The sequence below is a fragment of the Passer montanus genome, unplaced genomic scaffold (genome assembly GCF_014805655.1).
Source record: "Passer montanus isolate IOZ18808 unplaced genomic scaffold, ASM1480565v1 scaffold30, whole genome shotgun sequence".
NCBI classification, from domain to species: Eukaryota; Metazoa; Chordata; class Aves; order Passeriformes; family Passeridae; genus Passer; species Passer montanus.
Window position 1 is genome coordinate 6,048,670 of NW_024367708.1, and position 576,716 is coordinate 6,625,385.

The 576,716-nt window shown below is 38.0% G+C and overlaps 8 protein-coding genes and 1 long non-coding RNA gene across 28 annotated transcripts; 5 read left to right on the top strand and 4 right to left on the bottom strand.

Annotated features, from left to right (window-relative positions):
* The first annotated feature begins 2,960 nt into the window (after positions 1-2,960).
* On the top strand, positions 2,961-15,665 carry ACOD1 (aconitate decarboxylase 1). 2 transcript variants are annotated; one of them, XM_039714643.1, is made up of 6 exons: positions 2,961-3,049; positions 5,623-5,688; positions 9,393-9,554; positions 10,852-10,941; positions 12,948-13,153; positions 13,709-15,665. In XM_039714643.1, the coding sequence occupies exons 3-6, from the start codon at positions 9,477-9,479 to the stop codon at positions 14,661-14,663; spliced, it is 1,329 nt and encodes a 442-aa protein (XP_039570577.1). In that variant the 5' UTR covers positions 2,961-3,049; positions 5,623-5,688; positions 9,393-9,476; the 3' UTR covers positions 14,664-15,665. The 2 variants fall into 2 exon arrangements, with proteins under 2 accessions (XP_039570577.1, XP_039570576.1); XM_039714642.1 differs by lacking the exons at positions 2,961-3,049; positions 5,623-5,688 and adding an exon at positions 7,847-8,008.
* A 585-nt stretch (positions 15,666-16,250) lies between these two features.
* Positions 16,251-21,773, bottom strand: LOC120504792 (glutamine amidotransferase-like class 1 domain-containing protein 3A, mitochondrial). Its single transcript, XM_039714644.1, has 4 exons — positions 21,565-21,773; positions 19,455-19,626; positions 17,440-17,644; positions 16,251-16,544 (listed from the first exon to the last, which is right to left on the bottom strand). The coding sequence occupies exons 1-4, from the start codon at positions 21,670-21,672 to the stop codon at positions 16,352-16,354; spliced, it is 678 nt and encodes a 225-aa protein (XP_039570578.1). The 5' UTR covers positions 21,673-21,773; the 3' UTR covers positions 16,251-16,351.
* Positions 21,774-27,286: 5,513 nt separating this feature from the next.
* CLN5 (CLN5 intracellular trafficking protein) lies at positions 27,287-35,172 on the top strand. The gene is made up of 4 exons (XM_039714573.1): positions 27,287-27,790; positions 30,626-30,791; positions 31,972-32,197; positions 33,992-35,172. Exons 1-4 carry the CDS (start codon positions 27,660-27,662, stop codon positions 34,501-34,503), a joined length of 1,035 nt encoding a protein of 344 aa, XP_039570507.1. The 5' UTR covers positions 27,287-27,659; the 3' UTR covers positions 34,504-35,172.
* A 3,334-nt stretch (positions 35,173-38,506) lies between these two features.
* Positions 38,507-57,336, bottom strand: FBXL3 (F-box and leucine rich repeat protein 3). Of its 2 annotated transcripts, XM_039714571.1 has the most exons (5): positions 57,116-57,335; positions 51,596-51,959; positions 49,253-49,375; positions 45,984-46,155; positions 38,507-40,943 (listed from the first exon to the last, which is right to left on the bottom strand). In XM_039714571.1, exons 2-5 carry the CDS (start codon positions 51,956-51,958, stop codon positions 40,300-40,302), a joined length of 1,302 nt encoding a protein of 433 aa, XP_039570505.1. In that variant the 5' UTR covers position 51,959; positions 57,116-57,335; the 3' UTR covers positions 38,507-40,299. The 2 variants fall into 2 exon arrangements, with proteins under 2 accessions (XP_039570505.1, XP_039570506.1); XM_039714572.1 differs by lacking the exon at positions 49,253-49,375 and having other exon boundaries at positions 57,116-57,336.
* An 8,422-nt stretch (positions 57,337-65,758) lies between these two features.
* On the bottom strand, positions 65,759-244,428 carry MYCBP2 (MYC binding protein 2). Of its 13 annotated transcripts, none has more exons than XM_039714668.1 (85): positions 243,359-244,428; positions 219,106-219,181; positions 210,825-211,040; positions 205,710-205,863; positions 204,306-204,502; positions 203,843-204,085; positions 203,502-203,573; positions 201,572-201,668; positions 197,116-197,189; positions 195,856-195,994; positions 195,157-195,233; positions 193,461-193,665; positions 192,289-192,453; positions 191,443-191,601; positions 190,786-190,990; positions 189,962-190,107; positions 189,138-189,239; positions 179,492-179,599; positions 171,475-171,594; positions 170,734-170,815; positions 164,584-164,701; positions 162,871-163,075; positions 162,268-162,421; positions 159,447-159,619; positions 158,267-158,392; positions 158,043-158,170; positions 156,244-156,335; positions 155,233-155,367; positions 155,068-155,151; positions 153,710-153,806; positions 152,753-152,945; positions 151,865-152,139; positions 150,686-150,907; positions 148,757-148,948; positions 147,522-147,728; positions 146,647-146,778; positions 145,935-146,113; positions 143,212-143,354; positions 142,337-142,437; positions 140,993-141,211; positions 139,701-139,926; positions 139,333-139,451; positions 137,970-138,057; positions 134,880-134,929; positions 134,027-134,199; positions 133,645-133,789; positions 131,842-132,054; positions 129,115-129,170; positions 128,546-128,661; positions 126,358-126,455; positions 122,065-122,181; positions 121,160-121,300; positions 115,113-115,187; positions 112,963-113,187; positions 111,923-112,055; positions 109,122-109,247; positions 105,658-105,819; positions 94,511-96,154; positions 93,461-93,630; positions 92,474-92,718; positions 91,610-91,777; positions 89,781-89,938; positions 89,197-89,396; positions 88,767-88,916; positions 87,410-87,570; positions 86,651-86,807; positions 85,821-86,045; positions 85,112-85,177; positions 83,601-83,840; positions 83,386-83,475; positions 82,689-82,769; positions 81,836-82,102; positions 80,202-80,485; positions 79,972-80,068; positions 78,034-78,153; positions 76,346-76,447; positions 74,566-74,694; positions 71,953-72,085; positions 71,622-71,725; positions 70,264-70,452; positions 69,645-69,752; positions 68,373-68,582; positions 67,689-67,796; positions 67,319-67,484; positions 65,759-66,559 (listed from the first exon to the last, which is right to left on the bottom strand). In XM_039714668.1, exons 1-85 carry the CDS (start codon positions 244,387-244,389, stop codon positions 66,444-66,446), a joined length of 14,994 nt encoding a protein of 4,997 aa, XP_039570602.1. In that variant the 5' UTR covers positions 244,390-244,428; the 3' UTR covers positions 65,759-66,443. The 13 variants fall into 13 exon arrangements, with proteins under 13 accessions (XP_039570602.1, XP_039570590.1, XP_039570594.1 ...); XM_039714656.1 differs by having other exon boundaries at positions 83,377-83,475; XM_039714660.1 differs by having other exon boundaries at positions 83,377-83,475; positions 113,071-113,187; positions 134,880-134,932.
* A 6,106-nt stretch (positions 244,429-250,534) lies between these two features.
* SCEL (sciellin) lies at positions 250,535-389,685 on the top strand. 5 transcript variants are annotated; one of them, XM_039714626.1, is made up of 20 exons: positions 250,535-250,939; positions 342,489-342,603; positions 342,681-342,793; positions 349,410-349,488; positions 352,539-352,656; positions 353,291-353,353; positions 353,656-353,724; positions 357,786-357,854; positions 359,728-359,793; positions 360,981-361,046; positions 363,202-363,234; positions 364,511-364,582; positions 374,566-374,625; positions 376,265-376,321; positions 377,309-377,368; positions 378,792-378,881; positions 382,278-382,352; positions 383,621-383,729; positions 386,006-386,108; positions 387,152-389,685. In XM_039714626.1, exons 4-20 carry the CDS (start codon positions 349,446-349,448, stop codon positions 387,166-387,168), a joined length of 1,170 nt encoding a protein of 389 aa, XP_039570560.1. In that variant the 5' UTR covers positions 250,535-250,939; positions 342,489-342,603; positions 342,681-342,793; positions 349,410-349,445; the 3' UTR covers positions 387,169-389,685. The 5 variants fall into 5 exon arrangements, with proteins under 5 accessions (XP_039570560.1, XP_039570555.1, XP_039570557.1 ...); XM_039714621.1 differs by having other exon boundaries at positions 353,653-353,724; positions 387,152-389,684; XM_039714623.1 differs by having other exon boundaries at positions 342,489-342,590; positions 353,653-353,724; positions 387,152-389,684.
* A 9,375-nt stretch (positions 389,686-399,060) lies between these two features.
* On the top strand, positions 399,061-449,952 carry SLAIN1 (SLAIN motif family member 1). Of its 2 annotated transcripts, XM_039714669.1 has the most exons (8): positions 399,061-399,774; positions 403,280-403,419; positions 427,487-427,636; positions 429,516-429,665; positions 431,764-432,102; positions 442,110-442,274; positions 444,467-444,758; positions 448,853-449,952. In XM_039714669.1, exons 1-8 carry the CDS (start codon positions 399,383-399,385, stop codon positions 448,926-448,928), a joined length of 1,704 nt encoding a protein of 567 aa, XP_039570603.1. In that variant the 5' UTR covers positions 399,061-399,382; the 3' UTR covers positions 448,929-449,952. The 2 variants fall into 2 exon arrangements, with proteins under 2 accessions (XP_039570603.1, XP_039570604.1); XM_039714670.1 differs by lacking the exon at positions 427,487-427,636.
* Positions 449,953-474,241: 24,289 nt separating this feature from the next.
* Positions 474,242-475,854, top strand: LOC120504768. Its single transcript, XR_005628115.1, has 3 exons — positions 474,242-474,348; positions 474,451-474,643; positions 475,746-475,854. It is a non-coding gene; the product is annotated as an uncharacterized LOC120504768 (long non-coding RNA).
* Positions 475,855-507,585: 31,731 nt separating this feature from the next.
* On the bottom strand, positions 507,586-525,450 carry EDNRB (endothelin receptor type B). The gene is made up of 8 exons (XM_039714611.1): positions 525,315-525,450; positions 524,670-525,146; positions 515,043-515,155; positions 514,671-514,875; positions 514,179-514,328; positions 513,109-513,242; positions 512,457-512,565; positions 507,586-510,939 (listed from the first exon to the last, which is right to left on the bottom strand). Exons 2-8 carry the CDS (start codon positions 525,105-525,107, stop codon positions 510,808-510,810), a joined length of 1,281 nt encoding a protein of 426 aa, XP_039570545.1. The 5' UTR covers positions 525,108-525,146; positions 525,315-525,450; the 3' UTR covers positions 507,586-510,807.
* Between the last annotated feature and the right edge of the window lie 51,266 nt (positions 525,451-576,716).

The following is a 576,716-nucleotide window of genomic DNA, read 5'->3' on the forward strand; positions in this document are numbered from 1 at the left end:
TAATGTATATTTCCCAGTATATAGGATTTAACTCCTGATTTACATTCATATATTTCTTTCAACACATGATGTATTGAAGCATTTTTTTTTCTTTTAAAGCCATCATCACCTGAAGCCATGTAGTCAACTGAGAATTTAAGTTTTTACTCTAATAGTTTCTCACTATTATCATTGGAAAAATGGGAAGCCTGAGAATACAGCAACAGCAAAGTTAAAACAGTAAAGTCCCAAATATATGCAGCCTTATAAATCTCAGCAATTGTTAACAACTGTGAGGTTGGAGTTTGTGCAAGAGTGTGCTGTGGATGAAACCCACACTGTAAAGAAGGTGCACCAATGATGGTTCCATCACTGACTTGTATCCCAGCACAGGCTCTGGTAACCTGTGTGTTGCTCCATCATTTGTAATCAGATCCGGTCTGAGATGAGCCAGATTGTTCAGAAACATTCCAAAATGCCTGATCTGAAACTAAAGATTGCCAGGCTTTCCTGTCCTTCCTGTGAAGGTGGTTCTTTTGTGTGGTTCTCAGAGCACAGGAGCGACTGAAGCCTATGGGCAGACTCTGGATACTCTGCCCTGCAGGGTCAGAGATGATGTGGGACCTTTGGGCAGGTTCTCCCCACTCCAGGCTTCTTTGTGGTGTAGTGACATGGAGGAAGGAATCTGCTCACCTTCAGTGGGTGGACAGAGCCCTGCCAGTTTTGTTCACCTGGACTCAGTGAGCAAGCTCGCCATATATCTGATTCTGTTGGAACACAGGAAGGTTTCTGGGGCCTAGGAAGAGAAGATCTGTGAGGAATCAGAGCACCTTACTGAATGGGAATATTTAAGGGCTTTGGGGTATCTTTCCTGCCCTTCCCTTCCTTTCTTCCCCTTCTTTCCCTCCCCCACAAAAATGTACTTTTCCAGTGTCCTTTCCATGTGAGATGTCATGTTTTATTCCCACACAGTCATTTTCTCTCCTCCTTCACTGTCTCCATCCATCTTCACTAATTGACTTTGACTGGAGAGGCTTCCCAAATCTGCGCAGAGTAGACAAGCATGGGGAAATATGCTTGGCCCTTGCTAACACAGGAAGAGAAGGGACAGTGCAGGGCTCAGCTGGGCTGGGCGATGGGGGAGAGTCCTTTTGCCAAGGGTAGTAGGGTGAGACAGCAGGAAGCTGTGGGGAAAATCTACTTCTCTGCATCAGCCATTCCCTTCCTCCTTAGGAGCCCTTCCTTTGGCAGCAGCAGCTGAACACAGAAGCACAAAGCAGCAATGGGTAGATTGGGCTAAAAGCCGCTCACATTTTTTTTTCTTTCACAGGCAACATGGGCACCAAACTATCTCCTACAAGCTGCTGCCAAAGGCAGGTTCCTGCTTTTCTTTTGTGGTGAAACAGAATTGCATTGGCTCTACCCTGTGGATGGCTGGTGGCAGGGTGATTTACACCCCACTGCAATTGTGCTGGCAGCCCACAATGGGCCATAACATTTCACTGCTCCTTCATTTGAGACTCATTTAATTCAATGCAGGGAAAAAAACACACCTCGTGTCTCCTGTCTTCTTGGACTCCCCAAGCTGCCCCTCCTAAGGTTATAAAACACCAGACCAAATCAAGAAAAGGAAAAAGAAAATAAATGCCCAAACAAAACACAGACTTCGAAACAGACTTCAAAACTGCCCAATTTGATTAAAAAAAATGAAGTAGCCAGATTGAAGAAACAGAAAAGTCTTCGGATTGTGGAAAGGAGAAATAAGAATGGTTTATTTCTGTATTATATAAACGCCAAAGTCATGGTGATGGCATTGTGCCATTCAAGTAAGTTACCAAAGTCAGGAGGATAAACTGTGAGCTGGTGGTGCCACTACCACCATCTATTCTCACTGAACATGACCTTTGTCAATAAATAAATGCAAGACTCGAACACCACATTATTTCCCTTACAGCTAACCCTAGGGCTCCTGCAATAATTCAAGGCCATACAGGAGGGACATCTTCCAGCTATTGCAGGGAGGGAAAAGGTAAATAAATACTGTCCTCTACATATGGCAGTAGGTTTCCTTTTTAGGTGAATAGTTTTAAACCCTGCCAAGACTGAAGCATCAACATGGTTGATCATTCCTATCATTTTGTGAAAGTAGTTATTTTTCTTGATTTTTAATTCTTCCTGCATCTGGTTGAATCTACTATGCTGAAGATGACTAATCATAGGGAAAAAATAGTGTCATTATAAATTCTAAAACCCAAAATTCTTCAAATGCTACTTATGTAAAAAGGACCAATTTAAATCAAATCATTAGCTTCTGCTTAGATGCTCAATTACAAGTGCAATAATATAAATGTTTTATGTATTCACAGCTCTTGTGTTCAAATTTAACCTTTCTTCCATTTTTGCTGTTATTTCTCCCTTTTATAAATGTTGGTGTAATTAAGCCCATTTCCTCTTTAGAGGTGAATACACAATCACAGCTAGAAATTCCTCAGTATGTTTAACAGTCTGAAATATGTGATACTCAATCTCAGAGCTAATAACTATCATGACATGTTTTATAATTGCACCATAAATCAGAGACTGCTGCATTTTAAAGTGTAATTTCAGGCTGTTTTGCAATATTTCTTGGCACTTTTAGAAGTATATCAGGGTGAAAATGCATATTCTAGCTGGGTACAACCACAGATGAGGAAAAAGCGTTTTTTTGCAGTTGTTGAAGTGCTCCAAAAGAGCAGGGACATGCTTGTCACTCATGGGATGCCCAGGCTGCCTCGGGGATCTCAGTGAAAGCATGATGTCTGAACAGGTGTTTCTGTCCAGCAGCTAGCAGGGAGGGGTGGAAATTAGCTCATGGCAAGAGCTTGAAGAATGGGCACTCCATTAGCAATAACTACTCTGTGGATTTTGTAACATGACTCATTGTTTAAATCTTTCCAGGAGGGGCCATGTTTGGGAGGGACAAAGCTGAGAGCAAGGGAGAAAGCATCTGCTCTGAAAGTTGGAGAACAATTCTGTTAACTCACACAGCTTATTCCAGCACCTGTGTCAAGCCTTCTGCAGCTGCTGCCAGGTAAATTATGGACTCCCACAAAATTAGGTGTTTTGTTGGGTTTTTTTTGTCCCAAAACCTGTTTCTGATTGAAGAATGCTGGTTTATTTTTCATTCTGGTTTTGCTGTATATTCTATAGGTGTTATTTTAACCCTTTTGGTGCATACAAAATTTTGTAATAAGTTGTGGATAATTTCTTAGGGATTCCAAATCCCTGAGAATTAGTATAGATGCAGAGAGGCTCTTTTACCCCTTAATTAATGGTTAAGCTTGTTGTATACTAGATCTTGATACTGTATCTGCCCACTGGACCACCACCACCGTCTTGCTGGGCCCATTATGTCCTGACATCTGGCGCTGCTCTGAAGTGATCAGGAGCATCAATTTGCTTGGTGCCTTTCTGTGTATGATGCACAGCCTAGCACGGTGGGCAATGCCTCATTTGCACCACTGGAGTTCTGCTGGTAATTTAATTAAAATTGTCACATCCCTCACATGTGCTCTCACTAGTTTGGTCTCTGCTCATCAAACTCTGAATTTATGCTAGTCAAGTTTTATCATCTCCCCAAATAACACAAGTCATGTAGTGACATCTGGCTGCATCTTGGTCACATAATATAGACATCATGAGCTGCTCTTTGATTAGGAGAGCAGTGTGTGCTACAGGCACAGGCTGCCAAAAACAAAAAGTAGTTATGGAAACTGCAGGTACACAACACCTATGTGATGTCCCACACCCACTGCTATTATTCATACTGGAGATTATTGGGAAAGACATTAATGGTTAATGGCTCAAACATCTGGCCATTTGCAGAGGCAGCAGGGTGCTGTGCTGGGCACCCACCAAGGGGAGGAGATGAGTTCTGGGGTATGTGGTAGCGAAACCTCTGATCCAAATTAGACAGAGGGGGAGAGCACCCACTACCAGAGATTCTGGGGTTTGAACCAGATAAGACAGAAGGTCAATAAGAAGCAGGCCCTGCAGAGGGGGAATGTTTCAGATGTTTTTTATCATGCCAATTGTCCTCCCTTACACTTCTGACTTAGATGTAAAACCCCCCACCTTGGAGAAGGTCACATTCCCACGTAGGCCTGAAGGTATTTATCCCTTCTGATGGGGCATAACTGGCTCAGCTACATGAGATGCAACTGTCCTATCTTAGAAGGTGTCATAAACTATCAAAAACCCCCCAAATCCCCCCCAGACTCATTCCCTAGTCCTTCCACTGAAGGACTCCATGCCATCCATGGTGTTGCAGCACAGCCTGAAGGTGCTGCAGAAGACAAGCTAAAACTGAGTGCTGGCAGCAGTAAAACAGGTAAAGCTTGCAGCACTGGTGAGAGCTAAAATGCACACTGGTTCAACAGGAATTTCATGGAGCTGTGGTGTCTTCTCATACTGTTATAGACCAGGCATCTTCACACTACTCCATAAATTAGGCGTCTTGAATATGATCCTAAGGGAATATCCCAGGTATGTCTGGTGCCTCTATCTTACAGCTCATTTAAGCAAACCAGCATCTACATTACAAATTTTCTTGAGGTCTTGCCTTTAGGAATAGCACTGCTCATTTAAGAAGGCAAGAATGGCAGTGTAATGTAGTGCACTGACCAGCACATTGACTTCTAGCAACCTTTACCAGAACATGGCCAGGAACTTCCACGATTTGCTGTGGGAACTTTGAAAAAAACAAACAAGGGTGATAACTTCTCAGAGATTTCACTGCCATTGCCTCTAGTTGTGCAAGTAAGTAAATAAGAGAACTACTGTAGGCTAGAAATTTCCAGGATGATACGTTTTGTGGTGCAATCATTGCCTATTGCATTTGCTGTGTGTTATTTCTGTCTAAGATTCTCACCTTTTCACTGTAATTAAATACCCCAGTTGAGGAAAAAGGAGAAGTTCTGAACTTGTAAGTTGTTTTCAGACACTCAGCAACAGCAGAGTCTCTGTGAACACAACATACTGGCACCTGTCTCCTGCTTTCTCATCTAAGCACAGACCATGAACAAAGTTACTTCTTAAAAGCTGGCTTGGAAAAAAGGAAGCCTGGGCTCTGTATTTTGTCATAATTTTTAATATTTTGTTAGAACAAAAGGAGCATAAGGCTAGGGCCAAAATTGCTTTCAGTTGCAAACATACAGCTTGCAGGTGTGGGCAGAGTTTAGCCTAAAATAACTGGAGGGAAAAGAAGGAAAAAGGCAGCTTAAAAATGTGATGTCAGCAGGAGAAAATAGACTCTGTGGGGCACTGGTTTTCTACAGCCTTGTTCTGTAATCAACACAGCTCATTACTGTAGCTGCGTTGCAACGCTGCAAATGGCATTTGGATGAACACATTTTGTCTTTCCACCACGCTTGCTAGTTAACAAATTGTCTGCCCAAATTGCTGAACCATGAGTATTGTGTCAAAGAAGAGGAAAGCAGCAGATTCCCTTTGTCAGGGTGGACAGGCTGTACCAAACCCTCAGTCACTGATTTCCAACCTTCTTCTGTTTAGACCCCTGGGAATTCTGCTGTGGAGGTACAGGACTTTGTATAGATGCCTTCTGCCCCTGCAGTGATAATCATATTGCTTTCTTTCCCCTCACAGTCTACAGTGTACACCTGAGCCTGAGGTCTGCAGACCACAGTTTGGAAATTGGTTTCCCAAACATAGGTACTGGTTCACTTAATTCTTTTTTAAACAAAAAGTCACTTTCTCGTAGTATCTCAGTTCAGTCCATAAATATTACTAATGTAATTATTGCAACGCATGGGGCAGTCCATCCTGCAATCAGGATCACAGAAGGAAGTGACCATGTATCTGAGATCAGCCAGCAGCATGTGACTCCACAGCACATTGCAAGGCACATCACAAGTTCTGGGTCCCATCCAAATTCACTTTGGAGTCTCATCATGGGATTAAGGTAGTGGGACTTCTGTCTCACTTGAGGAGGAGAAAGAAATGAGAAACAGAATGGGGTTATTAATGATATCCCAAAGATAACAGGAAAAGATGATGGAGACTTTAGGGTTTTGAATATCTTTTATTTAATATATAATTTTTGTGGTTGCCCAGGGGAGCTATGGAGTCTCTGTCATCAGAGATATTCAGAACCTATCCAGACCCAGCCTGCTCTGAGTGACCTGTTAGAGGTTGGACAAGATGGTGTCTGGAGCTCCCTTCCAACTGCAGCCAATCTGTGATTCTATGGTTCTGAAATTTAAATATTTTCTTCCAATTTTCTGAGAGAAGAATGATCTGAAAGAACAGAAGTGAAAGTCAACAAAATCTTTCCCTTTATCAGCCCAATAGCATTAACTTCTATTAACCTTTCTAACCACTGCTAACCTTGTCAATCTGAGCAATCCCAATATGTCAGATGGATTTTATCAGCACAAAGGTAATTCTTCAGGCTACCTCTGAGGTTTTCCTCAGTGTGGAAATATGGGAGGCAAGGAAGAAGCACAGATCCACATTCTGTCCCTATGGGGTCAGGATTTGGCAAAAAAAAACAGGACCTAGGACGTGTGCTAGGATGTTTTATGCAGATACAAGTTATACCTGCATGGGTGAAGAAACTGTGTCATACTCATAGAGAAAAGTATGGGAATAGGTTTAGTATCCATGCTGAAGAGCTGCTCATATTTAAAAGAAAGACAGGACAAGGGTTTAAATGGAACCTTCACATGATGCAGGTTAGCCTGTACAAAACTATGTGTGTGTTTGTCTTGCTTAGAGCTTGCTGGGGAACAGCTGATTCCCTCTTCTCTCATGTTACCTGTCCGTGCTTTCCCAAAATGTTACAGACTACTGCTAGCCCTACTCCTCTCTCCCTCTGCTTTGTGCTGCAAGATTTAATTTTGCATTTCCAAAGGAATGAAACACAGTTATGCCTGACTGCTGAGAATCACAGAGCTAGCTCTGGAGACAGGCTGGACCAGTTCAGAAATGAATCTGCTCAGCATCAGGGCTGGCCCAGGGAGGAGGAGGACCATGTATCCAGGGACAGGAGAGGGGGAAGGACACAGCCTGAAACAGGACCTTTCAGTAGTGGTTAGAACCACTCAAATTGATGTTTAGCTTCACCTCTAGACCCATGCTGTTACCTACCTGGAAGCACTCAGGAATTAGACAAGGCTTTACAAAATTATTTGGAGCTATTCTCAGTAAAGGGCTGAGATTTAGGCAGCACTTATCATGGAAGTGCAAGGCTGCAATTCTGAGATTTGATGCTTTGTTCCCTAACCTGTATGATTCCCATACTTCAGACATCTTCATTTATTTACTTCAGAACTATTCAGTAGCCCCTAGTCATGCTCCTGTGGGGTCTGCTCCCTTCCTGATGGGCTAGGCAGGGATTTCTCACTCGCTATCTCTTGCTAACACACAGTGATTCATGCTGTTAAAACACTGCTAAGTGCCAAGAACTGCCTTAATCCAATTCATGGTCTGAAATTCTTATGATTTCCCAAGTCTGAATTGTATGTGTTAGAGAGGAGATATATAGCAAAAGAAGAAAAGAAAAAAGAAAAAAAAACCCAACAACTAATTAACAAGAGGTTGTCTAAGCTACAACAGCTTTTGCCATCCTGTAGTCTAGTACTGGACTTTTCCAACCAGTAGAGCTGTCCATATATTACTGAGGTTCCACACAGCTCTCCATGTTACCAGATGAATCAGTTTCTATCTGGTAATGAAGTATTACATGTATTAATTTACACAACTTGTAAACATGACTGGCTAAGGCCTATCACATGTGTCCCAGAGGTTTATAGTGCAATTAGTCAGAGGAAAGTGAAGCAAAAAGAACATTTACAGGCAGAAGAGGAAATGGGCAGGACAAGATGCATAAGTGGAAAGGCCTAATATTCCTTCCCCCACCTCAGACAGACCCATATAAATAGTGAGATAGTGAGTTCCCCTGCTCACTGGCCACCACTCATTTGCTGCATCTCTCTGGGACGTGCATCACCCCTGCAGGATGTGGACAAAGGTACTGTCTTCTTTCCTTGCACTGTAAGATGTGATTCTCTATTTAAGATTTCATATCCAAATGTTGCAGTTGGTGACCATCACACCATGGGATATGTGGTTCACCTGCTTTAAACTGCTTCTAACTGCTTCCTTGAGATAATCTTCATGCTCCACTGCAAGTGTGAGTGAGAACTTGTTTGTAATGGTGGGTACAATTCTGGTCACCATTGCTGGAGAAAGAGGAATGCAGTGTGAACAGCATAATGAAAATATACGAGCATGGTAGGGGTGAGTCCATATTGTAGAGGAGAGAGCAGCACAGGCTGGTTTGTTTATCTCAGCAAAGTGAAGGCCAAAAGGCAGTACCAACACTCTGTGTGGATGTGTGCAGAGGAGTAAAGGAAGGGGAATGAAGAGGGGAAATGAAAGGAGATAATTTCCAAAGAGAGAGAAGATGAATATTCACTACTGTCAGTATAAAAAAGAAACTGTGTGTATAGACTGGTTGTAAATAATGTGTACCTCTACAGTGGGACATTTCTAATGGCCCAGGAAGGGAAGTTTTAGATAATTTTCTAATACAGATGCTAGCAGCAGCTCACAGCCAAGAAACAGGTTGAATTTACATAATGGGTCATTGCTCAATAGGAGAGGAAAATAAATATAATATAATTCCCAGATCAGCAGGATCCAGGAACAAGGAGCCCCTGCTTTTCAAAGAGGCAAGATCTTGTCTTGGAGAAAAGCTGGGACTCCAGCTGAGAGTAAATTCAATGGGAGCTGGGAGCTATGAGCAGTATGTGAAAGGTAGGGCTGCCAACTCCTGCCTCCTACTGAGCTCCAAGCTCAGCAAGATTTGGGATAGTGAGGCTGCCAGTCAGGGAGATTAAATCTTGCCTTCTTGTTTGGTAGTGGGTGCACTGGCTTGAAATGCTACTCTCCCACTGATTTCAATACCAACAAGTAGGTGCCATGGAAAAACAGATGTTTTTACTTCTATTTGGGGGATGTGTGTGTGTGAATAGTCATTAGAGATGGAGATGAGATAGGGATGAGCTAGAGATGATAATCTTGCATAGTTATAGCACCTGCAGTGCATACTCTCAAGGGCTCAGGGAGAAAGCAGAAGAAATACAGAATAGAAAAGGGTAATGATGAAAGCATAAGTAAAATATAAATAACACAGTGACATTTCTGGGAATAAAAAGAGGAAGAATTCAGACCTTGGTTTTTCTGATGCAATTCATGTAAGCAGGGGCAGAAATGGCCAGTGTGCTAGCCAGTAGCCCAAAAACTGAAAGGAAAAAAAGAGGAAAGAAAAAAAAAAAGAGGAAAGAAAATAGAGTGTTTACTTTCAATATAGAGAAATATCTACTTCTTTTTCTTTATTTTTACCTCCCCAGACAGTTACAGGAAATTTTGCCAAAGTGATTCATGGTTTGAATGCAAATCAGTTGACAGATCAAGTAATTCAGAGAAGTAAGAGAATGATTCTGGATACTCTTGGAGTGGGGCTTCTGGGTACCAGCACCGAGGTCTGCCACAGAGTGGCACAGTATAGCAAGGTAAGCTGTCTGGCATTCATAGCACACCCTAAAGTTTAGCTTTAAGAAAGCAAGGGAAAACTTGGGCAATGAAAAGTTTGCCATGGTGAAATTCTTTCCTGGATGGAAAGAGAGAAATTGTGTTCTTCCCGCTGGAGACAGTGAAACTTCAGTGCTCAATTTACTTTTCACTCTGGATAGACAAAAGTCTGTGTATCAGTCTGTATGCTAAGATCCCCCTCTACAAACACAGTTAACTAAGAACCCCTTCCCTAAGAAAGCAAGGAAAAACTTGGGCAATGAAAAGAAAAGTTTGCCATGGTGAAATTCTTTCATGGATGGAAAGAGAGAAATTGTGTTCTTCCCGCTGGAGACAGTGAAACTTCAGTGCTCGATTTACTTTTCACTCTGGATAGACAAAAGTCTGTGTATCAGTCTGTATGCTAAGATCCCCCTCTACAAACACAGTTAACTAAGAACCCCTTCCTTTCTTTCTCCTATGACATCTTATTAAAAACATCAACAAAGTACGCATCACTTACCACCAGTCTTTCAAATCAAGGTAAAGTTAAAGAGATGAGGAGTTAGCAGTGGGTTACTTGCAGTCCATAAAACATAATTGTCTGAGGTGCATTAGCCATGCTTCTCCTCCAGTCTTGCTCTCCTCAAACTAGCAGAGTAATTGACCCTGAAAAGAAGTGTTCCCAGCACAGGAGTGCATCCATGAGGAGGAGTTCAGCCCACTGTTTTATCTTTCAGACCTGCCTGGGTGGACTTGTGCTCCAGAGCTCTGTGTGCCAGTTAGTCTCTTCCCACAGAGAATTTCCAAACCAGGGTAGTTTGTGCCCTTTTATTCAGTTTGCAGCACCAGGAGGCCATCTATCGTTTACTCAGGGTCTTACTAAAACACAGAGAACACAACCCTTTAATGAGACATCTTCCCCAACAAAATGATGACAGCCCCATCATCAATTAGATTGGGCTTGATGATCTCAGAGGTTTTTTCCAACCCAGCTGGTTCTGTGATTCTGTCAGTGGGTGGTGAGAAGGGGCATCAGTGGCCGGAGGTTGTGTGAAGGTACTGAGTGGCCAGGTGGGTGGTGTTGGTCTGCCCCCAGCTCCGTTTGGGTGCAATAGGACATAAGCCGACAGGAAACTGACTTCCTTTTCAGACTTTATGAAAGAACAATATTTTTCTCATAAAAGGGAGCAGTTACGTCCCCAGAGGACATGGTCTCCTCTCAGTTAGATCAGCGATACAATGCACATTTATCCTTATGTTCAGGACTTTGAATTAATTTATGTCAATTTGTTTCAGATCTACAGCTCAGATTTATCCAGTACCATCTGGGGCCACTTGGATTTCCGACTGCCTCCTCTGTATGCAGCTTTTGTGAATGGAGTGGCTGTAAGGGATGCTCTTTTATTGCTCTGAAATCATTCAAATTGATGCCATTCTTACTCTATAGAGAACAGAATGTCCCAAATCATAGCTTATTCTGAAGCCTGCTACAAAACTTTTCTAGACTATTCTCCTAATGTGCTTCAACTTCCTTCCAGTGAGACTGAACTTAAGGTATAATATATGTATAATCCAACTCAACAGCATCCCTTACATTTAACGTGGGACCTGGGGCTGTTGTCAAGTGTCAGAACTCTACAGCTTACAACCTGGCAAACTTGTAGCAAGGCTACAACCTTGCTGTAGCTGCTCAAAAACACACCCTCCAGCTCTAGCTCATTTCACTGGGATCTGAATTTCGTGCCAACTGGCAAGCACAGTTACAGAAAAACATAGATGCACGTATAGATACATGCACACTACAAGGCAACTTAATCTTCAGTTACACAGTTTCCAAAAGCCAGTGATATATTTTGGACATGCACTTTGTCATTAAAGCAATAACTGACTCCCCAGACATTTGTCTAAATTCAGATTGAGGCTGAAACTGTTTGAAATTGAAAGATGCACAAGAGGTGGGGTAGACAAATTTGGCAATTATGCAAAACTAGGAAAGGTGACGAACCAAGGAAATAGTAATATTAAGCCTATTTAAATTAGTGTGACAACAATATCAGAGCTCCAATTTAACAGCTCATTTTCAATGTAGAGAAAATTACCTTGGAAATGAGATCTGGTACCACTCAACTCCTAGCAGCCCCTACGATATTCAGATCTGGCTGTTAGCATATATATGATCAGTTTACATCTTAGTCACAGGTCAATTTAAGCGCTTACTGAAGACACCAGAAACACAGCTTACAGGGTATTGGCCACAATTTTCCTTATCCTGTACTGCAGGGCATCTTCCCAGATGGCATCAAAGGTTTTCAAGGCAGACACTGCATTTTCTTCTATCTGTTTAGAAACAGTCCAAAAAATGCATAATCACAGTATTACAGGGCAAAACCTGACTTCTGAGGAGCCTGATCACTTTCCCAGTTTGCTCTGAAGTTAAGACATGGGTGAACAGATGTGAAAGTTCAGGTTTTTGAGGTGTTTTACTATACTATATTTTTTTTTAAATATGCTGTTCCTCATGCTCTCAGTCTTTGGGGGTTCTCAAAACTTTGCAGGAGGAAGGAATGTGCCAGATAAGCAGTGCATTACAGACTCTGACTGCAATGCTGGGGACCATCTGCTGCCAGATCAGCAGCCAAATGCCATGCCAGGGACACCCAAAATCTTCCTGGACAGCTGGGCTCTGGGCATGGGAAAGAGAAGGCACCACTTAGGATACTCTCTTAAGCCAAGCAGCTCGTTCTGCATTCAGAGTGCAGCTTTCTCCTACTCCCAGCAACTCCAAGGAATCTGGTTTCTTGTGTGACAGGTCTCGTTTCAATGTGCTGAAAATTCAGGCTAAAGCTTCCTGTACATTTGCAGGCTTGTGCCTGTTGACAGTGGATGGTTGCAGCAGAGAAATAGCTCTGATGATATAAATTCAATTTAACAATATTTAACTGCTACAGTTTTATGGCGTGAGTCCTAATGGCAGCATCACTTACAGCAACAGCAAAGTAATTTCATTGTGTTTATATTTCATTATGTTTTGGGGAAAATTAAAATTCAGTGTTCATATAGTGGACCTAGAACAGCTGTTTTAATTATACCAGTCTAATTAAAGTAGCAAAAACCAAGTGCAGAAAAAAGGAATCACTGTCACACTGATTTCAGGCTGGTACAAGTTGAATTAGAATTATTCTCTTTTGAAGCAAGATCTCTGTTGCATTGCCACTTCTCAGACAGCCATGTTGGGAGTAAAAGTCTTTAAAAGACTTTTGAAATTTTTTGCCTTCTAAGGAAGATCTAGTTCTTTGGTACTTTTTTATACCAGTTACAGTAGTTTCATTTGACTGAGGCAACCTTGCAAAGTCAGTTTATTTCTAACATACCAATGCTTCTCTTTCCATTAGGTGCACTCGATGGACTTTGATGACACCTGGCATCCAGCCACACACCCATCTGGGGCTGTGCTCCCCGCAGTGATTGCACTCTCAGAGGCCTTGCCTCGGAAGAAAAAAATCTCAGGTCTTGATCTGCTCTTAGCTTTCAATGTGGGAATCGAAGTGCAAGGCAGGTTGCTGCACTTCTCCAGAGAAGCCAGGAATATCCCAAGAAGGTACATAGAAATGTTTAAAGTAGGAGGTGGAGTAGAGGTGGTTTTTAATCAGTGCTAATATACATAATTAAGTGTCAGTTAACATACAGGTGGCACAGTTATTCCTAACAGTTTGGCTGGAAATTTTGGGAAGGCTCATCTTACCCATAAATATATTTGATTCCTACCTCTTTAGCTAACAGATTTTTTTTTAAGCATTGACTAATTCACAATGAGGCAATTATCTCCCTACTTTGAATTTTAATAGATTTATAATAACATATAAATTTAAATAAATATAACTTTATATTTGACTATAAATTTGTCTTAAACTATGAGCAGCACTAAAGCAGCACTTTGCTTTCTGGGAAGGACTTACTGCAAGCGGCACTATCCCAGTTTTACTTTTCCCTGGGGAAAAGTGACAACTATTAATTCGGCCCACATGTGAATGCTGAATGTATGTTTCTTTATGGTCCAATCCATTTCCCATGGCAATGAATGAAAAGCTTTTGTAGATAGTGAATTTGGGTGAATTTTTGAAATCTGGTAATGAAGACAGTTTTGTTTTCTCAGGTTTCACCCACCGGCTGTGGTTGGTACGATGGGGAGTGCAGCAGCTTGTGCTAAACTGCTAGGCCTTGACCAGCTGGAATGTAAAAATGCCTTGGCTATTGCTGCCTCCTATGCAGGTGCCCCACTGGCTAATGCAGCAACCCAAATAAAGCCCCTCCATGTTGGGAATGCTGCCAAGCACGGACTGGAAGCAGCTTGCTTAGCTTTACAGGGCCTTCAAGGAAACAAACAGATCTTGGACATGGAGTCAGGGATGGGTGCCTTTTATACAGATTACAACCCACAGACTCTGCCAACCCTGCAGTCCTACCCATGGCTCTTGGACCAGCAAGATGTGGCCATCAAACGCTTTCCTGCTCATCTTGCAACACACTGGGTGGCAGATGCAGCATCCTGTGTTAGGAGGAAGCTTGTAGAGAGCAGTGAGAACTTGCTCCCCCTTGATAAAATTGAGAAAGTCATTCTCAAAGTCCCTGAGGTCAAGTACGTGAACAGACCCAGCCCAGCCTCAGAGCATGAAGCACGACACTCCTTCCAGTTTGTTGCGTGCTCGGCCTTGCTGGACGGCAGCATGTCAGTCCGGTCCTTTGCCAGTGAGAACATTCACCGGCCGGCCTTGTGGGAGCTCCTCTGCAAAACACAGCTGGAGCACCCTCCTGACAACACCCCCAGCTTCGACAGCCTTTACTGCGAAGTGAGTGTCACGCTCCGGGACGGCAACACGATCAGCGACCGCTGCACCACCTTCTACGGGCACTGGAGGAAACCTCTGAAAAAGGAAGACTTGGAGAAAAAGTTTCAATCCAATGCACTTGGCATCCTGCCCACAGAAGCCATGGAAGGCATTATAGAGACTGTGTATAACCTGGAAAGAGTAGAGGACGGTTCTGTATTAAGTACATTTCTATCAGGACAGTCTGCTAGAGCACTTCCAGATAAGCTGCGCTTCCTTTGAGTGTTCCAGCCCACAGCTACATGCTCTTCACAAAGCTAATGCAAAATTCAGGACAAACTCTTACTTAGTGACTCGAGCACTTTTAAATAAGACTCCTGTAACACAAGAACCATATTCAGTCCAATATTGTGCATTTTGACTAGGTAAATAATTTGGTGTTTATGTGCCCAGCTTAGCCAGGCTGAACAGAAGATCCTCTGCTGGCACAGCTGACTCCAGCTATCTTTGTACCTCTAGAGGCAGAGCACTCACTGCTTGCTCATGGCACAAAAATCTCCCTGCTCCTCTGCCAAAAATGTGTGATTCTGCTTCCAAATTCTGGAAGAGCATGAAAGCGCTGTGTCCTTGAAAATCATAATGGTTAGAAGTACAGAGAATGAAAACCTTTTCATAATTATTTCTGTAGACTTACCTCTACAACCTCCTTGAAGAGTGAACCTGTTACGTCTGAGCGTAGACATTTGTGCTAAAATAAACACAGCACATGCAGCATGTCAGCTGTCACTGTAGCCATTGCTCTTGCACTGAGGCAGCAAAGGCCTGGGCCCAGCCTGATCACACCAGTGGTGAGCACGAGGGACAGCTCCACACTCCTCATCATAAAGGCATTATTGGCCAGTTCCACCTGTTGGCTGCTCTGTGGTACAGGTCTGTTCCTGTTTCACTCCTGCCCCAGTTCCATGAGACACTGAGCAGGTGACAGCAGTGCAGGTTACTTCAGACCAGCAGAGTGTGGGCTACACTACACTGGGCAGCAGTGACAGAGACCTGTGAGCACCAGAGCACTTCTTACGAGAGACAACTCAGTGTCCACAGTGAACCCAGATAATAAAGTCTGGGAATTTTTTGTTCCTCCAGGAGTACAAAGCCTTGCCAGACTGAGCTTCTAAGAGAAGCTGCCAACCCTTTGTTCACATATATAAGATCAAAGCATGGTTTCTAATACATAGAAAATTGTCTTCCTCAGGGCACTAAACAATGTATGCAAAAAAAATTACAAAATAAATCTAATTAATTTTACTAAATAAATCTGAAGTTACTTCATTTATTAGCACAAAACTTGTGTGTTTTCCATGTGCAATGCATTCATTTGTGTTGCATCATGGTTTATAAAGTTGGTTTACCTAGGGGCTCTGCAAAAATTTCAAAAGTCCATCAGTAATACTTGCTTAAAGACTTTCAAGGGGAAAAAAGAACTCAAATAACCACATTCTTTTATTTTTCCCTTCTGTTTAGAAATCAGAATTGAATTATTCACCTATGCTGATGGTAAACAGACTCATTTACAGCTACTTCACTTCATTGCAGCTGGGTAACAGCAAATATGAATTACTGATAACCATTAATGATGTGATAAAACCCCACTGCCCATTCAGTCATTTTAAGACTGAATACATTTGGATTCATTAAAACAAACAAAAAAAAACAAAAAAAACCCAAAAAACAAAAAACAATGTGACTCCCCCATTCACCTTTAATATATGGTTTCTATTTTAAAAGAGAAATGAATAGGTTAAATTCAGCACTAACCATCTGATGTATTAAACATTAAAAAGCACCCTACCACACCAAACAAACCAGGAACTGTGAAGTTCAGCAGTTGCATTATTTTATTAATTCAATCTAAGGAAGCTAAATGTTTATGCTTAGCTACACTGATTTCCTTGGAGAAGTCTGTACACTTCTAGTCAGGCAAGCTTCAGGACTTCTTGTACCATTGTTCCAATTCCATCAAAGATTTCATGCAGAGGAGCCTTGCACATGAAAGCACAGGTAGTAACTATTTTATTGGCTTTATCCACGTGGGATTCATTTACATTTTTGCAAATGTGCTTACATCCAAGCTCTGCTATAGCAGATGCCGTTTCAGCATCAGGAAATCTGTAAATAAGAAGACTTTAATTAACACAAAGCAATGATACAGCCATAAAATTCTGCACACATAACTTGAATGAGAGAATTACAATAATATCTACGTGAGTCTTTAACTGATGATGACAAGGGAGCTAGACACTGCTACTATCAGATTTTCCTATCCCCTACAGACACATCAAGTTATCTAATACCTTTGGAAACAAGGTCTGAAATATGGAGCCACAATATGTCAGAAGGTACAATAGTTTTTAACAATCTTTCTGTAAGTTTGGAAGATACCAAGTGCAGCCATAACTGCTCTTTAAAAGCTTGAGAGAAGCCAGCTGAACTTGCAACCTTTTCCAACACCTCCATGTAAGGTGTTCCTCTGGGATCTCTATAGATATTAATTTTTTTTCCCCTTCTGATAAGGAAGGAACAGATGCAATCTGTTCTGAACAGAATCCCCCACTATGGCTGCTGATAAATTTAATTCAGAAGTTTTATTGGGAGTTGACAATTTTGAAGGAGTACTGATTTCTGCCAGGCCCCGTTCTCATCTCCCACCCCTAAAGTGGCCCTAAACCACCACCACCAGAAAAACTTTATTAAAAATCCCTGAGTTAACAGTTGGACTTGCCCATCCTAGATAACTTTTCCAACATAAACGATTCTATGGTATCATAGATCAGTGATTATCTGGTTGTAGCATCACAAGTCACCTGACCTCATGGATTGAATCTGTCTGCCCTGAGAGCTATGTGCCTGCTACTATTATTCTAGTGAAAAGTGTCATTAATTTTTCTTAAAAGTAACTAAGTTCCCCCAGGTTTACTGGTACCAAAGAAACTTTTGCACAGAAGCCTGTCCATTTCCTAACCTTAATTCCAATGAAAATCCTCACCATCCATTTCCTTCTTACCTTCCATCTATGTTTTTATCCTGACCGACCGTAACCTCGCAACCAGGAAAGACTTTGGCTGCCAGAACTGGGGATATACAGCACAAACCAATGGGCTTTTTAGCACTGTGGAAGGCCTGGAGTGTGGAGTTCACGTGCTCGTTGACAGTACAGTCCTTGCCATCTACAGCCCACGAGCACAGATTCTTTGCTACACCAAAACCACCTAAAAAAAAAAAAAAACCAAAACATAAAAGCTCAAACACTGCTAAAAGCTATTAAATTTGATACCAAACAGCTCTTTTTTACAACATAATCTTGGTATCCATGGGACTGTTAAGCAACTGTAAGCCTTAAAATGTCACTGTAACCTGTAAATAATGGGTTTACAATGTTAAAAGTTTAACTGGACACTTTTTTATACCATGTAGGTTATACATAGGCCAGAATGCTTAACTTTGTTTCAAAAAGTAACAAAGAGACAAAGAGAAAACCTCACATTCCTCTGCTAGTCACTAGAACAGCTGTACCATCAGCTGTGAACTCCTCAATATGGAAGAGGGACCAGAAGAGCACTACTAGTTAAAAACACAAGTATGGAATTCATGGGAGTAATGCAAATAGTGATTTGACCCTCTATAGTAATGAACTCTCAAGTTTTACTTTGATGCTTAAGCAATTATAGAAGAGCTTTTCTTCTTCCCTAGAACTACTTTTCAACTTAAAAAAAAAAAATAGCCATTAACACAATAAAAAAACCACTGGGGATTTTACATAAAATAGACATTATAATATATGGTATTCTAAGACAAAAAAAATCTTGTACATGGTAACATAATTCCCTATTAAAATAGTGCTGATTTGTATTTCTATAAATTAGTTTTAACAATCCTTTAGGTACATTTAATCTTCATTTAATTGTATAAGCAGATTGTATTTTACAGCTCCTTTGTCTGCTGGATTTATAACCATCAGAATAATCAAAGTAAGGTTATTCCACATGGAATGTGCAGAGCATCAACTTTTCTCCAATAAGCATAAGGAAATTTCCACAAGTACTTCAACAGACAACATCAAGAAGCTTTGCATTTTTAATGTTTCTCCTTTCCCGGTTTGCTCACTTTCAAGTGTTATCTGAAATCTCTGAGGTAAGATTTTAATTTTCCAACTAAATAGGGTTTATTTCCCTCTAACAGTTATTACAGCAATCCCCCCGAGCCTGGGTTATAACAGCATGAAATTAATGTGGAAAACATCTGTGAGCCTCTACTCGCTCCTGATCAGCCCTGACATCAACTACTGACAGTGCAGGCAGAATTGTTTCTCTGTGTTATACACACACTCCCTCTGCTGGCCTTACAACAGTGTGAAAACTTCAACATGAACACTTAGGCCCCATCATGAAGGCAGTATTTAACAGTGCTATGAATATTCTGGAAACAGATCTTCAGCAAGTCACGATTTCCTCGTGATGCTCCAGCTTCTTCTTTTCTAAAAATGGTTACAATTACCTCTGTCTGGAATGAAATTTTGTGGTCTCTAAATGAAAAATTATCCATAAACATGTTTAGTACAACTTGATCAGCAGCTGAGTGGATACATAATCAAAACAGAATGCATTCCCATATGACATGGAACATCATCTATTTGGAAACCTGCTATTCTGCCAACATCTTCAGAGGCCCTGAAATTAAGGCACTGCCATGTAACTGAGTTCTCACCCAACTTTTGTGCTCTGGTCAGGGTTTTTGTCCACACATAAGTAGTGAAGTTTTCACAACATTCAGTAAGAAGGGATGGTGAAAGGCACAACTTAATACCAAAAGAACACTCTGGCATTTTAACTTACTGAACCATGAAACAATAAATACATTGAGTTTTAAAATCACAGTTTTCTTGTGAAAGATGAGCTCAGCTGACCACAGCATGGTGCTAATAACACCAAGGTTGTGGGCTCAACCCCTTCACTTAAGATTTGGACTCAGTGATCCTTGTGGGCTTTCCAACACAGCATTTTGTGATTTTGTGATACCTACCAGGGAAAATGACAGCATCAAATTCACTAGCTTTCAGTTCAGCCAAATCCTGAATGTTGCCCCTTGCCAACCTGGCACTTTCAACTAACACATTTCTCTTCTCTTCTGCTGGACTTCCTTTTAGGTGATTGACTACATCCCTTTGCTCAATATTAGGGGCAAATATCTTCACCTAAGAAGAGAGATGAAGCAATTTTGTGAATGTAAACAAAACTCACACATATTTGTCACAATAAAGATCATTTAATGAAAACAGGTTTTGTCCCTGAAGCCTCTTACCTAAGTTAAGCAAATTCCACAGGATGAATATAGCATATTAAATACCTAAAGCAACATATGGTATATCAAAATGAGTAAATACAGGCATTCTTCCCATCCTTTTCCTGCAGCACTTTGACAGGAGAGTATTCTTATGCCAACATCAAGCTTACTGATTTTGCCAGGGCAGATAAGGTCAAGGACGCACAGGACACCACAATTTACACCAGCAGCCCAACTGGACATACAGCTGACTTTGAAGAAAGGTTGCTCTTAACTGTTATGGGACTGAAATTCAAAAAAGTTTGAGATAAAAATGTTATAGATGCAAATTTTACAAGCATTTCTAGAGCAAACATTAGAGTTACCACCTGTCCTAAAATATCAGCAGCAGAAAGGAAGACCAAAACAGGAGAACCAATTTTGGCTAGACACAAAAGGAGGACACTGCATCAGAATATAAAGCTCTGTGACAGATGTACCATAAGGGACTGTTTTCCTGTGTCTGTTTTGAAGGTTACTTTGCAAAGTTCTCAGAGATGACAATTTTGTGCTAAATATGAGGGTCCTGTTGTTACCATCAGACACCTGAGTGCAGCTGCACAGAGACAGTGACCAGCTTCTGCCATCTGAAGCCATAGATAGGACCAAAGCACACCACTACGTCCTGGCCCAGGCTTCTCTGACAAGTCCCAGCTTACCAAAGAGAGCCCAGAAACAGTGAGCAGAAAACAAGCAGGTAATCCCTAGTGAGGATTTACCTGCAAAAGTAATCAGAAGGAAGATACAGAATTTTAACCCATCCTCAGCTCCCTGTCGCCAGAGGAGAGGAGACAGGTCTCCAGCTTCTCCTTGCTCCTGGCTTCACAGGATCACACAATTGTAAGGGCTGGAAGGGTCTTCTGGAGATCATCCAGTCCAACCCACTGACCAGGCAGGATTACCTAGAACAGGCTACACAAGAATGCATCCAGGTGGGTTTTGGAACCTCCACAGAGACTCCACAACCTTCCTTGGCAGCCTGTTCCCATGTTCTGCCACTCTCAATGTAAAGAAGTTCCTCCTCATGTTGAGATGAAACTCCTTGTGGTTTCATCTTTCAGTTTACGGCCACTGCTCCTCGTCCCGTCACTGGGCACCACTAAAAAGAGTCTGGCACTGTTGCCCACAAAATGTCACACACATTCTTGTGTGTGACAAGCAAATGATTACACATCAAGAGAGACACTGACTATTTCAGAGTCCTCCAAGCCTTGGTGTTTGGTAGTATTCCACAAATCAAGCACACCCACTGGAGTTTTTGAGCCATTGTCTATACACGGAAATTCAGAGAACTGTCCAAGTGCAGTGCCTCTGTTACGATTTGCTGGTCATTGCCATACAAGTTTTATATCTCCACTTAACTTCTATCCACGCTCAGGGGAACGGTCCTCACCTGGGCAGGGGTCTCTTTGACCTGCAGATGTGACTTTTAGTATAATAATTTAGCTGTATTAATGAGACCCCCTTTTCAGTCTTGTGTCCAGCTGCCTGTGCGAGCTGAACTCCTGTCAGGGAGCCAGGCAGGTCTTTGGAGGGGGATGGATAAAACAGGAAGGGGGCAATAAAGAGAGAGGTTATGGCTGAACGGGCCTTGCAGCCGGGAGCGCCGCAAAGTGGGAGGGCTCCGGTCCCAAGGAGAGGGGGACTCTCGGCTGCGGTGTCGCACACCGGGCCGCATGCACAAACACACACACAGACAGACACAGACAGACACACAGACATACACACACACACACAGACAGACAGATACAGACACACAGACACATACAGACACACAGACACATACAGACACCCCGCCGCCCCCCGCTACCTCCGCGCCGCCGCGGCTCAGGTGCACCAGCGCCGCCGACGCCTCGTGAATCTCGCTGCCATCGAAGACGCCACAGCCGGCGAGCACCAGCGCCACCCGCTTGCCCATGGCAGCCGCCCCTCAGGCCCGGCGAGGAGCTGCGGCAGGCGGCGGGCCCGGGCCTGGCAGAACTCTCCCTCCTCCTGCTCCTCCTCCTCCTCCTTCTGGGGCTGCTGTTGCCGCGCCTGCGCCGCCGGGCTCCGCCGCCGTCTCCATCTTCCGCCGCCGTACGGGCGGGCGGCGCGGGAAATAAACGAGGAAATCTGGCAAGCAAATGGCATGTGTCTCTAGTTTTAAACAAAACGGGCTCAGACAGCGGGGCTGTGACGGGCGGTACTGCACGTGAGCCACTGTCGGTGGTCCCAAAGTTGCCGGGCCTTGCAGAGCCTCAGAGGGGAGCCTGCGAGGTGCGTTTTGTTTTGGTGGGTTTGTTTTGCGCACAGAGCTGTAATTCTGTATGGAAGTGGGCTTCCAAATTGCTTTGAAAGCCAAAGAAAAAAAAAGTAGAGTTTGGTAAGAGGCCTGCGGTGCTGCTGGGTCCTGATGCTGTTTGTTTCAGTGACCCCACCTAGTCCGTTTTTCTCTCTCAACCTCATGCCGGATTTCAAGAAGCTGCTCCGCTTTATCAGGGAAAACAGAGGTATTTTAACAAACGAAACTTTCTTTCTTGACCCACTCCCAGCTTAGTCCCTTAGGGCATTGCTTTAGTGAACCAGAAGGGAAATAATATGTCCCATGTCTCCTCCTTAGGACTGTGCACACAAATGCCACACCAGGGATCAGCTGCATTGAGTTTTAGTAAGATCTCTCAGCTGTTGGTCCTTCGTTTTTCATGAGCTGCCTCTCTTATAAGAAGAAGCTTGTGTTTAATAATGAAAACTTACTCTTCTACTGGAGCAGAGGACTGAAAAACTGGATCTTGTAGAAAAATTAGAGTGTCTTCCAAAAATTTGGAGTATGTTGTTTCTGCAGAGGACATGGGAGTGAGCAGTCTGGGCAGAACAAAAACAACATTTGAAAGCAGAGCCTTTTCCTGCAGCAAAATGCATTCATTTGAATACTGATGGACTGGGAGTGTGTGGGCATGATGGACAGGGAGATTCTGGAACAGGACAGGGCCAGGATAGGGAAATTCCCTGCTGAAGGGCAGACTCCTGTCTGCAGCCCACACTCTGCCTCTTTGGATTGAGCAGGAGTACAGCATAGCTCCACTGAGAGTCTGCAGAGCTGGAATCCCACTGGAATCATCTTTATGCTTGAGAGCTAGGAGAAGGCTTCTGCCTGGAAGGAGTTTAAGCTCAGTGCATGTTTGGAGAAATGAGTGTAGTCTGAAACTCTGCTGTGTGTTAGGGCCAGGGTTAATTTTAGAGCTAGGGAAGTGAGCCCCCTCAGGACTACAGTTCCCTGCTCCTTTCTGACATGACTTACTGGCTAGTCTTTCTGGATGGATCCTGGACCTGAATTGTCAGTAACCTCATCTCCAATCTTGTTTCTGGCCCTGTCTTTTAGATGGATCTCAAATTCATATTATAGGTGGTCCTTTTTCCTGGATGGACCCTAGATGTGACTGGGATATGACAGTCCTATCCCAGTCAGTATCCCACTAACCTACTCAAATTCTCTATGTCACATCTCTGTGCCAGCTCTGTTCCCTGATCCAGCTCCAACTTGCTTGGGCCATGTCCCTGCCCTGACTGTGTGACCTTGTCATATTCCTTTGTGTCTTAGGTCCCTGTTTTCACTCCAGCTTATGACATGTCCTTGCCCTAGCTTTCTGTCACCCCAAAGTAGCCCTTGGAGGACTCTTCTCCATCCTGGGCCCACAAAAGCAGGAGCATTTCACAAGCAGTATGCTCTGAAGCCAGATGTTTGCAAGATGAGAGATGGGAGAAGCAGCTGTGGCCAAGGCTGTCAGTGCACCAGTAGCCCTATAATTACCCTGGCCAGCCTCTGCTGTGGCATCCATCCACACACCCTCCAGCCACAAGTCCATGGGCACTTGTGATGTCTGGGCACCCAGACATCACCTGAGCTGTGCTGCGAGTGTGTCCCGTTTCCTGTTGTCCTGATGTGTGGGTCACTCTTCCTGCACATCTGTGAACTGACCTTGGCACAAGGAGTGTAATCCCAGGCTCTACCCTGCTGTTTGGGGCTGCTGCTGGATCCAGCCACTCCTATGTGCCTGATCCCTTCCAGAAATTGAATAGCAGTGAGGTTCCACCAAGAGTCCGACCACTAGAAAAATCCCTGGTGATGAGGTGAATGCAAGGTTATGCTGGAATGGCCAATGCATTGGGTCTGCAGTGGTGGGGTACACAGCTGGGTTCAGGTGTGGCTGCAGCTTAGCTCAGGTGGGAGGCAGGAGCTTTGGCTTAAAAGCAGCTCGCCAGGAAAGGAGCAGGGAGCCCCTTCTGAGGTATCTCAGCACCTCAGAAGCAGTTTCTCACTTTCCTCACAAGTTTTTATCAGGCCTTGAGCAACCAGGTGCACACTCTGAAGGGAAAAGAGCAGGCACCATCCCCTCCAGACTTCAAGGGGTTGAATTACAGCTCTGCCCTAGACCCCAGCCTTTTTCCTGCTGCCAGGATTTGAGAAAGATGTTTTCTCTGGTGGAAATCCTGCTTTGAGGTGCCTTAGTTGCCTGACAACAGCTGTTAGCTTAAATTTGACTTGGACAGCTCTTTGTATTTCACAGGCACCCAGCTGACTCATCAATTCACTTATCCCTACCCTGCAGCAAATCACAGAGGGTTCGTCTCAGTTTAAAACTCACTATGAATTTCCTCTGCATCCTTATCCCAACCCTCATCCTATCTCTCAGGCTTCACCAGACCCCTCCCTAGAATTCCAGCTTGGAAAGAAATAATTTCCATCATCTGCCCCCTAAACTGGCAGACAAAGGAGGAGCTACCCTGCAATCCCAAATGTTTACTGAACTGCACATCTGTCCTCAGCACAGCTCTCAACCTAGCTGCAGGGTCAAGGAGATCCTGAGGGAACTCTTAGCAGTATCTTACAAAGCCCAGTCATTCCCTGCTCCTGTAGAAAAAGACATGGCTTTCTCCCAGCCCAGCTTGCAGCTCAGGTGGCTCTCAGGCTATGTAGGAAAGTGTGGGTACACAGGAGCCTGTTTCTGCCTCTTTTACTCGAAATTCCTTTCTTACCCCTCAAAAGCAGAGATTGTGCCTCTGACTGATGAACTGCTCTTTCAGAGCAGCTTCAGCGTGATTTCAGGTAATGTTTGTATTTCTCAGTATGTGCCCAGCTGACTCAATAGCTAACATATGCCAGTGTGAGTGGGGGAAAAAACCCCCAGTGATCAGTAAAGCTGCCAGATGTGTAGCTTTATCTGCAGTGATCCACAGACATAACCGTGCCTTTCCTGCTGAATAGCACATTGCCAAAGCACAGGCTGGGAGACGTGCAGCTGTGGTGTAGGCACCATCCAGAGCAGCCCATTTTTGTGAGGCAGGGGCTGTTACTTCAGGTGCAGAAGCCTCTCTGCTGTGACTTACAGTGTGATGACTCAAGTACAGGTTCAAAGCCAAACTCTCTGTTTAAACGCACAGCTTCTGACTGAAGCAGCAGGATTTAATTTCCCTTTTCTCTCAGTCAATTCCATCCTGTTCATGTCAAGGGTAAAGATGGAGACGGTACTGATTTAGAATGGAAAAATATCAAGAGTGTTTTTTCAGGAAAATGTTCAATATTCACTAATCCAAAAAGAAAATACTCTGAGAAATGAGAAAAATGTAGGGGTTCTGTCGGGTCTGGAATTTCATCTTTGTAGCCAGTTTCAGTATTTACTCAAAGCCTGTTACTGGACAAAGATGCAGATCAGCTCTGTGGGTTTATAATGGGGAATTTGACATGTTTCTGCACAATAAACTAGACAATGGCTTTTTAGCTCAAGTATATTTATTCATAAATATATTAGTGGTTTATTTTCTGTGTTCACAGCATAACTGAGGTTGCATGAGAAAAAAATCCAAAACCAGTACCTTGCTGCAAAAGTTTCCTGTGGGATTGGATGAAGTGAGATATAAAAATGCTATTAAAAAAAAATCAACCCCTTCAGCATCTACATAGTGGAGATTTAATAATCCACACTGCAAACATATGGTGAGTCAGGACTAAGAACCTGTTCATACTGCATTTCTAGTTTGGCTACTGAGCAGTTATGGCTCCTTCATTATGCCTTTTCACTTCCTTGCATCCTGATTTCAAAGAAGAGATAAATTAGCCTTCCTTCATTTCATAAAGCACTTCCAGAGCTACACATCTAAATCTCCAGCACTAGGAATTATGGCTATATTCCAAACAAACACATATCTTTTTGAACAGATTAAAGAGCTGATATATTACTATACTCAAGCTATGAAACACGCATGATTACTGGAACACTTTATTTTCTAACAAATAAAGCCAGAGATTTTATAAATCAGACACAATTAACATGCATGAGATTAAAATGAGATATGGAAATATAAGTATGTATTGATTATGTAAGCATGTGTTAAATTAATGTATAGTGCTGAATGGCATTGATTTTAAAAATGAACACTATAGAATCAGACAGCAGGGAAGTGAGGTAAGGAAATATTGCTGAAATTCAAAGTTTTACGGTTTTGTTGCTAAAATTAAAAGCTTTAAGATTTTCTGAACATCTTTAGTACCCCAGCATTACTGAAACATATTCAGCAGCCTATCCTGCATTTTTATGAAGGATGCAGGGTTTTCCACCTGCAGTTTTGTTTGAATATATAGCCTAGCACAGTGCTGACTAGAGAGCTGATTGTTCTTTAGGGGTTCACAAGAAATGAGTAGGGATATTTTTCTGGCTCCTGACAGTCAAAAGTCCACAGCACAGTTATTATTTACCCAGTGAGTAGCACACACCAGTGTTTTCACTCTGGATGCCAAGTACTAAACTTAGTCTCTAGGATTCTGATGCCAACATAGCCCATTTTGAACCCTACAGAGCTGGAAAAAGCTGTGTTTTCTGCAGGGATGGCTCTGACAAACCTGTCTTCACAGTTTCTCTTAGGTATCTGCAAGATAGTTCTCACCATTACCATAAAGATCAGAGAATAAACTACTATATGATTCCTGTAATATAAAGTGTTTATGTTGAAAAAGTGTTCTGAAATGGGTGGTGGATATACAGACTTAGCTTGAAGCCCTGAAAAGTTTCAGACAAGACTTCTGGGCAGTCTGAAGAGGCTCTGTGTTACAGGGTTTATCACAGCCAGGCCCAGAGGTCACCCCCTCAGTGGGTTCTGGGTGTGAGGATGGGCCTTGATGTGCCTTTTACAGAATCACAGCATCAGTTAGGTTGGAAATTGAGATCATGGAGTCCAGCCTATGACTGAACACCCCATGTCAATTACACCATGGCACTCAGTGCGTCCTCAGTGCTGCATCCAGTCTCTTCCTAAATATCTTCAGGGACAGTAACTCCACCACCTCTCTCAGCAGTCCATTCCAATATCCAATCACCACTTCTGTCAAGAAATTCTTCCTGATGTCCAACCTGAATCTCCCCTGGTGCTGCTTAAAACTATATCCTCTCATCTTGTGACTGGTTACCTGGGACAAGAGACCTACAACTTCCTTTCAGGGAGCTGTAGAAAGCGATAAGGTTCCCCATGAACCTCCTTTTATTAGGCTAAACACCCCCAGTTCCCTCAGCTGCTTCTCGTAGGACTTGTGCTCCAGACCCTCCACCAGCCCTGACGCGACTCCAAAGCAATGCGGGGAACGACGGACGGTCCCTGCTCCAGATAAACGATACGACGCGCAGCTCCTCGGACCTCCAGAAAACTCCGTCGCGGTTCTGCCGGGTGACATTCCTCAGGGCTGACTCGGCACACGGCTGCCCTCCCTCGGGAGGAGGAGGAAAAGCACCCCCGCTCGCTCAGGCCCCTGCCTGCGGCCCGGGCTCGGCCAGCACCGCCGGCCTCCCCGGCCCTGTGGGCGGGCGCGGGGGCGGCCCCTTCCCGCCCGGCCTCCTCCGGCCGCGCCGCTTCCCCCGCGGCCCCGGGCCCGGCTGCGCCATGGGAGCCGCTCGCTGCTCGCGGCTGCTGCCGCTGCTGCCACTGCCACTGCCACTGCTGCTGCTGCTGCTGCTGCTGCTGGCGCCGGGGGAGCTGCGCTCGCCGCCCCGGCGGTGGCCGGTGCCCTACAGGTGAGTGCCGCCCCAGCGGGCCCGCCTGCGCAGCCCTGCTTCTGCTGCTCTGTGCATCGGACTGCAGAGGCCGTGGGAAGCTTCCCCTTTCTGATCTCGGGGTGCTGATCACTGACAAGGCGTTCGGCGTGTTTGGCTGGCCAAGAGAGCCGTAGTGCCGTGCCGGGCCGAGCTGCCCTGGGTCTCAGCAGCGGGAGGGATTGGTGCCCCGGGAATGACTGCCCGCATTTAAACACGCTCCTTAATGCTCGCAGAAAGGGTGGTGGTGAGGAAACCGGGGTACGGGTTTTTTTGGCTTTTTAAATTTAACTTAACGTCATGCTTCGTCACAAACGAAACGGTAGCTCTGCCTGAGCTCCAGAATTCCTGGTGGTGTCGGGCCACAACCGCACATTGTGGCTTGAAAACAGCGATAGATTTGAAACGGTACAAAATCCCGTTCAGCTCCAGAGTTGCTTGCGCTCCAGAATTCCTGGTGGTGTTGGGCCACAACCACACATTGTGGCTTGAAAACAGCGATAGATTTGGCCGTGCCGAGGCAGTGAACCCCTTCAGAAGAAGCACCACGCTTGATTGTGTATTTTGTGCGGGTTTGCTGTTTGTAAAGGGAGTAGTTGTCAATGTTTGACTGCAGCTTAATAATGCACGCCTGGAATTTTGAGAGCCTGTTGTGCAATTCCCAGCATTTAAATTTGTGTCAGGTGATGCCTGAAGAAGCTGGTCGAGGAGTCATGAGTTGCTGGGATTTTCCAGCAAGTTCAGGAGTTACAAGACTGGGCCTTGGGATGGTCAGATTTGGAGAACAGTCCTGTTGGAGTGAGATGCTCAGAAATGTGGGGTTTAGTGTTTGTTTCTTGTCACATGCAGTGCAACGGGTAATTGAAAATGTAAGGTATGCAAGCTAGAAATAAGACTTGAATGAGGCCACACAGTTGGCCTAAGTTTTTGTTTTCTGTGTGTTTTTCCAGACATACTTGTTAGGGTTTGGGGTTGTTTTTCCCTTCTTTTTGTTTTCTTGCCCCCCTCAGCTAACCAGACAAGATCTGGACAAGCTGTGCATGCCAATTGGTCGTGGTAACACAAATATAGGAATGTTGCTTTAAGTGAAATACAGGAGTGGCTGTAAAGGAATTTGGAACAGGAAGACTTGTTGCAGTGTGTTGATCCTGGCTGGGTGTCAAGTGCCCACCAAAGTCACTCCATCACTCCCCTCCACAAATGGACAGGGGAAGGAAAATACAGCAAAGTGTTTTGAGGGTTCATGAGTTGAGATAAGGACAGGGAGGGATCACTAACAAAATACCGTCACAAGTCAAAACAGACTCAGCTTTGGGATATTAATTGAATGTACTGCTAACAAAATCTGAGCAGGATAATAAGAAGTAGAATAAATCTTAAAAACACCTGTGCCCCACCCCTCTCCTTCCCAGGATCTGCCTCCTCCCCCTAGTGGTGCGGGGAGATGGGGAATGGGACTCAGGCTCATTTCATCAGATGCTGTTTCTGCCACTGCTCAGGGAGAGGAGTCCTTCCCCTACTCCAGTGTGGGGTCGCTTCCACAGGAGATAGTTTTCCATGAACTACTGCAGCCTGAGTCCATCCCACAGGCAACAGTTCTTCATTGACTGCTCCAGCATGGGTCACTCTTCCATGCAATCCTTCAGGCACAGTCTGCTCCAACATGGGTCCCCCAGAGGGTGACAAGTCCTACCAGGAAGCCTCCTCCAGCATGAGCTCCTCTCTCCATAGGTCTGCAGCCTGCTCTGTGGGGTCAAAGCATTCTTTAGGGGATCCACCTGCCCCAGTGTGGGTTTTTTTCCACAGGCCGCAGGGGAATCTCAGCTCCAGCTCTTGGAGCACCTCCTGCTCCTCCTTTGTCACTGACTGTGGTGTCTGCAGGCCTGTGCCATGTACATATTCTAATCCTGCTCTTCTCTGGCCACAATCACATCGCTGCAGTAACTTTTTTTTACTACTTAAATCTGTTATTGCAGAGGTGTTGCTGTCCTGATTGTCTCAGCCCTGCCCAGTGCAGGGTCCATCCTGGAGCTGGCTGGCATTGGCTCTGCCTGACATGGGGCAACCTTCTGGCCACTTCTCATAGGAGCCACCCCTGTAGCCACCCTGCTACCAAGACCTGGCCACACACCCCCCTACACTTGTCAGAAACGTTCTTTGCTGCTTGTATACAGTGTGAAAAGGAAGTGCATTGGGTCTTCAGTGTTTGAGGTTTAATAGGAATGAAATAGAAACAACAATCCCAGCTATGTTCTTAGAGCACTTTATCTAAATTAACATAGATTAATTCTTTTTCTGGACTTTGCAATATTGTAGAGTCAAAATAGCTGCATCTGGGGACCTCTTAATATAGAATAGCAAGAGCAAAGTGGTCAATGCCTATGTAAATAAATTGCCAGGAGAATGTTTTTGAGGCAGATCTCAAACTATCCTTTACTCAGCATCTGTGTGTCTGATCTCGTGAGTGTCACCCTTTGTAATCCGCATTATTTCCACAATCAGTCAGCATGACTTCCACTTAGACAGCATCTGTGTGTCTGATCTCGTGAGTGTGTCACCCTTTGTAATCCGCATTATTTCCACAATCAGTACAGCATGACTTCCACTTGTCAGCCTTAAGTCCTGAAGTCCCGTTTCTGCAGATGCGTACCCCAGCAGCCTTATGAACTTGTGTACTCCAAGTGTCGCAGTGTCTGGGTCACAGAATCTGTCTTGGGGGGTGCTGCACACATAAGCTGTCCCCTCAGGAAGCCCCGACAGTTACTCCAGCTGCAAAGCTGTGCTTGTCACTCTGTGTGCTTCTCTTTCTCAACACAGGCGCTTTGATTACCGTCCAAAAACCGATCCTTACTGCCAAGCTCGTTATACCTTCTGTCCCACTGGCTCTGCCATTCCACTTATGAAAGAAGAGGATGTCATTGAAGTGTATCGATTACAGGCTCCAGTGTGGGAATTCAAGTACGGAGACCTACTAGGACATTTGGTAAGGTGACATTTTAACAGAGTTAGAGTGACAAATTCAGCTGAATTTAACAGCAGGTGTTAAGAATGGGAGCTGTAAGGTTGGGATATGCTTGTATGGAAGAATATTAGAGCACACAATAAGAGCTAGGCTATCCATAGGGAGGATACTCAAAGAGCACTGAGTTTCAAACAAAATGTACAGGATTCAGCTCAGCTAAAGACAAGAGCATGACCAGAATCGTTGGTGGGTTTGAACATGTTCCCCTCTGTAGCTGCATAATAAGTGCTTTGTATACACACACCATTATGTATTGGATGTCTTTTCTTCTGTGCTATCACCACATCAAGAAAATACTTTTATTTGTCCCCTTATATCAGCTAAAATAGTTGATTAGTGTATTAATTTTTGTCTTGTTAAAAACTCACATACTTGCTTGGACATTGGTATCTGTCAGGAGCAGACAGCCAGCTGGTCAGAATGGTGGATCATGAGAAGCTGGTTGCTTTTACAGTTCTTGAGTGTTATGATGAGTATGGAATTGAAGTCTTTATTCATGGAGTCATGCAAACATGAAGTCTCAACTTTAGTAATATTTATAGTTAGAGCAGTAGCAAAATTAATCTTCAAAGCATGATTCCGAATTAATAAAGAAATGTTAGTGAATCAAAACCAAGCACAAAGAGTCAAAAGTGGAAATAGATTCAAATATTGTTATCTCAGTTGTTAACTAAGTTTGGATTTATGTTTTTTACTGTACAGATTTTAAATGATGTATTTCTATCATTAGTTTTATGGCATTCGTTAGCAAGATCTGGTTTTGGTAACTTGGTTCTGTCCTTTATTTCTCTGATACCCCCATGAAGTTAAGGATTCAAAAGTCAGCTTGCGTCTTGATCATTAGCTCCCACTGAGTATCTGCTTCCAGGTGACAGAATTTACAGTGGATGGATAGACAATCATTGAGACAGCATGGTGCTCTGAATAGAAGTGTGTGTGTCATGCAATGTGGTGTGTTGTGCTTCAGTGTTACTGACTTCAGTGTTACTGAATCCAAGATGTTGTAGGAACTCCTTCCCCTAGTCTCACCCTGTTACAGAACAGCTCCTGAGCATCTTACCTTCTGTACAGGTCAAGCTGAAGTTGTTATGAAATCAAAGTTTTGGTGGTTTGGTTCTTTGTTTTTTTTTTTATTTTCCAGAAAATTATGCATGATGCTGTGGGTTTCAAGAGCTCTCTAACGGGCAAGAACTACACAATGGAGTGGTATGAGCTCTTCCAACTTGGGAACTGCACATTTCCACATCTGCGGCCTGGCATGGATGCACCGTTCTGGTGTAACCAGGGAGCTGCCTGCTTTTATGAAGGAATAGATGATGCACACTGGAAGGCAAATGGAACTTTAGTTCTTGTGACCACAATATCAGGTAGATTTTGGATTTGCTTTGGATAATGTTAATACAAAATACAGAGTCAGCCTTGTCTTCTGTAAAGCAGTATCTGTTAACTTATGTTCTGTAGGTTATTCGCAGCATTAGTCAATGCTAATTTCAAACACTCTATTGAATACAGAAAGTGGCATGAGGCTGCTGCCTTTTGAACAATTCACACTGGAGAGTTAAGTGAGAGTCATTTGGTGTTGCTGTACAAAAACACTTGAGTCTCTTGAGCGTAAAAATAGCAAAACAGCTTAAACAGAGTCATTATGGGCTTTTTTCACGTGGCTTCACCAAAACAAAATCTTCTGTTGTGAAGTGGTACATGACTGCTGAGATAGAAAAACTGTTGAAAACATGCTCATTACTGAGCAAACAAATAAGGCATATTTAGAAACAATCTCAAAGATGTAAAAATATTAATCTCTATTTCTGTTCCCCTCATTAGGGGTCCTAAAAACAGTGAAAATGTCCCCAGTAATAGGTCTCTGTCATATGTTGTAGAACAAACCTAGGTCTTACACTTCAAAATACATAGGTGATCACCAGAAGAGTTTCCTGCTGTGTACTGATCACTGCAATCCTAAAGTAAAAAGGTCATTCAAATAAATCAGATTGATTGCTCTAGCAATAGAGTGAATGACTTACAAAAAATCTTCACTAAGCACTTGGAGAGTTACATTTTGTGTGACAAAACCCGCTTAGTTTCTAAAGTTGGTGCAGTGACCAAGACACAGTGGAGAGTCAGCTTACAGCTCTTGTGATGTGGTGCTTTGTGTGTGCCCACTTCCACCCTTAGCAGCTTTGCTGGCCTCAGTCTCTGCATAATCTATCCAGTGCTGCTAAGAAATTCTAGGCAGTTCTTTAAACAAGGACGTAAAGTGGAGCTGTTTTCCTGTGAGTTTGTAGTTTGTGGCTGAAGTATTTGATGCCTGATACAGTTGGATTCTTTTGTATGAATACCAAGTTAAAATTTTTCATATAGCTGGGGAAACTTGTCATGCTTCCTTTCTCTGTGGATTATTTTATGCCCAGGAAAGGTGAGGCTACACTGGTGCCTCATGGATGCAGAGTTACAGTCTTCCTCGCCTTTCTCGCTTTCCGTTTCCGTGAAACTTTCAAGGAAGTAGCACCTCTGAGAGTTTTCAGTTGTTGGAATTTCACAATAACTGTCAGATTTCTAGTCAGAGAGGGTGAGCAGATGCAAGTGCAGATGAACATCATCGTGAGCTGAGCTTGCTCCCTTCAGAGAGCTGGCAAAAAGCATCCCATCGTAGTGGTCTTACATCCCACCATCATTTGGCTCAATTCAGCTTTGCCAGCTGTGGAGCTGCTAAATCAGCAGGGTGTCTCAGTCTGTGTCTCTTTTGTGAAGAGACATGAAAATTTCTGGTCTGAATTTTTGAGTTTAGTTAAAACTTGAAGTGCAGAAATGTCTATTGGTCTGCTGAGCATTTTGCCAGCATCTCCTGTAGACTGTACTACCTCTGCCCTCTTTGTCTGCATGGATAATGCAAGATGAGAAGTGTCACAGTTCTCTGGTGTTGGAATGTTCTGGCATAGGACCAGGAAAAAGAATTGCAGTTTAAATAACCTGCATGTAAATGCAGTTTATTCAGTGGGTTATCCCTTGCCCCTCTGACCTAAGCCTTGTGTCTGTGTATGGTGAGGTAGTGTAGGTAAACTTTTGCAGGAGAGGCAGGTGAACCTTGAAACAGATGGAAAATATTTTGAATCCTGCATTTGTTACCTCATCTCTGCAATACTTATTTTCATCTCTTCCAGGAACCATGTTTAATGAAATGGCACAATGGGTAAAACACGACAACGACACTGGCATTTACTACGAGACCTGGACAGTTCAAGCAAGTCCTGACAAAAAGTCAACAGTGTGGTTTGACTCTTATGAGTGCTCCAAGTTTATACTGAGAACCTACCAGAAGCTAGCTGACTTAGGAGCTGTATTTAAGAAGATACAAACAAACTACACGAGCATCATTTTATTCAGTGGAGAACCTATTTATCTGGGGAATGAAACATCTATTTTTGGACCACAAGGAAACAAGACACTGGCAGCAGCTATAAGAGACTTTTACAATCCATTTAAACCTCATCAGAGTGTCAGAGAGTTTTTTGTGGATCTTTTCAAAATAATTGATCGTGTTATCTTGAATCATCAGTTTTACCTCTTCTACAACTTGGAATACTGGTTTTTACCTATGAAGTCTCCTTATCTCAAAATAATTTATGAAGAGGTTCCTTTGCCTGTTGGAAGCAAAGCATCTTTTGGTGTATGACTGTCTACTGAAGAACAGAACTTGCCTTTATGGCAGAATATTCTTAAGGATTTTGGAGCGCTGCCATGATGGTGTTAAAGGGTTGTATGATTCACTGCTGACTGTAAAAATTGTATTGGGAAGGCTTTGCTGTACCAGGTGAAACACTGCAGTTTTCTTCTTACTACTTGTATAAGACATTCATGAACGCTTCAGCATCTCTGACCTGGCCGGCTTCTGTGTAAGCATGGCCCCCTGCTGCCTGAGGGGAGACTGCAGTGGCTCCTCTGGCTGAGCTCTGCAGTTCCAGAGGGGGAATGGGGAGGCAGCTGTCTGCTCTTGGCTCAGGTGCTCTTCACACACATGGCCATGTGGCAGCCGGTGGCACCTGGCCACCAGCAAAGGTGGGACACAAGTTACAAGGACTAACTCAGCAGGAGTGTCTGGATGTGTCCAGTTCCTTCAACATGTGCCTTACACTGATGTTCCTGTAGTTCTTTGGTTTGTACAGCTGGGGCCTATGGACTATTCTCTGCTATTCTGGGGCAGTGAATGTACTGGAGGATGGCATGGGTGATGCTTTTTCACCACTTTGCTTCCTTCAGCTGCACTGTAAACACTAACAGATGTCTCTTCTTCAGTTTCATGTGTGTTCTGTGCCACAGATAAAAGCCAAACTGCCTGCCTTCATGTCGACTCATGCATAATTGCAGTGTTCTGCTATCCAGTCTACTATCTTAAAGTCTACTTGAGGCTTCAGTTGGGTCAGTTTTGTAGAATTTGTGTATATTCTTGTCAAATTTTTTTAAAAAGAATAGAAATTTTAATATGAAAGAAGTAATGACAGCTTGTGGGGCATTGACATTGAAGTTAAAAATCCATGTTTGTCACAGAGCTGCCTCTAAAATGTGACTGCAGCCTCTTCCAAGCAGTAATGTTTGCTGTAGTTATACTGTGCTGTCCTTGAGTCCTGTTCCAGCTCAGCTTTGAGCACTTTGCAACTACTTTGTTCCCTTTAAACCCAAGGGACCAAAGCCAGAGGAACACTGGCTTTCTGGAAGCTACTGAGGTGCCTGCACACTGAAAAACCACAGCTGCAGCAATGTAATCATCTCCAAGTGTTCACTGCTTGCTTGGATGTTTTTTTAAAACTAGCTGTGGGATGAATAGTGCTCCTGCAGAGGTTATTGCTGCCTTGTGGCCACGCAGGAACACAGGAACAAAACTCAGCAGTTTCATTTGGCTTGAGCCAAGCTAATACCCTGCTGCAGCCAGAGAGGAGAGTACACAGTGCTTGGATTCAAATAATAAGAATGGCAGAAAATTACCCTTGTATTCAGAAAGTCACTAAAATTAATTAGTTGAATTGCATTATCATGTAATGGGATGAGCATGAGAGGTAATGGGAGAAGAATGAAAGGATGAGCACACCACTCTTCAAGCTGCTGTTTCCACTATTAAATGAAACTTCATCTTTTACCACAGACTGAAAGATTTGAGTCTTTTTAGCCAAAGTCACAGGCCCTTGTTCTCTTCAAGCTGCTATTTCCACTTTTATGTGAAACATGTTTTACCACAGACTGAAAGATTTGAGTCTTTTTAGCCAAAGTCACAGGCCCTTGTGACTGAGCTCAGCTTTGGATTGTCGTGGTTTCACCCCAGCAATCAAACACCACACAGCACCACCAGGAAGGAAATCCAGGAGGCGCTAGGGAAGTCAAAGGGGCTGCAATAAGCCTGTCTACAGAAGTTACATTCTCACTGATGCACTTTTTTATGTCTCTGAAACCCCCAATGTTAAACTCACTTTTGTCTTCCCAGGAAAAAGCCTCAATATCACAAACCACTTTTCAAAGCTCTGAAGGGGAAATAGGGTCACAGAACCAAGCTTATAGAGCACACTGCCAATGATGGGGGGATTCCTCCATGCAGCCACATGTGTCCGTTTCACACTTTGAACACTGTCCTCAGTTTAAAGGTACCAATTGTCAATGCAGGAGTTGCCCTTTATATAACACACAGTTCCTTCTGAGGCCAGTATTTATGAGAGAGCTCTCACTTTCTTTGCTTCTCTCAGCTGGGGTGGGGTTGTGTGTTAATTAATTGTTCAGACTCAATGCACAGCTGGGTGGGAATAAACTCCACCAGTACAAACTGCAGTCCTGAAAGAAGTGCCATTGTTGCAGTTAAAGTGGAATCACTGCACTGGAACAAGTTGAAGTTGTTGAGTGCAGTGCTTTTTTTGTAGGTAGAATCCACAATCCTTGAGTTAAGGCCGACAGAGTTAGATCCAAAAAAACCAGAGAGGTGATAAATCTGCAAAGTTTAGACAAGGCCAGAACAGATCCATAAACATGACACTTTTAATAAAAAACTTTAAAAGGAAGCATTAGATATGACAGCTTCTGTGACCCTGATGATCTGCTTGTGGCTGAAAACCACCTATTCACCTCAAACACTTAAGGACAGCCTCCTCCTGAAAGTCACACAGGGAGCAGTAGGTAGGATCCGACCTCATTTCACTCACAGCCAGGTGGTATTAGCACTTGCCCAACAATAGGAACCAGGGGACTGTCAGGCTCAAGGATAAGCGTGGCATTGTGTCAGTGTCACTCAGTCTTTACTCACACTTTGAACACAGGACTTGTTCAGCACTTCAGGTTGTGCTTGGTTCTGCTCCCTGCTCTTATGCATGTTTCACTTGAGGGCAAAAATATACATTCTGTACTACAATGATTTCCAAGTCTGCGCACTGGTCTTGTGCAAAACTGCTGCACTGCCACACCTGTGGGCTGCTCGGGGTTGTAAGCCACACTTCATTCTTGACGGTTCTCCAGCAAAGCATTTCACTTGAGGGCAAAAATGTACAATCATTCTGTACTACAATGATTTCCAAGTCTGCACACTGGTCTTGTGCAAAACTGCTGCACTGCCACACCTGTGGGCTGCTCGGGGTTGTAAGCCACACTTCATTCTTGACGGTTCTCCAGCAAAGCAGATCCTGGCTCATCATTTCCAACAAGGTCAGTGTGCTGCCCCTGTTTCTCAAAGCACCACACAATGAAAGTCACTGGTACTGATACTCTCTGCCTTCCCCCTCACAAACCCACCCTCAGATGTTCTGGATTAGGAGAGCTCCTGCCTTCAACATCTTAACTTGTAAGGATTCAGAGGCGAGATTTGTCACTGCACACGTTAACTCCGACCCAAAACTGGACAACCAAGCCAACACTTGCGTTTTGTTTTTCCGATAAGAAATAAAGGTGAGCTCGGGGAAAATGATACATCTATGACATCCGTGTCCCTGTTTCTAGTGAACTTTGTGAGTCTGTGGTACTCTTTACTACTTGTGCCATGATTTTTATATATTTGAATTGTTTCAACATCTAGAAGGCAAAAGAAGACATACAGAATTTGCTAAAAAAACCACTGTAGGCTTGCTGGCAAGTTTATGTCATAGTTGGATTATTTGAACAAAGGATGCAGTAATTGATTCAATGTATAAAACTGCTGGAAGAGGGAGACAACTGCTTTTAAGCAGTTTTCTTGTGGTGAACATCTTAATAATAATGTGGTGATGCATGCAGGAAGGACTTTTTGAAGTCAGTGCAACAACACAGGCTTCTCAAAGCCAGCCAGTTACCTTGATGGGGCATTCTGAAGCAGTTCTGCTACAGCCAACCCTGCCACCTTCAGCTCACAATACGTTCCTCGCACTGGGGTCTGACAGAGGCCTCTCTCTGTGAGCAGCAGAACGCTGGGTTTCAAAGGTGTGACTTCAAGGAGTGGGATTGGGTACTGAGGTTGTGCCTTGCCTTTCAATTGGTTATTCCCACTACCAACAGGTTGGCGACTTACCTTGCAGCATCGGGACACCTACAGTCAAAGTCCAAAGAGCTTTTGGCGCCATTACTAATGGTATTACTTCACATTAATTTAGTGAAAACTAAATCCTGTTCCCCAGACTACAAATGTTATTCTCATACAGGCAGTTCTGAGAGGTGGGTTATAAAAGACACAGAGCTTTTTTACTTTTACAGACTAAATATATTGACACCTTTTGTACAAATAAAAGCAAATTATAGTATTACATTAATTTAACAAATTCTAATACAAAAACCGCATATTTCATAAAATGCAATTTTTAAATCAAAGCTCTACAGAAACATACAACTCCCGTAATAAAGATGTCCAGTCCGCTGAGCACTCTTTGCTCAAAATATAGTTATGAACTTAAATACACTGATAAGTGTATTACACTAAATTATACATTCGGATAAACATGACTGAAATCAGAGATGAAGGAAACCTACTTACTACCAGAAGGAGCTGTACAGCTCAAGTGAGAAGCAGCCACCAGCTAAGCTCAACCCAGCCCGCGGGGGCAGCTCTGCCTTGCTGAGGGCTGACCACATCTCTCAAACATGCAGCTGTCTGGGCAACACTTCAGTGTTACCATCAGCAACCTCAAAGAGAAAATAACTGTTGGCAGTAAGAAATGAAGTCACAAGCCACATCCAGATCACACGCAGTGTCTTGCCTACACCATTTACAAACTAAAAACTTTCTTTAATAAAACTGATTTATCAAGTGTTCAAAACAAATTTTTGCCTATTGCTCTACTTCACCAAGTCTACTCCTTTTGAATTGTTAAATATTATGAAATGACAGAACTAGCTGAATTAAAGGTATACAAAAATTATCATCTATCAAACATCCACTTTATACATAAACATTTCTGAAACAGATTTACAGTATACAGTTAGTTTATACAGCTTAAGCAACTGTTCCAATGTCATTTCTGTCAAACTGAAAGCAGCCAAAAGGTCTAAGGTTTTGTGAAAAAGTTCTTGGTCAACATTCAAATTCTACCTTTCTCACCTCACACTGCTCACACCCACGTCATCAGAATAACATTGCTGGGTTCATTTCACAAACCATACATTATTCCATCTCGCCGTATGCTGCCAAACCGGTTAATGTGCAAGAATAGCTCATTAACTCCAGTGTGGTTTTAAATACAATGTATCTACATTTTCCCCCAGAATGCTTTCGCTTCCTGAGCTAGACATAAAATACCTTAAAACAGGTTTAGATGCAGATCTGAGACCTCATAAGCAAACTACATTAGAATGCATAGAGCGTGGAAAAAACCCCACACTGCTTTTGGTAGCTCGCACTACTGGTTGTTAGCGCTCTAAATACAGTTTAGATGGAACTAATAATCTGTTGAATAAGGTGGTAAACTCAATACTTTAGTTGTCTAAACTTATTATTGTATATTGCTCTTGCCTTTATGACTTAACAGAATATGTGTATTTCACAGGCTACTAAACACTCCTCATAATCATCATCTTGTCATCGAGGTGACTGGATTTAAAATGCTACAGCCTGCAACAAAAGCATGCAATTTTGGTGGGGTTTCGCTTGGCTTTTTAAGATCAAATATGATTTTGTCCAATACTACTAATCTAAATCAAAGAGAAACACCATATTAAAACTGGTATTTTGCAAGTGCATTTCAATATTTTAAATAATTTTTATTTCCAAAAATATCTGAGGTCACCTTTAATGACAAAGACTAAATATAAAACAAAAACCTCAATTTGTTTGGATGAAAATAGGTTTTGGAGCTGTGAACTCTTTTAGTTCTCAAATTCCAAAACAATTTTTGAAAGAAAAATTAATTTTCTAATCAAACCATTAATTAACTTGCAATAAAATCTATATTATGAAATAAGCTTATACAGGAAATTGCAATACAGTAAGCTTGGGTTTAAGGTGCTACTCCATTCACCCTGGAGTCTTTTAAGGACTTTACCAAGTGGGCATCATGTCTGGGAACCAGACTCTACCAAGATGCTTTGAAACCTCCCAATGAATCTGCTCTAAGCTGTATTTCTGATCAGGAATCAAAACTTCCTCCATAATAGAGAGCTGAGAGAGGCGACCGCCACACATCTTCACGAACTCCACAAAGGCACTGCAAGAGACTTCACATTCTCCGAGGCCCACGGCCGACAGGTACTTGCACCGCTCCGCGATGCAGATCAGCTCCTCGTCCAGCGGCCGCAATCCATTGGCACACACCACCAGTTCAACCAGCCGCGGGCACGTCATCCCCACGCGGCCCAGCACGTCCTTGCTGACTGACCTTCCGAAGTACAGGTGAGTGACGGGTATCTCGTAACGAAAGAACGGGTCAAACTCCTCCTCGTACAAGAAAAAGTACATGACTAAATTTACTTTAGGAGAATGCTTGATGAAAGCGTCCCAGCTGCTCTTCTGAAGGGTGTGGAACTGAGTCTGTCCGGGATTTTCACTGACCACGTCAATGCGCAAGTGTTCCAACCTGACGTGTTTCTCCGAAGACAGAGCGAGCAGCAGCTCATCGCTCAGCAGGTGGTAGTTCAGCGCCAGCTCACGCAAGCCATGGCACTGGTCAGCCACACAGAGGATACCTGTGAGAAGACAACACGATGCAAGGGGTTACACAGATAAGGACAGAGCATAAAACAGGAGGGAATTGTTTATGTGCATCAGGAGGGAGCTATGGGCACCTATTTCAAACGTGCAACCAAGACCTTAAATCAAAACCAAATCAAACCGGACAATCGGAACATTAATCTTTTTCACAAGCAGCATCTTGTGACATCTCTGTACCTACATGTGAGACAGACAGACACAATGTGACTACATCTCTGTTTTGCTGGGAATCATAAAGAAGTGAACAAACACATAAGCAGAAGTGACAAATATATAAATAGCATATTCTGACTGTTCTGCCCTGTTGTAAGACCACATATACTCAGCCTCATTTTTATACAAGGTGCTTACTCATAACAAAATATTTCCTTAGACAGCTCTGGAAGAACTGCTGAGTCCTCTGTGGCTGACAAAGCAACTGTGAATGAAATTTGTCATCTGAAGAAGGCAAATGTAAAACAAAAGTAAAATGAATGTTAGATTTTAATTCAATAGAGAGGCTGCTGCTGTCAGTATTTGTTTTTTCTAGGAAAGTATAAACACTTAAATTTGGAAAAGCTACAGCAAAAAAGAGACAAAATAGAAATTTGGAGCAGCAATTTCTAAAACAGCAATTTTCAGATTCTCTCTAATTCAATATAATCTGCAGCTCAAAGACAAAAATATTAAAAAGAGAATCCAGGTCAGTCTAAGGTTTCCACTCACACTATTTGTAGATACAAGCGATGGTATTATACTGGTAACAGTACTGAAAAAAATAAAAAGCACTAAGAACAGCATTCAGTCCTCTGCATTTCATGTGACCCAGAAAACTGCATGAAATGTAGGATACGGCCTTTCCATTAAGAGAAGGGATGAGAACATAGCATTTAACGTGGAACTGAAAAACCTGAGCTCAATACACTGTCGTTCTGAAGCAACAGGAAGAAATTCAGAAAACAGCAGTTATTTTAAAGTGCAGCTATTAAATTTAAGAGAAGCCTATACTGAGCATAGAAACACTTTCTTAAAAAGAAAAATCACAGCAAAAACATTGCATGAATCAGAAGGGTCACTATGATCACTCTCTAAGGAAACTCAGACATGCGGCTTCAGAATACCTAGGTCTGTTGAGATAAGAAAGTATTTTAGGCACTTTCAAGATCCATATACATTTTCTCACCTAAACAAAGCTTGTTGTCCTGGCTGCCATCCTTCCATAAATTTTTGTTAACTTTAGGGGTACATTATGGACCAGTGCAGTGCAAAAAGGGAAGAGCTGGGGTACAACTTACTGTGATTTTTATGGGTCTAGAACTGGATATGCATGGTCTGTGAATGCAATTATGCATCCTACATAAAGAGCTGACAATGTATACAGTGTGGACAGCTACTAGAGTGCCTGCCTGGAGCCCATGTACTTCACAGAACACCCCTAGGCACTGCCTACACCTTTGTGTCACTGAGAGGTAAACAGCTCCGATCTCACTGCAGAGTTGCATTAAAAAAATCCCTGACCCATCATGTCCCTGATGAAGGCACACCTGACACCTGCTCTGCTTCCCAGCTCCCACCCCAAGAGAAGCAGCCCTCCTATCCCATGCCACAGCACAAATACCACCTTTACAGGAACACTTTCCATTCCCTCTGTTCCAACAGTTAGTATTTCAGAGCAGGAACATCAAACTGAAGTAACTTTAGATAAGCTCACAAAGATTAGACATACATCACTGCCTTTGTTTCTCCAGCCCAAACTCAAACGTGCCCCTTTTATCTTCATACAGTAACTTAGAAAAATTCACTGTTTGATATCAATCTTTTTCCTTTATCCCTGCAGTAGTGGAGTCTCTTGCTCTACTTTTAGTACTCTTTTCTGTCCTTCACTAAAAATTTCTTGAGAACTGACCTAGTAATGAACATTCCTGCCTCCTCCAATCTGAAGACATTTTAATTGCATCTATAAGTAATTAGTTTTGCAAATCACAGCCCTTTTGGTTCAATAAAGTTTTTCTACATTTATGCAGCCTGCTAATTATAATATCCCCATTACAAAAAAAATCCAGGTCACATTTTCCTTCAAGAGTCTCATTTTTGCAGCCTGCCTGCTCTTGAAGCCAACTATCCACATACCAGCTTCTTTCTTTGTTCCACTTGGTGGAACACCAAGGCGCCTCCCTGGACACCAGGTGCCCACCCAAGCTGTGCATCACTCCCTTCCCCAGCTGGGCAGGGGAGAGAGAATACTGTTAAAAACTCAAGAGTGAAGATAAGGGTGACAGGGAGAGATCACTCACCAATTACCATCATGGGCAAGACAGACTCAACTTGGGGAAATCAATATATTATCAATTGAATCAGATTAGGGTAATGAGAAATAAAACAGAATCTTAACACATCTTCCTCTCACTCCTTTGTTCTTCCCAGGCTTAACTTCCCATGACGTTCTCTACCTCCTTCCCTCCCAGCAGCACACGGGTACAGGGGATGAGGGCTGCAGTCAGTTCCTCAGACATTGTCTCTGCTACTCCTTCCTCCTCAGGGGCAGACCACCCCTCACTCGCTTTCCCGGCTCTATCATGGAGTCCCTCACATGGGAGCAGTCCCCCACTGCGGGGGCCTGCTCAGACTGCAGTTCTTCACAAACTGCTCCAGCACGGGTCCCTTCCATAGCATGCAGTCCTTCAGGAACAGAGTCCAGTGTTCCACACAGGGTCAATTCCTGTAGCACGCAGTCCTTCAGGAACAGAGTCCAGTGTTCCACACAGGGTCAATTCTTGCCATCAAATCTGCTCCAGCATGGGCTTCTCTCTCAACAAGTGCTTCTAATTGACTCTTCCAGCATGGGCTTCCCACAGGGTCACAGCCTCCTTCCAGCATCCACCTCTTCCAACATAAGGTCCTCCATGGGCTGCAGGTGGACTGCCATCAAATCTGCTCCAGCATGGGCTCCTCTCTCAACAAGTGCTTCTAATTGACTCTTCCAGCATGGGCTTCCCACAGGGTCACAGCCTCCTTCCAGCATCCACCTCTTCCAACATAAGGTCCTCCATGGGCTGCAGGTGGACCTCTGCTCCAGAATAGATCTCCATGGGCTGCAGGGGCACAGCTGCCTCACCATGCTTGCACCACGGGCTGCAGGGGAATCTCAGTTCCAGCACCTGGATCAGCTCCTGCCCCTCCTTCACTGACCTTGATGTCTGCAGAGCTGTTTCTCTCGTGTGTTCTCACTCCTGCCTCCAGCTGCAATTGCTCTCCTGCAATACCTTCTCCCCCTTCTTGAACAGGTTGTCCCAGAGGTGCTACCATTGTCACCAATGGGCTTGGCCTTGGCTCTGCTGGACATGGGGAAGCTTCTGGCAGTTTTCACAGAAACTACTCCGGTAGCCCCCTCACTGCCCCACAAAACAAGTGCCATGCAAACACAATGCATTCACTTTTTTCTCCATCTCAAGGCACACCCATATCTGAATTAAGCAATTAAACTCTCCTGCTGTTTGCTCAGCACTCCCTGCTTTTGTTACTAAGGCATCTTACTCCAATCTATTCATCCTCCATGAAGGACATGTGCTCCTTTAACAGGCACGACCATTTCTTACCCATTGTTCCTTCAAATTACAACCATGCAAGACACATCAACCAGAACACACCCATGTCTCCTCCCAAATTATCGAGTGTATGATGTTCCAATGAAGCCTTCTAGCAAGGATTATCCACAAACCAGCAAAGTCTGCTAGAGCTGACAGGTTACTCTTCGATCCAAGTCCAAGGAAATTACTCTCTCTGCCTAGCTACAAATTACTGCTGAAGCATTTTCCTCCTGACAGACAGGTTACGGCTCTTTCACTTCTCAGACACAAAGGTTCTCAAAAAGCAATTTTAGGCTGGAAAAGCCAGTCCCTCAAGCCAATTTATACAACCCCCATCTGCAACTAGAAAGCTTTGGAGGAGGCAACATTGCAGTTAATTCCATGAACACTTTGCTGGACCAGGCTACTGCAAAACACCAGTCCTGCACTTTCAGCACTTCTTGATACAAAACCAAACATGAGGCTCTGTCTGAGAGATACACTCACAAAAGTTATTAAGTTTGTTCTGTTTGTTATCACAACAATAACACGCCCTCTGCAACACTACTGCTTTTCCGTTTCCCCTTGTAGGAATCCTGCTGGTGAATTTGACAGATAATAAATGTAGCATTTACAGGTGCCATGTATTTGCATGGAGAAAGTTACAGCGTTATGGTTTCTGTGGTTTCTACTCATCCTCAGAAGAGGAATCATACTAAGTTGCTAGCATTTCATTTACAATTCCTCTTCCCTTTCTCAGTGGAAAACTGTATGTGTTAAGCGATGGTCTGTGAATAAATCTTACACTTGCTGTAAGTTGTGTAAGTCTACCACAAATGTTAATTCTGTGAACTTCAACAATCTTCAGTGATTTTGTTCCGGTAGGAGCTGGCTTCATTCTTGTTACAGACACAGTTAAGAGTGTTAGAGAAGTACATTTGGTGACTGTAAAAGCTTTGCACAGCTCAGTCTCATCTCCCCTTTTTGATGCTGTCTGCAGTTTTTCTCCAGCAATGACTTTCTTTCAGAATTACTAAACCAGCATCTTCCTAATCCATGGCATTGCAACAGTCAAAACCCACACATAACAAAGTATGGAAAATAAACTTGTATTCCAAAAAAGCTTCATTACATTGGAATACTTTGTCATTGCACAAATAGAGCACAATCAATTTGATATGTTCTCATTAAGTTCCACGTGAGGTTAACTATCTACCCACAACAGACATGCACTATTTTACCATTAGCCCAGCAGCCACTGTGAAGTGGCAGGACAGACGGACTGACCTCCAGCTGAAAGTACTTTATTCAGGGACAGTTACTGGTAGTACCATACTCATCTTCCCTCTTACCCCACCCCTATGTTATCAGAGGTGAACTGGTTTCAGACAGAATTTAATAGATGCATTAAAAAATCCCAACCAACCAAAAAACCCCCAACAGGCTAACCCCAAAGCCACAGCAGCTTACCAGCTGGAGAAACATGAGGACAGCTGCTCATTTTCAACAGTTTGAGTGTGTCGCTGTTGTTAGCCACGAGAACCTTGAGAGATGGATCATCTACAGGTGTGTCATCAATCTTAAGTGAAGAGAGGGATTTGGAGTTCACAAACACCACTGTCAGTGCAGAAATAAAGTGAGACTGAAAAAAAAGAAAGCTTAAATGAAAGAGTGGTATGTGAAGTAAAAATCTCAATGGTTTCACACTGTGCACACAGCAGTCCTAGTTTTTACTTCTTGACAGTATTTGTTGAAAAAGCATTATTTTGATATTGCATAATTAAAAAATGATACTAAAATACTGACATTTAGTTCTCTACTTCCTTAGTAGAGGAAGTATAATAATTTTTTGCTATCTGCTTATTAATTGGGCAAATCAGAATGTGTAACATTAGATGTTAATCAAGAACCCGACCCTGGGCAATCCACTGCACAAATTTAAATCTACAGAAAACCAGAAGCAAAGGGAAAGCCTAGAAGCTCTCATTTTGAGGATTTTTTTTTTAATGTCCCTTCCACAGATGAGGCAAGTCACACTCTAAAAGAAGCATCTTCTGGAAGAGGAATTCCCTCATGGCAAGTTGTGCTGCACTGGTGAGATGCAAACACAGTCAGGAGTGTTTGTATCCAAAGCCAAATGACTGTACTGCCTGCCTACCACCCACATAGGAGTATTTAGGGTTTGGATGGATTTCTTGGAAAGCTAACTGGAGTGGTCCAAACAGAGCCAAGGAGCAGGAAAACTATTAATTACTGAATAAACAGCATGGATAAGGTAGGACAGGTGCTCAGCATTTTTGCATAACCACTGAAACTTATCATTAAAGACAGAGCCCTGGGAACCTGAACTTGAGAAACACAGACTAAGGAGCAGATACAGCAGTGATTGTAAAAAGCACTGGTGGTATGAAGTGAATAGTTAGTTCATCTTCATTATTTCTTATCAGACTGACCAAATAGAAGACTTTAAAAAAGTATTTTCTCCATGCACTACATTAAGCATCTTTAAAAAACTGAGCTGCTACTTGGATTTCAAGCCTGTTTCACTCTGAGCCACAGGCACATATCCTGAATACAGTTATATGAGAGAAGGCCTGGTAACAATATTTGTTCCTTCTTAGGTGATATATTTGTGATTTTTGATAAAACTGCCACACAATGAGAGATGTAGAGTAGAACTTACTGCTTTCACGTTTACACAAACTTTTAAAGTCACTTCATGCAAATGGAAACAGGAGGTTCAACTCAGAATCTTTACACACTTTGGCTTTAGGGACCACTCCAACTATCCTGACAGTATGCTGCTTCTATATGCTATGTACAGAAGAAAAGACACTATAATATTATTTCAACTTTGTATTATGGGTGTTTTAGTAGTCGTTTTATTCTGTGTATTTAGAAAAAGAAGGCTATTAAATAGAAAGGCAAAGAAAGTTAACCACACTATTAAAAAAAGGTAACTTGAACCTTCTAGTTTGAAGAGCTAACAGGAAACAGGCACTATCCCAACATGTAAAAGCTGGTCTTTTCAGTATTGCCACATTGGTGGTATGATTCTTTAAAAGATTCTATTCACCTGGAATGTACTTAGTGAAAAGACAGGCAACACAACTCTGAGTTACAGATATTTGCCACATGTCAGGTCACTTGACAAGAAGAAAGCACTAATGAAGATAATGCCAAGTAGTTCAGACTTCCTATACAGTCTTGATAAAAATAAAAACTCCCACCACACCAAAAAAAATCCAGAACCACAGCAAAGTATTAACCATTTTCGAAATTAATTCATTTTTGTCTGCTTTTCATCTAATAGAGCTGTCACTAACAGCTTCCCACAAGAACTCAATCATGGCCAAATTAAATTCTTTAGTTTCACTTAGTTGTCCCTTATGCAAATGACAAAACTATTGAAGTTGTTAGCACCAAAAGGCTAATTATCCTTAGAGCTGATTTTGAATCTGTTTTTTTGAAGGCCAAATGTGAAATTACTGAGAACAAAAAAAGGAACCTTGTGCTTTATAAGCTTATTTTGAATCTATTTTTTTGAAGCCAAATGTGAAATTACTGAGAACAAAAAAAGGAACCTTGTGCTTTATAAGCCTGGAAGCTGAATAAGAACATAGCACGAACAATTACAAGTAATTACTCAACAAGCTGAACATGACCCTAATATATCCCTCCAGAGAAAGCTAAGAGACGTAAAGCAGCATTCAGAGTAATGAAGAAAACAGTAAGAAAGAGCTGAAAGGACAAAGTATTTTTAATACACTGTGGATTGTTTCCACTACATTCAGGTTTTCTTATCACCATACCTCAAAGAACATCTGAAAAGGAAAAAAAATCAGAGTAAAACTAGTTAAATATCTGAAAAGCCTCTTTGAAAATTATGGATTAAAAATACATATTCAAGAGAGCTACATGATGTGGCAGTGACCACTGCAAGGATAATAACTGATAACCCTTCTGTAGCCAACCTTACCTGCAGCCTACTTCCTTTCCTGAGGCTGTCTCTAGTTCTTCCTTCTCCTTACTGCCATCACCAGCCATGACATCACTGGGATCTAGCTAATAATCTGTTTGCATCTGGCCCCTCATAACCACTCCCCTGCTCCTCAGCAACAGCACACTTCCACCTCACTAACAGGAATGCTTCTCTAAAAGCATATGTAAGAGATTTGTCATCCAGATTTAATACTTTCTAACAAGATCTGACTTTTGGTAAACATGCAAGGCAAAAATCTTGACTGAAAATTTCAGAAATACAGTGCACTTCACCAAGTATGCTAATGCCTGACTGCCTGACATGAAGCCCTGCAAATCATGATCCTATTTCTTTCTGAAGAGATTGTGTAAGCCCTATGGCAAGTCCACATTGATAAAACTCTACCACTCATTTGATTGTAACTGTCTCCTAACAAACCCCACAACACAGTGACACAGACCTGAACTGTCTAGCCTCTTAACTTGCACCATGCTGCTCAGCACTACATTGAGGTCAACAGACAGGACTTGAAAGAACAAGGTCAGGTCTACGCTCTCATACGATTCAGAGACTGAATGGAATTTCATATATCCATCACTGCACATATCAGCTCCTCCCTTTATTTGAGCCCAGACCACTATTAAACTTTTCTTTATCCAAGATTCATATTCCTACAATAGAACTTTTCACAAAGTTACAGAAGTACTGTATGAAACACTGCAATACTTTGCAATAGAAAATATATATAATAAAATACCTTTGGTAAATCCATGAAGCTTGGCCGGGCAGTTGAAATTAGCCCAAGTGTTTTCAGAGAGCAATTCACAAGCTGTGATAAAATATCACAAGCTGCTTCTGCAGATTCCTTGCTACTGTCCACCTTAAAACAAAATGAATTTGGTGTTCAGAATGCACTGCAAATACACTCTTTGTTTTTCACTTTACCTTCCGAAATGGGATACAAAAATAAACAAACCTGGATTGCGAATCCATCAATGTTTATTCCCCAAAAACGTATGAATCAAAAATCCAAGACTATTTGCTATAAATGTACTACTCTTCTTAACACTTTGGTAAAATATAGCATGGTGAGGGGTCAACTAAACAAACAGTTTGTTCGAAGATACTTATTCCACATCAAATAACAAGAAGCTGAGGGTCCAGAGTCTATTCCACTTTGTCTTCACATTCCTCCTTACTAAAATGCAAGAATTCTATAAATCCTTTACTATGTGCAAAAGCCACTTCTTTTTACAGTGGCCCAGTTCATAAAATTGAGCTGCTGGAGAGTTAAGTGCATTATCATATGAACCTGAATGACTGGCCCTTCACTGTTAAAACCACAACACATGCAATGGATACTCTGAAAAAACCAACCAAACACACCAACACAAACCCCAAACCTTCATTAGTCAGCTTGCTGCCCAAACAAATCACTTAAGAGTGTCTCCAGGGCACTTCCCCTGACTCTCAGATGTGCTTTCTGAATAACCCCTTACGTACAGCAGCCATGACAGCTTTGCAAACCAGCAGAACAGTATAAAGCTTCATCACAGGATCAAATTTAACTCCACTGTAAGCCCTGCTACCCTGGCAGCAATAGATTAAGTCAAATGAACGTTCATTTTCTGCTCAAACACAAGCTGAAAAACCTTGATTTTCAACAATCTCATCCTTCTTTGCCTACAGAAAACAGCCCTCTGGTTTTCAGCCTTTACAGAGGACCCGTGAGTGTTACACCCACTTCCTTGTGTACTCTGCAGCACTGAGGACAACTGAAGTGACACACGAAAGAATTGATGGAACACCCTATGAGCAAAGGGCACCCGAAATCCTTTGGGTGTAAAGCAACACAGACAGGAGATAAGACACTGGGAGGTTACTCTACTACAGCCCTAGGTTTTCTTTATTTGGATGCTGATAAAAGCCCTGCAAACCACGTGGTAACAGTTTGTATCTGGTACTGCAAGCAAGCAGTAGCAATACATGTGATCAGGCAGAGGTGACTCAACTCCTCACACGCTGATGATTCCAGCATTAGAACTGCCTGATCTCAGAAACAAGTATGCTGAGCTTCTGCAGAACACATTTCCTTTCCAAATTTCTCACACAGCTGATGCATATGCAGCCATGAGAGTCACAGCACCTTTCCAAAACCCACTGGTATGTAAGCCCACATTAAAGGTTTTCATGTGCTGAAAATAATTCCATAATGTGAACAGAACCAATTCTCATCAAATGGTATTTCTCAGCCAGGCACAATCAGTACATGCACCATCCTCTGCAAACTGCATTCACAGCACCCTTCCAAAACACACTGGTATGTAAGCCCACATTAAAGTTTTCATGTGCTGAAAATAATTCCATAATGTGAACAGAACCAATTCTCATCAAATGGTATTTCTCAGCCAGGCACAATCAGTACATGCACCATCCTCTGCAAACTGCACGTACTTTTTCAGAATCCTGAAAAACAGTTGTACAGAGTACAGACAATCCCATACAATTTAAGATTAAAACTGCTAATTGATGACTAGCAGTACTGAAGTCACTCTCCGTGCATCAGATGTTTTCTAACCAAGAATATTAGAGCCAAGTATCTACAGCATGTGAAATGGGGAAATGCTCAACTTAGGCATCCTGACTGAACTTAATTCTGAGGCAGTAACCCACACATGTAGCTGTATCAGAACTATTTCTGTCCACCTCATGAAGCAGAATTTTAAGTAGCTAAACTGCTACAAAAAACCCTCAAAAAACCAAAAAAGCCAAAACTAACCAAAAAGTCCACAAAAAACCTCAACAAACAAACCAGCAAAGGACCCACAAAAAAACCCTAAAAACCTCAAACAAACCACAACACCAGCCAAAAAAAATCTCATCTAACAGAAATAAGACAATGAAAAGGTGTGTTCAGTACTATTATTCCAAGTTTTAGAACTGAAAATATACCCAAACAAATTAATTGGGAGGTAATCTCCATTGAGAGAATCCATTTCTTCCATAGATTAAGCCTGAAAACAAGGCCACCTACCACAGTGACAGCTGCCCTATTCCTTTTAGAATAAGTCACTTTTAAAAAGCCTACGAAATACACTACCTTGAAGCTAACATACTGCAGGTGATTGGAATGCCTCTTTATTATCTGCTTGATTAGCTCGGGGTGTGTAGTCCTCAGGTTCGATGTGGCTGGTTGATTCAGCTCAAACTCAAAGCACCTCCAGAGATCAGGCATATGAAACACCTGGTTCCAGCTCCTGCAGACCTGGGATGCATGAGCACGATCCAGAAGTGGCAAGTACTGGAACACCTGCAGGATAATGTCTTGGAGCAGGTTTGCCCAGTCAGGACTCTGCACAACTGTGGTTTTCTTCTCTACAATCTTGTGTCTCTTGGACTCCTTCTCAGTTGTGTCATCAGATGAACTGCTGTTGGCCTCATTAGTTTTCCTTCCTCGTTTCATTCTATAAAAGTAAAAAAAAATAATTATTATTTATTTTTAAATGTAAATGAGCTGTGAACAATACTAACAGAAAACTGTGGAGATGAAAAAGGGTATTATATGCAACAACACCTTGGCAGGGTTTTTTTTCCTGCCATATATAAAGGAAAAAAAAAATCCAAGTAACAAACCAAAATGGCAGTCCAGAAATAACATTATCATCTAAACTGATATCTTTACTATTACTTCTTTAATCATTAACAGTGCCAACCCATTTATAACAGTCACTCTCCTTTCAGTGTTTCATTTGTGTGTTTGAGAACACTTTGAACCTAATTTGTTTTACTGTGCTGTTGATTATTACTCTACTGTTCTACTAATGGAATGATAATCTTCAAAACAATTTTTTGAACACTGACATAAATATTTCTGGCCCAGTACTATTTATTAGGAACAACACTTGAAACTGTGGAGATAAAAATCAAGGAAGTAAATAATTACTGTATGCCTGCTTGCAAGCACTGCATATCGCAGATGTTGTATCAGACCAAATAATTTTTTTCTCAGAGAGGAAGAATATTTTCTTCTTAAATTTATTCAAAATACATTAATAGGCATCTGTTTTAAATCGGTAGCCTTGAAAATATATTTCATCAAGTCCATTGGTGTGTTTTCATTTTTCTAGCTAATAAATAGGCATTACAGAAGATTTCCAGTAACAGCTTTAATAGGCATCTGTTTTAAATCGGTATCCTTGAAAATATATTTCATCAAGTCCATTGGTGTGTTTTCATTTTTCTAGCTAATAAATAGGCATTACAGAAGATTTCCAGTAACAGTCTGGAAGTTTCAACCCACAAAAAAAATACAGAGAAGGGCCAGAAAAAATTCTTCAAAATTGTATTAAATTCAGCAAGCCTGTGGCAAAACGTTGTAGCATATCTTTTTCCATAATTATGTCACGTAAACAACTTCTACCTTTTATATTACATTTTTATTACTTTATTGGAGAGAAACAAACCCTTACCACTACATATAGCTGAAATACATCCAGGGCTCAGAAATTCAGCAAGCCTGTGGCAAAAAGTTGTAGCATATCTTTTTCCATAATTACGTCACTTAAACAACTTCTACCTTTTATATTACATTATTGGAGAGAAACAAACCCTTACCACTACATATAGCTGAAATACATCCAGGGCTCACTGGGTTTTAATCCAAACATTTTCTTTGGTACATGCCATCTTACTACTGAACTTGGCATCTGATCATTTATTTTTAAAAGCCTCAGTGTGATGCACATCATGTCCTAAAGGGCTCTGCTACCTCATGCTCAACTGCAATGTGCTCAGTTCCAGAGAATCCAGGGGCAGGGTGAGTCTGGCACATAAAGCACCCCCAGCTTCTCTGATTTCTAGAAGATAGACAAGGACTTCATACACAGCGAAATCATCCTGGTTTGACATTCAAGTACAATTACATGTCTAGGATTATCATATGCCCAGATCCCTCCTAGGATCGGAAAAGTTACGTTTCCCTGCTATGTACTGCGACCAAGACTGGAAGTACTTCCTAAAACAAAATGCCAGCTAAAAATGATACTGTTCATAATCCAATGCATCACAGATTATTTTCTCAAAGCCAGCACCTCCCTACCTATCTTTAAAAGGCTTTAATCCTAGCTACTCACATGACAGAAGCAAGCTATCACTGCAAGATAGACAAGGACTTCATACACAGTGAATCATCCTGGTTTAACACTCAAGTACCAATTACATGTCTAGGATTATCATATGCCCAGATCCCTCCTGGGATCTGAAAAGTTACGTTTCCCTGCTATGTACTGTGACCAAGTCTGGAAGTACTTCCTAAAACAAAATGACAGCTAAAAATGATACTGATCATAATCCAGTGCATCACAGATTATTTTCTCAAAGCCAGCACCTCCCTACCTATCTTTAAAAGGCTTTAATCCTAGCTACTCACATGACAGAAGCAAGCTATCACTTAAGGTCTAAAGCCACTCACAAGATGATGCAGACAAACCTGAACATACGGTCACGAAAGACTGATGAAGAAAATTTGTCTTGACTTTTTTCAGCTCCTATTTTTACTCCCAGCACACTTGGAAACAAGCAGAGGATGAAAACAGTACTGGGCAAAAATCTCTACTTGCTTCCTGAGAACTGTTTTCCGTGATAGAGTTCCTGTCTATGGGACTATGCAGAGCACAATTCCTGTGCTGGAACAAGCTTTCTGCCAGAGACTGAGCTCTGTGGCTGAGCCACTTCATCAGTGAAGAAAAGCAAGGAAACTGAACAGTGACTCAGAACCATCTGCAACTAAGAAAAATATAAAGGAATTGGATTTTGCAACCATGAAAATGGAATTCAACTTGAAATTAATCAAGATTTAATTGGCAAATCCACTGCAAGCCTGTCATGTTTCTGTTAGAGATAATAACTCAGCATAGTGCAAGAACAATATTTATAATAAGCGAGTCTGAAATGCAGCATTAGTTTAAGCTTTAGGCTAAACAGATATTCCAAACAACTAGGTTATAATGAGCATTCACCACAGGCAAGCTATTAACTTGCCAAATTCAGGCTTGCCTGTTTGATGTCCAAGTCTTTCCAAAGCAATCTGTAAAAAGCTACAGAAGGTACTGTTAGACTGGGCTCTCCAAGTCCTCCTTTGCAGAGATCCTGTCTTGTCTTTTGCTAGCAAGGCAGTAAATCTGCATAAATGTTCCAGTTAGGTGGGCTACTTTTACCATGGCATTAAGGTAGGGTTTGGGATTTTTTCCCCTCTTTTTTGTCTCCATTTCAGACCAGGAGAGAGCTACCACTGACAGAACTGTATTCATTTTTCTTCTGGAGAAAAGGCCTCTGGGATGTGTTGACAGGAGCAGACCAGGTCATCGACAGCTCTCAGTGCACACCTTGGAGCTAACTGGGATGAGCTCTATGTAGCTAGTATGTGCTGGTTACAGACCAAAACCCACTCATGGAAGTTGTGGGACACTGTCCCACATTTTTGTAAAAAGCCAACTTAAGAAAAGACAACACAGCCATCACTTAGAGGTATACTGATGCTTTCTTCTTCCAAGAAAACAAGTTACATGTTCTAAATGCCATGACTTAAAGCAAGGGATGGGGAAAAAACACACCCTTCCAGACAACTCTTTTTGTTACTAACACCTTGTAATTAAAGACGTCAAGATTTTTGAAACCTTTCAAAAGTATTTCCTTGGCAAACTTTTTCCAAACGTTGTTTTTTTTCCAAAGGAATAAAAGTGCCTAAGCTCAAGATTAAAAAAATATTATTTTAAGAACTGTGTAACTGTCTTGTCATCTAATTTTTGACCAATTTGCTAATCTAATTTTTGGGTTCTCATTTTAGAACTTAAAGTATCAGAATAGTCTGGTTGTTTTTTTTTTTTAAATGTAACTGCTTTCAACCTCTTCACATGCCAACAATAAAACAAATACGAAATTTAAAGAATGCATATTTGCCTGCATCAGTTTACAGAGCTATTTTAAAATACATTTACTTTTAAAAGGTCACTTAAGAGAGTTAAAGTATTTCCTTGGCAAATTTTTTCCAAATGTTGGTTTTTTTCCAAAGGAAAAAAAGTGCCTAAGTTCAAGACTAAAAAATATTATTTTAAGAACTGTGTAACTGTCTTGTCATCTAATTTTTGACCAATGTGCTAATCTAATGTTTGGGTTCTCATTTCAGAACTTAAAGCATCAGAATAGTTTGGTGGTTTTTTTTTAAATGTAACTGCTTTCAACCTCTTCACATGCCAACAATAATTGCTAATCTAATTTTTGGGTTCTCATTTTAGAACTTAAAGTATCAGAATAGTCTGGTTGTTTTTTTTTTTTAAATGTAACTGCTTTCAACCTCTTCACATGCCAACAATAAAACAAATACGAAATTTAAAGAATGCATATTTGCCTGCATCAGTTTACAGAGCTATTTTAAAATACATTTACTTTTAAAAGGCCACTTAAGAGAGTAAACCTTTCTGAACATTTAACATAAGAACAAGGCAATGCAATTAGAAGTTCAATTCGCTTTGCTTTATGTATCCAGTAATTTAAAGATCTGACCACTTGAAACCCAAGAACAACTTTTCAACAAGGAAGACGTGGATGAAAAATTCCATACTAGCAAATTACTGCATGAGTAAATCCTACTTTTCAAGGAATGATTGCTTATCACTTCTTAGAAACGCATGAACCATCAATCTTGCTTTTAACTCTCTCTGGCACACTCAGGACACACACATATCACTGTTTTTCAAACTGCTGCTGCAACCAACTTTGCTTTAGAAGCTAAGATCTTGCCAGAAAGGCAAATAAACCCCCAAAAAACAAACCAACAAAAACACCCAACTCTGTGGGGGCAGAGAGATGGGTGAAAGCCGGGTGCCTGCCTGACTCCTTAAGATTTTCCAAGTAAATTTCTCCACCTATCACACGGACTTGTTTCTGAACTCCGCACCTGGGCGCAACCCACGCTATCTTGTTTGCAATAGTCATGTCCAACCCTAATCACACAGCTCGGTCACCGAGCAGGAGGAGGAGCAAAGCACGTGCTTAACATTGTTTTTATTGCCGAGTAAGGTGCAGCCAGAGCACAACGGCAGTTAAAAAAAAAAAAGAAAAAATAAAAAGCAACAAAAAAACCCCACAACCAAAACCAAACCAAACAAACTGTGCAGAGCTGTTTGCACCCGACTGATAACGCTTTCCCAAGAGCCTGTCCAACAGAGCTCGCTGTGCCTCACCCCCGCTGTTCCAGGAACACCAGGAATGCGCTGAGGGGAGCACGGGCTGGAAGAGGGGGCGACCCGGGCACGAACCCAAGGCCTCCCTGCCGCAAACAACCCGCTCCGCTGGACACAACGGGGTTTTCACGACTGATTGCCGCTGTCACGGGAAAGCCGCGAGGCAGCGACCCCCAGACACGGCAGAGCAGGATTTAAGGATCGCTCGCTACTCCCGGAGAAGGCTCCCCTCAGGGTCGGCTCCTTCCGGCCCAGCCCCGGCGCGGAGCTCCGACAGCCCGGCAGGCCCCGAGCTCCGCCGGCCCCGCGGCTCGGAGCCCGCTCCTGGGGCCTGGCACCCTGCGGACGGAGCCGCCGCCCGCCCCTTCCCGCCCCATCACCTGGCGGCTCCCTGCTGCGCTTCGCATTAACCGGGGCTCGGGCCGCGCTGGCGCCTCCGCTCCGGCCACATCAGCTCTCTCCGCCAAAGCCGACCCCAGCGCCGCCTCCGCCGCCCGACCGTCCGCTCCGTCCCGTCCCGCCCGCGTCGCCGCTCCGCTCCGTCCCTGGCTCGCTCTCTGTTTACTTCCAGCGGCGGAAGCGACGCGAACCAGCCAAAATGGCGGCGCGCGGGCGGGCCGGGAGGCGGCGGCCCCACCTCCCCTCAGCGCCTCGGAGCCGGGGCCGGCGGCAGCTCCTCCTCCCGCCCGGCTGCGCCGCGGCTCGGGCTGGGCGCGACTCGCCTCGGGCAGGAACGGAGCCGTGCGGTCTGAGGCGCACCGGGGCTAATCCCAGAATCGATCAGGTTGGAAAAGTCCTCCGAGATCATCGAGTCCGGCCTGTGATCGAACGCCGCCGTATCAACTACACCATGGCACTCAGTGCCCCCTCAGTGCCGCGTCCAGTCTGTCCTTAAATGTCTCCAGGGATGGTGACTCCACCACCTCCCTGGGCGGCCTGTTCCAGTGCTCAGTCAACTCTTTCTGTGAAGAAATTCCTTCTAATGTCCAAGCTTAACCTTCCCTGGAGCAGTTTATGGCTATGTCATCTTGTCCTGTCACTGGTTACCAGGGGAAGATGCCGACCCCGACTGGCTACAGGCTCCTTTCAGGAGATGTAGAAAGTGACACGGTCCCCCCTGACCCTCCCTTTTCTTCAGGCTACACACCACAGCTCCTTCGGCTGTTCCTCACAGGACCTGTGTTCCAAGCACATCTCCGGTTTCGTTGCCCTTCTCTGGACACACTCCAGCCCCCCAGTTTCTTTGTTGTAGCATGGGGCCCTGGGCTGGACACAGCGCTGGAGCTGTGGCCTCACCAGTGCCGAGCACAGGGGGACAATCCCTGCCCTGGCCCTGCTGGCCACACCATTGCTGATACATCCAGGATGTCACTGGCCCTCTTGGACACCTGGGCACGCTGAATATTACCAGTGATGGAGCTGGATCTTCATCACCAGTACAGCCGGTTTTGCTCTGCGATCTGAAAGCCCCATGTGAGGCTGGCCTTAGGAATAGATGTAAGAGGGAAAGCAAGCCACCAATGTGTCCTGGGGCCAGCAGGCACTGGGAATGATGTGCTTGGGATTTTGCCAGGCAGAGAAGACAAAGTGATGTGTGACATTTCCCATGGGCTGCATATGCCTTGTCATCGTGTGTCCTTCGTGCATGTGGTACACTCCAATACACCTCATTATTCAGCCCTGTATGTGTCCAAACTCTTTACAGTTGCTGAGATTCACAAATTAATTATTTATTATTAATGCATTGCAAGCTATAGTAAATAAATTACTGCTCAAATTGTTGTAGTCCTAATTGCTGTCATTTAGTTTCTTGGAAACAGCCCTTCTGATCCTGTGCTCGCCCCAATCTTGAAATGGCTTTGAAACATTCTTTAGTGGTCACTCTCAAATGTCACCATCCCTGAGATCTTTAAGAAGCACTTTAGAAAAACGCACTTCTTTGCATACTTTAAGTCAGTTAATTTATGGTTTGTTTTGTTTTTTTAAGTCTAGTTCCTTGAGATTATTAGTGGTGGGAGAAAAAAAAAAGACTTTTCCAGAAACAGAATTGTTTTTCAGTGAGAAACATAAATTTTTATTTTGAGTTTCTGTGAGAAAATAATCTCTTTTTCTCCATTTTAGAGTGTATTGAGCTGTTTACTAAAGCTCAGCCATTGCAGTTTTGTGTGTATTTATGAATATACATCCAGTCTTCAGCTTTTCAGGAAATGCAACAAAAATCTGGAAATAAGAAGAATCACCTTACCTTGAGCAGATTAATGAGTATCTTAGACAACCTTGTAATAGCAAATATGTGACTGTATAATATGCTCAGTTATATGAGACAGCTGTATAAACCTTGGTAGGTAATGAGGAGTGCTTATGAATGAAGCCAATAGTGTCAAGAAACATGCAATAACTGTTTTGCCACCCCCATCTGAAAATGTTCTGTGTCTTTCATTCCCACTGCTTAGGAATTCCCTTTTCAGCCCTTGTGCTCCAGTTCAGAGTTTCTAATGGTGGGAAGAAAACAGCCCCCAATTACAGTTTCTAGTAAAGAACAGTCATATTTGCAAGTATGTAACTTGCAAACTGCTGGAGATGTGGGAGAAAAAGTCTGACTGCAAAGGTTGGAACTAGACTTGGGCCCAGGCTGTAGGGAGGAGAAGGATCCATTTTTTATCAACAAATTTGCCACAAGCAGCTGCTGCTTCTCCTCGTCACCTCTCTTAGTGTTTTAAGGCAGCATTATGTTTTATGATGTAATGTATCTGGGCCATGTCATGTGAAGTCAGTAAAAATACATTTTCATCAAGATTTATGCTCTGATCAAGTTCTGGTCTGCAGGAAACAAACAAACAAAAAAACCCCCCACCAAAACATCTTTTGACCAAAACAAACATTTTCTGAGTTTGTGTAGAAGTCTTGGAAGATGTAACAGCTGCAATTTCATTATTTTTAAGGTAACAATACTTTAAAACCCTTGCATTATCTGAGTTTCACTGTATTGACTTACTGGGAGGGACTTCTTACAGTGCCGAGCAGTTACAATTTGCTGCCTTATCTTTGGAGTAAACAAAGTTTGGCTCACTGCCTGTGCCCTTCTTTGCTTTGTTGTGGCCGCTTGTGTAAGTTTTAGGCACCCTTTGTGTGTGTAGGAGAGGAGAACAAGTGCAGAAAGCACGCCCAGCATGACACTTTTTGGGGACATAGCAGCTAAAATCAGCAAGGCAGCTGCAGCTCTGTCCTTGGGGCCAACCCAGGCCCTGGACATGGTGCAGAGCACTGACAAAAATATCTGCGGTGTCTGTGGGCAAAGCACAAGAACGGGGCAGTTTATCAGAGCTGAATGAAAGAAAGGCAGCTGGTGGTGTGGGCTCCTGGTGAGCCCCCAGAGCTGGCTCTGCTTTAGCTGGCAGACAAAGCCCTGCAGAGCTCCTGGACTCAGGTAGGTGGCACTGAGATAAGTGGCAGCAGGGTAAGAAGGGGCCAAGCAGTAAAGGTTCAAAGAACATCCACAGGTCTGGGCTGGTCTGTGTTGCTGCCAGTGGTGGCTGGGCACTTTGGAGCTTTAGTCAGTAACTTGGACACCTCTGTCAGGTGTGTCTGCATTCAGTAGTCTCCTTGCCTTACACTAGTCACTTAACTAACAGCAGATGGGTTTTTAAGAGAGGAATCTTTAAAATTATTATTTTTTTATGTGTATGCTTTTAGTAGTAACAGAAAAAGGCCATGGCCTGTGCTGAGCCCTGCTATGCAAAAATGAGACTGTTGAGGAAACTGCATTGTAACTTTTTATTTTTCCAAGAGAGAAGGAGAAGCTCTCTGAAGTTTCAGTTTTTCTGATGGGAAAGTCACTCAGAGCTGTGAAGCAGCCCTCACTGTCACCATGTGAAGATGAGGAACAGCCCACAGGTATAAAACCCAAGACATAGCCAGTAAAATCTCAGTGTCTAACAGGGGATCTCACCACCTCAGGCTGAGGTTGTACAGAACACCTCATTTCAGCGGGCAGACTGCCCTCCTGATGAAGCCACAACAGTGTTTCAACAGTGCCAGGTCTTGATTATAAATGCTGCACCTTTGAGCACTGCAAGTCTACTGTGCTGATTTTCTGGCCATATTCAAGTAGCTCTGAAGCATTCCTGAGGCAAGGAGCTGTGCTCCACCCTGATAAGCCTGGCTTGCATTTGGCTAGGATAAGAATCCAGAGGGAAAAATCACAGAAGCAGTTGGAAGAGAGTTAAGTAACCGTAGCAGACCAGATCCAGCTATGATGAAAGTATGTCAGGCTTGCAGGGCATGAGTAGCTCTGATTTAATGAAAATAGAAGTTCTGAAAAATATGGAGAATATTAATAATGGTGAGTCGTGGCTGAAAGACCTGGTCTAGAATGTCTGTGACAATCTTAATTCTCAGCAGATTGTGCTGAAAAAGAAAATATAGAGGAAAGCTGAACTTATTAATTATCGATGCCAAAAGAAGTGAATGTTTTTCAGTAATGGATATCGTTAGGGAAACTTCCTGGTTTTATTTTCTCAACATGTCTATACAGGAAGATTTTCTGTGGTGAGGGACTTTGTTATACTGTTAGAATATGGTATTATGGAGTGCTAAAATAAGTATATTCTATCTATCACAGGCAAGACCTTACAAAACAGGAGCTGTAACTCAACTTTTCTCTCTCTCTCTTTTTTTTTTTTTTTTTTTTAACAGTAGCTGCAAATAAAATGGTCTTTAAAGCAGCGGGCCTCAATTTAAGGCCTCATGGCCACAGAAAAATACAAAGACAAAACTAAGGACGAGCAACAGCAGGATAGAGTGTTGCCTGCAACAGGCTGATTACCTGATGTTGTTGCTCATGGTTCAGTAGAAGCTGGAGATAATTCTTTTTAAAGGTTCCTCACTGTCTAAATATTGTTTCTGTCTCTTGAGGCTCTAGTAATTCTTTCCAGATGAATGGCTCCCATGGTTGGTTCATGGGTAAAAGCTGTTGTACCACTCTGTTTTGTTAGGGAATACAGTGAAAGCTGCTGTTTGCTGGAGCCCCTCTGACAGGGGAGTCTCGTGGCATGGCCTTGGCTAGGGCTGCGTACAAACAGGCAGAGCTGCGCCCTGCAGCACAGGCAGCACCTCATCTTTGCCATGGTTGATCCATGGACAGAGCAATGCTGCTGGAAAAGGCAGTGCCAGCTCATTGGTAGGTTGGTCTGACAGCATCCTGCTAGAGGAGTTCTTTGGTTTGCAGGAATTTTCTCTGTGCTTTGTGTAGCTCCTTGCAAGTCAGTTCCATTGACTCTGCCAGTGGGTGAGGAGTTAATATAATTAGCAAGCCACAGCGGTAAAAATTCCCAAACAGACTTACTGCTAAGAGGGGGCTGGCATTTGTATTAGGATTGGCCTTGGTACCAAGGCATGGAAGGAGGGCACCTTACATGTGATGTGAAATGTGTCCTGCAAGGGCACCCTAAAGCTGGTTTTCAAACATGGTTTGTTTCTAAGTCTTGTATCCTAGCACTGCAGGCAAAACCCAGAAGTTACTCACCAGTTCCTTGATTGTATGAGAGTGTTGGATGAACAGATCCAAGTCCTGCCAGTGGGCACCTATTCATGGGAAAGGTCAAATTCAGTCAGCAGTAAGGCACTCAGGGTGTGCCAAAATTTAGGATTTGCTTGGTGGGAGGTACATAGTTGTGCCCAGCCTCCATCAGGAGGGAAATAAAATTTATGAACCTAGGCTACTCCACAACCCACTAGGAATATGGAAAAAGCCAAAGATGTAGAAATAGAGACTACAATCTTATGAGTAACAACTGGAATGTTGTTGCTCAAATTCTGTTTGTATTGGAGAAAAGGGAGACAGAGATGGAGATGGATACAAACCCAGCGTATCCTCTTACATGTGTTATGTCCATTAGAGCAAAATCTGTGGAGAGCTGTGTTTACCCTGTAGCTTGGATCATCCCATTGCAATTACTGCTCTGTGACAGAGTCCACTGATACAACCTGCCCTCAGGCAAATGCTTTTAAAAAGCTGTTGTTCAGGTCCACCAGCCAGGTTTCTGAGTATCTTTGCTAGGAATTGGCATTAGGATGGTGAGTTACTGCTGGTAGATCATACCCCATTCACACCAAACCACCTGAATCTCTAGCTTAAAGTGATGTGATGCTGCTGCCCACATGGCCACAGTGGAGTATGCATTCCCTTTGTGTGCCAGCATACTCAATGCCATCCTTCCTTCCTCTAATGGCTCTTCTGGCAGAGTACATGGCAGTGGTGAGACCTAGGAACAGGGCTGGGTGGAATGGGAATGCTCTCCAGGGCAGCTGAGTGAGCAGGAAAGTTAAACTCTGCAGGGGAGGATGTATTATGATGACAGAATCACATTTAGGAAAAGAATCCTACTGAATGAACAGACAGGGAGGTGGAAATACTAGATTAGCTGAGACCTAACATGGGCTAAGGATACTTGAATCACATGAGTGGGAGTATAGGAGCAATGCCATGGATGGCAATAGCAAAGGACACAGTGTACTGCTCAGTGGATGACCCAAAGCACTGCCTCAAATACCCATCCAAGGTTTCAGTGTTCAAATGCCCTTTCAGGTACACAGAAACTTGGTACATCCAAAGAGATTGTATTTAAATGAGCAGCCTACACGTAACACTGAGGAAAGAGCAGAGAGCACCTCCTGAACCCCAAGAGACTGCACCGGTGGGTATTACCTGAGAAAACTCCCTGGACCAGCTGGCAGGGGACATCTCTGGGTGATGATTTGAGGAAAGAGCAGAGAGCACCTTCTGAACCCCAAGCGGGTTTCTCAGGTAATACCCCAAGGGTATTACCTGAGAAAACTCCCTGGACCAGCTGGCAGGGGACATCTCTGGGTGATGATCAATAATAATCACAGTCCCCATTGCATCTGGCTGCTGTGTAATCAGTGTGTTGTTCTGTATTTGGCTGCATCTCTGTAGGAATGCCTGGTGAGGAGCAGATCCTGGAATGCTTGGCAGCACAAGCTCACTACCACGTCCCATCAGTGAGTGGGGGCTGTGACAGCACAGCCCTTCCAGTGCACCTTGGGCTGAGGGACAAGCATCTGCCCTACAACCACTGCACTCTGGCACCTGCAGTGTGTGGCATGGCTTAACAAGGGCTGTGGAAAAGTTTGAGCTCTATCCTGAATGACTGGGTGGGCCTGAAACTCCCTAGCTAAGCCTCTGTCTAGGTGAAACGTGAGCCTAGAAACATGATGGAATTAGCAAAACCTGTTTTGTAAGGACCAAGTTTATTTGGCCCTGATGATGACATGTTAATTAGCTGTATCTTATAAACTTTTACTGTTCACATTGTGTTCAATGGGTGGATACACCCATAAAAGTTTAAGCTATTTTTAAACTAACAATCCAAGTGTGAGCACTGAGGCCTCGCCTTGGCCAGGAGCTGGGTTTGGTATAAATTAGCTGAGTGTGGTGGGTTGTGGCAAACAGGGTGGTACAAACAAGAACTGACTATTTCCATTGCGTGGGCAGTGGATCAACAGCTGACAGAAAAACATGTGAGACTGCTGGAAAGGCATACAGCAATCTTATTGTGGACTGATCTGATTAGCAGCCTGTGCTGGCATCTGCTATAATCACCGGCAGAGATCGGTGTGGGGGATGCGGTGACGTGAATGTCTGAGACACTGTGGGAGCAGCGTGTCCAAGGTTCAACCATTACGTGAGGAGCTGAGTTCTGTGCAAGAGCCTGATGTTCACACGTGCCTGTGCTGCCTCCCTGGAGTGGTGATAGGGGATGGTCAGCTATGTCCACACCATAATCTCAATTTCCTAAATTAACACTCATATTAATCTGAAATTGAAGAGGAAGCTGAAAAAATATAGATGGTGCTACACTCTAATTTTCTAAAAATGACAATGGGTCAGATACCCAATACAGGGACAATCACTTCCCTGGCCCTGCTGGCCACACTATTTTTGACACAGGCCAGAGGCCATTGGCTCTCCTGGCCACCTCTGCACCCTGCTGGCTCATGTTCAGGCGCTGTTGACCAGCACCCCCAGGTCCTTTGCTGCTGGGCAGCTTTCCAGCCCTTCTCCCAGCCTGTGGCACGGCATGGGGTTGCTGTGACCCAAGAGCAGGATCCAAGCACTTGGCCTTGTTGAACTTCACACAACTGGCCTCGGCCCACTGATCCAGCCTGTCCTGATCCCTCGGCAGAGCTACAGTGAATAAGATCAACTGTACCTCACAGGCGTGTGAACTAGCAGAACTATTTCAAAGTGCAGGTATACATGCTGCTCTAGGTGAACCTGTTTTAGCAGGGGGGTTGGACAAGATGATATCCAGAAGTCTCTTCCAATGCCAACCTTTCTGTGATTCTCTGATTCCAGATGTCTGAAGTTAGGCAAGATAGATCCCATGGTTCCAATCTTATCAAGATTGTCTGGTGTGGATGCCATCTACCAATATCTTAAATGTAAAAGGCAGTAACGCACTTTTCATCAGGTTCAAGACAGAAATGCTAGAAAGGGAGTTGAACACATCTAAGAAAAACAATCCAAAGAGAAAACCTTAACAAATAGAAGTTTTTACTTGAAGTTATATACTGCATTCATTATGCACGTGCAGAGGACTTAGGACTCTTATAAATTAACATTTTGAAATTCAAAAAGCTGTTTGTCCTAAAAGTGGGAGTCTTAAACTGTCCTAAAATATTAGCCTTCAGTAAAACAAAACTGATCATGAAAATAATTTAAAATGTAGTCTTCTTTTGTGTTTTATAACACTGTTGGCAATTGAAATGGAAATACAATTCTTCAGAAGCATGCTAGAACATTTATCCAACTTTTCTGTTGAGAAAGGGAGTAGTGCTTTTCACGTCTTAAGTACTTCCATAACCACCAGGTTACCCAAAAACTTTCCTACTTTTCAAGAGTCTGCTGAAATAACTATAGGAGACCTCTCTTCTTCCCCTTCCCTCCCCACTCCCCCACTCTGTTTTAAGAGTGTTTCTGAAAATGGAGGCTTACACATTTGTTAGACTTTCACTGTATAAAAATGTACAGTGGCTTTATTGACATGTACATTCCATTATGTTTACAGCTGCAAGATATGAGGCACACTCAGTATTGCACTTCATTAAAATTTCAGGCTCAAACATAACCCAGAAGTTTAAATGAAACTGCTGTTGTAATTTAATATTTCTTATACAGGACAAACATTGATACCTTTATATACAGGGTGATACTTGTTACATTTATGCCTTCCTAACACATTTTTTTATAACAGTCTAGGAAATAAACCAGAATATTCCTCTTTCCCATCCCCACTTGTGATGCGTTACAATTGTACAAGATTACAAAAAGTCAGTATACAATAATCAATATTTTTTCTTTCGCCTGAAAGCCAGCATCATTCATAGTCCACAGACACACAGATCCTTTAATAACAATTGTTTATTTGTAAATGTCCAATGTTTCCTAGCCGATGACTGTAATGGCCACATGCAAACACCTCACAAATTTTGATGTCTCGGTTCAAAAAATGTCAATATCTCACAGCAAGAATTATGTACATGGTATTTGGCATCCTTCTTGCACTGTAAATTGTTCCTTTTACCTGGGTTATGGAATGGTCCCATCCTCATCCCAGATGGACTTTGTTTTCAGGACACTTGAGGGATGAGGGCACCTGTTCTGCTCTGGTTAAAAAAAATGCTATTCTAAAAAGTGTGTGCATTTCTGCAAACCCCACAACCCAGAGCAAATTCTTCACCAGTGGGTGGATGGACAACATGAAGTGGACATTCTGTTCCTTCAAGTTGTTTACCTTTGGGACCTACAGTGAATGTAAGGATAAGAGAAAAAAAGAAAAGACTAGATTAATGCTTGCAGACAATGTAAACAAACATATACTACATTTCCTCAAAAAAAACCCCAAAATAAGTGAAGATAATTCGTCTTGTTCAAATGTTGAATTGGTATTTGAAGAGCAAAAAAATAGATCAAACTACCATGTAAGTGAAACCAAATTTAAATTAAAAAAGGCAAGATGCTTACAGACAGTCACTTAAGGAAGTTTTATCGCATTAATATTGTGGAAGAAATTTGCACAAGCTAAGAAAAAAATTGAATAATGCGCAAGAGTTACATTCTGCAGTAAACAATAATTCTAAGGTTATAGCAGGAGTTCTAATTTATTTGTTTACTTATTTTATGTAAATATCTTAATGAAAAAATCGCACTTTTAACCCCCAATCATTTACTACTATAAAATCAATATACAGCACATGAACTTAGTAATTAAGGCATTGGGGTAACAGTTTGCAGATAATGGCTACCTAACTACACATACATCACTTAATAATGGGTTAATGTTATCAATATACCATTTTACACATCATTCTACATCTGGAATCTGACCTGATACAGGGAAATTGAAATGTCTTTCTCTATCAAAGTCCCTAATGTTTACATGATCAGTGCAATGACATTGCCAGAAAACCAAGAAAATACTACCAAGAAGAGCTAATATCAATTAGAACTTCTAATTTATTTCAGAATTCAGTGTGGTAAATTTGCTTTATCAAAGTCCTACCTGCAGGACAATGTGGGAGCTCTTCTTTAGGGATGCTTGTCATTCTTTGGAAATCATCATGGCAAGCATTGCAAAAATGCGTTGTCCCAAAACAGAAAAAAACAGCAACAGAACAGCAGTAGCGGCATTTGTACTCTAAGAAATCCGTACCGTGTTTGGGACACATCTGAACAAAGGAAAGCAAACAGCAGTCAGTGAAGTAGCCATGTTTAACAATCCCAACAACTCACTTCTACCTTCTGTAGAAACATTAATGGTAGACAATATTGTACGACACATGTAATTACAAATGACTGTGAATTATTGTACAGCTTGGGTACTCAAGAGTTTCAGAATGAAATAAAAACATGAATAGAAAATATTTACTCACCTGAGCCCTTGAAACATCAGAGCAGGCACCACAAATAAGTTCTCTTGGATCATAATCATCTCCTTGTCCAGCCTCAGCATCACAACGAGCTTCACCACCAAAATATGCCTTAATTGCATATAGAAATTATTGGATGTTAAACCAGACACAATTGTTCTTTTAACAATTCTTTTCAGTTTAAGCAATTCCATTTGTAAGGGGAATATGATAAATGACTACCATTCCAGTGGCCTCCACTCTTCTGAGCTCTCGTCTCTGTAGGTATGTGGTTTTGAGGCACTCACAATGTCCCTCAGTCTCGGGATGAACAAGACCAAAAACTGCAATATACCCTGCTCTATGCCAGGGACTGTAAGGCTTTTGGAACAGCATTTGGATGCTCTATAAACCCTCTGTCAGCATTAAGTAGCAGCTTCAGGTGAATAGGTACTGTACCTTCTTGTAAGTGGCCATTGACTCAAGGTGCTTTTGGTTTCTGAGCTGCTCTGTTATACATGCTTGAGCTTTACTAGCTAAGATACTATTTACATCTCATTAGCCCAACACTTGATTTTTTAAAATTATGATTCTATAAACAACATCTTTTCCTGCCTTTCTGCTGCATACACAATGTATTAAACATACGTTCTGTTTTAAGAAATTACTTGTGAAATGGTAACATCCATTTAATAAATACCACCATACCTTTTTGCACTTGTAGCAAACATAATAAGCATATCTGTTCATAGCATAGCCAGCTGGGTCATTATAAAATCTAACACCTGGCGTTGTGATGGCTTCACTCTTGTGCAGCCCTTCATACTCCAATCTCATTAGTGCTTTTCTCCTTACATCTTCATAGAGTTCTTTGATTGGATCAAGCAAATCCTTTAATACTGTGTGATTGATTTTGTTCTGAAATAAAAAAAAAGCTGATTAAAGTATCGTGTATATTTATCCCAAGAGCTATGATTATTTGTGTTACAGTCAGGCACAAATAGCATGATAGATGTCATAAAAATGTACAGGACCGGGCAATGGACATTTCAAAAAACGGCTGATACAGAATGTACTCTATTTGCTGTAAAAATGGTATACATGACTGCTTTCACTATGGCCTGTTGTGATATGGGAACATCAACCCTTCCAACAGAAGAACAGACTAACAGCCAAGGAGGTGGTGAAGAGAATATGAAATATTCACCACAGCACAGGAATATTTCTGTAATTTTGGTCCTTTTTGTCTTCCTGCTCAGCAAGTAAGCATAATGACTGACAGTCCTCTATGGCAGTTCTTTATCAATTAGTGACCACAAGCTACTGCCATTAATTACCACAACACAACATGACAGAAGAACCACAGCATGCAGAATAGCTGACGATTCCCAAATTTCAACTTCCAAGGGTGGGGTAAGGTGCTCTTCTTTCCAGTGGCTATTAGGTGCTTTTGCTTACAGCAATTTAAATTTTATGGAGTTCAAGAGGAATTGTTAGTAACTTAGCTGAACTAAGTACATGTATTCTTTGGCTCTGCCCTCACACTGAAAAGCAAAGCAGCTTTAAAAGTGGTTAGTAAAATGAAGAATTCCTGCTTCAAAATAGTGTGCTTTAAGATTACTTCTTCCCCTCCTCACTATCACCAAATACTGGGAATTTGCAAGCTGATGTTGGTAAGAATGAAACAGTATTAAGACAATGTCTGGACTATGCTTTCTTTTTAAGAGGACACCTCAGGGAACAGGAGGAGAAAGTAATAAGTTGCATCAATTCTAGTCTTTCTATAGCAACATGTGGAATTAAGAAAACAAGTCACATATAACTCATTTACACTGTACCAAGCAATACAGTATTAACAAAAAAACCCCAAAAAACCCCCAAAAAAACCCAAAAAAAAAGAAAAAAAGAAAAAAAGAAAAAGAATTAAAAGAAAAGTATCAGGTACATTTTTTGACTTTGACAGGCAAACAGCTCATTTACCTTGCAAATTGGGCAGGACATAAACCCGAAAGTTATCCTTGGGCCAAGCCATCTGTTTTCTAGTACTCGCTGACAGCATTGCAAATGGAAAACATGGCTGCAGTCCAGCTTTAGAAAAGAGTAAATGTAAGTGAATATTGAAGTTACATTAACCACTAAAGTAGAAGCAGTTATTAGCAAAATATTAAGTGGCAACATGGCAACATATCAATTCCAATATTAATTGATTTGAAATCCTAGAAGATCCCTTTTTTCTTCTTAACAACAAGAAAGAACATAAAATGGGCATTAAAATCATAACCACACCAAGATCATCTACGGATATATGAAATAAATGTGAATTATTTCAACTAATTACTTCAGTTGTTTTACTCCTTTATAAAACACCATGTATTTTAATAAAGTAGACATAGCAAACTGAATTCATCCAATCTTTCTTGAAACAGAATGCCAGACAAAAAGAAAACTTTTTGAGTAGCTTAACTATTGTTAAGGTGTCTGCTTTCAAATTTTGAACAGCATAATTTGAAAGACTTTATATTTTCACTTCCTTCATGCTACACATTACAATCATAACAGTAATCTCTTAAAAGGGGAAACAATCAAACAAACAAAAAACCTGGATAGCTGGTGCTGCTGAAAGTGCTTCAGTAAAGCAGATCATGCACATGTCATCAGCATCTTGTTTCAGAGTTGTAGCGTTTTTATCGCAGCCATGCAGGCACGGCAAACAGTGCTCTTCGTTCTTAACGCCTCCGCAGGGGTGACCGCAGGGGTGTGTCTTGCTGCAGGCAATCTTAGCATACTCCTAAACAAATGTAAATGTAAAGTAGAGAGTTAATCATCCCTTCACTGAGTGTTCTGACAGTGCCGCTTTTTGAAGGACTGCTGGTCTGTGCAATAAACTGAGACGGAAGAATCATGGTTTGTATTGTCTGCTGCTGCCTCAGGTACTTGGGACAAGCTGAATGTCCTGTACTTGAAATAACAATGTTTCCTTTGTTTACCTGCACTGCTCCTGAATGCAAACGGCTTAATGAAACCATAACTTAAAACTTTCAATAGAAAGAGAACTGTTCTTGGATCCTCTTTTTCTTTCTGTGCTTTTTATATATTGAGTGCTTCCTGCATAAATATCGCTGACCCTGTATTAACAGCCTTTAAGGTACCTGCAGATTTTGGAGAAGTTTTAAGTAACTCACGCTTAAGAATACATTATAATCTAATCATTAATCAGCATAAAGCGATTTTACATGGAAATGGATTTTTAACCACCTCTAATTCCCATCCCTACTCTCACAGAAACTTAGAGAAGTTACCCAGAAGCTAGCAACAAATTGAACTGAATTTAGTAACTGTAGTGAACTGTTACTTAACTGTTCATTGATGAACTGTATAAGTTCCTCATAGGCTGACAGAGAAAAAAAAGATGACCAATTTGCTTCACTTAGAAATAAGTAAGGCAAAGTAAGAAACTGGTTATGATTTGGTCCTCTGCCAATTGCACTCAGTGTAGGGCACAGAAACACTCACAATACGTGGATACAGATGACAAACATGGCCAAGTCTTAAATGTTCTACCTCACATAATACATAGGCTCTTGAGCAAACTCTTTTTATCAAGCTTTCCAGTACATTTGACTTTATACTGACAGTGTGTATTTTACTTTATAATTGCAAGGCTGTCATGAAAACTTGAGGTAGATAAGAGACTTGTGAAGACTCGAGATAGATTTTGAAGGTAATAATGAAACTACCCAGTATGGAAGTTGATCATTAGTTCACAGTCTGTAATTAAAATAAACATTTACAAACTCAGAAGTATATGAATGGTGATATCAATATTAGAACCTTTTCATATGACAGATCTGATTTAAAATGGACCACAGGGATAAACAGGGTTTGTTCAAAATAAGAAGCCCATATGATCTCTTCTATTTACATAATTAATGATGCTTGATACTTGCTAATACACACCTGGCAGTCTGTATCAGAACAAACACTTCCCACGGCTGATAATTCTGTTCCACTCCTACATCCACAGAACCGACATGCTTCAGAACTGCTGGTGGTCGGTTTGCCTATGGCACAAGAGACAACAAGGCCAAAAATGTTCTCATGAAACGCAAGGTACTGATACTCTATCAGACATCAAAGCAGCATTCACAGAAAACAACCAGAAAGCCAACAATTCTTATGCAGCTAAACTATTTTACTTTTATTAATAAATATTTAAAAGCATTGCCCTAAAGCAGGTGAAAATCACAATAACCAGGATAAAGAGCAATTAGTAACAGTTGTGTTTTACCTGTCTGTTCTCTAAACTCCACCATAGCCTTCATAGTTTTAGAATCTGCTAAAGCCATCAGCCAGAAAAGTTTGGTCCTACCACAGCCCTCGTGGAGATCAACTTTGATAGCTTCTTCTTCTTCTTTGAACACCTGTCAAGTTAAATAGCATGTTTAATTAGAGCATGGACCTGTTTCTGTTATTTTTGTTGCTTCCTCTTTGGATTTACACCAGGCATTTTATAGATTCTGTGAGACTGTCTACTGAAAGCTGTTTTTCTTATATATGTTCCATAACTTGTACATATTGCAGATATTCAGGATAAAGGTTTCATGTTTTTAGAAGTAAAAATGATTAAAATTAACTCTTGATCTAACATGGTGGAGAAACAATAGTGCAGCAATGCTAAGAATAGAGCTGTACATTTTTTTCTGATTTAATAAATACAGACCTTGGACTTCATAATTCCTACCCAACATATCCAGTAGGCCACAGAATATTAAAAGCACAAGATAACACCAGAAATATCTTCACATAACCATGCTAGTGGCTTATCAAAGCAACACTGAGAATTAGGGTCTTAATAACAAGTACTATAGTAATAATTGTAGAAGTGCGTAATAGTAATATTTTTGACTTTCATATAAATACACAGTGGATACTTTTGGCTACAATGGGGAAAATAAAAAGTTTTTGCAAAATAAAAAAACTGCAAGAGATCCTTAGGGAATTTCATGCAGTCTCTTCTTTTGCTCCTTTCCCAAGCTTTGAAGGCAGTTCTGTTTGCATTTGTTTCACCTGTAATGCAAGGAAAGTTAGAATTTTCCCAGGTATGGATGTATACAGCTCACTTTAATTTTTACTAGAATCAGAAAAAAAACCACCCTAACTGCTTCACAAAGTATTCACATAAGCACATCTGAGTAACTTACAGGCTGTCCTTTCTAGAGGGGAGAGAAAATACATTGAAGAGGTATGTATGACTGAAGTTGGACAAAGAACAGGAAGCAAACAAAGAAAACAGAACAGAGGGAACATGACAGAATTGAAATTGAATTTGAGAGGCTTAATATGTGAGATGTAAAGGTAAAAGTGGTGAATAACGAGCAAAAATTTAAACATGCTTTTAGAAGTAAATAGGAAAATCTGGTAAGTAGCTATTTTGGACAGATAAAAGGAACAATGTGAGGTTTTCTATGAGATACAAACTTACTTTTTATCAACTGTAATCTGAACAGGCTATATAGGAAAAATGAGAAAAATGAATGAGACTAGACTGTGCTGTGCCATGACAGAAGAGTAGACATAAAATGATCTTAGGTTGACGAAACAGGAAAATTTAAAAAAGGGGATTCCAAAGACTCTGGCTAAGAAATAGAAGATAACAGACACACTGGCAGTGCCAGGCTGAGACTACACTGCAAATGCTGTGGCACCAGAGGAGTGTTTCACTGGGGAGTGAAACTCAGTACCAAAGGTCTGATGTTTACATCACAAGTGCTCTAGACCAGCTTATCCCTTGCACTGAATGACCATTAGCAGTGTCTCTGCATCTGTCTTTTGATTTGCTTTTAGTTTCACCCAAAAGTAAACAAAACAATCCAGTTCATGCACTCCAAGGCTGCTCAATAACAGAAAACATTGTAGTTTAAGGAGACATGATCATCTCCTTTAAAAGTCCATTCCTGAACATAACTAAAAAGTTAATATAGATGCATTGTAGGAGAGGGAGAAAAGGACTGAGTTCCACTGAAGTATTTGATTATATTTGTCATTTATTAATGACATTTATTATTTTAATCCTTGTACAAATATAAGAAGTCAGAGGGAAAAAGGAAAATAAAGGATCACAACAAACAATAAATAAGCAGAAGGCATCTTCAACATTAATTTCAATGACAAAAAGAAAAAATCCAAACAAAATATAGTTTCAAAATTTAGAGATGAAAAGGACAAAAGAATACCACAGAAGAAAAATAATTAGCAGAGTACACAGCAAGTTATAAAAACTCATCTCTAGTCAAAGTTTCAATCCTAAAAACAAACCCAAAAGAAGTCAATTTTCAAGCTTATGGATAGGGCAACATATTTATCTGTGAAAACACAGTTAAAGCTAGAGGAATACTGAAAAATAAGAGAAAACTCTTAGGGGAACCAGTAGGAATATTTGCTGTCAAATCATCTTCCTGGATATTAAAAAGGAATGCACATTCATTAGAAATAAAGGGGTTGACAAGCACTGACTCCTATGACAGAAGTAGTAAAGAAGATAAAATTTAAGAGGAATAAAGATCCAACATATCCTTAAGGAAGTCTATGCAGCTTCTAAATTCTCCTAAAAAGCGTTCTAAGCAAGAGAGAAAAACAAGAGAGCAAAAGCTGATGTAGCAGAAGAACTAGAATTAGGAAATGCTGCAAAATTTTCTAATCCTTGCAAAAGATAAAGGACACGAGAATATATCCAAAAACAACTGAGGAGAGTTAACTGGAATCACATCTATCCCATCTCAAAAATAAAATAAAACATCCTTTTCAGATTCAGTATTTGCTACTACCTTTTGGTTATATTTTATTTATATAAATATGCACACCATGATGCAGTGCACACAACAGGGGGCCGTGTATACTCTACCTGTCTCTGGTGAGTTTTTGTTCGCCGATGGAGATGAAGGAATCGGTCACAGTCTGTGCACAAATTCCCACAGACATTACATAAAATGATTGCAGCAGTTTCACCATCATCATGGTTATCACACATTGGCTGAGAGGACAAAAAAAAAAGAAAAAAAGAAATAATTCCTCTTTATTAAGTCCTTCACTTCCTTTCAGCATCTCCCCTCAGTTACACACCTCACATCTCCCCTCCAATTATAACAGTGGATAAAGAGCTTGTATGGACTATTAATGCTATCTGTAAAATAATCAGTACTTAAACAATTATTCCTTGACACAAATCCCCTCAATTTCTGACATCAGTTTTTGTGATACTCTTCATCCTGTATTTTGTGTGATGCACCAAAAATGTGTTTTTCAACAGCACAGTTGAGGCATCACTTTCAACTAGTCTGAGAAGAGGTTTATGTGGTAACAAGGGGTTATGGGCATGTTAACAGAAAAGTTCAGAGATATGAGTATTCAGGTTAGTCAACAGGCATGATATTTACCCTTCGTTACTTTGAAATGGTATGTTTACTCTTTTCAAACACCTAAACAAAGCTGTAGGTCATCCATACCTCAGAAACAGGATGGTTGAAGTAACAAAAATCCATCATAAAATTAAGCTGCTCTACTGATATAATTTTTAAAAAAATTCAGCAGGGTTTTGTTTTGCAATTCAAAATATCCCCATAAACAGACTTCAACAACTGATTATGAGTGCACATCTCTGAGAACAAGTTTCCATTGTAATACATGGTCCATTGTAACACATGGTTTCCATGATACTCTCAGGCAACTGAGAACAGAGTTCCCTCAAAGCAGTTCAGGAAGGGAGACACACAGCTCACCTCAACATTTGATTATCCTGATGTGGAACAGGACTGGGGAATTTCAGGCTGGGTTCAGCAGCTTGAATACCTGCTAACAATGTCTTGGCTGCTCCTCTGACATCTGCAAGACCTTTGACTTAATCACCTCTGAAACCTCTGCTTCTATCTCAGCAGTTTTATTCCTGCTGCTGCTGCAGCTCTATGCCTCCTGTATTCTGTTTCTACCTACACTGAACTGCTTTGGATCTTCTTTGCTCTAACCATGCTTGGCTGGTATTGCACACCCTTCCCTTGCTTCCCACAGGGATCCACCTAACCAAGATTTACAGAGACCAGCTCAATTAATGTGCTCTTTCTAAAATGGTATTAAATTTTGTCATACGGAAAAGTACAGGCATTTTGTCAACTGAAAAGTATGGAGACAGTCATATTCCATATGAAATTTATAAATTCTCTGACTCAATGGTAGTTTTGCTAAATTCAGTTAGAAGTAGTTTCTTCCTGGAGTAATCATTCTCTAGTGAGATGGGGAAGAGGAAGCTAAATTACAGAGAAGTAGTTATTGAGTAACACAAAAGAATCGATTTTATTTCGTGACAGGGATTAAGTCAGAAAGAAAAAGCTCTGATAGAGGGTGCTGTACAAACTGGGTCAATCTACTAAAAAACTCATGCCACAGGTGTTAGGAAGGCCTTGTTTTGTCCTGAATACTGACAGGATTGCAACATTACTGTTTTAAGTTGGAATTCTGTTTTCTGAGCAATACTTACCTAGAACACAAATACTTCAAACATATATACAATCCACACTGGGACTGAAGAAAAGGAAGAATGGTAAAATTGGCCTTTCTCTATAATTATTCTAAATTCTTTGATGAGGGAATATATAAAAATAAACACAAAACTGTATGATTTTCAGTCTCACCATCTGTTTCTGTTGCCCATCCTTTCCCATCCATCTTCCTGAGGACAGTCTATCAACATGATCCTGATCAAGTACACAGAGGGATGCCAAGGCCAGCCACAGCTATTGAAAGGCAAAGTAGAATTAAATGTCTTAGGCATATTAAAATCAAACCAAATACTGAAGAGAGAAACTTTGTCAGATAAGAATGTCACCGTTACCTGCAAACTCTATTATTGTTAGCTGAAGCCTGCTCATACAGAAGCTTATCTTCCCAAGTAAGTCAGGAACACAATAAAATTTATTTAACTTTTGGGAACTACCTTGTTTTTTTCAGGTATGTCACTTTATGATTATAAATACAGTAGTTAGCACACAAGAAAGAAGAAAGTGAAGAAAGATCAACCAAAGCACATTATGAAGAAAGATGACAAATACAGACTTGTACATTGACCCAAACATTGCAGGCTTTGGGGAAGAAGAAATTCAAGGACAGACTAATAAAAATAAAATCAACCCCAAAAACAACCACTCAAAAACTTGAGCACAGTGAGACTGATTTTCCTGATCCCTCCTCACTGCATAGAGCAACTGGCTTTACCTAGAAAAGGTTCTGAGCTAATTAGTCAAAGGAAGCTTTTCTGTCTTCTTTTCCACTGACTACAGAGAAATCCTGAACAGATGAGCTACATGAGGATAATTTGTCACTGCAAAAAAAACTGAAAGGCACTTGACTGCTGCTTTTTGGAGCAATCTTTAATCAAATATTTGATTTGAATAAAATAGTTTTTGTTGAGAAACTTTACTGGACTCTCCCCCAAAACCCCAGATCCCCACGACAGAACTACACTCAGTCACAGGAGCAGCTGGGCTGACATTCAGGGCTCCTCTAAGACCTGATTAAACTAATATGACAACAGCAGAAGCCAGTGGTGATCCAAGACTGTGACCTCCAGAAAGCAGAGACTATATGAACAACAAAAATGATGAAAAGAAGAACTGGTACAGCCTTTTGAGATGGAAAACAACATGAGTGTCAAATGCTTGAAACCACTGCAAACAAACACTTTTTTTACTTTTACATGTAATTATTCAACTTGAGAAGCTAAAATCTGTGCTCCCTATGACAGCAGGAATGTCATAATTTACAAATATGCTGTTCTTGGTATTTCAAGCAATCTGTTAAGGTTAAAGTAGTGCTTAGTTTCTATAGAAGATTCACAGACAAGGTAAAGACCAAGAAAAGAAAGCCACCAGGTTACACCATGTCAGGAATAAAGGGCTCAGCAAATATTTTTTGTGACAAACACAACTGAAGCTTAGCTTAGTTGTCCTAGAGAACATCTGTTAGAGTGTTTTCATAATAGCCTTGAGATGTGGCAGCTGATTACCTAGAAGTCAAACCACTTATAATAATTGCTTGGAGAGCTGAAAGAAGACAGCTGATACATATTGTGCAATTTTCCACACAGATGATCTCACATTTAGTGTAAGACAAATGTGACAAACTTCAAGCAAAATTATTTAAAGAGTAAACTTCCAAATATATACATTTCATACTTATTCTTCATTATTTCTGAGATTCCCTAAATACACATTTAATTTTAATTCAGTTTTGGCTTGTGTATTTCTGACCTATAGAAGGTTCTTGAATGGGCTCCTACTGCACATTTACAATGAACTAATGCTAAGTTTGGTGAAGTTCTTACTCTGGTAGTTCCAATGCACCTCACAGGTGATCTGTACTCTTCTTCCATTTTGGTCAGAGCTATGATGGTTTCAGCAATAGCATTCTTCGTCACGCGTGACCAAGCTTCTGACAGATGACCCTGTTAAAGAGGAAACTCAATTTATTATTATTAATATTAAAAGCAACTAAAACTGTAATTAGAACAGCTACAAAACATTAGGTTAGTATCTCAAGTTAGAACAGGAGAAGAGGAAATCGGGCATGACTGATAAATTAGGTGTTTTCACAGAATTATTTATGTTGGAAGGAGTTTTCAAGATCATATAATTCCAGCCCCTTGCCATGGGTAGGGACACCTTCCACTAGACCAGCTTCCTCAAAGCCCCATCCAACGTGGTCTTGATTCTCAAATCAGACAGATCTGGTAAAAATTAGCCCTCAAATACTGAGGTGACTGATTGAGGTTGTCTCTGACCAACTGCTGGAATAATTAACTTGGAATAGGTAGAGGGCATATAATATGAAGAATGGAAAGTCCTTTTTCTAAAGTGTCCCCCACCCCTTCTGGAGAAATAAAGATGCAGAGCTGGAGCACGGATAAATGACTGTGACCAGCACACAGATCACAGTGGGTTCCTATAAAAATTAGCTTCAAATGCCTAGCTCAGCCTCCTGAACAGACTCCACAGTTCCTGTATTAGAAAGAAATAAAGAGGAGTACACAGCAAACATCAGAACCACAGCACACTTTCTAATCTTTAGCATTCTGAGCCTATGCCACTGACTCATACCCTCAAGTTTCTGATTCAAAGGCTGCTGCATCCTTCAATTCTTATTGTAATCTCTAAAGTCCTAAACTTTATGCTGTAGGTGACACATAGTTGAGATTCACTGGACTCTAAAAAGGAAGCTATAGTGACTAACTCGGATACAGGTACCTACACATTGCAAATGGTAGGAAAATGTTATGTGAAAGGAATCACATTTGTAACTCTTATGAAGAGGATAGTTACACTGATGCCACCTTGCTGATAATTAGCAGCTCTAAAAAGCTTCCAAAAAGTTTTCCAACACAGACAGAATTTAATTGTAACTCTTATCAGTTATGAGATTCTAAAATCTTGCAATCAAATCAGAGAACTCCCATCCAGCTTCAGCAACTTTGAGAAGGAACCTCCTTAATCCAAGCACAGTGAATGGCTTAGAAAATAGGATTTCCGTTCTGAAGATACTGAAAAACCTTCCAAAGGGTATTCACAGAGGAAAATCTGGGTCATTTAGAGCATCTCACTGAAATAGGTGCAGAATTAAGGGAAACAAAAACAACCTCCTAACTAAATTCCTTTCCCAGAAACAGATACAGAGCCTTTTTTTCTTTTCCCAGCTATTTCTGGGAAATAGCTGATTCACTTTTCTTCAATTTTTCTTCCAAAAAATTGTCTGAAGCAGAACTACGGAAAATTTAAGCTCAGATAAACAAAGTAATAAGTAACTATAAGTGTAGATTTCAGCGACTGAAAGAAGTCAATCTCAACCAGAAAATCCGTACAGTAGGTCTACATACAGTTACATGAAAACAATGCTGTTATTTTACCTCACAGGTAAGTTTTACTTTTCAACTGAAGTTCTGAGTGTTCAAGATTTAAAAATTAAACTTTAAAGTTAATAATGTTAGAAAATGACCCATAATTATTGTTTACCTCTTAAATTTCTAGTAAAAGCAACTTTTTAAAAAGCTTATTTCAAAACTGGATTTCTGTTTAGCAGAATCAGAACTCAGTTGCTACTGCTTTTAACCCTAGACTCTATCCAGAAAACTGTATGGGTTTTTTTTTCTTGAGACCAATTTACATTTAACAGCTCAATCTGATACTAACTGTAACAAAAGTAATAAAAATGTACTTTTTATTATTGGAAATATTTGAATATCATCCACATTTAAAGGATAGAAACTCACTGCTGCCATGTCTTTAATGAGCTTAATGATGATCTCTGAAATCTGTGTAGGTGTTGACCCCTTCATCCACCAATGACTTTCACCTCGCCGAATATAGCTGCAAAGGATAAATGGTAATAGATGAAATAAACTCAAATATTTAATATTTGTCAAAATCCAGCACAAAGAAATAGTGTACATACTCAGCATACAGTAGGTTGTAGTAGTTTGTTACATATTTTTAAACTAACCTGGAATTGAAGATCATTGGAAGTGTGACTGTAGTGACTCCTTTGCCCGCAGTAGTGCCAGCTGTCCCTGTGATAGTAGTTCCTTTGGCTTTTAGCTGTACAGTGAGAGCTTTGGCAATGCATCCCAAAAACATGTCCAAGATACCTAGTTTGTTCCAATCTCCTTTTTCTGTTGAGTGAATTATATCACTTATATCTGCTGGTGGAAGAGACTTCACCCCTATAATACTTGCCAGGCGACTGGGGGTTACCTCGGGCAAAACACGCCTCAGTAATGATGTTACCTGGAGAAAAAAAAACCAGAATACCACAGTTCTTACCAAGACAGCTGGAGTTTTCAAGAAAAATCACATTAAGTCCTTCTTCATAATTTATTTCAATTAGAAGGACTCAGTCTAATTGCTGTACTTAATTACTCCTGTAAGAAATTCTGCAGTATTTCTATATAATGATGAAGTGTTTATTAATGTAAGCAGCAAGACAAGGCCAAAGAGTCTAACACTGATCTCACCCAAACAACACTTAGTCTCCATTTAATAACAAAATAACGTTTCGTACTGGACTTAGAGCAAGAGTGATACAGATGTTTGTAGAACTTTGATTTGCTTGCATGGTACCCACTTCATATGTATTACTGAGATGTCAGAAACAGTGGTAGACTACCGTGGTAGTCCAACTTATTTGCTGGACTTCTGGAAACAAGGTACTTGCCTGAGGTACTAAGAATTATAATACTCATTTCCAATGCCTTTGTTTTTCCTTTTGATAGTCTAACTGGAATTTTTTTGCTGTGTCAATAGCTCTGGACCCAACAAGAGTTGTCTTGAAATGATATAACCTTACCAATTGGTGAAGCTAGGGTTGAAATTGCATATATTATGCAAAGTTTGGTCCACATCAGCATGAAAGCTGATGAAAGGTTAAGGACTTAACATTTCATATGTAATTTTGCAAGCCCTCAATGTTCTCTTGAAAAGCTATTGCCTATCTGCAATGTATCACAACTACTAAGTATCTGCCTGCAAGCAAGTTGAGCTCAAAACTGGTAAAAGGAAGAATAAAGAGTATGAAACATAAAAACTGCTGCAACAGAAACTTGAAATCCACCTGAAGAAGGCACAGCACCTAGCAACAAAACAGTGCATTAACTGTACTAATGCAAATATTTTATATGTTTATATATTATTAACATATTAATTATTTATGTATTATATGCACATAACTATATATACCCTCAGATAACGCTCAAATTCAGAAAGAAATGGATATTAAAACTCACCTTGAGGATACCAAGAGTAGAAAGGAGCTGTCTAGTTCCACACTACTACACTTAGAGCCTGAGTGTAAAGACACAGAGGCTAAGGACTCATGCCAGGTCCATAACAGACTCTGGCAATTAAAAACTTCTCATCTTACCTACACAGGCTACATGAGCATTATATACACATAACAGGAAATACTGAAAAACCACTGTGCTGGTTCATCTGACAGACATTTCTACCACGCTCTAAAAAACAAACACCCTAAAACCTGGCACTTCAATTCCCAAAAGAAATTCCGTATTTTTTCCAATCACATGATTTTAGTATTCCCAAGACGCTTTTCCAGCAACACCAAGTGCGGTCAGCACTGACCTGCCTCTGCACCCTGGGAGAAGCCGTGTGTAGCAGGGAGAAGAGGTCCTGGAGCAGAGTGAGCTGCTGGGCCAGGTACTGGCGGCCCACGTTGGAGCCGCTGAGCGCCAGCACCATGGAGAGCAGCTCGAAGCAGTAGGCGTCCGAGGAGGCGTCCTCGTCGCTGGGCTGCGAGTTGGCGTTCTCCTTGCTGGAGATGGCGTGCTCCCACTCCTCGCGCACGCGCGTCGCCTCCATCCGGATGGCCTGCACGATGTGGGCACACACCTGCCAGACGCACAGCAGCTCTTAAAAACTTTCAGCAAGTGCAAAATGTTTAGGTACCTTCACAAGTATGGCTACAATAGGAAACCAGTGGAATTTGGCCTGCACTTAAAATTACTTTTTAGCATAAATTCAAATGAAGAATAAAATGCTGAATTTGCTCATCTATGTTCTGGAAAATTTGACTGAAATTATTTTAAATTTTATTTCAGATTATTGAAATTTACTTTTTACATAGAATTTAGGCCAAAAAAACCACTCCACATAAAACCCCTAAGAAATACATTTACTCAACACACACAAATAAAAAGCACTCATTAAAAATAGTCTCTTGTTCAGTTTACTAATCCGAAAACTTAAAAAAAGTTTTGGAAACAATAGCATGATAAAAAGCATTTTTAGGGGACTATAATATTTGCTAAGATGAGTGACAAAAGTAGATTCTGCTTAATTTACTAAACTAAAAAATTTCAAAATTAATTAACAGCTCTATTATTGTGAAAATCTTCATAGCAATATTCACCGCAATTGAGCTTATTTATTACAAGATACCAATATTTAATCCTCAAATAATTTCAAAAGAACAAACCTGTTTCTGCAAATTCGTCAGTTTGCTCCGGCTGAATATGATCCCTACCATGTGCTCCTTCAGGTCTGCATCTGATGTTGCCTTCATAAAAAGCATGTTTAATATTAGATCAAAAGTTTCAAGAACACTTCCTAATTACTGTAGCAATTACCATGGAATGTGTCAATAAACTGTGTTTTATAAGTTAGTAGCTTTTTTTACAGAAAGATATATAACCAAGATCAATTTAGCTAAGCTTAATATATACCTCTTCAATGTAGTAACTTTCCCTTTGTAAGAGGAATTGAAGCATCAAATGAAATAATAGGCAAAGCAAGTGATGCACAGTTTCTTCATACTTTTTTCTACATATTAACAATGTCTCTTGAAGTAAAAGATAATGGCCAGAACCTTCAGGCTGACCATTACTACAGCTGTTAAGTACTCCTCTAATTGTAGGCATCATTTGCATCACCATTACTATGGTGTTTCCATTAAATGCATATGCCTCAGTTATAATTTACTTTAAAATAAGACACTATGGTTTAGTATTAAAAATACACTATGATATTTTAAAAATAAGCAATTACAACCTTTTACTTCTGTTCTGATCTAAAAATTATGCAGCACAAGAAATGGAACAAATACTGAATATCATCCTGGATCATTTTTGTCAGCAAAGTATTATGGATAGAATACAAATAAATACATTGTGTACTTTTTCTTCTCCTTCTGGGGATGACAACAGTGCTTTTTCTTCTTGTTCTGGGGTTGGCTCAGCATCTCCGGAGATAAGTTTCCCAAATACCTGGAAGAAAGACAATGATAATTAGTGTCTCTCAAAGACAAACTAGTGCAGATGTGACATTTTCCATTAAAACATAAACCGCTTCACAGTAACTTTCACTGAGTAACACATCATTAAAATCCCACCTGGGATGTTATAAGTCGGAATACTCGCAGTGTCTCAGATTCACAGTTTCTTTGTTGAGCAACACTTGCAGAAATCTGGCCTGCTATCTTAATGCTTTCACCATCCTTCCATCCAAGAATTTTCACTTGTCGAACTCTTAATGTGTTCTCTGGACCCTTCAATTCAATTTTGATGATGTGATTATCACCTCCAGGAAGCTCACTTGTTACCCAGCCAATATGTCTGGAATCCAAGTCTACCTATTAAAGAGGAATATAAAGTTGGAAACTGACATTACATCAAACAACAAGTCACCTATCATTATATATATCACTGTAAGAAATCCTGTGCTTGTAATGAAAATCTCAACCTGAGCAGTAAGACTTATGTTTAATGATAAACAACCTCCTGAGTTCAGATTAAAAAGTGACATATAGCCATTTCAGTTTTATCTGTAGAGCTGATTAGAAATAGTGGCCTACCTATCTCTTTTATCCTCAAAGCAATAGTTCATATATTAAAAAAAAAACCAAAAAACCAACAACAACTCTTAAAACTAATACTTGGTCAATACTTTTATAAAAAAAGAAAAAAGAAAGCAGCCTCTACTATTTAACTGAAAATATAATACACAATTATAATTTCACACATTACTTCATCTCTATTCACACAAACCCCTGCTGAAGAAATTGTTACTCTGTGGAAGTCAGTCTTTGCTACCCTTACACCAAGACATGCAGGACTTAACTGTAAAAAAGGGGAGATGAACTGTATCAAATTAAGTGTATTTTAAAATAAGTACTGCTTAAAAAAAACCAACATAAATAATGCTATATGAAATAATATATTTCATATGAAACTGCAGCGTCACTACTGGAAACTAAGCACTGATAGGGTGCAGTGCCTCACATCATTACTCAGAGAAACCCAAGCCCTGAGCCAAGTGAGCCCTCTCTCCATGGGCTCATTTATAATCAAGCTAATATTTGTTCTTTCCATTTCTACATTAATTCTCAGTGTCTGCATTTAACTGTGCTGCAGCAGACAAGGCTAACTTTTTTTTTAATACCATGAGACAGGATACAGTATGTGGGTGTGCTGGAAGGTAAAAAGCTGTTGGATAAGTGTCAGAGCAAAGAGGAAGCAAAGCCGAATCAGTCCCTTGCCTGTGTTCTGGGAGTTTTTTGGGAAACCTTCTCCAGCTGAAAGGATAAGTCACCATATAGTAATTAAAACTAAATTAATCTAAGGAACATTTTAGATAACCCTGTTCTGTTTCAGTAGAAGACTAAAAGCTTGATCAATAGCCATTTGAACATACAAATCAATAGCCAACAGATAACTGAATTCTGTCATTAATAATGACAGAATTCAATTATGCATTCAGTATTTTCCAAGGTTTATTAATAATGTCTGATACTTGCAAAGTAATTTATCACCATAAGAAATGGAAACTATTTACTCAGAAAAATCTCTGGTATGTGCACAAAAATGACAGCAATTATTGTACATCAACTGTTAAAATGTTTACCTGCTTTATTCTGCAGAGATCTTCTACTGCCTTGCCAGTTAGGAAGGTCATGGAGGTCACTTTGTTCTGCAACAAACAAGCAAAATAAGAAACACTTCAACTGAGACAGTTCTGACTACTACTTCTGTATTAAGAGAGTACATACATAAAAGAGAAAAATTGCTTCATTACAAAAAAACCCCCATGATCAAAAGTCAAGACAAAGAATTCCAAAACACAGCTCTCTAACACAGTCTGCTCTTTGTAATAAAAGCTGTAGTTGAAATACAGATATACATGTAAAATTACTGTACAGATCAATAAAAAAGAACCAGAAAATCTGTCTAGTTCTAGAAAGTCTCTCTAGAAAGTAGAAAGTCTAGAAAATTTGGATTTCATGACAGGTCCTTATTTCAATGCTTCTGAAGAAACCATGAGCATGGAAAGTAACATACAAGAATTAAATTATTGGAAATGTGTCTGAAATAGAACATGCCACTAAGAATTCAGTTTCCCAGTTTCAGTTTTATGTAACTGCAAATTCAGACAGATTGGTCTGATCATAACAGTTCCTGCTTTCTAAATCACAGGACTTGGAAACTTCACTTTGAAATCTGAAGTTCAGCATTAGCATTACCAACTCACAAAGAAAACAGCACTTCTTCATTGATAAACACATACAGCTTGGATTATGCACCTTCAATGACAGACAGTTTTATTTTCCTCTTACCCCAAGATCTCTGGAATTGTCTACATGAACACAAACATAACGTGCATTGATTCCTTTTACACAGTTGATTGTGATGTTTTTAGTTTTGTTTTTGTCCTCATCTCCTGACTCCCAGAATGTTTCTGTAGATCCATCTGTTAAACTACCAATCATAGCAGGTCGGCTTGATGTCTTAATGTCAACAATGCTGGTTAGGTCTTTCAGACAAACTACTATACACAGTTCCTGTGAAAACAAATGGGAATTTTTAAAATACTTGACAGTAAGCCCAAATACATGGGCACGGTTTACAATTTTTAAAATCACACAGACATTTCTGATTTGATGAAATGTGCTCTCCAACAAATTTGTCCTTGATTCAAATTATTTAGTCCTTTAAGCCAAAGGAAACATTAATAGCTAGGAGCTGAATATATCAGCAAATGCCTAAATATATTACTAAATGGAAGAAAACACTTAAAAATATTAAACAGAAGTATTAATTCATGCTCCTCAGAATAACAGAAGGAAAAAGATGTAAGCAAAGAAGAACTGGAAGTACACAATATTAAAAAAGCTAACCAACTCCATGACATTCCCCAAAAACTTTACTTGCAAACAAGCACTCCTCCAAAATTTAGGCTGGAGTAATATACAGGCTAAGGGTCAATATTTGAACCTCTAAAGTTAAATATGAGAGCCTAAATAGCAGGAACAAGACCCTAAACTGAGATTTGTTCGAGAAAATATGACACTGCAATAAAGAGACTTTTAATTTAAAGAGAATCATCATCGGAAGTACAGACTGTTCACAAATACCTCTGCTTCTGAGCCAGAGCTGTAATACTTGCCTGATTCATGACTTCAAAACCAGACTGAACGCTGATACTAAAACTCTCTTCACTATCTCCATCATCAGATTTGGACAAAATATTGTTGATATGATGAAAAACATTGCTCTGGTGCAGGAACTGGTGATCAGATTGTTTGAATTTAAGACTCCAGCACCTGAAAACACATTTAGTTGACTTTGAAATTTGAATGTTGGCAAAAGACATAACTTATCCATGAAACTATTAATCGCATTTTTGCTTCTCAAAGTATTTTCTAGAAACATTTGACTTCAAATTTTGCAGGATCTCAAGTGTTTCTAGGGCACCTTTTTCAGGAAAGCAGCAATAAACTTTTCTTAGAATTTTAGTAGTAAATGCAACCATTATTATTAATTTTTTGTCTTTTGAGACAAATACACAGAAAAAATCTCTAAGTTTAAAGATACTATCCAGGTGACAGATTTCTGAGCAAAGAGCAGTACAAAGCCTTGCACATACACACAGATCCTTCCATATTATTCTATTAGATGTTTTCTTTTCATAGTGGGCACAGCATAGAATTTAAAAGTCTCCACAATTATTATTTATATGTATAAACACTTGAATGTCTTCTATGCATCTCCTTCCTAGTGGTGAGAATAGATGTGCTTCTTCTTGCACAAAGCTTTTAAGCATCCTATTTACATTGGATAAAACCTTTTACATTGCAAAATCTTTTAACCTGTAATTCTACAACATTTCCAGCCTTTTCAGGAATTTTTCTTGATTTGTGCTTACCTTAAGGCCATTTGCTGTAATGCACTACCACTGGGAAGAGACATCATAAGATCAGAGATTGTCTGAAGAAGGCGATGGAAAGTGTGGGGTAAGGGGTGAGCAGCTTCCCCAGCAATCACTATATCTGACAGAGGGTGTTCACACACTCGTGTGTCTTTTTCCTACAGAGCAAAGCAATTTGGGTGTTATTAACAGACTTTCTGAGACAAAAGTTAAGTAAACAAAAACATTTCTGCTATTTGCTGTAAGAGTAACTGCAACAATCTTACAATGAATGTGAACTTGACACAGTTCCTGTCAGAGAATTTTTGGAGTAAGTTACACACAAGCCTCAAACAGGGGATTTGGGAAGTGTGTTGTATACTGCACATATTTCTCATGACTTAAAGATGTGAAACATTATACAACAATAATTTGAAAACAAAGAAACAAATCAGAAATAAATAACTTATTCCAGTAGTTGAAACCAACTTTATCTGAGCAGCAAAATCCACCCATAGCAAACTTGATAACTAAGCTGATGTTATCAATTGCTGCATTTCATTGGAGCTCTGAAAATAACAATTCTTAGTTGTGTCAGTATCAGAAAGGCAGTGTACCAGGTTACACTGCTAAAAAGACTAATTTCAGAACAACTAATTTCAAAACTTGATTAGATTTGAAGTGATAAAGATTAACCTGACTTACTGACAACACTAGCATGATTTTTTTTAGCTATTCATTGTGGATATGATAACATTTTAAATCAGAGCTAAGTCTAGAATAGGTTGTATCTCAATATCTTTGTTGTAGATTGTATGTAGATATCTTTTGTAAGTATGAGATGTTAGACTGCACCGTTTTGCAGGCTACATTTTCAGAGCTATAGATTTTTCTTAAATCACTGAATTAAGTATACCTACTGCATATATAATTACTTATTTAATCATTTATATACATACACATACACAGCAGTATGTAAATTAACAATGCATTTTTATAATTAACTTTTTTTAGAACACTGAAAGACATATTAAACCAAACCAAGATTCTCTAAAAAATATTTTCGCTTCTCTCTCGTCACAGGGAAAGGAGTAATAAAAAGCAAATGGTTATATTTTTTAAAATGGATTAGCAATGTGCTTGTGCTTTTTTTGCTTTCCTATTTCCCAAGAATACTAAAAAATAATGCTTTAGAAGACCTCATGATTCATCAGCACATAGGAATTGATGATTCAGAAGAAAAATTAATCTATGTCTACAAAATTATTTAAACTACAATTTAAAGTTTTGTTTCACAGAGGGAGGATTAAGGAGTTTTGTTCTTCTCATGGAAGTATTTGTAATTTGCCTACAAAATCCGCAGAATCTCACTTACTTGCTCTGCATTTTCTTTATTTGATTTATTTTCTTCATCCTCTTCTTCTTCAGGCTCTACAGGTGCAGGAGTCAGGGAAGCCACAAAATGCCATAAAATATCATGGAGAGAAGTTGTTTGAATGACATTACAAAGAAGCCAGTTGAAGGCCTAAAACAAATTACATACAAGGAGTTACCAACTGGTTAAGCAAACCTGAAATAAAACCATTTCCTACACCATTCATTGAAGGAGGTGCACTGATGATTTGGACAGACAAATAAAAATGCAAAGGTCTTCAAGTAAGACATTATTGCTCTGTAGCTATAACAGTATATTTAAATGACAACTATAGTACAGCAAACATAGCATAATGTTAAAAAAAATTTTCCAAGGCAGAATTTACGACCACATTATTTTAATCACACGAGAGCCATCAGTACATGAATACCTCCATGGCAAAGACTCTGCAAGCAGATTTCCGTAAGGCTTGTTTCATCGCTATTTCAAGTCCTTCCAGATCATGATGCTGGATTACAAATGCCAATACTGGCCACTGGAAATTTCTCTCTCCTTTGGAAAGAGAGCTGTGGGCGGAGATTAACCGAGAAAGTTCAGGAGATGGATGTCTCAGGAGAGAGGACCCCACTTCTATTCAAAAGCATAAAAATATGCATACATTAGATTCCTTGTGCATTTCAAGTTTATAGCCAAAGTAAAAATTAAAAGCAATAAAGCACTTTTAGAATGATTTTTTTTTTTCTGAGAGAAAACCCCACTAAAAAAGCAATATGGAAAAATGATGCTTCAACTGAGAGAGAAAATACCACCATCACTTTTAAATCAGGCACAGAAGATTCACCACAAATTTTAGAATTACAGTAAATCCTAATCCACCTAATGTTTACTATTATTTTGTTTTATAATTAAAACGTCACTACATGTATTTATAAAAAATATATTTGTTTACAATTTCCAAGAAGAACTGCAAATCCTTCAATCATTTTTCCTTGCTTCCGATGTCTGTGCTCTTACCTGCATCTCCACTGTTGACTCGTCTCCTGGGGATTGCTTTTACACGTGCTGGCAAAATTGAATGCTGTTTGTCATATTCTGATGCAACAACTGAATATGATCTTTGAAAGACTGTGCGCTTTGCAAGATCTGTATCTGTGATTGGGCTGGTTTCCAAACTACAAAGAAATCAGTGAAGTAATACACTCATTAACAAATACATACAGTATATCTGAATTATACACCAATAATTAATAAGGATACATGCATTTCATAATCACAATGTTACTACTGCATGAAACTTTGTCTTATGTACCTAAGAACTGTTTAAATGCTGGAAAAGAAGGAGCACATATTAGAATTACACATGGTGAAAAAGCATGCAAGTGCTTTATAAACAAATGTAATGACGAACATGATGAGTTCCAAGAATTAGGTATTTCTTTGAGAGAAATAGAAACATTCAGATCATGCCTAATTTGAAGTTTCAGACCAAACTTCTCCTGAAAATGCATGTGAAAACATCTATGAAGTGAATTTTTAATACGCAAGCCAACTGAAATTTAGAACTTTATGTGAAGTAATAGTTTCTAACATCATTAGCCTTAAAGTCAAATTTGAATTGCTACGGCTATACCTCTGACATGTTTTACTCCTTACCTTCAATGGACTTCTTACAGTCTGCAGAAGGACTCCCAGCTTATGCTGTCCCTATAGGCCTCAGGAGACCATGGTGTCCACAGTTTTAATAAAGGAATATACCAATACGATGCACTCTTAAGGAGTTTTGTTAGAAAAGTTCTATTTCTGAAAAGACTACATTATAGATTGTAGTATTCCAATAAACTGTTTGTGCAGTCAGTATGAAATACAACAAATTGAAATAAAAACAGATTAAAAGCAAATTTTCTCTTCATTACATCCTCACTATAACATGAGGAATCACTGACACCTGAGAACACTGAGCATCTAAGTAGATTCTGGACTATTATGAAGAGTAAGAGCCATTTTTTCCCTGGTGCAACAAAAATTTTTATACCTGCTTGAATTCGAACACAGTAAACGTAACATGACAAGAAAGTGGCTTAACCTGACAGAAACCATCTAGCACTCTTGGTCCTAGACAGCATTGTCATTTCTTTGGTGACATTTTTATGTCCCACAGAACAAAGCAGCAACATCTGCTTTGAAAAATGTAAGGTAATGAAATTTCCTCCTGGTCAAACTTCCCTTCAGAATGAAATCCTGAAATGAGAACAACAGCTGCTTCCTTTCAAAAAGCCCATTAATCTGCAATCAATCAGCTGTGGTAAAGAATGGATATAGAGTAAAAAAACCTGCTACATTTTCAAAGAGTTTGCAACAGTTACACTCCTTGGATTACTGATCTTTAGATCACTTCATCTGTTCTGCAGATACTAGAAAATTTTTCTTTATGGGGAAATAAGCAGGCCTGAAGCAGAGGCTATGGATAAATTTCCCTGTATGCTAAGAGTCTTTATCAACTGAACAAATTCTTTTTGATATTTGGGTTGTAAACCCAGGATCTTTCTAGAGAAGTAACTGAAGTACAGTAAAAAGTTTCAGTTCTGATTTGTATATTCCTTGCATACTTACATATTCAAATATATTTCACTGCTAACAGTTGAAAATACACCTGATATGCTATGATTCACTGAAAATTTCCTAACTACAGCTTCATATACTTTTGGCTTTTATGCTGCCATTTCAGAGACTGATCTGATACTTTAGCTTCTTAACTGCAGCAATGTTTTCTGAGTTTTTTTTTAATTTGTGTTATGAAACTGCTTTAACATTTGTATGTAGCACCTAGAATTACAGGAAAGTACCTTGGGGGCATAGATTTCATGTTACTCTCTGGCTCTTCGAAGACATTCGGGCTCGCGTCAGGAGTGACGGAGATGTACGGTGCAGGTACTGAAGTTGAACGCAAGTATCTCATCTCATCCTGGAACAGGTTGTCATCCTGGTACCCAACAAAATTTTCATGGTGATGCCTAAACCAAATGAGATTTTTAAATGAGGATTAAAGATTAAAACCTGCTGAAACACACACGCGCACACAAAAGTTGTTTTGCCAATACACCCCGTCAGCCAATGCTAGTCATGTACTCTTCACCTATTAATGCTTTTAAGCTGGTTGTGGCTTTGAACTATTCATGGAATATACAGTGGCATTCTCAACCAACAGGTAGTGGGGATCATCCTTTTCTACCTTTTAGTATTTTCATAAGGTATTTCCAGAACGTATTTTAGGTCCAAAAGTCTACCTAACATACATGAGACATTACAGTGACATTTACTTAGAATTACCAAGAAAGCAAAAGTCTTCTGATTTCCTTTTCACTCCTTTTAACTATGAAGAGAAAAAAAGTAGCATATATGTCTGCTACTAACCCACTAAATTAAACTCTTTGGGAAATTCTGAATTCTTTGGACAGAAACTGAACTATTATAAAATATTTAGAATCTGAAAGCTACTTAGGTAAAATTTGACTCTAGGAGAAAATACAATCTAAAAGATTGAACCAGATCATGGATCAAAACAGACAGAAGAAAAAAACATGAAGAATTAGGAAAATATGTATTTTTCTACGTAAGTTTTTCTACGTAGTTTAGTTTACACACAATTTTTATCCAATGATCTACAAATGAGTGCTAGAATCAATATTCAATACACGTCTTTTAATTACCTTGCTAATGTCTGTAGATAGAGACATGGCATCTTAATGGGAAAGTCTTCAGAAATTCCTTCCTTGAGACTGGGAAGTTGAGATTGGAATGCTTTTGCAGGGTTATAGCAGAGGATACTGGGCTCAGCAGCACTACTCAGTGATAGTAAATACAGTGCATTGGCTTTAATCACTTGATGAGCTTCCATAGTTGGCAAGGCACGAGGTGTCTTAACTTGCATTGGTTTTCTCCTAGATTGTTTAATCTAGATCATTTAAATAAGGCATAATTAAATTCACCACAGGAAAATCTGAGAACCTAACTCATAATACAGCTACTTAGTTCTACCTGTTGTAAAATGCCTCCTATGACAGAACACACTTCTATTACTTTCCTACCTTTGCAAACATTTAATAGTTTGATAGTTCTGACATTTCCCTCAAGATTAATTTTGTGTGCAAAAAGTTTCAAAAAGTTTAGCTTAAAAATAAAGTTAAATTAGCATAATTAACATCAACATATTTGCATACTTTGAGCAAGATTTTGAAATTAGTCCTTGAAGACCACTACAAGAAAAACACTTTTTGTACTATTCCCATTAAAAACTCCTCTAGTGGCATCTTGTATGCAAAGATCTGGATTATCAGAATCATTTAAAAAACTACAAACATGGAGTTAAAACAGCACTCATTTTAGCAAACAAATGAAACCATTCAAAATTAAATAAACTGACAGATACTTAACAAAATTATTACATTCAATCCTGTCACTACACTGGGATAAAAAATATAATTACTGTACAAATTTGAGCACACTATCATCTGAAGGGAAGAAAACCTGTCAGAAGCCAGCGAAGTTTCTATTTTATTATCTTAAACCTAACAATGAGGCTAGGACAATATTCCTGAATTATGCAATTCCAAATTTCTTAAACTAGCCCTTCTTTTCAGGGTGTGAAAGCAGCACTATTAAGTAGATAGAAAGTTAAACACATGAGCTGGAAATACCTTCTCTCTTGCTGCTGCTTGCTTTTCACGGAGATACTTTTCTCGGCATCGATCGCACACCAAATACCACGTGCTCCCTCCAATGCCGCCATCACCACAATTCCCAGCCCATCCTCCACAGAAGTGCCCAATGCTGTTGTAACCTTGGCCACCTGCATAGCGGCCACAGCCTGCATGGGGGAAAGGTGACAACAACTGATTTCAAAAGCAGGATTCTTATTCTATTACTCATTGCTGTAAAAGAGGGATGAAGAGGGGAGAAAGGAAGATGCTTGTCTTTTCCTGGCCTAATTTTCTACTTTTCTCTACATCTGAATTGGTTACTAAACAAAGGTCTTGTCTGTGTGTCCCACCAGTGTAGAAAGAATACAAACGCACTGCAGTTTTCAAGTTTTATAAAGAACTTGTCCAAAGCATGAACAGCTCCCTATTCAGACAGCTAAGTTATGGTTAAGGTCAGTATTATAAGTTAGCCAACAATATCTGTAATTTAGCAAGCACAAAAATCTTGCCTCCTAGCTAACAAAGCTGAAGAGGGAATGGAGGGTATTCTTTTTGTGATCAGAGTTTCTCAGAAAGATTCAGGACTTTAACTTTGCACACACAGACCAACGAGTACGGCAAAAATATTAAGTCACTGACACCCAGTACTGACACAGCAGACAGAAGTTTCCTACTCTTGACAGCAGACCAGAAACAGAAAACTTATGCCAATTGTAGAAACTCTAACTGACCAATCTAATTTTTTATTTAAATTTTCTCAGCAGTTTCAAATCCTAAAGTGTAAAACATGGCATGTTCCTGAAGAGCTACTGTAAAGTCAGAGCATTATTTTGACATTGCTTCAAACAATTTAAAAACTTTAGATCCCTAGCTACTTAAAATTACACACAAATATGTGAAAATAATCTGTATGCAAGTGTAACTTTAAATTTAGTGTATATAACAGAAAGGATAGCCTGACACATTCTCCTAACAGCAACTAACTCCAAAATGTGTGTGAAATATACTTTATGGATGGACATGGGAATTAAAAATACGGAGTCTTACCTGGATGAGCTTGTCTCATGTGGTAAGTCACTGGATATGGATGGGATTCTCCACACAACTCACAGATGGTATCTTTTTCAGGTCCTCCCACTGCAAGCTGGGCCATCTCACCAAAAAGATTTCCCCTTGGCCTAGCCTCAACCTTTTCTTTTTTCTTTTTCTCTTTTTTGGCTTTCTTGTTATCTTTGTCACTTTCTTTCTTCTTTAACACTGCACAAGAACCAGGACTTGGAAAGATCATGTTTTGGGAAGCTGCTTTAATAGTTGCTAAAGAAATGTCTTCCCAGAAAGCTACTAAGTGCTGCAGTGTTAATGGAAGAGGAGACTTAGATTTCATTGTGTGATGACTGGATGTTTCAAAGGAGGTAGTTTCAGTTTTTCCATCCTCACACTTTTCATGCAGAGGTGGTTCTTTTAACATTGAGAGGACTTTGTTTTTATTGATGCTACCCATTTTAGATATATCTGGTCCATGAGGTGAGATGTTAAACATGTTGAGAGCAGATGATATTTCCAATGAATGTCTATTTTTCAACTTGGTTTCTTTTTCCTCTGCAGGTTGTTGAGTAAGGCTGCTCCGTATGGGTGCATGCTCTTTGGACAGTTCTGGATTAAACTTCAAAAAAGATGAGCATGCCATGGCATCATGAACTATTCCTTCATGCCAAAGAAATGCAGCAAATACGGCTCGAGCACATTCTGCAACAGAAGGTGACATTGCTTGCTTGGCAGGCTCTATGGGCTTTGATCCATCTCCTTTGAAAAGGAAGCTGGATTTTTCCTTTTTAGGTCTTGTGTGCCTGCCAGCACATTTACGGCTCACTTTTGGAGATGATCTCATGTCTTGCTCATCTTTCAGTGGTGCTTTTCCAATGCTGAAATGAACTTTATTAGAACCATCATCCAGACTTCTGAATTCGGTGTTGTCTTCACAGGTGGTATCTGTAATGCTGTCAGTCTTTAAAGTACTTGAAGTACAGACTTCAACTACCTCACTGTGAAGATTTTCTTGTACGACGTGAGGGGAAGGAGCTCTATTTTCAGTTTCTGGTGCAGGTTTTCCATCTTTTGTAGTAATTTTTGGTTTGGGTGAAGTGGATCTCCCCCTTAAGGGTTCTGTCAGTGGCACTTTCTTTTTGCGAAGGGTGTCTGGATCTAATGTATAAGAATCTGATTTGGAGCGTTCTCGAGGAGGATCAAGCTTTGTTTTTACAGGGGATGGAGCTTTCTGAGGTAGAGTTTTGTCATTGGGTGATGAGGATCGTGGAGAACTAGCACCAGATCTAATGCCTGTAAGCGTCTTTGTCTTTGGAGAAGATGACCTAGTTCCTGGCCCTGGAGATTCAGCTCTCAGACCAGGAGTTGTTCTTCCATCAGTTTTTAGTGTTTGCAAAGTGTTATGATTTGGTGACAAAGACCTGCTGTGCGAGTCTGAGCGCAACTTTGCGGCGTCTGATTTCAGCATCAGGCACTCACTGGCTGATAAGCCATCGGTACTTCTGGGCTTCTTCTGCTCGGCAGCAGCTCGGTTCATACGCACGTCAAGCTTGGGTGACCTGCAGTCAGCTCTGTGTTTTGATGCCATGTCTGATTTTCCTGCTGGAGAAATCGGTCTAGCAGCTCCTGTGAAATTCATTCGGTCACCTGTATAATGTTTCATAATTGAATTGTTAAAGGCTGACAGTGACACCCTTAATGGCACAAAACAAAGACTGAAGACCTGAACACAAGATAAATATCAAACACATGCTTCTGTTCACATCAAAATGAAAGGAAACATGAAGGGATCTTTTTCCCCTTAGAATACTTTTGATACATTTCTCTTCCCAAAGATACACAGAAACAAGTGTTAGGAAGTTTTTACAGAGAAAACACTACTGTGGAGGTATCAAAAGGCACAGTTCACTCTTTCTACGAAACACTAGTAGAGGAAGCACAATTTACATCCTTAAGTGAAATTTTAGGAGTTAACTAAGTTTACCACAGTTGCAACAGAAACCAGGGACCATATTATCTCCATGTGTGACAGGCTGACTGCAACAGCAGACTTGCACAGAGATCAAATGCATTGCCATATTTATTTTCTTCAATGCTCAAAAGCCAGGAATTGTAGGAAGTAAATATTGTTAGTAAAGCAAATTGGGCAAGAGGCTTGAAAATATGCTCAAACTCACTCAAATGGATAATCTATGGAATTTACTTTTTCAAGTCCAAAATCTACCCCATGTTCTGCTACCAAAACACTAAAACCCCCTCCAAAACAACAAAGCCACTTTTTTCAACCACTAAGTTAAATGGCCAACTCTGGTCAATAATGTCCTCCTACTTTGATGCACTCATTTATTGTTCCTATGCACACTGACTTTGCACATACATTAATCTACAGAGCTATAAGACTACAAGAGCTGTAAGAACTACAGGTAGCTTAGTACAAGTACATACAACACAAGTGTATGTAAAAAGCAGCTTATTAAGGCAATCTGTTCCTGATTCACCTCTGTGAACCAAGTCTCTCTCGTAGAATTGTATTTTGAAAATTAATCCAAGCAATATGGAAATTACCGGCAAGCAATGCAGCAGTTAATACAGGTGTCTCTCCACAAATCCTTACTGAAAAATCTTGAATGCAGAGTTAAATCCTTTTGATTTGAATGGGATTTCATTAGTCAAACAAGAGTAGTGTTTCCCTAGTAACCCTGCAGAATTAGGACACAGAACTTGGGAATACTATACTTTTATAGATACTAAAAGGTTATTTGCATTTGCCTGGGCATATTTTTGGGAAAGCAACTATTTGTTAAAAAATAAAGTTTCAATTAATCAGAGAATAGTCACAAATTTAAGCCCTGATTTCTAATGGGAACAGGGTAGACAATCACTTTTTATCTAGTACCTTCAGTATTAGAAGATGTGAAATCAGTGTCTATTTTCTTATGTATTATGGGATCTGAAGTAACTTCATGCAGTTCTCAATCACTAACCCTTACCCCTACCCTAGAAAATATATAGATGCAATCTTTTCTAACTAATATCTCTCCTAATATAAAAAACAACCAAGAAAAATTTAGAGCAAAAGTTAGCAACCAAGATGCTTCCTCAGGTTACAAAAAAAATATTTACTTGCTATTTCCATATTTAAATACCTTACAGTAAAATTAACAACGACAGGAAAAAAGTGAAGGTAATTAATTATATTGCAATAGTCAACAAGCCTGAAAGTTAGAATATTTTTCTGCTTTCCCAAGACATGGCTAAGGTTCATACTTTTCTGAGCAGAGAAGAAATATTGTGTCTATATTCAAGAATAATACATCAAATGAAAGCAATAGAATATAACAAGAATATAGCAAGTATTTATCATCCTAATCAATTTCGAGAGTCTATTCTGTCTTGATTTTTACAAGTTCTAGAATTGTTTTTCACTTGGAAGGGTGAAGTTGGAATAGAAAGGCAAGAAATAACATAGTAAATTGTGGTTTATAAAATGACTGTTCTTGCTAAAAGAAAAAAAAAGTTTTGAAAATATCAGTCCAAGCATTTCAACCATACCAGCTTAATTATTCACCAGTTTTACTCATGAGCTATTTTGAGATGCTTATTTTGTGACAAATTCTGAAATGCAAATTGGAACTACTTTTATACACATTTTTCCCAGTCTGGCAGATGAGAAAATACTTTTGATTCAAAGTTTTGGAGAATGCCTCAGTAAAGAGAAAAGAAAGTGAAAAGATGACAGTCATTTTAGAGGACATATAACACTTCAAGTCATTCAGCAAATGGATGCATAAAGTACATGCATGATTAGCAAATACCAATGAGGAAAACATTCCAGAACAAAACTGCTTATGAAAGGTATAGCCTAAAAATGGCTTCCAACAATGAAAGTATCTTGTTTTTTAAAAAAACCCAACGTTCTGGATTTGCACATACAGAGATAAATAACCCTAACTAGCATTCACGAGTATCAGCAAAAAAAAAGAAAGATTTCCCAGAGGAAAAACTGCATAAAACAGCAAGCTGCTCTGTCTGTATAAAAAAAAAATCCCATATTTTACTTCCTGTTTCCTCTTATATACTTCTTTTGCCTATTGTTTGAAACCAGCTGTAATTAGACTAACAGTCACTTTCCATTTTACAAAGCAGAGACAGCTAGATTGTGTATCATGGAGTTGCTGCAGCTCAGGAAGGCAACAGTGAATGATTACATCAGATGAGCTCCCAGAACATATGTTTTCAAAACATTATTTTCTTACATGAATGCAATGAAAATGAATGGAAGGAGAAAGAAAAACAAACCCAAAACATTTTGTAGGTAAACAATCTGAATAACCTTGCTATGTTGGCATGCATACCCACCCTTCAGTTTGTGAGAGAGAGATGAGATAGCAGAGGCAGGCCCAGCTACATCACTAGTTTTGTAAATACGCTCACGAGAAGCAAGGCAGCAGGATGGAGTTTCTACAGTGGAAAACAGTTGCACAGAAGCAGCACAGATTCAATGCAAAAGCAGCAAAGATAAAAACAAGCATTTCAAATGATATGCATCTTCTTTGTTACATATTCTGAATTCAGTGCTTAGATTCATACATTAGTTTTCAGTGACAGACAGTAGTTTGTAGTGGATCAGCTTCCTTGATCTAAAAATGCTGCAATTTCAATCTTAGATTTTAGATTCCTACATTAGTTTTCAGTGACAGACAGTAGCTTGTAGCAGAATGCAGTGGATCAGCTTCCTTGATCTAAAAATGCTGCAATTTCAATCTTAGATTCAAGGAATCTAAAAATGTAATATATGAGGGCTAGCCAATGAGATTTATAGTTTATTATAAAAACCAGCAGTGACTACTTTTGAACTGCACCTAGGTTTGAGATGTAAACATTTAATCTGTAAATTCAGAAATTAATTATTTAGAACTTCAATATGGCCTTCCATATGATCAAAGAATGAAAAAAAATACATTAAACACACCAAAACTCTGTTTTCAAAAGTGATTGCTTCTCAATAATGTAATGTTTTGAAAAACTTTACTTAAGTAATGCAAAGTTCCTCAATACAAGAAACATAACTAGCAGTAGATGAATGTCTACCAAACAGTACACAGATGAAAAAAAGCTGTATCAGCTCTTAAAAATAATTTTGATTTAAGAAAAATTCTGATGTAATCCAAGATAATTTCAGTAGAGTGTACTGATACCAAATCTGTTAGAAGTATAACTCTACAAAAACGAAACTTAGAGAGAAATAATAGGGACTTTTCGTTTCAGTCTATAATTAAATTTTTCTATTTTTTCTGGTTTTAATTTTAAGTCTTACTCCTTCATCTGGAGAAAAATAAAAGTAAAATTCTTACTGACTGAATTGTAAAGAGAATGTGTATGTTAGAAGATACTGTTTTAGATACACCCTTTTTGTACAAATGGAGTAAGGTAGTTGTATTGAAAATAGATTATTTCCTACACTGTTTAAGACATGTTTTTGTTCTGGTAATATATTTACTAACTTGTACACTTAACCAGCCTGCTACCTTATGCAATGAGTTATGGTTCTAGAAACTCAACAATGTGTTTTGTATTTAAAGTGTTCATATATTTAAAGTAAGAATTTCATTCTTTAAAAAAAGAAACTAATCCTTAATTTCTCAACACTCTATTATCACAGATTTAACACCAGTATTACCTACTTTTGATATCTACAAATGATTTGGAGAGATCCAGTAACAAGTATATAGCTTCTGAGTAACAGGATGTCACTCTGTCAATTTTTAAAGGTAAAAGGCAGACAAACATTAGGAGCACAAAACAGCAGCAACAGCAAACCTAAAAAGATTGATTTGATACACCAGCACCCCACTCTACAAATACTGAAAGGAAAATCTTTAAAAATCCACTTTCATAAATGCACATTTATACTTCATTCTTTCACTCTGTCTCTGACAACACTTGCATTTTACAATATTGTAATCTAGTGTTGACTTGATGTACTATTACTACACAATCCTTCCAAGGGGACTGTGGGCCCAGCAGTATGACAATCTATGTATACCCAGGATAACTGGACAGCCTCAGGGACCAACATTTTGATCAGGATTCCCTCTTCCTGAAACATCCTCAAAGACTACAAAGACCTGAAATACAAGACAGGCAAGGCTGTCTCATGAGCCATTCAATGTGACAGTGTGCCTTTAGTCAGGCTCTTTCCTTCAATGTGGAAATAGTTCCAGCTTGAAAAGCTACCCAATATGGAGACATAAGAGGCAATTCAATTTCTATGGCAGGATGCAATCTTTTATAAGCTCTGCCTACTTCCTCTGAGGAAACCTAGGAAGCAAGACATACCACTACTGGTTCATGTAAGTCTTTTTTAAACAAACTCTGTAACAATGACATAACATCACTGGAAAATGGAGTTAACTTCAAGTTTCTTCTGAAATGCCACTGCTTTTCTGCATCATGCTAAAGGAAAGCACTGACCTGCCTTTGCTGTGTTGCCTAAGCAATGGATACCTCTTAAAAACAACGTACTCTTCTTTTACTGACATGGAAACTACACTACATCTGTTAGCTGAATTTCCTCAAGCACTTCAATCAACGTATCTTTCTTCACCTCCTAAAAATGCCAAATGTTGTAGTAACAGCAGGACTAGGACTTCTTTAGAAATTATTTTTCCATGAATACAAGAATGCACTGAAGTAAAAAAAAAAACTGTATTTAGTATGGTAAAAGTAGGGGTATGAGTGGAATGAATGAAAGCAAAAGCTGAAATATGGTATAAAGAGAAAAATATTAGCAATATTCTATACCAATGGTGGGGTTTGGAACACTAACACTTGAGCTCCTGTGCTGGAAAGGTAGATAAAAAAAGAATTCTATACTTTTATAATTTGTAACTACAACTTTTGAAGATGTTGTATGAGGAGATTAGTTCTAAAAAAACATGTGACGCAATTTGTACTCTTTCGCCAACCGTTACCATACCAGCCCTCCGAGGATGGGTTTGGATCGACCTGGCCAAATATATGTTTCATATGTTCCCTTGTCTGTAGAACATGAAAAGCTTAGGTTATGAGACCATTTAATCTAGCTCAAATTTTCAGGAATGATGCCTTGGCAATATGTAGCATATGAAAAAATAATTAGACCAGTTGTCATTGGTTTAACTGATGATTAAATCACACACAGAAGAGATCACCATGCCTGGTTGAGAAGATTCTCTCCCTTTATTTTACTGAAATACTACCAAGAAGCACATCTTATGTGCTCCATATGCGTGCTGGTCTTTTGTGCCCTCTCTACAGTTTTAGAAAATGCAGACAGAAAAACTGTGGTTCTAAAAGCAATTTCACCAGCACCTAGATGGAAAGGAACAAAACCAAAAAGAAACTGATTGCACAATACTGAAAGGACGTATTGAGGAACTCCTGACAAGAATGGCAGGAGTTGATGATGGATGGTTGGACTGCAACTCTGCAACACAAACTGGAAAGGAAGCAGCCTGACAGACACTGTATTGAACAGCAGCCCAGCACTGCAGCTTCTGCTGGACAGGAAGCAGTACCTCAAGCAAGCTGCCAGGGCTGCACTGGAAGAAGGTTAAAATATCAGAAGTCATAGGAGTCCAAAGCTTTTTAGCCCAGAAATTCATTCCTCATTTGCAGTATCAACGCAGGTGTGAGGAAACATGGCAAAAAGGTCTAACACTGTTGACTGCAAAGTCTCACACTTCCCTCCTTAACTCCAGAGCTCAACAGCCAATCATCAAATTTTGGTAACTGATGCTGGGCAGCATGCCAAGATCCTGTTACCCACACTTGCCACATCTAGGGAGATTTATGACCTAGCACATTGCTGAAGGTTGGGAAACAAGATCTTCCATGATCCCCTATGCTTCCACATTTCTCCTACATTCAGAACTCAAACAGAAATTTGAGTCTTCTATGCTTTTAACCAAGTTCATTGACAAATAAATCAAGCAACCAGTAATAATCTTGTGGGTATAAGAATTTGCAGTCAGAAGCAAATCTGTTACTGATGATCTTCCAAACTTCTCAGAAGCAAGCATAAGCAGGCTGCAGCAATTACAGCCTGTTTTGGTCAAATATCCAAGGAAGAAACATACATAAGCTTGCGATCTCAATGGAAAAAAATTCTTGCTAAGGCTCCAAGTCAATACAGATTTCCCTGTACTCCAAGGTAGGTTTTGACAGCTCTTCTACCTTTTCTGCCCTTTTAGTTGCGCACAAGACTGACAAAGAATTAAAATAAATGGCAAGAGTACCTTAATTTTGTTAATCCCTGTGAAAAAGAAAACAATCTCTTGTATAATATGTCTGAAAATTAGCAAAGGAATTAAGCAGACAGAACAATCAGCCCTTCACAAATTTCTAGCAAGTAAGACAAAACCGAATAACAGTTTCTCTTTTGTTTTTTCTAATATTCCTTCTGCAACAAATTCTTTGATATAACACAGAGTGCTGCTGTAACTCATTTATGATGTGAAAGGAGTAACAGAGACACTTTTTATTTCTTCAAGCATCATATCTCAGGAGACAACTGTCCTAAACTGTAATATTTCTGAAAAAAAACCAAAAAAACAAAAAAACAAACAAACAAAAAAACCAAAAAAAACAAACCAACAAAAAAAACCAAAAAACAAACTAGACACTGTGTTGGAGGATAAAAGGTTGTCACAAATCCTTTCTTTCTTTCTTAAGTGAAAGATGAATTTGCAAACCAAACCTCAGGGACAGAAAAATCTGCTGAAAAACCAGCCACCTTGTACAAACACTTCTAAGGAAAACTATAATCAGTCACCAGCACAAAGTATGTTTAGATAATATCAAGATTTTTCTTCCTATTATAAAAATCTAAATTAAGGAAATAATTCTAGAGGGCATTCAGCAGGATCCTAGCTTTCCTCAGAATTATGCCAAACCAAATTTCTCCCCAAGAGTAGAGATATCTGAGGAAGAACAGAAAATGTAAACAGTAGACTGATCTATTTAGGCTGACTTGCAGTCAGGATTGGCATTTAGTATATAACATCTGCAGACAGGGAAATCTAGGCTGGCACAACTTTTTTCAACTATTAGACTATCATTAGTCCATTTAATGAAACAGTATATTGACTATAAACATTCATTTTAATTTTAAAATCTAACTTTACTGCAGGAAGCACTTAAGGATGGAGCACATAATTGGAAACTAAAACTAAGCATGTCTAGGGCAAAAATTCAATTGACTTGATGTGGACTCTTAAGATATGTTGTTTAGTCGATTTGACTTTTAATTACATGTTTGGTAACAGGAGGCTATGAAGTGATTTAGAAGTAATTAATTAAAATTGTATACTTAAAATGAGTTTTTGTTACACTTCTATAACTGCATAAAACTATTAAGTGAACAAGTATATTGATACAGTCTTACAGGCATCCCTGACTATATGCTGAATTTGGATGAACTTGCAAATGGAGGATGAACAGATTTGCAAAAGACTACGGAAATTTAAAGAAGAAATCTCCCATATTATTCTTAAATTTTGTGAAAACAAAAATGTTAGTATTTCTCTCCTTTAAGAATAATTTACATTATCTGCATAAAATCTGACACTGGATAATAAACTGTTTAAAAAAAAAAGCCTTTGTATCAAATCATAGTCAGTGACCAGTACACCAGGTCAGGTTGACAATTTCTTCCCTTCTGGAAGGGCGAATCACCAAACTGGTTGAGACCTTCTACTAAGCTAAGATCCCAAATCAGACACCAGTTCAAAAAAATTTTCTAGTTTCATCATTTTTTTTTATTTGGTAGACCACCAGTGTTCCTCCCCTACCTGACAAACAACAGGCTTCCATTTGATTTGGATCCTTATTAAAACACAAAACATGGATTCACCTTACTGAACACAGTTTATCTACACATCTTGGACAGAGAAATCCATTAAGCAAGATCTTGTTGGGCAATCAAAAATGGTGCTTTTGTTTTCATACAATATAGGTCTAAATGCTAAAGGACATATAATCTGAAATTTGAAATAAGACAATTAGGGTTATTTTTGATGTACAGCTGAGTAACTGATTTTACCTTGTTGAACAATAGGAAAAAAAACCGAAAAGTGATAGGAAAGAATAAATATTTGACAAATTCTCAGTGAGGGTGTGCTGATGTCACTGGCAGTCAGCTGTTTTATCTGAGTTTGGAATATTCTGCTGGAATGGTGTAAGCATTAGGAGGTTGGTCTAAGTCCAGCAGAACTACACAAGATCACAGTCAAAAGACTTCTGACAATCCTCATAAAAGCGAATTAGAAACCTTAATCTAGCTCTCACATGAAAGACTTCACTGTCACGTCAATAAGCTGAGCTGGAGAGATGCAGGACTGCATATACACAGACATTGAACTGACTGCCAGGGTCAACAAGGAAGTCCTAAGGCACCTCAGAGAGACAGTTTGTGGGAGACAGGGATAAAGGAGTATGCCTGTGACCTGTGCTGTAACTGTTCTGCATGTAAGAGAGAATTTAGTGCAGTATCAGCTATCCATCATGAATGCTGAGCTTTTAATTTTCATTAATCAAAACAGCTGCCTGTCCTCCCATCAGTAATCAGGTTAGCTGGTATTCACCTCAACAAGCAAACTTTCATTACCATGCCAACCCTCTGAGCACCCCACAGAAATTATTTCTTATGAGTAGCGCCAAGTTATTCCCACTGTCCAGCTGCATCGCTAAAGTTAGAAGCAATGACAAAAATTGAAATTTGGGAAGTAAAAAAAGTTAATACCTATGTACTTACTGCAGTAAATTACTGATGTTAAAAGAATTATCAACATTTTGTACTATATGAAATATTTACCTTATTTATAAACCAGAATTGCATAAAATATTGGAAATGCACTTTCATGACTTGTCTATGGTGAAAAACACATACAAACCCAAAACACTGTCAATATAAAAATTAAAGTTGAACAAGTATACTTCTTTGGGAGCATTACCTCACATGCTTCTCAATCATGAAAAACTTAAAAAAAAAAAAAAACAAAACCAGAAAGGTGCACTGTGGGATGATTAGTAACTGGTAAGCAACTGAGAACAGCAATGTCAAAGCTGCAGAAATGGACTGATGAGGCAGGTAAGGCTGACAAACTTACTCTGAAGCTGTGGCTGAGGCTGCTGGAAGGAAAGGGGCTGTCCGAACACAAATGGACTGTGGACAAGGGAAGAGGGAGGTTTTGCAGCTTGATCAAAGATGGAAGGAGCTGGGAGATTTGGCCGTGACTGAATGGAATTCAGTATGGCACTCAGTTGGTCACCTGTAGTGGGCAAAACAGTCAAAACTACAACCTGTTACCTGTCATTCTCCAGAAAGGCAGAGTAAAATGGTGCTCAAAGTTTAAATGATGATAATAAAGCTCATAAGTCTCGTTTAGCCACATACAACTCTGGTTGTGGCTAAACATAAAAATCCCACTCCATGCATGGCAATAAAATTACTGGTTTTTAAGGCTCATGGATATTTTACTGCAGTTATTTTAAACATTTCAAAATAGAGATTTATATTTGCCTTGCTTAAAAATGAAGAGCAGCCAAAGAAAAAACCAGAAATCCCTAGCATTTACAGTAATACACACATGCAACAGTACATGCAGAAAAAACATTAGAAAAACTGATGAGAAGGGAAAGCTAACATGTAATTAGGCTTTGGCAAATGTATTTCTGTGCCAATGCTTTGGTAAATATTTGCTCATTTTTGCCAATATTTTTAAAACTATTCTGTTGGTTTTGGAGGTCAGATTGAAGGTAATTTTAAAAATCCATGAGTACCACTTAAGAACTGGAACTGGTTTTCTGAAGAATTACCTACATTTGCTGTGAGGCAAATGAAGGCCTTCAACAAAACTAGCATTTTAAAATCACGAGTTTTAATTTCTGAATGTCAATTTTCAAAAAACTCTATGTGAGCATTAGAAATACATGACACCTCAGTAAGAAGGCTACACCATGTTGTAACTCGAAGTATACTTAGTAATATGAGGTAGGAAACACCTGAGATTCTCTCATATTCTTGATTGGAACCAGACAAATCCTAACAATGCCACTTTATTCTGAAAATTCCTATGACTTTGACAGCATTGTAGAAAACCTAGTAAAGAATTTTAGCAGCTAACACAGAATTTAGATTTTTGCATTATTATCAAATATCTTTTTAAGGAATTGAGAAAGACCAGTAGATGTATCAAACCCAGTACTACCTAAGAACTTCTAAGTTGAATTTATTTTCTTGATATTTTGGGTTAAAAAGTAAGAAGACAAAAATACCAGAAAATTGCTGGAATGTCCTTCTAAAAAAAATCATCTACAGGAATCAATGAATCAATTTTATTTCACTGCTTTGGAAGTAGCATACCTAAAAACTACTTTCAGCAGCTATCATTCCTACCTTAAAAAAACTCAGAAGTGATTGAACAATCGGGTCTAGGGTGGGGTTTGGACCTAGGTGATCTCTAAGGTCCCTTCCAACCCCAGCCATTCTATGATTTACATGTCTGACAAACTATTATTCTTAAATGTAACATGCCTAATTCCTAAAATGAGTAATTATTTTAAAGGGAAGAATATCTGAGAAGAAGTTGAAAGTCATCTGTCCACAACAATCAAATATGGAGGTAGGTAGGGCCAATCATGTCAAATATTAAAAACTTGCCTGTAACACAGAAAGCTGGAAGAGAGAAGACAGCTAAATCAAACAGATTCTTTGGGAAGTCAAGTCATCTTTCTTGCAGGTAATATTGTAAACCTAAATTAACAGTTTTACAGTAGGAAACCCTATTACCTACTGTAGAACTACATACATATTATGGTGATCTTTAGATTTGATCAGTTATTTTGAAACACGCTTAGATGGGACTGAATTTTTATCAAAACCAGGGCATTCGTATAGAAGTACTTTTAACAAACAAGCCCCTCCAAAAGAACTGCTTCCTTCGGAAATTCCCCTAAGAGATTGTTCCTGTGCCTTCCATTTCTAATTTTTCACAAAACTCAGAGCTTCTTAGACCTGAGAATACAGAAAGACTGCATACAAAGTAATGGTACAGCTGAAGAATTCTATTTTTGGGAAAGTAAGACCATTATTCTTTCAATAAAGCTGCCAACAACTCTCCACTCTTGGGCAATTCAGAAGGAAATACAGTACACAGACTGCATGAAGTCATGTAGCTGAGCTGCTCATTCACACTAAATGTCACAACTTGAGGGTATTTTGAGAAAATAATGCATACAAAATAGTATGGAATGCAATGCCAGGAGTAGCTTCCAAATGTTTTGTAACTATATTATCCCAAAGAAACACCTTTCAACTGCTTCAGATGTAGTAAAGAGAATCACAATGTCTTCAGAAATCAGGATGCCTGATTCTTCTGAACACAGAAGAAAAAACATGTTGTCTTAATACGTTTTTGCAGATGAAACAACAGATAATATTTCTGCACTATTACACAACTGACATTGAGAGACAAGCTGTAATACTGCCTCACATCTTGGATACTTCCACTTTTGTGATTCCACCACTACTCTGCAATGAGTATGGATGAACTGGGAAAAGAAGGTTTAAAAGGCTCTATAAAACAAAAGGAAAATGCTTCAACTTATCCAGCCTTTGTCCAAAAAAGAGGGTGTCCTATAACAATGCATAGACAAGTATGAACCACTCTCTACACAGCAAACCACTGTGAAATGTTGTGACATTAACAGAATAGACTATTTAGGAATAATTATTTTCCTAATCTTCTCTCCTTTAAAATAAGTTTTAAGTTATTTTATTCAGGGTACCATGAAGAAATATATGCTGGTGCTAAAAAAAACATAGCACACCTTAGGCCCCTATTTGTAGTGGCATAGACAATAGCAGTGTAAGAATAATAGAGCTCCATGTTTCAGGAATGTTTCTCAAGAACCTCATGGAAAAAGTCCCTTCTGTATTATTAAATCTGCTAGAACTAACAAAGAAATGAACAGAAGTCATGCAGATTGGGTTTATTTTTATGGCTTTTACATATGTGTTTAGATCTTTCCAACAAAACAAACCATGAATAAGAAAAACAATTATTTTATATCAGTAAAAAAAAAATAGAATTTATTTATTTCCCAGCAGTTCTAACTGGTATCCATGTGATTGAAAGGTAACTTCAGTCTTATAACTTCTTTTTTTATTTTCACAACAAATTTTAAATGGATGTTTTATCTTGTCAACCCACTAAAGGCACTTAAAAATTGTCAAGTCAGATGACAAATGTTTCTGGACTTTTAAAAACATGTGCTTTCTAAATCAAATAGTTTTCTAATCTTGTTTTACATGTATTTTTCATTTCAGCATCTCAGTTTTGTGCCTACCACTGCAGAAATCCAAAACTAACGTCCAAATCTTTGTTAATCCTTTTCATACAGAATACTTAGACTGAGTGAAACTAAAGCAGAGAAAAAAGCAGTTTTTTCTCTTCAAAATAACAATTTGCAATTCATTATACTATTGTTTTGGAGAAGACCTGTGGTGCCTCAAAAAGCAGAAAATTACTAATAAAATAAAGCTATTAAAAATATGAGTGTAAAAACATACCTTTGTTATTTCCAAGGCCATAATCAAACCCTTGTCCATTACTACAGCTTGTCCCCTTACTGAAAGCTTGTATTGAAAAAGGACTTGGGGGAGGAGTCTGCACATTTTGATCTAGAAGGACTTGCTCTGTAAAAAAACCACATCACTTCAAAGTTAGACCTGAGTAATGGATTTACACTAGAAAGATGAGTTACAAAGCAAAAGGGAGATATTTATTTTCACTGATAGCACTCTTCCTCTCGACTAAATTTTCTTCAAAAAAGCTCATATCTGCTCTTCAAAACTTAGGCTCTAAAAATATTAAGACAGAGGACTTAATACTATGTAGACTGTTTTTTGTTTGACTGAGTTGTTGCCAGCTATGCTATTATTTAACACCTTTTTTTTCCAGAAACATTATTGAGCAGTGCTTATACTTTGGACAGCAATTGTTAAAATCCCTTTGACAAAGCAAGGCGGAGAAAGGATGGTTTTCAGAGGGACAAACTCAGAGCCAATAAACATTTAATTGCGGCTACCCCCGATAGTTCATGGAACACAAGAAATTTTTTCCTGACAGATTTATTTGTATCTGTAAATGAGTACTATAATTTTACTTTCTGCATGACACTAAAGCAACCTCCAACCCAAAGGAGTACTTAATAATATTCAAAACTGCAGCAGAATTAAAACAAATGAGACAGAATCCACTTGACTATTCAGATTTACAGAGAAATTACTGACTTAATGTGGTCAAAAATACCATTCCAACTGACAATATATATGAAAGCATTCAAAAGAAATATCCCGAATGCAGGTTTAAAAGCTTGAGCTGGCATCTTGAATTTTTTTTTCTTGCCAGTGTACTAAAATTAATATGGATAAAATAAAAAAACCCACAACTCTTTAAAAAGCAATTTTTAAAAAATTGCATTTCACGACAAAAGCATTTTGGAGTACACACTCTACATAACTTACTCAAGTTAAAAACAAATTTTGAGAGAAAGCTGGAAATTTAAAGTAAGTTTATAAAACAAAGGATCTAGAATTTTTTCAATCAGAGCTACTCTAGATCTTGCTGTAGTACTTTACTGGATACCTGGCTACAGACCTAGCTATTCAGACTTCTGCCGTGTCTCTGACAGAAACCCTACGCATTACGGGAATTTAATTATAATTTTATTAAATAATGAAAATATGAATGTAATGTGAAAGATGGTGTTATTCATGGATAAAAAAATGGACATTTGCAAATCTAGCTAGAGCTCCTGCAGATTCTTATTATTTTCCTTTACCAAAAGCATTGAAACTGATGATAAATTATTGTGAAATAATTTCATTGCAAATAAGAACAATCAGTTTAAGCTAACTTTCAAATATGGCGTAAGTGCATGAAATTTTACATGGCACTGAGGTGGACTAGGAACCTAGAACAGGTTGAAAAATCTCAGTAATTGCACTGATAACTGCTTAAACTGCTTTAGCTGGATGCACAGGAGACATCCATCTTCACCCTACCTGTAAAGAGAGACTCATCTAGAAAAGATTAACAACTGGTATATTGAGGTGCGGGATTCGTATCAGGAAGTTTCTAAGATGGTATTTCTATGAGCTGTATTGCAGAAATGCCACTACAGAGTTTTGTCCTCAAAGGCTGGAGCTTGCATTTCTGTTTTTCTGTGAGAGCAATTCTATATTCCAAGATGTCCTTCAGTAATAGTGCCTAACCATTAAGAATTTGAAGACACATCTTCAAACAAGGGTTCTGTTTAAAGTCTTCCTGATTTGTGATTCTTTCTTAGAACACATATATACTTCGAGAAATTTAAGACAACATAAAATGATAGGTCAAATACTGAAGATGACAAGACTACTTAAAAATGCAAAATACTGTCAAGTTATTTAAATGTATTTCTCAAAATAAGCACTCTGCAACAGAAATTTTTGCACACTGATTAATGTATTAATTTCAGATAAATTATTTTCTAATGGAAAAGCAAACAACCCTGTATAAAAATAGAAAATAATGAATTTATCAACCCTATTATTGAATACGTGTACTTTCAAAAATAAGGCACTGTTCCAATTCACAATTATTCAGTTTATGGAATCTACTTGGGCTCTTCGAGCATCTCAGAACTTGGTATTATCAGACATCACTAAAATTAGAAAAGCTATAACTTTTACAGGAGAGTTTGAACTTATTATGTAAACATTTATATATTTAATGAAAAACTCTTGGCTATTTCCTTTCTTTGCAGAAGGTTTTACACCCGAAAGTCAAGTTGCAACAGTCTACAGAAAATACTTATGTTTTAGCAAGGAATTGCTTTGTTCTAATACAGTAATATGATGATAATTGTTAGAGTATCTATGTGTGAAATCAATTTCAGCACCAAATGTCAAAACCAGAAAAATGGCAAAGAGTCTGTTAAAATGAACAAATAAGAGGTTGACAGTAAATGTGACCTAAAAATACAAGCAGAATATTACTGCTGAAGCCAAAGCTTTTCATAAAGACACATTTTGGAAAACAGATGCATAAAAATTAACCCCAGAGCTAAAAGAAAAAAGATCGTTAAAATTATTGTCCAAAACTGGTAAAGAAGAAATAATATGGAAATATTTTGACTGTTTTTAAAAAAATCATTTAAAGAATGTTTATAAACACTTTTAAGTCTTACCGTGCAACATAACTCAAATGAAAATACACAAGGTAATGTTGTACCCGCTCAAAACCCAGTACTTCTTTATTTCTCCTGTTTAGATTGCTTATTTTTTAAAAAGTTAATTTAAAAAAATAAAAGAAAACAACCACTTGCCATCTTCATGTCGAAGGTACTGGTTTCCACCTCTGTCTCTAGCTAATGACCATGCCTCGCCTTCATCACTTTCACAGAACTCTACCATGCTGTTCTTATCCATTTGCACCCACGTACCTTCTGAATTAGTCACCTGATGCACACACATAAAAAAGCAGAATTTATTGACTTCTCAAATAATTCAGTAGTATGATTCAGCAACTATTTATAGTATCTGGAAAATACATTAAATTTCAATCTATTACAAAGTAAATGTTAAAAAAAAAAGTTTCTTAAATTAAGGCCACAGGCTGAGGCAGACTGAAGTACCAAACCTATTTATGGCATATTCACATTTAGGAATAATTCCAAAAATTTTAGACCTATTTATGTTCAGAAGAAGCAAAAACACCAACACCACAACTTCAGAAAACTTCAGAAAATTCACATAAGCCTAAATAAAAACTTGAGGGAAATAGTCAACAAGATATACTTTCTAATCGATGGTGGCAACAGGAGATAATAACAAGATATACATGAAAGGTTTTTGTAAGTATTAATTTTGTTCCTGATATTATATTTAGGAAATAGCATGACACACTTCATCCTTAAGCCCTTCTTAACCATAAAACACCACAACTGGACAGCCCAGAACAATAACAATAGTTCAGCAACTAAACAAATTAATACAATCAGTAAAGAGAAACAGCAATTTGTTAAATGGTTAAGTCCTAGGAAAACATTTTATAATGAAACAGATTTCTTTCAAAGAATAGAACAAAAGTAGATCAAGAAACACAATTTTGTAAGGAATACTGTAACAGAAATACATAAGCAAGCACAGGTAACTGCAGTGCAATTTTAACACTATTCCAATCAATGCAAAAAGGCAAGAGACATGACTGCATTAGTACTGCTAACATAAACCAAGTTCAAAGGCCAGTATTTAGCATGAGGAGGGGAAAAGCAAACCTGGAGAGAAGCAGATTCTTTTGCTGTGGTTACTACTGTTATATACTGGTATCTATGAAGACATGAACTGAAGCTACAAGGATCCATACCTCGCCCACTGCCTTGACTTTGTTTCCCAGAACTAACATTCCAATTGGGATACCTCTAAGGTTAGGGCAGCTTCTGATGTTGTGACCTGATGGGCCAGTCTTCACTACCTTGTACACTCCAGGTCCACCTCGAAGGAATGGCATGTCTTGTTCTTGCATCACTGCTTCCTGTGGGCAGTGTGAATTTAGGTCTTTGAAAAAATCATCAGCATTAGACCTAGATTCCTGAGAAATTAAAAAAAGGCAAAACAGAAGAGAATAAAACCTATTAATACCACCTTTAAACTACTGAGATAAGAAATACTTCTGTGAAGACTACAAGAGGTAAATTTCAAAGTTAAAGGAGATCCTAGTCACCATGCTAATTTTAGTGTGCAGTGCTGAACAACTACTAAACTGCATATTACTTGAATTACTCCTGAAATTACTCTTCAGGCAAAAGTGGTATAAAGGTAACCATTTATATAAAAATAATAGTTCATATCTAACATCAGATATAAATTACTTAATGTAACTGCTTTCACTAAACCTTCATCCTTGCTGGCATTTCTCAGGATACACACTCATTCCTCTAGCTATATTTGTGACATTTTCTTGAAGTCTGGGGCTATGGAAAGGGAATTCAATATTATTCCATATTATTTGCTAATGAAATATATATCCAAACCTGAAGTAATAAACACTTTGAATTTCTTACCAAAAAAAGGGGTAGTTACTAAAATAAGAGAAAAATTAGCATAAATTGTTGAGCCAGCAACAGCTTAACTGAAAGGCTTTTGTACAAAAAAACATGAGAATGGGAGTAACAAATGTGCATTTATTTCAGAAGAATGCAAGTAAGAAGCAGGAGCAAGTTGCATTATACTTAAAGTCACAGGTAACTTTAAAGGAACATATGAAAGTTACAAACTACATAATGTCCTGCTGGATGAATCCAGTGGTTCACCTCATTCAGTCTTCTGTGTTCAGCAACAGAGGATGCTTTTTAGAAGCAGCATAAAAACCTTTACTAGTGGTCTGTCCCTTATATACCAATAGCATTTAAAATCTTTTTATTATGAATGTTACAGGGTATACCCTATTTTCTTTACTGTCTATTTATCAATCTGATTTCTTGAAATTTAATTTCTTCTGAATATGCTGATATTTTCTGCCTTGACAATCTCACACAAAAATAACTTCCAGGAGTTCACTTCCTGTTGTGAAGAAGAATACTTTTTTGGTCAGATTTAAAGCAAACTTCTGGTTACATTATTTACTTTTAAATGAATGCAAATTTCCTCTGATCTCTTTAATTATCATGTTTTCAGCTTTTTTTCGTATGGAAGCCTGTGCACTGTGTCCAGACTAACACAGCAGTTTGTTTCAAGACTTTATAGAGAAATGATTCTATTATGTAAATATATCACTTACAATGCAAGTTAATGCAAACTGAGGTAAACTGGTTTGAGGGGGAAAAAAAGTTTAAACATAGTTTAGATCTTGACATACTAAAGTCTGCTATTCCGGGGAAAAAGAACCAGTGGACAAACAAGTTTTAAAATCTCTAAACCAAAATGTACTTCACATTATTGTCTTCATTACAAAGTTTGTTAAAAAAATCCATCTCAAAACATTACAGAACTGATATTCAGACACACACCTCTAGAGTCAATTTAAACAGCTTAACTGTACATAACATGTCATGTTTCTAGAATTCAATAATAAAAAAAAAACATTAAGAATCTGCAGGGTATTTATTAAATATCTGTGTGGTGGCTTTACTCATACAAATATCATCTTATTAGATGCTGCAACTTTATGTAGGGCCTTCCAGCAACAGAAAAAAAAAGTCCAAGTAAATTCTGCTCTAAGGAAGAATGAAAGGCTTTGTTACGTTACTAGGCCATCTCTCCGAATTTTTAATTTGGTTTGTTAAAAAAGGAGAGTGCTACTCATGAATTAATAAAAATTCAATAATCTGCCCCTGTATTTTTTTCTCATTTTAGAAGAAAGAGACACAGATACAGCACTGAATGCAAACCTGATATTTCCTATAAAAATAAGTCACAGTAAAACAGACTTCAAAGAATATTTAGCATAAAGTTGAGTCATAAGGTGCATTCTGAAAACACAAGACACAGTGTGACTGTTCCTGTAATTTAACTCACCTTAGGGGGTAAAGCTTTGGAAGTCCATGAAAAAAAGTCCAAATCCCTTACTCCTTGGCTAGCATTAAAGACATTCTGAGCAACAAAGTTTGAAAAAAAGAGACATATATCAACAAAGAAATGGGAACAAAGAAATATTGGAGGAAGAAGCTCAAGGTACTACAATGCAAACTTTCTCATCAATTAAATTTACTGGTAGAATGTTTTGCAAAACGGGAAAGTTTTTGTTTTCCTGATCAAGTCACCTGAGTCCACTGCTCACCATGGCAAATCATCCATTACACAGAAACAGTTTAGTATGTCAAAAGCTCAAAATGGATGTAGTGTGTCATGCCATTTACTGAAATTAAGAGCCAGACATCTCTTACAAAGCTTGAGACTTCAGACACAGAAAAATCTCATATTTCTGTTACAAAGAAATGGTAGCTGGTCCCATCACAAACCAGTTTTCTAGCGAGATGGTCTCCTGTTCTGAAAGATGATTTCAACCAGTGCAGGACAAGTGCACACAGAATTTTAGTCACCCAGTCAGAACCAAAGAGATGCAGAAGGGCTAAGCTCTCTGTTGCTGAAAGGATTTCACTTGCACAGAATGATTTCACCAGTTTGCACATCAAAATTGTACTTTTTACTGGAGCCAAAAATTTCAGTGCTACATGGAGAACGATTGCTAAGATTCCATTAGTTGTAAAACATACAATGCATTAACTAGTTTGTTATGAATAATTGTAACCCAAATATAGCTGCCAGAGAGACATCACTGATTTTATAACCAATTGCCCATGCTATAGGAATAAGCACTGCTGTTCTGCTTAATTTTTCCTCCCACAAAACAGCGAGGACAGCATTTTTTCATCACTGGAAAACACGAAAAAGAACCCATCTTGTCTCCATAAGCTAGTTCCCGCTCATTTCAAAGAAATTTTCACAGTTTCTGTCAAATGAAAGAATAGTATACATATAGCAGTAGTAACACTTGTATTTATGGTATTTGTGATGGAATTCCTTTGACAACACACCCATATCATCTATACGAACCAAAGTATCACAACCTAATTTCCTATCCCATCCTGATATGGGAGCCACATGAAATCCCTGCTCAGCAGCCACATTAAAATTTAACAGTAGCTAAGGCAGTAAATCCTTTCAGGCAGAAACAAGTACAAAACACCCTTGGCATGCTTCATCTGTATTCCTTGAAAAAGCACTAACATGTTAAAAGTAAGCAAATCTACACTTTTATCACATATACTATATACTGCTTGCAAACATTAAGTTTCAATAATACAAATTATCTGCCATTTTGACAAAGAGAGGGAAATTGTCACAACACCAGCATTTCTTTAGAATTGAGTACCTTTACCCAGAACTAGTGATATATGCTCTGGGGCACTGGGGAAGGTGAGGAGGGTCTCGGATATGAATATTAGCAAAATAAAGGTCTATCAGCTTGACATAAAACTATGGCAACTATAAAAAGCCTACACGTGCCTCATGAGTGTATTTCACAGGCATCCAACCTACTTAAACTGTCTGGTTCTATTGCTTTGCAGCGTATCTCTTTTTTTTTTTTTCTGATGGACTTCCACTGAAAAACTTGGACTATCAACACCTAAAATATTTAGGCATCATTACAAAGATCTGTTTTTCTCCATCACATAGCTCTATGTGTAAAACACACAAGGGAAACCAACAGCAGTGAAGTGGGACCATGCTGGCTTAGAAACACCAAGAAGATCAAACTAGAAGCTCTCCTTTGCTCTGTGAACTTGAGAACCTCCTGCCTATCGTAACAGTGCACATCAATTCAGATGAATAGATCAGGCATCTATTTGGGAGCTAAGTTTTCATTCTCAAGAAACTAATAGATAGAATAAGGACTAAATTCAAAGCTTCTATCATCTGTAGATTTATTTAATACTTTCCTTCAAGACTTTACCTTCCAAGACCTAAAACTAATTTTAGAAATTCATACTTTTCCTGATAATTTTGAAGTTTCAGAGATTAAAATAAAAAAATTAATTTGTTCTGCCATGAAAAATCATCGGTCCATTAGGAACCATTTAAAACTTCAGTTATTATTTTTCAAAACTAAGACTTATCTTAAACAGCCATCTTGACATTTTACCCAACACAGTCTTACTCTTCAGTTGCTTTCCCTTTTGGTTAAAAGAATGGCAGATTTTTTTGTCAATCTCCTGCAGTGTTTCCACAGAACATTCAGGTTTCTGAGGTTCTGTGATCAAGCACTGGAGTCTACATACTAATTTTGATTATTTCTTCCATTGCCATAATGGCTTGAAAAACTTGTAGTTTCACAATCCTTGATTGCCTGTGGTGGCCAGGGAATGTAATATTGTAGCTGGACATCAGGGTGCAATAGTTCTTCTTATAAAATTTTAAATTTAAAATGAAGAAGTGAGAACTTAGAATGTGATTTTTTTAAAATACAAGTTCCAGAGTTTGACCAAGATGAATTTCTATTTCTTGCTAGTGTGCACTGTTTTATATCATATGTATCTTTCTACTAAGCACCATGTGTAAGCATGAATAATTCAAACTGTCTTCATAAGGAATTTTATAAGTATTTTTTCAAAACCAGATACCTGCATACCATAAAACAGAAGGAAAAATAATTACCAGAGATGGAAACAGCTTATTCAGAATCACAGTCTATTAAATTCACAATCTCATAATTACCAACAATGGATTGCATGCACAATTTCAGATTGGGGTTCCTTGTGAAAGGACAAGAACAACAGAAGAAGAGCTGAAGACTTTCTAAGAAGGTAAATGACCACAGCTCAAATCAATAAAACACTGGTAACCACCATTGATCTCTCCTTTCCTATGAGAATTTATCTTCAATTATAATAGTTTTGATAAAATACAGAAAGTGCATTTATGAGATCCACAATATTCATTATTTGCTTTATCATAAAATACCTAGTTAATGCTAATAAACATATATGAAAATACAAAATATATGCCAAGAAGAAAACAGGTCATAATCAACACTGCCGAGAACCTGTACTGTTTTTCATCTGCTCACTGTTCCATAATACAGTGAAGAAACAGAATAACTAAAATTTTTAAAAAGGTTTTTATATATTTGCCAAAATGTACTGAGAAATTTTATTTACTTAAGGAATTGATAATAAAAAGCCTGTATATTTAAACATGATCAAGTAATGTAATTGGAAATGACAAGTCTGCCCATGCAGAGTTGAATAGAAAATGGAGTCTAGTAGAAATCATGTGACATCTATTTGAACATGGCCCAGCTCAAGCATTTGATCTTCCCTTTGCATTTTCTGTTACACGGGACTTTCTCCAGTCTTCCTTTTAAGCCAAAACTGGTTGGACAGCTTGGCTCCAAAAAATCTCACACAATCGCAATTTTTTCTACTGCATTCTGCTCATCGTGTCATTCAGCTACCCAACTCAACAGGATGGAGCAGATATGAATTATATCACAATTTAACAAAACTTTAGCATTTATTACTTAATTGAATATATTTTTTGACATAAGTCATTCATCTCTAGAGAAACGAGAGAATCAAATTTGACAACTTGCAAACAGTCTTTTGGACAATTCCAAGGAAAAAATGTGTAACTTGAAATATTTTCAACCTAGTAATCACCATAAACAAGATTTTAAATTTCCTACCAAGAAAGCAGTATCTGTGCAAAGGAAGGATCCAGCAAGAAAGCAGTATATGCTAGACTAGCATGCAGTAAAGACTTTAGGCATTCAAAAGTCACCCTCTGAACCTTATCTTTTGTCACCTTTAAAATATAAAATGTTATAGAACTATTTTCTTCCTTTTTCCTCTTATTATTGTGAATCAAATCAACAAATCTTACTGCTTATATACTGTCATAATGAAATTGAATAGTTTCAGGATATGCTAAGTCCTCTTAAAAATACGAAAATTAGAGCCAGGCAAGGAAACTTTTCTGACAGTAGCTCAAAACACATTTCTTGTACATGCCTGCATTGTTGTAAGCGTTGTTCTCATAACCCTTTTGCTGTGTTGGCTGCCACTTACAGAGCAGAAGCTAAGAAAGCATGTGACTTTTAACTTGTGTCAGTCAAGACATGTGACTGTCTACCTAAAAGAAAACTAAGCATTTCTAAAGCTCATAACAGTCTAAATGGTAACAAAACTAATTCACAAGAGTGTTTAACACTTTTTGGTTTAACCCTCAAAACAAAGAGAGAATCTTTCATCTGAACTTTACACAAAATGTTTGAAAACAGAATGTTGTTTTTCACATTTGATTGTACATGACCTCCTTATTCACATGAAATTTGATTTTTCAAAATTATGTTATCAAGATTGAATGTTCAGTTATTCATGGCAGACATTTCTTTCCAGACTTCCCTCAAGGACCACAGCATATGCTCTTCCCTAGAACCACATGTATACCAGAGCTGTACGAAATATGCCAAGCAGTAAGTTCTTGCTAATCACAGACAACTGCTGAGCTCAAAAATAATCCCTTCTACAAGTAAAAAGGTATTGAAGATAGCTAAACTAAAAGAAAAACAAAAACAACAACAACAAAAAAAAAAAAAAAAAACCCAAAAAACCACAAAAACCCACACAACTAAGAAATCTACCAGACTATAATACCCCTCTAGATACACAATATTTACTGAAGTTAGTTATTTAGTCAACATAAATTCACTTTTACCATGGATGAACTGGTAAAATTCAACTCCTGCACAGAACTATTAATATTTCACAGAAGTATAATATAGGAATTTTCTAATGGCAACCAATTTCTAAGGCAAAAAATACAGGCAAAATTTTAAAGCCTAATTTTCCCATGTTTTCATACATTCTACAACAGACTAGAAAAACACTGATGACAGGCATATCTGAGTGACTGATTTCTGAGTACATAAATAATTTGCTTCCCAAATCTAAAATTAAAATAATTTCCCAAACAAGGATTCTATTGAAAGAAATCTACAAATAGAAATATATCAACAAATAATTTGTAGACAAGAAGACCATGTTACATCATGTAACACTATTTGGCAGAACAGCCAAAGGACATTTTGAATTTCCAAATTTAGCTACTAGCAAATAGCCCAATTTCACTGGGATTGGGAATATCTCAGTTCTCGACAACCAAAAACATGTACAGCATAATATTACTGGTCTCAGTGTTTAATTTAATGAAGTATTTCTCAACTATCTTCAACTGCAGCAGAGCCTTACTCAGATAAGATGACAAATCAAATCTAAATAGCAGTATCAATTACATCTGTTTCTCACATTCTGCCCAGAAGAAAACAAGCTACTGCCCACTCAGGGCAATGCATGAAAACAGATGAGCCAGAAAGGCCTGCACTTTCATGAATCTTTTGAGAAACACTGGTTTAGCTAATATAGCTTTTCCTTTTTTGTCTTCAACATTTTTCAAAAAACTGTAATTGGATTCCAGAAAAGATATAACCTTTAACTGTACTGATGATGATCACCAATAAAGTTATTCAAATTCTGTTTATTCCTATTATAAATTCAATGTTTGTCTTGAAGCTGTAGCTAATGAAGTAATAACTTAATGATTCAGGTATAAAAGTCACCAAACAAAAAAAATCCACAAAACCCAGGCCTAAAGAACTTTTTTGTTGGTTGGTTCTTTTAAAAAGCAACAATTACATAGATTCACTGTAGGCTGCAAGCCTCTTCTGAAATCAGGACACCAGTGGACTACTTCACAGACAATACTATCTAGTGTAAAAACACCTGGGGTTGCAGATCACAATTTAATACTATTCTGCTTTTATTACAGCAGTCCCTGCCTTTCTGTTTCTCTTCTAGAAGAGGCTTCAATAGAAAAAGCCTCATACCTTTCTACACTCCACCCTCATTACACAGCAGCCCTCCAAAATGCAAACACATATCAGGTTGTATTTGATAATTAAAGTATCATTTACCTCAGGACTTTTTGCAGCCTTAATTAAAGAAAGTCTTGTAATGAGGATAGAGTGTACTTTTGGATATTTTTCAAAGGCACCTTTTACTTACGTCAACAGGTACCAGAAGGCTCTTGCCAAGATGTTGATTAAAAGACAGACACCAGGCTTCAGTGTAACCATTCATGTTAGGAACATACTTCTTTATTGTTTCATCATTCAGCCTCAGCCAAACACCATCATCATTGTGGATCTATGGGAAACAAGCAACAAGAAGGAGCCATGCCCTCCTGTAACTGTTCTGTAGCTAGCAAGGATTAACAGACTTCAGGCAGACAATAGCAGCAAAGAAGCAATGAACCTCACAATGCTGATACAACATAAGTAGAGGTGAAGAGGAATATTGACAAAATCAGAACTCCAAAGTAATGGGGAAGTATATCCTTTTATAAGTCAAGGCATGAAGATAAATTTAAATCAGATCATGCAGTAATTAGAATTGCGTTGAAATAAAAGAGAAAAGAAAGTCAAGCCTTAATAAGCTTTATAAATTCCCCACTTCCCACTTTTCCATTGCTGGTATGACTCAGCAAATCGTAAAAATATTCCTTGCATATGAAGTTATATTGTAAGAAAAATACATGCATAGCTGTCTGACACACTAGTAGTGATCTTCAGATCTTTAAGTAACAGATGTAATGAAAAGGACATCTGCATCTGCATTTTTGTGTGGAGCTGAAATAGTAAGTAGTGAAAAGCTAAATCTTAAGAGGTATTATTTTAAGATGAACTCCAGGAATTTTCTTTCCTTGTATCAGTCTCAAATGTTTGTTACACAGGTTTTGAAATAAGTAAAGGAAATGACAGCTTGAAAAACTAAATTAGTAAATTTAGATTTTTGCAATTTATGGTCTTAAGTTGTATACGTCAGCATCTAAACATGGAAAAAACCCATTATTTGCATGAATTACCTTTACATCTCAGCCCAATTTTCAATAGAAACATCTTATGGATTACCTCATCAATGAAAGTGATGGATCCATTGACTTTCACTATGCCTATTTGCTCACTCTGAAGGGAAGGGTGGCTACGGATACGAAGCCCTGCACTGTCCTTGGCCACAAATTTGCGAACCTAAGAGAAGCAAAGAAAGACAGTAAGGAAGAAAAAAAATTGGAACAGAGCTCTCAGAGTAAAAAGAAATAGGTTTAACAGATTCTGAAATGCCAGTGACAAGACAGCAGTCTTAAGAGTTACAGTTTGTTGCTAGTTTCCCATGGCTGCTGTGTATAACTTCATTTTTCTACTATAATCAAAAAAATTACAATGTTCCAAAAAACCATAATGTAAGCATACATTGAGTTGGAAATATTTCTATTATACCCTACAATAATCAGTACAAGCTTCTGATTTTTTTTAACACACACGTTTCATTCACTGCTGAAAATTTCACCAGATTTGCATTTTCAAATTTATTATTTATTTTAACTGATCAGCCTGGGATTACCATTTCTCAGTTGTGCTACTGTAGTATTCTCTTTAGTCAGCTTTTTAACCAAAATTTGGATATTTTCTTTAACTAAAGAGTTTAAGTAGCCATTTTAAAAGAAAATTATCTTTCTACTTCTTTATCTTTCAAATAGCTATTTCAATAGTTTCTTTTTTTCCCCACAGGAAGGTTAGAGCAGAGGCTCCTTGCAATTAGCTGGACTTACTACAGCACCCTAAAATCTCCTAGTTATTATTCACTATCACATTTTTTACCATTCAAACATTATTGGCCACCTGTCCCATAGAGAACAAACCTAAGGCATCCTATTAGTCTCTTAAAACCAGAGATGCATATATTCCATCCATATGGTATAAAACCATTTTCTTGGAAGGTTATTCTCAAACTCCACAGATAAAAGTGATAAAAGTATGAGTGAAAATATGGATTTATCTATAACAACATAAAGCACAGAATGATGTGTAAGGAACAAACTTGGTGATACATAACAAAAGGTAAAAGCTAAGTGTATGAACCTTTTTTCCCTAAAGGAATTATTTAAGAAATTATATTTATTCTGAAGATAATTTATAAAACAAAATACAAAACCAACAAAACCCCAAAACCAGAAGCATGTAAAGGATTTCATACATAAATTACACGAAAATGTGCAAGGTTTTGCTTATTAACAGTCCTCTTACTCGTATTACTTAGATTCTCGCAACAGACAAAGCTAAGACTTTCAATGTCCTTGTAAAATCTGAATCACTGCTGACAGCATTCTAAACACAGACAAGCCAAAAACAAAGGCTTGCAAATCAGGAGTCCTTGCATGATGTTACTTCAGAAAATTGTTATGACAGTTTGCTAGAACTTGGATTAAAAACTTTAATTTAGAGGAAAATCTCACATTCCAGATTTTGAGTAGGCACAGGCCTGGAAAGAGCCTTCTTCCCTTTTGCAACAGCTAACCTAATTAGTTAATAAAAAACTTCAACCTATAACTAGAAATTACTTAAGGATCAGATCCGCTGACAGACAATATAATAAAAAACAGATTAGGAGTTCTCTTATGCTCATTTCTGACCATGATGAAAAATTTTATCATCTGTGTCTTCCTTCTGATACAGCACCTCTTTGCTAGGAATATTTCTGTGTAGCACAGTGAATTTGTAACTCCATAACACCTCCATAGGCAGTTCTTCCATGGAGCACACACCAGCTGGATTCCAACTGAAGAACTGACTAATGCAGAAAAGCTTAGTAATTAGGATGTACATCATCCCTACAGTGCACAGCAGTTTTCAAGAGCTGTGTTGCTGTGCTTTTTTATTTGACAAATCTGCAAAGAGGTACATGTCACACAACACACATCACACAAGAAAGGGGTGCTGTCCAGCAAACCTTAACAAGGGCGTTATCTATGAAGGGGTGAGAAAAACCACCCCCAGCCCAGAGCTTTTGGCTCTGGTGGTTTTTTTGTTTTGCAATAGATGCTAGCTGCTTGTTGTGTCAGGATAGTAGAAACTATTAAAATATGTTAGGGACCAATCATTCTGGTACCAGTCTTACACCTTCAAATTCAGCTAAATTAGGACCATTTCCTTCTAGTTGATTCCAACTACCCTGATTTACATTACATAGCTTGAAAAACAATGCTTTCCTCAATAGGATGTGGAATCAAGATTCCCGCAAGTTAGTTAATTTAAGCTTTGCAGACTATTAGGAGGCAGCAGATCTTACGGCTCAATACAGATCACTAGCATAGTCTCCTTCAGATTTTTCATCTGACTTCAAATAACAGAGAACGAAGAATACACATATAAAATCATACCACACTACTCATTCTCAGCTTGCAATTTCAGTCAGGTTTGGCCACAAAACTGGAATGTTCCAGTGCCTCAATAAAATATTTTGGTGTTTCTAGCTGAGAACAGATCACCACTGAGAATGCACTGTTAGTGTCCTCTGGTCACAACTGTCAGAAATTTCAGGCTGACAAAGATGATGAAACAGTATTTAGAGCTCAACTATTTCCTTTTTGTCAGCAAAACATGATTTGGTATACTGGACTGTCTCTGACTGATGCATTCTAATCTGCATTCTTGGCTTCAGAAACATGGAGCACAGTAATTGTACTTACTAATTAGTTACAATACTGCTGTTGATGCACAAATAATTATCCTGATGTGTTATGTGATTTATTATGACACAGAAGAAAGAAGACTGATTAAATGATTTACCACGAAAGGTCCAGTTTAACTTTTCAGCTGGCTCTACAGACACTAAGACAGGACAAAGATGGCTCCTTTTTCAAAGAGAATAAAACTTGCAGCAGGAAATGACACATGCACATAGTACAACACAAGAAGAGGATTACACACTATATAACACCTCAGAAGTCCAGAGGACTGACTTCTGTCAAGTACTTTGACTATTCCTTGACAACTTGACAGAGTTATCATGTTTGAACAAGTCACCCCAATTTCCACTGTAATAATTGAAAAGAAAAGCAGAACTTCTGTTCAGCAATTCATCTCATATCAAAGCAGATTCTCTTAACTTGGAGACGGCAAAACAACATATATGATGATCAGCTTGGGTGGAGGTACAATGAAGTTGCTTGAGATAAATCTCTCTTAGTAGGAATTGGGAGTTCTAATTAAGATAATGAACTAACCAGGCAGTCTTCCTTCCAACAGAAGGGAGAAAGTCTAAAAGAAGCTTCTTGGGGAAAAAAAAAAACAAAAAAAGAGAGCCAGTGAGGGGTAAATGTTGCATTGAAACTAAAAGTACATTTATTATTTTTAATTTGAGGCACAGCTTCAGGGAAAAAATCTGGTTAGTAGTAGAAGCAGATGCTGGATGCATTTTAGAGACCAGGGAACCATACAACAAAGTTACTGTCTCTGGATTATCCTGAAGTAAAAAAAAAAAAAAAATAGGATGCACTGCATAGGTAAGAAGTTGTCAGAAACCTGAACCTTTTATCATATATTAATCATATGATTAATAATCAATGTAACCATATATTTCTTAACCACTTTCCCAATTTCAGCAGGACAGGAAAGACAACCTTGTGGTATTTCAGAATTCCACAACTGTAATACAGTTTTATTCCAAAAAAAAAAAACCCCACAAAAAACCAAAAAAATCATTAAAAGAAAAAAAAAATCAGCACCTCATTTAATATCCCTTCCCTGCATCAAAGAGGAAGTACAAGGTATCTCCCTCATCTGGGCATTTTCCTTATACCACTGCCACCTATTTCAGCTTACTTGCTTTATTGTGTCTACTTTTGTCCTTTGGGGTGGAATGATAAGGTGAAATGGGCATGTCAAAAGCTACAGTAAGAATACCTTTCAAAAACATAATCATGCCATTCTCTAAGGAAGAAAAATATACTAAAGAAACTGGTTATGGATTTTATATTGACTAAAGATGCTCAAAACAAAATCTTTGTAAAATTTCGTGCACAATTAACTTCGTAGAACAATAGAAAAGAAATAGAACTAATAATAGTGCAAAATTTTGTCTGTGGCTTTAACAATAGCCGTGATATGTTTGTGTGACAAGCCAAGGCAAATGCAGTTTCTGTAGAACTTCTATCAGTTTTATGAATTCATGTACAAAAAGAAAATGAAATTAATTTCATTTTATCCAGTATATTAATTTCATTCCATTCAGCATATTAAACTGATCTGCAAATATCCTTAAGTCTGCAGCACTATTATATGATAAAGTATACATTAAATAACAAAAAATCCCACCCAAACATAACTATCTGTTTTGCGTGGTTTTTTTTTTTCAGTTCTCCAAACCTTGTTTGGCTGAGGCTCTGCTTTTGGTTTGATAAGTTGGGTTCCAGGAGGTATCATTCCTTTTGGAGGATCTTTTACTTTCACTTCTAGTCCAGCATCTATAAGCAAATAAAGACTAAGTTTAAAAAAAAAAATATAAGGGGATATATCAGTTAAATAGTAACTACAGTTTATCTGTGCTACAATTTAGAGTAAACAAAATAACCACTTACTTATCTGTCTGCCAAAATCAACACTTGCAGCTGCTTCATGGTGCAAGGCATTTATTTTTGAACATTTCTATTTTCATATGTGGAAATTTACAGAGATGTGGTTTCATGCTGTTGTTAGATACCTGTCACAGTGTACATACAAAGCACTACCAGGTAATTTTGTATCCTAATAGTATCTGTAGGGTTATGTTTCAAGGCATGGTCAACACAGAGTCTAATGTTTGAGAGGTGCAAGTGAAAGCTTCTGGAGAGGCAGTACCTTATGCAATGCTGTACTGCTACAGAAGCCAATTGCTACATGTGAGAGAGAGATATAAGAGCCTGAAAAAACACATTATACAACCAGAAAAGGCCTATAATGTAAAAAATTGGTATATATAATTATCAATGCGGTTATAAAACATGAAGGCACTGGAAAGTGACATTCTTGTTTGTGAAGAAAAATACATGTGAAGAAAGATACAAAAATTTAAGTAATAGATGAATATAATAACCCTGAGCAATAACCTTCAAAGAAATTGCTCAGCAATTACTGTTAAAAGCAAACAGCAATAGTAGATTCTTTTGTGGTTTTTGTTTCATTTTAGAGAGTGACTGTCTGAAAAACATCTTGAAAAGAAGTATCCAGACATAGCAATAAAACTGTTGGTTTCACTAACATGCTTTCAAACAAGCATGGCAGTAACAGAAGCAATCTACAAGCATCAAGAACATAAAAGGTTTGAAACAAAGAGAAACTGTTACCAGTACTTAAGCAGTCAAAGTTGACAGAATTATGGGTCAAGCATAAGTACATCAAAGCTTCAGAGGGTATAGTCTAATATAATGACTGAGTCAGAAAGCTCCATTGCAGAAAAATGGCACAGCTAATTATTAAGAGTATACTCATATCTATTTAATAATGAAGGTTAACAGTTATATTTATAATTTCTAGAAATTTACCCTACACAATGCTTGAGGATGGTAGAACCTATGTAACAGTGTAAGAGCAGTTGATTGAAACTGCAATGTAATATTTCGTCCAGAGATGACACACTGGAAAAAATACAACTGAGTGCATCACAGGCTCCTATGAAGGCAAATGTTCCTCTCTTTGAGGAACAGAGATAACCATTAATAATAATACTTTATATATCTTATCTTTTGTAGTTAACACATAAAAACAAATCTCATTCCATTTCTATGTGAATTATGTGTACTTGCATTTATCACTATGTATTTACTAAAGGTAGCTGACCAGCACCTTGGTCAGTATTGGGAAAGAGGAACTGCTGGTGCCTGTGAACTCACCCAAACCCTCTTATCAGATGTGGGTCCAGCTACAGCATGGTGTTTCTACTACCATCTTCACCATATCACCAATAAGGCTGACATGAGAGCATTCAAGATAAAGATATTTTTGGAAGGGCACTCTTTCCACCACACGCTATAGTATCTCATAGTGCAGTCTCCAAGACTGGCAAGGTAACTAAAAGATTTCCAGCAAGGAATGAACCAAAAGCATTTAAAAACTAGTACAAATAATTAAGAGTTTAGGTAGAGGCTCAGTTAAGACCACATATCCCCAGTTTTCCAGAATAAATGACAGTATGTATCTCAGTATCATCAGGAACAATTTCGCCTTTCCTTAGGTTCTTCAGTGCTGGGCTGGGGTTTTTTCCCTTTAACTACACTTCTCTGTCACTCTCAGCTGAAACGAGACATTCTTCTTTCAATACAGAGCTGAGATTAAGAGAATCTGTTAATCTGGTAATCTAACCACATTATAAATACATGATTTGCAACATATATTCCTATTTCAGTGTGTGGGGTTTTCTCTTCTGACAAAGAGTGATTTAACTAGAAGGCTTCTGAATGAAAACTTGGCTACTAAGTTTTGCTATGAACTGTAATATTAAATCTTATGAGCATCAAGTGTTAGTATACAAAGTGTAAATAATATAAATTTATGCTTAAATATAGTGAAAATTCAGTACCTATTTCAATGCCATCTATAGTTACATGAATTGTATAGAGACCAACAGCTCCAGGAGTCCAGTTTGCACAGTATGTACCATCGTTATTGACTCTGATCAGCATATTTTCACTGGGTCTAGGCATAAACAAAACAATTAAAATCACTGAACAGTTATTGTCTTTTTGGGTGCAATATGTCATAAACATATAATGATTATTATAATGTTTAGTTTGGAAACTACTCTTTTTCTAGCAGATAATCTAAATACAATTTTTCCCTTTCCAATGTACTAAACTCCTACTATTTACTATGAAAATATAAACCTCTATTCCACATTTATTTAGAGCAAATAATAAAAGAACACATTCAGAAAGTAGCTAATACAAATAAGGAAACAACATTAGAACAATTAAGAAAAAAAGATTTTTAAAAAAATTGCTACATAGAAGAAAACATAATACTTGACTTCTGTGTTTCTACCTTTAGAAATGATTACCTGTCAGTCACACTTGGGAGTCTGGGTATAAGCATAAGTGTCAGGACATATTAATATAAGTCCCTATCCAAAAGAAATTATTTGATGTTTACCTCTTTGGTGTTGGTGAAGCAAAACGTAGTTCTTCAAAAGAATAATTTTCATATGCCTATACATAGATTAAATTCAAACACAAAACCAACAGTTATACCACTGTCTTGAATAAAAGAAAGCAGAGCATTTTCTTAAAGAACACATCAATCTAACTTTACACACCTCACAAGCATTGATGAAGGAATCAGAAACAAATTTCAAAACACAGAAATATACATGCATACATGAAAGAGTATTTTCACTGTCTCATTAAGCAGTCATTATTTAGATAAGAAAGATTGCTACTGCTAACAAAAACCTGAAGTTTTTGAATCTCTTCAAATGTGACTTTTATAAAACCCTTCTGAATCCAGGCAGTGCACTGAAGACCATGTGAAGACAAGAAAGCAAATAAGTTGCAGGTAAAACCTGCAAACCAACCCAGGGGCTTTATCAATGAAATTTCATCCTTTTTCTCTCAACTCCAAGTGAAGATGAAATTCCCTGAATATTGAGGTGATACTTCCATTGACTTCCACTACAAAAAAGACCTGGTTCACTTCCACAGCATGTTGTGAAATCATTGCTTTGAAAAGCCCCCTAAGAAAACAGAGCTAGTCCTAGGAGTACACAAAGTCCCTCACCAAGAATCTGTCTGGGCTGAAATAGTTGCTGCGTTACGAGATTCTCCTGTTAAATCAAAACCAACAAAAGGTAGGCTAAAAGACTTTGAACATATATGCAAATCAGCCATCTTGGATCCCTGTATAAAGATATTTTGGATAAGTTAGCTATCTAACTAACTAAAAAAAAAGATTAAAACTAAAGATAGTTTTGACTATCAGTCCCCCAAACGTCATAATTTATTATACATATTTTTATGAAATGAGATTTTATAATCACATTTAGGTATTTGTATCAAGTACTGATACAATGTGCAGGATGATGTAAAATGGAAGTATCAGAGGACGTCTGCATTTTACATTGAAATGAGTGTGCTTAATAATTCAGCCAGGGAAATAGAACACAATATTGACATTGCCTTGAATTCAAAAAGTTCTGGATTGAAAGGACCGAACTTGAAAGGAACCTTGGGAAGATTCTCTGGAAAAGCACTAAAGAAAGAAATCAAGCATGTTTCAACAAGAGAGCTACTTTTTGAATTTAACCTTGGTGTCTTTTTACTTTTATCTTCATGAAGGTTCCTACTGTTATCTTCTAAGAGGATTTTAAATTAATCCTTCCACTTTCATTTTCCCTTAGCCTTATTTCAACTAAAAAATGATTACACATTAATTAGCTGATATTAAGCATTCCTCATTCCATAAATCTCATCTACAGAAGAGTTTTTGAACACCCTACACTTGCACCACCGTAATTTACCCCAAAGCATCTCACCCATTACAAGATATACCACCCTAAGAGTTGTGTGGGCAGATTTGACACCTATCACTGGAAAAGAAGGGAGCAGATAACTGTAGACAGTGGCTATCCGAAATATCATCTAAGCCCTAACTTGGAATAAGTAATATATTACTGCATCCCCTCAAGTCAATTTTAAAAGAAGCAGCAAACAAAGAAGTGATGCTTGCAGTATCCCAAATAAAAATGTCAAAAATCCCACCCTGATATGCACACGAATTAGCAAGTTCTTAAACCATTTGTTGCACACTACCTTGATTTAATAGTTCTTTCCTTGATCTATTAAGACATTATTCACTACCCAGCTGCACTATTTACACACAGGTACTGCAGCACTATCCTCTGCCAGTTTGCTGGTTCTGCCCCCACAACAAATCCATACTGATTATGCTAAGTATTATCCTTACCCTCCTGGCTAATCTTGTCTCATTAAGCTGTGCAACTCTTAGCTGTACACAACATGTCACATCTCTTAACTGGGTCAGTATGGTACACATATGTAAATTTACTGCATGTGCTGTAACATACTCAATCAAATCAACACTAGCTGCTCACCTTTTACTTCTTTAAAAATTGCTCCTAAGTAAATTTACTGCATGTGCTGTAACATAATCAAATCAACACTAGCTGCTCACCTTTTACTTCTTTAAAAATTGCTCCTAGCTAAGTGTCTGAGCTGATCCATTTAACAGTGGCTCATTTAATCAGATGCTGCTTAACACATATGCATTGAGATATAAATCATTCGTATGCCTTGTTTTACTATGCTGAGCTCTTATTTTCTCCTATTTTTCTGTTTCACCTGTTCTAGTTTAAAGTATGCATTCACTGCAATACTCCAACTCCATATAGTAACACATACGCATTGATATATATATATCATTCATATGCCTTTTTTTACTATGCTGAGCTCTTATTTTTTCCTCTTTCTCTATTTCACCTGTTCTAGTTTAAAGTATGCATTCACTGCAATACTCCAACTCCATATAAATAAAAATACTAGTTTAACTTTCCCTTCACTATTTTAATACCTGTTTTTATTTCTCCTGAATGACTCAGATTAATTTGTTAATCTGTTTAATCAAAATCAAAGATGACTTTCCTTTTTATGCTAATCCAATCAAACTGCTTTAGAGTTTAACCAATTGGCCCTTTTGATGTATTTAGTTTATTGCTGAACTAATATTAATCAAAGCAATTTGCATTGAATATATTTTCGTCTTGGGACCAAAAGTAAACATAAATTTTTCCTTCTCTGCTGCATACCTTTACACACTTTGAATGCTGAATTCTATAGTTACATTGCCAAAATTGCAGCAACTTACCTTCATCATTGTAATAGCAATATACCGAGCTTCTTTTACTATCATTGGCTCATAGGAGGAATCAAGCTTTGGTGAAGGAAGTCCTCCAAAGGTCATATCACTGCTAGGGGAAACAGCTGTTGCAGGACTGCCTGGTATCCGCTGCACTTTTTTAACTTGTTCTTGTTGCAAAGATGTTTTTTTCTGAGAAACAGGAATAGCTTTGACTTCCACCTGTGATAAGATGTGGAAAAGGGAATATGATTTAGTGGGAAAACACACACACAGACATTTCTTTTAAATTTGATGCAGTGCAGTGACAAAGTGCTTAGAGTCCTCCCTGTAACTCCAGCTGTGTCAAAACCCAATGTTACCTACATTAACCTGCAAAGCCAAGCACAGCATCTTGGGAAGATGCCAATGGGCAGGGGAGAAGCACCCAACTGACTCCACCATCAGCACAGGCTGGTGTCACTTCTGCCAGTTCCAGAGCACTGCCTGGCTGGAAACACACAGTCTGGTATGCCTAGGAAAGTTTTCCCAGAACAGAAAATTGCAACAAAGGAGAAAGAGAGCCTTCCAAGCGAGTGCACAGACATCAGAGCAGATCATCACGGCCACTAGACCTGCATCAGCCAGACTGGATCCTGGCCAGCTCTGCCACCTCACAGCCAGCACTGCACATTTATATTGTGCTCTTCAATGCATGTTTTTACTGACTTTTTCCCCCAGAGGTAGCACAGATCTCCATTAATGCAGGTAAGGTTTTTGTTACTGTAATACATTTGTGAACAGTAATGAAATAATAAAACCAGTAATAATTTTGATCATATTTTGACATATCCTTTTCGTGACTGATAGGATAAAATCACTACTGAGTCTTCCACTTGTTCTGTCACAAATTTAAGTCAGTAATCACACAAGTTTCACTCAAGCAGTGTTTGTGACTAAGATGATTCTTGTGTTACTGTTGCAGAACTGCTGTTCATTATTATGTTTACAGCTCACTGTAAGAAAACTCAGTTATTACATCATATACAAAGAACAGATATGAGAGCTTTTCACACAGGAATCATGCCTTTGTAAAAAGTATTTAATCTACACTTGGGCTTGAACAAAACCAACTACTTCACAGTAGCAGTGGGCTTTAAAACAGAAGTAACCTAGTTTATTAGAACTACAGGAAAACCATTTTGTGTTTGTTTAGTTTGCATTGCTTTACTACTTCAAATCAAGCAGCCCACTTTTATAGATTCCACAAAATTCTTCTAACTCTACCTGAGGCTGTGAAGAACACCTCCTTTTCAGTACTGAAAAACAGTGGCTGAAGGCAAACACAGGAACACCAGTCCCTGCCAGTTATCCTTATTAGCTGCAAGGACTACAGGAATTTCCAAGAATTAGAAACAGAAAAGGCAAGAGTATTATTCTAGTCTAAAATAAAGTAACTATAAGGTGGTCCATTAGTGTGCTTCTGATTCTTTTTTCCCATCACCAAGTCTATGGTTTATAATACACTTTCCTGGCTTACAAATTAAAAAATAGATTATTGTTACTTTAATACATCATCACCATCCTACCTCACTTATGACTGATTATTTATGCAATTACACATGTGTAGTTCATTATAGGCAAGTTATGAATTTCATTAAATGGTGATGGCATAATACAGAATTTGGCAGGTTCGTGGATTTAGAGGTAAGAAAGTCTAATGAATTTATGAATGCCACTTTCTGTCCTATACAAGAGTATTCTGTGGAATACCTACAATAAAAACTAGAAGACAACAAGATTAAGCAGAACAGCCAAGATTACAATAATTACCTTCATATTAGGAACATGAACAACTTCCCCATACTGGTCTTTTGTTTGTACTGTAATAACAGTAGGCCAACCACATCGGATGTCATCCTTATTCAAAATCAATGACGTTTTTTGAGGATCAGCATATGAATCTGGCTGCAGCCACCTACAGAAAAGAAAGCCGCCTAACATTAAAATCTCTTACAGCCCCCAAAAGACAAATTCTTACTCTGTACAAATGTGACAAAGAGCTAAGAAAAGACACAGTATCTGAATGCCTACGTGCTTTTAACTAATGTATTAATGGAAACAATAGAGCCAAACAGTTTTATTCAACTAATACTTAAAATAACTATGAAAGTTCTATAGCCAATTAAGAGGACAAGCAACAGTGCAGTTTTACCTTGCAAGTCGTCCACCACTTGATCCTGGTACACAAGCAATGAAATCTTCCAGAAACGACTGCTCGTTGCTTTGTACCTGCAGGGGAAGACTTCCTTCGAGAGCTTCCAAAATGGTTGGTGAGTGAGATAGTGCCAAGCCTTTTCCAAGAATGCCTGAGTGAGCTTTGCACACCTTTTAGGTTTTTTTTGGCAGAGGTTGGGGGTGAAGAGACATAGAACAGCTTGTCAGTAACATGTTCACATTTTTCCATAATGTGACACAATTGGTAAAAAACATTTTGAGCATTTAAAACCCTTCAAGAAGAATAACTTCACCCTGATAAAAGCTTTAAAAAAAGCCATCTCAGTCTATTAAATGATATATTATGACAAAACACGTTAAATGATTTTGAGTTGAGGGAGATTCAGCATTAAATCCCATTGTACTCAACAAAAGGCCATCAAGTAAAGCAGAACAACTGCAATCCTATTATTATTTGGGACTTGATTAACATCACTGCTCAGCTGAAAAAGTGATTTTATTTCTCTAATTACAAAGACATGTAAAAGACTGATTTTGGTACCATTCAAAGCTTGCCAAATACTGCAATTTCAGCCAAACAGGTATTTTTAAATACTTGGTCATCTAATGTTTATGTGACATTGCATGTATTTTTTCCAAGCAGATTCAGTATAAAAAATTGTTTCATTTAAATACTAAAATTCTGTATGATTTTCTTAAACTGTTAAATAATAAGCTGGATTCCATTATATGACAAAAGCCTTACAAAGCCTTATTTTCTTCTGTAGCAGTCAGTTTCAATGCAATTTTGTGCTTAAGTGCATTGCAATGGATAAAAAGCTGCAGCATACCTGTAAGGCAGCCTCTTCAAGTATCTCAAGATCCTCTTCAAACTCACTACCTGCTGGAAAAATGTAACAGTTATATCATCTACATATCACAGAATATGAGATTCAATTCTGTTTTGTGAATTTATATTACAAATTTATATTGTGTAATTTATATTACAAATTTCAAGTCTGCATAATTACAGAATACGAGATTCAATTCTGTTTTGTGAAGCATTTTATATTACAAATTTCAAGTCTGCATAATGATGTATCATACTGTTCAATCAACAGCTGAAATATTTTCAAATAACATAGCAAACATGCAGTATTGTGTAGTTCAGTGCACACACAAATGAACAGTGTAAGTTACACAGAAGAACAAAAATTTGGTGCTTATCTTTTTATCTCCAAGGCACAATGTATGGTAAGTCTTTGGATGTGACTAGATACTTTCAGAAAGACTTTGAGAGGTCAAGGTGGTTTATGGGAAGTAGTATCTCTCAGTATGTAACAGCTGCTTCCTTTTAAGAACTTACCTTTGTAACTCTCATAATTTCATATATTATGATTCTTCCTAAAACACAAAGCTCAAATACATACTATTACACAGTATTTCTTTTTCACAAATCCAACTCCAAAGTCTGATTCCAGGATGACCAGAACTGCCAAACACAGTCTTTTAACAGAGGAGTGAAACAAATAAGGCTACCATATTCCTTCTGTCTTGTAAAACCATGTCAGGCAGTTCTACTCATCAGAAGAAAGAGGAATAAGAAAATCAAGTTCCAAGGCAATTTTTAAAATTCAAAGAAATAAAGACATCTAAAAATTGCCCTAAGAAATAAACTACTACCAGAACTGATACAATTAAGAATGTAATAATACAAAAATACATAAACCAATTTCGCACCACTGTTTAAGTCAGATCTTGGTCATAGACCAGATCTCTCTTGGAAAGAGAGATATCTTAAATATACATCTTGGACTGGCAAGAAGGAAAAACAACCATTTGAACATGGTAATCTGAACAGTATTTGGGTATAACTCTCAAAGATACTTTTCCTAACATGTGAAGAAATCACTTCCTGGTCCATCTTCCTTCAGAGCAAAATAGGCTTAACCTTGTTGGATCCTTCAAACACTTTTATTCCTAATATTTCTAGAGGAATACACCCACAAACATTTGACTACTTGCACATGGAATATATCCACTACAACAAACTACTTTACTAGAAAGTAAAACTGTAGACATTATAACAAAGTATGAAAAGTCTACTGAAAAGGGCCTTCCTGTCTGTGTGCATTACAAGAAAGTCTTCTATATGATTACTGATTCTATTATTCTATGTAGGTTTTTCTTAAGGGACACTCTTCCACAAGTAAGGTAACAGGGCTCTGCAGTTAGAAATCACAGTATTAAAGAAGTATTTCTTTATATGCAGCAAAATTCTTTTCTGTGCAGCAAAAAAAGACGCATAAACTAGGATGCAGAAATGAAAAAAAAAGTCTGATACTAAGGTATTTAAATGTTGCTCTAAAAAACCACAACTTAACCACTTTTTCTGCCACAGTGTTTTTGAGACGCCAGGCAAAACACCCAAAGCAAAATTACACACAACTGAAAACCATTTCAAAAGGTTGCACAGTAGTTTCCATTTGCAAATACTACCACTGTTGACTATAATTCCCTAGTTTTGTTTACTCAGAGAGTCTAGTAGTCTTGGAGAGAAACAATACACTTATATAGCACAAGCACTGTAATCTTACCAGCAACATTAACAGAGCTGGTTGTAGTTCTTGAGTTGATTTTAGATACAGTCATACAAATCAACTGCCATTAGATCAGTCATCAGAAAACTCCTTAGAGGCAATGCACCTATCCCTCCTGTCTTGCAGATCATCCACAACCACTTTTGTATGCAGCTGCATAGGTAACCTGACTGCATATTTTATTTCACATTTCTATGGGATAGCATAAAGTCAATCTATAATGTTACCCATCCTATTTTAGGCACTTTAACAGAACAAACATAAAAAGCTTCCAAGAGAGAAGTACAAAGTATTGCAAAATATGGGAGATTAAGGATTTCAATCTTTTTGTTGTTGCACAGAAGTCAACAAAACTAAGGAGCTTGAGGAATAAGAGAGGAGGGCACTATTTAACCTGAAGAATTGCCTGTACTTTGGAGAGTGAAATACACATCTACTAGTACAATTGAGGTGCCTCCTTACAACATAAAGTAAGAAATTTGTAAACAATCCAAATACACAAGCAAAATACTGGATTAAAAATACAAAGAAGGTTGTGTGATTATAACTCCACACTGTTCAGTGCTCTCCTTCTCATTAATCCACGCTTCCACTGTAATAGTATGTGAGCTTTGATTTGTGCTCCTAAATTAAAAGGATCAGAGAGATATCCTATTATAAATTATGAGCCTGTTTTTCCTATTTGCTGATGCTATTTAAGAGAAATTATATTACTCATAATACAGCTGCATCATTAGAAGTTCTACTATCATCTCCAGATCCATTAATTTCCACAAATTCACTTTTCCTTACATTGTAAATTGCAACTGGGTTACCATAAACCTCTATTTGCAGCATCTGCTGTAAAAGTATGAGATTTCTTTTCTAATTGTAAAAAAAAAAAAAATTACAGTAGAAATATTTTAGCTATAAGATCTACAAACGAAATGGTCACTTTCTACTTTAAAACAGTAATTTTAAGATTTGGAATTCAATACCACAGGTATTTTTTCATACAGAGAGGTGTGAAGTGTGGGGACAAAAACCAGTGAAAGAGAAATACATAGATGATACCTGAACATTTATGAAGTACCATGAGGAAACTGGGATACAGTTCATACAGTCATACACTACCTGTGGATGGGGTGAGTTCATTCAAATTCAAATGACTAGGTCTCCCTCCTCCCCATATACACACAAAGAGAAAAAGGTAAGCAGAAAATACTGCCAGCTTTGTTTGATTAGTTCAGTTTGAAGACTCCATTTTGTATTATCATCTCTAATTAAAAGCAACATCAAGATTTGAATGTACTGTTAATTCAGAAACATGGAAAATGATGAAAAAATGAAGTATGCTCTTACCAATGGGAAGCGCTAAATCTTTCTTCATCAAAGCTGCTGCACATGATCCTCCTAAATTTGCCAGTTCTTTCTCCAGCTGAATAATACCCTTCAAATTAAAGAAAAATTAAAACAAGTGTCTTAGAAAATAGGACAATAAATACATTTTCCTGACAATGTTTTATATGAAGAAATACTGTATGTCCCAGATTGAAGCTTCTCAGCAATGTATTTCTTGTCCTACAGCTACTGCCATGTTTTGCTGTGACACAGGACAGCATACCAAAATTTTTAGAATAAAAAGGTATGTTTGAAAACAATTACTTATAACTATTCTTTAGATGATAGACTTAAGCTATTGGCTACCATGTTTTAGCACTAAGCATACAAAATATGCCAGCAGCTTTGTTTGTAAATGCTTTAAAGAAAAAGAATGACATACGAATCTATATGTGTATTTTTGAATAGAAGTAACTTTTGCTTAAGGGAACACAGACTAATTATATCTATCTGTAGGAATTATAAATCTTATTCTGCTGAAAGCCAGTGTGACCACCATAGATGATAATCTTACAGTATGTGTTCTTATCTGATATGTCAAGATATTCCAAAGAACTTGACATTCTGAAAATCTGAAGACATGATTTAGCTTGAGCAAAATCCAGGAATAAGATGAGGTAAATCTTCTGTGAGGGTTGTAATGTAAGCAAGATGCAGACCTTGCGAAATCCACATGAAGCAACAGGGCCAAAGACTCCCAGGACAAGGGAAGACTTATTTTTCTGGATGTAGTGTAAAACATATTAAGTGTTTTCAGTAATCTCTTAAAGTAAGCCAAAAGAAAGAACTGGGTCACGGATATGAAGAAATCTGATCTTCCTTTGCAATAAACAGTGGTGGAAATGACTCATGTCCTTAAAGGTAAAATGAGGAGACCACTGGGTAAAACCTGAGGTAGCCTAAATGCACACAGTATTTCCAAGGAGTCAGAGTTCTGGTGTTAAGTGAGCACTGGAAAATAATGCAAGTATGTCATTCAATAGGCAGTGACAATAAAAAGCCCCACACCTTTGGATCTCTGATGCAAGAGTAGGCAAGAATTTCAGGAAATCTTATATCCCACTGACATACCAGATAAAAACACACTATATTTTTGCAGAGTGCCACAAATCACACAAAAGCCACTTCAATAGTATCCCGATTAAAGAATTCCAAATTAATAATGCCCTTAACAAAAAAATGTTATTACTTTTATACATTAATCTAAAAATATTTTGCTAATGTCTCTTAGCCATAAGTTGAAATACGAATTTTTTTACCCTCAAGATATTTATTAGCTGATTTATTAGGTGAAACAATTATAACTATTCACTTTTTCCCTTACCTCATCACTTCCTGGACTAAATTCATATCCAATTGCATAACATTTGAAACCATAAAAACAAGCTTTTTCATCTTTCACATAGTCTGATGCAGTCTCCAGAGAAAAAAGTGCTTCATTCCCTTAGAGAAGTAAAAGGATAAATTAAATTAATAATATATTCCTCCTCTTTTTGTGTTTCTTTTATGTAAGTATATATGAAACCCAGCCTTTATATCTAAAATGTGAATTAAAACCATGGGAAAAACAAGCAGACCAATACTTCAAGCAAGAAGCCTACTACAGATATAATTAACTTGCCAGCTGGGATAAAGACACTTCTTTAACTTTGTTTGCCACTACTAGTAATTACGTCAGTATCTATGTATTACCTGGCAATACCAACACCATGGTAGGCCATCCTGAAGATCCAGAGAACTTTTTCAGTTCTATCCATGAATTAAGGTTCTCATGAACAGAGGTATGCTTTGGTCCAAATCCCAGGCTCTGTGCAATTCTGACAGGAATTAGTAAACGAAGGACATCCTCTGACTGAGCGGTGCCACACTGAGTGTCAAACTCTATTGTTATCCACCTGACACATTCAGGAAAAGTCACCTAAAACAAAACAATAGGTTAATTATGACCAAGCTTTTGGGGTTATTGGGGTTTTTTTTACATTCACTTCTTCATTTCCATTTGGCCTTAACTCAGATTTAGTCTAAAGAAGTGATTTAAGTAAATCTCCAAAATTGTTTTGCCATTCTTTTAATTAACATTAACCTAATTTATTCCTTGCAATTTATGTACAACTGAAATTCTTTGCACTTTACTCAATTAGAATCCTGTGTTATAACTTAATATTCTGTTTAAGTATTTGCACTGGCACCACTTGTGATTGCTTTTAAGATTTCTGCACAGGTTCATTAAAAAAACAACTACAGACCACTGTGCACATTGAACTCTCAGATACCTTTTTCAAACGCAAGCTTCATGTTTTGTGCAATCCCAGAGAAGTACAGAGCAGCTGAATCCCACTCGTGAATGTAGTTTGCAGTAAAACAGCATATAGCTACAGAAATTCAAATTAAGTTACTACTAAACCCAAGGCTTTAGACATGCTCCATAAACTTTTAGGACAGATGTAACCACTATTGCAACAAGATGATCATATAGTAGCTACATTTTCTGCAGTGGATGTCTTGCTGTCTCACAGGACAAGCACTGGATAGTAGAATAATTTATGTCCTGTTCAGGCTCTTGATTACAGGTTTGCTACTTCTGGATGTCAATTTGACTAGAACTGACTTTATGTATTCTTACAAAACATTGTTTAAGCATTAGGTAAGAAAATCTGATATGTGATTATATACTCTATATGTAAAGACTTTGAACTTCTACAACATCTACAGTTAGAGCAAAGAAACTCTGTATGACAGCAGAAAAATCTAAGACTGCGCAAATTTAGGGATTTAGAGCAGATACCTGAATTAGGGGGTTATTTTCCACTACACTTGATATAGAGTTTTTTCCAAAAAGCAGTACAGCAATAATATAATGTCTTCTATATCAGACAATATTAATTATCATCCACGGCAACAATTTTTCAGATAGCAAATTCTGACTAAGAAAACTCGTGTAAAGCTTTTAAGCAGCAGCATGTGCACTTAGAAATGGTGCTCACCTTATAGTGTGTAACAGAGGCAGGTTTGTAGGGGTGCTCACTTTCTACAACAGCATAGTGATTGGAGGTAGTACAAGCTGAAAGCCCTTGCTCTGGCTGGTTTCCAGTGGTGCTGTCTGTAGACTGGTTTGGGTTAAAAGCTGGAGGGGCGTATTTCTGATTCAGAACTGCCACAGAAGGAAGCAGCTGTTGTACCAGGCCAAAGACCTCAACAGCAACCTGTAATGTAACACCACATGTGTTATTACAAAGTCTTATAACTTGGTGAAAACAATACTCTAATACTTCCATTTCTCTTCAGTGGTTGTTTGAACATTCTCAGAATATCACTAATAACAATCCATTCAATCATTTTGCAATTCTGCATCTTCACAATCCTAACAGAAAAAGCACCAGTACATTAATCTCCTCTTGGAGACTTGCCAAAGCTGAAACAAGAATCTGTATATAACTGTGACATCCTTTCCCTAAAATAGCTTCTACTAAAACCTTGAACATTATCAAACGGTAAGCACAGGTTCACAGAAAGTAAATACAAAAGCCAAAATCCAGTTATACTCTATAACCATATTAGTATTTCTTTTAATATTAATATTATGTTTCTTGTAATCTTCACTGCATTTTCTAAGCAGATGAACACTTCTACAGAAAAACACTTGGTTGTTTCAAATCTCAGTTCCATGAAGAAACAAGGTAACTAAAATCTGACACTTTCATTACATGTCTGCTAGATTTTAAGTGGTTAGTTCTATTTCCTCCCCCTTTAAAAAAAAGTCAGAAAACATCTTAGAGCTCATGAAAAAGCAATAAAAGGTAATAGTGTATACTAGCTAAGGATTATTGACATTTATAGATCTAATAACAGATCTCAAGAGTGTCACAGACACATGCAAGAAATGCCATGGCACCGGAAAGAAATGTTTTATTTATAACTGATATCTTTCAAACTCTAAATTTGACAGAAATTATCTTAATGAGTAAATGCTTCTGCTCTTTACTGTAAAAATAAGATTTATATAACATAAAAAAAACATTTCATCCCCCCAATGTTCATCAATGAGTTGTAAATTACATTCTTCTCATTCCTTACCTTTTCCTACTACTAAAGCCTCTCAAATTTCTCTGCTTCCTTAAGGTATTTTTGTTATCATGCTTTCAAGTCAAGTTAAAAAAGGTCATTACATGTTTTTTAAATTCCTGACTCATGCAAAATTCATGACGCATCAAATATAAACCACTAATTCACAGAATAATAAGAAATCAAGATGGTCAAATTTTCATGGTAAACCTTTTCCTTGCATAACATTCATACATTTCTTCAGTAATTTCTCTTGAGGAGCATACCTTGGGAATAGCTGCTGCTACTGGTCCTATGTAGGCTATGATGAGTGGAAGCAGCATTGAAAACAGACTGGAAGAGCTGAGTAATTCTGGAATGTCTTCAGCTAAATAAAGACAATTAGAATAGAGGCATTATTAATAAACATGCTGTTTTTCAAAGCACATCTTATTTTTCTGGTTTGCCCCTTGTAAGTTAAACTTCTATTTCCCAGACTATTTTTACTTCAAATTGTTTTCATTATTTAGGCACTGTGGAATTCTAAGTCTGCCAAGTCCACCCAAGATAAATATATCATTATATATAGTTCTCTGTTGGAAAATTACCTTATCTTAGAGCACTGTTTTATTGCATTCTTTGCCATTTGTGAAGCTGTGTTAATATTTTCTACAGTATAAAAGTTAGCACAACAGTCCTCCCAGACCTTCCAAACTAGTTTTATAGCACTATGCAATATTCTGGACAATATGGCTACAATAGCTGATATGTACATTTCTCACAAAGGGATATTTAAGTGCTTATACATTAATTACATTAACCAGTCCTACTGATTACAACCTTTGTGCAAAACACTGAGCAAATTTGCAACTAACCTGCCATAAAACATCTTTAGGAAATAAAGAATCTTACCGGCTTTAATATGATACTTGGTAAATTGGTGAGCAAATTTATTCGAAGTATATGACTGTGCTATCACAAGCATAACTCAATGACATAAAAGTTACTTACAGTTTGATACCTACAGGATAAAAGGTTAGAAAAATATTCTTTGGAAAGCAAAAGAGAAACATCACAGCTCTTGTATTCAGGTGATATTGTACTATGGCTGGCTAGGAAAGTAAAAGTTTTGAAAAGTAAAGTAAATTTTCTCAAGCCTTACCATCTACAGCAAGAGCTCTGTGCAACAAGTCTTTGGCTGCTCGTACAACAGCACTCACGACAGAAAGAGCCCTGCTACAGTTTTTGTCCTCTTCATTAGCTTTGTTCAACAGCTGTGACTGCAGATCACCATCATACTCACTCCTGGATAGTGGATTAAGTTAAAGTTAGTTCACAAATATGAAATTACATTAAAGAAAATGACTAATTTTTGGCATAGAATAAGCAAAACAATTTTTGATAAAGCAATAAAAAACCACAAAGAAACCATGGAGGATATTTTGGAGAAAATATCTCACTGTTAGTCCTTTGCAAGAACTTTGTTTGGCAAAAAGCATAAAAAGCATTTTTCTGCAATGTTTATTTTCTCTAGATGCCTTTTAAAATACAGAATTAATTGCTATGCTCTTCCAAAGATAGTTCCCTGTCATGGTAAAAAAAGAGCAACGGTAAATGCTTCACAGAAACAAATAAAACTTTGTTAATGGATATTTCTACATTTTTGTAAGAGACAAAGATTCTCCCTTCTTATTTCAAAGATCAATTATGACTTTGAAATACAGTCTTGGGCTTACCCTTAACAAACAGTTCTTTATTTTACATCCACTCTGTATGTCAAATTAGGCTTTCCTAAACAACCATTTCAATAAGGTTTGATTTGCTTTTCCAAAGCTATCAAATGACAATTACAAACTAATTCAAGCTTTCAATATGATAGTGATTAAGCCTTGGCATAAAGAAATAAAATCATTTAGTCAACATGTAAAACGAAATCTGCTATTCTCTTTTGGATATCTTGTGTTTGTCCAGTGTGCTATTTTAGGACTAGCACCTCAGAACGTTAAGAAATTTTACTTTGAGCAGTTCAGGGAACAAGGATATCTCTCCTTCTCTGTCATGTGAATCAATCACTCTTACAAAAAGATTGTTTTTCCAAAGTGTCCTAGAATTGTAGCTTTGCTGTCAGCCTCAAGCCTTTTTCATTTGAATTTTTTAGCTATTGATGTAGGTGCAATTCAACTGAGTAATTTTCCAACAAATCCTTCCCCTCCAAAACTTTTCTGCCCTTACCAAAAGTGTGTTAACTTCTGTATATGGCCTTTCTTTGCATATGCCTAAGAAACATTTCTATTGATATCTGAGCATCCTCCAAACAAAATGAAGTGTGACTTTTACAAGCTGCTCTATAATAGATGACTGAACATTTGTTTCTTTGCTGTAAGCAAATCAAAACTTCAAATCATTATATATCAAACAGTGAGTCCTCACACTAAGTCCATAACCATAATAATGCAATAGATAAATTTATCTTGTCCATGCAAACTACAAAGACATTGTGATTACAGAACAGCAGCTGCAATTTTTTTCAACACGATTTATTCTGTAACAGTTCCAACTTGTACCACTAGGCTTTCGAAAGCCTCTTTGAATTTTATCAGCTGAAACAAAAAAAAACAGACTGCTCTGATCTGAAGACAGGACTTTGTTGGGGGGATTATTCATATGTTAATTTATTATTTTTAGAATGCCTTGAAGTTTCCATTACTGAAATTATGTTCTTTGCTTTTCTGAAATCAAAGAAATTGTTATTTCTCTGTAATTTTCTCTTTTGGCCGTATAAAAGCAGACAATCTAGGAGTAAAAAATAGATGTTTTCCATGTCTTTCTTTCATCCTTTTTACATAATGACACTTTCCAATTATAATACTTTATAATGAAGTCCAAGTTTCCAGGATACTACATCAATTAAAGTATCATGATCTGCACCAGTGCAATTCCATTGTTTATTAAGCAATTACTGTTTTTACTGACAAGCTGGATCTTTGAGCACAATCTCATGTTTTAAGGTAGTTTAGAACTATACTATATCTTCAAATATAGCATTACTATAATTTAGCTGGCCACTTTATTTCTTCATATTTTCCTTTCTTTAAAACCTTCTTACGAGCAACATATTCATGTGCTTGTTAGTCTAAAATACATCAGTTGGTGTAATATTACTTTTTCATATCTTCTACATCTTTTATTATGTAGGCACTTCTCACACAATCAAAGATAAAAGTAAATTACTATTCATGGATCATTTTACTCCTTCCATCTTCTGTTAATCAGCCTTGTATTGCCAGTTTGAAAATCTTGTCCTTATACAAATCAGGGTAAGCACCTCAAACACAAAAGCAATGCTTTCTGTAAAAGCATTACCACAAGTGAATTCCTACTGTCATCCTGAAAGGCTGAAGTAAAGCTCCCCTGCAAGGACCGTCAGGTGTTTCAGCTAATTTCTTCAGGCAATTGCAATTTCTCTTTTTACGCCTTTCACCTCTAAGTAAGAGAGGAGTTCCTATATAAATATACCTTGCTTCACTACCCGATGCAATTATTTTTGAAAACTGAAGAACTGAATAAATTGGAGAGATAAACATGCTAGTGAGTAATTTCTCAGCTATCTCCTATGGTATAGAAAAAATTAAAATAGTGTATCTAAATACGAGTTCCTCATATTTAGAGCTTTAAGGCAGTAAACAATGGACCTCGTAAGAAGTCAACCATCACGTTATTTGTCAAATAAGAAAAATCCAGAACCTAAAACAAGACTGGAAGAGGCATCACAAACACACTCTGGATGGATTTATTTCTACCACTTCTTAAAAACAGATGTAGCATGATAGCACTGTGATGGTTTCATCCACTTTACTTAGAAATGAATCATTACAACACACAAACCTGTAATAAAGGATCTGTGGGATTTGTCCTCGTGTTTGGTTGGTGCCATTACTGCTCAGACTGCACGTACTGAATGTAAAGGTTACACCATCGGGACACTGAACCGTGGTCATTCCACCATCTCCATTGGCAGTCCGGCTTCCGTAATTCCTCAAACGAACTGCGTACTTCACATTTTCCTTGGAAAGAAGAGCAAAAATAGGTTGCAATATAAAGCAAGTACCTAATGGCTTCATGGTATATGAAACTTATTATTTTACATTAACACTGGCGAGTCTGAAAACTCCTTCAAAGCACTCTACAAATGAAATTAAACAAAGAAGATCCAGCATTTAACAAGAATCAGAGCTGTTCTATGTTCCCAAACTATGGACCACAACAAATTACTACTAATTACTTTAAGAGCAAGCAGGCAGCCAAGAAAATTAAATATCAAGTTGCATAAAAAAAGTTGCACTTTCAAAAATATTCTAAAATTACTAAGCATCTACAATCTATCTTATGCAATTACAAAAACTGGGATCTAATTTCTTCTAGCTGACGGGATTCGGAGCTTTTAATTTATAGCTTGAAACCAAGACTTTATGAAGCACATGTCAAGATCAATTTGTGAATGTGCATCCAAAAACCCAAACAATTTACACTGACAATTTCAGTTTTGTTATCTAAAGAAGTTGTATGAAACCTACAGATGTGCTTTTATTTTATTTACCTTCAGTGGCACAACTTTGTCAAGTCTGATTTCAGCTATGTCACTAGGAGAATCATCTGTGGTGTAAGTTCCTTTAACCAATTCTAAAGATGTCCATCTATGAGAATGAGTTGCATCTCCAGTATGATCACTCTGATTCAAAGAAACAAAGTAATTTTAATACATTTATAACATAAATATATGACACACGCAATTGTACAACTTATGTTTCATTGCATAAATTTTTACACATAGCATTACAAACAAAAAGATGAAAACGTGTTCAGAGTCAACAGTAAAGCCCTTCCCCTAAAGAGGAAATTACTGATCAGAGAGGTTAATTTCCCATAGTAACCTATGCTTGTCCTTTGGAAGAGATCAGAATCATCAGTTATACTGAACAACTTGTATGTAAAAGAACAGCAGTTTTGCTTAATTACAAGAAGCCGCAACACAGTTTTATACTGCTTCTAAGAGAGTACATCAACAGCACCTGAAACATCTGTAGGTCTGAACATGTTGGTAGGTTATTATCCTTTTCTTCAATTTTTGGTTATAACCTCATTTCTTAATTTTATTCATGGTTTACAGAGAGGTAACTGGTACTAATTTATATTTAGCTCCAGGAAGTGAAAAGTCCCTGATACTTCAAATATTCCTTGTAATACAGGAAGAGTTCATGACAATAACCAAGATAAGGACCCTATTAGATATCATATGAAGCTTGTAGTAACACAAAAATCTTCACCACAAGCAAAAAAACCCTACTACTAGCACACTGTTTTACTGGTAGCCTAGACTGAATATGATTATGAAAATATCACATTGCAAAACATACTTGTAAAAACCTCTGAGGTTACTTTTGTTCAAATTGTTTTCCCAAAAGTAGTACTTACATCATCAACTAATACTTCCAACTCATACTCATGAATTCCTCCTCCACCATAAACAGAAAATCCTACTACAACTACACCAGGTTTGTCAACAGAGAAACATATGGCATCAGGGGATCCATTCCCAGTATTCCAGCTTCTTCCCTGACTTGTTTTAGTAAATCTGTTTGGAGTGGATTTGACAGAATGGAGAGAATTCAGCCCATCAACCTGTAGAAAGTTAAATACAATTGTCAGAAAATATACACTGCTAAATTGTAGACAACTTTTAATAAAGCAAAGTGAATGATCAGATTTTTCAACTGGGTAAATTTTAAAAGTCAACTCTCAAACCACAAAAGATGCCACTATTTAGCTTTCTGGTTAATATTGACTAAAAAGAAAAAATAAAGTATTTCTGATAATTAGAAATTAACTAGGAATAATCAGAAATCCAACTCAGTTTTTAAAGTATTTAAATAATATTTTGTAGATGAATTAGCAAAAAATACAGATTATCTGTACTAAAAGGAAGGTTAGGTAAAGGTAAGGTATTTCTACCTTAGGTACAGACAAGATTATGAGAGGGCAGAAGCAATTTTTACATAATGGCAAAAACACCTTGAATCAAGACGTTATTAGAAATTAACTAGGAATAATCAGAAATCCAACTCAGTTTTTAAAGTATTTAAATAATATTTTGTAGATGAATTAGCAAAAAATACAGATTACGGTTAGGTATTTCTGCCTTTGGTAAAGGTAAGGTATTTCTACCTTAGGTACAGACAAGATTATGAGAGGGCAGAAGCAATTTTTACATAATGGCAAAAACACCTTGAATCAAGACGTTACCAAAAACTTGATTCTTTCTGTGAGAAAAGTCTGTTGATAGCACAGAGACAGTGCTATCAACATTGAAAAATACTTTTCTGTCACTTAATGAAGTTATAGCCTTTTGAAAGAATTGTATATCTACACAAATACGCAGGCAAAAAGCGAAGTACTCAAAAAATGTACCTTTTTAAAAACAATCTGCACTATTCTTCAGCACTAATGAAGTAGCCAATTATCAACAGTATTTCTCTAATACAGTAAATATATGCTTTTAAATCTATGCAAAACATCTGCACTACTCAAAACAGAGAATTCCAGAATCTATGGAAGATCTGCACACCTATAAAATACCCATCCAGCCTCTATCACATCTGTAGTATGTTTGGCCTGAAAGATTTCTGAAAATTATTTTAGAGCAGCTTTACCTCAGATCCTAATGCTGATGCTGTAAGCTCACTCACAATACTAGCAAGCAACCCACAGGTATTAGAAACTAGATGTGAAGAGAAAAGTTCATTTTCTCTTCTAAGGCTGTTGCGTACTGGTAAAACAACAATGACCAACATCTTTTCCAGCACTTCCCGAAAGCTTGTCATCCCTGAAACATTTTCTTCACTCTGTAGTGTGAACAAAGACAAATGACAAATAATAACAACGGTTATTAAAAAACTGAAACACGAACATATTCTAAGTATTAGGTAATTGATATATCTTTGACTTCATGAAAATAAGAAATGTCTAGAGGGTGGAAAAAAAATGGTTATTAAAAAACTGAAACACGAACTTTTACATATTCTAAGTATTAGGTAATTGATATTTCTGTGACTTCATGAAAATAAGAAATGTCTAGAGGGTGGAAAAAAATTAAAATTCTCAAAGCTCTCGTAGTATGTATTCCTTTGTCAAAAGAACAGATTGATGTCCTTAATTTCCTGTATGAATTAGTGACAAGTCTTTTATTGCATTGGAAAGACGCAGATGTCCTTCCCAGGGGATGTCTCTTCTTTATATACTATATAGCCATAAAACCAATGGGCTTTAAAAGCATACATCAAAACAAAGCGTGTATATAGCTACCTTGGAAACTGTTCAGGTAATTTTCTTCTGCAGTGTCTAAACAAGAAACTTGGAAGCTTTATTGTTTTGGTGTTAGCAAAAAGAATCTTCTATGTAAAGAAGTAAGACAAAACCACTGGTGGCATGATTATAAACACAGTTTTTTTCTTTGCTGAAGACTATGAAACAAATCTAAGCTTAGGCATCTATTGTGTCTTCTGCCTAGCAGTGACATCCACTGATTTTGACAAGAACAATATAATCAGCTCAACAGATCAAAATCCAAGGTTTATCTTTCTCACCTTTTTGTATGCCAAAAAAAAAAAAATCCAAGTAGCGAACAAATATGGAAGACAATCAGGCAAAGCAAACCTGTACAGAACACTTTTCCATCTTTTACAGTTAGGAGGCTGCTGTATCCAAGACACTAATATTATATTTGCATTTAGTAGTGCCTGGTAGCTTTTTCCTCCATTATTTGTATAGGTGCTTTCCAAGTTCATGAAAGCTTTCGGCACAATAAAGGCCTAGAGGAGTATGTCCCCTAGCTTAACTGTGTATTTTATGAAGACTAGGAAACTTCTGACCTTATCTTTTGCTCTAAATTTCTGGTAATGGTAGATTCTACAATTATCCTTTATTTACCTTTCTTGCATAACCCATAATTTCATACCCCTGTTGTCACCTAAATTGAAGAATACTGTTGAGTAGTCCCATTTTCATGATTATTACCTTTATTATTTATCTTTTATCTTATTTCTTACTTCCGTAAATCAGTTCTAAAATATCACAACTGCAACAATACAGTATTAAAGAGCCCTTGATTAGGAAATTGTTTAATAACCTTTGCTAGAACAGTATGAACTGGGATTCCTTTATTGGCCTCCTTAAAAACTCCAGTTTGAGAAATGACTTTTTCTTACTAAGGTTGTGTTGACGCTTCCTCAAAACACCAAATCTATCTACATGTTTCTCCTTCTGATCACATGAAAAAACTGAAAAACTGCTGCAGAAGACTCTATGCAACAGAATACTACTCCAAAGGATATTTCTTCCAATTTAATATTCCAAATTGAGAACCATTCTGCTTAGACATTCTCCAAAGAAGAAAGAGTTGGAGTAGTTCAGACAAGAAACTGAAAATCGCAAAAAATAGTAAGTTTCTTAACTAAGCCTTTTAGAAAGAAAACACTTAGGTAAATTCATGTACATTTTTATCGAGCAAAAATGTGTAGATATATAACAGCTTTTTGTTGCAAAGTAGAAGAAATAATTAAATTTTTAGAATACATCCTAACCTGACTAAGCTTTTCCATGTGTGCTACCAGAAGAGGAAAGCGATGGGCGAGAGCAGAGTCATTCTCAGTGCTAACTTGTTTGACCATGGAGCGCAGCAAGGCCTCTCCATCGTAGGCAATGGGAAAGATGGAGGTCAGCTTCACGGAAGTGTGGCACAGAGCAGACATGACAGCTGCAAGGAGCCGACTGCTGGAGGTCTTGAAATTTGCTTCCTGGATATCCTAAAGACAGAAAAAGAAATTAACAGAATGGCACCACTGCATTGAAACAATAGAGAAACTACTTGAAAGGAACTTTCCAGCTTTACTGTAACTACTAAAAATAATTTCGAGAAAGCTTTTCTTTGAATTTTACATTATATTCCCTCATAAGCTTGAATTCAGATCTTCAAAATTGGAGTAATTAAAATTTCTTGGTTGGCATATTTTAAAGGCATATTTTAAAATAAACCCGTTTAATATTAAAGTTGTGGTATCCTTTGAAGACAAGGCTTTTCTTATAATTAACAATTATAATGAAACAACTTAATTAGAGTAATACATAAAAGAACAGAGTCTTCCTTGAAACTGTATATGCTAAATTAATCTTCATGCAAAGCAGAAGCTGTTTACATCTCACCACAAGCAATGCAGGCAACCAACTACACTGTTTAGATGTGGGATGCTCATTCACGATAAGCAAAAGAAGAAAGATGTTGATTATAGACAGTATTTCCAGCTGCTTCTCATGTACTTGGCTGGATCAGAACAGTGCAGTAGTGCTTAGTAATGAGGAATTACTCAAGTATTAGTGATAAAAAATAGTACATGGCTGCTCTTAGGCAACATGCAGCAAGAGTAAGCACATATAAATGCACAGCCTCAACACTGAAAAAGCAGGTGCTGACAGTTACCAGCACCACAAATTTTCTTCACTGTCCCACAGAGAATCTTAAAAGCTAAAGAAGACAAAGTTCCTAGGCTCTTACTGAACTACATTTAGAGAACACCCCAAACAAACAAAACCAGAAACAAATCCAATACCCAGTCATTTAAAAACCAATCCAAACCACAACAGAACTCAAGTCGTAAATCAGGATATATGCAAAAAATTAGTAACAGTTTAAAATACTACTTGGCTTCAATTTGAGCAAAAGGACAAGCTAAGCTGTTATATTTACTTGTGCCATTTTAATGTACCTGGTCCAAACAGTTCAGCAAGTCACAAAGACATGCCCACTGGAGAGCTGGTGTTGGATAGAATGAATGGAAGCAAGCTGTAAATGTATTATGGCATTCCTGAAGAACAGCTTCTAACAGACTGAGAGGCTGACTAAGATATCCTTGTGGATCATTGTCCAGCTTCACCATGCAATGGTCAACTCCTTCAGATAAAATTTTTCTCAGCAAGGTCCTAGTTTTTCCAATGCAATCTGCTAGTTTGCTGGTTTCTTCTACAACTGCCTTAGCTGTAGCTAGAAGATTACACAAAAAGAAGTATTAAATGTACAATAATGAAATATTTTCATGTTAGAATGTACATTTTACATGCAAATAGAAAAAGGGGGAATTCAGCAACATTGCTGAATCTACATTCAGAGAAGTTAATTCCAAAAGTAAAACAGTGAAAGGGTGTTAAACTTTATCAAAGAAACCTGAGCATTAAAAACTCCTACTTTTCTGATCTTTTATAATATATACTGCGATTTAATGAGCATTGTTAAAGTACAGGCATGAAAAACACATCTTTCACTGCGCTCATTGCCACAGCAAGCACCACGTACAGAAATGGAAAAAGACACAAACAGTCCAAAACAGCTCAACTGATAAGTCAAACAGGAAATTAACACAGGTTATGGTGTAAACATGTGCTACTGGTACTAGGATACTTAGTTATGCAGACAATTGAAAATTTCCTGTTCCTGACAACAAGTCTTTTAATTGCTCCAGTAAAACCATCTGTGTGAGCAGACCTATTTTATATCATATCTTACATGAATACTTAGATCAAACCATAAATATCCTGTACATTATTTGCTAATAAAGATAATAATAAATAAAAAAATAATAATGAACTGAGAGGAATACCTGATATTGGGTATATTTCACAGGTGTAGACCCTCAGCAATCTCAGGCAGCAAGTGCCCACAAAACGCAACCTTTCTAAATCCAGGAGAGTAGCAGTGTATTGGAAACCCTTCAGCCCACGAAGTTCTTCAACTCCCAGCACCAGTGTTGTCCAACTCCAGTGAAGAATGCTCAGTAAGGATTCAAAGCATTCCTATTTCAGCATATGAAGGATAGATACCAAAAACACATTTAATGTTAAAAAACAAGAAATGACAGCTCTGCATCAGTGTTAGACAAAAGGCTAAATAGCATCTATATTGATGTTTATTATGAAAACACATTTATGTCTATACACATCTACCATACAACACACAAATCCTAATTTGCTTGAGAATAAAAAAAGAAACCCATTGAGAATGCAGGGGACACTTCACTGTAATACCATATTATAATATTATGTGTGGAAGTCTCTCAGTTATTTAAAAACAAATGTAATGGAGACTTTTCAATAAGCTTCAACTGCTTTATCAACAGAAGAGTCCAACACCGAATTTTGACATAATACATTCTTATCATAAAGTATTATCAGGGCTGTCCTCACTTTGTTTTTAAACAGTTATGATCTGCAGGACCATAGCCACTACATGACATTTACAGTACTTGAAAGCTAAACAGAAGCACATGGCAGTTCACAAAAAAATCTGAGGATTTAAAAAATTTTGTTTCTACTATTATTTTATGTGGTCAGTAATTTCATGAATGTATACCTCAGAAAGCAAAATAAATGTATTTGGTGTTGAACACCAAAATGAAATCTTCAGAAAAAGTAAAAAAACAAAATATTCTTATCAGTGTACCTAACTTCTGCTGGAAAAAGCAAGCACAAAACTATCACTATTTCCACATCTGTATCTTTCAGTTTTCTAACCATGTATGAACTTGCAGGAAACACAGAAGATTCTGGATAGTACTCACAACTGAGACAGTTCTTGCAAAAGATCGCTTTAAAATATGTACGGGTTCACTAGTTTGCTGTTTTCCTTTGGATGCACTGCCATCACTTGTTGGCAACCTAGAAGAACAATTTTACAACGTAGTTGATTACAACGTAGTTGAAACCTCTAGCTTTTACTTTTAGTAGAATTTTGGGTTGGTTTTGGTGTTTTGTTTTGGTTTTTTACTTTTTAGAGTTTTTACTGTTTGTATTGTTCAAGTGGGAAAAAGAACCAAAGTGAAGAAAAGTTTTAATTCTCAAAAAAAGGTTCAGTTTCAACATAACTTCTTCCAGTTTCCCAGTCATTCTAGACCAGTAACCAAGTTTCCTGAATCCTCTCCAACTGGCAGTACTGTGACAACTAAAAATGAGGTTGGGATTTAATTACATGCAATTATTACTAGCATCTACTGTATTTCCTCAGACAACATCAAGATTAGAAATGTTATTCCTTAAAAGAACACTGGTTTTGTGAAGGGAAAATGTATGTGGAGGTTAAAAATACAGACAGCATCTATCACTGCAGCATCTTCCCTTTTGTTCTATTCATTGGTCTTCAGAGATCTCAAGGCTTGTTTGCCTTTTGACTACAGCCATCTCTCCACAGAAATCACCCAGATGAATTTGTCATGCTAGGACTTCATACACATCAAAATGAAACCTTCACCTAGAAGGACAGGGCATCTATGGAGAAAAACCTTAATGGCAGAAGTGAACTGTTCTGCAGAGGAATCTTGAAAAGGACATTCTTAGAAAGGACAAGAGAACTTTTATCAAAGAATTCTAAGTTTCAGAATCAGCGTGGAAGCCAGGGGAATTATATACACACACAATATATAAAATTTGTCATGTATCTATCTGAGGACATCTGCAAAATACACTATCAACACAGTGAAAGAGTTCTTGGTCATTAAAACATAACATTTATCAAGGCAATGATAAGTTTACGGTAACTTATTGTAAAGCACAGTTCATTGTTCATTTTGGCTTTGTTTCATTAACATAATCTGTTCAAGAGTATACAGCTCCTAAACTGAGGGCGACCAAACAGAGCACTTCCCAACTAGCAAAAAATATTATTAATGTTATTGTGAGATTGTATGGATGTAAATGAAAATCTCAAGACTCAAGCAGCATGACTGCAAGAAAAATAGCAAGGAAGTAAACGTGGGTATAATTTCATTACTTTTCTCAAAGGCACTAATTTTTCCCTACATTTTTCAGATACTGATTTTTTTCACTTAATACAGTAATATATTTATGAAACATGGTTATAATGAATTTAATATTCCTATTTAAAAAACACATCAGCAAATTGTTCCAGAGGTTAAAGTATTACCTGTATAGTAATTGCGGAATCTGCCCTGCATTCACGTCTGTACCATTATTTGATTTCTTAGAACTTTTAAACTGAAATACAACACTGAAAGAGAAACAACCTAGTTATTATTCAAGTCCCATTAGAGCTCCTCTTTTTCAATAAAAATATAGAAAAAAAATATACCCATCATCTGTAGTAATAGAGGCCTGTCCATGAGATCCACAATCACTGCTAGGTCCTGACACTCTTGCCCAGGCTACATACCACCAGCCAGCTTGCAGGAGAACTGGCTCATCAAACATCATTGCATATTTCTCTCTGGGAGAAGTAAATTTTGGAAAATGTTAGCTGTTAATTATTTTTATGCTTGCTTCTAGCAAATTACACCCTAATTATTAAAAGAAATTGAGAAGCAATGGTATTAAGTTGTATCTATTTATATTCAAAACCCAAAACTTTCTGATCTAAAAATTTTAATCTAAAAATATTGTAGTAATTAAAAATAATTCAGGAGGACGTACAAATGCCTGAGTTGTGCTTGATCTTGAATTGTGAACAATTGTATCAATGCCAAACAGAGTGAGAAGACATTAAGTTAAATTAACTTAAATAAACCTAATTACATATAATATACAATACTGCAAGCAAAGTATTAATTATAAAGTACTAAGTAATACTGATTTCAGAAAATGTTTGCAAATGACAAGAACTTATACATGAATTCTTAGTAATTACAATAAGCATTAAAGAAATTAATAGGATATATATTTAGGGGATTGATATATAAGATTTAAACCTGAAAGAATTAATCACATATCATTTGAAATTTAAATTACTTCATTACAGAGAACAAAAAAACTGCTACAACATGGATAAACCAAAACATATGCACAAAAGAGCTGCTACAATACTGTCTTATGGTCTCAACACAGGAAGATGGTATTTGAGTTGGATTTATACGAGAGCAAAAATTTGATTATTTTTCTTCTTTTAATTTAAATACCTTATTGTTTTGGGGATGTATTTTGTGTTTTACTATTTCCCTTCACGCATCAAGTGTTTTACATCACTTGCTACAAAATTCTAATGATGTAGACCATCTCTGCTCGTATTTAAAGTGATACTAAAATGTGTACAGGAAGGTAAAAATAAAGATCAAGAAGCAGGTATAAGTAGGCAAGCTACATGTCTTACCTGGCAGCACAGTCATATGCTAAGACATCTGTCTCAGCAAGGAGGTCTCCATCTGTCTCATGGTCTCCCCCATCTGGACCCAATTCAAACAACTGGTGAAGTAAGAAAAAAGGTAAAATTATGCCTTAGGTGTTAGAAACCCCATAATGCCACTTTTTCTTGTCTAGCATCCTGGAAATTGTCTATTACTCTTCCTTCCCAAAAATAACTGCTACTTGGTATCACTGACAGGCAAAACCACATTTGGAAGTCAGGCATTAAGTGCTAAGAAATAGCAGTTGACACTGACCTCTCAGCCTTATGTCCAGATACATTTTTAAGTGGAGAAACTCCCTAAATCTTGAGAACAAGACAAAAGCAGAGCATCTAAAACTTGGGCAGAAGTTGCAGGTTTTCCATCACCGACTGAAATGCACTATATAAACATAAGATATACTCAGCTTCTCTGTAAAGGGACAGCTTGACAGTTCAGCACAGACAGTCGATGGAGTTATAAACCGTTGGTGACTGGGACAAAACATGATACCTAAGAGAGGTTTGTTTTCTTACTTATAAATAATTTCTACAGTTTGATGATTTTGAAAAAGGACCACAATACATGTCTCTGATTTCTCTTACAAACACCTATTTAATACACAGCTTATTTCTGGCAGGACTGGCAGATTGTATCTTGGCTATAAGCGAATCCTAAACAAACTGAAAATATAATGTTGGAGCACTAACATTATATACATATAACATATATAAATACCTCTGGTATTTAGAAGGTGTGATTAACGTTAAGTTTTTTGGCTGTACTTATTTGCAAGTCTCAGTCATTATGTTAAACTAGAATAAAGTGCAACTACTTATTTTGGATTTCCTGTTGGCTTAGGCAAATGTTACTGCTAAGTGTGCCATCCATTTCCCTAGAACAAATCTCAATACCTATTCATCTGAAAATAGAGGGAGAAATTTCAATAATGATAAGTAACAACAATAACATGTTCTGAATATACAAATACAAACATCTAATAGAAATCTCAGCTATAACAACTTTCACCAAAATCCTTATCAAGTGTAGGATCAGAGAACACTCACACAAAACCAGAGCTCTTACACCAGTGTGTGTTCCTGTGAAATTTATTTATTCAAAGCCAGATTTATTTATTTTAAAATAATCAGCACACATGCTCCACCCATAATCATGCCTACATTTGGCGCAGTTAATTGTATTTGGTGCCATTTGCTCTCAGCTGAAGGATCCTAGCACAGAAGCTATCCAGACAGTAGTTTGACAAAAGTGGCAGGGAAAGTGGAAAGCCATGGCTCCTGATAAGGATTCTTTTTCTGCTTTTGAGAACAACTCCTCATGCATCACACAGGATATAATTTTAACCTGAAGCCCACAACACCAATTTTCTGCTGGTGGACCTTGGAGCTTTGTGTAGATCACAGAACCATTCAGACCACTAAAATACCTGCCCAAGATACTCCTAGGATGGCACAGCTTTTAATGAAGGTAAGAATTTAATTTTAATTATTTAAATATTAAATTATTAAATAATTAAATTATTTAATTATTTAAATTATTTAAAATTAATTATTTTATTATTTAAATTATTAAGGGGCCAATTTAATGAAAAGTAAGAATAGTAATTCACAGCTCTCTACTTCATCCACTGTGCCTGCATAATGCTTTCCACATACAGTAAACCACCCATTCATCAAGAAATAAAAATAATCATGGTTTTAGACAACATTACTGAAAATTGTGATTTTAAGATATAGTATTGGTTAAATAAAACAAAAACTCCTACCTTTATTTTAGCAGTGTATTCACCTCTACCACCAAAAAGACCAAGACCACCTAGCAATATATCTGTATCAGCACAGAAACGGATAGCTTCTACTGAGTGGGCTGAATAACCCCAGCCTCCTCCATGACCTGCAGAAAAAAAATCCCAACAAAAATATAATTAATCTTAGTCTGCTGTTCTGCAAGCTGATAAGCATGTGCTAAGAAATTTTAGTGTGTACCTACTTTCAAATCTGTTAACAACACTATAGTCTTCTTTAGAATAAACTTTCATTACTGCTTGAGTCTCTTCTTCTGTATTTGCAACACCCATTTTTAAGTCCTGCATAGCAGCCAAAGTATCAAGGCAACCTAAAAGAAAGCAAAACCATAAAGAACCCAAATTCTCTCACTGCTGATTATAATAATTGAATTAGAAATTAATACTAGTTATGAAAATCAAAGCAATCTAACAGTTTTGTCCCAACACCATACATATGCTACCAAGTAGCTTTATACTTTTGATTAGGTTAAGGGTCACTGCTGCAGAATCTCAAAGGCTGGCTGATGAACATAAACTTCATTTATTATCTAGAATAATGAACAAATGTGATTAAACCTACTCTGAAACTTTTCCAATGGCAAATAAATCACCAGTAATATTTTTTTCCTGTCTCCACAAAATATTACCCAAAAAGAGTTGAAGTAGGAACTGAATTACAAGCAGATTTCAAAGTCTTCACAAAAGGTGTTTTGTTTCATACACAGAAGTACCTAACACTCCTTACTTTGACACAGACACAAAAAAGTGCTGTTCAAGTTGAAAGTTACCACATCTCTAGCACACAGTCAAGTGAGCAGGTCAAGGAACAGATGACTTATCATAATCAGTGGTCAAGTGAGTCAAAATAACTGGGTATGTTGCAAATGGCCAGGTTATACATAACCACAGTGTACTTAGATTTTGCATTTTTACATTAGAAAGAAATTATAAAAGGAAGTAATAGTTTTCTTAGTGACTCATTATACAAAACTGCAAAGATTTTATGTACTGCATTTACTTTAAAGTAAGTTATTGAAGGCAACTTTTTTCCAGGCTTGAGAGTTATTTTTTTTGAGATTCCATGTTAAGAGTACTAACTTTATCCTGCGGACTTTCCAAAAATACAATCTAGAAAGGTCTTTTACTTTATTATGTAGTCACCTAACAAGTTTCACCAGAACTCTAAAATTCTCTAATATCATTAAGATGGCAGAAGATAACTAGATCAGCCAAATTATAAAAGTTAAGAGGAATGGTGAAAGACTACAAAGTGAAATTTTAACTGAAAAAGTCAGGAAGTTTTTAGATTACAATTTGTTTATACACTAAGTTATGTTACTTTATTTCATCTAAGGTTCTGACTCATGAACTATAAATGCATACCTAGAATATGCAAAGCTGCATGAGATCTGGTGGTTAGAGCTTTGGAACCTGTTGGCAGAGCAAGTTCTGGACTCAAAATACTACACCGGGATTGCATGTCTGGAGCTGAAGGAAGCCTGGAATCAGCAACTACTGCATTGTAACTCCACAGTTCCCTGGCATTTGGGCGAAACCTACAGCAAGACAAAACAGAATGAACAAAACCTGTCATCTACTGAAAAAATACAAAACTTTACCAACAATTACATTTTTAAGATATTTAATGTAAAATGCATATGTGCTCATATAAACTCTTGAAACGGAGCATCACTATTGCAAATACATGAAAATTTTACTAGCTTAACACTCTAGCAAATGAAGAGATACAAAAGCATTATTATACCTTAAGTCAAAAAGTCATATTATGGGTTTAGAAATTCAAAAAATATTAAGACATTTCTCAAAATTAACAAATGGTTAAAACAGCATTATCTATTTAGAAGCATGAAGTAACTAGTAAAGCACTAAACAGAATGGCAGATGTGCTCAAAAATTTTAAAGATGTCAAGCGAAAGCAAAAGGCTTAACTTCAAATAAGAGAAAAATTCTTGAGGAATCCAATGTATTTTGTTTGGGCTTTTTTAAATGGGTAACATCACCTCATGAGTTTTTAAGGGATTATAAAAAAGGGCAGCATAAACAAGGGAATACAAAGACTTTTGATAATATACATTAACACATCAAAAAAAAGAAAAGGAAATCTCTGAAACAACTATGTAAAAGGAAAAAACAGTAAGAAGACGTAAGTCTATGGAAGTGTTCTGAAGAAACACAAAATTAATTTCCACTTGCTACACCTTCAAAAATCTAATGGACAAATAAATAGTTTTAACCAAAAATATTAAAGGGCACCATATATATTCATGATTTTACCAAAATTTATACACATGTGACATTTCACAACCACTTGAATTTCACTAAGAGATTGAGTCACAAAGCTTTGAAGAAATGTTTAAGCTGCACATCATCAGAATGTTGTCTCTGTACAAGAAACTGAATCCATCACTTAAATAGGCATGAATCAAAATGTCCAGAAATAATAATATACCAAGTATTTAACTACTAATAGGCATATTTCTTAACATGTCTCTTCTTCAGACTGTTTTAGTATTTTGTATTGAACAAGAATGGGATATAACAGAGAAATAAATCTGTACAGTCTCAGAAAAACCACTCTCCAGTTAAGTATTTAAGCTCTGGATTTAGTTCTAAAGTCCCCAAAGTACTACAAGACAGTAAAATATCTCAATTCATGCTTACCCACAATATCTAACATGTGACTTTTTACTTCCTCAATAAAATAACTATTTTATTGTCTTCAAGTTGAGCACCTTTACCTTGCTTCCCCTGAAACTTGCTCCATTCCATGGCCATCAATAACTGCTTATTGCACAAATTGTGTCTTTCAGTGGATTTAAACATGCTGAAAATATAGAACTCTAAGGGATGTGGGTGCTAATTTAAGTAAGAACTGAACCAGTGAGATTCAAACAACCCTGCAGATGTGCAAAATTCAGAAGTACAACCATCCAAGGCACCTCCTACATTATACAGAAATGTGCCTGGCAAACACATGCTTCGATGTTAATTGGCTGTTAAGTACTTGAATCTCAATTCTGAATGAAGACATCCAAAGTAAGATACAAGTAACTTTTAAAGACATGATCCTATGAGAGAGACCATCTTTACTGCATTCCCATGGCCATCAATAACTGCTTTATTGCACAAATTGTGTCTTTCAGTGAATTTAAACATGCTGAAAATATAGAACTCTAAGGGATGTGGGTGCTACTCTTATTTCTAATCTCAGCGTAATTTAAGTAAGAACTGAACCAGTGAGATTCAAACAACCCTGCAGATGTGCAAAATTCAGAAGTACAACCATCCAAGGCACCTCCTACATTATACAGAAATGTGCCTGGCAAACACATGCTTCGATGTTAATTGGCTGTTAAGTACTTGAATCTCAATTCTGAATGAAGACATCCAAAGTAAGATACAAGTAACTTTTAAAGACATGATCCTATGAGAGAGACCATCTTTACTGCATGAATGCTGGCTAGATGGTTCCTTGCATCACTCTAACTTGTTTTGTGTTCAAACAATTTAAATATCATTAAGCTCTTGAACTCAGATGGAAGTTGAGATTTCTCTCCAAATCCTAGCTAACATAGCTTTTAAATTGTTATAGAAGAAATGGATGCTATGATTCTATGTTGGAACTAAGGCTTATTATCTACGTTTGCTCAGACTGCTCCAAAGACTGAAATAAATAAAATTAGTCTGAACATCTATGCCATCTAAATAAACACCTTTATTCTGACCTCCTAAAATGCGACAACTGAAAAGAATACCATTGCTCTACCCCTTCTCAAGTGATGTTAACCACTAATACGTGACAGAAGAATAATAATTTAAGACACACACATAAGGCATGGCAGCTGAATGTGGCAAGGAAATTATTCAGTCAGGTGTCAGGTAGATGGAGGAAAGGGATTTAAGAGAGTAAAGAAACAAAACCGATTTAAAACCCCAAAATATTATGAGACTGGAATGAGAATGATGCCAAAAAGGATAGAAATTTTAAAAATGCAGGCAAGGAAACATGTTTGTTTTGGGCTTACTTGAACAAAGCATCTAAAAGTGTGAAAAAATATTTATGGAAGAGTAAAAATTATTTTTCATTTACATAGAAAATAAATATAATCAAATCTCCAGCCCTGCACAATATTTTAAAAAGCATTTATATATTACTATTTTAATAGCTATAATCCACACTTGCCTCCAAATAACATCATAGACAGGATCCAGACACACACCAGAACCTTGAAGGTCTTCCTGCTCAGAATCATTGAATGTTTTGCAACTGCCATCTACTTTGTTTATCAGAAGACATTTAAAAGGAGGAGGCTCTGATATTGAAGCTGGTACCAAACCTAGATCAGGGAGCAAAAAGAGCAAACACCACTCATTAATGCTTCATGCTTAGAAAATGCCACGTTATACAGTAGGGAAGAACTGATATACTGCTACAACAAAAACATAACTGGTGGCAAGATTTAAATGCCAGTGAAGGTTAGATTTTCCCATTATTTTTAATTAGAACTACCTTTCTAAAGAAAGATCATCACATGCAGTAAAACTAGAAGGCAAAAATATTTTCAGTCCTTCCATTATGAAGGTTAGACTTTCCCATTATTATTTTTAATTAAAACTACCTTTCTAAAGAAAGATCATCATATGCAGTAAAACTAGAAGGCAAAAATATTTTCAGTCCTTCCATTAATGTTTTTGACTTGTTGCTCCTCTATTGTTTACATAACTGAACTCACTTTCTTGTCTAGTATTTCTATAAGCATTTAAAATAATATAGAAGAGTTCTTGCCTATTATATGCCTGCTTGCAAATATCTCTGATGTAGCAAGCACATGAGAATTAATGAGAGCTTCGTCGATCCGGAGGAAAGTCTGGTCTCCACTTGCTCCAATCCATGTAGCTTTGCGCCCATATTTGGAGCCTATGTTAGGCATAGGTGCTGGTTTTGCATTCCAGTAGGGCATATCCAGAATTGGTCTGCCAAGCTGACCTTTCTGTAGGAAGAATGCAGGAATCAGTAAGTGACACTAATAGTTCATCTCAAAGATGGATAAATTACTTCCATAGTTCTATCACACAAAACTGGTAAACTGGAAGAGAATTTACCACAAAACTACCCTCAAAATGCAATGGCTGCTCCAACTGAAGTGTTACACATTTATACAAGGAACAAGTTACTGACAGATATACTCCTCCTTTTCAGATAGGTTTTTGAGTAAAGGTTTTGTTAAATACAACTCAAACTATGATGGATAGCCCTCCTCTCCATCTTCAGAATCAAATGTAAAAGCATTGTTTTCCTACAATGTTCAATATCTGATTAATGTTTAATGTCAGTGCTAAACAAGGAACAGATTCATAAGAAAAAAGATTTATATTCAGATATATCCAGATAGACCATCCAAGTTCCATTAAATTCTGAACTTATATGGACTAAGTTTTATACAGCAAATACCTCTTAAAAGTACCTAGAAATCAATTAGCACATCAAAAAAACCCATTAAAAACAGCGCCTCAGCAAGCACTTCTGCACATGCTCATGAACACTTATCTGGAGACCTAGGGCTTTACCTCTATGTACAACTAGTTACCGAGATGGACCAACAGCTCATATACTGCACCTAAGTGTGCAGAAAGAACTGCTGCCAGAAACCTGCTCATGCTCCATCTACCTCCCTCAGGCACAGAAAATGCACTGCATGCCAATAAAGTTAAAATTATTACAGAAAATAAAAATGTATATACAGCAAATGTCTTCTGTTGGGCACGTTACTCATCTCTCTTCATGAAAACATAAGTAAACTTCGTGAAGACATTTTCAAGTAATATGTGGTAAAAAGATTGTAGAAGTGGAAATTTCTCTTCTGTTTTGTCTGGCAGTACATAATTTTTAAAGCATGTAAAAATAGCTCAGTACTTATACACTACAAGGGGCATCTTTGCAAACACAGGAAGGCACAAAGGGGAGAAAACAATATTAAATTGTAAATATTTGTTTAGTAAATATAAGAATGGATTCTACATGGACATGAGGAAATATACACAACGTGGATACGAAAGAAGGCCACTGGAGTTGTGCTGTGCTGTACTGAGCAATAACTCCTCCCCTCAAGTGTAAGCAGAAGTTCTGAAACTCATTGCTGTTTCTATGGAAGAACCCAGGACACTTTTTCTATCAAATAGAGACAGGTAATAGAATAGGCAACATTTACTTGGAACCAAGCTTGAAACAGTAAGAGTTTGAGAAACCTAGTGCACCTTATAAAATAACACTGTTTTAAATCACCATCTTCATTCAATATAAAAAAAACTCCAAGAATTCCTGGCATCATGCTTTTCTAACCAGAAAATATTAAAGGCTACATTTTAAAATATAACAGGTGTTGAAGACATGCAGAAGTCATGCACAGTTTTATTGGAGCAAGTATAAGCAGTCTTGAAAGGTCTCTGAACAACACATGAACTACTAGCTTATTCCCATAAGCAAGTAACATTTCCTTACTGAGAAACTTCCAAATGTGAAAACCTGGCCATCCATTAAGAGAATAGCTGTGTGGTTGCTCCCAGCAGTAACTTGTGTACTAGGACCTGGTAATGCTTGCACCAAAGTGGGACATCCCCTAGATAAAAATAAATTAACTCTATGTCAATACATGGTCACGCAGCATTTAAAACATACATTAGTATTTTAAGTATTACAATTGCTGTGAAATATATTCACTACATTCACATACTATACAAAGTTAGAGCCGAGAATCATCTTACATATTAAACCAACACAGGTTTGCAAGACTGCACCAGAGAGTTAAGTTATGCTCTTCTGTTACAGGGAAACAGATCAAGAACTCTCTCTTCAGTTAAACTCAGGAATTAGCATAGAATGAGAATTATTAATTTAATATATAATTCTAGAATTACAGATGTGTAGATACAGTAACATATAAATGTGTGTATTTTTGTATGAATACAAAATATATTGCAATGAAATGTAGCAATAAAATATGTTCAGAGAACTCTACTTAAGCACTTAAAAAAGTAATTGAAGCCTTACTCCAGTACAGTTACCAGAAGCAATATTGCTACAGCACTCTCAAGATCACTGGCTAGGGAATTATAAAAGAAATAAAGGTCTACTCCTCTCCATCAGCTCCTCTCCCATCAAACTCAGACTCAATAAAGAACAGACTTCTCCAAACTCTTTTCCAAAGAGATATGAAAAGGTCTAATCCATTTGTCTCCCAAATATGGACAGACATAAGAAAATAAACTTTCCATTTCAGGAAAAATGAAGAGGAAAAAAATGACAGGGTTTTCAAGATGCAAAGAAAGAAAACTTGTACTGATGACTTGGAATGCAAACAGCATAAAAGATAAAAAGTATGAGACACTAACATTTTTATTTCAATACCAACAAGGAGAACAGAAACATACAAGACTTTCAATCACATAATGAATGTCTACCTAGACTTAATATTTCCTGTGGAGTTAAAGAATTGTGAATTTGAAGAACAAGTTATTCTCAGATAATTTTATGTTTGGAAACTGGCCTCAGAGTTATACAGAGGATCACAGCACTATGTGAACTTACTTTTAAACACAGCCTTTCAAAAGTAGGGTAATTTAAAATAAGAATAGGTTGTTTTATACTGGAATAGAAAAAAGGCCAGCCCATAGTTACCTACTGATTGTTTAGCAGCTGATGTGCTAAAAGATGGCTCATCTCAAAGTTCTGATTTTGGCTGAATTGCAAGTAAAATAGAAGTCAAGAAAGTATGAGGAAGGTGAAGCATCACGTTCAGCGAAAAAGAGTAGATGGGAAGATGTGAACATACAAAAATGTGGAACAGAGAAATGCAACATGAAGATAAGTTGATAACCTAAAGAAGGATGAACACAGGTATACAGAAAAAGTATTCTTTGGTGATAAATGTAGCTTTCAGTGGGCGACCAGTGAAGATGGAGGGACTGAAGGGCAGAATAAAATTAAGTAGAGGATATACAACATGACACTCCTATTTAGGTGCTTATCTTGAGCTACAGGCACATAGATTTGGACATCACTATGATTATACACAGAGCATAGTTTAGCAGCACCAATGATGAAATTTAAAAAAAAACACCTTTACATTTGTCTCTCATTAACTTTAAGGAAACTCAAAAAGGCATCAAAACATAAATAAAACATAACTAGTAACTAATCCAAAACCACCCCTATTAAAAAGGAAATATTTTCATCATAAGGTTTTTCTTCCTCTTTCTTGAAACTATGGTAGCTGCAGGCATGGAATTATCAATCGCATCTTTATTACAAAAAAAACCAAAAAACCAAACAAAAAAACCCAGTGAATATTTCACCTTTTAATGCTTAAAGCTAAGCTACTATCACCAAAACTACATCTTTATTACAAAAAAACCCAAACAACCAAACAAAAAAACCCAGTGAATATTTCACCTTTTAATGCTTAAAGCTAAGCTACTATCACCAAAACTATCTTTCTGTTCTTCCAACTGAATCTATCAGCAATATTATATGAATGCTGTGTTTGATAGCCTCTTGGCAACAGCAGAACAAAATCTAATGAGCAACTAATGCAGAAAGATGAAATACATTACCCTCTTAAATAGCTTTTTCATTATGATCACCCAACTTTTGGAATGGCCAACTACAGTCTATCAATTCATTTAGAAATGAACAGGAAAAAAAAAAAAAGCAAGATACTTAACTACATCATAAAATAAACATGAATTGCAAAAAACTAGTTTTCACTTCATAAAAAGAAGAGGGATTAAAAAAATATAGTAGACAGTTTGACTAGTGCACATAGAATTTAAAACCTGTGATACTACTGAGTATTTCCCTATCTCCCTGAAACTCAACACAGGAAAGCTCAGAACAGACACTGGAGAGTCTGAGAGACGCTGGGCAAAGTTTTAACAATAAAAGTTTCTCAAAGAATCAAAGAAAACAAGGACTATTCTTCTGGGATGGAGTGGAAAGACATGCTGGTGTCAAAGTCACAGAACGTTTGGTCAATCACAGAAGACCAACCTCAGCTATAGAGAAATTAACCTGAGATCCCCTGGGAAAAAGTAACAACTGCTGAATAATTGAGCAGATGTACACACATCAGCTAAAACTCAGGATCCTGAGGAAGGTCCAGATTCACATTCTGGCTGTCCACACAGAAACTCTCTTCCATCCCAAAGGGTAAGTATTTCTCAGAACAATTGTAGTCTTTGAAAATGCATCATGCATGACCTGTTCGAACAATCGCTGTCCGTGGTACTCAGGCAGCCAAGAGCTGCCCGCCAGCTCTCAAAACATGTCACTTGGGGCAGCTGACCGTGGTGCTGCAAACACGGTTCACTGGGAAATGTTGTGTAGCGGGTAAGAGGAAACCAGTAGCAACTTCTGTCCATTGCAAGCAGAGTTGGGCAACTTTTTTACAGAGAAAATGGAGATTTTTGTATTTCGGAAGTGACTCCATTTTAGAGGAAATCTGGTGAAAAGATGTAAATATGACCTGCACTCCACCACTGGAGTAAAATAATCAGAAAATACACCTAGAAACGTGATCCTAACAAACAGATAATGGAATGCCTTTTTTTTCCCCCCTGGAGTTACTAATAGAAAATAATCTCTATTCTTTATCTTCAAGTGGAACATAGAAGGTCTGATTGGAGTGGGGAAAAAAATCTCTATTCTTTAGAAAATTTTCTATTCTATAGAAAATAATCTCTATTCTTTATCTTCAAGTGGAACATAGAAGGTCTGATCAGTTTTGGATTATGTTACTGTTGAACCTTTGGAAGCAAAATCCTATCAAGATAGGATACCATATCACTTCAGTCATTCCATTTCTGGAGCTTGACTGTCAGGTCATGCACTTGTTACTGGAGTGCTGAAGTTAAGTTTGTACAAAAAAATGCAGACAAATTTTGAACAGTAACAGAAAGATCCTGGAGTTTTAACTTCCAGCTTCTTGAGGGAAGCATCAGCAACAAATACATTTTGCTTACCTGAGCACAATACATGCTATTTGTCACCAAGACTAGATACTGCAAAGCATTTCTTGCTTCCACTGAGTTTGTATTCACCAGCATCTAATTTGAGGAGAATATAAGCACAGACTGACAAATCTTTCATGTAGCTTATCAACATCTGCCACTGTGGATGTTACAACAAAAAGCCTACACAGGCTAATTTAATGGTTCCAGCTTACTGATAGGGCATGTAATCTACCTCATTCCTGCTGAAGTAGAGGAAGAATTTGTGATGCTTACAGTATTATTTTGGAAGAGTCTACAATCCCCTTAATTAAGGAGCAAGGCATGTCTGAATGGGTGTTCAGAATTTAAAATACTTGAACACTTTCAAGACTTTTAAAAATATAGTCTCATAACTGAATCTTTACACTTCAAGTCAAAAGCCTCTGAAAGGATGCCTTTTTTTCCTGTCCTTTTTTCTCCTTTCTCTGTCCCAGAAATACAGTAGCGTATCAGTTCCTGAATTCAGAAGATGATGCTCTTCCTGAGGTCAATACAGGCAATGTGACACACTGCATGACTGACATACCACTGACCTGGCAGGAGCTGGCCATCTGAGCACCACTGCATCCCAACTGAGGTGGAACTCTGCATAAGGATTCCCTGTTTCCTTCTCTGAATCCCTTACTGTGAGGACAGAGGAGAGATCTCTACTTAAAGCTGGAAAAAGAAGTACATCAATGAAGAAATTATAATTTGAATGATGGTGCTAAATAGAAATATAGTACTACAGCCAGTTCTCATGCATAGGACATACTCCAAATTTCTTCAAGGCTTTTTTCAGACACTTCCTAGGTCTGATGTAGAATGATACAAAGGTCTGTGCCACACCACTGGCACCTCCTCAGCTTCTACTTCTAGTCAAGTACTATCCTTCAGCACAAGAATTTTCATATTCTCCTTTAGGATCTCACTTGGAACTATTACTGGTCTTCATCCAGTTTCTATCTAAATAAGCAACAGATGTAGGGTTTACTACCTGAAATACTGACAAATACAGCAGATATCTGCAGATATCTCTGAAACCCTTCTGAAAAGCCAAGTGATTTCATCTAAGTTAGAAATAGGTGACATTAAGTTACCAGTACAAATGACACTGCTATGTGTACCTCTTCAGTTTTGAATACAGAAACTGGCCTTTTACTAACAGCAACTTGAATTGCTAGTTTAAGCCATTGTGCCTTGGAACCAATACCCAAGAATTACCAGGAAGGAAAAACAAAGCACTTGTCTGCAATATGACTCTATCATAGACAGAAACCCAGACTGCATTCACCAGTGTAATGCAAACAAATGTAGCAGTTCAGAGACTACTACCAGGCACAGCAGCCAATACAAGGCATTATTTCCAGTATACTTTCTTCCCTCTCCCGCTTTGGCATAGTGAATCCAATGCAAGTTTTAAGACGATGAAGATTTCTTCAGGAACTTGACAAAAGAAAGGGTTTTGAAGTCTCCAAAGAGATTAGAAGGATAGATCTTCAGTAACTTTCACCTGACTGCTACAAGAGAAACAAGAGAACTGAAGACATGTCATGGATGCTCTGCTCTGTATGCCTTCTACATAAGGATACTGAGCATTACATACAAAGTCTCAAAGACTCCTACTACAGAAACCTTCATTGTGTGCATTATATGGCATATGTACATGTCCAAAGACCTAAATCACATTTCCTTTTATGGCAGGACAATGTTTTTTTATTTACTTTAATGAAAAGATGTGACTCTAAGCATGAGATACTAAGGGTGAGATTGAGCTTCACATTAAAGGCATCTATATTTAATTATCCGTGCTCTCACTGTAGTCAATGGAGATCGGGTTTACAGAGCTACTAAGCACACCACAACTAAAGCATGTAATACCTCTCCATGCTCTGGTGATTTCTCTATTTCCACTGACCACAAAGAAAGCACACATCACTCTTCTACCAACACCCAAAACAAGTGACTACAAAATGCAGCTGAGACCAAAGCTTAGGGACTTCATTTGGGAGACAACTGATGACGAGAAAATGAGACTTCATCATAACTGAATTGAGATTAGCTCAGTTGGTCAGAGCATAGTGCTAGTAACACCAAGGTTGTGGGTTTGATCCTTACACAGGCCATTCACTTAAGAGCTGGACACAATCTTTGTGGGTCCCTGCCAACGCAGAACATTCTGTGATTCTGTGAATATTCTGTGAACTCTAATCACCGATTTAACAGGAACAAGTTCATAGATTTACAGTATCATACTATTTCAATTATTGCATATGTAGTATTTTACAGAAATAATGAAATCTTAACGAGGCATCAATGTAATTCTCATAGATGCAGGGAGAATTAAAGAGACAGAAGTCTTTCAAACTATTATCAAAGCAATGCTAATAACTACGCACAGAAAATTTCAAGCATTAAATAAATTACTTATACAGTACAAGAGTGCTGTTATTGCATCAATATTCAGGGGTTATAGGGAGTAAATGCACTACAAGAGCTCTTCAACTTTATTTGGTCTGTATTTGAATTTTCACACTTGCTAACTACAGAGAGTCAGAAATTTAGCCATTTCTTATGCAGCAGTACAGTAATACACAATCACATCCTTTGATTACCAGCTTACCTGGAATTAACATCACCATGTCCAAGCTGACCATGCTGCCCATATCCAAATGTGTAAACATCACCATTTTCCATCAAAACCACTGAAAAACAACAAAATATTTAGCTGACATACACACATGACATGGCACTGCACCAGTCCTAGTTACCCTTCTGAGTAGCAGGTTATGATTCCCAAGTGATCCAGATCAGATTCCACAACCCATAACAATGAGCAGGAGTATGCAGATGTAGAGGTCTGCAGGAGTAGAGCTCTGCCATGCAGATGTTTTAAATTGACTCCAAAATTGCTTACAAGCTCTGATGTTACTCAGTATATGATACTTATAGCACTTTTCACTACTGAAGGACAGTGAGATGCCTATCATTGCTGGAATAAGGGAGGTGATGTGAGGATTTGGGTGGAGATCTTACTTTAGCCTGTAATAAAATGGCATAAAATATGTCAGGGAAAGTTTAGGCTGGCTATTGGGAAAAGCTTCTTCATCCAGAGGGTAGCTGGACACAGCAATAAGCTCCACAGGGAAGTGGTCACAGAAGCCTGACAGTTCAGGAAGTGTTTGGACAATACTCTTAGGCACATGGTGTGATTCTTTGAGACAAATGACCCTGCCATGTTTTCAACTTTTAGCATGTCTGCATACATCCATTTTAAAAATTGAACACAAAGCAGTGAAGACACATAGGACAACTTCAAAAAAAATCCCTCTATTACAATTAACATTGATTTATTTGTTTTTACCTGAATGGTGAAATCCACAACTGACTTGTACAGCTCGCAGCTCACAGTCAAAGCGGACAGCCCCTGGTGGATATGTTGTGATTTTGCTGGCATCCTTCTCACCTCTTTCTCCACTTCCATCTATAAATAAGACTTAAAATTATATACTATGCATTCTAATAAAGTTATATCAGAAGAATGAACAGAACAAGAACAGTAACTTCCCACTCCACCACTTGTAAGGTAGAAGAAAGAACTCACAGAGCAGCAAAAGAGCTCAAAATGCAGCATCAAAGCAGATGTGAAAGATGAAGAAACTCTATTTTTAAACAATGTTCTATAAAGGTACACATTGGAAAAGATCCTCCAAAGCAGAAACTTCCCAATGAGGAGACAAAAAGAATCGGCAAAACAGAAAATGCAAACTTCAGAACCTTTGCTTAAAAGCCATCACTTTCATTTTTCAGGAAGGTAGCATTAGTAAGTAGGCAACACTGTAGTTAAACATAACAGGCATAGCCTAGTCTACCATTTCCAGCTACTACTCTTTAAGGAGTCTCCTTGACTCCAACTCAGCCAGGGAACCCCTGTTTTAAGTAGGTGACAATTACTTACACAGCTCATTTCTAACAACCAGACAACTCATCAAGAGCATGTCTATTTCCTGTCCGCTTCCATGCATTTTTAGACAACATTTCTGTGATTTCTTTTAGTAAGCATGTATGAGTTTAGTAAGTATGAAATGCATTACTGATTCCTAAAGTCAAACTGCCTTCACATTGGACAAAAGCACTGAAGTGCAAAGAGTTATTTCTAAATTTCTTGCAAGCTACCATCTTCTCCAGAAATCAGAATGTTTCCATCTTCTGTTAAACTACAGTCACTCTACCTAGCACAGAGAAATTACAGAAATACATGAAGCGAGAAATAACTGCACATAGAAGACTGCACATTCTGTGGTAAGCCTGAGTACTGCTCTATTAACAAAAAACTGATACAGGGAAACAGTTGCTTCTCAAAGAATTCAAGGCATTGTTAAATTTAGATATCTACTTAGAATTTCAACATGTTTTCCTGAATAATCATCAGTGGAAGTCTGAACTTCAAGACTTCACATTATTCCCTCTCTGAAACATAGTAATTAGACTTACAAAATTTTTTAATATAATTCTGCTTTTATACATATTGCTCAAATTTTTCTTTTCATTACAGAGCAACTGTTGATACAGTAATGTCATTTCAACACTTTCATTACATGCCAGTTTTTAAAAATCTTACTGTTTAAAGAATAAAGCTATTTTCTAGTGATTATTTGAGTATAGAAATTACATTAATCTGCAAATAGTTCACATCTGTAAAGAACAGTGAGTACAGGTACTAACGGTTCTGAAGAATTAGGTTTAAAAGCACAGGTAAAGTATCCCTTTGAAACATGCACTACACGCTGGATACGTGTGAAACGGAGACGTGGTTAAAAAAACCTGTCTCTCAGAATTGCCATGACATTTTTGAGGTTGTGTACTACCAGACTACACACAAATTAAAAGAAGTCTCTGAAAGTCTTTGTGCAGGTTTTTTTTAAAATTGGTAACAAAAGCAAACATAAGAAGACAGAAACACCATTGAACAACAACCCCCTCAAAATTACAGCTTTCCTCTTAAATTCCTTAAATTCTGTCTAAAGCGGCTCACAGTATTTTAGTCAAGTTTTACTACTTCTGAAATACAGCACCTTTGAACTTTTTATGCCTACTTTTGCACTGAACTATTATGTGCCAAAGTAAACCAGGAGTGGTTCTGGCAGCTGATATTGCCACCAAAATTATTTATTCAGCAAGCAGTTTGCTTACTGCTTCCCCATTTCATACAAGCTTTTCAGACAGGAGCAGAAAAACAGCTGACTATTCTGGAATCCTATCTGTGACCCCTGTATCTACTCCTCCCTCAGACACCGATGAATAATAAAAGATATGAGCTCCCTCACTTGAATAATCATCTATCAGAAATATACATGTCCAGTAAGAATGTGTCCTGCATACACTTCCAATGGAACACACTGGGCATACAGCAATCATGTCACTTATGCAGTCACATTAGCAAATGGTAGCAGCTGGTGTCTTCTGGTCACGTAACAGCAGAGCATCAAGTGATCTGCAGAAACTTAAAGGCACATGTGCATTTCTGCCTCACTCTAAGAAAAACATTCTGGCTTAAAAACCACTAATAAAAAGTTGGGATTCCTGTTATCTCAGCTGATAAATGTGATACTACCATTAAATAAAACTTGATTCTAGATATAGCCTCATTTTCTCCAAAGTTGTAAATGAAAGCATAACACAGTACTTCCCTTGAGAAAATACTAAACATTAGCGTGCAAGATGCAGAGACAAGTACCTTCACACTAAACAAGTTTTGCAATTACGTATCTGAGAAATAAATTTATTTTAAAGGATAAAGTTTTACAAAGTTGGCGCTTTCAATTTCCAAAGCCAACTTCTCAAAGCCTCTAAGAAGGCAGGAATAGAAGCAACTATCTTTCATACGTATCTTACTTTGCTCAAGTGTGAAATTTTTTGACTGAAAATGGAATTCCTGTCATCCTTCTTTGCATGGGTAGTAACTGTCTCAAGAATTTTGAACTGTTTGGATCTTCAAAACTTGATAAGCACTTGATAATTTATCTGTGGTGCAACAAAATCCCTGCAACTAAAACAGCTAGTTTTGTTTAGGAAAAAAAAAAAAAGGTGTTTTGACAAAATACACAAAGCCAAATAGAATATCATTATATCATTGCTTACTTTTAGAGCAATATTTCTGGACTACAGTGTCTATCTGTTACTCCATTACATGGCCAATACATATCATATTTTTCCAGCAGCACTGGCTAAGAGAACTTACACTTGGAGATAAGGCTGCAAATAAATTGGGTCAACCTCTTTCCTTCCATTACTTTCAAACAGTCAAAGTTTTTTAAAAAAATGTGAGTCAAAAGTGGATGCTGAAAGTTTATTTGCATGTCTCAAGGAATAACTAACTAGGGAGATACATATTTGTTTTTCTTCGAACAATTGTGCATTTTTTCATGCCATTAAAAGCAATATCAAAATAACTGCTCCTGAAAGGGAAGCATAAAAAGCCTACTGAAGCAGAGACTCTTCTTGTTGTATGCACTGAAACCTTTAAGCAGAGCCAAATTAGTACCTCCAGTGTTATCCAACGGCAGTACCACTGAACAGCACCTTTGACTCCATCTCTCTGAGAGAGAAAAAAACCCCAAGGAAAAGTACTTTCTGCTGTCAACACAGAGGGGTGTGCTCCATGAACAACATCAAAATGATGGGTTTTCATCTCTGATAGCTCAAAGTTGGGGAAGGAAAAAGTGAGAACTGCAAATATAACCAACCACTCCCCACTACCACTCAGAAAATTCTTAGACTATTTTCCTCCACCATTAAATGTGCTTAGAAGTTTTCTTGGCTCATATTGCTGCCACAAAAACCACTGCTTTCCAGGAACAAAGGAAAAGCTCATTCAGACTCAATAGCAAGTGAAGTAATAACTTTTAAATGAGACCTCTTCTGGCAAAAATCCCAAACCCAGCATCGTTACAGAAAGATATGGTAGACCCTTGCTTGGCCCAGACCAGAGAAAAAGCATTTTGTTAGTGTTCTCCAACAGCAAGGGTGATGATATTCCATTTCTCACCATCCATCTTTGGAGGACTTTATAGATGTTAAATACCCCACAGATGAAAAGCATTAATGGACTATGACTGTATATTAAAAATTCTTACATTGACTGTCTCTTCAGACCACATCACATGCCAACAAATCTTGGTTCTGTTCAGCAGCAATCACCCAAATAAAGCATATTGGTCAAGTTACTATTTAGTCTTTGTGATGTCCAACTCTCACAGGCTATTCTGAGTGCTGTAATTTACAAACTTTATAGACAACACCACTTCAACTAATCAGCCTGTGCCTGCAGCTTCTTGGCTGTCTACCCCAGGCTGCAGCTGAAATATCTGTAACCGATTTTATAGCTACAGTGCAGGGGGAAAAGGAATATACACCGGCTGTGGAAATCATCCATCCTATGAGGGCAGCACAAAACTAAGTCTGTTGGATTCTTTAGAGGTTGCTACAGAGCTCACATGAGCTTATAGGTGAAATATGATACACAGAGTCACAAGTGTATAACATGTACAATGAAGTGATAAGCTCACATTCTAGTCATAAACTCAGTCTTCGATGTAGGTTTTTCATTGTCAGCTGTCTCATTCCAATGAGTGCTTCAAACTACTCTGCCCTTCACATGGAATCTTAGACAGCCAAAAAATTAAAAAGTAAATTTCCAAGTTAGTTTTCTTGAACATCTGGTAATTCTGTCTTAGTGTTTGCAAAATGGTCAACCTCTATGTTGTTCCATCCATGCAGGTTCAGCTTCATCTAGTCTTAGTCGTTTTGAGGGTATTTGTTTCATATTCCTTAGAATGTTTACCACTACTTCCAAATACAGGAAAAAGGTGGCATTCAAACTGCTGAATCTTAGCTGACTCAAGAAGCTTACTTTGTTTTTTATTTCTACTTAGTTCATTTCTGCATTTGAGAAAATTTTACAGACTTTCATTAATCCTCTTAATGCCTTAAGTTTTAGTTTTCATAATTTCCAGATTCTGTACTGCATTAGTATATAACTCTGGACTTCATACAAAGTGTTAGCAAGTTGTCTTCACAGTTCAGTTAGACAAAATGATCCTTTTCCAGTCTGAGAACCAAGGACACTGTTGCAGTTTCAGGCCCAAAAAGTATAAACAGCAGCGAACTGAGGAGAGCAAACTGGGAGGATGGGACTTCACTACCTGAAGCTGAAATTGGACAATTAACCCCAATATGGAAATGGACCAGAACTTGTTAACATGTGAAAACTCATGACTCAAGAGTTCATCTTGAGTGGAGGTACAGCTGGGTTTTTGTATTGCCCAAGGTGTATCCCTTGAAGGCCTTTTCAATAAATACCTACTGTAAAAGTGTGAAAATTCACAACTCAAGAGTTCATCTTGAGTGGAGGCACAGCTGAGTTTTTGTATTGCCCAAGGGATTATCCCTTGAAGGCCTTTTCAATAAATACCTACTTTATTCCTTTAACACTGTCTAGCCTCTGTTCTACGTATCCTCTCTAGGCATCACTTTTTACTAAGATGATCAGTTATGGGAATCCACAGGGATTGGAAATGTAGACTGGACTTCATTAAAGAAGAAGGATGAAGCACAAGCTCATTTTTATTCTTAGTGCCAAACCATTCCATGAATACCAAAAATGTCATACCTAATCCCTTCTATTAATAATTGTGGAAGACACAGAAAACATTGATCAGGAAGAGTATGCTTAATTATTCAGTTTTTTGCAGTAACAATGTTCTTGATATGCAGACCCTATAAATGTGAAAAGAGTAAATGACAATGGCAAGATTTCCAAAAAACCTGTTGTTTCAATGAAACTGAAAGAGTTTTCAACTGGACAACCAAATAGAAAAATTCCACAAGTGACACACATGCAGGTTATTATGAAAAAATTCTTTATTCTGAGGGTGATGAAGCACTGCAACATGTTGCTCAGAGAAACAGAGGATGACCCACACTTGGAAGTGTTCTAGGCAAAGCTGGACGGGGCTTTGAGCAACTTGATCTAATGGAAGGTGTCCCAGTCCATGTCAAGAAGGTTGGGACTGGATGATTTTTAAAGTCCCTTCCAATCCAAACCATTCCAGGACTCCATGGTTTGACAATAGGTACAATTACATATCAAATACACTTTTTATATTAGACAATAATTGTCTGAAGAAGTCCTGAGGAAGCTGTCCACATTCAAGTTCAAATATCATTATCAAGAGAAGTTCTGCAGCTGCAAGCAGAGAAGGGGCAACCAGCAAGTTTAGTACCGGCCTTATCAGTATTACCAGCTGAACTAAACACTCCTTGCCCAAAGATCTCTAAGGTCTGATTGGTGTGAAGAAGACTATTATAGCAGAAACATCTGAAAGAAGGAGGACAGTCTGGAAAGCATCACATTCAAAAATAAAATAATTTGCTGATTTCAATGTGATAATGTCCTTTTATCTCTGCTCTACTATTGTTTTTACATTCTTCCTCAAGAAGAGAGGCATGCCTTCTAACACAAAAAATATACATTATCTTCTTCACACCTTGCCTGTTACTTGGATAATAACCCACTTCACCAGTTTTCCTTTTCCCTTTGGAATCTCTTTGAGAAGTTAAGGGGTATTTCTAGTTCCTAGCTGAATTTACAGCTGTCTTTTTAAAGTCAGTCTTCTGAGGCAGAGATGGGTCTAAAAAATTTACTTGAAAACCTCCTTATCTGTTTACCATAAGACACAAAGAACTAAAATACACTGAGTATTTCCTTCCATATAGCCTTCCTTAAAGAAAAAGAAATGTTCAGTTCTATAGGGCATATCTGACCAAAGTCTTCCAGCACAACACAGACCTTTATACTGTCTTACAGCTCCAAGAGGCAACATAAACCTCAAACTGACACGAATGAATACACCTCTTGTAAGGAGATACTGGATCTGAAATGAGTTCCAACAACTAACACATGCCAAAAAACACATATGGAGTCAGGACAAGCATGCTTCTTTATGGACTTGCCTGTGGAGTCAAGGGTTTGCAATACAACTAGTAGTAGCATGCAGCTCAAGAATAATAGCCATCAGCAAATTGTCACTCACATAACAAAACTTAAATTCAGTATGTGCTCTTTCAGCAGGCAACCTCTCCGGTGAGGTTATGATCGGAGGTTATTCTAAGTCCATCCAGACTTAAAGCTCAGACAATATGCCTTCCAAAGACTGAATGTTATGCAGATTTAAAGTAACAGATTTTGCTTTCATTTCCATAAAGTAAACTTAAGATTTCACAATCCAGTATGTTCATAACTCAGTAAGCCCATCACTCACATACACTGAAACTTTATCCCATAAGGCTTCAAACTGATATTCAGTTTGTTTGCACACATGCCAAATAAAATCAGTAACTTCCACTAATTCAACTGAAATGCCATACTAACTCTTTTTAATATTTAGGTATTCTTTAGAAAAGAGCTGAAACATTCTGACCATTTTTAGGAGCTTCCTACTTTGACCAGGTCTCTAACCTCCATTTTACATATTTATCTTGTCTATATAAATAATGCATGTAAAGGCACATCAATACATAGATATATACAAACTACAACCAGATTTGAGACAGCTCAACTTCAGTAAGTTCAGTTAGTAATATACTACTACTTTCTAAGAAACACATAAGTCATTTATATCTGAACAAACGGTATGCTTTGAAATTGAAGATACAAGAAACTGGCTTGCCAGACATACAAAAATGTCTGAAATACCAAGACACCTCCACAGCTGTACTCTATAAAACCATTTAACTCAAGAATAGAGAAAAGTGTGTATTTTGATTTATATTCTCCCCATTCAAAGTTACCAAAAAGTAATGTTTACATTATTTCAAATAGTTCACTCATAAAAAGGGCTTGTTGAAAGGCAATATACCTATGAGAAGATTTAGGCCAGAATTATCAAGCCTGGGACTGATATGTTTAAGTAAACACCCCAAATACAAAACACAAAGGAAAAAAACCACAAATGCAGTGCAACAATCTTGAGTCACTCTAACATGTTACGTTTCCTACAGTTAAAGAAAAAATAAAAATAAAGAACCTTAAGAATGAGACAGCATTAGAAATGACAGAAGACACACAGAAAGACAAAGGAACAAAGGATATTTCACCAAAAAAAAGGGGAAAGATGATGTGGACTAATGAACATTTACACATCTAACGAAAGGTCAACATTTAAATGCGTTTTCTTTCTCCTCAGGTAACAAGATACTAACAGGAAGAAAAGGCAGAACTCATTTTGCGCAGTTCTTTGAAAAGACAGATGCAGCATCTGGAAGAAGTGACTGGGAGGCTGGGCTTATTTCCACCCTAGTCAATAAGGAAGACCAAATACCTTTGTGCTTGTCCCGTTTATGCTTTAGCGGTGCTGGAGAGAGTCTGATTCTGGCTAGAGCCTGTTCTCGATGGTTCATAAAAATAGGACCAGGAATTACAAGGGGGCCTGAGGAGAAACATTTTGCACATGCATGGGAAAGCTCACAAAATGGAAACAGTGTGTTAAACAAAATTCAAATTAAAAGCAATGAAAAAACCAAAAAGAGTAATAATTATAAACTTGTTTTCTTAAATTCAAAAGACCTTAAAATATAAGAAAGTTGTCATTTCTGGATAACTTGTGTGAAAAACCAATAAACATTCCATAGTGATATTTTTACCTGAATTTCTAAGTATGCAACTGTACTGCAAGCAATGGAAATATAACATATACTAGAATAAAATCTGATACCAAATACCCATTATTGCCTTTAAAAGATAAAAAGAATAATTATCATGCCTTAAATTCTACAATATAACACTTAAAATACTGATTTGGAACAAGATCATAATATAAATACTAAATTTAAAAACCACCCTCATAAACTTGTTTGCAGTTACTATATTTAAGATGCAGAGTTACAACTTTTAAAGAAAAAGTTCCATGTTTCAGGAAGAAAGTTATTCACATCATATGACTCTTATCTACTTAGTAATTCTGAAATCCATTTATTTTGAAAATATTTTTCAATCTATTTAAAGGTCTTCAATAGAAGATTTGATTTAAAGAAAGCAATGATACATGCATTTAAATCTTTTTCCAGATTGCTTTTCCTTTTTAAAAATCTAGACTTAGGCAGTGAGGTACTATGCCTAATTGAGGCTGAGTGTAAGCAGGTAATGGACAAGCAATTTCTTTCTTAAATCTGTATTTCTCCTGTTTCATAGGTTAAGCATGTCACCATGAATTTTTGGACACTTCTTGTCCTTTCAGAAGTCTCATATTCAATGGAAACCATGAATCGGAAGCAACTAATTCTGCCAAGTGACACTCAGTTCCACAGGTTCCCAAATCCAGCCCCTCCAGAAACAGTAAACAAAAGTACCCCAAAATCAGGCTGTTGTGTTACAAACCCCTTATGCAAAACTTAGAATGCAAATATTCCTCTTTTTTCTGCAAATTCATTGATACTCTCATTCCTCAGCTGAACTTTATTAAGAAGACAGTGTAGGTTAACTTTTAATAAATGCCCATTGCCTCAGGTTTTCTGCTGTCAACTTTACACCATCACCTCCTTCACTAATACTAAACGGCATGGATAGACATCTAAGCAAAAGTTAGGCCAAATCTACATAGCTTAAGAACTTTCAGATGAAGAAACTCTCTTCATAGAGAGAAGCTTCCAAATTTTAGCATTCACTTAAAAAAACAAAATGAAAAATGCTTTAAAAATACACTACTGTCTAGCTTAGACGTCAATATGTGTTAGGGAATATAATGGCCCAAAACCTCCTCAGTCATGTTGTTTCTGTAGACAGCACAGAATTTTTATTTTTGTTCTATTGTATTCACTTGGACTATCACAAAACAGATCCTCTTACTAATTCAGAGCTCCTTCTCCTAATCAAGGATCATCATTTGCTTTTGATTTACTTTCATCTTGCAGATTCTTCCTTCAATTGTGTTGCTGTTGTGCTCCCCCTTTTCAGTCTCCTCTTGAATTCAAACTTCCATTTAACAGAAACATTTTCAGTAAACATTACTTTATGCCAAACCACTTGCTGTGTTTAATATTCTACTTTCCAGAGTTTTGACTTACACAAAAAATTACACCACATTTTGCTTCTTACCAAGTGAGGTGATATAGTGAGGAGTATCCTGAGGCACACCAGGAAAAGGTAAAAAGGGCAAGAGATGAATGACAAGCAGATTATGAAAGCTAAAAATGTCTGAAGGACAAATGATACAGAGGAAAGGTGAATAAAGAACATGAGAAAATAAGGCAAAAGTAGTGGGACTTACTGGAAAGTTTCTAATGAAATTAAAATCTGAAAAAATAGAGAATGGACAGGACAACACGACACAAGGTAAAGTCAGATCAGCCAAGTTGCAAAAAGAGATCCAAGGACTGCAAAGAGTGTGGCTTGAAGAGTGTAGATCTAAAGCATTTGTAGGTGGTTGACTGATCTCTAGATAACTTAAGCAAACATTGTGAAGCTCCAAAACATGCTTGCACAACAGTGCAGGGAACAAGATACAGCCCTGAAGGCAGCCTTTGGCATTTTAGTGCGAAGAGCAAAGACAACAAAAGAGAGTATCAGGAGGACAGAAGGAAGTCAAGTACAGTAGGGTGAGCAAAAGAACTAAAGGAGATTTGTAAGACAGAGGATGTTTAGTAAGCATAAGAGGCTGCCAGCTCCAGCATGGCCCTAGCAGACACCTGCTATTAGTTTCCAAGCTACTCATCTGAATCACACTCTCCTACTCAACATGACAAATCTGTAACAATCTAACCTTCCGACCAATGCAGGATTTATCTTCACTTCTGGATATTCCTATATACTATACATTTACCATTGTGTAAAAGAACTTGAATCAAAAGAAAACTTAAATGCAACAGATTGCCTCTTCATAGTAATTTCTACCCAATTCCATGTAACATGTCTGTTATATTTGGCTCTTTGTGCACGCTAAATCTGTAAAATGATCATAAAAGAATAGGAAAGTACAAACATGAAATAAAAATCTACATTTTGATTGTATTGTGATGTCTGCCCCCTTGGTCATATGCTGGAAAGGTGAAAAACACCTGCCTCTCCCACCAAATAACACAGGCAACAAAACACTACAACAATTCATGGAGACCATGAATTGCTTTCTGCTCATATCTGAGGTCGCCTGAACGAAGGGAGCAAAATTTTCCACTAAGAATATTTTGGTGGAACAACCCAGTCATGCATTAAATACTTCCTTTAATTTGTTAAAAAATGCCTGCTGAGTATTATTTGGAAAACTGCTTCAGAAGCCTCTAAGATAGATCTGCATGGGGAATGACAACCTATTACTAGTCTCTACTTTAGAAGATCAAGTGACAGAGATAAGCAAAGAGGAGTCACTGGTAGACTACAGAGCTATTTTAAACCAGTCACCATATGATGCAAAATGACATTCACTCTCTCCCTTCACAGCTGAGCTGAGACACTGAACAGCCCCAGTTGAAATGTCAAGACTAGCTTTCTTTTCTTGGTCCAGACTTTTCAAAATGGACATTGTTTTGCAGGAAATTCAAAGCATTAAAAGTATATTTAACCACAGAAATAAGTTAATTTTCTCCAAATAGAATGCCTTTATTAAGTAATGCACTGGACTTCAGAAAAATGTACACAATTATTTCATTCTACACGCACTTAATATGCTTTGGCATTCTTGGTCATCTAGGCTCTTGGACACAACTATGTAGGAGTTTAATGTTTCATTTTATATAACACATACTTTGATTTCTCCTAATACCTCACCCTAAACAAATGCTATTTGGCAAGCTGTGATTGCAGGAGATTGAAATCAATTATCTCAAATGCTGACTTCTGCCCCAGTGCACTGAACACAGCAGACTACCTGAAAAAATAGTACATGATGACACATACATACAGAAAAGCAGTATAAATTCAGGTTGCAGAGCTAAGTGCTAGATTGGATCACACCCTCTGTTGTAAAAACCTATTTTTAGCTTCTTAAAAGAGAGCAAGCAATTTCAGGGGGGGGGTATTTTTGTTGGTTTTTTTAGTAATAAAACAGGAAGCTAAAACCCTAATATAGGAAATTAGGCATCCTAATAGGTCAACAGGTTGCAAATTTTGAGAAAAATATTTCAGAAAATGGAATTAGAGACAAATGCTTCAGTTCAGTTCCACTAGAAGCGTAAAACTTTATAGTGAGATAATGTCACCCCTATAAAGCCTTAAAGGAAACAAAATTTAATATTCTTATGAGGCAGGGCTAATAATTATGGTGCACGTAAAAAAAAAAATCTATATTTTTCCAAATATGACTAGCAATTTATCATTAAGGCAAAAACACTCATGGAGAATGTCATGTGCAGGCACTAAGGTTAATTGCAGTTTGCTTCTTTTGTTCAAAACACTGAAAATAAAGACAAGATACATGTCTCTCCCTGTAGTCTTAAAAGCAACATTTAAATTGTACAAATCGGGTGTGGAAGAAAAATTAAGGCCTTTTAAAGGGGAAAAAGAGATGCACACCAGCCAACACAAGCATGCAGGGAAATGTGGGAATAATAAAGAGAATGAGATGGAAGTATGGTTTATGATAATCTTAATTTTGACCCTTTCCCCCTTCTGAATACTTGACTTCATATGTATTGTTAAAAAAATATAAGATATTCATTTCCACATATAAATACATGAAGTAACTTAAAAGAGCAAATATTAACCAGAACCATGTCATGGTGTCTACTACAAATCTGATTTGCGAAACTATAATATAAGTATTTTTACTCTAAACATCATTTTTAATAACAACAGTTAGCTTTCAGAAAGGAATCACAGACACAAGTGCAACAATTTAACTTCACAGAACCATACCTGATGGTCATTAGGGGCAAAAACCTACAGCTTTCCTTGAAAGCATGCTTAAAAAGTCATGTGTGAGTTTCAAGTGAAAAGGTAACAATTGCTTTTGGTTTGCTTAAAGAACATTGAAACAAAAGTAATCCTGAAAGCATCAAAATAAACATTTAATTAAAACCATAAAAAGAAGCAGCACAATTATTTACTAAGTAATATTGCACTTAATATTGCACTAGTACAAATAGTTCTACTGCGTATTTTGGTATATGTTGAGCAATGAACAGACAAAGGGATTCCAAGCTCAGAGTGGCTTGTGCAGATGTTAAAAAGATTTGCATGATACTTAGCCTACCATGGTAAAACTAATCACTGAAGTAACTAAATCACTTACACTTCAGGAAAATGAAAAAATGCCCAAATCTAGGAAGCCTCAGATTATATTGTCTTAAAACAGAGCTGCTTGGACTAAAATTAATCAATTTTCTATGGGTTCTTTGTTGTTGCAAGTAGGATAAGACTGATGAAAATTAATTTTCCTTTTCTGTAGGGGCATCAAAAGCTAAACCTTGCTTAATTACACACCAAATCTGCATCTCAGTAATGATCATTTAGAAGTTTTTACAGCATAGCCTGAGAAAGAGCAGTAGTGAAATACCAGTGAATCCTGAGAGCACTTATTATCGCTGTATTGAGAACCACTGAGAACAATGTCTGTGTTTTTTAGCTTATTAAATATAGTTTAAAAAGCTATTTTAACGTTCTCATTGCCCTCTGAAAAAATACCCCAGAATTATCTCAAGTGATAAATTTAAATTGACTATTCCAACTTCTATTACTGCAAATACCAATCTGAAAAAGTAAAAAGTGTCAAGAACAGCTTTCAAGATTAGCTCTCTCAGAAAATGCTAGTCTTAGGTTCATTACATTAATTGCACATGTGGCCCACAGATTTCTGTAATCCATTATGGCAATTTAATGCCCCCATGATGAAAAAAATAGTATCACAGGAAAGAAAAAATAATGAACAGTGTTCTGAACATTCTAACATACAAAACTTCCTCACTGCCACAGAAAATAATGAAGTGCAACTGTTTCCATATTCATCTCACTATTCGCATCAATACTCAAACCAGCTTGAAAAACAAAAACCACTTCACCATATGGAAAATCAGCTCCTTCACTTCTCACCAGAGACAGTGAAGAGCTGAGATAATTCCATCAATAATTATGTTGAGATATTATGATGTAGCACAGACGCAGTGATGAATACAGCTGGCTTTATTTCTCAGAAGGTCATACACCCAACTCAAAAATGTAGAATTGATTTTGAGCCCTCTTCATTGCTTATCAGAGTCACTTGTGTGCAGAAGAAAGCAAAGAACAATAATAAATATTATGGAACTTACAAATTTTTTAAATAATTGATTATCCCAAACAAACAACTTTTTACCCACAATTAAAGGATCTATAATTTTTCCACCAAAAGAGAATTTCTTTCTTGAATACAGCAACAGAAATAACTGATTCGAACCATAAAAATTATTAGCTGGTTACAACTCCATCACAAACTATAGTTTGTGACTCATTTCAATGTAAGAAACAAAGAAATCTTCAGCATAAGCACTTAAAATTCCTGAAGTTACTCAGTGTGCTGTTGCTGAGCAGCTTGTGTACAGGTCCCTTAGACCAGAGGCAGGCTACTTGGATCATGTGTAGAATTGATTTAATTGCTTGTGGAACTAACATTGAACCAGGTCATTAATATTGAAGTTATTAACAACTACTACCCAGAACATTCAAATTCAGAGTTAGCATTTTCAGATAAATGCAAATAAAGAAGAGCATTCTTCTTCAACACAAGAGACCACAAGTGATATTAATTTAAAGGATCTATAATTTTTCCACCAAAAGAGAATTTCTTTCTTGAATACAGCAACAGAAATAACTGATTCAAAACATAAAAATTATTAGCTGGTTACAACTCCATCACAAACTATAGTTTGTGACTCATTTCAATGTAAGAAACAAAGAAATCTTCAGCATAAGCACTTAAAATTCCTGAAGTTACTCAGTGTGCTGTTGCTGAGCAGCTTGTGTACAGGTCCCTTACACCAGAGGCAGACTACTTGGATCATGTGTAGAATTGATTTAATTGCTTGTGGAACTAACATTGAACCAGGTCATTAATATTGAAGTTATTAACAACTACTACCCAGAACATTCAAATTCAGAGTTAGCATTTTCAGATAAATGCAAATAAAGAAGAGCATTCTTCTTCAACACAAGAGACCACAAGTGATCTTGTGAAGAAATTAAACAATTCTCACACCTAAAGACATGACTATCACTTTTGCTCTTAATTTAAGTGGACCCCAAGAACATATTTTCATATCACAAGTCACTCTAACAGGACTAAATCTGGAGCTTTGAAAGAAGCACAGACAATTAGACAGCTTAAAAATCAGTGTAATCACAGCACTTGTGCTCTTATACTTCTCTCCTAAACCTAAGTCTTATTTCAATGCTTTTGGGTGAGCCAATTCTTTGTGATTTTTTATTTGTATGATTGTTTTAGGAATGAAATATTCCTGTATTTTTAAAGCTTTTCTCTTGTTTACAAGACATTCAAGATTTACTGAAAATAATTGTATTGAATAAAGGTCACCAACAGGAACTTAAAAGTTTGCAGCTACATTCAGTGATGAATCCTGTTCTTGACCATCATAAACTATGCATGTTTTTTTCTTTATAAAAGAACAAAAGACACACATTAACACTAAATAATCCAGAAATCAGAATCCTGACAAAATAAACACTGTGTACCTTTAAGGAAAGGCCCTAAAGAGCTGGTCCAGCCTTTAATTGACTAAGTACTGTTTTCAGAAAATTGAAAGGTTGAACATTCTCTCTGAATCTCCAAATAGCTATTTCATTAGCATGGATTTGTTCAGCTTCATATGCACAAATACTAAAACTCTTGGGAAAACTAAGCAACAAGTAACCTGCCTGTTCTTTTAACATTGTTATAACTACATTTTATCAGACTGCAAAGAAAAATACTTTGCACAAAAAGTCTAATAGATTATTTAAATGTTCTTGTTCCCTCTTATGAAAAGAGTAGCGCCATAAGAGTTGTCAAAAATGGTGCTACTCTTTGCACCAACTCATTAACAAAAAACTTCAGCAATTGGATGGAGAAGCAAAAAAGCTCTTTAATCTGATTATGCAAATAAAGATTGATTATCAAATCAAATATTCATACCTGATTATATAAAACAAGATCTCTAAGTATTTGTGAAACACCATTCCCAGCTTTATCACAAGAAGTCATTCTGAACCAAAACAGGAGACTAATCTCCGTCCCTTCCAGACTGGCATACCCACTACCTCCCACAGACAGCCACACCGGTATTCTTTAGATACAGAATGTAACACAAATGTGTGCAACAAGCTGGATAACAGTACATTTTTAGCTACAGTCCCTATACAGAATCACAGAATCAAGTAGGCTGGAAAAGACCTTGGAGACCAGCCCAACCCATGATCAAACACTCCCATGTCAACTACAGCATGGTACTAAGTACCACATCCAGTCTTTAAACACTTCCAGGGATAGTGACTCCACACCCCCCTGGGCAGCCCATTCCAATTCCTAATCACCCTTTCTGTGAAAAAATTCTTCTGAATGTCCAGCCCAAACCTCTCCTAGTGCAGGCATAAGACTGTGTCCTCCTGTACTGCCACTGGTCACCTGGGCCTACAACCTCCTGCCACCCATACACCTATGAAACCAATCATTAGAGTACATTCCTGCTACTGTTCAAGTGATCTTTTTTTGCTTTTGAAACAGATGGCATGCAGAACAGATAAGCTGCTCTGGTTCTACGTCTAACCACAGAAATAGAAGCAAATGTAAATTTTCCTCTGCCACTCTTCTTTTTTCTTTTAACTGAAATTTACCTCCCAGCTCTGTCATCACTGATGGGCTGAACAGCAGCACCTTTCAATAATGCCTGGGCATTTAAATGGGATTCAATAAAAATTTGTTAGCTGCACCAACATTTGCCAGCAGCACGCAGCAGCTCTGACATGACCTAAACAAAGGCTTCCTCTCTTCACCTCACAGCTAAAATTAGCCACAAAGATGCAAAGAAAAATAAATATTCCATCCTTTTCCATATGCATAGGCAACTACAAGATTTCTCCGATTGTTCCTTATTTGTGGTTAAAACCAGCAATTTCTTAATGCAAGTGAAATAAAGACACAATTCACATCACAACAATTATTGGCACAGTCTAGGAAATAATTTGGATTACAAGGCACATTTTGTATTCAAAAAATGCAGTATCTAATTAATAAGAGAATAATCAAAACGGTATTTATTAAAACTACAGGAACTTGAAAGAGCATATATCCCAGTAAGTTATTCCTCTTCTCAACAGACAATTCTTAGTGACCACATCATCATGCTTTACAAAAATACTACAGTTTACATCAGTCTAATTTTCTCATATTTAATTTGCCAAGACACTGAAGTATCTTAGAACATGAACAGTATTGAAAAGTTATTGAGGCAGATTATTCTTTGCATGGAAAATCAACAATGAGGTAGATAAAACAACAAAATTTTCACATGTTGAAGTGGTGGTTTTTTTTAATTCAGTCTGTGTCAATATTCTCATGTTATGCAAATACAGAAAAGTTAATTTTATAAAAGACAATTCTACCTACCATTATACAACAGAAATGGAATTATTATAGTAATTAGATAATTCATATAATAGGTAAATAACATGAGACAGGCTTGTAGTTCTTTCTTCATATAAATATGTTTTAGGATCTACATTTTAAAAAACAATCATTCAACAAGAAAATGGCAAAAAAATAAAAACTCTATGTGAAAGTGATATAAAATGCTCCCTTCATCATTAAAATTCTGATTCTTATGTGCAAACTTTGTTAAACACATACTTTTTCCACCATTTTCTACAAGCATGCTATATAACAAACTACCTACTTAGGACCTGATTTAGTTTGACCACTGTACAGGCTCACTGGAGGAAGACTATTTTCATTCTTGGAAAACAGACTTAAAATTTCTTAAGCTATTCAAGGCCCTTCTCAGTAAGTCACTCACCTCTTCCTTCTTCCAATCTATGCCTCCTAATTACGCGCTGCCGCTTTTCCTCTTGTCGTAGCTGAAGGTGTTCCTCAATATTAACTCCAGGAACTGGGACAGCTAAATAGATTAAGAAAATAAAATACATAAAATTATCTTTGAAATTGTTGTGGTGGCAATAAACCTTAAAAGAAATAAGGTAAACGAAAACTGAAAACCTACTTACTCACTGCTTCTTTACATGGCCCTACCAATAAATAAAAAAGGATTTGAGTAAATTTGGAGGAGTTCTAAGCTTTATCTCCCGATTTCCTGGTTTTCATGAATCTGACTATTCCAACATCACTAAGTAGTACTTAGGCATACACATATATGTAGTTATGTGTTGTCATGGTTATCTCCATCCTCCTCTAAAAAGTTTCAAAAAGTATTATTAAACCAAGTCTACGATTGCTTGTATTTTTAAAACATTTTACACCAATTAGCCATGTTTTAGTTTAAGAATGCTTAAATCCTGATAAAAACATTATAGAAAAATTTTCAGGATATCGAAAAGGACAAGAACTTGTAGTATCAACATCAGTTTTGTAACTGCACAGGTCACAAAGTGGCACAGGTGACTATAGTAAGGGCAAACTTCGAACAGTTCACTTAACAGAATGATCCCACTTTGCCATATCACCAGTAAATAAATCTGACTGTTAAGCACCATTTTAACAATATTACATTAAAACTGTCCTGTAACAAAGTGTGTAAACAAATGTACTGGACAACAATAGGAAAAAAAGAGGTACAGTAAAACCGAGAATTAAAAGCCTTTTTGGTAATTTCATAGTACTTACCCAGCAAGAGATCTAAAGGTATCATCTCTTTTACAGCATCAAGGATTCCTCTTTGCCTTGCCTCCTGGCCATCCAGTTCTCTAGCACATGCCTTGCAGCAGCCACACACAGCACAGCCTGACTCACCTGAGCCACAGCCACAGATTCTGCAGCAAACAGAGTTGCTTTATCACTATCTTTTCTTTTTGTGCATTACTGACACCTTTGTAATTAAAACATAGATTATTACTTTGTTCTATCTGTGGACATGCAAGTTTTCCTGAGATAAGCAGGAAGGACAGCTAGTTTAAATCCTAGCTGCTGTTGCATGGTGCCAGGACCATACACTGACCGTCCACTGAATTGACTTCTCAGAATTACTTTCCTTTCTTCAATTTAATGTGCACCACATGAAAACATGAACAAGGAAACAATGAGCACATAAAATGCTGAAGAAACAGTAATGATGACGTAGTGATCCTCTGCAGCTCAACTAAGAATTAACAGATAATGGCAACTTGAACAGCAAGATAAATTTCTACCAGAGGATGAAGAAAAGTTATCCTGAGCCAACAGCTCTGTCAAGAGACAGAAATTATACTGGTGCTCACCTCCAACAGCTTCTAGTGAAGAACTACATGCTAAAGTGAGAAAAAAGTTTGTAAAACTAAATCACCTGCAGCCACAAGCTATTTCCAGAAATTTTAAGCCATTTCCGATTTTAAAAGCACATACTACTATATATTTAGCTATAAAGTTACTTTAGATGGAAACTTCAACTCAGTTCACATTCAGGAAGTGCTTTAGCCATCCAACTCACTGCACATTCCCACACGTGTGCTTACCCTCCAGGTACTCTATCAGGACGCCCGCTACTAACACAGCTGGCTCCATAGCCTGTGCAATCTCCACATACAGTGCACACCATACACTGCTCCAGCTTCCATTTATGCATGCCTGGAGGACACATCATTGACTTCTCATCTTTTTCATCCAGTTCCTCTTCCAGATCTTCATCCATTGCTGTTGCCATGTTCTCAACTCCAAAACCTATTTAAGATATTGAAATAAGAAATATGTGCTTTCTGAGGCCAACAGAGAGAGTTCTGGTTACTCAGAGAGGTAAGGACAGGTTGGACAAGGCTCTGAGCAACCTGATCTAGCTGAAGATGCCCCTGCTCATTGCCAGGGGGGTGCACTAAATGACCTTTAAAGATTGCTTCCACCTCCAACTATTCTACGTGTCTATGAACTGCTGAAGCTCTGAAGAACATTTCCAGATCAGGTTTTAAAAGGAATGACTAGGAATGCCCAATTTGCCTGCTGAGCTAGCACAAAGACTTTTTGGAAATCTCTGTGCAGGGGCATGCTTGATTTTTTAAATCATAATGCATGTATTCAAGCTTTAGTGTTGGAATTACATCTTATAACAAAATGTTTAGCTTTATTTTCACTTCTGATATTTGCCAGCAATGAAAAGAAAAAAAACCAAGGTCCCACACCTTTTCCTCCCTGGTTCATAGAGCCTGTGTCTCGTCCACACTGTCCTTTATTATTTACTCCAAATGTCCAAACTTCGCCATTCTTCATTAACACACAGGTGTGAGCTTTGCCCATGGCTACTTGAGTCACAAAATGACCCTTCAAATCTGTTACTAAACCTGTAAGACATAAAACACTTGAATGAAAAATTCCACTTTCTAGCCAAGAAGGAAACTTAATGATGTAACAAAATTGTTAGTGGATACTGACAATTTTAAAATTTACATCATAGGAAAAAAAACAGATATAAAAAACCAAGTGTTAGAATAAAATGTGAAAGAACTAGGCCTAGGCCACTTGTCCTGCAAAAAATGAAAATCCAAAAGCAAACCTAAAACTGCTGCAAATCACTTGTTTTGAAAAAGAATTCTACAGGAGTCATAAAGCCATTGGAGTTTATTTCATTAATATTTTACTTAAACTGTAAAATATTAATGCTACCTTAAGAGCAGAGAAGCACATAAGACCTAGCTTCCAGCAGTCTTTTTTCTTACCAAAGCACATCTTATTTCTGTGACTTCTTCCTGTGTGGCCTTCTTGTGCCAGATTAACACAAGTGAATTTTCTTTCATCTCCTTAGTGGAAGAATTACTTCGGATATTTGTCACCACTGATGCTAAATTATTTTACAGAACTTTTGGAAACTACCTTTTTCTACCGTTCTGTCATATCTGTCTGAATCAACAGAATGTCAGAAATACATTAGGAAGGTAAGAAACACACAACATTTTCATGGATTAAAAACTTCCATACTAATTTAAATTATTTCAGTTGAAAAAGAATTCAAAAGACCAACATTAACTTACTTGTACTATCAGAGTAAATGGCATCTTTTCCAAACATGTAGAGTTCTCCATCTTTGGAAATTACAGAACTGCTTCCATTATTGCACGCTGTAGATATGACAATCTTTCCTTCCATTTTAATAATTTTTTTAGGCTTATATGGTTTTGATTGCCTTCTGCTTTTAGCTTTAAATAAAGAAATAAGTTACAAGTAAATCTATCAAAAATCTTCAAACCATCACAGGCATAATCATTAGTTTACAAACCACTAATGAAAAAACCCAAACAACTAACTATAGGTACAATCTCCTGGTCTAATTTCAATTGGATGATACTGGCTCTGCTCAAAAAAATTCAATGGCAAGCCAAGACATTATTTGATCAGTACCTTTTAGAAATGAATCTTCAAGTATTTCAAATGACTTTAATTATTCTTATTAATCTACCACATCATCATCTTCCACCTGTTTCCTAAAGTATTTAATTCAATATTACAGCAGATCACAGACTCAGGGCACTTTAAGATATCTTCAGTTGTCTTACAAAGTCTATTTCAACCTACACACACACCTACAGAAATCAAGACTAGGAAATGTGTTAATTTTATATTGATGAGGCATTTTTTAGTCTGAAGATCAAATTAATCTGTCTTCTTTAATGTCTGAAGAATTCTGCTTGATTGAGCACAGAAGATCTGCTTCTACAAGTTCTCATCAATGTGTCTCTCCACCAGCCAGCAAAACACCCATTTCCAAAGCTCAATAAACAACAGCGAAGAGGCAAAAGTTTGGCTCCACAGTTTTTCCAAGTCCCAGGCCCTCTCCACCAGACAGCAAAACACCCGTTTCCAAAGCTCAATAAAACAACTGCGAAGAGGCAAAAGTTTGGCTCCACAGTTTTTCCAAGTCCCAGGCAGAGAGCATGGCCTCTTGACCAAATTTACTACTGTCTTTTCTTGGGACAAATCTAAAATAGTACTTCCACCACACAACCCAAACTGTGGTAAAGTAGAGATTGGATTCTGTAGCTGGGAGAGGTTTTGGCACTGGTTGTCAAGATTTGTGGCCAGCATAATCTCCTGCACAAATGGCAAGCTTACACATTCCTGGAAAATGCTGAAACTCTTATTTTCAAATTAAAAACTCTTTAAGAGGCTTTTACCAACCACTGGTCAAGCAAGCAATGATACATACTTGATTCACCATCCTCTCCTTTACTAGCAGAACCTGTGAAGAATATGCTTCCATCCTCAGCAACAAGTAAGGCATGTGAGCCATCATGTCCAACAGAAAACTGAATAATCTTTGGAGATTTTGTGATTGGGAGTTCAACCCATTTGCCAGCTGAAGGGCCACCTTGTTTGATTCCAAGGCTCTGATATTTGCCAGTATAATAAATCTAGGAGAAAAAAGTTTATCAGTTTTAGTTATGCCACAGCACTTCAAGCTTATATAATTCTCAAAGTTGCACTGTTTTTAATTCCTTTCATTTCAAAGCACACTGCACTCTTCCTGACTTTATTTATGCCATTTCAGTATCTCTGTCCCAAACCCATCAATTTTGACTTAATTGGGGGAAACATTCTGATTAGATTCTTAGTTTAGATTGTTTTGAATTGTGCTTTCTACTGAGCCACTGAGTGAGCTTTCATATATAATTGTTTGGCTAGATGAGTTGAAGATACAAGAAAGAACCAAAGAAACTACTCAGAGGAAGCATTTAAAACACCTCATAAAAATGTCTGCTCTGTATAAAAACAAGATGGTATTATAACAATAAAATAAATTTAAAATAAAAAATTACTACATATTTTAATATGCTTCAACACATTTGTAAAACATGTTTAGTGGCCACTGACTACATAAATAACAGAGTAAGATATTTCATGTGAACAAACAAAAATACTGACATGAACTGAAAATTTTCCTTTAGAACCATGCAACTCAACAACTCTATAAAATTGGTATGTCAACCTATGGGGCATCTGAAGCCATTTCACATTGCCTTACATATTGTATTTCCTACCTTAACAGACAACTTTATAGACTAAACCCAGGAAATATATTAATTTTATACTGAACAGGCATTTTTGTTAGTTGAATGATAAAGGTAATCTGCCTCCCTCAGTGCTGAAGAGTTCTATTTGATCAAATTCTGGCACATACCATTAAATTTTCTTTAAAAATATTTACTCTAACATTTCCAACAATCTCGCTGTTCTGACAGCAGCAGAGCAAGACCGTCATTCCAACAAAGCAATGCAATTTTGAACATGTAATTAAGAACTATGTTTCTACAAGATAAATAGCATTAGTCTTTTACACTGAAATAGAACCACAGTAAATAATGGAAAGAGTCAGTGACAGTATTATTTCTAAATTTCCATGATTATGCAAATGCCTCAAGAAGTCTCCACTGAGCAGAACAACATATCAAATCATGAAGAATAGGTTTAAAGAAATCAATTGAAAAATTTGCATAGGGGAATCAATAATTCTCTAAAAGATAAGAAAAAAAATCAGGATGGATTTAAATAAATTACTATGGTCAGACTGGAAAGTTATGAGGTGTTAAAATAATTTGTAGACAGAAGACAGTTTTGTTTCCCAAATTTAAACGAAGTCCTTCATTGTAAGACTGACTGTAGAAATTCCTATAAATTCAAGTAATGGATATCTAAGGGGTTCTAACTATCTGCTTATGCTTTTAAATAACTATTTGTCTTTTATGTTTTAAAGCAGGTTCTGAAAAATATATTTGAATACAGTCATAGACATACATTCTAACATACTGAAAAGGCAAGAAAATTATGGAAAATAATGATTAAATTAAAAAACCACAGAAATCTATTGGTGCAATTTACTATTCACTACAAAACATTTTCAGTACCTTTCCACTAGCAGTTTTCATCAGTGCAAACTCTCTCCCAGCACCAAGGACAGCTGATTCCTCATCAAACCCTGTACCTGTGCAAGTAAGATTGTGTTAACTGAACAGTTTAACCAGGCAGTTTCACAGACCAGTCACCTATCCACCTCTGCTGGTCCATGGAGCCAAATATGCTGGTTTTTTTTTGTTCTGATAGAGCCAAAAGCAAGCTCAATAGAGCAAAAATACCCCAAAGCAAAGGCCAAATTATTGTTTTTTCAAAATACCTTCATAGATACTACCAATTCTTCACCTCAAATTCTGACTTGAGGTGAAGAATGTGTTTTTAAATGTAATTCTTTCCCTTTAATCCAATCAGTGGTCCTTGTAACTTGTTAACTTTGATCCACAGCAAGGAGTTCCACAGCTTAACTATGTTTTATAAAGTCCAAGCTTCAAACAATTATATATTTATTATAAAGCTGAAGGAAAATACTGGAAAACTATGAACAGTACTTGAGACAGAAAGGTGGTTCCAAACGGGTGTATGGATTTGACTCTGAGTCAAGCAATGCTTGAATGGTTTCAAGCCCCTCTCCATGTGTTTATTATGGAGCTGTACCTTCCTGCACATAGCAGAGCCGAAGGAAAGCGCAGTGTTTCAGATCTACTGTTTGAATTTACCAGCCTTGTTATTAACCTTCAAAAAACAGAACTTACTGATAATGTGCAAATCTTTCTCCAGATCAAACAATGAGATGCCACAGGCATGTAAGCATTTTCTTGCAAGCTTAAGCTGCAGTTCTTGTTGCAATACTGGCTCAGTACTTGTGGCAAATATTCGCACTACAAAGCCATCCTGCAATAAATACAAAAATCCACTTTATACTGTACAAAAAATGAATTAATTTACTTCTCAAGTCCTAAGTACACAGACATGGCATTATTTCAGAATAAATGTCAGAGGGCACATTGACAAAGTAACCTTTATTGTAACATTTACTACAGAAGAGAAAATAATTAAGTGGCCATCAGGACAAGCTGAAGTATCTGACTCCTTAAACATATATTGAGTTCTATGAAAATGCTAAGAACACTATAAAAATAGTGAACTGCTGTAGAAATCTTACTCTTACAATTATTCACATTTATGTTTAAGCCCTGAACTTCTTGTTCAGAACCCAAAATTCTGCATGCAAAGTGACAGCTGTAAAGAGTAACTACAAGAGTTTTCTGTTTACAAGTGCAGAGTATCTTAATCTCACCATGTTAAAAAAAACCCCATCAGTTGATTCTGTTAGGAGGTAAGTGGATTAATCTTGGTTTTTCTACGTTTGGTGTTTAGCATCTGTTGACAACCCAGTTTCACCCCATCCCTATTTTACAGATTTCTCACTATGAAAAACCACACCAGAACTAAAAACATAGTAACTGTCTGCTGAAAAAAACATACAACCACCACTACAGTTTTGTCCCTAGTAGGAGCACTTCTTTGAGTTTCTACAGCTTTGGCCATCAGGCAACTTTCACACAAAAATCAACTGGAATGTAGTATATTTCGTATCTCATCTAATAAAACTGTCTGAAATACTCCAATAAGTTCCAAAGCAATTACAGGAAATTAATAAAGAAAAAAAATATCCCTAAGCTCTATGAAGCTTATTCTACAAAGAACCTGTAGAACATACTACTGAACATATAAGATTTTTTTTTCCTGAAAGAGCAATGGAGTTTTTTTTAAAACTTACCTGAAAAATAAAAAAATCAATCACAAATCAAAATTGTGTGAAAAATACTGCATTTTTGCATTTTTTAATGCACAAATATGGAAGTTTCTCGTTATTTCTAGTTACATGGATTTCTTTCTTAATTGTGTTAGTGAAGAAAAAGCCAAACATGAAGCAAAAAGGAGGCTATAAATATTGCAAGATAAAACCCAGTTGAGAGAAAAATAGTTTACCCATCATTTGTAAAACTTACATCTCTAGATGCTGCTATTTGATTAATATATTCTCCATCTGTGAAAAGGATATTCTGCCCTTCAGTATGACAATCTGTGAGAGAAAAATGAAGTGCACGGCATCAGTTTATATTAGCATACATACACACACTAATCTCTGCTTCTGTCTAATTCATTTTCACTCCAATCAGATCATGAGAGCTCTACTTTGTCTCAAGTGAGATCATACCATTCTGATAATGTGTTATTTTACATTAAGATGTCCTGTTTTATCAAAAGCATGTAATTCTCTTCAGTTTCTGTAAGAGTTATTACAGCACTTTCCATTGTATGAAATGAGTGGTTACACCCCAGTATTTAACTGCAAAAAACCCCATTCACCTTTCACTGTTAGTCACCTGTGAAGAATATTCCAAACTATTACAACACAAATAAATTCAAATTTTCCAAGACTATTAAATCTTTTTCCTTTCCCAAAGACTTTTTTTATATCAGGACCATTATTTTCAAGAAATGTTTCCTCAGTCCAGCATATAAAACCTACGGAAATAAATTAACCACGATTTTCATTATTTATCCCATTTTTTCACAATTTATAAATTTCACCAAGCTATTAACTGAAAAAATCCAGGGGGGTTTTGAAAATGATGAAGTATATACTTGAATACATCACTCATTCATTGGAAATAGCTCAGATAATTCCAAGAAAATGGGAGAGAAATAATTCTACCCAAATTAGGAGGAAAAAAAAAAGAAAAAGACCACTTTCTCTGCAAGTTTAAACCCATGTCTGCACATGATTTTTTCTTCCCTTCCTGCACTATTGATGGAGCTACTGGCAAAGATATCATATGGTTTCTGTTTGTCTCATTGACTACACACACAGGAAAAAGACCCCTTCAAAAATGCTATAGGACAACCACTCTACACTCCAAGTATTTGCTTCATAATCTGAACAAAGATTCAGTACTAACATTTTATCAAATAAATTTAATGCTAAATGGAGCATACATAATGCCTTTCTAGCATAACTAGCAAGTTTGCTGTTTTTTGCTACCTATCTAAAGCACTAAAACAATACAGCTGAAAACACCCCACAGAAACCCACTGTTTACTTATTCCTGATACACTGCCCAGCCCAATCCAGTGTCTTATCAGGAACAGAATATGCATTAGAAAGCCTTCTGTAATGTCACATCTGGAAGCAAAATACCAGAAGGAGACAACCTTCCTTCTCCTTAGAGCACAACCAGGTATGAATCACAGATGGTATGCAGGAAGCATGATGGAGAATGGCAGCAAAAACACTGAAGTTTGAAATACTGCTCTCTCAAAAATAATCTTGGGTTTAACAACAAAAGGCAGTCCACACAACTAATTCTCTATACTGCAAAGTCACCTTAGTGATAAAAGAAGTACCAGTAACTGGATGAGAAGTTCCAAAACTAATCTCAATGACATTTCTCCAAAGGTTACAGGAAGCTGGTAAGCATGACGTTTCCTTGAATAACTGAAAATTACATGCTCACACAAGCAGAACAGCCAAGGAAACAGCACATTCCAGCCACCAGTGGGTCCATATTGCACTATCTGGCCTATTACTTGAGCCACTTCAAGAAAGGTGAGTCTCCTGGTAAACATTTCTGGGGGGTTGTTGCTATGTTTGGTAGATCTGTTCAAAAAGGAAATCTAGAACGGAGTGGGCTGTTTTTTGGGGTTTTTTTTTTTACATATATGCTCTCCAAAACACCTCCTAAAAATTAGCACTTGCTTAACTAACAGGCCCAGCATAAAAAATCAGATCATTGGGAAGACTAAGAAATGGAAGGCAAGTAGAGCATTTGAAAAACGAGTATAGTGTCTCATCTAAGAAGAAGCTTGCATGATCAATCCTAAATCTTATTCAATCTGACTTTGTATATTACTATGGCGGTGAGGATAACCAAGCATTCTGTCTTAAGATTGCTATAAGAGAAAGGGTTTATGTACTAAAACCATGTAACTACAGATATCTGTTAATCACAGCCTCCTTAGAGGCTTCAAAGGAAGTCTCTCTGAAGCATCACTTTCCACATTCATATTGCACATTCTGCACCTGCTAATAATGCAGGACTTGAGGTCATGTAGGCTACCCTCAGACAGCAGTACTTTCCACACTAGAGGAATAGTCCTGAGCCCAAGATATTAATTTGCAATTTCAAAGAACAATAAAACTATATACCACGTGACTTCAATTTCTCCACCTGAAAACAAACTGTTTTAAGGTATGCAGTAAGCATCACTGTAGAAAGAAATGGCAAAGATGAAAAGTTCTGTAAATTCAGGTCTAGTCACCTAGTAAATTCTCATGGAATTCATTCTTTTACGATACATGGACTGAGAAAACATATACTCAACTCAGGTACAGTGTATAACGCAAAGGCCTTAGACACAAGAATGTTGACACACAGCCTGATAGTTCCCAAAACAAGGCTGGATTTGAAAGATCATCTTTCAGAGTGGAAAGACTGCCCTTTAAAAACAGAAGTTCATGGCTTCAAGAAGCTGATGGATCCTCCTGTCTGAGAAAGAGAAAATAAAGTTCCATAGCTCTCTGGTTTTTCTAAGATCATGTGACTTCTACCTAGGATCAACTTCTAATCAAATCTCCTAACCTCCTATGCATCCCTTATATGGATAAATTCTAATAACTTTTTTTAATGCACTATCACCAGCCTAGGCATTTGAAAGAGATTAATTCCAGACACAGCCATGTCTGAATACCATCCCAAACAGGAGGAAATATTTGCTGTGTTCAGCTGTTAGCAAGGTCACTGGCCTCTAGTTCTATCCAGCATGGCTTTTCAGAACTAGAACAACTTGCAAGTCACCTTAAGATTGCAGTGGGGCAGCCACTACTATTCAGAGTTAAGTACCTACTCAGTTTTCCTCAGGTCAGACACCCTCCCCCTACCTTCACTTCATTTTTTTCTAATGGGAAAGGAAAATAACTAGAAGTGGAACCCCTGGAATTTGTCCCAGGCAAAAGAACAAGATTATATCTTCTCACAATAACACAACTGAGATAAATGTGTAGAAATGCACAAAGCAAAACAGCAAAGTTCAAGGACTGAAATACAAAGGACTGGATTTATAAAGAACACCTAACATCGACTTTAACACCGTCACAAACCACACAAAATGCAACTGAGAGGACAGTTTGAGAAATTTCTGAATGGTATTCCCATTTGGATTTGCTTTTGCAAATTGTTGAGAAGGCACACACATTTAAATTGTGCCTTTTTACAGTATAAATACAAGGCAGCCTTGCAGAACTACACTTGTCACTGAGATTTGGTGAAACAAGCTAACAGCTCCAAGGGTAGACTTTAAATGTACTCAAATCTCTCGGAAGACTTGCATAAAGAACACTGATTTGTTTACAAATGGTAACACAATTAAGGACATAATGAACCCTACTGTGCAAGAAGCTGCCCTGAGGTGAACAAAGCTGAAAAGCCACTCTCTGAAAGGCAGTTTTTCAGGTCCTTGAATATGCTCTCAGTGAAATACCTCATACAGCCCCCACAAAGAGCAAGAGCAGGTTAAAAAGACATCCATACTTTAAGGATGTGCAGAAGGTTGCATGGACTAGATTCAACATTCAAAACTTGTTTAAAAAATTACTATTTGCATTTTAAAGACAAAAATCCTAAAGCACTTTTCTGAGGTTTCAGTCAGTGGTTTCTTATTTATGTCAGGATGAAGCAAAATCTTTCTTCTGATTTACAAAATAAGCCTGTCATTGTTTGATAAAAAATATTCTTGTGTCCTTCTAATATTTATCTGTGTAGCTAAGAACAGATGTATTTCACTAGAAGGCCATTAAAGCCTGTTACAGAAGCATCCTTATTCTCCGAACAGACTGAAGTTATGAGGCTCCTCCAAAAAAGGATAACAAAATGAAAACAAAACAATCTCCCACAAAACAAGACCCACGCAAAATCCCCCAAAATCGAAAAAAAATTCCCCAAACAAAGAAACCAAAATGCACCACCAATATAAACATCAGAAGCATAGTCCATCAATGTTCATTAGCTGCCTTTGCTTTCTGGATATATTTTTACCTTATTAAAAAACAAAATTGTTTTGTTCATAGTTTATAATTGCCTACATGTAAGAAATCCTGGAAGCAAAGTCATACACAACCCAAACATTCAAAGTTCAAATGAGAAAGAAAAGAAATTTTTTAAGAAGGAATTTAAGCTCTTGTAGTCTTTAAATAAAGATGTTCACATATTCTAAAATGTTGCAGTATTTTTCCAGCAACTGGAGTAAGATGCAAGGCCTTTAAGTGAAACACTGAAGATGGTCTGAAGTGAAGCAAAGTCATAAGCAATCTGTGACCTCAAAATCTCTCAGTTTCTCTCTTTGCCTGAAAATATATAAATGTAAACAGCAAACTATACCAAATTTTTCTAATCTGGAGATTCTCACCTGGCAAAGCAACTGTACCGTCTTGTTCCAAAGTTTCAGGGTTTATTCTTATGGCTGTCATACTGTGATTATTCACATCTCTGTATAATAAATAGCCCTGGCAAGAACAACAACAAAAAAAAAAAAAAAAAAAGTGGAGGTATGAAAATACTCTTAAATACATTAACAGATGTTAAAAGGGAAAAAACCCAATGATTATTTTAGATATTGCTTTAAAATAGTAGAATCCTTTTACATCAAATGATAATCAACATTTTTCTACTAACCCAAATTATAACTCAATTCCACACTAAAAATGGAAATTTGACTCCCTTCCTCCACTTTCTACATGCCATAGATTAGCATGCAGAAGCTTGTATACAAATATTGAAGCCCCTCATATTAATTCTGTTATTTATATCTGTACACAATTAGACTTAAAAGCCACAGCCACAGTAAAAACAGAAACAGTGTTTCTGTATCCACTTTTCAAGTCAACAGAATAGTCACAGGAATACCAGGAAGGTGGCAGATACTGTTCTCCTACATAGAAGAGCAATCATTAATGCATATTAATACATGCATTTAAAACCTAGAATTAAAAAAATATTAATTTTTGACTTTGACTCCCACACTAAGACAGTTTCTTCAGTTGAAACTACTGATGAAATAAATCTCAGCAAAATGAGGAAAACAAGCCCACATAAATTAAGCAAAGAGAATTAAAGTAAATAGAAAAGTTTCAATCTAAAAGTAATATGATCAGGTAAGAAAAATCATCTGAATTTAAGTTAACCATGCACCTGAAGGGAAATGACAACTAAGGGCACCTTTTATCTCTTATGGACACAACACTAGCAATAAGTGCCAGTTACACACCTTTCTATAAATATAGCCACAGAATGACACTTGTCCAAACTGCAGAGCCTTTGGCTGCAGTCACTGTGCGAGTGCACACACCTGTACAAGCACTCAAAAAGCATCACATACATTTATAGTTATGTACTCAATGTCCAAATGTGTAACACTATATAATGAAACCACATGAATCCTGTTCCTTCCAGAACTGATAAAACAGACTCCAGAACTAACACATCCACACCCATTTGTTTTGTGCCAGGGTACCTTTTGGTGATCTGCTTTTACATTAAATAAAACCACATTTCATGTGTTTGGGTTTACACAAACACAATAACTCCAATGAATAAACATATATTTGTAAGGAACCATTTCACTTCAAAAGTGTGGCAAGGAGTATACTAAAAATCAAACTGGTACAATGAGATCACTCAGTTAAGAGTAAATATACAATAAATTCAGTAAATTAATTATCTGAAATGTGGTTTTTGTACGTTTTGAGGGGTTTTTATAATGAATAATAAAGGTTTAAGAAAAAGTGGTTGATATTCCAGAAACTATCTCTAAAAAACACAAACCATACAAATACAGTTAGCTCTGCAATGACAACGTCAGTAATTATCTCTACATATTGTTTACATATGCTTGATCCTCTCCAGCCAAAACAGCATTTCCTTATTTTACTGCAAATGTTTTAATGTCAATTCCTTTTCATAACAGGTTATTTCAAATATTTTTTACATGTTTGTTGTAATGGAATTTTTTTACATCCACTGACATGCACTTAACCACACATCAATTGACTGAACAATTCATAAACTGATGTGCTAAAACATCATGTTTTGCAAAAGTCTTTAAAGTGACAACACAAATCAAGGACACTCCATTATTCCTTGCCACAAGCCAGTACCAGTGATTACAGGTCTATCATTCTCCATAATTTAGAAGTCACTACCAAAAATTTTGGTTTTTATAAAGAAAGTCAAAGGAATGATAAAATATCCATGTAAGCTTACTCTAAGCCAGGGTCTACTAAAACTACTTATGAGGGATAAGGAGGAATGCACATTTTATATTTTAAGTATTTACTTACCTGAGCATAACCTAACCAAGACTTTTTTTCTTTTCTGTTTTTGATGCGGGATGTAGAATTGTATATGTGGCCCTGAAAAGCAAAAAAACTTCCATCATTTAAGGAATACCAGAGTGAAAACTCAACACAATCATTTAAGCAGTATCTTCAACCATACTGCAAAGTGAAAATTCTAAGAAAATGTTGTCAAGTTGTCATAGAAATCATCAGAAAAATTTACACAAACTGTAATAGAATGGACGATCAGTGAGATATGTAAGATTGTCCATGGAAACAGGACATCACAGAAGTTAAATTAAAATACTAAGTATCATTCATCAGACAAGAAGTGGCCACATTACCCTCACTGTCCCGCTATATCCAGAGCCAATTTTGTAAAGTCCATCTTTACATAAGAGATAGAGGAAAAAACCATCACTCTGAAGTAGGCACTGGTCATCTTCATCTACAGATATTTCTTTCAATGGCCATTTGTGCATCAAGGCTGCCTTCTTTATCCCATTACTGAACCAGTCCTGGATTTGGATTTTTCCCACCAGAACTGCCTGTACACTCCGCTGAAGAGAGTTTAAAATGGTTGGCACCTAAACAGTAAAAGAAATAGTGAGTGAAAAAGATGACAGTTTTACAAAATGCTGTGTTTTCTGTTCTAACTCTGACTCAAGAGAGACAAAGAAATACCAACTCATCTCAAAAATAGAGAGGGGAGGAAAACGTAACAATTAAACAGCACATCTTCTCAGAACTCATGAGAAGTACCCATTTACATAAATTCCCAGATAAAGAGAAGTTTCAGTGCAAGACCTGAATAGTCTGACAAGCATGGCTGCCATTATTGGTGAGGATTGCAGAGATTGCTTGCAACGTCCTTCCTGTCTCTCCCCAGGCAGCTACCAAACTGAAGAGGCAGGCGCAGGAAAGTGCTGTCAGGGACTGTCCTGTACTGTCATTCATTCCCGTGCTACGGACAGTTATTTCCAAAAGCAGCTGGAACAGGGATTCTGCAGATAAAACACAGCCATTGCACAGATCAGTCACAAAATCATAGAGAACAATTTAACTATCAATGGGAAATTAAAATAGGAAAATACATTATATCTTTCCTCAGCTGTTATGTTCAGAGGTAATTTCAGACAGAAAAACATTAAATGAATTATCCTTAGCTTTTCTTCTTCATAAATCATCTAATCTGGATAATCACCATAGCTGAAGAAGAAAATAGTGGAATACATTAACAAGAAGTGAGCCAGAAAGTGTTGTTATAGTAGACACTATTCAGTCTACCCCATCACTGAGATGATGTGTAGATCACTTGTCTACTCTTTATGACCATTAGCTATGTTGAAGCACAACCCACTTCATAGAAACAAACATTTCAAATCAAGGCTTGAAAATTATTTTGATCATATGCCTCTTTCCAAACACCTTTTGGTGGCTGAACTTCTCTAACAATCCAGGTGTGAACAGAAATCCATCTAATTTTTCTTGAGAGCTGATACAATTAATCACTATGGCTGTAATTAAAAAGTCTTCTTTGTAGCTTTTTAATACTCCATGCATCAATACAAAATAAGTTTTCTGTAGCAAATTATAATATTTGGAAATGCAATACTGTTGTCATAAAACATGAAAAATACATGAAGTCTAAAGACTTTTTTAAAATTGTCTTTAAACAACTCAGGCTACAGCCTAGACTGCTCTGCAGTTCTATAAACCAACAAAAGATAATGGGATTTTAACTTAAAGGACATAGTCAATCATGCTCTCAAAGGCATCAGAAGTTTAACTTCTATTTTCAATATTATTAAAAAGAAAATTAATTTTCAGGGAAGCTTTGGGATGGCCAGAGAAAATAAAAACAAGAATTATGACACTCTGCTTAGCACCTCCACAAAAATTACAAAATTAAACATCTAAGCTATAAACACAACAGCAGATTACAAGAGAAATTCACCCTACAACTGTATTATTTCCAATAAGACCAAGTATTTTATGTTTCAGAAAGAAAGTGAAACGAAATTTGTTAGTCTGTGACATTTATTAGGAAGTACTGCATACATGCACCATAAAGAGTGAACACGCCAGAACAGTCAGTCAGTTGAGAACAACCATGTTACTATCTCACAAATACTTGCCAAGAACCATTTTCTTCTGTCCAACACAGTAACAGATGTATGTTAATAAAAATACAGTAAGAGATGAGATTACCTAGGACTTCAGGAGGCTCTGACTGCAGGCCTTCTGGTTGCTGACCTTGGAGCACATTAAGTAGGGCTTGTAAGCTCCTGAGACACAAGGATGGATGAGAAAATCTCGTCTCTTTTATCAATTCAAAGACTTCACACAATCCAACTTCAATGATCTAAAGAAATACAGATTTTTCAGAACAGATGTCAATACAATATTTTTAGATCTTCATCTAAAAAGTATATCCTTGTGTTCACTGAACAAGACAATTACTCAAAAGGTTGCAACATAAAATACAGTGTTAAACCAGAACCAAAATCAAAAATCCACCTATACAATAATACCAGCAAATATTACATATAAAAGAGCATATCTAAGCAGACTAAGTTTCTCGAAGGAATAAGGAAGCTTAAAATTTTTTGCACCATAAAAGGCAAACTGTACCTCTGAGCCCTTCTAATTTCTATCCAGTTCATACTCTGACAGTCTTCTTTTTCCTTGCTCATTAACGTGAGCCAGCAAACTAGAACGGTCTTGAAAGCTGGTTTCACATCCTGAATAACAATACATTGGACAGCGGATACTGGCAGCTCTAGAACTTTCCCCTCCAAAGGCTCTGAGATTAATTGCTAGGCACTAAAACTCCATATGTACTCATAAAAGACATGCATTAAGCCAAGTAATAGAACATGTTTAAAAGCCCTGTTACAGCCATGTCTAACTTTCCTTTTCAGAATTCCTGACTATTCTGAGATGAGAGTCATGCTTCTCTTCACTGATGCTCCCTTGCACTTCCTTCTCAAACTCTGTATTTAATAATGATGAAGATGAAAGAAAAGAGAGGAGGGTTAGCACATTACAAATGAGCAGCTGTATTTTAAAAACTCTTCACTAGGTTTTGCTCAAGAGCAGAGCCACCATAGAGTGGTTAACAAAGACTCACCCCTGACTAAAATCTAAGGAAAAAGACAGAAATATGAAAACGAGTAACATCATTAATGCAACTGCCACCCATGCTTAAAACACATATATTCTGGCAGTCAGCTCTAAATTCTACTGGATGCCTTGTACCTGTCTTTGCTGACCTTTAATTTGATTCCCGTCCTCCAGAAATTATTTTACCATCTATTTTATTCTTGGAAGAAGGATAAAAACACAACCAAGTCAAGTCCTCAAAGCACAGCAGCAATTTTCCTACTAATTACACCTTACATTTCACATCTGCAATGGAGCATGGGGAAAACACATGCATGGAATCTACAGTGAAAGAAACTGTCAACATAATAATAGCATTATGTTTTTTCCAGGATTTAAAGCTCACAATATGATCCTAAAGGTTAAAAAATAAAATACATTGTAAGAACATTTTTAGAAATGCCCTTCCTGTTCAGTTATAGTGTCTTTGAGAGAAACTAAGTTTATTCTTCACAATCTTCAGACAGAAAAACTCATCTAGGAGCTGACAGAGGCAGCTAGAGAAAGCAGAGAAGATAACACAGTGGAAAATGTTTGATGACCTTCCACTACAGTAGGAATCAGTAAGAGAGAGTTCTGCTGGGATGTTATCAATTTTGCACAGGTTTTGGGTTGGTTTTTAAATATCTGAGATCTCTTAAATATAAGAGACTGGGTAGGCTTCATAAAATAGGTCCATTCACCGTATTATCTTATGTATGTATATCTTACCTATATATACACACATATATATGTGTATGTGTGTACATCTATACCTCTCTCCTCCCAATTGTCCTCTGAAGGACAGAATAAGCAAATAGCTCTTTCCAAGATATCTTAAGTTTGTTCTCACTGCTCTCTGAAGGGTTTTTGAGCCAAAACAAGCACTGCTCTGCCTCAGCTTCTCTGTCACAGCCTGACTGCTCTTACTGATGCTCTCTGTGCAACCATTCTCCCATTCCCTTTGCAACACCTTTGAGACTTCAGATCAGAAGTTTAAGACTGCTTAACAAAAGGTACCCAAAATTCTAGCCTGGATGCTGACATTGTGACTCCTAACTAATTCCTAAAACTCCTCCCATTTCATCTTGAAGTCTTATTTGTGCTCTTGTTTTATTTTCTTTATCTTTCCTCTCATTGTGAGCATTACCCACAAAGCTCACATTTCTGTAATTAAAACTACACACTACTCTGAATTAATTCATATTATATACATACACAAAAGAAAGACCATTTACAAAGGTAACATTCTCCTAGTGAATTTTAAAATGCGCAAAATCGGTATCTAAAAAACGTAATTGTCCTTTTTTTTGTTACAAGTTAAAAATTTAAATTTTTGCTTAAGGTTATTAACAAAATGCATGTCAGTGCAGGAACAAAGAATATTTAATTCCACCTTAATCATTTTAATCCGGTATTTGTCCCTTTTAGTACAGGACTTTTGTGGATCATTCATTACTCAACCTTAAGTTTAAAACTTAATGGGGGAGGGGGTGAGGGTGAAAGGTGTGGGAAATACCTCTTCTTTACTCTGCAAATTACAAATCTTACCAACAGAACTGAACCTACTCCATTTCAGGTAGAAAGATCATTAACTAAGACACTAAATAAATAAGGCAGCAAATAAGTATGTCAGACAAAGGCAAGTATTTCCTGAAAACCAAAAATATAAAGCTATCAAAGCAAGTTACTAAACTATCTGAACACAATCAAAACACATTTTTTTCCATTGTGCTAGTATCTGAAGAGCAGCAAAGTCTGTCTCTTAATGTTAAAAACAACTATTCTCAATCTTATTATAGAAATTGCATAGGGTAACTTCTGATTCCAAAATACATTCTACTTAAAGGCTCTAACAAACCTGACTTCCTCAAGTTCAAGATCTGAAAGAAAAATACTTCAACAGAACACTTGAAGTCACCTTGAGGTACAAAAATGTAGAATGTTTTCAACTTACTCTTAATTAAACAAAAAACCATCAACATACCAAGGACTACACTCTGGAGAATCTGTAAAAGCACAAACCCTAGCCACACTTTTTATTCATCTTTCACCTCACTGTCAAACTCAAAATATATCAGTATTCTTTTTAATAAACTAGCAATTACTCTTGGAAATATTGTAAACCTTAGAAAGTTTATAATAACTTTCTACTTTACAGTTAACAAACTAAGCCCTACAAAATATTGTTCCTTGTCACAGGAACAATACAGACAGACACCTGTATCCAGGATAGTGAGACATTTACACAGTCAGCCCCTAGAAGTTTTACTACATGTGAGACAGTTCCAAGCAGATGCTTTTTTCAAAAGCAGAGACAGACACCTGTATCCAGGATAGCGAGACATTTACACAGTCAGCCCTAGAAGTTTTACTACATGTGAGACAGTTCCAAGCAGATGCTTTTTTCAAAAGCATGAATGCAAGTCCAATTGTTATCTCCAAGTGACCTAAACAATCCTATATTACCTAGACAGTTATGAAAAATACTGAGGTTGTATCAAGCATCTAAATATATTTTCAAACCAAAAATTCACAAATTTGGTATTTTGTAGATTCTTTATTAAAAATTAACAGTGTGAAAACATACCGATTTTCACCAATTTTATATTTGCTGTACTGAATGCAACAAAAATCTCAGCAATTTTCCATTTTCAGAGAAGTTTGTTACCTACAGTTTCTCTATCATTTTTTCTAAGCCACCCTCCAAGTGACCTAAACAACCCTATATTACCTAGACAGTTAAAAATTAACAGTGTGAAAACATACTGATTTTCACCAATTTTATATTTGCTGTACTGAATGCAACAAAAATCTCAGCAATTTTCCATTTTGAGAGAAGTTTGTTACCTACAGTTTCTCTATCATTTTTTCTAAGCCACCATCTTTGTAATTAAATGTCCAACACAATACCAATGCTTTGGTTTCCACAGGCAAGTCTTCTGTCCATATCATTGATAGATCTCATCCTTCCTGGAACCTCTTCATTTCAACATCTTTTTAAAACGTCATTCCATTCCCCGTAAGTGCTTGTAGCTACACTGCCTTTTACTTAAAATTAAGCATCTACAAGCACTTGCTGATTCATTTGATACAATCCACAAGTCCTGAGATGCAGTTCATAAACAATGCAGACTTGCTTTCCAGCAACCACGTATTTTGCAATCATCAATCATGACATTTCAGTTGGCTGACTTGGTTATGCTTCTCTGCAATTCATCACCACTACTTTCTGGAAAGCCAACTCTGCACCTCAGATAACACCTAAATGCGATCATCTACAAAATCCTAATTTTTTTAAGCCACTCAAATATTCTACATAACCACAGCTGCAACCACCTTTTTTAATTCAGCATTTTTATTAGTTTTAGGTCAAATATATATAAGGGAAGAATATGAATCTGAATATGCTTTTTAGATTCAGAAGAACAATAAAACAAAGCACGTTCCATAGCACTGATAAGGTAGCAATGAACAAAACTAAACACATAGCTTTGTAATACACAGTAAAAAACAAGTGAACCAAAAAATTGAAAAAAAAAAAAAATCAGTAAGTCCTTTATTTCTGACTTTCCACCATTAATCCTACTATAAGCATAGAAGCAGTCAATAGTAAAAAACCCACTCTAACTGTTCAACTACAGCATCAAAATCTCACAATGCACTGGAATCTGGAGCTGTCAGTACCACCATTAAGGGCAGTAAAGCCAAAAAAGGGAAAGAATAATTGAGTTACTGCAATTACATGCATACCCAGGAAAATATCTGAGGAACCATTCCACCAAATTATTTCCATTATTAGAAAGACTTATTCCTTTTGAAGGGTAAAGCAATAAAAAAAAAAAGCACCCTTTACCATTAAGAGCTGGTAGCCTCTCAGAGACACAAGAGCTACCTTATTTGCATCATTTCTGAGTAGATTTTGAGGCTGTAGGTGTTCAAGTACCAACACTTTAAAAGGAGTGCAACTTGAGTGTTTACCTGACATTTAATTGACTTTAATTTGGGCAGGTACATAGATCATCCTAATTCATCAAATGATTCTAAACTAGATGGACTACAAATAAAAGTACAGCAGTGTTCTAAGCAGCTGGCTTACACTGTTGCTCTTTAATCCCCAAAAAGCACATAGCAACCTTAGATGACATACATGGCACACTTTATGTGGTACCAGTTACTTGCCTTTGGAAGTTTAATAGGTGGCTCTTTGGGCTCCTCTTCTTCATCACTGTCTGAATCCCCACTCTGGACACTGTTCTTTGAGGCCAAAGACACAGACGCTTCCTTCTTCTGCCACTCCAACACACAATGGCGGACATTGCAGTAAACATTAAAAGCTGAAGGATTGCTATGTAATCTGATATCTGGTATGGTTATTGTACTCTCTAGGCTTTCAGTCTGAAAAACAAGATCAGTTTTAATTTTAGTTTATTAGTTTACTAAAGTTACAAGCTTTGCTAAATATAAATAATCTCAACAGTCTCAATTTTGACAGATCAAATTATTTCTACACTGGTGACAACTTCCCTGTTGAAGTACCAGGTCTATTTCAGGCAAGGAAGAAAGGAAGAGGAGAACATTTAAATAAATTCTGTCTAGCTTTAGCCTCTGCCTCTCATAACTTGATGAGAACATTGTTGAGAACACTAGGACTAGAAGTGACAGCAGCTCAGGCTACAGAATGGTACAAACCTGTGCCACAGTGGTAGAATAGCAGAATCATGCTTTAGCTCCTCTACAGCAGTCTGTTTGGGAGATTTTAACTATAAATGAATTTTTAAATGCATGCCTTGTTATTCTAGTTGTTAGTTTTAACCTGCTGGTAAATACTTAAATTAAAAAATTTGAGATGTTTGTTAAACATATACTAGAAATTAAGAAAACCCATTTGTTTTGTCATTAGATGAAAACTGATGGCAAGTTTAAAAACTCCTGTGAGGATGCTGCAGTTAATAGTTTTGAGAATAATAACCTAATGGACTAATTACTAAATAAAGAAATCAAGGCCTATGACTTAACAGGACACCATTCTGTTTTCAGAAGTCCTGAGCCACAAAGTACGAGCTGGAAAATTGTTCTGAGAAACTACCACTACCATGGCCCACCTTGGTACCTACTACTGGTGTATTATTTTCAGCCTTAGCCAAGACACAAAGGAGCCTTCAAGAGGCTGTCACTGGACTTGGAAAAATACTAAGACAAAACATTTTTTAAAGATCTGCCCTGTACTTTACCAGTCTGAAACAGTGAAATGGAAGAGGAGGTATGACTGACTTGAAAAAAACAAAACTCCACCACAATTAATTCCCAAGCAGGGTTACACTTTCCATTTGGTTGTGTACAAGCAAAGACCAGGCTGGTCTCAGCACAGGCTTTGAAAACTGGATTCCAGGCAAATGGGAGGAAGCAATTCTCTGTAAGAGCTTGCTGTAGACAGAGAGCACAAAGACCATGTAAGGAGAGAAGGCCCAGTGTAAGAGTGCAGGACAAATTTGCTTGACCACGCAAGGCAAAATGCGGGGAATTATTAGGCCAGACAGACTCAGGGTCATGATTAACTTCACAAGGTCATTTTTGGTTTCTTTTTCATATTTTTCAGGGATAGGCAGAGGAAGGGCACAGTGAGAGTGGAGGTTTTTTGTCTTTTTTTTTGTTTTATTTATAGGGTATTAATACTGTGCATTGCCACATTCATCTGGCATGAAATTGCACAGTGAATTATACTACAGTGATTTGAAACAGATCACTGAGAGCAGTGATGGGAAGGATTAAACTAGCAGAGGAGAGGTAAAAGGAATTTGAGAACCAATGCATTGGGTAATATTTTAATAAGGTGATTTGTTTTTCTACAATATGGTTGCCACAGTTTTCTACATCACAAAGACTTTTATCTGCACATACATTTTTATTAACACCAGAAATAACACAAGACTCTAAGCTAGACCTTTTAACACCATATGTTACAAGACAGTAAAAAATTCAAAATTACCTGAAAACATTTCATCATTCACATATTCCCTGTTTTTGACTGTAATATTATTCTGACTGTACTGGTATATATTTGCCTATCCTTCCTTGCCATTACTGCTAAAGTTACTGCAAGCTAGAACATTAAGAAATAATGCTTTACTATGAAAACTATTTCATCAAACACATTGAATGTTAATTTTTCTCACCTGCATCAGTGGTAGCAGTAAGCACAAAAATATAAAGATAATGAAGCAGGAAAAAGAAAAAGCTGGAAAAAGTTCCCTATCCACATACTCAAATTTGGCAAGCTTTTTTCTTTAGCTCAACAAAACTTCTGCCATTAAGAATTGAAAGACAGCAAAGTTTGGTCCTTGTTCAATATTAGTATCTTTGAAATAGTAAAGCTCTTGTTAGAAATCCTACAATATTAATAATGCAAGAACCCAAGGCACAACATCATGTTATTCCAGTATCAAACTGAATCAAAATAAATTTGGATTGACCCCATTGATAATGAGCTCCTACATACTTTGAAGTTTGACACCAGAAAACTGAATTGTTATCAGATGTAACTCTTCTGTTCATCAAGTATCCATACACATTACCCCAAAAGTTTTTGCAGCTCCTGTTAAGGCAAATACATAGTACAAGCTTTCATCTTTAAAGCTAGCTCAGTTGAATGGCACAGGTTAAATTCCTCAATAAACTTAGTTTACTAAAGTTTTCACTGACAGTTACAGGATGAGGAAGCTATTTCAGAGTCTCCAGATATTTATCTGAAGGTTCATTCATCTAGTTAATATCACAAATTGTAATTGTAACTTCTGTGAAAGTTTCCATTCCAATTCTTTCTTGTCAGCTCAGCTAAGTCTTTGATCCAGAAGAGCCTAAGTTCTGTAGCTCATATAGTCTCATTTGAAACAGACTGGCCAAACTGTTAAACCAGCACAGGTAATTTTAGACATTACAGTGCTAGATAAAAATCAATGTACGTTTTCTTGCCTATTAATAAGCTGACTGATTTTTCAGAAATAAACTCCTTATTCTCAATACTTTACAACTATTAACCAGTAAGCACTTTAACTATTCTATCTGTATTCAGTGTTTTGCTTTTCTACAACAGAGCATGAACAATACTTACATACACTAACTGCCTACTGAGACTTCAGTACAACATCCTCCAGAAACTTCATCATCAGGTAAAAAACACTGATGTGATTTGTAATGGATTTCTCAAGTCTAAGGGCTTTAACTATCTATAATACTAATAGCTGTTAGGTCTTCAAAAGAAATATCTGTTCAAAAGTGGATGTATGTAAGCAGGTTGTACAAACATCACCTTCTTAGATTTCCTTTACATAAGGCAAGAACAGAGCTGGCAATGACAAAAAACAGTAAAACTTTCTGCCCCTCTAATGCAAATGCTCATTCAGTGAGCAGCTTTTTTTGTTTTTCCTTTCCTCAACCGTTCAAAACAGACATCAGGATTTTCTTCCATATGAAACAAGTGTTCTTCCTTTCCGGATTCTTAACTCCATTAAGGTCAGATACACTGAACAAGTCAGAAAACTGGTATTTAAGTTCATCCTATCATCACTTGAAAGCTTACTTTTCTGCAGCTAATCAATACCTTCTACACAGTCATAAAAACTTCCTCAATATTATGAGACTCATGATACACCTGTACAATTTTGCTGCAGACTCACAGATTTTGAGGTAGAATAGATCACTAAGAAAATCTAACCAACACCTCTACTTACAGAACCTCATTTAGTAATTCTTTTATCAAACTAATACAGTCTACTTAAAATTCTCTTAATGATACTGCACTTCATGTTGGCATAAAATACATCTACATTGCCAAGAAAAACAGCAGAATATTAAACCAAAATGTTAATCAACTTCTAAGAAATCACTAAAGAAATTTATTAATTTTATTAATTAGATCTAGAATTATTAATAATCCAAACAGACTGCTCTTGAGCTATAGGATAAATTATTTCAGAAAGAAACAATGCCTTACAGCTTGTTTTCATGGTGTTAAGAGTACTAAGATTCACATGACACTTGTGAATAAGGTGAAGAGCAGCAATCACTTTCTCTGCCTCTGAATGTCCAATTCTTAATGGCTGCTGGAATATTGCAATCTAAAATGCTCATTAAATTTGACTACAAACTCAGCTTCCAAAGTGCCTGAGCAGAAAATGAGATGATAGCTTCTATACTAGCCTTCCTCCCAAATCATCTGGTTTCTTGGAAAATTAAATTGCCACCACTGTCAAAAAGAAGAGAGCTTACAGACTGGAAAATATAATTATGCTGTTTGATTCAGCAATTTTCATTAGCTGTAACACAGTGGAACGTTCTGAATCTTCATCTTTGCTGTTTGATTTGTTGTCACCAAAAATTAAACATGCACCTTCATCAAATGAAGATACATGGTGAAACATACATTGCAAAACTTAAATATCCACCATTGATGAAGACAGTTCTAATACGTGAAGATTTTCTTTCTTGTGTGTTACTTTTTATATTCCGAAAGGTGAGACTCTTAGGAGGGAGAGATCAAAGTGCAGATGCTCACACTGATGCCTGGCTTGTCCTTGTAAACATATAGTCCCTGCTAACTGGAAGAATGAATTATGCAAGAGAGGGTAAACAGCACAGGTTTGGTTCAAAAGATAAGGGCAACCTACTCATAATTGCTCTTCTCAGTTAGCCTTTCGTAATGTCCCAATACACTCAAGGAAAGAAGTGGGAAAAACCAAAAGCCTCTGGTCTCCTTTACACGTCTCACACATAAAGAAACCGTTTTCCCTAAAGATGAAACCCACACATAGCTTATTTTCATTTGTTTTCTTCCTCTTGAATCAGATGACTGTGGTAATGGTTTATTCTTAAATATGATGAAAATAGACTATAATCTAAGAGAGGAAAATTAATCTGCTGTTAAAGATGGGTCAGGTTATAATAACCATCTGATCTAATCTATGTGTAACACTGAGAAGAGAAGCTCACCCAATTATTTTTCAGACAGTCAAAAGATCTCTTAGAAAGGGATGCCCTCTTGAGGTTGAAAGACCAAATAATACAAAAGCCACTGAAAACAATGCCAAATTATTTGAGAACCTACATGTGTTTCTAGTGAGACAATACTCATCCCGGTCAATCTGTTCTATACATCTATTCATTAGCCTACAACAAATTTGTCTGCTACATAAACCTCCCCCTTAAAGTTTTATTACTCCCATTTGTAAAAAGGTAAAAAAGTCATAGCTCAAAACTTCTGCATAAACAGGTAGACACCAATCATTTCCAGTACAAGCTGTGTTTGGTGGACTCCAATTTTTCAGTATTCTTCAAATAACATTATGAAAACAGAATATGGTGAATTGTAGTTTTCTGTGTAAGTCTCTCTCAATCCAAGTGTCCTAAGCAGCACTTGCATGAATTAACAGCAATGGGCGAAAATATCCAGGGTGTCTGAAAGGGGAAGGGGGGGTTAGCAGCAATATTTGTAGAGTTGGAAAATGTTACATGGCCTTACAATTTTCTGGTGATATTCTTTGCCAAAAGGAAAAAAAAAAGTGGGGAGGAGGCATGTAGGGACTGGAATCCAAAGTGTTACATCCATGTCTAACAATCAGATACCTGTTTTCTATGTAAAAGTCACTTATGTCAGCAGTGAATTTCTAAAGCCAAAATAGACTGCACCACATAGAAAAGTGTTATACCTCCATTTAAAAGTAGATATTAAACCACAAAGTCAAAAATTAGTGATACTTCAAAGATCAGTGATCATACCATGACCCAGCTTCGAAACAGAAAAAGGGTAAAACTATTGAGCTGTGTAAACACCAATTAGTTTTATAGCTAAAATGTTCTAACATTTAATGCTTAAATGGTGGAAATAATTTTCTTCCAGTTGCTCAACTCAACTTGCTTCTCAAGTTCTCTCCTCTTCCATTACACAATGACTTTTAGTAAGCACAGGATATAAATAACAAATTTTTGGGTTCCTTCATGTTATTCTTGATTTAAGGCCCTCTCTGCCTCTACTAGGTATATTAAGAGAAAGCTTACATCTCTGTTCAGACTAGAAGACTCCATTTCTCAAAAAAATAAACTGATGCACACAAACTCTACTGCTCAGAATGTCCAGTAATGAAAGACTTTTCAATCTGCTCTATTTTAAAGCTTCCAAATGGAAGCTCACATTTTCCTGACAATAGACACATCCATTTTCAGACATTCCAGTGCAAAAATAATCACTGTGCTGATTCTGCCAGGGTAAGCATTGGGATGCATTGAAAAGTACCTAAAAAAACCCCAAACCAACAAATCCCTCCCACAAAAAACCAACTACAGGAAAACCAATAAACAAAACCACCCCACTTTGTCAGTTTCATAACCTCAAGATATGAAGCTGGTTTTATCTTACCCTTCTGTGCTACATTTTTCAGGAAATACACAATTTTTTGTTATCATGCTGAAATAAGCTCGAATGTCTTTCTATACCTGAGTCACTCAGAATGAAGACCAATGTTCTAATGGTCAGCCCTGGTCTGCCTCAGACACTAGATAACGGCATCAATAAAGAAAAAAAAAAACCCATTATGACTTTTAAAGATATAAATCTCAATGCTTTAAGTAGAAACTGACTTAAACCCAAGAAAATCTTGAGAACAACCTTCCCCAGGGATGAGGTGAGGAGATGATCAGTTAGCGCCATATCCATAACTACTCACAAGAACTAGCCTTTAGTATTCTCACATTGAATTGGCCAAGGATCCTGCTACTCCATTTATCCAATGCAACTAAATTTAAGAACTACATTGGAGTGCTAAGCTTGTCAACAGCCATTCTGTATTTAGCTTTCTCGTCTGCCTCAGACACTAGATAATGGCATCAATAAAGAAAAAAAAATCCCATTATGACTTTTAAAGATATAAATCTCAATGCTTTAAGTAGAAACTGACTTAAACCCAAGAAAATCTTGAGAACAACCTTCCCCAGGGATGAGGTGAGGAGATGATCAGTTAGCGCCATATCCATAACTACTCACAAGAACTAGCCTTTAGTATTCTCACATTGAATTGGCCAAGGATCCTGCTACTCCATTTATCCAATGCAACTAAATTTAAGAACTACATTGGAGTGCTAAGCTTGTCAACAGACATTCTGTATTTAGCTTTCTACTTGGCAATAAAACTAGGGATCCACCAACCAGATAGACAAGGATCCCTTTATAGTGTAACAATGATCAAAGTCGAAGAGAGTTACCTTATTTTAAAAGCATACGTTTCTGTCACCAGACAGAACACACAAACTAACAACATTGTGATATTTCTTCAAATCTCCAACTTGGTTTTCTTTGTTGACAGTGGGTTGATAAAGTCATGGAGACAGAGCTAAAACTTCTTATAGCAACTGAAGAAAGGACTGAGAAATTCAGTTGGGACCACAAATATTTAATGTACAGTGCTGAGAACAGAAATGAAGATAAGCTCTTTCTATACCATAGTCTGAAGCTGCACTACTTGAGATAAGCAAAATAATCTGGTATGTCTCCAAAGAGTCAATACCAAATGAATAGATAGAGGGTTTGCTTCACCCTCCCAAAGCCGTCTGTCTTGAGATACAGTAACTACATGAGGTTTGGCAAACAGGGATAAGATGGACGAGTGGCTCTACAGTGCATGTGTATTATAAAGACATTCAGCTGACAAGAAAGTGTTTTCACTGGATATTTCAGTGGTTCTGTCCTTCAGAACCATTCCAAAAACGAGTTCTCTTTACTGACTACAAGCCTTCATGCCTGCAGCAAGCCTTCATGAAAATCCTTCCAAGACTGTAGCTTAAATAGAGAAATAACAGCTCTATAATAGAGAAAGAATGCAGCACAGCAGTATTTTAAAATAGCACTGCTTCTGCATAAATTTATGCTCTCTAAAGAATAAAGATGTAAATATTTTTATTAAGTTCACTGTATGGTTCCCATGCATTTAAAGTGATTGAAGTCAGGGGTTACATGGGGAGAAAACATTAATAGAAACACTTAGGTACTATTTATTACATTTTCCATTATGGAGGAGTTTTCAGAGGTAACTCTGGAGTCCCTAGAATGCTCCCTTTCTCCTTTAGCCAATATGGCTAAATCTTTGCAGCACTAGTCTCTAATTGTTTGCTAGACGCAGATCTCAAAATTTATCTCTAAGACCAGTATGTTTAGCTACACTTAGGGTTTAGGAACTGGAGAACTAAAAACGCTATTCATGTAATTTTCTATTGAACACTGGCACCAAAAGCAGTTGAATAAGGTTAACATTGGTATCACAGTCATGTAGGATACAGTAAACAGACAATATTGGTCTACTATTAACTCCTCTAAACAAGCACATTGTTAGTCACACTTAAGTGTTCTTGCATTTCTCTCAACTGAAGTTACTGTCATTTTTGAGTCAGGACTTTGTAAAGTTAGTTACAGGCTTACCTTGTTGCGTGTTTTTACTTTCAATTTAGTCTTCTGTTTTCTTTTCAACTTTTTCTTGCTAAAAAGTTTCTTACTTCTGAAAAAGAGGAAAAAAAGCATTGAGAACAAAAACTCCCTTCTGTACCTCATAGTAATAAGCACAGAGGGAAAAATGTCAGAAGTGCTCTAAATTTTTTTTCTCATAGGCAAAGGGAATAATTTCAGGTAGAATTTCAGAGTATAAATCAGAGTATAAAGTAGAATACAAAGCACTTAAAACTGTGCTTTCCTAATGTTCTACTGAATTATGCACCTTTACTCTCATCAATTTAATCAGAATATATACTAGGAGAGAAACAAGTCCCTGAGCTTTCTATTGGCTTGCCATATTGTTTCTATTACAAGTTTGTTAGTGCCACAGCAGTGCTAGAAGCATTGACAATTCTCAATAAAACAACCTGTTAGTACAGAACATCGCCCTGTGAAGTCGTTATCACACAAAGATTCAAGCCTTCCAAGACAAAAAGTAAGCTTTAAAAATATATCATTTAGCAGAAGATTCAACTGATTGAAGAAACTGCAGTTTCTTTGCCTTTTGTTTGGACTTTTTCCACCCTCACTTTATAGACTTAATGTCCACCCCTTTACATTACAGATTTAGCTAACACACACTTCTCTAAGCTCATTTAATCCTCTCCTGCCCACACCTCATTCCTACCACACTCTTTTTCTCCTTTTTATTACTCAGGGAAACAAAAACCAACCAAAACCCACCATACAAGAAAGGTACCGTATGCTCACATGCTTGTCCTGTCACCATCACTGAGATTACTCTGAAATGCATGTTTTTTAACCTACTGTTTTTTTCAGATTATAAATTCTACAAAAAAAAAGAGGAAAAAGTAATGTTACCTATGCAGCATACAGCTCACCGTACATAGGACTTCAAGCAAAAGCTACTAACATTCCTCTGTACCACAAACTTTACTCAAATAGCTTAGTTCAGATTAGTTGAAAAATAAAACTATTACATCTGAAAATCCCAGGCAGTGAGGAGCTGCATTTTCAGTAACAGACTGAGAATCAGAAAAATCTTAGTACTGTATTCAAACAACTTTGTTCTAAATAAAAATGCTGAGGTTCTAAAAGCATAGTGGTTACTGTCCTGTACAGCATTCAGACTGCAAGAATATAGAAGCCCCATGGTCGAGCAGTTAAAAGTTGGAAAAACTGAAGTCTGACCAACAACCAGCAGCAAGAATACAAGCTCAAACAAAGAATTCCTGCAGAGTATGCTTGCCTCCTAGAAATTTCACCACTTTTCCCCTCTTGACCTATATTAAGAGGAAGGTATGTTCCTCAAGACACTTCCTGCAGAAACAAACCAGCTGACCACTTTGCTTGTGAGGAACAAACACCCGTATCCTGGAGTTAAAAGAAGTGATTCAGTGAAGGGGAAGTCCCTCACCATTCCCAGAAAGTTAAAGCTTACAAAGAGAATGGAGATGACTGCTCAAGGTTCCCCCAACAGTAAAGTTTCAATAGGTAACAATATACAAGCTATTTAAGAAGCAAGGAAGAAAAACTTCATATAACCTTTACTGCTCAAATTTCAGCAATCAAACTCCATAGTCTAACTCACTATTTAGTTTTTCCTTTAATTAGACCCATTTCCTCATTAGCATTTAATGCAATTAATTCTTATTCTGCTGTTAAACATAAAGAACAGTGCAGCCCTTGACATTCTGTAGCCACTCAATCTTCTGCTCTGGACCTAATGACCTTTTATGAAACTTGCACCCTAACTTTCAGTTTAAAAATCCTGATGCAAGTATCTTCTGGGCTCTCCGAGTCTGTAACACACATAAAACATGTTGACCAAAGCTGAAAACAATACTTGTTGTTTGCTGTTAGGAACAGGAAGAAGAAATGTCTCATATGCCTCCAAGGTCACATTTAAACTGCATTCCAGGTATTATTTGGCAGCTCCACAGCAATATGGCACAGCAGACCTATTTAATCCAGACTAGCATGAAAACATTTCCCTGCAAACCTCAAAATTGAGCTTCCAATACCCATTTTCTATTTGTGCTAATAACTATGCCTTTTAAATACAGTATGATTTGCACTTACCCACAGACAACTTGATAAGTATAGCTTTTTTCTTTTTGTTTTAAAAGATACTCATTCAAGTTGCCAAGACATTTCAAATTTAATCCTTCCTGCCAAAATCCTTGAAAACTCTCCAAATTTGTTACAGTCCGCAAACATTAAAAACACTTCTTCATCTTGTAAATATTTCACTGGACCAGTCCCTGTAATTTTTGCAAGTATTTCTTTGTGTTTACACATACAACTGAAAAACCCCCAAATTAAGCCTTTTCCAACCCCCCAAGATTAGGCTCATTTCCATAGTAACAAAACCTCTGCCATTTGGCAGATTACCTTCATTTGTCATGACACCTACACAATGTTTTTTCCAATTAGTAAACAGGAAAGATCAGCATTGGGTTTACTGATGGTGCTAAGATCTCCCTCATTCATACAACAACCATTAAAGATGCTGCAAACAGCAGCACAGTCGACTGCTCCATTGTGGCAGTCTTGATTTTCGGCAAGTTTTGGGCTTGAATAGTTTTATGTCCCAACAGATTGGGATAGAAATGCCACAGTAAGAATCCACAATTATGTCCTTATATTTTCTAAAAATGAAACCCCAAAGAGGAAAGCATACTTTCTTCCATATCGAAACAAATCTTCAGAACAAGTAAGCAATTAATTAATTAAAAATACCTCATCACACTAATTTTATAAATAGTTCTGAGGAACCTAGAATAACTTTGCAAAACATCAATTATTCACAAAGTATCTGCACATAACAAAGATACATATGATTGTTCACAGTCTACTGTTACATATCAACACTAAGATGGTTTCAATATTCAGGGAAAAAAGACATTAAACCATATACCAAAACACTAAGATGTTTTAATATTCAGAAAAACATAGGCAAATATATTCATGGAAAACAATGTTAAGCAGATCATGAGTAATTTCCTGTTGGAAACCACATGTGTTAATTATAACCACAACTCCTCTCCTACCTGAAGATTAACAAGATCTGATATGGCTCAGCTGGATTTTTTAGCTAAATTATTAATTCTATTGCTGGTTAAAATTGTAAGTTGCTGCTAGCTGTCATTTGTAAAGGTCTTTGTACTCTGTGCTGACAATCAGCTTCCACTGGCAAAAGGTCTTTAGCCTTCAACTCCTAACTCAGTTGTTGATACCATTTAGCCCACAGAAAACAAACACTCATTTTCAGCAAATCTCAGACAGGCTTTCTGCAAACTGCTTCAAAATATTATAACACTGCAGACCAAGTTTTGAACTGGACCACGAAGTAAGTGCAAGTCAAATGAGCACCGAACATAACAACTTGTCAGAAAAATACTTGCAGCAAATGGACACAAAGAAAGAGTGAATGGTGCTATTACAACCTTAACATAAAAATCTCTTAAGAATAAAATAAATACCAAAAATCTTCAACCCTGGAATGTTAAATAATTGCCTCAAATCAAAGGCAGAAATAAAAAAAAAAGGAAGGGAAAGGAGATGGTGGGCAATAACCAGTTGCTTGACAATTTAAAATAGGTGAAACAGCTGTTTAAATGACATGATTGCAATTTGTAGCACCTGTATTAGGAGGAATAAAGGCATGCTTATTTGTTCTAAACCAGAAGTAGCAATAGCTATTACTATTAGCATTATTAGGAAAACATTGTTCAGTTGTCTCAACACCACTGCTCTTACTCTGTTTAAAGAGATGAAGAAATGCAAACAGAGCATCTTCCCTCAAGATGCAACAGTCTTGAACTGTAATTGATAAGCCTAAATTTGAGAGGGAAGATTTACATATTGAGTGTGTTCCTCCCCTCAATGCTGTTACTGAATTACTCAACATGGACTAACATTATATTAGTGTTACACCTGCATAAGATGTTCTAGACCACGCGTTATACGAAGTGCGTGTACAATGAATGGAAAAAATATTATTCCATCTCTGCTGCTGAAGCAGAAAAGGAACAACAAAAGCCTTATTTAAGTGCTGTCTGACCTAAAACCTTCGCTTCTGAAACATGGTACCAAAGACTAAGGTAACTAGTACAGCATTAGACACATTAGTTGCTCTGCTGTTGAATCTTTGAGTACACTTTGGAAAAATTTGTGAATTTAGTAAACTACATACTAACACATGCTCAATTTTTTAAGACTTCCAAGTGACTTCAACTCAGTGCATTTGTCTAAACTTGCTTGCTCTGGTTCAAGGGCTACCCATCTTTGGGAAGAAATATACTGTTGACAGAACAGGTCTAGCCAAGAGTCGCTGTGTTCAGACAAATGACAAATATATTCTGTTACTCGGTTTCCATAAGTGCTTACTCAACACAGTTAGCTTAAGAGTTAAGGGCTTGTGGAAATTTACTTACAAGGCAGCAGCCACTCAAACATTGAAAATGAAACAGTCAGGTTTGTGGTATCAAACAATGCTTTTGTTTCCTCCATCACCAACTACTGCTGCTGGTGATCAGCTTGGTTAGAAAAGATGCAGGAAGCATTTGCTTCTGAACAGGCCAAAGTGAAATCCCAAGCTCACACTGTAAAGAAGACCACAACAGCAAGCTATTATCACTCATCACTACACTTATCATGTAGTCATTATCAAGTTTGAGGGTGTTTCATCAGCGCATCATTTGACTGGATGCAGTGGCAATGCAGGTGAAGTTCAGCAACCTGAAAGAAGGCAGTAAGACAAAGGCAGGATCACAACCCTGGCCTTCCTAAGACCTTATCAGTCAAGAACAGCCTGTTGTTCATCAGTCTTCTTTGAAGAATCCACAGGACACAGTTCCCTGGAGAGAAAAGAGTGCAGAAGAGCTCTCTAATGCCAGCACTTTGGGGGAGTTGACTCATGTTCTACACAACTTGCAACACTGTATCTGGTAATCAGCTTGGTTAGACAAGATGCAGGAAGCATTTGCTTCTGAACAGCCCAAAGTGAAATCCACTGCCAGCTCTGAGTGCCCCAGAACAACACTTCTTTACTGGAGTGAGTCCTGGAAAGGCTACAAAGATGCTTGAAGAACTGGAGGTTGTTGTATGAGGAAAAACCAAGCAAGGAGAGATTGTTCAGCTGTGAAAAGAGAAAACCTGGGATGGTGGGGGTGGAATACCCTCCAAGTGAATATCTTCACCTCCTTCCAATGGGAGAGAGCAAAGGCAATGGAAACATACTCTTCTAAGCAGTAACCAGTGACAAGCCAAGAGATAATGGAGAAAAAAAAATACAGGAAGTTCCAATTACACCTAAGAACTCTAAAAATGGTCAAAGATTGGAACAGGTTGCCCTGAGAGGCTACACACTCTCCTTCCTTGAAGATAATGAAAATACCATTGGACAATGTTCACAGCAACCTGCTCTGGTTGATCCTACTTTGAGCACTCGACAGTCTCTAGAAGCGCCTTCTAATTTCACCTATTCTGTGATCTTCACCATTTGCTTAAAAAACAAAGTAAAATTTGACGGTACAATAAACATGATTCTGCATTGTGGAAAGAGTGTATTTTTTCTCATTCCGAGTTTTGCATTTCTCCTGGTGTTATGCCATGTTTCTGATTATGCTTCCAAGTAGAGGCATACTGAGCTTTTCATCTGTTCACCATCTGGATCAGCAAACTGACATCAAAATCAGGCATAGGAGCAATTTCTATGGGAATTAGTCAGCATAATCAAACCTACAATAGTACACAAAGCTAACAAGAGAATGAGGGATGAAAACCACCTTATCACACTTAAAATATATGCCTCCATGAAGACAATCCAGTCACTTGAATTGATCCACACTTTCCAACACAACCAACATCCACAGGTACGCTAAGAAGAGCAGGACTGAGAGTATGCTTACATACAACAATCAGGATCTTCTCTGTACACATGAACCAACGCGGGCACTGTACAGGACCTTTAACAAGACCTTTTTAAAAAAGCTTGTGCACATGGCATGTCAGCTTGAAAACTAAAATATAATTTGTCAAATGGAAGGTACTGTAGAACCAGTAAAAAGAGTCTGCAAAGAACTCCAAAAGGTCAGCATTTCCATTTCTGGTCTATCATAGAACCGAGGGTCCTGGTCCATGACAGGCTGATTGTGAGTCAGCAGTGCCCTGGCAGCCAGGAGGGCCAACCCTGTCCTGGGGTGTGTCAGGCACAGCATCACCAGCAAGGCAAGGAAGGGGATTGTCCCCTCTGCTCTGCACTGGGGCAACCTCACTTCAAGTGCTGGGGGCAGTTTTGGGCACCACAATGTAAGAAAGACATTAAGCAGTTAGCATCCAAAGGAAGGCCACGACTATGGTGAAGGGTCTGGAGGGGAAGCTGCATGAGGAGCAGCTGAGGTCACTGCTCAGCCTGGAGGAGACTGAGGGGAGACCTCAGAGCAGTTACAACCTCCTCATGAGGGGAAGAGGAGGGGGAGGTACTCATCTCTTCACTCTGGTGACCAGGAGAGGACTTGAGGAAACAGCATGAACTGAGTCAGGGGAAGTTAGGCTGGGTATCAGGAAAGCGTGGTTCATCCAAAAGAGTGGCTCAGCACTGTAACAGACTCGCCAGGGAAGTGGTCACAGCACCAAGCCTGACAGCTCAAGGAGTGTTTGGGCAATGCTCTCAGGCACCTAGTTTAACGTTGAGGGATGGTCCTGTGCAGGGCCAGGAAGCGGACATCGATCCTTGAGGGTCCCTTTCAACACAGCATATTCTATGATTCTAGCTGAATTCCACCGCATTCCCAACATCTCTTTTCCCTGGAGAGATATTAAACACTGCCAATGATCACACTCCCACCATGTCCTATGAAATCCTACTAAGAGAATTCTTTTTGAGGTGTTTTCAAAATTGTCTTTATGGCAATTAAATGCTGTTTTTCATATCTTCATTACAGAAAAATCCGTTTATTTTTCTCTTTTTCTGCAATTTGCTTTTTTCCCAAGTCTGAAGGAAAATGAGTCTTCTGAAAATTAAGCAGTCTCAGTTCAGCCTAAGTCATAACTCATTTACATCATTACTATCTAATTTCACTATTCTCTCATAATAACCAAGCCTTTTTCAGAAAACAGTGGGGGGAAAAAGAAGTGGAAAAAAGTCTCACAATGCTGAAATACAAAAAAAAGGGTCAAGAATTACTTCAGGTTTCCTACAGAAAAGAATCTCTCACAATTTTAAATGAAATTCTAAAAAATTCCAGCAGTAGCACAACTACTTCTGAATCACAATCACTTTATACTTTTTTTATAGAATGTGTAGAATCTCTCATGAGTTACCTTTTAGCCATTGCTGGTTTTATATTTTTGCTTCCCGATTTGGTAGTGGGATTTTCTAAAGCTAAGCATTTACAATCTGAACTATATCTTATCTTCTACCGTTTTGCATCCTCTGTTAACTTCTTCATCTACAATCTCAGTTCCAACGCTGAAATTGTCAGAGAGAGACTACATAGTTCAGGACCTAGGACAGATCCAGATGCAGAGCAAGAGCTACTACCTCTTCTCACAGGTTTCCCCCTCCACAGCCATTCCACAGCATCTCTCCAGGGTGGGCTCCTGTGTAGTTTTAAATCTATTTTACAGTTGTTCTATCTAGAACAGAGGCAGCCAAATCATCAGGCTGAAGGCAACACACCTAAAAACTCTAGTTGAGGAACAATACAGTCTAGACAATGACACCACAGGAGCAACAGATGTTGCTTTGCTTACTTGCACCTGCTTGAAAATCATAGAATCATAAAATGCCTGATAGGCCCCAATTAAGTCACTCCAAAGCCTTCTCTTTTGCAGGCTGAACAATCCCAATTCTCTCAGCCTTTCCTCATAGGAGAGGTGTTCCATCCCTCTGAACATTTCAGGGGCCCTCCCTTGGACTCCAACAAGTCCATGTCCTTCCTGTAATGGAGATTTGGCTGGATCATCTCCAGCCTCTCATCCACCAGCACCCTCAAATCCTTCTGTGGGGGGCTACTCCATCTGTTCCTTTTCATCCCGCAGCCTGTGTTAATAGCAAGGGCTGCCTCAACCCAGGCGAAGCACCTTGCACTTGGCCTTGATAAAAACTTTTGAGATTCCCATGAGCCCACTTCTTGAGTGCATGCTTCCAGGGGCAGGCCCTGCCAGGTGAAGGCTGGAGTAAGAGCTCTGATATACTCACTCATCTGCTATAACAAGATACATCAGACCTGCATCAGACTTTCCTGTTGTACAGAAAATCAGAAGGTATTCTTCTGATGAAATACAACAATGTGCATTTTTATGGTTTTTTTCCCCTTCTTTTCTGTAAACAAGTAATCTGACACTTGATCACGAGAAGAACATTAAGTTGCTGTTATGAGAAGCAACTTAAAAGTAACTGCAGCCTCTGCTGGACTTTCTTATTTCCTAACCCATTTACTCCATTCTCTGAATTGCTCCAAAACAGTTCTTAAATTTGTAATTGAGCTTCAAGGCAACTTAATATCAAACACAGAGAACTACAGCTAGTAAATATCAGTTCACTTGTCAGCAAGAAACTTTCTATACACACATCTCATTGCCATAGAAGTTCAATAATAAGAGCTTCAAAATAAAGGGAAAGGAATACTAAAGAAAAAATGGTTATCAAATCTGCTCAGAAGATCTGAGGAGATCTCAAAATTGTGGAACCATCTTCAAAAGACATACCAACTTGCTGTCAACAACTGAGAAGCATCTGGCAAACAGCTAAAGGGGAACAAAAATAAATAAGTTGTTCAAGAGAAGTTTGGAACATACAAGCAACTGCTCACATGAAGGAGTTGACAATGATAAGAAACAGAACAAAGCAAGTGGGCAGAGCTTCAATGGCCTAACCTATAGATAAAAAAGAGGTTTTATGATCAGAGAACTGAGTATCAATAAAACTACATAGAGGCTGCATGCTGGCAAGGAGATGAAGAGGTACCATGTGACAAAATGCAACCAATAAACCTTGCTGTAAAACATATTGGAGTTACTGCTTGCATACTCCCTCTTTTGGTGCCTCTCCACATGTACTTCAGTGTTCAGCAGTCTTATTTTTATGAACTGGACGGTTACTTTTTTTTAAAGCAACTACTTTTAAGAGCCTCTACATACAACATCTCCCATATTTGTATGTACTGTGTCCTTGCAAACAAAATACTTTTATTTCTTCTAGCTCAATGTAATCTCAGCACTGTTATTTCAGCTGCCAAGAATTCTAGCATCTGTAATGAAAAACAGCCTTACAAAAAGCCCCATAAAGTAACCCAAAGTAAACAACTCACCTAAATTGCTATACACCTTCTACAAAGCTGGCATACAGAATTAGTTGCTTTAAGGTACGCGCTTTAACATTGCATCTTTAACTGTAAAACGGGAGATGTTCAGAAAATGGTTCTAATGTTAGGTCCAGCCTACACCAAACATCTGATCCTGTCCTTGCCTTTGTGTTTCTCCATCTAACTCACACCAACACAGATCTACCAATTAGTGCCAAAGTGGGGCAAGTCAAGAGGACCCAGCAAATGTTCCATGACATTTAGAAGCTGTTGAAGCACCCTGCAACTGAACTTTCCTAAGGCTTTCCATGGCTAACTTTCCTTCCTTGCAGATACCTTCCATTGATAACTAAAGTAGTCAACATGGTTATCCTTCAATCTACTGCTGGAACATCCAGGACACTTTCAACCATGGGGAGGGACAGTGTCAGTAGGCTGCAAGAATAAAGAAGGAAAATAAATATCACTCAAAACCCCCAACCTGCTCCTGCCTAGATAAACAAAATGTCTTCTTATAAACAATAGCTCCAAGAGCTTTTTAATGCTTCATTTTTCATATCAACTACAGTAACACCTATCAAGTTTCCAAAAGGACTTGCCATAAAACAGTTGACAGGGAACAAAATCCATACATATAAACTGAAAGCTGGCACACACAAATGCCTATCATACAAATATATAAACTCTCAGTGTAATGCCAAACTAAGTACTGGCAAGCTTTATGAAATAAACACACATCAAGGATATTCTATACTTACATCACAAACAGACACAAAATTTTACAAATCACAAATAGAAAAAAACCCAAGAATACTGATTTCTGAAGAACTAAATACACTAAGTCTTTTCACTTTGATTTGGCAATGGAATCTACAGAACACCTGAGGAAAAAAATGCTTTATGCGAAGTCTGGTTAGTTACAATGTATCTGAAAAGAGAACTACTGCTTTGTATAATTCATGAAAAATACCTCCACGAAGCAGTTGCTTGACCTCCTCTTCTTCTTTGTACAGTCACAGGCAGGGTAGGAAAATAAGATAGTACTTCTGCCAGAATCACAGCCAAAGTAGCTCAGTTGCAAGCCAGTTAGCTCACAAACCTTATTTTTGCCTGTTGTTACTGTTTGAATATATTTGTTCCCAAAAGAAAAAAAAAAAAAGTAGAAGCCTGTAGAAAGTAAAGCTAAGATTTTTATAGTAATATTTCCAAACTGGGAACTAATTGCCATTAGACAACATGTAGGAAGACTTCAACACACAAAACACCTTAAATTCAAAAATACTCTAAATAATAAATTACTTCCATTTGTATTTTGTTACCATGCAGTTCTTCCTATAAGGATGCTTGGACAAATATGCTGCTTTGTCTTATCTGATATTGCAAGTGAACCTTTTCAGTTCCTCTCACATTTCCTTTACTCATATCAAGCTATAGCACGAAGATCTGATACATGTTTCTAAAAACATGTTTACAACAAAAAGAAGGCTGAGGACAATCTCCATCTTGTCAATGTATATGGAAAATGTGCAGGTACTTAATCCCTTCTCTGTCTCAGTCCAGTTGTGTTCTCAGGGTGCCCAGCCCCCATCACCCAAGAGGAAATGATCAGTGACTTTCTACATCATTAGACACACACAGGTCTATGGGGCTGGGTGGGATCCACCAAAGAGCTCTGCAGGAGCTGCCAGAAATGCTCACTGAACCACTTTCCACCATCACTTACCAGCAGCTCTGCCTTACCAGGGGGGTTCTGCTTGGCTGAAAGTCACAGAATGTGCCACTCAATCAGAAGAAAGGCTGGAAGGAGACTTCAGGGAACTAAACCCCTGTGAGCCTGACCTCAGCTGGGAAGGTCATGGAGCAGATCATACTGAGCACCATCACATGGATATACAGGACAACCAGGTCACCAGGGCTGCAACATGGGTTTATGAAAAGTAGGTCCTGTTGCTGTCCTATTGTAAAGGTTTCGTACCTTCTTGGAGATTTCTCATGGGCACCTCCTCACACACTGACTCCTTCTTCTCAGCACAGCCAACAAACTCCACCTCCCCTCTCGACCAACCAACCTGCTCTTTTATAATACCCCTCTTAACTGGATCCAGCTGTGGCCTATTAAGAGCAGGCTTGTTCTTAATGCTTGATAATTAGCACAGCTGAAACTCCTTAGGGGCCAGATTACCTTCACCACTGTCTTTATTCTCCTACCTTTTATCTATCCACAATTCCCCCTTTTTCTTTTAATTACAATGTTACTTTGATTCGTTGCCCAAACTTGCATTACAGACCATCAGAAACCATTATATTTATATCTCTGGAATATTGACAATATCCACAGCTGTACAACTTATGCTTATGGAATATCAGTTTGGTTTTTGTTTTTTTGGGTTTTTTTGTGTGTGTTTTTCTTTTTTTTTTCCTTTTTTTTTCTTTTCTTTCCACGTATATCACACAAAATCTGTTCAGCACTCAATATGTTATATCTCATTGTGTCCCCAGTGGCTCACCTGTACCTCAGGTGTCAGAATCTGTCAGGTCCAGATCAGGCAGTTTCCCCTGCTGCTCTCATTGCTACATTGGGCTCCATCTCCAGCTGCACCTCGCCCTGCAGCCCACTCCCAATCACGTTGGGTTACTGTGGAGATGGCCTCTATACAATTTTAGAAGGCTTCTCTTACATGTTGTCTGTGCACTCCATAAGTTATTTCTCATTGTGTCCCCAGTGGCTCACCTGTACCTCAGGTGTCGAAATCTGTCAGGTCCAGATCAGGCAGCTTCTCCTGCTGCTCTCATTGCTACACTGGGCTCCATCTCCGGCTGCACCTCGCCCTGCAGCCCACTCCCAATCATATCGGGTTACTGTGGAGATGGCCACTATACAGCTTTTGAAGACTTCTCTTACATGTTGTCTGTGCAGCTCTGACTCTGCCTCTCAAAGCTCCATGTTGCTTTTGTTCCAGTGCTCATGTCGCAGTGACTTAGCAAACCTTCCCCCGTACTCCTCAGGGGCCATGCTATTGCTGAGGCACCCCCTGCTGCTGTGGCCATGCCATTTGCCACTTCTGTCACACAGCTTATGTCCTGCTGCACACACAGCCATTCAGGGGGAACCCAGCACCATCCTGGGTCCTTGATCACGTCGGGGTCACCAATTGTTGCTGTCCTATTGTAAAGGTTTCGTACCTTCTTGGAGATTTCTCAGGGGCAGCTCATCACAGCACTGACTCCTTCTTCTCAGCACAGCCAACAAACTCCATCTCCCCTCTCGACCAACCAACCTGCTCTTTTATAATACCCCTCTTAACTGGATCCAGCTGTGGCCTATTAAGAGCAGGCTTGTTCTTAATGCTTGATAATTAGCACAGCTGTAACTCCTTAGGGGCAGATTACCTTCACCACTGTCTTTATTCTCCTACCTTTTATCTATCCGCAGGTCCTGCTTCACCAACCTGATCTCCTTCTATGACCAGGCGTTCCACTTAGTGGATGAGGGAAAGGCTGTGGATGTTGTCTACCTGGCCTTCATAAAGCCTTTGGACCCTGTTTCTCACAACATTTTTATGGAAAAACTGGTGGCTCATGGCTTGGTAGGGGACTCTTTGCTGGGCTAAGACCAAATGTGTGAGGCTGTACTTGGGTCTTGACAACCACTTGCAGCACTACTGGCTGGGGAAATGGCTGGAAAGCTGCCCATCAGAAAAGGGTCTGGGGGTGCTGGTTGACAGCTACTGAACACAAGCCAGCAGAGTGCCCAGGCAGCACATCTTGGCCTGTATCAAGAAATAGTGTGGCCAGCAGGGCCAGAGCAGTGATCACCCCCTGTACTATGCACTGTTAAGGTCACACCTTGAATCCTATGTTCAGTTTTGGACTCCTCACTCCAAAAAAATTGCTGGAGAGGGCCCAGAAAAAGGCACAAAAAAGCTGCTTATGCGTCTGGAGAGCAAGTCTTATGAGGAAGGGCTGAGATAGCTGGGGTTGTTCAGCCTGGAGAAAGGGAAGCTTAGGGAAGACCTTATTCCTCCACACAACTCTGAAAAAAGTTGTAGTCGGGTGGGGATCAGTCTCTTTTCTCAAGTAACCAGCAACAGCACAAGAGGAAACAGCCTCAAGCTGGACCAGGGAAGGTTTAGATTGGGTATTGGGGGAAAATCGTTCAGCGCACAGGTTTTCAAGAACTGGAACACACTGCCCCAGGAGTGGTAGAATCACCACAACCACCAGAGGTATTTAATAGGTGTGTAGATGTAGCTCTCAGGGACACAGTGTAGTGGTGGACTTGGCAGCGCTGGGTTAGAAGTGGAACCCAGTAATATTAAAGGTCTTTTCCAACCTAAACTATGTAATGATTCTGTTTCTAGTACCACAACAACCACCATCTTAAAACACAGCTCTGCTGGAAGATCTGATTGCTCAGTACCATGTTTGTTGCTTGCGACACATCTTTTCAGAGGACAAATAAACTTCATATTGATCCTATGTCCTTCTAGTCTATTTTCTTAAGGACTACAGAATCACATCATTCAGGTTAGAAGGAACCTGTTAAGGTAACTTTTTTTTTTTTTTTCTATGAGGGTGACTGAGCACTGGCACAGGTTGCAAGCAAGGCTGTGGAGTCTCCATCCATATTCAAAGCCATCTGGCAACTGGCTCCAGGTGGAGGGTGGACCAGATAAACTTCAGAGGTCACTTCCAAACTCAACCGTTCTGTGATTCTGTGTCTGATTCTGTCAAACCCCGCTCAAGCAGTGTCAGAGACAGTAATGTGCCCACTATCATGTGCAGTGGCACTTTTAGTATTACCAAGGAGACATAAACCTCTCTAGACAACACCTGATGATGCTTGACCTTTCTCATAGGGAAGAACTGGCTTTCTTGGAATGCACTTGAATTTCATGAAGTTCAATTTGTGTCACATCAGTGCCATGTCAGGGTGGGGGACATTACTGAGAAGCATCTGGCTCTCCCTTCTTCATTCCCTCACTGCATTACAAAATCACTCCTGAACCTCCTCTTCTCCAGGCTAATAGTCCCAGCCCTCTCAACCTTTCCTTGCTGAAGAAAAGCTCCAGATCCTTAAACACCAACACGACCCTGCACTTAACTTTTTGCTGCATTTCTCTCCTCTACTGGGAAGTCTAGAACTGGACACTCCAGAGGCAGCCTCACCAGAGAGGAGAGAGCAGCTCCTTCAACCAGCTGGCAACACTCTTCCTAACACAGCCTAGGAGGCTGCCACCTTTGCCACAGCAGTGCATTACTGGCACACAGATGGTTGCCAACCAAGTTACTTCTCTGCAGAGCTGTCTCCCAGCTGGTTAGCCCCCCAGTGTTATTTCATCCCTGATGCAGGATTCTGCAATTCCTCTTGCTGCACTTTAAAAATCGCACTCAGCCCAAATCTCCAGCCTGGCCACATCCCTCTGAACACAAACACAACCATGCGGTATATGAGGAACTCCTCTCTGTGTTGTACCATATGGGAACTTGCTGGGGGACACTGTCCCAGCATTCAGGCCATTACTGAAGATGCCAGACAGCATTTGCCCCAGTATCAGCTTCTAGGGTACATGACTGTTGACTTGACTCCAGCTGGACTTCGTGTCACAGACCACAAACCTCTAGGCCCAGTCACTCAGCCAGCTCTCAATCTTCTTCACTGTCCACTTAGGTAACCCATCCATTGTCAGCCTGTGCATGCTGTGGGAGGCCTGCTTATTCAAGCTGAGGTACAGCACATCCACTGCTCTCCCTACCTGTATCTGCAGATTGCCCACCAAGGCCTGCAGATTTTTAAGGAATTCAGCTATAAGAATCATTAGAGTGGGAAACTGTTCAGCTTGATAGGTGGACCTTAAAACAGCACTAAGAGCACAACCAATATTTTCCCTAAATCATAAAAGCTTAGTCTTTTTTGATTGCTGACAATATTATCTCAGATGACCTCAAATATTTAAAATTAGAGTTATTTTTATTTAGTAAGCCTAAAATTCAACACTGTTAGTGAAATGGACAGTAAGTCAATTGTCATTCAAAGAGCCATTACCAGCTTACATACTATCTTCTTTAAATAATTAATCAAGTATTCTGACGTGAATTTTCATCCATGCCAATAATAAAAGGAAAGTCAGGGCTTAAGCAGTATATCTACAAATGGAAAAATCACCAAAATCCTGTCCCCTAAATCCGTAAATCAGGGTAAGGAACATCAGCTGCAATCCAATTACTGTAGGCTTAGAGGAAAACATAGGCAGAGTAGTAGGACAGGTTTACTCTGGGCTTCTAAGGCATCTGAAAAGAAAAGGTTTAAAAAAAAAGAACAGAAAAAAAAAAAGGTGACCCTACTCATTGCTTTTCCAGTTGGGATTTTTATGTGCTATTGTTGGTGAGCTGAAATCGCACATCTTTTTAGTCATTAATTTAATAACTGAGGACTATTTCACTATGACAATAACTTTCTTAACAACTACCATTTTTCTGAAAGCCAAAACTCTGGAGGCTTAAGAAAGGAGTTATTCCAGCTGCTGGAATACCCTAAGGCCTCTCCAATAATGACAGAAATAAATACTACAGGTTCTAAAAATGAAATTAAAACCCAACTGCACAAGTAAAATGGAACTGATTTTCATCTGACCATGACAAAAGTACAAAACAGTATCTGATCGCTTTTGTAACTGGAAAGGTTTCCAAAACAGCATAAATCTGTCTCAGACAAAGAAAAGTAACTTAAAAGAAAGCATCCCTCCAAAGTGTTCTCCACACAAAAAGAACATCTCTCAGTACAACCACTGACAATTGCAGTTTCTTTTCCGTAATTATCTGATTTTTCATTATTCACATCAATGCTGTCTATGAAATTAGATCTCCAAGAAAACCCTTATTCCTCAAGTTTGTCAATGCAGATGAAAGTATTTATCCTTAAACACTTCTATGACTTTTTTTCATATTTGTAAAGTCATTCAAACACAGCAGAGATGACAAAATCTGCACCTTTGGCCACTCTCCTATCTAAACACAACCACCAAAATTAAAGTGTATACACAAAGCTATTTTAGACAGAAACATATCAGCAGAATTTTAATTTAGCAAATATGCTACATGAAGTCAAGGAAAATCTGTTCTTATTAAGAACTCATTAAGCCCATTACTAGTGGTTAATGACAGTGTAACATCTTTAAAGTGATTACTATCAAAAGAAAACCAAAGAAATTCTAACTTAGTCTGCAACAAATAGCAGAAGACAACCGCCAAGTGCAAGCAACTGAAAATTCACCAGTTTTTAGCTGTCAATGGTCTACCCTGTATATCAGTATATTCTAGAAATAAAAGTGGATAGAGAATCAATTGGTTTGAAGAGAAAGGGAATGACTACTCTGAAAACATACAAACATAATGAAGACATATTAGCACATCTGTTGGAAAGAATTATGCATTGGCTAGTGGGAGAGAAAAGCAAGGCCAAATCAGATAGGAAAGTCACAAGTGACTACATGTAACATGGTGAAACAAAATAAAGAAGAGGCTGAAATAATAAAAATAGAATAGGGTATTTATATAACAACAAGCTCATCTCAGTATAACGTAAATGACTGGCTGGCTGCAGATCTGTATAGACACAGCAACAGAATGATGAGCAATGTCACCAACTGCAACAAGGAGCACAGTAGAGAAGTAAGACTTCTGTTTTAATCCCATTAAGGTTAAAACTCTTAGCTACAAATTTTTCTAGACTGACAGATCATGGCCAAAATAATCTAAATACCATGGCATCTGTGAATTTAAACTACAAGCAACAGACTTCTACTTTTTGACTTTATCTGGCTTTGGCTACAATAAAAATTTTCTTCCAAGCAGCTTGTATCATGCTTGTATGTTTTGGATTTGTGAAGGGAACAGTGCTGGTAGCGCACCTGTGCTTTCTCTGTTGCTGACTAACACTTGGACAGGGTCAAGGGCTTTCCAGTTTCTCACAGTGCCCTGCCAGCAAGTAAGCTGGAGGTGCACAAGAAGCTGGGAGGGGATATAACTGGGACAGCTGAATCCAACTGACCAAAAGGATATTCTCTACCATATGAGATCATGCTCAGCATACAAACAGAGAGGCAGAAAGAAAAAAGTGGGGGGACAATATGTTCAGAGTTACGGTGTTTGTCTTCCCAAGTCACTGGGAATGATGAAGCCCGGCTTTCCTGGAGATGGCTGAACATCAGCCTTCTGACGGTAAGGAAGGAATGAATTAATTCCTTGTTTTGCTTTGCTTGTGCACACAGCTTTTGCTTTACCTACTTAACTGTCTTGACCTCAGCCCCGGAGTTTTCACACTTTTATCCTTCCAGCTGTCCCCCATCCCACTGCAGGGGGAAATAACCCAGGAGTCATGCGGTGCTCAGCTGCCCACTGAGGTTACACCACATACACCCTTTCATAGCAACTATAAAGCATTTTCCAGGAGTTTTAAACCCATTACACATGGCAATAATGCTTGGAACACAAGCCTAAAAATGTTAAGGGAAGAAAATGAAAGCAAGGAACAGCAGTAATCTAACCATGCATCTCCAGTTTCATGTGGGGACAAGGAAACTCGGTTTCTGGTTTTTTTATTATGTGTACAACAGGTATAAATTTAGATTTATTATACTAATAGCAACAAAATTTTTCTCAGACCCAAGTAGTCATAGATATACTAGATGCAAACAAATAATTATCACTCAGTTTAAGTTCATCTAATTAAGTTCATCAACACATTCATCAGTCTGAAGTGAAAGAGCTATAACATGCTATATACTATGATACACTAAGAAAAAAATCATAAAGCATATCAATATGCTTTGAAACATATGAAACACTAAATCTAAAAGTAAAGAAGCCATCTGCCTTAATGCAGTCACAGCACAAGGAGCCTATTCTCCCGTGTTAATTTCTAGTATTCATCCTTTGAAGGGGCACAATGGTAGGAACTGGCTGTGAAAGACCAAAGGAACAGATCACCTTCAAAATGTATTTACAACACAAAGTTAATTCTAGGAGTACCTATTGCACTTAGCAGAAAGCAGTGTTTATGGCAAGTGAGGTAACAAAGAAGACGACAAAAATGTAACCATGTGTTCAAGTAACGCTGCAAGGGATCAAGTTTTCAAAGTAAACAAGGGATTAGGAAAACAGTTTGCATAAAGCACCTTGAAACTGTTATTGATACATCCCATGTGCTTTCTATAAAGACATAAACAGACTTTATCTTTAAATCATACAGGAGTACCTATTGCACTTAGCACTGAGCAGAAAGCAGTGTTTATGGCAAGTGAGGTAACAAAGAAGACGACAAAAATGTAACCATGTGTTCAAGTAACGCTGCAAGGGATCAAGTTTTCAAAGTAAACAAGGGATTAGGAAAACAGTTTGCATAAAGCACCTTGAAACTGTTATTGATACATCCCATGTGCTTTCTATAAAGACATAAACAGACTTTATCTTTAAATCATGGGTTTGGCAAAACCTACATCGTCATATGTCAGGAGGAGAATTTACTAAAAAAAAATCTTCAAAATATTTTGGCCAGAAGGAAGATCATAATATGGGAGGAAAACCAAAAGGAAACCCTGACAGCTGATAGTTAACATAACAGAAAAACAAATTCAACATCAAGTTTTTAAGTATGCAGGAAACACATTTACTACATTTAACATGGCTAGCAGAGAGGAATGGTAACTTATTAAATTGCTCCAGCTCAACCTTAACTGCCTCAACTCGCTACCCAACAAACCATCAGTGTGCCAGAGCAGATTGTGTAACAAACTGAAACTTTAACTAGCATGTCCTCTCAGTTTAAACTAGAAGATACAACATCCAAAAAACCCACCACAAACCATGGATTCGTGTTTTAATTTTTCCCATTACTTAAGTAAATTATTTTTTATAAATATACACAAATAAAATGCCCATCATAAGCCTCTCAATTTAATATTACTGGGATCTTTCCAGCTTCTGTTATGTTTCCTACACCAACACTGAACAAATACAACCATGTTAGACTAAGAGACAACTAGAGGTTTTAAAAAAAACCTACTACATAAAACTGTTTTCCTTAACAGAATATAAGGTAAATAAGTAAAAATTCACTTTGTGTATTTTATTATTTTAGTAGTTTGCTAATCCCCGTTAACCAATGGGGCAATACAGTATTAAAACATTACTACATTGCAGCTAAAAAGCCTAGAGCAGACAGCAACTCTCATCAGCTCTTCTAATGCACTGCTTAATCTAAGACTCAGCACATCAATTTCCCAATTAAACAGTTTTAGTTTACACAAGACTTGAACTTTGTTTTGTAAAATTACATCTACAAAACACAAGAACTGAAAAACAGATGACAAACTAGACTAGAATATTTCAGTTGAAAAGGACCTATGGAGCAAACCTTTGCACATGAAAAAGCAGGAAAATGTAGTAGGTAATGTAACACCACTGTCATTTATTAGTCTTTGTACACATAACCTTTATTTTTTTAACTAAATAAATGCTTCCTACCTTTTTGCAATTATTATCCCATATTAAAAGAGCAACAAGTTCCAAATCCAAAAAGCTAACAGCTTTTGTAAAGGCTTTAGAGCTGAAGAAATTAAGGCTTTCTTGTGTACCAACAATTAAATTCACACAAATGTCATACACCAAAATTTACTTAAAAATAGTTTTCACAATATCGTTAAACCCTTGCAAGGCAAAGCTAAAGCTTCAGTAATATTTCTGAACTAAATTATTAAGTATATATACTTGAAACATCCCAAATAAGCACTGCTTTACTGAGTGTAAGTAAGGGTATAAGGGAAGACTGTAAATTTTTAAAAGCCTAAAGACTAACCTAATGTCCAGAGGATGTATAATTTACAATTACAAGTGTGAATGAGTAACCTACTTTCAAAATGTGCTATAATCACCTAGGTGAAACAATCAACATGAAATAAAGTTGGCTGGCTCTTCTTCAGCCAAAATAGCTAGTAAAAACAGCCATCTAATTTCTAGTTAATATAAGAAATCTCACATTCCCATCATTACTGAAATTTTCCTGGCCTCAGTGAGACCACAACACTAGAGTTCACAACACAAACAGAAGCTTTCTTTCTTTGAAGGATCTAAGTTGAGAGGCAACTTTAGCAACAAAGTAATGGTCATTCTGGCATGATTATAGACTGGCATTGTAGAGTACACTGCCATTGTAATATAACAATTTGAAGTTAGTCCAAATTATGTAGTGAACACTTCCACTACAAAACAGGTCACCCTAAAGCCATTATGAATTTATATAGCTATCCATATTTGACAAGAAGTCTCAAAGAACATGCTGAGCCTAACTGAAAATTCTGGTAGTACATAAATAGGTGAAAGCACAGTAAAGGGACTGGCAACTCAGGGAAACACCCCCAAGATGCACAAGCAATAAAAGCAGCATTTCAGATGGACAGGGATGTTTGTTAGGATTAAGTTATACTACAGAAAAGGTGCATTTGAAGACAGCAAAAATGTGAAAATCAGAAATACCTTACTTTGCAAATACAGAGCTTTGGTACAGCACTAAAACCAGTGCCCACCTGCAGTTTTGTCCACCTAGAACCCAGCATACAAGACAACAGTTTAATTTAACATGGATTTTTAATTGCCCTCTGAAGAGGCCAGTACTCCCTACGAGTGTTTTACACACTTCAATGGTTATACTAGACATTATGCAGTTATTTTCAAATACTTCAGTGGCCACAAAGCAGAGAGACTATAAACTCAGGCATGCTCAGAGCAGATTCTTCTTCAAAACCAATCTTGAATTGACAACTAAATTGTCCACTGCTGGTAGGACTGCAGCAGATCCTTAACATTGTTGTCTGTACAAAGATAATGGCATGTTAAATCACAGAATTAGATACTTTTTTCTGTCTCCTTTCATAAAATTATTAGGCTGGCATGAGTGACAAAACTAAGTTTCTTTGCTCCCACCTCTCTGTACACAAAAATCTTTGTGCAACCCTTCACCTCACGCTGTCACAAGTGCAATCACAAGGTGAGCCAGATCAGGGAATTAGTCCGTATTACAACAAACCAGTTTTGCCAAGTTAATTTTAACCCAGAGTGAGTCTCTAATCTGTTAGTGCAAGACACTATAGAAGTATTATGTCAGCGTGGCAGGGGGAGCAAGCACATCAACCAGCCCATCTCCTGTGGAGACCAGTGCCCATGACACTGCAGCCCGTATCACATGAGGAAATGCAAAGCACTGCTGGTTCTGTTTCAAAGCCAATTACTGCATCCTACTCAAGACGTGATATTCATCCCTTCCGATGACAGCCAGCACAAACACCTTGCAAATGTGATACTAATCTTGTGACTTTCAGATAATCTCCACAATGTTTGATTTCCTTGTCTACACAAAAGCATTTTCATACTGCTTGCCAGTTCTTCATAAACATTACAGTTAGGTTTGGAACTGTAGCAGGCATTGGTCACGGCCCATGAAGTGCAGAGTATAATTTTGTAGACTTGAAGCAAAAATTCCACATCAACTTATTGCAAATAGGTTGCACTATCATTCTTCACATTAGTCTTCTTGGAACACAGGAAGAATTTTATTACTATTGATAAGGCAATTTGTTTCACTTTTTTTCAGCTACTTCAAGTTATTTTTCTAGTCACAAACACTCTTACTGGTTAAGAGGCTTTAAAATTTTCCATATATATAAAAATCAAGTTAGGACTTCTGTCACAACCTGTATTAAGGTCCATTTAATTTATCCAGCTCTATTTTCTACCACAGCAACTAGGTGCAGCCACAGTTAAATTTAAGGCTCTCTTTAGAAAATATTTGGGATTTGTATTAGTTTTGTAAAAAGACTTATTTTTGACCGTATCTGTTTAGGTCTACCAGGTGGCTGAAGTATTTTGCAGTATTTTGACAGCAAAGTGGGGAAAAGGTGGAGACCACAAGCAGTATCTTGGCTGCCATCAGTCTGTCACATAAGATAGTGGGGGTAGTGATAGCAGGAAACAAGATAATTATAAAATATTCCTCCTCTCAAAAGTCACACATTGGCAGTATTCACCAGTATTAACTGCCTGCCATTTACTTGCCAAAGCCTGATATAACCTGTTTGCTCTGTACAAGGAGTCTGTCTTCTTTGACTTGACCTCAAAAACATAAATTAAAAGAAGTATTAACATTTACACACACCTAAAGCTAGTATTTTCTACAATTTTAAGTATAAGGGATAGCAGCTGAATCGTCCTGAAACCAAAAGACGCGGAGGACACGACTAATGCAAAACTACAGCTTTAAAAAAATACAGACCCCTCTGGGCAAAATTCAGACAGGTATTTGAGCACTGAGGAGCAATTGAACAGCTGATTTCCTTGCATTCAGTAGTATCCTTACACTCAGCACTTGCAATCCCGGGATTAAATGATATGAAGCTCAAAAGCAGGAAGAGATTTAATGGAAAAGGTATAAGCAATGAACTAAGGAATATGTGGAGTAAGAAAACACTTGCTGGTCTTCAGGGAGAAAAGAAGAACTACAGTTTCCCTATCATACACTCTGAAAAGAAGTCGGTAGTTGCAAAGACGTCATGCACCCATGTTATCATTCCACGTTTCCAGCATTTACCATAAGCAAATTGGGAAAGATATGTGTCTTATGTCAATTCCACTTCTAGACACAGCTTTCTGGGGCGAGGGGGGTGGGGATGAGCCCTGCTGTCAAGTCCGACTGACAAAAACCTGAAGAAGCCAAGCAGGCAACCTCCTCGTGCTTTACAAGCGTTTGCAAACTTGAAACAACGGTGACTCAAAGCTCTCCATATGACCCAGCCACCCACATCACAGCCTAAGAGCAGCACAGGCCGAGAACACAGGAAGGTGCCGGTTTCATGTCATCCACATCCTCAGCGACCTCCGGAGGGGAACAATGGGGAGCGCCCGGGCACCCTTCACACAGCGAGACCGGGCACCCCGCCGCGGCCTGCAGGCCCGGGAGGATCCGCCCGGCCGGCCCGGGGGCTGCGGGGTACGGGCGGCCTCCCCGCGGCTCCGCACCGCTACAGCCCGCAGCCCCTCCCCGCCCGGGAGCAGGGCAGGGCGGCATTCCCGGCCGGAGGAGCAACAGGCACCCCGCTGTGGCCTCAGAGCCGGCCGGCAGGACCGGGAACGGGAGCCCTGAGGGGCATCACCCGCCGGGGAAGGGCTGCTCGGGAACCAGGTGGGGCCACGCCGCACCCCAGAGCCCCCGCAAGGCGCTGCCTCCCTCCAGACACCGAGGCCGCCTATATGGCGATGGCAAAGGGGGAACATGACCTAAAGAGGAGGGGGAAAAAAAAATAAGGCAGGGTAACTAAAGGCAGCCCCGGCACATGCAAAAAGCGCCACGGTCTCTCGCTCGGGTAACACAGCCGGCGGGAGCCACGGGTGCCCGGCGCTGCCTGTCGCCGGAGAGACCGCGGCACTCAGCCCTCTCCGGCAAGCCTGGCCGGAGCGAGGTCTGCCCGGGGGCCCAGCACTGGCATTCTCCATCCCCCCGGGGGATCCGGGCCGCACACTGGGGCGGGCACAGGTAATTCTGCCCCGGAGGGCCCCGGGAGAGGGGGCGGCAGCGCCATCTGCGCGGTATCGCCGGCCAAGCGAGCGGCAGGGCCCGGGCGGCACCTGGGCAGCCACCGGGTTACATCACCGCCCCTTCCCTCCGTCCGTCCCCCGGGGCGCGGCGGTGCGGCCACATGGCAGCGGGGACACCCGCGCCGCCGGCCCGGGGGCGGGGAGGAGGATGAGGAGGGCGGCTGCCGGGAGGGAGGAAGGTGCACGCGCGGGCCGCTCCCAGCCGGCGATGGGAGGGGTGGCGGGGGCTGCGCGTCTGGCCCGGGAGGGAGCGCGGCGCGCGTTACCTGCCCGGGTGGCTCCCCAGCTCACGGTCGCTCAGCGCCGCCGTGTAAATCCTCCGGTATCTGTCGGCCAGGGCCTTCCCGGAGAGCAGCAGCTGGTAGCGGCTCCGGCAGCCCAGCGGCGGCGCGGGCAGGGCTCCCAGCCCGCCGGCCGAGCCCTCCTCGGGCCCCATGGCCGGAGCGGCGCCGCCGGAGGAGAAGGAGTAGCCGCGTTCGGCCCCGGTGCAGGCGGCGGCGGCTCCCGCAGAGGCGGCGGCGGCTGCGGCGCTGCTCATCCCCCTCCCCGCCCGCCCCCTGCTTGCGGCGGCGCCGCCTCCTGGCGCGGCGCGGACACAGGCGGCTCCCGCTGCCTTCACCGTCGGGGCCCGGCCATGGCGAGGCCGCAGGAGGCGCCGCAGGAGCCGCCCTTCAGGCTGCGCATCCACCCGCGCTGCGGGAACACCCCGCTCTTCCCCTCCTCCAGCAGCGGCTCCAGGCTCCAGCTGCCCGCCGCTCGCCTTCCGCCCCGGGCACAGCGCCCGCCGCCACCGAGTCCCGGGAAGGACCGTGCACCGCCGGGACCGGCGAGGGAGGGGGCGGGCTGCTTGCTTCCCCCTTCCCGCTACAGGGTGTGTGCGTGGGGGCGGGGGGCGGAGGCCGGCGGTGCCGCTTCCCCTCCGGAGTTTGTGCTCGGCGCTGCCGCCGCCCTCTCCCCGCACGGCCGCCCCGGCCCCGCCTCCCTCCCGCGGGCAGCGCGGCCGCCGGGCGCATGCGCGGCCCCGCCCGCCCCGCGCGGCCCCCGGGAAATCCGGGCCAGGCGGGCGCAGGGAGAGAGGGAGGGAATGAGGCAGCACCTGCTGCGTGCCGCTGGGACCGCGCGGGGCCGGGGCGCCTGGGCTGTAACACCCCGGGGACAGCCTGCCACCCCCGCGGACACGCCCGAGAGCGGGCGGGCTGCGCGGGCCCGGGAGGCGGCTGTTCGCACGGAGCAGCTTCTGCGCCCTGTTGGGAGTGCGTATCACGGGATCAGTTGGGTTGGGAAAGATCTCAGACATCGTCCATTCCAAGTTATGACCGAACCATCGCCTTGTCAATTACACCATGGCGTCAATTGCCATGTCCAGACTTTCCCTACACCACCTCCCCGGGCAGTCCATTCCAATGCCTGCTCACCCTTTCTGTGAAGAAATTCCCCTAATGTCCGACCTAAGCTCCCCTGGTGCCGTGTAAGACTCAGGACTGCTGTTCTGACCCTAGCGCCCAGGAGGAGAGGCTGAACGCCACCCGAGTTCACCCTCCTTTCGGGTGCTTGTACAGAGTGTCCATCCGTCGTGTTTTATTCAGATGTCCAGTGCCTCACACCTTGCTTCTGTGCTATGTAACGCTACCTAGGAAGGATCTTTTCTCAGGAGCAATGTCCTCCATGACTTGAGGCAGAGTCCACTAAATCGAGTTGCCACATTAGTTAAAATTTTCCTTAAGTTGCCTTCACTGTCTCCAGGGCAACTTACCTGCTTTTAGAGGATAAGAGAGGCATGACAGCAGGCACTTTCTTATCTGCAGGTCACCCACATTATTGCTTTTTATCTGTTGGAGTTGTAGCCCTGCAGTTTTGCCACACTTTCTACTGCTTTATAAAGCTGAAAACTTCAAGTGTGTAGGCAAGACTATGCAATATGTAATAAATAATAATAAAAAATAAATTTAAAAAGCCTTCATGCCAAATGTGGTTTGGATTGCAGTCTGCAGAAAGCTGTCATCCAAAGAAGGTATGTGCTGACATATTATTTTTAATTCTACATTCCAAAAAAGGCCCTAAACAAACCCTGGAATTCCCCTGCTTGTAACTACAGATAAATATTTTTGCAAACAATTACTGCATAATCATAGAATCACAGAATACCTGGAATGGATGTGACCCACAAGGATCATCAAGCCTCTTGACCTGCTCAGGACAACCAGAAGCATAACATGCCTGAGATAAAATAATAGCAAATATAAGAGAACTATGCAATTGTTATCTTCCTTAAGTTTGTGTGTTGCCCACCAATGCTTTTTTCAAGTACTTTTTTTTAAACAGAGAAGTAGAGATGTTGGAACCAGTAAATTCATGCAGGTTTTCACAAAGGCAGCTGTTCAGGTAGCAGAAAGACAGCCAGAGTAGTGCTGCCACTGAAGAAAAAGCTACTTTCTGATGCATTTACAGGCAACTAGAGACCATTCCAGAAAGATTTAAAGCATTAACTACATAAAAAGCTTTCGATTATAATTCTTATACTGTAGTGGGTGGGAGGAAAAAAAAAAATCCAGCAGTGATTAAAAGGAGCCGTGAGAAAAGAAGTACCATGTCCTATGGTGTTAACCACCACTAAAGCACATTCCCTATGAGAATCAGTGATAAGTCTTTCTAGCTCCTCTTCTAGGAGTTACCTAGAATCATTCCTAAAGGCAAGATTCATAAAAACAAAGAAAGAAAAAACAAACAAACAAGAAAACAAATGCACCCCAAATAAACAAACACACAGAAAAAAACAAAGACAAAAAAGCAAAACCAGCAAATCCACCCCTTTTAGCTCATATTTTGTTTTATTGTAAGCTGTTACTTTATATCCAAATAGTAATTTTTCCTTCACCAATTGCACACTGCCTGACAAAAGGGTTGAGTTCTGATATAACATCTTCTGTCTCCTCTCAAAATTATTCTGCACTGCTGCCACTGTAGCCATCTTACTGCATGGGCAATAAGTGCTGGCAAACTTTTATGAAAGTGATGCAATTTATTGCAATTCTTGCATATTGCTGCAAACTCTAGAATTTGTCTGGGCTTGTGTTTACAGAGCCACTCACAGTGGGGTGAGATTATTTGCAAACTGCAACTTCTACTCCACATCTTTTTTATCTCAAGTGTTTTTCGGTTTGGGTGAATCTTGCAAGGTGCCCAGAGTGCAGGGTCCACCTTCCATAAGCTTCAGTCTATGATGAGCAATGGAGTTTGACAAGGATTTGCCAGGCCAGGATAACACTGTAACTTCTTCTAGTCCACCTCTAACCTCTCTTCACTCAAAATACAAGCAAGTGTCCAACTTTTGAGACTCTTAATGGCACAAAGTGAGAGCTGGGTTCAGTCCTTGTTCACAGCTGTATTTTCACTTTTGCTTTGTCCTCCAAGGAAGCCACCTTTTCTTTTTCCTATATTTATTTATTTATTTGGACTGTGGTACTCTTGTTTCATATTCTGACACCGATTCTGAGCAACAATATCACTACTGTGCCATGTAAGAACATTCAGGAGTACACATTTCATCTGGTCCAACCTTATGCTAGATCTGATACTCACTATACTATTGTAGTTAGCATCAAGTGTATTCTAGAAATCTGGGATTAAATCATTACCAGTTCAAATCTATTTCCTTGCTTGTTAGTTGGTGGTGTTTTCTGTTGCTTGTTTAATTTTTTTTGTAGGGATAGTGTCATTTTGGAGACTGTTTGCACCGCATTAGCCCTTTGCTTTCTGTGGCTGCAGAGGTTTAGCAGTACATTTAAAAGATGGATTTATTATATCATCAGAACAAACTCAGTCAACTGAGCAAAGCTACTTTGTGAAGAATATATTTTGCTTCTGACAGCACTCAGCTCTTTCCCTGTTTGCAAACATCTTCCTGCTGACACAGAAAGAAGTGCTTTGTCCATCGGCCTCTCCCTTTTACTTTAAGGTGGGGCTTACAGCAGTTGTGTTCATTCACTTGGCACCTTTTTAAATAAGTTTTAGCAGAACAAATTGTTTGCATGTCATCAAGAATCAGTCTGACAGTCTATCTTGTTCACTGTCACGGCTCACATGGATCAGCCTTGTACAAATGTGAGTTTCAACACCGCAGAACTAGAATTTCCACCAGGTAATTCCCGTATCCTGCATGACAGAATGTAAAGTAGAAAGTTCCATGATTTCATAACCTAACCTTTTTACTATTTGATTATATTTCCACGCCTTTTTTTTAGCTTTCAAAATATTATACAAACCAATGCAGTAATTTTTTCATAAGCAAGTAGTGAGTCTAGACTAAGACAACTTTAAAATTTGTAAACTAGACAGTTTACATATCACATTGAAGCCAGGAAGTTATGAACCATAGAATTTAGCACTTCTGCAGTAAAACCTGTAATTTACTACAGTCAGATGATGTTAGAATTCTTTGTTTGCCTGAAGCAGCTAGCTCTTGCCAACACATTTGCTCCAGAAATAGGACTTAAATCAGTAATAACAACAAAAAAACCTCATAATAATCTTTTGGTCATTAGGCTTATGTCCCTGTCAAGATGTGAGGCTGTTAACATGATTAGTTAAAAAGACCATTTTTCACCATATACATCCACCAAGCTGGCATCTGTTTTGGCATTATTGCTCTGTAATGGAAATCTATCATTATTTAAGATTTTATTACACGTTTATTTTGAGACTTCATTATTTTTGGGGACATACACACACACAAGCACCAAAACCACAAAATTTCACAGCACAGTTCTTTTCCTGTGCTTTTCTATTATAAAGAGCTCTTAACTGATAGAAAGCACAGGACAGGCACTATACTGCCTCCATATTGGAGACAAAGCTTTCTTCTCCATGCTACAATGGAGCTGCTCATTCCTCCCTATACATTTATTTTGCAGGTCAAATAGTGCCACTAACTTATGCTTACCCAGGTTTATTTTTAGTCTGCGGAACAGATGAAGAAAAACAAAATGCACATATTTAAAAAATAAAAATAAATTTAAAAATGCAACTCACCAAATTTATTTGCATTGTCATGTTTAGTAAACCTTGACTTAAAAAAAAACCATTCTGAATTGTAGAGACATGCTAAAGAAAAGCAATCAAACAAATGGCACTTCATTTTTTATGCCAGCTGTCACAAATACCAGAGTTGGATAGTCAAAAGGTACTTCTATGCACCCCGAACCCAATTTTGTCTTTATATTACTTATTGTGCCAATATTTAGATTTTATTTCCACCTTAGAAAAACCCTGTCTCTTCCTTTAAATGTTTTTAAAATTTATTTTGTATGCACAAAAAAAATAGCTTGAAGTAAAAGCTTAGAGTTTGATGCTGACAAATATATAAGCTCTTCAGTTAAGAAAATTACTTCTTTTAGGTAGGGAGACCAACAAAGAAAACCCAACACTTTACTTCTGCCATGGTAATATAACTGACATTAATCTAAATAAAAATAGGTACACATTGAAGTAAAAGAGAGTATTCATGAGTAACTTTTTCCTTTCAAAATTTCAGTAATTATTATTTAACAGTATTCCACTAGATTTCCCTGTCTGAACCAGCTAAGCATGACATGAAGACAAACACAGTTGAAGAAGTATTACCAGGGTATTATCTTCAATCATCCTGAAGAGCAAGAAAATTTATGCAGAACTTTTTTGCCAACAGCACTGAAGTTTGTGAATGAATGCAAAAAGTCAAAAAACAAACAAACTAAAGTATTAGAAACTCACAAAAATATATACAAGCAATGTTTTATATTATTGCTTTGAAAATATATATAGGTTAAAAGGAAGGGCTAGTATGCCTTGACATTCAAATCTATGTACATCAGAAAGCTTTGAAACTGGACCCTGGGCTTAAACTGTTCTGAAACTTGGAAATTGCAAGTCCTCTTGAATATAGCATATGGAATAATGTTTACTGGATTGTCACATAGGATGAAGAAACAAAGAATAGGATGTAAAGCCATTGAAAAGTTCTACCATGGAAACACAGGACTGGAAAAATCCATTTGGATCATCAAGACGAGTCTTCTACCTGAAATGATGCAATGTACATGAGAAACAATCCTGCATCCTTTACAAGACTGGGAACACCTGAACTCTATTGAAAACTAAATTAGCTTCTCAGGGAAAAAAAATCCCTAGCAGTTCAAATATGTTGCTCTGCAAGCAATAATCTTGGGTATCCCCAAACCAAAAATGGAATCAGATTATATTTCCATTTTTTTTCCCATTTCCTTATTTCCACACAAGATAGAAATAATTTTATTGAGTCTTCTCAAATGGGTAAAGCGGGTCAATTTTAAATTCAAATTCCAGACTCAGAGCAGAATGCCAGGGATTTATTTAGAACAATCATGTTGTCAATGAAAGCTTTGGAAGTCTGGCTAATAAACTGAAGGGATGGTGCTGTGATCACAGGGAAAAAAAAAAAAACAGTCTAGGATGCAACTGCTTAAAACTTCACACAGTTAACCATGGACATATTTTTAGTAACTGTAAGTCACTTAAAACAGTCTTCTTGAGCAACTGTAAATTACATTAATACCTTTCAGGCTTTGTGTTTTTTGTTAAATGCAGAGTCCAGGGGTTCAGTTGAATTAATATCTCAGTGAACTTTCTCAGCTCCTAAATGAAAACACCCAGAAACTTTCTACACATGAATCATCACTTTGGATTTACTGAACTCTGAGGTAAGTGCATATACTTGTTGCTGCACTAGCCACATTATTCCCTGTGGGATCTCTTTTTCCTGTAATCTTATAATTACTAAGGACTACTACATTAGTCACTTAAGAGGTAATTTTCTTACAAATGTGTATCAGTAAGGCAGCCAAAAGGAACTTTCCTTTTCGACTGGTCCTGAGAACAAGCACTGTTCCCAGTATTTCTAGGAGCATTTATTAAACAGTTAGACCAAGAGGCACATACCCAACACAGTTTATTATTCTACTTACATTTTAAGGTTTTTAGATTTTAAAAGCCCTTGGGCAAAGCATATTTGGCCATTATTTGTGGGAGAGTCTACACTTCTCCTCTTTCCCATGCTAGACTCTGCATCTGAAGGTATGGGTTTTGATGTACTGGAGTTTTATCATACAGTTTAGTAGCATGCTTTAGTAACATTGAGAATTGTGTCTTTGTCCTGGACACTTGTGACTGACCTGATAAGACTAGGAATGGATCTCACTCAAATGGCTTCCTCACTTGTTGCTCTCCCTTCCAATCTCATTTCCACCTAAAGATAGAAAAATCAAGAAATTTACTAAAAGGGGTTAACCCATCAAAGGAAAACCTAAAATTCCTGCAAATGGATAAAAATCCCAAGGAATAAATGGTTAAAGATAGAAAAATCAAGAAGTTTACTAAAAGAGGGGTAACCCATCAAAGGAAAACCTGAAATTCCTGCAAATGGATAAAAATCCCAAGGAATAAATGGTCCTACAGTAACAAGAGTTATGACAAACAAGAAAAAGTAAGCCACACCGGAGTAGTGGCACCATCCTGGTTTCAGCTGGGATAGAGTTAATTGTCTTCTTGGTAGCTGGTACAGTTTTGAATTCAGTATGAGAATAATGTTGATAGCACACTAATGTTTGAGTTCCTGAGTTATGTTTACCCAAAGTCAAGGACCTTTCAGTGTCTCATGTTTTGCCAATGAGCAGGTGCACAAGAAGCTGGGAGGAGCATAGTCAGGAGAGCTGACCCAAACTGTCCAAGAGGATATTCCATACTCAGAACAGCATGCTCAGTGTATGAACTGGGGGAGCCTAGCCAGGATCTGCTGATCACTGCTCAAGGATGGGCTGGGCATCAGTCAGCAGATGGTGAGCAATTGTATTGCACATCACTTGTTTCTCTTGGGATTTATTCCTCTCTGCCTCCTTTTCATTACTATTATTATTGTTGATGTTACTATTACAATTATTATTATTATTATTATTATTATTATTATTATTATTATTATGTTCTAAATTGTTTCAATTATTAAACAGTTCTTATCTCAATGTGTGAGTTTTACTGTTTTTTCCTGTTTCTCCTCCCTAGCAGGATAGGGCAGGGAAGTGAACAAGTGGCTGTGTGGTACTTAGTTGCCAGCTGGGTTAAGCCATGACATATACATGGCTTACACTCAGAAAAATGTCTTCATCCATCAACATTTCTCACTTATTATTCAAATGCCACTAACCCACTTACAGAAAGTTATTTTCTTGAAGTACTTGTATTACCTTGAAGCAGCCAAGCACTTTTCATTCCATTAACACTTAAGACAGGTGTTAGGAAAATCCACAGGACTACGTCTTTTAAAAGCTAACTGATCACAGAGGTAAGCCACATCAAGAAGTCTAAAACCTCTGACTCCGAATTCAAAGACCTTTTTTCTGGGTTTTTTTTTGGTTTTGTTTTGGTTTTTTCTTTGTTTGTTTGGGTTTTTGTTTCTTCTTGGATTCTTCTTTTTTATTTTTGGGGTTTTTTTTAACCCATAGAACTGTCCTGGTACTTTGAGATCTTTTAAAAGAACTGGAATACTAAATCTGTGAAACATGACCACAGAAGTAGCATAGCTGTGACAGCTTCCAGCTCTGTACTTCTGCTGCTATCAAACAGACAGGCTTTATTTTACAAACTCAAAAAAGTGCTGTTCAGTTGCCAAGCAGACAAAATTCTCCTGCTAGCCTTCAGTTCACACACCACCTCTCACCTTTCTTTCCTTCATCTGCTCACCCCCAATAACACTGTTCTCTCTGAGCTTGGACTGCCTTTGAGATGGGACTGCCTTAAGTTGGGAATCTATACCTTATCACATTCACAGCTGTGGGCTACTATTTCTTAAAGTGAAGGGGGCTAATGTCCTGTGTCTGTAACTTCAAAGCACAGTGTTATCCAAAAGGACTAAACCTAATCCTCAATTACAGAATGGAGAAGTGAGAAAGAGAAGATGTGATTCTGTAATTTTACATCATGTTTTTGAGTTACACCTATTCCTCCTGCCACTGTATTGAGTAGAAGTACTCCTAAATGAGTTTAAATTGCCATAAAAAAGCTTGGATAGGAACACCCTTCTAGTTGCAATACAAAGATGTGTAGCTGGAGCAAGGATTACACCTGGCCCTATCCGCTGTCCATGCTCCAAGAGCCAGTGAAGAAATGCAGGTTCTTATGATATTATTTGTCAGTATATCAAAACCACTAATCATTTATGTATTTTGTATGTTTCATGAAGACATTAATGTAGTATTTAGAAACAACTGACTCGTCAGCAAGCATTGACATGGGCATCTATGAGGTCACGAAATTTAAAGTTTTAAAAATAGCAACTTTCAAAGTAGTACAATGTAAAAAACCTACATTATAATGCTTGTTCTGATGGTGCAGTAGGAATCAAATATTTTGTGGAAAGAGTGTTCACCAAATTGCATTCTTGTAATACAAATTTAATGCAAACATTCAAAACAGCAATTGGAATAATGATTTTAAAGCAACTAGTTGTAATATAGATTTAGTTACATTTTGATGACAATTTCAATTATTTTCTACTCACAACAGTCACACCTTGGAATGATGACCTAAAGCCCCTTCTTTAGAGTAGTCATTCTTGCCATAAAAAGGGAAAAAATATTTTACTTAATAATGGTAATCTAAAGGGTAGGTATCTCAAACCAATCTGGCTTAAAATCTAACAAAGTACATATCACAGTCTATCACAAGCAGCTAATAATCCATATCCTTAAGGCAGGATTCCCTCGTTTTAACTACCTATGTGTGTGTTAGCTGTGTTGCCTACACTAGACAAGCTCTTTCCAGTGTAAATGAAAAGACGTGAGTATCTCCAAATGGCACTTCATCCTGCCTGTTTTTATGGTGGAAAGAATTGCCCTTCAGATGTGCCCACCATATTTTAATTAGAGCTTGAAACAGATAAATAGCACATAAAACCTTTAATCAGGCAGTTATGATGTGTTTTCCAGTTGCTTTACTCATCTCAATGCAATGCAAAGCAGCAAAATAAGAAAGCAGATGTGCCTTATGGTGCAAGTCTTTCTAAAATGTTTAGAAGGCCATTTACTTTGATTACAGGTGAGCATTGAATGCAGTTTACCTTTGGCTATATCTCTGTTCTGGTGTAAGAGCAAGTAACTTCAAAATATATTCATCCTCTTTATCCCCTAAACTCTTTTTTACCAAAAGTCTTCCAGCAAGCCTTACTAATCTCATTCCTTGACCTCAACAATGGAAAAAGTTGTTTTTCAGAGTTCAAGAGTTTTGCCAATCAGCTACTGTCATTTTGTTTTCCACACCAAGTTGCTTTTAGCTAAAGGTATATCCCACTGTAGTCCTGAGACCTTAATTGTTGGAATACTTGTGTCTGCAGCTCATCTAGTTAATTTTTCTGTTTTGGTTTGTGGTTCTTGGTGTTTGTGCTTTTTGGTCTTTTTTTTAAATAGGAACTACTTTTGACTCGTGCTTTAAGGTGCTGTGTCAGCTGGTCCCTTAGCTTGTCCCAGTTTTAGGAAGTTCCACAACGGGTTTTCTTTGTTTCTCAAATTTACAAATCTTTTTCCTCCAGATCTTTTTTACCTCATGAATTTCCAGAGTTTTACTTCTGCTATGTTCTGAAAAAAATAGAAAATTGGTATTTAATTTATTGTTGCCTAAGTTCAAACCTCGGTTTGGCTTTAGGAGGCTGTTGGCCATCTAGTCCCATGCAATTTTTAGATATATACATAGATAAGGTGAGCCCTCTTATGGAGTAAATTCTTCCCTAATATTAAAGAACAGTGTAGGAATATCACTTAAAAATTTAAGGCTTAATGAATTAGTTTTTTTAATTAGCAACATTTCTGCATAAAATTTATGATGAAGCTGCCAAGGTGGTCTGGCTTTGCAGAAGTGAAATGAGCGAAAATTTAAGTATAAGAAATTTGCTTTATTTGAATAAAATTAACTGAATTATGGATATGCTGATAAATAAAACTTTTCTAGCAGAAGGGCACTAGTTATTTAAAAAATCTCACTCTATATCTAGTAAGAAAATGAAAGCTATATCTTTATGAAGCTGGAATGTCTTGGATGTTTAGTGCTTTGTATTTGAAAGCAGCCAAGTTCGAAGTTAAGTTATATTAGTAACTTATCCACAGTAGCTTGGTAATAAAAGCTAATACAAATTCAGTTTAAATGAGTGTAGCTAATAGCAGATAATCTAGTGTTTTACATATGCCATAAAAGTTAGTGTGTTTGGTAGTTTAGGAAGTCTAAAAGGTATGAAGAGGAGAGAAACATATTTGTCTTAAGAAATATGTTTCTCCGTAATTTGTTTATTAACATGAAGCTATGCTTTCTGCTAGGGCGTTTTAGAGGTAAACAAGCAATTAGGCTGGAACTTTGATTCTAGCAGTTCAATAAATTTAAGATTGCTTTTAGATTTCTACTGAATGAAACCTATAACATGCTCTAAGAATCCTGAAGTGAGTAGTCCAAACTGAATGCAGCAAAGAAATGAGTGTTGACTGAATTGAAGCTAGTCAATGTCTAACTGACAGCCAAAATTTTAGAGCTTTAAACATTGGTCCTGGAAATAAGTGATCAGCCATCACTACACGATGGGAAGGTAGCCTCATGAGAAAAACAAATTTCTATTCTTTATATTCTTATTTGACTTCCTTTGTGCTATACTAATAGCACAGAGGGCAATCTAAACTCTGGAACATGGGGCATGTCCCAATGTCCGGGTCCAGCTACAAAGTCCAGCTGCATTCCCACCTCATATCAGGTAGAGAGCAAACCTTCATCCCTCTCCCCTTCTTGTTTTCAAAAGCATAGGGAACATACTTATTTGTGTATCAACCACAGAGAGAGTGCTCACAATTCTGACATGCAGGAATTTTTTAGAAACTATGAAAACATGCTTTGCAATTTATCAGGCAGTAACAAGAACCAAGGGTACACCATAAGAAATAACAATTAAGAACAGACAGAGAAATGAATCAGTGAAATTTTAAGAATACTAGCAAATTAAAGAGAGGGCAGCCAGTCAGTCTCATAAAATTAACCAAAGAAATATAGTTGCAAAAGCGATTAACTCATTTTCTTTGGGCAAAACTGAAAGCAATGATGTTTAAAAAAAACAAAATGTGACATCCTAATGAAGGTGCTCCTTTTAAGATTGAAGTTGATAACAAGAATGGAAAACTTTTAGGAAGACTGCTGAACTTGACACTGTGCTTCATCTGGTTATTTGGTTTACTTATGTGGAAGGAATAGAGGTATTTCTGCTTTCCAGAAAGCAGATTGCAGTTCATTCTGTGAGAGTCAGCAGTAGTTTAACCAGCCAAAATAGAGGTATTTCTGCTTTCCCCAACTCTGCTTTCTGCTCTGCAGATTGCAGTTCATTCTGTGAGAGTCAGCAGTAGTTTAACCAGCCAGTGTGTTGAAACATTTTAGAGTGCAAATTTTTTCCAAACTAATTTTAGGCAAATGACCAAAGATGCAGTATTGGGAATGTAATTGCCTTGACTCTTAGCTTTCACTGGATGACTCAGCTGCAAGGAGGGCTAGCCCTTGCTATCTGGAGGTGCTATGAATTATATTTCAGTCTTCTCTCTTCCTCAGTGTCTTTAATCAGAAGCCATGATGGCATAAATTGCAAGCCTGTTAATAGATACAAAAAATTCATAGACTTTTATGGTGTCATTCAAGCTACAGGACCTTAGCTTGGTTTCAACACTAGCAAGATAAAATATTTGTCTCTTAAGAAGGGCCTTTCAATTAGTATCACAACAAAAGTCATCTTGCTGGAGTATTTCCCATGAAAGATGACTTCTTTTCCTAATCAGAGTTTGAGTTGATGATGAAATCTGCATGATGAATCTGTTCTTCAAAACCAGTGATATACATCGGGAATTCTAGCTTAAACACACAAGAAGTTGCACTTCTCGCAACTGTGTCCAGCTTCTCATATCTTATATCTATATCTGTATCTATATCTCGATATATCTCTATATATCTATATTTTTATCTATATCTATATCTATCTATATACTTTTGAATATATAATTTTATATAAATTTATTAATCTGTCACTAAAAGGCTTGTGGTCTGGACTCTGTAGTCCCATAGAGAGATGTAAGGACCAGATTATCCTCAGCACCATTTTTTGTGCCTGTTGCTCCATTTGGAGAGGAGAGCATGAGTTCATCTAACCGTGCCCCCCTGTAAGATGCATGAGAAGAAACAGCAAAATCATAAAACCATGAACTTTTTTGGCTCCACATACTCTCCTGTATTCTGTTCATAACATATTCTCCACAATTTTATGTTTTCAGCATTAATATTAATTTAAATGTTTTAAGTGAAAACCTGAGGTGCTACTGGCTCAAGATCTGACAGGACACAATCCCTTCTGTTGCAAAAATACTGAAAGAACTGACAGCGATTGCTAGGAGTGAATGGTCTCATGGGAGAAGGCCAGAGTTTTTGCCCAACGTAACTGATGAGCCTCACATGAGATGTCCCAGAGAGTTCAGGATGTCTTTGATATCCCACTACAGAGGACCTGCAGGTATGACATAAGTCCTATGAGAGACCTGCACCTTTGGTGCCTTTGTAGAGCTGAATCAGACCCTTGCTGACCACTGAAATGAACATGTTCTAGATGGATCTTAAGTCAGTGGACATGGCATGGCAGAATTCTGTCATAAACAATATCTGGAAACTCTGGAGCCAACAGAGATCACTCAGCATACATCAGAGATAGGGAAGCTGAAGTATGGCTGAGTAGTTGGCATTGAGAGAACCATGCTTCAGGTGATTCTTGCTGCAATTCTTATGAAAGATGATGGAAGACTGTGAGATAAGAGGACTTAATATTGTGAGTGGATCTATGAACTATATTCTGTGCAGGTTGCTCCATAGTTGGGAGAAAACTGCAATTTGCCAATGAAGATACAGAACAGACTGCTGTAATGGATTTGGGTCAGTTAAAAACAGAAAAGTTAGACTAATTGTATACTAATGATCTCATGATAGTCCTTTGAGGGGAATCCCTTTGTCTAGTCCCAGGCAAGTTTAACAGAGTTTCTGAGACTGCTGGGTCTGTGTGGAACTTGTCACCTCAGCACTGCTCAGGATGGGCTTTAGTAGACTAAAAGCAATTTACTCAAAATCTTTTTTCCATTTAGTGGGCTGAAAATGTCAATCTGATAAAATGTCAGTCTGGCTTTTTTACCACAGCCCAAATCATGCAACAATTGCCCAGGAATGCAAAGAAGAGGGAACTACTAACTTCTCACTCCATATACCCACAGAACTTAAGGTTGAATTTGGTCTTGTGCATGAATGTGCTGTGTCTACATTGTCTGTTGAGTCAGGAAGCTCAGTGCAAGCCATGCATCTTGCAACTGCTGCAAGCCAACCCCTTCCTGGCTTGGCAATTATCTGCATTGCTCTTTAACCCAGACATACAGCGTGGAGCTCAAGGATAAAGTTCAAACTATCTCTCTGGACTTTTTAAATCTATCCATATCTTAAGGGACATCCTGCTGAAAGACTTGAAAAGTACACAACTAACCTCTTAGTAAAAGAGTGGGTAATTAATTAAATTAAATTAAAAAAATTAATATTACCCACACGCTTGTTGCTTCTTTGACTGACATTGATGCTTTCAGGATAGTAATGAAGAAGGAAGACTGCGTTAGAGCCTTAGAAACCTTTGAAAAGCTTTTCTGTCCACAGCTACATGGAGCTTTCCAAAGGAGTTTGTCTTCGAGGCTGTCCCTGCAGAGACAGGAACAGCACGTTATCCCAGAAGGTTAATGGAGAAGGGCACCTGATCTATTTGTGAATTAGAGGTTGTTTCCCTGGGAGAATACTTGCTGAAGGAGTGTTTAGATATGAAGTGTGAAAAAAATTGGTAAAATATCTTTATTGACAATGTAAACTCTTGTCCAAAATAACCGCTCCCTTTCCTGACATTAACAAGTGCAATTAGGACATTAATAACCTCATTAATAGGCAGTATTAGGAAGGCTCCTGGAAGCATACCAAGTATTGTGGACTGCACATTCAGTTAGAGAGAGCTGTCAGACTATATGGGCATTTCAAACAAAAGGGCAAGGCGTGTAAGAGCAAAGAGACTACAGAAAACGACTAAAAATAGTGTTGTTTTGCAATGTGCTTATTCTTTGTGCCCCACTTGGAAGGCAGAAGTAACACCAGATATCTGGAAGACAGCTGGGAGCAAATTGCTATTTCTTCCTAAGAACATAAATGGGAAACAGCAGGGAGGCTGATGTCAATCTCTGTGAAAGTAACACCTTCTGAGTGCAGTCATTGTGGCTTAGTTCAGCCTCAGCTCTGTTCAGAACCTGATCCTAAACTTAGGTATTTCATTTAGAGGGTATGTGAAGATTGTGAGTAGAAGCATGGTAGGAAGCTTTTCTTTCTGTGGTGAGGAGTCAGATGTTGACTCTGTACTTCTGATTTGGTCTAAACACCAGAAATCAAATAACATTTAAATATCTTTGTAAGTTAATGGAGTGTAATAATTTTTTTAAGTCTGTCCTGTAATAAAATGGACATTAGAAATGTCCTACAAGTTTCCTTTTTTCATTAGGAGATAGACTTATTTAGGACAAGTTTTCAGGGTGGTAGGTACTTTGGAGTTTGTCTTTTTCCCATTTCCCTTTGGGATTCATTAATTCACTGCTGCTGAGTGTATCTTCCTCATGACTGGATTCCTGGGTAGTACTTCCAAGAAAGACAAATAAACAATTGTTGTCACTTTTTTTTTTAAGAACAGGTCATATTTTTACATTTCTCTACAGCTTTGTTTCCTGAGACAGCTGGCAGGTGTATTTCATGTTCTATTATGCCTACTGTGTTTTTTTCTTGCAAAAGTGACATCCCTTAGCCATAGAAAAATCTCAGCTTTTGCACTTAAAAGATGACTAGGAAGAGATTGTTATGCTAAAAATGCATTAGATTTAGATGGTATAAATAGTATAAATGGTGGTATTGATGGTATACATTTCATGAAGTGGTTCAAGGGAATTCACACTGGCTCATTATTCAGTTGCTTTTCAGAATAAATGTATTTAATTTTTATGTTACCTTGAGAATAAATCAAATGCAAACCAGAATGTTTTCAAGATGAAATGAGCCTAGGTGAATATAGGTTCCAGTGTAATTTTAATTTGCTTTGTTTGTACACACATCTGCCAGTTGCCTTTCCTGTTACAGAGTTTAGGGAAGTATTTGCCTTGGAAAGAAGAGACATTCAGCCACTATCTGGAAACAAGCTGTAAGAAGGCACCTTCTCCACCAAAAAAAAAAAATAAAAAAAAAAATTAGGAAACAGGAGGTCAACTGATTCCAAAAACCACATCAAGACCTCTCACTTAAGTAGAAAAGAAAGGCTAGTGAAAATTTTGCATGAGACAGGACTGCAGAATGAGTTATAGAGATGTTTGTCCAGCGTAATGGGCTTTAACCCATTAGGCTTTAACACACAGACTTCTAGGCACTGTAAATTCCTTCTAAATAATATAAACCCCAAGGTAATTAAGAAATGCAGGATGATTCTTTCCCAGCGAGCTTACGTTGTTCTATATACTACTGGAAAATGGCTAGGCTTCCAAAAGTTGAAAAGGTTGAAAATGACATCTCTAGTACATTAGCTCACCATTGCGGGAACATTTGAACTGATCCTGTCTTTGGAGTAGCTGTATTCGGTTACAAGGTCATCCTTTGACTGCAGAGCACTTTTATGAACCAGAAGGCTCTGAGTTTGTTCCAGGTAGGACTGCTGGTTTTAAAATAGAATTTTAAAAAAAAAGTAAAGAGAAAAGGTAAGGATTAAAATAAAATCTAAAAAATTTCTAACATTAGCTCTTCACTGAATACTTTTGGAGCCTTTGTAAGATTTTGAAAACTTAGAGAAAACACAAACAGTAACTTATGTGTGTTCTTGTACATCTGTGATGAAATAAAAGAGGGCCACAGTAATCTTGAGCATGGTACTTAAATACTAGTTCAGTCACTGTCTCTGTGTTGTATTGCCTCCACATCAGACATATCTGTTCATTGAGGGGCCAGCACTAAGCAGTGCAGATTCGAGGTGGTTAGTGCCATTTGCCCTTGGCTTCCCACCCCTGCAGGCAGGTGAACAGCATGGGCCGAGTTATTGCTTAAATAGATTTATTTAAATGCTGTTAACCGCAGTGTCAAATACTCTTCTGTTAGTGACCAGGCCAAATACATCATATATATTTTGTGGTTGCTTTTATGGTTTCCTTTATCATCTTACCAACTTGCAGTAAAATATATTTAGCAGACTGAAAGCTTACAGAGCAGCAGAGAGTACCTGAGAAAGCTTTCACTTGAAAGTAGGCACCAGCAGTCTCTTGCACAGAGAACTCTGCTGGGCTCACGTTTTTCTGATGTAGAATAACCTAATGATTAGCACAGTTGCCTAGGAAATGAGAGACCCATATCCCATTACCTCCTCTAGCTGAAAGAGCTGTAAACCAAAACTTCCTGGGAGAATATACCAAAAGACTGGACACTTGGATAGTCTTCAAATCTATCTTTTTTTCTCTAGCTTCCTTTTTCTCAAGAGCTATATGAAAATAGCTGAAGGATACTTAATTTTGAAGCCTAAGGTGCCTCTGGTATGGCAGAACACCACAGTTCAAGTTATAGGATTTTTTCTGTATTTTCTTTAATGAATGTTTCATTGAAACTGCATGTCTTCCAACAGAAATGCCATTTTGTGAGGTTTTTTTCAAATTTTTTCTGAGAATATATTAAACTACTGAAATAGTTAACTAAAAATTATTATTGGAGTTTTGCATATATAGCTTAAGCCCCAACATCCCATGATGTATCATTTCCTTTGCTGTGATACGTCTTGATTTCTTCCTCTTTGTCTCACATCTCGGGTAGTAACTGAGGAGAACTTGGGTGGATCTCAGTTGCTTTGGGAACTCAACTCCCATTCTCAGAGCTCCAAAAGCTCTGGCCTTCCTCACATAAAATTCACCACTATAATGAAGAGTTACGTAATGTTGCAGAACATCACAGACTTTTCAGCATTTGTTTTAATTGTGAAGCTGTAGACTGTGTCCAGAACTCCATACCTTGGGTTACAAATAGATAAGAGACTGGGTGAGTGATATCTATCCTGTACTGCTTGCCAACAGTTACAAAGAAAATTGTCTGGTAACTAGAAAAGACCGCACTGATGATGCTGCAATAGTAGCAGATAACAAGAACATGTTTTCAGAGTGTTTTCATAATCCAAATAATTACGAGCAATGGGAGTGGAGTGTTTGTTATATACTTTACTTAATTGCAGTCCACTTCTATTTGCATGCACAATATGCCCTAGACTTTAGTGAGTTTTAATTAAACAGAACATCTAAAGATTGCAGTGTTTTTGAGAAAATTCCATGAAGGAATGCTGCTTTTGAGAAGGCTTTTTCCTTTCTATAGTTTCAAGAGCACAAAATGCAAACTTGTTTGTAGGTAAAATGGCAGGTCTTTGCTCTTTTGGAGGATAGTAGTGGAATCAAGAAAATGGCTGTCTTTGCTAAAACAATTGTTGTGTCTTTCCCATTCAGTACAAAAGAACACAAAAATTCCTAAAGTATAGGTTCTTCAGTAAATTCATTGGGAGATATTTTTCTCTCCATCTGTGCTGCAGCAGAAATGAAATATATGGAGAAAGATCTCATCGATAATATTCAAGTATTTCAATAATGCCCAAGATTTCAGTGATTTTTAGCATTCTGGAAAGTTTCAGCAATCTGCTGTTCCATTGTTAATATAATGAAGAACAGGGATGAAGCACTGGGTGCTATATTTCTTAGGGTACCCATTTGAAATAATTTTCTGTCTGCAAAAAATCACAGCCTGCATTTCCTTTCCTCACAGAAACTGTTAAGCTCAGAGCAAGCATTGCTATGGTGATAACGTATTGACTTTTTCTCACAGAGCAAAGAAATGGAATCCCTCTTACGTCTGAAAAAGATGCATTTTTTTTTTACTGCTTACCTGTGATTGGTGCATTCAGTCCCTGCCAGGAAAGGCTTCCAGAAACACCCATAGTTATATTTTTGTTTTCAACCCAAAAAACGTTGGGTAACAAGCAAAGAAAACAGTATTACTAACAATTTTAAGTATTAAGGCCAAGAATAGCTGTGAATAATGAAGCAGTAGAAAATACCACTTAAATTTTCAGGTTCCACTGTGAGTCATTGTTCAGAAATTAAAAAAAAAAAGAGAATAAATCAGTTTATGATACAGGTAATTCATTTTGATCTCAGGAGAAAAATACTTTTAAAAAGACAAATGTAGCAGGGAAGAGGTATCCATTGTGTAAATGGGAACTCAGCTGCTCTCCACCTTCCTCACCAGGCCTCTTTCCATCTCATATCAAAGTAATGAAAAACCACTGTGACACAGAGAGGACCAGGATATGTGTGTTTGCCGCAAATATGTTCTTGGCAGCTGAGTAGCAACAGTTTATGGGCTTTTTTATTATTTCTCATATGTGCCAAAGTCAGAGAGACACTTCTGTGCTGTACAGGAAAGGAGATGTGCAAATTGTTAACTCAGCGGCTATTGAGATGGGTGTTTCTGCTCCTGAATCTTCCCACTGTAAACCTACAGCTGAAAATGATTTAATATAAAGTAAGAACACCCTGTGAAAAACAAGAAAGAAAAAAAAGAGAAGAAGAAGAAAAGAAAAAGAAACAAAGAAAAGAAAAGAAAAGAAAAGAAAAGAAAAGAAAAGAAAAGAAAAGAAAAGGCAAAGTTTTTGAAAATTTAATTATTTTAGTATTTTTAAATTGACTCAGAAACTGATCTACCTGTACACTTTCCAGTCTTATGCAAAACGATTTGCCAATTTGCTGTTTGTTGAACAGTGAGAAGAAAGAAATATTCCTTGTTCCTGCTGATTTGTAGTAAAATGATACTAGTGATCTTCTTGATGTTTGATCAGAGACAGATAAAATATGATGTACGGTGTGTAGTTGGAAAGACTGTTTAGAATTAAAGTTTGACATTTTCAGCGTATTCTAAATATTTAGACTATTTTGAAAATTCTAGATGGGCTTTTATATGATTATAGAGGACATGGACCCAGAATATTTGAAACATGCAGAAAATCTTTCAGGTGGCAGCTCTATATCAAGTTTCTCTCACCTTCAAAAAGGAGAATAGATAAAAAGTGGTGATCTTATATCAGTCCATTTCAATACAATGTAAAATATGATTCCAATTGTTTCTCCAATGTTTTCCTTTGAAACTGTATAAGAGGAGAAGATTAGAGGAATAAACCACTATAGAGTTTGCTTCTACATTTTAAATAAAGAAAATTCTAAAGATCATTTTATTGAAAATTAAGATCTATTTGAATATTATTTTGGTTTGCATCTGATAGTACACTTAGAAATTAATTATTTAGCAGTAAACATGAAGGTATTAATATCTGAATTTTACATGACCTCATTAAAATACAGTGTAGACTATACTTTATAACAACTTTCAAAGTACTGATATTTCTTCATAAATACTCATGAGACAATTTCTAAACACAGTCAAAACCTAATTCCCCAAATTTAATATTTGAGGCAGAGAAGAATTCAATGAAAAGCTACTTAGCAGTAGCCATAATCATGTAAGAATCAATAATATTAGCAAATGAAAGAGAAATCAACCTTTTTTATTTATCGGTATAAATTTAATTTTAGTGTAAGCATTTTAAAATGCATTGTCAAACCAGTCTACAAAAAGGGCCAAAGTGAAGACCTAGGAAACTACACACTCATTAGTCTTACGTCAGTTTTTGGGAAAATAATGGAATTAGTCCTCCCAGAAACTACTATCCCCCAAATGAAGCAGGTGACTGGGAAAAATCAGCACAGATTCACCAAAGGTGAATCACCCTGGATTAACCTGAACACTTCTACAACAACATAACATCCTCTGTCAACATGGGGAGTGCATTGGATGTTGTTTGCCTGGACTTCAACAAAGCATTTGACACTGTTTCCCACAGTTTTCTCCTACGCAAACTGGCAAGATACAGACTGGATGTGTGATCTATGAGATGTGCAGCAAAGTGGCTGACAGGCTGCACTCAGAGGGTGGTGATCAATGCTTTTTACCCAGGCTGGCAGTCTGTTACCAGCAGGGTCCCTTAGGGATCAATATTGGGCTCCAGGCTGGTAAACATCTTCATAAATTATCTGGATGAAGGGATTGAAAACAGGCTCACCAAGTTTGCTGATGATGCCACACTGGATGATGAGATGGACTTGTCAGAAGGGAGAGCCCTTTGTCGGATTAAGGGACAAGCAGGAAGAGTGGGCCAGCAAGAACTGTATGAAGTCTAACGAGGGCAAGTGCAAGGTTCTGCACCTGGGATGACATAACCAAAAAAACCCAGTGCAGGCTGCGATCTGTGTGGCTGGGAGCAACCATTCTGTGAGAGACCTGGGGGTCCTGGTGGACCACAATATGAACACGAGTCAAGCTGCAGCAACAAAGGCAAATCAAGTCCTGGGCTGCATCCATGAAGGCTTTAATTGCAGAGATAGAAATGTGGTCACCCACTGCATTCAGCAAGTCTTAGGCCACACTTGGAGTACTGTGTGCAGACCTGGTACTCACCATTCAAGAAAGATGCAGACAGGCTGGAGAGGGTCCAAGGAAGGGCCAAGAAGATGATCAAAAGGCTAGAGAACCTGCCCTGTTGGGAAAGATTGAAGGAATTAGGTCTTTTCACCCTGGAGGAGAGAAGACATAGGAGGGACCTCATCATGGTATTCTAGTACCTGAAGAGCAGCTACAAAGAGGACAGAGTCTCTCTTTTCACTACGAGCCCCATGGAGAAGGGCTCCCAGGGGCAATGGGTACAAGTAACATCGGGAGAGGTTTCATCCTGACATAAGGAAAAAGTGTCTCCAATGAGACCAGTCAGTCACTGGAACAATCTTCGCAGGGATGCAGCAGAGTCCTTATCACAGGAGATTTTTTTCAAGATGCAATGCAACAGGACTCTAGACAATATCTGTTGCTGCCTGGTCCAGCTCTGGGAGTGACAATGGACCCTTGGTGACACGGACTCGTGATGTAATTGCCTGCAGGAATGTCAGCTAACGTTGGTGACAAAGAAGCGGGAACAACAAAGTAAGCCCAGAAAGCAAAACTTTAATAATGTACAAATAAAAGAATAAGCCACATGCAATATATGGTTACTTTAAAGACCTCAAAATGGGGAAAATATGACAAGACACAGTGCTGGCTGAGGGCAGGGAACCAGTGAACAACAAGAATGACAAACATTATCTTATATGGAGAACATAACTAACCAATCTCTAACAAGAGCTCGGAACATCACCTTCTTTGGCATGAGCATATCACCATAACCTTTCCCATGAATCCATGCACCTCTCCATAACTTTGCTAGATGTTACTCTCCTTAGCATCCTGTTTCCATGGTCTCAGCTTGAATCCTCCTGTGTACTCTATCAAGGCCAAGACACTGTCCATCCCTGCTGGTCTGCCTACCACAATTTCTAGGCTCCCTTTCCTGGCCAAGGCTGGATCAGGTAATATTTCATGTTCCCTTCCTGCAGACTGTGACAATCTGCTTATTTAGTTGTCTTATATAAACATCAAGTCAAATTACTTCTAGGTATCTTGTAACTGATAGTATCTTTCTGTGAGAAATTGAAATGATGTTTTAATTAGATGGTGAAATGAACAGCTGAAGCTGCAGAGTGAGGATTACAAATACATTCCTTCCTTTTTTTTTTTTTGTTTTGCATTGAACATTTAAAATTTTAATTTAATAAATATAGACACTCTGGAGTTCAGAATAAGCATTCAACATTAGATGCAAAATGAACTGAAACAGCTACTAAAATACTATTGTGACCTAGTTTGGGGAAGAAGTAGAATATTTCCACATTTTATGGTAGGGCAGACATATATAATGAATCTAATATAACAACAGAATTATTTTTATTAGCTCATCTGTAGTAATTCTGTGTCACAAAATTCTTTATCAAGGACACTGGATTTTATCATTCTGATCACGATGGATGCTATAAATCATGAAATCTCATTGAACTCAATATATTAGAAACCTGAATCTCTCCTGAGAGAAAGGCATTGCCTGGTAATATGAGCTTTTTATTATGAATCAGAAATGTCTTTGTTTTGCCTTAGTGGACTTCAGTACTTTCCACTTAGTGTGGGATCTATCATGAATCAAAAATGCAGCATTTGTCAACAATGCAACGATGCTCTTCATTTCAAAGTGTCGTGGTATGTAATAGTAGGAGCACCATGTCCTGTGTTGGTCACTGTGTTCTTCTAAACCTTAGATGAACTGGAAAGTGTTCAGAAAAAATCAAAAGAATGGTAAGAGTGTTAAAAAAGTTTAACTATGAGGAAAGGTAGAAGAGCACAGATATCATTGTGAGACCACTGTTGATTGTCTTTGAATGCTCATGGTGATTGAAGGAGGTCCCTGATGACTGGGAAAAAGCAGATGTTACATGCTTTTCAAAAAGGGCAGGAGGAATGATAAAGTGAACAATAGATCACTCAGTCTCCCTTCACTCTCTCAGAGGATTACAGAGAAAGACCTCACGGAAAATGTTTTCAAGCATGTGACAAGAATGTGTTTGGGAACAGACAGCATGGATTTACCAAGGCCAAAGTATGCTTGACTGATTGCCTCCTTAGATGCTACTGACTCTTTGTACGGGCAGGAGGGAGTGGTGTACGTCATTTGCCTTGAAACAAGCAAGGCCTTTGACAATAGCCTCCCATAACAAGCATGTGGCCTAGAAGATGAGATGCAGACTGGATGGAACACAAACTGGATAGAAAACTGTCTGAAACAGGCTTTGGGTTGGTGGTCAACAAATTGAAGTCTAACTGGCAGTGATATTCCTCAGTATTGTGATTTAATCCCAGCTGGCAGCTCAGTGCCACACAGCTGCTTGCTCACTCCCCCGTGCTGGGATTCTGGAGAGAACTGGAAGGGTAAAAGTGAGAAAACTCATGCATTGAGATATAGGCAAAGGAGAAAACTGCACATGCAAGCAAAGCACAACAAGGAATGCATTCACCACCTCCCGTGGGCAGGCAGGCATTCAGCCATCCCCAGGAAAACAGGGCCCCAGTATGCATTATGGTGACTTGGGAAGACAAACACAATCATGCCAAACATCCCCCCTTCCTTCTCCTTCCTCCAGCTTTAAATGCTAAGCATGACATCATATGGTGTGGGGTATCCCTTTGGTCAGCTGAGGTCAGCTGTGCCAGCTGTGTCCTCTCCCAACTTCTTGTGCACCCCCAGCCTCCTCACTGGTGGTGTGGGGTGAGGAGCAGAAAAAACCTTGACACTCTGTAAGCACTCCTCAGCAATAACTGAAACATCCCTGTGTTATCAACACTGTTTCCATCAGAATTCCAAAACATAAGCCCAAATCAGCTACAACAAAGATCACCGCAGCCAAAACCAGCACAATCAGGGGCCAGTATCGGGATGATTCTACTTAATACTTTCATGAGACAAACCTCATGGAGTTTAGCAAAAGCAAATGCAAAATCCTCTATCTGGGACAGAACAAATGCACGCAGCAACACATGCTGCTGAGGCAGCAGCACTACAAAAAAGACCTTGGGGTGTTGGTGGCCAAAAAACTGAATGTGAATCACCAGATTAGAGTGTAGGTAACAGGTCAAAGCTGTTAAAGAAAGTATTTATTCCCCTTTACCTGGCATTTCGAAGGCTACATCTGGTATATTTGTGTTCAGCTTTGCAGTACTAAAGTTAGTCCAGCAAAATGTCATTAAGAGGATTAAGTGACTGGAGCACATATTGTATGAGATGGTGTGAATTGGATTTGCTTGATCTGGAGATGAGAAAGTTAAAAGGGGGTTAAATTTCTGTCTTCAGTAACCCAAAACTCCCTTGTAAAGCCAGACTCTCGTGGGAGGTGAACAGCAAAAAGACAAGAGGTATTTAATTGCCACAGGTTGCCATAAAGAAAACCGTAACTGAACATGAGGAACAAAATTTCAGGGTGAAAATTGTTATGCACTTGAATAGATTGCCAAGAAATGTAATGAAATTTTCATCCTTGGAAGCTTCCCTGAACAGCCCTATATACTCTTCCATTCTGTTCACTCTGTTGTTAATGCTTCTAGAAAGAGAAATTGGTCAATATGTTTTTGGTTAAAAAAATAAAATCTGATCTTCTCTATGAGCACAACAATGATCTTTGAGCTACTTTCCAGAACTTCACTTCTATGAATCATTTAAGGCTGCCCCTACAAAACAGAAATTGCATTTCACAGCAGCTAGATGTTGGGTTCATTGATAAATATTAAAATTTATGCTTGCAAATAAGACATAAGGACTAACGCTTTGTCTGGAGCTATGGAGTATTCAAGCACCTAAGAGCTGGAGTCATAAAAAAAGTGTGTGGATGCACACTATGAAATATAAATAAACATAAACGTATACATGACAGATAAATCCCTTTTAAAGTTTAAGGAATTTATTCAGCCATGTCTGAACTTATGATATGGTCAGTTTCTGCCCAGAGTAGGGACCGATTGCAGAGTTCTGTGCTTATGACAATATTACAGAGCACATGTAGGAACTAGATATTGAGGTGCTCTCTCTTGGCCTTTTTTTTTTCCTTTTCTTTTTCTTTTGAATCAGCTGTTCAATTGTTAGTCTACTCAGCAAGGTTAGACAAGACAGTGTGAGAATTAATGCCAAGTCAGCATTTCTTAAGTGCTTTGAAGATAAAAGACAATATAAAGCACTAATTATCAGTACTAATTAGCATCCCAACAAACATGACTCACTGACTGGTTTTTCAAGTCTTTAAAGGGTTGTCAGCAATCATCTGGAAAGCTTGAAAATGTTTTTCTCACAGAGAGAAAGTAAGAGCTGGAAAGCACTGATGTAAGCCAGTGAACAGCTCTGGGTTTGTCTGACTCCAATCAGAGTAAATTCAGTGTCAGGTGAATCAGATGCTGACCTTTAATTTGGGACCACTCTCCAAGCCGTGTAGGTAGTCATTAAACAAATGTATGGGGTCAGACTCATTACTCATGCAATTCTGTGAAATTAAATATTCTCTTTTACATTATCTGTACCCAGTGAGTCTGCTCAGTAGATACAATTGACTCCCTGGCTTCTATCCCTGAGGATATTTTTTAGATGATGATGTTGAACTTACTCCCATGCAAGTCCAGTTGCATAAGAGTCCTGTCTCTTTTTCATCCTAATTTTTTTCTGCAGCTAAGGAAGGATACAACCTATCCATTTTAGGGGTGTTTTCTGCATGTGAACTAGGTATATTATATCTAATATATTATATCTAGAGCAATATATTATATCTAGAGCATCTATTATATCTAGAGCAAGATATGATTGATAGCTATCCAGAGCTGGAGATATATTCAGATGATGAAGTGTGGGTGTCCACCCCAGGATGACATCAACAGCTTCCTTGAGTCCAGTGACTGGGCCAGTTATCTCTCTGTAAAGTAACAGAAGCCCTCAGACTTCTTTTAAATGTAGAACATCTACATTATAGAAATAGACTTGAGCAGGCTGAATACCATCTGTGTCTATCCGCCAATTTTGAGTTTAATGTCCCCATTGGCCTAATCAATTACAGTTGAACTGAGCAAGCCTAATGCACGTGAGAAGAACTAATCCCTTCTTAAAATGTGATAGAAGGATATTAACGAGACAGAGAGTTGTTAGTGATGCCTCTCCTTGCTGCGTTGTCAGAGTGTGCTATGTGATGTTACCCTTCCACGTTGGAGCATTTGGGAAGAAGCAGCTGGTTGGCTTGGATACCATCATCATCCCTGAGGGATTCAAATCTGCATCTCTAGAGAGTCAGCCTAAACAGCGGATGGTCTGTTTTGAGAGCAGATGCTTTCCATCTCATTTCCCAAAGAGGTGCCTGCTATTGCAGCAAGAACTTCAAAGTTTATTGCACCATAAAAAGTTTATTGAGTTTCCTCCTGTGCAAACCATATAACCATTACATTATCTTACAGGAAATGTCATTCCATTTTGTGAAGAACCTGATCCCATAGTTTATCACTGGGCAGGTGTTTTTTTATCAATTAACTGTTGCCTGATATAACATTTGATAGCCTGACACTTCCACTGACCTATTTCAAAAGACAGGGATTGCCACACCTGCATTTTGTGCCTGCACCTAGCTTTCACTGCCTCAGAGAGCTTGACACGGACAAAGGCAGAGGACAGCTTAATTGCTGGTCACAGGGAGGCTTGGGCCAAAACACTTGACTTTTTAAGACTTGCTCTTTTAGGCATGCATTTAAATTCAGGACATGTGGGGAACATGTGGAGTTTAAAGAGTTATGCAGAAACTGAGGAAAGATTATGCGAATCTCAGATTTGGATTTATATGTACAAGTATATATGCAAGTGCTTTTTAGGCTTCTGCCCAAGATGTTATTGTAACTACTAAAAATAATTCATGACATCTGTCTGCAGGCACAGTTTTAAATTACAGCTGCTTCTCATTCATAAACTTTCACGTGTGTGTGTTCGGGGTAAATACATTCTTCAAACCTTTATTGATTTCTGGGATGAACAGATCTGACAGTAAGAGGAGACAGAACTGCTAACTTCTGCAAGCTTCCAAGATTTAATGTACTTTCTGTAATCCAGGAGAGTATGAAAAGACTGGCCTTAGCCTATTAATTATCAGCATTAACACATATGATATAAATAAAAAATCACAGAATGGGTCAGGTTGGAAGGGACCACAGCAGGTCATCTGGTCCAAGCTCCCTGCTCAACCAGGGTCATTCTAGAGCACAAAATATAGAACTTAAGATATAAATCAAATAATGCATTTCCTTAGACAAATGGTTTTCCAGAAAAGTAAATTTTTTGGCATTGGTCCTGAAGGAGAAAATGGAAAAAAAGCCAGAATTACTGGAAAAGGAGCAGTTCAAAAAACAGCTTACAATGTTAAGACTCTAGAGGCTTTGAAAGGAAATGCTGTTACAGGCAGAGGCTGTAGGCAATAAAAATCTTAATTGTTTAGAGTTAGAGGTCTTAGATGCTTTTAGGCAACTGTGCCTATGAGCACTGTACAAGAAATTTGGGCTGCTGACCTGGAAATCATGTGCTCAGAAAGGAAGGAATTTGGAGCTTCAGAATAGGAACCAATGTATCTGACTTCATGGAGCATGCTGCTACAAAGTAGAAGCATTTAGAAATGTACCTGAGTTCTGGCCTTCTCTGAAGCTCTGGTGCCTTCACCGGCTGCATAGAAATGTCTTGTTATGCTTTTCAGAAATGTCTTTTTATGTCTTTTAAGTGCACAGTCTTGAATTCCATGTAAAAGACAGTGTATATATCTCCTGTGCAGGGCCAGGAGCTGGAATCAATAATCCCTGGAGATCCCTTCCAACTCAGGATATTCTATGGTATCTATTTTCTTCTAACAATCAAGTAAGGCAATTTTATTTAAATAGACCTATAGGCCAAATTATTTTACTTTTTCATATTTTAACCCATCATTTGGGATTATAACCAAGTTTAGCTGGAACAGGAAAATTAGAGTTGGATGGATTTATCTTCATAGATTAATTAGTGTCTTTTTATATGTGGTAAAATATACATATTGGTTTTGTGATGGCCACCAAAATGAAAACCAAGTACCACATTACCAGCTTTGTTGTCACATTTGCACAGTTTCTATAACCCACAGCCACTCATGTTCTTGCTTACAAGTTGCTAAGGGGATTTTTGGTTTTTTTATTGGTTTGTTTTGCCAGTACTTTTTGGGGTTTTGCTTGCTTGTTCGTTTTGTTTCTGTAGTTGTTGTTTTCTTTGTTTTGTTGGGGTTTTTTTGGGGTGTTGCATAGTTTTGAGCATACATGTCATATCTGAGAGGCTAATCAAAGAAGGATGAGCGCAGAAGGCATTTAATTTACACAAGTTCTCATGGTGCAAGTGTTAATCCAGATTCCTGACAGGCTTTTCTGGGAACTGTCTGAATCTTCAGTCATATTCCAGTTCAGGATGCTGATGGAACTTGAACAAGATTAAAATATCTCTTGGGAAAACTGAAAGTAAATAAACTGCTTGAAAATTTAAAACATAAGGTGTTGAAAGGAAGAGGTGGGATGATCCTCCTGTTGTCAGTGAGGCTGAAAAAGCATATTCTCCAGCATAACATTAGGGGCAAAAATGATGATGTCAAAGGACTGTTCATTAGTCACATGTTTTGAAATAGAAGGAGCTATGTACTTGGAATGGCTGCAGTGATAGAAAAGACCTCTTAGCTCACCTGGAAGTGATAACAAGAATTGACCTTATTGCAAAACAAAGCTTCTATAGAGGCATATGGAAGTGAACTACTAAAGATTTAGTAAAAAAAAAATCTCCATTATTATCTAAAAATCCAAGCTAGTTGTGATATGAAAGATAAAATTAATTTTCAGTGGAGAATGAGCAACTAATTTACCTTAATTAAAGAAAGATGAGATCTGAAATGAGCTTGAATCTTACTGCAAAGGCCTTCTAGTACATATAATGTACTGCCATAAAGGGAAAAACACAATATTCATGGTACATTGCATTTTTATTTCTTCAGTTTTCTACTTAAAGAAAAGATCTCTTCCCCAAGAAATGCATAAAGACGTCATATTGCAATACATGTTTATATAATTATGTGTATGCACATAAATATCTCCCACCAGAAAGGAAGGTGAGTCATTTAGATGCTAGTATTATCACTTCTGAGCAAAAGTTTTAGGCATGTATGTCTTAAAGAATCATCATCAGATTTCACTATCTTGACTGCTGCTGCTGTCTCAGATTTCATGATCAGTGACTCACTGATTCAAGCCAAGAACTCCTATTTCTGAGGGGTGACCTCACTGTTGGGATGTGAGGAGGATGGTGGCAAAAGGCATTTCTTTCAAAGCTCTACTATTTACTTGGCAGAAAATAATTCAAGATTTATTATGCTGCTGAGGAAACAATAAAAGAGCAATTTTGAACTTAGTAATGTGGTTAGAACCTGGAAGGCAGAGACTGGTATCCCAGTGACTGAACTGCTTATGTGTGCTAAGTAGGTATGGGCCAGTTCTAGGTGTTTATGCACCCCTGATAGTCTTCTGAGCTGGGAGATGGTGCTCCTTAAAGAAAAAACATTATTTCACTCCATTTTTTTGGATTGAAGATGGAGGTATGGAGAGACAACCTACTGTGAATTGAATTAGAGCACTTTGGAAAATTAGTACTGAGCCCTAAGAGCAGCAGTGTATTCTCCCAAGGTTTCTTAAAGTGAACTAAGGTGGGCTAGCTCAGATAAACTAGAATTTGACTATGTTTTTGTATAACCTTAAATTAACAGCTGAAGGTGGTATCTTCTGAAACAATTGGATTTTTTTCTGTAGGATTGCATATGACAGCAAACTTTTATACCATTGTTATCAAATAAGTATTCATAGCAACTGATTAACACCAAAGAGCACTAACAAAAACTTATTCAAACATCTCTCCTAAGCCAGGTGTTGGAAAATTATCTTTTTCTTTGTCTGTACAGCTCTGTATTGGGTAAATTAAGTTTCTTCATCTGGAAAAATATTTCTCCATTTTTATGTAATACTCACTCAATGTGAGCATTACATTCATTACACCTAGCCTGGCTGCCTTGGCAACACTAAGATCAATATACCTCCCTAAATAAAATTTTCTGGGTAAGTTCTTCATAGGTCACAAAGAGATAAATAATGTGCAGTGCAAAACAAAAGGAAATACAGGAAATTGTAGTTCCATGTGATAAGAAACTTCAGCTTCATTATGCAATGTGTTTGAAGTTAATATTAAGTGCAGTGATCCTAAATTTTGGGTTCTGAGCATGATCAATTAAGAACATTTTGTACAAACAACATTGGTATTTCAGATTTCATACAAAATGCTAACAAGAAGTAAAAAAATTATTTCTCAAAATTCCTTCATCAGTCAGAACTGATGAAGACCACTGGCTCAGGATTTTTACATTTTCATTAAACCATATGATATAAAAATTAAAAACTTATTGCTTACAAATAAAATGTCTTGCTAATTTTAGTGTCAACTCATTTAATGGAATGGATTGGATCCCTTCTCCTTCCTGCTGTTCTATTTACTTTCTTTTTTTTTCTTTTCTTCCTTGCATTTTGAATTTTTTTTCTCTCCATCACTCTTTCTGACACATCTTATATTTCCATTCAGAGTCTGGTTTTGACCACGTATGTCTTCATGGCAACCCCTCAACTCCTAATGAGTTATTGAGAGCACATTTTAGTGTTATTTGTATTTTTTAATGCAAGCCTGTTACCCAGTTTTCCATGTAAAGTCCTGAGTTCATTGTTACTCCTTTCAGTCCCTAACTTCCAATGACCTTGGTATGTGCAAAATCAGTTCTTAAAACTGAAAATATAAACAATACCATAGGCAACCTGGGACACTGGGAAAGTACAGATTACAACTTGTCTCTGAGAATAGCAATGAATGAGTGTGGTCAGGTAGCACTGGTAGTGAAAAGCAGAAGTAAAAACTTAGAAGCTCAAAAAAACCAGAAAGTGAAATACACTTTTCTCATTATTTAAGTCAGTAGAAGTATAGACTACAAAAATATGTTTAGAACAACAAGGAAAATTAGTGTAGCTGTAAGAACTAGAGAACAGCAATTTCTATAAAGAAATAAAATACTGTACATCACTCTTCAAAGCATTTTGATGCATTTTCATTATTCTGTTGTGGCTTAACCTGAGCAGGCAGCCAAGCCCTGTGCAGCTGCTTATTCACTCCCCTACCAGCAGAGAGACTGGGGAGAGAATGAGAAGACTCATGGGTTGGGATAAAGACAATTTAATAGGGAAAGCAAAAGCCTCAAAACATGCAAGCAAAGCAAATGCAGGAATTAATTCACTGCTTCTCATGGGCAGACAGGTGTTCAGCCATCTCCAGGAGAGCAGGGCCCCCTCACAAGCAAGGGTGACATGGGGAAACCAACACCATCACTCCAAACATCCCCACTTTTCCTCCTTCTTTCCCCAGTTTATATACTGAGCATGATGTCATAAAGTCTGGAATATTCCTTTGGTCATTGGGGGTCACCTGTCCCAGCTGTGTCACCTCCCAACCTCCCAAGCACCCAAACTCCCTCCCCAGTGTGTCATTATAAAAAGCAGAAAAGTCCTTGGCTCTGTGTAAGTCCTGCTCACAATAACAAAACCAGCTCCATATTGCCAGCCCTATGTCCAGCCAAATCCAAAACAGAGACCCATACCAGCCACTGTGATGAAAGTTAACTCTACCCCAGCCAAAACCAGCACAAATGCCTGAAGAGATACACAGAGACTTGAATGTTTTATGTATTTCAGAGCTATGAAATTAATTTGGAAGTTTGTCAAGCTAGGCAAAACTGACCGGCTTGAAAGAGCGTGCATGTGTGAGAATGATGAGAAACCTTACATACTTCAATGTTATGTAAAAACCAAAATTTTCCCCTCTCTAGCACCTAGTTTTTAATTCCTTATTTATGATAACTGGTGTTCTACAAGATGTTCGTTCTGACTGGAAAACCACCTAAGTGGATGTTTTATTATTAGCCTATATTTAAAACTTTAATGTGGAAATTAATTTTTCATTTCTATTGTCACTGTTTTTATTGATCTTGTTTTATTCTTCATATTTTCTCACTTTCCAAGTAAGCCTCAAGAAATCTTGTGCACATGTTAAAAAATACAAGTTAACAAATGCTGGAATAACAGAAGTGTTCTTGCTTATTTTCACTTACTTACCTGTATTCTGAGTGGAATTAGTTAATAATGTTATCATAAGTAAGAATCAGGTATCTGTGTTCTGCAATTTCAGAGATTTGTTTTATTTTAAAATTAATAATTTTGTTTCCTCACAATTCATGGGACGTCAACATATTACTGTTCTTTTCATGGATAACAGAAAAATAAATTTTTTGTGGAAAACATAAGCAGAACTCTAAGGAAACCCCCATAAATTAGATAAATATGGTAGACTAGATAAAATTATGAAAAACACCTGGATTCAATATATTTGGGTTATTTATCTATTTATTTATTGATTTATTGATTTTCTAATCCTCATTTACTGCACATGCATCTAAGAGGCCCATTCATGAGAACAGGACAGGTTGAACTATTAATAATTAACATAGTCCTGATTTTGTTTTAACAGTGCAACAGAAGACATTTGATCTTGCACCATCTAGTTACATGATAGAATTGCATCAGGTCTGTACTCTTATACTAGATTAGGATAAGAGCAGAAAGGAATAAAAGTGCATCAACTTGCAATTTTATTTTTCTTTTCAGGAATTAACATTGCAATATATTTTTACTTGGATAAAATTGTATGCAAACCAGTGTGGTTTTTTAGGAAATGTTATATGTTATAGCAGTGTTTGAATAAAAGATCTGCATTTTAAATGCAAATAACTAGCAACTTTTCACTGGTATTTTTTTATTGGTAACTTCATTTTCCAGTGATAACAGAAATTACTAGTGAGGAAATGGGGGTGACAGCCCCTGAAAATTGATGGTTTTATAGATCCTCGACTTGTAGAAATCAGATATGGAAATGACCTTTCAAGGTGAATAATCTAGTATAGTATGCTGCCTGTTAGAACTTTTTTTATGCTGCAGCATTTTAGTGTGTTGAGTAAAGGAACTTATAATTGGCTCCCTTGGGAAAATATTTTGAAGTAGAGATTTCATTGGGCCTCATTTTATTTACATATATAATTACCCATTTTATTTACACATACAATAACAATGAAATTAATAGGACAAGATATGTTTGTTACCAAGGAATTTTTTCATGATATCCACTGCAATTGCTACTCTTCAGTTTGAACTGTTTTTCTTAATAATTTTTGAAAATTGAGATATGCTCAATATGCCCACCACTTGGTGGGCTTTTTCCTTAACACAAAAAAATTATATAGGCTAGTTTTGAATTTGCATGATCTTTGAAAGAGGCTTGAGGCAGGGGACAGTTTACTGTAATTTCCCAGGGAACTATATAAAAGGTAAATATATAGAAGTTACTAATATGAAATTATTCACTTCCTTTATTTCTATCCCTGCCTAATATTTTTCCTAATATTCCTTCCTTTAACATTTCTTAACAAGTTATCAAGAACTATCTGACAGCTTCTTGGTGTCAATATTTTAAATCCATATACAATTTAGAAGCTGTGACTGTGTAGGTGGCTTATTGTGGATATAATCAATGAGCTGAGGCATGTGAGCAAAGAGATCTGTCTCCTGAATATTTTTATCTTTCTCACATTCATTCTTAATTTTCTACCTAGTTTTCTTTTTGTACCTTCCCTAGAAGCATTTCTGTTTTATCTCTTTGCTCTCTTCCCCAGCAAAGCTGCAGATGACAGTATATTGCAGCTGCAGGGAGACAAGGAAAATATTGCAATAAGGCCACTGACCTGCTGTTGGAGACAGATACCTATATTGGCCTCAACAGCTTTGAGAATGTGTACCCAGATGACAGAGTAAGAGCTGTAAACCCAAGTAAAATAACTGTGAAATAGAGAAAAATAATTTCAGAGAGGGACTTGATTTTGGGAAAATATCATGCATGATTGTGCCCAAGAAAAAAAGCAGTGTATTCTAAAAATACAGCAGGATGTTGAGTTTGAATTGCTAACAGAGTAAGCTAATGAAAGGAGTTGGCCAAATAAACTCTGTAAAAGCACATTTCCAGTCTTATAATTGAGAAAAGATAATTTGTTTAAATGTGGGGGTTTTTTCATTCATTTCTCTTAGCATTATGTGAATGGATACAGACTGATAGAAATGCATTTGGAAAGGAAAATGCCATATATACATATGCTACATCTCTTTGGATATATATAATGCAGCAGTCTAACCATGAAAGTGTTTGGACCAATTATGGTCATCCTGAGAGCTTTTTGGGAGTTCACAAATTACAACAAGATAATACTCTAAAAACAGAGAATTTAAAGAGACCAGACTGATGAACATCAGCTAAAAATCTGAATGAGCATATGTTGCTCCACTTATTCTGAGGGGGAAAAGTTACAAAAAATCAAGGAATAGCTTTGATCAGTGGGGAAAAAAGAGGTACAATCTTGAGGTAAAAGTTCTTAAATAAATCATCTATTAAGAGTTGTTACAATCATTATAGAACAGGGAAGTGAGATCCTACTTAGGATGTGGAGTACAGATATATGTGCATCAGATAAAATGAAGAGAATAAATGTGGTTAAGTGTGGGATGGAACAGTCAGGTGGACAACATTTTTAAAATTAAGTAGGAAATAGTGCTTTTTCAAGGGACAAGGGAGAATACAATGTGCTGGAACAACAGAATAATAGTGGTGGGAAGGCAGATTAATTCATTTACCCAAAGTCCTGGCATTGACAGCTTTATAAGCCCAAGTCCTAGATTGTATGGATGCTGCCAGGAGTCATCTTAGGAAGGTAAGTGGCTACATAGCTCCTGGAGTAAAAATGAGAGCTGAGCTGGAATTCCCTTTAGCGTCCACAGCTATAGGTAACAGTCCACATAGACAGAGATAAATTGAATAAAAATGTGTATCTGCAGACTTGATGCAGCATGACTTTGTTTTCATTGCCCGTGAGTGATGTTCTTAGGGGGACAACTGAACAGAGGTGAGGTTCATTTCTTCCACTGGAGTTTTCACTGAGGTCATACCAAAGATGAAGGTACATTCTCAAAGCTATGGGAGAGAAAAATTTTCGTCTAGATTAGCAAATGATGGCAGCATAAATTTACAGGTCAGTCTTAAAGGTTTAATATAGAAAAGAGGAAAGTTACTGTACCAAAATGGTGATAGAAAGGATAAAATGTATTTTAAACGTTTTAGGTGTGTCATCTAACACAGCAGAATAGATTTAGATGCAAATGATGGTCTTGATGTCTTAGTCTACAAATGAAATAATGATTTAACTTTCATTATGGAAAAATTAGTTCAAAGCTTTAGAATATTGATAGTATTGAAAATAAAGTGTGATTTTGAATGGAAAAGAAAGAAGATATTGCCTTTAATATAAAAAATACATGTAAAGGTATTTAAGCCCTCAAAATGCTCACAGAACATGTTGAACCTAATTGTTGTCATGGTGTAATCCCAGTTGGCAGCCAATTCCCACACAAACACTCATTCACTACCCTCTGGTGGGATGTTGAAGAGAATTGGAAGATAAAGTGAGAGCACTTGTGGGTTGAGATAAAGACAGTTTAACAGGGAAAGCAAAAGCTGCACATGCAAGAAAGCAAAACAAGGAAATCATTCACCTCTTGCCATGGGCAGGCAGGTGTGCAGCCATCCCCAGGAGAGCAGGTTCCCACCACACGTAACAGTGACTTGGGAAGATAAATACCAGTATCAATCTGAACATGTGACCCTGAGATGAGCTCAGCTGGTCAGAGCATGGTGCTAATGACACCAAGGTTGGGGGGTGATCCCTGTACGGGCCATTCACTGCAAAGTTGGACTTGATGATCCTTGTGGGTCCCTCCTCACAGAATATTCTGTGATCTGGGAATCTGGGAACATTCCCCTCTTCCTCCCTCTTCCCCATGCCTTATATACTAACATGATGCCATGTGCTGTGGGGTATTGCTTTGGTCAGCTGTCCCAGAGATGTCCCCTCCCAAACCCTTGTGCAGCTTCAGCTTCCTCACTGGTGGTGCGGGTGAAAAACAGAAAAGACGCTGACCCTGTCTGTGTAATCACTGCTCAGCAGTGACAAAAGCATCTCACTGTTGTCATCAGAAATCCAAACCACAGCCCCATACTGCTGTGAAGAAAATAAACTCTGTCCTTTGTCCTCTGTCCCAACCCAGCACATTCAGGGGCCAATGACTAAGGGTTATTTACTGCTGTCTTCAAGGTCTCCAGGAGAATATAAGCAAGTATTGGTGTTGTGCTTTTAAAAGGGGAACTACCAACTACAACCAGGAAGGTTGTTTTTTTTTTTTTTTGGTCAGTGGAAAACTTTCAGCTCTTCAGGCATCAACTTGCAAAAAGATAGAACAGACAGGTTAAAGTAAGGTGATAAACAGTAATACTTAATAGTAATACTTAATATTTGTTTGAACTTGGTTGTGGCCAGTTGGGAAGACCTTACTAAGAGAGTGAAAGTGGATAAATAAGGGTTAATATGAAAATATGAATTTTGAAGTTCTTTTCTCTTAAGATGGAGAAAAAGACTAATATGATTTTTTTCAGAAAAGCAGACTTCCATGAACTCAGAGAAGTGATAGAAAGTGATAGAAAAGAAGCTAGGGAAAGTGAAGTTACAGGAATAAAGACCACAAAGTCTGTTAGGTTCTTAAAAGCCATTTATGGGTCACAAATACAGAACTCAGTGCAAAGAAAGGCTAGAAATTATGTTATGCCATGAATTTAACTGGTATATGAACTTTTCAGCAACCTCACACACCAGAGAGGATTTCTCAGAATTTGTTAAGGGTGAGTATAAAAGAACAACATGAAATTGAAGACACAAAATCAAAAACGTATATAGAATTTATATAAAATATATTAAAAGTGTATACTTTTATAAAAAGGTATAAAATGACATGCAGTTACCAGGAGTAAAAAAATAATCTGAATGCATACTGGTATTTAGAAGAGTAAAGAAAAACCTCTACACAAAGGGATAGGATATCCAATAGTGAAATATCCTGAGAATTATGAGTGTTTAATGTCTTTTTTTTTTTTCATACTTCAGCAAAATACCTAATTGGCTAACACAATTATAACATATGAAAATAGAGGTGAGAACCACTGTACTATAAGTAAAAAAAAGAGGGAAGAGACTCATGAGTCATTTTCAAATCTGTTCAGTCAAGTAAAATTCCCAGCAGGAGATTCAGCAAACTGAATGAGACCATCTCAAAGCCGTTAGCATTTATATCTGAGAACTCATGCAGAATGGATGAAGTCCCAAAAAACTTAAGGAAGCAAAAATTGTACTAATCCTTGAAAACTGTGGGGGGGAAAATAAGCCAAAATACTATATACAGCTAAACAAATTTGTGTAAGAACACAATAACAAATAAAATTATCGAAAACAAGATGTAAAGTAGGAGTTCTCATCAATTTGTCCATTACAGATCACGTCAAACCACATTATTTGTCTTTTTGACAAGGTAATGGGCTGATGGGTAAAGAAAGAGCAGATATGATTTATTTTGACCACTGAAAGGCTTCAGGCACCATTTCACATGACAGTTTCATGCAGGAGCTAGGGATCAAAACAATCCTACTGCAAGGCTGCACAACTAGGTGCAAAAACAAAGCTCAGGAGAATGATTTCAATGGCTTACTGTCAAACTGTAGGGATATATCAAGAAGGGCTGCACAAAATCCTATCCGAGGCTGGACACTACTTAGGACCACTCCTACTGTCTTGTCTCAAGGACCAAGAAGGTGTTTTCTACATTTGTAAGCAATATAAATTCGTCTACAAACACTAAGGATAGCTCCAAGTGATATTGACTGACAGGAATCAGTCAGACTGAAATAGTTATGTTTGAATTATATAATGAAGAATTGAAGGCTTTACACATTGATAGAAAAAAGTCAAGTGCAGAAATAAAACATGGAGATGGCTGTCCTAGCCTTCATTTTTCTATGAAATGACTGGTTTGCTGATTAGAAACCAAATGTAACTTAAACTAATATTTTATATGTTAATTCATTTTTAAGGCAATAATGTTAAATACATAATACTCATGGCTGGAGAAGATCTCCCTGTGCCCTGGCCTTTAGTCAGCTATATCTTCTCTTCTCTTCCACCTATCTCATCATTTAGCAGTGGATGCTCCATTTCTGCTGTTGTCTTCTGATGTGCATCATAGTATCATAAGCTTCATTTATAATTTCTTCAAAAAAGATCAGGTGAAATGAAGTAGAATCTTTTATTCTTGGATGGCCCTTCTTCAGCAGCCAAGAAAGGTAGGTTGTGTCAGAAATTAAATGCCCTATTTATTTCCAGTTCATGGCTACTGCATTTGCTTGAACATCAGGCTACTTAACTGGTGATACTTGTGAAGTGTGAATATTACTGCTTTCTGTCTCCAGGAGAGTGGGGCCACTCCCTTGTCAAACGTGTAGAATGAATTAAATTTAGCTGATAATTTCTTGGGACTTGGGAAAGGATTAGGCAGTTGCCTGAGGTCAGGTCCAGGGGCCCACCCCTCTATAAAGTTCCAGACCCTGGCCCTAAAAATGTATTTGTATAAACAAACTAAGAAACAAGTAAATATCTGCTTATTTAAGTAATTATTCATATACTCTATAAGTTTGTACAATTTCTAGACATACATGTATTTAAATTTTCATATATTTGGCATATGGAGTGTTTAAAATTGAGGAGTTGGTTGTCTCTAAATATCTGAACTGACTGAAATCTGGAGACAGAGTTACTCAGCAAAACTAAGCAAATTAATGAAATTTATGGAGATTATATGGAAAAATGCCTAGGGTTTGAGATCTATTGCACTATAGTGGTCATTCTTAAATTAGACTAGACAAAGTGGTAATAAAAGCATTTTAGCAAAGTGTTGAATGCTTCAGTGTTAGGTCCATAACACATAAATATGTGAGAGGGTATGAGGGAGCTGTGAAGTTACCCAGCTGTCATTAGAAGAATGAAAGTGGGTTTGCACCATAGATAAGCTTTCCCAGAAGACAGACTGCCTATGATCTCAGACCAACAAAGCTAGAATTAAGCTAGATTTTTATCTATTTCTGGAATTAAAAGTCTGCTCGTATGAAAGCTGTCATGTATTTAAATGTCAGGCCTTTGCTACCATAAGCATTTTTACCCCTTGTGTTGATATTCCAGTGAGAGTTCTTCCTAGAAAAATTAGTTTACTCCAACTGTGAGTCATGCAAGAGCCTGAGGAGTGTAAAATATTTAGTATGAGCATGATTAGCTCTGTATACAATGGGATAAAGATGAAGGTGAACTGCACACAAAATATTTAAATTGTTTTAAGGCAAGTATGAGGTATTAGCATTTTCTTAGTTAGAACAGAGATTGTATTTACATAATTTGTCTTGATTGGAAATCTTACAAGGGAATGGTACTGAATCATCGTCAGAAATGTTTTCACTGTCTTAGTATTGGGAGGTGTAGTAGACAGTGTGTCTATATACCCTGTTGAACAAGGTATAGCCTAGACAAGGACTCAGTGAGGTATAGCTTTTATTGGGGCTTTAAAAGATCTGTTACCAAGAACTATCAAGACTGGCATATCCAAATAATGAAAATTTCATTTTCACAGTTAACCCAAATGGGACAATTCTGAATTGTGATCGTATAAAGTATATACGTTTGTAGCTAATATTGAATGGCATCTGCCTGTGAAGCCAGTTTTGTTCTATTGATCTTCTTTGTAAACATGTTTTAGCTAAATTCCAATGGCAGATTTTTAATGAGCAAGACCTTTCCTTAAATAATGACATCATCATTAGGATCATATGCACAACATGGTAGCATTTCAATTCTGATATTCTTTTTATGCCTAACTTCCATGTACAGTTACTAATATTTTTTTATGTTGACACTTGCCTGTGAAGTTGAAACTAGCAAAATAAAATGCAAAAACTGAAAAAATATATGCAGACTACTTTTGTTAGTGAAATCTCTGAAGCACAAGCTTAACAATTGACAGATCAGTGACTTTTCCGGTTTTTAGAATATGACATGTAGTGAAATTGATGGTCCATTGACTGCTTTTTTTGTTTTGTTGGATTTTTTTGTTTTGTTCTGTACCAACTCCATGCTGCTACATTTTGTAAAAAATCTGAAGAGAGAATAAGTTTTGTTTTCTTACAAGGAAAATATTCTAAATATAAGCATAACTATTATGTATGTTGAAATAATACATATAAATAGTAATCAGTGTCATGGACAATTGAGACTGTATTGTCCCAAGACTTGCCCAGCTCCTAACAAGAACTGAGTGAAATTTGATGATACAAGAGCTCTTTAAAAAATTTGCTACCCAGAACTTACATTGTGTCTCTGTCTTTAAGCTATCTACTTAAGATACCAGTCTGGGAGGTCACGAAACTCTACCCAAGTCCCCTAGAGAAACCCAAGCATCCAAGCATTTTAGTCAAACTTAATCCATGCAAATTGCACTGAGGCATGCACAAAGGTCAGTGTTTTCATTCTCAAAAACCACAATGGGCACAACAGGGCCTTTTTTTCATTGAAGGCTCATCACTGTAACATGTACAAAAGAACTGGGAAACCTGAGCTCCTTCTTCTCCAGCCTGAGGTGATTCATTTGCACATAGGTCCTTTCATGAGGACACCTTCACTCCTTTCAAAGTGTCTTAGTTTGTCTGGGGAGTGGTGCTTCCATTCTTCTTGAAACCAGGATATACTGCAGACAAAAATGGGAAAGGTATAGAAGATGTCAACTCAGTAATCCAGGGGCTGGAGGCACCTGTACAGTTTTTTAATCAAAGACCTATCTAAAGGGAACTGTACTGGTGGTTAAGTTCTTATGAAAAAAACAAGTTTCCTATCAAATTAGCTGCCTATCTGTAAGAAGAGTCAGATTTTTTAGGTCCTTCATGGCCATATCTGTCTAATCTGCAGTGTGGAAGACATCTTTTTTGTGTGTGCCTTTACATGATGGTCTCTTCACTCCTGTGAAAGTTACTTATTCCCATCAACTGCACAGCACCCATCTCACGTCTGGCACCCTGGGTAATTCCAATTGATCAAGGTGCTGAATTGCTGGACAGTGTCATGCCAAGGCATCCCTGATCTCAGGCACACAAGGGAAAAAAAAACCACAGGCCTTCTACATCTTAAAGGCTCCATCTAAAAGGGTAAAACATAGAGACACTTGGAAAAACTATACTCCTACTATAAAGGTCTGCACTGTGAATCCCATGTGGATGCATGGGATTTCATGCACAAAAGAGCAGGGTTTAAAATATGCAGCTTTTTTTAGGATAGCTCCTCACTGCTCTAAATTCAGGCAGCTCTTCCTGCACTCTGCATCAAGGCCTGAGATCTGTTCTGCTTAAGGGTGACCTGCTGCACTGAAGCCCTTCCCCTGAATCTAACCCAAATCCCTTTTTCATAATACAAGAAATATTATTGATATTGATATACTAGCTCCTTTAAAAGGAGCTAGTAGAAGCACAGAACCAGAGACACCTGTCCATTGCCTGAAACTATTTCTAACTCCCTTTTTAAAGTCAACAGGAGATTACATTGGCAGTTATCAATTGCCCAGATATTTACTATTTCTTTAAAAAAAAATCTCAGATGAGATAAAAAAACCAGACTAGGAATCCTAAAATATTTCATAGAATTTACCAAGGTTTCTAGTTCTTTAGTATTAGATAACAGGCTTAAGTGGGACTGAGCACTAGGAAAACTACAAAACAAAAATCCATAAGGGTGAATATGTGAAACTTTTCAAGTGTATTGCTATTTGCAGTAGTATTATTACTACTCATAATGCAGTAAGTGCACACTGTATTTGGGGATGTATGAAAAAAAACCCAAATAAGTTAAAATTATTACCTAGGAAATTAATTTGTGTCACACTATGGGTATCTTGTAAATTGACAGCAAAACAAAGACATCTTTTATTGCTCTAAATTTTTATTGAGTATTTGGATTTCACAAGTTTAGTCTGGTCCTGGCACCTCTGTCAGTGCAGCCGATTCTGTCCCTGTTCCTTTGATTGAAAGTGGTTGATTGTGTTACCCATATGAGCAGCAGGATGAATAACAAAGATTAAAGGGCACATGATTGTGTTCTTGCCAATGACAACAACAGAATAGTGGCATGTTGCCACCTTCTATCATTGTAAGCCTGCCTGTGATTCTCCCTGCTGCAGTTTCAAAAGAGGAATTTTACCTTTAGTTAAAGCACAAGGTAACATTTTGTGGACTCATTCAGTACTACCAAATAGTAATGATAATGTATTTCAGAAGTTAGTTCATTTTCTTTCCTTCAAATTAAAGACATTTTCTTAAAGGTTTTAAATCAGGTTAAACAGAACATCCTGTTGGTAAGAGATTGAGCTGCTTTAACTGGAATGTTGTGCAAAGGAGATGTGTAATCTCCTGTAATCTGATCAAAGCAGGTGGAATTTTTTTAAGATCCTGTAGAGACTACAGCAGGTAAATGACTGTAAGACCACATCTATAAAATATGTTGATACTTGCAATAATTCTGCCTCTATCCAGCCTGAATTAATTTGAATTCTCTCATGCAGTACCTACAGAATAGTTTCCAAAGTTTGTAACATGGGACATGGCAGATTAGGGTGTTCTTGGCATGAAATGATATACACATATATGTGATATGTGCTTTGTAAAGTTTGTTAGGAGAAAGGTGCTATGTTGATATCAGATTAACATCTTCTGATGATCCAAGTGTCACCCTGTGAAATGAGTTGGTGTTTCTGTCTGCTATAAATAAAGGTTTGTGTGTTTAGGTAAATATTTTTGTTGCATGACAAAAGAACTTTTTTCTTTCACATGGCTTTATTTTATTAATATATTCTTGGTTGATGTAGATGTATATTTCTATAAACTGTCTTAAGCAATTAAATTTTAGATTAAAATATTTTTTCTGTTTATTTATAAGCATCCTAATTTGCATAAGTGTATCAGTCAAGGTTAGCCAAGCTACTGCCAAATTTTCTGACTTGCTGTTCATGATTATCTATGATGTTGGCAACTCAAATCATAAGATGTCATTTTTGTTTCCTAATTAAAGTCTCAAGAAGTAACAAGTAGTTGCTGCCCACAAATTAGTTTGCTCACACATGCTTTACTGCACTTGTGATTAGAGGACATGTCATACATACAAATATCCATTCTAATAAGAAATCCTTCATGAAAAGCTTCATGAACATTGAACCATGAGATAAAAGCTTGACTGAGCAAAACATCTGTTGATGAGTGCCTTCTAGGTGCTTGAAAAATATTTGACTGAGTCAAGCATCCACTGTAATTTGCAAGAAATGTTGTCAAATGTAAATAAGGCTGCAGTTTAACATGGAGCTTGCAAAGAGACTTTTCTTTAGTAGCTGAGTAGAGTGAGCAGACTGAATAGGCCTGTCTTCAGGAACCTGAGCAAAGTAAAATCTTTGGTTAAATATTTCTTTTTCTAAGTAATTTTTTTTTGCATGAGTTACTATTTACCTGTTCAAGCCTCAAATTATAAAATGTGTCTAGCCAGCTTCTCTACTATTTTCTGATTAGATAAGGGAGTGGTCCCTAATATCTAAAAAACTGTTGTCAAAATGTGTGTCTAGCCAGCTTCTCTACCATTTTCTGATTAGATAAGGGAGTGGTCCCTAATATCTAAAAAACTGTTGTGTTAATAATTAAATGATTTCCTTTCACCTTTTATTTATGTAGCTCCTAACTACCAGGAGATTAAAAAAAAAAAACAAAACAAACCACTAGAATCCAACAGTGTTAAGACAAATTATTTCCTATTACATCTTAGAGTTGAATAGACCAGAAAATATAGTAACTTAGTAGCACACCTCAACTTATGCCTGTTTTGTTATTCTATATACAAGGCTACTCCTGCTAGGCTGGGAACATCAGCATTTAAGTAATATCTTCAATTACTCTCTTGGAACAATCATTGCATTAGCAGTTAGAAGCAAAAGATGTGGGAGGCAGCTCTTAAGTGCCCAGCTGGGGTGAGAAAATGTTGAAGAACTGAGCTGGGAGATTTGTGGAGTCCCTCAGGCAGTTCAAACTCATATCTCCCCTTTTAGGATAAGGCTCACAACACCCATCTTAGAAGAGTGATCAGGGATTATAATAGGATACAGGTCTGATGCTGGGTCAGAATTACCTTGCTGGCTAAGAATTTGCCTTAGGAGTCCTTGTATTAGGACTTTTGTGACAATGCCAAAGTTTAGGAACAGAGAATATTTCAGAGTACGTGTTTATGGGTTGGCCATTCCCATAGCTACATCTTCTGATTAATTAGCTAGCAGGACTTAATTAATGACTTAGCAACTGGGTAGCTTGTAGCTTTCTCTAGGAATCACATTAATAATGAAAAAAAGGCAGAAAACTGTATACAAGATGATACATATTTATATTTTATGTTTCAAATCTCTGAAAACCTTTCTCTAGGAATCACATTAATAATAAAAAAAGGCAGAAATCTATATACAAGATGATACATATTTATATTTTATGTTTCAAATCTCTGAAAATCTGATGCCAAGTTTCAGCAGAGAAGCTGAATCATGTCATTGAAATAAGACTTGCTGCATGTGGCATTCCCTGATCAAATAAAACAAGCCCAAATGAAAATATAAAAATAGTAGCTTATATTAATGCATCTATTTTATGTTAATTTATGTTTAGTGAGAATTTTGCATGAAGAGCAGCAAAAAAACTGATCTTCTTGAATGGAAATCATTAGTCCCTACAGAGGAGAAGAAGAGGAAGGAGGCTCTTTTAAAGTGACAGCTGATTTCTGCAATCTATTAATGATTCCCTTGGAGAGTTTTTGAAAGCATCCTGGAGACAAATGAATAAAAATTATAGCATCAATAGTTTTCTCTGGGAAGGCACTGTTGCTGCAAAATTCCTTGTTCCAGGCAGAGTGGGGAGGTGTAATTTGCAATCACTCTTACTCCCTGCAACCTGAGACCACATAATGTGGACCACATTAGCTGGGAAAGAATGCCCACATCCCTGTGTTCTGAGCTCATATGTCAGCAATTACTTCACTGCCAGTCGGCTCAAGTTTGGAACACAAGTAAATAAGCAGATGTGATAGCTCTGCTTTAGGCAAGCTTGCAACTAGAGGCCACCCTGCTAAGCATCCTTGATGGAACTGAGTGAACCAGCGTGAGGGTAACAAAATGAAAATTCTGATATCATGAAAAAGTACAATTCTTTTTCACACTCAGATTTATTACAAAGCATTTGTAAGATGTATAACAGAGCATTGCTAAAGTCTAATTAACCAAAAACTGTAAGAATGCCAAGAATGAGGTCTTCGGGTAAAAAGTCGAGGGGGAAGGCATATCTTTGTTGAATACATTCTGGGATATTTAACTTTTGGAAGTTCAATAAATAGAAAATTTTCACATCTTGTTCTTATCCATCTTCCTGAAAGGTATTGTAGTCTAAAAACTCATCTGCCCATCTCTTAGGGAAATTAATTGTCACCTTCATCTCAGCTAGTTTGTCAGAATTTGCCCTGTGGGCTTGTTATGAAGTTTTCCCTCATTAATAATGAAACAATTGCATGGTGTATTTTTTTCTGGGAAGTTTCTAACATGAAGTTTATGCAACAAGATCACCTTGAACTACCATAATATGTGGGCAAGGTAACCTAAATAATTTCCAATTTATTTTCAGCATATTTTTCAAAACTTGCAGATGTCTTTCTGTCAGTCCCCTGCATTATGTTCTAACGCGAAAGTTTAGGACTTATGAGTAGCCAATTTAAAATATTTCCATGCCAACCCTGACAGAACTAGTTTTAAAGCTCGGCTGAAATGTTCTGCATAGACCTAAAAATCTGTCTGGGCTGTGAGATCATTTGGAACTGCATAGTTGAAGTAGACATTCTTACAAAAGTGGTCATTTGTATTTTGTACCATAACTGGTCCATGTAGCATAACCTGTCTTTTCCATTTTCAGGGGGCTTTGATGAAACCCATGTAATGATTCCTTCTCATTTCCAGCTAGCAACTTGAATTTAAAATTCATGTAAAATATAATAATTATATGTAAAATATGACTTTTTTATTAATTCAGACAGAGAACTTTTTGTGATTATAACCGGGAGACAAAAACATCCATAGGATTACTCTATAAACCAACTAACCATTTATCCATAGTTTCTCTTCTATAATGTAGGTCATATTATTAAACACTTTGCTTATGGTTTAAGTTCCAAGCTCTAACTCAACAGATTACTACACTTTCAATAAGTTATCAGTAAATTTGAAATATGTTTTAAATATGCAAGTTGCTGTGGGATTTCAATATTCATATGAAGACTTAAAATGGAAATTATTTCAAATACCTAATTTAGATCTATGAATATTTAAAAGACTAATTTAATGTGTAGGTTGTACCACAGCGCCTAAAGACTGTTTGCAAATGAGTGAAGTTTAATGAGATGGTCTCTGTATTTTCATTTGAAGTCATTTTAAAATATAGGTAATTTCTATGGAGTACCACATGGAGCTTTTTAGCCTATGTTTTGTTAATTATAGCATATATATAGATATATATTTAAATAATACAAATTACTTAGTATTTATTATTTTCCTAACACAGTAAACTGATGAATCATGTGTACATGAGGCTCTGGTGTGCTGTTTCAACCAAAAATGAGCACAAAAGCACAGACAATACTCCATATAAAATATTCTAAATAATCATCCATACAAAAATATTTACATAATTTTTGACATTAACACATAAGGAAAAGGCAGAGGAACTGGGGAATTTATTTTACAATTTTTACTATGAAGGCCTCAATCATTCTTCCAGGTTGCTACTCATGCTGTCAATAAATTAATGTTTGTCTGTCACAGAAATTGTTAAAATTACAGTCCCAAGACTTTCTTTCAGAACTGAAACAGTGGTATATAATTACTATAATTGATAGACTTATTTAATGAAATAAGAAACAGAAATCTAAAGCATGAGTACTGAATTGCAAATATTATATAAATCATTATGAATTACAGATATAATAAATAATAATCCAGGTATTTGACTTTTTTATCTGCACAGCTGTAAATGCCATCAGTCATGATAGCATCCATGTACTACTGTGAACACAAGGAAGGGAATAATTATCTGCCACAAATTAATGGGCTTTTCCAGCTGCTGAGCAGAGAAATGGCTGTATGGTATTTCTATAAACTTGGCCATGCAGCTGACAGCCCTGTGCTGAGCACACCTCTGGTACTGCCTGGCTTTCCTCTCCTGGACCAGCAAATGCTCTCCTAGAAAACACATGGGAATAAAGTGGTTTGGTTGTGGTGGTGAAAACTGTTACCATGCACATCAACCAGGAGGATGCTCCCAGCTAACTTGCCCTGCCCTAGGGCCTCCTTGGAGTCCCATGGGATTCTCCTTTCTTTGCCTACAAAACAAACCTGATAATTTTCCACGCTGTTTATTTTGTTCTTAGTTGAAAACTTCTGAAATCATGAAAGTACTGCATTTTTTAAAGTAAGAAACAAGGAGCATAAATCCAAGCAGTCTCATAGAAGGCTTTTCAAAAAGAAGCAGCCTTCCAAAAGCTTTGTGTCATACCTACCAACCTGCTGTGGATGCAGCATATGTTATAAAGCAGCTAAAATGGCACTACATGCTAATGGTTGTGGGTTCAATACCAAATTCCCTTTTTCTGAGGGAAAGCATGTCTTCAAAACTGTGTTATGGAAACTGGCATACTGCATATGCATATTCTTGCTGCATTAAAAAAAAACCCAACAAAAAAACCACAACAAAAGATAGCCAGTAAATTTTGTCTTAAAATAACAGTGATAACATATTTGTGCATATTCTTGCTGCAAAAAAAAAAAAAAAAACAACAAAAAAACCACAAAAAAAGATAGCCAGTAAATTTTGTCTTAAAATAACAGTGATAACATATTTAGTCACTTGCTTCATTAACCATGAGATAGTAAAAAAGGGAGAATTAATAGCTACAACACAAAAATTGCTTTTAGAAAATCATTCTGATTAATATTCCATTTGCAAATTCTGACCAACTCTTCATCTGTTTTCTGACCAAATTTGGTTATATAGTATGTTAAAAGTTGTAACGGAGCTTTTCAAAGCTACAAACCATTTCAAACACAAGTGATTTAAACTCATATCAAACTCAGATTTCCTCTGCTTTTGTATTTGTACTCCAGTAAGAGAAAACATGGAATGTAGCAAATTTAAGTGAATGAGTATTGAATAATTCCTTGGTGTTAACTGGAAAGCATACATAAGTACAAGTATTTTTTTTTTTTTACTCCAAGTTAAATAAATACTAGGACAGTATCATTGTAAGTAACCCATACATATAATGAATCTTAGATTATGAGCAGATGCATGTTTGCCATTTTCTTCTTTCATTTGCTTCAAATTTTCTTTTATCTTGTCATATTCAGGATGCCCTGTTCTGAAATTAACACAATTCAAATATTTTCAGTTTTTTTGGGGATAAGTACATATCATACCTTCCACCATAAAGTAATTTCAAAGAAAATCTTCCAACTTTTTTAAAATGCAAGTGTACTATTGCATATATCTAAATGCCTACACATATATTTCCTTACTGCCTACACTTTTCTCAAACCATCTGATTAGAAATGGTTTCCATTTAAGATGCATTACATCTAGCAGAATTTATTACCTTACTTAGAGGCCCTAAAAAATGGGTTCTCTTGTCCTTTGCATATCCACTAACACACAACTCACATTAAAAAATAGCTTTTGGAGTAGGTCCAACAAATATAAAGAATCAGGCTTCTCTTAAAACTTGGTTGAAAAGGTCTCCTTTCTTACTGAAGAGAGCTAGAAGAAGGAAAGCAAACAGTTCTTTTTGCAGTAACCCAGAAGAGCTGCCATCCACCCAACCTGTGTGACTGACTCAGTGATGTGTTTGAAGGAGGTAGAATATATTCATTTCATGGCAATGACTTAACAGCGGGCTCTATCCTGCCCCATGTCAAACCTGAAGGCAGTTCAAAGCCTTGGGAAGCAAGAGAATAGCAGAGAAAGTAACACTACAACACAAATGCCAAGAATAATCATTGAAGGTTCAAAATCTGGCTATTGTGCTCTAAGCTGACATGATTTTACTTTTAGCAGTCAGGTAAGTATGAGTCTTGAGTATTGACAGTGGTGTCACTAAAAGTGCCATCACTTTAAAGAGTGATTTGCATTCATACAAAGTTCATTAAAATGAACCTATATTTTCAAGAGAATATTATGCAGATGGAAAGACCCTGAGCTTGAGCAGTGGGATTTGAGATGTCTTTTAGTTACGTCTAGACACTTGCCTGCTTAGCATGCTGGCTGTGTTCAATTCCATTCTGAGACATCTCCCTTTAGTGTGACAATGCAGATCATTCTCAGGAGACATTTTATTACATCATGTTACTTCATCACATGACTTTTAGGCCTCCAAGTTCCTTCCATGGATTAGTCTGAAACTGATAATTTCTGATTTTTTATGTGAATTATTTTATGCAAAATTGAAGTTAAACATCACTCTGAAAAGAATAAAATTGCTTTTTGCCATTCTATTTCACATATATTCTGTTATTGTATTGGCAATCAGTTTAAAGCAACAAAATCCAAGCTATTTCTAAAAACATATGCATATATTTCAATATAAGGCAAGACAGCCTGTGCTGAATAGAGGTGTCATGATACTGCTGTCAGAGATTGAGCTATGGGTTAAATGAAGCCTTAATGGATGGACCTCAGTAATGAAACCTACTCCTGCTTGATTTGCTACAGAAAATCCATTTCTGAGAAGGGGAAACTCTGTACCTTTATTCACAAATATTTGGTTTTTGAGCTTATGGCTTTCTGAGCTATAGATGTGCTTTATATTGGTCACTCAACCAATGGAGAGAATTCTACTTTACAGAATCATAAAATAGCTTGGATTGGACAAAGAAAAATCTATTTCCAAGCCCTCTGCCACAAAGAGGAACATCTTTCACTAGACCAGGGTGCTCAGAGTCCCATCCAACCCGGCCTTGAACAACTCCAGGGATGGAGCATTCACAACTTCTCTGGGCAATCTGTTCCAATGCCTCACCACCCACACAGTAAAGAATTCTTCCATATATTGACTCTAAACCTACTCTCTTTCAGTTTAAAGCCATTTCCCCTGTCACAGCAAGCTCCTGTAAAAAGTCTCTCTCCATCTTTCTCATAGGCTCTCTTCAGGTACTCATAGGCCTCAGTTAAGTCACACCACAGCCTTCTCTTCTCCAGGCTGAACAATGACAATTCTCTCAGCCTTTCCTCATCACAGAGGTGCCCCATCTCTCTAAACATCTTGGTGGCCTCTTCTGGATGTGCTTCATCAGGTCCATGTCCTTCCTGTGCTGGGGACTTTGCTGGATCATGTCAAGCCTAACATGTACCAGCATTCCCAAGTCCCTCTCAGCAGGACTACTCTCCACCTGTTCATTCCCCAGCCTGTGTTGGTACCGGGGGTTGCCCCAGTCCAGGTACTGCATCCTGCACTTGGTCTTGTTGAACCTCATGAGATTCCCATGGGCTCAGTTCTTGAGTTTGTCCAGCTCCCTCTGAATGCCACTCCATCCCTCAGGTGTGCCAACTGCACTGCTCATCCTGGTGTTATCTGCAAATTTGCTGAGGATGCCCTTGAACTCTTTGTCTGTGTCATCAGTGAAGATATTAAACAAGTTTTAACAGTTTGGGCCCCTCAGGAACACTGCTTGTCACTGACGTCCGTCAGGACTCTGAGCTGTTGACCACCACTCTCTAAATGCAATTTGTTACTATCCAAGATCTACTTGCAATCTAGTTACTACCAAATGCAATGCAAGTTGGCCATGTATTTGTAAAGTCAATTACCCGGGCCTACATTTAATATTAGTGAAGTTCAGCACTTTTTTAATCCTCTGAGCTGTGCCAGACCTGTAGAAAAGGAATGATTAAAGAACTAATGCATTGAAATTAATGTTTTATTTAGAGCCCATTTTACCTGCAAAATGCTTATTGCAATACAGTAAAGACTTGCTTGGGTATCTTACAGAGTTAAGCATGTCTTTTTTTAGCATTTAATTTCTGTCACTGTAGTATTTCTGTGAAATATCACCAGGAAAATAATTTATTTTTCACTCAGCTCTTTTACCTCATTTATAAGTCTTTGTCTGCACTATGACCTTGTAATAAGTGTGGTCAACTGCTGTCTGTTGCCAGTCTGAACAGTTCTTTGAAGAGTAAAAGGAAGTGTCTAATTTGTACCTCACTATTTATTAATCTGCTACAGTATTGTGTCAAGCATCTTTCCAAAGTTTGTTATGCATTGTGGTTTAACCCCAGCAGGCAGCTCACCCCAAACAGCTGCTCACTCACTGCCCTACCTGCAGGGTGGGGGAGAGAATTGAGGGAGTGAATTGAGGGAGTAAAAGTGAGAAAACTCATGGGTTGAGATAGGACAGTTTAACAGGTAAAACAAAAGCCACACATGCAAGGAAAGCACAGCAAGGAATTCATTCACTGCTTCCCATGGGCAGGCAGGTATTCAGCCATCCCCAGAGAAGAACACCCCAGGGAAGCGTTCAGCCATGCCCCTCATCACACAAAACGATGACTTGGAATGACAAACACCATCGCTCCAAATGTTCCCCTTTTACTTCTTTTCCCCCAGCTTTATAGGCTGAGCATGACCCCAGACAGTAAGGGATATCCCTTGGGTCAGTTGGGATCTGCTGTCCCAGCTCTGTCCCTTCCCAACATCTCGTGCACCACCAGCCTCCTCACTGGTGGGATGGTGAGGAGCAGAGAAGGCCTTGGCTCTGTGCAAGCATTGCCCAGCAACAACTAAAACATCACATTATCAATCTTGCTTCCATCAGAAATCCAGAATACAGCCCCATACCAGCTACCATGAAGAAAATTAATTCTATCCCATCCAAAACCAGCACAACATGTTAAATACCAAAGTCAAATCCCAGTTTCACCATATTTGTTATGCCTCCCTTCAGGAGCTTTTTAAAGCCAGATCACATATTTGCACTTGAGCTATAAATTTATCCAGGGTATATCCTGGTGTAAAATCAGAATTGTCAGATAATTAATTGGTTTTTTCCCACCTTTTTTATTAGATGTGATCAGGATTTGTCATCCTAGAATCCTATATTCTAAGGCATCTTTCCCTCAAATGAGTCTTACTGCCAACTTGGGACAATGCAATGATAAAGCCAAAGCAAGAAGGTCTGAGCTAGCAACACATTAAAAAAATCAACAACATTAAAGCTTCAAGAAATAAGACCTGAAATATTTATTCACAAAAGTATGCCAACTGTTGTGCTGTCATCATATTGAAAAAGTTCCATGCTGTTGTCTCCTTATCACAAAAGTTTCATACCTTCTTGATGTCTTCTCACGGCAGCTCTTCAGCACACTGACTCACTCTCTCCTCCTCACAAAGCAGCCAACAGAACCCAAATCCCTCCACACCACGCCAGGCCTCTCTTTTATAGCACCCTTCTCATTGGCCACAGCTGTGGCCTGTTAGAGCCAGGCCTGTTCCTAATCTGTGCTAATTGGCCCAGCTGCAACTCATTAGGGGTGAGATTACTTTCTGCACGATCTTTATTTTCTTACATTCTATCCCCCCACACTTTTGAGCTTTTGCTCCTCGGTTAGAGTTGTGGGTAGAGGTGGTGTGGAGTACTGACTTCTGTAGAATCAGAGTAGGCAAATGCAGCTGTAAGCCTGCTGTCCAAACACACAGTATAGCACCTGAGTTTCTGAGGAGTCAGAATTGTAGGTAGAGGTGGCACATACCCAGGAGTACTGACTTCTGTAGAATCAGAGTAGGCAAATGCAGCTGTAAGCCTGCTGTCCAAACACACAGTATAGCACCTGAGTTTCTGAGGGCTACATAAATGTACTGCTTCTAATGAGCACCATTTTTCAAAAAATTTTTTGTTTCAGAAGGCTGAACATTTTCATATAAGCAGCAAAGACTCACACAGTGATCCTTGCTACAAAGTTAGAAGTGCTTAAAATAAACCATGGGGTTTTTTTAAATAGAATTTTGAGGCAGTATAAATGCAGACAAATGCATCATATTTTCTTAAAATCAGTTTCAACATTTAAATATGCTCTGCTAAGCTGTATAATTTTCTTGGTTTTTCCTCATTTTTTAGTTTCTCTTTGCAACTCAACACCTTGGTGTGATCTATAACCTCATGATATATTACTGTTTTCCTTTAGTAATAATTTTCAGTTCTATATAATGTCATTTTTAATTTTTTAAACATAAAAATAAAGGAATTATAACATTGACCCAATGGTTTTATTTGGGTTTTGGGGTTTTTTTTTGTAGAAAGGTTTAGTGACAAACAAAACATAGGTTTAGTGACAAACCAAATAAATTATCAAAAAGAAGCTCTTGAAAGATTCAGCATAGCTGTAGAGGTAAAGGTATGCATTGTACAATTAGGAATAACTTGGTTCAAGATATGGTGAGGCTTCTGATAAACAGAGGAACAGTCTCGTGTACTGGATCTTTCAAATAATTTAAATAAGAGCAACAGTAATCGGTCAGCGGTTCCCCGTTATATATATGTTAAAATGACAGAATGCATATTAAAATTGCATTTCTGATCAAAATGTGTTCTTGGTTACAGATGAGCTATTATTGAGTAATTTATTTAGCTTGCTGAAGACATTCTAATGGAAGCAGCTATGAAGTGGTGTCATAGGATAGTGGCATCAGTTGTAAGATAATGTGAGACTTCCTATATTTCCTATCAAGTCAGTGTCTCTCCCTCAGTATTACACCTCAGTGAGGTCAGGAGGTGAGAAAAATTTGTCCACATAAGAGATAAAATAGGTATAAAACCATGTTGCAAACTGAAAGCTCAGGGATTCAACTAATGGAACAAATTCTCTATGAGAAAGTTTTTCTGTCTAGTTTGAGATATATTTATGCATCAATATATATTGGTATATATTTTAAAAATTGCAGAGGACTTACTGTTCCACTTCCATCTCAATGACTCTATGGAAGTTGAGTATGTTTGTGGAAGAGAGCAGCCTAGAAGACAAAATCAGGGAGCAGAATCAGAGCCTCATTGTACTAAATAACCAACAGATGAATCAAGCTGACAACTGAGAGGCGACTATTTGCATTTGAAAACAGAGTGAAATGAATTTGCTACCCCCAGGTCTTAATCTTTCTACTTCTAATCCTCCAGGTAGCTTAAGTCAATGGCATCACTTGCCTGAGTAAAACAAGCAGAATTTAGCTCTTCCTCAGTGCTGTGCATTAATTAAATGAGGGGCAGAGAGCACTAAAACAGACATACAACAGGCTTGCCTTCAACTCCTTTGTGTTTGCCTGAGAGGAAGATGGACACTCAGAATTGCTGTTTTCCTTTCAAAGGGCAGATTGTGCATACTGCTTTTTTTATATCTTAGTCTTTCATCAGGAAGTAATGAAAGACACTGCACTTTCCTCTGTAAGGCTTGTTTACACAGGAAAATTCAGTGTATTTGTGGTGGGATATAATCAGACCAGTGTAACAACCCATTGCTAATACTGATATGCCAGAATAGTTACACCAGAAATTTCTCCATTTTAGACAGCACTTTTGTTCTGAAAGTATGAGCATATGGCATGTGGCTGCACTGCTACGCCTACAGAAGTCTTCATCCATTGCCTGGGATTATTTCCTATGTATTTTAAGTGTCCTCATATTTGTTGGTGCTCTTGTTGAAATACTCAGTTCTATATTTACACAAAGAGCTCCAACAATCCCCTGTAGCTGAGATTATCACAGGCACATACAATGCCTCCTGCCAATATAATTCGGGATTAATCCCCATCCAACAGGGAGTTTGGAATTGCACATGACCACCATATGATCAGGGCAGTTATATGACCAGTCTTGACCTCTCTCCACTGTGATTTTTGTTAGAGCTTTCACTCCCTTATCTCCAAAGCCACCACTTCCCTTCTGGCTAAGGACCAGAACTAACTCAAATCTTGTGTCAGCAACAAGTTTTTTCTAGAGAAGCAGGTTTCTAGGAAGGTGGTGGGATCCCATGGGGATAAGAGATGAGAGAGGAAGATCTGTAAGGCTCTAAGGAAATGACAGGTAGGGCCAGTAGATAACAAGAGAAAAGAGGTATGTCATGCTGTGAAAATGAAACTCCCTTATTCCTGTCTATGGCCACTGCTCTCCTTCAGACTTTTCTCATTCCTGTGGTGGTCTGGGTAACCATGTTGCTTACCTCTTTTTACCCTCCAGAGTCTCTCAAATTGTACAAAAAAGCAAAAGAGGTAAGGCTGTTCCACAGAAGAAGGGAAGGATGCAAAGCACAGCAAAGTCAGAATGGCACCATATAGCTGTAGGCATATATTCCTCAGGTGGAACAAAAGACTGTATGGGAAGAGACAATATTTTCCAGGGTGAAGAAACTCTATGTCCATCCCAGGAACAGACAAAACAATCTGTCCTGGCACAAAGTAGCTGCAGGATAATCTGTCCTGGAAAGCAGCTTTGTAGAGAAGCACTTGAGGGTCCTGGTGAACAACAAACTGTCCATGAGCCAGCAGTGTGCTCTTGTGGCCAAGAAGGCCAGTGGTATCTTGGGATGCATTAGAAAGAGCTTTGCCAGAAGGATGAAGGAGGTGATCCTGCCCCTCTACTCAGCCCTGGTGTGGCCAGATCTGGAGTATTGTGTCCATTTGTCATGTGTCCATTTGTCATACTGTGTCATGTAATATGTTAATTTTGTGGCTCCCTGGTACAAGAAAGACAAGGAATGAGAAGAGGATCCAGTGGAGGGTTATTTTAGAGAATTGGAGCAACTTTGTTGTGAGAGAGCTGGCTCTGTCTAGCCTGAGGAGATGACTGAGGAGGGGATTTTATCATTGTATACAAACATCTTCAAGGGAAAGGTTGAAAAGGTGGGGCCAGGTTCTTTTCATTGGTGCTGTGACAGGACAAGGGGAAAGGTGTGCAAACTGAAACACAGGAAGTTCCATGTGAATATGAGGACAAATTTATTTAAACTGAGGGTACTAGAGCAGTGGAACAGGCTGTCCAGAGAGGTTGTGGAGTCTCTTTTTCTGGAGACATATAAACCAACTCCTTGACACAAACATGTGCAGCCTGCTCTAAGTAGACTAGCTTTGGCAGGGGGTTGGACTGAAGGAACTCAGAGGTCCCTTCAGCCCCAACCAGGGCTTGAAATATTCTGAGATACAGGAGAGCCAGTACCAGAACCTACTTGCAACCACAGGGCAAGAACTTCAAATGCAATGATAAGAAAAGTGAAAAGAAGAAAAGAGCAGCACCTTAGCTGACCCTTCTTTATCTTCCCCACTCAATAATTTTCTCCTTGTCAATTTTTCCACTTCATCTGCAATGCCCACAAAATATCTCAATAACAAGCTTCACACCTGGCAACATCATGATTCCCCCTTTACTAGCTCCTTTTAAGTCTTGGGTTGGGAACAAAGGGAAGAGAAAATTAGAACCATCAGTAACTGTTTCTGGGCTGTTTCCTTATCAGAGATGTTAATTGCATCATATGAGTCTACATGAGATATTTTTTATTAATTTTCAATGTTATAGTAATTAGGCTAAAAGCAATCAGCTGGGACACTCAATGCTGTTATCTAATGTGATGTCTCAGCCCTGTAATTCTAACAAAAGGCAGGGTGAGAGGTATTGTGAGTCATTTTAAATCATCCTTAAATAGGAGAGGAAATAAACCACAGATTTTTCTTTTTTTGTCTCGCCTTTTGTGTAGTAAACAGCAGAGCAAATGTTCTTCTAACCTAAATGGGAATGTAAAAGGAGTGCTGTATCATAGCAACAGCCAGAGGTTTGTCTCAATATTTGAATGATTATGAACATCCTTGTTAAGTGTATAGTATACTGCTATGTCATATGGAAAACCTAGTAAATTACTGCTATAAAAGTGAGCTGTTGAAGCTGAGTGTCTTAGATTCCTTAATGATGGTATTTATTTAGCACTGCAGGAGTGAATTCTTATTCCCAGGCATTCTTTTTAATGACAGGAGACATAGCATAAGAAGATGAATAATAAGTCCTGATATACTGGGAGCAAAAACTCTCAGAGGTGTTTTGAAATTGTGTTTAACACAAAATTGAATTTTTAAATCAGTGTGTAAAGTAACCTTTTTCAGGAATAAGTTTTCATGTCTACTGTTCAAACTGGGTGAATTGTCAATGAGCTGTAATAGGAAAAGCTTGTTTTATTGACTTCTGTGACAAAAATAGTGCCTTTATTAGCATTTCATCTGTATTTGTCCAGAACAGGGGTTATGTGGTAGGCTGGAGGGGTTTTTTTAGATTTTTTTTTTGCACCAGGTTACTTAAGTCTGTTTTGTCCAGTTCTTAAATATTGTGTGTTGCAACCAAGCAACACGACTAATGTTTTGAAGAGCACCTAACTATGTTCTTACACCAGGGCTGCATTCACAGAAAAATGTGCTGTTACAAAATGTGCCTTGCAAAGACACTGCTGGCCAGGGAATTCACTCTGTAGCACCATGGGAGGAGAGCACCATGTACACCAGGAGAGGTATTTCTGTCATGTGTTTGTGTGTACATGTGTGTATAGAATCAGGGCTTTTAAGGGGGAAGGATAAAACCTCATCAAGTCAGGAAAAGAGCTGTTACAGCTGCTGGTTAGTAAGACACGTGGGGGAAAGGTATCTTTAAAAAGTTATTAACATGACCCTGCATGAAGTACTTGCATTAATCTAGGAAGCAGAGTAATAAACCTAACTGGACAGCAGGCTTCATTTGTGTGCTGACACTCCCTGTCACAAGTTATTTGTTTTATTCAATGTAAAAAATATTCATCAGGAAGAATGGAGAGTATTCTCTTTCCAGTACAACCTTCTTACTGGCTGAAAAATGGAAATGGTTATGAGGAACATGGAGAGTACAGCTAACACAGCTCATTACCCTTCAGATGTACTTTAAGAAACAGGAAACATTAAAAGCCAGGTTTTTGAGATGTGCCTTTAATCTGTAGGAACAAGCAAACATTTCCCAGTGGTGAATCCTGACTGGAAGGAGCCACTTGTTCCAGCTGTGACCACATCTCTGCTTGTTCAACTCAAAGAACTGCCAAACAAGATTATTGCCCTTCAGTGGGAAGTTTGGAGGAAGAAAAAGCATCTCCATTCTTTTGCTCCAGCAGATTAATCAGTTTTTCCCTAAAACTTCATGACAGCTGGTACTCTGACCACATCAGATTAGTTAGGGCTTGGCAGCACCCCCATGGCTAGCCCATGAACACCAGTATGGGAAGGGAACCTCACCACTTCATCCCATTTTGGTGCTGAGTGCCAGTCTCTAAACTCTCGTCTATGGATATGTTTGTTTTGTGAAACATAATTGATTGCTGAATTTGGGGATTTATTTGCCTTGGCATGAACTGGCTGCTCAAGTTTGGCTTTCTCTGTGGCAAATGTTTTGGGGTTTGGTTTTTTTTGTTTGTTTGTTTTTTCTTTTATTTTGTTTTGGGGTTTTTTTGTTTGTTTGTTTGTTTTGGAGCTACAGTATTTTGATCTGATTCTAAACTAATAAATAAATACTGATTTTGCTAGTGATGTGGGCCAAAGTCATCTAATACGCTCCTTTATAGAAGCTCTGACAAATACAGAGAGAAAGTAGGGAAAGATAATAGACAGGCTAAATAGGATATGCATGGAGTATCTTAATTTTGCTACAAGCTGGGCTAATTAGCTCTAATTCCTTTCAATGAAAGGGTGATAAATAAAGCTACGTTGAAGCTCTTGTCTCTTATCCTTTCCTTGCTTCAGTACTTGTATTACTCTATTGTGTTTCTCCCCTAATTTCTGTATGTGTCTGAGAAGAATCTGGCCCTTTCATTTTAAGGAAGAAATCCTTGATGTCAGAACTCTCTCTGGCACTAAAAACTAGTGCAGAGTACAACAGGCAACAATTTCCCTGAGCTGGTTTCTGGAGATACCTGAAGGTGTTACCCCTCCTTGGAAACAGCTTCTCTGCACTGTAACATTACTTCTTTTGGAAAAATGGATATGTTCATTTTTTCTGAACATGAAAATTTGACATGTTTGAGTCAAGTTTCTTTCTCCTGTAACCATCCTCTCTCCTCAAATTACTATTGTAGAGGTAGATTTTTCTTTAAATTAAAATGAGAGTTTCAGAGTGCCCCTCTATTTTTTAATAGCAATGGATAATGGCCTGTAGTCCTTTGTCACTGAAAAATACATGCTTTCAGCTGAAAAGATGCATTTTTCTTATCCTTGGTCCCTCTTCCCACCCTCTTTGAAATCTAAGAAATGATGCAGCAGATGCTGTGCTGCAAACTAGAAGACATATATGATTTAAGTGTCAGTTGCCTGGTATTTTTTTGCCTGGTTCTTTTAGTTCACTATGACAGAAGACTGCAGCTGTGCAAATTAAAATAGAAATCTTAAAAAGATCACAATTTTTATTTCTTTTTTTTTCCCCAGCTATTTTTAAAATTTTCAAAACTATGTATTCTTTGTCAAATAAAAGCAATATTTATCTTATTATACTTTTTTACATGCTAATTTTATTGTTTCCAGGGGCAACTACAGAGGAAATAAACACAAACAGCCAGTGTGTTCTATGTTTATTTTCTATTTATTATTTTGTTGTGGGCAAAATGTTTGGGAGGATAAACTCATCATCATATTTTTGCTCTGTTAAATTGGCTGATTCTTGGTGCTGTTCAGAACAGCCTCAACAGATTCCAGGGAGATGACAGGGCTGGTGGGCCACATTCTACCTTTTTTCCACATGGGAATTTGGGAATGAGGTGGGGTTTTATAGCTGATGACATCACCTATATACCAGCAAAATGATCATATGTGTTGTTTAACCAAGGGCCATTAGCTATTGCTTGGGAATGTTTTAAATATTAATATCCTGGACACCACTGCTGTGTGGGTTTTCTTGAAACTCACCCTTCTATATGAGGAATAATATATAAAGGAGTCAAAATAAATAATTTGGCTATGCTAGAGCTAAACAGTGTGTGTTGTACAAGGGAAGCCCCCTGTATTTTTATGTACTTTGATGATTGCATTTCCTTTTAATCTGTTCTCTTAAAACTCCTACAATCACTACACCAATTTGGTTTCAGGGTCACAGCTCAGTCCTATAGGTCAAAAGAGAGAGTCTAAGGAATGATGATTTATAAAGCTGCAAATTCATTTGAATGTTTACCAAAAGATACTTTGTAGTCTTTGCCCTTGCTGTTTTCCTGCTTCAGATTCTGTTTTAGGGTACAATCCAACCTGAATGCATTAACGTGAGACTATTTTTTCCCACTTTTCTCACCTTTTCAAATTTTGAGCAGACTCCACTCCAGAAATGAGCAGCCCAACAGTATATCTTACTAATATCAGAAAAGGCAATGCCTGAAGCGGTTGCAAAGATCGATGAGGGAGCTTTGGAGAGATGACTGACATAAACATTTCAGCTATGGAAAGGAATGAAGCTATTGAAGCGGGAAAAAAATCAGACTAAGGAACCAGAGACCTCTAAAACAAAAAGTTTGGCTCCATTTCTATTGAAGATACATTAAAGTAATCACGATTTTTCTGTAGGCTACAAAGAAGGCTTAGGTTTCAGTTTGTTACTTTGTTAATAAAAGTCACTTCTCCACCTATAAATAATCAAATGTTTTAAGAAAGGTGAAATATTTTGCAATATTTTGGTGCTCTCTTGAGGCATTCTCACATCCTCTATGTGTAGACTGATTTTCCCCTCCTTTATTCTACCCATCACCTGATAGTTTTATCCATTGGATGGATTAGAGATTATGTTGCTGTGATGGTTAATCACTTGTGAAGGATAAAAATATCACAGTGGAGCTGGATGAGTTAAATTTAACGGGTGTGTAGCTGACAGGCATGTACAGGATAAGCACTTTTATTACGTACTTCTCAGCGCCACTCAGTTCACAGTGTGCTCCACAAACATTGGCAAGGAAATATGTCATGTGCCAGGGAATGAGTAAGAGATTTGTGTGAAATATGGATGCCAAGAATGTCTAATTATAGCTCATGAAAGACCAAACAATAACCAATAACAAAACCCAACAGAATAATTCCCTCAAACCAAAGGTGGATTAATGATTTTTGCAGACAACTGACAATACTAATAGTCACCGAAATTCCTACGTGGTCAAGAATCCATGGTAAAGAAGTGGCCTAGATCTGTGGAAAAGAGGTTCTTGTCATGACAGAATGCAGGATGAAATCATCTTTACTTGTCCAAAAGGCACTCCAGCATCTTAAATAGAAAACTATGTGTTAAGCTATGTTGGAATCAGGGAAGGAGCAGCTTTTTCCCAACTAGAAAAAATCAATCTGACTTGTACTTCCAACATTCAAAATAAGGCAGCAGATGGAGTTGCTAGGAGACAGAAGGCAAAGAACAAGAGCATGAATGTGCTCTAGTGTCTCTACACAATAGCAAAGAGTATATGAAATGAGCTGGAGCTTTAGATCTCACCATCAGCTATGACTGTTACAAGTGATGAAATGCAGTCTTTGTGCTAACCAGAATGCTTAATCTGAACAATTTTTAATAAGGGGATCTATGACAATTGTATTATGTGATATTTAATGCTGCTCTGCAGGCAATCCTTGTAACCACAGAATTGCAGTATAATTCAGATAGGAGGGATCTTGGGAGGTCTAGCCCAGCCTCCTGCTGAAATCATGACCAGCTCTGAGGTCAGACCAGGATGCTCAGGGATTTATCCAGTCATCTCTTCCATGAATGGAGATGGTGTAACCTCTCAGCACAACCTGCTCCTCCTGACAGCACTCATGGGAAGAAAGGTTTTCCTCATATCCTCTCTGAACCACTCTTGCATTAATTTGTGCCTGCTGCCTCTCAGCCTCACACCACTTTCTCACTGTGGCTCCACCTCTTTACTGACATCCCTGCAGGTACTGGGGGCTTCTGTCATGTCCCCCCAAAGCCATCTCTTCTCCTGACTGAGCAAGCCTCAGTCCGACAGCTTTGCTTCATGGGACAAATGGTCCAGCCACAATCATCCTGGCTGCCTCTGCTGAACTCATCCCTGTTTATTGCTGCTTACCGTACTCAACACCTAAAACTGGACACTATTATTCATGTGACCTAAGAAATGCTGGCTTTTCTGCTGTTAATACAGTTCTGGATGATGTCAGCCATCTTCGGCATCTCTTGCCAAGGTGCACTGCTGGCTCGTGTGTGGCTCATGCCTAATTTTGAACCCACCAACACAGGAGGTCAGCAGGAGCCTGCTGCCACTCCAGGGATTTTTGTTGACTGGCCAAATATAAGTACAAAGAGATAGTGCAAGGTGGAAAGAGTAATAGGGCTGTGTGCAGTGTTGATAAAATGTGAAGTGAAAGTAAAGCCTGGCTGAGAAGTTGTCTTGGGAAAGATGAAATGGATGAGGAATGAAAGAAGTGTCAGTAGGCTTTGATTATAGCACACTTAGAATAAGAATGATTTTGTAACAAATAATTTTCTTGTAGATGCATCTCACATAATTTGACCACCACTGGATAAGAAACCATCATGAAAAGGGCTTTGTTAAATAGATTAGAGAACAAGTTTAGAATATAGATATTAAAATATCCATTAAATGTTTATGTTCTTCATGTTCTTTTTATGATAATTTTATTTGGTGAAAAAAAAATGTATCTAGTTTTAGGAAAATACTTATATTTAATAATAAATATAAGAAGAAAAGAGTTTATCAGTTATAGTATTATAAGGTCATCAGATTTTGAGAGAGATGTCTGTAGAACAAAGAAATATGGTGAACAATATCTAAACCAGTACTTAATTGGTTCTATGAGTGGAGAAAAATTGCCAAGAAAAAAGTTTGCTGGGAAAAAAAACACTGGGTAAAAGGCATAAAGTAGTATAGTTCTTATGTGAATTTTAATAAACTACTTGAATAACTATCAATTATTAATGTAAATATTTATTCCAAAAGCAATTTTCAATAAATTGTCACTTTATTTGAATAATAACTCACAAAACTACAAAGATTGCCACTTTTGAGCAATTTATTGCATGTTGATGATGTAGAACTCTACTTGTCCTGTCTAGAGTTCAGAGTTATCATTCTAATCATAGTTGTTAATGATCAAAGAAAATCCCCAAGCCTTGAACTATGTGTTTGTGTTCTTATGCAATAGGTTGCAGGTAATCACAGAGCTGACATAAACAAAAGAAAAAAACCCCCAAACAAAAAATAACAAAATTGTTTGCAGATCCTAGAAAATCCAGATAATAAGGCATCTGGACAGAACCACAAGAAGGACAGAAAATGGAAACAGACATTGGGGTGAAAGTGTACAATGAATCTGGGAGGAGTCACCAAACAAGAAGAAGTAGGGTGTGCTTGAAGGAATCTGTACACAGCATGAAGCCCCAGGGCAATGCTGGTTAACCAAACCTGATCTACAGCATTCAGCACTGGCTCTATCAGTGGTTAAAATAAAAACAAACAACACCCCCCCAAAAAATAGTCAAGTAAGTAAAGTAAGTAGGGCATTCAGTGCATGACTGGCTGATACTAGCTCTCAAGCTGAGACTTAGCAGGAAATGAGCTTCAAATAAGCTTCAATAGTTGGCATAACCAGACTTTTCTCAGTTGCAATTTCTCTGGGTTTGGCTTGCACACAACCTCTGTCTGAAAGGATTCAGCAGGGAAAGGATGATTGTGTCTGTGCTGGTCCCACCACCTGCTCTAAGGATGGATTCCCACTTCTTCAATCAGTGAATTGTGTTCTACAACTTGCTGCACGCCCCCTCGAGCAGCCTGGCCCTATCTATAGCACTGGGATATGACAGATGCAGCAACTATCCCTTGCAGCCACTTACTCCCAGGCATCTTAAACACTGGTGTATTTGTGCAGGATGCCAAGGGTGTGTTTGCATAAGGAGTTATGTATTATGACAGCTTGCTGCCTGCTAGGAAGGGGTTTGAAGGCTGGGCCAGGTGGAGGTGGTGGGAGCTGGGCTTCCACCCATAGTGCTTATTGGCCAGGCCCTGAGATGGTTTTATCATTGAGTCATTTCCAGGTTTTGGCTGGGTGGATACCAAGTTGCTCCATGAAGGATCCAGCATGTGCACGTGGGCAATAGGAGCAGGCCCAACTGACAGCTCAGATGTACCCAGAACTCATGTTTGCCAGGTACTTTAACTCAGTCTTACCACCTGGCAAGCCTTCAAAGTGAAAATAGGCACATCTCATCTAGGAAAGCAAATGTTCACAGTCTTCACTGCAGTGTGGAAACCTTCTTTCTGCTAATCTTCAAGTCTCCACATCGAGAGTACTGTAAATATTTACAATATTTTCCCATGTGCCTATGGAATGTAAATACCAAACTTGTAGAGAAATCATTAAGATTCAGACCCAGGACATGCCTTTTTAATACCAGTATAAAAATAAATAGCTGATAATATCCCTGATTTTATTATCCAGGGACATTATATCTGTGCATTAAAAGGCAGAAATTCTAGGATGAAATTAGATAAGAAAAAACATTAACTGAGTGGTGAGAACTCTTTGGGTTGTCTGCATGCTTTGTGGATGGAACAAGTTCCCCAAGTGCTCAACAGAAGGTTCACCAAGTCAGATTTGAGGGGAACAACAAGGCTCTGCATTTTCTTTGTGTCCTGGCTGAAGGAAAGGTAGGAGGGAGCAGAGAGCAAAGAATGGACAAAAAGTTCCCTCATTGCACTGTGGTTCAAGAGGTCCTTGATGCCTTTGCAGCCATGCAGAGGTGATGTATATTTTCCATTCCTTTCCTAAGGGTAATAGTGGTTCTCTGCACTGAGCTGGCATTCAAAGCCAGGCTGGCTAGCACTTCATGGAATGGCACCACCAAGCCAAGTACAGCATCTGAATTGGCACAGAATATGCTCTGTGAGTCTTTCTGTGCCTCACTGCTTTTTACAAAGCCTTTTTCTACTTGTGATGTAAAAGTCTCCTCCTGAAGACAGGGTTTTTTTTCCTTCAGGGTGGGCGCACTCTTAATTTTGAAAGTTGAAATAATAACACAGAGTTGTTCTCTTTGCTTTTTCCTTTATAATTTCAGTTCATGCTCAAGCATTGAAAAACTAAGATTCAGATCACTACTCTGCTGATTGAGAGCTCAACCCCACCGTCTCCACATTCTAGATAAATCCTTTCTCTACCAGGCTACTTTGGGTTCAGATCCTCCTTCCTTCTGTTTCTGGAGCTGTGGCACTATACAATTCTGCCATTTGTTCACTTGTCTGCATGACTTATAGCCCCATGGTTAGATCACCTTTTCACAGAAGGGAGATGGGGATTTGAGCCTCCATCAGGTTCAGGACAAAAGGTGGAGTAAGTCCCAGGTTCTGGTGTCCTAATATTTGTATAATTTGACACAGAGTGGGTAATACCATAATCATTGCCTTTGGAGTACATAAAGAAAAATTGCAAAGTCCCTTTGCTATTTTTATGGAACCTCACTTTATTGCAGTTTGTCTTATTTCTAGATCAAGTACTGGACTGGGATCTTTGTGGAGGTGAAGCAGATGGGAGGTATCAGGTTATGGTTGGTGTGACCCTTAGGATATATATGTTAGGTCAATCTTCATAACGCAAATTAAAACCAAACAAGAAGGCAATTGGCAAATTCGTGTGATTTTGGGGGTAGGGTACATAAAGCAGACTTGCTCTTGCAGTGTTGAATACAAAATCACGTATTCATTCCCAATACTGCTTCTACCCCAGGCCCTTTTAGGTAGAAAGAAAACGGATCAGCTCTGGAGGAAGTCTCTGTTCTTCTTTCTCTTCGCATGCACATCTCCACTGTGTCTGTGGCACTTGGCACATTGTAGTCTGTCATCATTCCACAACTTGGCTTCCTGTGGTGTGAAATCATTAGCTGATTTAGGCTTGTCAGGATTGGCTCTGCCCCGTGGTGCAGTGGGAAGACATTCCTGTAGAGATGAGTTCAAAAGCAGTGCTGCCACCTAGACAGCAGTTGCCACATCAAGTGGCACTGGCAAATTAGGACACAGACTTTTCTCTTCTCTGACCATCTTAGCAAAACTTTCAAGGTATCTGTATTATATTGTCAATTTCTTTTTGTTTCTTGCTGGAAACAAAATTTGCTTGGGCGCCCCTACATTCCTTAAATTTGTGTATTCTATATGTTGTTGTCATAAGTTCTTATATGGGTGTGGCAGTTTAATGAAGATGTGGTGAGGAGGTAATGGGTGAAACATGTATTTTAAAAGGCAGTAAGAAATGCTGTAAGATGATCTCCTGTCTTTCATTAGAATCTAGTGTGTTATTTATCAGTGAAAATGCCATTGCAGAACAGGTTCATACAGGAAATGAAACTTCAGCAAAAGTAGGTGGCAGATAAAATCAACATTCAATTCAGCTCACTCTATGTAAAAGGAAAATATCCACATCATTTTGAACTCAGGGACATGCAAAATCTTTGCTGGTTTGGGGTTTAAATTAACACCTATCTAAAACAGCTGTTAATATGCTTTAGTGGTTCCATGTACTAAAACTAAATTTATCTTCTAATTAAATGAGATAGTCAAAACCTAGCATTTAATCTATCTTAATGAATTCCTAAAGAAGGGGTAGTGTTTAATAGCCTCTTTTGACTTTGTTGTATTAAGAATAATAAAGGAAAGAAATTTAAAACTGGTGAGTCTAAATGAGGCTTTTTTCATTTACAAGTGCCATTGTAATAATTCTTATTTATTTCAAAGTAATTTTAAAGATGATAGAAACAAGTTTTTAACCTTGGCAATTGGATAATCTCAAAAAGGGGTAATGATATAAAATTACCACTCCCTCCTCCAACACAAAGCAATTATTAAAATTTGTCAACTTGACATCTTGGGATTTTATCTGACTTCTTACTGCAGAGGCAGTGAAGCTTACCAGATAATTCAAATTAATACAGAGGGCTTATTTTTGCTACTGAACTTGATGGTCAGCTGTCTACACATAGAAAATCCATTTGAAAAGATTATAAAGCATGGTGATTTAGAAGATGTGCACTTATTCCTTTCCATTCAGCTTGATTAGCCTTTTATACCTCACAATGGTTTGTCTAAAAGAATTGGCAAATTTGAGGGAGTTTACTCAGCATTTTGAATTTATAAAAAAAGCCCATGACATGGAAAGCCCATCTTGGTTTGCTGCAATGCCAACAGCTCCCAAAGCCATGAAATATAGTTGACCAAGATACAAAGAACACAAAAAATCTTGAATCCTGAACATATTGAACACATCTGCAAACACTGAGTAATATAAAAAAGAAAATCACTGGACTTTTAATGTCAAAAATGTGATGGGAGGAGCCTATTTCCCCTCTCTCCTCTGAACAGCACATCCATTCACTCCATCTGCTTTCCTCCCTACTCAGATCAACATAACTGTTCTACAGGATATAAGCTGCTTTTCAGCTCTCTGGGTCTCTTGGCTCTTCCACAAGTGTTATTAATGCTGGGAGTCGTGCTGATTTCATCCCATTCCTAGTAGTAAACACCACAGATTTTGTCTCATCAACACAGGGCTATCCCTGTGCTTGCAAATACAGCAGTGCCAGGAACCTTGCTTCAATCCTCTCTGGCCAGCTGGCATGGACTAGTCTTGTTCTTACTACTGAAGGCTCATAAACAAGTTTGCTACATCCCAGCTAACTATTGGGAAATAGTGCATGGCTTTTCTAACTCTGGGCCTAAGCTGAGGATTTGTTTGGGAACTGGCCAGGGCCTCATACCAGGGACTGTTTCACTTTAACAACAGAGAAGGCAAAATCACAATGTCAGCGTTGGTCTGCCAGTATAGACATAACCAGGTGGATTTCTCTTTAAGATCTTACTGGATCTCTTTCTGGATCCATAATTTTCTGGAGCTGGTGGGAAACCTTCATGTCTCTGCTCCCAGCCCAGGCAGTAGCAGTACAAGCACAGGGGGGACCCCTTAAAAAAATATTTCTTCAGTATCCTTGTCCTGACTGTGAAAAAGGGAGAGAAGTCTGACTTTTGTTGTACAGGGACAGTGTTACTTCTTTTTTACAGACAGTGTCTTTATTGTCTGTCCCTTTTGGGAAATCAAAAATTTCTCAGGGGTCAGAGTCTGAAAATTTTTCAGAAGGGAAAATAGCACAGCACAGCAAAGAGGTTAATTTTTAGAACATTCATTTCAACTAACACCTTTGACAATCTGGTAAAATCTTACATGCTTGCTAGTAAAAGATAGTGTTTAATTTATTTCAGAAAAAGCAGGTTAACAGCCTGATATTTCCAACCCAATGCAAAGAGAGCATTATGAGAGCTGAGGCAGCACATAAGTCCCACACAAATCTGACTCTCTGAGATTTATTTCTGTAAACTGACAGCCACAAACTTCAAATAATGAAACTGAAGTGAAAAAATAAAACCACCAAAAGATTCCTCTATTACAGAATATCTTGCATAATATTAAGCTTCAAAGATATCCATTTCTAATTTTATCGTAGCTTTTTTTTTTTTTTTTAACTTTTTGTCACACAGCAAGAAAGGCAGAGTTGCCACATCCTTGCATCTTGTGATGTGGTATGTAAGTCAGCTGAGTCCTAGTGTGAAAAAGAAAACAAAGCGTTTCTAGTTTGCCCCAAACACTTCTTTTAATTGTAGTGCATTTAATTCATCATGGGCCTGTCAGATTTCAGGCTACAGAATAAACAGGCTTTCAGAGATACTGGTGGCTCCAAGCATGACTATTTTTAAATTTAAACAGTTTTTAGTTCTGTTTGTTTGCTACACAGTATTTTCCTCAGTGTTGTTTTTATGCTGAACTGAGACTTGGCAGTGTTTTCCATTGGAATGTTACACTGTCATGTAAGGTCAAAAGGGAAAATGCCACTCGGTGTTTCCCAGTGATTGTACACATGTAACATTATTTCTTTTCATTGAACTCAGCTTTTATTTCTGAGAAATAACTGTTATTTTAGCTTGCATCACTGCAGATATTATTAGTCATAAACCTATGCAGCTATTTGTCTTATGTTCAATAGTCAAAGAAATCCTTCCTTCCTTCCTTCCTTCCTTCCTTCCTTCCTTCCTTCCTTCCTTCCTTGGAAAATTCTTTCTTTTCTCTGTAAAATCTTCAAAGATATAACTCTTTAATACAAATCTATTATAGTCTCTGCTAGAATCCCTCAAAGTAGTGTTTAGAAGCTTTTAGAGAAGGAGAGGATTGGATTAATTCATTCTTTGATTTATTTTGAATTGCAGCCTTTTGAATGACAGAAATGCAATGCCCATTACCTTGCAGATGGACACATCTGCAAATCTGTTAAATAACAGAGTATTGCTTGCACAAGCTGTAATTTAAAGGTTGAAAAACCTTGCATCATCCCTGAAATATAAAACCACAGATGCTCAGTTTCCCAACACTGCATTTTACAAAGCTCTGAGCCAACTCTTTAAGTAAGCCCTTATGTAGTCCTGTTCAGTCCCTTTGAAGAGAAATTAAGGGTATCTTTTTTATTTCAGTATGAATTCATCTGAATAGAGACAAATTAAGAATATATCTCTTTTGTTCTGTTTGATTGCTGGAATGTCAGTGGAAAATGAATCTTCTTCATTACAAAATAATTTCCCTTTCACACATGACCTTGTCTGAGTACATTTTTAAGCACTTTGCACTTACCTAGTGCTATATTACCATAGGTTTCTAGCTGCAATAGCCTGTGGGTTTATATCAGAGGTGAGATGTCATAGGACTCCAACTCTCTATGATAATTGTGAGGGTTTTAATTATTTCTGAAATGTCCTTTAAATCCCATTAGAGATGGAGGTCCAGCTACAAAATCGAGTCACACGCCTCAGTTCTTGATAAATTATCTTGATGTGATTACTCTTGCTGTTCAAACTCTTGCAAGCCAAGCAACTTTGCTGCAGGAATGTCATTAACCACAAATAAAGGAGGCTTGATTATTGTTTCTATTATGTTAAGGTATCATGTTTATACCAAGCAAACTCTCCAGTGAGTTTCAGTAAAGCACAGTGCACTTGGAATGGGCAGGTATGGCCCAGTAAACACCCCTGTATGCATATCAGCTCTGGTTCTACAAGCAGTAGATGTGTGTTAGCATGGCAGTGACCCAGGGTGAGTATTCCCACCTCCAAGGAAGGGCCAATTCCCATAAGTGTGGTGCTACATTAAAACTGCATTGCATTGCAATTAGGCTAAAGCAAGCTGCAATATCTTCACTCAGCGATGCATTTCAGGTATGTGCACACCCAGATACATGCAGCAGATAGAAACTACTCATGTCCAAAAGTGTATTTACACTACAACATTGGTGAACCTTGTGTTTATTCCAGGTTCCAGCACCTTGTATTACAGATGTTTTATTTTAGTCTGATGTGGAGCAGGGTGGTTCCAGCCAGGGGATGGGGGATGTAACTGTGAACTGCTTTGCACTGGAGTCCATATTATATAAAATGGATATGGGCCTGTACATACTGCACCCCTGCAATACAGGAGCCTTCATGCTTTGATTGGGGCAAGAAAGACAGAAAAACAAGTCCACCCCACATTATAAAAAAGCTATCATTTGTTTGAAATATTCCTGGATCAAACACCAATTTCTACATGATGTGGCCATTTTAATTTTCTCTCCTCTGCCAAAAATAATCAGTTTTTTATTTAGGTACCAGTGTGAGATGGATGGTCAGAAATACCTTGACTATTGAACAACTTACAAATGGAATACAAATAACTTTCACTAATTTGGATGGCAAAAGCCTTGGACTTCTGAAATTTAGCTTAAAACTGGAAATCAGGTTCTCTGTTGCTACACTTTGCAGTGAAGTCATAATTGTGTGTTTGACATTAGTCTGTTGCCATGGATAGTAGGAATCAGGGTAGGATGTGATGACATTAAAAGGTCACTTCAATCTCTAATAGCTTTGGTTCTGGAAATGACTAATGGCATTGTGCTGCTACAAATGTAGAGCTGGAGCAACATGATGAACTGTAACTGACTCTTGTATAAGCATAAATACCTCTGAGATTTAGAAGAAAGATGACAGAGCCCTATTAAAAAGAGAATGGGTTTATTTTTCATCTTGTTCCTTTCTGAAAGAGATTGCATACCTGGTCATTGGAAAGAGTCATTTATTTGGTACCGAAATGTAACAGCAAAATGGGTGTATCAATAAATGTTATTTCTGTTATAAATCTATGATTGTATTTAAACAATTAACTCTGGATAATTAGTTACAGGGGATTTACTTCGACCAATAAACATCACTATTTTGGTATCTCAGAAATTTCAAGACTCTTTTAAGATGTGGCTCTTCTCATCTGATCAGAGGAAATAAGGGATAATGTTTATTTTCAGAAGGAAATATTTGAAGTGTCTAACTGAAACCACGGAGTTCCTTCTTGATTTGGAACAGTTGGGCTTGATCTGGCAGAAGAACATGACCGAGTTATTCTGAATGGTTAGTCCTGGTGATTATGTCAGAAAATCTTTAGGGGATGGAAAAGAGATGGAACACAGATTTCTATTACAAAAAACTGTTAAAACAAAAATAAACTCAGCATATATAAATTGTGAAGGCTGTTTTATAGAACTTCTGTGATGCTCTAATATAATCTTTTTATTCACTCATGCAACTCATCAGGAAATTTTAAAAAAAGATATAAAACTCTATATATAAAAAAATCAAAGTCTTTCCACCATCCCTCTCCCTTTTTAAAATACTTTCTTCCACTTCCCTTCCCTTCTATTCCCTTTCTCCCTCTTTCGCTTCCTCCCTTCTTTCCTTCCTTTAAATTTTTTAATTGAAGGCATTCTATAATCTGTCCTTCTATTAAGCTGGCCATTTTACCACTTAGTTGTGTAACCATTTTCCATCTGCGATGTATTTATTAATCATTCAGTGTTGCCACATGTTTCATTGCACATTTTGCATTCCTGAGAGCAGTTTGTAGGTGGTGTCCTGTATTTGCAAATCTGGGCAATCCAGCCCAAGCTGCTATTCACTGCTGCTGAGAAAAGGGAGAATCTCCTGGCCATTTGCAGAGGCAGTTACACTTTGCCTGCAGGAGGAGAATAACCAAAGAAAGAGTAAATCCTGCCTTTAATCTCGAGTGCAGAGGTAATTTTTTCTCCAGTATTAAGTTTCCTTCTGAGGATGCACAACTGCACCATTGGAGCATCTGTCTTGTGTCTTGGCACATGCTAGAGATTATCAAAGCAGCAGCTTCTGTTTAAAGAAATAGAAAAGCAGGGTTGCAGAACATTCAGACCGCAAAGCAAGGAAGAGTCATAAGAGCCAAACTATATTAAATGTGGTTTTTTTCAGCATTTTGCCAGTGTGCAAAATGACAAGGTAGTTCAGGTAGCAGAGTTCTGAAATAGTTCAGTCACTTGTATACAATTTGGGCATGTAGATTTTTTTTACTATCCATTTTTCAGTTCTGTAGATAATCAGTCTATCCATTAAAATAGTGTCACTATTTTCCATGGCAGTGAGAAGCAGCATTTTTTAACCAATATTTTTTGTTACTTATGAGACAAATTTAAACTCTTCTATTAAATGATAATGAATAAACCTAGGCATCTATAAATGAGAAAAAGTTTCTCAAAATGAAGCTGATTCCATTCATACTCATACTACTTTTGTACAAACATAAAATTGAGTCAAGCAAAGCATTTCAATAGTATTTCTATAATTCATGAATTAGTGTCATCAGTACAGAGAAGGCAGACATTCTCAATATACAAATAATAATTGAAATACATATTTTAGGCACCTAGTTCTTTTCAGGAACTTGAGCTCTCAAGTATTGCTTGCGAGTAATCATCAGTATCAGTAATCTCCACAAGAGTTATTAATGCATTGCTAAAAAGCGCTGGTGTAATTGTCCAGCAGTGTTTTCCTTTTCATATAGGGAGATGAAAATCCCAAGCTCTGTCATCATCACCTGGCTTGCATTCAATAATTCGAAATTAATTTAAGTGATCAAGAACTGGGCGTGAACTTCTCTTAAATATCAGGAGAGTAGGTAATAAAATAAAACCAATCAGTCAAATTGTAGCAGCTCTTTTCTGTGTCCTCGTGGGAGGAGAGGGTGAGATCACCGTTTCTGTGAAGCTGAAGTGACCAGCTGACTTCTTTGTCTGCTCGCCTGCGTGCGCTCCTCTGGCACAGCAAGAGACAGGCATTGCTCCCTGCTACCTGGGCTTTCCCATGGAACCCTCTGCACAGTGCAGCTCAGAGACCTGCTGACAGTTTATGTCTCCATAATTTTATTTTTTCTTACGTCACACCTCTAGAAAGAAACAGGTTAATTAATGAGAAGAGTGAAGCACAGCTTTGCTTCTCACTGTTATGACTCTGAGCAAGGCCCCGTGAGAGCACTGGGAGTAAATATGTTATATTTCCTTCTGGTTTAGCTACCAGGCCTGGATGTGTTCACAGCGGATTTTATAAGAATTTCTTGCCGTCTTTAAGACTGGCATTTGTCCTCTATGTCTTGGAATACTTCAGGATGTTTAGAATTTGTGTCATTTCAGTTCTGAAGAACAGATTTGCTGAGCTACCTTCTATGAATGAAACAATTGTACCTCTGGGTGTTTTCAATATTTTTTCTTTAAAGTTTCATGTGTCCATACAGCATTGTAATGGATGACATGATTTTTGTTATTTCTTTATTCAAGACCAAAAGCAGTTGATTTCAAATTATATACAATGTGCATTTTTATTATTTGTCTTCTCTAGAGTGATAGAAGGTACAGTACAGGACAGTTAACACAAAATATTATGAACTGAATTCTTAAAATACAAGTTATACTTCTATATATTGTGTGTAGTAAGACAAGATTTCCTTTTTCATGTGCCAAATAGGCTTATATTTAAAGCACAGATATGAGAAGATATGCTATCAGTCAAAATTCAGCTTGGTTTTGGATTGTCAATCTAAAAACCATCTAAATGAATTAATCTAAATTAACAGTGAAAGAGGAGTGTGTCTACTTGTAACTGAAAGTCTGTTCTGATTTCCTGTACTTTGAGGAAGCACCAGTCAATGAGAATTCCTCAATAGTTCCTGTAATTTCAGCTGGAAAGGAAAATATTTTTAAGGATCTCCAGTTAGAAACTGCAGAGAGGGACGTAATAAGATGTAGTTACTTTGAATTAAGATTAAAATGTTGCCTGATAGACCCTGACTTTTTTTAGTAGCAATTATTCTGAGTGCATGATAATACTTGTAAGTGACTGTGTGTGCTTTAAGCTCTCCACTCCTTGATATGCTCTTGAACTTGTGCCATTTTGCACGGGGCACTGAGTCAAAGGTTTTGATGGGGTGACAGAGGACTGACATTATAAAATTAACACGTCCTGAATTACTATCCAAGAAACACAGACTCACAGACAGTGTATAGTTTTAGAGTTACACTCATTGTTGACTGACATTAAATACACTCTTGTCATATTAAAATGCTGTTAGGGCTGCTACTTAATGATTCACTGTGATGTTATGATGGCATATGCTAAATATTCTAAGAAATATTCAGTTATGAACTAGTTCAATAGGAAAGGGTTGTATCAACCTAATGTATTATTATATAAATGGTATTTTCAGTGCTGTTCACTGAGTATTGTCAGATACTGGTCTATTTGGTTGTATAATATCATTACAGCTTATGATATCCAAGACTCCTAAGAGAAATTTGATGCAGAGACAATTAAACCCGAGTATGTTCATGCATGTGCACACCTGTGTATTCAGAGCCCATAACCAATTGCTTTCAGTACATTTTAGTTACCAAGAGGGAGATCAGCATCCAAAAGCTAAGCAAGCCACACAGATAAACTACTTTTTGCTTTAGGTAAATCTTCAACTTCTAAATATGCCTTACAAGCAGCTCTGCATCTAAGATGCTTGCTTACATTTTAATCAAGTTCTGTCAAACATTTTGTTGGCTAAGGGAGAGATTAACCTATAGCTGTTTACTCAAAGATCCAATGGCAAATAAATTTTTACAGTGTTAAGGGATGATGGAAAATTATCTGAGAACCATTTGAGAGTTCTTTCATGCCCTGCCAGTTTGATGGCCTAATTTGAGTAATGAACAAATTTTTTTATGCCTTGTATATGGATGCTGCAAATATCTGGTTTGCAGATTTAACATCACTGCAAGGATCCAGTTTTCTGCTATCTGTGATAAATGTATACTACAGTGGCTGATAAATTATATTATCCACTTTATCTTACAAAAATGCATTCTAATATAAACAAAACTTAGAGCAGTTCACTGGCCTTTACAGGATGTCAATGGCCTTTACAGGATGTCAGAGTAAAGATCAAAGGGTTCTTTTTAATCCTAAAATATTTTAGGGACAAAAATGCACAGATTCATACGTGGATAAGTGGGTGATATAAGTAGCCACTCCTGGAGGAATCCTGACTTCACTGGAGTCAGTCTTCTTCTTTCTTTCTGTCTTCTTTTCTCCTTGAATTTTCTTAATAGACATTTTGAAAACTGTGTTTATATCTGTTTGTTCTGCTTATTTGAGATAGCAGGATTAGGCAGAGACTGCAAAGAAGATAGCCATGTATGTCTGTTTCTGTCTATGACCATCTTATTTCTAAATATTTGAAACGCAAATTCCTGATGCCCTCCCCTGCAAAAGCACAATAGCAGTTTATCTACTGTATATATTTATATTTGTTTAACATTCCATATATGAAATTCCATTTTTACTGTGTCAATTAGTAGCTTCAATGAATAAATAGAGCTTACTGATGGTCACCTGCTTCAAATCCAGTCTGTCTGGAGAAGATATTCTACACTGCCAAGACTTGTGTGGTATGTGTGATATTAAACCCAGGAAAGCAATTGTTATCCTCCTGATGTGTAGCATAAAGAGATACTCTAGAGAGCTCATCTGAATGTTCTTGCTTTAACACAGCTACTCACCTAGGAAAAAAAAATAGTGTGTGTAAATATTCCAGATAACAGTGTTAGCTGGAATTTCACTTGATCAAAGCAAACAAGAATATAAAACAGCCAGTTTGAGGAAACAGGACAGGGAAATTTGTCATGAGAGGTTTTCTGGTAGAAAATACTGGCTCCAGATGGAAGAGATTTAAAGAAGTGGCCAGAACAGTACAATGGAAAGGAAAAAAATGGGTTCTGTGGCAATGCCATTATTCTGTGGAGATCAATGGGATTTTTCTCCTGGCTTTAGAGCAGCCAGGATCTCACTTTTGATGCTTATCACTCGTGGAAAGGAAAAAAATGGGTTCTTTGGGGAGTCTCCTCCAAAGTGATCTGCAGAGTCTTGAGGCAATGCCATTATTCTGTGGCGATCAATGGGATTTTTCTCCTGGCTTTAGAGCAGCCAGGATCTCACTTTTGATGCTTATCACTCATGCTTGACCTTGCAGGCAAGGAAGTCATTGCAATTTCAAGTGCCTCAAAAAAGAACCTGTGCCACATGACTGTTGGGCTGAGTATGAAGCCAGTCTTTATGTGTCAGAAAGGCAGAGATACACTTAATGCATCTGAAGTGCTTTAAAGTCAGATTTCTGTATCAGATCACTGTGTTTACAGAGCAGGAGGAAAGCTGGGCATGTCTGGAGTTATCCCACATGTTGACTCACAGCTCTCCTATTCAGAGCCAAAACCACTCCTAGTAACACTTCCAGTCACCAACAGCAACTGCCAGCCAGCAAAAGCAGATAACAGCAGAGGTAAACTTCCAGTCTGCTTTAGCCTGAAAACTTGAGTCTTGGTGGAAAAGGGATTTTAGCTGTTGGACGTAACTGGAGGCACATCAGGCATCCTCTATCCAGCAGTCAAGTCTTCAAAGGCGTTGTGAGCAGTGGAAGTTTTTGCATCTGGAAAGCTCTCCTGAGCTACAGTCTTCAGTGCCAAAATTGGTAAGTCCGTGTTGCAGCAATAAGCTTACCTAAGGAACTTGAAATGGGAATTAATTTGAAATAAAAAAGAACATCTGTGCTTGACTTGAAGTGTTTTCAATATAATCTCTGTTTAATTTGCAAGTAGAATTTCCCCTGTACTCCTGCCATCTGTAATGTGGGCTCTGACTGTCCTGAAAAATACTTTTTCTCTTCTTATTTCAGAAGCAATACATGAATTCTTTAAGTTGCCATCATGAAACTGTACAGTCATGTAGCTAGACTACTAAAAAGTCCCATTGATACAAAATCCAGTCTCTAAATACTTAGCAGATTTGGAAAAAAGGATAAATTGAATGCATGCCAGTATCTTCTGACACTATTGCAAGCAGAGATGCTAGTGAATGTACACAAGAACCTCTTAAAGATGTCTTTAACAATTCCTGTACTTTATTTAGGAATTCATCACTTTTCAGTTATAAGTGAAGGATAAGTGACACTCTTTTATTATATTGCAAGGAAATTTTCATGCTATTTAATGTGTGTCTTCTCTAAAAGATAACCATAATTATAAGGATTGGAATGACCACCTCATGAGGGACAAAAGACTAAGCTAGACACTATTTGTCCTGAGGAATTTATTTAGTTTTTAAACTGTTTTCAAAAATCTTGGAGGAAATATACAGTAACCCACTGCCAGGTTTCATTTAATGGCAACTGGCACTGAATTCCTCAAAACCTTTCCACAACCTAAGGTTTTACTTTATAATTGCATTTGTATCTTGACCTATCTAACCTTCCTTGTGCATAAAATGCACAAACTTCCTTCCTGATTGTGGACAGTAGGTTTATGCACCTATGTGATATTAGCTCAGAGTTTAGCTTAGCATTTGTTCCTACAGAGTTTAGAAAATGTGTTTGAAATAATTTAATCTAATTTATTGATTATATTTACCCAGTAGATAGAAGATTATATTTTCTTGGATCTGGAGCAATAGTCTTAGTTACCCCCAGGCTTCAACAGGTTTCAAGTTCGGTTTTGATTTTGACTTGAATTCCATCAGTATGAATACTTGCTCTGGCATCTGAGCCGATTGACTAAGTCACCTCAGGCAATTGAAATCTGCTTCAACTCATAAAATTGGCTTCAGATATGAGTTATCTGGCCTCTTCTTGGTTAAAAGGTGGGCATAGATGCAGAACTTGGGCAAACATGCGCAATGAAATTGAGCAGCTTATTGGTAATCACCAATGTTTTAGCTAAAGAAAAAAAAAACAGAAGAATTTGGAAAAAGTGAAAATTTAACAGGGTAGCAGTCACAAATGAGACAACATGTCATGAACTCTAAATAAAACTAGAGATGCCCTTGCTATTGTACCAGCTTCTCAACCCAGACCTTTCAGGCTCTGCAAATACTACTGAAAGGGTGAGGGATGACTAGGCCAGGTTCTTTTGAGACTGTATAAATCATGGCTATATCCTTTCAAATGGATGGTCTTACACCACTGATCTTGGAAGTAAGATGAGAAGGCCTGGATGTCCCATCCTGACCATGAATGCTTGGACCAGAACTGCTGTGGTGTGTCTCACTTCTGCTTTGTGGTTTCCAGTGCAATGCCACATCATTCCTCCTCATTTCTGTGAGCTTTTGCTGCAGTTGCATATGGACTCTTCTGTAGCCAAGTTTTCCACAAGCAACATAATATATAAAATATGGCTGCCATCCAAAGCTAAATATTATTCCAGTTCTCTTTCCTGAAATGAAAAAAAAACCAAACCCAAAACAAAAAACATTATTATAGAGTCTCCTAGAACTGTCTGATAAAAGGAGCAAAATTAGGATGACTTTTTTAGCTCTGTTTTTCTTGTTGCATAAGCAAGTGAAATGAAAGCATTACATTTCTATTGTCACTATTTTGTTTGTTTAGAATCTATAACAAGGAAATGGCAGCAGACAAAAGCAGCAGTATATGTTCAACATAAAATTTTGCAAAACTGCAATAACAATAGAGGAAAGATTGCTATGTGTCTAATTCCCATGGAAATATTTGAAGAATAGCCAACAGAATTGTATCTGAGCATTCTGAATAAAGGTATTCCAAAATTTAAAGCAAGAAAATTAAAAATCAATTTCAAGAAGACTAAGGATAATATTTTCTTTTATTCTTGTGTGAAAGAAGAGAGAATGACAGAAGCTCCCCAACAAAATGAAGTGGATTTTAGCTACCATTCCTCCCTTCTGCGATCTGTCATGAGAAAAGCTCTTCCATTTGTTGTGTTGAAGGGTTGATAACGGGTCTTATTTTCACTGCTCTGTTTCCACCTAGTGCTCAAAGTGCACATTGCACCAAACTGTGCGTATGTTCTAGAACCCAATTCGACAATTCGGTGTTGCTCTCTGTTTCAGGGAATCTGCAGCAAGTGTAAGACTAAACATCACTTTTATAAAAAGCACCTGTTCCCATAATAAAGTCTGTCAAGTGTCTGTATGGTCTTTGCTGCATGATCTGTGTAGAAACAGGAGTGTCAGTTATTTGGTTTAAATCTTAAAATCAGTTTTGTGGATTCATTTTTTGGTGGTAGTCCTCTTGTTAACTGAAGACAAATGAATGCCTGTGAACAAAAAAGACCACACTGCAGTAATTCAGAGACATTAATTCTGCTCACAGGCAAAAGTGTATGCTCAGGATGCAGACTAGAAAAGGATAACTAAGACACCTGGAAGCTCTGAGCTGGACTCATCTGGATAGTCTTTCCCCATATAGTCCAGAGCATAAAGCACCTTTCAGAATTTATAACAATCATATCTTTTGAGTAACACAAGTGGAGGATTCAAAAACTTGATGGTGTTGCAGGATGAAAAAGAGAAGAGATTTTTTGATGAACTATGAAATCTGTATTTTTTTCAGGTGGTTGAAAAGAGCTAAAGACAGAACTTGTGGATTTACCTTGTCAAATGTAGCAGAAGGCTTATGGACAGATGCAAGCATACACTGACAGGACAAGTGATTTTTTAGATAATTTTCAGGTCCTAAGACAAAATTTTTATGATATATATGGTTAGAAAAAGCAAAATAGCTAAATTACTCTGAGCTGTACCACAGGCATCATCTGAAAAACACAGGATGGTTATTTCTCCTGGTGTCTGACGTGTGGGAAGATGGAACCTCCTGTTCCACAATTTGTAGTTTGAACATTTTCTTTAGGAAAAAGGCTTAAGCTCTTGCATTTCCCTTGTGCTTTTGCTTTGAGCGTGTGCAAAATGTGGATGAGTTAATGCCCAGACTAAGGAACTGCAGTGTCCTTGATTTAGGAGAGTGTGGTAGCCTCTGGCTTAGCAGGTTGGAGGCAGCACGGCTGTGGCCACCTTTTCCTGGATAAAAGCAGGGTGCCAATCACAAATGAAACAACATGTCATAAACTCTGAATAAAACAAGAGAGGCCCTTTTGTACTACACCAGCTGTGATAACATTTGTTTTATAGTAAAGCTTCTGCATCTCCTCTGGTGTATTATGTGTCTAGCACTGACTGCTGCATTAAGCTACCCTGAAAACCTGTAGAGCACCAAACTTCTTTTAGGTCATCTGGATACTCCTCTCCCAGTTTAGATGCGGGGCAGACACCAAGGTATTTGCTTCAAGCCATGCAGATACCTCTACAGAGGCATATATGTATGTCAGTAGGGAACTCCAAATACAGTGATCTTCCTACAGAATTGACATTTTTCTGGGTAGAGGAAACAGACAAGCTGAGGTTTTTTTACAGTTCCAGTTTTAGATTTAAATTTCATTTTACAGAACAACTTGTTTAATCTTTCAAAAGACTGAGTGCATAGGACTGTATAGGTCAGCATTTTTTCTAGCAGAAAAATGCTTGTTAAAATACTGTATCTTTTTTACCACTGTGAACATTGCTATGAACTCTGAGCTTCAGCATCATTCAAGTTTACACCAGTTTCTGTTTTGCAATCTTCTTGCTTGAAAAGCAAAATAAAAATTTATTTACAGTCAAATTATCCTTATTTGTGAAATAATATTAATTAAATAGTGCTTTTAATGGAGAATGCATGGGAAGGTGTATATTATATTATACTCTTGCTACCTGAGCTCTGCATTTCTGAAGGAAAGTTTCCTGTATTGAAGCATAGGTTTGCTCTGGTTTGAGTCCTTAAATGATCTGGCAGGAAGTGTGAACTAGGGAAGGGATTGCTGTGGATGTAACTGCAGTATGGAAGGCAGCCCTTCAAGAGGACACGGTCTGTATGTGAGGTCTGTGAGAAAGTCCCACCCCTCTGGAAGCAGCTCTTCTTGTCTTGGATCATAGTAAGGTGAGGGGCTGTTTTATTCTCTACAGTTGCCCAGTCAGGTGAAGACTATCTGAGGCTTGTATTATTTCAGACAGAGTGTGTCTTTCCAAGGGGATGGAACACACAACTTTTTTTAGAGGAGGAAAACCTACTCCCTGTGTCTGAAAGCAACTATCAACTGCTGCAAGCAGAATAAATTATTTTTGAAAGAATGGGAAGCCTCAGTATTATCCAATATAATTAAAATTAGTACTTTTACTTCTAAATAATCTTTTGTAATAATATGTTTAGAGTTTCTTGCCATATCATCCTTCAAGGAACTGCTCTTGGCAAAATAAAAGCTTATTTCCTTAGAGGACTGTATTTATGTAAATACTTAATAGATGATTAAATTAAATTAGCACTATGTCTCCTCTTCAGACTTGTCTATATAGTCTTGTCCTGTGATCTTTGCACTAATGAGTATTTGGATGAAAATATGGTTTGGGCTTTTTTTGAGAGAGAGAGTGTAGAAAATTAAATAAATTATCACACTTAAAAATGCGGGGTAACCCTGCTTCAATATTCGTAACATTTCAATGGCAGTATCTTGGTTTGAATAGCTCTATTCTGTTGCAAAGGGTGGTAGGAAGACATGCCCTTCTGCTTTTAATGTTTTCCTTTAGAGAGGCATGGACACATTAGATTAGACCTACCCACCATCCAGGACAGTAATTTGTTTCTGATGGAGCCTGGAGGGAGATGCTTCAGAGGAAGGTGCAATGACCTGCAATCAGAAGTAAGGGCACTGCTCTTCCTCTAATATTAAAGTAATATATCTGTCCATACAGCTTGAGCAGCCTCCTGAAAATTCATCTTGTGGTGCCAAAAATAATGAATAAACCCTTCACAGATTTTTCTGTCTATTGCACTGAGTGATTCTGAGCTACAGCAGAAGCTCTCAAGTCTGATCCTTCCTTGAAGCTTCAGTGTAACAAAATGGAATGGCTGCTGTGACTTGAAGGCACTGCATGGGGCTGGGAGGCAGGGACAACAATAGCTGGGCACATCCCAGTCCAAGACCTGTAACAATTCACACCTGGACATGCCTAGGTATGTTTACTGAAAATCACTATCCACCAAGAGAGGTGAGCAGATTCTTCTTTGTGTCTGTTACAAGGGAGTAATCTGATCCCTTGTGTTTGGTGCTGCTTTGTGATGATTTCAGAACTTGCACTTTTCTTGGTCTTAATCTCAACTTTCTCCCTGAATTTATGGGTAGAATTTTTGAAGGTCTCAACAATAAAATTAAAGACGTTCGAGGGAGGTCAGACATAACCAGAGGATATGTGACCTCACCACACCAGTGACTTGTCTGCCACTTACACTCAAAGCTGAGTCAGGCCATCTCTGCCTGCCTTAAGTAATGCATGGAGCCAGGGATCCCAGATTATTGAGCCACCTGAAATTCCCTTTCCCTTTGTGCAGTCACCTAGGAGTGGTCAGGGCAGAATTACTGAGGGCAGAGAATGTCTTACATCTGGCTTGCAGGAGCCTTATTCTGAGCTCTAGCCATCTGGAACTGGAGGCAGGTGGGTGTTCACCACCATTTCCTCAAGGTATTGACTAAGGACCACTCCATCAGCTGAAAAATGATCAGAAATGAATACAGGGGACATGAGGCCACCTTGGGATCAGAGACTGCATGAACGGCCCAGGGGCCAGAATTGAGATTCCTCCTGATTGTACGGTGGCACACTTTTAAGGACAACTATAGAGAAAGCTTGTCGTGGAACTTTAATTTTGTACATGACTGTATTTAAACTCAGTAAACTAATATTTTTATTATACATATATTAAATTTACTGTGGAATTAAAACACATAAAGTAGTGCTTAAAGTTTCACTCATCTGCATACTATCTATGAAGTATACTTCTAGTGTGTGGTCATATATTTACCTGAATGCATATTCTGTGCCTTGTTGATAAATCAAAGCAGTTGTTTATTTTACCTTCCACAGTACTACTGCTAATGAGATACAGTACATCTGTACTCAGATTAACTTAGATTTTCATCATGGAACAACTTCCCTAGTACTTACACAAAACTGCAAGTGATTAAATACCTCAGTGGAAATACTGCAATAAAACAAGCCTATTTATTATGTTCATCTCCTTTGCTTCTAATACAAATTTATGCTTACATTTAAACATCTTCCTGTGTGTGAATTTTGGATTTTGGGCTTCTAATATTCTTTCTTTTTGCAAACTTTTAAATAGTAATTTCTTTCATAACAGAAGAATGAAAATAAATCAGTACATTTTAGTAATTACAAGAAATTATTTAGAAGGTGGTGGTGAAGATGGTTTACATTTCATTGACTTTATAATTATAGAGTTGCCAATGTATGGGTGATTACCTCCTTCCTTCTTGTTTGTTATTAAATGAAGTGTTCAAGGAAGCCCTTAATTTTTTTCTGCATGGTTGTCAGAGATGGGATGTGGCAAGAATGGGACAAAATGAGGAAGGAAGCAGGTTAATGCTGTCACATGAAAAGAAGATCTATATAATTAAAGAGAGAAAGCATGGGCTTCCTTTCAAAGTTATTAATTCTGGCTTGGTCTTCCCTCTGGGATAATAGCAATTTATATGGTGTACATGCTGCTTAGGGAGAAGAGAAATTGGCTTTCATCACAAGAAGCAGAATGGTCTGTGCTTTAGATGGTTGAATCTAATCTGGTAAAGCCACTAGTGCTGTATGCCAGGGCTTAGTGCTGGGGCTGATACTGTTCTCCATATTTATGAGTGATCAGGACGAAGGAGCCCAGTGCACCTTCAGCAGATTCACAGCTGGTACAAACGGGGCAGACTGGCTGGTGTGCCAGTGGTTGTGCTGCCATTCAGAGGGACTGAAACAAGCTGGAGAGCAGGGCAGAGAGGAATCTTAGCTATAGCAATGGTAAAGGCAAGCCCTTGTATCTGTGGAGGAATAACTCCAAGCACCAGTACATGCTGGGGACCCACTGGCTGGAAAGCTGCTTTGCTTAAAAGGTCCTTGGAGTGAAAGTTTTCAGGAAATGGAAAACTGGATGACCATGAGCTGCCAACACACCCTTCATGGCAAAAAAGGGCAGCAGATTCCTGGGCTACATTAGTAGGAGTGCTGCCAGCAGAGGATCCTTTTTGTCTTCAACAGTGGTGAGGCCATATCTGAAGTACTGTGTCCAGTCCTGGATTAGCCAGTACAAAAACGATATGGTTCACCAGAGTGAGTCCAGTGCGGTGGTGATTAAAGTACTGGAGTACATTTTACTACTTTGGAGGTCAGACAGCTTCTTTTAAACCTCAAGTGACAATAGTTCTTGTCATTCAAATCCCATCCTCAAATTTTACCCTTCCCAGAAGTGCCTGAAAGATATCAAAGACCACTAATATGAAAAAAGTGTTGATATCAGACAAAGTTACTCCATATGGAAAAGAACATTAATTGGTAACAATTGGCAAATGACCCATATTTACCAAATTATGTTTTTACTAACCTTTCCCAGATGTATGCATGTAGAGATCTGAACAAAGTGTGATTTGTAGATGAGAGAAAAGCTAATGCAGTACTTCAAGAAACCTTGGACACCCTCAGAAAGGCTGTAGATGGTTCCTTCCAACTGTTAGAAAATCCTTTCAATTGAAATCCTGAGGGACACCTCTTGTATTAAAAACACTGAATCTGCTAGGGCAGGGAAATTACTAATAACAATCACTTATAACAATATGACTGAATTTAGAGAGAGGTTAAAATATTGGTTTTGAGGGTTGTTTTTTTTTGTTCCAGTAGTTAGTAAATTTAGGTGCTAACTTGAAAGAGCTGGTTTCCTAACTGATGTAAGCCATGCAAACACACTCTGGCAATGGAATGGACTTGGCCTACATGGAATATTTTTCTCCACATGCTTTGCTTCCGTTCTTTTGATTATGAGACTTGCAGTGAATTAAATCTTGATGTTTGGTCATCTGACCAAGGCAATCTAAGGGACTAGTTGGAGAGCACAGCCAAAAGCAGGACAGGCTAGGCACAACAGTTACTTTCGGTGGGAATGTGGTACTAGATCAGTTTAAACTGATAAAGAATCCACACCCTTGCTGTTCACCACAAAACCTATTGTCAACACCCATTTACTGGATCACTGCACTGTACAGTTAGATAAATTATAGAGATACTGGTTCATGACAATCTCTGTGGTGTTTCCTGGACATGCAGTCCCTGCAGTGATACCTTTGGCTGTTTAGGACCTTGCAAAACCCTGAGAAAAAATTGTATTGAGAGACTGTAAATGCCCTCTCCCTCGTGCCCAAACTTCTGAGTATTGCTTGCTTACGACATTGTCTTCAAATCACTTGGTTCCCTTGTTTGCAACTATCAACCCTCTTTTCTCATCTTCTGTGTTTGCCTTTATTTGCTCCTTCTGCAGCATAATTCAGATACTAATCTGTCCCAAACACAAGCCATGTGGAATGAATAGCTGACATACCATGCATTGTTCATAGCATAGTTCTCATGCAACACCACTGCTCATCCTGTCTCTCTTCATTTGATTGCAGTTTTTCTAAAGTGTAAAATTTCCAGGCAAAGAATTTTCTATGTTTTACACAAACATCTCTACCATTGCTTAAAACAGAAGGATACATTAATCTGCATTTACAAGAACACTGTTCTTGAAACCCTTCATGAACACTGCCATGGAGGATTTGCATTGTCAGTATATGAAATCAGACTGATCTTTGACCTTTGAGATCCTTTCTTGCGTACTTCCATTTTTCCTTCAACATATTTTTCCTTCATTCTTATTTCAAATCCTCCTCAGTTACTTTGATAACTTCTTCCAAATTTCAGTCTCCCTCTGCTCCGTGTCTTCCAAACAGTGGCACTTACAAGTCACAACACCACTCTCCCCTTTTCATGGGCTAAGTTGTTCTGGCAAACAATGATTTATGAGCATGTCATGGTGCTCCCTTATTACCTTTGGAAGGGGGAACTTAAAAGATTCATTTACTCAAATAACTAAATACTGAACAGGCTTCCTGGGAAGGGTCATGACACAAAGCCTGCCAGAGTTCAAGAAGTATTTGGACAATGATCTCAGTCATGGGGTGTGGCTCTTGAGGATGTCCCATGCAGGGCCAGGAGTTGGACTCAATGATCCTGTGCATCCCTTTCAACTCAGGACATTCTGTGATTCTCCTTTTGACATTGAATGTTTTTATTTTATTCAATTTTGAATAGCACTGTAAGTAGTATAGCATAATGCCACAGGAGAGAGAAATAAAATGAAGAGATTTACCAGCTTTGGGAAGAAAACGTGGTTTCAAAATGTTGCTTAGAGAATAGCATTGAATCCTTCCAAACAAAGATTTCAGTGTTGTTTGCAACAATGGCAAATGGTTTTTTGTATATACAGAATTTTGTGTATACACTCTGCTCAGCTGATTCTATTCCTCTACACTAAACAACCTATTGAAATGGATATGCCAGACATCTATTGTGAAATCTGTTTAAGAAAATTTACTCTTATTTTCAATTAGAATTATCCTTCGATCCAGTAGAATATGCAGAAGAAGGAAATATTCAGTAGGTCTCCAAGACTCCAAATCAGTGCTATGTGTATAAAAGATTTAAAACTATGTCCATTCTACATGCAAAACTTCTGAGAATCAAAATAGATTTAGGTTCAAAATCATGTGACTTTTCCAAGGTTCCTGGGAACTTGCAGCCCAGACTTTATACTGGGGAGTTTCAGACCTTGAAGTGGCAGGCCCAGCAGCACTAACAAATAACTATTGTACAACTCTTAGCAGAGAAATTTTTTGATCCAGAAGCTGCTTGTCCTCACCACAGCTATTTTTTTTGCAGAAAACCACAAGATTTTACTGGCTGAACTCAATGGCATGTGTATTGAGCTTTCCAGGGAGTGCAGAGAACAGCAATTCTGGCAGTTTCATTTCCCCACTGATGGCAAAAATAAAGAAAAAAAAAAAAGGAGAGCAACAGTGTGACACATAACTGCTACACTGGATTTTGTGGTATTGCTTAAACAGAGAGTCAGTGTGCAGCTCAGCTGTTTGTAACCACAGAAAGAGAAAATGTTATTTGGAAGGAGGGAGGATGTACACCAAATCTACTGTGTTTCAAACCTGACAGTGTTTCTTTAAAATGTTCTTAAACCTGTTTAACACACCCCTGCTTTTCACCACTCCCTGGGAACATGCACCACTTATAGCAACTTGTAAATCAAGAAAAACCAAACCCAGCAATTTATTCTCCAGTGCGCACTGGATATTTTCACACACCCAGCTTGGCCATATAATTAAGTTACAGTGAAGCTCACTAGCTTGGAGCTTTCTGCTTCAACCTCAAATGAGTTCAGCACTGTGAGTTTAGAAGTCTCACATATTCTGCAGCAGAATTTCTTATTTCAAAATTCTATTAAGAAAACTAAGAAAATATTTAGAATTCAAATATTGTGATCATGTACTATGCTCTAAGGTTTTATTCACAAATTCATTGAAGATGCCAAAACTCATTTATACTGTTTTATCTTGAGATCAGGGATGTGAACACAGTGAATATACACATAAAGCAGTAAAACCCCAAAATGCAAGCTTTACTGTTGGTATAGCTAGAGGAGTCAAATGCAGAAAAATATGACATACTCTTTCTAAGAATAACAGTAATGAGTGAAAGGGATGAAACTGTCAGGAAAGCACAATTTTTTTTTGTTTTTCTCTCTTCTCTGTTCTCTCATCTTACAATTTCTTTGTGTCTCAGACTCCTTTATGGCCAGATTATAGTTTTCTAGACACACTTTTATGTGTGAGGGGCCACAGTGCAGTAGGAGAGCACGTTTTTATGGATGCAGTACTGTTGAGACTGCAGAATAAGTTTGAATTTTGTTCAGACAGAGAGAAAAAACCCTGCATCCTTCTTTCCTTTTCCTTTTAATATGACATGAAGCCATTGCTTTCTGCAAGATAAAAAAAAAAAAAAAAAATTGAAATTCTGCCATTACATGGAATCATATGACATGTATATGTATCTACATGTAGGTGCCTAAATCTGACTTGTCATTTTTAGGCTTCCTTTCAAAACAGTGGAGAGAAATAGTAACTTTCACAGCCCAAGCCTCTGACCTACTTTAATCTGCATTTGTGTGAGATTACAGTAGGGGTGTCTTGAGTGATAAATTTAGAGATAGGAGCCTAGCTTTTGATGTAGCCTAGCTTTTTTTTTTTGCTAAATAGGGACTGTGATGGAAAGTCTCGCCCAGCTCTGAGGAAACAAGTGTTTGAAAATTGATGTCACTGGTCTGGCGTCTCCTTCATTGAGTAGAATTCAAATTCTTTACTTACACATTAATTGGCATTTAGCTCTCTCAGGCTAATAGCCTGCATGGAGATCCAGAGAAGCCTACACCTGAAATTACTGGGTTCTTCACAGTATGCTCTTACTGCACTGTGGCAGGACCTGGGACCTGGGGAACTTATCTTGGCCTCTGTGATTACATCCAGATAATTATAATAATTCTGTTTTGGTTCTTTCCCTTGTAATATCACCCAAATTATTTAAAAATCATCCTATTTCAAAGCCCAGCCTTGTTTTAAATTCATTTAACAACAGCAACAAAAACAAATAAAAAAACCCCTGCAATTCTTTTTCATGTACTGAACATTAAAACTCATGTAAAAGTTTTTTTTTCTGCCAACATTCTTTCCAAAGTACTCACAATTTGGAAAACAGTTTTTAGAAGAACATAATTTACTCAAAATAAAAGGGAAGGAGAAGTTGACATTTAAAATGTACTGACTTTGATACCAGTCTATTGGCCAGTTTATATCAAAGCACAAGTATTTTGAAAAGGCAAGAAGAAAGCTCAGTTATTTCTTCAGCTTCCCAGCTGATAAGGCCTTGTTTGCAGATGTTTTGATTAAGGAAATGTATTCTCGTTTCCTTCACATAGTTTGTGATTAAAAACTGCACCTGAAGTTTATTCCTTGGAAGATGCTTGGAAATGCTACTAACCTTCTAATTCTGTGGATAAGGGAGAACAACAAGCCGGCTGAATTCTTTTCCAGGGAAAGGGAATGTGTAGGGCTGATGCCATTTCCCTGATACCATTTTCAATTTTACTCCTGCAGATGAACTACATAAATCTGCTTTGCTATTTTTTCTGTTATTTGAACAGGTGAAAATTTTTACTGGATTGCAAAGGTATTTATTAGTAAGGAAAGGGTCTTAAACATGTACAAACACAGTAAAATCATCTCCATGTTTACATATTTGCATAGTTTCCACATTTGTCATGTAAACAGAGAAGAAAGTCTGAAGAAATAAAGTGACAATGCTGTATAACTGCCAGTTGAGGGGCTGAATGACAAGCCCTTCACTAAGGCTTATTTTAATACCTGAAGAAACAACATTCCACAGAAAAATGGTATCACTTTGATTGTATTGCCAATTGTTTGCATTATCATCAAAGAATTAGGAAAGAATTTTACTTATGAGTGTTATACAAATGTTGACCATAGGGGCATAACAAGACAGTGGCCCTCCTTGGTCAGCTCCGTATTCTGTCTCCAACAATTGCCAAAAGCAAAATTCAGGAGTTCAGGAAAGAGTGAAAGAGGGAGAGCATTTAAGTAGCTTTCCCTAAATATCCTTAAAGTCTCTATCAATTTGCTTCTCAGGCTTTTCTTTGGCCCAATGGAATTTCTGTTTATGTAGTAACCATCACTGCTTTTCTCTTCCTCAAGCTTGTGTCTCATTCAGCTATTTGACATATGGGTACACACACATGCCTATATGAGTACATACTTGCATACACACATTCACATGCACAAGTACAGGCAGGCACGAGTATAAATAAACTTGCATTTCATAAACTATTGGAGATACGTCTTCCTGCAGCAAGGAGAGCTTCATCCTACATACAGAAACACCTCTCTTTTTTTCCTTTTTCCTTTCTCCTTTCTCTCTTCTCTTCTCTTCTCTTCTCTTCTCTTCTCTTCTCTTCTCTTCTCTTCTCTTCTCTTCTCTTCTCTTCTCTTCTCTTCTCTTCTCTGTTGATGCCAAACAGCTCTTGTACTGGGGGAGAATTGAAATACACCTTTCTCATACTGTTTGTGATGTTTTTATACTTACACCTCCTTTTACCACACTAAGACAGTCTTAGCTGATGCATTTGTTCAGTGTGGGGAGAAGTAATTATGCATCTTCAATCATCTTTTTTTTTTGTCTCTGAACCTTTTTGAGTTCAACTCCATCCTTTCCAATTCACATTTTTGGTCTGTGTCTTATTTTTGCAGTTATTGATTTTAGAACACATTTTCTAACAACTCTTCTACAATAAGAAGTAGTTAGCTCTGTGCTAACTACACCACAGCCAGCATCTTCCAGGAACAGGGAAAAGCCTTCCTTTCTTCCATATCCATATTCAGCTTTGATGTGGATAGAGAACAGGATCACAATCTGTAACATTTAACATGCTGATAACACTAGTATGGAATGTACATCAAAGAAAGATTTCATTAAATAGGTGGGATATTGGTTCATTGGGTTGTCTTGATTGATATGAAATTTCCATATAGGCTTTCAAATAACAATCAAGTTCTCAGTCAACTAATTTGATCCAAATAATAAAAGAAGGAATTACAAGACAAGGCTGCTTAGCCCTAGCACAAATTCAGACACAATACCAGGGCAGGGAGAGGAGAACCATTCTATCAGACAAGTGTAATGTGAACTTCCCCACATGGATATCATTCTTTGGGGCAGATACATCTCCTTATCTGCACCATAAAAAAGAACAGCCTGTAGGGGTTGTCTCCTATATATTTACAGTGCCCATGACCAATTAAATGCTATAAGAAAATTTCAAACAAGGAGCAGGAAAAAATGTTTTTCCTTTTGACTTTCCTCTTCTAACATATTTTAGAGATGTTTTTTCCTGAGATCTGCACTGTTTGTTCTTTCCCAGAGCTCTTTCAGTGGGGATTTGACAGAGATATTACAAAGTCACTTTTTAATGAAAAAGGCACATCTAATCCTAATTCTCACACTCCCTCTACTACTCTAGGTCACAATCTGATTCTTTAGCCACCTATGTGAATGTTCTTTGTTAATTCAGAAACTGGTAACAAATTAACAAATAAGCTATTTATCAATGACATAAGCTACAAAACTGGTTACACCCATTCGTCTGGTACCACACAGATGTCATTTGACTTAGCCAGATTTTCAGCACAATTTTCCTCAAATAACTGATCTTATCAGTAACTGATAAAACTAGTAACTATGTTCTTTAGCTAAGGCAGTAATGGTAGTGGTGCAAGATCAAAATACTCAAGTTTATCATGCTATGGACTGGACTTTTGGGGACTTCTGAAATATATTTTACTTATTTGCAGAGTCAGGACCTATTCAAATTGTGGGAAAATCAGTCCCAATAACATTGAAGACTATGTACCTCCATGAAATGTATTGGCACCTGCTATGAACAGAAGACACTACTCAGACATTTTCTGGGCCAACTAGAAGATGTGAAAAGTTTGAGACATTTTGCATAATATTTTTTCTTCCTCCTTAAGTTTATGAACTTTGCCACACCCTTTGGGAGAACAATGGGCTGCAAATAGATCTGTATGGTGACTAAGGTTTTCTTAGCATTCCAAAAATGCATATGAAAAAGCTCTTCCTGTATTCAGAAAGGTGTGGTTAAAAAAAAAATGCATGCCTTAATTTAACCAGTTGAAAGGTCTTCCCCAGGAACAGCAGACTACAATAACTAAAGGAAATGGCTTGACTGGCAAAAGTTAATCCATAAAACACAATATTATCTTTGGTGTATTATGGTATTTCATACCAGACTTTGTGAAATGCTGTACTCTGACAGTAACTTAATCTAGTGAAAGTGTTAAGTTCTTCTGCCTTTGCACAACAGCTGTTGCTACACCATATTAAAAATAACTCTTATGTCTACCTTTTTAAACAATTCAAGTGATAAAGTGCTGAGAAATTACAACATAAAAAGAAAAATTAGATTTCCATACATAATATCTAAATATTCATTTTGACAGTAGTCAAGGCCAATATTTTACAATGCCATTGTAAAAGGGCTGTAGCATTATTCTTTCTCCAGTGAATATTTAAGCTTTCAGGAGGTAAAAAACCCCAGGTAATTGTGTTCCCTTACACAAAAAATTATAACTCAGTGGTTAACGTAGTCTGCTGGTAAAAATAAGCTGTTATCAAAAGGAGGAATGATTTGAACTTGGGTTTAGTCATATGCTAAGTGACCCTTCCAATTGGTAAGCTGTTGCTTTCTTGTCCTGTTCTTTGAGAGGGTAAGTGTGTGTTAAAGAGTTAAAGAGCACAGTTGCCTGTCTCAAACACTGCTAGTCCACAGAAGGAACTTGCCATAAAATAAGCCACCACAGTGGGCAGAGAAGGGATGAATTTGAGACAGGAAGGTCCTAATTCCAGGCTTGGTAAAGGCAAGATCTGGTCAGCACATTCTGGTTAATGTATCTGGACAAAAATTTTCACCATGGCAAACTGTTTGAAAAGAAACAATGGCTCATAGGCATATCACTGGTCAAACAAGCATCACCCCAATTATGGGACAGATGGCATCTGCAATCACCAATGGCCACCGAGGCCCCCCAGATATGTCTCTGTGGATACCTGGGACTTGGGCTGTATAAAGGTGGTACTGTTGTCTGTGTTGGAGGATAAATTACTTGCTGAAGTTTAGGGCTTGACACGTTCCAGTGATCTCAGGCCTAGGGGGAGGTTAGGAAAGCTTGGGAAGAAAACTGTATCACTGATTGTGGACAAAAAGAATGCAGAGTTTACAGGCTACAAGGACATTTGGCAGAACTCCCAAGATAAGAAAAAACTAATAAACGCAATTCACAGGGGGAGATAATGACCGTTGACTCATAACCCACTGACCCATGAAACCCACCAACTCAAAAGAAAAGAAAGACTGAGTATGGAGACTAATAAGCTTTAGAGTTGAGGGAATTGTTTAACCAATAGAGAAAGAATGCTAATTGATAAGAGATGTATAAATTGTGAAAAGTTTTGAACAAGCCTGGGACCCCCATCTCTCTCTCTCTCTCATTCTCTCTCTTTTTTCCCCACCATCCTTCTTGTCCTCCTCACCTCTTTTCTATTTATTACTATCTCTCTACCTCGCACTCATTGTTCAAATAAATCTGTAATATTGACTTAGGCTTATGGTCTCATCTGCGCCTAAACCTGTGAAGAGGCACATCTTAATCATTGGATTGTAACAGCATGAGCCTTGCACGTGAATTAGGCAGAAGAATTCTAATTTTTGAGCATAAAGGAAAGAACAAAGTTGTTACAAAGTACTGCAGGTACTTGGCACTGTCAGTAGTTGCCCTTTGCAAGGTAGCCAGGACATTGTTTATCTAACTTTAAAACCCATATCCTTCCTAGGAGCAGCAAGGAAGCCCATGAAGAAAAGGGCTTTCCATCTTACATTAGATCATTAGTACAAGATGTCTGTCTAGGACCATGAGAACCGGAATCTTCAGGGGGAATTTATAATGTTAGAATAACCTGCCCATGAAAAAAAAGTCATACTTCTTATTTCTGCCTCTCCTCTGTATTGCAACCATGAATGCTACTAGGATTCATAGAGACATTCATAATCTGGTTCTGAGTCACAACATACCTCTTGATAAGGGTGTACCCATTGGCAATATAGTCCCTTGATTAATTATTTTGACCCAAGTGAAAAGTAACTCTGTATAAAGACGTATCGCAGGTCCCAACCATCAGCTTATTTTATATAGGGCTGGACTGGGAATTTAGGGAGGAGCAGGCCTTGTGTTAGTCACCTTCAAGAGGAAGGTCACCCTATGCATGAGCATCACTTCCTTTTCTATTTGCTGCACTGGGTTTTTTGCATAAATGACCCCTTCCCTTTTGACTTAATCTGTTGGAACTGCTGTCTATGTACATAGGTCAGCTTACACTAAGCTGAAGCAAGAAAAATGTTCAGGTGGCACAGATGTGCAACCTACGTCCCTGGTAAAGATGACATTAACCAGCTGTGTTGCTCTGCTAAATGCTGCCTTGCAGCCGGGCACCATACACTGCCTACACCTATCTATATTTTTCAGAGTGTTTAGTTTTGGTAATCTTTTGACAGGAGCTCTATTGAACACAATTAAATTTGGAGAAATTAGAGCCTAGTTAACTTAGTAGGAATAGCTATGATCTGGACCTAAGCAATCTCCTCTGTTTGTCCATACTATTATCACACACAGTCCTTGACACAGAATTGTTCATGACAATTATCTGTCTCTGAAAAAAGGCTAAGGCATGGACAAATCTCCCTGTTACAAGCTCTGGACTCCTTTCAGTAGGAGTGTGGATGAGGCCACACAGTTCTTTTTGAAAAGCAACTTTAGTGACAGAGGTACAGAACATGCTGTGCTCCTTTGTCCTCAGGCCAGATAATGGGCTTTGGTATGTTTCATTTAATAATGCTCTACCCTGTCTTGAAAAAATTGAACATTATTTGCTAGACTGTCTTCAAATCTTTTGGACATATCAGCTATAGAATCTTATAACCCACAGTTAACCTATCCTACTTGGAAAGTCTGAAGTATTACAGGACTTTTCTTCTGGAGGACTGAGTGTATGAAAAAATATATTCAGTAAAGTATTCTTCCCTTTTTGGGAGGAGTCACAGAACAATATTTGTCTAAAAATCTTCTTCTGAGTCACTACTCATTCCCAACTCTGTGTTGTGATTTTACATAAAAGCTCAATGGAGCTAGGCCACACTATGCTATTTTCATTATGCTATCTTATAAACCTTAACAAAGATGTTGAGGTAGCACAATATTTTGCAGTAGGTTTTGTACTGAAAAATGGAAAACCAACAAAAATTGACAAGAAAATCATGTAGAGAAAAATGCATTTTATTAGCAACTAAGGGACATAGAATTTTTAGAAAAGCAAATAAGCTGAAGCTAAGAACACTGAACACAGTCATCTTTTTCAGAAAACTGTGAGAGTTGGGAAGTATGCTAATATATTGCCACTGTAGGGTGCTATAAGCATTTGACTTTAATGACACTCAATAAGGCACTTGTGAAATTCTTCTGTTCAGTTTTCTGCCAGTGCTACTCTGTATTAATGACACTGAATAAGCCATTCAAAACTAAATTATGGCACTTGTGAAATTCTTCTGTTCAGTTTTCTGCCAGTGCTACTCTGTTTTAAAAGTTGCTGGCAGTTTCCTAGCAGGCTTTGTAAGAATCCTTTGGATGGCAAATAAGCCTCCATTGTAGATGAGGTATTTAAAATGAGCCTGCTTGAAATGTCCTCCAAACTGTGTCAAAAACCTAAGCTGCAAGAGATAGTGGCCTCTCATTGCTCATCACTAATGTGTCTCAATTGCTGGTTATTATAAAGGATAAAGAGGATTTATTGTAGGGAGGAATTCTAAGATATTTCTTGTTTTCTATCATAAATTATGACAGGCCACACACTCTGCTAAATCAAGCTATCAGAATGATTTTGATGGGGTTATATAACCCGAGGATGTTGCCAGTTATGTTTGTATCTACTTTTCAGAGAATTTCCTCTTTTCTTCTTGAGAGACAAAATGAGAAACAAAAGCAGAGTATTTAATTAAGTTCCAGCAAGTTAGTTATTGATAGATAGATATGAAACAAGTTACTGTTTGCACCAAAGCACCTCACTGATTGAACTAAAAAGAGAAATAAAGATATCCCCAAAATGTGAAATCAGTAGTAGTACATTGCCCCAGTGCAATGGTTAGGTAAATTACATACTCAGTTGATAGTCATCAGTTGTAAATATAAACTTGTTTGCATTTTTTGCATTGCTCTTTTCTGACACTACAGAAAAATCTGTCTAGAATACTGTCTGCCTGTGCTTCAACTTGGATGTTTTCTTAAGAGTGAGAAAGGTAGTAAGGGAGATACAATTCAAGTTCTGAAATAGTCTGAGAAATTACATTTTGCTGTATTCCACTTCTACCCTTCCTTCAATTTAATATGGACCTTATACTAGAGAATTAAAAAAAACCCAAAAACTGGACTGCAGAACAGTTCTCACATTCTGGGCATGGCTGGATTTATAAGTGTTACATGTTGTACTGAGATCAAAGGCAAAGTTCCTCTGAATTTCTGAAAGCTGAATTTCTTCAGAGTATGGAAAATTTTTTCATGGAAAATAGTTATGTGTCATTTTCACTGTTATGTTTATGGTGAAACTGTTCAATTCCTGATATACAGCACTGCACCATATATTCTTTATTCACTAGGAATAATGCTTGCATGTGGTTACAATACAGAAAATGAGACAGACTGTTTATAAATGTCAGATTTACTTTAGTCTAAAAAAATGTTGAATTATTTTTTTACAGCTTTGAAATATTAAGTAGTCAGCATAACTAACACCAAAAATTCACCATCCAAAGAATATACTGGTTGTCACAGAGCGGTCAGTAAAAGACAGCTGGCCTGCTTCATTCCTAGGCTGAGGTCAGCACCATTGTTGGAATTTCATAGGTATGCATCTTCCTATAGACTGTCTACTCTGTCACACCAGACACCAGAGTTAGCAAGGACTGCATTAGAATAAGCCTTAGGCTTATTTGGGGCAGCAGAACTGGCCTGCTCTGCCTCAAAGTTTCTTCTCTGTGTTCAAAGGCCATACATACAGGAAAATATAAATTTAACTTCTCCAGACTGTATTGTTTGCATCTCTATTTGTGTTTCTCAAACACTTTGGCTAAAGAAAAAGAAGGTAGTGCTGTGAGACCGGTTAAGCATATCTCTGATTTACAAGTGGGGCTTGTCTGGTTGAATGGAAACTGATAACAAATTCGCATAATGTAGCACCTGAATTTTGAAAGAAAAATGTTTAAAAAAGAAGATATTCCTACTCTCAGGTGTTATTATAAATAAAAGCTAGATGTCAATTTCAAATTAAAGTGTATGTAGATTTTTTTTAAGGTAGTTCCCATTTAATGCTAATTCCTGATATCTTATGGAGAAAAACACCTGTTTCACATGGGAGGCAACTAAATTCTCAATGTGTCTGTAAAGACATGTATTCACAAAAGTTTCTTCTTGAATGTAAAAAGATAAACATATAGTACCTGAAAATTCCAGGACTGCTGTATGTATTTTTGACTTTTAGAGACTCAGGGCTTGAGATGTACAAAATTTAGAAATGTGTGCGTGCTTGTATTCATTAATTCTGAGATTTGTGGTAGCTAATGGTTTATATTATTTGCATAATATGTGGTATTTTCTTGTCTTCTGCGCTGCTTCATCAACTGAATTTTATCAAATAGAACCAATGTTTGGAGAATAGCTTTATACTACTAAGTACTAAGCCTCTGAAAAGTTAACCATGAATGAAAATACAGGCTATTACTAAGTTAATTCATGTCAGTTTGCTTTTTTGCGTTCAAAGAAATTCTAAATTTTCACCAAAAATAATAGGAGTAAATGTTGGCCAGCATCTTGCTAAATAACCTTTCACATATTTCATTAGAAAAGTTGATGAAATATAAAATAATGTGGGCTTGTATAAGATACATTAAAACCAGCCTCTGTATCTTAAAGAGAAGCATGGAGTTGTATGTGGTATTCCTATAAGAAAAGTACTGATTTCATGCTACTGTATTTACTAACAGAAACGCAGTTATTAGCCTACAAACCTATTTGCAGCCATTTTAAAGAAAGAAAAAAAACAACCTGAACACAAGTTCTTCCCTCCTTTGTTTATTGCTGGCAGTACTGAAGGAGAAATGCAAATGTGCAGAGATAAGAGAGACTTCAACAAGATCTCATGTGGGAGGGATTTCCCCCCAGATCTTTTGCCTCTGCCCACATACCCAAATGGTGCAAATACTTGATGCAGATCAGATCCCAGCATGTGATCCCCACGTAACACTTCTGCAGAACTTCTCTTTGGTGAAATATAGTGTTACTTCATGTTCACCCCTGTAAATACCTGTAAGTCTGGCTGAGACGCAGCCCTATATCTCTGCAACACATATTTCTGTGGAAAATCCAAATTACTCTAGCATATTTTTCCAAATGGTAATTGCTTGGTTTTCTGTTTTCAAGGTCTCTGAAGGCAGTTCATTTTGTGAAACCCAACCCTACCGCACTTGAAAAGAACAGCAAGCACAGAAGGACAACAACTCACCCGTACTCTTAATTGATCTGGTATTTCTACAAGGTGCCACCCTTTTCCACACCTCCTACCTCCTCCTTAAGTGACTCAGCCTCTGAATGAGAAATCTCTTGACTTTTCAGACAGCTGGATGGGGAAGAACAGTTCAGCTCTCAGTCTGCTTTGATTGTGACTCCCTTCCAGGCTGACTAACCACACTGAGCCACACTAGGACACTAACTTCTACCATACCTAGGTAAGGATGTTAACTGTTCTGGTTTTATACTGTTCCCTACCATGTAGGGAAACTCCTACATTTTCAGATGTTCTGTGATTTCTTAATGTCCAGTTTAGAATGCCATTTCAAAGGATCTGATTTTCAAGAAGTACGGAATACTTGACTATAAAAATGCAGGTCTGAAAGTTACATAGTTTTGGTGTTCAGATTCCTGGGACCTTTCTGGCTTCTTCTGTACATACTATCTTAATTATTCCATTATTTATATTATATTGCCTGTTGTATTTTATTCTAGTGATAATTCTCTGATAAATTCACTGTTCAGACCACTTTTCATAAATGGCTGTTCTAATGTCATTTTTGCTCTTCGGTTCATTTTATTGTTTGTTTGGGGTTTTTTTGTGGGTTTTTTGATTTTTTGTTGGATTTAATTTTTTTTTTAAGATTCTTTGTTTCGATTTAAAATTAATGAGTATTTACTCTTTTATAATTTGCTTGAATTATCTTTATTATTTTGGGGAAAAAAAACCCCACTGAAACAACAATTCCCTTTAATTTTCACCTTTGCAAAAATACCCATTCTACTTAATGTAAGGACTTATCTATACAATGACCTGAACAATATATAAACAAGGAAGGGTTCTTCATCAAAAATCTAGTGAATTGAATGACAAAGCTGAATAAAGAAAATTAAATTTATCACCCTCTTTTCTGCACTCTATTAAAAAAAAAAAACAAAACAACCTGTGCTTAAAACTGAATATTTCTAATTTGAAAATACATACAAATTTGGATTGTGATTTAGTTGATTTTACATTAGTGACAGTTCCACAGCTTCTTTCAAAACAGAATCTCCTCCGCCCACATCTTGAAAAACCAGTTTTGAGAGCTCTTTCAGTTACAAATACGTGAATGATTGCTGTCATATATTCACGTGGTCTCTAGTCTTATCTTGCCTGTTTTCTCTCTTATACAAATACACATGTTATTTCTGTTTTCTGTGTGAACTTTTTTCTGTGTTATTAGTTCTGTGGACAAAACAGTAGAATCAAATATTTATTTAAACACAATGTGTTATTTTCAGAAGTTCACGACTCTGTTATATGGCTATTGCTCTGATGTGTAATTCCTGAAAAAAAACATATTTAGGAATATGTTTCTGTGATTGTTTAATGTCCGTAAAATAAATGTAGCAATTTTTAAATGTAGTTTTCAGGACTACATAAAAGATTAGCTAACAAACAGAATCATGTTACTGTTGGCAATTGTGTAGGGAAGAAATTTCAGTATCAGTTATACATATAGATCTGCACCTGACAGAAGGGGCCTTTAAGGCTATTTGAAGAGATCATATTCTTGTCTGTAATAACAAGTTTGGATTTATGAAGGATTGTACAGCCTTGAATGGTTCTGACTGTGATAGTGATTTGCAAAACAGCCTTTATCTGCAATCAGAAAATTCTTATTTGAGTGTAAGGTATAGGTAGGCAGATCTGACAGCCCAGTCACAGCACTGCTGTCTGAAGGGAGAAAGGATGCATATGGACAACAGCAAAATTGCTATTGACTTCCAGACCAGAAAGATGTAACCTCACACACTTACAAATGCCTGTCTAGAAGAAAAGCTGCAATTATGTGTGTCCCCAGTGTTTTAGTAGGGCTTGGGAATCTTTATCCTGTATCAAGACAGGATTACTTAATTCAATTGCTTGCTCACACTATATTCAAGAGAAATGATGGAGGAAATAATGAAGTTTGCTGACTTGAAAGTTGTTGACTGAAAGCACGGAAAACACTGTTGTGTCTTTCATAACTGTGATTCAGACAAAATGTGCTTTTCTTTAAACCATCACATTCTCTACATTCAACTCACATAAATGAAAGGTAAGCCACACACTATAGAATTAAGATTAAGAGTTACAAGGGAAAACAAAGGAAAACAAAAGGTAGAGCTGAAGTAAATCTTCAGATCTAATGGAATGATTCTAAAATTTTGAGCTGTGGTTGATCACAGGATACTGACTGTTCTGCTTGGATCAGAGCAAAATAATTCTTCAAGAAGATCAAATTTGGGTGGCAAGCTTCATATTTGGGATACAGAAAGAAAAAAGTATAGGCCAATTTTCTTTTTCACATGGCAAATATTCAATGCTTTCAAAAAGCTGGAACTTGAAGATCATGTAGCTAACAGCAGCCAGCAAGATGTGGTTGTGTGGAGCCATATATGGAACCCGTTTATTCCAGCTGGTGTTTCATGTGGACATGCCAATATCAGCAACTTCTCTACAACTGAGGCTGTTTAGCAATACAGGATGAGAAGCTGGATGACTGGCAAATTCTGAAACATTCCTTTTTTAAAGTCAGTTGTTCAGCTACCACTTTTTGTATCACCCAGTTCATCAATAATAGTGGGAAATTTGACATTTTAGGCATTTGAATTTGGCAATGCTTTATGTGAAAAACCTCAGTGTAAAAACAAATATTGTGACTTTTAAAAGAAGGAGGTGTATCTCTCTTGACACTCCTTCAACATTTACTATGCTGAATTCCTTATTATAGAGTGTGGTGACAATGCAGAGGCCTTTTGCCTCTAAGCTGTGGAAATTAATCTTGTTTTATTAGAAGCAAAATGCATATCAACTGACTTCTTATGAATAAGGTCTTAATTACTGTCATAGCTAGAAGCCAAAGAGCAAAGATTTTCTTTTTTTTTTGTTGGAAGTCGTTCAGTCTGATGTGGAAAGCATGAATCTTACAGGAAATGCTTCAATTATTATGTATTTTTTTAATACAGCAATGCATATGTGTGTGAAGCTTAATCACAAAGAGCAGATGGAAGAGCAGAAGGAACTCTGTGGTGGAGGAATGGGTGTGCTCAGATGATCTGAAAACTAGAAGGTCTGGCTTTCAGAACTTAAGGCAGGCCTGAGGTATTCTCCTGATCAGTCACTGCAGGAGATGAAAAGGAGATGTAGAAGTGTAAATACAGGTATTTGTGATAAAAATAATGTTAGAGACTTGTGCTGCTTTTGGAGGAATTTCTTGCCAGGTTAGGTGGACTTTACTTTCCCTGAAGCCAAGTCTGAAGTTTTTCTGAATTTCTTTGGGATTATGGTCGGATTTCCCACAAAATGTTTGAGGGTCTGAATCTAGGACTGGCATGTCTTAAAACCATTTAGGAGCTGCTTACTGGACTGGCCAGGGCAGTTTTTAATTTTCGTTTAGAGTTTCCTGACGCTGTTTTTAAATTCAAATTACACTGGAGTTGCATTCCTGTTTGTTTTTGTTTTGCATTCCAGCTGAACTGTTTTGCTTCGGTGGTTGAGATCTTATTAAAAATGTCTGAACATAATTTACTACTACAGCATAGCACAGAAAGTTGTAACTCTGCTTTCTCACAATCTCATTTACAGAGTTAAAAACTTTTTATCTCACTATGGTCTGAAGATGAGCTATTCACTGACCTGTGTGAATAATGTGACAGTTCCAAATCTTTATGAGCTGATGTTTTTAAACTAATGGGATCCTCATAATCTCTAGTCCACTCCCCTTTTCAAATGCACAGGTACAAACACACACACTTCAAAATAGTGAAGGCCAAGGAAAAATGCTTTGATGAGCTCTATTCTGCCTCTTTATGCAAGATTCTTTTAATTTCTAAGCCCTAAAATTTAAATCTTACCCTGATGATTCTTGATTGTCTGTACTACAGATTAAAGTAAGATTTTTTTAATTTGCATTTTAAATTTTAATGAATTAATCTTTGATATAAAACTTGAAAGCTCACAGGTAAGAGGAAAGCCTTAAGGACAAAATGGCAATATTCTGTAGGACTAAAATGCTTGGGTTTAAAATTTCAGACTACCTGGCACATTTTCAGTGCTGACTGTAAAAGGGAGTGTACTGTTTCTTAGATTCATTTATGCATACTGCTTTTGGGTTGGGACACTATGCAGCAGTTTATTCTGGATGCTGTACACATGTGAAACAGAAATGTTGTTTTGCCCTAAAAATATTAAAAAATTAATATAGGATGAGAAAAACCCCAGTATTAATTAAAGGTTGGAGGATGAAAGAAACACACTGGACTCTCATGGATACAAGAGGAGTTGCACGCCTCTTTTCATTTGGTTTAATTTTCACAAAAGAAGTCTCCTTTTTCAAAGTCTTATGATTAATTTCCCTTAGCAAATGGCTTTAAAAGTACTTAATAGAAAAGAAATCCAAAATCCTTCTATGCAAAATACTACTTCTTGAGATGAAGAAGTTACAGTTCTCATTGCTTGAAAATATACTGAAATATCAAACTTTCTATTATCCTGGGACTGACTACATCAAGTGTCCAGCTGTACCTAAGCTGAAAAAGTAAATCAGAGACCTCTCTATCATCTTGGGACAGTTCGGGAAAATTTATAGTGAAAGTGGTAACTATCACTATATCTAAAGAGACTGATTGCTTGATAACCTACCTGAACAATTTCTAGGAAGTTCAGTTCACAGATGCTTAAAACCTTACATAAATATTTTTAAAAGGCATTTTATAACCTATTGCAAAATAAATAAGACTCACCATAGCCCTGAGCATATTTTTATTGTGTGGGAACCAGATCTAGCAATCACATGTTTTCTACACACACTGTGCCAATGCTTGCTTGATACCAGCAACTAAGCTTAAGAAAATGGAATGCAGGTAGGAGCCTTTTTAAAGTGCCAGAATTTTAAACTCTAAGAAATATTTGGAATTTCACAACTGGTTAAGACACATGCAGACTTTGGACTCCAGTATTAGTTTTGTGTTTATATCTTTACTTTCTAGAAAGATCTCTAGTTGTTTAATGCTTGTTTTTGTTTGTTTGCTTGTTTGTTTGTTGGGATATTTTTTGGGAGACTGTTTTTTTTGTTATCTTTTGGGGGGTGGTTGGGATTCTTTTTTTTAATGGTTTTTTTTTTTTTTTTTTTTTTTTTTTTTTTTTTTTTTAACCATAAGCTTTTTGTAGTAATTGTTGGGCAGCAAAAGCATAGAAAAGAAAAATCTGCTCTAAGTGCAATCCTTTGTGGCATCCACAATGTTTTGTTGCCAGTGTAAGCATTATTCTTAAGCTTTTCCACAATCCAAAATCTTCACCTTCCATCAATAAAGAAAGAACCACAGGCCTCGGTGTCTCCACTCCATTTTAGGTGTATAAGCCATACATTTTACATCTTCAAAAAGAAAAAAATGATAGCTCTGTCATCCAGAGAAGCAAGAATGTTTCTGATTTTTAAGGACTGTTTCTGTCAGTTTTCTGGTGCTTCTGTAAGTTTTAGCAGCCTGACAGCGGAGCATGTTGTGAGCTTTCCAGAATAACATTGTTTTCTTGGAAAATGCTTCTTTACGAAAAGGAATCCATTTGCTAAAGAGGGTCAGTTTTGCCCAAACTCTTAAGTCAATGTTAGCATTTGGGGCTTTTTTAAGTTAAGGGACAATTTTCTGTCATCAAAATGTCATTATGTTCTGCATGATGCTTTCTCTAGGAAACCTGGTATTCACAATACACTTTCAAAGCAAAACATGAAATCTTTTGAATGGCTCAACTCCAAAATATTTTTTTTTTAAATCATCAATCTTGGAAGCTTTTAACTTGATTTGAAGTAAGAGAAGAAGTCAGTGACTGGAAAACTGCTGCAGAGCAGCAGAACTGCTTTCTGTCCTGGCCCTCTGCATCAGCTGCTGCCCACTGAGTCTGAGGGACCCATTGGCAGGGCTGGATGGGCTCACCTGTGCTCCAGGTGCTGTGCCAGGGACTGATACCATCTTCCCCTTCAGCTTACCACCTCAACCCATTCTGCAGCACTCCTGTAGCAGGCCCAGGGCCTGCAATGGCTCCTTGGCGGTCAGAAGCCTGAGCTAGGAAATGCCAAGTCATGATGACAGGGCCTCAGAAGCCCCTCTCTTCCACCTTTCGGACCCTGCTTATCTCTCCATAAGCCTATAGGTCACTTTCACTTGACCCTTACTATTGGATAATTTCCAAAACCCCTGTACCCTATATAAATCCCTACTTCTGCCCAGTTCAGCAGAAGAGCTGTCACTGAGAACCTTCATAGAAGACCCCAATAAAGAATTCCTTCAGAACCTCACACAGCCTTCTCCTCTCTCTCCCTGCGTCTGCTGCGGCACCAGCAAGATAAAGAGCTGAAATCACAAAGAGCTGATAATCACTAAGAGCTGATATCACTCGAGCTTGCTAAGGTTGCCTGGGGCCAGCAGCTGCTTGGGAACTCGGACGGGCTGTGCTGAGCAGGACTGCGCTATCCGGACCATTGCAGCCCACCGGGAATACCCTGAAGGCCCTCACCCCCTGAAGGCTCTCACCACACCAAGTGCTCTCAGGGAAGGAGCTCCCAACAGGGAAGGGGCAGGGTGACAGGCAGAGGGGCAGGGCAAGGATGCTCGTAGCTGTCACCAGGCAGGGAAAAGCCACCAGATTCACTCTGAGCAGGGCTGTGGTCAGCCCTCAGCCATTCCAGCCTGTCAGACTAAACTTGTGCAAGAAGATGACTGAAGTGGACAGCAAACCTGACCTGTCTTTGGGGCAAATTCCTAATGTCGCTGACAATGCTCACTTCCTTTCTTTGTCACGTTTTCTTTCAGATTCCCACAGAAGGACAGAACAATCCCACGGGACAAATGTCAGCTTTCAACATACGAAAACAGTCTCCTAATCAAGGCGGTAATACTGAGTCTCCATTTCCTGCTCCAGGGGCATTTGCAGGCTGAGGCGCGGCCTCCCTCCTGTCCAGGTCTCCATGCCTCTGGCATGGCTCCCTCATGGGAAGTGGCAGGAGGGTGATCGGGGCCACTGTGACCCAATTCAAATGCCAAACTCTGGGTGTTGTGCATAAGCTGTGACTGTCAGGGATGGAGGACAGAACATCCCACTGGACAGTGGAGTGTGGTGGAGTGAGGGAGCCGGGTGGTGAGGGGCAAGGTGGTGTGGTTGTCATGGAAAACCCACAGGAGCAAAGTGGCTACAAGGGCAGCGGGAAGATCCACTGGTCTCAGCGCCGTCTCTTTGACTCACACAGGGAAAATGAGGAGAAATTGAAGAAAAGTAGAATGGGGGAAGGGGAGAGAAAAGCTGTTTAATCATTGATTATTGTTTAGTCCTCTGGAGGAGTAAAACTTGAGGATGCCTGGAATTTGCTTTCTATGCAGAGAAATAACTAGAGGCAAACTAGAAATGTGATGAAATTTTCCATTTCCCTGAACCTCAAAAATATATCTGTAGACTGAAAGTTTTTGACATGCATGAGGACCTAGCTCAGGTGGGATGTGCCAGGCTCAAGTGCATCAAAATTCACGTAGCCACATCAGGGAGCTGCATGGGGGACATACATTTTTGTTGTCGAATAGAGACAGGGATGAGCTGCATCTGCCTGTGCTCATGTGACCTTCTCTGTTGTATCAGAGCTATGTTTAATTTTTTAGCTGAAGCTAGGGAGAAAATTCATTAGGCTAGAAATGAGTACTGTTCTGCTAGCCCAGGGCCTCAGGCATTAGCAGATTGCTTGCTGATCTGCTAACCACTTGTCAAGTGTTTCTTGACAAGAAAACATTATATATTCCTGGGCTACCATCTTTATACAAGGTTTCATGAAACATTCTTTGCACTTACCCATTTAAAAAACCAAGATTTCTGAGAAATCCAAGTGATTTTTGACAACCCACTGGAGCTATTCAGGCAAGCCAGGGACACCTTCATTTTTTGAAATCCTTAAAGTCATCCTTAAGTATTTTTAAGATAAAAACTAGCTCAATAGGCAGTGAACAGGCTGATGCAGAATTCATGCAGTGAGGATAGATTAGTTTTTGTTAATCTACCATGATTTTCAGCTCATTCTTACAAACAGCATTTCCCCTGTCCCTGGTCATTTGTCAATTGGCTGGATCTATGCTGCTTAAAAAGACGAAAGCCAAACCTGGGTATCAAGGCCAGGAGACAGAAGCACACATCCATGCTATCACAGCCATGGCTCCTAAAACACCTGCTACTTCTCTACCACCTCAGTCTTGGAGAAAGCAAGTCCAACACAGAACCAGAGAACATTTGCATCTAGGCAACATTAGTGATGAGTCCAAACCTTTCATTCCTTCGCTTTCACTAGGCAGTATGGACATATCTATAGGGAATTGAAATAGGCACAGTTTGAATTACAGACATTTATACATTTTTGACTGAATTTTATATCTTTTTACAGATCTCTTTTTGTTCTTTTTACAGAATTTTATCTCTATTTTATCTACTTTTAGAAAAAAAAAATTTAAAATTCACTCTTGGCCATTGTCACTTAAGATAAATGTTTTGGTGCTTTATTACAATTTGGTCTTCCACTCACTGTAGCTATTTGTCATTTTTTAATGTTATCACTACAGGTGAAGTTCTTGTATTAAATGCAAGGAATACATTTTCTTATAAATCAGAACAGAATGCCAAAACATAGCTCTGACAAATTACATGATACTGACTGCATGTGTTCTCTCTGGAGCATGTTCTTTCCACACATAATGCTTCCAGTCTAATTACTGAACACCAGATAGTGATGTCTCCTGAAATTTGAAAATCCTTTTGCACAAATGCTCAGAGAGTGAGGAATTAATGGAGAAAACCATGAGGGTCTTTACAGGAGAACACAAGATCCTCTGTACTTTTAATATTTTTTTAACTAATTGGCTGTATTGACAAAGATTTTGCATATTTAATATTTTACCATCTCTTCTCTGGAAAAATTTGGGGCAAATGCAATAATTAAAAAGATGGATTTTCTATTTGGTCTGAACTTCTATATTTTCATTTTAATAGGCCATGTTAAAATATCACAACAATATTTCCTCTTACCTCAAACAGGCTGATGATATGAAACTTAGATGGACTGGGAATACTAAACAATAGTCCTTGCATATTTTCCTTGCAAAAAGGGCCCAAATTCTCATGAAAAAACCAAAGGAGATAAACATCAGCTTTCTAATGCAGGGAAGAATCCATATTCTCCCAAATCAAGTGAATTTCACACTGTTACTTTCCTAACACACTAAATATCAGCCTTGTCGAACAAAGATATTTTAGGTTCTTTTCAAAAGTCAGTAAGGTTTCCATGTTTGTTCAGAATGTCTCTCCCAAATAACCTTTGAAACCATACACCAATTTTAGTTAAATTTGATGTAAAGGTATTGCTTTGATTAAAGTTCATATTCAGATTAAGTAAATGTCTCTGTTCATTCAGCCTTTGAGGAAAAAGCTTCAGAGTGAGTCTGACTCTTTGAGAAACATGAAAATCCACATATTTTGAGCTGGGTGTAGTTGGAGTGCCACATGGTCACCTCAAGATTAGCTGTCATTCAAAATTTGTATCCTGTCACACATCTGCAAATACAAAACCCACAGACAACACCCCAGGAAACAGGATTCATTAGCTTGACTTTCCTGGGATTACTGTGGTATGCAAATTTCATAATTCCTTTATCAGATCTGTGAAATGTGTTTACACTAGAAACAGGCAAAGCAGTTTCATATTAAGGATGAAACTGAATTGAGTTTGGTAAGATGGGCTTCTGCAGGCCCTTCAAGGTGAAGCTACAATCTTTTCAAGAAGAAATCTGGATTAAACAGGTGTGATAACTGAAAATTCAACCTGTATTAAACTGTTGCCTCTTTCAAACTATTTAGGTTTCCAACATTTTTCTGCACATTAATGTTTGAGATGTGTTTCTCTGCATTTGCAGATAAGAAGAGTCCCTCTGTTGCAATTAAAAGCAGACAACAGGCTACTCATGATGTTAATAAACGACGGACCCTTTTGCAAGATAACAGCTGGATAAAGAAGAGGCCTGAGGAGGAAAGGTAAGAAAAATATGAAAATAATTTCTTCCATGTTTAGTTCACTATGCCATGTACCTTTGCATTGACCATCTACTTTTGCATAGATGGTATCAACAAGAATTAGGGGAATTCAATCAAATAACTCTTATTTATTTATCTATCTTGATGAGGTACTGATTGCCTTTTGAAAGTATTAGCTTGCTGAATATTCACTGACTGTTTTTCATTGGGCCTTTTGAGTGCTGAGTATTTAATGAAGTTCTGCTCTAAAAGTAAAATCACACATTTCACATGTCTAGGTTGCAAGACTATGATCTTTTTATAAGCAAGAGGACTATAAATCTTGGCAAATTCTTTTAAGGAGCCTAAATCAGAATCAGTTTAAATTTACTCTAGTGTAAACTAGGACTTAAATTACAGCAGAAACATGCCTTGCAACCATGTTATCATTATCTGGACCATGAACAGCTTGTAGAAAGAGATAATTCTTACTGCAAAACATCTGGAGTTTTCTACTGCAGAGTTCTGCAGCTGGTGAAATTACAGTGGTAGTGGACAGCTATGAAATCTGATTGAAAACACAATATTTGTTGCTAAGAAAAAGTTATCTATTTTTAATACTCATTGTTACTCATTGTTTTTCTTTTGCTTGAAGTGCTGATGAAAACTATGGAAGGGCGGTGCTTAACCAATACAAATCCCAAGATAGCCTACACAGGTATGGTGGAGTATCTGAACACATTTCTAATTATATTACCAAAAACTGAGTATCCTTTTACTATGTCATGAACAAAACAAAGAAAACTTGCTTTGTTCAGTTTTAGTCTATACATATTTTCACAGTAAATCTGGCTCCAGTGTCCATAATTGATCACTGCAGTGGACCCAGGGTTTGACATCTGAATGGTCTAAAACCCTCTATGTTACTTTAATCTAAGACATAGATACTCTTTTATTAATGATGAGTTGTTTAATAAAATCAATTAACAAAATAGCATTTCTAAAATTTAATTACAGCAGTAGCACAAATGAAAAGGAAGATCAGAAAGCTGTTCTTGGACGATACAGGTCTGATACCACCTTGGACAGGTAGGGCTCTTTTTCTGGATGTATCGTATGTTGAGTCTGTCATACCTGTGAGAGGTCTTTAAAGGGAAAGCATTAATGAAGTCAGTGTTTTTTTAAAGTTTTCTTATTTATTAAGCATCTAAGCAAAAGACTTCTAAGCATCTAAGCAAATGACTTTTGTATGAATTTTCAATGAGACAAATGAAAATGTGATTTGAGAAAAGGTTCTTTTGATATCTTCTCTTTTTTTGGTACCTGTTTCTTTGTATTCTTGTCTGCATAATGTAAGTATTTTTCTACAGCTGATAACCATTCCTCCCCAGTTTCCTCCTTTTCAAACTCTAAACCCAAGTTAAATCTCCAATAGCTAAGCACAAGAGGGCTAAACCCATCGTTCTTTGCAAATACTATAATCAGTACCAATGTCAGTCATTCTTTTCATACAGGTTCATAATTTGAATATTCTGTTCAGCTTTGACCTCTGTTGGGTGAAGACATGACCATGCTTGTGTTTGCAGGTTCTTTCTGTGTTACAATTTCAAAATCCAACCACCATTAACGTCTGGTATCCAGAACATGCTGGGGCTATGAGAACCAGCACTTAAATGAACTCTGTGGGAAAAGTGCACTTTATTTAGTTGAGTTTTAGCACTGTATTATTTTATTTCATGATCCTTACTTCTCTTGTAAGAAACAATGCAAAATTGTTACATAAAATTTACCTTCTCCACAAGATCTTGAAAAAGCATAGTCTAGAGACCTGTTCAGTATCATGACCCTGTCTATTCTTGTACAGCCCAGTGAATCCTGCTGTATTGGTTCACTCATAATGAGGAAGCCATCCTACAACTTCAATTTACTTGTTGCTCTTCTTTGTATCTTTTCTATTTCCATATTAGTTTTATGATCTGGAGTCCAAATCTCCATGTAGGTATTTAAGACTTGTGCACACCTTATATGTACACAGAAGAGTAATAACAATGATTTCTATTTTGTTTGCAATTCTTCCCCTTGTACTTCATACCACTGAATTTGCTCTTTTGAGTGCTGCTAAGAATTGTGTTTTAATTTTCACAATATTATATATATAATTCCAAGATTTCTTTTCTGAGTGATAATTGCTGGTGCAGAGATCAATTGTTTCTCTTGGCAGGCATTACTTTGCAAGAAAAGTGAATGTCATCTGCCATTTTAGAAATCTGACATGTTAGCAGATGACTTCTGAAAAGCTTTGCCAGTCACCATTTGTTTTGACTACCAGGAAGTAATGACATTGGCAAGCAACATCATCCCCCTCTCCTTTTTTTTCCAGATAATTCATGAATGTATGGAAGAACACAGGTTTTGTACAGATCTCTGCTTCCACTCTGGAAGCTTGCCATTTATTTCTTACATTTGTTTCTTACATTTGAAGCAGTTAGTTCTCTATTACCCATGGGAGGTCAGTTTACTTAAGAACACTTAAAACAGACTTCTATGAAGTTTTTTGGAAATTCAAGTAGCATATATCACCTATGTCACACTTATCCAGATGGCCACTCACTTCAAAATAATTTTTAAAGCTTGATTTTCATGCCTCAAACCCTGATTACTAATTTAGAAGCCATAGGACAAATTCAGTTTCTACAGGGTCACTGAGGAGCACTGTTCTTTTGTACTCTACATCTTTTTGCTTTATGCTGAGATATTAAAGAATATGAATTATTTCAGATTGTAAGCTATCTTTTTCTTTTCATACACACAAATATCTAACATAAAGTGTTCTTAATATGCAATGGATTACAAAGTATACCTAAAACGAATTTTAGGTGTAAATAAGAATTGTACCAAGTGGAGAACATCCTTCCCAGAGGAAGCAGAAGTATTATTAGGAACTAACTATTTGACAAAAGATTAAACCTTAAAAGTCAGGTAGGAATGAAAATTATAATGCTATTTTTCCATGTACTTACTGATCCTAAGAAACACTAAATCCCAACTGCATCTATAGGAATTAGACCTGGATAGATGAGACAGAAGCAAATTACATGCTTTTATTGTTTGCTTTACTAATAATCTAATACTTTGGAATGATAGAAATTAGTAGGAAAGGATCAGAGAGCTAACAAGAAACCACTGCAGTGTTTGGTATGAACCTGCTTTTCACATCTTGAACACTGCATGAATAATTTCACTGATGTGATGAAACTACAATAAAACCAGGGAAATAAAAAGAAGAAGGTGAGGAAGGATGGAATAGCTCTCATATGGAAAATGTCTGAAAAGACAAAAAGTCCTCAACTTGGAAAAGAATAATATAGGCAAGCTGAGTAGTGAAAGAATATTTTCTCTTTGTTGTACTGCAAGAATGGGGAGATACTCTGTAAATGTTTGGGTAATTAATTAAGAAAAAAAAAATGAAAGAAAGAGAGAGAGAGAAAGAGAGAGAGAGAGAAAGAGAGAGAGAGAGAATGAGAGGAAAGAAATGAAAGAAAGAGAGAAAGAGAGAAAGAGAAGAAAGAAAGAAAGAAAGAAAGAAAGAAAGAAAGAAAAGAGAAAGAACATTTATTTTTCCTTTAATGCACATATTAATTGTAGGAGTCACCACCACAGGATACTGTGGAGGCCAGAAATTTAACTTCACTCAGATAAACATTACATGTGTAAATGGACCATTGATCCAGGGGTGTCTGCTGGCTACAGCGTTGTGGGTGAGAAGAGAGGATATTCCTTGATTTCTTATCAGAAGCTCGAAAGTTTTACAAGGAGAAGTTATACAATGCTTACCTTTCTTTTACTATTTTTTTTAAGTTTAAAAAGTGCAGGCTTTAAAATGAGAAAATACAAAACTATGTAAAGCATTGTGCTGGAATTTTGAAAATACGAGATGAAACGTGCATGAAATGCTGGTTCGCTGGCGAATGAGAGGGAACGCTCGGGTTTGCATCGGCAGCAGTGCCAGCAGGGTTAGTGAGACCTCTAGTGACCTTCCCAGCAACTGTACGTGCTGTCACATCACATGCTGCCCCGACAGGAGAGGGTTCTTTGCAAAATTGCATTTAAGATTTGCAGAAGACACAGAGCACCCGCTGGTGCAGATTGTGTCCCAGAACTCCCTGGAAGGCTTTTCATTAAATACAACAGTATTCTGTTGAAGGCAGGACACAAAATATTTTATATGTAACATCAGGTTATAGTTCTAGGATTAATTGTTTTACATCTATGGCTTCAGTTTATAGATGAGAATAAATAATTTATATATATATATATATATATATATATATATATATAAAAGTTGTAGCTCAAGATGTGTTTCAGCTGATTTAATCAAATATTTTAAATCACCCTCTCAACTTAGTATTTGTCCTCTCTTTCAAAGTACATCACTTTAAGCTTTTCAGAGTCCCCTAGTTCTTACTAAAAAATATTCCACATGTAGGCAGTAAACTGGAATAAAATAAGAACCTAATCTGCTTCAGCTATCATAGCTACATGGTGTTCTCTGTGAAAATTTTGAAGGGTTTTAGGCAACAACTGTAGAATCCACAAAGGGCTTGAAAAATCATGTGGTTGTCTCTTCATGTAAATTTCATGGCTTAATGAAATCAGTTCAAGCACAAAGAATCCAACTTCCCGTAAGTCAATAGCATCCTTTGCCAGGGATTTTGCACTAGATTATTTTCACATCACATTGATCTATTAAATCTGTAAATAAAATATGACTGTTGCATCTCTCTAGGAATGGTGAGGCAGAGAAAAAGGCAATAGTTCTATTGACTTAACATTGCTTTCCTTCTGGTATTTTGACCTAATTCAAAGGAGTTGTAATAAATCATTAGCAACAGTGACATTTAATACAGCATTATTGTTTGAACATCATCTTGGAAAACTTTTTCAGTGAGCTACTTGGAGTCTTCAGATAATACTGCACTAAATTTATATAATTTCAGCTTCTGTTCTCTACCTTTAGTGATACTGGGATATTTGTGATACTGGGATATCAGTACACAGGGCAAAATGGCACTTCATCTTTTAATTTAATTGAAAATGTATTTTAAAAAAATTAGAGTGTGTATTATAAGTAATTCCTGTGTTTCTGACAGAATTGCAGCCAGAAGTGATACTGATAAAATAAATAAGTCTCCAACTCTGAACCATAACCAAAATAACAGGTATGAATTTCAGAAACATTATCATCTAAGTATTATGTATTATAATTTATCATGCATCATTTATCATGCATTATCATGTAAGTGTTATATATTACCATAACTTTATAATTCACGTACATACCAAGATTATACAGAGAAATTATTTCTATGGCATATGGCCTGGTTTTGGCTTCATTTGACCACCTGACCTCTGGAATGTAGGCATGTATATCTAAATTATCATAGACTCTTTTTATAGTTGCTGAGGAGAAAAAAAAATATTTTCATTAAAGCATTTTAATTTCATGAAAATTAAAATTTTCATTTTCATTAAAACCAGAAGAATTTTCATTAAAGAATCCTATTTCTCCACACAGCTTAAAAGGGACACCAGCTCAGATTACACATTTACTCAGCATAATGATTATTTTAAAATTACAGTATTTGAAATACAAAAAACCCAAGAATAATAGTGTTTTGAAAAATGTGGGTATATTCTAGAGCTCTAGAATTCTCTGCATAAAATCTACCAAATACAGTACATAATTCTGAGGAAGGATAAAGAAAGAAATCTATTTAATTCTTCAGTGGAAAAGCTGTTTTACACTGCCAGTGGAAAACTTGAGTATCAAAACATAAAAAATAGTTTTTTTAATAATCTAGCTGACTTTTCCAGTGGAAACATTTTCTTTGGTCAGAAGGCCAGTCTTTTGATTAAAACAAATTTTAATTTAAAAGAAGATTAAAACCAGTTTTAATTTAAAAATGTATCAACATTGTTGATACATTATTTTAAAAGTTGCTATGATTCAGAGGTGGTCACTCTATATATGTCATATAATTCCACAGCTGAAAAGTTATTTTGAAGTTAGCACAACATTGTTGATACATTATTTTAAAAGTTGCTATGATTCAGAGGTGGTCACTCTATATATGTCATATAATTCCACAGCTGAAAAGTTATTTTTTAAAAAACTTCCACCTAGTACCTGATTAAAATTTTAATTTTCATTTAAGAAAGTCATAAGAGCTCATCCACCATACTTGTAAATGCATCACTTTGTGTCTTCATCAATGTCAGTAGAGTTCTGACAGTAATAAATTACACAGAACATAGCTGCCAGAGAGCACAGCAATTAAAAGTCATCTTGTGGAGAATTGAGATATTACTCTGAAGAGCAAATCAGTATCTCTGGCATTTAAAGGTCAACTGAGGTCACTCTTTCAAATTATAATTTTGCACCATTATGTTGTAAATCATGCTGATGATGACACATGAAGCATCATATAAATTGAATCTTATGGGGTGTTTTTTGGAGAGGGTTTTTACAGACCAACAATTAATTCTGAAGTGGGACTTAAGAGAGACTTAAATTGTATGTATTTTTTCCCTGCCAGAGAGCAAAATGATTTGTAAAGCACTATTCTTCAATTACTGTTATTATGAATTGCCAATTACTATCATTAGGAATTGCAGAGAATAAGACAATAAGTTTTTTATAAATGTTGTGAAAAATCACTGGCTTGGATTTTATATAGGTTAGTTTTACAAACATATCATAACATAAAGCATTCTATTTGAACAAGAAATAAAATTTAAAGTAAGAAAATGAGTAAGTAAGTGTTTGGAGACTAAAGTGTAGGTACAGAAGTCAAGATTTTAAGAAGTCAGAAATTACTTTGGATATCAAGTAAAAATGCAGTTGTGTGAACATCAGAACCCCTTAAGGTTTCCCACATCTTGTGTCCTTTGAGGTATATAAACATAGTTATAGCATTTACCATACCCATTTGTATAATTCTGATACCAGAAATATGATTGCTTTTTTTCTTTTAATAATATAAAATTATACTCTTTCTGAAGACTTACTCAGTAAATATATTTCCTTAACAGACAATCTTGGACTCCTAATGCAGCATCCACAACCACTGCAGTCACTTCTCCAATCAAGAAAAAGAGGTATTCATTACCACCACTGCTTGGTTGCCAGAGAGTCTATAGCACTGTTAAGCCTCAGTAATGTATAACAATTAGGTAATTTTAAAATTACCTACTTTCTCCTCCAGCACACTCAAACTCCTCAGTAAGCTTCAAGAATTAAACTTTTACATCCTGTCTTTTTTCCATGGGATTTACAACTTTTATATCTGTAGAGCCAGGGCCTGGTGGACATGGGACAATGAGTGCTAACTCCTGGCTGCAGCCCCTAACTCAGCTGGTGTAGTCGTTTTCAGGGTTCAGTTTTAAAGCACTGTAGCTCACTGTAATTATAAAATCTCTGATGCCAACCTTGACCTTGTGCTGTTGCAGTGCATATGAATCACACGGTTTCCTTAATGATACACAGCTGCCTTTAAAAATCTGGATTTCAGATAGCATTATCTAGGCAAGAACAAAAACAGGGTGTACAACTAAACACATTTTTAATTTAAAATGTACTGCTGGTGATAGCCATAATTTTCTGCATCCTTCCCAGCTGCAAATTCTGTTCAATCATGATTTTATATTTTATATTTAATGCATAAAAATGTGATCAGTAGACTAATGAATGTAGAAATGAAAATGTCATTGCATTTATATTAACAGACCTGTTTAGTGGATGTTTATGCTGTTTTCAGTCCAGTAATTCTCTTCAGGCTCTTGGAAGATATGGAAGGCCATCAATGAATTGTACTGCTTCTAGTGTAATTGTTTTTACCTCACAAACAATTGCTGGATTGATAGTTATGAGGGTTAAAAAAAACCCAACCAAACAAAAAGGGAACTGAAAGTACTCGTGCTGTTTATGTGACCTCTAATAGCCTGATTGTATTTCTTGTGTTGATACTTGACACTCTCTGTGCATTTTATCTGGTTGTCCTTTCCATGAATGATCCATTTATTTGCACCACTCAGATTGCAGAAAAAAACACCTAGAGTCACAGAACATTTTTCACAGTAAATAAAATTACTGTACTATTTCCTATTCCATTCACTTTTCTGTAAATATGGTCTAAAAAGTATCAACATGCAGTCTTTGCAAATACTGATAATATAAGAAAAGTTCCAGGTATTTTTACATCACTTCTATTCTAACATTCACAGTATGCTGTTCAGGCCCAGAGCATTTAACTAATACTGAAAAAATAACTTATTAAAACTTACAGGCAATCTTGGATGCCTCCCCCAGTTTCGAGTAGTAAGACTCCGACAGAAAAAGCGGAAAGCAAACGGTGCGTATCAGTGATCGCTGCTTATTTCCTAACTCTTGGCTAGAGCTCATTTTGGGAGCAAGAAAGCAGGGCAGTCCTTTGGTGGAGTGAGCTCGATGCAGAAGATGCCATGCAAAGAGAAAGCATCCCATGCCTGAGTACTTGTTTGGGCTTTTGGCAGCCTGATGCCCAGCACTGACTGGGGCCTGGGCATGTGAAGTGCCAGCAACCTGAGGTTACGTGAGCAATCCCAAAATTTTTCAATCATGTTTGCAATTCTTTCTTCAGTTTCACTTTGGACTATTTCAATTAATTCTCCTCAAGGCAAGTTGTTGTAGACAGACCGGCCATAAGGGCAGGGATTTTTAGGTGCCATTTGGATTCACAGTCAGGGGCTCATCACTGGCCCTTTGGGTATCAGTGTGAACAAAACCTCAAAAGCTATTAAGTACCCATGTGTTGTAGACAGACTGGCCATAAGGACAGGGATTTTTAGGTGCCATTTGGATGAGTCAGGGGCTCATCACTGGCCCTTTGGGTATCAGTGTGAACAAAACCTCAAAAGCTATTAAGTACCCCGTCATCAAAGTATCCAAGAACAAACAATCAGACTGAAGTTACTTGCAGATGAATGTTTGATGTTTATTTCTGAAGTTGTGGTTGTTTTCTGGCTGAATAGAAAGAGAACAGGAAAAGTATCTTGTTTCTTGTTTCTTTCTTATCTAAAAGCAGAATTGGGATGGTTTAAAATATTAATAAATAAACCTTCATGATCTTTTTTTCTTGTGCCCACTATTTGCTGCAGCATGGCCTTCTGCTTCCCTAGTTTTAACCTGGGAAATTTCCAACATGAGTCTCATGTGCAGCAATGATGAAAATGAAATAAAATAGAAATGCATGAATACACTGTGATATTAGATATAAGCCTTGGTAGACTATTGTCCTGGGAGCTTATGGAATGTCTGGCACTGGAAGACTTAAAACCAAGTTTAGCAATTACTTTTTATGTTATGCTGTGTTTACTACCCTCTATCTTTTTGGCCAAGATTCAGTCACTCTCCACCCAGAAGACAGACGGCTCAAAGATATTAAAGTTTATTTTCTTTGAAGTCAGTCCTTACTAGATGTTCTCATTGTGCCAACTGAAAAGAATTTATCTGGCTTCATTTCAATATCTTGCTAAGATCATGGTAATTTTGAAAACATAATGCTCTATATGGCATCCACCGAGCTTCCAATAGCAAGCTGTGTTCCTGTGTTCTTCTCAACACTAATTATCCAGTTACTCCTCCAGTCTCACAGCTCAGAGAAGACTGAAAACAGGCATATTATTTCTGAAGCTTTCATGACTCTTCCTAGATCCTCTAACAATGCTGCCATCACAAACAGCTGGTAAAAAAAAGTGATGGGCATTTAATGATTACTTGGTTTAGCTTTTAAAAGTGCTTTGAAGATGTGAAAGCTATTTCAAGTTGTGAATATTATAATAACTAAAAATAGTTATCAAAGGAAAGCCTTTTACTTGCCTGTGAGTTTCAGGAAAAAAGTGCCATGCATAGATGCTAATAAGCAGAGTTTCTAAAGGTCACTATCAGTCTTAAAGACTGAGCAAAGAGCTATGTCAGCTGTGTCTTTTCTTCACATTTGAGAATGGCTGACTGCTCTGCTATCCTCAGGAAGGGAGTCCAGCAATCATGGATATGAGGGTTTTCTTAGTCAGAGTTGTTTATGTACTTTTGTGATTCTCAGATGTTCTAGACTTTTATGGTTAAACATGATGTATAAACTTCCAGAGTTCTTCGCCTACTTCCAGCTGATTAAACACACTTTACAGAACACTTGAAAGAAATTGCAGTAGGAGCTAAGACTATAAGCAGCTCACTGTATTTGAGTTTTATAGTTGTGGATTGTGTGCTGAAAACAAAACATTATTAATCAAAGTGATTAACTGGAGAATGTTAATTGAAGAATGATTGTCTTAGTGATATAAAGAATATGGCTTGAATTTAGTATTGTGCTACTTGAGTTAAACATATATTCTACATTTTTAAAAATTATCTTGGAAGGAAGGGCAAAGTAAAAGTAATTGCTGTTATTGATCTAAATCTTGCAAACTGCTTCAATGCTAGCATTTTGCTACTTGGTTTCTGAAATGCTTACTCTTTTCTTTCTCTAGAACCACTTCAGAAAATTCAGAGGCTCCAACAACGTATGTCTTACTTTGCTTCTTAGTAGATTTAGAAATATAACATGCTCCTTTGCATAAACCTCAATTATTATTTTACATTTATTCATAATACAAACACTGTATAATTTACTGGGAGGGTTCCTCTGTAGTCGATGTTGCAGAAGTGCATGAAGAAGATTTCCTTCCCTGCAGAAATGCAATTATTGGTATATAGCTTAAAATATTTCACTGGATATTTACTCAAATTGAAAAAACATCAAACTGCATAAACCATTAAAAACTGCTTTGCAGTTTTAGTTCCACAGTCATATATGTTGCTAATGCAAATACTGTTTTATATGCAACTGCTGCTCTAGAGTCAGTGAAAGTGTGAGCTATGCAAAGAAAAAGAAACTATTGAAGAGCATGTCAGCAATGTGAATAAAAAGAAAGTTAAATCAAGAAGCTCTGCACATGCAAAGGCTTGTAATAGAGGACATTAAGATGAATTGATGCAAAGTGCTCTAAACCTGAGTGTCTGCAAAGGTTGCTCTAATTTTAGAAAATAAATTTATTAAATTAATTCATTAATTAAATATCCATTTCACATGGTCTAAATTAAGAGAAGATTACTTAACCAGCTTGCAACTTCATGACTTTTAATTAAGACAGCTCTGCATCTTGTCATGATTTAGTTGCCATACTAATAGAAAAATAGTCTAAAGAAGCAGGTAACCCTCATCAACTCTATCTGCCACCTTCTCCTTTTCTTATAATTACTTATCATTTTAGTATCCCTGTAGTGACTAATTTGATTCTTCACATAAAAAAAAATAGGAAGTGTAAATGTTTATTTATTAAGCTTTTTAAAAACTGGTACTTTTCTAGTTAAATAAAAGTTTTGTCTTTACTAAATAAGATATATTCAGTAAGAGAAAAGGTTTTTCAAGTTTTTTTTTACTACTAAAATAATTTTTGAACAGTAAAGACACTCCACTTTATTACTATATCCATATTAGCAAAATAGCTAGTTTAGGGATATTAGTTTTTCAAAAGGCTCATTGGATGTGGTAATCTAGTGAACTAAAGCATTAAATTTCTTTTTTTTAATAAATATATAATTATTTATACACATTTATTTATATATATATACATACATGTATATATTTAAACAAAAAAAAACAAAAAAAAATTCTCAAAGACAATGCGAACTCATTGTAGTTACACCTGATAGAAGTATAATATCACCACTTCAGTGATACAAAGTTTTCAAATATCTTCTTGTGCCTTAAGTATGTTTTCACTATTCCTGTTGCAGGGCTGCCCCTTCATCAGAACAGGTGACCCCTCAGAAATCAGAGACTGATGTGGATGATCGAGCTACAGCAAGGTAACATACACAGTATAATCAAACCAGTGTTTTCATAAGCATTGATTTTTGGGATATTAAATACTCAATTTGCTTTATTTCTATATTTGATAGCTTGTCTGGACATGGTGTGTGATTAATGCAGCATTTAAACAGTCCTAACCATTGGCCTAGAAGTCCAAACTCTGAGTTCCCTCTCACTGACTTGCTAGGTTATAGCTGTTTAATTTTTTTAATCTTCCAGCCTGTCCAGCCTGCATCCTAAAAAAACAGCATGTTTTTTAAGTTGCTGCAAATGTTTGGAAGCAGAACAATCGGGGCAGTATAGATTATACAGTGTATTTTCTGTGCTCCTCAGACATTATGGGAGAGGTAGTAACGAAACTTTACTATGTATGTAAAAACAACCCAACTTGTGCACTGTGGTGTTAGCATTTTGAATAGTGAAAACCCAACATATATCCTTTAGGGTGACAAAATCAGCATGTCTCAAGATGGACTTGTTTCTGAGGAATGAGTTAGATGGATCAACTAATCTTTGAAAGTCTGCAGAACACCATAAAAATTGTTGGTGGAAAAGACACTAACTTTTTTTTTAAAACATTTTTTAACTAAAATTACAGCAAATTGTAAGGTTCCGTACTGATAGAAATGTTATATTTTTCAAAGCAATCAGGCAATAACTGCCCCATCCCTGGGAAGTGATACAGGCCAGGTTGGATGGGGCTGTAAGCAACCTGGTCTAGTGGAAGGTGCCCCTGCTCAAGAGAAGGGCATTGGAATGGGATGCTTCTTAAGGTTCCTTCCAACTCAGGGATATTCTATGATTCTATGATGCTATAAACATGAAAAAATTCTACTCTGTGACCTTGACTAGAGTAAAATGTCTGAATATGCAATTATAAGATGAATTAAATTAGAAAGAGATTCCTAGATATGCACTGAGAATTACAATAGCTCATTTGCAGTTTTTATGTGGAAATATTAAAGGGTGTGAACATGAAAATTAATTTAAATTAGTTAATTTTGTTTAATTTCATTAATAAAATTCAGTTTTATGAGATCTGAAGCTACAGTCTATATGATTTTGAATCCTGTTCCCCTCCCCCATAGTCCTAAAAATGTAAAACCAGTATAAAATGACTAAGAAAGCATCCCAAAGATGTCTGACAGTGTAATCCCTAGGAAAAGGGAAAAAAAACCCCAAACCAATGTTTCAGTGAAACATTTTCCTCTCAACAAATGTGGGATATCTTAGAGAATTAAATATGCCCAGTATTAACTAGGGAAGTCACAGCCATTCTTCACTGCTAAGGGCTTGTTAAGGTCTGACTTAATCCTCACCCTCAATCAGTTCACATTAATCATCCCCTGGTTGCTCTCATTACCATACCAAGCTCTGTATTCCTGTCCCTTCATTGGTGAAGAGCTGGAGGAATATTTTACTGGTCTACAAGTTTCTATGGCAACACTGCACTGCTATTTGTGTCAGTATATAAACTGTAAGTAGTCTGTAATCTCAGTGGGCAAAATTCAGCCCTCTCTACTGCTGCTATAATTCCTTTACATTTGGCTGGTACTTCAGATGTCATCCATCTGCTGCTGATGGGTTAGCTTCACAAAACTACAGATTTTTGTTACATTTTTGCTAGACAAAAATTGCATTAATCAGCTGCCAGCAAAAGTTCCCTTTTTTTAAAGATGTCACATAAATACTACATTTTTGGCAAAAATGTTTGTGTCACACAGGGCAAGTAAACAGTTACATGAAGAGCATACATAGTAATATAAATGTGTACTAGAAAACTGCTTTAATTTACATCCTTTAGTTACCTCTATTTTTACTTGGAATAGAAAGATTTTCAGGTGCTTTTAACATCAGACTTAATTGATTAATTAAGTCTTATTTTCTATCATTCAGGATTCTGATAGGGATATTAAAGGAATAAGGAATTAATTTCAATATAAAATAAGTGGAAAATGGCAATTGGCTTTCTAACAAACTGTTCAGTGATACAAGGAAAATCTTTCAGAAGGAATTTACCTGAAAAGGATGTCAGATATGTCTCTTCTGGCTAAAATTGTACAAAAAAAAAAAATTAATGCATTGTTTTTAAGGACAACAGTTAGACCTGGCATCCATCTTAAAACACAGAGAGAGTGTGTGTATATATATACATATATATATATATATATATATATATATATATACACACACACACATATGTATGTATATGTATGTGTATGTGTATGTGTACGTGTGTATATATACATATACATACAAACACACATCTCACATCTGAAGGCATGGATTTATGGACCTTCACCTGTTGGATGTCATTAAGAGAATGGACATTTCATTATTAGCTAGGGCATCTATAGATTCTCTAGGCAGCATAAGTAGGCTAGGACACAGAAGAAGAGAAGATTACTGCCTAAAAATTATGCATATTTCAAAGAATAACGGGTCAAATCAGGTCTCTTGGTATCTCACAAATGCAACGGGAGATGAGCACTACAGTGGATATGTACAGAGACATTTTTCTGATTCCCCCAATGGGCCTGTTATTTGTGTCTTATCAAGTCCTTATTGTGCTTTTTTCCACATCAGTGAAGATGCAAGATTCTCACTCTGCCTTTTTCCTTTCCATAATTGTATTAACCATTACATGCAGGTGTTTAAAAACTGGAATTTTTTAAAGGACAATGTTTTGTAGAAAATCATGTTGAACCACTTCACATATTCTGAGGGTGTTTAACATAGCTTTAGTCAGTCTTTCAATAATGATTACAGCTAGGATACCAAAAAAAAAAAAAATCTGTGTTTCTATAAAAAGGCTTTTATAATGGGGTTCACATGTATTGAACCATACATAGTTACAGAAAGTAATGGTGTTTGGCACAGTGAGCCACATTTACCAGGGCATACAAAATTATTACCACCCAAGAATGCAGAAAAATCAAAAGGCTGTGTTTCCATAAGTTCATAAACTGTAGAACAAATTGATTTATCTTTTATTTTTCATAGACATATCAGAATTAATTAATGTTGGACATACCTTAGGAAAAGCTTTGAGGTGATAGTAACAGGGGCTATACACGAGATTAGAGAGAGATCTCACTTAGCTCTTAAAGCATCTCTAGTGAGATTGTCTGCTAGCCCGGAAAGACTATTATGTCTGTAGGGGCAAAGGGCATATTGCAGAAACCCTTACATAAAGATGTCTTTTTGGTATGGCAGCTACAGAAGTTGTCTTGAAGAAAATAGTTCAGCTGTTATTTGTAAGTATGTGGGTGAGAGAGGCAATTTCTAGGGAACAAAACAAGGGACTAGAATAAATTTTTCTGGCATAATCAAGAGAATCCTATATTCTTGCTCCTGTACAAGCTTTTCCTCTAGTATACAGGATAACTCACTATTATTACTCCTCTCAGGTAGTAGAAGATTCAGACAATGCTGTAAATGTCTGTGTACTATGCTCCTTTTTAATGATATTCCTGTTTGACCCAAGATGTGTTCCCAGTTATCATTGCAATAGATTGTGAAAGAAGAACACATTAATTACCTGTGCTTAAACTAACTCTTCTAATAAGGACTCACATTGCTGTGTCTATCAACAACTGGGAACATTTAAAAGTAGAAAAAAAGCTAAGTAACAAGGGTTTGATTAAAAAAAAATAGTGACTTGTTATTGACTTGGAATTTTCCAAACCAATGGAATTAAAATCATGACGTCAGGTCTCCTAAACAAACATTTATTGACAAAACCTTTCTTGTTCTAGAGCTGTGTAAAGCCCAAAATTGAAAGAATATGTAGGTGCATTTTGAGACATTGGCTAATTATGGGTACTCATTAGATTGCCATCTCTGAGAGTGTTCAAAGCCAGGATGGATGGAGCTCTGACCAACCTGGCCCAGTGAAATGTGTCCCTGCCCACGGCACAGGGGTTGGAGCTGGATGGTCTTTTAGCTCCAACCCAAACCATTCTATGAGTCTGTAAGGCTTTAAATTCCAAAGAGCCAAGGAATATTAAAAGGAATTATCTTAGGTTGGACTAAAATTTAGATAGCCAAAATTTAAAGGCATGGCTCCTACGTGAGTAATTCCTGTATGACTTTTCCTTTGGGATGTCTTTTATTTGCTTTGACTTTTTAGCTAGACCATCCAGAGACCTCTAAAACGTTCTGGAGGTCACCTGTGTCCCTCAGAATTTGTTGCAAGCGAGTATACTGAAACAGAACTCACATAAGCACACCCGTACTTCACTAGCTTGCTTTTGCTACAACGACAATTTTTTCTTTATGGTAAAGTGAAGTCACTTTACACTTTCTAAATTGTTTTTGATAATACAAATCAATACAGTAATTTTTAATTTACTTTTTTTTTCATTTCAGCAGCAGGCCCTTCCAAGTGACAGGCTCCTTTTGTCTCTCAATTCTGATAGATTTGACATTCACTATAACACTGGTTTGCAGCTTTTCTGCATGTTGATATAAATGATTCACTATTGCACAGCTTCTGTGAAGAGATCCAAGCCCCTTATTCCTAAACAAAATTTTAATACAGTGTTTACAGGGTGATATATATCCTTCCAGAAAAACAGAATAAGTTGTCTTTTTCCAGTGATCTTTCTCAGTCTATCTCCTATAAAACATTCAGATCAACAGCTTCTTCCTCTGTATTTAACTCCAAAATCCTCTGGGCTAAGCATTACACTTGTTTTGGCACATTATAAATTGGTTTTCACAGTTGACTGCAGGCATCTTCTGTGCCCTAACTCTCAGCTGTTATTGATGAAAGGTCTGAGCAAGGGCTCCTGGCATGGATTAGTGAGCATAGCAATGTGGAAGGAAATGCACCCTGCTCCAGGATAAATGTCAATCTTCTCTCAAAAAGTTCCTTTATTCATCCTCAGTTGTACTTGACAAAAGCTGATGGGCAGGGGTTTACAGGGACAGTAAAGCAGCCATAACAGAGGATCAAAATTCATCTGGGCCCGTGATGCTAAACTTTACCCAGTAAGATGGCTGACTTGTTTAATATACTCTAGACCAACTCTTTTATTTCAGCATTGGAAGGCCCACTTGGAAATTGGTTGGTTTTGTCTTCTCCTATGATGATATGACTAATTCAAACATGTCCTTATGGTTTTAGCCAGACTTTCTTATTGTGTTTTCATATTCCACCATGTCAGAAGAAGAAGCTGCTGATCAGAATGCTTTGTAGGTCAACAGGGAGAGATCACTGAAGAAGGGATATCAGATGCAACTTGTTTGGTATCACATTTAAACATATTATATCCTATATTAGAAATAGGGAGTAATCTTAGTAGTTTTTATAATTCTATTCAGGGCTTTTTATCAGAAAACAGATGCAGGTATTAAAAATACTGTGCATGATTCCTTTAATAAAGCTGCCTCTGGGTTGCTCATGATTATGTTGATGATGACAAAGTGACTAAATTCAAAATCTTACTGAGTATCACGGGATTTCACATCAAGTGCCCCAGTCATTAAAGGCATTCCAACAAGTCTGAAATATGCATGGTCCTTCAGTTTTCTAGTCCATAGGATAACATAATGTTGGTGCTTGGGTATTATGACAAGTGTTGCTGTAGCAGCAAAGATGGATGATAAAATTCTAGGCAATAAGGCAAGAATGCCTTCAAGAATTAGGGAATATTTGGAACTAGATAGAGGCTCAGGACTTTTACAGGTTAGGAAAGTATTCACTAAATAATGAGAGAGTCATGGACTCATACTCTGCTTCCTGATCCTTGAGGTTCAGGAGCTTAGCTGGGGTCTGTTTAAAATTTTGTTTTTCACTCCCACATGTCTAGGATCAACTTCAATTTCACCTCAGCATTAGGGACAGTCTGTTTGCATTGATGCTTTCTTCTTTGTCTTCAGAATTTTCAAATACAAATATTAGAAAGATTTTCATCGCTTTCACTAAAGAATAACATCACTAAAGCTTTTTTGTAAGTCTGATTCATGTTTCCTGATTGAAACTTTATCTGCATGTTTTCAAGATTAAAAAAACCCCAAGAAATCAGAAAGAACGAGGAGATGTACTTGAACGTGTGGATCAGATTAATTTGTATTTTTCTTTTTGATGGTGATCTGACTTGTCACCAGATACACCAGAGTTTCAGAACTACTATCTGAAATAAGTGAAATTCACAAGCACAGAGCAAAAGGACTGAAAAGTATTATATTATTGCCCTATCTCAAATGAACTGAGTTAGAAATCAAATGCAGACTGAAAAGCAAAGCAAAATGTAGACAATTCAATTTCTCTAACTTTTTGATGCAGAGCATAAAAGGAAAAAAAAAAATCACTCTCTGTGATTACATATTACATTAATTTTTCTACTTTTAAGGATTGCTTACATAAAATGTCCATAGATCTTTCATACATTTAATCAAGGAGGGCATGAAATAGCTAACATTAATACAATCAGGTAATGCAAACCACACTTGTTCCATAAAGAAGGAACATTTATTGATATTGATATATGATCAGAGATATTAATCTTTTGGAATGTAGCTGTTTCTGTACAGTTTGTCACACCAGCTTTATATAATTTCCCTTTCTGCTTGTGTCTGAGAGGAACACGGATTCAAGACATGGCAGAACAGGAGTCCCTGGCTAAACCAAGCAACATATTTTGCATGCAGCCTGCCTTGACAGCTCCTTTTAAACCTACTTTACTCATACTCTTTGCTACTCTTTTATTCTGCTGGACTGTCTTCATTAGTTGTCAGTTTTCTAATCCTATTTTAGTCAAGCAGCTAGAGGCAAAATAGCAGAGAGCAGCAGCAAATTTCATTGCTAACAAGTCTATAGCATGAGGCCCACAGCAGCCTAGCTGCACGAGTTTTCCTATCCTTCAGGGCGGGGCTTTCTTTGGATTCACAGTGCTATTTTGTGCATTTTTCTGCAAAGATGTTGTTAAAGGCAGAATAGGCTTTTTTTTCTTTTTTTTCTTTTTTTTTTTTTTCCAGGACGTGATCACTTACAAACAGAAAAGTAAATTAATCAAGAGAATTGTCTTCCATACTTTAACAATAATGACAAGCATACCTAGGCCTTAGTCCAAATCTTAATGTTTCTATTTTGTAATAAATTAATCTGTTTTCCTCAGTACTTGAGAGCCTTTTGTACAATATGCAATACAAAATCTTCTGTACTGCCATTTCAAGTATTTTTATATAGAATTCAAAAATGGATATTAGTTTTCCTGAGTTAGGGGCTCCTGAAAACTTCCAGCCATGTCCTGAGTCTTTATTAAAATATTTCATCCTATTAAATTTGTGAGCAAACTATACATTCTCCTCCTGGCAGGCTGTCTGACCTACCTCAGTCTCATCCTTTTCAAAAATACTCACCCTAGGCAGAATGTTCACAGGGATTTAATGGCTATCTCAGAAAATATTATACTTGGAGGTGGCATCCTTTGGAATGACCTATGAAAAATGTCAACATCTATTACAAGCCACCTATCATATTTGAAATACATTCCCCCTAGTTTGTCTAAACCTCTTTGTATAGAAGTTTTATGCTGCTGTTTTCCATCATCATCTATGTTTTAAAAAGTTGTTGACAAATGTAAGAAGTATGAATTCAGTTCAGCCAGCCTTGGACACAACAATAGTTTATTTTTTCAAGTGAAAATTATACTTGCAACTGGAAATCCTTCTCCAAAGGAGCCATTCACTGCATCTGATACTCTGATATTCAAGGAGCTTTTTTAATGTATGAATATAGTTTAGTCTTTTTCTACTTTAACACTTGTCCTCTCTTTTAGAAGTATTAAAAAATATGTAAGTTATATTGCTGATTTTTAGCACAGCAACAACACTCAAATGAAACCTTGCCTGAAATTCTGTTTTGGTTCTGTAATGCAGATCTACTCTAACTTTCAATATGAGGCTGGATTATATTCTAATATCAACACTGGTTGATAGCACTGCGTGCTAATTCTAAAGTAAACATAGTTTTGCTAAAAAAGAGAGATCTAAAAAGTCTAAAAGGTATGCCCTGAGCACAATCAGATAAATTCTGAGTTATACCTTGTATATATACAAGTTACAGCTTGTTCTACCTTATATTTTGTCCTTTTTATAAATAACAGCTCTTTAATTTCAGTTGCTAATAACCTGAACTATGCTAGAACCAGTAACTTGCAGTTGTGCATCCTATAACCTCTGCTTTGCACTAAGCCAGCCATCTCAAGGCAAAGAACTTGCAGGACATCAGTCCTGGTTACTTGCTGCAGTCCTGTCAAGATATTTCCTGGGGCTGAAAATTTGAGAAGTGTACAATAAATTAATATCTTCCAAGGTTCTCTTTTATCAAACTTCTCTTTCACAGGAGCCATAATGTATAGCTGATCAGGTCAGGCTGCTTGTATTTTTGTGCTGCAATCTGCAGCAGCAACTGTTTCTGTTTACTTATTAGGACCCTTCAGTGCTGGTGTTCTATGAGTCAGGCTGTAGATGACAAGAAGTGCACCTGTAGCCTCACCTAGATAGCAAGTAAAATCTTCCCTGCAAGCCACTGGAATACCCAAAGCACTGACAAGAACAGAATAATGTAGAGGAAGTAACAAAATGCTGTCAGCTACAAAGTCATGATGATTTAAAGATTACAGAAGGGAACTAACTCATCCATCCTTCGAATTGCACCAAGGATTAATGTGGGCTAGTACACGCATTTCTAAAGGAATAAGTCATAAATTATTGGAAATTTCTTTCCCCCATTATTTCCAAACAGGCAGTAGTCCAAGTTTGAACTATTTTTGGTAACTGTCATTCTTTTTTTGAAAACTATGTGCAAAGGCTACCTTTATGTTCCATGGAGATGTTGTTTCATGACAGAACAGGTGAGAATGAAAAGTCAGTAAAGAAACATACGGAACATTGTTGACTGCCAGGTCATATAACAGGTCCTATAGGAGTTAATATCATCAAAGGCATCATTCTTTTCCCATTGTTTTCTTTTGAGGAATAAAATTATGATTTTTTTGTAGTGAGCTAATGTTATTAGATGGTAGCTTTTTAGGTAAAACTGCTGGAAAATTTTCAAGTAGAGGAGTTTGCCTTTTGAAAATGCATTTTCACAGAAATGAAGTATTTTACAGAAATGCTAACACTAGTGCAGTAGTTTGAAGGGAAATAAAGGTACTCAAAGCAACACTCCATGTTTTGTCATAATACTACTAAAAGTTTCATTCAAAAAGTATAAAATACATTAATTTAAATTTCTATTTTTAATAGTTTTGTTACATTAATATATGCTTAATATTAGTATATTGAAAAAGGGAAAATAATTAACCAACAAGATGTAATTCAAGGAAGATTTTTTTTTCCTTTCATCAGATAGTAATGATAAATGACATTCTGTCCCTGTGTGGAAGTGCAAGAATAAGTGCACCAGATCTCAGTAACCAAATTTCAGCACCCCTCAGTTTATATATGACATTTCTTGTGAGAAGTGAGAGTTTACTTGGGAAGAAGCTGGTCTAGATAGCCTACCAAATAGACAAAATTACTTTTTTTTATATAGACAGAAAGACTTAGTCTATAATAGACAAGATATGATCCACACATATATTGGAAGTACTCGGTTGATTGTACTACTTGGTAAAGATTTTTTTTCTTGTATCATAGCATGTTTGAGGTCAGACACTCTTTGAAGTTGTCCATAATGCATGTTCAGGAGGAATTATCCTTTTTGACAAAAGCACAGGCTATAACTTTTTGTTCATAATTTGGTCTTTTTATTCCAGGAAAAGTATGTGCTTCATGTGCATATGGTAGGCATATTGCTGTATCTATGAATACCTTTGAATTACTAAAATAATTGTCTTCAGTTAAATTTTCTTTAACAAAAGAATGTGTCAGTTATAACATTTTTTAAAATGAGTATTTAATTTGACTAATTGACAGCTGGCTATACTAATTGTGATTTGATCTGGGTTTTGTTCTGTCTCTAAAGGAACCAAGACCTCAATAACCTCAGCAAAGCGATTCCAAGTTCTTTCACAAGTGACAAAGAGTAAGTGTTCAAAGTTCCTCAGGCCCTACTTTTCTAAGGCAGTGAGTAGTTTGCAACTATGAGAATGTCAGGAAATGTAAAGTTGATAATCTGTAAAATATTTATAGATTAATAAGTAGCATTCCTTATACAGAAAGATGAATATAGAAATACAGATTAATTCACTGGCATGTGCACTGTCAGCTGAACCAGTACTACCTATGCTAAGCTCCATATCTGCCTCACGTTTCCACAATTAAACTATCACTGAAATACTTTGATGTGGTTAGAGAAGGGGCAGTAAGCAAAATATTGTAGAACTCAGGGGTGATGTGTTGCCCAGCAAGGTGTAACAAAGCATTTCTCAGCAAGGAAAGTCATCCATAAAGAAAGAAAGCTTGAATTTTCTTTTTTGAACAGTGTGTCAGTTCAATGAGTTTAAAGCCAAGTTTCTGGAGGTCTGCAAACAGCCCTTCAGCACAGAGAAGGGGAGGAACTGGTGGAGTACTGTGCTAGTGATAGCTGTGCAATATTTCTCACATTGAGCACTGATGCACTACAAATAAATTTCAAGAACCATGTCCTAAACATCCTAAACAGTAGCAGCAGATAAATGTTGCCTACCTGTGATCATCTATTTTACAGTAGACAATCTTACATATATGCACACACAGGTATACATACAGATATACATTTAGCTCTAAACTCTAAGTTGGGTATCTTTTTCTTTGTTTTTTTTTCTTTTTAATGTTAATTCACAGAGAATTTGTTAGGATAGAGTCTAAGGCTTTGAAACACTACTGAATTTTAGTAATATCCAAAGTTTTATGCCTATCATGAATTGAAGAGACCAAATTGGGAGTTTCACAGCGCTGACTTGGCCTTCTGTTTTACTCTCTACTTCTACCTAAAGAGAACCATGAGGTTTTTCCTACAGTATTTTCATAAGTCATTCCATTCGTGAATTTGTTGAACCATTTTAAAATAGTAAAGAAAATAGAAAAAAACCTTTCCTCTAATTTAATTGTATTTAGAAATCAAAGAAAATATATCCTTATGTGTAAAATATGTGACTGTTCAGAAACCAACATTTTCAATATAAATACAGACATGATCAGTGCTTTAATTGTTAACCATAATGACACACAGAGGTAATTTCTTGTCATTCCAAGAGTGAAATTTTGGACATGTGGCCATATATTTAGGTTTTATCTTCAGAAGCTGAAGTTTCTTAACTAAAATAAAAATTCATTTCTGCAAATAAATGATGCAAACATGGATTAAGCTGCTTGGAACCTGTAAATTCATTACAAATTCTTTGAAAGTTCATGTTTCTTCTTCACTGTCTTCATTGGCAAAGAACAATCTTAAACTATGGAATTAAGACCATTTTAAGAAGCATTTTTATTTTCTTGGATGTACTCGATAATAATTTTCATAAATAAATAAATAGTACAGAACTTTACCTTGCTAAAGGAACATTACAAACATATTTTCTTGAAAAACATTAGTGTTTTCAAAATTTTAACATAAAATTAACTAAAAGTTTACTTTTTTTCTTTTAAATGTGTGCACAGATATATTTCTTTGTTTTATGACACTTTATCCCTTCCTAGATAGCGGCAATACCTTAACAGTTTTATTTGGGTTTTTTTTCCAGAGGAAAAGACCTTTCAGATTTGACTGAAAAAAATACTGCTGATCAGAAAAATAAGAGGTAAGCCTGTCATAATCTACCTCTTATATACTATCAAATATTTATGGTGGATTGCGTATTGGTATGAATAGGTTCTGTTCAGTAAAATTAATTAGATTTTGATTTGTTTTCAAATGAGGACAACAGTGACCTTTCTTCAAACTTAATTTGTCAGTGGGTAATATTTTTATTAGAGAGCATTTAATATCCAATATGAATGTAAAATTAAATTTTATATACCTCACATATGTTAATACATGAAATTTATTATATTAAATTAGATTTTTTCACAGCCAATGATTGATGAGTTACCGGTATCAATGCGACCACATGGACCTAGAGATTGTACACAACCCTAGATACCAGCAGTTGGAAGAGAGATTTGGACTGGATATGATAACAAAGCAAGGGACACACTTTGATAGCCATTTCCATAGCTCATAGTCCTGATGCCTGAACTGGATGAAAGTCAGTTACCCAGTTAAAATGACAGAGCCACAGTCAGTTTGGAAGATGTAGGCAGGACCTTCACTGGTAGCGTGGCACCACAATGTGACACAGTGGCCACGAGCTGAAACACGAGACATTCTGACTGGCTGTATGGATGGCTGTCCAACACTGGAGCAGCTTGGAGAGGTTGTGCCATCTCTCTCCTTGCAGGATTTCAAGACAAATACTTGAGCAGCCTGGTCTGGCCTCAGTGCTGTCCCTGCTTTGAGCAGAAGGTTGGACCAGAGAAGTCCTGAAGTCCCTGAACTCCAACCTGAATTGTCCTTCAATACTATAATGGACTTGACATTTCTGAGCCATTTGGAATTCTTTTGCACTGTCACAGTGGAAAGAAACTGAAAAATATCGAAGCCTGAACAGATAACTTACTTCTAGTCAGTCTTACCTGGGAATGCATACAGGTTTTTTTTCTTCTTCAACATAAATAATTTAGTCCATTTAATATGTTTAGATTAACGAAAATACTTCTATTAATTCTGAGGTCTTTCTCACTTTCAGAGATGAGAACCTTGGGGATCACACTGAAGTAAAGTCTGCTGATGACCAAAGTAAAAAGCGGTGAGAATCAATGCATAATTCCCTCTAAAGTTTAATGATCAAATATCAAGACTTGTAGCTGTTTAGTAGTACCAGCTTTCTTTTACAAACAAAGAGAATTTGCCCAGTGTGAGTAAGATATCTGTATTATTTCTAAAATGTGCCTGATTAACCAAACATAACAATAAAGCTTTATGTATTTTGATAAGCAATGAGTCAAATCTATAATCTCTTGTGGAGAATGAAAATGACTAGTGACAAGATCCTCCTAAGTATTTTTTGTGCTTTTCTAAGTGTTCTGTGAATTCAGCTGCTGGCATATCAAATACAAGAAAATGCATTCCTAATCTAAAAGCTTTACTGCTACTGGATTCCATTATTTACAAAATATAGGATCCATTTTGGACAATTAAAGTGAGGTTAGTAGTATGTTTTTAGGTGCCATTCTAATGTGTAGAATGATACCTGAAAAAACACCTAGAATGGTGTCTTTTTTGAGTCTTCCATTTAGTTGTATATCCACATGAAGAGGGAGAATGTAGTTATCTGTATAGATAGGCAGTTTTTCTGTTTTTTAATAGAAAATATTTTTATCCCAGCAGTTCCATTCAACAGTCTGACCAGGGAAGCACATACTGAGCATCTCCAGTGAATGAGTTTCTCTTTCAGTTCTGACAGGAGCCTGCCCCATCAGGAGTCGGGCACAAAGGAGGTGCTGCTTCCTGCAGCCCCGCTCTGCATATAAAGCACCACAAGCACTGAGTGAGGGTCGTTCAGCAGAGCCTCTGTCCTTGGCAAGCTCACTGAAATAATCAAGCTGCAGCCCACACATCCAGAGTTAAGGCAGATAATGATCACGTTGTTCCAGAATATAACCTCTAGCAGAACCAAACAAGAGCACCCTTTGTCTGCGCTGCTTTGTAAAACAATCAGAAACATTATTAGCACTTATTCCTGATATCCCATAATTTGTATGACAAGGTCTATTTTTATGTTTGCCTGTCATGTTTTGCGGCAGGAAAAACTGCAGGAGGAGGTTTCCCTTGCTTGAATCATAGTCCTGCTTTTTGAAATTAGTCTATGTATCTATGTTTATTTGGTAATTTCTAATTAGAACATAACTATACTATATCCAAAAAAAGAGAAAATTTGGAACTAAAATATCTTTGAGGAAACTAGAGTTCAATTAAAGTTAGATGAAGTTTCCAATATGAATATATATGAATATATCATCATAAAGGAGGACTAAAAATTATTGGTCAGTGACTATATTATTTTTCACCAGCAATGATTTAACCAAAATAAGCCAAATTGCTTTTACCTGCTTTTTCTAGTCCAAGATTCTGCATTCATGATTGTAAGAGTAAATTAAGACTGTGTAGCTGAAAAAGATTTCTAAAAATTTCTTATTTTCTTGTTGTGTCGTTTCTTTTTTTAATTTTAGGATAATTGAGAAAGTATATGAAAATCCTCCAAGGTCTCCAAATAATCTCCCAGAAATAAACAACTCTAGAGACAGTGAACGAAAGACCAGGTACTGTGGAAAATTAATTGGGTACTGTAATGACTAAAGTGTCATTTCTTGAAAAATAAATCATAAAAAGCTTTTATATGCAAGAAATTTCAAGAACGCTTAGAAAGCTCTCATTGGTCTCTGGAATCATGACAGCCCCTTCCCAAATCTGCTTCCAGGATCCCAGGCAAAGAAGGTCACAAATCCTATCTCTAGTGTACAGAGTGAGGAGGACAAGACATACCCTGTGTAGCTCTAGAGAGATAATTGACACATAAAATTTAGGAGGGCAGCTAAACCTGAAGTCTTATCTAATCAATAGAGGAAAGGCATTTCCTGAATGCTCTTATTTCTTATGAGCTTTTTTCTTTATGAGACTGTGAGGAAGACATTACACTCTTCCCTTAAAGTGCCTTTTTAAGTTCCTAAACCTATATGGGATGAATCTGAACCCACGTATCATCAACCCAATCACTGACACTGTGGCTTAGGATTCTGACTTTTTGACCAAGAACAAACTATTTTAAAAAACATTTATCTTGCAGTATTCATGCTCTAGCTGGATTCTGCCTCTACAAACCCACATATTGCAAACCTGAGTGAAAAATGTGATGTAAGGATTTTTAAGAGAACTAGCCATATACCATGTCTATTGGTATCAGGAAATAATTGAAATAAAAGGATATGTTATCTTGTTGTTCATGGTCAAAATTATTTTCCCAAAATATGACAACAAAAAGTATTATATAGTTCAAGTATAGTTCTTGAATGAAAGACCTTTTTGGACTAAGAAAGCCTCTTTTCAGTATCAATCCACCCATCTATACAGATTAATTACTTATGTAGGAAGGACTGTTTAAAGACATAACCTATAGGTTTGTATTGCTGTATAACAGTTGCAAACTGCCTGAGCCAGGGCTGATGACTCAGTGGGGGAAGAGAAATCTCTTGAGCCTTACTGACAGGGAAAGTAAAGGTCACAGTCTGATACTTAATAGGAAATGTCCCCATCCTTAACCTTATGCACACCTGATCCTTGCTGTGGATATGAATGGGCACAGGATCTTTAGTCACTCATATTCTTACATCTGCAGTTGGAATACAGTTGAAATCTGTGTATTCTGAAAATTCTGCATAACCTTGAAGGACAAACCCATAAATTGGATGAGAATAAAAGCAAAGTTGAACAGCCTACAATTTAAGATTAAAAATTAATATTCAACGGAAAAATTAATTAGTATTTTTCAGAATTTTGTGCACATACAGTTGTAATATGCTGATTATCTTTGAAATTAAAATAGAGAACAGTAGTAGAAGAATTACAGGGCAACGAATGTGCTACAATATGCAACATTACCTTACACTTGATAGACTTTACACCCTGTATCTGAAACTCTAATCCCATTTTAATTCATGAAAACTTATTAAATGAATGGTCTTTGTAGGTTATTCTCTCAGGTTTTATGCAATAGGTTCTACAGAGTATTTTTGTTGAGTAGTTTGCTGTATGAACAAGTCACACCATAGCAAGTGAAGGAGTGACTGATATGAACTGAAAGAAGGGACGTGATCGGATGCACAATTCTCAGGCTACACTGGGACTCAGTTTTCACTTGGTGTCTCGTCAAGCTGTCAGACTATGCATTTATTTAAATGTTCTGAGTTTCCTTACACTTTCAGTTGACAAGGTTAGAAACTGATGCTTTGGAAATATTTTTGCTGTAGCTTCAGTGTTTTTTTTGTTTTATACACTCCAGTTGTATCTGTATTTCTGCATAAGCTGTGGTTATATATATTGTTGTGTATTTCAACCATAATACTCCAGTCAATTAGTAAAATCCAAGGGATAATGTTCTCTACACTAGAAGACTTGAGGAAAAGTATTTTTCTCTATGCAAATTCCTGTAAGATAATGTTACTTTCAGGCATGCAGCATGTAAATATCCATATTATGTTGAATGTCCAATGCACAGTACTCACTTTGCCCAAGATTCCACAGTTGAATACGAGTTAGATAGAGGATTTGGGAAAAAATAAACTTAATAACAAAAATAACAAGCACAGGCTCATACTTTACAGGAACAAAGAAATCATATTCCTTTGCCACTTTTCACTGTAGCAAGAAACTTTAGGCAACTGCACTACCAACATACTTCATCCTGTGATATGTGTTGTGCACATTCTTGGTCAAGAGAATTTCTCAGTCAGAGAAACTATTTCAAAAGGTGATCACTTAGCTTTAGTTTGCATTCCTACTTAGTAAGCTTACTTTCATCTCACCTGAAATGTAAATGGAGCACTGGGCATTCACGTGAGGAGATAATTCCTCTGTGGTGAGCAAACCTAGTTTTGTTACAGTCTGATTAAATAACAAGCCCATTGTTATTTCTGTGTTATGATCTATGAAATATAAATAAAACATTTATCATTTTGGCTTATCAGTAACTGCAATTTAAATACATTTCTGGTGCTACACAGAAATCAAATAAGATATATGTACTTTACAAAATACAGATGTGTAGAAAAGATTATTTGAGGTTCAAAACACCTTACACACATGATATCAATCTGTTGTATTTCCTGGAAAAAAACCCCAACATTTGGTAAATACACATGATTATAAACAATTGCTCCTAACATTGCAGAACACTATTCAAGAGTGATGTGAAACATGTAATAATTACTATATACCTTAAGAATTTCTGGAGAATAGGATAAATAAATCAATTCAGAAATCTTCAAAACACATTTGGCAAGATTACTTCTTCAAGTGTCACATACATGTTCATCCCTTCTATGGAAACAAAACTGACATTTAAGTAACTTGGAAATGGGACTGTTAAAAGTGGAAGATTTAACTTCCCTGATAATTAAATTCAGTATATTCCTTTCTACTCATATAAGGAACAATACAGTTACTGTAGTGAACACAAATTATACACTGAAAAGCCTGTATTACAAAGACTAATTCTAGGGACATATTGTAATTTTGTTTGGCTGTTTGACAGCTTTTTGAAGACAAATGAAAGAAGAGGAAAATAAAAAAATGTAGTCTGCCACCATTTTCTGACAGGTATCATTTAGGCTGAGATAACAGCACAGGAAACCCAATACCGTCATGTAAATTTTGCTCAATGGGCTCCTGGATTTAATTTTGAAGTGCTGAAGAATCATTCAAAAATAGAACAGTCTAAGGACACTATATTACAAATATTACTATATTACTAATTTACATTTTTATTTGATATATTATTCTTGATGGTTGTGAAAAAAAAACCAGAAAAAGAACTCATCACCAAGTATGTTTTTTTTGCAAGCATGTTGTCTTAGTTTATTTTGTATATAATCATCAATATAGTGAAGCCTTTAAAAAATGTAGTACTGTTTAGTGATAGCTATGTACTCTCTGTTTCACAGCAAATCATCATTTGGTGCCTATGAAGAAAACATAACTGGAAATACTATCAAAACTGTTTATTCTACTTCTGATCGGTAAGTACACATTAATAACATCGTAGAGTACCAGAGGACACAGACATTTACATAAGCATTCAAGTCTTCAGACAAAAGAGAGCCCTGGAAGTCACCATCATGAGACAGCTTTTCATACAAAGCTCTCTTTCAGTGAGATCTTGCCATCAAATCATTACCACAGTTCAGCAGCCTAATATTATGTTAGGCTTGTCACAGCTGACATTTGAAAATATCTATAGAAACAAGAGCCAGTGCCTTAAGTGACAGAGTTGGCTTTGTGATTCTGTAGGTTTCTATCACAGGCAGCTGCTTACTCTGCAAAATTTCCTTCCTTTATGAGAATGGTAATGACCAAATTTATGTACAGTTGTGGAGGAATAGGTTCACACGACAATGCTGTTGAAAACTATCTTTTCACACCAGTAAGACATTCCCAAATATAAGCAGGATATTTGCTCAATCTGTAATAACTTACCTCATGGGGGGAAAGAAGTTAAAAGTGCTCACTATTTTCAATTCCATTTGGACAGCCCTACTACCTGGAAATACCTAATCAGAAAAACTTGTATCCTTTCCAACATAAGGATAAGGAACTCTGGGGATGATTAAATATGTTAGTACAGCAGTTTGTCATAACAGGCAAGGAGCAAGAGCCATTGATTTAGTAATGCTAAAACGACACCAACAGCTGTATCTAGACAAATTACAGAGTGATGTCACATAGGAGTGCAGCAAGAGCTGAGACAATTTTTTAAAATATTGTTGTCACAAATACCTTGTAGGCTGTTCATACATGAATTTGCTATAATTGCCATGAAGGTATAAGTTCTGTCCACAGCGCAGAAAATCGAAAAGGTTTTCAGGCACCTCTGCACCACAGAGAATTCTGTGAACCAGACTGATCAAATTATGGCAGTCTGAATTCAACTACCAGTTTACTTTTGAGATTAAAACATTAAAATAATTCCTCTCCGCCTTATCCCTGTCTAGTATACATGCTCCCAACCATTCAGCAGCTTAATTCAGTTCACCAGAGAAGACTATTCTATCTACTAAGGTGTTTTTGCTACTTGACAATTATGCTCAGCAATTTGCCCATCATAGGAGCACATGTATGACACCTGTCAACTGGAATGGAGAGAATACACAAATAATATTTTTCCATTATGGCCATTGTACAGTATACAAATGTCTTTCCCACACAGTGTACTAACCTTATCAATTTTCTGCTTGAGATTTCAATGGCAGCTCTTTTTCTGACAGCTGATGTTATATTATATACACAGGAGTATAATTGGAAAAGATATATGTACATACTGCAGGAAGCCCTTGGGCATAGATGCCAAAATGATCTTGGATGCCTTGCAAATTTACTGTCATTCGACTTGCTTCAAGGTAAGAAGATTTCACCTGCTATCAAGAAATGAAATTTGATTGTAATACCTGCATTATAGTACACATATAATACAAGATTATTTAGGCCTTAGGCCTTCTCCACCTGTGAGAATAAGACGTCTTGAGACTGGAGGAGAAGATTCATGTTGGAAATACTAATCTCTCTGTTTCCCTCTCTTCCCTACACAATCTCTTCCTTTTTCTTTCAATCTCCCTCTCTCCTTCTCCCTCTACTCTCCTCTTTGCCTCTCCTCCCTTGCAATCATAAGCAGGATAAATGATGCAGCTGAATGTATTCTTAAAGTCCTACACATTTATAAGCCTTCAAGTCTGATACAGTGAATTATATCAACTTACACTTTCTTCATGTTGTGAAATTCTATTCAGTTTTTATGAAGTTTTTTAGGTGTTCTTGATTGACATCTAAAACAGTCTTAATTATTAAAAAGTATGATTTTTTTTCCTATTTCCATTAAGAATGAAAGCACAGAAGAAATATCTCTTTTGTTTGTAAGTCCAAATCCTGGGCCTCAGCCTAAAATTCACTCTTAAACTTTTCTCAGGGCATGCCTGGCAGTGCTCAGTCCCATAGTCTGTTTTCTTTCTCCCTCATTTGTCTTATTTCTGCTTGCATCTACACACAGAGTTTGTTGTTCTAACAAACAATACTCAGCAAAATCACTGCATTAGCATACCTCATATTTCTGCCCAGTCCTGCACAGCTTTTACTTCTGCTTCTGACAGCAGTTCTTGTCCCTATTTACTACATGAAAAGTAACACAAATCAGAATACAGCAGTAAGGTTGCACTTCACATGCATGAAGCTTCATGCGGACTTTCTGAGCTCTCCGAGCACCAGAAAGGCATTTTCTTCCATGGGAAATACTATGTGATATGTCCTCAATACTATTATTGCTCTGCTTCCATTCTTTTTAGACAGATCAACCCACATAAAGAAGAATGGGCTTTTCATTAGGAGTATTAACATGTTAGTAGTGGCTGAATTATCTGTTAAATACTTACGTTTCTTTTTTAAACTATCTTTTTTTGTTACCTACTATCAAATGGGGACCTGTCTGGCCAGGAATGTTCAGCTTAATTTTTGTATAACTACAAACTTATGAAAGCATTGGCAAAAAAATTAAACAATTGATGTAGGTCTGTGGTTCGTGCTTGTAGGTATGTATTTAGCTAAGTAGTGCAATTTCTTATAATTAATATTAATTTAGCTCCTAACAAATACCCTGTATCCATTAGAGATTTGCATATAGCAGACAGCAGTACACCATCTTCATTTCCTTGTAAAGGTATATACCAAAAGTACATTAATTAAAGGACTCAAATTTTAGATTTTTTTCCTCTCTGTAAAAATTCTAGCTAATATTGGTGATTAGAGCTTTGAACACATGGCCACCCTTTTGCTGATTTAAACAAAGAAATATAAAATCAGTGAAGACAGCAGATTGTTTTAATAGCACCTTAATACTAATGCTGATTTTCGCTTATCAGTGGATAAAATATCCAAAGAAACCAGAATTTAATATTCTTTAATCAGATTTGAATAAATAAATAAAATTATCTGGGTATCAAGATCCTAGTTTTTGTATCAAATTACCATGCTTCTTGATCCACTGTAGGCTTTCCCTGTGGTCTTGGTAAGTCAGCCTCTGTGTGTGTCTGTGCATTTTCATATGTGAAACATGAGCAATGTTTCTCTATATCAAAAAAATTAACTTTTTTTGAGACATTTGTGAAAGCAGTGTCCAGATACTGCAAGAATGGGAAACATAGTTAACTGTTAAGATGAAGTGTCATATTTTGAAAAAGCAAGTCTAGATTCTTTGAGATCTACTTGAGTTAGATGATTATATGTGATCATTCTCCATTTATTCAGTGAAGAAAGAAAAGGATCTCAAAATGGTGATTCATCTTATTGTAGGATAAAGCCTAAGCTAAGACAGAGAAAGTAAAAGTGCCTTTTGGAAAGTAAAAGCGCCTTTTGGAGAAAGGACAGTGTTGTCGAGTGTAATGAGTGCCTAGGCAACCAGTTGAGATACTGGTATCTGATTTTTAGATATCTAAAAGAGACATAGTTAGATACCTAACTTCTTGTTCTCTAAAACTACTCTTTCAGAGTTAATTTTTTATACTGCAGTACTAATAATTCCTATTCTAGTCTGGGGTTGCTTGTTTCCTAAAGGAAAGCATGGTAGGTAAGAGTATTAGAGAAATGTTTCATTTTAATTTTTCTTCATTCTTTGACTTGTGTGTTGAAGTGTGAAGTATGTAAGAGACCTCTGGAAGATCTAAAAGCAGGAGACAGCATTTGGATTTACAAACAAACAGTGCACTGTGAGCCTTGTTATTCCAAAGTTAAAGGTAAGGCACAAGATGTATAATACTGAAGGTGGGAAAAACCATTTAGTGAACTTCATTCAAAAGATTTTAATCTATTACAACACAGTTGTTTCTTATGATCATTTGTGTGTACTTAAACCTTTTCAAAGCATCTACTTCAGTAAGTCTGGGTGCTTAGGATGATATCCAGCCCCAGGTTCTAGACACAGTTATCTATCTATCTAGACAGCTGTATCTGTCAGGGAGATCTTGGTCGCACTGCAAGTTCATCTCTTCAGGTCTCTCTGTAGACTTGTACCTGTGCAATCAATAGAGACACCTAGAGGGGGCAATGGCACCCTGCCCTGGAAGAGAGAATAAATTGCAAGGCCATCTGAGAATCTGATTGTTCGACTGAAACAAATAAGACAGAGTGCAGAGGTATTTTCACTTTGTGGAGTAATTGTGATGAAAGAAGATACAAAATCTATGAAATCATAATGAAGATATTACATGTGATTATGATTCTTAAATTTGTGAGGAGCAAAGTGAGTAAAAAAATGTGCAAGGCAGGGACAAATAAACATTTTGTTTTATTAATTTTTCTAGAAGTTGCTAGATTTTAAGTCTTCTCTCTTCATGGCAATTATTATTTCACAATACTGTAAATCAGTACCTCTGTACCAAATTAAGACAAACAGAGATGTAGATGAAATAATCTGATAAAATTTTTCAACTATGTCATTCTGAGACAAGATCATGTTAACTAAAATTATATTAAAATTTTGTTTTCTTAAATACTTTTGTTATTAACTACCACAAAATCTGATGGAATGGGGAATTTTGCAAATAATCAGATTAGAAAATTAATAAAGCATAGTAACAGTTATAAAACTGTAGGAAGTCATACCAAGGATCTCTATATTAAGCACAACAAATTGGCATGTCCCGTTTCATCAAGTTACAAGACAGACAGACTTCAGTAGACATTATAAAAAAGAAAAAAAAATCTGAAGTTTTCTTGTAGGACACTTAGAGCATACTGCTTTGCTTGGCATCTCTGACCAATCTTTTCTCTCTTGCAGAAAAATGGATCTACTAATTATGACATACAGAACATATGATGAAGAAATTACTATTGTTTAGTTAATTGTATTGGCCTGTTAATTCAATACACTGTGGGAAATTATTAATTTTTACTGCTGGGAATTCTCTGAATGAAGTCCTCCTGCATGGTCATTAAAAGAATTATTATAATGAGAATTTAGATGCTTTTTCATACACAAATTGCAGGAAGCAAAACAAGATATTGGTCAGTACACTTATAAGGTCTGTGAAACCACTAAATTTTATGTAAAATCAATGATAATTTATTCAAATTTTCTGAATGCCAGGACATTTCTACGTATTTGTTTTGAAGGGGCTGTATTCTCTTTTCCTCTAATATAAAGACCTGTTTGCTTAACATAGCATGAATGGTATTCTCCTCATCAACACTATCCATTTAGAAGCCAGTAATTCAGTTTAAACTACTGTTTTTCATGCAGAGAAAAATGGGTTCATATTGCACCTCCAAGGGCAGACATCAAAATCCAGAGAAAGGTTCTCCCCAAATAACTTAAATTATAAGTTTGAGACGGAACAAATGATTTTTGGAAAATGCATCTCTACTACTGCAGAAGGAATCTGGACAAAAATTGCTAGAGGGTTTTACCCCACTCCATGTTTGCAATTCTGGTAACTATTTAATCACCATTTTTTTAAGAAGTGCACACTTAATAGTTGCCATGAAATCATGAAATACCTACGTTGCATGACAGTATGTTGTTGTATTTATCTTTCCTACTTTTATTAAACTGACTTTGGATGGATTCATATTGCCTAAATTTATACATCTACAGTGTAGATTTCTGTTTCTGAGTTACTTGTTTTATTCTATCCTATACAGAGAACCAAACATTTGTAAGAAGCAGTTCAATTGGTCAGATTGCAAACATCTATTTTACTGTGACATTAATCAATGTACATCTTTACTTCCATGGTTTGCAAAGGAATCTGGAATGAGCAGCTCAGATTTCTAGACATCTACACTATGTCAGTTACACTCCTTCGATACTACAGTGAAGCCTTTTTTTTTTCATTTTGGCGAGAATATAAGTATTGAAACTGAAATAAGAATTCATACTTTGTTATAATATGTAGTCTAAAATAATCAATAGTTCAGTAGCTTACAGGACAGACAAAGGTATTGACTACTAGTCTTTGTCACGAGATGCTTTAGATTATGGTTTATTCAGAATGGACTTTTCTTCCTTACATCTCAGTTTAAAAGGACTTCCTGGACATGACAAAGTTAGTGTTTGGAGGCTGCTGGACCTAGGCAAGAGCTTAAAAGCATGCAAAGTATTAAAGCCATAGGTTAATAACAGACTGGTGAATGGCTGTCTCCGTCGAACTCTCTCTCCTTGACTGCACATTTCATAGGGGAGGCAGGAGGTCTGGATGTCTGTGTAATTTAAACCACTGGGCCGGCAGCTGAGTAAGTATGTTGTCTGGCTTAAAGGATGTTCAGACTGATTATGCAATGGAGACATGAGACAGCAGATATTTTGTTTTGTTAATTTTATTAATATCTTATTAATGTCAGTAACTCTAATAAATCTTTAGTTATTGATAATTTTTCTGGTGTGTGTCTCTTGCTGATGACATGTCCTAGTTAAACTATAATTGTTAAAACTCTGTGCTTTACCAATAAACAATGGTACAATGGGGTGAAAAAAATACTGGCAAAATTTTAACATCACAAATTTGGTCCTGTTGGGAGACCAACACTTACAGCTAAAGCCCAGTTACAATGGAAGATGCTAGACAGTCATTTGAGCCAGAACATTAGAATCTAGGACTTCCTAGTGTTTGAAGGGATGAGAGATTTCAGTTCATTCCCCCAGAGACCAGGAGCTCTGGATGAAAATATCTGCTACTTAAATGCTCACTGACAGAGAAGTAGCAATAAGAAACAATAAATAATAATTCTGTGCTCATTAAGTCATCCTTACTGAACAGCCCTGGTAATTTTGCCATGTGTTTTTTTGTTATTTTTTATTATATGTTGTAAGTTGGCTAAGAAGAAACATGAGTTTTGTGATTTACCGTATCTGGCAGAGCAGTACTCATTAAGAAAAATCATATTAACATCTCAATACCAATGTATCAAAACTTAAATGTTTTTTGTCCTTTTTGCATATCATTAGCCTGTGGTGTTTCATTTCCCTTTGACTAGTCCTTCCATGAAGCAATCCAAATGAAGAGTTTGCTGGCAGCTGTTTTAACGAACGTGTTATCTTCAATAATGCATTAAATTAGACTGAAAAGCTGTATTGAGAGATGATGTACTAAATTATGTGGTGGTTTGTGATTCATCAGGCCCATTTTTTCAGTGTGTAATGGATACTTTATTTTACAAAGCTGGGGCATTGCTCTACGGGGAGGGGAATCAAGCAATCAGAGGAAAGGAGTGAAATAATGCATATAATGCATATTGATGCATTAAGTATGTAGATTGCTTCAAAACTACTGATACTTACAAGAACAAGGAATGTCATAAGAACATCTTTGCAGTGTTAATATATTCTGTTGTATCCTGTGTAGAGTTCCACAGAACACTCAGCTTGAGCATCCCTTTCTATCAGTGCTTGACACAGAGTGATAAACATCTGTAACACTGTCCCCTCATCCTCTTCCTCTTGAAATAAAGATCTGTGTCAGTTTGACAAGACATACTCTGTTACTTCACAGTCTCCTTACCTTGCCTTGTAAAAAACATCAAATGGATCTCGCATTTAGTCCATAGGTTACCCCTGTTCCTTGCTTCTTCCTATAGGGATGTGTGTAGTGTTGCGATAGCTTCAGGTGTTCAGTTTATTCACTCACAACAATAAGGTCAGAACTCTGCTACTCTGCTTGTCTTCCTTGATACTTGATGTTTTAACATAATCTCATTGTTTCGAATGAAAAGCACCCACTTTCTTCATTGGTTTTGCTCTCTGATTTTACTTGAACATTGCTCATTGTAGCCACTCCATTACACCAGGAGGTGATTTCAGCTTCCAGACTAGTTGATGTCAGACTACAAGGGAGAAATGCCTCCTTTTCTTCCTTCTGCTGCATCACAACACCTTCTTTTTCTTCACAGCAGCAGACACATCCATCATTCCATAAAGGCAAAGGATAAAGAGACTAAAGACATAAGTAGGTTTGATGTGCCGAAGTCTGAAATTGTTGACCAGAATAGCTCTGTTTAGCTGCTTAATTGTTGCAGAACAACTAAGTTCTTAAACTGATAAGGTCCTTCTTTGACTTCAAAAGCCTTCTCTTCTGTTTTGTGCTTTGCCTGGTCTGAGCAACTCAACTCTAATATCATCAGCAAAACTAGGACTTACAAACATTCCTTGCATTACAGAGAGAAGAATCTCCAGGTATTCTCAAATATGTTTGGCACAATCTGCAAAAATGAGACCTTCCTGAGCACCTCAATAACTATCACCTTTTAAAACCATGGAGATTATGTTCTCTGAACAGAGGAACTGGGCCCAGAAAACGGGAGTGCCAAGTTCAATGTCTCCCCCAACATACCTAAGCAGGTTGTGTAACACAGTGGAACAGCTGTGTTTGTGGAATAAACAAGATGTTCCTGGTAGTCTTTTTGCCATATTCCCTGCCCAGAGCAAGCTGGATCCTTATGGCCCATGTTCCATTGGATAGCCACACTATCATTATATGCTTATTGATAGCTCAGGAACAACTCTGGAACAAAAAATACATTGTCTTGGGACCAAAGACCAAATCCTGGATTTTCATAATCTCATACAAGTGGTCTCATTAAGAATTAAAAGCAGTGCCAATGATTAGAAGGGTTATCTACATTCAGATTTGGCTTGAGTAGGACAGTGAGAGAATGAAATTTTGGGGAGTTTCATCTGAAGACTATTACAAATACAGCTTTATATGATAATCTCTTCTAAGCCGTAGTGTTTTCTTTGCCTTTCCAGCCTCTGAGCCCTTTTGGACAGGAACTGCCTCCAGTTTGCACAGTGTCCAGCACAGCGGTGGCTTCTGGGTGGTACTGCTGCACCTGTATGAATGACCCAAGAAAAATTCAGTTTCCCTCCCTTTCCAAGGAAGCTGCTTGGAAATGGAATATTTTTTCATGAGGTTTTTATAACTGTGTCAGTTATAAATTGACAGCTACAGCATTGTAGGCTGTGCCAGGACTTAAAAGTGGCTGGTTTGGTCCTGTTAGAATCAATATCTGAATATAATCATGCCAAAAGCACTTGTCTGAATCTTGGCATTGCTGTGCAGTCATCAGACATCTGTTTAGGGAGCTTAAGACAGCTATTGTGGTCAAAACAATTGGCAGCCAACATTTTGAAACTCCTTACTCAGGAAAAAAAGAAGACACAATCAATTCTGGAAAGAAAGGACAAACTTCTTCTGTCATTCAAGCCATTTTTGCATGTTGAAATACTAAAAGAAGCAGAAAAGGGAGAAAACATTATGAAAAAGATGAAAGCATTATGCAAATAAGTTAATTAAGGAACTTTTAACAGTACTAGTGTTGTTGTAAATAATGGTGCCATTGAAATTAATAGTCAAACTTGACTGTAAGATGAATATTCTGGAAAACATTGGTCTGTCTTCACATCTTCTGGTTCCTCCAGGGAGTTTCCACCCACAGAACTTCGAATTATATTATCCCTGTATGTAATTCAAATCTTGGAATTAAGAATGAGAATCCACCTAACCATACTTGTAGCATTGTAATTTCAAATAGCCAAATAGTTAAACAATATTTGGGAAATCTTCAGAAGTATGTGACTGATAATGCATTTGAACACTGTTTTCAACTGTTTTGTTTTCAACAATTGATAATACATTTGAGCATTGACTTTATCCATTTGCCCAAGCAACATATGTAAAAGTAACAGACAAGCCTTTTGAACAAAACACCAGTTTTCTCACAGCAAAATTCTGTCTGGGAGCAAGCATACCAGTTCTGACATGACTGACATCTGTGGAAAGCTGAAGGACAAAAGCTGGGAAGGAGCAATGTTTTTTCCTGCCTCTTCCACTCTAGTGAGAGACATCCCAGATACCCAGTCAGAGGAGGGCACATGCTTTGAGAACTGTGGTTTCTGGGTTTTAATTTGGAGATAACCAGGACTATTTAAAAACTCCTCTGCCTTCTAATTCAGAATCAGAATCTCCTCAGTAGAAACATAAATGAAACAGGGAATGAAGATAGCAGGGACTTTGCTTCTCATTATGAAATTGGAGCAAACACAAGGAAAATATCTAGCTAAGAAGAATACACTCCTTTAGTAATACCACAATTCATGCACCCTTCATCAATCCAGTGAATGTACTCAATAAATACTTTTTCTGTACTGCATTTCTTCTATTTCCAGATTGTCCCAGAAAGGGCTAATTTTAGACCAGCTCTCCCCCAGCCCTGGAATTGTGTCCAGCACTGATTGCACATCTCAAGGATGGACAAAAGGGACCCAGAGGGAGTAAGATTGATAGATCCATCACTGCCCGTTATAGACCCATCCCTACCCAGACCCAGAAGTTCTGGCATGGCAGGAGGAAGGGCAAGGGGTTTTATGCCAGTCTAGTGATGTTGCAGCAAAGATCTCAAGTACTCTGCAAGTTATACAGTTTATGCAACAGTGGGTCCAGGAAAAACAGTTTGGATGTAAGTTTTCTAACTGTACCTAAATTACCCTCTAGGTATCTCTGCCATTTTATTGTATCTTTTGTGATTCAGCAGGTTATAGATAGTGCAAGGACAAGTTTTTACACACAAGTTTTTGCACACTATTTTTACAGGCTTTTTTTTCTAACCCACCTGACAGTAAAAATTAAATGATAAAAAAAAAATTTCATGAGCTTCTCTGGAGAGTCAGCAAAGATTCTTGCTCAACCAAACTGAACCTGGATGAAAGTTCAGGTACTTATTTTTTTTAATCATTCCCTATCTGAAAAGCTAACATGCCCATTTTGAGACAAGAAAAGCCTTTCAAGCAACTGCAAATTTTCCATGCTCCTTTGACATGGTGCCACTCACATGTGCCTTCTCAAACACAATGACTACTGGACTCAGGGTTTTGTATTATTTAATTTTTTTCCTACATACATCACATAACCAATGCTAAGCGCATTGCTGTTTATTTTTTTAGGATGACAACTTCTAAACCACTTTGCAGCATCATAAATTCTTGAGTCTGTTGGCCTACACTTACTAGCATTTTGCAAACTGTAAAAATCACTTATGTATCCACATGATGGACTTGCTAACATGGATAGTAATTTTTTCCACTTTTTTGTGAAGTTGATGAATGTCTTCAATCTCTTTCCCCAACTATATGCAAATAGACAAAAAGTAAAGATGGCAGAAGATGAATAAAAGGGAAAAAAAAAGAAAAAAATCATAACCAGGATTAGATGATTCCTATAATCATATTATCAGGAAATAAGGTATTTTTCCTGAATCAACTGCCACTGTTCCCTGAAGATAAGTCAAGCTGAAATCTGGAGTCTTGGCAGAAGGTGTGTCATAGATTTTTAGCCTCCCGGAGAGAAGCTGTATTTCTGTCATTGTGATCTTCAGCACTTCACAGTCAAACAGTATTTCAAAAACTTTATTATCAGCTCATTTATTAACAACCTTGAACACAACATCTCCCCCTCAACCTTCTCCTTCTTATTCATCAGTGGTAAACCAAATTATACTCTCCAATATACTTGTATACTTGAGACAATGTAAATATTCAAACTTCTTTGAAAGTCTAATTAGTCTTTGTTATCGATGAAGATCATTAGAAAGAAACCATCCTGATTTGCAAGATTCAGCCTGATGCTTTCAGTTTATAATAAACAGAAGGGATGGGAAGTGGGGGAGGGAAGAGACTCTAAAGCATTTGAAAGTCAGAGTGATTTGATAACAATCAAATAACAACCCCTTGAACAAGAGCTGTCATGGCTAATTCTGTCTAGATGGATCTACAAACTAGCAGACCCTAAGTTTAATTCACAGACAGTATCTCTGGATACCATAAGCATGGGAGCAATTTGAGCTCACTGAAATGATGCAATTTTGGATTTGTTCTTAAAGTAAATCCATTCTAATGGTGATTACAATGTACTTCAATTTAATATTAATTAAATTAGGAAAAAACCCATAGGAACCATGGCAGTTCAGAGAAGGAAACTGCATAAAAAAAGAGAAAGTCAGCTAGCATGAAATTAGCAACAGCTAGGAAGTCAAAATGTTTGCAAGACATACTGAGAATGAAGAATCCATGCTATAACTTTAGGATAAAGTGTTTAATTGCTCAAATAATGCAGCGTAAATGTATACATTTAACAATAAGAAATTGCTAGGTCTAGCCAGTATCCATCCAAAACCTCCATGCAGCTCAAGTGTGACATTGTTGAACTTCTCACAAACATTTACCCTACCAATCAAAGCAGACTTGTGCCAAACAAACTGGAAGCATTAGCTGGGATATCAGCCTTGAAAAACCCACAAAAACTGGTCTGGGGAACTACATTTCATTTAGTCTTATTTTTTTATCAAGCCAATTTGTACAAATTGGAATAAATAACAGAATACAGAAGCATCTGGATATGTATGGAGACTGGAGGAGAGTCTGCACAGATTTTTTAAAGCAGGGCATGCTCATGAATATATGAGTGTTTCTGAAGAAGGCAATATGCTTTTGGTTAAGCTGACTTCTTCAACTGAGAACATTTGGCTTTATAAGAAAACATGGAGTGAGAATAGAAAGAAAACAACGGGTTAGAAAATTCCGTCTTCGTTATGGAGCGAGACAGGAAACAATGGGAGGTTTGGCCCAATTTCTGTGGGGATAAGGCTACATAAATTAGGGCTTGTCAGCCGGGAAGAGAAGTATCTAAATTTTATATAGTCATGAATGACAAAGAGAAGCTGAATAGAGAATGATAAATCATTCTGTCTTCCTCAGAAAATCAGAACTAAGGGGCACCCAATCAAATTACTAAGCAGCAGATTTAAAGCAGATAATAAGAAGTAGTTTTTCTAACAATACATTATTAAATTGCAGCTCTAATTGCCACAGGGAGTTGTAGAGCCCTAGTGTTTAAATGGCTTAAAAATGGGTCTCAGCAAATGGAATATTATTACACATTGGCTGCTATCAAAATTAAATGATGCAGATGTCCTGATTCAATGACTTCTGAAAGAGGGAAAATATCCCTCAATATTTTTCTTGTTTCTGAGATATTTTCCTTACAAAGCTACTATCAGCCCTTGCTAAAGGCAGAATACTGGATAGAAGGGACTTCTGCTGGCATGATAGTGGCTCTATTTTTATAAAACTAGTTTCACAGTAATTTTTCAGACTGGAACTGCACATTTTAAAATAATCTCACAAGACTTGGGAGTTTACTCTTCGTGCTCTGACCTTATTGTCACACATCTTTTGTATAGTCCAGACTGGATTACAGCAATTAATTCTTTACTGGCTTGCCTGAAAGGCAGATCCAGCCTGCAGCTATTGCAGCATAAAGCAACAAGCTTATTACCAGGAAAGAGCAGATGGGATTTTCGGACTTCCTGCTTCTTTGTTCTCTGCATCGATAGCATATTAGTGACTACACTGTTTCAGAAATTCTTACCATAGGGTACTGTGTAAGTAGAATTCTATAGTAGATTTCTACTGATTTAGGGCATATAATTTCTCAAGTCCAGGAGTAACAGGATTCATGGGCACATTAGGATGTTTGGGGTTGGTGTTAGACACATTTTATCAATGCCTTAAAAAAAGAATGGAACCATCAGGCCTTCAGTGTGGTTTGTAAAGTGCTGATGAAGTTCTGGGTTTATCAAACTTATCATCTATTGCTGGCATACTGAATGGAACTAATTAACAATTTATTAGTAATGTCAATATTGGGAGGAGAGTAATTTATTTTTAAAAACCCAAACAATTAGGTTAGCTATTTGAATGACTAAGATGGTCAAATCATCTCTGCAGTATTCAAACTGACCAACCTGAAAACCATGGGACAGTGTATTCATCAAGATACATTTTACCTGCTAGCACCTCTGTGTGAAGTTATGTTATTGGTGGAATTATGTGTAAGCGAAATTACAAGTACACTTAAAATAGAGCAACAAATACAACACACTGAAATGCATTTTTACCCTTTACTAAATCCAGGAAATGCCTGAAAAAGACAGAGTCTCTCACACTGCCTGTGAGCATGGTAGCTGAATTATGCACAACTTTAAGCTGCTTTCTACCCATACTACTGGGTATCACACTTAAGAAGTCCCAGTCAAGGAGGAGCCAATCTCTGGACCATTTCTTGGTGATATGATATCTGAGATCAATGCATCTGTCTGAAAAAGACGCATTTGTACCCATGCTACGACACAATGCTGAGTCCTAAGCTTTTTCTCTTTGGCAACTGAGTTCTGAAATGAATGCCTGCTAGCAACATTTGTGTAGGTGGCACAAACAGTACAGGGCATTTGAAAATTTTCAACTGCTTGTACTCATAACTGAGGACAAGCATTCCCATGGTGACACTTAAGATCCTGTGCTATGATGCTACATCCTCTACCCTGTCTTCAAATTTGTCTCCAGATGTATCTCCAAACTGGTGTCTCCATCAAGATATTATCTGATGCAATATCCAGATCACACTGTCATATTCCTGTTATGACAACTGAAAATTTCAGATACCCATTTAGTGGGTTTTTTGCTGATCCATTAAAGGACTTTGGATCCTTGGTTCAAATTTAAAAAAAAAAAAAATCCTCAATTTTGAATCTCTTTTGAGTATTTCACAGAATCATCAGGGTTGGAAGACACTTTCAAGATCATCTAGTCCAACCATCAACCTGGCACCACTATTATCACTCCTGAACCATATCCCAAACTGCCACATCCAGACACCTCTTGAATGTTTCCAGAGACAGTGGTGGAACCACTAATGTAATAAGTTACATGGGCAACTTATTGCAATGCCCAACCACTCTTTCAGTGAAAAAAATGTAATGATATATAACTGCACCTCTACTGCCTTGCTGCATCCTCCAGTACTGATATTTTAATAAACTTCTTGGCTGTTTTTTTCATTGTACACTAGTGATGTATAATAAACTCAATATTACATATGTGGCAAATTTATCTTTTTATATCATTTTGCAATCTCACTGAATTAACAATGTACTTCTAAGAATTAAGGCTAGTACCATTATCAGTGATAACAAACTGAGCGGCCTTTTATCTTTTTATATCATTTTGCAATCTTACTGGATTAACAATGTACTTCTAAGAATTAAGGCTAGTACCATTATCAGTGATAACTGAGATATACATTTTACCTGTGACTAAACATGTCAATTCTTCATTTACTTGTGGCAATAAAGATTACAGCTATCTGCAGTAGTGGAAACTGGATTCTGTTTCTCATTCTAATAAAACATGGCAGAATTGGGGCCAGATGCTTTTTACACTCTCAACATTTTCCTCCTTCTTTCTTCCAAAGGGAGAGAGAAGACACAACCAAAATTTTGGGTTAAGTGCTATTTGGTTGCATAGTAGTACACTGGGGGCTGTATTAACTCTTTCTCTCTTTACTCTGATAGAAGTTATATCATCTGGAAGTCAATGTTTTGTACTCCACTTCCTTTCTAGTAATTCTTATAGGACTGGTTGTTATTATCTATACTGCAAGAGTGCTTCAGAGACTGACAAACAGTGCTGTTGTCCTGTGCACATGCAAAAGAAAGTTTCCAGATTATAAACAAAAGGGACAAAATGGTGACAGGCTGGATGATTTCAAAGTTGACTTACGCCCTGAACAGAGAATCAGTGTCTGTTCCTCCTTACACCAGAAACCTGAGACAGGTGAAGGCAGCAGTGGCTGACAGTGCTACTGCCCTGCCTAAAGCTGATGTTCAAGAACTGGGTAGTGACTGACCAATAGCTATTTTTAGTGGGTAGCTGAGCAACTTACAAGCCTCAGACTCACAGAATCATTTAGGCTGGCAAAGACATCAAAGATCCCTGAGCCTGTTAACCCAGCACTGCCAACTCCTTGCTAAACCATCCCCAAGTGCCCATCTACACATCTTTCAAATACTTGCAGGATGGTGATTTAGCCACTTCCCTGGGCACTCTGTTCTAATCCTTGATGACACTTTTGGTGAAGAAATATTTTATAATATCTAATCTAAACCTTCCCTGATTTAATGAGATTTGTTCCTGGTTTCATATCAGAGCCGTAGGAGACTTAGGGCTGTGACTTAGAAGGCTGTCCCCTAAAGCTGTAGCCAGAGGAAATGAACTGAACGAGGGCAGTGTGATGCCTGAACTGTCGGGCAACACTGAATCCCTGCTCACCTCCTAGGTGACACAAGGGACACCAGCAATGGCTTCTTACAGTGCTGGGCAATGAAAGACAATGCAAAACCACTACCGTGAGAACAACTCATCTCTCTCTCTGTAAAAGATTTGCAAGCTACAAGCCTACCTACGTATCCGAGTTATGTTAAGAAAGACATTTCAATACGAGGGCATCTTTCACCTCAGGAGCTCTCCTGTACATAACCAATAGTTACGTCGTTTTCTGCAATGCTCGGTTCAGTGTTTGCTTCACCACCAACGCAACTTCAAAAAACGTGTCGCTTTCCTCGCTTTGTGCCAAAACTCCCAGAATCAGCACGTTTCAAACCTACAAACGGCGGCTTTTGGCTGAATTAGCTCCTTTCAAGCCCAACAAAGCCTCTATTTGTGATTCCCATTCCCCTCACACTCTCAATCTACATAATTACAGCCCTGACACCACCAGGCTCTAATTACACGGCTCACGGGAGGCGCGGCGCCCTGGGCCGGATCCAGCCCGCGGGCGAGGCGGGGCGAGACGCGGCGGGGTGCAGTGGGGGGAAGGCACTTTCCTTGAGACACCCGGGGCTCCCCTCGGAGGTGGTCCCTGCCGCCCTTCCCCGGGGCTGGATGGCGCCGGGCGGCTCTTTGTTCCTGCCGAGTGCGTGTGCGCGGCGCTCGGGCTGCCGGGGTGGGAGGGGATCCCGCCGTTAACGGGAGGCGCAGCAGCGGCCGAGCGGGCGGCACAGCACAGCACAGCACAGCACAGCGGCGCAGGGCCCGACCCCGGCGCTCCCGCCTACCCCGGGGGCCGGGCGCTGCCCTCCGGCGGCGCGGCGGAGCAGGTGCCGGCGGCGGCAGCGGGCCGGCAGGATGGAGGCTGCCTTGCTGAAGCCGGCGATGATGGCGGAGGTGAAGGGGAGCGGCGCCGGCTCTGCTGTCAGCGCCGAGCTGGAGGTGAAGAAGCTGCAGGAGCTGGTGCGGAAGCTGGAGAAGCAGAACGAGCAGCTCCGGAGCCGCGCCGCCGCCGCCGCGGTGGCCACCGGCCCGCCCAGCCCGCACCTGCTGCTGGCCCCGATGCCCAGCCCGGTGCCCACCCTGCTGTGCCCGCCGGAGCCCCTCGCCTACTTCAAGCCCTCGCCCGGGCCGCCGGCCGCTGGCGGCGGGCAGGAAGGCGGCGGCGGTACGGGGGCGGCGGCCACGGTGCTGGACGAGGTGGCGGTGCTGGAGCTGGAGGACGGCTGCGGAGAGGACGAGGATACATGGTACATGCGGCTCGGCCCTGCCCTCCTCCCCGACCCGGCCCGGCTGTGCCCCCCGGCCGGGCCTCCCGCAGCGGTCTCCCGGCTCTGATTAGCATTAGCCCCCAAATCCACTTGATCTCCTCGCTTAGACTGAAATCTGCTTTTTTCCTTTTTTTTTTCTCCATCCCCCTCCAAATCGTGCCGCCCTGCCGAGCGAAGGGCCCCGCGTACGAGACGCGGCTCAGGTCGGGGCTTCGCCGCCCGCCTCGCCCGGGGCGTCGCGCCCTCCGTGGGGAACAGAGCTCGTTTTCCACCCCGAGGAATATAGTTCAGATCTCAGCCTAGTTTCAGCCCCGTGTTTACATAAGGAATTAAAAATAGCGGAATTTCGTTCCGGGAAAGCCTTGATCTGAGCAGCGCTGCCTGCTCATCCTAAAACCTCTGCCAAATTGACTCCCATCTTCAGGGATTTGGGAGGGCTTTGTCTTTTAGATGTTGATCTAAATTGTGTATCTTAAGCGCCCATGTAGCTTCAAAAGGCACGGCAGGTTGCTAGTAAATGGAATAAATCGGAAATGAATAGCGAATGGATCGAACAGAAAATGAAACCGACCTGTGCTGGATAACGGGGGGGACCTGGAATGGTTACGTTCCCGTAAAACAAATCAGAATGGGGAGACTGCAAGGTAGAGGTATAAGTGGATCAGTAAAGGTGGTGCCTCAAAACCTGTTTCAGCAGCGTGGGAGAAAATCACAGGAGCAGTGCTGGAATACTGTCTTGGCTGTGTAACCATGTGGAACGTCATTGATCCTCAATTTGTTTTCAGGTGTCAATAGCAGTATATAGATTACCTTTATTTAAGTAAGTTTTAGAGTATCTGTTTAAGCTTCCATGTAGCTTTCCTTTTTATGAGGTTTGTTTTTGAATCAAGCTATAAGTTAATGTCAGATGAGAATAAAACATAGTGTAAAGAAGTTGAGATATGTTCAAATATCCCGACCTGTGCTGGATAACGGGTGTGACCTGGAATGGTTACGTTCCCGTAAAACAAATCAGAATGGGGAGACTGCAAGGTAGAGGTATAAGTGGATCAGTAAAGGTGGTGCCTCAAAACCTGTTTCAGCAGCGTGGGAGAAAATCACAGGAGCAGTGCTGGAATACAGTCTTGGCTGTGTAACCATGTGGAACGTCATTGATCCTCAATTTGTTTTCAGGTGTCAATAGCAGTATATAGATTACCTTTATTTAAGTAAGTTTTAGAGTATCTGTTTAAGCTTCCATGTAGCTTTCCTTTTTATGAGGTTTGTTTTTGAATCAAGCTATAAGTTAATGTCAGATGAGAATAAAACATAGTGTAAAGAAGTTGAGATATGTTCAAATATCCTTAATTTTGGTCAAAGATAAAATGTTCAAAAATTAATCTAAATATCAGAAATGTTTCTGATTGTTCTATGTGCTTCATGGTACGCAATACCGTTTCTGAAAATGGCTTTTGAGAATCATGTACAAATTGTGTGGAAATTTTTGTCAGTGTTGCTTCATTGTGTGTGTGGTTGGTCTGCAGGGCTGGTTTGGGTTTGTCAGTCCAGATTTAAATTTTACATCGGTTCTAACTTCTAGTTTTCCTAGCATTAGGTAATATCACATTTGTTTGATAATGTCTTGTAAAAGAAAATGCTTTCCTTGTTTACATTTTACAGTGGTAGTCAGTCATGCTTTGCGTTATGTGCTATAGTGAAATTTCCGGTTTTATTTCCTCCCTGGGAGCAATCCTAGATTTGGGTGCCAAAATTTACCTTTATGTCACATGTATATGTCCACAGGCAGAATTTCATGACAGCGATTTGTTAAGAAATTTATTGCACTAGGAGTAGTTGTTCTAGCTGTTGAATGTTTTTAGTTCAAGGATAAATCTCTGTCATTGTCCATGAAAGGTCAGGCGTGTGATGCCAGTTGCTTGGGGCTTTTTTGTAATCTGTCTTAAAAGCAAACTGCTACCTGGAAAGCCAAAGCCTTCAGTACATATCCTAGTTCTTGATTAGTAATTTTAGGCCTTAAATTACTAATTTAAAAACCTTTGGGGTTTTGTGTTTCGCTTGCCTTTTTTTTTGCTTTGTTTTGTTTTTGAACTGCAGTTACAAAAAACCCCAAAACCAACCAACCTTGTTGAGCTGCAGACAAGTCAAACTACTTTGTAGTGTTTGGTTTTTTACAGGAAGATGATCAGTCAGATGTTTAGCTTTTGAAGCACTTCTGCAGGTTAACAGGAAACCTGAAAGCTTTTCTTTCCTTTGCTTTTTGGTTTTCTCAGTGTCATTTTTTAAATGTGTGGTGAGACACTGCAGGAAGTCTGGGGAAATGAATCCTCAGAGCAGTTCAATAGTCGATCTCTGCTGGGATTGCTAAGAGAGAGAGATAGCAATTACTGTGAGGATATTTGTTCCTTGTGAACTGGATGGACAGTGCTGATTGACTGCCAAGGCAAAGAACTCCATGGAGCAGACACTGGAGAAGGGGTGCTCTGGTGGGACTTTGGTAGCTCTTGAGCCAAAGCTGTGATGGTGAAAGGCTGCTGCTACCTGTTGGTGACCCCTTGAGGGGCAAAATCCTGTTTAGTTTTTGGTCTTGCCTTTCACTCCTCCTTTGTACAGGCCAGATCCCTTTATGGTGTGTGAAGTGTTTTTCTGGTGCTTTGAGAATCTGGCTCTGGGTGTCCCTAGCCCCACGTCTTAGAGGTGGTCAGGCCAGGCAGCTGTGAGTCCAAGTCTTGGTCCAGCAGACAAGAATAGTTTGCTCCCTGGAAGATTTGCGCTCTCCCAGGTGAGTTGGCATCTGCTGTGCCTGCTAATCTGCCAGGGCGACAGCAGCAACCCAGATCTCAGCCTCAAGAATTTTCCCATGAAATCTGCTTTGAAACCTGCTTTCCTAATGTGCAACTGATCAGTTGCCAACTCTTGTCTGAGAATAATGCACATACACTACCTTTTTTTGCATATGTGCTTTTTCTTTTTCTTTTCTGCTGGTGTTGAATGTTGAAAGTAGATTTTCAGTGTTTCTCATTGAATGTTTTTTAATCATTACAAATATGACTTGGACAACGTCTGGTTTATCTGTGTGAAGGTAATCAGATGCTGAAATTATCTAAATCTCCAGTAAATATAGGGAAAAGCAAGAGCACCTTTGGTGTGTGTACAGCGCCTAATACATTTGAACTTTGGGCAGTGCTGAAATTCAGACAATGGTAGTGATTATTAGATAGGAGATTTCAATGTGAAATCTACTTGAACTCTGTTTGGACATGCCACACCTGTAGAGGTGATATTTTGCCACCTATTTTTCTGAGACGGGAGGAAAGAAAAAAGATGTAAACCCTTCTACTTCAGGATATATTTATTTTTACTAGATACCCTCATGCAGGTCTTTGGATTTTATAAATTATTAGTGATCTAATAGGAAAGTGAGCATACAAAAGCAAACTTTGCAGTATTGCGTATCTTGCTGATACTTCTGTGTGTTTTGGTTAAGGTTGTACGTCTTGCCTACCAAGACTCACACTCCTCAAGAGAAATCACTGAGTCCTCTGCAGTGGTGCAGACGTGTTCTGGATCATCCAACTCCTGAGATAGAAGCTGCAAAACGTTCCCTATGCTTTAGATTGGAGCAAGGTAATCTTATTTTGTTAATTTCATTATTAGGAGGTTGGCATTTTTGGTCTGGTGTTTCACTCCTCTTCGGTGTTTGCACAATTTAGCAGGCTTTACACATGGCAGACATGCACTTTATTCATATGTATGCAAGTCATCCTTCATTACATAAATACTAACAAATTATTTCATTTCTGTTCATGCAGTTTTTAAAGTATTTGCCTCCTTTGTTATCCATTTTTTCTCCTACACATCTTGTTGTTCTAACTTCTCAGTTTTCATCCAGGGCTTAAAATAGAGGATCTCCTGCTAAGGAAATACTGATGCTAACTTTACTATTGGTATATCTGTTGAGGTTTGAAAAAGGATGCTTTTCATTTTTTTCTTAAGGCAGAATTATCGTGGGGCTATAAATCTTTAAAGGCATATTTGTCAACATATGATGTAGTGTTAGAACTTTGCTAAGTTCAGCACCCACCAAGAAGAGCTGTAAGTGCTGTTTTGTTGGCCTTTCTGTAATCTCAGGTACTGGAATCTGTTGGATGGCTGATCAGTGCTGGTGAATTTGTAGAGTTCTCGTGTGTGTTCTGACTTTCCTTTAAATAAATACAGACAGCACTTCTCTTATTTTCTTACCATCTGGGGTCTCATTAAGATTGTATTAAGTGCTGCTGAAGAAAGCGGTTACGGGAGGATATTAAGGTTTATAACTCACTAGGAAAGAAGAGGAGAATGAACAATACATGAACATGACAGAAGAAGGAATGAAGCTAATGACAGCATGAACATATGGCTGTATAAGTTAGCTACAGCCATCATTAAGAGAGATTGAGCATGTTCCTGTATGCTTTGGAGGATATGGGTAGCTGGATAAGTCTTACGCAAAATCAAGTGCTTAAGTGAGTCAGGCTCTGAAGGCATTGGCCTCTTTGCATTGACTATAAAAGATGCTACAATGATTATTGATGTGGAAATATTTCATTGAGCCTATTTGCCTCAAGTTACATGCACCAAACTGTGGTTCTTATATTGGTAATCATCCCATCTAGTTTTAGGGTGGACTTTGGCTTGTTAATTGGGTATCTGAGTTCAGGTGTCTGTAGGGTGAGCTGGGTGTCATGTTTGACTATCAATGGAAGATGTGTGTGTAGAGTCAGAGCAATCTGGGGAGCTGCTCAGGTGACAAGATATAGGTGTTGACTGTAGAATGCATTTAGGAGCTCTCTTGATACTGTTCACTGACAGTAGTGGTTGCTTGGCTCTCAACCTCACACGCTTTCCTGAAGGTGCATCTGTGTGGATTTGGGCATCCAACAGTAGAGTGCAATCTGGTGTAGGAGCTCTGCTCAGATTGCCCCACATAGGTAACTACTGCCCCTTGAGATGGCATGTTACCCTGTTTTCTATTCAGGACAGATGCAAATCATCCAAAGGTCCTGAGATTTTACTGTCCTTTAATGACACCTTGGTCTCCCCAAGGGCCTCTCAGGTGGGCAGGCACGCCCAAATGTGGACAATTGAGTCAAACCTGTAATGTGAGTGTAGAAACAAGCAAGAGGACTGCATGACCTTTTTTTCCCCTTAAAAGATTTTATTTAAATTGAATAGGCAATAAAGATTTCAAATTAAAATCACTCTATGGTTATCAGTTCAGTTTCTCTCTCTGCAGAAGTTGCAGCAAATGGCATATGTCACCGAGTTATGTTGACAGTGAGTTGGTTTGATCCATATGTTCTGCTCATGAATTTCCTGAGCTCTGTAAAAAGTTTTTGAGAAATTATATACCATAAATAAAACCTATTATGGGAGCAATATGTTCAAGGAGTGAATAGACTTGTATTTATACTGCAGCAATTCTTCGGTAAATTTGCTTTAATTAATAATTCAGTTAAGACTTGATTTAACACTAGTATTTCTAAATATTTTCTTTTAGCACCTGTACCTTTATAAGTAATACATAATGAGCAAACATCATCCTTTTTACTCTTAAATATTTAGAAGTTGATTTCACTATATTTATTTACTCCTTAGTTTTTCAACCACATGTGAGACTTGTGTAAGAATCTAATAATTTGGTTTGTGAAGTACAGCAAACTTTCTGTAACCTGACTTCCCCATGTTTTGTTTTACAGGGCACTCGATCAGTATTACACGTGTATAAATATATACACATAATCCATCCTGATTTTATAAGTGACTCACTAAGTATGGCATTCTTCTTTCTGGTACTAAACTTTCAAACTTTGTACTTGTAAGTTGAATGCTGTTTTCCCCATTTTAGCCATATGCCTTGCGAGGGCATTTTCAAGGTGTTTTGAAATCTAGTTGTGCCTCTTCTGCTTGGCTCTGAATCAATGGTTAACACTGAAGTACTTGAGAACTATTAAATGAGTAGTCAGAAAACATTTATAGTGTACTAGAGTGTGATTTCTGAAATGGCTTATTGGTAGAATTCACTTAGTGCATGGTGCATTAGCCAGAAATGAAACCAGTTTAGTTGTTACAGCTCTTTAGACACCAGAGTGCACATGGAAATGAAAAGCAATAAAAACTGATTTTTGACTGCAAAGTCAGCATGTCTGAATAAGTTCATGCACAGAGAAGAGCTGTGAGCCAAAAAAAAATTTCCAGTCTTATTTTTGAGTTGTAACTAATTCTGATTTTCTTACTAAGATTTTTAATCCTGCCCTCATTTATTCCTGCTCCTGTTAAGTTTTCTTACTTATGCATTATGTCCTGATTTTGATAAAAGTTTTCATTTGTTTTTTGAAATATCCCAGCATTAGGGTATCTCATAACAAGGCTAAAAGCCTTGTGAGAGACTTCTGCCAAAGCAGTCCAGGGCAGTGAAATAGTTTAACAGCTATTTGGTCTTTCAGGCCAGAAAATCACTTGAATGGTGGTGTTTTCTTTTGACTTTGCTGTGCTCACCAGCCTGTTTCTTTTCTCGTGAAAATGACTGTTTTGAGTATTTAATGGTGGAAGTTAAGAATTCATTTTGGCATAAGTCCTTAAGGTTTATTATAAGCACAGAGGTGGTCTCCAGCAGGTGGTTCTTCTGTGAGCCACTCTGAGAACTTGGGCAAGCTTCTCAGCATTCCTCTGGTCTACCACTAAGTAGGTAAAGCTTTTATAATGTTTATAATGAACTAGGCTTATTACAAACTCTGTTTCTGTGGATTAAGGATGCTAGCTTTAAGGAGGATGAAAGTTTAATGTAACCTCTTGTGATAGGATCTTTGCTTGGAATCGTGCCTGTTTTCCATGAGCGGTTACAGTGTCGAGGTAACATTTATTTGCTGTTTGTTTCAGTTGTTTTATCTCTTTAGGCTGGACTGGATTGTATCTTTCTTCTTACTCTTTGTCAGTTACTTTGGTTTGAAACCTTTCTGGTTTGCTATGCTTACAGCAGTTCTCTACATATTGTATAGGGTCAACTAGCTCGCTGTTTGGATTTTAGTCTTGCTGTCTATTTTATTTTTTTAGGTTAATTGAAGTGAACAGGGCCACTTGACAGTCTTAGTGGTGTGTGGTAGAGCCTCTTCTGTGTTTTCTTAGCAGTAGTTGAAGATGTTGGGACATGCATTAATTCAGTAAGCAGAGAGATGTGACATGTAAACTTCTTAGGTGATGCAGATGGGTATAACCCCTCTGAAAGTGATGAGATGGTGACTGACACCCTGGCTGAAGATACCGTGCCTAACTTCGCTTCTGAAAAAGCTCTGAAGCAGGCGGGTGGATAAACTGAGGACTTAAGAGGCTTAGCAAGGAGTCAGTCTGTAGGAGCTCAGCTTTTACGCAGGGCCTCAAAGTGTAACTCATCCAATTCAGCCTTCCAGATAGGAAGCTCTTCTTTATTGGGGAATATGAAATATGGGCTAGATTCAGAATTTGGCTTAGATGAGTTCTTATTCAGAAATACCATTTCAGGTGTTTAAGAACAGTAGTCAGCTGAAGTCTGTAGGTTTTGCAGTTAGCTGTAGTAGTTCATAGTTTAAAGAGGTAAACTCTGTTTTCTTAAATTATTATTGTGTTCAGGATGGATGCTGTTATGTCGTCCGTGGATGACAAGCTTTGTTGTGAAACAGCTCCATTGCAGTTTCTCTCCTTTGCTTGAGATTCTACAAAACAAAGATTCTCATTAGTGGAGTTTTATTTCTTGTGGTAGATCCAAGTGTCACATACTAGTTAAGGTTGATATCCAAACATACAACATACCCAGAAGAAAAACCGTGAGGTGGCCAAGCAAAATTATTTCTTTTGATAGCACTGTGTTCTTTTTACCTATTAAAAAAGAAATCTGCTAGGTTACAGCTGGTAGGGCCCCAGGCAGAAGGTTTTATCTGGATGTGTAACTTGTGGTTTATGCAGGAAGAGGCAGTGTAGTCTCCCCTTATCCTAATTCTCTTCCACTTTCCATGGGTCCATAGTGAAATAATGAGTCTTTAATATTTGGAATATACTTCAACTATTAAAAACCACTGTCATAGGGAATTTTTATGCTGTTTATTAACACCAGAAACAAACAGAAAATACTGTGGGGGGAAAAAAATGAACAAAAGTTTTTATCTTACATGCTTGAGGTGTATCCAAGGGCAAGGTGGATTTTTGGTTTGTGGGGTTTTTTCCTAAGGTGGCTGTTTTAGTTTTATTTGCTGTCCATTGATGGATCAGATATGTATGTTGTGATACTTAACTGGATTAATAAAACTTCATATAGCTTTCTTGCTCATATATAATGCAGATCAGTTCTATGTAAAATGTTTTTGAAGCAGGAAGTAATAATGTGCAGAAACTTGGAAACGATTGTTGTTTCCATCATAAATAAAATGTCTAAAGCTCTAGAAAGAATGAAAAAAGTGGCATGAAAGGTTTGGTTCCTTTTTGTGTATGTTTCTGATAATAAAAAAATTATAAGCAACTATAGCTTTTATCCACATCTTATCACCTTTTGAGGAATGTGGCATTTTGGAGGTGAGGCTGTTTAGGCATCTTCTGCTGCAGTGCAAGCTGAGTGCTTGGAGTGCACCTATGCATGCGCAGCAGTTACTTCGTAGTAGATTTCATTTATTTGAAGTAATTTCTTGTAACAGCTGCATAATTTCAAGCACTTCTTAGAGGTTTTGCAAATGCTGGTATCTCTGGATCTTGCAGCACAGCTGCTGAGAATTTGTGTATTTCAGTTTGGAAAAACTCAGGTTTGATACTCGACTTGCATTTCAAACAGAATATTTCTCTCCATCACTGTAACATTGCTACTGTGCAAATACACTTGAAGATGGAGTGTTTGGTTTAAAACCCTTCTGGCAACAAATGTGTATATGATCAGACACTTAACTTTTGATTAACTTCAGAGAGATATCTTACCTTTTTACTACAGCTCTTCAGTATGATTTCTACTTTTTATTCAATTACAATATACATACTATATAAGAGTTTAATTTCATATTTGGGGATTGATTGTTCATAGCTCATAATTATTTGCTTAAAATAGAGTTCTGGTTATCATTTTACTTGCAAGGGGAAGCTGAATTGTGAAGTGTCTGTAAAGGTAGAGAGGTGGTGTTAGATCAGTTGAAGACATCCATCCCATTTTAGAGTGTGTTTTTTTTAATCCATGCTGACTACTGAGCTGGGATTATCATCTCATCATGAGTGGTTAAACAGCCAGAAACACTGTTAAAATTCATGTGAGGATTTCAGTAGGTTTATTCTTATTTAAAATAATATATACTCAAAGCCTGTAATGCAATGTGTGTCTAAAAGCAATAGAAATAGCATTGATGCTGCTGTATGCTAAAAGTACAAGCACATGTAGTGTTACCTAGAGGAGTACTAATCCTTGGGTTGGCTTCTGAAGTGTGCAGCTACTTTCCTTTATAGAAATTAAAAAGAAACCTAGGTTTTAATAATTCACTTGAGAGCATTTGGAAGCCTGTCCTCTGGAGATATTTTTTCTATTAAAATGAGGATCTTTTCAAAACTGGACTGTTCTGGATGCTGTCATTTCATTATTGCTTCTGATAGTCTAAAGTCATAGTCTTATGGTCACTTACTCACTTTTGTTAGTCCCCAAATTAGTGTTACAGCTTTTATCTTTCATGTTGTCTTTCTTTCACAGTGGATTTTTTTTCATGTCTCCAGAAGAGAGCTGGGAGTAACATTTCAGAAGGCAGACAGATGTGATAGATTCTTTACTAAAAGGCTTTTTTCTGTATTTCACTTTAACTGTTTGCTCAACTTAGCCAAGCCTGTATGCACCTCTAATGCAGAGTGGGGCATTTGGCTTCTTGCAGTGTGACTTGGAACATATCTCTTACTTCTCCTACTATTTGGGAAAAAAAGCTTCTTTGTATTCACTTGTCTTTTCCCATTTAGGTACTACTTAGTACCAATGTTGATTTTGCTGCCTGCCCTGCATTAATTCAGGGTGAGGAAACTTGTACCTTGAAGTGCACAATTTTAAAATGGTTACTCAGGGAGTTAGAGGTAGATAACTTGGAAGATATCCCCATGCAGTCAGACAAATTCCTCTGTAATTGTTGATGAATTGTGTCCTCTGCTGCATAAGAGAGATGAGTTGCTCTTTCTTAGTTTTGTCTGCAGATGATGGAGGACAGATTGTTTCTGAGTTAAGTACAGTGAGGATTTGTAAGAGCTCTTTTTGATACTAAGCGTTATGCATAATTTCACTGAAGCTTAATTCATTTAAGCTAGATACTTGGGAGAAACTGTCTGTCCACTGATGCTGAAGTAGCCAAAGGACAGTCTGCCCAGCTGTTCTTAAGCAATTGAACTGAGTTTGGAGATGGTAATTTCTCTCCACTAATTAGGAAAAAACCTTGGAGTACTTAGCATCAGAAGGATTTGGATTTTTAACAATTTTTGAATGCCTTCTGCATTTTGCAACAATAGCCCTGGTGGCTTTCATGCAGAGATAGTTTCTCGTGGTATTTCTGACCTTGTTTGTAATCATTTGTTTAGAAGCTAAGCTCATTCTACAAAATGGGGACACAGGATGCTTGTGGGTTTTTTTATGTTTTCACATACCAGTAGCTATCTGTATCTTTCTATGAAAAGCACAAAAGTTTTGTACCGCATTGTAATCGCTTTTGAAATGTTGTCAGTTCTATTGTTGTGACTGGTAGTCTCAAGTTGGATGCATGGGATATTGCTTTGTGTTGTATCTGTATCACATCTGTTTGATTGAATATTCCTTGGACATATATTTTGTGTCTCAGTTTCCATCCCCAGACATGGAGCTGTTCCTCTTGTGTCTGGCTGTAAGCATCTTGTTGTTGGGTCTCAGGTATTTATGTGAATTCACAGAACATGCAGTGGTCCAGGTGTGTTGCACCTAATTTTAGGTTTGCGTCTAGTAAATACATAGTTTAAGGTTCAGTCATTTTGACTGTGATCCATTGATCTTAGCGAGGGTGCCAGGCATAATCTGACACTCTTTTTTGTCCTTGGGGTATCTAGGTGGGCAGATGGGTGTGATACAGGATCTGCACAACAGCATTACTTGACCATCTGGAGCACCAAAATGTCATTACATTCTGGTTTTAGATGACTGAATTTTATGCTAAAGGATTGGTTTTGCTCCAGACTGTAGGTGTTAAGATGAGGCTGTCTACAAGTAGGTCCCTCTGCGTGTATGTATGTGGTTTTTTGTCTTTTCTGTTTAGCATTGCTTTTTACATATAAGAAAATATAATATGCACTTTATTTTGATGCTGTCATTTCACAGAAAAATTATCAGCACACAAGAAAGTAAATGCAAGATCACTCATGTAGTAAAAATATGCCATTGCAAGTTGACTTTAGGTAGTATTAGCTGCTTGCCACTTCATTTGAAATCACTTGAAAATCATGTAAAGATTTGTGTCAGAATTTAAAGTGTGCTCTTAGGGCTAGGGGCTCTAATTTGTTTTATTCTTTAGGAGTGGCTCATATAATGTAGTTCTAATTTCTTTGGGCTCAAGGTCCTACCCCAGTGTAGACTTAATAAAAGAGTAGGATTGAGTATTAGGTCTTTAGAATTTGCATCTCACTGGTACCATATATTTTAAAATTATTTTGTTTTATTTTAGAGTTAGTTGGTGCTCTAAGTATTTGTGACTTTTGTCTTCAGGCAATTTTCTCTTCTTAACATGTTTGAAGTCTGTGCAGGGCAGGGTTTTGTGGCCTGATGTTACATGGGTGATAGCAACTGAGTCATCTGTTGTGTTGTTGCCTTCTGGTACAGAGGACTTGGCTCAGCATCCTAACATCCTCATGTCCTTTCTGCCTAAAAGTCCACCATGTCCTTCAAGCAGCTCTGTGAAGTGCTGGCAGACCTTCTCCATGGTCTTTGTTCCTCCTTCCTAACCCATAGGAAAGGCAGCATATAGAGTGATTTGCAGGCCAGCATGAAACAGGGCAGAGTGGAGTGGTAGAATCTTGGCTTCAACCTGTTCCTCCATAGTGTCATCAGTTTTCTTTTTTGTCATTTCTGCTTCCTGTATTGCAGTTGTATAACCAGTGTTCAGACTGCCTTGTGGTTGCTTCTTAATGTCTTTTGAAGCACTGGGTGTGAAATACTTCACTATAGTCACAAATTATCTTTTTTTTTTTTTTTCATTATAAATAATCTCCATTTGTAAGTAGGCACATATGTTCTTGTTGTGTTGGACATAGTCCAGAAAATATTTTACATGTTTCTGGTTTATGTGGATGCTGATATATGTGAAATAATTATTTGGAAGAAATAAAATGTTTCTTTATAGAGAAGCTTGAAGAAACAGCTCAAACTATATTGTCCAAGCCCATTTCTGCTTATTGTGGACATGACAGATTCTGGTGATGGAAACATGTAAAAGATACTGCAGAGTACCTTCTATCCTGAACGGTAAGACAGGGGCAGAAGGATGCTGCAGCAGTGTAATAGTTATGCTGATGGTGCTTCTGCAATTTGTGTGCTTTTGACTCCTGTCTGTGTGCCATTCTCATCCCTTCCCTGCTGTGCCGTGCTCTTAGGTGATATTATACTCCTCTCTCCTCTGCCAGTTTATACCTTTGTTGCTTGTTAATGAGGAGCAGAGAATGCCACTTGTTAAATGCTTGGACAGTTCTTGGTGCAGTGTGCATCTGGAAGGTACTGTCAAGGCCAAGTTTACTTAAGGAGTCTCCCTTGAGATACCTGAAATTACCCCAGGGAACCTTAAATGTTGGAATGTGCACCCAGTTAGTGTCAGGAGACATTGGTCTTTCTCGAGGAAATCTAAAGAGGCTGGTCTGCTGAGCTTCAAAATTGTTGCAGAAGCCCTAACTCCCATGACAGTAATGATAATGGTATTTTTATGTCACTTTACCCATTTTCCTGGTAGCAATTTTTTAGTTAGTGCTGCTTAATTTGACTCAAGGTTGGTGTTGAGCCATAATTCTGTGTGAGGATACATATTCTGAATATGTTATTGTATTTAACAGACAGTTAAACCTCTACCATAAACTCTCACAGTTTTTTTCCTGTATGATGTTTTAGAAGTATGAAAAATCTGTTTCACACTAGCTTTTATTTTTTAAGTGTGTTGTATCTTTTCTCTGCTTTTTGGTAATAGTGTTAACAGTTTCTCATGATAATCACATAACTGTGACACCTGCTATATTTATCCAAAAGCCACAGGGTTCCTGGAGGGTAAATGCTGCTTTTGACCTCAATTTGAGCCTAAGATTTAGCTTTTTCAGTCTGCCTCAATATAGACAGCATATATTTGAACAAAGAAGGGAATGTGGCATCTTGGAACAATATTGAAGTCAGAAACTGTAAATTGAGCTCTCTGGCAAAAGCCTCCTGCCAGAAATTTAACCTGTGAATACATATGTCAAGCAGCTACAGTTTTAGGGAGAGCAGCAGTGTTTGTATCAGTGTTGCTGGAATCAGAGGAATTTCAGGACTAAACAGTAGTGATAGAAAAGCGCAATTTAGTTAACCCTGGACTAATTTTTTTTTCTGTCTTTTCATCTATCATAAATGATCAAGATAGTTATTTCCCAATAGACACATATTTGAATTCTACCTGGTATATAACAAAGATCCTATACTGTTAGGAGAAGAATGGGAAATTGTCCTTCTTTGAGTCTGTTTTTAACAGAATGGATCCCTCACCTTTTATTCTTCTCTGTTTTGCTGATGGTATTGCAACAAAGAAAGAATTAGGTAAGCTACCAGAGAATTTAAATTTAGGAAATGTAATTATATATTTTTAATGGTATTTTTTCTCCAGCAACTTGTTCAGAGCAAAAATACACCTCTGATTCAAATTCTTGCTATTGTGTCTGATTAGCAGTATTCCACATGTCCACTTAGGAGAAGTGTTGCACATCCTGTGTGGCATGTGGATATGAAGTTCTCTTTTATTAACTGGAGTAAATGTCTGAAGATTCCACTAAACAGTTCATAGTAGTGTTTTTTATACTAGTGCAATGTATAGACTAAATGAACAGTATGTTTTCAGCATGAGGGTACCTTGTGTAGTAGCTAAGCTCTGATCTGCAAGGGGAGTTAACTAATACCTGTTCTTTAAATCACACAGAGAAACCTTGCTCCTTATCCTAGAGGAACCCCCTAAGTGTGGACTTAGAGTGAAAGGGCAGAGGGACCCTTCATCTTCGTTCATTTTCTCAATAGCAGTTGAGCTCTTCTTGAAATATATTAAATGTTTTTTAAAAATAAAATCTTTTATACTGTGATTGAATGTTTGTCCTGATTATTACATAGTGGTGATTTGATCTTAATTTGTTTTTATGCAATGGTACTGTTACTGTTGTCTTCTTCTATCACTTACTCAACTTGGAAGACCAAAGCTGCAGAAGGGGGGTCAGTCCAGTAGAGTTTTCTGGGATTGCTGTGATTGCAGTGACTCGGCACCTACCAATACAAAGTATTGAAATGACAAAGCAGCTGTTACTTTCTAAGGACTGGGAACATTTCTAAAAGAGTAGATGAATTGCTATCAGTGGAGTTTTAAATCTGGTATTGGCTGCATATTGTGGGGATGTCTAACATACTGTTTTAAGAGAGTGGGGAGAGTTATTTCTGCACCAGAAAAAGCCTGATTAGGTTAACTGGTCGTGAAAACAGGCCTCCTTCTCAGGCTGAAGTTAAAACAATACTGTAAGACTAGTAATTTTTTTGCTATGGAGAAAGTAGTTTGCTACAGAGATAAAAGTGTCTGATGTTCTTCATAGCCTTGAAGGAAGGGTACAGAGCATATCCAGACACACAGAAGACCTCACACCTTTTTTTTGCGTTACCAAAACATAAGTACCTAACATGAGACTGATCCTGTTGGTGCACACAGCCTGTCTACACCCTGCAGAGCATGCCAGACAGCATAGCTCCAAATACCTACACAGCTCAGTGCTGCATGGACAATACACACTGGTATAGCTGGCACTGGAATCCAACATGAATTAATGTCATGATAGCGCTCATATTTTGGCTTTCAGGTTTCTAGTTACTGTATCTGTCTCTCAGTGTGTTAAACATTATTAAACATGCTCTAAGTGCTTTCAAGATAAGGTTCATAGGACTTTATTTAAGCCATCTTAAACTTCAGGCTTGGAATCAGTTACTAGTTGAAAAATAACATCTTTGGAGCATGAGGTCTGTCTTCCTCCAGTGACAGAGAGTAGCATCATTGGTTAGGTAGGACTGGAGGTCACCTTTGAGTATTGTACACTAGTTGAGCTGAATATAGATCACAGTTTCTTAAAGATTAAGGATTTGCTTCATTTTCCCAAATGTTCTGCTTTTCCTCTATTAATGAAATTCTGATTGGCTTCCATACTGTAACTCTCATCAGAATTTTTAATCATCAAGCAAAATTAAATTTCAGCTTTTATTTACCCTGTGGTATGCTGGAATGAAATCTGTTGAAAACAGATGTAGGACTAACCTGAGACAGGAATCAAGTGTCTCCAATTTTCTGATATAAAGGATGGTAACTAAATAAATGCCAGTTAAAATATCTTCTGTGATTATGTCTAACATACTCTAGGTAGAAGTAGTAGAAAACTAAAAATAGTAGAATGTAGTAAGAAAAAGACTGTGTTGGTCCAAAGCCTACTAGAGTCACTAGAGTCTTTAATTTACCTGGGGTTTGTGCATTATCTTTATGTTCCTTCAGGTATTTGCCTATGAATTGTGTGCTTTTAGAGATTAGTGTCATATAACTTTGAGAGGATTCTCCTGTTTTATATTTGAGGTTTAAAATATGATAAGCTGATGTTTATTGTTTCCCACATGACTAGAAAATATAGTAATTCTATGCTCTAGATTTGGCTGTCAGTGATCAGTACAAATTATTTCAATCTCTGGCGTTTGATGCCCTATATTTAGAGATTTTACTACAGGGGGACTTTACAAAACTTGCCTGTACACCATGGGGTTCTTCTGACTCATATAACAGAGCTACATGTGGTATTTTTGCCATTTGTACCAGTGTTGGGAAGGTCAGGTCTGTGCTAAAGATGTGAATGCAGTATAGTTTTGTTCATCAAGAATGTGAAAAGATGTGCATCCATGACCTGCTTTGGCCAAAGTCCTTGGTACGTACGTACATTTGTTCTGGGAAGTTTTCCTCATATAGCCTGTCTAGTTCATGGCAGTGCTTGTAGAGTGTTTTATAAAGAGCAACTTTGCTCAGTGGTGTAAAAGTCATTTACAGTTGTTATTCTACTGTATTGGCAAAATACCCCTTCACCAATAGGCTTACTTGGTTTTCATATTAAGGAATCCAATACAGTTGAGTGGGTGTGTGGTTAGGGGAAGCAATTATCTTCTAGCTGCAAGGCAGGTGTCCAAGAAAAGCAGCATTGTCACAAGTAGTAGTGCAGTGAGTTATCTGACAGAGAACTATACAAAAATGGATTTACCAGCTTCTACTGCAACTGAAAAAATTCTCACTACAGCTGCCATGACATGTTTGAGGGATGAAGCCCTCTGAATAGGGGCTATGAAACTGCTCCTTCCTCATGGATGGTGAGGCAAACTCCTCATATAAGGATAAACCACAAGGGACAGAGCCCCAGACTGGCTGGGGAAGAGGAGGACCTCTAACAAAAGTCACATAACCAGTGTATGTATCAGATGGATTGGGAGCTGAAAGCCTGCTTCTGAGTGATGCATAAACATGTCGAAAGAAGCAGCAGGTCAGATTTCTTTCAGTCAGCTTCACCACTTGAGAAGTTTTAGGGTGATGAAGGGCTTATTTAAGTGCACAGATTTATGATCATGGGCCTGTATTAGAAGCAGCTCCCACTTCAACATACATTATTAATTTTATATGTAATACTAGGTTTCTCTGTTCATTGATCCAGAATCATGGCTACTGAGCGTTGTGAGTTAGAGGGCTCAGCATGTCCCAGGGGATTGTGTCCAGGGAGGGTTGTAGAGCTACAGTCCTCCTGTTCCTCTCTGTTAAGTGGTTTACACTCTTGGAAAAGAACAGCTTTGGTAACTATTTTCCATCTCAAAGTGGAAGGAATTAGTTGTTTTTTTAATTTTTTTTTAATATCTTTATCAGGGCCTGACTTTAAACTTTCTTTATTTCTTTACACCAGACCTGAAAATCAGTGACAAACCCTCCAAACAACTTTATTTCTGGTGAGGTTGCCAAAATTGTGCCTCTTTCCTCCGTGAGGATATGTCATTGATCCAGTTACAGTTGAAGGCTCCTCTCTCTGAGATGATGGTAGTATGACAGTTTTGAGCCAGAGAAAACAGATCTGCCTACATCCTCATAATTCTGGGTAATGGCCATAAGCCACAGAACTGTGGTGGTAATAAATCTGGCACAGTGGCTATCATACTACTGGTCACTAGTATTGTACTATGTGAGCTGCATCCTGGGCAGGCATCTCTGCTGAAGATGCTACAAGTTTAGAATTACAGCAGCTGTGGAGGTGATGCCCACAGCCACATAATTCTTGCTGCTGCATATCTGCAGATATTCCCTTGACTGTTTCAGACCTAGAAAGAATATGTGATACTAGTCTCCAAAGTAAATTTCCACTGGATTTAAAAGGTATGAACTATATGGCAGACAAATGTTGCAAACGCTCTAAGCAGGTAGGCAGTGATGTCCTGAGACCCAGACATGCATCTGACAGACCTGGGAGATGCCACAGACCCCACCAGCATTTAAAGAAAAAGACAAAGACCTTTTCTATTCAAAATGTACTTGCTTTTATTGCTTGCAGAGTATTGTGGCAAGCAGAACAATTAAACTAGTTCTGAGTGATTGCAAAACTCTTCCTACAGTACTCTGTGGGATTTTGCTGTATCACACCATCACTGAAATACAAACAAAGCAGTTACCGAAGGTAACAAATTCAGGAGGGAAAAGCAGTTGGGGTGAGTTTCACAATGTTTATGTAAAATGATTATGAGGGTTTGGATTTTGCATATGATGTTACGGTATCATGTGCATGTATAATCAATGATAGGCCTGTGTTTCATTGAGGAAAATATAAACTCTTTCACAAATTGTGCCAGCAGAAATGATTCCCCTTTGGATTAGCAGGCAGTGAGTAAAATGTGGTTCATGATGATCACAGTGCTCTACTAATGTTGAAGTGGTGTATATGATTGACTTGTGACACAACTCTGCTTAAATCTTAGTGCCATTGACTGCAGTAGCAAAGTCTGTTAAGACACCCTTTCCACATTAGAGGTGTAAGGCTGCAGCTCCTAAAATAAGTGTTTGGCAAACAGCACTTTGGCAAAGTTAGGAGCTTTTGGCAAAGTTATTTCAACAGATTAATTTCCTGTGAGGTGCAGCTGGCTGCTTTGAAGTTATGCTGATTGTGGAAGAGACATAAGTTTCTTGCCACAGTCCTACCTTCCCTCGGGTGATGCACTAGCTTCCTCAGAGCTTCTTCAGAGCTCTTCATTTGTGCTTACCAGGGCTGCTGCCCCTTCAGATTTACTAGCAGAGATGACTGGATGATGGCTTCCCTGCCCATTTCAGTCAGTACCTGCTGGGCAACCTAACCAGAGACCTGGGAGTTTACAGCCAGAACCAGAACAGGAGAGTCTATCCAGCTGGCTCAGAAAGAGTTGGGGGAAGATATGTCAGTGGCCTTAGGTGTACTGTCTGCACATCCTGATGGTAGATCTTTATCCACTGAGTGACATCATGAGGTGGTTACGATTTTGTTCCCTTTTTTGTTGCTAATTATTGAAATACACTGGAAATGCTCTTGCTTTACTCTGTGCTGTGTGGATGTGAGAATGACTGGTGTCAGACATGGAGTTCATCTCGCCTGCTCTTACACACACCTGGGAGGCTGTTCTCTGACATGTTTCTTTTGGAGGCAGTTTTACTTCAGCTGTCCCATCTTCCTGCCACTGTTCTCCACTTCTCCGTCTCTGCCTTAAATGTGATGATACAAGTGATCTTCATCTTCCTGATGAGGGTATTGAGAAACTTCCTTATTTAAAAAAATTAATTAACACAGAGGTCCCCTTCCAACTGGAGCTGCTGCTGAGAAAGTTGTTTGGTGACTTCAGTTGAATACAAGCTGATTTTCGAGGATGTATGCAAGCATTGCAGTGCTCTAGTGCTGCAAGAGTTGTCTTTTTCAGTTGCTTAGAAGAAGTGAAAACTGAAGGCAGTCTTTGAACTCTGTTTTTAAGCTTTGTTTATTGTTCTCTGTAATGAATGCAGGCTTGGAAAAAGTGAAAACTGAAGGCAATCTTTGAACTCTGTTTTTAAGCTTTGTTTATTGTTCTCTGTAATGAATGCAGTCAGAGAGTTTTGTTTGAATGTATGCAGAGATCTGTATTGGAGCCAGTCACACTGGGCTGCCATTGTAGGCAGAGCAGACAAAGGGGTTCAGCTTATGTCCTTTGCAAGCAGAGGTGAGATGAATCGTGTCCTGTCCTTCCTCTTGGAAATAAATCGTGTCCTGAGGTGACTAGGTCAGCCATGATGTCTGTACGTAAGAGCATCCTAATTGTGTCTGGGACATAGGATCCAGCGTCCTAAAGCACCATAAATAGATACTGGAAGAGACAGAATATGGGGAAGTACTATATATGCCTGCCCTGACACCATCCTAGCTGTATAGCCAGTTCAGTGACTGACAGAACCAGAAGAACTCTGAATTAGATGTGATTTATTAACCTTTGGTGGATTCTTCTTTTGCGAGTTTGTGTATTCTTCCTGTGTTAATTTTTGCATTCATGGTGCCCTTTGGTAAGAATCCTTACTAAAATCCTGTTTTTGAAGGCTCTTAAGGCCTTATTTGAAGGCTTCTAAAATTAAGGGTGGTAAAACACTCTTCTTAATTATGAGATATTAATGGTTTGGTAGAACAATCTGGGGCTATATATTTTGTTCCAGGTTACCCTGCGTATTGGTACACAAGAATGAGTCTTCTTCTCAGAAAGGTTTGTCTTACTTCAAACTAGCTGAAATGTGGGCTGCTCATGTATGCTTATGGGTTTTGGTCAATCTACCAAATAGAATGAAAATGCATCAGACCAACTTTTTTGTGGAAAAACTGAGAGCTCGGGTGGGAACAGAGATTTGCGCCCTAGGTCATGCCTAAGGCTTAATACTGAGCGCAGTATTTGGCCAAGTGTTCAAAGGAAGGAAGCTGGGAAGCCAAGTTTGGCTGTTAGCTCTAACCAGAAAATTTGCTTTTGGGTGTGTGAATGCAGGTGTAGAGTTGTGCACCCAGGAGGAAAATGAATGCTGAGATAGTTGCATTTTTCACAAAGCCCCTGTGCTTTTCTATTTACATAACTATACAGTAAAAGATTTTCCTTAAAAAAATAGCCAAGTTAAAAAAACGCAACAAAAGAAAAAACCCATAACCCTACTCCCCAAAGTGCATAGCTAAAATGTAGTATCGTTTTTGGGGATTTTTAGGAAGTAGCTTACACCTTGCAATTCTATTTCCTTTCTAGTCTTTTGAATTCTTTGATGTCATAAAATAATTTTTGTGACAAATTTGGGTCAGTGAATTGGAGTTTCCATGCTCTTCAGTGTGCTGCAGCTGGACAGTACTGTGGTTGTGTTATCAGCATCCATTGTGTACAAAAACAATTTTCAGGTCAGCCTTTCCCTGGAACACATTGAACTAGAAGAGTAATTGTACATTTACCTTTGAAACTTCCCTGCTCACACCAATAGGTAATCATTGGCACAACTACACCATGTTATGTAAATATTAGTCCTGTATCTTAGATTTACATTTTTGTCACCAATAGCAGTATGCCAGACACCACAGCTGATTGCATTCCTTGCTGTGCTAGCTGAATGTTACAGGAACTGCTGCAATTTAGGCAGTCTTTCTTATTCCACCTTTAGAAGAGGTCTGTGCTATATTTTCTGGGGCAGCTCTTGGGGTATATGCTGTAGCTCTGTATATCAAGCAGTTTTATACTGATACCTACCAACTGAAATGCTTTCTCATTCTATGCTAATATGAGATCAGCTCATGTGAATGAACTGGGAAACAAACTTTTCAGGTACTCCCAGTTTTCTCATATTTTTAAAACTGAAGTTCTCATATACTCTTGAAGTTGCTTTTCAGTTTCCTAGGCTTAGGGGCAAGTGGACACTCTTTATTAATTTTCTCAGCTCCTCCTAATTTATTGCTGTTTGTCCATGTGGTGCATTGCTGCTGGCTAGACACCCACTGCCCACCAAAACTATGCTGTCATTCCATCCTCAACTGCACTGGGGAGAGACAATTTGATGAAAGGATTGTGGGTCAAGATGAGGGCAGAGAGAGGTCAGTCACCAGTTAGTGTCACAGGCAAACCAGACTTGACTTAGTGAAAAATTTATTTTATTACCAATCAAATGGGAGTACAATAATGAGAAATAAAACCAAATCTTAAAACACCTTCCTCCCACCCCTCAATTCTTTTGACTCTTGAACAGAGTCCCTTTGTGCAGTCTATACTTGGGGAAGTTTCTGTTCTCATTGCAGTTGGGGATCAGGGGGTGCTTTCCCTCTTGTGATGGAGAAATCAACAGACAGAAATGACAAACAAGCCTCAAGCATTTTATGATCTCTGTGTGACAGGGCAGGGAAATAGTTCTGGGCAGTGACAGTTTCAGTGTGACTGCAAATGTGCATTAGGCATATGAGATGTGACTGTGCCTGATAGCAAAGTTTCTGCCACTAGTAGGATGGCTGACTGAGTTACAGCTGTGGTTAGGAAATCAGACTGAAATAAGCTGATGGGATGACCAAAGATGATGGCTGTGGGAGACTGGAACTGGGATTATTCTGCTTGAAAAGTCAAGAAGTTTGCTATATAACATTCAAGAAGATGGGAAAATGGATGTGCCCCAAACTAACTTCCAGATTTACAGGTACAACTCAATGCTCTTTACTCACAGTTATTAGAACTGAAAATGTTGCTGTCTTAAGCCCAGATTTTACAATCTTGTAAATTACAAACCCATAATTTTTTTCAAAAAAGTGAATCTTTAGGACTTAAAATTGCAAAGGAAAGCTTTGAAATGCATGTTTTGAAAAACTGTGGAAGGTATTACAGTCCTGAGCACAGAAGCTGAATGCCTCACTCTGTGAAACAGACCAAAGGATTGCACGTAGTTCAAAGGTTCAGGTGTTCAGAAGCTACTGACGTACTTGAAATACAGATTCTGCGTTTTTGAAAGTTTGGCTCCCTGAAGTTCTCTTATTGGATAAGGGCAAACAGTGTTGGTTCCTGCTAAGTATCTAGTACCTGTCTTCTAGCTTGTATTGCTTCAAGTTCTTACAGGAGCTCTGGGTTTTCAAGTGACTCACATAAATCTCTACAGGCTGCTGAGTAGTGGAGCCCATGTTTCCTGCTTCTTGAGCCAGTGCCCCAGAAACAGCACTAATCAGTGAGTAGTGGGGAATGTCTTTGTGTTGTCCTTTGTCAGTCTTTTCAGGCATGTTAGACCCATAGCAATTCCCAGATGTATATCTGACTGCAGGAGTAGTTTTCAAACTGTGGATTACTTTTTCACAGGGACCAAAAGTGAAGGTTAAATACCTGTCTTTGGGAGGGAGATATTAGTTATGCCTCACTGAGGTGATGCCTCTTAGTTGGCTTAGGCATTCTTATCTATGGTAAAGAGAGGGTTTTGAATTCCTTTCTAGTACTCTGGATTTTTTCCTGTGATCAGGTAAATGTTTCTGTTTTCCATGTAGGTATTTTACTCCCATGAGAGATATTTTTTCTTTTAAGTGTGGCTTCTGTGCAACCATACATATGCAGAATACACCAGGGAAGTGGTTTGGGTTTTCTCCTCTAAAGAAATTGTGTTGGCAGGAAATTATTTGCAGTACTGTGGATTGACAGTATTGTAAGTGTTCCTCCAGTGCTGGCTCGAAAGAGGATTTTGCTCAGGCTTTGTAATTAGAACCCATAGTCAAATATCTGCATGTATGCAATATAATTTGTTTTAAGCTTGAGCTTAAAAAGTATTTTTGACTTTGCCTGGAGGCCTATACAAAAGTTAAATAATTGAGTGGATAAACAAGCCAGATGATGCCTCATATAATTTAGCATGTTTAGTCAGTAGTACAACACTGATATATATGATTTTATTGTTTTCCGTCTTTATAGCAAAAGAATATTGTTTACTTGTGTTGCTTTGAGTGAAAGGAAGTTCTTGTTCTGGCAAACAGAGCTCACTGAGTTTCATAATGGAATTCTGAAAATGGGAAGGTGTTTAAAATGTGCATGTATTTCAGTTGGTTTCTTGGAAACCCTTATACCCTTAGCTAATATGACAACAGAATCACAGAAGGGGTCAAGCTGGAAGGAACCATAGTGGGTCAACTGTCGAACCTCCCTGCTGAGGCAGGGTTGTCCTGTAACACATTGCACAGAGTTATGTCCATATGGCTTTCAAGTATCTCCAGTGAGGGAGACTCCACAGACTCTCTGGGCAACCTGTTCCCAGAGGAACAGGTCAGCCACATGTCCTAGATACAACACATATGATGTTCTAGGTGTATCTGATTCCCCAGGTAGAGGACCTATTCTTAAACTGTCCCTGTTCACACCAGTGTAATCCCTCACAACTAAAACAACACAATGAGGATCTCTTCTCGTTACTACCTTGTGTTCCAGCTGATGAACATTCCCAGTAATTTTAATAGCAAATTTCATCTTCCCTTTCAGAAACATGCTTCTGTATGTGTTTAGGATTTTTTTTAACTTATGTAGCTTAAATGAAGAATTAGTTTTAGGAAGGGAATTGCTTTAAAGATGGTACAGAATCGTGTGGTTTTGCAGGATGTGTGGTTCCTTTTGAGTGCTGCAGTTCTGTGGATGTTCACTTGTTCAGGCTTTCATGTGAAATTTTGCAGCAGTTCTTATTAAATACTGATTATTCACAGGACTCAGCATGATGAATAATTTTATATTTTAATTACTTGCTCATATTTTCCTATATGAGTTACTATTTTCATCTGTTTTAGCATTTTGATATCTCCAAGGATGTTATAAAATAAGATTAATTAATTTTTAAATCTTCAGTTCTGTTAGTAAATATTTAAAAGGTACGAGCAGTCTCACTTGTTGCTGGTTTTATTTTTGGAAGGAAAGGTTTTGATTGCTTTCTTGTGTGGTCTGTTTGAAAGTCCTTTCTTTAACATATTAGAGTAGGTACTGTGTAACACGGTGCATTTTCAGCAGTCTAGTTATTAAGAATTTATCAAAACCAAGGAAATAATATACAAAAAGTTGGACACTTCTAATAGCTGTAGACTTAAGATGACTGGGACAATTTATGCTTATTTTATTGCAATATTCATTCCATTACCTTAGTGCTTCAGGAAGTGAAATTTGAAGTGTTTTCGTCTTCAATGTCAGCAAATGAAACAGATTTTTTGTCTTCTTTTCTCTTGGTTGTTGCTTTAGATGCCCTTGCTTTTCTTGTCATGGCTGAATCTCTTCTTGGCTTCAGTGCATCTTCAGTATAAGTTACTCAGAGTAGAATTATCTATGTTTCTATTCAACTGCAAAGATTAGAAACTTTGTTTTAAAGGGTACCTGATCATCTTCCTTCATCTGCAGGTAACTGGCATTGGGGCTTTAAGAAGAAGCTACAAATACTCTAAAATTCAGAGCTGAACAGCTGTGATTTTAAACTTAATATGGTCTTAACAGCATTGTGTCATCCATGAATAGCAGAGTGGTGCCTATCATGCTAACCAGGACAGTCTCACATTCAGTTTGGAGCAAGATAAGTGTTCTAAAATGACTATCCATTGCACAGTTTCGGGATTTGACAAATTTTACATGAATTTATATATTTGCTTACATGTCTATAGCACTCACTTCCTACATACCTTTTTATGGTTTTGGCATTAACACAAGACTTCGGTAAGTCTAACTTTGCTGTCTTTGTTAGTATGGTAAAGTGCTCAATGTGTACGTTGATATTTCTATTTGAAACCTAATGAAAGCTGTTTTCTATATTTGATCCTAAACAATGGATTTACTTGTAAGCCAAAAAAGTATTAATGATTTACTGATGCTTAAACTAGAAAGTTTTATTTTAGTCACAGTGGGAGAAATTTGTAGAATTGGAAATATTTTGCATTGGTATCCCTAGAGATTTAGTATATATAGAGATTAGTGTAGATAGAGCTTCTTGGCTCCATCCATCCGTCCATCCATCCGTCCGTCCGTCCGTCTTTCCCTCAGAACACATGCTATTTGAAAGATGAGTTTGAAATCTGGTTGGCCATAAATACTAATTATATTCTTGGTGTGGGTTCTTGCTTTCGGAGTCGCAATAACTGTTGCCTTGTGCTCAGCTCACAACGGTTATTGTAGAGGGTAATGAATGATGTTTATTTATGCTGTGCGCCTGACCACATCTGGGGGTGAGGACATGCTGGCAGCTAATTGGCCTGGCAAATGATCAGGCTGCTACAAAGCAGTAGCTTGTCCTAGGCAGGAAAATGAAATCTCAGACAACTGTCCTCCCTTGCTCTTATTGATGGTTCCTGGTAGAAATAGCAGACATTAGCTGTGAATGTGATACTGAGATCTACTCTTACTGTGTGAATTTCTTTCAGTGAATGCCTCTGATCAATTTGCTGTTATTAACACCTAGTGAATTAATCTCATCCCCTGGGACTCATGTTAATTGCTCGTTAGAAGAGTTACGTTCAGTTGTGTTTGCTCTCCTTTTTGTCCTGAGACACTCGCATGCTTCACTTTAGAACTGATCAAGTTAGTGAATGTTGAGGACAAGCAGTGCAGCTGGGAAGTCTGTGTTGTGTGCCTTGGTTGGCATCAAGCAATTTCCTGAAAGTGGTGCCAGTGCTGCCTTTAAAGATCTCAGAACTTTTGGTTTCTTTGAGCTTGAAGGAACTAGACTCACCAAAAACAGGAGAATTGCAATAATTCTTCAATGAGGGGACAGCAAAGAACAGAGTTTGGATTTTTATATGTTACTATGTGTACTAAACTACCTTCTTCAGAGCCTGAGCTCTGCAGGTAATCCCTGTCCCCAGCAGACTGCTTTGTGCCTCTGCTGGAACCAGGTAGTTGTCTTCATTCCAAACTTAGTAGCACTTGTTGAGTTTTAAAGGTTTTTACTCCTTAAAAATCCAGGATACATTTAAGTAGGTCAAAGCAAAAGGAATAGGAGGAGAAATGGCGCTGTTTGGATTGGTGACAAACCAATTACTTCAGAAGTTGTGAGACTGTGATTGACAGCCTGCCCAGACATCCTTCCCATGGCTACTTGAAGCTGATGTTAGCAAGAAGGAGGGATAAAGTTCGTATGTCCTGTTAAATCATTTTGGTGGAAGGGAGTTTTGAAAACAGAAAACTTGAGTATTATTTGAATTGCTGTTAGCATTTAAAATGACCAGATGAAGAAGTCCAAATACACCGCAGATTGTGGTATTAAGTAGCCATGTGATGGAGAATGGCTTTTGGGGGCTTTTGGACCCTTCTGGTTTGAAAATCAGTTTGTGGCATCTGGCACTGCAAAGAACATCTGCTGAGCATTGAGGTTATGCCGTTGATTTCAAAGCTAGGTGTATTTTCATGGCTCTCTCTCTTACTATACATAGCATCTGTGAGTAGAAAATAGATTCTATTTAAAAAAGAAACAATCCCATTATATGTTTTTCATGTTTCCTTGTATCTGTATGAGTTCTCTGAAATTTATGTATTTTAAATTTTTCCTTTTTTTAAAAAAAAAAATTATGACTAATATTTATTTATTTTTGAAGAGCGTGTCAGTGTTTTTTATTTTACTTTTTCAAGGTATGTAAAATAGGCTAAACAAAGGACAGTTGTATTAATACTTTTACTGGTTGAGTAAGAAAATGTAAATTAAATAAATGTAAATGAAATAAGCCTTTAGCTTTATTTTTGCCAACTGTGTGTGCTTTGTGATATTGCTTAGAAGACCAGATGCCTTGCAAGCTTTTTGTAAACAGTGTATAGAAAAAGCGGTGCCTTGTTCTGTTATTCCAGAAACAGTGGGGAAAAAAAAATCATGCTTATGCAATCAGGAATTTGGTGGTGTAAAAAGAGAAGGGAAAATATGGTGGCTTAAAAGCTTGATATGGGATTACAGTTGTTTTTAGCACTTGATGGTTAAGCATCTTTTACTGTTCTGTCTCTGAACTCCCATAACTGATAATTTAGCTGCTAATTCAATTGTGTGATGATTAATTGTCATGGACAATTCCTTGAAGAGCACTATAAATTTCATTTTCGTTTCTTTGCTAACTGTAGCAGTTTTACTTCCTCTGTTATTTGTGTGTTGGTCACCCAGTGATGTCTGTGATGAATATATACCAAAAAGGTGTATATGCAAAATATAGTCAACAGATATATTTGCTAGAAAACCTTTTAGAGCTCACTTTTACATGCAGAAAACTGTGCTGATCCTCTGATTCACTGCTGAATTGTCACCATTTTTTCCTCTTGTAATAAGTAAAAAAATGTACGATGAGCAGATTGAGATGATTTTTCTCTCTGACAGTACTGTTCTATTAATAATTGTAAATCTTATTTTCTCCCCCTCCTCCCTCGCATCCATAACAGCTAGCCGATGGCGGAACCTCTTCTCTACACCTGTCTCCTTGGCTTTTCCCTATAGTCCTGTTGCAAGACTCACCCCATATACCAATGGCTGTAACAGTCCCAGCTTCTCTAAAACTTCCAGTAAAGCAATACTAACACCTGAACGGACAGGTAATGCTTATCTTTTTGTTAATTTACGTGCTTACAGAAGTGCTTGATTTTATCTAATCCTGCTAGCATTTAACAGCAGTACTCTTTTTGGATGATTGTATATGAACTCATATCTCAGAGGGAAAGTGTAGTTGGGGTTTTTTTTGATGGCCTAAAATTTGGCTGTTAACTACAAGTGTTATGCAGCATGTTATGGGACAGTGATGCTAGTAAATACCACTAATGATTTACCCAGTAGTACAGTTGTGACTGTGTCAGCTTAAACAGTCCCCAGCTTTGTTGCTTATTTCTGCCCCATGGTGCCCCTTCCTTGTGTCCACAGAAACATATGTACAGCTGTGTAATGAAATTGGCAGTGAGAATTTATAATAAGAAGAGCTGGCAGAATCATGCCTACTTTCAAGCTGGTATTGTTGCTAATTTCAAGATTTATTTTATGTTTTCCACTATTTTGCAGGGAACACACAAGTAAGTTCTAGGAAAATAGAAAACTTTTGGTGGTCTGTAAATTGCAAGGATTTGCATTTTCCTTCTTCACTACAGATATCAGTTTGTATCTGTGGCTTCTCTTTAACTGCAGTGGCAGTGGAGAAGACAATCTTCTGGACTAGAGGCATTAGCATTTTATGCTGGCAGGAAGAGACATGGGCTGAGGATGGGCTGATGATCAGTGTAACACCCATCTGTGTGCATTTCAGTGCTTGAAATCACTGCAGAAATCCCTATTTTAAGGGATATGGGCACTGTGAGTGAGAAACAGCTCCAGACGGAGCGCCTGCTGTAGCTGTCTGCATGTGAGTGAAACGTTTTCCCTATTCAATGGGATGAAGCCTAGTTCCTAAATGAACTCATGCTATTTGAGGTACCCTCAGATACCTTGTCTAGCTTCCCTCTGCTGCTCCAAAAGAGCACAACTGTTACTACCTCTGTAGAACCTCAGGGACTGCTGTAACGTGCACATTTAAGAAAGCAAAAATACTTACTCCATGTAATCCTTCCAAAGCAAAGTAATCCCCTGCCTGTCCTTTTCTTTTGGAGCTATTATTAGAAAATAGCTGAATTTAGGATGAATTTTAGGTGGCTGCTTTCAGCAGTGCTAGAGGATGCAAACACACCTGTGATACAAGCGCAGCGGGTGAGCCACAGTCGCAGCAGTTCTTGCCCTGCAGGCTGTGGGTCTCTGGTGGTCCAGAGGACATTAGAAAATTATTTGCTGTTTTAGTTGATGGGATTTTTCTTTAAAGTGGGACAACAACTAGCTCAAATATAAACTAATTGCAAATTAGTTTATATTTTATTATCACACTCAGGGAAAAAGTAGAATCCAGAGCCTTTCAAAAAGGTAGCTCTGTGAAGGAAGCAATGCTTTCTCTGTTGCATAATGTTCAACCTTAGTTGTTACTGTGATTGATTTATGTGATAATTATAGATAGTTTAAAAAAAGAATAGTGAAATTTAACTAAATGGCTCTGATGCAACGTTTGAGTACTGAGCAGAAGTCAGTGACACATAATCCACTTGTTTTGCAAAACAGAGTAGGGAGAATCACAGTCCCATAAGAGAGATGCAAATGCAGATGGTGGTTAGACTACACTAATCTGAGCTGTATCAGAACAGTATTGGGTAAATTATTCATTGTCTGGGCTATGCAGTGTTATTTTGGGAACAAGCTGAGGAATCCATGATCCATTCCTACACTTACTACTTCTCATGAATATCAAAGCTCTTTGCTAATTGATAGGGAATTGAACTACACTTCTGAAAGTTTTTATGTGCTATTCAGAAAATGTTTTAAGCTACTGTGATGTCAAGAGCAGATGATTCTGAATGAAAGTGGCCAGACATATTTGTAGCCTAAAGTGTATGTTTTCTTACTTAGGATACCTTTCTAGGAGTTCCCCTTTGAGTCCACAGTCATCAATAGACAGTGAACTGAGCACTTCGGAGCTGGAAGATGATTCCATCTCCATGGGATACAAGCTGCAAGACCTCACTGATGTTCAGATCATGGCTCGTCTACAGGAGGAGAGTAGGTGGCACTTTTTTGGTTTTCATAACAGTCTGAGGAAGACTTCCCATAACAGTTAAATCTGCTCCAGTCTGGTCTCAGTGAAGTAAATATTTTTTAAGTGGTATTGCCTCTTGAGTGGCAGGTGGAAGTACTCTTCACCTGCATGGAGAAGGTGTGCATATCGTTGGGTTCATTTTAATCTGAACTGGTACTGGATCTTGCAAAATTTGATGTCTATATTTTTCTGAATATTAAGTGAAATAATTTTATTTCTGGAGAGGAAGGATCCTAAAGCATTTTTCTCATGATTGCATTTAATGAGAAAGGTAAACATAAGCAGCTCTCTTGGCTTTCTTTGCCTCCACTTCAATTTTCTTATATTTTTAGATGAGTTTTGAAATGAAATCCCACTTAAATACAGAATTAGGGCTTTTAAATTCAATATCTTGGTTTAAAACTAGTAATTATGCACAAATCTGAGCCTAGAGTCTTCTTTGACATATAGTTTGGCTTAATAGTAATTTTTGTAAAATATTTATTAATAAATTAATAAATGGATTAATAAATTAATTAATAAATTAATTAATAAAGGGCATTTGACTTAGAGGTTATTGAGACAAAAAGTGGAATATTTCTCCTGTATCCTGTTAGTGCCAAGTGAGATATCAAGGAGGAAGTGATGAGATTAAAAGCAAGAGAAATTCACAGATGGGGCCTGAATGAAAATGCTAAGTAATAAGTGATTATTTAAAAAAAAAAATAACATGAGCAGAAAAAGTTAGAGCCGTGATTTGGCTGAAGCCACCAGACTGGGCGGGCAGAGTGATCACCTGCTGGCAGGAGGAGAGCTTGCTGGGTATCTGGTAGCGTGCATCATGTTAAGCAGAGAAATTAACAAGTGTTCTAATTTCAAAAAGAAAAAGAGTTATGACTGTCAAGGATACAAAGGATTGCATTATTTAAATGACAGCTGTGCTCATCTCCTTCAGAGTGAGGTTTAAAAAATAATTCAGGTACTTAGCTCTTGAAGGAATCAGGGCATTGGCAGACTGGAAAGAAAAATGCTGGTTTCTCTTCAAATCTGTGTCATGTGCAATTGATAGTGTCTCATCCTTGTAGTAGCAGCTGGTGGAGAATGTTTGAGCATGTGACAGTTGTTGACCACTTAATCCCGTGGAAAGTGGCAATTCTATACGTGCACGCAGGCACGCTCTCTTCACAGCCACAAATAGAAATTCCCACTCAAGGAGAGGGAGAGGAAGCATATTAAGAAGTTTCCATTATGAAACAAAAGCATCTGTTAAAAATTCAGGGCTTCTTGAAGGTTTAGGAAGGTTGTTACCTGCAGCTACTGTCAGAGTTAGTTGGCTCCTGGGTGTGCAGTGTTTTTTCCTTGGTTGCTGTGCATCTGGAGAAAGGAGGGATGTGCAAGGGATGTGAATGTTTCCCTCTCACTTGATCTGGAGCAAACAGGCTCTTACAGGGTAGTGATTATTGTAAGATAGTTTTCAAAACCTGGCATTCTGAGAAGAGAGTGGTACGATTGTGTAGCTTTGTAAAATACAGTTGTGTTACCGCTAAGCCTTGTCCATGAGACTGGATGCTATCAGGAACTAATTCTTGTTCAGGGAGGTTGGAGAGCCAGAAGATTTGGATGGGTTGTAGGTTTAAGAAATGTCATTGTAAACATTTTTGTTGCACGAATACAAAAGTTCAACAGCAATAGCTCGGCAAACTAATGTGTGTGTAATTCCTCTAATTAAGAGTATTGAGAAGTTAAAAACTTAGTACTCATGTAGTCCTTATTGGCAGAGAAATATGTGCCTCCTGAGAGTGGTTTCTCTTAAGAAAGGCATCTAAGACATCTTTTGGAGACTTCTGTATTCTGTTTTAGTATTTTATTTTAAAAAATATTTTGAAGGAGAGAATTCAGGCTTAGATGCCTGAAAAATAGATCAGATGAATCCTACATCAGATCCTCAGCCTGATTACATTTTAAATTCAATACTTGATGTAAAATTCTGTCTACTTACCTGTGTAGTTTTCAAGATTGAAGTGCATATTTAGAGTTAATCACTTAGCAGAAGCTGAATCATGCTCCTCTTGGAATTTACAGGCCTTAGGCAAGATTATGCTTCAACTTCAGCATCTGTGTCAAGGCATACTTCCAGTGTTTCTCTGCATACGGGAAAAAAAGGGACATGCAGTGACCAGGAATATGATCGCTATAGTCTTGAGGATGAGGAAGAGTTTGACCACCTTCCACCTCCGCAGCCACGTCTGACTCGCTGCTCCCCCTTCCAAAGAGGGATTCCTCACTCACAGACTTTCTCCAGTATCCGGGACTGCAGGAGGAGCCCTACTTCCCCGCAATTCCCTACAAATACTTATCAGCAACCCTTCTACTCTTCTCAAGCCCAAACTCCAGAGCAGCAACCAAATAGGATTAATGGAGGTGGGTTGCATGCTTTTCTGAGAAGTGGTCTTTTCTCTGCCAGATGCCAGTGCCATTTTAGAGATGAATTGTACATAAATTGTGACAAATAATTTAAGCCTGCGTAAATGATGAAGGGATGTTATTGTTAAGCAGTTTTTTACAAAATGTAATCTGTGACATGGTCATGAAAATGGTTGTTTTAGTCTGTTTTAAAATGCTGCAAAGATGACCCCCGGTGAAGAAAGAAACAAAAAGTAGAGCATGTTTTAGCAGGCTGATAGTTAGCTAGAAGAGCCTCTGGGGCTTTCAAGCTTGATGTACACATGTCCATTGTGGATGCAGTAAAATACAGATCTGAGTATTCAGATTTTAATTTCCTTCTTTTTCTTGAGTTTGCTGTTAATGCAGCTGTGCTGTGATGAGTGCTTATAGCACTTTGCTTCTCTTCCAGGTCTGATAGGACTGATTGTTAAAGTAGTTGGAGATAATGTCACTTCTAAACTATCCTGAGATATTGATGCTTTTTTGCACTGCATTTGAGATACCTTCCAGAATATGGAAGATCTGTATCTCGACGCTTAGTCATGATTTAAGTTTCCCTCCATTGTAGCTGTTAACTTCTTTTCTTTCCTTATTATGATCACAATTTTTTTTCTTTTGGCTGCATTTTACTTTCCTATACCTTCAGTCTTTCCCCCAAGTTAATTCTAAACAATCCATTTCCAGCCAGGGTCTTGTTTGTAACATTGCAGGTTACAGCTCACCCTTGGGCAAGAAAATAAATGTGTTGTTCAAAACAACATCTAGTTGCTATTTATAGTGCTACAGGTATGCATGTTGCTTTTCTGACAAACAAGACATGACAGGTTGGTGCCCAAACCACTTCTATTCAAAGTAATCCATGGCATGGAAGTATCATTGACAAGTGGCAATATAGAAGGAGAGGTGATGTTAACAGAGGGTAGAGCAGTGTGGGTGTTTGATGGTACAGCATTTGTGCCACATTAATTTTAATGTTACTTCTCTTGCTGGGGAGGTACAAGAGTGGGACAGCATTGCTGGGCTTGCAGAAATGTTAGGAACTACAAAGGTAGGCTTTTGGTCATTTTTGTTCAGGAATAAGAGAATGATTTGTTGCTGCCATGTTTTTATGTGACTCCCAAATGTGTTTTGAATTTATTTTTTTTTTAATCTTCCATGTCAGTGGAACTTAAGCACTGGATTTCCTGCATGGAAAGGTATGGGAACCTTTAAGGTACTAAAAACATTAGACTCCTAGTTTGTTAACTATGAAGTGTACAAATAAAAGACCACCTGGCTGGCTTTTTTCTCAAGAACTTTGAGGTGTTGGATAATGTGTTTGGCATAACCCAGAAGCTGGGCATGTGACTTCACAGTTACCTGTTTGCAGGAATGACAAACAGTGCTGTAATAGTCAGTACCACTGTCTTTAGGAGGGAATGATCTCCTCAGCTTCTACAGCTTCAGCCTCTAACGCATGCAGCTCACTCTGATGGACCTGACAAATATTGATGGTGAGAAGCATTTTGCTTTGACTGTATTCTTTTGGCAGACAAGGAGATGAGGAGTCAAGTGTTCACTGAAGTGAGGATGTCTGTGTAGTATTACAACATCTTCTTGTCAGCATTTACCATCTTGGCAAAAATTTTATTGTCTCTTAAGAATTCCTACACACTGAAATGGAGGCAGACTGCAAAACAGGAATTTGTCTGAAGCTCTCTGTGATGGATGGTGTGTTCCACACTGTCAGTTTACGAGGGCAGTTGAGTAGGAAGGATGTGGAAGATGGAAAAACCGAACCTTTAGTTTTTGCCTTCAGTATATATGGAAAGCATGATCCATAATTAATAATTAAGTCACCTATACCACATGCTGTGTTGCTCTTGGCCATTCCAACAGTCTTCCTAAATTTTTATGCCTTTGTCTTCTCCCAAAGAGATCACTTTCATTCTTGTATGAAAGGTCTGGCCTCTGCTTCATCTGGGCATTCACAGAGCTTTTCATGAAAGAAGAACAAGTAGCAAGTAACTGTCGAATTTTGACACTCAGTCTGGGGTAAAAACCCCAGTGTTTAGCTTTGACACGGTATTTCTGCTAAACTAGTCTACATATTTAGCTTAATTATAATTTTTTGCCTTTAATTATAATTATTTGCCTTTAGGCAAATAGTTTGAGGGATGCTGCCCTACTTGCTTTTGGTGATCTTTGTTTGGTATGGTCCTCTAGGTGAGGTACTTAATTACCTGCATGTGAAAAATATGGTGAAGGTGTGATAAACCTGGAAAACTAATAATTCTTTTAGGAGTATAGTATTGTTTGCCTGATGAGAAGCACCTACATTTAAATGCTGGCATGTAGGTGCACACCTCTGTATGAAGGGCCTCATTCAGCTGCTGGGATAGAGCAGAATGAGGTACTTTGATGCACTCTGGCTTCACCATCACCCTGTGTCAACGCTGTTTAGCTTCCATAAACAACCCAGGATCTGTGGGATGCCATGAGGTACCTTCACGTAGGCACTGACTTGTGCACCAGGTGTCTGGTCTCTCACTATAGCCAAAGGTCTGCTTGTTCTCCATCCACAGGGCTGCATTTTAGGTAGCAGATGAATGGTTTGCACTTTCTGGTGCTCTAGTGATCTTCTGCCTTTTCTGGGGGTGAGAATAGTCTCTGAGATGTTTTCTAGCTATGTCTGAAGCTATACTTTAGTGAGTTCATACATTGTTCTTGCCAATGTATTGTAGCAAAGTGCTGCCCCTGCTGTAATATTGACACTGTACCCTGTTTTAAATTGCTGTATGTCTTTTGAAGATAAAATTACATACTTCTGGACCACACCATATCATGTTACCCTCACTGTCAGGTTCAGGTTCTTTATCTCGCCTTATTCCACTCATGCCTGAATGAATGGTGTCAATCACATTTACTGCCAGTCCCCAACAGCTTGCTGTTCTGGAAGGCTGCTGGTCAAACACCAGCATAAAGTGGCAGGTGTGTGCCAATCTTAATATGTTTAGATGTGAAATAGGTTGCAATGTGTGGTTAGATAAAAGGTAGGAGAATAGAGACAGTGGTGAAGGTAATCTGGCCCCTAAGGAGTTACAGCTGTGCTAATTATCAAGCATGAAGAACAAGCCTGCCCTTAATAGGCCACAGCTGGATCCAATTAAGAGGGGTATTATAAAAGAGCAGGTTGGCTGATCAAGCAGAGAGATGGGGTTTGTTGGCTGTGCTGAGAAAGTGGAGTCAGTGCTGTGAGGAGCAGCGCCTGAGATATCACCAAGAAGGTATGGAACCTTTGTAATAAGATAACAGCAATGAGTTTAAGGTGTATGTGTGGCCACTTGTAGCATGAGCTGTAGTTGTACTTGTTGTTACCTTTTAAACAGTATTTTCGTAGCCATTGTCTGTAGAGTGTGCATGTTAGCTTTCTAATAGGTTTTATTGGCAGTTCTGGCAAGAATATAGATAAGCTTTGTGTGAAGTCTGTCTGGATTTGTTTTCCCTGTTGAATTACACCCTCTTCCTAAATCAGCTGAATTTTTCTGAATTACGTCAGAAAAATTACATTTGTAAACTTTTTAAGGTATCCTGATTTTTGGGGATTTTGTAGCTGGTTGGTGGGTCAGAAAATAGATAATTTAAAGAAGAACTGAGAGAGATAGGGTATGAACAGCTTTTTAAGTATCTGTTTCAATTAAGTGAAGTGAGTTTGTCTAGTTAGTGTGTGTTTTATGCTTTAATAAAGCTTATAATATATTTGCAGTGGAAAGATTCATGCTTATGTCTCTCTCCCCTTAGTCTAATTTGAAGAAGTTGCTGGTTAGCAACTTAAAACACTGCTAACTATTAATATCAAGAGTACTTTATATATAATCATTTTCATAGAAAAAATACTGCCTAAATTAATAAAACCAAGCTGGTTTCTGCTTTATGTTGTCCATAAGTATGCATTATTTTTCTTACTTTGATGCAAAACAACATTTTAAAAATATATTTTATTTCTGTTTGGTAATTTTATTAATTAGCTGATAGTATTTTTGCCCATTATACTTCTGATTTTCTGAAACCGGAAGTAATGGTTAACTATAGTGCTGTGAAATCATCTAGAGTAATCAAGATCCAGGCTAGAAAAGATACTGAAAATGGGATTGATTTTCTTGTGTTCAGGCCTACTTTCCATCTCTTGAGATCAGCTTGCTCACAACCTTTTATCCTGGCTCCACTTATTTTTTGTGCATTTTAAAGTGTCCATTTTTATAGTATGTGAAAATTGGAAACTTTGTATTTTGGACAAATTATTCAGGGTAAATATAGTAAGAAGGGATGGATGAAAAATACACGGTTCATGGAGTAGCAATGTATTCAATCTGGTTAATCTTAGTGTAATTTTCTATTTCCTTTTCACGTTGCTTATTAAGTTTTTGGCTTGGCATATACCTTCATAAAAAAGCCACAGATACCATTCACTTGAAAAATTTGCTTTTCCAGAAATTAGTAGTTATGAGTAACTTTCTTGCCTACACTTCAAAGATATTATGGACATCATTGGCAGTTGCCTCATTTTGAGAGCTGCAGTTGTGCTTTCTGTTTGTTGTTTAGGTTTTTTAAGCAAACTCCAGGCAGACATAGAAGAGCACCAGTGCATAGTGTTTGGATATGGGTTCAGCATAGACTTAAGAGGTGTTCCTGCCTATAACCTCTTTTGCTCAGTAAGAAAGGAAAAATTCTTTCTAGGAAATTGTTGCAGGCTTCATTAGAGAATAGGAGTAAAATAATATTACTTTGCTGCCTTTGGATTATATTGAGGACAGTGATCAGTGGGAGAACTCATGGAAGGCTAATGGAAAAATCTTTATCTGGCTCTAACTATCTGTGGTGGGAGACATATGCATGTGAAACCAGTATGGGATGAAGTAATAATTCTGAATAAAATGTAGGTATTGACATTATTGAGAATGACATCATGCACTTAACTGAAGTACTTGCTTTAATCTGTGCTTTTACACACTGGTGTCTTTGTTGTATCGGCTTGTGATTCCACAGACCATTAAAAAGACCCTGGTGTATTTGGGATGTTACAGATGTTATAACTGTGACAAATATAATGCACATACTTATCTCAGGTCTTCAGAAATGAGGAAGAGAAATTAATCTCATAAAGTGAAATAGTAATAGAGTCTACAAGAGAAGTTGTTATAAAGTCTAGAAGTTTGTTAAGGATTTCAGAACACAGTCTGAATGTCTACATAATGTAGAATATAATATTTAAAATTGAGAAGCATAGATTTTTTTCCTTATGGTTTTACTCCACCTGTTTGTGCATACAATGCAGATAAGACAGAATTGAAGTTGCAAGATTTGTGTGAAAGATTTATGTGTGAGAAACTGCTAAGGTTGCTCCAACATTGATACAGATTTCTCTGAGACACTAATAATTCTGATTCTGATAAATGTCTGTGCTTTTGGTGAGGTTTGGGAGTCCTTTTCTTTTGTTCAAATAAAACATTGACAACACTTGCAGAGAATAACTGTGAAGGAATAAATGTGTTTCAAGAGGCTTCACTGTAAAGTCAACTTAAGCCCTCCCTGCAAGGAGAACCTCGTTGGAGAGGCATTTTGGCAGATAGAAGATGATACTGACCAAGGTCTCCTACAGAAGTCCCCATCTGGCAGCCCACCAAGGTTGCACCTCTTCTGGAGCAGTTTGCTCTGAAAACAAGGTCTGCTTGTGTGCTACATGGAATTAATCTTCGGGCAGTGATAGTATTAGGTCAGGGAAGAGAAAAGAAGAGCAGCAGTGGAACGGGGACAGCCACCAGCGGTGCGGGGATCCGAAGACAGAAAGCAGGTGCTGCCTGTTCTGGTGTCCTGCCAGAAAGAAGCTGGGCCACTGATCCTGAGCTGACTTCAGAGAAGAAATAGCATCAGGGGAAGAACTTCTTGGCAAAAAATGAGAACTGAGGCATCTGGGTGAGAGGCAAACTGTTGTCTTCACTGTAATTTTGTGGCATGTTTGACAAAGAAGGGGCGCTTTTCCTGCTTTTTGACCTGTTTCTAGTAGTAGTGAATATGATCTGTGTGATGGGGTGGCCTTTTCATCTACATTTTCAGTTGAGGGCACAGGATCTGTATTTCACAGTTCCCAGCTTTTCTTGTGCTGTAGAGGCAATGGGCTAATTCAGAATGGATGCCACATATGGGGAAAAGTGTAAACATGCAGCAGGCAGTTCTACTGCAGATATGTGAAAGGGCAACGTATGCTGCCTAAAGAAAGCTCATGAAGTGACAAGCACGTGTATATATGCATGAATTATTCTTAGTAGGTGGTGAGAGCCAGAAACCAATTATTAATGCCCCTTGCATGACCTGTCCTTGAATTTTCTTCACACATACAAATACCTCAACAATACAATGTCTGTAGGTCCTAATATTTTATCTCAAAGAAGGCTGGGAAAGGCAAAGATACACCTGTGATGCTCTATATGGCTGTATTCTACCTAAACATCTTATTTTTTTCAACCTAAGTTATAGTTGAAACTCAGTAGTGGGTTACAGTAATAACTGTGGATGCTGTTGGAGATCATCAACTCCAGTCATTGACTGGTGACCACCTTGCCAACTAGACCATGGCACCAAGTGCCACATCCAGTCATTTCTTGAACAGGTCTATGTCCTTTGAAGTCCCTTACTGGTGTTACTATCCACTTCTTCCTAAAAAAACAACTGCAAGCAACTGATTATTTTTTTAGGTTTGTAACTGAACCAGATTAGTGCAGAAGAGGTAGCAGAAACTGTAGCAAATTCCAGTGTTCATCACAAACAGGATGTTTGAGCAAATTCATTCTCAACTGAGAATACATCTCTATTCCTTCTCTTCTCTGTTAATTTTCTCATCAATCTTATGACAGCAAAGAGGTCTGAAAACGAAAGCAGCTTGGAAAAATATTGTTAATTTTTCTCATCAGTCTTATGACAGCAAAGAGGTCTGAAAACGAAAGCAGCTTGGAAAAACTTTTGTTCTGTTTTCATAAATTTTCAGCAAGTTAATATCTATTCACATCTCAGTGGCCTGAAATAATATTAAAATCACATAATTCCCACCTTCTGCTTCCACATATTAAGCTCACAAGAGCCATCATTTCGTTTACAAACCAAATGTCTGTAAGACTATTTCTACTGTTCTTAGGAGGGAAGCAGGTGACAGAGCAAACTTCAAGAAGGAGATAAAAGAGGATGCATCGTCCACGAAGATGAAAGCTACAAAATGCCATCAAGGCGAACATTTCTGCGTTTTCTCCAAACACTAAACTGACCTGCTATTTTCATTGCTTTTCAGGGCCATTTATCTCAGCAGACACAAGGACCCGTCAAAGAAGTAACACAGCTGCTTGATGGATGAGAATTTGCAGGTGCAGCAGGAATCTGCTGCCTGAGGACTGAAGGAATCAGCAGCAGAGCAAACTGCTGGAACAAGAAGGGACTAATGAACAGGAGGCAAAAGACGTGGCCACCCAAGACATGGAGGAAATCCAAGCTACTTCCGTACCTATTTTTCTGCTATTGTAGCTGCATCCACTGGACAGTTCAAGGCACAAATAATGCCTGGGATGGCTGATGCAGTCTCAAAGGAAAAGAGCGTGTAGAGTCCAAAGAATTCTGCTATACAACATGATACTTAAAAAGCTGTTTTATGCAGTGCTGTCTTCCTTACCGCTATCCTGCTGCTCAAACCTTTCTTTGCCAAGTTCTGTAATGTTGAATTAGGATTTCAGGACCTAGGACTTTGAAAGGGTAGGCTAGGACTCCAGAATTAACTGTAGCTACAGACATCCCATATTCATGATTTTTTTGCCACTCTTGTTCAAGGATTGCATCATAGAGTGACAGTTCCCTCTTCAGTTTGCAAAATTCTTGAATATTTGAGAAAGATACATACAGTAGCTGTATGGATGCTGTTGTTTGCATCCCCAGGACAGTTTTTGAAGCCTGATAACTGTTTTATCATTGTTACATCACTGATATTAATACTTATTGCAATATTCAAAAAAATTGAATATTTGAGAAATAGATACATACAGTAGCTGTATGGATGCTATTGTTTGCATCCCCAGGACAGTTTTTGAAGCCTGATAACTGTTTTATCATTGTTACATCACTGATATTAATACTTATTACCTTGGCTGCACCACAGTGGTAACCCCCCTTGCTAGTGTTCACTGCTGTACCATTGACAGTTTCAGTCTGCCTTTGTCAGTAGTGAATCACTGAAGCACAATTCTAACTTGTTTGGTGAAAGATTGTCTGTACTGTAGTTCTTTATTAGGATTTGACTGTACTCTGGATTCCAGGGATTCAAACCTTACGTTTCCTTTTCCTGCTGGAGATAAAGCCTTTCTGTGACACAGGTTGCTGGAGTTACATATATTGAAGTGTCACATATATTGAAGGCATCACATTTATTGAAGTTACTGTCAGTGACTCCTAATAACTTGTATAGATAGAACTGTACTGTCACGTCTTACTGCTTTTCACTTGTTAGCAGCTTTAAGGATTAGAGGAGATAATGATGGTGCTAAATAGGTTGTATATTTATGTGGACTGATCAACAGATTTCTAAATAAATCTGCAGTTTCTGTGAACTGAACTTGCCCTGTATGAGCCAGGAGGTCAACCCATGCCAGCAGTTGCAAGCAGTGTGCTCTCTTGTTCCTACACATAAAACCAAAGCATCAGTCTAGAAATGCCCTACTCTCTGTGGGAGAGAGCAGTCATAGCTGCTGTGACAAGACAAGCACGCCCCTGCTTTCTGTTGCAGTGTAAGTCTTTTTGTCATCTTCCAGCCTTTGGAATCTATGTGGAATAGGAGCTGGTGACCTCTGTGCTGGCCATGCTGTGAGGAGGGACGTAGCCACCTCGGCAGGGCACAGCACTTGTGCTTCTGAACCTGGCCAAGAGGCAAACCTTGGCGATGTTGTCAATGACAACTGAATTCCCACTGTTTTCCCACAGCGGTGCTTTACTGGAGTCTGTCATGTCACAAGACCAGGTCCTTCAGTCTGTGCCTTCATCCCAGTCCCTTCTGATTGCATATAACTGAGTTCTCTCCCTTTGGCCTAATGGCAGAAGAGACCAGAAGAGTTTTCCTTTAGATTACCTCATGGTGTTGTAGTTGGGAAGCTACCTTGAGATGTCAGGAAGGTTTCAGTTTCTCTCTTCAAATGAACTGGTGTGAATGGGATTGAAGATGTCTTCTGACCTCTTAGACACTTGCCTTAGCTGTTGTACCTGCCCCAAAAACATTGGGGGCATTTACAGCTTTCTTTTTGTGAAAAGCCCTACAAGAACAGCTACTCTGAAAATGCCTACCAAATCAGGTAGCACAAGTGAGGTAGGAGGGAGAAACTTCAGATTTAAAAATTCTTATATCATCCAAGCAACTGAACTGCATCAAGACTTAACAGTTCTTGCATGTGGCTGCCTGCAGAAATTTAATATGCTAACAAGGTTAGGTTCTGAATGGAGGTGTTTAGCATCTTACTGGCACCTGAAAGCAAGATTCAGTCACTTAGGATGGATTTCTCACCTGTCTTTACACATCCACAGAGTACATAGCTTTGTCTGACTGCCAGTGCAGACTTGCTTTTGTATTCACTGTGAAGAAACAGGCACATTTAGAACATGGTGCACCTGACCTACTTTACACATCTATGTGAAACTCATCGTTATTTATTGTTTAAATCCTTGGAGTTCTGCAAATGTGCTGCTTGTTGGTGTCTTTAAAATTACTTGAGAATAATCATGCTGTTACAATAGACATAATGGTTCAATTTGAAGGTTGTCAATAACATACTCATATTCTTCTGGTAGAACAAACCTCTCTTTTTGTTGAAATAGTTTGTTATAATTCTGATTTCCTGATTTTCTACAGAACTGACGCTGAGGCTGCTTGTGTTTGTTGGAAGTTCTGACCTGACTGTGGATGTTGTCTTCTTTTGCTGCAGACAAACTCCGCAGAAGCATGCCTAACCTCGCTCGGATGCCAAGCACCCCCGCCATCAGCAGTAATGCTGGCTTTGCTGGTTCTCCTGTCACTGTGAGGAATAGTCAGAGCTTTGACTCCAATTTACATGGAGCCAGTAATGGGATTTCAAGGATGCAGTCGTGTAGTAAGTACCTGTGTTCTTTGGCCAAACACAAGTGTCAATGTTTTTGTGGGTCCCAGGACAAGGGAAGAGATGAATCTGATTCCATATTTCTTAGAAGGCTGATTTATTATATTATATTACATTATATTATGTAATATTATATGCTATTAAAAAGTGCTATGCTAAACTATAGAGAGAAAGGATACATCAGAAGGCTAGGAAAGGAATGAATAATAAAAACTCTTGACTGCTCAGAGCCTCGACACAGCTGGACCATGATTGTTCATCAAGTAAAAACAATTCACAGGAGAACAATCAAAGATCCACCTGTTGGTAAACCATCTCCAGACCACATTCCACAGCCATCAGATAGTTATTGTTTACATTTCTTTTCTGAGGCTTCTCAGGAGAAAATACTAGTGAAAGGATTTTCCTAAATATCACAGTGACACACAAGAGCTGGAGAAAGTGGTAGAATGCGTGTCCTGGTCACTGATCCTTTGTTCCATGAAAAATTAAAAGCAAACTGTTCTTTTGCACAAGATTTCAATATACCCCAGGATTTTCAAAGTTTCTGTTTTGGAAAGTAAATTCTGCCAGTCTTGTTATTGAAAGTTTCTTCACTTTTTTTTTTTTGCCCATCTTGTGCCAGCATTAAAAGTGAAATAATAATAATAATAAATAATAATATTGTAGAAACACCAAAAGTGCAATTAATTAATGTAAGCTCACATTTTTAGTTTTGATACTACAATTGAAATCTGATTTTCTTGGTAATGTATACAATGCTGGTTGTACAGTACACTGTATAAACGCGTCTTAAAATACATGACCTCTCTACTGCTGAAGTTGAGCCACTTTCTTCTGAGGAAATGCAGTAAAAAGAGGGTCATATTCTCAAGTATAATATACTTGTTGAGTGGGGGAATTAAAATTTCTCTGTAATTGGTTTAATTTAGGTAACTTCTTGACGAGGGGGTGGAGTATTGGTCTAGTAGATGAATTATTAATGTAGAATGTGAGCAATTCCTGTGAGATTTTGGAGGGAGAGGCTGGCAAAAATCTTCTCCTGTAGGTGTTTTCTTTCAAATTTGAGCCCAAATTATAAATGTTTTCAAAACAATTAAATTGCTTCTTTTCTGGAAAATATTGTTGTCTGATGGATTATTTTGTTGTATTTTTTCCTGCTTGAATATGAGAATGGAAATAGTTCAGGTTCCCACATGGATTTTCATGGTTGTGCACTGACAGTTTAATTTTGTTTATTATTTTAGAAATACATATTTCTTTGTGTGTTCATGCTCTTACATATGTGTGTGTATAAAATTCCATCTTTGTGAAACACATTTTTAAAAAAACCATTCATACTAAGTGGCTGTGCTGGGGTATTTTAGGAGTTATATTGTGATAAGGGTTCCATAACAATATACTGACAGTATAGTTGAATTTAATCACTCCCCTGCAATTTTTCCTGTGTCTTTAAATGGTTTAAAGATGTCCTTTTTTCAAAGGCTTGAAAAAGGATTGCTCTAAATGTGGTGTCTTAATTTATATGCTTCAGGCTGTTGACAGTTTGCTTTTGGTATGTTGAAAGTGATGCCTTCCAAATGTACGCCAGAGGGCAGGATTGGGTAGAAAAATCTATATATAAAGCTTCTGGAGCTCATAGCCTTGATTTAAAATGATAGTTTACATAACATCAGCTGTGGAGTGTGCTGTGACATTCAAGACCTTTTATAGCCTTTTTATTGTTTTTCTGCGTAAAGCTTAAACTTCTGTGATGCTTCATAATGCTTTAATGCAATGTTGCTTGAACAAGATGTGGTTGTTGCATGCCACCTCACAGAAATCAAAATTACCTAACAGTGACTAATTTTTATCTTCAGCAGTTTCTCCTGTTCAAAGCTCTAAGTGCGTAGGTGGATTTAGTGTGCTTATCATGGCTAATTTAATCTCTTTGAGGGGAGAAAGACGGATGAATATGGACTGGGATTTTTTTTCAGGATGGGGGTGGAACAGGATATTTTAGTTCAGTGCAGTGTTTCTGGATACAATATTGGATTCAAGAGATTTTTCAGCAGTTTGTAGTCAGCAAGTAAATTGTATAATGATGTGTTAGTCCTTATTCAGATCTGTCTTGAAATGAGCATTACTACCTGGTCTTGTTTGTTGCATACTGACCTTGTTGCTTTGTTTTCTACCACTCTTCACAGTTCCATCACCAGGACAGCTTCAACACCGAGTTCACAGTGTGGGACATTTTCCAGTGTCTGTCAGACAGCCTCTCAAAGCTACTGCCTATGTAAGCCCAACTGTACAAGGGAGTAGTAACAGTAGCAGTATTCCAGTGTCCAGCAACTCGCAGCTGTATTCCAACACTGGGATCCCAATGCCAAACAAGACTGCTGGTCAAGGCATCGTAGGGCGCAGTGCTCTTCCAAGACCATCGCTGGCCGTCAATGGGAGTGGCATTCCCAGAAGTAAAATTGCACAGCCAGTTCGAAGGTGAGAGTTAAACAAGCCTCAGTCTCTGTGTGGATGATTTAGGCTTAGGCTTAAATTGTGTAAATTTTTTTATCTCCTGAATATGGAACTGTAAAACATAAGCTTCTTTCTCCCGATGCTGAGTCACTGAATGGGTGAAGATCGTTTGCCAGAAATAGTGATGGACAATGCGTGCTGGCAGCCCTTAGTAAACTCTGATAGTGGATAGTGTGTAATCACATGTGAATAGGAATGGATTGCTACATGTGCTTGCCAGAAATAGTGATGGACAATGCATGCTGGCAGCCCTTAGTAAGGGCTCTGATAGTGGATAGTGTGTAATCACATGTGAATAGTAATGGATTGCTACGTGTCAGTAAGAAATCGAAACACACAAACCTTGTGCCATTAACTGATGTGGCTTACCTTCTCCCTGCCTTGTGCCTACTGCTATTTCAGTGTCATGGCATGAGCTAATCTTAGAATTATCTTAGAATTCATCTTAGAAGAAATCCCTGTTGTTGTAAATGGCAGTAGTCTGTAAAAATGCAAATTGTGCCATTACAGCATTGTGAAGAAGGAAATACCCTGGATAGTGTAGGCATGGGTTGAACCAACATCTTTTCAGTTCCAGCTGGGAGACAATAGGTGCACACAGGGAATCCTGGAATAATACATAGTTGCAATAAGCTGTACTGTTAAGCAAATGCAAATTCTGCATGCAAAAAAAGTGAGAGAAATTAATCTTCAAATTAATTATTTTTAGGTCAAGCAATAAAATAGTCTTGATGAAAGATGTGTTTTAATCCCCTTATCATAGCTGGGAGTTAAACTCTTATCTGCATGTTCTGTAATTAATAGGAATTAAGTCTTTTCAAGGAAAAACTTCTCTCAACTTGTGTTAACTCCTCCAACTATTTCTTTGCATTGCACACATCCCTCCTCTTGTGAGGGCCTGCTGTGTGACCACTTCATTTTCTGTTGGATGAACTGTCACTGTTTAGCTCTCCTCATTTTTGTACTTTTCAGTACATACTGGCTAGATCCAGAATAAGTTCAATTGTTCACATTCTCTCTTTGGTTGAGTTACTTGGGGATTACACTGATGTGACTAACAACAGATTTTGACCAACTGTGGTGAAACTTTGATAAAGAGCCGTCAGGTTTCTTCTTTGATGAAGACTGTACCATGAGATTTCTATTATAACCTTCTTTGCTCTCAGCAGGAAGCTCTCTCAGTTAGACTTCTTTATAGCTGAGGGTTTTCTTTCCTTTTTTCTTTTTCCTTTCCTCTACTTCATGTTCTTCTGCAGAGCTCTTAAATCTTTCATAGCAACATGTGAGCAAGCCTTTCTGGGTCATGAAGACCAGTCCTTTGCTATTTTGTTACTTCTTATACAACAGACAGTATTAAAGGAAAACAAAATTAAGAGTTTTTGGTGGGAGACTGAGACACTCTCAACACTGTTTTTATCAGAAGGTGATTCAAATCAGTAAGAAAGCTATTTATAGTCCAGGAAGTCTGGGCTCCTGTCTCCTTTCCTTCAAATGTGTTTTAGCATCATCCTGTGTTGCCATAGAGCCAAACCAGTGATCATTGAAGATGGATGCTCTTTGCACTGTGGGAGTGGGGAGTTCATAGGACTTGAAACCAACAGGTAGGCTGGATGTCAGCCTGCAGTTCTTCAACACCCTTATTTCATTTTATAGATTCATTTGGAAAAACACAAGCAGTTTCAGTTCATACGGACTTTTCTTGGAAGGAATTCAGTTGTCATTTTTTTTCACTGTGGTATTTTCTAATTTATGGTATTTCTGATTATCAGTTTAAGAGTCTTCTTTCAGACTTAAATAGTGTTTGTAGTCATGACTTGATTAAAAATAGAACAGGTCTTTTGTTTTTTTAAATAAATCAGATGTTTATGGAGAAGTGCACACTCAGAGCAAATCTGTCTTCCCACCTTTGGCCAGACCGTTAAGTAGCCAAGTGACTGGTATTTTAGAAAATTAAAATGGGTTCTTAGACACATTATATTTGGGTTGCATTAGGGAACTTTAGTATTTACTGCATAGAATAAAACACTGGATGAGGGAGTGCTTTTAATAATTTGTAATAAAAAATTATAATAGATGAGAAAAATAACTAAGTATTAACTGGTTTTCTCCCTACCATCAGTGATTCAAGCAGTGTAATGAAATTGTGATAGTGCAATCTGTCTCTTCTTATCCTGAGAATTCAGACAGTACCTTTTTTTATTTGCTCCTGTTGAGTGGATCCACACAACCATCATCCCTTTCCAGCTCCAGTTTAGAGGCTTCTTGCAGACCCCACCTTCCAGTTCTCTGTGTTTTAATCTTATGCAATGTGAAGGGCAGTGGGGGCAGCTGCCCTTGGGGCAGGGTGAGCAGGGAGCTGAGTGGGACAGCTGGGCTGCCCTGCAGTGCCCAGCCTAGAGCAGTGCTGATGATGAGCAGGGTCAGCCAACACTCCCAGTTTCCAGACAAGGCCACAGTGATGAGACAGGTTCCAGCTAAAGTCCGGACGTCAGTCAGCAGCCCAGGGTCTGGATCATGCCAGATACCAGGCACAAGTGTGGCAGGAATGTGAGCATACCTGTGGAGCCAGGGCTTGCTTCTTCCTGCTGCCTTGTACTGGAGCCAGTTGCTGCTATCCAGCTGGTTATGGAAAAGTAGAAATGCACTATGGCCCCTCCAAAACTGTTGTCTTAGGCAGTGTGATGTCATACCAACAGCTTGTGCTTGTTTGAAATGGTTTTCATTGCTGGCACTTTTTTCTGTCAGTGCCCTGTAGCAGAGATTCACCTCTAGATACATAGTAGTATTCTCACAATTACTTTTAAGTTAGCTAATTTTTTTTTTCCTCTTTGGTCTGGGGTTTTTTTTTTTGGAGATTATTACACATACTTTCTTTTTTCTCTGGAAACGAAAGCAGCAGTTGCAGAAAACAGCAGAGGCAGATTATGTTCTTAGTTTCAAATAACTGGATTTACATCAAAGATAAGTGATGCTGCACCGAAGCGGAGCTGCACAAAAGCAGCTTGGCTGAATCTAACTTTAACCAAGTGTTTTTACTTAGGTGCAGTGTTTTTGCTACGAGAAAAGCAGCTGTAGCAGAGAGTTGAAGCTGCTCTGTTGACTGACTTACTGACTGCCTGCTTTATGAGATATCTCTGCCTTTTACAGCAAAAAAGCATTTGAAAGGGAGAGGAGGCAGCAGTAACTTACAACGAAAGCAGAGTAGTGTGAAAACAAGGCTTGAGGTCTGCTTTTATATTAAATAGTTCCACAAAATAGAAACATATTTTTTTCAGCAAATTGGGGTGTGACAGAATTATAGTTGTGGCAAATTAGGTACAGAGCCTGCCGTGTTACCAATAATTAGATGAAGTCAGATGGTTTTTTCTTTTTTTAGTTTTACTTGAAATAGTTGCCTCAGTTACCTGCCAAACCTGGAGGGTTTGGAAGATGGTCAGGATGTGTTTTAGAAGTCCTTGTTGATGAGTGAGAGATGCAGCCCAGGTGTGAGGGTAGGGACCCAGGGGATGAGGAGCTCCTATCAGGAGTTGTAGTACTGGAGCTGCTGGCTCTGGAAACACATCTTCACATGTCTTGTGACAGATAAAAGAGGGAGCAGAAATTGGTGGAGTTCTCCAGCTGATAAAATTTTTTGCTGCTTGCATGGTATTTTTATAAACTGCTGTTTTTTCATAAGCTTGCTGAGCACAATAGCTTTTTGGAAAGTGTTTCCCATTATCTCTCTGCTGCCCATAGTGACAAAAATATGTTTTCACTTTCTTTAGCCCTGAAAAACCAAATCTTGCCATTTAGAGGCATCTCATTCATAACTACAGTTATTCACTCAATTACTTTTTACAAATCTTTCATGCTTTTCTCATTGGAAGTGGCCTTAATTTCACAATAGATCTTTATATGTGCATTAATATGTAGCCAGAAATGCACCAGAGAGATGTCTCTAAGCAAGCCCCAAAGCCATGGTTACTGCAGAAGTAAATAATGTCTTTTACCTTGATCTTTCACAGGAAATATGACCTCCTTTTCCTTTTTTTTTCCCCCTTGTCATTTGTTTAATACAGTTTCCTTCAGCCTCCAAAGCCACTGTCATCACTGAGCACGATACGAGATGGGAACTGGAGAGATGGCTGCTATTGATGAAGGATGCCCTGCGACAGTGGAAAACACATAATGTGGATTTCATTACCCAGCTGGCTGGGTAACAATGATTTGGAAAAGGAGGGTCATACAGTATTATTTTCCCCAGGATCTTAATGTGTAACCATCTAAAATGCCATGTCATTTTTAAAAAATGAACATCTTCTCAAATACTAAATATTGCACTTAATCAGTTACCTGAACAGCTGCATTGTTATCAGACTAACAATGGCAGTGTTGGCATTTGGAACTGAAGGAAGTATTATATGTGTGCAAAATACAAGAATATTTCCTTGGAACAAACTAGGAGATCTTGCTTTTGGGCAGATTTGCCGTACTGAAGTTCTGAGATAATTTATTCAGTGTAAAGGCATCACACATTTTATTTTGAATTTTGGGGTACTTATGTATGTGCTTGAATTTTTTCCAATGTTTTCAGTACATTTTATTTTGTATACTTAAGTTCATTTAAACTTGCCTGAACCTTGAACTACAGAAAGATAATTTAACTTTTTCTGTGCCATAAATAATATTTTTGGGGTAATGTACTTTTTTAGTGCTAGAAACATATCTTACAAAATCTTACCAATTGGCAATACAAAGCAGTAAATTTATGTTGCAGAAGCACAAAAAAGGTAGCATTCACTGGAAATTGCTATCCAGCTGGGTCAGCATGGTTTTGTTGGTCTATCACCATTTGTTGAATTGTTAATTTATTGTCATAGTGTTTTGTATTTAAATGGCAGCATAAATCACATTGCACTTACAAAGGTACAGTGATCTCTAAAACTACTGTTGATTTTCAGTACTTTATTACAAAGAATAAAATTGTAATGTTTTATTAACAGTTGCTTATGGAAAATGAGTTTTAATGCAAATAAATCTTTTTGATAGATCTTTTACAAAATCCAGTTGCACTAATCAATGCTTTCTTATAATGGCATATGACTTAATATTTGATTACAACTGTGTATACTGCTGTTTTGGAATGTTTCAGGAAATAAAGAATCTATTTCAGCAATAATGTTCTTCTTCAGTGTGCAATGTAAACATTGTGAGAATTTGGCTACTCACATCTTAGCTCCATAAGTTTTTACTTAACTTTATAAAGATTATGCTGGATTTTTGCAAATAGTAACTGAGTTTCCTGAATTATTTTTTTTTTAATTGTGTTAGGAAGCCACGGTATGACTAGAAGACAAATATGTATTATTTTCAAATCAATCTTACTGTGATCTTAAGAGACTTTTTCAATTTAATGTTTACAGCATGCAAGCATGACTTGCAGTGGGAAACAGAGATTGTGTACCTTTCACTGTGGCTATGAATTTGCTCTCAGTTTGACTCCACAGTTGCTTGAGGACCTGCTTTTCTGAAAAGGGCAAGCTAAAATAAAAAGCAGAGGGGAGATACTTAGTGGTGAGTAAAACTTCCATTACGCTGAGAAGTGATGTATACTAGTGCAGTAGGATCTCTGCACAGCATAGCATTGTTTAACAGAAATAAACAGTTAATTTTTCACACTGAAGTTCTTTTAATGCAGTTTAAATCTTTTATTTTTTCCAAAATAAAACTGAAGTTGAAGAAGTTATCAAGAATAATAATAAAAAAAAGAAATTAACCTGGCGCAGGTAAGTATTTAAGCAGGAGTGGGCCAGAGTCACATTGTTTGTTAGATGCTTTAATTTGAAGAATATACTTTTAGTTAAAGCAGTCAGTCATTTGTGTACAATCTGTGATTGTGGTGGGGTTCAGAGGCAGCTTGGGGGTGCTTTGCCTTTTGCTGAGCTCTGCAGCTCTCATGGTTTCTGGTGCTAGGGATCCAGCATGATCTTCATAAAAGATGGATGAAGACCCATGGCAGTGATCAGTTTCCCACTGACGACAGCTCTGGTCTGAACTGTCTCTTCAATTTGTTCCCTAGTGCCAGGATTTTACCACTGTTCCTACATTATCTGGGACACCACAACACCACATAACTTTCAATTTTGAAGTAAGTTTCAGCTGTTGGATTTAATACCGAGTTGTACACAAGAGGGCAGTATATACTTTGAAAATATTTTCTTTTTGGTAGCTAAAGCTGGTCTGTTTTCCAGGCTCTGAATATTAAGATCATTTGAAATGATCCATTTGTTTTTCCCTTTTTAATTACCCTGTTCCCTTGTAACACATGATGTCAATATCTGCTACCTTACAGCTTTTCTTCTGTTCTAAGTGTTTTTGTCAAGTATCTGTCACACTAGATGCCATCAAGCTCTAGAAGGAAACCCAAGGTGTGAGCAGCTGAATCTAAGAATCAAGAGAAAATCATGCTTGTTTCAGCCATGGGCTGTGGTACTGCTGCTGTTTGCCTGTAGCTGGTGGAACTGATTGTTTCCCCTCAAATTTGCATCAGTGAACCAGTGTACTACTGCACAGTGTCACAGACTTCATTGCAAGTCTCCGTGGGAGCAAACTGAGTGGAATATGCAGCACAAAGTCACTTCTGTCAGGCTCAATTTTGTGAGAGGCAGAACCTCCTCCAGAGCAATGTAAAACAGTTGTCTTTAAAAAGAAAGACTCAAACTTACTTTTTGCAATCCAAAAATAATTTGAGTGTAAGGAAGATTTTCTTTCTCTTTGATTCTTCTCTTTTGGTCCATGAATGCAAATCCAGCTCCTGCATCCTTGTTGCTGCATCCCAAAAATGACGTTATCTCCTTTAGTCCAAACTGTCCTCTTGGGCTCACCTCTTGAGCTACTGGGTGAGTCATGACCTTTTTCCTAAATGTCTTTTCCCCTCTCTCTTTAGTAAATGGGAATAAAATCCCTATGTTTCCAGTCTCTGAGCCCCATAATCTGGGGCATTGTGTTTGATTTTTCCTCAAGCTAATGTTCTGACTAAGTTCAAGTCCTGCATTGAAGATGCACATTTCTTGTATTTACCCCTACATATGAAATTCATCCCTTACCTCCTCCTGAAGTAATCTTTGGCCTTGTAGTGGCTTCAGTATGTGAAATCTGTCTAAAGTAAAACTGCTAAGATAATTTTTCTCTCTTTCTGCTTTGACAATATCACTGCTTTGACTATTTCATGTGTTTTGTTGATTTTCCCCTCTCTGTTGAACAGAATGGTTGTGATCTAGTTGTACTCTTCTGCAAAGCCACGGACACTGTCCCATCCCCACTGTTAGTTTCTCAGTGAGTGTTGAAGTGAATTCCCATATCAAAGTCCATGATGCCAGCCTGCACTGTTCATGCTGCAAGCAAAGCACCTGCTGGCTCCTTCTGTGTTATCCCTCACTGTAGGAGATCTCTGGGCATCTCCATTTTTTAATTCACCATCAAATCCTTCTTAAAAGTTTTTTTTCTTTGCCACGGTACCACTCAAAGCAGGACACCAGTTAAATTATCAGTGTTGTCATCTTTTGCTTTTAAGCCCATCATTTTAAATTTGACTGGTGATTTTAGCTATACCTTAGCTACAGATTGTTGGAGACACAGACTGCTGTCTTTTTCCTTTGGGTTCTTAAGACATGAAGCCCAGTAGGATTTCAGACCCACACTTACAATGCCAGTATCCTAATACGCATACTAAAAACCAGCATTTTCATAGAGAAAATACTATTTAAATATCCTCTGTGAATGATGGGTAAGGTTTTATCATTAAAGGAATTTGGGGTAGAATCACTCTAGAAAGCAGATGCATGGTATTTAATCTTCAGGCATGACTAACTAATTCAGAAATACTGATTAAAAAAGGAGGTGACTAAGTCCAGGTGACTTTCCCTGTCACTGTTGAGGTGAAAAGGGTATGTTCTGCTTAGTCTGATTTAATTTTCTTTTTCCTATTTGACCAGCCCATCTACTCAGCCATCTTTCCCCCTCATCAATAAATATTTCTACCTCTTGCACTCCCCAGAATCAAACCTCGTTATCTCTCTCAGTGATTATACATGCTCTTGTGGCTTGTGTGGCTGGTGCAGCTCTCGACCATCCACCTGCACATTCCCACCCTGCTGTTCTGCTCCTTCCTCTCCAGCCTGAGGAGCAGTGAGTGCTCAGTGTGTCTTTGTCTCCATGAGTTGGACTTTCTGCCCTTACCTGCCAAGGTAAGCAGTTATGCTTAGTCTGAATGAACATCTGTGAGTAGGGGTCATACCTCTACACTTGGATGTGACCAGGCTGCCTGGTTGTTGCAAGGGGAATTTGAGGAGTTATCTTTGACCTAAAGAGGCCCAAGAGGTGCTGTTTCTGCATTTGCAGTTCAACAATAGTTTATATAAAGTATCTCATGGAAGGAAGGGAGTGATTAGATAAGTTTATTCTTGAAACATCATTCCTCTTTTAAATAAGCCATTTCATATAAGCCGTAATTTTTTAGGTGACTTAAGCATTATGAATCCCTTACCTATAAACAAACAAACAAGAATCCTTTGGTACCCAAATGTTGATTGTGGCATAATTATGGAATGATTTTGGTTGGAAGGGAGTTCAAAGATCATCTAGTTCTGACACCCCCCACCACAGGCAAGGACACCTTCCACTAGGCCAGGGATCTCTGAACCTGTCCAACCTGGCCTTAAACATTTCCAGGGATGGGGCATCCACATCTTCTTTGGGCAAGTGTTCCAGTTCCTTACCACCCTCAGAGTAAAGAATTTCTTCAGAACATCTAATCTAAACCTACCCTCTTTCAGTTTGAAGCCGTCCCCCCGTGTTCTATCCTTATATGCTCTAGTAAACAGTTTCCAGCTTTCTTTTAGGTTCCCTTCAGGAACTGGAAGGCCACAGTTAGGTTACCCTGAAACCTTCTCTTCTGCAAGGTGAACAATACTAATTTTCTCATCCTTTCCTCATAGGAGAGGTGCTGCATCGTGCTGCATCCCTCTAATCATTCTGCTGGCCCTCCTCTGGACGCTCTCCAACAGGTCCATGTCTTCCCTGTGCTGGGACCCCAGAGCTGGATGCAGCCCTGCAGGTGGGGTCTCAGCAGAGCAGAGAGGCAGAATCCCCTCCCTGGCCCTGCTGCCCACGCTGCTTTGGATGCAGCCCAGGATACATATTGCTTTCTGTTATTTGGCCAAAGGTTGGATTCAGACATCTTGGAGGACTTTTCCAACCTTAATTAACCTATGATTATATGATTCTTGCTTAATTCTTTAAAGAAGTAAACACATTTCTCAATGTATGCATTACCTTGAGCAGGTATATGATATGTATAAAAGGGGGTGATAGTCTTGTTTTTCACTGGTTCATGTAAACAATGGGGAGATATATAGATTTGGCTGTCTGAACTATGCTAAGAAGTTTGGACAATGAATGGTGGTTGAACTTTAAACTTTTTGCAGAGAAATACTTCAAAAGTGAACTTATCTTGACTTTTTGGAGGTAGAGAGAAGTTCGGTATCTAACACAGTCAAAAAGGGGTGCACATTTCCCAGATGCAGATGTCAAAATTGTATGAAACTACAGCTAGAGAGGCAATAGATAATGTTCACAGACTATTAAGTGACTTGTACTTGAAAAAATACATGCAAATACACAAAAATGAAGGCAACTCTGTTAGGTACTCACTGCTTCTTTACTCAATTCAGCTCTCTTTGAAAAGGGATTGAACATCTGAAAGAGACTGAGCTGTGCAAGTTGTTTTTGTGGCTGGGCAGAAAAAAAGCCTTGTGGCTCCTAGGCATGGAGTGGACTTGGCCATGCAGTGTGGATCAGCAGAACAGATCCATTGCTCTGCAGTAGTCTTGTTGTTTCCCAGGAGCACAGGTGCCCCCTGAACACCTGGCACCCAGATGCAGCTGTGGCTGCCCACTGCTTTCTGTGGAGGTACCAGAGAGGAGACATTCCTTTCTTGCTAAGATTGAGTGCTTAAAAGAGTCTCATTTCTGGGGCAGAGTCCAACTAGACAGTGATACTCAAACATGTTATTTTTGTTCTGTGAGCATAGCTAAAAGATAATGTTTTGCCTTTTCAGACATGATCTTTCTGCTCTGTAGAGTTCTTTCACTATGGTAATGCATTTGTTGTTGTGGTTTTCTATTTTGACTAATTTTTTTAGTTAGAAGAATTAAAATAATGTTTCTTCTGTGTTAAAAATTTGAAATAATATTTCTTCTTTGTTTCTGTTCACTTCTTGCCCCTGACATTTCTGTTGTTCCCCTAGAAAAACAAAATATTCCTTTGTCTTTGTGGCCAGACATATAGAAGGAATGAGCCTGTGGCCAAATTCCCAAACTGAGCTCTAGCAAGCCAGCCAACCCTTAATACTTTGCAGTCTGCACGCAGATGTTACTAAACAAGGTATATTATCTGTATCCAAGACTGAAACTTTCAGTAATAGAAGCAGCAGATAACATGATGAGGATGTCAACTACAACACACCTAATCTGACATTTTTGGAACCATTTTTTTGCAATAATAGAAAACAGAAAAGGTACCTAATTTTTCTTTTGCTTTTCAATCCTTCCTGCAGGAGGTTATACTAACTTCATTTTTGGAACCCTTGATACATGATATTTCTTTTCCTATGAATTTCATTGAGCCAATACAAATATGTTGAATTCAATTTTAGCAATATGTTTAATGAATACTGACCTCTTTAGGACACTTACATTGTTTCCAGAACTGAAATATTCCGATGCTAGCATCAGGTTATAATATATTTTCTTTACATAATGTTGCTAATATCCCATTCAGTTCCTTTAAAATGTAAATAACTGAAAGGAAAGTTCAGGAACTCGGAAGAAAAAAAATATTTAGAAGAACTGATATTTTTTTAAGCCAAAGAAAATCATAAAAATGTGTTTTGATTTAATCCATGTTTATCTAGGCAGTCACTGACTGCAGTAAATTATGCAGCTCTGAATAGGTAATACATATTCAATGGGGATTTTTTAATATATGAAAGAAGGAAAAAAGCATCAGACAAAAATGTATAGCTTTATCAATAGCTCACTCTTCACCGGATCTCAATTCACATTAAACAACCTACTTCTGCCTTATAAAAAGGAACACTTTTAGCACCTGATCTTTTCAATCAATGAAAAACAGCAATGATGATATAAAATGGGTCCCATCCCACTTAATTTACAGATGCAGCTACTTGGGTTGGTGCAGCTGGGCTCACTCCTTTAATTATGCTCTCATCTCACTGATAAGTGCAGTCTGATGCAGAGGCTGTGCGTGTTAGTGGAGCTTATCTTGCTTCTGAAGCCGTCTTATTACTTTGGCTCGTCCCGTGCACAAGGAGATCTGTGGTTGGGTGGAGGGAAACCATGCATCTGCCCTACCATGTTCAGTACTATCAGCCTGGTGGCTGATAACAAATCTGTGGCTTTGTTATCCAGCCCTGTGGTTTGTGTGTGAGCTGAGTGATTCTCTTTGATGAGGAGCCAAATGTAATTATGCACAGTCTGACAACATGGGCATGCTTTTCTGAAGCACTGAGTACTTGCAGCTCCAGCTGCATCTAGTTTGAGTGGTAAGACTTTTAGCACCTCTGAAATTAGACACTGGGAAAAAATTATCTTCCTGGTATTGTCTTACGAGGGTCCCATTTAAAATGGAGTATCATTACTGTATTTTCACAAGTCAGTATCTTAAAGTTTATTCAGAAAGCATTTTATACAATGGCATTGAGTGAGAATGGCTTGGAATAAAATTCAGTGTCTGGGCATGGATATTTTGTACTTCTGTGGAATTCCAATCTCACTGCACAGAACATTCTGTTAAAAGTAGTGGTTTAGGTTGTTTTGCATTGTCAGTGATCTGTTTTCCAAAGGAAACAGGAAGAAATGTGCTATTTATTTGGCAAGCTATTCCAGACAATTGGGATGATCATTTTCCCTGGCACACATCTTTATAAGGAATTGAGTGTAAATGCCAACATTGATTGAAAAGTATCAGGTATTCATAAAAATCCATGTTAACTTTATAATGCAGCAAAGCAAAAACTACCCTTAAGGGACATAAACGTAATGGAGGACACCATCATGGAAAGCCTTAGCATCATTCCCAAGAGTAGACTTACTCTTTCCATATAGATTAAACCAACAGTTCGCTCCAGAAATTCACATCCTGCTTTAAAATAAAATTCACAGGTGCGTGTGGGGTTTACATAACCACAAGCGTATTTCCAAGAAGGATAGGGAGATGTGGAAATCTTGGAGTGTTTCAGCAGTTTTTTGGAACATAAGCTGCTGAAAAGAGCCTTATTTCCTGCTGCATCATTTCATAGCCTCACTCGATATCCTGTCTACTTTATATCCTCAGTGTGAACAATATATGATAAGATGAAAGGCAGTTTACATAAAAGCAGGCCATCTCCTTGAAGAGAACTTACAAAGTGCATCTCCTGTATATTCCTTTAATCCTTTGTGAAGCAGTAAACGGTGGCTTTGCCCTCTGTTTTGAAACTTTTCCTTAATTCTACAGAGCGGTTAAGTTTGTTGTGAAATAGTTTGGGGTTTTTTTCCCTTTTCCTCTGGGTAGAAAAAAAGATATGGGAAAATCTGTCTCATGGCATGTGTTAGCCTGCGGATAGAATCACAAAGCGGTAGAAATGAATGGATTTTCTTGAAACCTCAGTAGTACCAGAAAACCTGCCTAACATGCTTGCACTTGAGTAATGGGATTAAATGTTTGTGCTCTGGTAGTGTCTGTGGGCTGCGAGCAACTTGGATTTCATGGAATAAAGCCAAAAACCCTTGTCCAAAGCAGCTGGCAGTCTAAGTGAGGGCATTGCCTAAGCTCTGTGCACCTTGTCATGTGAATAAAGCTCTTCCAGCTGCAAGTGAATTGCAGAACCTATCCCAAAGCAGGAACAGTCAGATCAGTAAAGTGAAAATCAGAAATCGTCTTTCCTATACATTTTTTTTAAGGCTGATCATTTTTGTCTTCTTTCATAACTGAGTTTCTTCTTATACAGTTCTTGTTTTAGCAAACTTACCATGTACACATAGAGTTGTTGTTTAGGTTTTACGGGAACTACAGTGAAGCAAATAATTTTTGATTCTATTGAACAGAGATAGCAATGAAGAAGAGCAGTGGAATAACAGAACTTTGTAATTCAAATTTGAAAATAAATTCTTGTACAGATATATGCTGTGTAAATGGGATTATTTTGTGTTATCAATGCATTTAGTCAATGAGCAGAGTCTGGGTAGCAAGTTCAGGAATCCATAAGGAAATAATTATGCACAGCCTGTTAGGTTTTGGGATTTGTTCTTTGTGCTGATGCCGTATTTTCATGTCATGCAAAAAATAGGACAAATACAAGTGAAAGGAAAGGGGAGAGAAAGAGAATCAGAAATAAAGGTAATTGGAGGAAACAGCACTTGTTTGAAGACAAGGAGACTTCCATAGGAGGTGCTGATCTGTCATGTGCAACAGTTGAAAGATCACAACAGGGAGCCACTTAATTGTCCCTATGCTGTTTCCTTTGAGCTGTAAACAGAGAGCTGTTTTAAAAAATCTCCAGAGACATCAAAAGCACTGAGAAGTGCTACTCATCCTTAATCTCACATGTACTGATTCTTATCCTGAAGGACAGTGGATTTTCCTGGGATGTTGGAGAGACAAGATGATAGAGGTATGACCTAAATTCAGGTAGCAGAAAATGGAGGAAATATTAAGTGTTCTCTTGTTTCCACTCTTACAGGTGCCAGCTACTAATCCTGCTGTCAAGACTGAGGAGAAGGAGGAAAACTGAGACAATTGTAGTTCAACTGCATTCATTATTATATTACATTATATTGGGGTGGCTCACAAATGTAATACTGAACCAGAGCATCTGCTTCAGTACATGTGGTCTTCTGATAGTATGTATTAGTTATGCATTCACTGGCCTTTCCATTCACAATCCAAACACTTTGGTGTTTTGTGTGTTAAAATATCTAAATAAAAATACCATTCTGTTTTCTCATACTTAGGGCAGTCAGTGTTGGTGCAGAATTGGACCCGTTCAGCTGCTGTGCACATGGCGTTGGTCAGGAGGTAAAACCGGATCAAGTCAAGAACAGGTTCCTGCCTTGAAGAGTTTAAAAGGCTGAAAAGCAAGGAAAAATTTAAGTAATATAATACTAAACAAAACAAACCATGTGTACTTTTATAGAGCAAATCAGATATGGTTTAGATTGATTGTACTTGAAAGGGAAAGGTCTCTGGCAACTTTCTTTGGCATCCTCTTTTTTGGATTTGCCACAGGAATTGGACTTGAACTATTAGTTCTGAGATCAAGGACTCTGAGCCAGTGACCACACAATTGTGGTTTTCCCTGAGCTGATGTTGACCCCTTAAAGGGGAAAGGAAGATCAGGAGTGATAGCATTTATGAAAACTAGCAGAGGAAAAATAACATGGTTCTGTTATTTGATGTTATAAAATCTTGTGATACACTTTTTTTTTTCCCTAGTGTGTGAAGTTCTGTCTTCCTGGGCTTTAACCACTCCTAAGCAGTTCCAACCAGGAAGCTTCTGTTCTTAATTTAAATTTGCATCAGCAGAGGCTGAATGAGCAGAGATTAAGTCTAAGTCTAGTGAAAACCTGCAAAAGAATAATTCTTTGTGGAGTTGTGTAGGGGTGGATCTGATTGTGGAGGTGGGTTGCCTACATGGTACAAAATATGATGTATACCTTTGGCATTCCTGTCCTAGCTGGCAATCCAAAATACTAAGTAAAGGTAGGAAGCATCCTAATTGCTGAGGGAAAGAGAAACACCTCAGAGGAGTGCTCCCATTAGGGCTAACTAATAAGAAATTCTAATTAAATCCTTCCTTTTTTCTAGACTGCAGGTGCTTGAATTAAGTCTTCAGCAGAGATGCCTCTGCTCACTTGGGATTCACAACCACAAATCCTCTAATGAGGGTTGACACCCACATATGTTCTTTGAAGAGATGTTTATGCTGCTAATTAAAAAGGGGCCATGAGCCAACCCCTGGCCTCAAAGCTGAATGGCACAGACTGGCTCATGGCTGCGCAGCTGAGGCTTCTTCTGGAACTAAATTTATCTTGGAGAGAGTCGCCTGAAGCAGCCTGAAAAGGAACCAGGGTGTGAACTAACATTTAAATATTGTGCATTATTTGTGGGCCTGCTGCTTAACCCAAATTCTGTCTCATATTTAGCAGTAAAGATGTGCCTTGTGTGACTTGAACAGAGCTACCAGCCTTAAAAGATCCTCCAGGACAACAGCCCTCTATGCAGCCATCAGTCGTTGTAATGTTTCCTGAAGAAGTGGTAGACCTATTTTATAGGTTCCAAAGGAGTGCCACTGCCATGAAGTCCCCTCAATCTCTCCTGTTGAACTGGACAGAAAAGACTGCTGGAAACTTCAGGCCAGAGGGAGAGAATAACTTTGCATAACTTTGAATGCTAATAGTTAAGGGAAAGAAAACACTGTGTTGGTTGGGTTTGGTTTGATTTGTTGCTTTTCTCCTGCAACTATTTCTGTAGATTAAACAGGTCTTAAATACAGGAATTACCATGCAGTTTAAATGCCTACAGTTCCTTTTATCGGTTCTATTTCTAAAAAAATAAAACCAACAAAAACTTGGAAAAAATCCCCAAAGAGGTTACTGTAAAGCATTCATGGCAAATGCAGGTACAAGATGTAGATGCGGGCTGTGTGTATTATCGCAGAAAGGATTGTGTTCAGCAGGAGAATCTGAAGTGCATCTGTTGTAATATAGTCTTTTTCACTGTTATTTTCTGGAAGAGGCTGCAGCTGTGTATTCAGCATTTCAAACCTCTATGCAGGTGGAAGTGCCTAGCATCAGCAGACAGAACCTGTGGTTTCTGCCTGTTTGGGTTTTATTCATGGCCATGGCTTACAAGAGTTATAATTATTATTTCAAAATGTGACCAGAAGAGGGGAGATAATGGAGGGGAAAATCAGCAGTCTTACAATCCTAATATTAATTGCCTCAGTGTTTAGTGGCTATACTTAAAGCCATAAGCCAAACAAACACACTTTTTTTTTAATTGCTCTGCAGATGCAAACTGGAACATAATACCCAAAGGCAAATGTATCCATCCACAAATATTTTGCAAATACTTTTATGGAGTACCTCTTTAAAAAGGTTTTGCTCAGTTTTTAGAGGCTTTCAGTGTACATTGGTTTTGAAAAGTTTCCAGAAAAAAAAAAAGTCTGCAGTTTTTATGTCCTGGAAGAAATCAAGGAACATTTTGCAATCTAAAATGGTGCAGAGTCACCACCAAATCAAGCCTAATGCAGTCACTCTGTTGCTGAGCACAGGTTTGTCTACTAACGTGATCCCAGTTCTCTCTTTTGACCAGAGCTCTGTGTCAGCCAAAATACTAGTTGAATGTCTCAACAGCTAAAATCCAAAAGAGAACTGAAAAGCTTTTCTTTTTGTTCTCCATAGTTCTGACACCACCACAAGCACTGATAGGACACTGGGAAACATCTTGTTTCTGAAAAGTAGAAGTTTCACAAATAGAAGAAAATGGAATTAATGTTGCAACTGAAAATAGTATTGTGCAATATAATTCCTCAGTTTCTAGGGGCTCCTATTTGAATTAAACAAATAGAAACTGGATCCATATTTCCCACAATCCTAGAGCCTCTGGTGTCCTGGGTGTCTTTCATAAATGGCTTGGTCTCCTCACTCATAGGTGGAACTTTACATAGTGGAGTGAACATAAAAACATTGCTGGGGTGACAATTACAGAGGTGGTTATGGAAGAGCATCTCTGCCCAGTAAAGTCCTCCAATTCAATTGTTATAATTCAATAAAAGGTTTAAGCTCATTTAATGCAGTACTACTCTGGCGCTTTTTTTTTTTTTTTTTCATTTGGCTTGACTTAGTAGGCTTTGCTTTGCTTTTGTGACTCTATGTTGATTAAAATCTTTCCTGTTTTCTACAAGTTTATCCACTTATCTCACCATTGACCTCTGTGTTTAACTGAATCTCTGGGAAGTTACCTAGTAATGATTTTAAGTGCTCAGGAGAGAGAAAAACACAAGACTTTTTCCCGCATAAAGTTTTCTTTTGCTAATTGCCCTCCTCACTCTGGAGGACAGTGCAAAAATATGTGTCTTGTTTCTCACTTGAGCAATGTAAAAGTCATTGACTATAATTTCGATCATTCAGGAAAAAAGTTCAGCGAGTTTTATGTCATGTGCTATAACAAAGAAAATTTAATACAAATCCTCAGGCTTACAAAAAAAAGGTAGGGGCCAAAACTTCAGGAACTAACTGTAAAATGCCACTATCTAGAAAGATTAAGAAAGTGAGTGTCCAGCTTAATATATCTGATAGATTTTTTTTTTTTAGTAGCAAGAACTGGTGCACTAGGAGAATCGTGAGTTGCTCTGAGCTTGTCATATGGCATGTCCTAACATCATCAAACATTCTTTGCAGTATTAAACTTCCGTAGTTCAAACCATTTTATCAGACACACGCAAACTTGATTTGCCGGTAACAAGGGAAACTACCCTAAGGATATGTTTTTGAACATTTATTCAAGATGTATTTTGAGTGCTGTTTCAGCTTTCATTCCAGGTATTGGCAGAAACATTATTGCTTTTGCTGTAGATGAGCAAGGCTCTTTAACCTCTCCAGATACCAGGGAAATGAACACTGTGAACATACAATTGAAAAATAGTTTAGGGAGCTTGTATTCTGTGAAATGAACATTAAATAGATATTGTTTCACTACACACAGGGGACATGGAGTTCTCTTTTGAAGCTTCAGAAGCAGCCCTATCTATCTGATTGTTTTAATAACCGCAGCTCAAAGAAACTGACTGAGAAAGCTCTTAAACAGCACTGGTATTGCTCCTGTTCAGGAAAGCATGAAAATAGGTGCCTAACATTAATTGCAATGTATATTTAATAAACACTTAATTGCAAACTCTATATGGGCTGTTCTGAATCTGAAGAGCCAAAGCACTCATGCATTAATTTCCAGTTCTCAAACATCTTTAAAATGCTACTTTTTAATAACACAGGTCCCTATATTTTACAGAGCTACACCCAGTAAGTTCAGCAGGCTTCAATAAAGCTGTCATTTTGAGGATATCATTCCATATGCCTTAGTAGCCCTACAAGAAAATTTCATTTTCTAAGATGGAATTGCAACGCTGCATTGATAGCTCTTTTTTTCATTTTCCTCTGTCCCAGGGAACCAAATATTCATGCTGTGAGAAAGCCTCAGTGTACTTTATTAACAGTGATTAGTTAGGCTTTTTAGCAACCATTCAAGAGAGAACAGTGGCAGTTCTTAGCATTTTACAAAAGAGGTCGAAGGTACAGATAGTAATGTCTGTGTCTCATGCAAGTCTCATGACTTTTGGGTTTGTGCCAAGTGCTCTGCCTCCTGGAAAAGCAGCATTCACATCAGAGGTCACCATCCAACAGTCACAGTGTCCACCTGAGAGCCTCTACGTAAATCAAAAACCTATGCTCAAGAAATGTTCATTTGCCTCTTGTATGTGTGCTATACTATTTTGTGGCTTTTTCATCACTAAAATAATTGTAGAGCATTCTTCTACAAGTCCCAGATTTTCTTTCACAGCTAACACTTTGCTTAATCATATAGCTTCATTTTAAGCTATGGAAATGAATTGTGGAGTGGAAGTGCTGCACCAGTGTCTGTAACTGAATTATCATAGTGGAGGAAAGCATGCCATGGGCAGCAGCTCCTGTGGCTTCTGAGTACGTGAATGTGCACAGCTCTAAATCTTCATTCCACTTGGTGGCAAGATTGCAGATTTATACAGGTCCTCAGAATCATGCAGGCATGTGAAGAGCTGTAGAAGCCCTTGTTTGTTACTGTCCAAAGCTTTAGTCTGTACCATATTTGTTGATCGTTTGGGGGAGAGAACCTCCCTGTGAGTGAGGAGAAAATCCATCCCTGTGAGTGTACAAGGCAGCGCAGCTGAGTCAGTTTTGCTCCTCCTTGTTACAATTGCTGAATTCAAAAACCCCTAAAAGGGGACATTTGCACAGCTGTCTAAAATACTGGAATATCTTCCCCCTTCCCCAAAGGAAATTTAAGTGTATTAAAAGATACATTCTAAAACCATTTTAAAACCCAGAACTGGGAACAAACATTTTTTTAACTTGAATGACAAGGACTTGCTTGAACTTACAAGGGTTTTTGGTTTTTTGGTTTTGGTGTTTTTTTTTTTTTTTTTTTTGTTTGGGTTTTCTTTTTGTTTGGATTTTTTGGGGGAGGGGTATTTGTTTTTTTGTGTGTGTGCTTCATTTTTTTGTGAACTTTTTTTTTTTTTCTGTTGTAAGCTATAGAAATTAGATTTCAAAATAATTATAGAAAATAAAGGAAAAAAGACAAGGTTGGGTGGGGTTGTGAGCAATCTGGTCTAATGGAAGGTGTCTCTGCCCATGGAAAAGGGGTTTGAAATAGAAGATCTTTGAGGTCCCTTCCAACCCAAGCCAGTTTATGTTTTTAAGATACACCACAAAATAATATGCATGCACAAGGTCACCTACAATCTTCTTGTTCATTTTACGGAACCTACTTTTTTCTAAAATAATATTTTAGACCAAAAGATGTTTATTATATTTTTGAAAAAAAAAAAGTTGGCATAAATTATTAAGTATCAGAACCTGTGTACTCAGTAAATTACCATCCTCAATTTTAAGTGGATTTTGAAACAGCAAGACTTCGCAAGTTATCTTTTCGCAGCCCAAGGGGAAAGCTCCCTCCCTTCCTTTCACACCAGCTATTCTTGACCACTAAATTGTCTTCCTGCTTCCTCCCTCTTAGATTTCATGTTTAAAGCTGCAGAAAGTTAAGATAAACAGGAGTTGTCACACTAACATATGACTCAGTAATACTGCACAGCTTTGTTGTTTGTTTTGTTTTTGTTTGGGGTTTTTTTTGATTTTTTTTATTAGAACTAGGACTGCCAGTGCTTCAGGGTAATAGTATTTTTTTAAAAAATATGAGCAGCTGTCTGTGGATGCTTTAATTAGAATGGATTTCCTCATAAGAGATCTTTATAGTCTCACTCTTAAGGTAGATGGCTGTCATAATTCCCAGTCTGACAAGCTACACATGATTCTCAAGTTTCACTACCTTCTTTATAGCTTACATTTATGTGGCATTTCAGATGATCCAAAAGCTGTTACATATGTATGTATGCTACCACAGAAGAGTGAACAGTCTGCTGCTGGCAAAGTATAAAAGAAGAAAGGCCTAGTTTTATGATCTGTGTCCCAGGATCTCAAATGTCCACTCAGAATAAACAGGAACTTTTAAAGTTTTGTGCATGACACACCCCCCCAGAGCACTGGTAAACTGCACTGCATCGTTTGCCCAGAGGACAGGAGGGAGAGTGAGAATTCTCAAGTTTGAAAGCTTTTATTCTGAGATAAGAGGATACTTTACCACCTAACATGTAAAATATGTATCTCCTTCCTTTTTGAACAGGTAAATTCTTGTTGTAAGGAAAATAAAAACTATAGGGTTTGTAGGGTTGTGGTATTCCCCTTACCTCAGTGATTTTCCTCAATGGTGAAATTTGCCTCAACGTATGTCTGCAGATCTTTCACACTTGGTGAAGTAAATCACATTTCCTTTAGAACTGGGAGTATCTTGTGAAACTTCTGAGCAGAATGAACTGTATTGACCCACAATTATGTATACCCAAATGATACCCAAGTGGCTCTAATGAAACACAGTTAGTCCTGAGCAGTAATAGCCAAAGTATACATGGATTTTAAGGCATCTAAGGAATGATTCTCAATACTGAGTGCCACTAAGGCACACTCTGAAACTAGAAACACTCTGGTTTGTGGTTCCTTAATTCTGGCTTAAGTCCTCTTATTTAGAAAAAAAAAAAAAAAAAAAAAAAAAAAAAAAAAAAAAAAAAAAAAAAAAAAGGAAAAGGGACTTGCTTTGTTTTTTTATTTTTGTTTAATCTTTAATAAAGCTTGTCTGCCCTCCTGCTTACTCATTATTTTGGAGGCTTTTTCTTTACTATATTAAAAGGAGCTCATTTTTACAATTTCAAGTGTATCTTTCCCATTTGCTGGCTATGAATAAGAATTTTTCATTTTCATTTACTCTAGAATTGTTTTTACACAAATTTTTTGCATCCTTACATTTTTGCTTTACTGCAGAACACTACACTAGTGCACTCTCTTCCATTTCTTTAAGAAAGAATTTTATTTAGAAAATGTCTTATGGATTTCTCTTTTCTTCTAAGCTCTGCCTTTCTTAAGAAATATGGATTTCTCTTTTCTTCTAAGCTCTGCTTTTCTTCTCTCTTGTCTTGTGCAAATGACTTAGATTTGGAACACCTGAGCACTGCTCTAGGCTGAAGGGAAGTTGTAGCACAGTGCAGGAAGAAGGATTGCAGGTGCCTATGTCATGTCTGTGTTCCTCTTTCCCAAATTCTGTCATCGCTTCTACCTCATGCAGTGGGGCTCTTCCACTCTCTCCTGAACATTAAATAATTGTATCCCTGTGTTCATGCTGTTTCTGTCCCTTCCTGACAAGCATTTCTCTGTTCTGACTACTAGATTCCAGGTTGAGGAAATCTATATTCAGGTGCAATCCTGAATTCAGGTGTGAATGGATGTGTTGCTTGTTGATCGAGAAAGACAATCCCATCAGCTGGAAAAAGTTCTTAAAATTAAAAGGTCATTATTTGCATTGGCTTACTAAGGGTTTTATTTGGTCTCATTTGCCCTTGAAAATCTCTGAAACAATGGTAAATTGCTGTGGAAATGTTTTTGACTTTTGTGTCTCAGGTCTAATCTGAATGTATTCAGCCCACAAAATCAAAGGAGCTACTCTAATTTCAGTTGATTGCTTGTGTGCTTAATTTTGGAGCAATGGTCTAGCCACAGCAATGTCCTTTTTTATTCTACTGGGCCATGGCATTGGAAAGCTCTCTCAGTGGGTTTGCACTGAAAAGGCCACCTGGGAAACTCAGCTAGGGCAGAACACAGCTGCTCAGTTTGCTGAACAAGGATCCTCTAAAGGAAGACCTAACACAGCGTTCACACATCTCAGTTCTTTCAAGTTTGGTTGGAAGTGAAGAAGAAAGTACTTTACAAAAGTGCCCACTGGTGTCTGGGAGGTCTTTTGGAAGGCCTGCTGCCTGCTCACAGGGGGCACTCTTCAAAAGGCTCTGGACAGAGGCTTTGGGCAAGAGAACTCACTGATGGATCTGTGTCTTGTGCTTGTAATAAAAACATGATCAGAACTTATAGGTCTCCTATAACATAAGGGTTATGATTTTTGGTTTAACACAAGCAATGTGTTCAGCATTTGCAATGCTTTCTACATACATTACTATTGGATGTGAATAGCCTAGAGTGCATGAGAAACACAGGAAGAAAGGAAATTCATTGGTGGAGATAACTTGGTGCTTATTATTATTACTTCCATGTCTTCTAAGGTTTCTTGGGTACTACTTATTTTCATTAGTTTTAAGGATTTTACATTAAACAGTAGCTAAATTATACAAAAGAGACTCCAAAGCCAACAGAGGCAATTAGCCAATTTTAAAACACAAAGTGTAGGAAGGAATACCCTTCCAGCTTTTAGAAGGTAGCTTGTCTGTACATGATTACTAATATAGTGAGCAAACTGCAACAGCACTGAAAAAACTAGACTCTTAGTCTAAATACAGTGAAGGTTTTCATCAGTGTGTATTAGCCTGTCCAGATCTTCAGACCAGGTGTGAATTGCTTCCTCAGTGCTTTGACCCAAATCTGTCAATACGATCAGCTTGCTGGTGGAAATGCAAACCCATTTTAGCAGTTGCCAGCAGTAACATCTGAATGGCACAACGGCATAATCTCTCCAGTCAGTGTGAGACAGAGTTTCCAGCAGCTGATCTGGCTGCATTAAAATGAAATTTGCTAGTTCGAATACAAAAGGGGCCTTTCTCCTTTGTTTGATTTGTGTGTTTGCCCACTGTATATTCCTGCTTTTTCCTTGCTTTCATGTATTCACAGTTCAGCACCAGTAAACGCATAAAACAGTACAAACAAGTAATAAAACAAGAAAGACGGTTTTGTTATTTGGTTTATTAATCTAAGTGGAGATAAAAACTGCCAAGTGGGGCAACTGATAGAGAACAACCCTGTTGTACACACCATTTGCTCCTGCTGGGCCCACTGCCTTTCCCCCTCCTTCAGTGCTGTTGCAGGTGTATCGATGTTGCTCTGTCATCTGCTCTTCTTTGTTTCTGAAATATAAAAAATATAGAGAAAAAAATATAATTTCTGAAGGGATGTACTTAAATGCATTTTAGTCATCCCAAAGTTAGGTATCTCCTTCAAGCTGTCCCATACAGGATTTCCCCATATTCAACAAAGAAAGATAAGATTCTCTTCGGAGCATTTTTTCTTTCACCAAGACCTTTATTCAGGTCAGCTTCCCCATGGAAGTGTCAGTCTTTTCATTAAAGCTGAGACGACCAGAGAGGATCTATGAACTAGATCACACTCTGTAATAAGAGGAATCCTATCCCAAATCTAACACATCCCTGTCATGTCCTAGAGCCTCTGGGATGCAAAGAGTGTTACCCATGCTTTCAAGATTCCTGCCAGTGGAACATTAGGATTGATATTAAATGAATTAAAAGACTCTTTTGCTAACAAAACTAAGATTCATTTCTTCCAAACACTGCTTCTCTTCTCAGTGACAGCTTGTGAGGGTGTGTTTGCACATTTAAAATAAGTCATTCAATGTAATTTGATATGTGCCCATGGGAAACTTCAGAACTACTTAAATGGTGCTGGAAATGAACTTTCTCTGTCTTCTTTGTGCATGTACTCACAACATTTATATCACTTGTATAGTAAACAAATTTTGGGAGCTTTTTTGTCTGAAGCATCCTGATTGCTAAGTTACCCTAGACATTAAAGCAAATATGATGAACAGTAACTGCTCAAGTAACCAGTGGAGTTTGTGCAGAAATAAGGTGCTAATGGGCAACAGGGGAGGTACCCATCACACTAATTATGTAGGAATAAGACATTTCTCCTCAGGTTTTTTTATTTCATCACTTTCTTACTTCCCCTCTATTATGTTTCTTATCCTTAAATGTCAATTTGTCATCACTTACAGCTGTTCCCATCCACTACACAAATATGCTTCTCTGCGGTTTCTGCTCACAAATTGTTTACTTCTGATTCCTGGAGTTATAGGAACCACTTGTTTCCCTGGTAGTCAGAGTCATTCACATTCAGTGCATTCCTAAGCAGATGTAAATGTTGAATAAATCATCTCATGCTGATGTGTTGTGGCTTTGCAAAGTAACAACTACATACAAGAAGCAGTACTCTTAACAGATAACAGAGAAGAAAATCAGGTTGCCTGTCTTTTGTCTTTATTACAAAAAAAAAGTTTTCTGGAAACTGAGTTTTCTTTTTACTAGACTCCATTACAAAAAAAAAAGTTTTTTTGAAACTGTTTTTTCTTTTTTCTAGACCCCCTTACAAAAAAAAAAAAGTATTACCCATTTCAGAATTTTGTTGGGGAAGAGCGACAACAATAAAGAGGTATAAATTTTGTATTGATGTTAGTAGTATACTAGGAAATTACACAATGTAATATTCTGTTTTTTACTAGAGGGAGTTTTTTCAAGGATTTTAAGATGCTACCTTGAAATTCAAGGCTTCACAGTAATCAAGCTAGGTACCTCAGCCTGATAGCAGTACATTAATTTTTTTTTTTTTTTCTGTAATATATGCCAAATAAGTAGAAGTACATCCACAAGAGATTCCTGGCTTTAACTTCACAATTATACTTTATGTTAGAAATATAATTTCTATCTTTTTTTTTCTTGGAGGTGTTCTCATGAAAGTCAGGGATCTAACCACAGTATCTGAAATAGGAATTTCATTTCCTATTTAGTCAATAGAGGGTAATACTTAGCAGGAAGGTAACTCAGTCTTTCTGAAATATTTACTTCTCTCCATTGACTAGAACATCAGATATTTTACACTTCTGTCTCAGTTCCTCACCAAAGTATTAATAATTACTGGGAATGAATCCTGGCTCTATTATTGTACATTCAGATTTTATGTTAAATGATGACTCCTGACAAAATGCTGGATCTAATGCAAACAAAGGATGTCCAGATGAGGAAATGGAAAATGTAGCAGTTATCATATGCTTTGAAAACTCAGGGAATTCAATGCAACCAATAGCTGGTAGGATTTGAGAAAGAGAGAACATGCAGAAATACTCTGCATCATCCATAATACTGCTAGAGAGGAAAAAGAGGATTGAAAGACTCTGAGTATTGCACAGAATAATTTTTAGGAAGCAGAAAAGTAAAATCAAAACAAATTCTCGGTCCAAAAATAGCTCCATGGTGGGAGAATGGCCCTTGAGGTTTGACTTGGAGTAATTAAAAACAATAGGTTTTTCAGTATGGTAGGAAAGAATGAGGACTGTGATTTTTAGAGCAAAGACAGTGCTGGAATTTTAGCTCTTCTCTAGGAGACTGGCTGTAGAAAATGGAAACTCTTGGCACTTAGGTAAAGGAAATTTAAAAAACACTTAGCCTGGAAAAGGTGTCAAGATGCAAAAGAAATGTCTAATACCATCTTTCCTGGAGTTTAAAACAACATGTTAATTATCTACTGGAACAGTGATTTTTGTTCTGATTTTTTTAAAATAAAATGATGGTCTTTACTGTGTAACCCACAATTTTCCAGTCCATTTACTTTGGTTTTCACATTGTTTCTCCATGAAGGTAAAGAAGCTTTGAGCTACTTTCAGTGTATACAAACATACATGATTTCCCCATCCTTGTTTACCTTTTCTTCCTGATATAACACACCACAAAACCCATCTTAGGAAGAACAACTTCTTTACATGAAATTTCTTATGACACATCTTGCTGTTTGTTGTTGTGGAGTTTTTGGGTGTGTTCTAACATTAATTCCCCAGAAAATTAATTTCCTTCTGAAATACATAATCTTTATTGATAGACTGGAGTTTTGGAAGTTGCAGGTTCCATCTTGCCCTGGACCAAGACCAGATTCTTTGGGGTGAGATTATACGTGGAGAGTACCTGCACCAGTCATGCTGTGAGCCTGAGGAAAAGATGAAGGGTAAACAGCAGTACAGGAGCTTTTGTGAGTTGGTAATCAATCACTACTGACACATGGAAACACTGAAATGTAGCTAGAAACTGTAAGCTTGGTATTAAAAAGAGTTTTCTCTCTCCAAGTTGAGCCACAGATAGGAAATGACATTGTTACTTTCCCTGTTTTCAAGATGATCTTCTCAATGCATTTTTAAGATAGCTCCTCTGTCTCTGGATATGCACAAAGACTGGGCTGAACTTCACATAGTGAACATCTCTTCAGGATTTTTCAAATGGGAAGAGTTCATTCTCCAGCTACTGTTAAGTCAGCATCACATCACGCTCTCCTCATGGGCTGTGGGATTCTTCTGCTCAGCTTTGATACCTGAGCTACCTGCCATTCTTTCTGTATACTCAGTAGAGAGAAGCAGACATCTGTTCATGACATCTCGAAACTGAAATGTGGGAACCAGTTCAATTCTCTAAACACTTGCCCGTTCCATAAGGTATCTTGAGCCATACACATGAGACTGGTAGATAAAGTACCAGAATATGTGGGAGGCCTGTGCTCTTCCCTGATAGAAGGAGGAGGCCCAGTGTGATGCCCTGTTGTAGTTAAGTGTTTGGATCAAATCCTGTAATCTCAGGTTTTCACCACTTAAACCATTTAGGAGTGGGATTTAGTACCAGACTGTAGATGTCTGAATGTAATGCTTGCAAATGAATTCATGTCTAAGCTCCCCTTATAATCAAAGCACATTTAATTACTACTTTCAATGCTGTCTGAAGAGCTAGACATTATATAGCATTTAACAGAAATTTTTCAGAAAAATAGATTGCTGATTATAATGGGTTTTGATCTGACTTGTAGAAGCCAAATTCTTCTATTTGCAGGCATACGGTGGCATTTTAGTAGAGAGCAGTGGAATTATTTATTAAGAGAGCTTTTCCAGTTGGTGTACAGTCGCCTTGTCTTAAAGTAATTGATTCAGTACCATTTAGACAAATGAGACTATGTTAAAACTAAATAACAGTGACTTGTAGTTTATTTAGCTCATAAACCCTTTTTTTCATGCTCACTTCATTTTCATTTGTTTGAATTTTATGTGGTAGGTTTTAATGAGTACGTGTTTATACATTTTAGGATGTTTGTATTAAGTTATGCAGTACCTGAAGCAATTTTGCAGAACAGGCATACTCCATACATCAATTTATTTTTTCTGCTATTGGCATATGGTATTCTGTGACATGACAGTACATCTCATATATGCTAAAATGTTGTAGAAAGGTAATGCCTGAAGGTGTGATAAAAATATTACTTTAAATCATCTCTAGATCATGTTTGTAAGAGAATTTGCATGAGGAAAATTATTTTTCTGTCACAGAGGGCAGTTAATAACATCTGTAAGAAGTATGACTAGCACAGTAGAGTGATTTGGGTTTTATTTTTTTAAATGGCTATGTTCCCATGTCCAAAACAAAACACAACTGGATACAAGCTGACAGCTGACCATTCACGTAACATAATACCTCTAGCAGCTCTGGTCCAGGAATATGCTTTGTCACAGGCTAGAAGTCCTTTAGATGTTCTATAGTTGCTGGAGCATTTCTAAAATCTGCATTAAACCTAAAGAGTATGAGTATAACACAAGCTTTGAGGTGGCAGCTCAGTCCCTTCCTTGCCTTGGCAGAAGAGACAGTGACTCTTAAAGAGGGGTGACTCTTAAAGAGACATTTTCTTGATAAACAAACCAACCATCTGAAAGGGGATCTGGAAAGACAAATGCAATGGGATGGTTCCAAACCACCTCTGGGCAGGGTGGCTGACATCTTGAGATCCCTTATCATAAGGAATCCAAAGAACTGTCAGCAACATCCCTGCTAACAGCCAGACTCAGGAATTTGTGTTCGTGTCAGCTTCTGGGAACTACTTGCAGGAGATTCCCTGTGACTTTATTGTATGTCCTGTGAACGGTGCAACACACTGCATGCAGAGGAGTAAGCTGTGGTGCAAGGCTGGTGTGACAGCTACATAATAGCACAGCTACACCACATAATAGCTTGGAATAACCAAAGCTTTCTGAGGAGCAATCCTCAAACAGTTAGCAGAGATACCTCCTCAGTTCTGTCCTAGCTGACAGACTTGCTGCTGAAGAGAGCTGAGGAAATTCAGGCACTATACCCAACATGGTCTACATAGTTTAATTCCTAGTTCATTTTCTGTCTTTCTTTTGGGCTGTTTCAACCAAGACATGTTTCTAGGAGGTTAGTCCTAGGCCAGTCTGAGGTAAGCATGCTGGTGCCAGCTGAAGTGGCATGTTTTGTTGAGCAGTCTGTGGTCAACAGGGAAACCAGACAACCTTGGGGTTTGTGGTAATGGAGAGAGATCCTTTTTGATCAGTGACAACTTTCCAAGGTGAACTCCTTAGAGGTAAGACTTCAAACACCACAGTTTATTTTCCAAGCTAAAACTTAACAACAGTACTCTTTCTCTCAGGCCTTATTGGCAGCTGCTAGAAGTTTCTGTACTAAAAGAGATGTGAATATTCACCTAGAAACCTGGGAAAATAAATGTATTTTGTCTAGAAAAATAGTTCTCCAGGCATTTGTGATGAACCAGAAAGATTAATAGATTAAACAATGCTAAAGAGTGCAGAAAGAAGGAGGAAGGGGAGGATATGAAGCAAAGAATCAGAAACAATGCGCATCTTCTTTCCTGAAGTACACAGTTTGAGTCCAAGAACTTCAGAGCTCTGATTACTTGATAATTACTTTTGGTTGTATCTCAGTCACTGTAGAACCATCCAGGTATCAAGGCCAAATATCTCCCAGGATTAGGAGGCTTTTTACTGGAGTTGCAGTTACATGATATTTTTGTGTTTAGTATGAATTTTTAGATGGATATACAACAAGAAATGAACATAAAACATAGAAAAAAATGTCCCCATGCTTAGCTTTCTTCCAGCTTCCCTACTTTCCCCTCTGTGCCAGCAAAGAGGCAAATCTAAGAGATTGTTGCTATCTTGTTGCAAAAGTTCCATATCTTCTTCATGATTTCTCAGGGGCAGCTCCTCACAGTGCTGACTCCTTCTTCACAGCACAGCCAACAAACACTAATTTCCTCCTCAGCACAGCCAACCACTCTCTTATAACACTCTTCTTGGTTACAGCTGTGGCTTGTTCTTAATCTTTGGTAGTTGCTACAGCTGCACCTCCTCAGGGGTAAGATTACCTTATGTTCTATCCCCTGACAAGAGATCTTCCATGCATGCAGAGCATGATCTTCTCTGCTCAACATCCTGACCAAAATGCTTAATATATTAATCCTTAAGCTACATGTATGGGGCTTGCTTCTAAATACTTTTAATGAACCTACTACATAAACTGGTTAGCATGTGCTGAGATATTTTTGACTAGTCTCTGAGTTGACAGGTCTCTCTGGAAATATCATAACTGTTGCTAATTGGAAATTGTAAGTTGTTTATTTAGGTAGCATTAAGAACCTGGGGTTTAGATGTCTTATCTGCTGTAACTTCTGCCTAAGCATGACTAGAAGAGAAAAAGCACTGGATGATTCCTACATCCTCTCCTGAAACTGGAGGCAGCAGCATCTGTCTACTGATGTCATTCTCATAAGCATGTGGAACAGCAGGATCATAGTCTATCTCTGTCTAGCCACAGTGTAAGTAGGAAAAGGTGGGAAATTGGGGAAATTTGGTCAATCATCATATGAATAGAGTGAATGGCATGAGGCACTTTTCTTGGACTTTGTGCTCCTCCATCTCCTTAGTGTTCTGTTCACTAATTTCCATCATGTGCATATACAGTGCTTTGAGTCAGGTGATTGATCATATTGCATTATAGCTGTACTTCCACAAAACTCTGACATCGACTTCTGTCATCAGCAAAAGTGTTAGAATTCTCCCTGTCTATTAAAACAAATACCTACAGGTGACAACCTGTATTTAGTGGTAATATCCTGTATTTTATTTGTAGTAAATTTTTCAAAAGTCACTTGGATTACAACCAAGGGCATACTAGCAGTAACTTGTCTATACCCAAACTTGCAAAATACAGCTTCTTAGTAAACCTAGTCCAGAAAAAAAGGGCATTTATTTTCTTGGCCAATCTAAACAAATCTAAGCCGATGTTGCTCCAAGGGAACAATTTTTTCTGTGCCACCAATAGGGGCTCTTTTGCTTGACTTGGCTTATTCTTCTGGCATATACAACACATCTTGAAAGTTTGCTCAATATCTCTGTTCAGCTGAGCCAATATAAAGCATTTCTGGTTTTCATAGTTTTTTTCAGTCCTTAAATAACCTGTACGGTCTTTTATAAAAGCAGGAGTGCAAAAAATGTTCCTTTTTCTATCTAAAATTCCATCTGAGTCTGAAATTCCCTCTTACAGTATTGGTGAGACCACCCTCTGCTAATTGCATTTGTTATTTTTTAAAAGCCTCATCCTCAGCTAGTACTCAGCCTTGATGTATACTCTGCATAGGCAAATGATGCTTAAAGATTTTTCTGTAAAGCTGTATAACTTTCCAAACTGAGAAGTATGGACTGGGAATCACTAAGGCTATGTCTAGATGATCAGGCTTAGAAGTGCATCTATGACTGGGGTGATGGAGAGGCGCAGCTTTCCTGGCTTACAGTGAAAGCTAGGAATGAAGACTGGGCAGAAGTTACTCTGCTCAAACAGACCATCATGTGGACATCTGGGACCACATCACTGATGGTAAATTGGACACAGCTTAAATGTTTCCTTTCTTCACCATACAGGTTTTAAAATCTACTAAAGAAGCAACAGACCTGAGCCAGCCAAACAGTAAAGCTGACAGAGTCAAGGCAGAAACTGTGGAAGCTGAAAGCTGTGATGACTTTAAAAGCTTATTTCTACTGTCTTAATTCCATATAGCCTGTTGTCCATAGAGATCAGCTATTTGCTCTCACAGATTTACTCCTATCCTGTTTTTTTTTTTCACCTATCTAATTCCTCTCAGAACTCCACTGAAGAGATTTAAGGAACAAATAAAGTAAATAATAGCAATGCTAGCAGAGATAATATTTGCTACTACCACGTTGTTTGCTGTTCTTGTATGTTCATCTTTTCTGCTGCCCTTTGTCTGTCCTTTGTATGCTGTTTCTAATTTCTGTGGTCCTGTTATTTTCTCTGATTGTATATTTACATAAGTGTGGTAAATTATATGTTTCTTAGTGGTTCTTAAGGCACGGTATGTGCTTCTATTAGGTCTGTACAGTATATGCATACCAAATTTCAAAATCAATGCATTTCAAAAATCAAACTTTGAGGGAGAGAATAGAGAGTCAGAGACTGTGATGACAAAGGGAAGCAGGATTTTTCTCTGTATTGGATGAGACAAAATTGGTTTTTTTTATATGTGCTCTTGTGTTTAGATACATATTGTTGCACTATTTAGTCTTGAAAGGCAGACTGCAGAACAGGGTTTCATGTGTAAGTCTACAGATAAGTGCATTCTTCTTTGAAATTTAGTCCAAGATGTAGACTGTCATTTAAAAATTGTGGTCTCATGCTACACATATTATTTGTCATAATGTATCTTGTATAGTGAATGATTTATGCTGTACATAAAACGTAATTTGAAAATTACTCCATGCTATTTATTATATGTATTCTATTTTTCACATATGTAGTGAAGGCAGAAAGGTGGCATGTTCAGCCTCTGAAGGACTTTCAAGCTTTATATCATAGTATCACAATCACTAGCAATGATTTAATTTTAATTGTACATTGGTCTTCTAAGTTAGGTGATTATTTTTTCTCCTACATGTGAATGTAATGATATTCTAACATAGATGTATGTTAGAATCACTGAATCAAAGAATAATTTGAGCTGAAAGAGACCTCTTGATGTTCTTTGATATAACTCTCTGCTTGAAGCAGTGTCACCTTAGATCAGGTTGCTCAGGACTTGTCCACTTGGGTTTTAAATATCTCCAGTTCTCTGTATGAGACAGGCATTTAGTCTCTTATTAGAGACTTAGACCTGTTAAGTAATTTGTCCATTGGTGTGGCTCCTGATTTCTTATTGACAGTGTTATGCTTTTGACTGGGAAGAATATTTCAGGTTTGTTCACATCCCCTTTGCTGGAGGAAAGATGTCTAGCAGAGGATGAGCAGACCTTGGCAAGGTGGACCCCTCTTGTCTCCAATGCTCTCAGACAAGGCTGTTTTGATGGTAACACAACTCTTTATCTCATTTTGTCAGGAGGGCAAACACTGACTCTGTTTTTGAGTAACAGTTCTTGATGAGAGGTGTGCTCTAATGGCAGCATTATATTTTAGACTTGGGATGTTCAAAGCACTCCAAATCTTAAAGTTAGGAATAGGAGCATGTAAGGTCCTTCAGGGGGAGTTCCTTTGTGCCCTGCAGCAGCAACATGGTATCATCAGAACCTTTCTGTCATGGATAGGAAGTGGCCCTGGGGAGCTGTCCACCCCTCAATGGTTTGGACAAAGTTCACTCAGCCAACTCAGAGGAAAGATAAGGTAAGACCCTTCTTCTGTCCTCTCTGTTTTAGGCTCTTGGCCTTCCTGAAGCAGTAAGTGCACCTTCCCACTGTGTATATATGACACTAAAAGGATACTTTTCCACAGATTTCCCTGTGCTAAGACCTAAAACTCTGTGAATAACTAGAGGCATCACTTCCTGATCCTGCAGAGCACTGATGATCAGTGAGGAGATTCATAAATGTCCTGACTGTGCGCTTTTCCAGTTAATCCCGTGGTTACCACCATCTGGAGACTAATCCTGCGGGATGTTGCACAGCTGAGCCTTGGGTAGTCTGGAGATGCTGGGACACACACCTATCCCTTGGACTCTAGCACCTCTGTATGGGGTGTGGCCTGAGCACATGGTTTCACAGATATGTTCCATAGCTAATTCTCCGTCCAAGATGTCGTGCATATTTCAGAAAGACTGAAACTTCCCTCAAATTCCAGCTTCTTTTTTTTGGCTTCATGATGTTTTCTGAATTTGAAGTGGTGAAACCATGAGTGTTGATCTCCTCTTGGCTCCATCTGCTGCTTCTTTAAATGCTGTTTGGCACCATTCTGTTCAGCAATGGACACTAACAAGACAAGTGTCTCACAATCTAGTACAGGAATGTTTTGTAGCACGTTGCCAAGGTTAAGGCATGTTGTTTTGGTCTATAGCATGAGAATCAGGAAGGGCACACAAGGCCATGAAGCCTCCAGGCTGAAGAAACCAGATCTGCCAGGATTTATTTTTATGTTTTATATAGGAACAAAACTCTGGCATTCACTGTTTTCCAGTTCATGCTTGCACTTTTTTTTCATAAGTAAACTCTTTAGGCTTCAGCCCTTCCAACAGAACCCCACAAGGAATACTGGATGGTAAACAGCATGCATGTAGCCAGGAAGATCAATAGACTGAGACTGGAATGTGAAACGCAACAGTAAAGATATGTGGAAGACCTTGTTCTCCATTGCTACAAAGATAAGACACAATTTGGAATTAAGCAGTGGCCAGGACTCCTCTATATTCAGTGCTCTTCCAAAAGCACAAAAAACACAAGTCCTGTCCCAAAATTATCTGAGAAAAGAACTGAGATAGGGGCATTAAAAGATATGAAAATAAGGTGGAGCTGTGACACAATATTACTCAGCATAATATGCAAGCTATCTCCCTCATTATGTAAGAGTACAGAAAATTTCCTAGCACTGGATTCAGTCTATGTACTACAGAAAATATCCTTTTTTCAGGCAGTCATGAAGTGGAAGAAGACAAGTAAGCATTTCAAACTACTATCAGTACAGAAGCACTGACCAGTAAATTAAAAAAATTTGAGAACTTGTGTGCAGGATGATCTGTTGTGGCAGAAAAATCGTGCTTCAAATGAAAAAGTAATAGTAGCAATACATGTCAGTGATAAATACAAGAGAGAGAGAATATAGAAAAGCTGAGCTGTGAAGAATCAAGAAAATAAATGTTTGTGTTCATGCCATAAAAAAAAATATTTAAATGGGTTTGGAGAAGAGAGGAGAAAAATTACCTGATTTCAAGAGGTTAACTTCAACATTTAATGAACATTAATCCAGGAAGTCCTACCTCCCTTTACAAGAGCCATTAGTAGAGTGAATTTCTGTCAAAATCTAGCATCTAATACCAAAAAGTGTTAACTTATCTGCTTCAACCAACAAATAAATCAACCTACAAAAACATTTTCCAACTACTGTTTTTTGGAATGACTCCCAAATATATTAATGGCATGAGTTCTTTCAACTGGAGTCTTTTGGAAGGGCTCCCAATAAAGTTAATGACACAAAGTTCTTTCAACTAGTGTCTTTTGGAATGTGTCCCCATAATATTATTGTAATGCCCTCAGCTCATTCATCTTTGTAACATCATAGTAATTACACATTCATTTTCCTATATATTGAACTAACTACCTTTCTTTGAAATAAAGCAAAACTTTAGGTAATTAAACAGCATTTTGATTTAAACTATATTCAATACTAATATATGCAGTGTTTACAGCCATAGAGAACTGAATTAGTAAAACAAAAATTTCATTAAACTGAAAAAAATTGAAATTTTCAGACAGAGTATATGCTTTAATGAGCAACTGTATTATAGGAATTCAGGTATGCAGAATGTGATGCAAAGACTTCTTTCATAATTTACCCAACTGAATTGTCAAGCTAATTCACATAACAAAATAGTCTGGCTTTTTTGTGTGGCTACATGGAAAAGAGTCATAAAAGACAATACATCTTTTAACCATTTTAAAGTGCCGATCTCTGAAATGCCTAAGTTGTTATGAGGTGAACTTATTCTTTGATGTTGATGAAGTTGAATCTTTTGGACTCATCCAGACTGAGTCAGTTGGACAATTGCACCTTGCCTCTTTATACTCCCTGTCTAAATTACACCTACTGAGAACAGACTGCTCATCTATCTGGATCACACTTGGGACTTCAATGAAACACCAACAATTGAACCAGGCCAAGTTTTTCCCAAATATTTACTTGCTCTAATTGCTCTGCCCTGGTGTGGGGTCCTCCACAGGCCACTGTCTCTTGATGGGCATGTCCACCCTGGCACAGTCTTATCCATGGGCTCCAGTCCTCTGGCAAGTTGTGCCTCCCCCTGTGCCCTTCAAAATGCACCCTTTTCTGTCCCTCCTCCTGTATGTTCACGTGTCCCTTTCTGTGCTTCCTCTTGGGTCTCCTCGCATGCGCTTTGGGTATCTGACAGCTCCTATCCTTTCCTAAATCTGTCTGAGCAGAGGCACCATGTGTTCCTCTGACCAGCTGAGGTTTTGGCACAGCTTGGATTGATTGTTGAGCTGGCTGGAACTGCCTGTGATGGCACAGGATAGTTCATGGCCTTCTCCAATTCAAGTCACTCCTTTGCCTTCTGCTGCCCAGACCTTGACAGTTATGCCCAATCCACCTCTCCCGAATAGAATTTGGCCTGGTTCTGCTCACATGGGCTTATACATACATATATATGCACCCACATGCTTTTGGCAAAGCAATGCCTGCTCACACAGATTTCTGACATACCTGTGGGCACTGAGGTCACCCAAAACGAACTGCCTTGGTCCTGCTGGCCACTCTATTTCTGAGACAGGCCAGGATGCCATGGCTGCCATGGGCCTTCTTGGCCTCCTGGCACGCTGTCAGCTGATGATCAGCTAATGCCAACTGGCATACCAAAGTCCTTTTCTGCCAGACACCTTTCCAGCCACTCTGCCCTGAGCCTGTAGCTCTGCAAGGGATTGTTGTGACCCAAGTGAAAGTCCTGGTGCTTGGCCTTTTTCAACCCATTATACAACTGGCCTTGGCTGTTCAATCCAGCCTGTTCAGATTCCTCTGCAGAGCCTTCCTACTTTCCAGCAGTACCCACCTTGGTGTCATTTGTGAACCTGAAAGTGCTCTCAATCCCCTCATTCAGATCACTGATAAACATATTAAACATGTCCTAGTACTGAACCCCGGAGAACACCATTTTTGACCAACTACCAGCTGGAGTTAACATCATTTACCACAGTCATCTGAGCTCATCCAGCAAGCCAGAATATCCATCCAATAAAGGATGAAGATTCTCCTTTTTTTTTGCTCACGTATTTATAGAAACCTTTTTAATTGTCTTTTATGGCAGTAACAGCATTAAGTTCTAGTTAGGCTAAGAAAAATTAAAATCTTTTGCCTGCATAACCTCATAGCATCCTTATCTAGACTTAGTTGTTTTTACAAGCTGTATGTAATTCAGCCGTATGGACTTCCAAATAAGGTATTTTATTAGTAGGAAGGGTTAGATTGTTTAGAAACATGGAAAATACATGTAGGGCTTTTAACCTTGAGGTCATTGGTTTGAGCTTGGTCCAGCCTGATAAGAAACCAAAAACATTAATTCTGTATGTTCTCATGCAACTCTTCCAAACAAGTATTTCCTAAAGTATAAGAGGGAGGTCATTGCTGTTGTTTTTCCTTCTTTTTCCTGCTTTCCCTTCTGAGTTCAAACTTGAACACTGCCTGGTAAGATGATCTGCTTCGGCTTTTTGAAGAAATGCATCAGCTAATGTTCTTCTGCAGAAAGTATTTCTCGTTCTCACATACATATTGTACATGAACAGTACTTTATGGTTACCCAGTTCACTAAGTAAGAGAGATACTTAAGTGGCCTTTCCACTAGATGTTGTTCACTGTGAACACCCTTTTGTCCAGGCCATATGTTCTGGGTTTATTTCATATAAATTCAGGTATCTAGTCAAATCACTTAATTTGAGAGAGGGTTTCTCTAAGCCCTATCATGTGGAAGACAGAAAAGCACCAGATGAGCATATCAGAAGCTTTATGTGTACCACCTTATCTGCAATAGCAACACATTTGTGTAGTTTGGTTTAATACATTTTGAGAACTGATATAGTTTGGGATTAGGCTTAAGTGCAGAAAGGCACACTCAGCATTGCATTAGAATGTTCACACTGAGATTTGAGATGTATTCACCTGGATTCAGGTTGTTTTAGATTCAAAAGAAAAATTAAGGATACAGCAGAAAGCTGATGGCCCTTGCAAATCTCTAATTTTATTAGACCTGCAGCGCAGGGTTCCTTAAGAACTGAAAACTCAGGATCCCGCGTAACCTCAAAAGTTTCCCAATCTACATCTGTGGGAACCTGAGCTCCTGGAGGCTGATTTACCATGATCAGGCTGGTTAACACACCTGGGGAGCACTAATTTCACTTGAAAACACAAACAGAATGTGGTGGCACTGCATAAAGACAATTTGAGGCTGAAGCTATCGTTGGGATTTGGGTCCTCTGTTACTGGCACTACTTCCAGCTTCTTATGCTTTTGATGGCTTCCTCTCCCTTCACTGTGTGATCCTGGGTTAAACACTGCTATTGGGATGAACTGCAGCTGTCTTATTAGCTACATGCATATTGTTCACGCTGTCAGATTTTCTAGACTGCACAGTGAATAGCATCACAGAGCTAACTTCCTTACTTTTTCTACTATTATTCTGGATCCTTCATTTTTGACACCTATTGCACTACGGATGTTGCTTTTCATTTACAATGGGACATATTTTTTAATAACACTTAAGGGTGTATTTCATTGTTATTGCCACAGAGTTTGTTATATATTCTCCTTGTTCCTGAAACAAATACTGTATACAAGTTCCATTTCAGAAAAACTGTTCTTCCTGCTTCCACCAGTTAGACCAGTTAGACCTTCTTCCACCAGAACTCACCACTGCTTTGATCAAGGTCTTGCTTAATTTTTCCTAGCTGATACCTGAAGTACCAGTACTAGGGGTGACTAGCCACTCAAACTGCTTGTGAGCCCTAATCCAAATAAAATTTGAGGAAGAGACTGTCAACAATATCTAGGTTTTTAGCTCCATTTTTTTCATGGTCAGCAAGCAGCATAGACACAATGCTGATGTGAGTTGATGCTGATCTTTCTTAGTCCAACTTGTATTTCCATATTGCTCAATCTCTCTGAAGCAGCTGAGTGTGTCTGCACTACTGTTTTCCTAAGACTGTGTGAAGGCATTAGCTTTATACTCCATAAAAATGCCCACAGTGTTCAGCTGGCCTCCTTTTGTCATTTTAGCAGCTGAGTGGAGGGGAAGAGAATATCTCCCTTAGTGTCTGACCAGTCAAGTGAATGGGGTGTGTGTTACTTGTGACTGCCACCAACAATAGGGTACTGTTGCTGTTACCAGAGTCTGTGATATTTTCAGAGATCTGAAAACGACATTTTATTTTGGCATAGCAGCAGAAATTTATCCTTTGAATTGCTTGTACTTTCCCACATCACAAATATTGCTGATACAAAGAGGGAATAATCAGCTTCTTGTGGGCAACCATTAAGAGAGAATTCACATAAATTTATTTGCCTGTGAGATTTCCAGCACTAGTGGTGCACTGTATGCAGCTCTGGGAAAGATGGAGTGGGCTTGAACTGGACATGGGAGAATGGCATCAAAAGCCCTGTCTGTGCAGCAGCCTTTGGTTATTTTATGACCCAGTTAGAACATTGCTTTGGATGATTGTAATATGTGTCTGTACCTGTTATGGCTTTTATCATAGACAGTGAAGATTTTGAGCTGTATTTTAATCCTGATCACAGTACTGAGCAGTTACTGCATTCTATAGCATTACTTCCATGTGCATAAGCATTCAACTTTACATCTGTATAGGTGTCATAGCAAGCTGTTTACCCTGACTGCTGATTATACTTGAGATGATCTCACATGTTTAGTGCTTCAAATGCTCTTTTTGTAATTGAGTCTTCTTCCCTTCCATCCCCACACAGAAGCATGATGTTGAGTATACAACAGGTAAATTATTGCCAAATTGCATTTTTCAGCTGGAACTGACTGCCAACACTCATTTTCCGGAACTGTAAACTGTACCTCTCAGTCACAGAATGATCTTCACATAAGGGCATAGGAGTGGTTCAGACAGAGTCTGTCTACCCTGCCCTAGCAGTGACCATGTCCATGTCTGCACAGAAAGGCAGGAAAAAATGGGCAAATTTTGTCAGTTCCTAATACCCCTTCTACGATGAAGGCATCAAAGCTGTACTGTAGTATCTATTTAAAGTGTGAATGAATGACAGATTTAAACAAAGACATAAAGATTTTTCTGTTATATCTGGTTATGCTTTCCTAATGTTTTCTGATATTCTGCTTGGTTTTTAAACACTGTGTTGTTGCTTTCACAGTGCTATCTAGCCTAAGTTTTCTTTGCCGTGGAATCTTTCTGCAGAATACATCAGCTCATGTGATACATCTTTTTACATGTGATACCAGGTATTTTTTTTCAAATGGTTTTCCTCATGACTTCACATTTATCTGCATTGAATTCCAACTGCCATTTTACTGCTCAGGATGCTTCTCTTTGCTTACACTACCTCGAACCTCTCAATATCATCCACAGGCTCCACCAGGGCACTGTTGGCTCTCTTTGCCAGGCTGTTTGCAAAATATCTTGCATTGCACACACATGACCAAATCTATACTGGCTCTGAGACTGTTATATTCCTTGAATTGAGGGTGTTGCTCAGACCCATCCAATAGCTGGAAGAACTTTACTTGTAGGGAAGGAGTGTCCTCTAACTACCTGCACAGCACTGTTCTTGATATGGAAGATTTAGAGGCTCTACGAAAAAGATAGGTTAGACACCTTTTCCTGGATAAGCTGCACATAAGCAGTCTTGTCTTTAAGCTTCAGCATTCAGATACTCTTAAAATATCTTAGGCTGAGACCTCTCGACTGTCAAGAAGTTTTTTAGTAGAGTTTTTAGGATATCAGCATGATGTGTAGCACCAACTTGACAGTTGTTGTGAAGTTCCTTTTCATATTTGTGTGTCTTTGGTTTTCGTCATCCCTTTATGAAATTCTGAACCAACAGAAATTTTCACAGAAACCTAAATGACTCATTGGGCCATGATGGAAAAATCTACAACTTCCCGCCCTGAGCAGCAGTGCTGGAGAGTTGTGTATGATTAATACTGGACATGGTCCCAAATTCATCGAAAATATTGCTAGAATTCTAAAAGTGGCAAGTCATTATCTGGGCCTGGACCCTGCCAAAGGCTGAGCTAAGGAAGCTGTGGCTCAGCTAGTGTTGAGTCAGCCTGACTTTGCTGTCATCAGTACAGCATTCCCATTTTACACCATCTGACAACCCCATCACAGCTATCAGTTTGCAGACCCAAATGTGATGGGATTGGAAGCAATCACCGTAAAATGTTGCTTTGTGCAGAACAATCGGGAGGATCAGCAACGGATGTGCATAGGTAGCATGGAAAGAATTAGGCAGCAGAGAAAAAGTAAAAACTATGGCAAAATGATGATCATATCAAATTATCAACATAATATATTTTACCGGGGTTTACTTCCTTTGTCAAACAGCAGATTGTTCTACAAAAATGTTGCCTGGCATGCAGGAATACTCAGCTCGTAGATGCTAATGCTAATACTCGTTAGATGATTTGATTCTTTGCAGGGAGAGATTATTCTGTCTGCCTTGTTTGAATTCATTTTCTATTCAGTATGGAAACAGTCTCCCTGGATCTGGGTTAATCCATCTTCTGGTGGACATCATGAAATCTGAATGAACCCAACAAAGAACAAATTGCAGCGGGCATGTAACAAGCCCCTCTTCTTTCTGTTAAACCTCTGTTAATAACGTGTGAAGGAGTGATAACAAAGAGCTTCTGTCCTCTTTATAAAAGACCCTTAAGGGCAGAGCAGGCTGTAAGAAACTATTCTTTTGCTAATGATAGCTGAATTACTGAGAATGCTCAGTGTTAAAAACCCACGAAAAGGATCTTGTACATGGAAAGGAAGTATTTCCTTGGATGACTTTCTAATGACTGTCAAACATTTGCAGCCATCACACAAAAGGAAGCATTGTGAAGACAAGGCACAAGCAACCTACTGCGACTGCTGCGGTTACATCTGCCAGTAGCTGTGAGCTGTAAGCTCTCAAGTAGCCCCACAAATTAAAAATTAACTCCTGATTCTCAATTTTCTTTACTTACTTCACTCTTCCTACTTGTTTATTTTCTTTTTCTTTTTTTTTTTCCTCTCAAGGGTATCTTGGTTGATAATGATTTTATCAGAAAAATGTTAGAGACTTTTAACCACATACAAGTCTGTCTGAGTTTTATAAAAGACTTTTTCATATTAAGTTGTTCACTTGTTCAAGATCGTTACATTTCTGTCACCATAACTCTCTCCTCAGCTGAAAACATACCCATTAATATATGTGCTATATGTAAAAATTACTTGTGACTTGAAGAACATTCTTGCTCATAGCTATACACTTTTTATGTCACTCAAAGGATAATAACTTTTCCTGTGTTTCAACACATATTACAGTGTCTAGTTTATAAGGGGCAGTTTAGTCCTAGCCAGATTTTTTTTATACTTTTAGAAAATTCAGCAAAAACATTACCTCCCTCTATTCAATTCTAACTATTATTTTAGGGTTTTTTCCCTCAAATACAAGGCAGGAAAAGAACAAAAGAATTCATGCTTCGATAATTACATCATGTATGACAAAGAAACCTCATCAAAATGTCTACAACTGAATTCTCATAATAGTAAGTTTTTATAGCAGTTATATATTGTCAATAACACAGAGAATTAACAGTTAAATTGTGAGGAGGAAAGACCATTCCTGCAGCTCATGTTGCATGCTAGACTCCAACAGGTGTCACACACTTTTTCAGCGCTGTGATAATATCAAGGCACACATTTTTGGGGTTGAAATTCTGTAGCAACAAAATACTTAGAAATGAGCCAATATTTTTATATTGGTGTAAGTATTGAAAACTATATGTACATTAAGTTTTCTTTTTGTTTGGTTGCTTTTTTCCCCTTAAAATAATTTTATTTTTATTTATGTGGGGCAGAATTTTAGGTATGGATATGGTCTGTGATGGAAAGTTTTTCTGTTGGTATGAGTCTCAGCTGAGCTGGGGAAAAATAATCCCACACCTTGAACTCATTTATCTGTCCACACAATATGCAGCTCTAATCTTGCTTAGTGAGCATCATTAAAGTAGGTGTGGTGGACACACTGGTGGAAAAACACCTTCAGTATTTTGTTTTGCTGAAATAGCTCTGCTAGCAGAGCAAATTCACAAAGCCTCTTCAGTGGAGAGAAACAGGTTTATAGTACAGCTAATTATGAAGCATTCACTGCAGGAAAAGTGAATATAGATCATATTAGTATTCAAGGATGTATGCCTTAAAAAGCAACATGCCTAAAAGCACTAAAGAATTTCAGTGAAAAAATTATCTATGTGCTCCTCACATACCCCTGTGATTAAAAGGGTAAATGCAATCCTTGCACGTATGGACACCAAATTATTAGAGAGGATTTGCATCAAATACTAAAGAAATTACGAAGTTCTGCCAGAGCTGGAATAATATGTTTAGTAGTAAGGATAATTAATCATAGCAATAACCTAACAAGACATGTTAGGTTATATCACAAGACATGTGATTATATCTCTGTAATTCAAAATATATGTATAAAACCAGTTGCTTTTCCTTAAAATATGTATTTGACTTAGTTATTTTAAGAAAAAAATAGTTTTCAAAACCAGCATGTTATGCTCTTGCATCTAGCCTTAGAAATGTAACTGAACACCATCACACTAGAGGTGGATTACCTACTTTCCAGGCTCTTAGGGTTTTAAAACCTCCCCTGTGAGGGGTGAGATATATCTGCCTTAATTATAGACACCTAAACATGAGATAGTTGAGTTACCCATTCAACCAGTATGATCAATGGCAAGACACAAGCATCAGAATAAAGCTGTTCCTCTCAGCTGAAAATACACATGTGAGACAGATCAGACAAATTGCCCTCTGGAGGTGACTCTTTTGCACTGTAAAGGGAACTTGAAGGAGTAGATTCCAATATTTAGGCACGTTCATTAATGCAGACGAATTCTTTCAGAGATGTAGATTTAGCAGAATGAAGGGCTCCAAAATTTCACAGCTTAAATATTTTCTTTAACTTTTCTTAAACTATACAAGACACTCTGCTCTTAATAGGAAAGAGACACAAAGGTATATTTTTCACAGTAAATTGCACTGATTGCTATCATTCACCTCCCATTGCAGCAATATCTACATCAGGAACATACATTCATAATTTTCTGTCTGTGAATGACACAAAGGACAGAGACACTGAGGATTAAAGGCTTGATTTAAATCCCATTAAAATGGGAGAGACTTGCATTGACTTTAATGGGATTTAGATTGAGTGCAGAGGAGGCTGAATGCAGAGCTGCTGTCAGGTTTGAAGTACAGGGGGTATTAAAGGGCAAACTAATAATGCTTCTGTTAAATGTTAAGTACCTGTTCTTCAGAGATACTTGCCAAACTAGTCATTCAGTCTCTTTCAGGATGACTCAAGTGACTCAGCAAGCAATAAACAAAATTATTAATGTAATTGCTACTTGTCTTTATGTCCTCCAATCTTTGTTACATTCTAATAAAGTAAGATAGTGTGTAAGACACGATGTGTTTGCTAGATACTACTAACAATTTATTTTATATAATAGCTTTTCCCATCTGATATGTCAAGGAATCTCTGTCTGCTGTTGATGCATTACTTGATCCATTTACAGGCCAATGAGAACATGGAAGGTTACATTAGACCTACCAGGTGAGGTACCTGTGATTCCTGTGGACTGTAAGGCTTTCTACATCTGGAAAGTCCTTAGCTACCTGCACGAAATGAAGATAAAGCCCTCTGTAGTTGATAGGTGCCTGTGCTCCACTGAGCACATGGAAAATACTTGCTTGACTTCGCTGTATGAATGGAGACAGGATATGGAACTCATGAAAGAGGAAATGGGAGCTTTGTTTTCTGAGTCCTTCTTTTTACAAACAGCTTTGAATCCTCAGTTGCTATTTTGTATAACCACTGCCAAAGTAAAGATGCAGGGATGGTCCTCATTTGCTGTTAAAGCTGAATCTCTGTGCAGGGATGAAGGCACGAGGCAACAGGCACAAAGTCAGACATCAGGAAACACTACTCTTATTGTGAGGAAGACTGAGTGCTGGAGCAGGCTTCCCACAGTGGTTATAGAGTCTCCCCCACTGGGAAAGCTGTCTGGACATGGTCCTGGTCAATTCGCTGTAGATGGTTCTGCTTGAACAGGGGTGGTGGACCAGATGACCACGAGGGTCCCTTCCAAGGTTAATTGTTCTGTGATTCTGTGATGAACGGCGGCATCTATGAGGTAATGGGGGTATCAACCAGATGGCTGCTTCTAAATCTTTGGGAGAAATTTGGCGAAGAAGGGCATCCTGGCTTCAGCTCAGTTCTGCTGGGACTGCTCAACCACTTTTTCTCAATAAAGGGATTACAGCAGAACTTGATGCATGCACCATAACACAAACTCCTCTGGGGAGCATTTCATCCCTGATCTAGGGGATGTCCTAGGAATGTGAGTGTTCCTTGTGTCCCAGGAATGGAGAAGGGTTGGAGGGGTGCACTCACAACTTTAAGCACCCTCTTCCAGCGCCTCACTATGCTCGGAGTAAACCCAATATCTAATCTAAATCTACTCTTTTTCAGTGTGAACTGCGAAAGTAAACATGAAACATGCTGCAAATGCATGTTCTCAGTGGACCTCCTGTGCAGCTGATCTCTAGTCATGCTGCAAACACTTCCACTTTATGTACACACAGGAGATCAGGATATTATTCGGGATTTCCACACTGAATCTTAGATGGATATCAAAAGTTCTCTTAAATCCACCTAATTGATAGATTTTAATGTATCTAAATTAACTTTCCAGGCAGAAAATGAAGCTGTGTGAAGCAACATGGCCATGGATAGTTGTGTGTATTTTCAGGAGTTCTGAGGAACAGTAATGATCCTGCACACTTTGTTGGCTGCCTGGACCAGGCAAAAGCTGTATGCAATGCATAGTCTGGGAAGCAATGGTCCTCTGTCCTGGAGTAGGAATGTTGCCTGCTTGCCTGTGGTCTGCTCTCTGTGACCTTAGTGAAAAACCAGATGCCAACACAGATAGGGTTTTGCTGGTTTTAGAGGTGATAAGAGTGCAGTTTCCCTTAGTTGCTGAGGCTGGATTTTCCCAGACGTTTTGTGTCATGTTCTGCAGAAATGTGCACACATATGGATTGACTACATTTAGAATTTGGGGCTGAAAACACCCATGATATATATCTTACCCTCAAATTAACTTAATCTATTTAAAGCAGCCCAAAGAACCTGTATACCAAGAAGTCATAATGTTTTCCACTGATCTTGTTAAAATTTAAAACATTAAATAAATTTATTAAAAGAAAAAGAACCCACATGTGCAGTTCTGGGTTTGATATTTTAGACGTGCTTCATTGTTTGTTTTGCTTTAGAGATAATATATGGTACTGGAAATTAAACTGAATTTAAATAGTTTTTTTACATGCCAAAAATATCACACACACCCTCCCCCTTGACATATTTTAGAAAATCTTCTAAGTGCAGAAGAAAAAAAAAAAAGCATAAATACATTGACAGAAATCCCAGGTTTACAAAGCAATCTTTCACATGACATTTAGGTAGACTCTGTCTTATTTACAGTTTGCTTTAAGAAAAGTGAAAGTCTTTTTCCATCAGCAATTTTAGGTTTGTGTGTATCTGTGTCAATGTTAACACTGATTTATCTTTGCTATCTATGCCACCTTAAAAAATCTGAATTTAGAACTAATACCTAGCATGTCTCACAAACTGCAGCCTAATGGGTGTCTTCTCTTTTTCATATAACAAGAAATACAAAGAGTGATCCAAAATAATTTGATTTCTGAATTAAATACTTCTCCTGACTGACTTGCCGTGACCTTACTGTCCTTGTTCTAAATAGAGACTTGAATAGATCCTATTTAGTCTCAGACAGCAAATCCAGCTTTTTTGTGATGACTTTTGAAATGCATTGATGAGGTATTCTTTCTGGTGAAGAAAGACTTCATTGGGTTTTTTTTCCCTTTACATTCAGGGCTTTGCAAAATTTAGCAATAAAAGAAAATCATGAATGCAGTCAGTGCTCATGCTAGCTTGTGACTGCTTCGTGTCAAATGCAGGCACTGGAGTAGGAATGAGAAGCCCATGTTTGTGAGTGAGTGTCCTAATTGCTGGAGAAGAGTAATCAGCTTTCTGCTGTTTTCCAGACTAATCAATCTTGGCTGCACTTTTGATTTATGTATAGTAGCACAGATGACATCAGGGACGGATAAGCTTTGCTTCTTGACATAACAGCCTGCAGCCTGATGTTTAGTACATGTTTTGGAGGTGAGGAAAGGCAAACTGACATTTGAGAAGTGTTGTCATCCACTGCTCTTTAGAATGTACTGTGTCTCTTGAGTTGCTCTGTAAAGGGTTGAGAAGAAATAAGACAGTAAAAACATTTTTTAAAAATAATAATAAATACCATATTTTTGCATAGCAAATACCATGGTTTTGAATTTTAGAAGGAAGGTGGTCATGACTGGTGTATTCTTCATGGAATTTATGCCTTAGAAGTGTGTTATGTGTGCACAGAGTCTACCTGCCAGACTGGGTTTCTCAGAAAACAGGTATAATTTAAAATCTCAATTATGTATAAACATGAGATATATGCTGAGCTGCTCAGCTGTGCCAAAATAGGAGCAATCTTGTGCTTGCTTAGATGCAGGCTGTCACAGGACATTCACTGGTGTGGCTGTGGCACTGTATCCAAAATGTCACTGCCCACGTAGAGTTGTTTTTCGGGTCAGTAGCTGCGGGGGGGAAAGGTGATTGTGGAGGGGATCTGTGGGAGATGACCCAGAGACCTCAGGGAGGTGTCTCATCACACATTACACTGAGCACATCAACTATGCCACACAAGAGGACACTGGGGAGAGCAGGCAGGACATCTCCAGCTGTTCTACTCACTGCTGTTTAGGAAACTGAAGCCCTCTACTCGGGCCTTAGCATGGCTGATACCATCAATCTGCTCTTGGTTCCTGGTTCGTAGCGTACTTCAACGTACCAAGTTATGCTATGGTTGCAAAACCATAGATCTAGCTTTGGCCCTTAGATCTTGGGCTTGCAACGTATTTCCACAGCTTCTTAACGCAAGTGGGTTAAATCCTCCTGATTTTAATCCAATTATTCCTGTGTTTAAAATAATTTATGTTTTGAAGGCTTCCTGCAACAATACATAGGCCTAGTCTGACTCGTTCTTCCTCTTTCAATTTTTCTTTTAAGTATCCTAAATGATGGTTGTCACTAGAACCAGGAATCCAGACACATTGACATCAAAAGCAATTGTAATATGCATGTGGCAACAAGGGTGGGGGGAAGAGTGGAAGGAAGAGGAGCACTTTGAAGATGTCATGATAACTCAGGCATGTTTAGATTCAGTAAGTAGGTGTGCCTTTTTCTGTATCCTGCTCATCTGCAGAGTAGGATGTTTGAAGAGAGGGAAAAATGAAATGTTATTTCCAGTAAAGGGGAGGAGATTTAACAATGGCAAAATCATTATGAAAAAAACAAGTTGTGGAGAGAACATTCAAATTTTTAGCCAGGAAATAACTGGGAAAAAAGGTATATGTATTTGAAAGAAAGAGGAAGATTGCTGCCTTTTTGGTTTTCCAAAGCACTGATGTTTATAACTTATTTGTGACTGAATTTTTATAAAAGTGTTGAAACAAATGTAAGGCTGGACCTGAATAATATTTTCTCCTATTAGTTTGGTTATTTGCCAGCAATGTGATTGAAATGTAAATGTAAATGTAAATTCAACCTATATTTGCAACTAGCAAAATTTACTTGTTTAGTTGGGAACAGATAGATGGGCTCTGTTCATCTCTTGAGATTTTGGCAGAGGTATCACATGGGACCTGTGTGCTGTGGTGGCCTTTGGTGTATCCCAACCAGGATATGACCAGCCATTAAGTCTCCCCCAACTTCTGCTTGCTGTGCTAGCCCTCATGGTCCCAAAAATACAAGAGCCATGATGGAGGTGCACAGCAAGGGCTTAGCAAGGGCTCTATATCATGTCTGCTGAGAGTGTGGGAGAAATCATTTCCCAAGTGTATGTCAATCACAAAATTGGTGTCTGTGGTCAGCTGGACACACCATTCATCAAAGCATTTGTAGGAACAGGACAGTGGCACATTAAAGGCTGGGAGCTGTGGTTTTGCACAGTGACAATGCCTGTGTGTAACTGCGGAGAGTTTCTTCCAGCTCTACTATTCTTCAACCTTTCCAAGCCTGCTGGCAAGGTGAGGACAACCAGAAACAACCTCAATCACTGCTGGAGTGCTTGTGCACTTGGCTTCAGGATTACAGATATCCATGGGACTGCAAGGAGGGAATGCAGCTAGTTCAAGAGCAGTTAGTAGCTACAAGAGTAGTTTTTATTTTTTAGACACTTTCAGGGCTTTATCCATTAAAAAAAATACAATTAAAAGTGCTTCTACTTTTTTTCCCTTCTGAAAATTAAGGATTTCTCCCATAATCCCCATAATGAAGCGACAGCTTCAACATATTTCCCTTTTCTGAGATGATCTTGACTCTTGCCACTCATCTGGCTGAAACCCCATGTTTGGAGTATTATAAGAACCTTTCATTCTCACATGTGAATAATTGAAGTATTTAAGAGAAAAATGAAACAGTGTTAGTAGAAGACAATGAAAGAAAATATCAAAATATCCCAGGTATCTAGTGGTATATAAGGTATTTAGAATATCAAAATGAATTCAAAATTATTTGTTCAACAATATGTATATATTATATACATATATAATATATATATATTAGTATGAAGTTGTGTGCTGGGAGGTGGGAGTTCTGCCACCTAACTTGGAAAACATTCACTTGGATTGGTTCCAGATCAGCCTTTCCTAATTTTGCTCCAAGTATTCCCCATTTGAATTTCCTCTAAGTATTTCCCGAGCAAAAGACTTAAATACACCGAGTTCCAGTGGTCTGTTTCTCTCTAGCTGTTTGTTACCACCTCTATGCTATTTACTGTCCTATATCTAGCCCTAGAGCAACTTGTGAATACTTAACTCATTTCGGGAAAAATTTATTGGGTTCATTTCATTCGTTTAAGCAGTTTACCTGGTTTGCTCTGTCTGAAGTGGATTAGGAAACCCTAATATAAACTGTTCTAGCAGAATTGTAGAAAATCTGAACTCTTTAGCAGTGACTTCCGTAGCAAGACCTCTCTCAAAGGAGCAGGGCAGGACAGTGATCTCCAGGGACAACTCCTCAAAGCACAAGAGGGACCATCCGGAGGTACAGGAAACAGCAGGTGTGGCAGGCAGCCAACTCGGCTGAACAGGGAACTCGAGCTCCTGGCTGAGCTCAAACACAAAATGGAAACACACAGAAAATGGAAGTGGGGATCAGCTAAGGAGTGTGGAAATTGTAGCATGAGCCTGAAGGGGTGAAGTCATGAAAACCCAGGATGGGCTGGGGTTTAAACCAGTGAGTGACAGGAAAGACAATGAGAAGGACTTCTATAAGTACTTTTGGAGTAAAAGGAAAGCCAACAAAAATACAAATCCGCCGCTAAATAGGATGGATGACTTGATGAAAGATAAAGACAGATGGACTGAGTGACTTGGTTCTTACTGGCAAGGTCTGTTTTGCAGCTTCCCAAATATCTGTGCAGGAAGAGAACTGTTACCTGTGGTAAGGGGGGTTGGAATTAGACAATTGGAATTGCTTAAACAAATTGGACATGTGAATTCTGTCCATGGGGCTGGACAGAATGACTTAAAGATTGCTGAGGCAAGTGGTTTATGGCATTGGGATACTCTTCAGCATGGTCTTTGAAAAGCAGTAGAAAGTGCAGCAGGTTCTTGAAGATGTGAGAAAGACAAATGTCATGTTCACCTTCAGAAAGTGCAAGGAAGAGGATCTGGGAGACTACAGGCCAGTCAGTTTCAGTTCAGTCTGTGGAGAAGTTATAGAGCAAATCCTCCTGGAGACCATTTTCAGCACATAGAGAAAAAGAATGTCATTTACATTGACATTATTTACCTTATTTAGGTAAATCATGCCTAACTGAATCTGATTGCCTTCTATAACAGAATGGCTGGATGTGGTGTCAAAGGGAAAGCAGTGGGTGTCCATGAATGTTGAAAAAAGTGGAAGGGATCTCTGGAGGTACTGGCACGTAGACAGGAGACTTATAAAAAGGCAAAAGACAATATATTACATAATATTTCTGAAACATTGCTTTTTATTTTTTAAATACATGAAGTAATTTGACAGATTTAATATATGAGAAAGCATAAAGGGTTTTAGTTTGAGAAATGTATTATTTAGTGATAAGTAAGTGCTTATGTTTCAGTTTCTTAATTTTCTTACCAGCTGATTGCCAAAGCATCTTAGTAGATAGTGGAAGTATTCTGTTCTAAGGATCTTGGAGTTTATAGGCACATTCTTTTTTTCCAAAATAAAACATTTCACGTTTAACAAAAGCTTTGGTTTTAAATTAGAGAAGATTATTTCCACTTGGCCTCTGTCACCATGCTGCTCTGCCATGAATCTGGTACTGAGAAAGCAGGTTTGCATGGAAGGCTAACGGGAAGAACAGCAGAGCCACACATCAAAAGAACAGCTGGGATTTGTAACCGTTGGATTCATTTTTGCAGAGGTGCTATAGGAAGTGTTCGTGCTGGCAGTCCAGATGTGTGGAGCCAAGAAAAAGAATGGAATGATACTCTGCCCTTTCCTGGGATCAGACAACAGCGTAAGTTGTAGCCTTCATATTTGTATCCAAACACGCACACTAAAGCTTCTACTTACCACAACCAGAGAAAAAACAAAACCAAATACTGGATGAGGGATTTATCTTTTTATTCTGTTTCTTCTTCTCATTGCCTCAAAGTAGGCAATAAATATTAAAAACAAAAACATAAACAAAAAAAACCCAAAAAAACCCCCCCCCAAAAAAACCAAACCAAAAAACAAACCACAAAAAAAAAAAAAAAAACCACCAAAACCCCACATTTTCTGCATGTACAAATTTTTAAATCAACAACAAAAAACCCAAAAAACAAACCACAAAAAAACACCCACCAAAACCCCACATTTTAAGCGTGTACAAATAGTACATATTATTAAAAAGACTACCAAGGACTGTCACAGAATTTTATTATATTTTTTTTTCAGCATGTACAAATTATTAAATGTACATGCTTAAAGCATGTACATATTATTAAAAAGACTACCAAGGACTGTCACAGAATTTTATTATATTTTTTTTTCCATATCTGACACTGGTCTTGTGTATGCTGTTACAAAGAGGTAGCTGTTGAATGCTACATAAGTTTAATTCTTCAGTGTCAGCAAAGCTGTCCTATATGACTTTTTCTGCTGACATGAGGGTGGTGCTGCTGCCTGGTGATGGGGAGACTCTTTGCTTCTGTACAAAGCAATGGTAACTAGATCTTTCTGAGGCTGTTTTCTCTTGCTAAACCTGTGTTGGTCCATTGCCAGATAGCTGAAGTAGCAGGATGCCTGATTCGTCTGGGAGTGGCAGCCTTTGCAATTCAGTCTGCATCTCTTAGTTGTATGCACAGAACCAATCCTTATCACTCAATATGATATACATAACCAGTTAGAAGAAAAAATATGAAAAGAAATATGAATAACTAGCACTTGCTTTGAAATATGTTACTAGAGGTTGGAAAAGCTACAGTATCCCAAAGAAAACAGTGTTGGATCTAAGAAAATAAGCAGTTTTGATGTACAAGAAATCACAGCAGAACAAATAACAAAAAAGAAGACATATTTATGAGTGATATCAGAGATATTTTTATGAGTGGTGTCAGTGAACAACATAGAAGCCAGAAAATTACTGAAAAATATAATGGAATGGAAGAGTAACCATCTGGGTTAAAGATAAAGTATTTTCTGAGTAGATCCAAACAAAACCAATACTAACAATAATAAAGGCAGGATGATCCTAATAGAATTGCAATGACTGCCATAGAGAAGGCAAAAGCATTCCATAACTGCTTCAGTTCTTTATTATGGACTAGGGAGAAAAATAAATTATGTCTTCCTGTTGGATGATGCTGATATTCTCCAGTGGTACTAAGCACTAAGCTAGCAGGTGCAAGACATCACATGATTTTAAGTTAGCAGTTCCAATAATCTTGCAACCATACCCTTGTCAAGATTAATGTTGAGATTAATGTAAAGAACTTCTGGTTGCTTTTCAAGAAGCCTTGGAATTTCCAGAGGACTGTAGAGAAGATAACACTGTGCCATTATTTTAAAACAGAAAATGGATAAAAGCCCAGACCTCAATAATGCAGGTCTGGCAGTCAGAGGACAGTATTAGGACAAATAACGGAGCAGTATACATACACAGATGAAAAATACTAAGATATTTTAATACAATTAATTTCAGTCAATAAAATTAAGATAAATGTATCTTGGCAAAGGTACTGAATATTTTGAATGAAGAACCAAATTTGATTGGAGAACTGAGAAACTTCTGGTAGAGGTTTGATTTGTTACTGTGTGAGATTTTCACTAATATACCACAGAAAAACAGGCCAGTGCAGCACACATTACGCTGATGCAAAACTGTTTATCTCCAAACATAATTGTAAATATGAGTGTATCTGTGTCTTGTTTGGTTAACTGTGTATTCCAAGAGGTCCCAGGGGGACAATTTTTGCTCTATGTAATTGAGCATTTTTACCAATAACTGGGCAAAAGGACATCACATTTTGTCTGGAAAAATTTGGTGATGACACAGGATAACAGGAGTGAAAAATTAAGAAAAGATGGATCAGGAACAAAGTGTATCCAGGGACACTGTGTAAGCAAGAATAGAAAAAAAAAAAAGAAAAAAAAAGACAGTTCCGTACAGCCAAATAGAGGGTCAATCATTTAGGAATAGAAAAGTAAACCATAAAAAAAAGAGAGAGGAATTTCCTGTGAAATAGGGATTCTGAAGAGGACATGTTATTTAGACCACATGATAAAAAAAAATAGCTAATACTATCCTTAGGTATATCCACCAGACAGACGTGGAAGGTTACAGGGTTGCCACACTTGGCAGAGAAGCAATTGCTACTGGAATAGAGCGTCCAGTTCTAGTGCTCAGAATTCATGATGGATGTGAATAATTTGGAGAAGGGTCAACAAAAAGCCATGGGAATATTAAGGACCTGGAAAGTCTTCAGCAGTGCAATCTACTCAGTTTATCAACGTGATGACTTAAGGATAACTGGTCACAGTACACAAAGCAGGACAAATAGCAGAGAGCTGCTCAGTCCAGCAGTCAGAGGTCTGACAAACTCCTCTGTCAAAAAGGTGAAGTTAAAACTTAAACAGAAAATAAGGCACTTTTTTCCTTAGCAATCCATTAAATTAATGACTATATTCACTCACTGAAGAAATGTGGTATCACTGGCAGTTTTTAAATCTAGATTTAGCATGTCTCAAAAGGCAAGTTTACTTATCCTGAAGCAGAAATAACCCTGTGAGACTCTGCGGACTCTGTCATTGATGGGATCAGACTGGGTATTTGAGCCCTGCTGCTCTTTATCTATGGTGGTATGGATATGTGCTCTGAGGGGGCTGCTTATCTGTATGCCATAGCATGGGATGATGCTACCTTAGATGTGCTAAGCAGTACAGCAGCGCTATTCTGGTGATGAGCTCTGGCTAATTAACCGTGTCACGCACAAGGGCCAGTCAATCATCTGTGATAATGTGACTCTGCTGCTTCTCTTTGTGGAGCTGGCCCTACACAGTCCAGGGTTGTGCAGCTGTTTGATGTATGTATACTTCAATATATACCCTAAGCAAGTTTGTTTTCATGTACTAAAAAAAATGGTCACAATAAAATGCTTCTCTCATTAGTGAAGGTAGATTCATTACTATAAGCTGTATTGTGGTATTTGAAACTCTTTTATGTATCCAGATATAGCTGAGACATGACGGGGTGTCTGGTTCTCTCTGCATATTAGCCACATTATGACACATTATTCCTGGTTTTCTTTGTTGTTTTTCGGCTCTGATGTTCCTACTTGCATCATTTAATGAGGAACATTGAACAGAGGATTTATTGTGACATTATTCATACTGAGAAAAGGAAATAGATGATGAGGAAATGAATAACTCTTCTGTGAAAAACTGAAATGACAAAAATCTAATGGAGACATTTTCACAGTTGTTTGTAACTGTTTATCGTATCAGTCAATAGGTGAGTCATTGCACCAGAACCTCTCTTACTCTTTATTTACTCCAGATAAATATTTGCAACATGCGAGTAATTGTTTGTATTACTGGGTCTCATCCTTGGAATTTTCCAGAGATGTTCTCTGATTCCATGATACCTGTGTGGGCTAGGGGTGTATATTATATCCTCTGCTTTAACAAGGGTTTCCTACATGCTATAGTCATTTGGAACTTTACAATGGTTATACAACTTTATAAAACGGTTTCCCTAAACAATACACAAATATATGATGAAAATCAAAATTACAACTACAGCCTTCTCACTAAATGCAAGCACAGAAACATTTTAATAATTTGAAAAATAAATAGGAATTACACAAAAATAGGTGAGAAGGTTGAGGATAGATGTAAAAGTACTGAACACATATGTTGGTTAAATCATGTTAGACTAAGGGAGTAACATGTATTTAAATTTTAGATGCCTCCTGAATTTTTCTTCTTGAAGTAAATACTTCTGTCTCCTGTCTACAGCAGTTTGTAAATAAGCCCCTAAATGTTCTTCACTTGCTGGGATTTGATTTGGCCCTTAGGGCAATTTCAGTGGTTTCGAAGTAGATTAGTTTTGCAAGAAACAAAATCTGTCTGCATTTGAAGTGTCTTGCAGTGTCTGATGGGGATATTAGTGTGTGAACCTATAGACTGCATGTCATGCTCAATGCATATCTGACAGACAAGTGACAATACAAGGCTGCTGAGAAATCCTGTGTCATCCCAGAATGGGTTTTGTGCTCTGTTAGGGTCATGTGCCATGACTGTGCTTTTTAAAACCTGAAGACTATGAGGTACAGAATATAATCCACAGAGCACCAAGCCACACCAAAAGCCTTCCCTCTGCCTCTTTTCTTGTTCAAGAGGGTATTTCTGTTATAGTTTAGTGAACTGAGTGAGTTGCTCATGTGGCAGGCCTGTAAACATATTTTTGAGTTCCCTTCCCTTCCCTTCCCTTCCCTTCCCGGAACTTCCCTTCCCTTCCCTTCCCTTCCCACAGCTCCTTTGAATAGTTCAGCACTGAGAATCCTGTCCCCTTGCACACAAACAAGAAGCCATTTTTTCAGGCCCAGAACCTCTGGCTGAGCTCTCTAGCTGTGCTCAAAGTAGTGGCCACGACAGGGACACCAATTTCACTTGACTTCTGCTACAGAAAAAGGGATATCCCAGAAAATAGCTCTTTAAAAGAGGTGTCTTGCTGGGATAGTCATGGTGGCCATGGGATTGTTTCCAGTCCTTCCTTACTGTGTCTTACAGTCTGTGTTGTCCAAACTCAGAATGGGAAGGTAGTTTCAGCAGAAGACACCACAGAATCACTTGGATACAGCATGAACAGGAACAGAAAGAAGGGTCTGCTCAAGAGATCTGTATATTCAATGGTGGTTCAAGCAATGATGTGTTTGATTTATGTGAGACAGAAATAAGGACTGGCTTAGAGGTTGGACTTCAACTTTCCTTGACCTTGTCTCATGCAATGTCCTCATGAACACCCCAAACAAGATTTATGTAAAAGGTAATCACTCTAAGGTCGTTCTGAACTCATAATGTTCTAAAAACATCCTCAAGCAGGAGTTATCTCTGTCAAGCAAGTGGATTATTTCAAGCAAGACTTTGCAAGAATCATTTGTCCATGTGATTCTGTTCAGCACTTTTTCAGGTTTGGGCTGTTTATACACAGTGTACGCTTAAGAAATTGAGTATGAAATAGACTCTTAAAGCAGTCTGGGAGATGCTGCTAGAATTCAAGACTGACTTGATGAATTGGAGACCACTGAGACAGTCTGCAACCATCAAAGTGAAACTTTGTAAAGGCGAGTAGTATACATTGCTACAAGAAAAAAAGATCAGACCAATGTATTAAGATAATTTGAAGTATTTTATCATTGTAAAAAGAGAAAAATCTCATTCTGGAACATGCTGAAAGGAGAATCATATGTATGACAGTTATTTTGTGATATAATTTTGATTTTAATACCTTTTAAATGTTGTGCAGTAGTTTGTCAGTGTCTATCATGTGCCTTTTGTCACATGTTTGTCAGTGTGTATCATGTTACAGCAAAATGTCACTGTTTTAAGCACTTACACTGTAGTTGCAGCTGCAAATCTATAATCCTGTCTTACACAGAAGTCTGGTGGAGGTTTTTTTAAATGTGGTGCATATTTTCAGGAGTAATGTAAAAATATATTGATATAAATGATGTGAAGGAACTGACAATCCTTGTCAAGTAGGGAGCCTTGAAGAGAAAATTCCAAATAGAAGCGGACAGTGTGTTCCCTCCTCCTGTTTAATTGCTATTAAGGAATGCATCTGCTTCTCTTCATTAACTGTACTTGACATCTGTATATATGTGATATGTGTTTCACAACTTCCTTCCTGCTTTTCAAGAAGTGCAACAAAATCAAAGGTTTCTGAACAACAGAATTACTGTTTCAACGTCACTTGAAATGCATACAATTGTTTATGGGACAATGGAGGAGAGTGTATACACTATCACTAGTGTCACCTTACAAATAACATATGCCTTTGCTTGTCATCCTCCAAAAGACGCAGTAGGTTCATCTCATTTAATCAAGTTATAGAAAAAAAACTATTCAGAAAAAGAAATTCTTGGGAGATCAGGGTTTTGTATTTCCTATACAATGAAATAATAATGCAGTGAGAGGCACCATCATAACTCCTGCTGAAGGATATAAAAGGATAGACAAAGCCCAGATAGTCCACAGAAAGAAGACACACAGGCTTTGAATATTTAAATTAAAAAGTAAACATATCCACCTAGTATTGTTAGCAATATACCTGATATGCATTTGCCCACACTGAACTAAACTAAACTAAACCAAACTAAAGAATGTTCAACACATCTTTGCTTTCCAAATGTCCGTTAATTTCAGTTGTCAATGAAGTCAGTTGTGTGCTATAAGAGAATTTTTCCAAAATATCCACTGAAGACTGCAGGTATTTATACACATCAGCTATATCCTCCTGAGCCCTCTTTTCTCCAGGGTATGGAGTTCCATTTCTCTCAACCTCTCCTTATCTGTCAAATCCTCCAAAAGTGCATTTAAGTAATTAGATACCTGAAAGCAAACATTGCCAGTTCTTTGTTGATTGTTTCAAACAAATGCAATCAAATATATTGGAAAAGTCTTGGAGAGGGACTATTTACAAGGGCACATATTAATAGAAGCAGGGGGTACAGCTTTAAACTGAAACTACAGGTTTAGACTGGATATTAGCAAGAAATTCCTTTACAGTGAGGGTTGTGAGGCACTGGAACAGTTTGCTGAGAGAAATTGTGGCTGTTCCATCCCTCAAAGAGTTCCAGGCCAGGTTGGCTGAGGCTTTGAGCAATCAGGTCTAGTAGTTGCTGTTCCTGCCTCGTACTGTGTCCTTCCAACCCAAACTAGTCTATGAAATTTCTGAATATAAGCAAGCAACTCTTTCTTTTTTTTTTTTTTAAATACAGTCAATAAATGATGATGAACTTGTTATACTTATACAGTCTAATGGTTCAAATACTTAATCTTGCCTTTTTATTTTGTTAACCCTCACTTAGGATCCACCTGCACGACAGCAGACTGACAACAGCTCAGTCTAGCTAAGATCTGAGTTGGATAGAAGTTAGAAACACTTCAACTATTTCAAGTCTGAGCTTGGAGAACACTGATCTATGCAGCTCATGGCTTTCTACATTCAGCCTTGTAGATATCCTTAATGCCTTTTCAAATATTTGAGCACTATTTAAGGAATTACAGATCATAATAAATCTCTCCAACTATACAAATAAATGATACAAAATGTTTTAAAAGCCTTTCAGGACATGTTTATAAAACTTAACAGTCAGTAAAAAGCGGGTGATTTAGGTCCACTTAACCTTGAGTTGACATATGCTTAAAGAAACTCAGAGATACTGATTTTACGTCTAAATTTCACTTTTCATTCTGAAATACTCCCAAATACTCTACAAATTGTCGACAGATCTGGGAGGCTCCCACTTTCTAGCATGGAAATGTGGTCACCTCCAGCAGACAACAGAGCAGATGTCTCCATGCAGGGTGTGAAAGTGAAGAGTGGAGCAGGATGCTCTGCTAACCCATGCTGCAATTGGCAGGAAGTGAGAGGAACAGAGGAAACAGACTGTAATTATTTAATTTGGAATTTGGCCAAGACACCACGGCTGGCATTCCTGCTCTGCTGTAAGAGTGCCATGAAATGTCATTCTGCTGCAGGTTTTGCAACTCATTGGGAAGTCTGGAGTAAGGATGGTCAAACCTTGAAGATTTGGAAAATTTGGTTACTTCTAGCTGTAAGGTGTAAGCACTTCAGGCAAAAGCATGGTCGAAGCCTCAGCAAATCACACATGCTATATATTTCTGGTATTTTTACCCCCAGCTATACCTTCTCTAGTTTTTCCAGCATCTTTTGTATTGTGACCATTATCTTGACCTATGTAATTTATGTATATTTGCGTAGGTATTTACACACACACAGAAGTAAAAATGCATATATGCACGGATATGTTAATAGAGTAATTCAAAGGCATTTGACTTGCACATTTATTTTTTTCAGTCAACTAAAAATAATTTGCTGAATTCATACATAAACTGAGTGCATATGTAAACAAATATTAAATGGCCTTACCTATTTGTGACATACTGTTTTTCCTCTGAAGACATTTGTAAGTGATATATTTCAGCTTCAGTATGAACAGTTATGAAGATCAAATGCTTCCAAGATCCTAAATAATGAGTTAAAAATATCAAGAAACACGCACTGTTCTTTGTCTATTTGTTCTTTAACACAAAATTTGGGCAAAAAAAAAACTCAACAAGAGAATTTTAGTTGTTAGTTTGACAGGAGGTGTCTTCATAACTTATGTGGAGGTGCTCAATGCAGAGTATTAATGTCATGGGTCATTTCACAACCTGTTTCCATCTCTTATAAAAATATAAGTTCTGAATTATTTTGAAAAGTATATATTCTGTTGTCATTTAACAGCTAAAAAAGTTACAAAATTTGATGCTATGAATTATTTAAATGATAAATTATTTAAAAGACAAAATTATAAAAATATTTTTAACCAATTCTCTTTTGAATTTATGAATACCACTTAATAAATGTTTATACATATTTTCATTACATTTCATAGTTTAGCCATTCAGTGTGAGTACTGCATTTCAAACTTTTATTAATATAAACTAATATCCACATCAGAAAACAATAAAAATATTTCCATCAGTGCTCAGCAGTCTTTATTATTCATGCTAATGAACACAAAGTTTAAAAATTCAATAGACAAGTCCAGTGGTTAGGCAGACATTCAGTTTGCATGAGTGACATACACAGGTTACATTACTCATATTATGGCATGAACAAATGTAAGATTGTCTCCAAATATATTAAAACCCCTGTAAAATTCAAAATATGAGATAAAGTGATAAAACACATTACAAGTGGTGTCTTTGTGGTTTTTTTTCAAGACAGAGGGCCATATTTTGTTCAGAGTGATATGGTTTTTAAAAATTCATTTCATTGAAAGCTTTTTCAGGTAAAATTAATGAAAAGCACTCTGTATGACACACAATTTATATTACATAATATGAAATATATTTTATTTGTTTATGTACAGGTATAAACATATAAATACATATGTATTCTTACCTAGGTACTCATGTAAAATACAGACCAAAAGTGTATGCACCTGGTCACTGCATGTGTTGAGTATTTGACTGCAGCAGATAGAAACCTTTCATGCTGTATCTATGCTAGTTCCTCGAGACCAGTGGGGCCAAATTTGTAGGATGTGCTACCTGCTGTAGGTGCTTTCCAGGAAAAAGCTTCCTGCATCTTTGCAAGATCCACTCTGGTCCTGTGAACATCTGTTAGCAATTATGATGCTTGTTACTGTTTAATTAAGAAAAAAATTTTCCAGTTTGCTTGAATTGCTTTGCCATTTCACTTGCAGGCCCAACTAAAACTTATCAAATCCACCAGTTTTGCTTTTGTTAACTTGGCATGTTTCTCTCCTGCTCCTGCAAAGGCTGCATGTGTTGAACCCATTTGTCTGGGGAAGATGTGAGCTTTCTGGGGATTTATTGCAGCGGTGCGTCAGCCTCAGCGAGAAACCCGGCTGGCCGAGGCCAGCGTCACTGGCAGCACAATGACGCCCCCTGTATCCTCTCGAGGATTGGGGTGCGCCTAGGGCGTGGAGGCCCGGAGTGACGAAGGATTCCGGAGAACGACGAAGACTGCAACACGCAGGAAAGACACGAGGCGTTCTTTCGGGGTGCCAAGGTTCGGTTTAATTCCCAAGGGAGGACCGCCGAAAGACCAAGAAATGTGTCTGACAGCAGGTTATAAGGGATACCAAGCAACCAATCAGGGGGTAGGGGGGGTGTAACAAGATATTAACGGACAAACTCAAATGAGAGCCACTGTGTGTCTCTCCTGGTTTCACCATTGATGTGTTTCTTCAGGGTAATCCAGTGTATGAGTTACTCAGACAAACTTTGGGAAACGAAGAACATGAAAAGGCAAAAGGGCAACAAATGCTTCCCCTCATCTCACTCATCCACGGGAAAAAAAGTAGAAGCAACTTCTGGAGGATGCAATTTCTGAAGAAGGTCTGGTTACCTTAATTTCTCATCAGTGTCCTTTCAGGTTTTACTGGGTTTCAGGATTGGATTCCCACTTTTTTCCAAAGCACTCCTCTAGGGTGGCTACATAAGATGCAAAGTTTCATAGCAACAGTGAAGTTGAAGGTATCTACAAAAGGGTACTATATAGCTATTGATCTGTCTGGCTACTTGCCACATTGTACTTTAAAATTCCCAGACACTACTTCACACAATCAGGACATCCTTGGATTGTCACAATGATTTCATGAGGGTTGAGGCTACTGATCACTAAGGTAAAACTGTAATTTCTAAAGGTTTTACTTTTCATTATAGTAGATTTTTCTTATGAATAGTAAGAAAAGGGGAGGGGCTCATGGTGCCTTTTCACTGCCTGCACAGCTAAATGACAGCACATAGGAGGGCTGACAAGACCAAAGAGATGTCATGGTTTCATTTATTGACAGCACTTTTAAGTCCTTTTGTCTGCCTTGGTCTCCTGAAGAATTCAGCAACTTGGCTGAGAAACTTGAACCCAAGAGCACATCATGTACATGGAGAACCCCATTGCCTTCCTGAGCATGGTGGGTCCAAGGTACACGCAGTACAAGAGCAGTAGGCTACAGGACAGTGCAATAAAATGCAAATCACTTTGTGGACAGACCCAGTCACAGGTTACCATCTGGGCCATCCTGCCCCACCAACACCAGAGTGCCACAACTGCCCTGCTCAAGAGTGGTGAGAATAAGTCAGTGTTTGAAGAATGTAAGATACCTTTACATGCAGATTGCTGGAAAGGTTCTACCATGTTTAGAAAACTGACAACAAGCTGCAGTTACGGCCTACCTGTAGAAGGCTGTAGGATCTTAAGAAAAAATGTGCAAAAAGTGCTTCCTCATAATGAGTGGTTGGTGAAGATCTTGGACCACAGCACAAGGTAAAGGGAAAGGAAGTGAAGAGGCCATCGGAGATACCAAGTAGAACATTTACTTACAAGGGATCTCATCTCCACAGGTGGTTCTGCTCCAAGCACAGGAAACTTGAAAGTATGTGCTAAAGGTCCTGGGACCATGAAAAAAAGACAAATCTATGTGGATGCAAGAGGCCACCAAGCAAACAGAAGGATAAAATAAGTAAATAATAAGTAAACAGAATTAACTGTTTGCAACAAAACAGCAGTAGCACCAAGCACATTTTGGGATGTACAGATACCACAAGCAAATAAAGTTATATATTTGACCAGTTACAGCATATTTAGTCTGATAATTTCCCACTTCTTCAAGAAAGGCTAATTAAAATACACACAAAATTAGACTGTCAGCATACAAAGGCATGATGGTTTTCATGTGGCATATTCCAGCACTGAGTGCATAAACTTCTAAATTAATGAACTAAAAGCTTCTTGCCTGTTATTTGTGATGTCTCAAACACAAGAGAATTTGTGACTATATAAGGGTGTGTAGAGAACAGATTGCGACTGACATTCTGAGCAAAAACAAGCAGAGCAAAGATAGGCATGATTGTTCCAATAAACATCAGACAGTTTTGCAACACATATGCAAGTCTGAACTCTCTCCAATTTTCAAACAGCTTTATAAAACCATCCCACCCAAAAGCATTGATATTTAGATTAAGATTGCTTACTTCTTTTTACATCACTGTCACTGTTTAACAATTAAATGGGACCCCCTAGGAGAAAAAAGGTCAGACGCCTTTTTGTAAAGAATCAAAATTACAAATATTTTATTGGTAATTTAGAATGTTTACACTGCTTGATCTATAGAAGTTGCTATTTTAAGTGATCACAGAAAATGAAATACAAAATTACTTTACACACCTATACAGAATAATTTTTTAAAATCCTTTGAACATTATTTCAGTACATACAACATTCTCTTGCTAAGCCAGCTGTGTCTTGATTAAGAGCTGTTTGGGACAGTGAAATGTCACAGCTCACAGCAGATACCCCACAACCATCAACTTCTGCATTTGATTCTCTGAGGTGTAGTACCAGTGTTTCAGTTCAGTTTAGGCAGAATTCAGAGCAGGTGGGGAACTAAAATCTAACTGCTATCCGAAGGCCAAAACACAGAGTTGTGATGTAGTTTCTTACAAGTTGTTTTTATTACCTTGAGCCATTCTGTGTGAACTCTTCAGACCACTGGGACAGGTGATTCTTGCTCTGTGACACTGCTCTGGGCAAGCACATCGAACTCCTACAAAGACACCTGTGTCTCTGTGCATAGTTCTGCTACCTGTGACCCCTCTGAGGATTAAAGAGCATTGGATTGGATGTGTTACCCCACAAGCTGATTTCACTCTCTTTTTCTGTTTTCTAATTTACTCCTTAAAACAAAGTATTTAGCTTTTTCTCTTTTTTTCATTCAAAGTAGCAAATGTCAGATAGGTTCTTTAAAGAGCTATATTATATTGGGCCCTAATTCTGCTCAAACTGAATTGAATGGTAAAATGTTTATTGATTTCAGTGGATGGGTGAACAAACCTGTACTGAGGATTTCAGAAAACACCTGTGTGGAGTATTAAGAGATTTAATCTTAGAACTGTATAAGAACAGAAGTTTTGAAAATGTTTATTACAGGAAATGAAAGCTTCAATAAAAATACTGCTTTGAATAATACTGAAAAAAATATAAAGAGTGTACTAATATTTATATATGATCCCAAAAAGGGGCCAGTATATATGGTCTTTATTTGCAAAACCTAAATATCTGACTTAGCAGGACTTAACAAATAATTAGTCCAAGAAAAAAATCAATAGTATGTTACACAGTTGCCAATACAACTGTGTAAATAAAAATACAATAATATACATGTACAGTATTGTAATGATATAACTTGATGAAAATAACACTGACCAGTATCAAATCTAAGATTTCACTTATTATCCATCCTTAACAGATGAAAGGCATTTCACAGAAACAGATGCAGGTAGGGTGACGTGACGTGATATTCATGGCTTACTGCAAGAAAGTTACCACGAAAATTAAGGTAAAAATGTAAAGAAGGAAACCTAAAATAGATTTATATGTATAAAAGTTCAGCCTTATAGCAGCTGAGTGGATGTGCTGCAGCAAGATGGTAACAGCAACATTATGGTACACACCACACACGCTTGCACACACACTCACACACAAACACACACGTGCCCATGCCCAATGCATGTGCAGGGGTCCTCCTCAGCTTGATTATACAAGCATTCACTTACCAGCTTTTGCTGGGGGCAACACCAGGAATGGGGCTCACCACCCCGTTTTTAGCTGTCTGCAAGGTAGCTGTAGCTACCTAAAGTCAGAAACCCATCTAAGGTAACATCAGCTGAACTTTTTAATGGAAGCTGTTTTCATCCTGAGCACCTTTAAGGCACTTTAGTAAAAAACATGAAGTTAATCAAGACTGGAAAAAAAAGATAAAAATCCTTACATGTGAGATCTGAAAATTTAAAATAAAAAATTCCTGAGTTTTGATAAATAATTTTATTATAATAAAATACCAAGCCTATTGAAAACATGTATTTTATAAAAGCATGTTATATGACAATTTTTCTTGATAAACTCATGCCTTAGTGCACGAAATATGTTAATAAGTCTTTGGGGACATCTGCAACAAATTAATAGGAAATTCAAAGTCAAAGAATGACCTGTCATGCACATATAAAACATGCATTGCTCCTGGCAACACACATCATGTTTACTACAGGCATCTTTTTCTGCTCTTGCAGGGTCCTGCCCATATCTTAATACTTTACAATTAATTACATTTCACTACTATTTACAGAAGCAGAAATTAATCACACATCTTCTTAGGCCCATAAATATGGAACTACAGAAGTAAAATATATTTTAAAACAGTATGAAGATAAGTATGCTACATAATACTCTTCTCTAGAAGCACAGTTCATTAATTATTTTCTTTATGAAGATTTAAATCTAAATTAAGATAGACGTTCAAATTCTCTCTTTTTACCTTGGTTAAATTTTTTTTTCACCCACTATTTCTAAAAAAATAAGCCCCAAGACAATATTTGGATTGCAAAAACAGTTTTAAATTGTCACAAAGGTATCTCTAGTAAAGAACCATCAGGCTCTGGAATGCCCACTTTTTACACAGGATACCATCCATTTGTTCTCAAATAAAAATAGCTGAAATAATAGCTGTTGTCTGTATGTTTCTATTAGCGTTAATTTTCTGCTTCTGGTGTGTTTTTCTATCCTTTGCTATCAGCATACACAAAAACTCATACCCAAAGTGCTGGCAAATGCACTGAGACACACAGTGGCTACAGAAAAGAATTTATAGAGCCCTTGGGAGGTTCCTTCTGACAATAATAGGTAAAAACAATCAAAGTAAAATGCACTTTTGGCTTTACTGCATCCTTTAATATTTTCAGTAGCTACCTCTATCATATACCTGATAAAAATTCTACTTTTTAACATTTAGCTTCTATTACAAAGTATTTCATGTTTTATTTTAAAAAAACTCACAATAGTGATGGTGGTTAATTTGCTTTATAGAAGACAATACATTGAGTTATATATAATAATGGCTTTGATCCAATTAACTTGATATTATGCTGCTTAATAATTACTGTGACTTCAGTTCCTACAGTGTTACAGAGAATACAAACTTAATGTACAGGAAGTAGGGATCATTTGGAAGTGCTGATTCAGAAGTATTCAAGTGCTAACAATGACTTGTTCTTTCTATGCTTCTCTTCGTGCTCCATAAATGATGATTTCATAAACGTCGGTGCTTTTCAATGTGACACAGTTTTAGGGCAATTTTTTTTAATGTTCTTTTTTTGTGCAAATTCAAAACTAGATTTTTCTGGATGTTGCCATCTTGTTAAAAGTAATTGCCACTTTTACTGAAAAAGGCACCAGCATTAATGTAAGAGAATATACCTTTTATGCTTGTTTTATGAAGAGCTGTACTTGTTACTGGAGCGGAAATTATCATATCCGTGATCATTAGCTTTGAACTTTAAACAGGACTGCCTTTCCTCCAGGGACAACAGATCTTTGGATTGGCACCAGCAACACAAGCATGACTGTTAAAATAAAAGAAATAAACGTTTTACATCACTCTGTTTTTGCACATGTGGCAAAATGCACTGAAAAGCTGCCCTTTCTCAGGGGTAGAGTAGGAAATGGCAAATGTGCAAGCTGCTGCTCTGGGATTAGAGCACAAAGCACAGAAATGGGGTTCAACTCCGAGTTGCTCAAATGGCTTCATCAGCAACCTTACTGCTGGAGTACAGGAAGAGTTATACTGACTAGTTATATACAGTAACAGACACATACACACACACCCCTTCAAATCTGCTCTGCAATTCTAAATGCATCTGAAAATAAAGTTATGACTCCTTGTCCTTTCTCTGATAATCTTTCTTGGGGAAAAAAAAATGTATTCTTAACTATGCCTTCTAAGCAAGGTGCTGCTATTTAGCTCATTGTTCTGAAGTGGAAAAAAGAGAAGTTAGAAGAAGGGTGAAAACCTACATACAACTAATACATTTACTAGATGTACTGCAGACCTTTTTCTCATGGTCCTGCCTGGCCTTTGGGTGCTGGAAGTGCCTTCCTCACACCCACTTACTTCCATGCTCAGGATGCCAGAGATCTTTTATGTGCTTTCAGCTCCAGTGACTCTTTCAGGGAGCCAGCAGCATAGACAGGGAAGACAAGACTAACACTAAAACCTCTGCAACCTCTTCTGTCACAATTATGTGGGAAATACATTAACACTACCAGATGAAGAGCTGACTGGCTACTGACTGAAAGATGTTTCCATCTTGCTAGTAAGAAATTTAAACAGCCAGGCAATAATCCTAGTGGTGGCCAGTGGTCTAATGCCTGGGGAGAAAAGAAAAATCTAACAATTTGCCATAGGCAATCTAAGGACTCCAATACAGTGTATAAAGATAGTAAGGGCTCACAAAAGAAGTCCAACTCTTCATATTTTCCAAGCAGACATGAATGCTGAAGGACTGATGGGCTGCCAGCCACATGCAATCCAGGGGTTGAAATCCCATGTGGAGAATTGTGTCTAGCTCTATTCTCTCACACCAAGCCAGGACTACAAACAGGTCTGTCTCATAAAATGTTGGCACTGCAAAGGGACAAGTACAGATTTGCATCCTCTGCCTCACATGGCTGATTGAAGTGCTCAGTCAGGATGAGGGAGCCCAGGGTCAGCACCCTCCCTGTCAGGATGCAGAGGATAGGGCTACGTGAATCTCTGCAGCACAGACTGAGTCTGCTTTGTCAGTGCTCTGGAAGTAGCTGGGTGCCAGCTTCAGTCAGGAAGTGATGCAGCACTGATTAGCACGGTCCCCAGAGGGCTCATTGTACACTCTGCTCTTTTGCTTTCTCTTTTTGTTACCACCAAACCTTAGTTTCTTCCTATGGAGCTTCAGCAGGAGAGGGAGAGAACATTTACCATAACCCAATTAAAATTTAAAGTAGAATTTAATCACTGTTTAAAATACTTTGTGCATGTTAAGGAATGAATTTTACTCCTGACATCATCTTTTAAACAGAAGAGCAACTCCCAGCAGCCACTTACCTTAAAGCAGTTTTGGAATCTTTTGCTCACCAAATACAGAGCTATTGGATTGATGCAGGAGTTCAGCGAAGCCATGTTAATACCGATATAGTCCATCACAAGAAAAAAGCTGCGTGGAAATTAAAGTGAGACACTTCTCATTTGCTTTGAAAAGGCTTAATAGAGGTTTACAACTATGGAAATTGGACTCGGTTTCACAAATCAAGACTAGCTATTAAATGTAATAGTAATGGGGCTTAAATCAACAGGATTAACTCATGCAGGTAACAGTTATACTCAACAATAAAGTCTGAATGGTCTAAAGACCATTCTCATGAAAATAGTTTTAGGAGGTCCAACCATCTTAACTTTTGGAAGATGTTCACAAGGTCTTTTTGTACAAATTGAATCCTAGCTGCTCTGTTGAAAGGAAAACGGGGATGGAAATCCCCTTCTATTCTCATAGCACCACATGAAAGAACAGTCCCAAAAAGGGTCAGGAGGAAGATGGGGAAAAGCAAGGGAATTCCTCACAGTTTTCTTTCTCTGCTGTTGGAGAGGTGAAGAAGCAGGGACAACTCTAGACATACAGAGTAAGCTTGTTCAATAGGAAATCCAAACATGCTTATGGAGAATGCCCACAATATATAGATATTTATTTTTTCATTCTCACCTTAGAAGTTCACATCTGTTGGGGTCCTTCTGATCATAGATAGTGAGTTTCAAGATTCTGCTTAAGTGAAGTGGGAGCCAACACAAGGCAAAAACAAGTACCAGACAGAACACAGTTTTGGCCACTTCACGTCTCTGAGAAAGAAAATTGGACAAAACAGTATTACAGTTCCTTTCTCTCCCTCTGGCTTGTTGTTTTCTTCTAATATCCAAAAGTTTAACAAATAAGATAAAAAAGCCTATCACAATAGGAGTTAGGAAAACATCAAATAGTTTATTTTCTTGGAATATGTGCTTGACCTTTTCTGTTGTTCTAGATGTCTCGCACTGATTCGATATATCTCTTATTTCAAGAAGTATGAGTAATAATATGAAAAATAGAGGTCATGAAAACACTAGTTTAAGCAATAATTTAAATTAAAATTGAGAACATATTTGTCTCCCAGATCACTTTCAAATACCAGCTTGTTTTCTATTGCATTTCCTTGCATTGCATATGCTTTGATCTCACATCTTATTTTAAATGCCCCAAGAGATTCCAATTACAGCTCTAACCAGGTAAGACGAAAGGAACACAAATACACATTATAGAACAATCATAGTTTAACTCTAGTGATGTCTGATGTTTGTGTCTGGGGCACTAGTGCCTCAGAATGTCTGCTGGAATATATTCGGCTAACATATACTGCTAACCTCACTAGGGTTCAGCAAGAATATTCTTCAAAATAATTACCAGTTTTATAGCATCACCTTCTAGACTAGAACATGACTTCAGTTTGCATTACAAAATAGCCAAATCTCATTATAGCAAAGAAGAAATAAAACCTATAAAAACTGAAACATTAAAACCAAACAAGAATGAAACAAGTTTTTTGATTTTCAGTTAAAATCTTAGGTTCCTGAGGGTTCTGATATATACATATATATGAGTTCAACAGCACCACTGCTAGGAAAGTTCATTTTGCTTCTAATCCTGAAGCCATATAAGAACAGAATGATGTAGCAGGAAAATCAATAAAATTATTGGTTAGCCCATCTACAGTCACAGAGTGGCCAGGAATAAATTTTTACCTGTTTTAAGTGGTCATTTAAAGCAATTTGCATCCCGCTTTTCTTTCGTAACATCTCACAAGTCATGAGAGTATAGAAAAATGCTGTGATAGCCAGTGGCAAACAGAAGTAAAAACTGAACAGCCACCAGTCTTTAGCTTGCTTGTAAAACTGTAAAGAAAAAGCAAAGCAAAAACATGGTTAGGAATTAAATGCTGAGCATTTTGCTAAGTGTGCTGTAACTAATTGGTTCACTTGTTCTGAAAAGCATTTCCATCAGGTGTACATTACAGGTGAGAAAACAGGACAAGACAGGACAAGAAGTATGTTCAAAACCCACAAAAAGTCAAAGATTTCTGAATGGTCTTCTTTGAACCAGTATGTTTCAGAAATGTCAGTATTTCATTTGAACATTATATTCATGTCGCATACATCTGTGCACATTACAATCCACACAGCACTGCGAAGATCCAAGGAACTCCCCCAGAGATTTTATCAATTTTAGTGACTTACCATCATAAAGGGTGTTTTCTGTGTGGGGTGAAGCAAGCAGATTCTAAGATACCTTCCTCTGTACTCCATTGTAATCATGTCAAAAGCAATAGCTTCTGGAACAGCCAGTATCACTGATATGACCCAGATGAGGACAATTTCCACAGCAGTCCACTTTGGCACTCCAATTCCTTTAATGCGACTCCAGGAAGCGACTGCTCGGTACCTGAAGTGACAGCACCCATTTACAAATAATAAATATGAGAAAACTCACCCAGTTTAACAGGTTTAAATTCATCTTATTTGCACTGTATCAGCTGAGTGGAAAGGTGAATTTGAGCCAATACTTGTATAGGAAACAAATTAGAGACTCCAGTGACAAATGGGTCTCACCTGTCTATACTGAGGGCGCACAAACTCAGCACCGTGATGCCCACTGATGCCTTTTGAATGAAGGGCACTAATTTGCACATTTCAACACCAAAGGGCCAGTCCTCTGCAAGTAGCTGTGAAAAGAAAACAACAATTATTCTTTTAAAAAGTCATTCCCAGTGCTGAAACGAGGAGTTCTGTCTTGACTGTTTTCCTTTTCCACCAGGTCTTGTCCTATGAAGACAGGCTGAATGGGGCTTGTTCAGACTGGATGCCGGGGTGACCTTGTAACAACTTTTCAGTACATGAAAGAAGGCTGGAGTGGGACTTTCTACAAGGGCATTTAATCATAGAACAAAGGCGGGCTGGCTTTAAACTGAGATATTGTGAATGCCTGACCTCTGGAAGTGTTCCAGGCCAGGTTGGAGAGGGCATTGAGCAACCTGGTCCACTGAAAGGTGTCCCTGCCCATGCCATGCCATGGAGGTTGGAAATAGACAACCTCTAACCTTCAAGTTAAACCATTTTAGGATTCTATGCAAAACTTAGTCAAGAAGAACCTTTTCACGAGGGAGCCTCTGAGGTGTGTGTCCTAAAAACTGGACAGTAGCAGTGTAGTCACACCCTGGTGGGACAAGGATATCACTTAAATCTTAGTCCTGCCTCTTTAAGCCCTGCAAACTCCACTCCTTTTGCTTCCAACTTCATCACCCCAGTGTTTACGGGAAAAAATTACAGAGCAGGTGAGGATCTTCCTCATCTTTGCATTGTCTTTATCTGCCTTGAGCGTTCACTGCTTTTCTTACACATTCCAAATAACACATTTCTTTATCAGAAATACAGAAAATTACTCGAGGCTGATCAGAACAGGGACAAAGCCATAGGTGCATATCTGGGGTGGGGTTTATTTGAAGCTTAGTGTCTAGGCTCCATCAGCTGAGAAGTCAGGCAACACTGGAGAGAAATGTACCTCCCCCACTTTTTAGCTGACTATCTGATGACAAATGAAAGGACACTCAAGGAGCATAGATTGGTCTAAATGTTTGGCAGCAGGTAAAAAATGTCAGATGAATCCCTCACTAATGGTCTTTATTGACCAGTTCATTCATCAACATTCTGTATAATAATACCAAAAGGACTATCTTCACATTCACCATACCTCTAAGTATTAAGAAACAGAGAAAACAGCACAAGGCATTTAGGATGGCTCACTCACACTTTGAATCACACACTTTAATGGAAATCTTGTCACATTCCCAGCTGCACATTTTATCTGATTTAGGGGAAATGATTTACTGGACACAGAAAGCACCTTACTCACAACTGATTCTATGAACAGACAAACATCTGTAGCCTCAGTTTAGCAACATTTAGCCTTTGAACTCTGCTGTGAGCTTCTTTGATGGTCAAATACACCAGAGCAGCAGCCAAATCTTCCAGTTTTCATTAAAACAACATTCTCCACAACAAAGGTTGTGCCAAGAAATAGACGCAATTGTTATATAGAAGAGTAAACTTTTGGAGTTTCTGTAATTAGTTAGATTATCTAAGTCCATCTCTGTTTTTCATAACTTTCTTCAAATGAGATCTTTGGAATCTGTTGTAGATACAGGGCTACAAAATGGAAAAGGAGAAGGAAAAATGAGGACTACCCAAAAGAGCCTGGAAAATCTTTCCCTTGGCTTCAAACAAGGGTCTCTTCAAACAACTAATTTAAGAGGGTTGTAAGAACGGAAGAGTATCTCATCATACTGCGTGGATGTTTCTGGGAACCAGAGAGGCTATGAAGTCTCTAAGGAGGGTTCTGGAAAGGCTGGATTGATGGGCCAAGGCCAACTCTATGAGGTTCAACAAGACTTGGGTCACAACAGCCCCATGCAGTGCTACAGGCAGGAAGAGTGGTGAGGAAGTGGCTGGAAAGATCTGTCAGAAAAGGACCTGGGAGCTCTAGTAACACCTGACTGAACACGAGCCATCAGTGTGCTCAGGTGGCCAAGAAGGTCAATGGCATCCTGGCCTGTATCAGAAGGAGCAGGGCAGTGATTGTCCCAGTATTTGGCACTGGTGAGGGCACACCTCAAGTGCTGTGTCCAATTCTGGGCTCCTCACTACAAGAAAGACTTTGAGGTTGAGGTACTGGAGTCTGTTCAGAGAAGGGCAAGAAAACTGGTGAAGGAGAATAAGTCTGAAGAATAAGTCTGGAGAATAAGTTGCATGAGGAGCAGCTAAGGGAGCTGGGATCAGGCTGGAGAAGAAGAGACCTTATTGTTCTCTACCACTGTCTGAAAGGAGACTGTAATAAAGTGAAGGTTGGCCTCTTCTCCAAGTAAGAAATCACAGGACAAGAGGAAACAGCCTCAAGTTGCACCAGGGAAGGTTTAGATTGGGTATTAGGAAAAATTTCACTGAAACAGCTGTCAGGCATTGGAACTGGCTGCTTAGGAAAGAGTTCAAAAAAAAAAGATGTACATGTGGCTCTTGGGGACATGGTTTAAGGATGAACAGAGTGGTGGCAAGCCTGATGGTTAGACTTGATCTTCTTAAGAAATCTTTGCCAACATTAACTATTCCATGATTCTGTAACGGTAGGTAGCCACAGAGTCGCCTGCTCACATTGGTTTGGTTCAGCAAAGTCCTTATGCAAAGTCCTTATACATGTCCATCTAAGGGTAAACACTTACAAGGTCCATGAGAGTTTTTTGAAGAGTCCTGATATAACTTAAATATAATTTTATTTGAACACAAAGGAAGTTAAAAACATTGTATGGCTGTGAACTTTTGGGAACCTCTATGAAGTGCCCACCAGTATTTTCAGATACCAGAATACTTCCAAATAGCTGCTTTAGCTCTGTGCTGTAATGGAATCTTCAAGAGAATAGCATTAGATAAAATGCAACATGGCTCAGCTTCCTATTTCTTCAATGATCTACTTAAGTAAGACCATAAATACAATAGCTCTGCAGAAATGAAGCAGAGAAATAAATGGTAAGGATTTATGTTTCTCAAGAATTTTATGGAAAGTAATAAAGTTGAGGAAGTAGGGATGAGGTTGTAATAACCATACAGTATCTTTTGCTTATGTGATGTGGGAAAAGAACACAGTCTGTAATTAAAGAATTTTCAGTAAAGCCTCTCCCTGAAATGACTTCTGAATTTCTGTAAGGGGGTGACAGTAACAATCTACTATTAAAACTGTAATGTGAATAATTACATGTATTCTAAATTTACACCCTACAGAATTGAATGACACCTGGACTGATTTATATCAATCAGGCAGCGAACCTCCAGCCTTTCACATCTATTTGCCACAGAAATCAAGGACTGGGTAGCAAGTACATTGTATACCTATTTATGGTACCTACTGTACATTGTACATGAGTGTACACTAGGCTAGAGAGAACTCATTAAAAAAGTACTTTGAAGTAAAATATTCTTTTCTTTGTAACTGAAATGCAGAAATTTGGTCAAATCTCTATTGGCAGGATCTGTTGAAAACTTTTATTTACATCTAGCTGGTGTGTAGACACTCCCTGTCTCTCTTCCTTAAAATCACAGTGGTTCAGCCACATGTTGTAGATTTTGCTGAACTAATACTTATCACTCAGGTGCAGACAGTCACACCTGTGCTCCAAACTGACTGGATTTGAGCCAGCTCCAGTTTGGGATTATAGAGGTGTGGCACACAACTGAATGCAGTCTGCTGAGAGAAAGGGTGCATTAGCTTTGGTTTATCATAACATAAAAACATTATTTTTTCAGCCAGCTTATATCAGGGCAGAATGGACATGCAGCTGTCTGCACTGGATTGCAAAAACATGTGCTTTATGTCTTGCAGCTGATGTATTGTGAAATTTGAGCATTTTAATGCATGAGTCACAAGTTTCAATATCATGGTATTGCAAGTGGTTAATGATACAAGCTTTACACAAAAAGGCTGAAAACATTAAGAAGGTAAAAGGAAAAAAAAAGGTTTTGATTGCTGAACTTTCTCCTTGATGCTTCTGTTTGTTCTCTGTATTGCTATCCCCTTCAAATATGGCCTTGAAGTACAGTGAAGATCCAATATAAAGTATTTGGGAACATCACCTTTGTGGACAATGACAATTCTTAGTAAATACAGAAGTAGCCTATTACAATTTTGTATGAGTAAAATTATTCTCTTGTGCATCACAATAGGATAGCTATAAAAAGATTGTCATTTTACAAATGACAAATGACTTGGAGCCATGAGAGGAGATACTGCCAAGTGGCAGCAAAGAGAAAAATAATGTTGTGTTTTCATAAGTAAGATGCCAAGAGTAGTCTACCACTGGCTGTATTTTGAGTGACCTTTCCAATGTTTTACAGCCACTTATTTTACACAGGCAAAGTTTTAATTGCTGAGCAGCAGAGATGTGTTTAAGATGAAATAGATCAAAAGGAAAGGGAAAACATTGCAATGAATGAAGTGAAATCATACTTAAAAGAACGAATACATCTGATGCACGCCTAGCCAATGCTTTCTAAGACCAGACAGATCCGAGCCTAAACTGATGTGCAAGATGCAGAGCTATGAAGGAAGCCCCAAGAGATGCTGTGACTCACAAACACAATTGCGAATCACAATTCCCACTCTGATTTCCCTTAGTTGTGCAAGAACTGAGAGATGTTCTCAATCTGCTGCTGGAACAAGCCAGGCTGAGAGCACGATGTGCTGCTCTAGGGCTCAGCTGTTGTGGTCCCCAGGAAGAAGGCTGATACCTGGCTCCAACCCACTGCTGCTCAAGGGCTGCAGTTGGGCAGGAAAAGCAGCAAAGCGTGCGAATATTCCCACCAGTGTTCCAGTGCTGAGCAGTGAACACATACGGGAAACGCAGAGCAGGAATTTGCGCTTCCGCCAAGCCGTGCGTTCACAGCAAGTGCCATTTGCAGGACATTGGACTTGATTTTCATCATTATAAACAGCAGGCACAAGAGAAAGCAGACATGCAGCTCTACACCTAACTCACACACAGCAGTTTTTTAATGTATCTCTGAAATGACTGGTAGATTTTCAACTGGTTTTTTGTTTGTTTGGTTTTTTTTTGTTTTTTTTTTGTTTGTTTGTTTGTTTTTTTACGCAGGGAGGTCATACTGATATTTTACAGAAATAAGCATTTTTTTGAAACAGAAAATTTTCCCTGGAAATTAAGGTCATGGTCAGGGATAAGCCGGACAACATTACAAACTTATTACTATTTAGTGATAATTATGTCAAGGTGAGACAGACAAGAAAATATATTTCCTGCTTTTAAGTGTAGCTTGAAATGCTTTACTGATCTCTCCAATAAACTGCATAAAATCTTAATATGTGCCACATAATAGTTTTATTTTCTTGTATCTTTATTACAACTCCTGCTAGAAACTTAGTAAAAAACATTAAAATAAAGTAATTTTATAGAGTCATCTTGAAAATGACAGAAACCTCGTATGTACTGTTGAAGTAAAAAAATTCCGCAATTTCACAAATCCAATGGAAAGACAGCATCAAAAGTAACCACTTAGAAAGCCATGCTGCTGTCAGATTGGGATGCATTAATACTGGGTAGAAGAAGAAGGCAGAATAGGTCAAAACTTGCTTTGAAATTTGCCATGTGCATCTTTTATACAAGTGAATGTATACATAACAAATGTATACATAATGAAAAAAACTACTTCCAAATTTACAAATCTGTAGTAGCATCATCTAACTTACTTCAGATTGGAGATCCACCATGAAAACTACGTATGTGTACTTTTAACAGCACTCAGACATTTCCACTACTCCATATACTTGACTTCAGAATGGACTGCTCCCATCTAAATACAGAACAAAGTTACCCCTCCCTGCCACTGCCTGTAGAGTCCAGACAGGTTCCTCCACTGGAAAACTGAGATCTTTCTTAAGTGCCTATAACCTGCACTTGCAAAACAGACTTCTAGCTTAATAGGGTCAGAAATCAATAAACTTTGTGTAAGAAATTCTGAGATGAACTTTGCAAGACCTCAAGTAAGTGGTTCAGACCTTGAAAGAAAGGAAATAATGTATTTCTTCCAATAAAATAGCCACTACCTTTAACATCAAAAGAACCAGCAAACAGGAGTTCTAATATGGAATAATGAGAATCCTTTCTAAAGAGAAGCACCTGGATTACAAAGTTAGAAAAAGGTTGGCTTTATCATAATGCATGGCCTACAGGTACTTGCATTACAAGAGTTACTAAGTTCATCACAAATAAATTTCCACAGAAATCTTCTTCAGAGCTCTTTTCAGAGAATAGCTGGACTAAAAAAGGAACCAATTTGTGTCTGCATGGTATAAAGAGTCCCTAATCTGGTCTTTCTTGTATTTCCAGTGCTTGATAATGCCATATTATGTTAACCATAATTTTTATGTAATCCCTAAATAAAGTTAATGAAAATAAATCAGTGCCTACAAAGCTGACTCTGGCCCTTGATTAGTGACTTGGATGAAGACCAGATTTTTTTTTGTTCCCTTGAAATTTTTTTCTCCACTTTTCCATTGAGCTCTGAGAAAAAAGAACCTATGACAGTATTGCCCGGTAGATATTCTTCCTCAGACATTTGTTGGTAGTCAAGAGCTCAGAACACCCCACAATAATGCACAGAGCCTAGATTCCTCCCCTTGTTAAAATTCCACTGGGATATGATAATAAATTTGATTTAATATAGAGGAGTAAATATTACAAAATAAGAGAGAGAGCTGTTGTTTGTACATCACAAGAGAAAGCATGTTGGTATGTGACTTTAAGCCTATAAGAAACAAAGCTAGTGTAAGTTTAGAATTTCCAGTCCTGATGTTTTGGCGTCTTAGATGCAGGACTTAACAACTTTATCTACTTGGGATAGTCAGCATAAACTGTCCAGAACTGCAGACCTGTATTGTCAAGTGCACAAGCTGCCACTGTCTTGTCTTCCAAAGTTTAAGTGTAGAGAAGAACATAAAAAGCTCTCTGACCACCTTCTCTATCCTTCTGCTCCTTAATTGCTGTTTGAGGCCTCAAATTAACAAGGACTTACTCTGTTTAGTGGAGCCACACAGGATCACCTGCACATCCAATTAGCAGCAATTTTGTGAAGTTTCTACATTGCCAAAACATTACATACTGCAGAATGACTGTCTCAGACTTTCCTCTGCTTCCTGTTCTGCAGCTCAAGATCCAGGCAAAGCCAGACCATTTACCAGGACCCAGAATGCCAAAAAAGGCCTGCCAGGTTCTACATGCTGGAACTAAACACCCTTCAAGCCCTCAATTCATAGCCAGTTTCCTGACTGTGTGACAGGTTCTGATATTTTCCGTTTTCCACTGAACGTATTGCATTATATTCAAATTTAGGAATGCAATGGACTAATTATCATCTGATGCATTGGAGTGCATTTGCCTGCCTATCCAGGTAACACCTGTTTTTCTTTAGATACCCTTAGTTTAGGAGATGTCAATTTTCATTTGTGCACTTTTTCAGCTACTTATGTATTCATTTAAATAGTCACAGGGGACATCTTTTGCAGTTATCCCTTTTAATACCTAATAAAAAGCTTCTTCTAGCACAGCTTTTGAATCATCTCCTACAGGTCTGTCTGGAAAGCATTCACAGACACTTTCACACTTTCTAGGGCAAGGGTAGAGGAAAGAACTGCTGGCATTTTATTAACATGAGAAATTCTCTCACACTGTTTCATGCAGCTGCCTTACTGACAATGTGGCAGCAAATTCTGAATCTGGATCAGTTTCATGCAATCTTAAATTGTTTCAAACTGCAAGTTACAATTGCTAAATATACTTGATTTACTGAGGGAGCCTTTGCTTCTCATACTGCTGAGTGATCAAAGCCAGTTTTTTATTGCATTACTGTATGTATTCTCCCTGCTGCTCTGGAATGAAATGGGATGTAGAGTTGATAAAATGTTATAAACTCAAACTGCCCTCAAAACTTTGATTAAATAAACATAGTATCTAGTAGGTGTTTTTTCCTTGTTTTTTTACACTTGCATTTATTCCAAAATTCTGTTTCAAAATTGCAAATATTTCACTCATTATTATAAGGGATAATATAAAGTGATTATGGGCTCTTCAGTAAGATGAGTAGCAGTGAGGGAGATTTAGCACCTGAGAGCTATTGCACTGCTCCTAGCGTTATCAATAGCACAATAAAAATCCCAGACTTGCACCTGGTGTAATATTTATTGGTTAGCAGTCTGACCCTTTATTCCTCCTGCCCCAACCTACTCATGATGATACACTTGGTGACATTTAATCAAGGTAAGAACTTGAGGTATATAACTGCATATTAAGATTCATTTTGAAATGATCACTGACATTGCAGTCTCATACTGAACAGCTGTTATTGATTTAATATTTTTGATTTTTCTGAGTACAGATGAGAAGAACCTTCTGTTCAGTACATTTTTTTACAAAACCACATTTTTAAAGCAGTGATTTTGTTTTCTAAATTCCACCTTTATTCAAAAGAGCACACTCCTCTCTCAAGAATTAAGAGTGTATAGTATAAAAACCACTGAAACTTCAAATCTGAGAACTATCATGTAATCCAAATGACCTGGATCATGATTTTAACACAATGATGACATTACCTACTTTGTAATACTTAAATATTTTAAAAGGATAAAGAGAGAAGATTCTCTCATCTCAGCAGCTGCTGGGATAATTCTTATGGATTCAAAATCTATCCCTTCCACATGGCTTTCTAAAAGTACGAGTAACAACCCCTAGTGTACAATTATGCATACAAAGTGAAGTGATAGATGAAGACACTTCTGTTCACTTTGTGAAGTCACTGATGGGTACTCAGGGATCCAAACTGTAAACTTTCAAAGCAGAAAGAGCTCTGTCATTTCCAGTATACCTTCAAATAGTGCCAGATAACAACTAGAGGCCGGATTCAACTGTCCAACTAATTCCTTAGGACAAATGGATTGCACAAGCTGGTTAGAGAAGACAGGTGTTGTACTCCCTCCATGGCAAGTCTTACCAAGTCAAAACACAGACTACTGAAGGTGCAAGAGGAGCAGGTGTGGCTCATTGCCCCTCGGCTGCAACACGGGCAAAGGGTGAAAGGGTTCACAGCTCACGAAAGCCTCCCAACCAAGAGATCTATAAAACCGCTCAGCTGAACGATCTTGGTTCCACCTCGAAAAGCCCCGGCGCCAAAAGGGACTGCACAGACCCGTGTAAAGTCTTCTGACCAAGCTTGCCGCAGCTGAGCGCAAGGGACCAAGTGGTACCCACAGGAGAGGGTCTTCTGTGCCTCCCCTCTATTCCTCGACCAGCCCACTCATCATTTACCTATTGCATTTACGTCTTTATCCCTGCGACAGCACCTGTTTCCAGGTGATTTTCAGAGCTTGGCCACCTCCATTTTGCCCCATTCCCAGCCCTGGAACGCTGAGAGGGATGGGACCGAGACACAGAGAGGGTGCCATCTGCGACCACATCTGACCAGAACACTACCCTCCGGCAGGGTTTTGTCGTGAGCTGAAGTCCACGGGTGTCTCCCAGCCAGGAAGGGACGCGTCTCCCCGGGGAGGGGACGCATCTGCGGGGGCCGGCAAGGAGCACCGAGGGGTGACCGCCGCGCCCGCTCCCGAATCCATCCCCGGCCCCTCCTTACCTTGTAGACATTGATGGGGATGTCGATGATGATGTGGAGCAGGTCGCCCAAGGCCAAGCTGGCGATGAGAATGTTGGGGCCGTTCCTCATGCACTTGTTCTTGTAGATGATCCGCAGCAGCGTGGAGTTGCCGATGATGCCCAGGACGAAGACCAGGCAGGACACGACCGTGTTGATGTACTTGAAAGTCTCCTTGATCTCCGTCTGCCCCGTGCACATGGGGGGCGAGGCGGAGCGCGGCCGCCCTCCGGCCGGCCCCGCGCCCTTGGGCAGCGCGGCGGGGCGGGACGCGTTGTGCTCGGCGCCGCGCAGCGCGGGGGTCGCGGCCGTCGGGGCGGCCGCACTCTGCCTGCCCGGGCCCGGCCGCAGCAGGGAGCCGTCCTCGGCGGCGGCAGCGCGGCAGCTGAGGAGCAGCAGCAGCAGGAGGAGGGCGGGCATGGCTGCGCGGCACGACAGATTGCCGCGGTCAGCGCCGACCTGCGCGGAGAGAGGGGACAGGGCGTCAGCCGCGGGGACACCGAGCCCCGGGGCCGGGCGCTGCCGGTGCCCGGGCGCTGCAGGCGGCTCAGCCGGCAGAGCAGCGCCGCGGCCAGCAGCCCCTCCGGCCGGACCTGCTCGGCGCGGCCCCGCTCGTCTCCCCCTCACCTCGGCGAGCGGAGCCGAGCCGATCCTCCCCGCCCGCCGGCCAGGCAAGGCAAGCGCGCTCCGCTGGCTGTCGCCGCGCTCCGCTCCCCGGCTGCCTGTCCCCGCCCGGTCCCGGCTGCCGCCGCTCGCCAGCGATGGGCGCTCCGCTCGGGAAGGCGGCAGGACGGGCGCTGGCGGCAGAGCCCGTGTCCGTCAGCCGCGCTCCACACCCCGTGGCCAAAGTCGCGCCGGCGGTGCAGGGCCCCCCCTTTTCTAAAACATTCAAGCGCATCTGGCCCATCAGTCACAGCCAGACCCCACCCGCGTCCTCCGCCCCCAGCGCAGCCCGGCCCAGCCCCCCCGCCCGCCGGCCCCGCGGAGCCTCCCATCAGCGCTGTCACAGTGCCCCCCGGCCGGAGGGCTCCCCGCCTCGGTACCGGCCGGGCGAAGCGCCCTGCGACCTCCCCTTGGCTTGTACCAGGCTGACTTGGCGGGCTTTGAAACAATTTTTCAGGAGGGTTGTTACAAGAGGTATGGGCATTGCTGGAGGACAGTTGGGAAGAAGAGGGCACTTCCCCGCTGTCCTGTCCGAAGCTCACTCCCAGCAGCTGCGTACGAGATTCTCCCCGCTGCAGAAACCCCCTTGCACAGCCCGAGGGGCGCACACGCTGAGGAAGCTGCCTGCACAACGTCTGCGAGTTTAATGCCACATTTTAAAGCGCTTAACAAAACCTTTCTTACATCAGAAATAGCATTTTGGCAGCTCTGAAGTTGCAGTTCGATTATCTGGTTGGCTGCCGCTTTGGGCAGCCTTAGCAAGGCGTCTGATCTCAGCGAACTCGTTCCAGTCGTTGCGCCCTTCAGTGAAGCGTAAGGAAAGGAGGAAAGAGATTTGTACAGGGTTTTGTGGAGACTAAGAACAGCCTCTGCAGGTTGGAGACAATTGCATGTCTAACAAAAGAGAATTGAATTTAAAACTGTTTTTCAGTATCTCCGTGTACATCTCCCCGATGTTGTTTTTTTTTTTTTTCTTAAATCATTCTGGATGCTAAATCTTGAATATATACATGCTTTGTTACAGAAGCAACCTGCTCACTTAGATTATTGACAAACCCTTATGGGAAAACACTGAAAACTATATGTTTTTTTTTTTCAAGAATTGGTGATCTGATTAATCTAATCTTTCCAGCATCTCCTGCTAACATACCCTTGTGCTACTGGAGCAGACAGCCTTTTCTTGTCCTCATTTATCTTCCTTTTCACATCTCCATCTTTGTTTCAAAGACTTCTCTATTAATCACCTTTCCCATTCAATCATTCTTGATCAGTTTCCTTATTTATGTCACAGTGATTTTTTCCACATTTTAAATTACAGTATTTGTGGAATAAAGGCATCAAAGTCACTTCTAGACTGTTTTTTTCAAAAATTGGTGATCTGATTAATCTAATCTTTCCAGCATCTCCTGCTAACATACCCTTGTGCTACTGGAGCAGACAGCCTTTTCTTGTCCTCATTTAGCTTCCTTTTCACATCTCCATCTTTGTTTCAAAGACTTCTCTATTAATCACCTTTCCCATTCAATCATTCTTGATCAGTTTCCTTATTTATGTCACAGTGATTTTTTCCACATTTTAAATTACAGTATTTGTGGAATAAAGGCATCAAAGTCACTTCTAGACTGTACAAGGGTACCTGGAGGCTGATTGCACTCCAGCTGGAAGACTGATCTTTCCAAGTTCACACTTTTCCATTCTGTGTTGTGCAAGATGATTCATTTTTAAACACCATGGCTGATTCTTCTCCCAAAGATACAAGCATGAACATTGAATTCAATATTATATTCTGAGCTCTGGGGATTTAAACAGTCTTTTCAGTTTTCAGGTTTGCATTTCCTCAGTTTCCAATTCAGCAATCCATAAGTGAACAGTGTTTTGCTAAATGCAATATTGATTCAGAAACTCTTGCCAGTTAACACAGCATTAACTTTAATATCAAAATTCTTTTTTACTTGCAAGGTTCCAGATAGGTCTCAAAGGCTTCCGTGCTAATCTGGACAAATATCGTGACTACAGTGAGATATATGTTTGCTAATATTTTTATTATCACAGCTCCATAAGACATTTGATACTAGTGGCATCTCCATTACCACCACTTAGTCCAGCTCCAGAAGTTTTAGTAACAGCAATTTAATTTCTGAAATGTTTGATGTTACTATATACAAACTTAGTATATACAGAACTTTGGGCAGCTGCTGATACCCGAAGCACATTAATCTTTAATATTGCACAAAATGAGTCCACGTGACAAAGCATCTAAGCTGCTTCTGGCTGCAACTAGCTAAATTTACCCTTTTTTGTTTCTAGTATTTTTTCAGATATTTGAGGAGTTAAACCCGGCATATACTGTGGATTAAGTCTGCTTTAATTAATGAAAATTAAAGGAAAACACATTTTCACATAAATTTATGTGAGGACAAGATAATACTGTACTAAATACCAAGACCATATTAGGTATCTTGGCAAATTAACTGTAATTTGAATGAAGATCAACTAACAGGGTTAACGTAGACTGCAACAAGAGAAAACATCTGTAGATGTAATAAACTTGTGCCCTTTAAGTGGCCTCTGCTAATTAAGCTATGAAAGAAATTCCTTACTGAACTGTATGGAATACATTATAGAAGATTATGTAAGCTGCTGCTAATGTGTCTGGCCTTTTTTGTTTGTTTGTTTGTTTGTTTGTTTGTTTTTTTCTGGATAGCAGAAATACTCCTTGTCCTATGGAAAGTTCACTTTTGTACAAAGCAGGAAAAGCTGGATCCTCCAGACTGACTGTTGCTCATTTTATTGTATTCTGCACTTCCACTCCATTTCATCCCAACAGATATTAGCAATTATATGAATTAGCAGTCACTGTTTTAATTATAAGTCAGATGCAACATTTCCATCAATGACTGATAATGTTCAGACTTTTTTTTTTCCTAATTTAGAATGCCATTTGCAGAGAAAAAAGACTGGATAACTTGTAACCATCACCAGGATGATTTTTAACAACAGAAAGACTTTATTATATTGCATATAATACAAGAAGTGATCGCAATTATGGCATCAAAAAGTCCTTTAATTAATAATCTTATGAGACACACTGCAGGACTTATATTTTAATTCATATAAGGCTTTATTGAATCAATGCGAAATTTGTTAAGAGTTTGCAGGTACTTTTGCAAATGCCATTAACTTTCTGTTAATGTTGGTCAGCAACTAAAGCAGCCTCAGAAGTCTGCCCCATCAGGCCTGCTTTTCTTTTTATTGTGTCTGGTGGAAATTTGCCCACTAACTGGGGCAAGTCTGGGATGAATAGAAAGAATAGCTGTCTCAGTGTGAGCCACTCATTAGATGCATGAGTTCAATTAAAGTCAGAAAATAGTCCTCTGTGTTACAGAAGTTACTATAGAAACATTACCAGTGGCAATTTTGAAAGAATAAAAGTACTTTGAGAAATTAAGATATTAAGACACTGCAGTTTTGTAACTGCCTATGTTCATGTACTGGACATTAGCTGTTTTTTTTCTTAGTCTAAACTTACGCAAAAATATGGAATCCTTTTTAGTATGATGTGTAGCTATGCTTTGTCTTTTTCTACAAAGATAAGCAACTTCCATAAATAATAGTGTTGGCTGTCAATTGCAGTGTATTGACATAATACTTAAGTCTTGGAACAATTAAACAATATTTATCATAAAAAGTTACAATAAAATCTTACCAGTAGATAGCACCAATGAAACCTGAAGTTTGGATGCAGATACCTGTTTTAACGTAGATTACATTGTATATGATTGCAAGATCAAAGCAATTAAAGACAATCAAATTTGTACTCAGAAGAAAACATCTGTTTTCAGACATTTTCATAGTCTATTTAATAAGAGTTTGGGGATTTTTTAAATGGAATTAAGTTCAAGGCTTTAAGTCAGACTGGTTGATAACTGAAACTTTTCTTCCCATCTAACTCTAAAATTAAAACCAATATACCACTTATTAAATTTATTCCCTTAATTCTTCCTATTCAGCAGCAGCAAAGGAAATCACAAGGTAAATTTCAGTTCTGAAACTGATACAGCAGCATGTAATTAAACTGAAATATAATCATAAGGTATAAAACACACTGAATCATTGTCTATTAAGGGAAAAGTTACTGAAATGGGTTTGGGGAAGTAGCTGCAGGTTTGAAAGAAGAGCGTTTCTGAATTTTATGAAAATTATTAAAACCTTTTTTTCTTGTTTGTTTGTTTTTTCCCCCATGATACTTCAATAGAATAAAGGTGAAAGTTTACTTTTTAATTCCAGCTGTAATATAAGTTTGGATCAGAATTGTCCAGGAAGCCTAGATAAGATTAGTTGTTTAAAAAAGTACATGTTTCAGCCACTGTGTAAGGTATGTATGCATTTATACAAGGGAGGTGATAACTGGCCATACATTGTTTATGCTGTGCACAGAGATTACTCCAGGCAAGCTTTTCAAGTCTGCATTAAATTCATTTCCAGACAAAATGCCTGACTTCAGCAAGAAGTGCTGTTATTCACTCATCCATGCTTTTCTGCAAGTGTGACCATGCAATACAAACACTGTGTTCATCTGGATAGGGAAAATCTGCCACCACATTCTGGCTTTAAAATCTACTGATAAGCTGCACAACAATAAAATAATTCAGTTAGGAATCTTCGGAACAAGGAAATCCATGCTGTGAATTAAAAGACAGATTTCATGTGCCAGAGAGCTGGCTGTCCACAGGCTTCTTGTTTACTTCATGCTTGGCTCTGCACAGGATGGTTCCACCTAGCTACAAAATCAAATCTATTGCTGTCGGCCAGGCCTAAGTGATGATGGAAGCTGGTTCTTGCCAAAAGGCACTGGGGTTCCTTCCAGGCAGTAACTTGCACTTTCTAACAACTAAAATAGTCCCTGGCATCCTCTGTTTGCATTGGAGAGGGAGACACTTCTATTTCCAAGGCGAGAGCTCTTCCCTTGAGGGGACTTAATGATCTTAAGGGTCTTTTCCAACCTGAGTGATTCCATGATTCTGCAGCTTTTACCAAACTGCACTGACAGACTCAGGGAAATAAGCAAGAGATAATGTTTGGATGCCATATATCCAAGAGGTAGAAGTAATGTTTATGTGGTTGGCTGGAAGCTACTCCAATGCTCAGAGATCTTGAAAAGTCTTTCTACAATTTCTGTCATGACCTTGGGCTCTAAGATTTTCTCTTACATGATGTAAGAAGATCTCATGTATGTAAGTAGGTCCTTACTGATCAGACTTTTGAAGAAATTCTTCACTTTTATTTCAAACAACTGCTGGATTGAGAATGAAAACAGTGCTTGGACATTTTCTCAGTTTTGAGTGTTGGCCACGGAAATATCTTTGTAGCTCATCAGCTCTCAATTCAGAGAACATCAGAGCACTGTCTTCTGCAGATCAGCAAAGACTGACACTGGCTATCTTTTGGAAGCTCCTAACGCTGCTGGTTCTACTATTAACCACATTTTTGGCAGGAGGTGTTTCGGAGGCCTAGATCTAATGAATTGAAACCACACTCTTTCAAATCAGTGCAGCTGCTTGATGACATGGCTACTTTAACTACATTTTCCACAGTGTTTTGTGAAGGATTTGTACTCTATGTAGACATTCTGTATTTACTAAAGATGCATGTCTTCTCAAGACATGAACAAGCACAGCCTTTAATATATTGAAAACAGGCATGTATTATTGTTACCTTGTGCAATTTTGGAACAAAATATAGCTTTTAGCATTTAAAAATGCTGTATTGGGGTAGTGTCTTCTCCTTTCATATGATAAAGGCTCAAATTGTTAATATCCAGTTTTACATTGATCTATATTTAGTGCTAGAAGATTGTATGCTCTCAGCCAAGTCAATACAGGAATTCTGTCTTCAGATGCTGTTTTATTTGTAGAAGGCGTCTTCTGGAAGAATCCTCAACATCTGACTTTTTATTGATCATACCAAGATTTTCTGGGTTCAAAAACTTTCCGTTCCTTACAAAAGTGTGTCACATTATTTTAACAGACTGAGGAATCTGGACTCAAAGACTTAAGGGGGTCCTTTTTTTTAGGTGTAGGGTCACCATTAAATGGTCACCATTAAAATAATCCTACAGGTATTGACTTGCAACCTCTAAGTCCCCCATAAAAGACAGAACACTCTGTTGCTACATGATGAACTCTTCTCTTAGTTTGCTGTGCTTTTTTTCTCCCATGTGTGTTGGAGTTGCTTTGCTCTGCTTTTCTGGAATCCATTTTGATTTCTAAATTACTGTGGTTCTCTGTCACATTTTCTCCTGCTGTCTTTGGTCCTTCAGTTCAGCAGGTTTGGTAGCCGCAGACACTACCATCAGAACCACATAAGGGTTGAGGCTGGAAAGGACTTGTGAGGTCATCTTTGTGTCCCTTTGCTGCTGTCTTTCCAGCCACACTGTATCTCTTTTGGACTGAGGAGCCCAGAACTCTGGTACCCAGCTGGCACAAGTGTGAATTTGGTATAGTCAAACCCCTTGCAGCCCTTAACAGAGCATTATCTTGCTTGTTTTGAGTTCACAGATCTACAATAACATTTTGTAGATGCTCTAGAAGCCCGGTCATGTATTTGCTCTTAGACCAAGCCACCATTCCCTGAAGTGGACTTCTTTGCTCCTAACAGGAATCTATTTTTTATCTCCAGGAAATGGAGTATTCTTGTTTCAAGAGGAACTCTCCAAAGCTACTTCCTGCTCAAAAATACATTTTGATTTCTCCAGGGAAATGTTCTCCCTAACCTGTTTTTAGCTCTCTCCCATCCTTGACCTTGAGGTACCATTTTGTTGCGACCTCCCCTTCATGACCCTTCTTACTCTGTTTTGCTAGAGAAGTGTACCTGTATCTCTTTCTTTTTAGCTGCCATGCCAATGAAATCATATTGCCCTCTGTCATTCAGAAATTAACTCCTTAAACTCTTTCCATCACTTTTTTAAACAGGACAGTTTCTGCTACTGCCATTCAAGTAAATACCCTATTTTACAGAATATCAGTGCACACTTCATTTTCCCCTAGTTCTCATGGGGTACAAATGTAGTCTTCAAGGTCCAGCTTTATCTCTGTTCCATTGTTTATTCTTTTCCACAGCTACTTTCTTCACTTTTCCCTGATCTTTTTGTTATCGTTTTTTGATTACTTTATTTTTTCAAATTATTATTATATTTTTATCAACCTGTCATTGAAATTCTGCTGCTGGCATATCTCTTTCTGTTATACCTGATATACTCTCTGAAACCTTGACCACATTGTTGAAATCTTCCCATAGAAGAACTTGAACTTTACTGGAGGACACAGCCACAGAATCCTATTTCTTCTCAAGGCAACCCTCTGATTTCTTCTCCAACTCTTCTGCTTCAAAGCTTCTGAAGATGACATAAATGCGTTGTCCTGAGAGACCTTCATATTACAGATTCTCCGCCAAAAGGCATGACTCAGATATCTGTTCTGACAAAACTGATACTCAAATATTATTGCTTTTATCCTAACTTTCTTCATAGGTGAAATTTGCTAAGTTTTTTTTTACTGTTTCATTTTTTACCTCTGGAAACTTGATCTTGCTCCCTTACTGTCTGCAGAATCTGATACCTCGTCTCCTTCATAATGCCAGTATTTTCCAAGAGATGCGTTTATAGTATTTTTTTACTGTAACTGAATAAGTGGTAATTCCGTAGTAGATGAGCAGAATAAAATGTGTTTAATTCTGTGCTGAAATTTCAGCTTCAGGTTTCAGGAAGACTATTCAAACAGGTGAGGAGTTCTTAGAAAGCCTATTGCAAAGTTAGCTGTGGTCCACATGAATCTATCTTGCTAAAGGTTCTTTGTAACCTAGGAATAAATTCTTCAGGGTTTTTCACCTGCAGATAATGATGATGTCCTTAAAATAAAATAAATATTCAGCTTCTTGAAAATGACAAGTAGATATTGTGTTTTTCAAGATTCTTCTGCATCATTCTCACAATTCCAGGTCCATAGTGTTAATTTCTCATTCTCCACCATGCCAGTCTCCTGGTGACCCAGAAATCCTACTCTAGCAAATCTTTGTCTTCCTGTGCTCAGTAATCTGCACAATGGATAAAATGATTTGAGCATTTACTCCTCTGGCCTGTGTTCCTCTTTTCTGCTGTGGCTGATATTCATATACAATTGTCTTTTAGAATGGGACCATGTAAAAAGTGCAAAGTAACTGAAGAGAAATTCACAGTACTGTATTACCTCATGTTAGCTGGTGTGTGAAATCAGTTTGGGTTAGCATATGCAGTCCTGTTTTAAAAACAACTTTAACCCTCTAGAACTCAATCTATGTCCATGTCTATTTTTTTTGTTTGTTTTTTTTTGTTTTGTTTTTAGTCAGGAGTGAAATTTTGCAATAACTATCTTGTTCTTGGTTCTTCATAATTTCTTTTTCTGGCCAGCATTTAAGGAGGGAAATTGGATGACAGTGAAGAAAAGCAAGTGCAAGTATTGCATCTTCCAAAAGGGTCATTTTAATTTGGGCAAAATGTCAAAGAGGATTTCAATATATCTTAGCCATTTCCCCTATTTCTGTTCATAGTCAGCAGAATGAGCTAGCTTCTATTATGTTAAAAATAAAGTACCAAAGTTGTATTTTTAGGTTAAATATAAAAGAATGATAACCCATTAGCCCATGTTCTCATACAGATTCCTTGCCCACCTACTCTAATGACGTGAATGAGCATAATTCCTTTGTCTATCTTTAAACACAGAATGATCTTCAAACAAGACACTTTATTTTAGCGTGAATTTCCTGGTTAAATACAAATGAATCCTTCAGAAATGATTGCTGTGCATTTTGATTGATGCAAACCCTTCTTTGAATCACTGGACTGAAAGCATTTCTTTCATAAAAATCTGTGTTATGCCAGAAGTCCAGATGCAAAGAGCAAAAAGCCATGAGAATTGGGGCAAAAATAAGATGCCAAACCATTTAAGAATGCGACTGTAATTCTCTCTGCTTTTGATAACTTTTGTAGTAACATCCAATTTGCCAAAAGTATCTTATCAGTACAAATGTTAAAATGTTATCCTTATTTAAAATGTTAAAATATTAATGTTAAAATACTTATCAGTACAAATGTTAAAATTAATTCCTACTAAATTTGAATTCTTTTTATGGACTGATAATGCAAATATGCAGATTTACTGCTGCTTATTGATGGCATAAGGCAGTTAGGGTTATTTAACACTGTAATGCTTCAGACCAATAATGAGCTTACCAATGTATCTCTGTTCTTGCCCTCAATATTAATAAAATATATGCTCCACTCCCTTTCTCATAATTCCTTTTTCAGCTGATATTTTAAGTGAACCTTTTGCCCCTTTTAATATTTTAAACCCCAGCAGGCTTAATAGGTGAAAGATGAAACTGGTATATATATATTTTGCATCTGGAATAAAAGGGAAGGGAATAGCTAGAGCTAGAGAGTCAGATTCCTTCCCTAATTTTTCATGTTAGCTGTAAATGTGTAATCAGTGGTTCCTACCACTTATCAGCAGCTGAGTAATCACAGAATCATGGAACATGCTGAGCTGGAAGGGACCCATGAGTATCATTGAGTCCAACTTCTGGTCCTGCACAGGACCATTCCCAAGAGTCCCAGCATGTGCCTGAGAGCATTGTCCAAATGCTTCTTGAACTCTGTCAGGTTTGGTGCTGTGACCACTTCCCTGGAAAGCCTGTTCCAGTGCCCAAACACCCTGTGGGTGAAGAAACTTTTTCTAACACCAACCTAAACCTCCCTTGACACAACTTCAAGACATTCCCTTGGATCTTGATGAATACGTTCCTAAGAATGTACAGCAACCATCATTTCTGAGGAATTAATGTCTCACTTATTGCTACCCCCTTGTTAGGTGACTTGCTGTGTGAGCATGCCAGCCTATTGAACACCATGAACAGTTATGGGCCTAAATGTTACTGTTCAATAGGTGAAAGATGAAACTGGTATATATATTTTTTGCATCTGGAATAAAAGGGAAGGGAACAGCTAGAGCTAGAGAGTCAGATTCCTTCCCTAATTTTTCATGTTAGCTGTAAATGTGTAATCAGTGGTTCCTACCACTTATCAGCAGCTGAGTAATCACAGAATCATGGAACATGCTGAGCTGGAAGGGACCCACAAGTATCAAGTCCAACTGTGGTCCTCCGCAGGACCATTCCCAAGAGTCCCAGCATGTGCCTGAGAGCACTGTCCAAATGCTTCTTGAACTCTGTCAGGTTTGGTGCTGTGACCACTTCCCTGGAAAGCCTGTTCCAGTGCCCAAACACCCTGTGGGTGAAGAAACTTTTTCTAACACCAACCTAAACCTCCCTTGACACAACTTCAAGACATTCCCTTGGATCTTGATGAATACGTTCCTAAGAATGTACAGCAACCATCATTTCTGAGGAATTAATGTCTCACTTATTGCTACCCCCTTGTTAGGTGACTTGCTGTGTGAGCATGCCAGCCTATTGAACACCATGAACAGTTATGGGCCTAAATGTTACTGTTCAACAGCAAGTTTTGGGAAACAAGAAAGTGTAATTTCACATATTTCTAATTAGCTGATGGATGGGTGAGTTAAATTCACCACTCTTGAGAGAATCCCAGCATGGGGTTATGACTGTGCCAGCTACACATCTAGATAATGCCTGGGTGTGTTATGAATGGGACGATGCATGATTCAGACTGTTCCAGTAAAGAATCTGGACACAGCCACTTTTTTTTTTCTTTTTTTTTTTTTGGTGGTTATGGATTGGGATGCATTGTGGAGAAGAGGGTTTAGATGTGTGCAAGTAAATTGCATCATGCCTGGGTTCCTGGCTAATCCTATTTACAGACATATCCTGCAATTTTCCAGGAAGCCTTGAAGACAGAGTTACAGTGGACCCTGGAGTTGCCTTCTGCCAGCAAGGAATGACATGCAGCTCATGAGTCACTGCTCATGAGTGTAAGCAGTGAAAGCTCTCACAGAGTCAGAGCAGGATCCACTTGTAATGCAGAGAGCAGAGATAGAAAAGGGTCATCTGGCAAAACAATGTAGCATTGCAGTCTAAACTGTAAGGGAATTGCAGCTGTGGAACAGGGGAAAAAAAAGAACCCTTCTCTTTCTGAAGCTAGGTGGAGACCTAAGTAGCCTAAGGAGTCTCTGCAGCTTGGCATAGTATGTCTCAACAGCACTGTGTTAATTCTCCAAGAGTAGGAGGCAAATAAAACCTTCATCAATGACTAGACAACGGCAGAGGTTTTCTGGATAAATGGAGCTCTATTTTTCCCGATCTCCTTGTTTACTCACAAAAAGTGTGCTGGAGGCTGTATTCTGCATTAAAGTAATTTCCAAGCTAGGTGTCTGCGTGATAGATGCTAAACCTGAAGCAGCTTTTATAAGATTTCTTTGCATGGATAAAATCAGTTGTCTCTGGAGGTGATTAATTGCATCTGAGCTTATGGGTGCAAGATTGCTCAGAGGATTTGTCTTCTGGGTAATCTATTATTCTCTCTCCTTTGGGTCTGGTGAGAGTACAGTGATTAATTCAGATTTAATTTTCAATATTTTAGCTGTTTAAAACTAAATAAGGTGAATCTTAGTGTCTGAGTTTTAGCTCAAAGAAGGTTTAGGATAGGATAAATAAGTTAAAAATAAAAGGTGTTTCTTACATCTGTTTATTGAGTTTATGGGGATTTCTTAAATTTGTTTGTTTCTTATTACATAAATTTTAGATACACTCAAGGACAAATGATGCCATATTGTCTTTTCTATCTTTCATTCCTCATCTTAACATCTGTTTCCTAACCAATTATTTCTCCACATGTAACATTAGTCACCACTTAAGCCACCAGTAAATTTGGATCACCTTTTCTAGACAATGGTTGGGTGATAACCCATACAGTTTCCGTTTCTAAAATCACAGTTTTAGAGTAACATATGCTTTGATTAAAATAGGTTAATATTAATGATCAGGATTGAACATTTCCTTTATCTCTATTTTTGGTTTAAGGAATTAGCCATAAGCTCAGACCAAAACAAACTTTTTCTTGGCATTGATTCAGATGTTTTTAACCTAATCCTTCTCTTTGGGAAATCAATAATAGCACTCCCATTGGTCTTCTGGAGGGACAGACAGGGTCATTAATAATAAGTATATTTTGTGAATTCACTTATTTTAATAGCAGTGATACCAAAATAAATAAATTCAAATCAGTCGTTTATTTGTCTGGACAAAATCCAGGTGTAATAAATATATCATGAACAAAGGACAGAGGATACCCTACATTACTGAAGAGACTTTCATGTTCTAACTTTTTTGCACTTAAAAATGAAAAACAATGTTTTCTGATAAATGGAAATTTTTCATATGGATCATCAAGATTATTAAATTTTTTGAGATTATCTGAAACTCTAAAAACAATTTCTGTGCAAAACATAAGTTGACTGAATTTGATGGTCTAGGCTTTGTTGAATATGCACAAATAGGAATCTAATACAGGCTTTGACCTGAGAGCTTCATATTCTCATATAAGATATTTGATAAATGTGAGTGTCAAGATTTGAACTGGTTTAGCTCCAACTAATGTATGAACTTAACTGAGTCATTTTTGTTTGGAGTTTATTTTCTTCTGAACTCATATATTTGATGGGAAATGATCAACATATGCAGACTGTGATTTCTATCTATTGACAAGCAAGGAAACTTAGAGCAATAATGCATTTGGTTTAGACGTCTCTTTCCTCATATGTTACAACAAAACTAAGAAGTATGAAAATGTGAGCTCATGCACTGTTCTGCCTCTGCCAGTCTTTTTGTTAGAATAGACCCTGACCTGATTTAACTAGAAATCGCTACATACATAGGTCACACCAGTGAAGTTCAATGGGTAGAATTTGTCTAAGACAAATAATTTTCCCTTCCCTTCCCTTCCCTTCCCCTTCCCCTTCCCCTTCCCCTTCTTCCTTTCCTGCAAATCCTGAGAGAAAATTACCCACTGGCATATGTTAGAGTAAAAAATAAATTGCTTAAGGTTTTGCTGTGACTAGTTCACTTTAGCAGACTAGTGGTAGAAAGAAGGGAAAGATATCAGGAAGGAAATTATGAATAGGTATTTTTGTAAAGCTTGACACATCACCGCTTCGGAAGGGCTGAAAACTTTAAAAAAAAACAAACAAAAACTAGTTATGATTATAACAGTACATTGTGTTTATTTTTTAAGTTTAAAAAAGAGTGGATAATGTTTCACTTTTCCACTGCAATTTCTGCCATCACATAGATTGTTGTTTATTTTGATTTATTACAAGTGTCTTTAACTCTGTGCTTTTCTTAAAAAAAATGAAAAAAAAAATTTAAACTCTACATCAGTGCTTGTGAATGTCCCCAGATACGATAACCTTAGGCATATGTTGTAGGTTTTCATCTCAAGCAACTGATTCCCAAAGTACAATGACAGGAATTCAAGTTAGTAAGTAACAGGGCCTTTATTTCCCCAGAGATATAAGTGTGGAAGTCAAGGGAAATACAATGACGTTGTTAATGTTTTATTTATAACTGTTGGTAGTCCCACCCTTGGCTACATTGTCTAGGCTGCTCTGTTATTTTCATAAAAAGAACACAGGCAATTTCTATTTTATGCAGATGATTTATTTCTACACGTGTGAAAAGGAAAAACCCATTTTTATTGGCTGTTTGTGATCTATTAAAAGAATCTTGTAATAATAATTTATGCCTTAAAACACTGATTAGGTGAGCTAGATTAATTGGATAAATTTGGAAGGTGTAAGATTCTGGGCATTCATTTTCATCTCACAAAAGACTTTAACCATTACTTCTGTGCTAATGAATACTCTAAAGTTGCAAAGGTATTAGGGCCTTCAAGAAGCATTCATAGGATTTTGCTTGCTTTAGCATAACTGTTTGACAATTGTTCAGTAAAATTCCTGGTATTTTATATAAGAACTTCTTTTGTAAAAAAGAAGTGAGATTATGGGAAGCACAGTTAGACCCACAATTCATAATGCCTTTTCCAAAATCAAACCAATTAAATCTGTGTAACATAATTTTTGAATGGTTACAGGGCATAATTTGCTGAAGAATTAGATGTGCATATATTAGTATCTTTTAAGAAATTACAACATTCATGTATTTTTGGCACCATCACAGTTAGGAAGTATTTGAGAGAAACTCATGCCATGAGGTTGCCACAAAACACAACTTATTAAGTTCAAACAACATTTAAATATTTGGACATCTGTTGGTTTATCCAAGCTTTCCAAAATTTGCCCATGATTTTCTGTATGAAAACACTTCATCAAGTACTTAGCCAGTTACCAAGTCTAAAATTAATGTGACCTGACAGAAACATCACAAATCTTTGTGATGTGGTTTTAAATGTCCAACAAAAGTAATCTAAAATCAATTAATTGCAAATTGTGTGAATGGGATGCTAATGAAGTAAACTGTTATTTGGAAAAGTAACAGAACAGGGTTCTGCCTTTAACATGCTCTGCAGATCAAGCAAAATATTTCACTTACAATACTGCTTAAAATAAAGGAGGTCTTCAGGTTCCATCTCAGAGGGTGCCTGAGAACTCTGGTGAGATGAACTCATGCCAATATTATGAACTGTGGCTGTTTCCTGAATTGATACATGAATGAAGACCTGGAAGACTTTGAATAGTATCAGAGGATGAATACTTAAAAGATACCTGGGAAGTTGAAAAAGAGTGTCTAAGTTATTTTAGATCATGCAGCTAGAGACTTCGGACATTCCTACCTATATCCAGGACTGAATATAGGAAGATCCTGTCTGAAAAGCAGTTGAAGAACAACCTTAATTAAGGAGCTTCTTGAGAGCTGCAGACCAAAAAGGAAGACTATATGCTATAAAGTGAAGAACTATTTGGACTTTTCCTCATGAGGCAATAAAGAAGGAAATAGAATTTGGCTTTACCAGAGAATGAAGTTGTTAAGGGGAAAAGAGATTCTGAAAGAGCTGCTGTGTCTGACAGTAGGTAAATCTCACTGCTACAGAGACCTGATGTGGCCATATTTCAGATATATTTGTGGGGATCCACTCTTAGTGGCTTTGGTAAGCTTTCCAGGCTGTTTAATAGCGACTAAATCACAAAGACAGAAGTGCAATATAAATGTGGTAGGTATTTCATATTTGATGTGAGTTTTGTTCGCATTATCATGCAGAAGTCCAAGAAGTGTCTTCATGCACTCTCAGTTATTAGAAAAAGTGAATGCACAACTGAATTTTAGCAGGCTCATGTAGCAAAATGTATGGTAAACAGGATAAACTGAAGAGCTATGATGATATGTAGCCTTAGATATCTTTTCTTACTAAATATTTGAATGTAAGTGAATTCTGTCCCAACATTTTTTTTTTTAATTCTTAGCCAGTCATATCATCCTTCCCTTGAAAGTCTTACTTTCTTTCTTTTCAAAGGTTTTTTTTGTTTGTTTGTTTTTGTTTTTGTTTTTTGTTTTTTGTTTGGTTTTTTTTTTTTTACATTAAATGACAGCCTACCAGAGAATGACAGAAAAGCTGATGCTTGGAATGGGACTTCTGCAGATCACCTGGTCCACTTCTTTGCTAAGCAGGTCCACGTACGTACAGCTGGATGTCCAGGACCATGTCCCAATGATTTAAATATCTCCAGAGTTAGAGATTCCACAATCTCCCTGAGCAACCTGAGCCAGGGCTCAGTCACCTTTACAGTAAAAAAGTGAGTGCTCATACTCAGACAGAACAGGTAAAGATGCAGGGAATGATCTGGATTGCATGCTTGCAATATTTGGAGGTAAGGTAAGGAGAAGCCTGTGACATGATGCAATCTCATTATATGTGGTTGTGCAGTTTTCTTGTGTGCTGAAGATAAAGCTGAGAATAAGATTTCTACCCTTTGCAGAAACTAGAAAATGAAAGGCTTTTTTAGGTGGTTTAGCAGTAGGAAAGTGCTGTCTGAACTAGAATTGAGTCTCAATTTATGCAGATGTGTTGACAGAGTGGAATAGATGGAAATTATACTGATCCTAGTGAAATACAATTATGCTGTCACTGCAGAGATAAAACATTAATAGGTACCTTTTGCCACATGTTGCTGGGCCTGTGCAGCAAGAATCAATTTGCTGTCAGAGGAAAAGTCATACAATGACAAATGGTATGTTTGGAAAACCTGATAGATCTTTTTTAATCCTGTAAGATCACTGCTTTTTGCCTAACACTTTCATGGAAACCTTTTATTCCACTACCAATAGTGCCAGTGTTCCCTTACCTTTTTACTGTTAAAATCATGCTAAAATGGAACAATATCTGTCTAAGGGCCTTGACTATCCACCACATTACTGATAAGCTTTTAAATGTAATATTTGATTAGTTTGCTACAAACACACTATGTGTCAGTAGTTTCTTTCTGTTTCTACTTCTGAATTTCTAAATACGTTTGATTCAGTTGTGCTTTCTTTTTGTACTCAGTATTTTTTTTTCCTTGGCTGGGATTGAAATGCAGAAAATAACAGAAGAATTATGAGCCCAAAATAATTAGATATGGATAATTTCTGAAGCAAGAAGAGCATGTTAGAATATGTCCTATGTAAAATGCTGGTGATGCCCTGTGCTCCATACTTTACCTTTCAAAAGTGATTTGGGTTCTTTGTGAGACCCCCAGGGTCTTTAGACAATTTATCTTTACCAAGGTGTAACCTTAAGAATATTTTCCTCTCTCTCCAATAACAGCAGAGAGAAAATACTTCCTTTATCTTCCATAACAAATCCTGAATGCTTGCTTGTTCCAGAAGTGCAGTGTACGTTAACTTTAGAGATTCCATATAAATTTTTTTCCTTATTGAAGTATCATACAGGCAGACTTGATCTGCCAATATGCTGATCACTTTTCCTGGCCCATTAGGGTGGTTAAACAAATACTCCAGTGGATTCTGGCTTGAATTTCCCTTGACTAAGGACAGTCCTAGGGCAGGGCCAAGTCCTCGCTTTACTGATGAGCCCATATCAAGGCATATAAACAAGTGGTGCTGTCTTAGCCAAAGAACAATGAGACAAGCAAAAGAACAAATGAGCAGCTAGTAAACTGATCCAAAATGTCCCTCATCAGTGTGAAATACTGAGTACCCCAGTGTTTTTAATTATATATCACTTACTGTTTTGAGTAAACAAGCCCCAAAAGATAGTGATAATCCAAAACCAGACCACACGAGTGTTTGGAACAATTTTTGTGACAAGCTGTAATTTGTTCCAGGAGAGAAAAAATAATAATAAATCATTCTTAATTTGCGTTGTTTTGATTTGTCCCTCTTGACATCATTCCTTTTAAGATGCTTGAGTATAATCCTTCCTTGTTTTTTCTGCCCATACTAGTCAAGGGCACTTTCAAGGGACCACTAAGGGAAGATGAAGCTTCTGTAAGGGACTGATTGTCTGGTGAAAGTCAAGACCATGTCGTGGCTGGAGAGCAAAACAATGATGTTTTTATCCAACTTTCCTTCAAGACTTTAAAGAAGAATTGATAGGAACTTGCCAGGACAATCCTGAGCCAAACTGCATGAGGTTTTTGTGCTTTAGCCTGTCATGCACATTGCTTTTGTTATTGCACTGAAGGAGCAGAGTTTACTGGCTACTGACTGCTTATAAACCAGGGCAAAACAGACAAATCCGGGGCTTGGTGAAACTGTCTGCTGTGTTTCTTAAAAAGGTAAAGTTGACTCATATGTCATAACCTAACTTAAAAAATCCTACATCCTGCTAGTGGATAAAAGCAGTTAGGCATTTCTCAAGAAAGTGATTTTTATTAGAAAACTGTAGTAAAAATCAAAAATCTTTTGAGAAATGTGCTGCAAAGATTTTAAAGAGACCATTTCTCAAGGCAAAACAGAACCATTTTTGGCATAGGTTTTGGCATGCAGCATGAACATTTTTGTTTTGTCCAAGATATTTAAACAAGGTCAATTCATCAGCATTTATCTTGCTCCTTTGAAATTACTACTTTGAAAGAACTCCTAACTTTGGGAGGCTGGGTCTGATAGGAGCTGTTTTCCTAGGCCTGTGTGACCAGTTCTATCCTTATTTTGGAGGTAAACGCCATAAAGAGAAATGAAATAAGGAAAAAAAGGAAAAGATCTGGTGTAGGTACATTGAGAACTAGATCACAGCTCAGGAATTATGTAGGTAATGGAGAGTTTAGGCTGAAAAGAAATGCATACAAATAAAACTACACTCAGGTACCACACAACTTGAAACAGCCAAATGCCATTAAATAGTCACTCTGTGACTTTCATGTTTCCTGCTACACCCAGGCTGGCTCTGCTTTGAGCAGAGCTGAATGTCTGAGACTGAGTTGCAATCTGGATAGTGAATATTCCTCTGCTTGTGTTCCCTGACAGGCCCAGTACACCTAATGTATTCTGGGCATGTATAACACACACTGACATGTTTGGCTGACACTTTTTTTTAAATGACAGCCTGGGGCTTTATAATTATGCTTTTTACACAACAACTCAATGGGCTTTGGCACTATCTGCCAAGACTTTTGCTGTGTTTAATTTCATGCAGTCAGAGTAAAGTGGAAACAGGAATGGGGAATTTTTCCTCTTCTTCTCACACTGTTTCTGACCATTTAACTAGATAATCATACACCTCAGCATGCATTCATTTCTGGCCTGAATATTTGTCTGCACAGAGTAGAAGCATTTTTTTTATAGATCACTTATTTTTGTAGGAGTCCAAGTAGCAGAAAGAAAAATTTAATCTTGGAGGGCAGCACTCTGAATGCACACAGGCACAACGACACAGCAGGTACCTTGATTAATTCTCTGCTTTTTTGCCTAGCTTAGAGCCATTTTAATAATGACCAAAACACAAAACTGGCATGCCAATTTCAAAATGTATTTTCCCTGCCCAAAGCTGGGAAATTTTTGTAAGGAAATTGTAAGACCTTGTCCAAAGCAGAGGACAACCAGTTGCCAAATGCTGAACTCTTTTAACCAATGTTTTTCAAAAGAAATGTCATATTTCTGGTTTAAATAGATCTTTTACACTTATAGTTCAGAAGATTTCAGACTGTTTCAGCCTGTCAGCTTAAGGTAATTATTCTTTTTAAATGCTAACTGCTGGGATAGCAATTTGAAAACAGTCACAAAAAAGAAATGTTTTGTACCTGTCAGAACTGACTGTGTTTTGTTTTGGGATTTTTTCCTGTTTTGTTTTGTATTTTTCATTTCAAATTGTCTCACAATTTGCCAAGTCTTGCTTTAAGATGCAATACACTATTACTATTACTATTATTACTATAATACACTACTATTACTGTTATTAATATTATTATTCCAAACAAGCCTAGACCCATCAGAGAAAACAAAGCTGGACCTAAGTGTTTTTTTCTTTTGTGTGTTTTATAACTTTACAGCTCTGTGAATCTAAAAGTGCTCTCAACAAAAGTATTAAGAAAAGGTTGCTGGCATGTTCTTTTCCATATTAAGGAAGATGTGATGTGCAGAGCAGGAAGGAATGAGAAAAAGAAAAAAGGGAGATAGGCAGAGAGGGGGTGAAAGCTCCAAGGGAGTTCAGGAACATAATATGGAGTATAGTTTTACATATTATTATAATTGAGACATGTTCATATGTGATGTGAAAGTCTAAAAAGGAACATATGAAAGCTCTGCAGTGTTTGTGATGCCAGGTTTAAGTGTATTACAAACACAAACTGAATTGAACAATCTTTGAAAGCAATATTCCCACAAAAATTCTGTTCTCAGCCACATGTGCAGAAGAGGTGATTGTTGAAAACTCAACAATCATCCAGTGGAAGGGCACCAGAATGCCCAGGAGGACAAGCACATTTGCACATTGGGAAGAGCCTGGGGGACATGAGCTTCTTCAGCCTGGATAGGGGATAGTTGGGGTGGGATCTAACAGGGCGCTCATCAGGAGATAGGGACAGGTTCTTTAAGGAGATGCATGGCAGGTGAACAAGAAACTACAGTGGTACAATGGAACAGAAGAGCTACAAAATCATACAAAGTAAAAAGAAAACAGATACCTTGAAGACTGTCAAGCAGTGTAGCAGGTTGTCCAGAGAGGCTGTGCTGTCTTTGTCAGGTTTTCAAACCCCACAGTACCCAGCCCTGAGCAATCTGATCTGACCTCAGAGCTACCCCTGCACAGAGCAGCAGCTTGGACTAGAGACCTGCCAAGCTCCCTTTTCACCTGAATAATACTGTGATCATGATATGTAATATGATTGCTTCCCAAATGGCAATGCCACAGATACAGGTGAAATATGGTTTTGTACATTTAATCACAAAGTTGTCTGAGAGTGTGACTAACTGTTAAACTAAATGGAAACTGAGATACTGTGTCATGTGTGATTTCTAGGACTTCCTTCCTCCCTTTCTCAGTAGGTATTTTCTAACTTGCAAACAGACACATCCAATGGCTGGACTCCACACATCACAGATTACAACTTCTCCTACAAGAAACCCTCAGAAGAGCTTGACAGACAAAGGCAATTGTGCCACTTGGCCTGAGCAGCAGCCCCAGCTGTTCTATGATCTGGTATGGCTTTAGCCTCTGGGCATCATCCTTCACTGCATGGCAGCAGGCTCAGGGCAGTGCATAGGTGGGCTCTTCTCTTCACCCACGGGCAGGGATATGAGCATGGGATATTCTGAGAGTGAAGCATGTTCCCATGCTGCTTTTAAGATGCTTATTTTAAACACAGCTATTGCACCAAGAGCTGAAATCCTTGACACCATGTTATTAGCTTTGTAAAAACCAGGAAAAAGTACAGGCTTACAGGGAAAAAGATGACTATACCGTCAGACCTTTGTGAAATCAAGCCATTGCATTTTACCAGTCTCTGGTTAGTTCTCTCTCAGACTACTCTGAGAAGGCATATGCTGCTAAATTAACACTGTGGAATACCTATACAGTATATTTTCTGTGGAAGAACAGAATATGCACAAAAGAAATCTGTAATTGTCAACATTTTTTATGAGCAGGGCCCCTTTATGGCCTCATTTGTCTCTATGTAACCTTTGATTGCCTAACTAACTTTAATTGCTGGCTCTATTTGAAGTCCTGCTGGGCTGGAGAGTTAAGTAACAAATGTAGTAGCTGTCTCCCAGTAAATAAATAATCTCTCTCATGCTCTAGGTTACTTGAGTTGCTGCTGACTATATGTTGGCATATTTTATTTGATTTCTTGAGAATTTTTTTTATCACCATAGGTAATTTGATCCACTTATTTATTTAAAGCAACTAAAGCTGTTATGCATGATTTGAGACAAACAGAATTAAGTTCTTGTTCTTTTCTATCTATTAAGCAAAACAATATAAGTGCCATAGTTTTAAGAGTCATATGTTTGTAAGCCATTCCCTGGTAACAGAAGTGCTCATATAATCATAATGTCTCATGTATCATTTGTGTACTCTCAAGGTTTTCTTTGGAATAGAATGGCACACAAAAGAAGCAATTTTTAATTTTTTTCTTTTTTTTTTTAATAACAGCAGCATCCTTGTCAAATATAATGGATGAGCAATTACCATTTCATTTATTCTGACTATGGAACCAGACATAGTTAGTCAGGAATGTGAGGTTAAAGAGACTTTTATGTGTTTCCATGTCTTGCTAAAGAAAGAAAGTCTCTCTAGATTCATCAGCCATTGTATTTATATCTTCTATGTGGATTTTTTGTATCCTGTAAACTCCGATTCAGATCAGAATTTAACTTTGGGTTAATAATGCAACTTTATCTTCCTGACTGTTCTTATGAACTTCTGGTTTTCCTCTTAAAATACAGCAGTAAAATACAGATATAGCATTCTTCAAAATAAAGTGAAAGTAAAAAAACAAAAAAAATCTATTCCTCCTAGAAAATGTTTTAGAAAATTTTCTTCCACTACCATTTCTAAATGCTCCAAAATATATTTTAAAAGAGAAAGAAAAAAAAAAAGAAATTGAATTATTGAATCCTTGTACACTTTTTTCAGGAACATTATACTATTACATACTACTGTAGTAAACTCCATTTAACTACTCAGCTGTGCTGGGCTTATATTGCTTTGCTCAAGCTGGGCCAAGCAGCCCAGAGAACTCCACAGAGAATCAGTAGAATCATTTCATCTACATGCTAGAAAGTCAGTGAATGTGCTGTAACTCTCTTCCCTGGGTGTCTTGGAATGTTATTGCTTGGCACAGCTTAAAAATACCACTCGAAAAAGAAAAAAAGAAGTGTGATTTAGGGCCAGATTCACTGACACATTCCAGTTGCTTTGTGCTTGTCTGGTGATAGAAAACAGCAGTAAACTAACAAGCTAAAGTGGATTTATGATTGCTTTGCATATCTGACATGGCATGGGGCTATTACAGCATACCAGAGGGAGTGCTCTCTTCCTAGTGATGGGCTGGAGATAAAGGGAAAGGGTGTTTGTTCTTGCTTATAACAGAATTCCTGGTGATACAAAATAAAATCATAAATCCAGTCATATATTCATGGTATTTTAGTATTGATTAAATGGTCTTTGCCTGCTAATTGTTGGCAGATACTGAGACAGCAGAAGTGTCCCTTTAAGACTAAAATGGCAATGAACCCACTGATACAAGAAATATTTGCAAGGTTTTTTTAAGCAAAGATTGTGCATGCATCACGTAGTAAACTGCACGTGATATGGCCTTCATATCCTTCCTGTTCACATAACTCCAGCTGATCCAGCCTAACTGAGAAAGTCCATTGCTATCAAGAAGGAATGTCACCAATGTCATGCAGAGCAAATACATTTGAGTGTGTCTGTCTGACATGTGACATAAAAGGTTTCACTGATCCCCAGCAGTGTGAATTGCCCAGCGGAGGGCCTTTGTCATCTCAGTTGAGGAATTCCTTAGGCGTTCAATTGGCCTTGGCATCTCTGACACAGTGATAAGTGTGCACAAATATTTCACCAAGCACCAATTATTTAGAAAATGAAGCACTTGTATGTTTTGCCTGGCAATGATTTTGGTGTGCGTGCTCTAACAAACCCTGTCGGAATTCCCTCATTAAGGTTTTTCTCCCCTGCATTTGGAGTGTTTTCCTTGAAACAGTGTCAGTACTAATTGAGAATCACAGATTTATATATTAAGACTTTACTTATTACTAACTGTAATATGACTTTTCTGTGATGCTTGAATAGTGCTCTATGAAACAATCACATTGTAGGGCTCTGTCGAGATGTGGAGAGCTATTCTTGTGGCAGCTGGATGGAGTGAATCTTCCAGCTGGGAAGGAATTGCATTGAAATATTTCTCAGAGTAAAGGGGTCTGTAAGGAAAGACTAAGTCATTCTGTGAGTGGCCAAACTGAACTTGCCATGTGAGGAGCCATATGTACCCAGAAAAGGTGTGAGCATGAATGACACCTGTGTAAGAGCTGCAATCAAAGCAAGAAGGAAAAGAGGGTGTGACTACAGGCTCAGCTGTATTCGCTTGGGTCACTCATTTCCTTCTGTGTCCATACACTGGCAAACACAAGAATATATTTCTGACATTGGTGCAAGTCACATAATTCATGGATGGATGACATGCCCAGCTCTTCTCCCCTAACATGGTGTTCAAGCAAGTGCCATGCACATGAGCCAGTATCTCCAGATGAAGTGCAGAAAAGTTATACTTTCCTGGTGCCTGTCTCCACTAGTAACTAAAATCAAATCAACTTTAAACCCTGAGACTCCAGTATGAGGACAGCTATCCTTAGAAAGACCTCAGGTTGCGGTTTTTCTGGAATTTTACAAGGAAATTTAATTCAACATTTAAAAAGCTAATTCTCAGATTATTCCTTGAAAACAGTGCAAACTTAAAATTCAGTTGACAAGTATTATTTAATCAACTGTTCTTAGAGGAAAATATAAATACCTCCTATCTCTAATGAAAATATAAATAGAAATAGCTCAACATTGTGAAATAGCTGAATGGTATGATGTACATAAACATCCATGGCATTTTTTGGCCTGTTTTTCAAGACCTCCTCTGTTTGTCAGAATGCTCAGGGTGATATATCAGCAGTCTGAATGAGAATAGATTGCTGTTGCAGATAATAAAATTTCATTATGGTCGAACTTTAATCTGAGATAAACTTGAATGTCTCTGATGGGAAAGTCAGTGACCACCAAAGCAGCCTGGCCACCCAAGCCAGGGTTGATGTGGTTACAGATACTTTGTTGAAAGCCAGATGTAATGAAATAAATTCTTAATTCTCCTTGTGTCAGATAAGCTTGTTGGGAAAAATATTTTCAGACTAAGATATTTAACAGATATTCTACACATTTTCCTGATACGCTGTCTGTTGTGGTCTCTTTCTTCATCTTCCTCCCTCTTTACTCTTGTAAACACATGTATCTTTACATGGTTTTCATCATTTATGCATCAGTCTTGACTTTCCTGCTCAATGATTTGTCACTATATCAACTTTGTAGATGTGTCCATAATGTGTAATGGACAGCTGAGTGCAAAGTAGCTACTAAAGATGATATTGGTGGCCAATAGCATAATTCTGCCTGGAATGTAAGTGCAGCATGTGCTGGTTTTTATGAGAAATGTGTTCCAATGCTGTATATTAGCAAGGATTGCAAACAAAGCAGGGCTGCAGCTCAAAGCTATGGCTATTTCAAATCTGGTCCTGAATCTGGGAAGTCACGAATTGCTTTATTCCCATTAAACATATGATATTTCATCTGTAGTAGAAAAGCATAAGATAAATTGCTGTCTGGATCCTTGGAGGAAGAAGGACTAAGTGGATCATGAAAGCAGTTTATCTCTGCATGTCAAAACCTGGCTAGAATAGACTTCAGATTCCAAACATAATGTGCAATTCTGACCTAAATACCTGGAAGACCTATTGCTTTAAATTAAGAAGTTCAAAAGGAATGTGGCCAAGGCATGCATTAATGAGTTTTCTGGATGAGAATCAGAATGGGGAACATGATGGGCCAGTCATAGCTATCTCATCTGAAGTGGATAATCCTGACTAACTGAGGCTGTTCATGTGTGTGTGGATTACTGGAAAGAATAAAGGCTTCTAGGATCATGCTCAGCTCTGGTTTCAAGTCAGCATTGACCATGCAACATATTTTGATTGACAATCCAACCACCTTTTTGCTGGAACAAAAATTACTTTAGCATGGTATGTTGGGTATCGAACATTTAAAAACTGTAAATTAGGATCCATGAGACTGGCTAGAAATCAAAGGCATAAAACTCCAAAATGTTAATATTTAAAAAATTTTGTGTTTCATTTGGCTGCTTTATTTTGAGTTTATAATGTAACCAAAAGACCACAGTTTTCTATGCCTTCTTTTCCTAGAGAAGGGCTAAACATTTCCTTGAGAATACCAACACAAGGCATGCAACTAGCTCTTTATGAGCAGGACCAGGTTCCTTAAATGCAGTCACTGAAAGATGGTGTTGCAAGTTATAGCATGAGTAAAGTGTGGGGAGAAGTGGCTTGAAAAGGGATAGGTAGTCTGCAGGACCAGGATTCCCTCTTCCTTCTCAGTTTAAGGCATAGGATTGAGACTTGCCCAGCCCATATGTTCAGGCCATAGAGATAAAGAAGTTTACCCAAGCTCTTATTGACTAAACCGCATCATTCTGGGAGCTTTTTTTGTTCCCCTGAACCTCCCAGTACTCAGCCTGGGGCAAATTAACTCACACCACACATAGCGTAGTTCTTCACTTAATCATGCAATTGAGACCATGGAGGAAGAGAACACAGGAAACCTTTATTTTTCCACAGAACTGATACAGTACAGGCAGAGTCTGCACAATAATGCTTCATTTACTGCCTTTCTCTTGTTATTTACCTCTTGGTGACCTAGCAGAAGCAGAGGTCACTTAGCTGTGTGGTTGCTCTGAGTTCTGAAAAACTGTAGGAGACTGCCAGCTTTTCATTGTTTGCCCACAGTTTATCATGGCTCTGCAATATGAATCTCTGCAGTGTTCTGAGACAGGGAGAGATTGTCTAGAGGAAGTGTCATTGCTCTCCCTCATCATCATACAGATTGGCTCTTTTCATGTCTGTAACTACATAAGGGAAGACATAAATGATAAAAAAATCTTCCAGGGCAGATTGACACAACGCAAAATAGTTACAGAGTTTCTGCCTACCTCAAAATCACTTTAATGCTGACTCATTAATTGGAGGATTGTCATGATATCAGTGAGATGTATTGGTTCAGAACATTTTTTTTTTTCATATTATCCTCTGAAAAGTGTGCCTCAGAAAACTTTTTCAAGTTTTTTCTTCGTAAAGTCTTCCATAGGAAGTTACTATCTTTTGTGTTTTTCTGAGGGCATGGGTAATTAAGCCAGGCTGACTGAGAAAGCACATTCGTGTTTCAATTTTCTTCCTTTCCAGAGTGTGTTTAGGCTGAATGTTATCTGTGGACGACATTTACTGTACATTATCATCCATCTCTATTTGTTCTGGCTGTTTCTCAAAGGGCATCTGATGAGTCAGACTGTTTTTTTTTTCCTAGTGGGCCCTTCACCTGCTAGAGACAAGAATCTTAAAAAAATTCAAAGAAAAATCTCTATGTTTTGTTTTTGTTTTGTTGTTTTTTTTGGTTTTTTGTTTTTTTTTTCTTTCCCATACCCTTTTGTGTTTTATTTTACATTTGTAATTTCTCCATTTGGATTTCTGTTTCAGAACACATTTGTGTTTTTCAGTCTCTATTTCCACGAAGTAGCTACCACAGTCTTAAACATGACGCAAGTGAAGTTTACATTGCCAACAATTTAACTTCCCAAGAACCCCTGGATCTTGGCCACAAGGCTGAGTATGTGCTTCTGCTTAGTGGGAACTAAGCAAGCATCTCCACATAAGACCGAGGTGCAGTTTAGGGGATATTTGTCTCCAGGTATTGTTCCCTGTGTGGGGGTGCCATGCTTGACTCCCCAAATGTCACAGGTCCTCACATGTTCCCCAGGAATCCCCCCAGCTCAGAGGTCCTTTGCAGACGCTTGTGCACTCCAGGACATGTAAAATGCACCCTCAGTTCCTTGTTACCTAATGGTCCCTGTGGCAGGCTGCCATTCAGGAATTGCATTGGGAGGCAAAGAATGGCAAAAAATAGCAATTCTCAGGATCTTCTGATGGTGAACTCAGTAAAATACAGTGAAATATTTTTCTTTATTCTCTTACAGTACCACTAATTCACATTTTACAATACCACTAATTTCACACTGATTGCTGCTGGATGTATACTCATGTCCCGTGCCAGCAAAATTATTGGACCCTAAGTAGCCTCATTCATCATGTTCTTATTAATCTAAGTTCTTTTCCAGGTTGACATGAAAACATCTGGTTCTCTGCATGGTTGACACATAAATGTCTGGTCCTTTGCATGGCTGAACACTGAATTTGGCTGGAGCCTTTAACAGAGCTCCACTGATTTAAATGTACATAGGATTCAAAATCACCTTGCAAAAATTTTCATCATGATCCTTTTATTCAAACTTTTATATAAGTTCTTATTTAGTCTCAACAATCTCACTTGGAAGGTGATTCTTTTGGAAGTGTATGTTTCTTAGATCTGTGTCCTGCTCATTTTAAATACATTGAACTTTATTCACTTCTCAGATATATAAACATATAATTAATGTAAATGCATTGCCTTCCCTAGTCCTTTTTTGGAAACATTCTGGGACAAGCAAGTGCAAAATCTGACCTTCTGGTGATTGATTCTATGGTATTCAATCTCAAGCTTGCAAAAGTGAAAAAGAAAAGAATAAAAATTAAAGAGTTATAATGTTAGATGTGTTTCAGGTGAAAAATGACTTCAAATTAAAATCGTCTTGCTTAAAGGCTAAATGTTAATTAAGCCATTTATTTTTATTTGGCAGAAGGACAAAGGTAAGACAGCCCAGTCTTTAAAGGTTTTGGCTGTGTTATGTGAGTATACAACAGTATAAAACATTGTGTAAACTAGTTGTTTCCAACAGACCAAATATTTATTTGCCTGTCATGTAAGCATTTGTCTGGTTTTTGGGGCACATTAGATAGAACAAATGAGAGATAAAGACTATTCATGATAGGAAAGAAATGCAAATGAGTTTTATATTTGCATTTTGCAGCTTGTACAAAATGTAACCAAGGGCTCAAGAGTGTTTCTGTGGTGTTTGCATGTCTTTTAAAGCTATTTTTCTCAGTACCATTCTCTATGATTATAAAGCAGAGTGGGCTGACTTCCCTGATTTCCAAGTTCTACAGCATTTCAGTGGTGATACTCATGTCCAACCTTCTATCAACAATTCAGATGCTCTGGAAACTCTGATATTAGTAATGACTTGGTTTAATTTCAACTCCATGTTCAATTGCCCAAATGTAGGTGCCTACATTACACATTATAAAAATCCACATGAAATGAGACCTCCCACTATAATCAGTGAAGTCCATATCTGCAGTGTTGAGGTTTTCAGCACATCTAACATAAGAGGTGGTTGTTTGCTGGTAGGGGATTAATGTGATTTTAAGACTCAGAGAGGTATAAAACTGCTGCCTCAGAGGAGCATAAGTCTCTCAGATGTCCTCACATACTTTGCCTGACTTTTGAAAGGTTCTGGAATACTTGAAGGAGTCTCAGATGTTGTACTTATGTTTAGCCAAATGATTCTCCCTCAGGATACCTACTCTAGGATGAGTCCAACAGCTCTCCAGATCACATCTGACACAATGTTTAAGCAGTTACTTAAATACCTGTATTTGGTACTATTTCAGACTGCCTAGGGTCAGTCTCCCTATGTGGTCTCCAGTGGCTTTTATGGAAAATCACAGGTCTCTCATCGATCTTGAGGTACATCCATCAGAGGTGTACAGATATTTTATCATCTTGGGAATGTTAAATAGGACTTGATGTTTCTGATCATGGAAGCATTTTATGTCTGTGTGTTGGCCAAGGCCTTGGCAGAGTTGTCCAGAATATTCGACTCGTCCTTTTCCTGTTACTTAGAAGGGTCTAGGTTCCATGTACATCCTGTCTCATATCTCTCAGCCCTGTCATAGCTGGGATCTTAGCTATCCTTGGATGTTATAGAAGATACCAACCTTTATGTTCAGGCAATTAAGTGGAAAACCATGTCTATAACGTGAGATTAGAGATTAGATTCAGGGCTCACAGGTGCAGTGTGATATTCACCTTATTTTGCATGCTTGAACATGCAACACAATCCTACCCAAAGACATGTTGATATCAATTGTATGATGCTATGGGATGCACAAACAGCTGTAAATCTTACAACATTTCAGTATCAATGATACCGTCTGTGTATATCTTTACTGAGAGTTAGTCAAGGTGTTCTCGGTAAAGGATACTTAATATTGTGTTGTATATAATATTTGTAACAGTATTGCTAAGCACTTCTTAGCTTCTTTATACTATTATTAGCTGGTGGAGCAGAACAGGAAATTAATTATTAGAATCCTTATTTCAATCCATTGAAAGGCATCCTGCTTTTCAATGACTCATCTCAGCACACATTATTTTCTGCATTTTGCCCCATGGCTCTTCTGCTGTTCCGCTGTGCGTTCTGTTTTGACTTGGCAGTCTGCAAGAACCACAGTTCCCAGTAAAATAAGTAGTGCAATAGGACTCACTGCTTACTCTGAAACGGTTTATAAAAAAAAGGTAATGAATCCAAATATTTACATAATGGGATTTGCATGACTAACTTGTTAAACTTCTGGCTGCACCTGAAGAACAAGTTTTTTTAATGTGATATGATTACAAATTCTAAGCCAAAGCATTTTCTCTGGTACATAAGAGTAGGTCCTAATGAAACCTGTGGGAGTAATGTACATGCATCCAAGTGTAAAATCTAACTCCAGAATTTGGTAATTAGTTTCTCAGTTTAATGGCATGTCTGGAAATTTGATTCCATCATGGCAATGGGTCCTCATTTTACTTTCTTTTTGCATTCTCTTTATGGAGTTCTCCTATTTATATTGCTATAGAAAAGATTCTGAAAATGAGTCAGTGATTCCTAAGAAAATTGAGTTGATGGATTTGACTTTAGCAAGAAGAGTTTGGAGAACACAGATTACAGCAATTGGGAGCATAGGCATAACCAAAATTGTTCTATGAATATAAATGATTTGACTGAGTACCAGGCATAAATAAGACTTTTTATCATTGCTGCTGGGTTGAAATCTCATGTTTTTTCTTACTCTTGTGGGCATTATTTCTATTTCATGCTCTGACTGGTCTTAACATTAAGTGCCTGAATTATTAAGTACTCCTAATGTGCAACTACACAACTGAGAGATCAGAAAGGAAATATTCTTTGGTACACTGGCAAACTCTTGTCTAAAAGCTTTGGATTATTCATTATATAAAATAATTTATTTTGTTTTTTAAAGTGCACTCAGTAACGTATTTTTGTGTGTTCCAGTATACTTGTATTAAATCTGTAAATAAGTTAGGATGTACATACTCTGTAATCTGAATTCATGTGTGTACACTCATCTGCCCACATTCCCCCATGAGTTCACACATATGGACATGTACAAAGAATAAATACACACCTAAGTATATAATACATGTATTATATATGTTATGCATTGAACTAATAAACTTATAATATAGGTGATTTTACCTACCTGGCCTGCTTTGAACGGCACTGAAATTAAACATTTATATATAGGTGATTTTACCTACCTAATAAACTTATTATATACGTGATTTTACCTACCTGGCCTGCTTTGAACGGCACTGAAATTAAACATTTAATCTAAAGTGAGAATCTAGGCTTCTTTGTAGTTGGTAGAAAAGTTATTTGCAGAAGTTTTGTCCAAGATTACTTGCAAAAGTTGTCCTATTGATATTTTTTACTGATCAAGAGAGCTTTCTTCATGTCTAACACCTGCCATGAACCTAGACAGAGCAAGCTGAGAAGGATCCTGTTCAAATATACTTAATAAATTATAAAAAGAGACCGTTCTATTATTTTAATTTTAAAAAATGGTAAACATCCAACTTCAATGCAATAATATTTTTCTTTTCAAAGATTATTTTGGTCTTATATGGATTACTGCAATTGTTTGGTGTTCAGCTTGACTGTGCCTCTTATTTCTTCACAAAATTAGCAGATGCACTGGTGGGAACAACAGAAGCTGCCAGAATTTCTCTCTGTTGGTACTGTGCCTCTTATTTCTTCACAAAATGAAGGATTAGCAGATGCACTGGTGGGAACAACAGAAGCTGCCAGAATTTCTATCTGTTGGAGTAGTTGAGTTAGTATTGGCTACAGTATGAATTCTGTTTTTCATTCTCTAGTTCAGTCACAGGCCAGATGTTCACCAGCTCTAGAGTTAAGAATAAAAATTATCTTCATTGCACTGTCTGTTTTTTTAAGAGATTAACACTGACGTGGGTAATTTGACCTTTTCATGATAACTGTCTCTTAGAAATCAGAGTTGGCATAGGTGTCTCTAGACTCTTCTATGCTTGTGGAATAAAATAAGCAAATTCATGTAAATGAGAAGCCAGGTAATTTCATCACCTTCCCAGACTAAAAGGAAAGACAAAACAACCCTTCCTGTGTTATGAAATCTCCTAGTTGAAGTGCATTAAAGAGTTCTATTAGCATTCAGCACAGACACTGCTGAAAGAGTAAATATTAAAATAATGTTTTTACTTGACATCAAAAATCATTAATGTAAGAGCTGCAACATGTTATTTTTCCCTTCTTAGTCCCCAGCTTTCCATGAACTACAGGGAATTTATTAACGTCTGATTAGTAATTGTTTCAAAGGAGGAATAATATGTGCTGGTGGTATGCAATATTGAGTATCTAGTGAGATCCTCACTCCTTTCCATTGTGGATACTTTAAAACATTTGTCTGAGCAGACTGACTGAATACTGAAACTGACTCTTCATAAAATAGCAACAAAAAAATAAAAACTTTTTTTAGTCTGGTTTGAATTCATACTTACATTAATAGAGTAACAAATCAGAGTCCATTTATTTGTTCCCATTTCTGCAGGGACTATTATGCAGTTATTTTAAATTTTCTGTATCCTAGTCTGCCCTTCAAAGTAGAGAGGATAATCTCTTATACTTCATGAATGCATAAACTTAAAAGAGCTTCTGACTTCTTTTGATATTTTTATCTATCTTTACATTTCCTTTCATCGAGTAAAGCTTGAGCCTCCAACTAATGGCTTCATTGCCTAAATTGTCTGTGAAAAAGTAATCTTTCTGGTGCACATCATGCAAAGATGTGCAGAGTTTTTTGGGGTTCTGTGGTCCTCACAAACATGAACTTGCAAAGAGTTTCTCATTTTGATTTGTGATGTGTCAGATCCAGTGTTAAAGATTTTGCTAGCCAGTATGATTATATTTTCTGAATTCCAAGAGGAAAGTTATAGACACATGACTTGTTAGATCAGAGGTTAGAGATATCTTGGAATTTTTCCATTATCTCTTGCTGGGTTTCTAAATGTGAGAGAAAAAATATCAATATTTTAAGACTATAAATATAAGGAGAGAAAACTGATAATGTTAGGAAGGTGATATAAGACACAGACGGTCAGCGGACCTTTTCCACCATCCTCTTATTTCATCATCTTTTGAGGCTCATTTTCTGGGAAACCACTGATGGTTAACATGAAGGAAACAGTCATTAGTGCTGCATACACATTAGTAATCTAAAAACACACACACAGTCTTCAAATATATTTATTTGTATGTGGTTGTATGTTTATATATTTGTATACATATTTGTAGTCTTCTCACTGATGCAAACATGGCTTAAGTGATTTAGTTTTTTTAGTTATTTAGTGCCTGTGCACACCAGGCATTGACTAGAAGGAAGTTATCATGAAGCAGGTAGTTCTCTGAGGTCTTTTAACTGGGATGGATTCACTTCTCAAAGAATCTCAGCTCAGTCCTGGGGTGTGAAGGTGAACCAGCTCCATGTAAACACCCTTGTGCAAGGATGACTGACATCCAGATGGATACAACTGGAGCAGGTGATGGGGGTTTGGACCAGATGATCTCCAGAGTTCCTTTCTAACCTCAACCATTTGCTGATTCTGTGAAGTGATAGTTTACATTCTGCACTGACAATTACCAGCTAGAATACTTTTTACCTAGAAATCAGAGGGTATTGATTATTATCCATATAGAACTTTCAGAATTATAAAGGAATTTTCAAGCAAAAGCTATGTCATGTCATATGATTTCATTTTAATTATATTAAAATGCTCTGTAATTAATATTATATGATGTGAAATGCTGAATTCTATACTAAGTATTTCAGAGACTGATTTTAGCAAATCAAGTATAAAAATCTAGATTTTTATCTACAATCTAGTGGAGGAGATTCCCAAAGGCTCCTGAAGAGAGCTAAGAGGCTCTTTGAAACACTCATGAAGGGAAGAGTAAGTCTTCATTACATGCTGGTTCTTCATTCATCCTAGATATCTCTGCATTCCTAAACTCAGTTTAAGATCTCAGTGTGAAAATTAAAATTGTCATAGTGCATTACTACTAATACCTGTAGACTTAGATAGTTCTGTTTGAAACCAGTAGTCAGTTTTTAGCTGCAGTTCAGCAGAACAATGATAGGAATATCACTGGAAAAACTATGAATCACTTAGTAGGAAAGGGAAAGAGGAAATATGAAATTTAAAACCAATAGTTATCTCAGCAAAAGAGAAAAACACACTGGCATAGGAATCTGGGAGTTAGTCTTTTAAAAAAATATGTGAGTGTTTTTATGTCAAACTATGAAATATGTGTCTAATTTGAAATCACATCCTGCCCCGTTCAACCTTGACCTTGAATGTTTCCAGGGATGGGGAATCTACCACCTCTCTGGGTAACCTGTTTCAGTGTTTCACCAATTGTTAAAAAATTTCTTTCTTATATGTAATCTAAATTGACCCTCCTTCAGTCTAAAACCATTATCCCAGCTCCTATTGCAAAGGCTCTGTTATGAAACACACAAAATTTAAAATTATACCTGCCTGAAGCCCAAAAATCAAACCAAACCAAACCAAACCCAACCAAAACAATCTAAGTTGAAACTTCAGTACTGCTGACCATTTGAGGCGTGTCTAGACCACATAATGATCACACAGGGATTTCTGCTTTGGTTCTGAATGCCTTGGTAGCTCTCGCTGACAGCACAGTTCAAAAGGAAGCTGGTAGCTTAAGTCCTGGATACAGAATGTATGACATTGTCCCTGGGCCAGCCAAAGCTGTGGACTCTGCAGTTAATTATCTCTGCAGATCATCTGACTGGCAGAGCCTCTAGTGTTTTCAGTCCTGACACTTCTTGGTCAGAGTTTGCACAATATAAAACTCTCCTTCAGGAATTTTTACTATCATTGCTATTCTTATTAGTAAGAGAATCTGGTGCTCTGAATTTTTCGCCAGATATTGTACAAAGAAGGAAGCACTTTGCAGGCCAAAAATAATGCATGTGAATTATTTAAGAAAACTTAAAAAAACTTTTTTCCTTTTTTTCTTTTTTCTTTTAGATCTTTGTTTAGCATTACTGGAATGTTTTACTTCACTAAAGCTTTCATTCCCTCAGAATTGAGGAAATTGATGAAAGTGGTCCAGAAATATGACTGATTATATTTTGTTCTTTTAGGTCATGAATTAAGGTTGTACAATCTTTTACTTAGTCTTTCATTCTTGAAGTGTTTCAAGATAGTACTTTTGCCAGTTACCTGATAAGAACTTAGATTATTTAGTGGCTGAAGGAATTGATAAAAATGTGAACTATAGCTATATGTGTCTTGAACTCTTTGCAGTTACAAAGGCAACACCAATAAAAAAAAGTCTGAATTGAAAATCTTTTTCTTATTTGTCCTTGATTTGCCAGCACTTAAATGAAGGTGCAGTGGTCAGGGGTACAAGTAAAGGCCATAGACTGACTGAACACTCTGGCAAGAGAGTATGGAAAAGGAAATGCCAAAATAACGTCAGCACAGAAAAAAAAGTGACAGGAGAATTGATATGTTTTCCTGAATTGCTTGCAGGTTTAATAGTGGGTTAGAAAATGTCAAAACACAGGAAGAAGAACCTGTATAAACAAGTGTGTAGTCAATTATCAAGACATGACAGAAGCCTGAAATGAAAGGACAAGTTCCAATGAGCCACCAATATTTAAATGTTTACTTAAAATTTAAATGTTCAAGAAACTATTACATTTAAATTTAATAGACTTCTACTTGGGAAGGTCCAGGAATCACAAAAGACACATAACCAGATTTAGCTATCTAACAAGACAGTGTGGGACAGCAGCATACAGACTTGACAGATGTGAACTGTTTGTTACCAGTTTGGATGTATTTTTCCTGTGGATAAATATATTTTGCATTTTAATAGTTCATTTCCAAACAGAAATAATAATATGTGTTCAAAGGCCAAATGTTTCACAGTGAAAAAAACCCCAAACCCCTCAGATTGTGAAAGTCACTGGAATGCAAACCAGCTGTAGATGATATCTGGGTGGTTTAGGTGGAGATGGAGTACACAGTCACCTGATTTATATTTCAGCTATCATCAACAGTCTTTAAAGACTGCTTCACTCTTTATATGACAACTTTCACTAGGTGCCTCCCTCAAAGATGGAATATATCTAAGATGCTTAAATGAAGTCAGAGTTGACTGCTTGAAAGTTCTTGAGGGATGGCCTTTAGACACTGCCAACAAATGAATTGTGGTGCAGGAATAGGTATACAGGTAACTGAACTCTGAGAGTGTTCTAAAATACTAGTACTGTTTTATGGAAAGGGTGTGTAATAATTAAGAAGTCTGAACACTAATAAAGGAATTAGATAACCTTTGACTTGATTTAGTCTGAGCAGGGTATTTAATCCTCATCTCCAAAATCCTGGAGAGTGGCCTGATTAGTAGGCCATTAGGTATAGCAGGTGACCCCTTCTTGAAGGGAGATTGCGTTGCTACAGTAAATATACATTGTCATTTGGTAGCCTAGTGCTACGAGGAGAGAATGTTCTTATTGATGTTTCTTTGTTCCTTGGTATTTTGGGCAGAGGCTTTATAACATGGGGGATTTTTTTCTCTCTAGGTGGAGTTCCAGACATATTCAGCACATTGAAAAAAAAAAAAAAAGAAATTGCAGTTCTCTGACAGGCTGCTGTTATGAGGATGAGAAAGAGGCACCTACATTGAATATTTCAGCTGTCTGAGAGAAGCAGAGGCTTAATTGAAGTGGAGGCAACATCATCATGTAGAAGTGTTCAGGCAAAAGAAATAACTCTATTGGGAAAGCAGCTTTGCTTTATGCTGATCTTCATATGTGCTTCAAAATCTCCAACAACTATTGTAGGAAATTTGGACAGGTGTGTTGGGTGACCTAGATCATTCTCTGAAGCTATGCACCTGCAATTTCTATTAACTATTATTAAACTGGACAGGATGTCTTCCACATGCAATTTGACCTGCGGCAGACTGAGGAGTAGGCAAATGTCTAAGACATTCAAAAGAATTGGTATGGACTGCAGCACAGTAGTTCTGATACTCCTTATATCCACTGTCATCATCATGTTTCATCAAAATCCTCTGAAGAACACCAATATGAACATATGTTTCTTTGCTTAGGTCTCAGCTCTGGATTTTTGGCCTTTGATTACGACTTCCACAAGAACTCCTATTATTTGTGTGTCTTGGTTTAGTCCTTAAGGCTGCCAGGCTTTTCATGGTTAGAATGCAAAAGTATATGGTCCACCTATATGTGCAAACTTGACCTTATTCCATACTACCTAAATAGGCAGTGCAGGTGGGGCAATGTGAGTTTTATTGTGTTATCACTTTCCAAATAAAGGCCTGGGGAGTCTAAGCTTCTTCTAAAAATGAACTACTATCAGAACTTTACTATCTCCTCAGATTAAAGCTTTGACAGGTTACATGATCAGTTTTTGGCTTGGTTGTTTAACTAATTCATGAATTGTGATCTCTTTAGGGAATGTTAGAAAACCCTCCAAATCTATCTCAACAGAATCCACTCCTGGAGGAGCAGTTACTAGACGGAAGCCCAGCAAGTTTGACTTTCTTTTCTTACTAATTACAGTTCTATTTGTTTGTATATAGAACTTCTGTGCTATCCTAATAAGGGCATGTCTATCAGTCTTACTACTTCTATGTTTAGGTTGAATTTCATAACTAATTTCTTTTTCAAAAGTACATTTCAGTGGAAAATATGTCTTGTGGATTGGACTTAATATAAGGCATTCTGCTATTAATGCTCTTAATTTTGTATGTTTTTTGCAATGTTCAGCCATGTGTTTTCAGCAGCAATTCATAAAGCAATGCAGAATTTGTGAGTCTTCATGTATTAACACATTTGTAAGGTAAAAAGACAAAGCAATAACAAGGATCAATAAACTTGTTATCTATCAGAAGAGAAAACTTCTGGCAAATTTGTTTTCTCATTTCTGAATATAAACAGAATGAAACAAAACTTTTCAAATAGAAACTGGACTCTATTTCCAGGAAATAGGAATCTGTTCTGTTTCTTACAGAAAAGTTGGTCTTTTGGGTGACAATGAGATCCTAAACCTTGTATCAAATTCAATATAAAACAAGAAAATTTAAACATCATCAAAAATTTGTGTCTGTTTTAGTAGTGATATAAACATATAAATTAGACATTCAGAGTATTACCTGTACTGAAATAAATTACAAATACTTTGACTTGAGTATGAGACAGGACTTAACCTGCTTATAATCTGGTCAAAAAATAGATGACTGTGATAAACTGCAGACAACCTTGGATTCATATTTCATTCAGCTGAGTGCAAAAAGAACATGATTTGCAAGAAAAATATATGGGAAGAAAGTAACAGTCTTCCCATAAGTAACAGTGTGGAAGATAAGGAGACTTTCAATCTATGCAGACTTATTTTATTGGCCATTTTTTCTTCTTCCTTTCTTTATTTTCCACTCTGTTAAATAATAATTTTCCTGCCCAGTGCTTGCCAGGTTCACCATTAATCTGCTGATCAGTTTGTTCCTCAACTGTACTACACATAGTTTACACCATTTATTATACTATTGCTGATAAGAAAAGTTTTCTGAAAGAGGTTACATGACATAGAGTTACCCAGAATTCATTGCTATAGATCTATTTATTCATAAGTAGGAGCACCAAACTTTTATTAATAGTACCATCTGAACTTTAACTTACTTGACCAACATCTGTGTAATAAAGGTCAGAGTCAGGGCAGAAGATACAATGTGTAATAGCAAATGCTATTTATGAGGTTTCTGGCTCCGAGTTCTCTGCGCTGCTGGAAGATTCCCTCTCAGTTCTTCTGTTTGAGAGATCTTCAGGAGTACAATGGTAAATTTAACATTAATATGAAGAGTATGCTAAATTCCTGCTCAAGAGATTACATTCTCCCATCAGTCCATTTTGCAGAAAATACTCAAAGACAATGATTTAAAGAGCATTCCTGAGAACTGGCAGGCAATAAATTAGTACCTAATTATTTTTCCAGCCTGAAAATTTGCAGTTCTCAGTGTGCTAGAACAATACCAAGTCACTACATGGATCTTAAATTGGATTAATTGTATAATGATTTCATGAAGAGACAAAGCTTATTAATCCTGTCACTGAATCAGGGGAGTCAAGTACCTCACTGTATTTCCATAATATTTGAGATTGTCCTAACAGATTGTTAAAGCAAAAGCACTTTTTAAAATGTGAGTTAGATTTGCAAGAAGATTTTACAGCACAGCATGAATATTGTTTTTTCTGGGTGATATTTTGCGCCTCTGGGCTTGTTGTGCACCAAGAAAAACTTGTTCTCTTATGGTAAGTCTGGCAAGACTGAAACAACAGCAAAAGAATATAAAATGGAGAGCATAAACTAGGATCTGGATAATGCAGGACTTTTATGTCACAGTTATTGCAATTTACACTATTTGGAGATTATGAATGCATTCATTTAGAGATTTATTTCTGACTGTATGGTTGGCATAGACAATCCTGAGGAAAGCAACTTATTTCAGGGATTATTCATACATTTCAATATTTCAATTTTTATTACTTTGAATTTCAATTAATTAAAAAATTATGGGGTTTTTTCCTAAGTTAAAAAGGGACACATTTTGATCACTGCTTCATCTACCTGAAACATGTTGTTAAGTAAGTTTTCAACCAAAGTATATCTGAGCAGAGATCATCCTTTTGAAACGTCTCCTTCTGACTCCTCTTTGCATCCAAACTACCAGCCTGGTATGTGATACTGGGAATTTGCTTGGTAAGAGTTTAACAATCATCAGCCATTATGTTTGCTTGGTGAACAGTGCACTTAGTTAAAAACCCCCGCTGCTTAGTTTAACCCTTCTCTGGATCTTGGCTGGCCTGGGACCAGGTCTGCATAAAAAGACTGTTTTACAATTTAATTTGCAGATCTAAATCTTTTTCATTCAGTTTTTAAAAATAAATTTATTTAGTTCATTACAGTGGATTAGAGCTTGTCAAAGTAATTATATTCTTTTCTCTATTTACCATTTCTCCCTTTGACAGGAGAAACTTTATTGAATAGAATGATGGTATCTATCATCACTGTTGCATACTATTAACCTCAACGCCTGAGGCAAAGTCAAAGAAATAAAATGCGCTAACACATTTATTATTTGGCATTAAAAACAGGGAGGAAACAGTAAAACATTACCTATTCTCAGTCACAGGACAGTCATAATCCTTAGTTAACAAAAATTTGACCAACTGATTTTTACATGATACCTTTTGACACATTCCTAATCATAACATAAAAATAACTTTAATATTGGCATTTTTATTATTGTCTGAATAGTAGTTTTTATCTTCAAATCTGTTGTAGTAAGAGATGACATCTAAGAGACAGCTTATATGTTCTCCATTTTCTTTATAATATCAAATAAAGTAATTATTGTTTCAATAAATCATTGACCCAAATGCAAATAAGAAGTTTTATCCAGATGTTTTCAAATATGCATGTTTCTTTCCTTAGAAGAATTCTGAGTCATGGCACTCAGTGCCATGCATTTAGTACCTTTGACTTATATTCAATTAAACATGGCTTAAAAAGAATCACTGTCATGAATGATCACAACATGGCTTAATAAGAATCATATTTCCTTTAAAAGAAATCAGTTGTGAGAGTAAAATGCAGTTAACAGAATAGACTTCATGCACTTTATCATACATCTGAGAAAGAAAATGTGGTTCAAAAGAAAAAGAAACTGTGATTCAAACAGGAAGAAGCAACAGATCTAAATGAGGAATCTTTTCCATTTAAAATTTTAACATCTCAAAATAAATAAAAAAAACAGAAGCCTTTTTTTTTTTAATGAAACAGATGAAAATGTCAACCTGTAATTCTCAAAATAAATAAAAAAACAGAAGCCTTATTTTTTAAATGAAACAGATGAACATGTCTACCTGTAATGGAATTTTGGGGATTAGCTATCTTGTACCCTGGTGTTTATGATATCAACCTGTAATGGAATTTTGGGGATTAGCTATCTTGTACCCTGGTGTTTATGATATTCTACTTGACTAGGACTTCATGCAATATTTCCAACAGAAGTTTTCTAACCACAAAACTGTAGATTCAGGTTTTTGTTTTATGTGACACACGGGACTTTTTAAACTTGTGTAAACAGGGAGAACAAAAACCAACAAAAGAAATCAAATGCTTTTATCTTAAGGAATATATTTCAGAGGTAAGGTATCTAAACTGAAGCCACACCAACGAGTCAGTAAAAATAGGGCCTTATACCTACACTGGTGACGTCCTAATCTATTGTTTATATTTGGATGGGTACGTCTTTTCTGCATCTTTCTTAGACTGAAAAATACATTTTTCTAAACCTCTCCACCTCTGTGCAGGAGGGGAGAGCAAAAAGGTGTTCCAAGATCAAAGCTTTTTGAATGACAAAACCTTTTCTTTTTCAAAAGAGCATTTAACATTGTACTAAAATGAAATATAATTAAAGGTAATTTGATGCTTAAAAAATATTATTATGTAAAAAAACAGAATACAAAAAAACCCTAAACCCAAACATGAACAACATATTTGTTTATTGGAATTAAAAGAATTTTACTGAAAATACCAGGTTTAAAGCCTCAATATCTGAAAGATCTTGGGCAGCATTAAATATATCCCCTTTATTGGTTACAAGAAGATCTGATTAATGTCAGTGACAAGAGTCACAGTTTCATGAAGCTGGCTCCTGTTTCTTTTGCTATCAATTTCAATCCAATTTTTCGCACCTACAAAGGTGAACTTGGGATCTCATACAAGGCTTTGCTTTTTCCTGGAAAAAACCCTCTTCTTTTACACTTAGAAAGAGTTATGGCAGGATTATTTAGTCTCTGCTCTTATAATTAAATTTCAGCTTCCCCTGCTTACATTGGCCTGTGTCTGCAACTGATGGGCTTTCCATGGCTTTACAGTTCTCTGGCCTTCATAGCTTGCCTTACAGAAGTTTAAGATATCAAATGTGATTGGACTTGTCTCTGCTTTCTGAATAGGCAGATGTCTTTTAGGTACCTGTGCCTACAATTTGTATCTGGCAAGTATTAGTAGTGTAGGCATGTTGCAAACTCTGCCACTGCTCTTAGAACTGGTTAAGAAAACACTTATTACTGGACAGCTGCTACCAATATATCAGAAAAAATAGCTTAAATATTAGTTATAATTTCTTGGCAAGCATGAAAAGACTGAACTGAAGAAAATGGGTAATTTGTTTGTGGTGATGCTGTACAGGAGATGGTAGGCTTACTCAGACATGAACACTTATTAAAGTGATTATTAAATTGTGAGGAATCTAGGCCATTTTACATCTAAATAAGAATGTCTGCAAAAAAAACCCCAAACCTTGAATTTCCTTGAGCGCAGTATATTGTGCCTTTAAACTTTTTAATTTGAACTTATCTTCAAGTCCTCCTGTGACCAGCTAAAGAGATGAATTAATGACACGTGAATTAATGAAATAGGCCCTGATAGGGTGGTTTGATGCACCCCTCTTTTGTACAGATTTGACCCAAATACATTTCAAGCTCCTGCTGATAAGAAACCAGTTATTTAGCATGAAGTTTCAGGACAGTGCCTGGTAGTTAGGGAACCTTTCTGTGTGTTTAATTTTACATATAAAGCTCACATTGTCTTTAGAATAGAGTGTCAGAAAGAGTGTCTCATGACTCCTTGACATCTCTCGTTCCCTTCTGCCCTGTACCAGTTTCTCTGCTGTGTATGTTTAATCGAGCACTGTTCTCTGAACAGCAATTAAAGCCCAATTTGACTTGTTGCTGAGCAAGATGATAAGAGCTCTGACTGTCAGCACGGTCAAAGATCAACCTTTACCCCATACAGAGCTTACTGCAGCTTCATAATTTATTCTGCTGAAAGCTCCTCTGAGAACATGGCAGACTCTGCAGCTGTTGGTGGGTGTCCCCTCTCCAGTCGATACTGCTGTGGAGAAAAGACAAAAATGCTGTTATACTATAGCTGCTCTTGGAGTTCTTAGTCCTACATGACAAAACAAGTGTTTCATTTTTTTAATTTTTTTTTTTTTTTTAGAATTTAGGCTGGTATAAAATATCATGTAAGGATGCTTAAAAGTTTTTATGTGCAGTCAAGGAAATCAAAGAAACATCACTTCTGCTAAAGCCTACATAGGCTGGTGTAAAACATCATGTAAGGATGCTTAAAATTTTTATGTGCAGTCAAGGAAATCAAAGAAACATCACTTCTGCTAAAGCCTACATTGGAAGATGCTGCTTTCTCTCAATTTCATATCAGTTAAATAGGATCTGAAAGACCATTTACATGTAAAAATTCAATTTGTCTGTGGCACTTCTTTATGGCACTAAGAGTGAACAAGAAATAAAGCATTTGTGTGCAAAGAATGTCTGCAGTATAATGTGCAGTCAATAACTGTGAATTGTCTAGTCATTCCTAGCAAAATGCCTTGAGTCTAGAATTCTCCATAAATAAAGGAGCTATAGAATCCGTCACAGATGGAAAAACTATATTAAGTCATCAGTGACACATGCTGAAGTTGCCTTTTGGTGCAGCTTTTCCAGAACTTTGCCCTAACACATTCTACTATGTTAGTCATTAAACTTTAGCCATTCTTCTCAAGACACGGTCCCAGAATATAAAATATTCACTCTAACCAAGAGCTGGTAACTTCCTACTAACAACCTGAATGTTCATTTTCATTGCCTTCCTGAGTTACTGAGCACTGATGCAAAGATGTCAAGCCTCCCTGGTTATATTTGAGTCATTTTCTGTGGATGACTGAAGTTCAGGCCATGCCTTCCCAAACTTTGCCTGTTCATGTGTTATTTCTGAAGAACCCTGTGATACAATTCTGAGTAATTGCATCTGCACCAAAAGAAATACTAAACTAGAGATACCAGAATGGTTACTCAAAGTTTGTGCTACTACCCAAAAACAAAGGCTCAGAATTTGGCTTTCACTGAGTCAAATTCTCCAATAAACACTTATTGTTAATTTTTTTGTTTGTTTTCCAGTCAAAACAGCAGCAGAGCATCAAAACTGAAGTAACCAGCATTTAAGCTGTTCACATTGCAGTTTTTATTGTTTTCACCATTGATTTAAAGAAAAGTAAAATTATGCTATAGGTCAAGATTGTTATATGACTTGGAGAACATAATTTTCTTATGAGAATTAAGTTTCAGTCTTTAGCTTTAACACTTTGTTTGTGCACACATCTTAATACACATTAGTTCATGTTTTCCTTTTTACTCTTGACTGTTAAAATATTAGTGCCAGCAGCATCAGCACAGCATTGCAAACTAAGTCTTTCCTTCCTTCCTTTTGGCCTGATGCAATTTATACTAGACAGTGCAGTGCCAAATAAATACAACTAAAGGAAGAAAGAATAGGAAGAGGTAGGTTTTAATTTTCTGGCTACACTTAAGTGTCCTTTTACATATGCTGGAGCCATTGGTATTTACTACAGAGGAAAACAAAACCTGTGGGCATTTTCATTGTAGTAAAAATAGGTACTACATAGTAAGAGAAAAAAAAGTATTTCTGCCTGTCTTTTGCATCTGGTATATAAAAAAAGTTCAATGAAGAGCCAACTTGAGCTTCAAAGCTGAAATTTCCAGAAGAACTAGCTTTCTGGTTTTAACATTAATTTCAAATGGAATGCTTGGATATAAAGGACTGTTTCCCTTTATCCTTTAATATAGAAATTTTGAACTTTCTGGAGTTTTTATGTGTAACTGCTTAGCACAAGGTCTTAAAAATAGATTCTGCATCTTGCATAGTTTTGTTTGTTGTAATGCTTAATTTATACCTTTTTTGTTAATTTGTTCTTTTTTTTTGACATTGCCATTATGGGATTTCAAAGAAGATGTATAATTTCTTCTTCAATATCAAGCTGTAAAAGTTTCAGGACGACTTTCTAGAGTAGGGTTTTTACCCAGTAGTTTGAGCCAGATTTTCCATTTCTGTGTGGTTTGGTCAAATTACCTATCTCCTTGCTGTCTACCACTTTATGTTGATTATCTGGCACAGAATTCTGTCACCCTCAAAGGCTGTGCTGCTTTTGTCCAGTGTTTAGTTTTGAACAACCATGTCAGTGTGAAAATTATTGTGCCTCTTTCCAATTAAATGCTTTAGTCATAGAAACATATTTTATGACATATTTTTCATGTTTTCAGGTATGCTAATCAGCTCCCTGTGCCATTAGGATTCAATGCTGCACACAGAGAAAAAGCTTTATTTCTTCTACTGAAAAGTAGTTATGAGATTCATAAAGCTGTTATTCATGGTCAAGCCCTGTGCAAACAGAGAGAAGAGAAGAAACCTCTTTGTTGGGGCTATTCATCATGGGCAGGGGAATTTTCCCCCAAGCAGTCCTCTAATAATTTTGCTCAGATTGTGGGTATCTCTGTGTAACCAGGTTGCAGGCTACACAGTGAGCCTCTAATGCCTGAAACAATGTGAGGTCAGTCATGTCCCTGCACACAAAGTAGGCATGAGACAGTGAAGAGCATTCTAAAAAAAACTGTGGGCTGTTTTTAGTGATTAACATGGAGAACATATAAAGAAATAATACCCTATGTATATGGCTTAAATATTGCTATGAATGGAAGATAATGGCTCCAGTATGCCACAGTATTTGAACATATGCATTTGACCATGGGGACATATTTAATTCTTCACCAGAGGTTGATTGCTCTGTCACAATAGTTCTGTGGATTAAAGACCTTTGTAAATTGCTGTGCAGCTAAATATATCCTTCAACTCTACTTTTTATGAAGTAAAGTTTTATAAAGAGTTTCAAAAGTGATAATAAACTTAATTTGAAAGATGGGTTTTGGCACAGCAGAAACCATGGAATAGATTTTATCTTAATATGTAAATGATAGATAAGCTAAATCCATAAGTAGATTATATAGGTATTAAAACTGTTAAAAATTAAGATTTAACATAGTTTTGGCCAATAAAAGAATCAAATTGGTTTTGTATATTGACAATTACAAATTAATTTTTTTAATTAAAAAATGTTCTTACAGAAAGTCATTGCTGTTTAAATACTACAGATTAGAGAACTGTCTCAAGTATTCATTATATTGGTCAAGATTTGGGTTTAAATTGTATTCCTGCTTGTCTCAATATGATATGCAAAAATGATCCTGGTATTGAATCTTCAGTAGTATTACTGCAAAATATTCTTACTGGATAATATTTCTTAAAATAATCCTAATAAGAAAGTAATAATTAATGTCTGCAAAGTCTGCTATTATTTTTGTTGCTATTTGACACATTCATTCACTTGTCTAGAACTACACAGAGATTTTAATAAAGATCTCATGTCTATTTCTATTTTTCAGGATTAAATTAGTAGAGGATGAAATTATGCCCCCTTTTCCTTTACTGTTTGGCATTTAGAAGATATCAATCTACTGGATTCTGATGCTTTTCAGTAAATTAGGGTGGAATTCAGGAAGATTGACATCGGAAGAAAGCAGATGCAGTAAAATATGTCATGGTTTCACATTGTCCATTCCTTCGGACTATTTATCCCTTAACAGTATCAAAAATGCTGCCTGTAATAGGTTTTGATTGTTCTATTATAATATTATACCTGAAGCTGAGCACATACCTGTGTGCTTTCTTTCTTAAGTTGTTATAGAAAAAGTTCTGTAATCAACCTCTTTCAAAGACTGGATATGAGAAAGGAGTCTAATGAGATACACAATTTTTTTTCCCTAATTATCTGGCCTCTGCTGACATGTGATAATACCTTCATTTTCATGTTTTGATTTTTGAACATCAGAATTTGTGTGGAACTATAAAGCCAGAAGGGTGTATGAAGTTTGGTTGGTTTGTTTTTTTTTTTTTGGTTAGGCTTCAGTTTTTCATGTGAAAAATTGGATCAAGAAAAGGAAACACCTGCCTTTGTCTTGAACACTCACGCTTCTTCAGCTCTGCAACATTGTTCCACCATTTCCCACATTTCCAGCTTGCAGAACACCCAGCTGCACTCCAAGGTCAGGACTTTGCTTGGAATCAGAACACAACTTGTTGTTTAAAGTAATTAGGACATGGATGGGCAGGCACACCAACATCCAACATCACATAAAAGAAAAATTACAGCATATGTGAAAATGTCAGTTCAATAGGATGAAAAAAGAGCTGTAAGCAGATATATTCAATTTTAAATGCATTGTTTATAGACATGCAAACCAGAACACCCTGAGTTATTTTCACAATTAAATGCTACAGAGTAAATCATCATCATCAGCTGGTCAAAATTTCTCTGGAAAGCTATTACTGTAGATAAGACAATAACTCTATTATATGTGTTTCCACAAGCACTTTGCAAAGGGAAGCTATTATTTTTCCTTCATGTAAAAGAAGCTTCTCTTTGCACGCAGTAAAGAGGTATCACATTAGGTAAAGACGTATCAAAAATTACATGGAATTAGTAGAGAACAAATGTTGATATAAGAGAGAAAAAAACTGACCCCAAAACACAACAACTGATCTAAAGTAAATATCTACCTTAGAGTTTCATGCTGCTGCCCAGTTGTCTGAATGCCTGAAACATAAAATCAACAAGAAAAGCAAAGTCCCTTGAAAGTTTCCTGGTGATCCTGTCACAACCACACAACCTGCTCGGGCAGGTTTGTTCTTTCTGTTTTCCTTTTCTGGGACATTGATGTGAAAAACTTTCTTAAATATTGAAGAATGAGAGGGCTTTGTGCAGATTCCTGTATTACAGGTTTACCCTTAAGCAAAATAATTCTGTTTTTTGCAGTTTCACCATAATAAGCTAATCATTCAGCCAATCAAATTCTACAGAAACTTTAGGTTTTAGTCAACATATTTTCTACAGTAAAAAATATGGGTAAAATATTCTATCTAACAGTTGACCTCTGGTTCTGAATTATCTGTATGGAGCACAGAGGTTTTATGTACTTTTAAAATCACACTACTTCTGTTATTCTCTATGTCTGTCTATACTGACTTAAGTTAAAAGTTCTTTACAACATCTTTATTATGAGTATTTCTGGAAGTTTCTTTACTCAGAGAAAGGTGAGAAATTCAAACGTATGCGAGACTATAGACTTACATAAATCTATATATCTATATATCTATGTTTCTATATCTATCAAGTTTTCAATTTGAATTCTTTTTTTGTATCTTAAATATATAAAAGCTTGATTTATGCTGCTTGCAGTTATTCTGCTGTACCTGCAACTTTCAGTGTTAACTCATAAAAGATTGACATAGCTGTGTCATTTTTAATAGAGGTCTGTTTATCAGAGGAAAACTATGAACAGAAGTTTTTGTAAACATTTTGTCCTACAAGATGTTCAATATGTTGCTATTTTTAGGTTGCTTACACCCACTAGTGGGTTATGTTTCTCTGTCCTTTTTCATGACTCCTTTTAAAAATCTGTTCACCATTAGACTGCGCTGGATGTAGAAAAATAATCAAAATATCAGCAATAAAACATTTCCTACAAAATCTTAACTCCTAAGAGTAGTGCTAGCAGCTGACACAATATATTATAGTGGTATTTTCAAAACCACCTCGGGATTTTTTCAGAGACTTTAGTGTCTAGCCTACATTATATTAGAAGGCTAGCCCATACTAGTCCTCTGTAGACACTTTGGCTACAGAGGAGAAGGACAACGTGTGACCAAACGAGATATCTACAGTGGTGCCTTGAACAGTGCAGGTGAATCACACCTGAGTATTTCTCTGGCTGTCTTTAGAGAAACTTAATGTGACAAGATCTGCTCTAGGTGTCTAGGTGGTTACTTCTAGTAACACCTATGTGCTTGCTCTCCTCTCCAGAATTTGGTATTCTTGGTTCCTCAATTCCTCTGAGTGTACAGGAAGAAGTGGACCCTCCATTAAGTTGTTATGTAATTAGCTGCTACTGCTGTTACATTTACAAGCAAGGGAAGCAGGTATGAGTATTTTCCTCTCTGAGATAGGAGGGAAGAAATGTACCTCCATTTCTTTCTTCCTGGTGAATACCTCAGACAGAAAACTTTCTTGTGAAAGTCTTTTTCTTTAAGAAAAGAACCCCTCATCTAATTCCTCATGCTTAAAAGAAGGAATACAGAGTCTAAACGCAAGAAAGGGTTTCAAGGCTGTGTAAGCCCAGTTTCATGGCATTCTTTATAATAACTGAGACATGATGTCTCTGGAAGAGATTTCTGATGTACATGTACTTGGATTTTTTTCAACTGGTTATTTTAGAACAAAATTTATTGTGACAGCCATCCCAAAAGTTAACCTTTCCCTACTAGAGAGAAGCATTTAGGACGATGCATTTGGCTGTGAATTCTTGTGCCTGACATTTCTGTTGGATACATCTTCTTGTTTCCAGCCCCAGGAAAGGTACCCAAAAACCAGCAAGAACGTGTCTAAATGAAGAGCTGATGTCACATTGGATGTTTCTGAAGATGCAGAAAGTCTAGCTGATGAATTCCTAATTCCTAGCCTGTGATCAGAAATCTTTATAAAAAACATAGAATGGTTTGGGTTGGAAAGGACCTTAGAGATCATCTAATTCTAACCCCCACTTCCACTAGATCAGGTTGCTCAAAGCTCCATCCAACCTGGCCTTGAACACTGTCAGGCATGGGGCATTCACAACTTCTCTAGACAACCTGTTCCAGTGCCTCAACATCCTCACAGCCAAGAATTTCTTCCCAATATCTCATCTAAATCTGTCCCTTCCTGTTTAAAGCCATTGCCTTGTGTCCTAGCACTATGTGTCCTTGTCTGCAGTCCCTCTTCAGCCTTCTTGTAGGCCTCCTTTAGGTACTTTATTTTTCAATTTCTTTCTTCCCCCAACAATTATTGTTGCCAGAGTGTCAGGGTGGTTGAAACATGCCTATAATTTCTTAGGCAGAGTAGGAATTAGCATGACCTCATGACAATATGTCATGTACAGTAAATAATTTAACTGTAACATAGCTCAGGGATATGTATTCAAAGGAAGTTTGAGATATTTGGCAGTCAGTGAATTTCTTTGCACGGGGATGGAAAAGGTTATTAGCTCATCTCTAGTATAAATACAACTGGTAGCAGAGCTCTCTTATGATAGTGTGCTAGTTAATGTCATTCAGGTAAATAAGGAAATTTCAGACCAAATATTTATGTCAGAAATTATGGTGCCATTTATAACCCTATTTTTAGCACAATGAAAACAATAATAAAACCCATGATTTAATAGGCTTTAATAGGCAAAGTTAGAAGCAGGAAAGAGGGATTTTCGTAAGAGGCCCTCATTTCCTTAAGGGAACCTTTTTATTCCCCATCTTCTCTTCAGTATAACTTAAGTAGCAGTACAGCCTATAGACTTACAGAAAGCTTGATCTTTGGGCTCTGCAACCAAAGGCTGCCCCACCTCGTTTTGCAGTAACCACTACCCTATGCCAGGTGTGGTGCCCCATTCACTGCTGTCTCCTTTATGGGTGGTTACAGAGACCTTTACAACAGGACTGCTAGCACCTAATTTTCAGAAAAGTTCTGACTTCAGTATCCACTTCTTTGGTCATCTCCAATGAGTATCTGCAACAATGAAGTCAATGGAACTGATTTAATTAGATAATGGCACAAATGAAAATATTACAGCTTCTTTTATACAGAAAAAGGAAAGGAAATTGATATTCTGTACATTAAGAAATTTACTTCAAGTCAGGAGAAAATTGCCTACCCTTTTACAATACTCTGTGTGATAATGAAAGTCTTTTGTCTTTGTGATATGGATGAAAAATATTTTGAAGTTTGTCCCTTTACATATGCTGCAATTAAATTCAAAAGGAGCTGTAATTCAAATTCACGTATCTGAAAACATCTAGCAAAAATGGGTGATTTTATTAGTTCAGAGAAGATGTGCATGTTGAAGTGTCAGTTTCAAGTTAATTTCATATTAATTTGTGTACACATTAGAGAAGTTCAGAGAATATTTCATGTACAAGGTAAAACATCAATTTAAAATTAATTTTGCCTTTGAAGACATGTTCTTTTTTGAAGTAGAAACTCTATTCTCAAAATAACTTGAAATCCTTATCAAGAAAGGATATTAACAGCCTTCAATTTTAGCAAGATTTTCCTCTCTCTTCTCCAGGTTTCCTTTATCATCTAACATTTGACCCATACTTATCAATATGTATTGTAAACTTTTAAAGCTTGTCAACAGAGAAAATACAGTTCTAATGTAGGTAGAGATAAATATAACCTCACAACTTGTTTCCCATGATCCACCCATGAGCAACTTGTTTGAGGTTTATGGTTTCTTCCTCACAGAAAGCTCCCTCATTGTCTTCAAAGAATGATTGATTCAGTGAGCTGAACTAAGGACAAGAAGTCACGGGAGAGGTCTCTGCCCCAGTATCATGGCCTGGAAGAATGATGATAGGTTATCATTTCCCTTTTGTTGCAATGAATTCAGTTCATGGATATGCTATGGATAAACATCTAACAGGAACCAATCCCTTTTAGAATTGCTCTCAGACCTGGCAGGCAGAGAAGTCCTTGAGATTGTTGTGAACCATACAACAGAAAGTCAGAGGTGCATTTTAGCATCTTAGGTAATATTTGAAGATTATGTTGAAATGTCATTTAATCTGGGCATTGCAGAATAGATGAACATTTTCATTTTGATGTAAACTTTGATTAGTAAGCATTAATTGCCAGGAAAACATATTCTCTTTAGGGGGGTTGAATAAATATAAACCACAGTTTCTTTATATATTTTCTTTCAGTTCTCAGAAAGTATTACCTTCTTCATTGAAAAAAAAATCTG

Bases quoted from the DNA above. Each gene is read 5' to 3' on its own strand.
- ACOD1 (XM_039714642.1), top strand. The intron at 10,942-12,947 runs GTAAGGGATGCT...TCTTTCCATTAG, and splicing joins CTTTTGTGAATGGAGTGGCT to GTGCACTCGATGGACTTTGA. The intron at 13,154-13,708 runs GTACATAGAAAT...TTGTTTTCTCAG, and splicing joins GCCAGGAATATCCCAAGAAG to GTTTCACCCACCGGCTGTGG.
- LOC120504792 (XM_039714644.1), bottom strand. From the start codon at position 21,672: ATGGGCAAGCGGGTGGCGCTGGTGCTCGCCGGCTGTGGCGTCTTCGAT. The intron at 19,627-21,564 runs GTAGCGGGGGGC...CTCTCTTCTTAG, and splicing joins TGAGCCGCGGCGGCGCGGAG to GTGAAGATATTTGCCCCTAA. The intron at 16,545-17,439 runs GTAAGAAGGAAA...TCTTATTTACAG, and splicing joins GATAAAAACATAGATGGAAG to ATTTCCTGATGCTGAAACGG.
- CLN5 (XM_039714573.1), top strand. From the start codon at position 27,660: ATGGGAGCCGCTCGCTGCTCGCGGCTGCTGCCGCTGCTGCCACTGCCA. The intron at 30,792-31,971 runs GTAAGGTGACAT...TTTATTTTCCAG, and splicing joins GAGACCTACTAGGACATTTG to AAAATTATGCATGATGCTGT. The intron at 32,198-33,991 runs GTAGATTTTGGA...CATCTCTTCCAG, and splicing joins TCTTGTGACCACAATATCAG to GAACCATGTTTAATGAAATG.
- FBXL3 (XM_039714571.1), bottom strand. From the start codon at position 51,958: ATGAAACGAGGAAGGAAAACTAATGAGGCCAACAGCAGTTCATCTGAT. The intron at 49,376-51,595 runs GTAGTGTATTTC...TTTTGTTTTAAG, and splicing joins TGCAGTATGTTAGCTTCAAG to GTGGACAGTAGCAAGGAATC. The intron at 40,944-45,983 runs GTAAGCTGCTGT...GTCTTCTCACAG, and splicing joins TCCTCATGTTTCTCCAGCTG to GTATCCTCTGTGTGGCTGAC.
- MYCBP2 (XM_039714655.1), bottom strand. From the start codon at position 244,389: ATGTCTGAGATCTTTCCCAACCCAACTGATCCCGTGATACGCACTCCC. The intron at 189,240-189,961 runs GTAAGTACTATG...TAATCTATTTAG, and splicing joins ACCTTTAGATCTCTTGCTGG to CTGTCCCAGTTCCTGGAGTT. The intron at 142,438-143,211 runs GTAAGGCTTGAG...GTCTTTATTTAG, and splicing joins CAGAGCTCTTGCTGTAGATG to CTGAAGACATTCCAGAATTA.
- SCEL (XM_039714621.1), top strand. From the start codon at position 349,446: ATGTCAGCTTTCAACATACGAAAACAGTCTCCTAATCAAGGCG. The intron at 361,047-363,201 runs GTGCGTATCAGT...TTCTTTCTCTAG, and splicing joins GAAAAAGCGGAAAGCAAACG to AACCACTTCAGAAAATTCAG. The intron at 383,730-386,005 runs GTAAGAAGATTT...TGTGTGTTGAAG, and splicing joins GTCATTCGACTTGCTTCAAG to TGTGAAGTATGTAAGAGACC.
- SLAIN1 (XM_039714669.1), top strand. From the start codon at position 399,383: ATGGAGGCTGCCTTGCTGAAGCCGGCGATGATGGCGGAGGTGAAGGGG. The intron at 427,637-429,515 runs GTAATGCTTATC...TTTCTTACTTAG, and splicing joins ACTAACACCTGAACGGACAG to GATACCTTTCTAGGAGTTCC. The intron at 444,759-448,852 runs GTGAGAGTTAAA...TGTTTAATACAG, and splicing joins ATTGCACAGCCAGTTCGAAG to TTTCCTTCAGCCTCCAAAGC.
- EDNRB (XM_039714611.1), bottom strand. From the start codon at position 525,107: ATGCCCGCCCTCCTCCTGCTGCTGCTGCTCCTCAGCTGCCGCGCTGCC. The intron at 515,156-524,669 runs GTAAGGAGGGGC...TTCTTTTCACAG, and splicing joins TCCCCATCAATGTCTACAAG to CTACTTGCAGAGGACTGGCC. The intron at 514,876-515,042 runs GTGAGACCCATT...CTGTCACTTCAG, and splicing joins TGCGCCCTCAGTATAGACAG to GTACCGAGCAGTCGCTTCCT.